The sequence below is a fragment of the Micromys minutus genome, assembly GCF_963924665.1.
Source record: "Micromys minutus genome assembly, chromosome: 1".
Lineage (NCBI taxonomy): Eukaryota > Metazoa > Chordata > Mammalia > Rodentia > Muridae > Micromys > Micromys minutus.
Window position 1 is genome coordinate 195,765,398 of NC_137969.1, and position 576,716 is coordinate 196,342,113.

At 37.6% G+C, this 576,716-nt stretch overlaps 1 protein-coding gene and 1 pseudogene across 3 annotated transcripts; both read right to left on the reverse strand.

The window, feature by feature from the left end:
- Positions 1–35,853: 35,853 nt before the first annotated feature.
- Positions 35,854–37,316, reverse strand: LOC308417121 (protein disulfide-isomerase A3-like; annotated as a pseudogene). Its single transcript has one exon. The product of its transcript is annotated as a protein disulfide-isomerase A3-like (transcript).
- Positions 37,317–168,094: 130,778 nt separating this feature from the next.
- Positions 168,095–443,121, reverse strand: PRKD1 (protein kinase D1). 2 transcript variants are annotated; one of them, XM_080918822.1, is made up of 19 exons: positions 442,812–443,121; positions 295,615–295,753; positions 240,771–240,902; positions 238,173–238,333; positions 232,542–232,565; positions 217,462–217,672; positions 217,242–217,319; positions 215,487–215,691; positions 213,978–214,101; positions 212,460–212,537; positions 210,773–211,052; positions 209,664–209,716; positions 207,586–207,658; positions 206,026–206,132; positions 195,407–195,568; positions 194,734–194,832; positions 193,620–193,887; positions 169,899–169,984; positions 168,095–169,029 (listed from the first exon to the last, which is right to left on the reverse strand). In XM_080918822.1, exons 1-19 carry the CDS (start codon positions 443,067–443,069, stop codon positions 168,811–168,813), a joined length of 2,757 nt encoding a protein of 918 aa, XP_080774948.1. In that variant the 5' UTR covers positions 443,070–443,121; the 3' UTR covers positions 168,095–168,810. The 2 variants fall into 2 exon arrangements, with proteins under 2 accessions (XP_080774948.1, XP_080774949.1); XM_080918823.1 differs by lacking the exon at positions 232,542–232,565.
- Between the last annotated feature and the right edge of the window lie 133,595 nt (positions 443,122–576,716).

Below are 576,716 nucleotides of genomic sequence, written 5' to 3' on the forward strand. Positions count from 1 at the left end.
ACAAATGCCAGGACTCTATCAAGAGTCAGGAATTATGGTTATGTTACTGGTAGTATTTTTCAGATAGTTAATATTTTTTAATTCACAATAACATTTTAACTAACACCTCCTTTTGTAAAAATTTTTCTTGCTTGTTTCCCCTAACATTCAGAGACAAATCTTAGTGATATATGAACCTTTCAAATATGTTGAAATATGTAAATAATAAATTTGAACATCTATGGCAGGGGCTTTCCCTGATATAATCTGCCACATAAATATAAAGAAAACTATTGAGATATTGCTACTGCTTCAAACAGGTTTTTGTAATTGAAATTATTTGTTCCACATAAATGGACATTAACAGAATTAACATCTTAGCCCTGTGGATTAGCCTATTGAGTTTATAGATTATGAAATATTGGATATTTAAGAAAGGTCATAATTATCTCATCAAAGCTCTCTTATACTCTCCTTAAGGAAACACAAGATTGATCCATCTCCCAAGCGTCACACAACCTCAAGACAGAAAGTAGCCAAGAACCTGAGATTCTACCCCTTCACAAAGTCCCTCTTCATGTTTCTGGCTTACCATTTAATAGCTGAACTCAATTACTAGAAATGTTGCTGTCACAAAAGCTGAGGAAATATGAGAAATCCCACTTCCCCTGACCTTTACTCCAGCTACAGTTCAAGATATCAATTGGCTTTAGAGTGATTTGTGATTTTGTTTATTGGTTCTCATCACACTCACACTACAGTTGGCATAGTTTAGAACTTCACTAACCTCTAAATGAACAGGGATGACAGATTTAGACCATAGGCCTCCTAAATGCATCAGCATTAATGTGGACAGGGAGAATCCCGACATAAGGTACATATCAGTATTGCTGTTGACAGCTACGCGGTCATGCCATATTGCTCCATGTTGTAGAGTCGGTATTCCAGTGTGCCATCGGATAGCAAGAAAGTGTTCCTCTGTGATATGCCTTCCATCTGGAAGTTTTGTCTAATAAAAGTGAGAAAATATTATACTTTCTTCCCACAAAGTGTGCTGTGAGAAGGTATTCATTCCGTAGAGATCTCATAGGCTCAGTGATTTTACAGCCACAAAGCACAGCTCTAGACTGATGGTCACAGACAGCCAAAACTAAGAAGATGATTGAAACAAATAAAGAGTAATTTTCCTTGTAGCCAGTGTAAATTTCCTTCTAACCGTGTGACCAAATAAGTAAGAGTAGAATCCATACAAAAAGAAAATAGTTAAATATTTTTACTACTATTTAAAATAAATATGGAAAAAAAACTTCTGAATATATGAATAACACAAGATATAATCTTCTTAAATCCAGGGGCAAAAAGGGATAAAGTAAGCATTAGTATACATTCTCCAGTGTTTGATGCAAGACACTGACTAGGCAGTATGTAATCTTTTAGTAGATAATAAAAGAAGAACAATATCTATTCTTAGGCAGAATGGCATTCCAGGAAATGGGGGGGGGTATCTATGTAAATGAAGAAAACACTTGAATAATGTTTCTTTCATTCTTGTGGACTCTTCCCCCTTGTTAGTTTTCCACTTCTAAACTAAGAAACTGTGAAGCAAACAGAGTGGATGAAATCTTAATCCTTTTCACGTTTAGTTTCCTCAGAAATCATCCATAAGATTCCAATTTCATCTCCATAAATATGAGTAACTGCTAAATTACATTAAATGCTTTCATACAGATTAATGCACTTTTATGGTTGGTGAAACAAAAATAGATTGATCTACTGCTTATCAGACATTTCCAAAAGTAGTAGAAATATACCCTTCAAAAACCCTTTGGTAAATGAAAAATCATTTTAAACTTTTAGCTGGGACTGATGGCTGTGAGGAAAGTAGGTGCCACACCATCCTAATCTGCTTTTGGTTTACTCTGACAGAGCACCAAACAAAAGCAACTTGAGTAGGAAAGCATTTATTTCATCTTCCTGGTTGATTTTCATTATGCATGGAAGCCAATGCAGGTTTTCAGTATAGGACTGTAGGAGCAGGAACCAAAGCACAGACTATGAGGGCATGTTGATTTCTAGTTTGCTTCCCAGCTCCTCCAGACATTGCCTAATTTATAAACAAGAACTAGCTTCTTAGTGGTGGCATTGTACAGTCTGCTAGGCCCTCCTTATTTATCTATAAAATGTCACATTTACAACACAGTATAAACATAGTATATTCTTAAAATCCCACAATCGTTTGAAATGTTCAAAACTTTAAAATTTCAAACTCTTTTTAAATATCAAATTCTCTTCACCATGGGCTCCTATAAAATAAAAAAACAACTTAAATTTTTATTTTAAAAGGAAGAACAAAAGTATAAAAATTTTACACTTAAACAAAACCAAAATCATGCTTAATGAAAAGCAAATATCAGAATGTGGGATTCGCTTGTTACATTGTGAGCTCAAAGGGCTTGGGTAGCCCTAACTATCCAGGTCTAGAAACAACAGCACAAATGGTTTTTCTGATAAGCTTAACACTAGTAAGTACCACTTAGACCCACCGCTTTATTTCCTGGTCATTCCATGGACCTGGTGTGCCTTCACCTTCCCCAAAACCTCCTTGGACCCTTGCAGGGACCCCACGCCTTCCACGTGGTACTAAGCCTCATTTATACTCTATCACTTCCCCAATAATTTAAAGCCAGGAGTTTGTAGAGTCTTTCAGACATTATCAAGTTTCACTACTAGCATGAGGTATAGCCTTGGTTTTTCTGGGCCACAAGATCTGTGTGCTTACCTCAAAGAAATACTTCCCAGGTTATATATATCCTCAATGATGCTGGTCAGATCATCTGTCTACATAAAGCAAAGTTTTAAAGTTTAATTTAAGTGATATTCATATCTTATAATTTACAGCCTATGATTCATCTTTAGCTAACCATAAACTCCAGACAACTCAAAATATCACACAACAACCCTAATAGAGTCTTTGGATGAGTTTCAAACTATGTCTGAGACTTCACAACCCAGCTCTCCATTGTTTGTATTTCTCTCAAAATTGTTATCTAAAAAAACTCCCCAACAATAGCTTAAGATGATTTGAGAACTTTAAGCCTTAAGTTCCAAAGGCTTCCACAATCCTGCCCCAAACAACATGGTCAGACTATCACAGCAATGCACTTCAGTAGAGCATGGGTTCCTATACTAGTTTGCTTTTCTTTTGCTGGAATAAAATGCTGACCAATATTTCATCTTACTAGTTACATCTCATTACTGAGGAAAGCCAGGCAGGAGCTCATGGAAGGAGCCTAAAAGCAAGAACTGAAACAGAAACATGGAAGAATGCTGTTTATAGACTGATTTCCCTTAGTTTGCTCAGACTGCATTTTTTCATACTCCAGGACCAATTGCTCAGTGTTAGCACTATGCACAGTGGGCTAGGTCCTCCAATCCTAAAATTAATTAAACAAATAACCTGTTGATATTCCCACAGGCCACTCTAATAAAGATTATTCTTTCCAGGTAACTCTACTTTGTGTCAAGTTCACAAAAACTAACCAGCACAGGACCTGAGTTCAGATTATCAGCACACACATTAAAAAAAAAAAAAGAGAGAAACACAATACAATGTCACATATCTATAATCCTGCCACTGAGAGGGAGCAGTATAAGGGTCCTCATGCTTGCTAGACAAGCAGTCTCTCCCATCAGCAATCTCAGGTCCCAGGCAAAGCTAGTGAACTGAAAAACAAGGTAGAGAGGAACAGATTATCTCTGGCTACCATGCTCTCACATTTGTCCATCAATGCCCATGTGCTCACATTTGTATTTACCTAAATGTATACATGAACACCAATTAATTATGACTAAATAGGAAGGGTAAGTCTTTACTTTCAGGCAGTTAATGTCCCCATAATATATAGGCATCAATTCTAACCAAATTTTAACATTATTTCATACATACAATCAAGTCCTAGAAACTTTGTGAGATATGTTATTTTTCAATTTATAAATGAAAGGACTCAAATTAAGTATGTTCTAATCATGTACCTGATATTTAATAGAATTCAAGAATATCTCATAGCCCATCTTATTCCAAGAGTTCAACTTCTTGCATTTATCATTTCCAGTAGGCACCTCTTCAACATAGCCTAAATTTCCAGCATTTAATTTGTTCAAAATTCTGAATCCATTGTGGAGAGCCCTTTGAATAGAAAGATTTCTGAATAGTGCTTTGATGGCACTGTCCCTACCACACATAGAAACTGAGACCCCCCCAAAAAAATCACTTGCTTCTATGTGAAATGACATGTCCTACTGTGTAGGAGTATGCTTTACTCCAGAGACATGACACGCATGCAAATTTATCCTGTGTTGTAGGCAGGCTTCTGAGCAATATGTAAATAAGCAAGAGAAAAAATATCCACATTAATAAACAGCCCTTTGGATATATGAAACCCATCTGTAACACTAGGTAAAGAGTTTGTGTACTGTGTAGTCAGACGGGATGTCCATATTGCGTTCCCCAGTGTCTGCAATTGGAAACAGAATGCTGGTTCAGGTAGGGCGATGCCATATGGCTCAATCCATGAAAATATCACAGAGTTATTTTTTTTTCAGCAACTGTGATCAGTCCATGTAAGCAAGGATCAAGTCTCTGCAAATAGAATTATGACACTCCAAGTTTCATCCTGTTTCCAAGGTCCCTTTCTCACACATCCTGCTGAGATTGACCTATAATATTTCTCTGCACGTGGACCGAATTCTCCCAAAATAGGAGAGAGCAACCAAAGAGAAATTGAAAAGTAGAAGAGACACAAGCAACAGAAATGGCCCAAAGTGAGAATCACAGATTGACAATACAACATGTCCCAGTGAGCCCATGGCTGACATTATCGAGTGAGATGACTCAGGAGAAAAAAAAATCTTCAAAGTAACTGTTAACTCACAGCAAACAGGAAATGACTGATTCGACACAGAGGAGAAATTCAAAGCTGTGATCCAACTGGAGTCTGAGGTCCCTTTTGCCCAAGACTGACAGGACAGTCACTTATAAAAGCACACAGACCTGCCTGGTCCTCATGCCACTGTCTCAGAAAAGCTGAAGTGACATGAGGTGACAGCAAGAAAATAGCACGCCTGCTGCCATGTCCCCGTCTACTAATTGCACTACTATTTTTTTATCCCTGTTCTAACTTGATATACAGGTCTGAGCTTTGTTGTGAGAACTGAATTATAAGAACTAAGCACGACAAATGTCAGTACATTGGTTTGATTTGCCTAAGATATTTTTTCATATCTTACGATTAGCTTGTTCTCTCCCGCAATTCTCAGATTCCAGATGTATACATTGTTTTCTTCAATTGCTTAGCATCTGCTTAGGAGGGGAGATTTTAGTAGTATTTCTGTGGATTCTACTACACAACTCATTGTGCTAGATCACTTTGAAATAGGTTTACATTAGAATTTCAACACATTTATCTCACAAGTGAATACCATGTTTGAAACTCAACATATAGATTCTCGCTGCAAACACACAATTCTGTACTTACTTTTCAAAATTCATCTCAGTCAGCATTTACTTTGAGAGTTCAAATCAAGTTGTCCCCTACTGACTGGGCCACAGAGAAGCAACAATGAGCTTGTCAGACTCCAGAGATAAAAGTGAACAGGTGTGAATGTTCTTTTCAGAACAGGCAACTAAATTTCTCTCCTAGTCCAGCCTTGTCTGTCTGCTGGCCACAGTGCAAGCACAGAAGCCTTTGGCTCAATGCATTGTCTCCTCTTTGTGAGTTCCAGGCTGAAAGAGCCTTCACTCCTCTACCTTCACTGAGGACCAGCCTCCTTGAGCCTACCCCTTGAAACTTTTGTGACCCTGGAGCTGAGATTGAGATGGTGAGTAAATAAATCCAATTCCTTATGACAGATTTGCATGTCACTCACAATCTTTCTCCTGCAGACCAACTCAGTGTACCCAAGGACTCTGTCCTGCCCTTGACTTCTTGCTGTTGCGTTATATCTCACTGAACAACTAGGAATGTCTATGCAAACTCTGAACCTCTCAGAGCCATGAAATTCAAATCTGGCTTTATGTTCAAACCCTCATCCTTTACTCTAACTTTAGTGTCTGGACAAAGCCCAAGGCTTACAGTGATTTTACCTCCTCAAATGACTGCTTCTTATTCCATCTGTCAAGTCCTTCCTTGGAAAGTTTTACATCACCCCTGAACCTCTTTCCTTCCTCTGGACACAGTGTGCTGGACATCTAGCCAATTTTGTGCGTTGTTTGTGAAGCTTCTGATATACCTATAATCTACGTTCTCACTGACTTCAACTGTTGTAACTGGGCAATAATGAAAAAAAAAAAAAGCCGTCTATACGTGTGCAAATCTTTTTCTGCTGGGGCTTTAGGATCCGCAGCTAATCTTGCACTTAGCACTGCCTGGCACTTCTGCAGAGTCAGCTTTTTCTCACAAGCTGCACTTGCAAAGCTTCATGGCTCTCCTCAACTCCAAGTGCAGCTCTGCAGTAGACCTAGTAAAGTACCTTTTCTTTTTATTTGTTTGTTTGTTTTTTTTTCCAGTAATGTTAGGAAAGAATCGTCCACATAATGGAAGTCCTTAAAGTTTCAAGGTTCCTGCCCATAAATGCCTTGTTCCCCAACTTGTATAGAAAAGATTCCAATGTTGATGGGTCAGAGAAAAAAAATGAAGAAGAACTGAAAGAGGAAATGGGTGTTGGTGAAAGAAAAGAGAAAAAGAAGAGGAGAGGAGAGGACAAGACAAGATAACGGAGGGGAGGAAAGAGGATGGAAGGGGAAAAGAGGGGAGGAAGGAAATAAAGAGAAGACAGGTTATCAACACTCCTGAGTTTGAAATGTAGGGCACAAGATTGGTTATTATTTCAACCAAAACCCTGAAGACAATGTGGATGAATCTCAGAAAAACAAAACAAAACAAACAAGAAAGCAAAACAAAACAAAACAAAAACCTGGCTTGGCCTAAGATGTAAACAAGATACCACTGAAACTTCTAAGAATGCAGGAGTATGAGGAGTTTAAAGTCAATGTCAGCTACATAATGAGATTGAGATTTGCTTGAGCTACATAAGACTGTTTCAAAGAGAAAACAACCGAAAGAATCAAAACACACCACACTGATCTAGTGCTTTCTAGAGAAAAACTGTCAGTGATGCCCTGGGATAATGTAGAGTGACACCCGGAGAAGCTGCCACTGGTTTATAAAATGGAGCCAAAGTCCAAGGTGACATGCCTTCCCTGTTCTGGTGGCTAACATATAAGACAACATGAACCTCGGAATGGTACAAGCTAGATATGTGAAGAACAGAAAATGTAAGACTCCACATAGTAGAACTCATAATTTGCTTTAGCTATGCTTAATGTTGGCAAAAAATTAACTAGAAGGGTTAGTGAAGTCACTTACCAGTAAGCCGCCAGCCTGAGCTCCGTACATGGGACCCACATAGTAGAAGGACAGAACCAACTTGCGCAAGATATCTCTGATACTTAACTACCTTCCTCTATATAAGTGTCCCAATACTTACAAAACAAATGAACCAATTAAAAATTGATGGGATAACATTTTTGTTATAATACCAAAAAGGGGTATATAATAGAGATGGTACTATGTTACAACAGATGAAATAAATTATACACAGTATCATAGTCTAGAGTTAGAAAGACAGTTAAGAGCACTGACTGCTCTTCCAGGGGTTCTGAGTTCAATTTCTATCAACCACAAACTAGTGGCTCACAACCATCTGTAATGGGATCCAATGCCCTTTTCTGATGTGTCTGAAAACAGCTACAGTGAACTCATAATATCAAAGTTTAATAAAAGTCATCATGCAATGCTTGTGTCAAATATAGAGATGCTCTTTAACCAGGGAATTCTATTTGGTGCCATCTTAACTTAGGAAAAAAAATAATCAATTATAATACAAAGCAAGCAGAGCTTGCTAAGTCATCCATCACAGCCATGTTCACAGGAAGGCTTTAGATAAAAGAAGATACTTTCAAAACAATCGTTTATGTCCTTAATCATTAGATATATTTCGCTATGCCACATACAGTAACAAAAACAATGATGCAGATTTAAGTCCTTATTTACATGAAAGGATGCTATCACACAGACCTCAAAGAATGGCGAAAATGACATACCTGCCTCACATACAGACTTTTAGATTTTCATTCTTCTCTAATTAAAAAAAAAAATCCACAACCCCCACTCTCTGGTTGTCTAGGGATCTTTTATTATTATATATAAGTACATTTATAGATTGCCATTGTAACAGTTCATCAGGCAACCCTACATTTCTCCACACTTAGAATGTTGGCATTCTATCCCATTAGGAAGGTCAGGTAAAAAAGTAATCTTGTTTGGGAAGACCTTTTAACAACAGCTAAAAAGTCTCCTGGTTATCATTGATTTTACAGTAATGGTTCTTAGCCCACATTATTTAGTGATATCTCCCAAGAAGTTTGAATGATTTTAGCTTGAATTTTAAATAATATTTTAATTAGTTATTTCACAATGGTCTTGATTATATTCAATCCCTTCCCCGTCTTCACCCATATCAACTTGACTCTATGCAATCTACTTTGTTCTATCTCTCTCCCTTTTCCTTGTTTGTTTGTGTGTGTATGCACATACATGAACATACATGTGAGTGTGTGTGTTCCTGTGTGTCCTTCTAAGCTCATGATGTTGTCCTATGTGTAGGGTATGAGGTTTACCTAAGAGGGTCATGAACATACTAGAGGTGATACTATTAAAGAAAACTGATTTTGATATTTTTAGTAGTTATCAAATGCCAATAGCTCCTCAGCAAAAGATAAAACACAATTGGCCAAGAAACACATTTTTTATTATTATAAATATCTACAGCCCTCAGAGAAATGCAAATTAAAACTACTTTGAGATTTCATTTTATGGCTATCAAAATGGCCCCGATTTTTAAAACAAATGAGAGTAGATGCTGGCAAGCATATAGGAAAATGGGGATATATATTAGTTACTGATCAGATGCAGACTGGTACAACCACTACAGAAACCAGTGTAGTGAGTTTTTGAAAGACTGGAAATAGGTCTACCACCACATATAACTATACCACCTGTGGGTATTTACCCAAAAGATACTATGTCTTATTACAAAAACATTCTTTTATGTTCAGTGCTTCTCTATTAACCATAACCAGAAAAAAAGAGCTTACCAAGGTGTCTATCAACTGATGAATAAATAATATAACATGGTATATAAACACAGCTGAGTATTATTCAGCTATTAATAAAAGTAGAATTATGAAATTCGAAGATCAAATGGATCTCAAAATTCCCCGAACCCAGACAAAAGAATGTTATGTGTTTTCTATCATATATAGATGTTAGCTTTCACTATTTGAAATATTCCTAGATGTTAAGAAATGCCTTGGGGAACAATGTTATCCTTCATAGCTTAAACTTTTATCCTTTTTAAATTTAAACTTCATAGAAAATCTTAAGTAGACATCTTCAGAAGACACTGAAATGATAATTTACAATGAAGCTATTCACTAAAGATATCCTTAGAGATAGCCTGCTCAGCAAGTAGTACAGCAGGGTAGGAAATGAAAACAAAATAAGGGAAGGTAGAACTTTGGTCAAGTCTTTAAAGCCAAATCACATCCCACAGTTCCAACAATGGCCACTGAGAACTAGAGACAATATTGCTAAGTTTTCTTCTGCCTGTACCAGCTAGCATCTTTCAACCTCTTTCTCATCAAACTTCCCAAGCAAACAGAGCTTATGTTCGAACCCTTGGGTACATGCTACTTTGCTCTATACATTTCATCCTCCTTCTGTCATGGAATGATCTTTAAATTTCATTATTTTATAGGTTCCTCATCATAGATTTCACCACGCTCACTTGGCCTAACAACTATATTACCACCAAACCTTGACTGACAGCCCCTCTGTAAGTATCTTTCCACAATTTGTATTCACCAAGATTCATTTTCCATAAATAAGTTCTTTATAAATTATCCTCCTGAAATTCTATATTAATAACATCACTTTGCTGAGTAACATCTTCTAATGACTCCTTATGAAGGGAGTTAAGTAATGAAATCACCTTGTTTTCATTTTCAACTCTTTATGAGGTACTTCCTCCAACTTTAATAGTCATAAATGCAAATCATATTTAACTATTTGCAGTTTTCTGGAGTTATCACTCTCTTACATTTAAGACAATTGTTCTTGAACAACTGAATGACCTCTTTAGCAATCTTCCTTCCATGTTGATGAAATTTCTAGTTTTATGATATTGGTCAACAGAAAGCTATTGGTGATATTTTTTTTCATAATTCCACAGTTTATAACTTAAAAGAAAATGCTCACTCATACTGAGTGAGCCTATGAAGTATACTTTTTGGTATAGTGTACTAATGTGTGTTTTCACAGCCTTCTGAACACATTCATGACTGGGAATTTTTATCACACCATCATTGGATAGCAGCTATACAAAGACTAACAGGGTCATTCTTCTGCTTGTAATATGGTGAGACAGGTTGATGATTGCTTTTAAGGTTTAAATATGTGTCTTTGATTTGAAATACTAATAGATATTAAAAACTGGTAAGGGCACCTGGCAAAGGAGATGGCCTTTTACAGACCAGAGAAGAACCTAATATAAGTTCCATAGAGGGAGCTTTACATCTGAACCATAGATTTAAGGAAGGGCTCTGTCAAAAAAAATAATGAAACAAATTTTCAAACATACACAAATGTTAACCAATAAGTGTGTATCCTTCAGAGTTCACTAACACACTCCATGTGATCTTCAATACCACCAAAGAAGGATTAGCAAACTTAGAAAAGAAGAGAAAATGGAAGGGCTTCCTTCTCTGGAATGCAGGTGACTTTACCACTCTGGTTGCATTGTTTCTGAGTCTCATGAGCTCAAACCTGACTATGCATGTTCTGGTATATTTAATAGACTCTGGGTAACATGAGTACCATCTAAACAAATTTCACTGTCTATAATCCTAAAATTTACTCAAATTAAAGAATTAAGTCACACTGCCCATATCGATTTTTCATTGCCTTTTGAAAGGCATCAACAGAGTCGAAAATGTTTGCAGGTTTTTAAAAATAAAAACATCACTGCAATAGGGTAAATTTTCATTATTATATATGGAAGCTAATCATTTCAGAGTAAACAACAGATGTTTGCACCCTTATTAATGTTTGGTACTGACATCGGTATTAAATGATAATATGAAAACATGTCACAGACGTGAATGATGAATTCAAATGTCAAGAATGGTGGAATAGAAACGTTTAAAATAGAAAATCTAAGGATTTTGAAAGAGAAGCTAGGCTCTGAGCATCTTCTTCTAACGATGTGCAATAATAGTATCTTCCAGCATAATAACAATACTTGAGAAATTTTCAACTTCTCATATAAAGTTTTAAAAATATCCATCTTCTCAATTAATTGTTTAGCTAAGTATGTAGTTGTATCAAAAATGGTAAACTTATTATGTGTTTTAAATGTACATAGGTAAATAGATATGGAAATAGGAGTTTTTCTCTATATTCTATGCATATGGTTTGATTATTTGTAATAATTGTTTCTATATTTAGCATTGTTTTACTGTAAACACTGTTGCAAATAAAATTAGTAATTTAAATAATCATATTCATGCAATATTTTCTAAGGCAGAATTCAATCATGAAAATCATTCACCTTCCAAATAGTTTTCACCTTGTATCAGCTATTATCAATACTATATTCATGAAGTTGAAACTATGTGTTCAATGTTCTTATACTAAGTAGCTGTATAATTGTCTTTGCCATTTGGTAAAAGTGATCAAGGCTCAAAAAAAATGGAGACAACAAACATTTCACCTTTGTAATACAAGTTTACTCTGCACTCACTAGAACATGGACTCTAGAAAAAGCATCCTTCCCATCTCAGGTGTGACTTTGTTCTCAGAATTTGGTAAAAAGCTAAGTGAGTTTATATCATATATTACATGAATGAAGGACTGAATGACATATCAAAAAACCTTTTCTTGACTTTTACATTTTTCTTAAAATGCTATCATCATGAACATAATGTTTAGACTTTATATATAAAACTTGTATTATAATTCTTTTTATTATAAATTTATTTATTTTATAAAATATTACAGCTCACAAAATTTGTTACATAATTCATGTCTGCTATAACAAAATTTAGAAATAGTAAAAGTCCTGATGAAGGAGTTGAAAAGACAAATTGAGTTCACATTCATTTTTGTTATCCTTATAACTTTGAACAATCACTGTTTACAGCCTTCTGCTTATCACAGAGGAAAATTAGGAATGGCTGGTTCCACACTCTCCCTCTTTCCAGAGATCTTGGAAGTGATCATTGGGAGCTGGCTTGTATATTTCACAAGGCCACTGAGAGCATTAAGCGACTTGACTTCAAAGAATAAAGCAATTGTGACTGGTTGATTGAAGGGGGTGACTATCAGCTTAAAAAGGTGCTGGCGAGAATTTTAGTAGTAGCTTTTCCAACACTAGTAATTAATTTTAAATTTCTTCATAGAGTTGGAACTATACTCTTAACCTACAATATATATTCTTGACCATTATAGGAATAAACAAAAAATTCACCAAATATCTTCAACTCTGTTTCTCACATAGACATTAAAGATGGAGGCTCCAGTGAGATAACACTGAGTTTCAATCAGATCATAAACCTTAGAATCTGGTTGACTTAAGGCAGCTTACATAATTTCATTATGCTTCCATATCATCATACATGAGTAGATGACAAAGTATTGCTACCACATAATCCTATTGTGACTACCATATGTGTAAAATACACAAAGGCCATTTGTAATACTGTCCCACTGGAACAAATTGTACAAACCATTCCCCAACCATAAAGAATCTTATTTGAAGACAAACTTCTGCATCTTTCACATTGGCCACTGCAGTATCACAATGCTAAATATTAGAGTTAGATAAAGAAAGACACCTTTTACTGGTAGATAATATATCACATGCTTACTTGCCTTCTTGACATCTTCCACTTGCCCTACAGTTCTTACTGGAATCCTCATAATAGATCTAAAATGTCAGTATTATTTTTCTAATCTTATAAACAATGAGACAAAGGAACAGATACAGGGACATGACAAGCTCATGGTATAAGAAAGTAGTGAGAGTTAATCTCAAGACTATGTCTGAGTCAATACTCCAAGATTTTGATTAATGCTCTAGAAATGGTCAAAACTAGGAACCTCATATGTACTATCCTACCAAACTCAACACTGTTCTAACTCATAAACCAAGATGAATTCCTATCAATTTTCTGCTCTTCAGCTCCAAGAACAGTTTGAACAAAAAGACACTCTCACAAAGCCTTAATTGCTAACTGAACACTCACGGATATTAATGTGTGTAGAGATCTCCCAGAGGTAGGGAGTTGGGAACATGCTGCTTCTGGTTCGAAATGGAAGAGAATAATATACAAAGTCTTATATTTCTAACATCACTACATCATTCTGAAGCTTCTAACCTGGGAAGCCAACTTCAAATAGGAAAAATAAGCAGAAACAAAACAAAAATACAGGTCATCGAAGTGTGCGACACAAACACCTATTTAAGTTAGGGGCAGATTGCAATTGTCTCCACTGGACTGACAAAATGAAAGTTTGGTAAATAGATGTAACTACAGAGATCTATTTCAGTCTTAAATGTCCCCATCTCTAGCATCCAATTTTCCTTTTGGAGCAACAAGGCACAGAGAATAATGGAGAAGAGCCTGCAGTGTAAAACTGTGAGAGTATAGGAAAGGCTTAGGGCAGTTTACCCAAGGAACCTGGGCTTTAGTCTCTTCAAAACAGAACATGGATCTTAGCAATGTGAAAAAATCTCTGAACTGCAGCTTCTGTCTAGGGCATTCATTTACAGAAAGCTAACATGAGATAGAAGGTGGTAAATTATATGTAGATTAATAAAACAAAACTTTACATTGAGCCACAAGGGGTATATAATAAAATAGCCTAGACATCTTCAAAAATGCTTACGCACAGGGAGAAAGGTGCAGGGAAAAAATGTAGAAGTACAGCTGGAATAGAACAAGGAGGAAAAGCACACATGCCTGGACTAAACAAGATGTCAACATCAGCGACCTGACTAGCAGATTCAGAAAACCATTGTCAAACTGCACTGATTCTTGAGACTTGTAATTCTAAAAGGAATAGCTGCCCCATGATCTAGGAGGGTAGAGAACAAATGGCTCCCATGAAAGCCTCCACTTTCAAGCCATTAGTAATGAGACGAATTTCTGGAAGTGCTTAGGAGAAAACACCTCAGCACCCTTCTTCAGGACTACCCAGTGGTGGTACCAAGACCCATCCTTGCTGTTTCCTGTTCTACCCCTGGTAAGGTCTGCAAATATAGTCACTGTCTGTGGCTGGATTTACATTTATTTTTGGTGCTTTGCCTATCTTGTATGGTTCTATTTTCCATTATTTACCAGTATTGGAGCTGATATTTGGAGTTTTGTTTTTTGCCTCATATTCATTTATCAATAGTCTCCAAGCTGAGCATAGAAGAAGTTGTGTTAATTATTGACCCCCTACAAAGCCTAATTGGAGCTGAGAGAATAGGGTGGAGAACTCAGTACTCAGTGCAATTTAGAAGGAGGGCAGGGAGCAGGAGGAGGAAGAAGGGGAAGAAGAGAAAATAATGACAAGGAGGAGGAGGTAAAAAGGAAGAAAAAAGGAGGAAGGAGGAGAAGGAGAAACTGGCATATAGATAACATAAAAAACCCTGTTTTTAGCAATGAATAAGTCAATAGATAGAATAATTAGTTGATTTTTTCAGATAATTTTGTGTGAGTTTAAGAAAAATCTTCTAATCCTCTGCATACTGCAATATTATGAGGAAAGTGCTGGAGTTAGAGAAAGAATTCCTGGTAGAGAAGTTGATGTATTTCTTTACCTCTGCAAAAGCTAAGTTAATAGAGAAAGAACTAGATACTTTTTGAGGGGTACAATCTACTTGGAAAGCCTCTGAAGTTCTTTTACCAGAAAGAGTAAACAAGTTCTGTATGTTCAACTCTGTTGCTCTGAGGGGACTGAGTTTATGAATTTATGAATTACATTGCTTACCACTGTTGGATTTACTCTAGTCAACACATTTCCTTATAACACATTCTGCTTTCCACCCAATTTCATTCAGTTATAAAAAAAAAAAAAAAGATGATATCATCATTCTCATTCTTTTTTTCAGACATTTTTCCCCAGCATATTTTCCTTTTTATTGTTTCAGAAGTTAGCAAGCAGATGAATTTAAATTCAAGCTAAATGAGTTTTTATATCCATGTTTTTATTCCATTGAATATCATGTACAGTTCAAGCTCAATACAATTCCCAATGTTCAAACTTGGAAATGTAAGTGGGAGATAAATATTTATTCTCCACAAAGTTTGTTTGGTTCTTAGACTATAAAATCTCAAGTATTTTATTCATGACATTTTCTGCATAGAAAATTAGAGGTGAATTTGACATTGGCAATTTAGCTCCTCTCCTTCCACCCTGGCCCCAGAAGAAAAGTTTATGGCTAATGCTACAGTGTGCACCCAATTCAAGGAACAAAAATTAGGCGGCAAACTTGTTTCCTATTTTACTTTCAGAATTAAGATAAAATTGTGAAAATACATGCCTTAGTCTACAAGTTAAAACTGACCCATTGAGAAATATGATAGATGCCTTCATTGTCAACTTTATGTTTTAAAAAGAAAATGTTTGTGACTTCTCATTTTAGCAACCCAGATGTTTGTTGTCAGCTTATCATAATATTATTAATAGGAATCTAATTGATATTAATTTCTCAACAACTAGGTTAACATGGCTTAAATTGTCTCTATGGTTGCCATATTTCCCGGTTTTTAAATTCTTTCTAGTCAATTCTACATAACCTTCTATTTATAAGGATGAGAATAAAAACAGCAACTTTGTTTAGGAATACATTTTAGCACGCTTAAATGTCATTGAAGTCTCATCAGCCAGCAAAGGACAAGTCTCACTTTATTTTTTTAGATAGCTCACATTGTTTTCCATAATGCGATGACTAGATCTTGGGAGGTTTAAATGGTGCTTCACTGTGAGACGTGTTCAAAAACTTCTGCATGATTATACATATGTTATTCTATAGTGCACGCTAATCTCTTCTGCCTTGGATGTTTTAACAAAATGGCTGAAATTTTCAGCCATTATGGATGAGTTATTCTGCAAATCTGTAAAAGCAATTGCACTTGACAAGCCTATAGTACTACTTTAAGTGATTGAATCTCTTTGATATCACAATGGCAAGGTCCTTATTATTCTTGCCAGAATTTTACAAGTTCTAAGAATATTTCCAAAATGCCACTAGCCACATCACCAAAGAGAGAGAGGCAAGCAATTCAGTAAGAACTATACTAATTTGGTTTAGGGAATCCAGTTAAGCAAATGATTTCTTTCAGAGGGGTGAAAAAAATCTATTTGTTGTACTTTATATTCAAATGCATTGATCTTTTATTAGAGTGAGTGTTTTAAAGTTCTATCTCACAACATAGCTTTCTTTTCTCCCTCAAATTTATTTTCTCGTAAATGAATGGAAGCCACAAAATTGGTGAGGTCATGAAACTTGCTTATTTGAAACACTGAATTGTATACATCCCTCAGGGGCAAAGGGATGTTTTTTGCCCTGAGGGTATTAGTCATGGTCCATAGTTCGTGGGAAAAGCTAAGGAAGTTTCAAAATTGTGTTCCTATTATTTCTATTTCTCTGAGACTTTGTTTGAATTCCAAAGTGAATTTTCTATTATCCCATTGAACAGTGCATAGAAGGGTACCAACCAGCAGCCTTTGGAAGCAACACCTGCAGTTACATTCAAAGGCATGACTTTTCCAAGCAGTATGTGAGCTGGTTGTATTGTCCTTGAAAGGATAAAGGCCTAGGTTCTTTACCTGACTGGCAGAAGCATTCCAATACTACGAAAGGACTCTAAACATTGTTTTGTAAGTAATGAGTCCTGCTGGTTTCATCCGGCAAGACACTGAAATCCCACCGGGAAAATGTGGTTAGAAATAAAACAGAGGGCTGGGCCCTTAATGAGTTTCCTATGCACAGAGGCCATCAAGCTCTTAGACTATTCATTTGATTTCCACAGCTTTAACAGAGATTCCCAGAGTTGGAGGCCATACTCTTCATGCTGAAGTGCATGGAACTTGGCATAAATCTACACTTCAGAGATAATAACATATCATTCCAGGAAATAAAGGAAAAGGCATAATCAAAAAAGAAGTTAAATATGGAAACCTGTTTTGACAACAAATGAATACAGATGAAGCCAGACAGGAAAGGTGTTATGAATGCATGTTGTTTCGCATGTTTCACATAGATTATGATGCTGCAAGAACCTGTCAAGCTTTTTTATTTATTTTTTTTTTGTAAGTACTTTTAGTCAGACAGATTATTTACACTGCTCGCCATCCTACATCAAATAAAATTTGTAAGACTGGTAGTTTTAAAGGACAGAACATTTGTAAAATATACCAAAATATATACACTTCCTCTTAAATTATATTTCATTAATTACTATAGTTGAGTATTCCTCAAATAATTTTAGGTGCCCCACAAAACATATATTTTCTAAATTTAAAAGTTAAAGCAAAGATATTGCTTGATAAATAAATCATGAAAATGACCAGTAAAAATGAGTACTCAAACATTTATCTTGTTAACAATGATATTTCTTCAACTATAAAATGGATCTCAAACCTTGCACTGGGGAAAACATTAATGTTCATCAACTTTTTAAGTTATATAACAAATAAAACATTTGTTGCATATTCGCAATTATCACACTCAAAGTGTGGACTTTTATAATTTCATAAAACTTATCTTGACTTTTTCACTTGCAAAAAATTTCATTAAAATTCAAGATAGAGCTTTTCACAATGCATTTAAGGGAACTAGCTTAAAATTACAGATAGACTTTGTTATGGAAGCTACTTTACCAGAGGGAAATTTACTTAAATGTTACATTTTGACTGCTTGATAATAATACAGAAATTAGTTTTTTATATAAATGACCAGTAAGCTAAAAGTTTTTCAAATGTTCTGTGGCCTTTAATCATATGCAGAAAATAACTGATAATACAAATTAATGTAGAATCCTAAACAAATTTTACAAATTAAAAATGATAATGAAACATGATACTAGAATTTGGAGAATTTTTTTTTAACCATCTCAAACCTCTTTGTTCTAACACAATTCTACTTAATAATTAAGGACTACCCTAGACATTTAAATAAAGTAATGGACAGGAGCTAAATGGCTGAGCAGTAGACATTGACTACTGGAATAATTAAGGCGAGCCATTTAAAAAAGAGAAACTTTCAGAAATAAAGAGTGAAGAAATACTTAACATACTATCACCTCAAACATGGTTTCAATTTTTTGAACCACTAGGAATAGACTTTTGTTGTTTTCTATAACAGAGGCCAATGTTTACAGGTGAAATATTTATATTTATTTATAATCATGTGAAGGCCCTTCTAATTATAGATCTCCCTTCTCAGATTCCCAAATTGATTTTGCACAAATTTTCTTTTTTTTTTTTCATTCTGTGAGTTATAGTAACAGTTTCCCTTCTAAGAATGCCTACTATGTGCTGGTACATAGTGCACTTCCAATAAAGTAAATTTCCGGCAAATCAGATTTTGTCATCATTGTCTGAGTGAACCTTGGACATTGTTCCAAGATTTAGAACATAGAAAACATGATACTTTTAGGATTTCCTGAACGTTTGGTCTGTTATGTTTGCTTCTCTATTTCCTCAATGAGTATATATTTTAGGTGACAAAGCAACTATAAGTATATAAGATTAAATGTACTGAAATATGCTGGCTTAACCTTTAAAAGATAAGGAAGTATGTCAAGTGAAAAAAATCTTATTTTTAAGTGAATTTCCTGAATTTACCAGTCCAAATCACTGAAAATTAATCAAACCACATTTAACATATATTGTTACTTGAGCCATCTACAAATGAACTATTATTTTCCTAGCAACAATGAAACATCATTTCAAAAAAAGTTAGCAAAGACAGAAATGAAGTATTGTGAATGCAATCAAAAGAAAGATCTCCTTTGAGAAAATAGATTCTTTGTGTACATGTGAATTTAAAAAAGGGAATTACATACAACTTTACAGGCTATTTTCATGTTTAACATTTTTCTTTATCCCTATCTTGACTGAGGTATCTATTCCCTCTCTACCTTAGACAAACATTTAAAAGCATCTAACAGAACTGGTTTTATGAAGTTTTCCCAGAGTGATGCTGTTGATTCTGACAACAAAATAATGTCAAAAAATAGTCATTTTCTATTATCTGAATATTTGTTTAAATTTCTAGACGTTTCCAGACAGAATTAGTCTCACAGGAAAAAAAAACAGACATATTCACTTTTATACCTTGCAGTATCTCAATCTATGGTGTGGCATTGTTTACCTTACCAAAGATTTTTAAATGAAGACACCTTGGCTTAATTTTACCCATTTGAAAATTTGTTCACCTAGCTAACCTATTTGAGTGCTGTTGTTGTGTGTTTGAGTTTTCCTGAACAGTTAAATCTTGTAACTATTCTGGTTCCAGCAGGTGATTGAACTAATTTAAGCTAATTTATGGGTTAAAACCCTGACATATGGGAAGACACTTTTGTTCAATGTGAATTCAACAAAGGCCTCAGCCACATTCTGCACAGAATGTATTTAAGACAAATATAATATTTAATGTTAGTTTTCAGTTGAGATCAAAATACATAACGTACTAAGAGATGTTAACACGAAGTCTTCTTTGTGTTCTTGAATCCTGATGTATGGATAGAATGGAGTTTGTTTCAATACTTCAATACCTTTAATGGGAGTCCTAGTCTGACTCGGATTTCACAGAGCTATTTAGAGAAGAAGAAAGTGTGCTGTACATTTTATTATTGCAGAAACCAGAGGCATTTTGGCAAACAATTAGCATGACATATATGCATTTTCTTCATTTAAGTGTGACCTTTATTAGCATTTGGGCAGCATATTGCTGAAAAGCAAATCCTTACAAGTGAGACTATACTTTGGTCATTTCCTTATCAGTTTTTGTTTCCACAAGCATAATTTGAAATGAACAGAATATTGGAAAACTGAAAGGTAATTTGAAGAAAATCTTTATATGATAGAATCAATAGCACTGAACCATGTGCCAAAATGATGTTTAAAATAGTGACATTTTAGATAATAAATAAATTTAAATTAACAGATATTTGAAGTGAAAAGTCCCCTAAAGCTTTATATTTGCAACAACAAAAGACCAGCATACATGCAAGCCAATTTAGAGGCACAACGTGTTTCTTATATCTATTTTGTCTAACTGAAACAAGTAGCACATAATTTCTGAAATAAGTAGGCATCTTTGCTGCCTACTGAGGAAAAGGAACAAGTTTAAGCACTAACTAGTATTTTGCACACATACCATAAAACACAAAATAGCACGTGCTTTCTGTTTACGTTGGTTACCAATCTTGATATTCAAGGGAAGAGTGTATAAAGTTAACAAGCAATTATTATTTGGCAAATTAGTCCTCAACAAGCCTGAGTAAATAGGAAGTTTGAAACCTATCTGTTATACAGCTTCTTTAATTTGCATAGCACACTGGTGTGTTTGCTTTGCAAATAGTTTGCAATGAATCATCATTTGTCCTATACAGTCCAAAGAAAAGCAATCAAAATTCACAGCAAGACAATGAGATTAATTATAACTGTTGAATTCTGTGGTGGTAATTCCTCCTCATGCAGGAAGATTAATTGCCTTGCACTTTCCTCGCACTCCACTAAATGATCTGATGAATGTATAATCATTTACAGATTTCTCAAATGCTGAAAATTGATTACCTTTGATTAGCTCTGATCTGCACAAAGAGCTCTGACAGAGTATCAGTGAAACATTACAACATTACAGACAAAGTAACAAATGATTTAATTACCAGTGTGCTTATTAATGTTAGATTCCCTGCAGTGATCCTGGCAAATCAGAGGCCTGTAATAGACCTGTGGGTTTCACTGAATTCCATTAGGGTTTAAATAATATTTCTCACTATTTCTCAAATCTTTCTTTTCATGGCTCCTTAATAACTCTAATTAATTTTAATTTGCACAAAAAATCCACAGCATCTTTAGAAACTTTTAATTAGCTATAAAATAAAACTCTTCTCCTCCCAGGAAGACATATATGATCATCTTTGGAGTAGCCGCCCCAGTAAGTTCTCATTAATAGCAGTTGGCTCTCTCTAATAGCATCACATGTAATATTCCAGCAAATGTTCAATTGTGCATGTGGTACAACTCTCATCTCTAGTTGCAAACAAAACAAGATTGGCTTTATAATACCAAAGCTAGGGAACAGTATGGTAAAATGTTTGCATGCAGTGTGGTAAACACCGTCAGGGCACTGGTATTCTATCTTTTGGTGAGAAAGCACGGCTTGCAACCATTCTGAATACTATATAGCACAGGAGACAAACTGATTAAGAAACCTCAGTGTATGCTGAAAGGAACAGAGAATGCAAGAGAACCCTGGCCTAGTTCGACACAGAATGTAATGAATAATGTTGGCACAAGCAAATCAAGCCCATCTAAACGAATATGAGAGAACATTCAGATCATTTTGGATTGGCAGCTTTTAGGGCTTTCCCCAATTTGATGCCATTATATATGACATTAGATTATTGTGAGGCAGTGACAATAAAAGCCCAGATGATCAGAGGAGTCAAACAGAGCAGCTTAAATTCAAATGTGTCTACAAGTGTTTCCAGGCAAAGACAAATTAGAGGCTAGGCCATTAAAAGGTTGTTTAGAACAGAAATGCTGATATACAGACAACTTTATAATAATATTTCTTCACAGTGGCTTTGCAGCTCTGCGGAGATGAGGCAAAGGCGCAGGTGTTTCTGGGTGGCATTTCAAAGCCACTTGCTGAAAAACTTAAGATGTGGGGCGCACAGCCCCTCGTGCTGGTGAATATGTTTCTCCCGCTCATTGCTCTCAACAGCCAAGCTCCATCACATTGCCGCAGCACGGAGTCGGGAGTCTCTTTTTGTGGAGAAATATTGAAGTCAGATTGTTGATGTCAGAAGTCAAAGTATAGTTCAGCTATCTGTTTCCTGAATCTGACTGAGACACATTGTGCCTGTGCGCAAGCTGATATCTAGCAGAGCTCATTTCAGTAAACGTGTGATTTAGAAGTCAGAAAAACATTCGTACAACCGAACTCATAGCAGGCAGAGGCTGTGGCACACACACATAGTTTTTACATTTTAATATGACACCGTTTGGTGCTGTTTATCATCTGAAATCCAAACCGTATCAACTTTGCAGCTACGTTATTTAAGATCTGTGTACTCTGAAAAACATACTCACACAATGAGAAAATGCATGAAAGCCCTGCCTCCGCTGCACAGGGAATGGCCTTGTTGGACTTGGCTCTGCTTTTATTTTCTTCTTCAGGCTGAACCACACGTAATTGGTGAGTTCACTTGACTCTCAGTACAAAAATAGACACTCTATGGGGTAAAAAAAAAAAAAAAAAATTCAATGAGTATTTACTGGTCCCCACGCTAAAGCACCATGTGAAACCATACTTGGATATGTGCATCTCTCCCTCTCTCCCTCTCTCCCTCCCTCTCTCCCTCCCTCCCTCTCTTCACCTCTTCCTCCCTCTCTCCCTCTCCCCCAGCTCTCTTCCTCTCCCTCTCTCCCTCTCTCCTCTCATTCTCTCCCTCTCCCCCATCTCTCTGTCTCTCTCCCTCTCTCTCTCCCTACCCCTCTCAATCCCTAGCTCCCTTTCTTTTCCCCCTCTCTCCCTTTCCCTTGTCTCTTTTCCTCTCCCTCTCTCCCTCTCTCCGTCAATATCATACACTGTATCTGAGCATATACTATATTGATAACCTCCATGAAAGATATTCCAGTTGCCAAACCTTTCTGACTCTTGATAAATCGGACAACTCAGGACAAAAAAAAAAAAAAAAAAAAAAAAACAGACAGGAGAACAGATTCTCCACTCTCAGTAAGCTCTTTTGGACCTGATTTCATTCTTGGGTCACTTTACTTCAGAAGAGAGCCCCCTTCTTCCTTTTTGCTAGGCTCTATTTTCCTTAATTTGTGATAAAAATAAATAAAATGGAGCTTGTTTGGTTAGAATATTTAGTCCTTCTAAGTAATAGAACTTTTAAAACTGTTTTCAGGGGAGATGGTGCAGCTTGGGAACTTGTTTTATTTCAATAAATCTTGAGGATCAAAGTGTAGATTTGAAGTGTATTTCTCTAAGTGAGTCTTTGTGCCTCTGAGGGAACACATGCTTAGAATGCTGTCACTCCTGCAGCTCTGCAAAGTTGTAGTGTTTAACAAGAAACAAGCACGTTTTTTTTTTTCCAATTCAAGCCAGGAAGACTCTTTTATTTTTTGCGATTTCGCCCTCTTTCTCTTTGCTAGCAGGCCTCGGGGCATATGATGTCATGGTCAGCATTTGCACAGGGGAGCCAGAAAGCCTTTAATGAATTGCAAACTATATTCTATCAAAGTTCTCTGTCCCAGAGCTTTTCTCCTCCAACAGAACTAGAAATATACAAATGTCGTGTTGAGAGGTTCAGGAGTGTCCAAGCCCTCAGGAGATCATAACGCATTAATTAATTTTTTTAAATCAAGGAGGAACTAAGCAACATATACAGAAAAAACAATAGCAGGGATTGTTTTTACCCTATCTTGGCTCAGTGATACCAGATGTAAAGATCTGTGTCTGGGAGGGTCAAGAGTTTGAGTCAAAACTCAACTTCAAGTTAATTGGCTGGTGTTTGCAGCTACACAAATTGAAGAGATATAATTTGCTCCTGGTGGGAAGGATCCCTGTGCTTTGGTGCCTATATAAATATCTTCAAAGAAGTCATCTTTTATCTTTCGTGATAAGAATAAATAGAAAACAAAAGCAAATGTGATAGAGCCTGTTAGAATAAAAGGGAAAATACAAAACAAAACAAAACACAAATGAAGGTGTGACTTTATTCCATCCAGATACATACTTGAACCAAAAATTTTTCAGTAAATCTTAGTTTTGCCTGCCTAATTGGACAAAGAATGTGGATGTTCAGTGCATTTAAGTATGCATGGCTCCATGTATTTAAGTATGCATGGCTCCATGTATTTAAGTATGCATTGCTCCATGTATTTAAGTACGCATGGCTCCATGTATTTAAGTATGCATGGCTCCATGTATTTAAGTATGCATGGCTCCATGTATTTAAGTACACATGGTCCATGTATTTAAGTATGCATGGCTCCATGTATTTAAGTATGCATGGTCCATGTATTTAAGTATGCATGGCTCCATGTATTTAAGTATGCATGGCTCCATGTATTTAAGTACACATGGCTCCATGTATTTAAGTATGCATGGCTCCATGTATTTAAGTACACATGGTCCATGTATTTAAGTATGCATGGCTCCATGTATATAAGTACACATGGTCCATGTATTTAAGTATGCATGGCTCCATGTATTTAAGTATGCATGGCTCCATGTATTTAAGTACACATGGCTCCATGTATTTAAGTATGCATGGCTCCATGCATCAGCTTTATATTTTGAAGCATAAAACCGGAAACCTATGCAATTAAAATGCTGCTTTCTTGAATTTCTTTTTTATCATTATTTTTAATCAACTGGGAGCATCTTTGGAAACCTAGACAGAATGGTTTCTTTTAAAACCTCTTTTCAGGGGGAAGGAAGGAGCTATTTGAAATATGGCTAATGTCTGTCAGGAGTAAATAATCTACAGGTGAGAAAAAGACACCATATGGAATTCACTAGACACTAACTCTCTTGTCCACCCAAATTATACCAGTGCCCACATAATAAAAAGACATTGCAGGGGCTGAGCTGTATGCCTTCCAGGCAGAGCTCCACAGCCAGCAATTAGTTTATATAGTCAGAGGCCAAAAAACCTTATTGTCTCGCTGGCTGTATAATTATCTGTTATGATGAACTGCGATTCTAAGAACTATTGTCTTAAACTTGGATCTGTGTGTGGATTACTTGTCTGGCTGAGACCCAAGAATGGACCTTCCTTTAGTGTCTCTGCCTGAGTGATTTCGTGGTCTCTTCCTGGCTGGGTAAAACAGAGACTGTTTCTGCATGATTTCTTTAGTTGATGAGAAGCAATTATGCCTTAAATGAAGTCATTCATGTCTGCCATTTTGTTTGCATATTTTCCAGTGTTCACCTGTTATTAAACCTGTCTTTAAACTGAGAGCAAGCTTCAAGTAGACTTTTGTGTATAACACAGTTCGGTAATCAGAGGAAAACAAAATAGATAAAATGTTTTCTGCACAAATCACTCAAGCAAGAAATCTAATAAAGTGATTAAAATCTAAAATAGCATTTAAGAATTTCCTGGGAATTTTTATTTCTGGGATTTCCCCACACACACACACACTTATTCTTTGAAAGATAGAAACCATCTTAACTGTCCCAAATGAAAGTTATTACCACACTGTTAACTAACAGAAGAAAAAAAAATCATACAGGAAATACAGAGTCTTAACATAACTTATTATTATTGGCAAAATAGTTGTTTTAGTTCTTTCCAATGATACATTGGCATTTGCACAAAAGATTGCTAGAAGAAATTATTTAAAATGAGTTATATTTATGAATGGGTTCATCATAAATTACGAATTACACATTTAAAGGTCAAATTCCATAAGAGGCATGTTAATTAAAAATGTATTCAGTTGAACTTGCAATCACTAAAAGCCATTCAGGGCTTGAACAGTCAACAAACAAATCCTAAACAGTCAGTTTGACTGAGTCACTGCTTCTGTCCATAAATGAAGCCTTAGTAAACAGCTTAACTATTTCTTGACTTTGGAGTAGATTCTCTATGGTGAGTTATTTGTTACATATTCTTTATTTGCAGATATCCTTTCATGGGCACATTTAATTTTAAATGAAATCATCCTAAGAGGACCAGAACTGTGCTGGATATTTTTTCCAACACTAAATACAAAAAGGAGTACTGTTATGCAAATTGAAAATAGAGATGAAATTATGGTTTATTAAATAATTTCAGACTAATTCACTTTTAAAAGAAGAAAAAGATGAATAAATTCACAGCAAGTAATTTAGGTTTTAAATTTTACTTTGTTCAAGTCCTCAAAAAAATCCCGCTGTCAGTGTATATTTGATTCTGAATTCCAGTCAAATAAGAGAGGGTTGCTGAAGACTTAAAATGTTTCACCACTGAGCAGAAAGTCTCCTCCACCCACACCCCAGAGAAGGCTCATGCTAAGGTGACCTCTGCTGTTTGAAGGAAAGGTTTGCACAAAGCAATCCTCAATAATCCTAAATTGCAAGTATAAGAGCAGATACTACAGGAATTAAAAATAGTTCCCAAATTGATTATTATTTCATCTATATATGCAATATTTCAGCTTTTTTCTGTAATTGCTGGGAAATTTCCTATGCCATTAACTTCCTCCCACTTTTGTCCACAGCATGACCGACTGGGATCCCAGCCATGGCGTTTACTTCTCAGTGAATGGTTTTCTCTACTCCTGTTGGGGCAAAGTCATGACCCAGAAAAAAATGATTCATGAATTCTCAGGGTGCAAGTAATATGGAGAGGAAATATGCCTTGGCTGAGCTCCGACTAGTGACAATTTCAAACCTGTAATTAGTCTGAATTCAAGCTGCAAAGAGAACCTGAATTAAAAATTCATTAATTCAAACTGATATGTTAACTTGAACAAGCTCAATCCTTTATTACAAGGGATCATTTTACAGCTGTTATGTTAACTCTTCTATCCTAAATTTTCCAAATTTTAAAATGATTCAGAGGGGCTGGGAATACTAGCTAGTACTGTTGTGCTGGTGCCTCCTCTCTCTTGAGATGCCAACTTTTATCGATTGTCTGGGTGAGGGCATGATAGTTCTGAGTTTATTTCACCTCAGTTCCAAATGTCACGTTTGTAAACCTTTATTGTCCCACAGAGTGTGTCCTCCTTTGCTGCCCCTCCTCTAAAGTTTCTAAGACCCCAGGTCCCCTTGGTTAACTCTCTGACATTTCCATGAAGTACATTACTGAAATGCTATACAGTAATTAACGTCGATACTGGTACAGAATCAGCTCCCAATACAAATTAGGGTGGAAAAGGTTATCATAATATTGTCCTAGTCTATTTGGTAGAATTGAATTGCTCCCTGCGGAGGACAAAACAAACAAACAAAAAAAGATAATTTGAAGTTAGACTTAAAAGGAAAGATCAGCTAGATAAGACTGATTTTTTTTTAAAAAATCCCATGTATTCTTAAAAGTTTTAACAAAAAGCAAAGAATTATTTTTGTGGACACAATTATATGTAAGTTGTGACTACCTAAGGAAGAAGGCATAGGGCTGCCAAGAAGGCGAGTGGTCAATGGGCAATTCTGGAATTCAGTATATAGTTCTGTTGTCATTGTGTGGAGTTCAAATTCAGGTACAAGCAGCAGCTGGAATCTCTCCAACTGTCAGTAGTGTCTGAAAAACACTAAGAGACTAAATAATTTAGATTACACGATATTGACCTGTATAATTGTTTAAATGAGTAATGCAGTCATCAACTGAAAGAGGTCAACCATCTGTAGAGGAAACATAGAATTTGGTTTCATTTCCAAACAAACTTTTGAAAAGCAAATTGTTTTTTTCTGTGTGAGGTAGGGAGAAAGTCTGAAGACAGATTAATGGCTTCTCCTGCTAAATAAAGGTTGAAGCTTCTGTGGTTTATAGAATGGGACATCAATAGGGAAGAATTCACACGCAGCTGGTTCCCAACTGCCAGGGAATCAGTTGTTGGAGCCTTGCTTCCATGGGGTTAAAAAGAAAGTAGCCTGGGGGTTTCACCTTAGTTCTTTATCCTGTATCATCATTCACTGCACGTGTGTGGGTACATGTTCGTAGTGACAGGGGAAATCTTTGAAAAAATACTAAACCTTTATGCTAAACAACACTATCTTTATAGATGAAGCAAGTCGAAACAAATCTTTATAAGGTGCTAATAAATCAAATGTATGCACCCATCCATTTTTAACTCTTATTTTAAATAGATTAGTACCTAAAGATCACACTTGGTATTCAAGCATCACAATTTGTATTAAAGTCTACTATAACTAAGGACCCTACAAGTCTATTCTCCAGTCTTTACCGGCCAGTAGGTAAACAACCAGGAGGCTGACAAACAAGGTGGTTTAAATACCAGATTTCTGCTCTGACCTCGCTTCTCTCATGATACTTTAAATGGTTCCCTATTTCTCTACAGAAAAACAAATTACAAATGGAGAAATTGACATAACAAAAAATACCATGGGTTCCAAGACTATGAAAGATTATAAAGTTATGCCATTGATTAAAACACAGAAAACTATTTCTAAAATTGGTCTTTACTTCCTATATACATACCCTTGACCACAAGCCCTCACTTACATACACATTTCTCTTCATCTTACTTTGCTTGAGACCATATACAGGGCAATGTTTACAAAATCTTTTCAAATGCTTTTGAGAGTGATTTTTGATCCATCTAAGAGGACCATCCTCAAATTATCCACCTTTTATCATAATTTTTATGGCATTAAGTAAAGTAGTTTACCATTAAATAAAGTAATTGAATATATCAAGGATGTCTTCACAGAAAATATTAAATTGTTAGAAAAAGCTCTTTGATTGTGATACTGACCATCCAGTAATATCCATCCACACTTTATTTTCTTTAATTGTATATTTTCTTTATTTACATTAAATGCTATCCCCTTTACTGGTTTCCCCTCCAGAAATCCCCTATCCCATTCCCTCTCCCCATGCTTCTACGAGGGTGGTCCCCTACCCACCCATCCACCCACACCCTCCAGCCTCCCTGCTCTGGTATTCCAATAAACTGGGGCATCAATCTTTCACAAGGCCAAGGGTCTCTCCTCCCATTGATGCCCAACAAGGCCATTTACTGCTACATGGGTCACTCCATGTGTACACTTTGTCTGGCGTTTTAGACCTTGGGAGCTATGAGCAGGGGGATTGAAAGGGGTTAGTTGATATTCTTTATTTTTTATAAGGTGGCAAAACCCTTCAGTCCTTTCTCTAACTCCTCCATTGGGGTCACCTTTCTCAGTCCAATGGGTTGCTGTAAGTAGCCACATCTGTATTTTTTCTGACTCTGGCAGAGCATCTCAGGAGACTGCTATATCACATTCCTGACAGCATGTATTTCTTGGCATAAATCAATCCTGCCTGGGTTTGATGACAGTTTATGGGATAGATCTCTAGGTGGGGCAGTCTCTGGATGGCCTTTCAATTAGTCTTTGATCCACATTTTGGATCAAAATTTTTGTGAGTATTTTCTCTTGTAAGTATTTTGTTCCCTCCTATAGAAGGGCTGAAGAATCCACACTTCTGTGTTTCTTCTTCTTGTGCTTCATGGAGTCTGTGAATTGTATCATGGTTATTCCTTAACATTTGGGCTAATGTCCACTTATCAGTGTGGACATACCATGTGTGTTCTTTTGTGACTGGGTAGCCTCACTCAGGATGATAGTTTCTAGTTCCATACCTTTGCCTAAGAATTTCATAAAGTCATTGTTTTTAATAGCTGAGTAGTACTCCATTGTGCAAATGTTCCATATTTTCTGTATCCATTCCTCTGTTGAAGGACATTTGGGTTCTTTCTACCTTCTGGCTATTATAAATAAGGCTGCTATGAATATGTTAGAACATGTGTCCTTGTTACATATTGGAGCATCTTTTGGGTATATTTCCAGGAGTGGTATAGCTGGATCCTCTGGTAGTAATATGTCCAATTTTTTGAGGAACTGCCAGACTAATTTCCAGAGTGCTTATAACAGCTTGCAATTCCACCAACAATGGAAGAGTGTTCCTCTTTCTCCACATTCTTGCCAGCATCTGCTCTCACATGAGTTTTTTTTTTTTTTTTTTTTTTTTTTTTTTTTTTTTTTTTTTTTTTTTTTATCTTAGCCATTCTGACTAGTATGAAGTGGAATCTCAGGATTGTTTTTATTGCATATCCCTGATGACTAAAGATGTTGAACATTTCTTTAGGTGCTTCTCAGCCATTCAATATTCCTCAGTTGAGAATTATTTGTTTACTTTTGTACCCCATTTTTTAAATAGTGTATTTGGTTCTCTGGAGTCTAACTTCTTGAGTTCTTTGCATATAGCAGATATTACCCTCTCTCGGATGTAGGATATGTTGAGATCCTTTTCTAATCTGTTGTCTGCTGTTTCATTCTATTGTCCTTTCCCTTATGGAAGCTTTGCAATTGTATGAGGTACCAATTATGCACTGTTGATCTTAGAGCATAAGCCACTGGGGTTCTGTTCAGGAAATTTACCTTGCACCCCTTTGTTCAAGGCTCTTCCCCATGCATTTACTATAACTCTCCACATTATTCATGTATTGCTACTGAAGTAAAACTTTGATTTCCAGTGGCTGATGGAAAAATGCTACTGCGAACTCTATTGTTTTTTAGGAGATTTTTTTTTTTAATTCCTAAGGAAAGCTTGGCACTGTGATCTACAAATAAGAAAAATAAAAACCCTATTCATAATCTGTTTATAATGAATTAGAATTTTTAAAATATAGCTGATTTATAATAAAAATGCATTGGAACCCACCCATATTCTAAGGCATTCACTGATAAGCATGGGTTCTTACTTGTTCTTTCCTTCACCAAGTTAAAGTTGAAGTAAAACAAGATTTTACACATGCTCCTATTGTTGAGCCCTTTGTTAACTCCTCCCCATTGTTGCCTCTCACAATCCCAAAGTAGAAGAAATAATTTTTATAAATATAAATATGACATATAGATGTGTCATATAAAATATGACACAGATCTTGCATCAATTTCAAGCATAAACCAACATAATAAATATCTGTTTTCTTTCAGAAAGGCTAACAAGCAAAAATGAAAACTTACTAATATGCAAAGAAAAAATCAAGTATTTTTTTTCTCTTTTGAAATGTTATACCTCTATATAGGCATGATATTAATGTTTTGATATTTATTTACCTTTGAGCACAAACATTTTTATACTACTCAACACCATTTTCAAGAACAATTGAAAAAGGTATTCCAGAATACAATTCCTCAAATTCTATGCATATTACTGGACCTTTTCTATTCTTAAATAAAAATCAGATTTTGAATACTCTTATATACTTCTTACTTCATCAGTTCATGACAGACATTGAAAAAAGTGGTTAGGTTAGAACCACACAACAGAGAAAGACCAATGTCAATAAAACGATTACCACCCATCCTCTGCTGGATGCATATTATCTTTAAATATAAACTTATTATATTGAGGTTAGTTAGAACATTCTATTTTTAGAAAAAAAAACGTCATCCTAATCAACTGCATTACAGTCATCAGAATCAGCCTGCCTATGATGGGAGCTGTGAACAGGAGACTTTTGGACTTTTAGTAGAAGATAATCTGATGACATTTTTAATATCACTGCAGCTCCCTTACTAAGAATTGAGCAATTCTGGCTTAAGCTGTTGACTGTAACATTTCAAAGCAGCACTCTTCATTCTTCTTTACTTCTATTATTCAAAAATTTGGATAAGAAATATATGGTAGTCCTAACATGTGAGACTCTACAGATAATCCAGGAAGAGATTTATCTGGGACATTTAAATAAGGTTAAGATGCTGGGATGTATGGTTACAAACAGAGACCTATCGTGTCTACCCTCTAAAAGGACCACCAGACAGCTGAAGAGTCAGATGCAGACATTTACACACAACCAATGGACAGAAGCTGGTGATTCTGTGCCTAAATTAGTGAAAAGCTGGAAGAAGCTGAGGAAGAGGCCAATCTTATAGGAAGACCAACAGGCTCAACTAAACTGGACACCAAGATCTCTCAGACACTGAGCCACCAACCAGGCAGCATACACCAGCTTATATGAGGCTCCCAACTCATATACAGCAGAGGACTGCCAGGTCTGGACTCAGTCAGAGAAGATGCACCTCATCCTCCAGAGACTTGGGGTCCCAGGAAGTGGGGAGGTTTGGTGGTGTGGGGTTGGTAGTGGGGAAATTGTATTGGGAAATGAGGCAGGAGAAGAGATGTGGGATATGGAATAGTCAGAGTGTGGACCTGAAGGAGGATAAAGTATGGACTGTAAAAAAAGATTGAAGAACAAAAAAGAGGAGAAGCTGGAGTGTGAGAAAATTTACACAAAAGACTAATATGTTCCTTCATTCTTTCTCTCCTTTCTTTATGAATTTCAAATGTATTAAGTACCTATGCTATAACATTTATCCGTTTTTTTAAATACTTTTAAAAATCAAGAACATGTACATCTTCATGCATTGTTTTCCCGAGAATCCTTTTTCCCTAAAATACTTAAGCTCTGCTCATTAAGCAAAATTCTCTAACCTTTTGCCTCTATTAACACCATTTTATGATCCATACGTCTCTCATTTTCCTGGGTATCTCATGGAAGTGGATTCACTGAACTCCCACCTCTGGTGACTAGCTTGTGGTAGATACTATAATGTGGACAGTGTTCATTCGATTCAGGGCCATATGAACTCCACTACGTTTTGATGAAATGTTATTCTATGTTTTGTACATAGCACACTTTGTTTACTTACTGATCTGTCAATGTTTATGTGTCCAGACTCTCCTTTTTTGTGTGGCTCCCTTTCCTTTCTTGTAGAGAGCCTTTGTGTGGCACCCAAACATGGCCCCGGCTTCCCGCTGAGGACTCAGCAAACAGAGCTGTTGCCCAACCAAGAGACTTAGTGCGCATGTGCCACATACATCACAGCCCGCTCTCGGGGCATGCTAGTGAGTTACTGGAGGGCACACCAGTTAGGTAGCGACACGAGTCTCCTGGGCATATATAAGCAGTGAATTTTTCTTCCACGAGGGATCCCCTGCTCAGAGTGTTGTACAATAAAGGTTGTTCGCAGAAGAATCCTGTTGCTGCACGCCTATTCCTGCCGGCGGGGAAGTGGGGCGCAAGACACTTCCTCAAAGAAAATGCTATGTACAGGGTGGAGATCATTTTGAAACCATGTTTACTTTTTTCACTCATTTTTGTTTTGTTTTTGTACCAAGAAGTGTATAACACAACAATTATATGTTCTGCTTTACATTTTTCATTATATTTGCTAAAACCACTATACTATTTTACATTACCACTCATGATGAACATTTTTTTTCTCCAGAGTGCTTCAACCATTTGTTGTTTTCTATTTGAAAAATTGATAGTTTGTTATAATCATTCTAATTAGTCTGAGGTAGAATGTCATGTTTCTTAAGCTGTAATTTGCAAACCCAGATTCAGCAATGTAGACATTTCTAGAATATCATAGTGGGGGCAATTCCTGTTTGTGTTAAAAATAAACTTATTTTAAATTGAATATATTTTGCCCCAAAATTTTTCACATATATTAGCAAGATTTGAGTGGTAGTATCCCCTAGCAGGGTACCTCAGCAGGACTGCCCTAATCTAAGCCTCCAGAGAGGTTTAGTTTATTTTTATTTCTTGATTGATGTGGCTCAGTGATAGAACTTGTAAAGCAGTGAAACTCCATTCTAATAGTCAGGCCTTGTGATGTAGATTAGTATCCAAAGATGTGCCTGATCAAATTTCCTGCAGACCTGACAATGATTATAAATGCCTGAATCCTTTTAGTAAAAATAGGAGATGCTCTCAGGAGCTTTTGATAGCCACGGGAATCTACAAATAATCTACAACTAATTCTTTTAGTTACATAATCTCCTTGTCTTTCCCCAAACTAATCAGGAAACATTTTCTGGGTTATTTCCTTCCAACTAAACTCTAACATTCAAAAACAATTAAAAGAATATCTATAAAGTCTACTAGATTTGAGTTTTAACTTTAACTACAGACTAGCTGTGTGACTTTGGGTTACTTCCATGGGATCTTCTGTGTTTTCCATTACATTGAAGATGCAAATACAAGTTAATATGTAATCATGGTGCTAGAAGACCAGGCCAACTTACTTAGTAAGTTCTAAGTCACTTAAAGATCCTTTCTCAACATATAGATGGATAGTTTTTGTCAAATAAAATGACACCTAGATTGTTTCCTACACACACACACACACACACACACACACACACACACACACACACACGGAAGAGACAGAGAAAGAAAGATTTCGGTAAATGTTATTTACATTTATTGTCCAAATTACATTCAAACTTCTCTTTACAAAACAAAGATATACTTGTTCTAGTTAACTCTAATGGTTGGTTTTGTGTCAACTTGTCAGAAGCTGGAGTTATCACAGAGAAAGGAGACTCAGTTATAAGGAAATGCCCACCAAGAGATCCAGCTGTAAGGCATTTTCTCAGCTAGTGATCAAGGGGGAAGGGCCCAGCCCATTGTGGGTAGTGTCATCCCTGGGCTGGTAGACCTGGGTTCTATAATAAAGCAGGTTGAGCAAGCCAGGGGAAGCAAGACAGTAAGTGACAACCCTCCATGGCCTCTGCATCAGCTCCTGCTTCCTGACCTGCTTGAGTTCCACTCCTGACTTCCTTTAGAGATAAATAGCAATGTGGAAGTGTAAGCTGAATAAACCCTTTTCTCCCCAACTTGCTTCTTGGACATGATGTTTTGTGCAGGAATAGAAACACTGACTAAGACATTAACTATTATTCGTACTCATAATGGCTACAAATATCTTTTATTTATACCCCATGACACTGTATAACTGTATACATAAACAAATGTAAACAACTTCACAAGCAAAAATTTACATGTTTATCAAAAACCATTAACTCAGATGTAGAGAGAAAAATTTTTTCAATAGATTTGACTTACCACACTCAGAAAAAAAATGCTAAGATTTAAACAATTATTTTATGCAAGGTTTACAGTGTCATTTTTTGATAAAACTGAGTACCCTACTCATTAATTTCAGCTCATATTAGAGACAGAATACACTGACATTAGTAACCACCTGTATTGTACAGATTTGAGAATCTTGTCAACTTCTTGACAAAAGATTTCATGAAGCAAAATTCTCCAGTCAAAGATTGGACAAAATTTTCAGTGATGCAGTTAATTTGTTAATTCATTGATTTAAATTGAAAGAGACACATATTTCAAGAAATTTATACTTTTAAGCTTAAATTTTGAATATTTTAGTATGCAGACAAATTTGAACAACGAACATAATTAATTAATTACAGATATTTTTGTAAATAAAAAGAAAACAAGTATTCCATTAGCAATAATTTTATATTCTCTTTTTCAAAAACATGGAGAAAAAGAACAAGATTTTTATACTATTTTATATATAAAGATATATAACTTGCATTTAGCATTAGCTTTTTGTTTTCTAAAAAGGACACCTAGAATATAATAACACAGAGTTCTTAAATTTGTAGAATGATTTAAATAATATTGTCATTCTAACAACTAGTGTTATCTTCATTTATTAAAGGGGGCACATTTATTTTGTTCCAAATGTACAAAAAATAGAAAAGAACCCCTGAACTCAACTCCCTCGACCTCCATAACATTCTTCCCAACACAAATAATTTTTTTCCAAAACCACAAACACAAACTGGTCCTGGTATTTTCAAACAGTGCAGCTAAGAATCTGTTTAAAGAAAATTTAACAAGATTCAGAGTATATCCATTCTGTCCTCTCTGATGGTTTTGCCCTCTCTGATGCAAGAGACCTTTTATAAAGTGGTGCATTTGGCTATTTGCAGAAGTCCTCTTGTGCCTTGTTTTTCTTTTTAGGTTTTTCTTCTTGAATTTTAGAAGGGTTTGTTAGCTTCTCATAGTAGATAGCTAATAAAATCATTTAATTCATGGACACTTTCATACTTCTTTGGAGTAAGCTTTTTGTTGGACAATGAGAAATAAATGGGAGGAAAACCCTGATTTCATATGTAGAAGGCACATCATTGGCTATGGCATCCATCTTTGCTATATAATATTTGGGTCCTTGTTGAGTTTTTCTCCCAGCTCTTTATACTTGGGTTCCAGACTCTTAAAGTGATCACATCAAGGAGCATATAATACAACTGGCACATCCTCATCTTCTTCATCCACTATGTCATCAAAATTTTCTGCTACCACTACCTTGGCAAGCCCTTTATCTGTCTCTGGAATAGGGACAGACTTCAGATATATCTTCAAGTTGCTATCAAAGTATTCCTGCAGGAAACACTCAAAAGCCTTGCCATCCCACAAGAACTCTTCCTGCATGAAAAACTTCTCTCCTTTATCAGTCCTGATAGCCACAACAGGAACCTCTCCAGTAGTACTTTCTAAGCCAAAATCAAGTAGTTCATCGCTAAAGGTTTTATGGCCAGCTACAGCAAAGTTGAGTTTGTGTCCAGCATCAAGGAATTTCTTTTTCACCATCATGACCCTGTTTCTCCAGTAGTTAGAACCATAGCACACATCATAGTAAGCAGTGAGTAAGTTCTTGCCTTGAATCAAATCTTTATTATCTTCTGTCATATGAGGACAAAGACCAAAAATGCTTTCCTGAATAAACCTCTTGATCTTGTCACTGGTCATTTTCTTTTCAGTATATGCTACAGTTTTGTCTTCAAACTTGTTTGTAAGATGTAATAGAGAAAATATAGTAATCCCCTCTCCATTATAATCATACTCCTTCACTAGAGACTCAAGGTTGGTGTATGAAAATTGGTAGTTATGTCTTAAGTTGCTGGCTGCTTTGAGGAACTCAGAGTGCCAATCACTGAATAAATCACTGAAAAAAAAAAAAAAACAAAGCAAAACACCACTGAGGTATTTTTATCACTATTGAACTTCTTAAATTCTTCCTCAGTTCTGGCAGGAACTGAACCTGGTCCTGCTTGTTTCTTCAAGTGGCTGACAATTCCATTGGCAGTCCTAGGCCCACTTCTTCACCATAAGAACTCACTTCTTCAACATCTCTAAATATTTTAAGAGTTGGGTAGCCTCTGACTCCATACTTATTACAAGTATTTGTGTTACCTTTGCTAATGGAACTATTCCTTTTAATCTGGTTTCTGTAGCTTCATACTCAGAAGCAAGTCTCTTGCAATGTTTATAACAGGGGTCAAAGAACTCAAATAGTATGAGCCCTGCTGACAAGTGTTCAATTCTATACATAGAATTACAAACAACTAAAGAATGCTGGGAGAAATAGTCTTCCCCAGCCATGAGCACATTAACTAGATATCTAACACAAAATGGACATCTCTAAAAGCATAATACAAGTAGCATTATACAGATAGAACAGGTTTTACTTGTGTGTGTGTGTGTGTGTGTGTGTGTATGTGTACTCAACAACTTTCACAAAATTGAAAATTACAACTACTTTGATATTCCTTGTCTCCCCTTTTAGGATGGCTAGTTTCAGAATAGAAATGAAGCAGCACAACTAAAATAGAAATGAAGCAGCAGGACTAGATAGAGTAGTACGTCCAGTGCTCTGGTAGATTTCCTGAACTGTAGCTTACCTGTATTTTCCAGTTATTAGACAAAGTCATGTCTACACATCATCTGTACTCAGTTGGCTGAGATCCACTTATTCTATCTCCAGTCTCTAGGTATGGCCCTGTCCACACACTTTGTATACTTTAGAACTTTCCCATCCTATGCTATCTGTCCTCAACGCTCTGCCATAGCTTAAGTTGAAGAGCCTAGAAGAGCAAGTCCTCAGCATACAAGCACCATTTTCAAATTCCCAAGAGTAGACTGATAACATATCTTGAACATCATTTCAAACAGATCAATCTATTTCCCATTTACATGCTTTCTTGCATGCCACTGCATTGGAATGACCCACTTTCCTCAAATCAATCAAATTTATACAACAAAAACAAAATAAAACTTTCACTCAACCATAGCAGCTGAAATTTTATATAAAAGGCTATTAGAAAAACAAAACAAAATAAAAAACAAATTCACAAGTCCAGTTCCCATCACAAAAGCAGAATAACTAGAAAATAAACGTTCTCAAGAAATAATAATGCAAGTGAACCCCAGAGCTTAAAATGATGGTCATAAATGTCATCAACAAATGGAAAGAGTTTAAAGAAGTCAATGACAAATAACACAATACACTTTTAAAAAATGAGGTATGAATGATGCTCAGGGAAATACAAACATACAGCCAAATGGCATGGCAAAGACAACACAGAATTTGAAAAATGAATTCAGCAGAGAATATCTCAAGCTAAAATGAAGATAAAATACCATAAAAGAATAAACTAAAGATATATATATATATATATATATATTCAGAGAGAAAGAAATAGAGAAAGTGGAGATAGAGATATATATCGCACAGAACATCAAACTGACAAATCCTTAGAAGAAAATCTCCATTGCATATTACATATGCAGAACAAAGAAAGAATATAGAAGGCTGAAATGTAAAATATAAGTCACAAGTAAAGGAAAACCTATCATAATAACAATGGAAGCATGAAAACAAAATGATCCTAAAGCAATAACTGCTTCCTAATTCTAAAAGACCATCACTGTCACCCAAAACTAATGTACCTAACAAAACACTCTACAATTCTTGAAGGACAAAGAAAAATGTTCCATGATATAAACAGATTAAAAGACTAGCCCTGCAAAGAATAATACTGGAAGAAATACTTCAGACGCCAAGAGTCTTTTGAAAATAATTAAAGCTATAATTACTAAAAAACAAAGTACAACTGAGAAATCAGAGTAAGAGTACAAGATCACTGTAATAAATTTACATCTTTCAATAATATCTGTAAATATTATTGGCCTTACTTTGGAGAATCCAGAAACACTTATATACTAAAAGGAATAAGAAACAAAATATTTGTTCTCTAAACAAAACTCAAAATTAAAGGTAGGCATCACCTTAAAATGAAATATTGAAAAATGAACTCAATTAACTGGAAAATAAATTGTAAGAAAGCAGACGCTGCTATTCTAGTATCTAACAAAATAAACACCAGATTAAAATTAATAAGACACAAGAGAGCAGGTTAATCATTCAAATCAAGTGAACAATTAATAATATAGTTGTAAACATATATATAGCAAAAACTGTTTAGTGAAAAGTTTACTACTTAACTTAAAGGCACAAGTTATTATTAATAAAGTAATATTAGCTAATTTCAATATCCCTGTTTTCTCCAGTAGACAGGTTGTCTGAAACAAAAAATAAATAAATAAATAAACTGGAGAACAACAGAATTAAATGAATCATATATCAAATAGACTTAATCTATAGAATCTTCTACCTTAATCTACTGAATATTCCACCTAAAAACCAGAATATATATTCTGATCAGCAGGCTGTGGGTCCTCAATCACAAATACCATATGTTAGAACACAAAATAAATCTTACCAAAGTCATAAAATTTGGTATAAATCTGTGTATTCTATCTGACCATAGTGCAATAAAATTTACATTGACATCAAAAAAAATTTTTAGTAAGTATACAGCAACTCATTACTGAATGATGAATGTATCAAAGAAGAAATCAAATATTACCTGGAATCAAATGGAAATGAAGACACAACACAAGAAACCATCTTTTGAACACAATAAAAGCAATCCTAAGATGAAAATTTAGAGTTGTAAACATAATTAAACACTCAGAAAGACTATAAATGAGTTAATGGTCCAGCTTTGAGAAAGCAAAACAAAACCAAATCCAGTGAATGGAAAACATAATACCCAAAGAAGAGGTTTATAAAATAGAAATGATGAAAAAGAATCATAGAACCAAAAATCTGGGTCTTTGAGAATATAAAGAATATAAATAGAACCATGGTCCTACTAAGAAAAAAATGATCAAAATAAACAAATCAAAACTGAACAGGAAAACATTACAACACACTAAAAAGAAAACAATACTATTATAAGGGAATGTGTTAAAAATATGTATGCTGTTGCATAGAAAATCAAAAAGAAATTGATAGATTTCTAGATTAATCCAAGCCTTCAAAGTTAAATAAAGAAGAGAGATCAACGAGATAAGTATATACATGGAAAATGAGAAGAATAGAGGAGTAACAAAATGCCTTCCTCCAAAAAATAAAGAAACAAGCCTAGAGACCTCACAGAGTGGGAGAAGCCCAGGTAAGTTGTCCCCCCAAAACTTCTTCACTCACTATCAGCATTTCCTCACCCTTTCCTAAGTCTCTTTCTCTCCCACATGAAGCCTCCCCCCAATCAAACAGTAGACTCCCTGCTCTACTAGAGATCTTGGAGATTGAAAGAAGTCCAGGTAGTTTGCCTGTCTGAAAAACTCCCCAATTCTTGGCCTGCACCAACCCATTTCCCAATTCCTTAGCAAAATTCAGGAAAAGTCAAACAATTAAAAGAAATTAATAAATCCCTTTTTAAAAATCCAATAAAAACAGTTAAAGGAAACAAATAAATCTCTTCAAGTCTTGAAGACAAAAATAGAAACAATAAAGAAAACACAAACTGAGGGAATCTAGAGACAGAAAAAGCTAGATAAGCAAACAGAAACTACAGATTCATGCATCACCAGCAGAATAAAAGAGTGGCAAGAAAGAATCTCAGACATTATAAATATAATGGAAAAAATAGATGCATCAGTCAAAAAATGTTAAATTTAAATTTTTCTTGGAAAAAAAAACTTTAGAAATTTTACACTGTGAAATGACCAAAACTAAGTTTAATAGGAATAGAAGAAGATTTCTAGCTCAAAGGCCCAGAAAATATTTTCAAGAAAATCATAGAAGAAATCATTTCTAATCTAAATAAGGAAATGATTATAATAGGACAAGAAACTTTTAGAACACAAAATAGGTGGAACCAGAAAAGGAGGTTCCCTTCCCACATAATAATCAAAACACTAGATATTCATAATACTAAAAGCAGCAAGGGAAAAAGAACAAATAACATATGAATACAGACCTATTGGAATTATGCTCAGTAGAAACTCTAAAAACCAGAAGGTCCTAGAAAGATATCCTACAGACTCTTAGACCACAGATTCCAGGCTGGACTACTGTTCTCAGCAAAACTCTCAATAACCATAGAAAAGGGAAATTATACACATATATGGATATTATGACAAGACCACATTTAAACATACATATCTACAAACCAAGCCCTAGAAAAGGTACTAGAAGGCAAACTCCAACCCAAGGAGGTCAACTACACTCAGGAAAACACAGGAAATTAATCTAATGCATGAGAAACCAAAAAAAGAGAAGCTCGCATGCATACACAAGCACACATACTTATGCACACCACCAACAACACCAGCAACAGTAAAATAATAGTAATAGCAATATTGCTTATTCACATCCTTCAATATCTGTAGACTCGATTTCCCAGTAAAAAGATGCTTAGTGTGTATGAAAATAGTATCCATGCTTCTTCTGCATATGAGAAACACACCTCAACATCAAAGTCAGACATTATGTAATACTTAAGAATTGGAAAAAGATTTGCCAGGAAAAAGGAAAAAGGAGCAATCCTTAGTCATTTTAACATGTAACAAAATATATCTCCAACTAAAATTATTTAAAAGAGAAGTGGATTTTATTTGCATTAAAGGAAAATGCATCAAGATGACATTGCAGGTCTGAACATCTATGCCACATTCAAGCACAACAACATTTGTAAATATATATATAAAGTTTAAATTATACAGAAAACCCCATACATTAATAATAGTAGAATTCAACATCTCACTCTCACCAATGGACAGGTTACCCAGACAAAAACTGAAGAGAAAAACAATAGAACTAGCAGAAATTATTACTTAAATGGACTAATAGGTATTGTAGAACAATTTACCCAAAGAACTATACAATATCAACATATTGAAGGGGTTTCTGAATAGAACCTTCTTTGTTCGGGAATTAAGGTAAACAACTAATGAGTGAGACCTTATAACACTTAAAACTTCTGCAGAGCTAAGAAACTATCAATTAAGTCAAGAGAAAGTTCAAAGAGTAGAAAAAATAAACTTTGCCAGCTATACATCTAATAAATCTAAACAGAAAACCCTCAAAAGAAGAAGAAAAAAGTAATCCCTAAAAAATATCACACAAAAATGTTTAACACTCACAGCAGTTAGGGAAATGAAGATTGAAACTACATTAAGATGTTGTCTTAGTTAGGGTTTTATTTCTGTGAACAGACATCATGACCAAGGCAAGTCTTATAAATAACAACATTTCACTGGGGCTTGCTTACAGCTTCAGAGGTTCAGTCCATAATCATCAAGGTAAGAGCATGGCAGCATCCAGGCAGGCATGGTGTAGGAGGAGCTGAGAGTTCTACATCTGGAACCCAGAAACATACTGAGCATTATCAGGCAGCTAGGAGGAGTGTGTCTAAGCCCAGCCCCGGAATAACACACTTCCTCCAGCAAGGCCACACCTTCTAATAATGCTATTCCCTGGGCCAAGCATATGCAAACCATCACAGATATCATCTCATCACAGTGAAATGGTCAAGGTAAAAAAACAAATACCAATGAGGGAAGAGACAGTAGACTCTGTCATTCTTATCAATATGTTACAGTCACTAAGAAAATCAGTGTGGAGAATTCTCAAAAAGCTAAAAGTAGATAAATCCTATGGCATATTATTTTATACCCTGGCACATGAACAAAATACTCAACATCTTACTTCACAGATATTTTTTCAGCTATGTTTATCTTTGCTTTATTCATACTACACAGGAAATGGAAGCACACTAAATAACCTTCAGCTCTTGGCTGTATAATGGAAATATGGTGTGCAGTAAAATTATATTGATATAAAGAATGATTAGTTAAATTTGCAGGTAAATGGATGGAGTTATAAAATATTTTACTTAGTGAAGTAACCTATACCATAAAACACAAAAATAACATACTCTCTTATTTAGAGAGCTAATCTCAAATCTAGAAAGCAGGATGGAAAAAAATAAACAGTGAGGACAAAGAAGCTTTTAGCAAAGGTGATTGGCTATATGAAGTGAAAAATTAGTAAGATGGGGAATATATTTGGTAGGATATTCAATCAATACCGAGGGAGAAGGAAGGTAGAGAAATATACAAGGAGGCATTCAGTATTTTTACTGAAAATAAATATATTGCATATATTTTTATACATATGTAAATAATTTAAATGAAGTTATGCCACTTAAGATGACAATTTTGTGTCAAGATCCATCAAAGATTTAACAAAATCACAGATATTTAACCAATCCAGAGATGAAAAAGATTCCTTTGAAGTATTTGGTCAAGTGACATCAAGAGACTCCAAGAACATGAGAAGCTATTGCCATTGCCCTTGGTTTCCTTCCAGAGAAATCAAGACCCTATTTCTGAGGACACAACTCTACACAAAAAACTTTGAAGAATCAAGCTAGAACTGATTTAACAGCCTCCTCCCTGAGGAATATCTTTCCTGTAGAATCTGATGGTATTTTCAAGTTGTTCAGGGACAAAAGAAAACAGTAGTCCTACTCTTATGTTAATCCTACCAATGATATCAATGACCATCATGACACAACAGTCCAAGTAGAAAACTAGTATATGTGTAGCTTGAGGCAAAAGCTTGCAATTAAGAGGTGTTTGATGGAGGATATTTCATGCGTGGTACTATAAACCTCACTAACTTTCTGTAACTTGTAAGGTCATAGACCCTAGAGAACCCACCACTGCCACTTTCCTAAACTTGTATAACTATTAACTGCAGACTTAATTCCTATCAGATCCACAGTTAAGTGCAATTTTACCCCCTCATCAGAAACACTTCTTTATGCAGCCAACAGAGACTGTCACAAAAACCCATAACTGGTCAAATTACAGAAAACAACCAATCAGATGCTGTTGTTCATATCAATTAACAGGTACATCTACAAAAAAATCTTACACCTAAGACTGTCTGTTTATGACAGACAGGTGTTGCTCCCAGGAAATTTTAATAATATTATCATCTAATAAAACTTATAAGATGGCAACACCAGTCAACAGTGGATTGGGAAAATTTCAGAAAGACCCCTCAGAAGAAAACGTTCTCCATGGATGAGACTCCTGATAGCTTATCTACTGATAGATAATCTTGTGTCAGCTCTAATGTGAGCAATAATTGGTGGACCTATATGAACATATAAGTCACATATAGTTGTATTTGTGCATGTGCTACAATTATAACTAAAGAAGTAGTCCTTAATTTGAGAGGGGCTGCATGGACCTGGACAGAGTTGGAGATAGAAGAGAGCAAGACATAAATACAGTACTTAATAATTAAATTTTAAACATGTAAATAAAATAGAAATCAAAATATGATGACTAATGCTAACAAGAATTTGGAGAAAGCATGCTAGAGTATGAACTGAGCAGCCACTATGAAAATCAATATACATGTACTTGCTGAACAGATAGATCACAGGTTAAGATCATTCCTTGCTCTTACAGACATCCTAGGCATGGTTGAGGCACCAATATACCTGTAAAAATGGTTTGCAATTCTAACTCTAGATCACTGAAAGTTTTAACTTCCTAGTTCCAGAGAATGTGTTACCTTCCTCTAACTTTCAAAAGCACTGCATGCAGCCTGTGTGCAGCTATACCTGCAGGTATACACATAAAATGAGAACTATGTCCCACAGGTATATGATTTTGAACTTATGACTAGGAGTCCAATAATCAAAGGATGCTATTTTCTACCACAGATATAACTTGTACATCTTTGCTGATAGATGTTCAATTCACAGTTACAAGGAAATATTGCCAGCTTAGATGTCATCACCAGATGAATGCATAACAAAAATGCATTACATATACACATGTAAAATAAAGTTCTGGCATTTTGGCAATAAGGGGTGGACTTGAAAAAAACTGCATTTTTTTCCTTTCATGTGGTGACATTAGCATCTAATTTTTATATGTTTTTATATGTCTAAGTGATTGTGGGTAAAAATGAGGAACCAGGATAGGAGGCTATGGAAGGAGAAAATATCCTTAAATTAGGTAAATGATGAAGGCAGCAGAACACATGTGATGTGAAATTGGAAAGAGGAATACTGGTAGCAGAGGACACTGCAGGGTGAGGCCAGGTGGGGGTGGGGATGGAGAAGAAGTTATATTTGATATAACAAAAATTAAGCATGTAAAACAAAAAGCAGCATAAGGAAATGTGTTACTTTGTGCTTTCACAGAAAGGGAAAAAATTGAATGCAAATGATTAGAGTGGATCCAAACCTTGAACTTAATCAATTGTGTACAGCAGCTGAGCACGTATGTACCACATTAGCAACGCTGCTTTAGAAGACATAAGTGCTTTCACCAAATGTAGCCATAGTTTAACTGAATTACAGTGAAATGTGCTGAAATTTTTCAAAGGTCTTCTCTATAGAGAATAACGATTTGGCCCCTTTTCATTTGTGATTTTGCTATTACAGAAATTGACTTTTGAATGTCAAGACAAAATTATTTCCTGTAATATCTATCAGTTGTCGATAGCATATAATCATTTCACGTGTTGCTAGATTTAGTTATTAATTTGCTCAGAAATTTTATGCTTTAATTATTTGAATTATTTTTTCATGATGACATTTTTAGAATCATTGGAAATAATAGAATGAATAAAAATGTGTTTAATTGTTTAGAAATCTTTGTAATGGACTGGTTTCACTTGAAGAATATAGGTGTTTAAAGTATGTCTGCATAATTTCTTGAATCTTATTAGCATTTGTTGCAATGTCTCCCTTTTCACTCCAATTTTACGAGTTTGGATCTCCTCTCCCTCCGTCCCTCCCCCCATCCCTCTCCCCTCTCCCACCCTTCCTCCTCCCTCCCTCTCTCTCTCTCTCTCTCTCTCTCTCTCTCTCTCTCTCTCTCTCTCTCTCTCTCTCTCTCTCTATCTCTCTCTCTCATTTGTTTGGTTAGGGGTTTGTTAACCTTGGTTATTAAAGATAAAAAGCTCTTCACTTCACCGATTCTTTGTATGCTTCGGATTTGTTTCCTTTCATTTTCTAACCTCAGCAAAACAAGTTTCTCTTTTTATTTGACTTATCTCTATTTTCTTATCTCATATATAACATCCCAACTTTGGTTTTCCATCCTTCCTCTACTCATCATTTCCTTCTACCCACCTCAGATCCACTTCTCAGTTTCCCGTCAGAAAAGAGGAGGTCTCTCAGGAATGTCAACCTAACATGGCATAACCAGATGCAAAAGAATGAGGCACAGACCCTCATATCAATGTTGGACATGGCACTCCAGTAGGAGGGAAAGGGTCCAAAAAGAATGTAAAACAGACAGAGAAAGCCCCCATGATCCCAGTATTAAGAGTCCCACAAGAACACCCAGCTAAACAACCATAACATAACATAATTCACTGAGAAGTGAGTACATATCATCTTGTCTTTCTGTTTCAGATTACCTCTCGCAGGATGATTTTTTCATAGTTTTATTCATTTTCCTGCAAACTCCATGATGTCGTTTTTTTAACAGCTGAGCTATACATAATTGTGTACATGTACCATGTGGTTGATATCTATATTCAGGTGAGGACAGCCAGAAGATAAGGCAAGACCTGTGATTGAACAGTTGAAAGGTAAGACAGGGACAGATTTTTTGAGAGGCCAGAGATTTGGGGAGAAAAAGCAAAGATGGAGGAGGAGAATGACCCACTCCCCATGTGGCTTTACTTAACCACAGGTAGGTATGAATATCATATAAGGGGTGGATTATTACAGGACAATTTGTCTTATATAGTTAGACAGTCCATATCAATATAAATTGGCTTTTAGATTATTTTGTGGACATTTCCTGGAGTGAGAATTTACTGATATAAATCTGATTGATAAATTACAAGCTTCTAGAATTTTGATTTAGTTTGGTTACGGGGAATTGCAACAATAACCATAGGGGGCATATGCTGGGAGTGTGAGCATAGTTTGCAGCAAAGAGAGTAGCAAGAGGACAGCCCCTGCTGAGGGCAGAGAGTAGCAGGGGTAGTGTGGCGTGGTGCATGGAACCACTCTCTTTAATATTTACCTCTATAGTACCACTGTTTCTTTACCTATTCCTTGGTTGAGTGACATCTAGGTTGTTTCCAGTATCTGGCTATTATGAATATAGCTGTTATGAACAGAGTTGTACAAGTGTCTTTGTGGTAGGATGAAGCATCCTTTTAGTATATGCTCAGTAATAATATAGTAAGTCCTTGAAGAAGATCGAGTTCCAATATTTGTGGAACCATTGTATTGATTTCTAAAATGTCAATACTAATTTGGACTCCTACCAGCAATGGAGGACTGTTCTCCTTGCTCTATATCCTCCCTTTCTTTGTTCTGTGCATTTAATGTTTTGATTATTATGTGATTTTCTTTTCTGATCCATTTATTTGGTGTTCTGTAGGCTTCTTGTACATTTATGGTCATTTTTTTAAGTTGGGGAAGTTTCTTTCAATGATTATGTGGAAGATGATTTCAGGTCCTTTGAGCTGGGAAACTTTATTCTCCTGTATTCCAATTATTCTTAGATTTGGTCTTTTCACTATTTTCTGGATTTCCTTGATGTTTTGGGTTAGGAATATTTTTATGTTTTGAATTTTCTCTGACAGTTGTTTCAGTCTCTTCTATGGTATCTTCCACACCTGAGATTCTCTCTCCAATCTCTTGTATTCTGTTGGTGATCCATCTATAATTTCTGATCATTTTCCTAGGTTCCCCATTTTCAGGTTTGTCTACATTTGTGTTTTCTTTATTGTTTCTCCTTTCACTTTTAGGCCTTGAACTTCTTAATGCAATTCCTTCACCTGTTTGATTGTGTTTTCCTGCATTTTTTAGGGGTTTATTTGTTTCCTTGATAAGGTCTTCTCCTCATTTACCTGTGTTTTCCTGTATTTCTTCAGTGAGTTATTTATATCCTCATTAAAGGACTCTATTGTTCTCAAGAGATAAGATTTTAAGTCACCTTCCTGATTTTCACGTGTGTTGGGAGAATCGGATTCTGATGATACCCACGTATATTGGCTTCTGTTGCTTATGGTCTTGCACTTGCCTCTCAACATAAGGTTACTCCTGGTATTTACTAATCTGGATGACTCTGGAACCTGCCCCTTTCATCCCTGGGCTGCTTCAGGTCTCCTGGTAGGCCTGTGGCCCTAGCTGTAGCAGTCCTCCTGTGGATCTTTCAGAATGTGGGGTCTTCAGAAGGACAGAGAAGCTTCTGATCTGATGCCTTTGAGGCAGATCTCCTGGGAGGCCTTCAGAATGCTGGGTAAAGAGAAGTAAAGCTGCTGTCCTGTGTGAACCTGTTCTCTTAGGGTGCCTACAGACTGTGGTTTCTGTTTCCCTGTGGGCATCAGAACTCCAGGGAGGCGTTCAGTCTGTTGGGTCAGTTACCATGCATGCTGTGGAGCTCCTGGAATATTTTCAGGCTGTGGTGTCAGTTGTCCTGTGCACAGGATCTCATGGGATGCCTCAGGCTGTGGTGTCTTTAGGGAAACAGACTAGCTGGGTGTCTGGTCTGGCCTAAGGCACTGGTCAGAAGGGGAGTGGAATTTGAGGACAGAGGTTTTAGGGGTTGATGGGTCGAGAGTCCACTGGGCTCCAAGGCTGGCTGTGGGTCTTGAGGAGGATTGTTACCAGTGGTCCTGTGTGCAGCTCATCTCCCAGGAAGCTTCAGGCCGTGGTGTCTTCCGGGAGCAGACTAGCTCAGGTGATAGTTTATTATTTGCTCCAATTGTTGCTACTGTCATGGACAGAATAAATATAACAAAACTGAGAGTTTCCATATCGCAGGAAAACATGGTGCAGATTAAGATATGAGTAGCATCAAATCAAGTCAAATCCTTCCTCTAAATTCAAAGGTCTAGAGTACAGGCAGACAATGCAACCAAATCAGCCTCTCTCTATGATATGCTAATGACAGCTAAAATGATTATTTTTTTCATGGATCAAGGTACAACAGAGATCAAGAAAGCTGGTATTGGTACCTGTTAAAATATACTAAGCTGCTGTTCTTATCAAATTCCAATCACTTTCCTTAAATAAATGTGCCATAGGTACTTGCAATCCTACAGGGATGGAAACATTGATTTTGTAATTTTAACAATACTTTATGTGCATTTACTAATCAAATGTATTTTTATCATGTAAGACATTTTTATTTTTTCTCCTCCCCCAACTCCAGACGACTTCTCCATCCACCCTATTCCATTACCTTCCTTTCTCTCTTTAGAAAGAAAACAAACAGCCAAAAATAAAAACATGGAGTTTCCCTTAAGTGTGGATAATATACCCAGTGACACTCTGCTGATGAAATCTTGTACTCTGCAAGCAGGTGTTTATTGCAGGTTGCTGCTTGTTTTGGAGTTTTCTTTCCCACCCTCAGTGCTGAGATCTAGTCTGCCTGGCAATATTTTAACTCTCATCTGAAGCAGTTTATCTTTGTAGTCCCGTTATCCTTTAATTCTGATGAAGTAAGAATTAATTCAGCCAAAGGAAACCTACATAAAGCCTGTCATAATTTAATGTCAAGCCATGTACATCCTTCAAAGAAAATATAGCTTAGAATGTTTATCCTTTTAGTTCTTCTCAATATATTTCAAGGAAGAATTGTTGAAATCCTTTGAGTTGCGGGTTGCAGAAACTGCTTTCTAATATGATCTAGGTTCAATGAGTTGAATAACCTTCAAAATAGATGAGACATTACAATCTCTAATTACTGTACATAACAGAGATGCAACTTTGATCTAGAAAAATAATAAATTTATTTACTTTGAACAAACATGGTTTTGTAAAGTCACAGTGAATGACTTTAAAAATGATAGTGTATTTAATAAATGCACTATTATTTCATTTCTGATTTAGTACAAATGAATGTTATATTGGAACCTCTATTCCCACCCAGCGGCTTTGGGGCACAGAACAGGGCTCTGACCATCTGCCACCTGGACCAGCAGTTCCCAAAGTTTAAGGCCTGGTGAGAAGGAGATCTGAGCAGCAAGGGGGCAGAGAGATCTCTGCCAAGTGCCCGTGGAAAACGCCCACTTGCCCTGCCTGATCCAGAGACCAGGAAACCAGCATTAGAACCTCTGTTCCTACCCAGCAGCTTTGGGGCACAAAAAAGGGCTTGGACCATCCGCCATCAGGAACAGAGGAGATCCAGGGACACAGACCGGGTACAAGGGAAAGGCAAGAACATATCACTGACAACATGATGGCAAGAGGAAAGCAAAAAAGCATATTCCAAGAAAACCAAGACAACCTGGCAACACCAGTACCCAGCTCTCCCATCACAGGAAACATTGGAATGCCAAACACTCCAGAAAAAAAAAGACACATAACTAAAATCATACCTCAAGATGATGATACAAATCCTTAAGCAAGAATGGGAGGAAAAGCAAAAAGAATCAGAAGCTTTTGAAGAGGAAACAAGAAAAACACTCAAGGAACTCAAAGAACTACAGGAAAACAGAACCAAAGAGATGAAGGAATGGAAAAGGGAATTTAAAACAGAAATTGACACAATAAAGAAAACACTAAAAGAGATAACCATAGAGGTAGACAACCTAAAAAAGAAATCAGGAGTCACAGACGCAAGCATTTCCAATAGACTACAAGAGATGGAAGAAAGAATCTAGGGGCCCGAAGACAACATTGTAAACATAGACAAATCTGACAGAGAGGATGCAAAAACCTAAAAGCTCCTAATACAAAATGTCCAGGAAATCCAGGACACAATGAGAAGACCAAACCTAAGGATAATAGGAATATAAAAAGGAGAAGAATATCAACTAAGAGGCACAGTAAATATCTTCAACAAAATTGTAGAAGAAAACTTCCCTACCCTTAAGAATGAGATGACCATGAGCATAAAAGAAGCCTTAAGAACTCCAAACAGGTTGGACGAGAAAAGAAATTCCTCCCGACACATAATAGTCAAAATGCCCACCAAGTGCACAAAGCAAAGAAAGAATACTAAAAGCATTAGGGGGAAATGGTCAGGTAACATATAAAGGCAGACCAATCACAATCACACCCGATTTCTCAACAGAGACTATGAAAGCTGGAAGAGCCTGGACAGACATCGTGCAGACCCAAAAAGAGCACAAGTGCCAGCCCAAGCTGCTATACCCAGCAAAACTATCAATCACCATAGATGGAGAGATGAAGATATTTCAAGACAAATCTAAATTTACACAAAATCTGGCCACAAACCCAGCACTACAACAAATTATAGGTGGAAAACCCAATACAATGAAGGGAACTACAATCTTGTAAAACCAAGAAAACACGTAAGCAAGAAAACCAAAAGAAGAAAGAGACACAGACACAACTCAACCTACAAAAGCCATAATAGCAGGAAACAGAAACCACTATTCCTTGATATTTATTAACATAAATGGACTCAACTCCCAATAAAGAGACATAGGCTTTCAGACTGGATACATAAACAAAATCCAACATTTTGCTGTATACAGAAAACTCATCTCAGAGACAAAGACAGACACTATCTCTGAGTAAAAGGTTGGGAAAAAAACTTCCTTGCAAACAGCCCGAAGAGGCAAGCTGGAGTGGCTATTATAATATCGAATAAAGTAAATTGCCAACCAAAAGTTATCAAAAAAGATAAGGAAGGATAATTTTTACTCATTACAGGGGAAATCTGTCAGGAGGAGCTCTCAATCCTTAACATATATGCTCCAAATACAAAAGCACCCACATTCATAAAAGAAACCCTACTAAAGCTCAAAAAATACATTTCACCCCGCACAGTAATAGTGGGAGACTTTAACACCCCACTCTCGCCAATGGACAGATCATGGAAACAGAAACTGAACAAGGACACTGCAAAACTAGCAGAGACTAAGCACCAACTGGAATTAATAGATATCTACAGAACATATCATCCTAAAGTAAAAGAATACACCTTCTTCTCAGCACCTCATGACACCTTCTCAAAGATTGATCACATAATTGGACACAGAATGAGCCTCAATCGATATAAGAAGATTGAAATACTCCCATGCATCCTCTCAGAACACCATGATCTAAGGCTGGTCTTTACAACCACAAACAAAAACAACAAAAAAACACACATACACATGGAAAGTAAACAACGCTCTGTTAAATGATAGCAGGGTTAAAGAAGAAATAAATAATGAAATTAAAAATTTTCTAGAATTCAATGGAAATGAAAACATGACATACTCAAACCTATGAAATGCAATAAAAGAAATACTGAGAGAAAAACTCATAGCTCTGAGTGCTTCTATTAAGAAAATGGAGAGAGCATACACTAGAAACCTGACAGCACAATTGAAAGCTCTAGAACAAAAGAAAGCAGATACACACAAGATGAGTAGAAGGCAAGAAATAATCAAACTTAGGGCAGAAATATACCAAATAGAAACAAAAAGAACCATCGAAAGAATCAACAAAACCAAGAGCTGGTTCATTGAGAAAATCATCAAGATTGATAAACCCCTCACCAGACTAAATAGAGGGCAAAGAGAGAGTATACAAATTAACAAATTCAAAAAGGAAAGTGGAGACATAAAAACTGAAACTGAGGAAATTCAAGAAATCAGATTCTACTACAAAAGCCTATACTCTACAAAGTTGCAAAATCTGGAGAAAATGGATGAATTCCTAGACAGATACAAGATAAAGTTAAACCAGGACCAGGTAAACCATCTAAATAATCCCATAACACCTAAAGAAATAGAAGAAGTCATCAAAAGCCTCCAAAACAAAAAAACCCAGGTCCAGCCGGGTTCAGTGCAGAATTTTATCAGATATTCATTGCAGACATAACACCAATACTCTCCAACTATTCCCCAAGATAGAATCAGATGAAATACTACCTGACTCATTTTTTTGAGACTACAATAACACTCATTCCTAAACCATACAAAGACCCTACAAGGAAAGAGAACTTCAGACCAACCTCAATTATGAACACTGATGCAAAAATACTCAACAAAATCCTTGCAAATGGAATCCAAGAACACATCAAAATGATCATTCATCATGACCAAGTAGGCTTCATCCCTGGAATGCAGGGATGGTTTAATATAGGGAAATCCATCTATTTAATCCACCATATAAACAAATTCAAAGAACAAAATCATTTGCTCATCTAACTAGATGCTGAGAAAGCATTTAACAAAATTCAGCATTCCTTCGTGCTAAAAGTCTTGGAAAAAACAGGAATCCAAGGTCCATACCTAAATATAAAAAAGGAATATACAGCAAACCAACAGCCAACATCAAACTTAAAGGTGAGAAACTTGAAGCAATCCCACTAAAATCAGGGACTCAACAAGGCTGCCCACTTTCTCCCTACCTATTCAAAATAGTACTGGAAGTGCTGGCTAGAGCAATTATACATCAAAAGGAAATCAAATGTATACAAATTGGAAAGGAAGAAGTAAAAACATCACTCTTTGCAGATGACATGATAGTGTACTTTAGTGACCCCACAAATTCCACCAGAGAACTCCTACAGCTGAAAAAGAAGTTCAGAAAAGTGGCTGGATATAAAATTAATTCAAACAAATCAGTAGCCTTTCTATATTCAAAGGACAAACATGTGGAGAAAAAAATTAGGGAAAAGATACCCTTAACAATAGTCACAAAAACTATGAAATACCTCGGTGTGACTCTAACTAAGAAAGTGAAGGACCTGTACTACAAGGACTTCAAACCTCTAAAGAAGGAAATTGAGGAGGATCTCAGAAAATGGAAAGAGCTCCCATGCTCACAGATTGGAAGGATCAACATTCTAAAAATGGCCATCTTACCAAAAGCAATCTACAGATTCAATGCAATCCTTATCAAAATTCCAACCCAGTTCTTCATTGAGTTGGAAGATCAATGTGAAATTTCATCTGGAATAACAAAAGACCTAGAATAGCGGAAATCCGTCCTCAACAACAAGAGAACATCTGCGGGAATCACTATCCCTGACTTCAACCTATATTACAAGGCAATTGTGCTGAAAACTGCATGGTTCTGGTACAGAAATAGACACGTGGATCAATGGAATAGAATAGAAGACCCAGAAATGAGCCCCCACGTATATGGTCACCTGATTTTTGACAAAGAAGCTATAAACATTCAATGGAAAAAGGACAGCCTATTCAACAAATGGTGTTGGTCCAACTGGCAATCAGCATGCAGAAGAATGAAAATAGACCCTTTCTTATCTCCTTGTACAAAGCTTAAGTGTAAATGGATCAAAGATCTCCACATTAAACCAGATACACTGAAACTATTAGATGAGACAGTAGGGAAAACCTTAGAACACTTAGGCACAGGAGAAAATTTTGTGAACAAAACACCAATGGCTCAAGCTCTAAGGTCAAAGATTAACAAATGGGACTTAATGAGATTGCAAAGTTTCTGTAAGACTAAGGACATTGTCAAGAAAACAAAATGGCAGCCAACAGATTGGGAAAAGATCTTTGCCAACTCCACATCAGATAAAGGCCTAATATCCAAGGTATACAAAGAACTCAAAAAGCTAAACACCAGAGAATCAAACAACCCTGTTAAAAAATGTGGTACAGAGATAAACAAAATGTTCTCAATTGAGGAATATCGAATAGCTGAGAAATATCTAAGGAAGTGCTCGACATCCTTAGCCATCAGGAAAATGCAAATCAAAACAACACTGAGATTCCTCCTCACACCAGTCAGATTGGCCAAGATCCAAAATTCAGATGACAGCAGATGCTGGTGAGGCTGTTGAGAAAGAGAAACACTTTTCCACTGTGTGTGGACTTGTAAACTGATACAGCTACTCTGGAAATCAGTCTGGCGATTCCTCAGAAAATTGGACACAATACTACCTGAAGATCCAGTTATTCCACTTCTGGGCGTATACCCCAGAGACACTCCAATATACAACAAAGTTGCATGCACTACAATGTTCATAGCAGCTCTATTTATAATAGTCACAAGCTGGAAAGAAACCAGATATCCTTTAGTAGATGAATGGATATAATAATTGTGGTACATTTACACAATGGAATACTACTCAGCCACCAGAAACAATGACTTAACCAAATTCTTAAGAAAATGGCTGCATCTAGAGAATATCATCCTGAGTGAGATAACCCAGTCACAAAAGAACAGACATAATATGCAGTCACTGATCATGGGATACTAACCCCAGAAAGCTGGGCCTAGCCCAGAAACAACTCAGACTGTGTGAAGTTCAAGAAAAAAAAAATTATACTCAATCCTTACACATCAAGAATACTTTGAGTAATTTTGGGTTACATCCTGTTTAACATGTACTTTTTGTTCCTTGTAACTAGTAAGACCTTAATGCAGAATATCAAACTTTAAAAAAAAAAAAAAAAAAAAAAGCCAAGCACTGACAAAAATGTATTCGTATACATCCATGCAAAAATGCTTAAAATATGTTCTTTTAACTTTGTTTTTTAAAAATAAAGTTAAATAATAAAATAAAATAAAATAAAATGAATGTTATGTACATAATATTAATATTGGTTCAATATAAGCCTTTAAGGTCACATATGTATGTATGTCAGTGTGTGTATGTGTGTGTGTGTGTGTGTGTGTGTGTGTGTTTGTGTGTGTGTGTACAATGTAGAATTTTCTCTTAATAGTAAAAATGCTTATTTTTGTGGTAAATTTGATCTATCAATTCTATGCTTTTAAAAAATAAAATATGTCATTGTTAACTATTAGTCACTGCTTACTACAAAAACTACTTTGTCTTTGTAAAGCTGAGAGCATTACTAATCTATATATAATCTATATGTATAAATATATTGAGAAAACAACTTAACAACATGTTGATATATCTGAAAAAAACAGAAGCAAATACCCTATGATCTCCCCAGACACAGGAGCTTGACCAAATTGACAGTACCAAGCATGAGTTTCTTAATGTGGAACAAGCTTCCGATATAATCAGAAAGTGGTTGGTTGCTATCCCAGTGCCTGGATTTTATTAATGGATAGATCTTGCATGACAAGACAATATTTAAGGATGAAGCATAAGCCACTGAGCAGGGTTATCAATGGATGTTTCTCTCCCTCTACCATGCCAGTGTCTTCAGTAACATATTGCAGCACTATGAAGCTAGAAACAGGGAGAAATTTTTCAGACCATTTCCAAATTGATTCATAGATCAATGTAATGTCTCAATAATAGGGTCTTTACATGTAGTCATAGCGGGTAACTTATAGCAATAGTATCAGTAGACTAAGTTTTTGGAGCCCTCTGGGGACAAAACTCATAGGGAGGTATCCTTTGCCTGGCACTGAGCTTTTCAGTTAATAATTTATATATTCAGGGAGAAACATTATCTACCTATGCAGGTGAACTAGGTACCTCCATTCAAAATCCTTTTTTCCCAATTGTTAAATAAAGTTGTTTGTTTACTTACTCATTTATTTAGTGTTTATGTGTTATATGCATAGTGTGTCTGAATATATGTGAATGTGTATATGTGTATGAGTGTGTAATAATGTATGGATACTCTGTGTGTGATTGTGTGTATGTGTATAAGTGTGTGCATGTGTGCATGTGTTTGTGTGTGTGTGTGTGTGTGTGTGTGTGTGTGTATGTGTCTGTGTGTCTGTGTGTCTGTGTGTGTGTGTGTGTTCCCCATTGACTTTGCTTCTCTGGAGAACCAGACTATTGTAAAAGTCACCAAACATTCCTGAAGTCAATTTAATAAAATCAAAATTTTTGTTGCAAATTCTACACAATCCAACATGGTTCAATTTTTTAATGTGTAGACAATGAATTGAATGACAACATTGGTTAGTATAGCAGGTGATTGCATATAATTTCAGGGAACATATTTTAAAGTTATAAAACTAGTTTTTAAAATTAATATTTATTTAATGTATATGAGTACACTGTAGTTCTCTTCAGACATGCAAGAACAGGGTTTCAGATTGCATTACAGATGGTTGTGAGCCATGTTGCTAAGCATTGAAGTCAGGACCACTGAGCCATCTCTCCAGCCACAAACTGGTTTTTTTAAATCTAAAATGGATACCTTATTTCATTCTGTTGGGGGGGGGGTATTATTGAATCTGTAAAACTAAGATTCCATTCAAACAATTTCATGAGCTCCTCCTTTAAAGGTCACATCTGTCACAGAGTGTTGGTTATCTGTCTTTTCACAGAGTGCCTTTTGACAATTATAGCCACACATAGAAATGCTAGTGGTTTGTAGGCCAAAAGTTTTGTGGTTGAGTTGATGTTTGCATTATTCTTTGGGTAACACAAGGGAATGTTTCCATGGCAAGGACACTAGAACCTGGAGCAAAGGTTCTGTGTAAGCACCAGCTCACCCTCTCTGTGGTCAATGAGTTGTGTGACTATTTTACAGTGATAGGACTTTATTCTAAGTTTGTGGAGCACAACCTATCAATTTAACCACAGCCTAAACTCTTTGAGGATTTCTATATGACACCTTTGGCCAATAACTCAATTGGATACAACCCTTGTCTCTGTTCTTGGTAACAAGAGATGGCTAGTTGGGGTTTTGCCTTTTTATCACTAAGATTACCTTCTATTTTATAGGGAGGTTCCACTGCACTACGTTTCCAAACAGCCTCTCAATGCCCTTCAATTCTAGCTGTCTCTCCCCTATTCTTTCCCTCAATCCTGTCTTTTTCCCATTCTGTAATGTATTGTCTGTCGAATTGATGGTGTCCTTTGCTTGCAGTTTTTCAGTTTCCTCAGATCCCATTTATTAACTATTGTCTTTACTGTCTGTATTACAGATATTCTATTTGGGAAACTTTCTCCTGTATCAATGAGTTTGTACCTGTTTTTATTTTAATATCTTTGATCCACTTGGACTTATGTTTTGTACAGGATCGTCCGTATGGTTCTATTTGATTTCTTCAACCATCCAGTTGAACCCACACCATTTTTAAAAGATGATGTCTTTTTTCCAATGTATAATTTTAACTAATCAAAATCCATTCTGATTCAGTTAACATGGAATCTCAAAGTAATTTTAATTCACATTTTTTTCTAATGGTAAAGTATGTTGAACATTTAAAAGACATATTTCTCAGCTGTTTGTCTTTTAACTTTTGAGAAGTATTTAGTTCCATGTCCTATTTTTAAGTCAGTTATTTGCATTCATGATGTTGAATTTCTTTGCTTCTTTGGATGTTCTAGATAATAAGCTCCTGTCAAGTGTAGAGCTGGCAAATACATTTTTTCCATTTTGTAGGATGGTTCTTTACTCAAATGATAGTGTTCTTTCCTGGCCATTTCTTTAGTTCAATGAATTCCCATTATATATACTGATTTTAGTAAATGATCTCCAGTTTCCTCTCCATAAGTCCCTTTCTTTGTAAACGAGCTCATGTGTATTCCCTACTTTCGCCTATACCCAGTGTCAGGTATTTTGTTGTATACTTGATTTATTTAGAGTAGCATTAAAAACAGCCTCATTGGTAAAAAGCCAGTTTCATTCTTCTACATGAGGCTGCCCAGTTTGCTCAGTGATATTTATTGCAGATGCTGTCTTTTCCCCAGTGTGTTTTGTTGGCCCCTTTGTTGAAAATTAATAGGATGCAAGAGTGTGGGTTTATTTTGAGGGCCTCAGTCCTATTTCTTTGATCAATGAATATGTTGCTATGTCAGCATCATACTATTTCACTACTGTAGCTCTGTGGTATTACTTGAGGTCACAATGACAGTTTCTCCATCAGTTTTGTCATTTTCTTTGCTGTTTGTTGTTCTGGATGGTTTTGGCTGTTCTGAGTCTTGTGAATTTCTATATGAAATACAAAAGTTTTTTCACATTCTTTAAAACTTGGTTGGAATTTTGATGGAGATTGTATTACATGGAATATATATATATATATATATATATATATATATATATATATATATATATTACATTTGATGCAAGAGGTACTGTCACAATATTAATCTTATTAATTCATGATTTTTGGAGATCTTTCAATTGTTTTACATATTTTTCAGTTTCTTTTTTCAGTGTCTTAAAACTTTCATAGTCCCAGCCTTTAGCTTTCTTGGTTGGATTTATTTTATCTTGTTTTTGTTGTTATTGTTGCTATTACTCTCATTGACAATGTGTTCCTGGTTTATATTTTTTTCTATTTTAGATGTGTTGATTAGTTTTTAGAGCATTGTGAATTGTATTGTTTCCTTCATTTCTCTGTTCTTCTTAGTCATTTAAATATAGGAAGTCTACTTATGTAGGCTGTTAAATTTGTATTCTACTGCTTTGATGAATATATATCTCATTGGTAAGGACATTCTGGTGGAACTTCCAGTCCTTTATGTACAGAATCATAGCATCTGCATATGAAGATAATATAACTTACTTCAATATTTGTATCATGTTTTTTGCTATCATACTACTTTGGCTATGATTTCCAGTACTAGGTAGAACAGGAGAGAAGAGAGTGGATATTCTTTTCTTGTTCCTGATTTTACTAGAAATACATTTTAATCTTGTCCATTTAAGATGGGAATATATTTGGGCTTGTTTTATATTGTCTTTATTATGTTGATATCCCTATATAGTTTTCAGGGTTTTTATTATCAATGGATCTTAGATTTTGTCAAAGTTTTTTTCTACCTCTAATGATATGATTATATGGTTTCTGCCTTTCAGCTATGTGGTAGTTTGTATTTATTTCTTTATGTATCTTGAGCCATATCTGGAATGGTGGTTGCATGATCATAGTAGGTAATTTTTATGTTCTTGCTTCCAGTTTTCAAGTATTTTATTAAAAATCTTGTACCTGTCTTTATCAAATATACTGTACTATAATTTAACTTTTTGTCAGGTTTGGTTATCAAAGTAATATTGTTTTGTGAAAGGTATTTGGAAGTGTTGGAAGTGTGCTTCTTTTTCTGTTTTGTGGAATATCTTGAACTATTAGTTCTTTGACTATCTGGTTAAATTCTGTGCTGATAATAATCTGTCCTTTGGATCTTTTTTTTTAATTAAAAACTTTTAATTTCTGCTTCTATCATGCTGTTTTCTGATGTGTAATTATTATTTAATTACTACTCAAATTATTCAGTTTATCTTGATTGGCTTTCATATGTTGCATATGCTCAGAAATGTAGTCATGCATTTCCTCAGATCTCTTGCACTGTCTCCATTTTCATCTCTAATTTGGGATCCTCATGCTTTCTTTCAGTTAATATAATTAATGGTTTCTTGATATTGTTGCTTATGTATCTCTTTATCTTTTTCTCTTGCTGTCTTCAATATCACTTAGTTGTCCTTTTGTACACTTAGTATTTTGGCCATTTTATGACATATAAAGGTAATTTTATAGTCTAGTTTGTTCTTTGTTTTGTAGTCCTTTGATCTTGATAAACATTCTATTGCAAAACATTCACATAAAAATTAAGATAATAAGTCCACACCAAGAGTGCTCAGTGAGGATTATAAAGTTGGCAGCAGGGTCTGGGGTAGACAGGAAGGCAACACAAGACACATGGTTCTAAGGCAGGTCATGATGCTGGGTGGGATTGTTAGTGTGGATCTTGGTCCTTTACCTGAAGAGCAGCAGAACTTGGTTCCTGTGGATAAATGGTATCTCAATTTTAGGGTCCTTGCCTAAACACTGAACCAAGGACACTGGCAGAGAAGGGGCAGAATTGATGGAGATTAAATCTGGAGGCCCTATTGGATAATGTTAATTGCTGGGCAATAATAATAACCATTTCACATGCATGCACAGCAGAATATGTTTTACAACCTGTATCTATGTAATTTTATGTTTTATATTTTATGTCTTCTTAGTTTTGTATTGTTTGAGAATCTCTTACATACACATAATATGTTGTGATAAAATCCATCTCCAAGCCCTCCTCACAAATTCTTCCCAATCCCACATGACTCAGTATTCCTTTATATGCTAATTTTCAAAAATAAGTGAGTAGAGTTTGTGTTACCAGAATGGGTATATGTGTAGGATCATCTACAACGCATAGGTAACCTCTCAAATGATGTGTCCTTCAAGAAAGCTAACCCACCCCATTTCTTAGGAGTGACAAACTCCCTATATCTTCTCACCAAAGTTAAAAACTTCATAATACCCTCCTTCATCAGTGCTGGGATTTTAGCTGCCTTCATCTTGTCAAATCTTGTTCCAAAATGAAATGTATTTAAATATAATACCATCAAATAAATTTATTTTCACTGTTCATTATTACTATATCTTAATATATACATTAATGTTAATTGTATTTCCATATTGTTTAAATAAACATAGATATAGAAGAGAAATATTTTGATGACAGTTTAAAATTCATATTAAGAATATATTTTTCTTTAAATATTTTACTTCATAATAGTTAAGTTGAAGCCCTGACCTTCACCACATGGCACCCATTTGACCATCTACAGAACTGTCAGTAATATGAAATTACATCTAAGCTGACTTTTCAATCACTGCCACAGTGGCCAAACATGCTTTGAGAATTTAAGCTGTGTGTTGTACATTGACAGTAGGTGTTCCTAGTTTAAAAAATAGCAAAATTATTACTTGCAATTTCTTTTAGCAATTGAGGAAGATGTAACCCTATTAGTTGGTATGAAATTAATGACATGCTATTTTAATGTTCATTTCTTAACTAAAGATTTTAAAAGACTAGAAGGCTGTCAGACATGAAAGGAAATTAAGGGTTTGATTTCAAAAGACATTCAAATTAACAACAAATAGAAACTTTTCCTTTAGAGCCTCTCAAATAGCTGAGTGTGACTAAGAAAGAATGTCAAGCACAAAGGAAGTTTATTTTCCATATTGATAAAAACTGTATGATACTGAGTTCTAAAAAAGTATGCTAATTTATCTCTACAAAGTGTGAAGTGGACAGGCCTGATTAGTGAATTGATTAGTTCATTTCTTTAAATCATTAGTGCTTTCTCACAAATATGATAAAATATAAAAGAAGTATGAAGATAGTAAACTAGAACGGTTTGAAGAGATTGGCAGCCTAAGCGTGAATAGAAATTTCTGTCATTTACTATCAAAGCAGACACCATGGGAAAGTGAGCTAACAGTGCCAGGAATTGAGGTGTCTTTAGAAATCACAGGAATGCCTGTGAGTGTGGACATACACCTGTGTTAGTGATAGGTTTGTTTTCTTTAAAAACTGCGAAAACTATTTAAAGCCTATGCCAAATCGTCAAAATTTAAGATAAAATATTACAGTATTTCTTAGCCTCTTAACAATGAAAGCAGAAACATTATTTAGTCTAACATTTTAGTCTAGAATATTTTCACATTCATGTACATGGGTTGAATTGATTTTACTGGGAAAAACAATGTGGAAAAGAGCCAAGGTTGATACATATGTTCTTATACATTATTCAAAATACACACGTATGTACATAAAACACGGCATGTAAATTAGCTCATAGGTACCAGTGGTGAAGACATTATACAACACAATAGAAAATTCTTCCTACTTACCAAATTGTAGGTAAATAGCAACAGCCTGTGGCCATTTCTGATTCTGCAATTTTTTTTAGAAATTCCTGAATTTGGACTTTAGGAATCAAATGCATTTAAGTTAATCTCTGTTTCAAGGACATGTTGTTAATATATGCAGTATTGATAAATTTATTTACAATTAGTATTAATTTAGTACCTGTCCTACTGGCAGTGAGAGGCTTGTCAACTCTATTCTACTCCTTGCAGAGCACCAGCATTTTCTTTACATTAATTTTTATTTATACTTTGAAATTTTCATGCACGTATGCAATGTATCTTCCTTGTACATATCTCCCACTGTGCCTCCACTATCGTATTTTCCTCCCGATTCCATGTCCATCTTTATCAGCTGTAATTAATTAACTTTTAATCCACTAGATTCAATTAGCATTGCCACACATGTGCTTAGGCATTGTCCTTTTCCCTGGGGTACACCAGTGGTCACATTACTGAATAAAATCTATGCTCTCTTTCCCAGTATTAACAACCTGCCAATAGCGCCTCAATTAGAGGTGAGAACTCAGAACCAACTCTGGCTGTCATGCAAGTAATCTTAATTGGCTTCATCTAATACAGGCTTTGTGTGTGTATATTTGTGTGAGTTCAAATATACAACAGTTGAGTCATGTCTAGACTATAGTATTTTATACCACTCCTTTCAAACTTCTTGGTCTTGCATTTTTTGGCTCTTCCTTCATGATGCTTTCTGAGTCTTAGAAGGAAGTTAATATAATGCTTCTTCCATACCTGAGCATCCACAGTCACTTTGAGCAGTAATGCAACTCTGCAGTAACTACTTGTCACTACAATATGAAGTTCCTGCAGCCAAGATTAGAAGCAGCACAAATATATGGATATAAAAAATATGTAGATAGACTTTTGGCAAAATGACCATTAAAAAAATACCTTTGTTCTCTCCTAGGGACTATGACTGCCCAAGTCATGAGTTTTAATAATGTTTACAGTACCATACCTGAATTGCCACATATGTAATACGTCTTACATCCAAACAAGAGACCAGTAGGCTATCTCCACAGACAGTTTTGACACTATTGCATTAATGTGCACATTTTGCCTGGCAGGTTGCTATGGTAGCAATCAGGGTCCAGCCTGAATAAAGACAATTGTTATGTTTTCTTTTCTAGCAACTTTTATAACACCTTCCAGTACAATAAATGCTGGCCAGAAGGTAAAGTTTCGTGATCTGTTTATGACTAATCTCTATGTATCTTGCACCCAAAATGTATTACGGTTCATCAATAGTCTCTTATTATCCAGTGAGTGTGGTCAAACAAAAGAAACAGCATGAACTTATATCTTCTTGTGCACTAGTGGGTTCTTATACTCTTTCTTCCTCTTGCATCCCAAAATTTTCTGGGATCTCAGAAAAGGGATTTGATGGAGATATTCATTTAGAGCTGTGTTTCTACAGTCTCTTTTCCCACTCAATGTCTGGCTGAAGGTCTCTCCATGTGTTCTCTTCTGTTGCACAACCTTTTCTGGTAATGGATGATTATGATGAGGTACTAATGTATGAGCATAGAGGAGTGTCATCTGAATGGTAAGGGAAGCCCTTGATCCTGTGGAGGCTTGAAGCCTCAGAGTAGGGGGATGCTACAGCAGTGTGGTGGGAGTGTTTGAGTGGGTGGAGTAGAACCTCATAGAGGCAAAGGAGAGGGGAGAATGGGATGGGGGGTTGTGGAGGGAAAAATGGGAAGGGAATATTATTTGAAATGTAAGTGAATAAAATGATTTAATTACAAAAGAAGTCATATTATTGATACATTTTTTAAACCAGTGGTGTTTGGTTTTATCCTAGGTCTCTGGACTATCTAGTCTCTGGTTCTTAGTCACCCAAACAGTATTGACTGTGGGTTCTTCTTGTGGAGTAGACCTTAAGTCAAATCAGACATTGTTTGGTTATTTTAATAAATTCTGTGCCTCTGTTGTTCTAGCATAGAAGGGAGGACAGATTGAAGGTCAAAAGGTTTCTGGCTAGGTTGGTGTTTACATTTCTCCTTTGCTAGTAAGGAGAGTATCTTCCTACACCAAGGATACTACAAGCTAGGTGTGAAGGCTCCATGTAGGCAATAGCTCAACACTTTCATGTTTAATGAGTTGTGGGAATGATGTCCACAGTAATTAGACCCGGTTATCAGGTTATAGCCAATTGTCTTAGCAACAGTCTGGGTTGCTTAGACTTTTAATGGGATAACTTTAGCCAATAATTCAGTAGAAGGAAATCAAACTGAGTCTCATGACTGGAAGGTTCATTTGATGATAAGAGATTGCCAGTTGGGACTCCATATCCCCCATTATTAGGACACCACATTAGTATTGTCTTTGGGTAATTTAGGTTTCCACTGTACTAGGTTTCTATATCATCCTTCAAATGCCCCTTATTTCTGGATGTCTTTCCTGCATCCTCTTCTTCAACCCACCTCTACTACAACATTACTCATTGTCTTCATGTTTCTGTTCCCATTCTTCCCAGTCCAACAATAAAACTATTCGATTTCTTCCTCCCATGGAGTTTCATATGTTCTCCCAGATCATTTTAACCATACCTAACCTCTTTGGGTCTATAGTATGCAGATTGGTTATCAATTATTTAGTAACCAATATCAACATATAAGTGAATATATAGCATGTTTATTTTTGTGTGTCTAGTTTATCTCACTCAGTATAATTTTTTTCTAGTTCCATCAATTTACCTGAAGATTTCATATAGCCATTTCATTAAAGAGATGAGTAATATTACATTGAATAAATTTAGGTTTTCTTTATTCATTCTTTTGTTGAGTGACATCTAGGTAGTTGTCAGTACCTGGATATTATTTATAGAGTAGCAATGAACATGGTTAAGCATATATACATGTGATCAGATAGAACATCCTTGAGGTATATGTCTAAAAGTGGTTTTTCTGGGTTTTGAGGTATATTGATTCTTAACTTGTGAAAGAACCACCATATTGATTTCCACAGTGACTATGCAAGCTTACTATACCCAAAGCAATGTAGGAGTAAGTGCTGCTTTTATTCCACATCCTTTCCAGCATAAATGGTTTTATTATTGAACTTAATCATTCTGATAAGAATAAGAGGTCTCTGAGGTCTGCCATCCATTTAGATTTGAGTTTTAGGTAGGTGATAAATGTGGCTCTATTTGCATTCTTCTATATGTAAACATCCATACTTAAACCATGCCCAGTGGGACAGAAACCACTTCTGCTGCCTGTAGATCAAAATATAGAACTCTTGGCTCCTCCAGCACTGTGTCTGCCTACACACTGCCATGCTTCCTGTCATGATGAGAATGAACTAAACCTCTGCAACTGTTATCCAGCTCCACGCAAATGATTTTCTTTATAAGATTTGACTTGCTCATGGTGTGTGCACTGTCCTTTCACAGCAATAAAACCCTAAAGCAGTAGGACTGGGTTTCTATATAAATACTGTTTAAATCTGGCTTTATCATGGAATGTCTTATCTTCTCGAACTATAGTGATTGAGTTTTGCAAAGTATTGAAATCCAGGTTAGCATGAATGGTTAGAGTCTGCAGCACATCTGTTCAAGCCCTTCTAGATTTTAGAGGCTCTAATGAGAAGTCAGATATAATTTTTTATTAGATACTCTATATTTACATTTGAGATGTTATCCCTTTAGCCTGTACTGCTCAAATCTCCCCTCCCCCTTCATTTGCCTTCACAAAGGTGCACTCCCTTCTGATCCACCTCTCCACTACACTGCCTTGTCATTCCCCTACATTGGGTAAACATGCCCTCTCTGGAACAAAAGTTTCTTCTCACATTGATGCCAGACAATGCTATCTTCAGCAACTGGATCAATGGGTCTCTCAAAGTGCACACAAATGTCAGGTATAATTCTAAAAGGTCTGCCTTTAATTGTCTGACTTTTTCCTTGCAACCTTTAATATTCTTTCTTTTTGTGAATATATAAGATTTTTATTATTCTTTTCTTTTGTGGCCCAATATATTTGATGTTCTATATGCTTCTTGTATCTTTATGAACAACATGTCCTTCTTTAGGCTAGGGACATTTCTTCTATGATTTTGTTGAAAATATTTCTGTACCTTTGGTCTGTGTTTCTCTTCTTCCTTTCTCTACTCCTTCTTCTTCCTCTGTTTCTATTATTCTTAGGGTTGCTCTTTTCATATTGTCCCAGATTTCCCGGATGTTTTATGTGTGAATTTTAGATTTAACATTCTCTTTGAACAATATATTCATTTCTTCTGTCTCATCTCAATGCTTGAAAGTCTCTTTTTCTATCTCTTACATTCTGTTGGAAAACCTTGTAGTGCTTGTTCAAATTCTTCAATTTTTTGTTTCCAGAATTCACTCAATTTGTGTTTCATTTATCAACTTTACTTCCCTTTTGGGTCTATTTGTCACTTCCCACTACTGTTTTTCTCTTGATTTCTTTAAGGGATTTGCTCACTTCCTATGAACATCTATCATCTTTACACAGGTAGTCTTATGTTTTATTTTTCTTGTGCTTCACTTAGGTTTGATTATTCAGAATTTGTTGTGGTAGGGTGCTTGGGCTCTACTGGAGTCAAACTGTCCTGGCTGTTATTGATTATGCTGTTTTATGTTGGCAAGGAATGGGAATAAGATAGGTTTCCAATCCTCTTCACAGGAGGAAGAAGAACAAAGTTTTTAACCAGGATCTGCTTATTTAATATCCCTGAAGTAGGGAGAGGCAATAAAGAGAGGTAAGTCCAGCGGGACACTGTGGTACAGGGGATTTGATTGGATCTAGAAGAACAAAAGGAGCAGATATCAGACAGCAAACCTGCTTCCCTGGCTAGAGTGGTCTGTAGGTTAGGGACTGGGAAAAGGAACAAGTGGGGAGAGGGAGAGAAGAACTTGAAGAGAAAGAGTAGGAGGAGAATGTCTGAGGGATCCACAAAAAATGTGGCCAGCAAAAGAAGGAAGGCTACAACAGGCATTCTTTTGCAAAGATAAGGATGAGACTGGGGGATTGATTTTGGAGGAGAGGAGGGAATAGTGAAGGTTTTCAGTTTACTTACCTGTTTCTCTTCCCTGCTCAGGTGGTGTGTTCACAAAGAGTACCTGTTGGTGTTGGAAGCTGAAATATTAGGCAGAGTTGTGAGAAGGAAGGTTGCAAAAGGTCTTTGTGAATCATTGACGATTGGGGTCAAAGAAGCCAGGGAGACTTCTGTAGGTTTTCTGCTACAGAGCATGGGATGAGACTGAGGAGATAGAGAGGAAAGAGGAAAGTTGGTATCTGCCTTCAACCTACTTGTTGCCCTTGTAGAAGAGGCCATTGGGTTAGCTTGTGGTGCCTTTTGGGGTTGAGGACTGGTGTGGAGCAATGTTTTATGAGACAGAGAGGTTAGAAGAAGAAGAAATGGGATCAAGACAAGGAAGGGTATTCTGCTGCAGAGCCAGAGATGGAGCTAGGAGATTAGATCTGGGCAAACAGAAGGAGAAAAATCTGAAGACAGCTTATATGGAGTTCTGACAGGCCTGGCATATGAATTAGCAAGGCTTGCCTGCTGGACTTGGGGGCTGGGATAAAGCAACAGGTGGAATGTAGCTTGCAGATGATTTGTTGGATCCACGGGAGATGTGAGTATGAGGAATGTTCTGTTACACTGCTAGAGATGAGAATGGGAGATGGGACTTGACAAGGAGAAAGAAGTAGTAAAGGTCTTCAGATGCCTTACCCATTTTCCTGGCCTGCTTAACTGGTATATTTCCAGGGAATCCAGCAAGTACTTCTTGAGCACCTAACAGAGCCAGGTAGAGTTCTGGAATTCAGAAATAAAACACCAAAGGAATTGAGACAAAATACTTGTCTTTGTAGGACCAATTTTGTGCTAAGATCCCCTGTGAACAAAGCACAGAAGGAACTTAGTAAACAACAGCCTGAACGCATGCCACTTTCTTGTCCCAAGAGTGAAGGTAAGCCAGCTAGGAGGCTTATGACTGCTGATTTCTACCAGAAATACCCTGCTGAGGGTCAAAAGATGTTTGTTTGGCAAACCTAGGGTCATGAGGATGTCCCTGGTCTGTGCTGCAGCCTGAAGACACATTGATGACAATAGGCCTTGCTGAGGCCTAGAGCCATGTTGATGAGGCTGGCCTCAACTACCACCTGAGTCTATACTGATAGCTCTGGTCTGGGCAGCCTCTTTGGCCTTGTTTGTGACTATAGTCCTGATGCAACGAAGGGCCATGTTCATGGTCTGTGCTGTTGCCAGAAACATAGTATAGGCCCATATGCTCCCACTAAGTATGAAAAGAAGGAGGCTACTATTGTTCAGATATTTATGACTGGAGATGTGTAGCTGAGAAAGCGAGTCATGGAAGGCTTCTCTGACAACTCTTGCACCCTCATTCTCCCCAAAAGTGGTAGCCTAGGCAGAAAGCCACCAAAGAGAACTCTTAGAGTGATAAGGAAGCAAAAGAGTAGCTCTTCACAATTGATGGCTTCTGGGAAGGTATGGGCAGAGAGGGAGGTAATTCTATTTTCAGGAACAGGCCAATAAGAACTTGACCATGTTCCAGTGAATATATAGATAACACAAAGTGGAATTTATTTATTTATTTATTTATTTATGTTTATATTTTACATCTTTTGGAAGAAATCATAAAAAAGAGACAGACATGGAAGGACTCAAAAGAATTGTGATCAAGGTACATGGTGTAAAACTTCCAGAGAATCGATAAAAATGTTATATGCAAAAACTATGTCAATACAAAGTGAATCTTTGTGTCATTCTCATCTTGACTGGACAGCTAGGGATAATGCAGTGAGAAATCCCAGGAATGAAAGACTTACCCCAATCAATCAAGTCAATAAAGAGTTCAAAGCAGTAAGTCTTTTCAAATGCTTTTAAAAATAATGATTGAAGTGTGAGCATCTGGTGAGAGATTCAAGATTACATGCATACAATTATTTATGTTTATTATAATTACTGCTATAATTATTATCATTTGTTGAGTCCATAGAAAGTTACTACTTCACACAGTGAGAATAAACTGTATTCAGATGCACTGCAGGATTCAGGGTAACAGAATAAGTGTGATATATTGGTAAGGTTTTCTACCAAGATAAACCAAGAAGTAACAAGAAAACAGAACTGGATTGAGCAGACTTGGGAACAATTTGAAAGTCTTTTTCCACAGTAGATGGCATATGCTCAGTGCCCAGTGGTACTATACATTGTTGCCTGTGTGTGATTCTCATTTTTGAATCTCCAGTCTTGCTTAGACTAGGTAAGCACTCAACCCTAAGTTATATACCCAGCCCCATATATTATTGTTTGAAAGTAAGTTTTATTATTAATAGTCTACACTAAGCAATGAAATTTACCAATAATTCATTCTTCTTGAAACTAGAAGTTATAGTTTTTTCTAAATATCCTAAAAGAATTATATATATATATCTATATATATATATATATATATATATATATATATATATATATATATACTGTGATTGTACATGAATAAATATAACAAGCATACATATTCATTTAAAATATATGTATAATCAAAACATTTATCACACTAAAGGGGAACATTTAGGTAGTATCTTACTTTACTAAATTTTAATAGCACAGTATTTTGCATTGAAAATTACACCCCATCCAGCCAAATCTGAAGCTGACATTATGAGAATGTTATTTTCTTGAAAAGTAAATTCATTTGAGTCAGATGTCATTAAAATGTGTTTGTTTTACTTGACTTGTTTGTTTCTCAATATAATTATAGTATATTTAATGGGGCAGAAATCATTTTCCAAAGTGCACAAAAGACTGAAATTTAAAGAGGGAATATGTAGAAGTCTGTATAACCTTAGCTGAGAGTATTAGTGTAAAATGTGTAAACAACTCAAATTTTTTGTCAAAATTTTCTGACTGATTACTGTAAAGCTCAACAATTCGGGAGTTTCCCAACAATCCTGTTCCCCACAATGCAGCTACTCACTTATGAAGTGGAGTGAGCATCTAGGAAACTAAATAGCCAAGTTTCTGGATTAAATTATCTACTTTATTAACTCATTTTTGACAAACGACAATATTTTAAAGTACCTAATAAATTTCAACCTCATTGTCACTACCAATGTTCCCTCTTAGCAGTTTTGTTCTCAAAATTATACTGATTGGTTAGCTCCAAATAGTGCTTCACAATAGGATATTAAGTAAAATATGAAGAAAAACTTGCATAAAGATTTGTTTATGGCCCAGAGGTTGTAAAGGAATTATAGGTGGAAAACCCAATACAAGGAGGGAAAATACAACCTAGTAAAAACAATAAAATACCTAAGCAAGAAAACCAAAAGAATAAAGACACACAGGCAAAATTCTACTTCTAAAAGCAAAAATAGCAGGATACAGCAACCACTATTCCTTAATATCTGTTTACATAAATGGACTAAATTCTGCAATAAAAAGGCATAGGCTATATCAGACTGGATACATGAACAAAACCGAGCATTTTGCTGCATACAGGAAACTCATCTCAGAGACAGAGACAGACACTATCTCTGAGTAAAAGGTTGGGAAAAAAACTTCCAAGCAAATGGCCCCAAGAAACAACCTGAAGTAGTCATTCTAATATCAAATAAAGTAGAGTTAAAAAACAAAAGACATCAAAAAAGATAAGGAAGGACAATTTTTACCCATTATATGGAAAATTTGTCAGGAAGAACTCTCAATCTGTAACATATATGGTCCAAATATAAGAGCACCCATATTCAAAAAGGAAACCCTACTAAAGCTCAAAAAACACATTGAACCCCACACAATAATAGTGGGAGATTTCAACACCCCACTCTCATCAAAGGACAGATCATGAAAACAGAAACTGAACAAGGACACAGTGAAACCAGCAGAGGTTATGAACCAATGGGAATTAACAGACATCTACAGAACATTGCATCCTAAATCAAAAGAATACATCTTCTCAGCACCTCAGAGCACCTTCTCCAAAATTGACCATAAAATAGGTCACAAAACAAGTTTCAATAGATATAACAAGATTGAAATAATCCCATGCATCCAATCAGATTACCATGGACTGGTCTTTAATAATAAAAAAGACAACAGAGAAACCCACATACAAATGGAAACTAAACAATGCTCTATTAAATGATAGCATGGTCAAAGAAGAAATGAAGAAAGAAATTAAGGATATTCTAGAATATAATGAAAATTAAAACACAACATACCCAAACCTATAAAATGCAATGAAAACAGTACTAAGAGGAAAAGTCATAGCTCTGAGTACATACAAAAAGAAAATGGAGAGAGCTTACACTGGTAACTGAAGAGCAGAGTTGAAAGTCTGGAACAAAAGAAAGCAGATACACCCAAGAGGAGTAGACAGCAAGAAATAAACTCAGAGCAGAAATTGACCAAATACAAAAAGAACCATTCAAAGAATCAACAAAACGAAAAGCTGGTTCTTTGAGAAAATTAACAAAATTAATAAACTAGAGAGCAAAAAGAGACTAACTAGAGGGCAAAGAGAGAGTATCCAAATAAATGAAATCAGAAATGAAAATGGAGACATAACTACTGAAACTGAGAAAATTCAAGTAATCAGATCCTACTACAAAAGCCTATACTCAACAAAGCTGGGGAAGCTGGAGAAAATGGATGAATTCCTAGACAGATACCAGATACTAAAGTTAAACCAGGACCAGGGAAACCATCTAAATAATCCCATAACACCTAAAGAAATAGAAGCAGTCATCAAAAGCCTCCCATCCATAAAAAGCCCAGGACCATCTGGGTTCAGTGCAAAATTCTATCACACATTTATTGACGACCTAATACCAGTACTCTCCAAACTATTCCACAAGTTGAAATCAGATGGAATACTACCTAACTCATTTTTTGAGGCCACAAGAACCCTCATTCCTAAACCACACAAAGACCCTACAAGGAAAGAAAACTTCAGACCAATCTCCCTTATGAAAACTGATGCAAAAATACTCAACAAAATCCTTGCAAATTGAATCCAAGAACACTTCAAAACTATCATTCATCATAATCAAGTAGGTTTCATCCCTGGGATGCAGGGATGGTTTGATATATGGAAATCCATCAACATAATCCACCATATAAACAAACTCAAAGAAAAAACCACATGGCCATCTCACTAGATGCTGAGAAAGCAATTGACATAATTCAACACTCCTTCATGTTAAAAGTCTTGAAAACAACAGCAATCCAAGGCCCATATCTAAACATAATAAAAGTAATATACAGCAAACCAATAGCCAACATCAAACATAATAATGAGAAACTTGAAGCAATCCCACTAAAATCAGGGATTAGACAAGTTTCCCCACTTTCCCCTTCCTATTCAAAATAGGTCTGGAAGTCCTGGCCAGAGCAATTAGACAGCAAAGGAAATAAAAATTGGAAAGGAAGAAGTAAAAATATCTCTGTTTGCAGATGACTTGATAGTATAATTAAGTGACCCCAAAAATTCCACCAAAGAAATTCTACAGCTGATAAACAAGTTCAGCAAAGTGACTATATATAAAATTAAATCAAACAAATCAGTAACCTTCCTCTACTCAAAGAAAAAACGTGCGGAGGAAAAAAAATAGGGAAAGGATACCCTTCACAATAGTCACAAACAATATGAAATACCTTGGTGTGACTCTAACTAAGCAAGTGAAGAAGCTTATGACAAAAACTTCAAATCTCTGAAGAAGGAAATCAAGGAAGATCTCAGAAAATGGAAAGATCTCCCATGCTCATGGATTGGAAGGATCAACATTGTAAAAATGGCCATCTTACCAAAAACAATCTACTGATTCAATGCAATCCCCAGCAAAATTCCAACCTAACTCTTCATAGAGTTGGAAAGGGCAATGTGCAATTTCACCTGGAATAACAAAAGACCTAGAATAACTAAATCCATCCTCAACAAAAAAACATCTAAGGAAATAACCATTCCTGACCCCAAGCTATATTGCAAGGCAATTGTGTTAAAAACTGCATGGTACTGGTACAGAGATAAGCACGTGGATCAATGGAATAGAATAGAAGATCCAGAAATGGACCCTCACATATATGGTCACTTGATTTTTGACAAAGTAGCTGTAAACATTAAATGAAAAAAGGACAGCCTCTTCAAAAAAATAGTTTTGGTCCAGCTGGCACTTAGCATGCAAAAAAATGAAAATAGACCCTTTCTTATCTCCTTGTACAAAGCTCAAGTGTAAGTGGATCAAAGATCTCCACATTAAACCAGGTACACTGAAACTATTAGATGAAAAAGTAGGGAAAACCTTAGAACACATAGGCACAGGAGAAAATTTCCTGAACAGAACACCAATGGCTCGTGCTCTAAGGTCAAAGACAGGCAAATGGGACATGAGGTTGCAAAGTTTCTGTAAGGCTAAGGATACTGTCAAGAAACCAAAATGGCACCCAACAGATTGGGAAAAGTTCTTTACCAACCCCACATCTGATAGAGGCCTAATATCCAAGGTATACTAAAAACACAAGAAGTTACACACCAGAGAATCAAACAATCCTGTTAAATAATGGGGTACAGAGCTAAACAAAAAGTTCTCAATTGAGGAATATCAAATGGCTGAGAAGCATCTAGGAAGTGGTCCACATCCTTAGTCACCAGGGAAATGCAAATCAAAATAACCCTGAGATTCTACCTCACACCAGTCAGAATGGCTAAGATCAAAAATTCAGATGACAGCAGATGCTGGTGAGGCTACAGAGAAAGAGGAACACTCCTTTACTGTTCGTGGGTTGTAAACTAGTACCACTACTCTGGAAATCAGTCTTGCAGTTTGTCAGAAAATTGGACATAGTACTACCTGAAGACACAGTTATTCCACTTCTGGGCATTTACCCCAGAGACACTCCAACATACAACAAAGACACATGTACCACAATGTTCATAGCAGCTCTATTTATAATATCCAGAAGCTAGAAAGAACCCAGATGTCCTTCAGTAGATAAATGTATACAAAAATTGCGGTATATTTACACAATGGAGTACTACTCAGCTATCAAAAACAATTACTCTATGAAATTCCTAAGAAAATGAATACATCTAGATAATATCATCCTGAGTGAAGTAACCCAGTCACAAAAGAACAGGCATAATATGCTGTCATTAATAATTGGATACTAACCCCAGAAAGCTCTAAACACCCCAGAAACAACTCACAGACTATATGAAGCTCAAGAAAAACAAAGGCTAAAAAATCATTATGCTTAATCTTTACATACCAAGAAAACTTTGACTATTTCCAGGTTACATCTTGGTTTACATATACTTTATGCTCATTGTAACTTGTAAGATTTTAATGCATAGTATCAAACCTTTAAAAAATCACAAACTGATAATGATGTATTTATATACTTTTATGCAAAAATACTTTTAAAAGTTGTACATTTATCTTTTCTTTTTAAAATAACATTATTCAATTAAAAAAATAGATTTGTTTACCTATGTTCAATATCTCCTGTATTCCAGTCAAGCCTAGAGTAAAAGATGTCCTTAAAATGTTATTTCTACATCCTCAGCTTCCTGCACACTAAAATTACAGGTAGCCAGTAACACATCTGTGGTGTTTGCTGCTTAGGATTAGACCCACAGTTCCAGAGTGGTATGATTAGCACTCACCAATGAAGTTACTCCTACAACAGGAAACTGTGGAAGAGTTCTGTAAAAATGTTAGTGCTAGAACCACCACAAACCAGTACATTGGCTTTGGATATGATAATCAGATATGGTAGCTTCTCAAGATCACCAAAGCTCTAAATATAGACGTTCAGGGCCTAGGGAAGAGTCTATACTCATCACAAAGTGGAGCAGCTACTTCTTCTCATAATTGAGCTTTTCAGTGTTTAAAACACAGAATCTCAATCATGTTGATAAGCACTCTACTACTGAGCAATACCAGCATCCCTGAGAGCTAAGTTATATTTTTATCCGCCACATGATATCTTGGATTTTACATTTCACAAGCTTGGGGATATTGTCACTATTTAATTTGAGCTTTAAAGTAATCTTGCCCCCAGTTACAATTTTGAGAACTTCCAATCCAAGGACATCTCAGTCTATGTAATAGCAAAGCTTTGATTTAACCAATCTCTATAACCTCTGTAAGGATAACTCCCAAATGTGGCACAAACTGCAACAGAAGTTACAGGGTGTGTGTAGGTAAAGGGTGGCATGTCAGTTTGCCTCTGCCCTTTAAAAGCCACTGGGGGTGCACCAGCAGGGCTGTCTCTGTGCTCACTGCCTCTTACATATGGCCCAGGCAAGCTTTCAGCACCAGTATCTTTGGGAGAGGTGTGAAAAAGACTTTGCTCTGAGTCCAGGAGAGTGGGCTGTTCGAATCCTCCTGGAGACAAAAGAAAGAATTGGTTCCAGTGCCTTTTTCAATCCTAACAGCTTTCAGATGACACATTGAGAGTCATTTATACAGATTTGAATATACCCAAGAGTGTTCCTCGCCAAGCCTTCCTTCCCACAGTCTACATGAGCCAATGCAGATCACTTTATTTTAAAAGGTTACGTTATACAAAACCCACACAACTAGCTGTCTTAGATATTTTTTCTACCCCTTTCGGACTTCTATAAGAGTTCCCTGATCTTTTTCATATATAACTAGAGGTTAATGGCAATCTTTGCTTTAGTAAGTCAGTTTGACAGGTTTGTATCACTGTCAGAACTGCTCCACTCATCAGTAAATACCCTTCTAAGTCACTGCTCTGACCAGTAGACAGGTGAACAAGAATTTCAAAAAGAAAGCATTTAGCTACTTTTTTTTAGAACAATCTTATTGATAGAAAAATCCCTGTAGTTGTCTTAGAATCTATCCTTTGACCTATTAGATGACTCCGTTTAGCTCCTACTTTATTTCAGCAACCAGAAATGTGTCCTCACCATTTTGAAAGGTGGTTCTGCCTTCCATTTGATATGCTTAGCACCAAAACGCTGACAAACTTCTGTGGTGATATATTCAAGAGGTAACGCATGACAGCCAATGTCCTGCCCTTTAAAGTCCTTTGCCTCCTTTGAATAAGGTCTAAAAACAGGCTAGAAATAGTATTTTATTCGTATGTATATATTACTATAGTCCCAGTTTTAGTATTACATAATTTTTATAAGCCTTATTTTGCATTTTTGTTGACCTCTACACTACCTAGGCATTTGGTAGAAAGTTTTAAATGCCATTTACATAAGTAACATATTATTGATATCAGATTAACTTGTTATTTCTACAGTTATGACCTGTTTTATGTACATAAGTTTTTCAAGAAATAGGAGCAAATGAATCAGACACAGTGCAGTTAACCAAGAACTTTTGGTCATTTCTTATTTTTAGAATCTTCTATTATTCTGCTGAATGCCCTCTCTGATTAAAACTATATAATTTTTATGGATGTAAATTCTTTGGTTCAACTCATTCCAATTCATCTGGTATTACATAATTGCAGCTTCAGCTTACTGGTCGACCTGAAACCCTATGCTTTATATATGCAAATAGAATTAAAATGTGATTTTGCTACCTGGAAACACATGGTAAAACCAGGTCTTTATAAATATAAATATTTTTAAATCATTACAGGGAACTATTTATACACGTTTCTAATTTTATTTATAAATAAGAACGAGCACACATTTATATATTGAAGAACATAATTTAAATTTTATAACAGTACACACCAAAATTTTAATTTATAAATTAAGAACATGACTTCATATACATATATATGTGCTGTGCATATTTTCCTAGATTTTTCAAATGCACACTTAACAAAAAATGTATACATATTCAATTTTTAGATTTTATGTTTGAGTTTGCTACTAAATGCAGTGAGCAATTTTTCAAATCAGTTTTTATATTATTTATTTGCTGGAAATGAAAACAACATGAAATTACACTTTAATAGTGGATTGCCAATGCAATTATAAGTTATTTTCCCCAACCATCTCTATTTTTGGTTGATGATTAGTGCCCCGTGGGATCCAGAGACTTCTCTGAGCGAGAGCTGTTTGTTTTCTGTGTACTGCAATTATATATTACACATACACCAATGATGAGTAGCCTCATGTGTTGAGATAAATATGTTATTATAAGTTCAAATGCTTAGATACTTTTTCGATGTTTATTTGAGCTGAGCAAAACATAGTGGTTTGAGTTCACAGGGGGCTTTCAGAAACCTTTTGGGGGAGATTTTCAGCTCACAGGGGTTTGCAAGCAGATGGCATATGCATGCGATCACACTTCTACTTGGTGGGAGGAATGGCATTCTCAGGGTAATAAAATAAGAGAGGGAGGTGCCATGGCAAGTCTGTTTTCTGCTTGGGCTTTCCCCACAAAGCAGAGGCACTAAGTACAAGCCGGAGGGATAATATAGAATCAGAACACAGTGGGTATTTTTTTCACAGCACCTCCATACTAGCCCACCTCCTGGGATCTTTAGAACCAAGTTGAACTATCCCACTGTTAAGACCTGAGACCCTTTAGAATTTTGATAGGAACGTGGTATTCAGGAACACCAATCACTTGTCCTCAGGGTATGCCCCTTATGGAGTTTTCAGAGAGAAATAATGTCAAATAACTCCCTTTCAAAGAGTTGGGTCAGCATTCAGTTCTTCACTGTAGAGAGCTCAGGAAAAGTCTGGATCCAAAGACATGCAACAAGAGCCTGATAGCTACCTTCCAGGTTATTTATTCTCCAATGGAATCCTGGCTGATCATTTTACCTGGTTTTATAAGAAAGCAATGACCAGAAAAATAAAGACAAACAAATATGGTGATCAAGGCCAAAAGTCTGTTTAGTAAATGCACCAACTTGAGGTGAGTAAGAATAGAACAGGTGGGAAAAACAGGAAAGTGAGAGAGAAATGAAGACAAGGGAGGTGGGAGAAGCAAGAAGTGGGGATAAAGGATTGCAAAGGGAAAAATTCAAGCTGATGAGGAAGAAACCAGAAGGAAGCACATGGAAAACACTGCATCCAGAATTCCCTGTTCTGCTGACTCAAGCTGGGATATTCCAGGAAAGCCCACCCATCTCTCCACTGCAAAGGGCCAAAAGAAAAGGGACTGGCCAAAGACAACAGAAGACATTTTAATTCTCTCCTCTCCACCATACAGTGTTCATCAAGTCAGACGTGAAATGATTCCCTTTTGAAAATCAATATTCCCTTCAGTCGATATGGGAAAATTGGTGAATCCACACAATTATTTGCCCACAGGATCCTCACGAATGGACCAAAGCACAATGGTGCCATTCTAGTTTGGAAAAAAAAATCAAAAAACCACCAACCAAGGATTATAAAGAGAGGCCTCCATGACTCCAAAAACATATGTATCAGAGGACAAAATCAATGCCCTTGTCTAAAATCAATGGGACAATGGGAGTGGAGTCCCTTGATTCTGTGGAGGTTTGATGTCTCAGTGTAGAGGTATGCTGGAGTGGTGGGGTGGGAGATGGTGGGTGGGAGAAAACCCTCATAGAGGCAAAGGGAGGTGGAGAGAAGGAGAGAAGGCAGATGTGGAATGGGGAGAGTTATGGAGCATAACTGAGAAGAGAGATATCATTTGAGATGTAAATGAATAGAATGATTACTAAAAAAGAGAGAGTATTAAACTAAAGAAGTAAATAAACTCTCCTGGATAGTTTGGAGGACATAAAGACAATTACAAACGACAATTTGCAATCTGCTCCACACTCTTCCCTTGCATGCTTACTTTAGATGACTATTCTCTATAAATGCAAATCTCATTGAAATGGTCTGTCATCTATATAAACACAACTCTGTGAGAACAAACTTGTTAAAAAGAAATATCAGAGATCACTAATGAGTGAATACAGAGTGCAAATCCACTTTTTGTATGCTGAAGTCTACACACATTGATAGAGGGTCCCACAGTAAAAACCTAAGACTGAAAATAATGTTGAATCCTTAAATGTACTTTGCTTTGTCATCTTCTGATTGGGCTGCGACTAAACCTAGGGCATCTCAAATACCAGGTGTGCTTCACCGCTAAGACTCACCTGTCCAGTCTCTTTCATGCTTACCAAGTACAATACTCTATCCTTTGCAATTTTGCTACAAAAACAAGCTAGCAGATTTTTGTGTTTGTTTTTGTGTTTTCCTTTCTATGGTTTTCACTGAGAACAGATTCAGCAATTATCTTTCTTGCCCTATCTACTATAAACTTTTATGCATGTACTTTCGATGAGTTTTGATATAAAATGAAGGTTACTGGAACACCATCTCTGAAGGACTGAGCGGCAGGCAGGTAGTCTGCACAGTAAGAATAGTATGGATTAAAAAAAACAAAAAACACAAAAAACAAAAAAAAAACAAAAACAAAAAAAAAAAAAGACTTCACATCTGGAGAAGAGAAAGCCAGATGGTTCAAGCTTTCAGTGTATTATTTATTTATTCATTTCAATATCCTGTTTGTTCATTTCTGCATCCATTTTCTTTAGAGCTTTTCGCTCTGTAGCCCAGACTAGCTGGGCTTCAGAATTTCAAATCCTTCAGTTTCAGCTTCCTGGTAGCTGAGACTGCAGATGTACAGTGTATGCAATGCATGGAATTTAAGGATTTATGGTGTTTTTTAACCTCTTAATATCTTGTCAGTTTTCAGACAACTATTTTTTAAAAACTATGTACTAAGGATTATGTTTTACATCCAAATATTTCAAAGAAAACCAAATGCATCACAAGTGACAACTCTGGTCAGAAGAAAAAAATCCCTACTTTGCTACTATACAGTTGACCTAACTGTTTATGTTAAGTATTTACAAGTTATTCCTAATTAGCATCCTGCTCAATTTCAAAATATGCAGTGTACATCTTTAAACACAAAGATTTCTATTCTATTAGAACACAAAACAGTATTCAGATATACAACTACTCACTGTGTGGTTCATGCCCTGAAGGGAGGGAAGGAAGTAAGAAGACTGAGGATAGGGAAGGAAAGAGATAAATTAATGAGGGAAACTGCACATGGAGAAAAATCTACTTTCAGTATTTATTTCTTCAGTTAAAACACACTACAAAAAATGGACTTTCAAGGAACATGAGAGGAAGTCAATGTACATTAGATATTGATGACTGATTAATAGTGTGAATAGTAATGAGTGAAATTTGTTTCTTGGTTGTAACAATTTTAGTAGCAATGTAAGATATTAACAATATAGAAAACTGAGTGCAATATATAAAGAAATGCAGTATTTCTTGCAACTAAAACTACTTTAAGACAAAATATTTATTTAAAACCACAGAAGAGTAGAAATCACTTGCGAATATATTCACATTTCAATTATTGACATATATTCTTAGACTAATTTTTGTTCATGTTAGTCTCAGTGAATATTATTAATAAAATTATAAATAAATATTTATTATACACATTTAGGAGATGAAGGGCTTGGTATATAATAGAAAGAAAATCTTAGGAACATTTATTTGGTGAGTTTGGTGGCTGATCTTGATAAAAAAGGAAGATCCTGAAGATCTGTCAGGACATTTGTTTCTAGATCTTTGTCTTCTCACCCATGATAATTAAACAGTTGTACCTGTATAGTGGTAAGGAGTAAGCAGGCTTTACTATACAGTGTTTAATGCTGTCTTTGGCATACAGAAGCAAAAGAACACACATAGTATGTACTCACTGATAAGTGAATATTAGGCGAAAAAGCTTGGAATACCCAAGATACAACTCACAGACCATGTGAAGCTCAAAAATAAGGAAGACCAAACTGTGGATGCTTCAGTCCTACTTAGAAGGGAGAACAAAATAATCACAGGAGAAAGAGGGTAGGAGGTGCTTGGGAGGAAAGAGAAAAAGGGAGGAAGGATCAGGCAGGAGATCTACAGAGGGTCAGGAAATTGAACAGCGGTGTGTAGCAATGGGGAACTGGAGGTAGCCTCCAACAAGTCCCAGATACCAGGAAAGCAAAAGGCTCCCAGGGCCCAGTGGAAATGACATTAGCTGAAATACCCAACAAAGGGGAGGGAGAACTGTAGTGACCAAATCCAGAGGTTAAGAACAGCCCCCCAGTTGAGGCATGGAGTCACCCTCCCCTCTCAAAAATTTTAACCCAGAATTGCTCCTATCTAAAGGAAATGCAGGGACAATGAGTGAAGCAGAGACTGAAGGAAAGGCCATCCAGAGAGACTGCAATACCTGGGAATCTATTTCATATACAAACACCAAACCCAGGCACTATTGCTGTTGCCAAGAAGTGCTGTTGCAAGAACTGTCTCCTTAGAGGCTCTGCCAGAGCCTGACCAATACAGATTCAGATGCTTGCAGCCAACCATTGGACTGAGCATGGGAATTCCAAGGAAGGAGTTAGGGTAAGGATTGAAGGAGCTGAAGAGCTTTACAACTTTATAGAAAGAACAATAATATCAGTGAACCAGACCCCCCAGAGCTCCTAGAGACTAAATCACCAATCAAAGAGTACTCATGGATGGACCCATTGTTCCAGGTGCATATGTAGCAGAGGATGGCCTTATCTGGCATCAATGGGAGGGGAGGCCCTTGGTCCTGTGAAAGCTTGTTGTCCAAGTGTAGGTGAATGCCAGCACAGTGAGGTGGAAAAGGATGGGTAGGGAAACACCCTCATTGAAGCAGGGGGATGGGGAATGGGGTAGGGTGATTGCATAGGAGAAAGAGGGAAGAGAAGAGGGAAAAGGGCAAACATTTGAAATGTAAATAAAGAAAATAGTCAATAAAGTCACTGCAAGGAGAGCAAGAATAGTCAGTTTGCACCTGACATGGTTCAAAGCCGCATACCAGAAAGGATGAGGGGTGGAGCCAAAAGGAATGTTTTCACTGCCGGCATATGCAATTCTGTATCTCCTACTCCTTGAACATAAGGTATCCCAAGAAAAACTGTCATTTAATTTGTTCATTTATGTGTGCCAAAGCCTAGAACATTGCAGATGTGCAGGGAGGCATGGCAAATTAAGGAATAAAATAGTTCTTCAAATCATGCAACAAATTTTCAAGTGCTACTGCATTGCCAAGAGCCAGGCTTTTGTCAAAAACTATGTTACGATATTGCTTTTCACTGAAAATCTTAGAAACTGGGGCTGTATTATTTCAAACTGGAGACACTAAAGTCACAAGAAAAACAAATCAATCTACTAATATATACTACCAAATAAGTCCAGCAAGAACTACATTTAGCTTTTACACAAGGAGTGGCCAACTTCTCAAACACCTCCAAGAATGTAATTTTTGGAGAAGTCTTCTGTCCTATGTGACCTTTGTCAGCTTTGTAAACATAAAAAAAAAATAAAGTCTGCATGTTTTCTGTCTTACTGGAGCATATTCTCCAATAATATTGCTTTCACCTGAATAAAATTAGGTGGTACAAACCATGTTTTATAAGCAATACATATGTTTTTACTTTGCAGAGTTATAGTAGTTGAATAGTTATTACTAATAGATATTTTGCTTTCCCATTTAGGAAATTATATGCATATATATATATATATATATGTATGTATATATACATATATTGTGACTGTCTTTAATAGTTTTTAAAGAATCAAAGTCAGAATGTCTATTTCAAAATTTAAATTCAGGGGAATAACAAGAAAAATATAGGGGGAAAAGGTTAGGAATGAAATCTATCAGAGTACTTAATAAATACAAGTGAGTTAAACTAATATTTTAATCAAGATGAAATATTCAATTTGAATAAAACAAAAAAAAATTATAAATATTTTCTATAGACATGGTTGAAATAAATCATACAGAATGATTAAAATAAAATAAAAAATAAATTCTATGAGGTAATAAAAATAATCAAGATTTATCTAGCTAGGCAGAGGGATATGTATGTACCTATGATCCTGATGCATGGAAGGCTGAGGCAGGAGGATCAAATAATTACATAATACGTCTCTGCCTCCCAAATATACCAGCACATATTCTGGAAAAGACATTCATCATATTCAATATTACTAACTTAAAAAAGATGTTAATAAAGGAACTACTTGTGAATGTTAAGCAGAGTGTAAGAAAACCAATCCTAATGACCAGAAGTCACTGAGAGCTCTGATGGTTAGAGAGAGGGCATGCTTAAATGAACCCAGAGGCTATAAGAAAAGGACAATGGATGGAAGCTTCGACCTTCTGTCAAAACCTACAGCTAACAGTGAGTCCCTAAGGATAACGTCTGTGCTCTGTATGACCCATTTTCATGCTCTTCCCCTTGAATATCCCCCTGGGGACTAATTTCTGTTATGGACCACATAAGCAACACTCAGAGAGGAGTAAACGCTCCAGCTGTTAGTACTGGGAGTAAGGTTCAAACCCACACAGGCATCTGCCCATTTCTTTTGGGTACCTGTAAAAGCTTGAGGATCAGAGCCTAACATTGAAGATACCACCACAAACTTTGCACTCATGACCCAGAGAAATAAGGCTGGAAGTCTCTCCCAATGTGTTCTAGCTAGTGCAGATGAGGGGCCAGAAAATTTATCAGTAGTCTTGCCCTGCTCTAAATCCTTCAAACAAGAATAATGAGTAGCCCTGCAAAATATGTCCAACAGTGAAATAGTGACATTAATATTTTGGGAGTATCCAGTACCTGGATAGACTGCCTGATTGCCCCATGCTTGGTACTGTAAACCTGCCTATGATCTGATGGCAGGAAAGATTACAAACTAAAGGAGAACCAACCACCACCATTTCACCTAAATTGGATTATTTTCCAATTGTCTTCTAAACATTTATCCTTATAACCATAGATTAGTACAACCCTTGCTCCTTATCAACGAGCCTCCTTTTTGCAGAGGACAAAAGCTATTACAGAGAACCACAAATGAGCCAAGAATAGAGAGAGGGTAGGTGACTGCAGAAGACACATCCCCAAATGAGAAATCTGTAACATGAACCCGAGATCCAAGTGTCAGAAAGGATTGTGGAAGAAGGGTTTAAAGATTATAAAAGCCAGATGACCAGAAGTACTCATGTGAAAGTGTGTTCTAGATGTGATAAGGTTACACTCATGAACTCTTAAAAGCTACAGTTTTGTGACAAGACCTGTGTTAGATAACACCAGCCAACACCCCAGCATGCATGTGAGAAGGTCTCATGAGACCCAAACCACAATTAAGTAGCTCAGGGCAGTCTACAACTGCTGATAGAGGGAGAACTGGTTTTATTTAGGCAAAAGCCCGAGAGTAAGCAGTGTGGAGTCAAGTGTTCATCCTATGCCTCTGTGAGTTTGTGCAACATTAATTGGACTCAGTAATGCTTATATACACACAATGTATATTTACACAAATGTATATAGACACAGGCTTAAATGTATGTGAACAATCTGTTTAAATGTATATAAAGAATAATTACATAAAAAGGTAGGAACTTCAAAGGAGCTAAAGGAGGAATTGGATGGGAGACAGTGGAACATGATTAATGTACATTGCACTCACCCAAAATTGAAAGGAGGCTTTGGTAGTTTGGACTGAAATCTGCATCTTTAGAATAGAGGAGGCACAGAAATTGGTGGATACCAAAAGTTCATCTGCCTGTCTGTCAGGCTAAGAATCCTTGAGTTCAGTGAGATTGTCTGTAAATGACGGTGGAAAACAACCTAGGACAATATCATCCTCTGAACTTTACACATGAAAGTATCTACAGGCACACAGGCCCACATGCATACACTGCACAAACATACACAAACATAAGCTACATACAAATGCACACAAGCAGGCAGAAACAGAGAGGAATTGCATATAAAGAGGTGTTTATACCTACTGAGAAATAAAATCATTCCATAAAGATTTGGAAAAAAATTACCCACTAAGAAATAAAATGAAATTCAGTGATTTTCAAAAGGAAACTCACATATAAAATACACTTTGTTGCCACAGTTCAATAATAACAAAAACTTACCAAGCCCAAATTTTATATTCTAATTTAATTCACATACTACTATAAAAGAATTGTTGTCCTCGTTTTAAAAATAAGCCACACGACTAAAGCAACTTTTACTGAATTTTGAAAGATATAAATATAGTAAGAGAATCCGATATCAGAAATATGCATGGGTAGTAGGCACACAGATATGTATTCAGAGCAAAGTAAAGTGCTGGAAATGGGAGTAGGCAGTAACAGAAGACTATATATACAACTATGTATGTTTTAAATATGCATGTATATTTTTCTAGAAAGATGAAACAGAAAAGAAAGACTCCAATAAAAATGGAATTAAATATACAATTGTTCAAATCAAAATATGACCACTTAATATCAGGCAAAATGAAAAGAAAATCATGCCTGAACAGATTTGTGAAAATTAGCTATTTCAGAGGTTGTTAACCTTCTGAATCATGAGTTTAAAGCTATAAAAATAGCCAAAGTTCTAACATTTAAATGGAATAAGAAGGTTCTCACTTGGATTACAACATAAATGCTCCCTCCTGCCCATTTTATGAGCCACTTTTTCTTCTGGGCAAGTTTAGCCCTGCTTTCAGATGATGGTGAATTTCTTGAAAAACCACATACAGTACCTTGGGATCTACTGCCACCCTGGTCTCTATTTTTCACAGACATCTTTCAAAATGTGTTGATACTGCAGTTGATTATTTGCACCTGATCTTGAAGTTGTATCTTTGGAAACAAATTACGAGATGATTACTCGGCTGTGTTGAGAAAACATTATGCTTTTGTGTGTGCACGCACACACTTGGCACAAGATGGTTGACATGTGGAAATAAAAGGAATGAAACAGGCAGGACACACACATGCAGAAAACATGGATTCCTGCAGGTTTTTAGAACTTGGTGATGGCTCAGAACTGTCGCCACGCCTTATCAAAAACAATAGTCATGGACACCAGTGCTCAGCAATCAGTCAAGTTAATTGTGCTTCCGTAAAATCTACAAGCACCTGCCCTCTAGCCAGGGTAAACATCTTACTGCATGGACTAATTGGAAGGAAAATATCATTTAAAAGCTCATCACGTTCCCCTGTTCTCGTGCTGCTCCTCCCTGCTCAAGTTCAGTACTGTAGCTCCAGTGACGCACAAATGTCTCCTTAAAAATGGGAAGGTTGTACTGTAGCACTTTTGGCGGTGTCCATGCATTTGTGGTTCAATCAGCAGTAGCAATTGTTCTTGATTCCCTGTGGTTCCTTAAGACAGCCCACTGAGTTGAGAGAGTTGTTATTTTTGAGTTCCTGCCGTTCGCATTGCTACCTAGAAAGTGATACACGTAAACAATCACATCCTATTCACTTTGAATTCATTCATAAAAACAGCATTCTCCTGCAACATGGCTTGTCGAATTTTTTGTTTTGAAGTCTTTCTATTAATGCATCTATTATTGAATACCACTTACTATTCTATGAATTCCTTGAGAATACTGGTCATGTTTTATTCATTCACAGTAACACCTCTATGTCCGGCAGGCCTATGAGTTCTATGTATTGGGTTGCTACAGAGGATACCAAAATTTGGCCTTTGGTTTCCACCAGGAATTGTCCTAAGTGCATTGTGTTGATTCCATGGAGTGAAATCTTGGTCTTCATCCAAAGAAGTTACTGGAAGTTATAAGGAGTGATCCTATTTTTGGCATATTTCTGTTCAGGACAGTATGTTATGTCAGATTCTTAAATTCCTTAATAAAAAAATCAAATAGCACTTTGATCTCTTTAAGTTTTCTAGAAAGTATCTTTACCACTAAAACCATCATTTCCACCAACAGCTGATGCGGGACATCACATGTCTGTATTTGACTGATCCAGGGTCAACAAACCCCATAAATGGACATTTTAAATCTTTCTCTCAAAATATTCTTAGGACCCCTTTGCCATAAACCTAAAATAATTTTTACTTTCATTGTGCACTTCCAGACTGGAAGAAGACTGCTCATCCAAGGACACTTGGCCACTCAACCAATTACACCAAATACAACAGAGCAAACACACTGTCTGTATCTCAGGACCCTAGCAGATTATTTTCATTGTGTTCTCAGTCTTAGAAAGTGAGAGATGATAAAAAAAAATGCTATTATACTAACTTTTTACATAAAAATACACTTCTTTGCTATTTTCTTTTGGTCAAATGGTTTCAAATTGCCATTAAAAATTCAGTAAGGGAATAATGTGAATGCATATCTGAATCTACACCCAGAACTGTGAATTAGGCTCACTGCCGATTGAATGCACCCCACACCTGTTACATTTTGCCACTGGAATGGGATAAGCATTGTAACTAAATGGATTATGCTGCATTTTACTAGAAACAAATTACCCAATACTACCATTTATGAGTTAAGATTTCCTGTAAGAAAATAGTGCAGAAAAAAGGAGGGATTATTTCATATCTTTGAAGGGTGTTTTATCACACTGTGCAATTGCATGCAATTTAACACCTAAACTGCTTAAAGTGCAAATGATATCAACTAGTCCACTGTAAGGGCCTGGTAATAGTCCTGCCGTTTGTGCTGCAAGAGCTGGTTTTGTCAGCACTTCCATTATAAGCCTGGTCTTTCAGGATTTTTTTCCACTCAACCATGAAAATTTGCTGTAGTTTACAACTTGGCATAGAAGGTTTTAGCTTAACAGTGCCTACTTTTCTTCCAGCTATTTTGTCCTGAAATAAGTCAGCTGGCTGACTCTGTGGCACATAGAGAAAAGAAGGAATATGAAAAAAAGTGTGTGTAGTAAATAGAAAATAATTTCAAATTAATAGTTGATTCATTAAGAGGTTCCCCCTCCCTGGGCCTCACTGGTGCTCCAGCTCTTTGATATTCCCATCCCATCACCTCAAGGGTTTCCTAAAACACTTGGCATGTTGTCCTGTATACAAATAAACTGGCTAGACTTAGCACCTGACTTACAGTGACATGATTTGTGATATTTACAACTATATGATAAGCACTCAATAAAAATCACATTTCAAATGTTGAGTTGTGATCTTTTCCTAGGCTAAGGTGAGTGATAAAGTAACTTTTCATGATGCTGGCCAAAGGAAGAATCACAGAGTCTAGTCAAAAACGATATCACTTATGAAGGTAAACAACCAACACTCCATGGTGTATTATGTTGCTGGCCATAGTTTTGCTAGTGTGTTTCATACCCTACCAGATCTGAAAAACCTCTATCTGCATCTGCTCACAAGAAGGAAGATAATTACCCTTGATGTAAAACTCAGAATTTCTCCCCCATGTGAAGTCACCACTGGAGTTACCACACAGGAGTTAGAACTTTTATGATCCATGGTATCCATCATAAGTGATAATAAACCTATAGTGTAGTGAATGATGAGCTTCAGTTAAACCTGCTCTCACCATAGACCAAACTGATGGGAAAAAAACTGAGAGGAACCAGTACTTGTCACATCCATGGTACAAAAATGCATACTACTTTGCCTACGGATAATTTGGGCTAAGGTTAGAAATCTTTTTGATATGTAAAAATAGCACATTATCTCATGTATACTAGTATCATATATATGCTATATACAAATAATATTTTTATCAAGGAATAGCTTCAGTTCTTGGTAAGACATCACAATTTTAGTAGTAGCAAGGCCAGTAGAGAATAGAACACACTATTATGCATCATATGAAATTTTAATGGAAGAGCTGCATAGGAAAATTGTAGTTGAAAATATTATCCGGACAAATACTCAATGTCAATGTCAGTATTAATGTATAGGCAAGTGCTGGTACATGTATACCGCCTCAGCATTCTAAGACAGTGCCAGAATTCATGACCTTGAAAGACCATAAAAGACTACATCTGGATAAGAATATTGTTCAATTCTAATTAAAGCATTTTCTAAGCTACCAAGTGGTGACTTAGAACATTTAAGACTATGAAAATGCATTCTTTTCCCTTGTATTATCGAGAAAACAAGAAAGACTGGAAAGCATCCACGTGTCCGAAGACTTATTTCTTCAGTCATGTAACTCCATAGGTCAGAGAATATTGTCAAAATAACAAAGATCTAACCACTGCATATGAGTGAGAATATGTTCTGCTAAAAGGTGCTCTATGTGCTCCCTCATGCACCCAAGACCGTTGTTTCTTCGCTCAGTACACTGGGTCCAAGGGATGATGATGCAGTGCGCCCTAACCAGCCACACTGAGATTTTGGAAAGGTTTTAACATATTAAATGTTGTCTGGAATATGGCTTCATCCTGAGAAGTAACACACGGTGCATGGAAGACTTGCTTTTAAACGAAACCTTGACGGTTATATCATCGCCTCCAAAGGTTTTAATGGTGCTCCTGCTATTGATGAAACAGCAAGGAGATTGTTGAGCTTGAGAAATATTAGAATTGGGCATTGGTACAAAGGGTATTCAGGAGCTTGCTGCTATTGAGGCTGAAGAGCTTTCCAGGACCAGGCTGATTAAACTGGAGAAAGAAAGAAGAAAACAAGTCAAGTGAAAAGTTACAACAAAGACAGCAAGAAAGATCATAGCAAAGAACTCACTGATTGTATTGGATGCTGTCTATAGCAGAGTAGAAATGGGTGTCATCTATGAAAGAGTTGCAAGACCAGGGAGGCAGATAGACATATAACACTGTATTGTGTGCTAGTTTGTCCTCTGGTCATAACAAGATACCATCATGGACTTTGCCCCGGTATCCATGGCAACAAGAGCAGAATAGTACAGTAATAGTCAGGTCTATGATACCAGTAATGGAACTAGGGTGCCCTCCAGCAGGGTCAAGAGACTCTCACCTGGTGTTCCAGCTATTACTTTCTTCTCCAACTGCAAGATATCTTGGGACATGCTAAGCTGGATGCAAAGTTGAAGGCTGGTTGAAAGCTAAACTCCAAGATGTGCCTTTCATCCAGGCTTCCTTCAGGATAGGATGTGACTTGGCAGTGACATCACTGTTTTAGGATCACCCACACTTCTGTAATGCATCACACAGGCCCTGTAAGCCAGTCTACTTACATATTTAGGTTGGATTTTGGTGAACTGGTACTTTGGTCTGTTGTTGTTTCCTTTCTGAGGTGATTAAGCATTTGTTTGTGTTTGTGCAGGAAGTTTTTCTAACACTTTTGCTTGCTATAAATACTTAATAAAAAGGAAGAAAACTGTGTAGTCAAAACATAGTATTTTCTTGAGCAAAACTGTGCCTGCTAAAGTAATAAATGGTGATATTTCAGTGTCCTTTACCAGCCCTTCTCAAACTTAGTCAAAGAGAAACTGGTGTCTCTCCAATGTAGCCCCCACCTCCTTTACTCAGTCACTACTTTTTGTTCAATACTCCAAGTGTTGTTTAGGCTGAGTATGCTTCTCTCTGTGTACTTTGATGGTGAGGTGGTAGGCCACCATTCCATTGTTCCTTCAAGTACGGTATATAGTCAGTCTATTGTAAGAGACATTCAACATTTATTATTAAATAGATATTTTGATAGATGACTTTGCCTAAGTATATTTAATGTATTTTGAATCTGTTTCAGGAAGCTCAGGCTAACCCATGATATTTAGTAAGTCATTTATGTGAAAGATTTTTTTATTCGCATTACAGTATAAGCTCCTCCCATCCTCCTAGTAATCCATGATGAACTATACCCATTCCTACATCCTCTTCTCCTTTGAGAAGGGGGTCAACCCCTAGAGTCAATACCCCCTGCTATTGGCCCACTGTCCCCCTCTGGTGTACTCCCCCTACCTTCTACCCTACTATCCCTTCATGTATATCAGGTCCCTGCAGGACTATGTACATCCACTCCCACTGAGGACAGACAAGACAGTCTATTTGGGGAACAGGACCCAAAGGTAAATAGACAGCAGATTCAGGGAAAACCTCTACTCCTGTTGTTGGGGACTGAGCTGCTCATCTGCTATGTGTGAGCAGGGGGCCTAGGTGCAGTCTGTGCTCACTTTTGGGTGAAATAGATTTTTTTTAATATGACATTTTCAATTTAAATGTAACTGTTGGAACATAAGCTCCTGTGTAGAAACATCTCTGCAAAGGACTTGGAAATCCCTGATGAATGATCATTTGATAACAGCGACATCGGTGAGGCTCATATCCTGAAACAAACTTAGAAATGGGTACATAAAGTTTAAATGATTTCAGCATGCAATGTTGTGATACATACTTTAACTTCAAATGTGAGGTATGTTTCTTTATTCAGTTTGCACATAGACAGAATTTGGGATTTAATTCTATTACTATTATAACACAACATCCTAGTTTATAAGGAATTGCTGGGGTTTTTTGTTGTTGTTTTTTTTTTTTTTTTTTTTTTTTTTTCTTTTTTCACGTGCCATGAAGTTCATTTTTATATAATCCTGGGCTTGGGCCATGAGTTTGCAGATAATAATAGCCGATGCTTGTGGTTTTCTCACTATGTGCCAGGCATAATTAAACACTTCATATTTATGAACTCACTGAGCTATGCCATATCATTATCCTCAACTTTGAAAGGAGGAAGCTGGTTACAGAGACTGCAGCTTTGAGTGCTAACAGAGGCCAGTGCCAGCTCCAGTTGCAGAGCCTAAGAACTACTGTGGTCACCATGACACTCTATTTCAAGGAGAAACAGTCTTTCAGTCCCTGGAAGAAAGTTTATCTTATCATTGTGGATAAATTTTATAACCCATTGCTATATCAATGATCCTATACAAGTAATACCTAATTATGGTTCTGTTAAAGGTACATATTGTTGAGATTTCAATACTCAAAATATTGTAATTTTTATAAAGCGAATTAGGGAATCTTCCATCTTTTTCTGCATTTATAAATAGGACAAACAAGCATTTAGGACCTGCTGGTACTCACCTGATAGTCCAGCACTTGTGATAAAGCCAGGAGGATCAGGAGTTCAGCTCCAGACTTGGCTACATGCTGGTTTCACAGCTTGCCTAGATTTCATAATAAAACAGGATGGGTTAGAAGCAAAGGGCAGGAGGAAAGAAGGAAGGAAGGAAAGAAGAGAGAGAAGAAGAAAAGGAGGAAGAAGTGAGGGATGGAGAAAGAGAAAGAAGAAACAGTTTAGAAGATAGGTTTCATACAAATTAAATATATTACATATATAAAGTTTATTTTAATTGTAGTTTTCTAGTGTTATATTTTATAGCATTGTGAATCTCTTCCCTTTATTATTCTTTTCTAATGTTATTGATGTGTTTTTTAATCTTTTTATATAACTCTGGCATTATCATATATCATAATTGTACCCATTTTCTCTTTTTCTAATGTAAGTTCTCTGAACATGTAGACACATTACCACAGTTGGGGCTATAATTAAGACTTTTGTTTTAGTATTGTATCTTTATTATTTTGGCCAACTCCACACTCTTTCATCAAGATTTCTCTGACAATGTGATCCCTCCCTCAAACCTCTGTTGTGTGCATAACCCTGACCTGTACTGTAGTGTTTATCAAAACACAGTGTTTACCTCATGATTCATCATGTAATTAGAATCATTTCTTAAACAAAATCTCTACATGGTAGCTGACACTGCTTTCATGCAGGGATACTATCAAGGTGTGGATAGTGTTGATTTAGGAATAACTATATTTAGAAGGAATTACTGCTGTAATTTAATCAAGGGCAGGAGAATAACAGACTGTAATATCAAGTTTATACACTATTAACAGAGCTGTGCTAATGCTCCAGGACAAAGAAAATTCATCTGACAAAGTACTCAGAATCTTGCCTGCCCTCAGTGGGGTTTAGATTTTAGCAGAGCACAGCAAATGAACCCCTTGAATAGGCTGGAAGAGCTGTCCTTTAGTAACTCAATGGCAGTACTTGGTGTTTTTTAATGCACGATTCTATAAAATAAGAAATAAAATAAGCTATAATACTTCCACGCAGAGAATAAGATGTACAAACTGCAGAAAATGACTCACGTAGAAAGAGGCAGCATTGGATCCCACTTCTCTGCAGCGATGATTGAGTCAAGATTAAGATACGGGAGCACAGGATGAAGGCATCAAGCTTGATTCTCTTGGCTTTGGTTTCCTCACCAGGACAATAAGGCCACAAGCATGATAATTCTGACAGCAACTGACAAATTATCTGGTAGACATAAGGAAATCCATTGTGATTCCAGGAAGTGAATCAAGCCTCCGTCCTCTTTACTGTATCTTTAAGATTAACGTTTCCAAGCAGGATTCAAAATCCTGACCATTTTACATAAATGCAAATTTGTTCTTCTCAACCTTGAAATAGCCAAATATTATAATGAACCTTGATTAATTGTGAGATGCCCCTCAAGCAACTGGTTACTAATAATAAATTACCAAATTAGAGAAGTGATTTTTAGAGTAGATTAGTTAAAATTTAGAGTTATAGCTGCTTATATGCCATTTGAATTAAATTAGAACAAGAATCTATATGAAATAAAGGCCAGATTCTACATCTCAGAATCCTTTATTGTTATAAGAATGATATTGTTGAAGTCCAATGTGTATAATGATCCACTCAGTCACCAGCCATTGATACCATTGATATGGAACATGTGTGTGCTGAACAGAAAGAAGTGGTCTGTGTGTGTCAAGATATAAAATGAGGGCATTGACTTCATTATTATATAGGAAGGTGTCATGGAGGGTGCCTGGAGATACCCCTGAACCACACATTTATCTCTCCATTACTATCCATCAATATTTTTCAGGAAGAACTGTGTGATTCAGTGCAGAATTTCTCAGCTACAAATTATACATTATGCCATTAAAACTGCTTAGAGGGCCTTTGAAGCATCCAGTGTCAGAGTACCATATCCAGAAATCAAATATTTCTTAGCTCTGGCACTAATGCTGTGGTTATCAACATTCTACCAGCTTCAAAACCAGCTGAGTAAGTTCAAATTTTTTTCTAAGACCCACCTCCAGAAGTGATTATTTCATGTCTGGTGTACAGCTGATAACTTACAATGATAGTATTAAATTATTTATATTCCATTGATATCTCTTTTTCATGTAGCCTTTTATAATTTATCACTTATGATAATATAATCATAAAGTTAATTTGAGTAAAAGTTGAAAAGCTAATACTGCATATTTAATATTCTAGATACTATACTTGAAAAGTATTTGTACTTATTGATCAGTGCAGAATAATATGCTCTTCTAGGTCAGGGGGTCAATTGCACTTACCTAAAATTCTGGAAGCCATGAGAACCTCCCAGTTACCAACCACTGAATATAAGGGATATGGTCATACACCTGTAATCCCAGCATTCAAACTGTAAAGGCTGAATCAGAAAGTCAATATAGAGAGTTTACAGTCAAAATTCTGCATCAAATAATAGCAATTATTAACAATGATAATAGCAATAATAATTCTTATCTGTATAACTTGGTTATAAAAAATATTAAGTCTTTGGATTCTGGTTCATCTTATATGATCTCTTGTTTAACATAAATAATCCAAGTGAATAATCTTCAAAGACCAATTTTAATTAGATATTTGGTCAAAATTCTGTTTTTGCCTTTGTCTAAGATAATTTAGTACTGGTATATTGTTGAACTCTGTTAACTCCCTGTGTGATTCAAGTAGTTCTATGACACAAAAGACAACAAACCAACAAACACCAGCAATCCTTCATAAGGTATTTAGCTCAACAATGGCTTAATGTTATGACAAAAACAGAATCCACACAATACAGCTAATAGAACACCTTGATACCTCCTCATTTCTTTTGAGCTTAGGCTCCTATGTGTTCTTAAACATCGGGTCTCACTCTGACAAAAAAAGGTGGGGGGTGATATGAGGTGGAAAGAGAATAAAGGGGACTGGGGAAAGACCAAGGAAAAATGAGGAAAGGGGGAGGAGGATAAGAATGGTTTTGAATAATAGAACATTTCCTTTGTATGGAGGAGTTTCTTAGTGTCCTAGTCAGGGTTTCTATTCCTGCACAAAACATCATAACCAAAAAGCAAGTTGGGGAGGAAAGGGTTTATTCAGCTTACACTTCCACATTGCTGTTTATCACCAAAGGAAGTCAAGACTGGAACTCAAGCAGGTCAGGAAGCAGGAGCTGATGCAGAGGCCATGGAGGGATGTGATTACTGGCTTGCTTCCTCTGGCTTGTTCTCCGCTTGCTTTATTAGGGAACCCAGGTCTACCAGCCCAGCAATGGCACCACCCACAATGGGCTGGGCCCTCCCCCCCTTGATCACTAGTTGAGAAAATGCCTTACAGCTGGATCTCAAGGAGGTATTTCCCCAACTGAGGCTCCTTTCTCTCTGATAACTCCAGCTTGTGTCAAGTTGATACAAAAGCAGCCAGTACACTTGGCCTCTGGCTAATGACATAAAGTAACTTGAAAAGGTTCAAGCCACCATATTCTTCTTGGAGACTCTGATGCCTAATACTGCTTTGTTTTGTGAAGTTTACAATATCACAGTGTTCCTGATGGGCCTGGTAATATGGCTCATGTTGCAAAGAAAACCCCTTAGGAATCTGTGTGTTGCATTGAACACGGTGTAAGAAAGTAAAAGAAGATGACTGTGCAACTGGGAGGAATTACAAAAAACATTTAACCAGAAGTTCAACAAATGCTTATATTAACATGGTAAAATTTCCAGGAAAAGCATAAAACAATCTTTTGTAGAATGTAGCAACTTATTATCTCAATTTAGAATTTGAGTAAATTAAAAACATCTGAAAAAGAATAGGATTTATGACCCAGAGGAGAATATCTGAATTTTTTGTTTATTTATTTTTATTTTATCTTACTTTTACACTCAATATTTTATGCCCTTCCCAGTTCATCCTCCTACTGTTGCACATCCCATACCACCTCCCCAACTTTTCGGACCTCCAGGAGGGTGTCTCCACCCCTTCCATCCTGCTAGACCTCTAAACTTCCTGGGGCCTCCAGTCTCTTAAGAGTTAGGTGAATCTTCTCTGACTGAACCCAGACCTGAGAGTTATCTGCTGTGTATGTGTTGGGGGCCTCATATCAGCTGGTGTATGCTGCCTGGTTGGTGGTCGTCCAGTCTGAGAGCTCTCAGGGGTCCACGCTAATTGAGACTGTTGGTCCTCTTAAAGGGTTGCCCTCCTCCTCAGCTTCCTCCAGCTTTTCCCTAATTCAACCACAGGGTAAGCAGCTTCTGTTCATTGGTTTGGTGCAAATATCTGCATCTGACTCTTTCAGCTGCTTGTTGGGTCTTTTGGAAGGCAGTTGTGATGAGTTCCTTTTTGTGAGTGCTCCCTAGCCTCAGTAATAGTGTCATGTTTGGAATATATATCAGGAATGTTTATAGAGAGGGTATTGAGAATGTAGCATGTAATTTACAAGAGATAAAGCTTTAGGAAGAGCTTGTACTACCATTTTTATTGTTTTCCATTCTACTTTTTTTTTTTACATAAACTTATTTCTCTAGACTCTAGTTTTCCTATTCATGAAATACAGTTTTTTTTTTTTGGGGGGGGGGCAAAAATTCTAATCTTAGTTAGCTAAACTACCTTATGCTGGAGTAATAATTTAACACCTACCAATCAGTGACCAGACACTACCCATGTTTTAGGTTTCACATGGGTCAAACACTGGTCCGCTCAGATTCTAGTACATTACAGTGTGCTGAGACAATTCAGCTGAGAAAGGCATTGCTATGTCGAGGTGCCACTGTCTCAGTACCAGGTTTCAAGAGCAGCGTGGTAGGAGGTTGTACTGATGAGGATAGATTGTAGCTTTTAATTGTCTGGGCCTGAGAATGACATCTATCACTCCCTCCAGCTCTAATTAGTCAGAAGTGTCCTCATGTTCAAACTGATTGCAAGTATGTACGAAAATGCAAAAGGCATGCACTGTACTTTGTGATCGTCTCTGTAGCTACTACTTCAGTCTTAAAATTTCCAACCAAGATGTTCAAGTCTATGGTCCTTTAAATATAAGCTCTGAAGTCTACGGACTACCTTTTAATCATCAGGCAAAGTATACATGCTAAAATGTGCTACCTAGAATAGTTCACTGATGCAAATATCATTATTCTAATTTGATAGATGGGAAAACCTTTTTTTTTAAAGATGTGTTCGAGTTGAGCTCTGGATCCAGGACATTTTAAGTCAACAGCTTTGACGGCTCATCTTATCCCAGTGTCTTCTGTGGTATTGATGACAGCAATGGTTTGTGCAAGCTGAGGCTGCCATGTAAGTATGAGAACAGATCCGAAGCATGTTTTGATCATATTGTAATACCTAAAGGAAATTGTGCACTTTTCCCTAATAAGATGGCAGGTTACCTAAAATGCTTCATTTCTATACTTTTGATTGAAATTATATAAAATGATGGTTGAATGTTTACTAAACATTCTGATAACTGGTTTCTGGGTGGGTTTTTTTTTTGATCCATTAAGAAGAAAATTTTGCAAAATATTACATAAATTGGGTAAAAGGTATGGGCGTCCTGCCTTATATGTAGGGTCTCATTGTGTTAGGCTGGAGAGATCGCAGGAGTTATTAGGTAGAGCTTTGGCCTATGTTTTCACCTGCTTTGTTCTTGCAGCTAAACATGTAGACAGTACCACCTAGACTCTCCTGATGCTTTGTTTACCTGGGCCAGCTCTATGATTAATTGAAAACCTCAAGTTACCGGACAAAGTTACCCATAAAACCTGAAATTTTAACAGCAATCACTGCAACAAGATTGTTACATAATTAAGAATCTCTAAAAAAATCTCTCTTGTCCTGACACCTTTAAATTTACCCTTCATATGAGATGCTTTAATGTATTTATTTACAATTCTTACTGATTGTCTACTGTAGGCCCAAAGCCATGTGAGGACTGACTTGGTGAAGATGAATGTGTCAGGAAATCCAAGGTCATAGGCCTCAAGTAAGAAGTGGTAGGTAATGGTTTCTATTTTCCTCGGTGTGTGCCAAATCACTTTCGCTCTCTAACAATCTCCTTTCCCTTCTTCCTAATATAACTGAACCTTGGTGCTTGTGCCTGTGTTGATTAAATGGCATCTGCCTTCAAAATAGTTGGAAATATTAATTAGCTTGTTTTCAACACAAAGATAAAAACTGTTTTTAATACAAAATTACCTTTTACTAGTTGTAATATGAATTATTTTATATATCTGTTGTATAATAGAATATAAGCAAATGCAAAAAATAAATTGTGAGTAGATAATTTAGATAATACTATTTTTAGAATTGCAGTATTTGGGGATATTGAGCTGCTGACATCTAAAATCTATCAATATGTACAACTTTTCATTTGACAAAAACTTCTGAAAACTAAGCCAATTTCCTAAAGCAGAATTGATATAAATTCTGTTATAAAATTTAGAGACTCCACTCTTATAATTTTTCTTAATTATTCTTAGATTGTAGAAGTTAGAAATATTTTCTGGTGTTCTCAATTACAGAAAAAAAATGCAATGAGTTAATCCATAAATGCCCTCTTGTGACAATATTCAAGAATGCAGCTGCCTTTTCTCTATTTATTATGCTCTTATTTTTGTAGGAATATTGTTTTTATATATCCATACTGTATTAATTTCAGCAGGGGTAAAAGTTTGACTTCATCTTGTCTGATAAATGTAGCTTCACTCTTAATAAGGTGTGTGTCATCCCAAAACATAGGCCTGAAGATTGGTGACGTCACCCGCTCTCCTACGGATCAATGACAGAAGAGCCAAGTGGCCTCCCCTGTACAACGCTCTTGCTCTGCTTTGGTACAGATGAGGAGACTGATGTCCAGAGATGCGGAAGGATATGGTTTGCAGCCTCTTCTTGAGAATGTCCTCGGTTAAGGAGTCATATTTCTCACAATGACAATTAAAGACAACTTATACAAGGCTCTGTAATAGTAATTCCTTCACAGTTTGAATGCTCTGGTTTCTGCCGTAATTTTGGAGTTTAGAGAAGTAACTGTGTTCTGTTGTTCACTTTAAAATAAAACATTTAAAGGACTTGCCCAAAATTCACAGATTTTTTGTTTGTTTTTATGGTTTTTTTTTTGTTTTTTGTTTTTGTTTTTGTGCCCCAGTAGCCAACATACAACTTTGTCAAAGGATTTTCAAAAATGTACATTCAGAAGTCAAGTGTTGGCAAAGACATTCAAAGAAACTTAATATGTACTTCTTAAAATGTAAAACTAAAACTTTTCTGTTGTTTAAAGTTTAAAATATATTACTATTGTTTCAAAAAACAGAAAGAATTTTGAAAATAATTTTTTGCCAAGATTTAGTCAGCAGACAGAAGTTATAAGATTTCATCAGAAAATAATAAACACAGAATGTTGGATTTAGCCAGTGAGAAAAGTAACCAACATGATGGTGTTTGGATTAAGGTTTCTGTGTTTAAATGTGTGTGTGTGTGTGTGTGTGTGTGTGTGTGTACATGTGCATGGCTGGCTAGGTGTATATAGTTCAATGTGTACGTAAGTGCCAGCACAGTACAGAAGTAGGCATTGAATACACTGAAATTATAGGTAATTGCATACTGCCTGATGTAGGTACTGACAATCAGACCTGGGTCTTCTGCAAAGCAATACATGCTTTTAATGGCCAAGCAAGCTACCTCTCTAGCCTCAGCCATTAATTAAAAAAAAAAAAGCCCTCATTAGTTTCTTTTTCCTGAATAGTAGCATCAGTGTTTTAGAGAGATTAAGAAGCCCTTTTTAAAAAACAAACAAAAAAAAAAACTTTGAGTTTACTTAAGATAGGATCTTGCATCTTAAGCTAGATTTAACTCACTTTGTAGCCAAAACTCCTGTTCTCCTGGCCTCTATCACCAGTAAAAATTAAAACATATCCATATTTTTATTCATCATACTTTGTAGAGTAATTTTATTCCAACAGGGCTGCTCTGGCAAAGGATCACATCCAAAGACCTCCTAAGGCTATTTGATCCTGCTAGAATGCAGACACACCCTGGCTTACAGTATTATCTAGCTGGAATCCAAAACCCTTAGTACAAACCTTTAATCCAGAACAGTTTGGTTCAGTGCAGTGCAGTTCAGTCAGTTGAGAGTGCTGACAGTGGAGTTGAGTTGAATTCAGTTTGTGGAGAGGGGGAGACAGAGGGGAGGGAGGGAAGAAGGGAGGGAGGGAGGGAGAGAGGAAAGGGAGAAGGGAGAGAGGGGAGGGAGAGGAGAGGGGGAGAAGGAGAGGAGAGGGGGGATGAAGAGAAAGAAAGAAAGGGTGGGGGAGTTTTACTATGAATTTTAAGAGAAAGATCATAGATAAAGACAGAAGAAGTCAGCAAATGTGAAGGAGCCAGGTTAGAACAGAGTGCCAGAGTTAATTGAAGCCAAGCAGATCAATTCGGTCAAAAACCAAAGATAAGCCAGTTTGAATCAATCAGCTTGGAGAAGAGTTTGGCCCAGAACAGCTGAATTGAATCAGACAGAGTTCAGAAAACCCTAGAGAGAGTGAGTTTACTCAGCAGTAAGTTTCAAAGGTGACAATTGCATCGGGTGAACAAAAATTACTTTTATATCTATTTTTATGACATTGGTAATGAAATTCAAAATCTTGTGAGTGTTAGGCATACATCATCATATAGGACTCATCACCCACAAGACCCACAAGGTTTGTATATAAAGCCTGGGAAAATGGTCATTGCTGAAGAACACTTGTTCCTCTTGCAAGAGAAGCTTGCTTTTTTATTACATCCATATGGTGTCTCACAAGTGTCTGTGATCCAGTTCCAAGGTATCTGGACCCCTTTTCAGTAGGCATTAGGCGTAAAGGCAAAACTCTTATACATCCCTTTTCCTTATTAGGGACTGACAATAATAGGGTTTTCTGTTTGTTTGATTGGTTGATTGGTTGGTTGATTGATTGATTGATTGATTGATTGATTTATCAATAGCAAAAGTTTAAGTCTCTGATGTGTACTTAAAATAACCTATTTATATTGTGGCAAGATGTCCATATGTCAATTCACATTTATATAAACTCACAGCTATTTGGTTTTCTTTAAAACCAAAAAAAAAAAAAAAAAAAAAAAAAAAAAAAAAAAGAGTATTATATAGATGTGCTTAAATTGCATAAGCAATAATAAATAAATTCAATACTGTAAATTCTATTTATAATCCTATAATTAAGCTAATTTTTAATTAAATAGTCTTCATAATTTATCATGACAGTAAATTATGTAACAGATAATATAACAGATTCACAATTATTTTATGAGGCTAATGTAGTCTATGTAGTCTTAAGTTTAACAAAGTCTGATCATTAGCAAATGGGACATAAAGTAAGCAAGATGCAAATTAGTGTTCTGTGCTAGAAGCAGAGTCTCTCGGTGGTCACAGGAAGCTCCCTGACACCGAAAATGGGACCCTGGGCATTCAATCCCGACAGATCCTGATAGAGCCAATTCTTGTATCCTTCTGTAGCATAACCTTAGGAAGATCAGATCCTGAGTAGCCCATTCTTTTGGAAATGTACACAAACAACTGAATAAAATATTATATCACTCCAGCTCTTGCAATTAATTATGTCATTTTATTTTTAAAACCACACAGGAATCCTAAACTGAAATTTGGCATAAGAAACTGATTAAAAATTGTAAAATTTGAAAAGATGCCCCAGAAGCAGCTCATGAGCACCTACCCTAGCTGGCCTACTGTTGGTTCTAGGGGAAGGAAGGTCATGTTACCATGACCACACTACAGCAGATGCCTCCATACCCATTAGTATGTGGGCAGCACATTAACTGGATCAATAATTTTCCCAAAGGACAATGGGTTGCAAAGAGTTAGGGAGTAGATTGGGAGGGGTTGGGGTGATTTCGATTAAAATCCATAGTGTACATGTACGAAATTTTCAAATAATTCACTAAAATATTATATTTAACTTTTTAATTTTTATTTGTTAGCACTAATTGACTTATTTAGGTGATAAAATAACAACAGCAAAGGTTTCCCCATCACAAGACTCACTCACCTTCTTTCCCTGATTTGCAAACATTTTCTGTTACTATGCTGATCAATTAACTCTCCAAATCTAGGACAGTCCTACTTTTCACCATTAGCAAGACGCTAATCTTGCTGATAGTGTCTTCATTTGTAGCACCAATAAGTGTCTACTACAGTCCTTGCTATTACCACCAAAATCACACAGTGAATTCTTTCTCCAGACCACAGCTTGCACAACATAAAGGCAATGAAATGACTACTGTGAGGTTTTAACAACCTGCATCTCCTGCTTAACTTTCTACGCCTAATTACTCACTTTTGTCTGTCCACAGCAAACCATTGGCCAAATGAGTCCTTGTCTCCTTTGTCAAATACTGTGAATTCCCATTTAAGGGCTTACCCCTGTGAGTTTTTCTTCTATACCAGTGGTTCTCAACCTTCCTTGGGCTGTGACTCCTTAATACAGTTCCCCCAGTTGTGATAAAATACAACTGTAGAATGACTTTTGTTGTTACTTCACAACTGTAATTTTGCTGTGGTTATAAACTGTAAGGTAAATAAATACCCATGCTTCATGATAGCATTAGGCAATCCCCATGAAAGGGTCATTAGAAGCCTCCACACAGGGGTCATGACTCACAGGCTGAAAGCCACTGTTCTATCTCTTCTCTCATGTCTGTTCTTGTTATCTCCTGCAGTGTAGCATGTGTGTCAAAACTACAGTATCTGATAGCTGAGTAGTACTCCACTGTGTAAATGTACCACAATTTTTGTATCCATTCATCTTCTGAAGGGCATCTGGGTTCTTTCCAGCTTCTGGCTATTATAAATAGAGCCGCTATGAACATTGTGGTGCATGCTACTCAGCTATCAGAAACAATGACTTAATCAAGTTCTTAAGAAAATGGTTGCACCTAGAGAATATCATCCTGAGTGAGATAACCCAGTCACAAAAGAACAGACATAATATGCAGTCACTGATAGTGGGATGCTAACCCCAGAGGGCTCGGATTGCCCCCAGAAACAACTCACAGACTGTGTGAAGTTCAAGGAAAAAAAATTATACTTAATCCTTACACACCAAGAAAATGTTGACTAATTCCGGGTTACATCCTGTTTTACATGTACTTTTTGCTCATAAAAACTTAAGCAGAGTTTGTCTGATGATGTCTTAACTACTAGCTGAGTTAACTACTAGATAGAGTTATTCTATCACCCTAGCTGTAACTGTTTCTGCAGTGGTGCGGTTGGCCATTGCTTTCATCAAATTGTTAGATCTATGACTCCTGACTGCTCACTACTGTGGCTGGCTGTTAGTTCCATCAGTCAGTTTGTTTAGTACAGTCTTGTGTCTGCACCATATTTTCACATTGCTCCTTTTTCCTACTTCCAAACATATCCTCCTGCTTGCCAGATGACATAGCAGTCTCAGTGCACTGGTGGCACCCGTTGGCCTCCTTTGTGATGAACATCATGCAGCAGCTCAGTGTCCACTGGGGCCTTCAGGTTCAGGGAGCCTCTTATGTTTTTGAACTTGACAGCCGTAGTTGCTTGTAATAAGGTTCTTTATTGTGTGTAGGCACACACACACCCACACACACATATACATACATATGCATACACATATACACACACACATATATACACACATGCACAGACACACACATACACACATGCACACACACACATATACACACACATGCACACACACATACACACACACATGCACACATATGCACACACACATACACACATATGCACACACACATACACACACATATACACACATATGCACAGGCACACATACACACACACACACACACACACATGCACAGATATACATGCACAGCTTCTAAGGTTCCTCTTTTATTTCCAGTATTGGTCAATTATTCAAGAAAATTCTACTTCTATTGTTTTTAGGAATTCCTCTTCTTTCTTCTCTTGCTTTCACTCACCTTCTTAATATTTTTGAATATAATACCCTTTCTGACTCTGGAAATAAATGCATTCAATGTGTTGGAAACACCTACATTTTGCCTAAAAATTTATAGATTAGAGATCCCTGATAGACCTTGCACTTACCAAACCAAGACACACATATATTTTTTAGATTATCATTCCTAATAAAGCCTAAAATTCTAAAGTGTATTAACACCATGCACTTCACCCATTTTAAGGATAAAGTACAACTTCAGTAAATGGACAATAGAATGAGTCAGTGGACTTCCTGTTTCTAATGGATGGCCATCAAAACTTGTAGGACTACATTCAATGTAATAATGTACTCTGGGTTTAACAGGAAAAACATTAAAGAAAAATAAGACTTCTGTAATTTTTAGTTTAGATTGGTTACAACTATTCATACTTAATATGCAAAAGTATGATGATAAAATAAATAATAGGTGTACATTTAAATTTAGGAATTGAAACAGAAGAATTAATTTAGAACTGGATGAAAATTTAAAATTACATGTAAATTCATCAAGCCAGATGCCACTTTAAGTCAAAACTTTCTTAATCATTTCGCATTTTATAAGTGACATGTGGAATATTGATTTTAAAAATTCAGACTTATGTTATATTTGTGGTCATACATCAAATAATTCTTAAATTCAAAAATTAATTTATTAAAATGATATCATATAAATAGCTACTACTTTGAATATTCATGTGATATAATGTTTTGTGCTTATTGAAGCTACTATAATATTAATTAGATACTATTTAAATTTTAACAGTAAGTTCACAATTCTATGAAGAAATTGTGATTAAAATCATTTTGTATTTACATCATGAAAACTAAGAAACAGATAATTTACATCTGAACATAATTATTTCTATAATTTTTATAAGATGTATTAGGCCAAGTGGTAACATTACTCTCTGTAGGAAAGGGTAAATTTACTACCACGGAATTCTGGTAATCAAATTTTAGTGGGACAATTTGACCTCCATTCCACAAAACATATTCAGCAAAGAAGAAGCCAGAATCTTCACATTCCTTAAGTATGAAAAATTAGAAAATTTGGACACCTATTTTTAAACAAAGAGAAACAAACAAAGGCTGTTTTTATTCAAAGATCACATGGATTAATGAGAAAACCTGTGTTTTCAAGATTTTGCAAACTCTTCATTGGTTTGTTTGTTGGGGTTGCTTGGGTGTTCTGTTTGTTCGTTTTGGTTTTGCTTTGCTTTGGTTTTAAGACCTTGGAGTTGTGCATCCCTGGCTGGCTTTCTGTAACTCTCTCCTTCAGCCTTCTGAAGATTATACCTTGTCATGGTCCTCCCCAGGTCGAATTATTAATTTAAAATCTTATCTTCATTCCTACTTGTTCTTGTTCTAAGAAGGAACTCTGACTAAATATTTGAGTTTAGTTTACTGCATGTTCTGTACCACAAGAGTATGCATGTTTGTTTGTTTGTTTTTCTGAATTTAGGTGGTATAAAGCAAAGTGAAGGATCACAAAGGAAGTCATCCTCAAATGCCGGAGACATGGTTCCCTCGAGCAAGATGTACATTCTGAAGATGCCATGAATGTCTCCATGCCGCTCTGCTCTGGTGATTAGCTGCTGATGCTTTTTCCCAAAACCCGAATGGAAGTAAGAATACAAAATTCATGGTAGCTGTTTGAACAACTATCAGATGAACTTGGAGGAAATACTCATTTCCATTTTTTTTTTCTTTTTAGGTTGACTTAAAGAAGTATGTGAAATAACTGTTGGTCAATATTTCTAAACAAAGGACACTTGTGTGGTGACTATAGTTATAAAAGTAACGTGACATGTTCTTCTGTGTGCATTAGAATTGAAATATGATTCCAGGACATCACCCATTAGAAGGCCATAGTCATTTTAATATGTATAAATAAAATAATGTATAATTGTAACAGTATTAGAATAGCAAGTATGGGATCCTGAGACCTGATAAGTGAATAAGGAAGTAGAAAGATGGGATAGGGTTCTTAGAACAACTTAGAGTTTATATATTGCAGGTAGAAAAGCAAAGTTCAAGAGAACTATTGCATGAGTTGTTAGCTATAAATGATCACATCATACTTTACTTAAAACTGCTTTGCCATGTAGATTTCAGTGACCTTACTACAAATATGAAGTATGCAAGGTAATAGGTATGTTAATTAGCTAAATTTATACATTCAGTACATTTCAAATGCCTCATGCCATAAATATGAATGGTGACTTTCCACCAACTTTAAGAGATTAAGTCAATAAGTTGGTATTGTACATTAACTAATGTAAAAAATCAGTAACATTAAATATATTTTTAAAGATTATAGCATAAAGGCATAGAAAATACATATTAAATTATTATTGCCCCCCTTTAATTAGTGAATACTATGGCTTCGGGGTAAAATGAACAAGAAAAACTTTTTTCAAGGCTCTGAATTTTCTAAGGAAACAACAGAACTCACATCAAATATTCTTAGCACAGTTCTATGTCTATAGTACAGTAATATAGTAATATAATTAGGCAATGGTCTGTCTATTTAACTATTTTATGTCACATTACAGTTTCTGTCAAATAAATTATGCCTTAAAAGTCTTCTGAGTAATTAAATAATAAGGCAATTAAATTTTGCATTTTATTTAATATATGATTTTAGGATAAAATAAAAATCATAAGATAAAATATGTAATATGTAAGTTTTCACATTTTGCTTGCAGACTGACATTGTGAATTTCTCATTGACAGTATAGAGGCACATTCTTCAACAAAAGCAAAGAAGTATCAAAGATGCTGAAGTATAGAAGCATTTTAAACTTTTTGTTTTGCTTCTCTTTATTTATTTTTATTGGTTAATTTATTTATTTACATTTCAAATATTAACCACCTTCCCAGTTTCCCCTCCACAAACCTCCTATCCCCTCCTTTTTCCCCCTGCCTCTATGAGGGTACACCTTCACCTGCCCACTCATTCCTGCCTCAGTGCCCTATCATTCCCCTAGGCTGGGTAATCCAGCCTTCACCGGACCAAGGGCCTCTGCTCTCAGTGATGCCCGATAAGGCCACCCACTGCTCCATATCCAGCTGGAGCCATGGGTCCTTCTATGTGTACTCTTTGGTTGGTCATTGTCTTAGTCAGGGTTTCTATTCTTGCACAAAACATCATGACCAAGAAGCAAGTTGGGGAGGAAAGGGTTTATTCAGCTTACACTTCCATATTTCTGTTTATCACCAAAGAAAGTCAGGACTGGATGGAACTCAAGCAGGTCAGGAAACAGGAGCTGATGCAGAGGCCATGGAGGGATGTCACTTACTGGCTTGCTTCCCCTAGCTTGCTCAGCTTGCTTTCTTACAGAACCCAGGTCTACCAGCCCAGGGATGGCACCACCCACAATTGGCTGGACCCTCCCCCCTTTGATCACTAGTTGAGAAAATGCCTTATAGCTGGATCACATTGAGGCATTTCCCCAACTGAGGTTCCTTTCTCTGTGATAACCCCAGCTTGTGTTAAGTTAACAAAAACCAGCCAGTGCAGTCGTTTAGTCGCTGGGAGCTTTGGAGAGTCTAGTTGATTGATATTTTTGCTCTTCCTCTGGGGGTGCAAACCCTTCACCTTTTTTCAGTTTTTTTCCTCAACTGCTCTGTCTGGGGTTCTTGAGCTCAGCCCAAAGTTTGGCTGTGTACATCTGCATCTCTATTGGTCAGGCTCTGGCAGAACCTCTCAGGGGACAGCTATACCAGGCTCCTGTCAGCAAGCTCTTCTAGGCATTAGCAATAGTGTCTGGGTTTGGTGTTCGCACCTCGGATGGATCCCCAGGTAGGGCAGTCTCTTGATAGTCTTTCCTTCAGTCTGTGCTTCACACTTTGTCCCTGCGTTTCCTTTTGACAGAAGTAATTGTGGATTAGCATGTTTGAACCAGTTGTGGCAGCGCATGCCGGTATGATTTGCTAAAGGGGGCAGAGGAAGACAGGTCACAAGGTCGAGGCCAGCCTGGGCTACACATTTGAAACCTTTTAAATCTTAAAATCTCCCAAAACTTGGGAAGTCATTTCAGACTGTCTCCACTTCTCCAAGAGTTAGCCAATCTTCTCTGAACTAAACTTAACTGAAATAAGGTTCCATAAATAGTACATTTCCAAAGCTAAACCTTATTTGTGACTTTCAAATCACCAGTGCTTACAGTCGGCGCTCATGTGTGCAGTTCTCCATTTGTGAAATTACTTATACCATAAATTTAGCAAGTTGAGTATAAGAAATAAAGTATGAATGCAAATTTTGGTTACATATGTCATGACCATTTATTCAACAAATATCTGTTACAGCATTATTAGGTGGTATGCATTATATTTTAAAGATTTATAGTTAGATCCATTTTATACACTTGATTTGTTTTCCTTTATAATTCTTAAAATATTCAAGCAATGGCTATTTTAACTTCTTTTTAATTCATTTTAATATATATAATATATATATTGAAATGAATGATTAGAATAAATAAATAAAACAATGATTAGAATGATTGACTTTTTATGTGTTGATATTTTACCTGCATGTTTTATACATGCCACATACATGCACAGTAAACACAAACACCACAAGAGGGCATTAAGTCCCTGGAACTTTCCTAACAGAGTTGTGAGCTATCCTGTGAAAGCTGAGAACTGAACCGGAGTTGTCTGTAGGAGCAGTTAGTGCTTATAACTCTGTAGTGTGTCATCTCTTTCAGCCATATACATGTTTCAATTACTGGTTTGTTTTATAATTTTGTGAGTAAATAGTTGTGAAGCATCATAATAATTTAATATTGCCAGAGTTTATATCCTTAGATTAAACACGTTACCTAACCTGTGGAGAAGTTAGAGCTAAACGTTGGTCTGTGGGTGTCGTTGAATAGAAGAGCACATGAACAATCTAGGGTACAGCGTGCAGTTGTGATCTGCCTGCTGTATTCATCATGCTCTGGTGTAAAAATAATATCAGTTTATGCCACAAGGAGAGGACTGATAATTAGCCTGGTTGAGGAATATATATATATATATTTGCACATATGATAGTTTATTTTTAATGTTAAATAAGGATTTAGGAAATCATTATCAGAAATGAAGAAAATTATTAAATATAGAAAATATTTTCTTATATATCAAAAGGCAATAATGGCAATAATAGGTACAAAGAAAAATAAATGTGTGTGTTTCCTCTCTTTCAAATCTTTCTTCTATCATGATTTTTAAAGGATTTATTTCTTTATTTATTTTACATGAGTGCTCTGTCTTCATGCACACACCAGAAAGAGGAATTCAGATCCCTTTACAGACGGTTGTGAGCCACCATGTCATTGCTGGGACTTGAACTCAGGATCTCTAGAAGAGCAGCCAGTGTTCTTAATCACTGAGCCATCTCTCCAGCCCCATAGTGATTGCTGATAAATACATAGAGAGAGATTGAGTCTAAGAACTTTGGTCATATTGTTTGTTTTTAAAATGGAAGGAAAGTGTTCAGAGCACAATATTTTATATATCACAAGATATTTTTATTTATTGCAGTAATGTGTCATATTACTTGTAGTAAGTCTAATCCAAAAATTTCATTACAAAGCTAGCTATAATTTAATGTACTTAAATCATAAGTGTGGCATCATTTAACTGCTGACAAACTAGTCTCATTGATAGGAGTAGTGTGGTTGAAAAAAAGGATCTTAAAAAGTTTATAGCTTTATTTTTTCAAGTACCACAAACTAATAAGCAAAACATATGAATTAGATAAAATACTTCATTAAGTTACTTTTATTGGGTGAGTCAATGTGATATGATTACATTTCAGAGAAATTTAATTTCGCATCACATAAAATCACATTGATGTTTGGTTATATTTTCTCTCCTGGTGATGTAGCCATTCAAAGTATTTTATTCCTATCAAAGCAGAGATAATATGTCATTTTCATCAAAGATAATCATAAATTTTATTTTCTTAAGAGTTTTTTGGAGAGATCGAATTGCATGTCTGTATAGGAGACTTTAAAGTACTCTTGGGTCTTGGGTTCTAATTAGAAAGAATCCCATCCAAACTTAGAGCTTGAATGCAATGATAGGGCACAGGAACCAAAACCCCCATCTTTGGTTTATGAAGCTTTGCATGAACCCACAGAACGCTGATATTTTAGGAAGGTGTTTTATAATGTTGAAAGTATAATTGGCCATTCATTACTTAGCCGGCCAGCCCTACACTGGTTTGTACCAATTTGTATAACTCATGTAAATGCTTAAATGCTCCCTTTCAAATGACATAAAACTCGAATCACTACATAAACTAGCAAATGATAGTTGCTCGCTATTTCTCCATGGTTCCCTTTTATTGGTTTAGAAAAGGTAGGTGAGCATCCCAGATGCACAGTGTTGGCGGTGAGAATGTGTGTTTACAGGTGTGCAACACCCCGAGGATGGGGAGAGCTGATCCTCGGCTGCAGGTGCAGGCTGTGATAAACAGGACTTATCTTCTCTCTAATCACTTCTCTCCTTTCTCCTGCCTTCGGATTATCTCAATTCACATTAAGTATCACTTGTGCATAAAGCATATACAGTGTGCTATATTTATTTAGATATACATGTGACTAAGTCTTTTATGAAGAAAACCCAAAATGCATTCACATGAGAAAATAGGGTGGTTTAATTTAAATATTTTACGAATGCTAGAGTACTAATAAACATCTGGAAGAACAGATAAAACTGGATAAATGTTTAGCCTTGTTATGAGTAACACACTAGCATACGATTAGGTTTATAATGGTTGTAATTTAACAAAACTGTTGTATGAAATATTTTGTTTAACATTCATTAGAAACTGTTAATGCACTTGTGTTTTTCATGGGCTAATTTTTTTTTGCAGCAGACGCACATTATTAGTATAATACAAATATGCTAAAAAGCAAACAGTTTGGTGTTAAAATGTTTTAAGTAGGATTGTGAAAAGAAATTTTACACCAATCTTCATTTTTTTTCCATTTTTACAGGGAAATTTTTACCACAAATTCCATATTTTAATGATATTATACCAACTCTATTTTTTAAACTCATTTTGTCAGTGTTTTGTAACAGAAACACTGTAAATATTATAGATGTGGTAAACTATTATACTTGTTTTCTTATAAATGAAATGATCTGTGCCAACACTGACAAAATGAATTAATGTGTTGCTAAGGCAACAGCCACATTACATGCTTTCTCTTTCACAGTAGGCAGCAGAGCATATGGTTTTCTCTTAATGGAACGCTAGTTTCTCATTAACATACCAGTAGCAGTGTCAGAACTTACAAGCCAGCATAACAGGGAGATGGAAAAACTTATAAATTAGACCCTTTCCGTACTATTGAGAGGGAAATGACTGATGTTCTAAGGTACAATATTTTGCTAATACCGTGCCCTTTTCTGCACCTTCTTTCTACAAAAAGAAACTTTTTTTTCTTTTAATAAATATAAATATTGAAGTGCAAATAATTTTTACTCTGCTCCTCAGAGTGATTGGCACCCCGGTTCTGATAACTCTTCCTTAAGATAATATTTCGTTGCATTTTTGTTACCAGTATGTTGGAAACAGCTGCATTTTCATAGGCCTGTGTCGATGCAGTGAAACAGTTTAGAAATAAAACAAATTTTCATGTCTTTATTGAGAAAAGCCATTAGGTAAGCACAAATGAGGATAAGAAGAGGACCTTTTGTCTTCTGAAGGCTAAAATTGCCTTATCCAGCAACAGAAGTGGGGCCTCCAAGAGGCTGCAACTGGTAGTAGAAAAAAGAGAAGACTTTTTTTTTTTTTTTAAAGTGTCCTCATGTCATTAGATATAGCTTATATTGTATTTATCTGTCTCACAGTGCCTTGGATTGTTTTTCACCTTTTTCCCAAGCTTCTTACTGAGAATTCAGCTGTTTTGTAGAAGGGATGGTATCAGTTGTCATGTTTGATGAGATACAGTCTAAGATCTGAAACTCTCCCTACAGCTTAGGAATTACACTTGAAAATACATGATCACAGGAAGTGATACTGACTTCATGTTCTGCCCCAGGAATGCCATAGGTGGAATGGGCTTTTCGCTTGTGTTGTTTGTTTTCGTAACATTTACCTATAGCTAATGTATAATGAAACAAAAGGGAAATGCTAAGCTCTGTTTCTACAGTGACCTGTTTCCCAGTGTTGCTGTAGAGCTTGTCAGGAAGAAAGCATACATATTAGTGTTCAGATAAACCCCTTGGAAGAAAACAAATCAGGCTGACAGCTCAGCCTAAGGACTTCGATGTATATATTAGTTCAATTAACTAGATAAAAAAATTTTGCTTCTAAGAGTCTAGTCATTTACATGGTTCAATCTTTAATATTGTAGAAGGCCTCCCTTACATTGGCAGATCACAATGGAAGGTAATAATGTCATTAAATGAATGTCAGAAATACATTTAAATACACAGATAATATAATAATTCTAACCATGAAATGAAAATAAAAAACCTAATCTTTAGAATCTTAAACTAAGCCATTTATAGCTGTAACCTTTTGAAAATTATCTTTCTAGCTTTGAATTTTGGTGATCACACAATTCTAGATTATGTGTGACTTAGCTTTTTCTATGAATGCCTAAAGACAGACCCAGAAGTCGTTGTATAAAAATCTGAGTACAGAGGTATTATTAGCCTGATATTCTAGGAAGTGATCCACAGTGTTTAAAAGCTGAAACTCACTTACTTTAGTTTTATAAAATCAGATATAGTAACCCTGTTCACAAAACACCTTTTTCTTTCCCGTAGAGGGGTAATAGGTTTATTTCCTTATCTTTCTCCTTTTCTTCTTGCCTCAAAAAAAAAAAAATTGTCATTATTTCCAACATAAAAGCAAATATTTTGGAAATTAAGTTACCATTGTTTATTCAGGCTCAATGTAGTTAATATGAACTAGTAATTTAAAGGAACTTTATAACTCACACTTTTGAGTAGCAAGTATTAAAATAACTACAGCCAATGCTGGAGATTTGCGAATGTCAATGAATACAGATTTGCTAAATAAACCTTACCTCCCTCACCCCCAGAATCCAAAAGAGTCACAAGGAATATTAATGGGCCATATCCCTCTCTAAAGCCATGATGAAAATGGGAAAAAGGCCCTGCCCCTCAGTGTGATTTTGAAACCTCTGAATTAGCCCCATGTCCACATTCAAGTGCTGGAAGAAGTGACCATGTCAAGTCTGACATATCAATCCTGATACTTGACTTCAGCCACCTTCAGTGTAAGGTGCGACTGATCTAGCCACCTTCAGTATAAGGTGCCACTGATCTAGCTACCTTCAGTGTAAGGTGCCACTGATCTAGCCACCTTCAGTGTAAGGTGCCACTGATCTAGCCACCTTCAGTGTAAGGTGCCACTGATCTGGCCACCATCTTTGGGAGGCTGCCAGGGCTTCTGCTTTGGCTTTTTGGTGTCCTCTGTGAAGGGAACCAATTAAGATCACAAGATAGGAGATGGTAATAATAAACTTCTAATGATGCTCCTGGCTGAAAAGAGATAATTAAAATGTGAATACAGAAGACCCAGCTTCTGTCAGTTACCGTGCAGCTATTACACTGACAATGGCCATGTTTTGTTTCTAAAAGAAGTTAGTGTTGTAACTAATTTAATACAGAAAGAACTGCATTGAAAATTACATTAGATCTTGATTCTCTTATAGCTTAGACAGAATTCAGGCAACCATTGCCTCTTTAATGGTCAATATTCACAATTTAGGGATTCTCTGAAGCATCCCCCACCTCCTGACTCAAGCTGCATTGCACAACCAACGTCCAGCTGCAACCGCCTCAGCAACAAGGGTTCTTTGGTTGTTGTACTTCACTAGGACTATGTCTATCATCCTCATAGGCTTCGTGAAAGCTAAGACTGTTTTGAAAAGAAGACAATTAATTGGAGAGCAAAGGAAGCCAGTCCTCTTATCACTTGATCTGGTCACGGACATAAGTGCTTCACACTTTTTCTATCCCCTTACCCTGCTGCCCAAAGCTTTCCTGTCCACCTGCCTTGCTTGCTTCATCAATTTTCTGTGGGCCGGTTCAGTTCCTTTAAGCCCGTCCACTGAAAAGTGGTGATAGCTCTCTGAGAAAAAGAAAGAGAGACAGAAACAGAGTGCTGCTCAGGGCCTTTATCTTGATCACACTGTTTGTTTTCCCATTGATGTCTGTAATAAAACAAAGAGGATTTAATCGTGTTAAACAAAAGCCTGTTGGTACCCAGAGGAAACTCATTTAACTCTGTTCCAAGTCTGGGAGTTTCAGATTTCTTGTCTTCCTCTCTGCAGATGATCTGATCCACCAGGCTGAGTTTCTTACCTGGGGCTTAAAATTGTGAGGTGTGAAACTCTTCTTTTGTTTTGACAGGTGCTCTTTGCTAAACATCAGCCTAGCCTTCCTTGGTGATAATACACAGAAGGAGGAAAAAATCTTCAGAGAAGCTAATGACTGCAGTTACTCAACTTCAGCTTTAATGGGTTTTATTAGCTTCCCTCCTTGGAGTTCTTTAGTATAAAGTGGGAAAACAAATTGGGCTGATGGAAAGAGAGTGTGAAAAGAGAGTAGCCCAGGAACTCTTCCCATCACAGAATGCCACAGGAGGGAAGGTGAGGAATATGGCTTTGAAACAACATCGGAGGAGTATACTGGAGGGAAGAAAACAAAGACTGGAACAACTTGGAATTTGGCCAATGAGTCCTGAACAAGAGTCTTGCTTTATATCACAACCCAAAACAGGATAGTGGGACAAGGTGAACTAATAGGACAAGTCTCTTTTCTCAGGAAAGGGATCCCTCTGAATAGAAAGTTTTTACCAGTGACTTGAACACTCCTTGATGTGTTCTTTGTCTGATCACTCCCTTATAGTGACTATAGAAAGTTATTCCTGAGCAGAAGGAATTATGCCCTTTAAGGTCTCTACTTGGTATTTTCCTCACCTTCGACCATAATACTCTTCCCTTGGGTACCCTCTGTGGAAGAGAGGATGTCTTCCTGAAACTCACACTGAAATTCTGGAAGGTGCTCCAAGAGACAGCTGAATCCAGAGGTGACAAGATGAAGCTGTTTGGAGCATTGTCCTCCATCCAAAGAGTGCCAGTGTTTTTCAGCAAATAACAGCAAATGATCCCAGTGGATAAGATGGCTCAGTGAATACAGACACCTGCTCCAACTATGAAACCCCATCTTAAATCCCCAGAGCACATACAGTGGAAGAGGGAAATCAACTCCTACAAGTTGTCCTCTGACATTTACAAACATGTTATGAGCATGAGCACTCTCTCACATATACCCAAGAGAGTTCAAGCCCAAGCACACACAAACACTGTCACAAAGCAAAAATAAATTTTAAAAAAATCATTAAATATATTTAAATGAAAACAAATTCTATTTACTTTACCTATACAATTTATAAAATTCTATCTTTACATAAGACAGGTGAGAGAAATAAGTATGTATTTCTCCCAGGCAAAATTAGTAGCTAAGTTCTCAAAAGAAAAAACAAAATACTCAAGAGGTGGCAGAGATGTCCACTTCACCTGAATAGTTTTTTTAGATGAAGCTGTTGATACTGAAAATTCTCATCTTTTACATAGCAGGAGGATAGCAATTATACTAATTAACTTAGAATGCTCACAACACTCAAGAAGTTGTAATGTTAGCCATTATTACTCAAAATTCCAGTGTTCACAGAGTTAATTTACTGAGCTTTGCTTCCTCCTCCCTGTGTATGCCCAACTCCAAGCACTGACTGCTGGTTCCCAGGGGCTTTCAGGGAGTCCAGTTACTTCTTTCTCTATTCTGTCTCCTCAGAAAGCCATTGCAATTTCTGGTGTACATACTTGTATTCCTAAAACAACTCGTTGGACTGCTTGGTCTTTCTCTACTCTTAGTCCAGGTCTTAAAACAAATGAAGGTTTCTATATAACTGATTTTTATGAAGTCTAGAAGAATTAGTTCTAGAGAGATAAACCTAGGAGTCAAAGAGAGATGAGCCTAGGAGTAAACAGGAGATGAACCTAGGAATCAAAGAGAAATGAACCTAGGAGTCAAAGGGAGATGAACCTAGGAGTCACAGGAAAGAAAACGGGACCCTGCATTTCTTTTGTGTGACTACTGCTCTTCACAACTTGGTCACATCATCTCTCTCCTACACTGGAAGCAGCTGGACTCAGTGTCTCAGTCTAGATGACTTTAATCTGCAGCTGCTGCCAGGATTTAGGTCCCTGAAAGGCACTCCTCATGCCTGGATTTTCCATCTCAGAAAAGAGCAGAGTTCTTATCAAAATTTGATTTGTTTAGTGCAGTTGCTTTAAAAGTTAAAGGACTATTTCTGCAAAGATAGAGACAGATGAGAAAAAACAGAAAAAAGAAACTACCATTTGTCTACCCTATCAGAGGTAAATAAAGCTGGCAAATTGTAAATAAATTTTGATTTGTAAGTCCATTAACTGGTATTAAGGAGACAAAAGAGAAAATAAATTAAAAACACAGAAATCCTGACTTCTTTCCTGGTAGTAATATACTCAACTGTGTAGCTTTATTTATGCATGAGCTTGACATTGTGTCCTGTATTTGCCTTAAAAATAACAGTTAAGACATTATAGCAAGGGGGAAGAGAGCATCAAATACCAATTACCTATTTGAAACCCAACACATTATAGCGATGAGTTTCAACACAAACTTAATGCTGAAAATTTCTACTTCAACTGTTAAAAAATCCTAATGATTTAACAAGTCTGACAACAAAGGCATTTAATTCAGAGAAGTATCTCTAAAGTCCTTTCTTTTGATATTAAAATATTAGAATTAGATCATTTTATGACTTTGTATTTACTCATGTTGTATAGCTTTATTCTCACGGAGACTTAAGAGTCTTGTGCTGATTTCAGTAGGTTGGGTATTTAAAGGATGAAGAGCAACAAAAAAAAAATGTTTTTTTCAGTGTTTTCCCCCCTAAAGAAAAGCTATATGTTTAGAGAAGAGTCTGGTCCCTCCCTGCTTTTACTCTGTGTGGCCTTGCAGAGGGTCCTGAAGTGTTAATGTAGGACACACAAATTATTTTGTTAGGCTGCCATCTGCTGGAGTCAGGAAATCACGGACTTAAACATTAAAAGTTATTTGATTCATATAACTTTTTACCTTTTCTAATTTCAGTTGTGGTGAAGACTATTTTCAAGTGACCATGTGATCTGTAGTTCTTAAATTCTTAAGCAGTCAAGGACGAATAAGAAATATAACTTTATCTGTAATACAAAAATAGAGACTCAAACAGTTTTGTCACACTGGCTTGTGACCTCTTTTAGGTCCCTTCAGTTTTTAGTTTCTAAGATTTCCTTAATTTTTTAAAAAAAAATGCTACTAAATTCCCCATGATAGAAAAAGCTAGGTAGTTTTTACATTAATAATGATAATAATTCCAATACAGAAAGACTTTTCAAAATAAGGGCTAAACTTCTTTTTTCTGCGACAGCTAAGACAGATGCACAGTTTGTTGCTTCTCACCAAAGCAAGCTTATTAAGGATAGATCTTGTCACTCATGGTCGGCTTCAATGTTTTCTTTTCTTGATATTTTCCCATCTTAACTTCTTTAAGAGGTTTCAGAAAGCAACTACTCTTGCCCTCTTTTTTATCTCTATGATTCCCTAGCTGTGTGACTTTGGAGAAGTACCTCTGGCCCTTTTGACTTTCTCCTTATCTGTAAATTACAGGTTACAGTCCTCATCTCTTAGAGACATCAGGTTATCCTGATTTTTAAACCCTCATGCAAAGCCAAAGGAAGTGTACCTATAACAAACACAAAGTAGTAGTTAAATGTTTTATTATGATTATTCCACTATATTTTACTATAAAGAAGGACCTGCATCAGAATAAACTTACAAAAGACAAATTTATTTGCTCTGTATCTTTAGCTATGCAAACACAGAGCAGGCATCAGCCAAGCTCCTGCAGGGGCTCCATTGGCTGAGTTACATCATAGGGGCACAAGCACAAGAGGATATTGCCAAACAACAAGCATTACACCTGTCATTTTTTTAGGCACACAGGCATTGATCCCAGGCTTTTTCACTGGCCCCAACTTCTTACATTTTCATCACGAACCTGCCTAGGGACTAAGTTTCCATCATGGGCCTTTGGGGCACTCATACCATAGGGTCATTATTGAAGAATGTCAAAGAATACATCTTCACATTAATTAGAGAATATAGCTTTATAGTAACTATGGAAATTCTTAATTTGTGGACTTACAATATATACATATTTTTATATTTGGAGAAAGAGAAGAAGAATCTTTTTTTTTCTTTTTCTCTGTGGTTGATTGAAAGATAAAATCCCCATTGGGCACTTGGTTTCCAGTTGGTGGCACTGGTTAAGATGGTTTAGGAGGTGTGGTCATGTTGAAGAAAGTGTGCCATCAAAGGTGGACATTTAAAGACTTGCATTTATGGTAGTTTCTCTTTCCTTCATCCTTGTGTTTCAAGACATGGGCTTCCTGTTTCTGCCTCCATGACTTTCTACTGCTATCATGAACTCTAACCCTTTGAGATCATAGGCACAAATAAACTCTTTCTTCTGTACATTGTCTTGGTAATGGTATTTTATCACAACGATGGAAAATAACTAATTCTTTCCTCCCTCCTATGAATCTTTAACTGGCCTGAGATTTAAAATACAACATCCTTTCCTGGTTTGGTTTGTCTTCTCTAGCTTCATTTCACAATGCTCTAGGCATAATGAAATTTCAAGATGCCAGAACAAACCACATTTCTATACTGCAGAACTATCATACCCTCCTTCCCCCAGAGTACTATCTCCTGCCCTCAAGGTTAAATTAAATCTCTAAGTAGTGCATATCTTTCCCCATTTTAAGGTTACCATTATAGATATTCTCATTCATTAATATCATGCTACATATATATTTGTAGCAGCAATCTAGTATATACAATAAAAATAACTGTGATTAGCAGAGTTATGTTTTGGTGGAAAATTATTTATACTTTCTATGTTGGCATGAAATAAGAATTTTTTCTCTATAATCACCATATTCTTATGATTAAAGGTGATCATAAGAGATGTAAGCAAAACAATCCATTCAATAAATAGCTAATGAGTTCTACTCTGTGCCAAGTAGTTTTCTAGGCCATTAGCAAACCAGGCAGATTCATGACCTCATTGAGTTTAATCAACTGTGTGTTTTTGCTCAAGTTTTCATGATTCTTTTGAAAGCATCAGAGAAGAAACTGAAAAGAGGTAGGTACTCAGAGGCTGAGGCTCACAACAAGAGAACACATATTCTCTCTGTCTGTAGGAGCAATAAGAAAGACTAATTAGGGTAGCAAAGGGGCAGAGATATCTCTGCCAACTGCTCACTGGAAAGCACACCCCTGCCCTGCCTGATCCAGAGACCAGAACACAGCATTGGGACCTCTGTTACCACCCTGTGGCTTTGGGGCACAGAACAGGACTTGGCCCATCTGCCACCTGGACCAGCAGTTCCCAAAGGTTAAGGTCTGGTGAGAAAGAGATCCAAGCAGCCTGGGGGCAGAGAGATCTCTGCCAAGTGGGCATGGAAAACACGCACCTGCACTGCCTGATTCAGGGACGAGAAACCCAGCACTGGGACCCCTGTTCCCACCCGGTGGCTTTGGGGCGCAGACCAGGGCTTGGACCATCTGCCACCTGGAGCAGTGGAGATCCAGGGACACAGACCAGGTACAAGGGAAAGGCAAAAACATATCGCTGACAACAAGATGGCAAGAGGAAAGCGAAAGAGCATATCCCAAGGAAACCAAGACAACCTGGCAACACCAGTACCCAGCTCTCCCATCACAGCAAACATTGGAATGCCAAACACTCCAGAAAAAGAAGACACAAGACCTAAAATCATACCTCAAGACAATGATACAAATCCCTAAACAAGAATGGGAGGAAAAGCAAAAAGAATCAGAAGCTTTTGAAGAGGAAACAAAAAAAAAAAAAACACTCAAAGAACTCAAAGAACTAGAGGAAAACAGAACCAAAGAGATGAAGGAATGGAAGAAAGAATTTAAAACGGAAATTGACACAATAAAAAAAACACTAAAAGAGATAACCCTAGAGGTAGAACACCTAAAAAAGAAATCAGGAGTCACAGAAGCAAGCATTTCCAATAGACTACAAGAGATGTAAGAGAGAATCTCGGGGGCCGAAGACAATATTGTAAACATAGATAAAACAGACAGAGAAGATGCAAAAACCAAAAGCTCCTAAACCAAAATGTCCAGGAGATCCAGGACAAAATGAGAAGACCAAACCTAAAAATAATAGGAATAGAAGAGGGTGAAGAATATCAAATAAGAGGCACAGTAAATATCTTTAACAAAATGGTAGAAAAAAACTTCCCTACCCTTAAGAATGAGATGACCACAAGCATAAAAGAAGCCTTCAGAACTCCAAATAGGTTGGACCAGAAAAGAAATTTCTCCCAACACATAATAGTCAAAACACCAAGTGCCCAAAGCAAAGAAAGAGTACTAAAAGCAGTAAGAAAAAAAGATCAGGTAACATATAAAGGCAGACCAATCAGAATCACACCCGATTTCTCAACAGAGACTATGAAAGCTGGAAGAGCCTGGACAGACATCATGCAGACCCTAAGAGAGCACAAGTACCAGCCCAAGTTGCTAACCAAAGCAAAACTATCAATCACTGTATATGGAGAGATGATGATATTTCAAGACAAATCTAAATTTACACAATATCTGACCACAAAGCCAGCACTACAACAAATTATAGGTGGAAAACCCAATATGATGAGGGGAACTACATACTAGTAAAAACAAGAAAACTCCTAAGCAAGAAAACCAAAAGAAGAAAGAGACAGAGGCAGAACTCAACCCACAAAAGCAATAAAAAAAAAAAAAAAAAAAAAAAAAAACAGCAATAACTATTCCTTGATATCTATTAACAAAATGGACTCAACTCCCCAATAAAAAGACATAGTCTATCAGACTGGATACATAAACAAAATCCAGCATTTTGCTGCATACAGGAAACTCATTTCAGAGACAAAGACAGACAATATCTTAGAATAAAAGGTTGGGAGAAAAACTTCCAAGCAAACAGCCCAAAGAGGCAACCTGAAGTGGCTATTCTAATATCAAATAAAGTAAATTTCTAACCAAAAGTTATCAAAAAAGATAAGGAAGGACACTTTTTACACATTACAGGGGAAATCTGCAAGGAGGAACTCTCAATCCTTAACATATATGCTCCAAATACAAAAGAACCCACATTCATAAAAGAAACCCTACCAAAGCTCAAAAAATACATTTCACCCCACACAATAATAGTGGGAGACTTTAATACCGCACTCTCACCAATGGACAGATCATGGAAACAGAAACTGAACAAGGACACTGTAAAACTAGCAGAGGTTATGAACCAACTGGAATTAATAGATATCTACAGAACATATCATCCTAAAGTAAAAGAATAAACCTTTTTCTCAGCACCTCATGGCACCTTCTTGAAAATTGACAACATAATTGAACACAAAATGAGCGTCAACCGATATAAGAAGATTGAAATACTCCCATGCATCCTCTCAGATCACCATGGTCTAAGGCTGGTCTTTACCAACAACAAAGACAACAAAAGGCCCACATACACATGGAAACTAAACAAGGCTCTGTTGAGCTATAGCAGGGTCAAAGAAGAAATAAATAAAGAAATTAAGGATTTTCTAGAATTCAATGAAAACGAAAAGACAACAGACCCAAACCTATGGGATGCAATGAAAGCAGTACTAAGAGGAAAACTGATAGCTTTGAGCGCTTCCAAAAAGACACTGGAGAGAGCATACATCAGCAACTTGACAGCACACCTAAAAGCTCTAGAACAAAAGGAAGCAGATACACCCAAGAGGAGTAGATAGCAAGAAATAATCAAAAGTAGGACAGAAATAGACCAAATAGAAACAAAAAGAACCATTGAAAGAACAACAAAACCAAGAGCTGGTTCTTTGAGAAAACCAACAAGACAGATAAACCCTTAGCTAGACCAACAAAGAGAGAGTATACAAATTAACAAAATCAGAAAGGAAAGTAGAGACATAACCACTGAAACTGAGGAAATTCAAGAAATCATTAGATCCTACTACAAAAGCCTATACTCTACAAAGTTGGAAAATCTGGAGGAAATGGATGAATTCCTAGACAGATTCAAGATCATAAAGTTAAACCAGGACCAGGTAAACCATATAAATAATCTCATAACACCTAAAGAAATAGAAGAAGTCATCAAAAGCCTCCCAACCAAAAAAAGCCCAGGTTCAGATGCATTCAGTGCAGAATTTTATCAGACATTCATTGCAGACATAACACCAGTACTCTCCAAACTATTCCACAAGATAGAATCAAATGGAATACTACCTAACTCATTTTTTGAGGCTACAATAACCCTCATTCCTAAACCACACAAAGACCCTACAAGGAAAGAGAACTTCAGACAAATCTCATTAAGAACACTGATGCAAAAATACTCAAAAAATTCCTTGCAAACTGAATCCAAGAACACATCAAAATGATCATTTACCATGATCAAGTAGGCTTCATCCCTGGGATGCAGGGATGGTTTAACATACGGAAATCCATCAATGTAATCCACCATATAAACAAACTCAAAGAACAAAACCACATGGTCCTCTCACTAGATCCTGAGAAAGCATTTGACAAAATTAAACACCCCTTCATGTTAAAAGTACAGGAAACAGGAATCCAAGGTCCATACTTAAACATAATAAAAGCAATATACAGCAAACCAACAGCCAACATCAAACTTAACGGTGGGAAACTTGAAGCAATCCCACTAAAATCAGGGATAAGACAAGGCTGCCCACTCTCCCCCTACCTATTCAACATAGTACTGGAAGTCCTGGCTGGAGCAATTAGACAGCAAAAGGAGATCAAGGGGATACAAATGAGAAAGGAAGAGATAAAAACATCACTCTTTGCCGATGACATGATAGTGTACTTAAGTGACCCAAAAATTCCACCAGAGAACTCCTACTGCTGATAAAAAAGTTCAGCAAGTGGCTGGATATAAAATTAACTCAAACAAATCAGTAACCTTCCTATATTCAAAGGACAAACATGTGGAGAAAAAAATTAGGAAAATATACCCTTCACAATAGCCACAAAAACTATGAAATACCTTAGTGTGACTCTAACTGAGCCAGTGAATGACCTCTAAAGAAGGAAATCAAGGAAGATCTCAGAAAATGGAAAGATCTCCCATGCTCACGGATTGGAAAGATCAACATTTCAACGATGGCCTTCCTACCAAAAGCAATTTACAGATTCAACCCAATCCACATCAGAATTCTAACCCAGTTCTTCATTGAGTTGGAAAGATCTATGTGAAATTTCATCTGGAATAACAAAAGACCTAGAATAACGAAATCCATCCTCAAGAACAAGAAAACTTTTGCAGGAATCACTAACCCTGACCTTAAGCTATATTACAAGGCAATTGTGCTGAAAACTGCATGGTACTGGTACAAAAATAGGCACATGGATCAATGGAATAGAATATAAGTTCCAGAAATGAGCCCTCATAAATATGGTCACCTGATTTTTTGACAAAGGAGCTTTAAACATCCAATGGAAAAAGGACAGCCTATTCAACAAATGGTGTTGGTCCAACTGGCACTCAGCATGCAGAAGAATGAAAATAGACCCTTTCTTATCTCCTTGTACAAAGCTCTAGTGTAAGTGGATCAAATATTTCCAAATTAAACCAGATACACTGAAACTATTAGATGAAAAGTAGGGAAAACCTTAGAACACATAGGCACAGGAGAAAATTTTCTGAACCAAACACCATGGCTCAAACTCTAAGATCAAAGATTAACAAATGGGACTTAATGAGATTGCAAAGTTTCTGTAAGGCTAAGGACATTGTCAAGAACACAAAACGGCAGCCAACAGAATGGGAAAAGATCTTTACCAACTCCACATCAGATAGAGGCCTAATATCCAAGGTATACAAAGAACTCAAAAAACTAGACACTAGAGAATCAAATAATCCTATTAAAAATGGAGTTTAGAGCTAAACAAAATGTTCTCAATTGAGGAATATGGAATAGCTGAGAAACATCTAAGGAAGTATTCCATATCCTTAGCCATCAGGGAAATGCAAATCAAAACAACCCTGAGATTCCACCTCTCACCAGTCAGATTGGCCAAGATCCAAAACTCAGATGACAGCAGATGCTAGCGAGGTTGTGGAGAAAGAGGAACACTTCTCCACTGTTGGTGGGGTTGTAAAGTGATACAACCACTCTGGAAATCAGTCTGGCGATTCCTCAGAAAATTGGACATAGTACTACCTGAAGCTCCAGCTATTCCACTTCTGGGCATATAACCCAGAGACACTCCAATATACAACAAAGATGCATGCACCACAATGTTTATAGTATCTCTATTTATAATAGTCAGAAGATGGAAACAACCTAGATGTCCTTCAGTAGATGAATGGATAAAAAATTGTGGTACATTTACACAATGGAGTACTACTCAGCAATCAGAAAAAAATGACTTAACTAGATTCTTAAGAAAATGTTTGCATCTAGAGAATTATCATCCTGAGTGAGATAATCCAGTCACAAAAGAATAGACATAATATGCAGTCACTGATATTGGGATGCTAACCACAGAGGCTTGAACTGCCCCAGAAACAACTCACAGATTGTGCAAAGTTCAAGAAAAAAAGAAAACAAACAAACAAAAAAATTATGCTCAATCCTTACACACCAAGAAAACGTTGACTAATTCCGGGTTATATCCTGTTTTACAAGTACTTTTTGCTCATTGTAACTAGTAAGACCTTAATGCAGAGTATCAAACCTTAAAAAAAAAGGGAAAAAAAGCCAAGCACTGACAAAAATGTATTTGTATACATTTATGCAAAAATGTTTAAAAATTTTTTCTTTTATCTTTGTTTTTTAAAATAAAGTTAAAAAATATTTGAAAGCCAAAAAAAATAATAAATAAATAAAAACTAATTAGGGTCTGGGGAGATGGCTCAGTGTTAACAGCACACTGACTGCTCTTCCAGAGGTCCTATGTTCAATTCCCAGCAACAACATGGTAGCTCACAATAATCTGTAATGAAATTTGATACCTTCTTCTGGTGTATATGAAGACAGCTACAGTGTACTTATATAAATAAATTAAATCTTAAAAAAATGCTTTCTTTAAAAAAATAAGACTAATTAGAAAAGTACATAAGGAAGCTCCTTGACAGAGTTTTAACCCTTCCTCAAAAATATTCAGTCAGCATACACTGTCTCCCTGAGAGATAGTGCACCAGACATAATGAAATTGGTCCCACCTCTCTTCTTTCTTTCACTTTTTCTTCCCTATTAGTGAAACCAGAGAACGAAATCCACCTAATGTAGCCTTCTGATACACATATTGTGGGCCCAAAACAGCAGAGCAGGTTTGTAAGTACAAATGGAAAATGTCCAGCACCAATTCTCATTACAACTTTTAAATTAAAATTATATTTTAGGCTCTGATTTTCTCCTAAGCACTGAATGTTCTTTCAAATAATTGACAGTTTATGTGCTGCACTTTGGGTGACACCTGTTGGAAATCAGGGTTTATTTTAATAAACTCATGTCCTCTGAACAAATATGAATGTTCTGCATACTTAGATGCCTTTTGATATCAAAATCGGGCACTTGGCAGATCTATTATGAATGAATAAACTGATTCTACATTGTGCCCCAAGTTCACATTAGGACTTTTAAAGGGAGAGTGTTTATAGCCCTTTGGTCAGAACAATGACTGGCACCAATCATTTCCATCCCATCTGTGCATCTGTCTCCTGGAACCACTCAGATGCTATCATGACTTTGTTCTGTAGCATCCTTTGTCTAAATGGCCAGCTATAAGAATTTCAAATACAAACATAACACGAGGTAGTGAGGCTCTGTGGGACTTTTGATCGCTAAACTACCCTTTTATAGGTGTAATGGCAATCAGGCAAAGTAAGAAAATTATATTAACTATTGTTTCATAACAGTCTTCTTAGGTCTTTATTGTTGTACCACTCTCCCAAAAATACTAGAATTTTGTGTCATTTATCTTTAAGATGCACATTCATAGGAATTTCTATTTTTGTTCATTTGTAACTCAAAGAGATAAGTTTCCTAATAGGTAAATTAATTTTCATAGCAACTTGGTAGTTTTTAGCATCCTCTCTTACTAATAAATATTAACCTAAACATATAATAGTTTATACCAGTCATGTAATCATGTAATAAGAGGGTCAACATGGATGATTTCTTGCTAGAATTAGAAATACAAGCATATTAAGTACAAGAATATGTTACAATTAGGTATTTTAAATTTTCTAATACAATGTTTCTCTTTCTAAATTGGAACTACACAATGTTATTATAATAATTATGATTCTGTTAAAAATAATTTTAAAAGAACTCATAAATGAATCCTTTCCACAAGACCAGGACATATATTACAGAGATCTGGCATGAAATTACTATCTGATAGATAAGCAATACATCAATGACAGAAGGTTCAGTGAGTTCATCTCTAGTAGCCTTCTGTGAACTTTAGTTCTCTATCACCTATTCTGCAAGCTGGAAGTTCAGTTTCTTTGGAGTGTTTGACACCATCAACTCTGAGAGTTTCAATATGCTGCATTTTGTTTAGAAGTTTATTTTATATTTCTGTTTTTGAGACAGAGTCTCTTGTCCTGGCTGTCCTGGAGCTCCCTATGCAGAAAAGGCTGGCTTTGAACTCACAGAGATCTGCCTATTTTTGCCTCTAGAGTGCTAGGATGAAAGATGTTTACCACCATGCCTGGTTTCTTTCTTTCTTTCTTTCTTTCTTTCTTTCTTTCTTTCTTTCTTTCTTTCTTTCTTTCTTCCTTCCTTTCTTTCTTTCTTTCTTTCTTCCTTCCTTCCTTCCTTCCTTCCTTCCTTCCTTTCTTTCTTTCTTTCATTCATTCTTTCTTTTGATTCTTTCATATCAAACTAACATGGCCCACCCATACGTTTATTTTTCAAATGAATATAACTTTTGTTTTTTTGGTTTGTTTTTTTTTTTTTTTTTTTTTTTTTTTTGTGTACCAAATGCTGAAAGCTGAATTCAACTTTGTTTTTCCCTACACCCCTTCTGCATAGTCCCATGATTAATATATACACAGTAACCTTTCCTGGAACACTGAATTAATAGATACTGCTACCAAATTCTTTGCATATGGAGAATAAGAGGCCTGTGAATGTGATAAATACAATTAGATAATTCAAGAATATCTTTGTTTTGCACTGAAATGACGAATGCAGTGCAATGAAATGGAACAAGCCATCATTGACCTGGAACTCTATGGTAAGCACTTTTTACACAACTGTAGCAGCTTCCTCCCACTTGCCTTGGTCCTTTGTACTGCCATTCCCAACTCCCCTTCTCTTCCATGGGACCTCACTTGTCCACCATTCTCCCTTTCTTTCTAATCATTCCCTGATAATTCCAATTATTTAAGTTAGACACTAGGCTTTACAAATATTTTAGTTTATTCTGGAGCTTGCAAATATTTCATCATTAATTTATTCCATACTCTTAGACCAGCCCACTGAGTTCTACCACTGCTGTAGCAGAGCATTGTGTTTTTCAGGCTCCAGGACTTCCATCATTTACTAAAACAGGTTAGCCTTAATCCAGGCAGAGTCTTGTCCACCCTCTGTGTCGAAGGACTGGACCCCAGTACAGCTTTTAGTCTTTCTTACACAGCCCCAAAGACACTCCTAGACTCCCAAGTTCACTGTATTGAGGCAATAGAATCTGAAATTCAAAATGTTTAACCTGAGCTCAGAGTCCTGCCCTGCTTTTATAGACTATTGAAAGTTGAAGTGTTTTCATAAAAAGACATGTAGTGTTAAACATAAAGACATGAAACAAAAAATGACATAAAAATACAATAGTGCTAAACAGGCACTTTCCTTTTACCTTCTTCCTATGGATACCTAAAATCTAGAGAACACACTGAAATAACAGAACACTTATTATATGTAAAAAAAACAATAAATACATTGAAATGTATTTGATCAACTTCTAAATTCATACACATCTATTGGACTCTCAAGTTTAAGTCCTCATGCTGTCCCATTGGGTGTTTAGAGCCAAGAGCTGTGACTATTTTCAGGGCAGAAGGTCATTTCTCTAAGAGTCCTTATTCTTGACAAGACTTTTGGTCTCATGTATTAGAGATTCCAATCATAGTCATTGAAGTGATTTTTTAAAATTGTCTACCATGGTAGGTTGTAAGATAAAACAAGATAATAAAATTAAAGTTGGACTATGTCAAGACTCTAGGAAGGAGTTGCTATACAGATGAGCTTCATGGGAGGATGAAACCAAGCTGAAACGGTCTTTTTTGGAGGGAAATTGTTTTCTTTCAACTCTAAGTGTAGGTCTTCTTCTCTTTTCTTACTCTTCCATTTCCTTTGATCTTAGGCATTCTTACACTTGCACTTGGGATGACAAGACAGAGATGGGCCTAATAAAGTGCTTGCCCTGTGACTTTAGTGAACAGACAATACAGAAAGCAAAATACAGCAGGGTAGCACTGTGCTAGTAGTTCCTAATTGCAGAAGATGACGTTGAGAAGAGCAGAAGAATATATGGAGAGTCGGGGTGGTAAAGTTGTTAAGCATTATACCCATTTGGTTTTGGTTGGTTGGTGGGTTGGTTGGTGGGTTGGTTGGTTGGTTTGTAGGTTGGTAGGTTGGTTTGGTTTGGTTTTTTTTCAAACTGTCTTCCTAAAACTCAATCTGCAGGACAAGCTGGCCTTGAACTCAAAGATCTGCCTGTCTCTGCCTCCTAAGTGCTAGGATTAAATGCTACAACCACTTGTTCTTTATCTACATTTGTACAATGAGTTGTTTTAATAGATTTCAAAGAAAATATTATTTATACTAAGGCTAGAAGACAAACAATATTATATAAGAAAGCTTCGGAGTAGAAAGAATTCAGATTAAGTTGTACCCGTAGAGCATCTCAGGGGAAACTGGGAGGAAACTCCATGATTCCATGATATATTTTGGTTTTAGAAGTGTCATTCTAGGGGAAATGTGGGAAATAAGTCATAGTCAGACAAGAGTGTACATCAGGAAATCTGAAATGCCAAGTAGTGACTGCTCAACTAGTTAAAAAAAAAAAAACTCCAACTCTAGAAAACTATAACAAAGGAAGAATGTATATGTGAGAATTCTGTTTCCACTTAATGCCTCTAGAAACTGACTACAGGAAACACCAGAAGATCATGGGTGGTTTTAGGAGGCTTATATGATGACTCACAGCCATTTGTTGGCTCCCACATCTGGCAAGGCTGAGTGTTTAGTCTCCTTGATTTAAGATCCACCCTTTCTTCTGCCTTCACCATCATTTCACTGAGAATTTATATGTCCTTGTGCCTTGTTCCAAGTTTATTTGGATTTTCCCTATTTTATTGACCATTCTATAGTCCCATAACTTTTCCCCTGACTGCTCAGTGGATGTCTTAGCTCTGAATTCTAAGTTTTCAAATCTCTAGTCCCTCAATGCCATAGGCTAGGATGATCATAGCGATACATTGTACATGAAGTTCATAAATCAGAATCTAGGTGGCATGTAGTTGTGTTATTCTAAATTAACCTCCCATGACCTCATGAATTTTGCAGGCAAATAGATAGAACTAAAAAAAATATCCCTGAGTGAGGAAACTCAGGCCCAAAAGGAAATGCATTATATGTACTCACTGATAAGGGGATATTAACCAAAATGTACAGAAAACTTAGGATACAATCTACAGACTATAACAAATGTAACAAGTAGAAATGCCCAAGTGAGGAGGTTTTAACCCTACTTAAAAGGGGGAAGGAAATAATCACAAGAGGCAGAGGGAGGGACCTGAGAAGGAAGTGGGGAGGGGAAAAGGGGAACAGGATCAGGTATGGAGTAGGGGTGGGGGAAAAAGAAGCTCAAAGGGCCAGGAGAATCAATGGAAATAAGCAGCCTCAGGGAGTGGGAGGTTAGGGGAACCGTCTGTACTAGAAATTAGGGAGGTAAGATACTCTCATGATGAATTGGGGAGGGGGCAAGTCAGAGTCCACCTCCAGTAGACAGACAGGGCCTCATGTGGAATAACAGGGTTACTAACCCACAGGCAAAATTCCTGACCCAGAAATGTTCCTGTCTAAAAGAACTTCAGATACAAAAATGGAGAAAAGACTGAAGAAAAGGAGATTCCAATGACCAACCCAATTTGTGATCCATTTCATGTGGGGAAGACCAGCGCCTGACACTACTGTGCTATGACATGCTTACAGTGAGGATCCTGGCATGACTGTCCTCTGAGAGCTCCCACCAGCACCTGACTGGGATAGCAGTCAATAATTACACCCAACATTTGGACTGAAGTTAGTGGCCCTTATGGTTGAATAAGAGGAAGGGTTGAAGAAGCTGAAAAAGAGACTGGTCCCATAGGAAGACCAGCAGACTCAACTAACCCAGACCTCAGGGAGTTCCAAGAGACTGAGCCATCAACTAGGAGCATACATGGGTTGGTCTGAGGCCCCAGGCATGTATGTAGCTGAAGTCTACCTGCTCTGACCTCAGTGGGAGAAGATGCGCTTAATAATTGACAGCCTTGAGGCCCCAGGGAAGAGGGAGGCCTGGTGAGATTGGGAGCACCATCTCAGCAGAAAGGGGGAGGATGACTGGGATGAGGAACTGTGGGAGAGGAGACTCAAGGCAATGACTGGGATGTAAGTAAATAAAATAATTTAAATTTTTACAACCTTATAAAATGTATTTGTATACTTTTATGCAAAAATGCTTAAAAATCTGTACATTTATCTTTGTTTTTTAAAATAAAATTAAAAAATAAAAATCTCGCATATGATTTCAGGAGACTATTTTTAAAATAGCCACGACTCTATGTTAATAATTATCAAATACCTGGAGTAATGATCTAGAAATGTCTACTGGAAAATGAACATCTAAACACAAGAAGACTGAATTCTGTAATTGTTTCCAGCACACTCTGCCTGTCTTTCTTTGAGCTCCAGTTCCTTCATTTGTCAAATGAAGCTAACAGCTGTGTTGCCATCTCAGTGCCTCTATGAAGTAGAGACCCAGCAGAGCTGACATGGAGCAGACAACAACCAATGGAGTCTATTGCTACTATTATTTGGAATTAGATTCAATAAAAATATTTAAGCAAAGTCTGATGAGTATTTTCATGACACTACAGTGTGTTCCATCAGCTCTGTCACTTAACACTTGATTATTTTTTATAAACATGAAATTTGATAATTATGCAGCCATTTTCTTTTCTCTCTTGATCACAGTATTTCATAAGCTTGCTTATCCATATATTTCTAGAGCTATGCTCAATAAGCAATGAAACCTCTAACTCCTCACTAAAACTTGGAAAGGGGGGTAGTATACCCTCTTTCCTGTACATCTGCTGAATGTTAATCCTTATGACTTTTGAATCAGTGTTTCCAAATTGTTACATAGGATTATAGTAGTAAGAGATAGTGCATTTTTTCATAATTTTTAGCAATTAGGTATCATGAATATAGATAGCTACCTGATTTGGAGTGAGACCAGAAAGATAATGAACTTTTCTGTATTATGTTTTAGATAGAACAATGGGCATTTGAATGCTGCAGTTTGCCTTACAGTAGTACAAATATCCATAGTAAACAATGATGAAAGCAACACATATAAATTACTGTTTTGTAACATAAAGGGGATGCAATATATATCTAGGGAAATATAATACAAGAAAGATAACTTTGCATTTATCACTTAATTCTCCTGGCAAGTTCTAGAGTTCAGAGATCCTCACTCTGAATCAACTCACACTGGTTTACAGTTTTGAATAAATATGTAAAAGTAATCTGTGATCAATTATTACTGAATTATGCAAATGATGGATATTTTAGAGAAATCAGATCATATTTAAGTTTATTCCTATAATGGCATTTCTGTTTCTGATGTTCATGTTTTTATTTAGTAGAGCATAGTCCACAAAGGGGAAGGAAATAACACTTATTAAAATCCTGTGGATATGTTAAATCCTTTTTGTGGTGGTTTTGATTTATTCTTGTATTTTGTAACATATTATTTCTTATTATTTAAATTTTTAATTTAAATATACTTCATCATGTTCTTTCCTTTCTCCAAGTCCTTCCAGATCCTCTCCCCAATTCCACCCACCTAACTTTAAGTTCTTTCTCAACAAACAAAAACCCAATGCAACAACAAAAGTTCCTGGACCAAGAAAACTATTCCTCCAAATCTTGTGTGTTTTACATGCATCGGTAATTATTTGCCAAGAGTAGAAATACGATATTCATAGTAGAGGTCATTGGTATTTACCACATATCCATGTGTGCTTTAAGTTGATCAGACTCACAAGGTCATGTTAGTAAGTTACACAGTTAAACATTGGGAAAAATCATGTGATTCTTGTTCAGCTGCCTTGGGTCAGAAAGACTTGCTGTACTTGCCAAGGCTTGTCTCTCTCCCAGGTCTACAGGCCTTAGACAGAGAGCCTCACTGACCTAGCATGATGTGTGCAACATACAAATGTTTAATATTCATCCAATGGTACTCTGAGGTACATTTATAACTGCATTATACTTTATCCTAATACATTTGTATAATTTTAGAATATGTCCCATTTACTATTCATTTATTTCTTCGTTGTAAAGATGTGTTTAATGTACACTGTCACTGTCCTCAGTTATACCAGAAGAGGGCATCAGATTTCATTATAGATGGTTGTGAGCCACCATGTGGTTGCTGGGAATTTAACTCAGGACATCTGGAAGAGCAGCTAGTGCTCTAACCTCTGAGCCATCTTTTGAGCCCCCCACACACACAATTTAATATTTATACACTCACTGTAAGCAACTAAATATTTTGGCAGTACACATGAGTATATTCCAATACATTTTTTGACTTTGTTCATTAATTCAGCTATATGTCATGTGACTTGCAGATGAGTGGATTCCTCTCCTCCCTCTTTATCCTGGCAATCTTGGCATCTTCCACTGCATAACAGTTAGTATCATCCTGGCTGTGTCATTGAAGCCCTCTCTTATATGAAGACAAAGTCTCTCTTTTCAGTGCTAGCTCAGTAAGGGTCTAATGTTGCTTCCAATATGCAACAGGCAGTCTTTCTTAAGACACCTCTCTTCACATTACAGGTGGGTGATTGGTGACAAATAAATGATAGAAATCTGCATATCTTGGATACTTGATGGCTCTTAAGGAAGCCAGTCCTTCAGTTGACAGTGATCAAAAATAACCTCTGTGATGCACATCATTCAGAATATGCACAAATGATCTAGCCACGGGAACGTTTGTAATTTGAGCTGGCTTTCCTGTACTAGAAATGAAGGAGAGTTGTCTCTATCCACTTTTATCTCCATGATCTATGTGTTTTGAAGATTTTTAAAGTATGACTTCTTATTAGTGATATAATTTAAGGTAATTTTCTTAACTGAATAAAAATACATAGGTTCTCTTTCAATCTATTTCTGAAAACTACTGGTTTTTAAATTTTTTAACAGATTTATTTATTTATTTATTTATTTATTTATTTATTTATTTATTTATTTAATGCATGTGAGTATGCTGTTACTGTCCTCAGACACAGCAGAAGAGGGCATTAGATTCTGTTACAGAGGGTTATAAATCACCATATGGTTGCTGGAAATTGAACTCTGGACCTTCAGAAGAGCAATCAGATTTCTAAATTTGGATTACATTCATTTGTATAGATGGATGGATGGATGGGTAGGCGGGGTAGATGGCAAATTAGAGAAAATCTTGTGGGTGTTGGTTCTCTCCTCCCATCACGTGGGCGCCAGATATTGAACTCAAATCTTCAGGCTCAGCAGCAAACACTTGTATTCACTGATCCATCTCAGTAGCTCAAAGTGCACAGATTTCATTAACTTAAACATTAGTGAACTTTTGTTCAAATTCAGTTCTTCAGACTGAATTCAAATGCCATTGCTAAATTCTATGGTTACTTAATGACTTGGAAGGACAGAAACCTCTGTGTTCACCCCTAAAAAAGATGGTTACTAAACACCAAAATGATGCTCTCTGAGAAACTTTTAGTTCTAAAATTTCACAGTTTTACAAGCTTGTAAAAATATCGAGTTTTATGTGAGAAGGAATAACAAAAAAGAAAAAATATTTAATAATGATGATCTTACAAGTTACCATAACATTTTAGAATTTATCTACACCATCTTAATTATCTGACAGTGGCTATTGCACCTCCAGACAATTAGATACTTCATATCTCTAGAAAGCCTTTATCTTATACTTTGAACTAGAACAAAATAGAAGCTATAAGTTAACGGGTGTTCAAAGATATTTGGTCTGAGTTTCAAAAAAAATTCTCCCATATATGCAAACATATGTTCTGTATACATTAAGCCATGGGTTTTATTTTTGTTTATTATCATGGTATTATTCAAGTAATATTACTCAGTTTTCTAATTTGTATTAACTTTTTTCAATAGTACTATGAGAAAAAAATATGAGGAAAAAATAAATTTTAGGGTGGTCATCCAGGAGACACATCAGCTCAGAATACATCATCAGGCAGGCATTTAATTAGCATTCTCATTTTTTCAGCCGTGTGTTTTAGTTTATTCTAATATGTTTTAGCCAGAATTATTATTAATGGAAGGAGGAAGGACATGGGTCTTTCCAGAGGAAAAAAAAAAAAAAAAAAAAAAAAAAAAAAAAAAAAAAAAAACTTCAACCAACAACACAGATGGAATCATGCAAATAACTCTAATGACCACAAGGTGGCAAAGCACACAAGTCTACTTCATTCAGCCTGGGATCTTCCTGAAGGACCTGTGTGGGGGAGGGGCTGCTTCTAAGAGGGTCTCCTGGGCAGAATAGCAAAATTATATTTATTTCTCAAAACTGTACTTGCTCCAAATTCCTGACTCCTGTCATGAATCTATGCACCACATTACTACTCTAGTTTATCATAAACGTTTCTGTTTTAGCATCAAGATGAGTTAAAAATATCTACTGTGTACATTAAAGGTAAAAATTATTAGGGCCTCTCTTATGGTATAAAACTTTATTTGATGTCACCTTGAGTCAGTTAGAGAGTAAATTCAAACCCGACATATGTTGTGGCTATATTTTCACATTAGTCATCTTTGAGACACAATGGCATTACTGCTGCAGTCTGGGACTTCATAAAATCTAAACTTTGATCACTCTGCCATGCACGGCCTGCATCCTGTTTGGCTTCAGAGTTTGAACTCTTCCATTTCTTCTCGCACTGTCTCCCTGCCCTTTCCTTTATTTGTGCTGCATTTTTCATTTAGCTAATATTCTAGGACCTAAAAAGCTATGTAGGCATTTGCAATGGCGTATTAAATATTTCAGGAAAGTAATATGTCTGTATTTCAGTTTCATATCTAAAAAGACAATCCTGAAGGAAGTTTACATAGTGTTTAGATCAGTAATTTGAGAAGTAAACAGATTTTCCAGCCTAATAATGTTGTACAGCTGCCAAGCGGCACTTTGAATACTTTTATGGTTTAGAGAAACTATTCTGTTAGTGTTAATTTTTAAAAGGCTAGAATATAGCTGTGATATAGAACACGTCTAAGTGACCTACAAAGCTCAGCTATGCTTCAAACATCAGCTTGTCCAGAAGCACCATAACCCTTACCCTGGCATGTCATGATTAATGTTTTCATTTTTGTTTTAAATTGTTCAGTTTTTAAAATTTGTTTCTTGTGATACCATTTTCCTAAACATAATCTATGGACTACTTTATGGAAATCATAGGTTATTGTTATGATACTCAAATACCAGACTCATAGACTCTAACAAGATCTAATTTTGCAATACATTTTATGGCCTTATTATGTGATATGATGCTGTTAATTTCTGCCCATGTAGTACAGCTTGTTTATCATTAGAGTAAAATCATTAGTTGTGGAAAGTATCTAGCGCTCTGAATGTACTGAGTCCTGACTTCCTTTCCTAGTTTCTTAATAATCCACTGAATATCTCCCCCACCTCACCCCATTTCAAGTGTGTTGTATTCTTAGAGATAAAGGTCTAAGCTCTATAGAATTTATAGCCAGGAGAAAGTAGAAACTATGCAACAAAAGCAAAGTGGGCGCTGGAGAACAGGACTCTTAAGTGTCTGGTTAAAAGCATCTTGTTTGAGAAAAAGATCTGTGAGCAGCCACAGTCACTATGGTGAAGCAGAAACTTACTTTACTCTATCCTTCTTTAAACAATAGGAGAACCAGCCCCAGGGGAAATCTGATGTAGGGACGTATCCTATGTCCCACAGAGCCATCCAAAGAAAGCTTCTGAGAATTCTAACAGCATAGAAGTGGAGCCTCTCTTCTGAGATTTCATGAATGAAATAGGAAGCCCGTGAGTCTCTGGTACTTTCTTAATATGCATTACTGATCCTGTTTGTGCCTCAGTTTCCTCTGGTATAAAACATTGATGAAGATGGCAGGGCATTTGTAAGCACATTGCAGGAATAAATGGTGACAACAGCTGGCACACAGTAAATGTTAAACAGCTGTATGTTAACGGTAGTATGTAGACGCCAAAACGGATTACTGTAAGCTTTCTGATGATTATTGAGCATGTTCAGTCCCTCGGCTGACTGTAATCCCAATATGCATCTATGCCCAAATTAATTCTACATCCTAATGTAGTCTCAGGAAGCAGTGGAACAGATTACTAAATCAAGGTCAAATTATTTGCCTTTGCTCTAAGAGGAGAATCAGCTTACAATCCATACAGTTCTTAATGCGTAATGATCTCCTCAGAGAGACATCTTCAGAAGACAATGCTCAAATTGAATATTCCAGGTAGAAGCAGGCGTTAATGTTTTAGCTTTTGTTCTTGAAATAGAAACCATGATGCACTCTCCTCAAAAGAATATTAATGAATATAATTAAAGACACATTAAGATAGTCTACTGATTCATTTGGAGGACGGCTGACAATTCTTTAGGCCAACACTTAGACATGCGGAATGAAATACTTCATATTTTGTCTGTTAGTTATATTCTCATATAAAAGATCATTTTAGCTTGATTGGCCAATAACTTAGAAGTTCCCCAGTGTTTCAATATGGCTATAATATTATAGGTCAGAATGACTTTACTATCCTCTTATCCCTCCTTGAACTTATCAAATTTTGAGTCTCTTCTGTATTTATAAGAATATATCAATCTGTAGTTATAGATATTGAAGTACGTAATTCTCTGACTCAGTCCAGGTAAATTTAAAATTTCTTCAAGAATGGGATTTTTCATTCTATGTGGAAATGTATGTGTTGTATTTTATAATTATAATTTAATTTACCAGTGATGTTAATCATATCATCAGTCATATGATAATATGAAAATACTATTAAGACAGTGGTCACTTTATAATTTATAGGGTGAACAATCTTACTTGCCAATTATAATCATATTTTGTATTGCAGTTTTCTTAATTCTTTCTAATTGGCTGTGTGTGTATGTGTGTGTGTGCGTGTATATATTATTTTTCCATAGTTCAGCTCATTATCCATGCTGTAAGATGTAGTAAGTTGATTTGTAGCTCTCAAAAGTGACATGTACAAATCCTAAGCACTTGGATCTGTGAGTGGGACCTTACTTGAGAAGGGGCCATGTCACACATAATAAAGGTCACAGGATGAGTTAATCCTGGATGAGAACAGCTCCATGTTCGATGACATATGTCTTTATTGGACACAGAGACAAAGAAAAGGCCATCAGAAAACTGAAGTGATGATTGGAGTTATTGTCCATCAGCCAAAGAACTGAAGCCAGGAGAAGCTGGCTGAAGGAAGGACTTTTTGTTAAAGCTTTGGGGAGCTATATGTGTCTGCTCCAGAACTCAGAGACAATGCATCTCTTGTCTTAAATTTGAGGGGCAGTTAGTTAAGACAGCCAATGTATAGTGGTGTGGATTTTCAGTTTCCTACCAAAGCCCATGTGAATGAAGGTGATGGTTGTCAGGTTGCCATAAGGAACTAGTCTTTTAAGAGGATGAATCCAAGTGTTCATATCATTTTGGGTGTGCTCTTGTAAAGCTTGGAGCTCCCCACTCCTTCCTCCTCTTTCTCTTTGCTTGTTGGAGAGGAAACAAAAGATGGAACTTTGTTGTTCAGCCCTGTTTCTTCTGCCTTATCAAAGGCTAAAAGCAATGACAGTAGCCACAAAAAAAATATTAAAGCCTGGAACTTCCAAAGCTGAGAGGATAGATATCTTTTCATTAAAATTTAATTGTCTTAGGAATGTAGTGGTAGTGACAGAGAGCTCAATAGCACAATGAAAAGTCTAATCCATGACAGATCTCTAGAAATTCATTATACATAGAGATTTGTTTGATAAATTGTTTTAAATTTTGTTTTAGAAAAACATTGGAGTCCAATAATATTGGTTATTACTTCTATGGAAACAACAATTTAAAAAAATATATTTTATCTTTTAAATTAAAACAGAATTAAATTACTTCCCTTTTCTCTTTACTCCCTCCAATCTCTTCCACCTAGTTACTCCTTCTCAAATTCATGGCCTTTTTCATTTTATTTCATTTTAATTATTCTTATTACATATGTATATATATATATATTGTGTATATACATTATTTAATACATAATATATATATATATATATATATATAAAATCATATATAAATATATGTGTTGGGAGAGTTGGGTACTGGTGATGCCAGGTTGTCTTGGTTTCCCTGGGATATGCTCTTTCGCATTCCTCTTGCCATCTTGTTGTCAGTGATATGTTCTTGTCTTTCCCTTGTACCTGGCCTGTGTCCCTGGATCTCCGCTGGTCCAGGTGGCGGCTGGTCCGAGCCCTGTTCTGTGCCCCAAAGCCCCTGGGTGGGAACAGAGGTCCCAATGCTTGGTTCCTGGTCCCTGGATCAGGCAGGGCAGGGGCATGCTTTCCGTGAGCACTCGGCAGAGATCTCTCTGCCCCCTGGCTACTCGGATCCCCTTCTCATGAGGCCTTTACCTTTGGGAACTGGTGGTCCAGGTCTGGCTATTATAAATGAGTTTATTATGAACATAGTGGAGCATGTATCCTTGCTCAATTTTCTGAGGAACCACCAGATTGATTTCCAGAGTGTTTGTTCCAGCTGACAACCCCACCAACAGTGGAGAAGTGTTCCTCTTTTCTGCATCCTTGCCAGCATCTGCTGTTACCTGAGTTTTTGATCTTAGCCATTCTAACTGGTGTGAGATGGAATTTTGATTTGCATTTCCCTGATGATTATGGATGTTGAACATTTCTTTAGGTGCTTCACAGCCACTCTATGTTCTTCAGTTGAGGATTCTTTGTTTAGCTCTGTACCCCATTTTTTTAATAGGATTATTTAATTCTCTATAGTCTAGCTCTCTCAGTTTATATATATATGTATATATATATACATATATATATACATATATATACATATATATGTATATATATATGTATATATATATACATACATATATATATATATATATACATATATATATATATATATATATATATATATATATATATATATATTGTATACTAGCCCTCTGTCTGATGTTGGATTGGTAAAGATCCTTTCCCACTCTGTAGGCTGCTGTTTTGTCTCCTTCACAGTGTCCTTAGCCTTACAGAAACTTTGCAATTCCATGAGGTCCCATTTGTCGATTCTTGATCTTAGAGCATAAGTCATTGGTGTTCTGTTCAGGAAACTTTCCCCTGTGCCTATGTGTTCAAAGGTTTTCCCTACTTTCTCTTCTAATAGTTTCAGTGCACCTGGTTTTATATGGTTTGATCCACTTGCACTTGAGCTTTGTACAAGGGAATAGGAAAGGGTCAATTTACATTCTTCTGCATGCTCACTGCCAGTTAAACTAGCACCATTTGTTGAAGAGGCTGTACTTTTTCCATTGGATGTTTTTAGATCCTTTGTCAAAGATCAAATGACCATAGCTGTGTGTGTTCATTTCTAGGGCCTCAATTATGTTCCATTGATCTACCTACCTATCTCTATACCAATACCATGCAGTTTTTATCACAATTGCTTTGTAATATAGCTTGAGATCAGGAATGGTGATTCCTCCAGAAGTGTTTTTATTCTTGAGAATAGAGTTCACTATTCTAGGTTTTTTGTTATTCCAGATGAATTTAAAAATTGCTTTTTCCAACTCCATGAAGAATTGAATTGGAATTTTGATGGGAATTGCATTGAATCTATAGATTACATTTGTCAAGATGGCCATTTTTTTTTCAATGCTGATCGTGCCAATCCATGATCATGGGAGATCTTTCCATCTTCTGAGATCTTCTTCAATTTCCTTCTTCAGAGTCTTGACATTCTTGTCATACAGATCTGTCACTTGCTTAGTTAGGGTCACCCCAAGGTATTTTATACTCTTTGTGACTATTGTGAAGAGTGTCAATTCTCTAATTTCCATCTTAGCCTGTTTATCCTCATGTTTTTAGCGTGATTTTAAGATAGTCTAATCTAGTTCACAAATGTGGAAGTTGAGAAGTTCCTTAAAGCAGAAAGTAAAAAACCAAGAAACACACATTCATACCCCTATTCATCTGATAGTAGATTTCTCAAAGAAATGATACACATCATAAGGTAGCGACATGTAATTTAATAAACATAAAGGAAAATAAATTACCATTTAAGAAGACTGTCTCCAAAAATTCTCCTTTATTAATTAAGAAGGGATATTTTCATACAGAAAACAATGAGTTTACCTTCATCATGTCTGTCTAAAGAGTGTTCTTAAAGTAACAGAAAGAAAATAATGACTAAGAAGAAAACATGCAAACATATGAAATTTGTCTATAAGAAGGAATAAAAAAACAGAATCAGAGTGCTCTAATTTTATATTGTGCATAAGACATTTACCTTCAGAATGAAGACTGGAACATGAAGCAAAAATAATTAGCACTATAATATGTTAAAATGGTCAGTATAGAATATACAGAAAGCTGTTATGAACTCAAACTGAAGAGGCTGAAGAAAAATTTCAGAGTCCGATTACTTGTGTAATATCGCTGTATTCTGTACGTAGGTTTTGATAGTGTTTCTTTCTGTCATTTAAAAATAGAGTGGTATGATTTAAAAGAGTTTTGTAAGCCTCAAAATAAGACAGGAAAAAAAACCTATACTCAAAAAGACAAAAGAAGCAATATTGCTAATTAAATCGATCACAAAGGAAAACATCAAGAGAAAAAATATAAAAGAAAATTTGTGAAAATTTGAGAAGTACATAGGAAGTGTCTGGCTGTCACGAGATCTATTGATAATCAACGTAAAAGTAAAAATCAATTGAACTCACCAACTTGTCAAATAAAACTGAGTGGATAAAAAAAGACTAATAGTTATCACATGAAAATTAATTCACCTTCTATTATAAAATTGAAAGTAAATAGATGGAACATATTATAGAGTAAACAGAATCCATACAAAATAAAAAGCCATACTTAAGAAGAAATAAACTTTAACAAAACTAAATGAAGTGATAAGACAAATAAACAAAAATAAAAAGGCCAAAAATTATTCTAAATGTATTTACATCTCAAAGTCCAACACCCAAACACATAAAGCAAAAAACTGGTAAAGTTAAAGAAAGAGTAACTTTACTAAAATAGTAACAGGAGACATTAACAGACTACCTTTAATATACTCTATTTATCTTTATATATATTTGATTATATATAATATATAATATTATATATCATAATATATTGTGTATATATATACATTAAATATATATGCTATATATTAATATATATTAATAAATTCATTAATTTATATAACTGAAATATTCATATATAAATTAATAAGTTAATATAATTTACCTATTAATATAATTAATGCATATAATAAGATAGAAATATACACATAACATAAAGAAATATAAAGGACTGGTTTGGCCTCCATCTCGGCCCAGAGCAACAAACAAATCAGTCACAGTGACATCAGGACTGGAGGCCTGCCCACAGAGAACTGAGCACCCAGGAAAGAGGCAGGAGGGATGAGTCTAAGTTCCATCCCCACTGTCTATCCAGGAAGAGGCAGTCCAGAACTCACAGGGCGCAGGTGGAGGTACTGCCTGGGAGTGCACACTTTCAGCCCAAGGTTAGACCTGACCCAGTTTCATCAGGACTGGTGGGCTGCCTGCAGTTTGCTGGGCACCTGGAAGAGCAGCAGGAAGGCTCTCACTCCTGAGCTCAGGGGAGAGTTCACATTCCCTCCTCACTGTCTATCCTGGGAGAGGCCTCTCAGAACTCTCAGGGTACAGGGAGCAGTGCTGCCTGGAAACAGACACTTCCATGCAAGGGCAAAACCAGTCCAGTTGCATCAGGACTGGGCACTGCCTTTGAAACTCACAGCCTAACCAGAGAGCCAAACACCCAGGAACAATCTCCCTCTGGAGATCCATAGGAGAGACAAGCTCCAGTTAGTGACAACAGGATCACCTAATCACCCAGCATCACCAATAACAAGATGGAAAGAGGCAAGCACAAACATCTAAGAAACAGAAACCAAGACAACCTGGAAACTTCAGAACCTAGTTCTCCCAACATGGCAAATAGTGTATATCCCAACTTAGCAGAAAAACAGATTCAGACTTAAAATCATACCTCATAATGATGATGGAGGTCCTCAAGAAGCACATAAATAACACACTTTAAGAAGAACAGGAAAGCCAGGAGAACACATGAAATACAAAATTCACTTAAAGAGCTAAAGAAAAGCACAAACAAACTAAAGATCTGAAAACAGAATAGAAACAATGAAGAAATAACAAAAGGAGACAACTGTGAAGTTGGGAAACCTAAGAAAGACATCGGAAGTCATAGATGCAAGCATTCCCAAAAGAATACAAGAGATAGAAGAGAAAGAAAATCTTAGGAGCAGAAGATACCATAGAAATCATTGACACAACAGTCAGAGAAAATGTAAAAATCAAAAAGATTCTAACCCAAAACATTTAAGAAATCCAGAACACAAGGAGAAGACCAAACCTAAGGATAATAGGTGTAGAAGAGAGCAAAGATTCTGGACTAAAAGGCCCAGTAAATATCATCAACAAAGTTACAGAAGAAAACTTCTCTAACCTAAAGAAAGAGATAACTATGAATAAACAAGAAGTCTGTCTATAGAACCCCAAATCGATTGGACCAGAAAAAAATTCTTCTCAACACATAATTGTCAAAACAACAAATGCTCAAAAGAAATACTAAAAGCAGTAAGGAAAAATGATAGATAACATAAAAAGGCAGACTGATCAGAATTACACCAGGACAAAAGTAAAATTACACAATATCTACAAATACATTATGACAAAGAATGATTGATGGAAAACTGCATCACAAAGAGGGAAACTGCACCCTAAGAATATCAAGAGACTAATATTACAACAAACCCCAAAGAAAAAAACCACTCAAACTAGCCGGGGTGCACAAAGGTCTATGCAGAGAGATCTCTGCAGAGCGTATAGAAAGTGTGCCCCCCCCCCACTCCAGCTTGATTCAGGGAACCAGTAAACCAGCATCAGGCTATTCCTAGCCAGAGGACTATGAGTGCACAACAGGCACTCAGATCATCCACCAACAAGAACAGCTGAGATCCAAGGACACAGGCCTGATGTGAACGGGTTCCAACTAGTCAGAGATCAGGAGATTCAGGGACAGAGGCCAGGTAAAATGACAAGGGAAGAGACAATCTCAAACAACAAGATGGCAAGAGGGAAGTGAAAGAACGTACCTCAGGGAAACCAAGACAACCTGGCAACACCAGAACCCAGCTGTCCCATCACAGCAAACAAAGGAATACCAAACACTTCAGAAAAAGAACACTCAACCTGAAATACTGCAAGATGATGATAGAAAGCCTTAAAAAGAACGGGAGGAAAAGCATAAAGAATTAGAAGCTTTTAAAGAGGGAACAAGAAAAACACTCAGAGAACTCAAAGAACTAGAGAAAAACAGAACCAATGAAAAGAAGGTATTTAAAACTGAAATGGACACAATAAAAAAACGCTAAAAGAGACAAACTTAGAGGTAGAAAACCTAAAAAAGAAATCAGGAGTCACAGATATAAGCATTTCCAATAGACTACAAGAGATGGAAGAGAGAATCTCGGGGGCCGAAGACAACATTGAAAACATAGACAAAACAGTCAGAGAAGATGAAAAAGCTCCTAACACAAAATGTCCAGGAGATCCAGGACACAATAAGAAGGCCAAATCTAAGGAAAATAGGAATAGAAGAGGGCAAAGAATATCAACTAAGAGGCACAGTAAATATCTTCAACAAAATGGTAGAAGAAAACATCCCTACCCTTAAGAATGAAATGACCACGAGCATAAAAGAAGACTTCAGAACTCCAAACAGGTTGGACCAGAAAAGAAATTCCTCCCGACACATAATAGTCAAAACACCAAGTGCCCAAAGCAAAGAAAGATTACTAAAAGCAGTAAGGGAATAAGGTCAGGTAAAATAAAAAGCCAGAACAATCAGAATCACACCCGATTTCTCCACAGAGACTATGAAAGCTAGAAGAGCCTGGACAGACATCATGAACACCCTAAGAGAGCACAAGTGCCAGCCCAAGCTGCTATATCCAGCAAAACTATCAATCACCATAGATGGAGAGATGAAGATATTTCAAGACAAATCTAAATTTACACAATATCTGACCACAAACCCAGCTCTACAATGGAGTATAGGTGGAAAACCTAATACAATGAAGGGAACTACAACTTAGGAAAAACAAGAAAACTCCTAAGCAAGAAAACCAAAAGAAGAAAGAGACATAGACACAACTCAACCTACAAAAGCAATAATAGCAGAAAACAAAAACCACTGTTCCTTGATATCTATTAACATAAATGGTCTCAACACCCCAATAAAGAGACATAGGCTATCAGACTGGATACATAAACAAAATCCAGCATTTTGCTGCATACAGGATACTCATCTTAGTGACAAAGAAAGACACTATCTCAGAGTAAAAGATTGGGAAAAAACTTCCAAGCAAACAGCCACAAGAAGCAAGTTGGAGTGGCTATTCTAATAATAAATAAAGTAAATTTCCAACCAAAAGGTATCAAAAAAAGATAAAGAAAGACACTTTTTACTCATTACAGGGGAAATCTGTCAAGAGGAACTCTCAATTCTAAACATATATGCTCCAAATACAAAAGAACCCACATTCATAAAAGACCCCAAATAATGCTCAAAAAATACATTCCACCCCACACAATAATAGTGAGAGACTTCAATACAACAGTCTCACCAATGGACAGATCATGGAAAGAGAAACTGAACAAGGACACTGCAAAACTAGCAGAGACTATGCACCAACTGGAACTAATAGATAACTACAGAACATATCATCCTAAAGTAAAAGATTACACCTCTCAGCACCACATGGCACCTTCTTGAAAATTGACGACATAATTGGACACAGAACAAGCCTCAATTGTTATAAGAAGATTGAAAGTTCCATGCATCCTCTCAGATCACCATGGTCTATGGCTGGTCTTTAACAACATCAAAGACAACAGAAAGCACACATACAAATGGAAACTAAACAACGCTCAATTAAATGATAGCAGGGTCAAAGAAGAAATAAAGAAAGAAATTAAGGATTTTCTAGAATTCAATGAAAACAAAAACACAACATACCCAAACCTATGGGATGCAATGAAAGCAGTACTGAGAGGAAAACTCATAGCCATGAGTGCTTCCAAAAAGAAACTGGATAGAGCACACATGAGCAACTTGACAGCACAGCTAAAAGCTCTAGAACAAAAGGAAGCAGATAGCCAAGAGGAATAGATGGCAAGAAATAATCAAAATTAGTGCAGAAATAGACCAACTAGAAACAAAAAGAACCATCGAAAGAATCAACAAAACCAAAAGCTGGTTCTTTGAGAAAATCAACAAGATTGATAAACCCCTAGCCAAACGAAGTAGAGGGCAAAGAGAGAGTACTCAAATTAACAACATCAGAAAGGAAAGTGGAGACATAACTGAAACTGAGGAAATTCAAGAAATCATCAGATCCTACTACAAAAGCCTATACTCCACAAAGTTGGAAAATCTGGAGGAAATGGATGGATTCCTAGACAGATACAAGATCCTAAAGTTAAATCAGGACCAGGTAAACCATCTAAATAATCCCATAACACCTAACTAAATATAAGAAGTCATAAAAAGCCTCCCAACCAAAAAAAGCCCAGGTCCAGACAGGTTCAGAGCAGAATTTTATCAGAGATTTATTGCAGACATAACACCAATACTCTCCAAACCATTCCACAAGATAGAATCAGATGGAATACTACCTAACTCAGTTTTTGAGGCTACAATAACCCTTGTTCCTAAACCACACAAAGACCCTACAAGAAAAGAGAACTTCAGACCAATCTCATTAATGAACATTTATGCAAAAATAACTCAACAAATTCTTGCAAACCGAATCCAAGAACACATCAAAAAAAATGATCATTCACCATGACCAAGTAGGCTTTATCCCTGGGTTGCAGGGATGTTTTAATAAAAGTAAACCCATCAGTGTAATCCACCATATAAACAAACTCAAAGAACAAAATCACTTGTTCATCTCACTAGATGCTGAGAAATCATTTGACAAAATTCAACACCCCTTCATGTTAAAAGTCCTGGAAAGAACAGGAATCCAAGGTTCATACCTAAACATAATAAAAGCAATATACAGCAAACCAAAAGCCAACATCAAACTTAACGGTGGGAGACTTGAAGCAATCCCACTAAAATTAGGGACTCAACAAGACTGCCCACTATCCGCCCTACCTATTCAATCAACATAGTACTAGAATTCCTAGCTGGAGCAATTAGATAGCAAAAGGAGATCAAGGGGATACAAATCTGAAAGGAAAAATTCAAAACATCACTCTTTGCAGATGACATGATAGTGTACTTAAGTGACCCCACAAATTCCACCAGAGAATTCCTACAGCTGATAAACAAGTTCAGCAAAGTGGCTGGATACAAAATTAACTCAAACAAATCAGTAGCCTTCCTATAGTCAAAGGACAAACATGTGGAGAAAGAAATTAAAGAAAATATACCCTTCACAATAGCCACAAAATCTATGAAATACTTTGGTGTGACTTTAACTAAGCAAGTGAAGGACCTGTATGATAAGAACTTCAAACCTCTAAAGAAGGAAATTGAGGAAGATCTCAGAAAATGGAAAGATCTCCCATGCTCATGGATTTGGAAGGATCAACATTTTAACAATGGCCATCCTACCAAAAGCAATCTACAGATTCAATGCAATCCCCATCAAAATTCCAACCCAGTTCTTCATTGAGTTGGAAAGATCAATGTGCAATTTCATCTGGAATAACAAAAGACCTAGAATAGCAAAATCCATCCTCAACTACAGGAAAACATCTGGGGGAATCACTATCCCTGACCTCAAGCTATATTACAAGGCAATTGTGCTGAAAACTTCATGGTACTGGTACAGAAATAGGTACGTGGATCAGTGGAATAGAATAGAAGATCCAGAAATGAGCCCTCACGTATATGGTCACCTGATTTTTGACAAAGGAGCTGTAAACATTCAATATAAAAAAGACAGCCTATTCAACAAATGGAGCTGGTCCAACTGGCACTCAGCATGCAAAAAAATGAAAATAGAGCCTTTCTTATCTCATTGTACAAAGCTCAAGTGTAAGTGGATCAAAGATCTCCACATTAAACCAGATACACTGAAACTATTAGATGAGAAAGTAGGGAAAACCTTAGAACACATAGGCACAGGAGAAAATTTCCTGAACAAAACACCAATGGCTCAAGCTCTAAGGTCAAAGATTAACAAATGGGACTTAATGAGATTGCAAAGTTTCTGTAAGGCTAAAGACATCGTCAAGAAAACAAAACAACAGCCAACAGAGTGGGAAGAGATCTTTACCAACTCCACATCAAGTAGAGGCCTAATATCCAAGGCATACAAAGAACTCAAAAAGCTAGACACCAGAGAATAAAACAGCCCTATTAATAAATGGGGTACAGAGCTATACAAAATGATCTCAATTGAGGAATATCGAATGGCTGAGAAACATCTAAATAAGTGCTGGACATCCTTAGCCATCAGGAAAATGCAAATCAAAACAACCCTGAGACTCCACCTCACACCAGTCAGATTGGCCAAGATTCAAAACTCAGATGACAGCAGATGCTGGCAAGGCTGTGGAAAAAGAGGAACACTTCTTCACTGTGAGTTGGGTAATAAACTGATACAACTACTCCTGAAATCAGTCTGTCGATTCCTCAGAAAATTGGACATAGTACTACTTGAAGATCCAGCTATTCCACTTCTGGGCATATACCCCAGAAACACTCCAATATACAACAAAGATGCATGCACTACAATGTTCATGGCAGCTCTATTTATAATATTCAGAAGCTGGAAAAAATCCAGATGTCCTTGATGTCTTTCTGTAGGTGAATGGATACAAAAAAATGTGTTACATTTACACAATGGTGTACTACTCAGCTATCAGAAACAATGACTTAACCAAGTTCTTAAGAAAATGGTTGCATCTAGAGAATATCATCCTGAGTGAGATAACCCAGTCACAAAAGAACAGACATAATATGCAGTCACTGATAATGGAATACTAACTGCAGAAAGCTCTGCCTACCCCAGAAACAACTCACAGACTGTGTGAAGTTCAAAACAAAACAAAAAAACGTCATGCTCAATCCTTACACAGCAAAAAAACATTGCCTAATTCCAGGTTTCATCCTGTTTTACATGTACTTTTTGCTCATTGAAACTAGTAAGACCTTAATGTAGAGTATCAAACCTTAAAAAAAGAAAAAGAAAAAGCCAAGCACTGACACAATTTTATTTGTATACATTTATGCAAACATGTTTAAAATTTTTTTCTTTTATCTTTGTTTTTTAAAATAAAGTTTAAAAAAAAAAAGTGTTGCTTGCAGGAGATGAAAAGAGAACCCGAGACATTTAAAAACAGATCAATAGAATGACAAGATGTGTCCCTGTTAAATAAGAACAAGTCATTGTATAATAAGTCATCCTTTTGTTTCTACAGATAAGATAATCACTTCATAATGTACAATTTCCAAAATTTCATTAAATGTGATTGCTCAAAAAAAAAAAAACAAAACAAAACAAAACAAAAAAAGTTTGTTTACACTGATGCCATTATAAACATTCTGATAGTATATGATAATATATGGGTTTCTCTTTTCTTGCTATCATTTGCCCAGTTGAGATACCTGGGGATATTTTTCTTCTTTACATCTTTCATATGAAGCATAATTAATTTATTCTTCATGAACTGTATATGTAAGATTCATTTATGTGAACAAGTAGCTTCCAGTATTGATACCCTGGTAACAATTGTCCAAGGTGCCCTAACATTCAAGAAACCACTCTGATCTACATTTAATGGTCTCATTTTTTAAAAAGCATTAGATCTACGAGCTCAGTTTTTAAGACTTTTAATTGTTAAAACAACATCGAAGAAAACATATCTAAATGAATATGATATTGAGCCAATTGATGGAAACATTTTAAGATGTCAAGCTCATTTTTTTACATCTTATTTTATAGTGTGTTACTTAACATTCTACACAGCTTGAGCAGGGTGCTTTTGTACATGGTAATGTCAATGGGAAGACCCTACAGAGAAGCCAGTTCATTAGGATTTGTATATGGAAAGAAAAAAAAAAAAACAAAAACTTCCAAGCAAATGGCCCCAAGAAGCAAGCTGGAGTGGCCATTCTAGTATCGAATAAAGGAGATTTTCAACCAAAAGTCATCAAAAAAGATAAGGAATGATACTTTTTACTCATTACAGGGAAACTATGTCAGGACCAACTCTCAATCCTTAACATATATGCTCCAAATACAAAACCACCCATATTAATAAAAGAAACCCTACTAAAGCTCAAAAAATTCATTGCACCCCACACAATAATAGTGGGAGTCCTCAATACCCCCACTGTCACCAATGGACAGATCATGGGAACAGAAATCGAACAAGAACACAGTAAAACTAGCAGAGGTTATGAACCAACTGAAATTAATAGATATCTACAGAACATATCATCCTAAAACAAAAGAATACAACTTCTTCTCAGCACCTCACGGCACCTTCTGAAAAATTGACCACATAATTATCAAAAAACAAGCCTCAATAGATAAAAGAAGATTGAAATACTCCCATGCATCCTATCAGATCACCATGGTCTAACGCTGGTCTTTAATAACAATAAAAACAACAAAAACCTGATATACACATAGAAACAAAACAATGCTCTGTTAAATGACAGTACGGCCAAAGAAGAAATAAAGAAATTAAGGATTTTCTAGAATATAATGAAAATGAAAACAAAACATACCCAAACATATGGGATGCAGTGAAAGCAGTCCTGAGAGGAAAACTCATAGCTCTGAGTGCTTCAAAAAAGAAACTGCAGAGACCATACATTAGCAACCTGACAGCACAGTTGAAAGCTCTAGAAGAAAAGGAAGCAGATACACCAAGAGGAGTAGGCAGTAAGAAATTATCATACTTAGGGCAGAAATAGATCAAATGGAAACAAAAAGAACCATTCAAAGAATCAACAAAACCAAGAGCTAGTTCCTTGAGAAAATTAACAAGATTGATAATCCCTTATCCAGACAAACTGGAGGGCAAAGAGAGATTATCCAAATTAACAAAATCAGAAAGGAAAGTGGAAACACAATAACTGAAACTAAGGAAATTCAAGAAATCATCAGATCATACTACAAAAGCCCATACTTAACAAAGCTGGAAAATCTGGAGGAAATGGATGAATTCCTAGACAGATGACAGATACTAACATTAAAACAGGATCAGGTAAACCATCTAAATAATCCCATAACACCTAAAGAAAAAGAAGCACTCATCAAAAGCTTCCAAACCAAAAAAAGCCCAGGTCCACATGGGTTCAGTGCAGAATTTTATCAAACATTTATTGAGGACATAATACCAATACTCTCCAAATTATTCCACAAAATAGAATCAGATGGAACACTACCTAACTCATTTTTTGAGGCTACAATAACACTTGTTCCTAAACCACACAAAGACCCTACAAGAAAAGAGAACTTCAGACCAATCTCCCTTATGAACATTGATGCAAAAGTATTCAACAAAATCCTTGCAAACCGAATCCAAGAACACATCAAAATGATCATTCACCATGATCAAATAGGCTTCAAAACTGGCATGCAGGGATGGTTTAATATACATTAATCCATCAATGTAATCCATCATATAAACAAACTCAAAGAAAAAAACCACATGGTCATCTCACTAGATGCTGAGAAAGCATTTGACAAAATTCAACACCCCAACATGTTAAAAGTCTTGGAAAGAAAAGGAATCAAAGGTCCATATCTAAACATAATAAAAGCAATATACAGCAAACCAACAATCAACATCAAACTTAACGGTGGGAAACTTGAAGCAATCCCACTCAAATCAGGGACTCGACAAAGGTTCACACTCTCCCTCTACCTATTCAACATAGTATTAGAAGCACTCGCTGGAGCAATTAGACAGCAAAAGGAAATCAAAGGGATACAAATTGGAAAGGAAGGAGTAAAAACATCACTTTTTACAGATGACATAATAGTGTACTTAAGCGACCCCACAAATTCCACCACAGAACCGCTACAGCGGATAAACAAGTTCAGCAAAGTGGCTGGATATAAAATTAACTCAAACAAATCAGTAGCCTTCCTATATTCAAAGGACAAACATGTGGAGAAAGAAATTAGGGAAAAGATACTCTTCACAATAGTGACAAAAAATATGAAATACCTTGGTGTGACACTAGCTATGCAAGTGAAGGACCTGTATGACAAAAAATTCAAACCTCTAAAGAAGGAAATTCAGGAAGATTTTAGAAAATGGAAAGATCTCCCATACTCATGGATTAGAAGGATCAACATTTTAAAAATGGCGATCCTACCAAAAGCAATTTACAGATTCAATGCAATCCACATCAAAATACCAACCCAGATCTTCACAGAGTTGGAAAGAGCAATGTGAAATTTCATCTGGAATAACAAAAAACCTAGAATAGCAAAATCCATCCTCAACAACAAAAAAACATCTGGGGGAATCACTATCCCTGACCTGAAGCTATATTACAAGACAATTGTTCTAAAAACTGCATGGTACTGGTACAGAGATAGGCATGTGGAATAGAATGATCCAGAAGTGAGCCCTTACATATATGGTCACTTGATTTTTGACAAAGGAGCTGTAAGCATTCAATGGAAAAAGGACAGCCTCTTCCACAAATGGTGTTGGTCCAACTGGCACTGAGCATGCAGAAGAATGAAAATAGATCCTTTCTAATCTTCTTGTACAAGGTCAAGTGCAAGTGGATCAAAGATCTCCACATTAAACCAGGTACACTGAAACTATTAGATGAGAAAGTAGGGAAAACCTTAGAACACATAGGCACAGGAGAAAATTTCCTGACCAGAACACCAATGGCTCGTGCTCTAAGGTCAAAGATTAACAAATGGGACTTAATGAGATTGCAAAGTTTCTGTAAGGCTAAGGACACTCTCAAGAAAACCGAATGACAGCCAACAGAGTGATAAAAAATCTTTACCAACTCCATATCACATAGAGGCTTAATATCCAGGGTATACAAAGAACTCAATAGCTAGACACCAGAGAATCACACAACCCTATTAAAAAATGGGGTACAAAGATAAACAAAATGTTCTCAATTGAGGCATATCAAATGGCTGAGAAGCATCTATGGAAGTGCTTGATATCATTAGCCATCAGGGAAATGCAAATCAGAACAACCCTGAGATTCTACCTCACACCAGTCAGATTGGCCATGATCAAAAAATCAGATGACGGAAGATGCAGGAGAGGATGTGGAGAAAGAGGAACACTTCTCCACTTTAGGTGGGGTTGTAAACTAATACAACCACTCTGGAAATCAGTCTGGCGATTTCTCCGAAAACTGGACATAGTACTACCTGGATACCCCGTTATTCCACTGTGGCCTTATACCCCAGAGAAGCTCCAACATACAACAAAGACACATGCACCACAATGTTCATAGAAGCTCTATTTATAATAGCCAGAAGCTGGAAATAATACAGATGTCCTTCAGTAGATGAATGGATACAAAAATTGTGGTACATTTACATAATGGAGTACTACTCAGTTATCTAAAATAATGACTTTATGAAATTCTTAAGAAAATGGATGCATCTAGAGAATATCATCCTGAGTAAGATAACCCAGTCACAAAATAACATACATAATATGCAGTCACTGATAATTGGATACTAACCCTAGAAAACTCTGAACACCTTAGAAACAACTCATAGACTATATGAAGTTCAAGAAAAAAAAAAAAAAAAATCATTATGCTTAATCCTTATACACCAAGAAAACTTTGACTATTTCCAGGTTACATCTTATTTTACATGTACTTTATGCTCATTGTATTTAGGAAGATGTTAAGGCATACTATCAAACCTTTAAAAAAATCAAGTACTGACAAAAATGTATTCATATACTTTTATGCAAAAATGCTTTTAACATCTGTACATTTATCTTTGTTTTTTAAAATAAAGTTGTTCATGTATTAAAAAACATATTGTCTTCCCTATCATGTGCTATTATTAGTTTATCAATTTAGACCATTCATGAATTACTTATTCTTATCTATCTATGTATACACACATATATTTGCCCATTTTCCTGTCCAATTGCCCTGTTCTTACAGATTTACTATGTAATTAAAAATCCACTAGTTTTTATTTTTTTTTTAAAAAAAGATAAAGATCTTCCAAAGTTAACATATGAAATATAGGTGGTCATATGCAAATTTTAGAAGATATCTATGCTTCCTGTTAATAGAATTAAAATGGTTTAGTTTGTCCAGTACCAAAACTGTTCATAGTCTAACCATAGTCAGTACAAAACTGTTAAAGAATTAAAATACTATACTGTAATGGTTTAGGTTGTCAAAATTTTGGTTGTTAATATGCCAAGATCTAGACTTATTGAAAAGACAAGCCTCTGGTTAAATCTGAGGACTTGACTATACTATGTTAACCTGGGAGAGAAAACCTACTTTAACTGTTAGTGTCATATTTTCATAGGCTGGGGCCCTTGACTTTATAATAAGGAAGCAGTTACATTACCATTAACATTCAGTCATTGTTATTTCCTGAGTGTAACCATCACATGACAAACTGCCTTAAATTCTGATGGCTATGAGTTTTCTTCTAAGGTTCCAACCAGGCAACAAAATAAACTTTCCCTCTTAATGTTAACTTTTAAATGTATTTTATCACATCAATTATAAAAAGTAACCAATTCAGATATAAATATTTTCAAAATGACAAAAATATATGAATAGCTAAAGGCATCTTAAGAACAAAGGTATAAGCTATTATATACAAGTTGATTAAATATTTTTCAAATAACATAAAATTTAAAAGGAATTTTTAAAATAGAGGTGAACTGCACAAGGACACCAATAATAAACATTCCCCTACTCTACTCATAGCTCTACACACAACAAGGGGATGTTAAAAATAGGAGAAATTTTTTCACAGGGACCAGAACACCAATTAGTTATCCAATACCATGTCATCAGCTGTGAAAACATACATACAAGTGACATTTTAAACAGGCTGAAGTGGTTGTATCCTGCAATAAGAGTGTGTATGAGTGTGTTAATGTGTGCAGGTCTGTGTGTGTGTGTGTGTGTGTGTGTGTGTATGTGTGTGTGTGTGTGTCTAAGGATGTGTAATGACAATTAATGAAAAAAGAGGACATTAATTTGAAAAAGAGCAATAAAGTGTACATGGGAGAGTCTGGAGGAAGGAAAGGTAAGGTCAACATAACTATATTATAATCTCAACATATGAAATAAATAATTAAAAACAATGTTGAAAAAGGCAAAACAAACAGCAACAATAACAAGCAAGAAGGAGGCTGGTCAGATGTTTCAGTGTGTAAAGGCACCTGGCTGCCAAGCATGATGCTCCCTGAGAATGATCATCTGGAATCTACAAGGTAGGGGAGGGGCTGACTGTTTTTAGTTGTTATCTGACCTCCACACATGCACAGTGGCACAAAATTAAATTAGTGTAGAAAAAGGATGTCCTTCAAACTTGTAGGGCATTGAAAGCCATAGGCTAATAGACACAATAGACAAACTACAAGGAAACTCACACACCTTCAGTCATGTGACTTCTGTCAAAGTCATTAAGAATATACTGGAAAGGCAGTATTTTAAGTAAATTGTAACTGGAGATTCGAATGTTCATAGTCAGAAGAGTAAAAGTAGATCCTCTTCTTTAACCATTTACAAAAACCAAACCAGATAGGGTCCCAGCAATGAGACAAGGAAGTGAACATGAATCCCTAACCAAGAAGCTATTTGCAATTGATACCCACCAGCAATAGAAAAATCAAGTTTTTCCAGTGTTGTGTCACTAAATATATAAACCACACTCAAGGACAGATCCCATGCCCAAGAATAGTAGGCTAGCTCAAAATGAACTCCATGTTTAGTTTTGATATGTTGGTCTTTAGGTTGTTTGTTTTGATTTTTATTTTTGGTTATTTATTTTTAAAAAACAGACTGGGAGGGGCTGTGTGTGTGTGTGTGTGTGTGTGTGTGTGTATGAGAGAGTGAGAGTGTGTGTGTGTGTGTGAGAGAGAGAGAGAGACAGAGAGAGACAGAGAGAGAGACAGAGAGAGACAGAGAGAGAGAGAGGAACACAAATTGAGGTGGGCAAGGAAGATCTATGGAAAAAACACAATCAGAATATATTGTATGACATTGATTGAAAATAAAATCAACTCTAAATGAATAAAAGACATAAATGTTAGACCTAATCCTGTGGAACCAGTAAGAGAAGACTATGTGCTACTTAGTTTTGTTCAGTTTGACACAAAGTAGAGTCATCTGTAAAAAAGGAACTTTAACTGAGAGATTACCTCCATCAGATTGCACATAGACATATCTGTTGGGCATTTTCTAGGTTAAATACTGATGGAGAAGGGTCCAGATGAATGTTGGTGGTGCTATCCCTTGACATGTGGTCCTGAGTAGTAGATGAAAACAGGGTGTGTAAGCATGGGAAGAGAGACAGTAAACATTCCTTTATGGTCTTTGCTTTAGTTCCTGTCTTCAGGCTCATACTTAATACCAGCAGTGATATGCCATGGTTTATACATCCTTGGCCCAGGGTGTGGCACTGTTTCAAAGTGAGGTTTTATGGGTGTGTCTTAGCTGTTTGGGAGTGAGTGTCCTGCTACCAGCCTTCAGATGGAGATGTAGAACTCTTAGTTCCTCCTATACTAGACCTGCCTGGATGATGCCACTTTCCTGCCTTGATGATACTTTATTGAACTTCTGAACCTGTAAGTCAGCCCCAATTAAATGTTGTCCTTTATTATAAGACTTGCCTTGGTCATGGTGTCTGTTCACAGTAGTAAGACAGACATTGGTACCTGGGACTGGGGTTTTGCTGTGATAGGATTGACCATGCTTTTGTTTGGAAGAATGTGGATTTGGGAACTTTGAAAAGCAGTGGAATACTTTTAATGGGGGTTAATGGGATATACTAGTAGGAATATGGAAGACTTTGCTACTGATAGTGATTTGAATTGTTCAGACCTGGCCCAAGAGATTTCAGTGGAAAATTTCAGTACATGTCATAGAGACTATTTTTTTTTTTTTTTGTGGTAATTAGGAAGAGAATGTTGCTGCTTTTTGCCATTGTCTAAAGAGTCTGCCTGAGGCTAAGGTGAAGAGAATTAGATTAATGGCTTTGAAAAAGGAAGTCTCAAAATAGTCTGTTATAAACGCTGTTGTGTGGTTACTAAACTTCATTCTTATAAAGAACATTTTAATTAAAAGGAGCAAGCTGAGAATGAAGAATTACAAAATATATGGTTCTGAGTATTAAAGGGGCACCAGGAATTGAAATGGAGCCAAATCGAATCCTGTGTTCTAGGAGATAACAGATTAAGAGAGTGGGACTTTGGGGCAAGTTTCCACCCAGCTAAGTTTAAATCCAGGCATGGTAGTATACACCTTTAATTCCAGGAGATAAAGCCAAGTGGATCTCTGAGTTCAAGGCCAGTTTGGAACAGAGTAGTCTATAAGAGAAGAACTTAAATCCAGGCTTGGTGAACCACACCTTTAATCCCAGTGTTTAGGAGACTTGCAGATCTCTGAGTTCAAGGTTCCATGAAAGCCAAGTTTAGGCTGAGAGGGAGTCGGATAACAGAAAACTGGTACTAGAACAAAGTGTCTGTAGGGGGGTCATGTTCCAGCTGAGCAAGCAGCAGAACACCGGAGCTTTGATCATGTGGCTCTGACTTAAGAGTGAAAAATAGAAGCAACTACAGGAGCTGGTCAGCTAAGAAATTAGTGGTGATTAAGAAGAGACCAACATCACTGAGGTGAAATCTTATGGGAAGTGTTTTCTAAACGCACAAAGAAGCTGTGTTTCAGACAGTCAAGTTTGTACCTCATTCTGCAGTTGTATTTGGTAATATGTAAGAGTCACCTAGGTGGTACTAGTTTTGAAGGCATGAAGGGGTCATGCAGAGCAACTGAGGCTTGGCACTGTGAGAAGCCATGGAAGAACATTGGTGAAGGCACAGCCTCAGTTGCAGTTGATGGCCTCGGACTGACAGGGTCTTGCAAAGGAGTCGAGGCTTGGCACTATGAACAGAACCTATGAGAGGCTACTGGTGAAGCCTACTTGCAGCAGAAGACCCCAGTGTATTGTAGATGCCAGTACCATGGGATGATCACCAAGAACAGCAACAGCAGTATAGTGAGTCCACCTCAGCTTAGAGTATTACAGAGAGCAGAGCTGGAGAAGTGATGCCAGACATTTGGAGGAACCCAGAAGATAATATGTGGATCCTGGATGCTGAAACAAGAAGATCTAGCATTGAAATTGCCTTGGAGACCCCAAGATGTTCAATATGCCAGAGCTGTGGGCTATCTGCTAAGGATAGCTGCTAACAGGGAGTAGAATCAGTCCAGAAAAAAGAAGTTTGTTGCTGTCAACAAAGATGAAAAAGGAGTTGGAGATCTGAAGACTGCTTTGACATCAGTCCTTAAGATCCACAGTTTGGAGTTAGCCTAGCTGGTTTACTGTCTTGCTTTGGAAATTACAGTTAAGTGATTGGATGAATCTCAGAAGAGACTTTGAGTTTTGGACTTTTAACATTGTTGAGACTGTGGTAGGACTTTTGAGGTTGGACTAAATGTATTTTATGCTATGTTTAGTTATGGGCCCCATAGACTAATGTGTTTGGCCAAGCTTATGGGGGCCAGGGAGTGGAATGTCGTGGTTTGTATATGCTTGGTACAGGGAGTGGCATGGTTGGAAGTTGTTGTGGATAGCCCTGGTGCTGTTTGCATTTTGATGCTAATTCTGCTTCCCATATAGGGGCAGCCTGGAATGAGTACTAAGGTGACTTCATGTGAACCTTCCCTTAATGAATAAAGATTTCTAGGAACCAATCACTAATCTAGGAGTAGGGGGTACTTCTGGGTCTGAGAGGGAAGAAGAATGGTAGGAAACTGGGACTTGAGGACAAAATGTAGCTAGCAAGAAGTCCCCAGTTTACATGGCAGATCTGCCAGGATTCTCCACTGGAAGAGTTATATTTAAAATAGCTTATAAAATTAGGATGTGAATTGCTGCACTCAGTGATTGTGTTACCTATTCATTCTAAACTAAGTTTGTGTGGTGTTTTCCTTCATAAGGTGACTCAACTGGGTTCCAGAGAAAATGGCACAGCAGCAAAGCACAGGTTTGTGAGAAGTGCACCCCAAAACCCTGGGAATTTGAAAGTGTGGGACCGGTGTGGCAGCGACCCTCCATGGCAATCTAGCAAGCCAGGTAGATAAACTGTAATCTGAAACACATCCTTTTGTCCTTTTCTCCCCAAGTTCCATTTGGTCATGGTGTACCACAGTAATATAATATAAATTGGGACAGTAACTGTACTTCATGATTCTGGTATGAGGAAAGATTTCATTTTAATGGAAATGGAAGTTTATTTATTGAGAGGGGGTGTCATGTAGCTCAACTAGGCTCAAACTCCTTATATAGCTAAATTAGGCCTTGAACTTCAGATCTTTCAACCACTGTCTTCCAAGTGCTGGGATTATAGGTATATGTCACCCAATCCGACTCTGCAAGAATATCTTTACAATACTTTAAAAATTCAGAAAGTAATAGTTCAATGTAATAGGTCAATGCGATTACATCAAACTAAAAGGTTTCTGCACAGCACAAGGCTAGTTCAAAATTTGAAGAAGCCTCAATTTTCAAATTACATATTTGAAAATAGGTTAATATTCAAAATATTTTCACCAACTCTGCCTCTGACATAGAGCTAATATACAAAATATATAAAAAGCATAAGAAGTTAGACACCAACAACACAAATAACCCAATTAAAAATAGGGAACAGTGGATATATATATATATATATATATATGTATATATATATATATACATATATGTGTGTGTGTGTGTACAATAACATATAAATAGAGGCTATAAATTTGAAACAGAGCAACAAGGGGTATATAGGAGAGCTTGGAAAAAAGAAAGGTAAGAAACATAATTGTATTATCATCTCAAAAGTTAAAAAAGTTAAAAGAAAAATTCTATAGACTTTCCATACAACCAAACAATCCCACTTATGGATACTTAACAGAGAGAAATAAAACCTATTTTCACAGAAAAAAACCTATACATATACAGCTACTCTATTAATAATACAAAGTGGGCACAATCCTGTGCGTTGTAATTTAATGAACAAACAGACAGCTACAACCAAGCATAATGTGGCTCATTGATGTAATGGTGAAGTATTGATTCAATCAGCAACATAAATGTTCTTCAAAGGCATTGTTTTAATAAGACAAAGAGTCTTAGGAAGTGCTTTAGATCAACCAAGGTTTTTGTACCTGCTGTTGAGTAGTTACATTGAACTACATGTTTTACAATTGATGGATAAGTAGAGCAGACTTTTTATACGTTAGCTCGAAGTAATGGAGATATATGAATAGCTTACTTCATTTACTCATAATTCAGGGTGAAACACTTAGAAAAAAGCAATCTAATGTATCAATTTCCTTAGCTAAGAGATCTAAGGAACTGTTTGTATGGCAGTCCCCATAAGATTAATGAGAGAATGTCTGTGAAATGTTTTGACTGCCTTAAAGGGAAGCTGCTATGTGAATATAAAGCTTTGTTATTACTTGGGCACTTCATTTTTGCTTTTGCTAAGAAGTTTGTGATCCTCTTCATTTTTCACTTTATTTTAATGAATTGTAACAATAAAATGTGGTAGCCAAGATATAAAATGAAACCATGTGCTAATGAGGGTAAAAATTTGTAATTAGAATTTGAAACCTCAGTTTGTGGAAGAATAATTATTCTAGTGATTATTTCTGAATGTACAGAAGCTATACAATCTTGTGAAGTCCATGTAGCTTACTTTGCACTGTTTTGGCAGAACACACTTCAAGCCTGCATGTCCTCTGAGATGGTCTTAGCGTGGTTGTAAGTCTGAAGGGAAAGACTCGAATAGGAGAAATTCATGCTGATCATAAAAGAATACACTTCTTTCAAAAGGGGTACTGAAGGTATCATCAGCTAAATATAGACTCTCACCTTCCTAGAAGACATTTCATCTCTCTGTGAACATTAACTTAAAGACAGTATTTCAATTCTTGAACCCAATCAAAAATTTAATTTTTTCCTTTACCAAATATAAAATAAAGTATTGGAATATTCCCATTGTCAAAAACTGCCACTATTTATTTTATGGCAGAGTGTGACATTTTCCTGGTCTTTGAAGTCATAGATAATCAAGCTCAATTTAACCCAGAATATGTGCATTTCTCTATCTACCCATTGATGTGACTTCCTTGGGACCTTTTACTCTGTTCACATCAAGTTCATTCTTCTTTCTATATTATTATGCAAATGTGTCCTCCTATGCCTCCAATTCAATACAAAGTGACACAAACTCCTGGAAAGCATCCAGAGAATTTTGTGAGCCTTGCATACCTGGGAGACAGTCAGTGGTAACTCAGGAGCTAGTTGCCAGTGCTAGATAATTTCTAGTGTGGAAATAAAATTAAGAAAGTTCATTTCAATGTCTTTGAATACTCAGATTATTTAGACTACATTTTTATGTGAAACTCAGCACAAACCAGTCTCCATATTCCCAAAAGAACAGTTTCAAAATCATGAAATATAATGTTTCTTTTATTTCTCGAATGGTTTGTGTGTCTTGCCCCAACATGATACTATTTAATCAGCTCTCCATAGTCACTTAAGGAAACCAGCTATATCCAACCTCCTGGAAATAACACAGGACTCAAAAGAGTAAAACAGACAAGTGCATTGGTTTTTGTTCTTATTGTTGTTATTTCTCGACAGCATAATTCTGAAAATTAGAAAATGAAGAAGTTGACCACATGATCTAGTCATCTTGACATTATCAAGTAATTAAAAGTATGTATGCTGCTCTTGAAGAGGATCAGAATTTGGTTCCTACCATTCAAGTTCATTGGCTCAAAACTGCCTGTAACTACAGCTCCATTAGACCAGATATCCTCTCCTGAGCTCTACAACAGAAAGAAGATAAAGGAAGTCAACTCCTTTAGTTCCTTATGTGTGCTATGCTAAGGGAGATTGATATTATCAATAGTAATTTGTCTAAGTTCATTCAATAGAACTTAGTGTTGGAAAATCTGTGTTTGTCAGTCTCAAAGTTCATTTCCTTCCTGATACTCCATAAAAAATAGACATAGGCATGACACACTGGAGGAGACAAAATGTAGAAGAATGTGGGCTTTTCATCGGCTATGTACTAGCACACTGAAGGTCATAAAAATACCTGTTGAATGACTAATAATAAATGCCACTCTTGAAAGCTTTATCAATTCCCTGGGCCAAGTACACTGTGAAAGTTTTACATAAATTATTGCATTTAATCTTTTCAGTAACCCATGTCAGATTATAGGAATTCTAGGAATATCCAGAACCAGCGTGTTATCTGTCTTGAGTTTTTCACTTTCATACTAAGAGAAATGCACCAGTTTTTATATTGGAAGGCATTGAAAGCTGTAAGAGAAGACAGTCCCCGATGATCCAAAAGTGAGAACTTTATTCAATGAGTTGTAAATTTAGAAATTAAAGAAAAGAAAGGTAAAAAAGTTACAGAAAATTAAGATACCTGAGGGACTGAAGAAAGGTTTGAGTGGGTAATGTGCCTTCCGTACAAGCATGCAGACCCCTGTTTGATTATACAGAACCCACATAAAACCTGGGCAAGTCTTGCGTTCATGTATAGCTCCAGAACTGGTACCAGAGACTAACACAACTCTGGAGGCTACTGACCAGCCAGAATACTCAAAGGCATGAACTCCAGTTACACTGATAGACCTTGTCTCAAAAATATGACATAGTGGTAGAAAGGTACCTGATGTCAACTACATGTCACATGCACAGGCATAAAGTATCATATCTTCAAATACATACACATCTACACACACATGATATATACACACACCACATGTACACACAAACACGATATATACACACACCACATGCACACACACACCACACACACACCGACACACACCATACATATCACACACATACACACATGTATTCACCATACATGCACACAATACACATGTGAATGCTAATGCATTTACTACACATGTACACACACATTTATGTATGCACACATATATAAACCAATGGGGAAGGATGTAGGGCAGAAATTAGATACTTGGTAGAAGAATATGAATAGAGGAAAAAGAAGTGTTTGAGTTTTTTTGTTTTGTTTTGTTGATGGTGGGAAATGAGTTCAATGTAAATCAAAATGAAATATACTACTGGATATCAAGCAGTATGTATAATCGAATCTTTGGTGGTAGAATATGTCTTGATTGATAATAGAAAGAATTAAAGCAAGGTCATATACAACATCTATGAGAAAAACATTTTTAAAATGAGTTCTTCTGCTAAACTTTCAATGTTTCCACCATGGAGAGAGAGAGAGACATCTTAAACATCTTACACCAGACTGACAGAGTGACAAACAGTTACTAATGCTGAGGATATCATGAAGAATGCTTGTCCTAGGTGCTGGGGTTTTGTTATATTTTATTATATTTTAATATGAAAACAACTTGGGAGATTCTACCAAGCATCATATTGCCATCAGGTGAGAATGGCTGTAAGGTTTAGAAGATTTCTAAGACATGTGCACACACTTTGTTACAGAAAAATATACACCCTTAGGTACAAAGAGTGTTATCCTTCACACATTCAGAGCCTAAAAAAAGAAATTGAGTAGATGTAAATTTGGAATTAGGTGTCATTTCACAAAGAGTATTAAGGTTTAACAACCTGATAATTTAATAGTTTATCATAAGAAAAAATAAAGAACTTTAGAAATGGCCAATGTCATACAACAAAGTAATAAGCATTTATCTGAGGATATCATTAAATCTCACTAAAATGATAGGGACGTGGAGCCCTATGTTCTTTCCCATTCTCTGAACCACTTTGCTCCTTGGCACAGGGTTACAATAGTTAAATATAGGCTGGGGAAATGGCTCTGTACTGATGAAGGGGGATGGCTAGAAAACATCTATGGCAAATCAATACTATTGCTCTTCAAAGGCTGTGGTACTTACTAGAGCAATGATTAGAATGGAAGAATGGTCCCATATACCCCTGGTAGCTGGAAGCAATATGCATGTACAAAGCTGCATTCTGTTCCCGGAAGCACTGATGATTTTATGCTGTTCTATTCCCTGGCTTCAGTAATGGCCCCACAGGCAATAAAAGCATCCAGGAGCAATGTATAAACTGAATTCAACCTAGGTAAAACTGTTAAACAGCATTCTTAGGCCCATGTCTAAAGCTATGCTAAGTAAGATGATATCATAAAGAAAGACAGAGGAAACATCTTCAAGGAGGCAAAGTTTGTGCATTTCACCAGAATTAAGTAACTATTATTTTGAAATAGAAGACAAGTAATGATGTCTGTTATAATCAGCAAACTAGTCATTAATAACTACAAGAAACAAAGAAACAGCAGAGAAGCTAAAATGTTATTAAAATATATATCAAGCATAACAAAAGTAGGTAAAGAGAAACAGAGAAAGCAAACACTGGACATACAGAAAGAGTGTTAGGAGCTGGCATCAGGATGATTGGGCCTAAAAAGTATCTCCTGCAATGTGAAAAGTTATTTTCTTGGTAACTTAAGGTAGCAGGGACCTTATTGTGTCTTCAGGAAAACACAAGACCTGTTTCCAAGAGACGTGTAAGTAAAGACTATGAAAGATGTGAGTGCTTCATAGAAAGCAAATTTAGTATTGACTGAACAATGGAAGAGGAGGGGAGTGGCTTTCTTCAATTTAAATGCTCATTACACACATCTCATAAACAGTTCACCATGAGATCCTCAGAATACCTGCATCAGACTATTTCCTTCAAGGGGTAGACATAAAAAAGCAGCACTGACCAAAATTTCTCTCAGTACTCTCTCTTTCTGCTCAAGACAAATCAAAAGCAGCAGTAGGCTCTTTGGTAGATCACAACATGCAGAGACCAGCTAGTATTGTCTTTCAAGTAATCAAGTGATGTCACTGCTTAAGAACAACTGACTATGACAAGAATACAGAAAACATTTTTCCCTGTGTTTGGCAAAATGATAAAAAAAAAAAAGTCTGTTGCCTTCTTGTATTAAACATACTGGCTTGCTCCTTTTGGTATCATAATATGCCATTATTTTAAACTGAATTATTTTACTGAAAGTGATACTTATCATTAGCAGTGAGTACTGACTCATAGAAACTGAAGCCTTCCAGCATCACTGATGCCTAGATAAGAAGATGGTTGGCAAGGATGATTTGAATTTCTGATCCTCCTGCTTTAACTCCCAATGTTTGGATTACAGGAATGTACCACTGTGTTCTGATATATGCAATGTCAGGGATCAAACCCCAGACTTCGTGGACACCAAAACAACCACTCTACTTACTAAGCCACATCTGCAATGATATAGGAACTTGAAAACCAAATATTCAAATTGTAAGACACCCTTTATAAATCTCTAATACTCTCATAGTCGTCTGAGCAGAAACCTAGTCCATTCTGAACTCTTATATTCCACATTTAATCATTAACAAGGACCACATATTCTACCTGCCAGCATCTCTTATATGTACCTCTTTCCCACCTTCCTGGTTACCTTTGCTTTGATGAGCTCTCACTACGTCTTGGAAGGGTAGTTGGCCTTAGGGTCATTCATCTTTCCTCCATGTTAATGCAGGCTTTGTACTGCAGAAGGGGTGGACATGCTGATGGTGTTAACTCCTTGATTTGTTGACATGTGAATGGTTTTTCAGATTCAAACAGTACAAATTTCAAACCTTTAAAAACAGTATTGAAGAGCCTCTGAATCTAGATCATGCCTCCCACCTCCTAGATGCATTGGAGTACTTGTCCAGGCCTGAGTGCTACACTTCCAGGCCTGTAAATTATCCTTTTAGTCTCCCTGTTCGCTATCATACTTTCTATGTGTACCTGGCAGAGCTGCAAGTAGAAAAGGCTGTTGTTTCAAGTCATGCTCCAACATCGACTATTTGCTTGCCTTCCTCCATGCCAAAGGCTGTGACATGCCTCATACCTTTCTGTAGGATTTGCTAAAGGCATTGGCAATTTATTTGTTTCCATCTAACAGGAAGAAATACTGTCTCAAGTGGAATACCCTCTTCCCACCCTCAAATCATACATATAGAAAAGCACCACATAGTAGAAAGCTTGAGTAAATATTTGCTGCAGGAGTAATGCAGTTCTCAATAGCTCCATGGTTTATGCTGGGTTCTTCCTCCCAATTGGTAATCGCAACTCAAGGATTTTTTTGTGGTATCCGGGCCATATAGTCATACTTTCTTACATCATGGCTACCTTAAACATGAGAACAAAGAAGCCACTGTTAGGATTTTATATTATAGCTTCTAAAAGACAGATACATATTTAACATGAGTCACTGTCATTTAAATTATGATTCTCTCATGTATATTATGTACAAACTGAGAAGTTCATATACTTTTACTCCTTTACTCTCTATTGAATTTACTTATTATTCTTTGTCATAGAAAAGTTGCTGCTCATATTTTTACAGAGTCATTCTATTAGTTAACATATTCTATTCTGTCAACCCAAAGATATATCAATACACTTCTTTATGCAGTCACTTGGACATGATTATGTGCACGTGCATGTGTACACACACACACACACACACACACACACACGCACGCACAACCTATATCCTACCATATTTTCCCCTATGTCACCCCTAAAGTAGTATATTTAGAAATTGAATTATTTTTCAGACTATTTGTTTAAAATCCAGTACAAACATAGAAAGTAAATGCTGGACAGATAAAATATACTTGGTTCATTCTACTAAATTGAAAAAAATTCAGTCTTAACACTCTGATTTATTCAGTGCCTCTCAACCCCTACTCTTTAAAGCATTATATATATTTACATGTATATATTCACATATACACATATATATGTATATACATATATATGTCATATAGTATGCCACTATCATCTCTCTGGAAAAAAATAACACATCACCCAACTTTGTACACTTGTAAGTCTGCTCAGCTCAGTGCTACCTTTTCCTCTGACTGTATATGTTTGAGTGAATGTTCTTATAGGTTATTTCTTTTCAGTTTTTATGGTTTATTTCAAAACCATTTTTCTTATATCACATAAAAATAAACATGAACCAGTCTTCAAATAAACCTCTGGTTTATTATCAATCAGAAAACTACATTGAGTCTGGAAGTTGTATATGCCCACTTCTGTCTCCAGGTTCCAGCTTGGCTTTATTAATTTTTCTCTTGAAAACTTCCTTTCCAAGTATGTGAGTTGACATGAAAGATATGCATGTTTTTCTACAGAGCTGTCCCAGCAGTGAAGAAACTGAATGCTCTGGCAGAGGACCAGGGTTCAATGCCAGCATTTACACTGCCTGTAATTCCTACTCCAAGGGATCTGATACTCTCACCCACCTCACAGGGCCCAGGCATACACATGGTGAATAGACATACATGAGAGGCAAAACATTCATACAATAAAATTCATACAATAAAATAAAATAGATATAAAATGTTAAAAAAGTAATGCTTCCCTACACTTTTAGGTACACAGATGTAACACCTTCCCATCTTTAAGAAAATATCTTTGAACTTCATTGTCATAAAATGAAGACCACAGACTATAAGTAAAAATAATTTGACTAGACTAACACCAATTTTGAAAAGAATATTTATTTCTTAGTATTGAAAAATACACAAAAGGCCAACATTTGCTGAGTTGCTGGTTTTCCTTGATACAGTTGATATTGTAAGAAAGGAAGAAATGCGTCTGGTGTGTATAGCAGTTTGCATTCTAAGGCATTTAGGCTTAGAGCAGCAGCTCCACATATTGAGGTGCACTTACTAGAGGTGAAATACACTGAGGCACACCAGACAGGCAGAGGATTTGACACCATACAGTAGAACTGTTTCCATGCAAGTCAACCTTAGGACTTATATGCCCTCTCCTCATCTTTCCTTCTCCCCGCCACCCACTGTGCATTTTGAGTTGTTCACAGAACACCGGCAGATTATCTACTCCTCAAGAGTTTGCTTACAATACCACTATCAATAGGGGCACACCAAACACAGTGGTGCCATGGATAGGTGCTGGCTTTCACCAAAATGAGGCTCTGGTAGGAAAAACACTGATTTGCAAAGACACAGTGGAGACAGGTTTAATGCATTAAATATAACATAAATCATTCACAATAACAAGTTTAGTGTTTCTGGGAACTTTTGTTAATACAACACAGTTGGTCACACAAAATACAAATGCTTCTGTTGATTTGTCTTGGCAACTCAGATACATCAACAGTGCTAACAGCTTAACAGCTTTGTTCTCATCTGACAGAAAATAACGGCAGTTCTGCAAGGCAAATGTTAAACCTGACCGTATGTATTTATTAATTCCACAGTGTTTTGACAGATTAGAGGGGATGGAATCAGAGGATGCTGACACGCTCACTGAGGGCTTTCATCTCTCTCTCTTCAGCCTCAGGAGTGTCGCTGTGGCTAGCACTCAGATTGATCAGGTGTGCAGGGTACTGCAGCCCCTGCTCGCCGGCATACTGTTCCCACCTCGAGTCATCACTTTCGTGGGTAATATAGCGTTCTCCGATTCTGCATTCCAGCTCTCGTAAATCTAACCAGGTCTGATAGTCCTGAAGAAGAAATGCCAAAACATCATCCTAGAGCTCACTGCCACTCAATGCACTTTTCCTGTGCTGGTAGTTCTAGTGTGTGCTGACCTTTCCCTTCCATTCTCTCAGTGCTGCCCCACTCACCATGCATTCCCAGGCAGCATCAACTCCAAGGCCATCCTATTTGCTTAGCCTTAGACCATGCATGCCGCTTGTAGGATGCCATGGCTCCCAGTATAGATAATTAACGCTTGCAGTCAAGAAATCAGGTATGTTTGACACTGCTTTGGAGTTTAATGGCTATAAGTAATCCTTCATTAATTCAGAGTATCATTAACACTCAACGTGAAAATAGCAAATATTTAGGAGAGAATGCAGCACACACTCATACACTTTACATTTGCCATGTATTTAGATCCACATAGAATGTCCTGAGACTTGAAATATAGCTTCTAAATGAGACCCGTAAACAGGCAGATGAATATCTACTGAGACAGTTATCAGAATTAAACATACAGATGCTTTCTAAACCTGGTCTTTTGAGTTCTGCTATGACCATTGGTTTGTATGTGTATGCCCCTCACTGTGTGTGTGTGTGTGTGTGTGTGTGTGTGTGTGTGTGTGTGTGTATGTGTGTGTCAGGGAGAACTCTGTGCACATATTCTGTCTACGTGCGTACCTTCATCAAATCTTCCTGATAGAAAAGAGGGACATTTAGAAACACTACACTGTTATTAAATCCCAAGAAATCACATGCATTTTGGAAACAATAATGTTAGGGTAATTATGCCTGTATAAACATGACAAAAGATTTTTACAGCTAATATAAAAATCTTATATAAATAATTGGAATCACACCCATGAAAGACAAAACCACAGATGCCTCTTACCTGTAGCCAAGGGTGACTCAAAGTTTTATCCACACTGTAGCGTTTTCTCATTTTCACTTGTAGCAAGTTATTGATAAGATCAATGGCTGAAAATTAATCATTATTAAAAATAGTAACCAATTATGCAATGGTATGTAATTTACAAAGAGTCTTGATAATATCTGCTATTATAGAGACATAAGAGCAATACAGTCGCATTAGTAAAACTTGAAAGTAATTACTTGAGAATTTTAAATCAAGTTGAAAATGGGGGGGCAAATATCTGAATTTATTACACAATGTGAATTTTAATTTGTGTACACGGTAATAAGTTTTTTATCTTAACATATAATTTTAACATATCTTAAAAAAATATAAGGCTAGCATTGAAGAAAGAAAACTGCTAATTTTGTTATAAAATACAGTCAAGAGAAACGTGTTTAGTACCAAAAGAGCCCGAGAAGACACTGGTATGAAAGGTCCACTCTGAGGTTGGTCAGTTACCGTTTCACACTTTCTGGTCACTTTGTACAATGTAGATTTGAAGTACAGTGGTGAGAACATTAAACATGACATTTGAAAATGAAAAAAAATACAGTCAATATTTGAATACATATAAAGAGAATTTCTGGTTTCAATTAGACAGACATGGTAGGTCCAGAGGCCAAGGCTGAAGGACTGTTACAACTTCAAGGAATGCTTGAAATAAATGTGAGTTCCTATTTTAAAACAAAATAACATAAAATAATTAATTGAAGATGTAGATATGTGGATATCATATATTCTGGAAAAAATATAGTAAAACATGAATTACCATTCAAGATACACCTGTGACTTGGAAACAAACAGTTCTGTAGGAAATGACTTTATTTTTGAAAATTTTCTCTTTCTTTCTAAAAGGGCAATAAAATAGATTTATATTAGCAATCATTGATTTTCTGATTTTCTGATACAAGATAAGCACTGCCCTCTGAGAAGTTAGAATCACTGTCCAGTCGATCTCCTCCTCTGCCTACTTGGGATTCATGGGCAGAGAATTCAAGAGGAAAATATCCTTTTTCTCCATATCTTCTGTAAAAAGCACCCGGCTGATGCCATGTGATGATGTTAACATTAAACTGTTGAGGAGTTCTATTTTCAGCTTCCACACTACATTTCATTCTTAAATTAAATCTTTCATTTTGGACTCATTCTCATAACTTATCTATTTCCTTTATTGCCCCCTCCCCAAAGTGAAGTATCCAAAGAACAGAAGCTCTTGCAGTACAGTATGTGACTTCTGTCGGCTATAGTCTACCCTAGACCTGAAGTCTTAAAGATACATTTTTTTTTACACTAAAAGCTTTCATATTTGAAAGACAGAGAATTGAGTCTCCAGGTTTCCCTAAACACCAAATTTTAATAGGTGATTTCTGAAGAAGTCGTGTCTGATCCACATCAACTTGTATGATCTTGAAAATCCAGACTGAAAGAACTACCCACAGCAACAAACTTTCAATGGTTGGTCCAAACCTCTTTAACTCCTCCATTATTAAGCAAAGGAAATTAATTTCCATAATTTTTTGGCATCTAGGAGTTTTCCTTTGGTTCAAATATTTATATATTTTCCCACACCAAAGGGCTACATAATCAACACTAACTTTTTGATTAGAGAAAGGAAATGCAACAATACTCATTTAAAGGCCACCTCTGCCTATTAACCCTGCCTTGGTGAGGATACCTGAGGAAGTAGGGTGCTTAGGACAATTTCAGAGTTCAAGCATGTGTTTTCTCGAAGCTTTTGAAAGTATAGTTCTCTCTGTGCACAGTGCGTTGAGCATGAGCCGTAAAACATCCATCCGTATGATTTACTCTGCACCTTCCATTCTGGCTGCTGTGAAGTCACAGTTCAAAAATGGAGGCCAAGGGGTGAAGGGAGCGCTCATGTGCTACGAGGAGAACACAGCAGCATTACCCTTCTCCAAGCACTGCAGGGCATAAATGCACGTTACTAATCCACTCGTTCTGCATTGAATTCTGTAATTAGAAAGGTGGGAGTACAGTAACTCAACAAAAGGTCTGGTTTGTGCCCAAATGGGCCCCAGCGGTGAACCGCACAGCCTAATGGATAGAGAAGTCTTGGCAGAGGAAGGAGTACAAGTGTCTACAGAGAAATGGAAAATGAAAAGATGGGAAAATTGTTCTGAATGAAGCCATATGATCCTAGGCCTGCTGGCCACAGTGCTCTTGTGACCTGAATAAGCACAGCAAAGCAATGAGGTACTTCTATGAGAAATCACTTTAGGCTGCAAGTAGAGATGTGGTGGAATACATGTGTAGATCAATGTGTCTTTGTGGCTCTTAAGAAATAGAATGGAAAACAAAAATTCATAAATAAAAAATCTCCAGTCAACATTATAGCCTTTTATTATGCACAAAAATAAGTTTTCATTTCTGAATTTGAAAACATCAATTGCTTGTCGCTGCCTAGGGAAACTCTCAAAACAATCCTGTTAATCAAATTTCATACAATGAAGCCTCAACTGCACGACCCAAAATGGCTTCCAGTAAATCAATTGTGCGTGTGTGCATGTGTATATGCATGTGTGCAGGCATGGGAAGCACCATATCAATTTTTTACACAGTTCTGGGGATAAACTTAGGCCATATGCTTGTAAGAGAAAGCTGGCAGTTCTGCTACAATCGCATAGGTATTAGCCCATGTTGCTCAGACTACAAAGTAGCAACTCTTAACATTCTACTCTACAGTTTTAGCAAAGATCCTCTTTCCTAGGTTACCTAGACTGCTCCTACATTATTGGACATAGCAACTTTTTAGTCCTTCTCAGCCTCACATTACACGTGGTTCAATGCTCTATTAGATCCCAGTCTTCTGTACAGCCCCCTGCTAATAGTCACTAAACCTTTCTAATATCCTTCTAAAAACTGGGGCAAATTTTTGCTTATTATTACCGGCGAGTTTGATCTACACATGGGCATTCTTTATATGCCATAGGAGTAAAAGATCTGTTGCATCCATTTCTGACTTAGTATAACAATAGCCCCGTGAAATATGTTTCAATCTCTAATTCTAAGGAAAAGGGGAAAGCTACAATTACTCAGCCCGTAAGTTCAGAGGCAAAGGTACTGAGGCTGCAACTCAGGGGACTTAGCTTCCCAGGCTGTGCTACTTTACAATATGGCAAACAGAAGACATATTATACTGTATCTATATTGTGGCTTACTAATAATGTCAGCATTTAACAATTTTATAATTGTGTTGTAATCATGGACTTGAGAAGGTATTAAGCCAGAAATACTGGCAAAAAGTGTGTACTAGGTGCACGTTTAGAAGTGCCCAGACATTGAGATAATCAAGGCATATCAAAATTAGCTGGTGTGTGTGTGTGTGTGTGTGTGTGTGTGTGTGTGTGTCTGTGTGTGTGTGTGTGTGTGTGTGTGCATGTGCGTGTTTCATTTGCAAATCCAGAGAGCTCTTGGGCAGATGCAGCATGCGCAGGACCCACTAGGAGCCAACACACTTTAACTAATTTCCCCATCACTGATACAATGGACATTACATTTTTCATTATGTTTCTATCACACCTTTATATATTGAATTCTGGGCTTCTTGTGTTTCATTGTAACTGCAGCCCATAGATCAGCTCTCAAAGAGTATTCTGAATGTAATATGATTTCCTTCTGTAGTTTCTTTTTCTCCATCTGAATAAGCTCATTTTCTATGTGTTAATCCCATTACTATAACTCTTTTCAGGAAAAGCACAGAACTTTAAACAGAACTTCCTGGTTCCATCTCCTCCCAGGGCTTCTAACTCCCAGAGCTACTTATTATTTCTGGAGCAGATTTTTTTTCTCTACGATGTTCCAATATAGCTCATACTTCATATCTCCAACAGGCTATTATAGGAGGTTTCTCATCCACAGAATACATTACTGTGATTGAGACATATCTGTCCTTGATGCTACTCTAGCTGTTACTCTGGCAATCCTATGTAAAAAGAAAAGTAGCTATTATGACATAATATATCCCTGGCAAAGTAATTCTGACAAATACTGTCTTTTAGTCATTTCCTCTAAGAACCAAGACTGGTTTTCTAAGAGCTTAAAAAAATACTTTTAATCCTTCATTATGGGAGTCTATCAGAAATAAAGTCTAAATTCTCAGTGAATGATTTCTGCATCAGGTCTCCTTTCATGAGAAGCAGGCAGCTGTCCTCTGTTTTACACACAGTATCTTTCTTCATTTTTATCACGGGTCACTCAAAAGCATACTAGCCACAAGCACACACTGATTAACTCCCTAAGGGATTCAAAATGCATCTGTCTCTTGTCTGCTTCTGAGAGTTCATAAGGACACTTCCATGTACGCCCCCCCCCCCCGTTTCCAGCTCCCAGCAGGCATTGCTGTATATAAGTCACAAAAGGATAAGGACCAAAAGTAGAAAAGGGAGGAGCAATAATAAAACAAACTCTACTGCCAACGATCCCCAAAGGGAGGGAAAAGGCCAAGGTGTCTTAGCTCTAGCTGTCAACCGGAAAAGAAAAAGCAAAATGAGAATACCTAACAGAATGATATGGAAGAAAACATCAGTCTTTTCAGATATGAGTTACTTCAATGGTTGTTTCAAGCACTACCCATTTACTTGCAAATTTCACAGTTCTTGAAAGCTGAATAATATCCTATTTTTATAAGTATATTAAGTTTTCATTCATTCATCAGTTGATTGGAATCAAGGCTGTTTCCAACTTCTGGCTATAATGAGTAGAGCAGCTATGAACACAGATGAGCAAGTATTTCTATAAAAAAATGTTAGCTTCACGTTTTAAATATGTGTGTTTCAAGCTGAACAACCAATTAAGTAGATAATAAGGGACCAGAGGTGAAAAGGCTTCCTTCAAGGAGAGGGAGATAGAATAGAACAATGAAGGGATAAAGGAAAGGCTAGGAAAATTAAGTGGAAGGGAAATAAAAATGCAGGATATATAGGAGAGAATATGGGAAAGGGCAACTGATACTAGAGGCATGTTGAAAACCCATATGAAACCCCACTACCCTAGAAGCGTCCTAAATATATACATGTGTGAAATGAATCTAAATGGAGTCACCCTATCATAGGAAAGACAATGCTATAAAGATATTTTATATCACCAAGTAAAACTTCTTTGTTGAGTTGTTAGCCCGAGGCTCCCCCAAAACATCACTGACGATTGACAGGGCTATTGGTTGCTCTCCACAACATGATGGGAAATCCTGCTTGCTGAAGACACAAGTTAGTTATGTCATCAAACATCAAGAAATTAAGCTGGAGCCCAACTAGAAACTTTACTCCTACTGAGCAGCATTTGTGGTGGTGGAAGGTACTCCTCATGCTACTGGAGGGGAAAACTAATCAATCCGATTCAGTAACAAACTCTGAAAACTACAGCAGTAATCTCTGCAAGATATGTTGCTGTAATATGGCACAAATGTCATAGTACTTACCAATAATTTTTAATTGAATTTAAGGCCTGTACATGAGATGAAACCTGTGCCTGAAACTATTGATGTGGCTGTGAGCCTGAGACTCAATAGGACATAAGCTAGGTGAATTCTACTTCTTCTTTTCTGTGATAAGATCATAGTAATAAAACGATTACAAATGACTTATTCTGATGCTCATGGATCAGTGCATCAATTGATCGTCATAAGAGAAGGCTTTTGTTTTGAAGTGCACCATAACTAGCATGGGACCCACAACTACACAGTGTGTGAAGAGTGAAAGACTTTGGACTACTTTGCCCTAGTTGGGGTATTCTGATTAACATCCTTCTGCTCAAAACTCAAAGATCTACATAAGATAGAGATGGAGAGATTGTAAGAATTATAGATGTTGGATTACTCCAAGGGAAAAGCATCTTCCCTAAACAATGAACACACAGTGACTGTGGCAGCATGTTTAGGACCTGCACGTGTTTAAACCACACAAACTTCCAGCCCAAACCAAGGAGCTATTTGTAATTGAAACCTGCTGGGAAAGAGAAGACCAGTTTTCTCCAATGGAGTGTTACTAGTCACATCAACAACACTCCCCGGCAGAATCTGTGTCCAGAATAGTTGGTAAACATAAAATGGATTTGATGTTTTGCTTTTGGCGGGAGCGGTACTGTTTTATTTTCTTTTGTTTTTGTCTTATTTGTTTTGATTTTCAGGTTTTTGGTTATTTTGTTGTTGTGTTGTTACTGTTGAACAATGTGAGAAGGAACATAAAGTTGGGTGGGTAAGGGAGTGGGGAGGATTCAGTAGTTGAGAGGGCAATTAATAGTATAATAAAAATACAACATGAAAAAATTATGAAAAGAGGCAGAATGCTGACCTAGAAGAAAGGGCATAAAGCATGGCTTTGGAGTGTGAGGGCGTGCAGAGGGCAAACAGGAAAAAGATACAGAAGTAGGCCAGGCTGTGAACTTCTCTAAGATGCAAAGTGAATGAGACAGAGAACATGTTGAGGAGGTGGGCAGAGTGGGGCATGAGATAGAAAAGGGGTGTGATGTTGCTAGGCAAGAAAAGAAAGAGCCATGTAGGGTTGCTTAAGGATCTGGAGTTCCAATGTAACGTAGATATCTACAAGAAAAGGACATGTGGGTACTATACGTCTTTCCACAAAACCAGAAAAACACTTTATTTCAAACGTCTGGTTTTTGTGGGATAGGAAATACTGTAACGTAGTATTGGCCTCTAAGTTGTACAGGATAAGCTGATGCTATTCTGAATGGCTAGATTTCATCTAGGGTCAAAGCAAAGCAGGATGTGAGCCCTCTTCACACTTTCTTCCCCTTTTCTTTTTCTCCTGGCAGACAATAGGAACAAACTGGTCAATACCTACATGTATTTGCAATAAATATGAGAGTGATGTTTGCATTGTCAGGATTACATTGCAACTATCTCATCCTATGTGTTCTTGGAGTCAATCCTGATACCTTTCCGGCAATTCCCATCTCTTATTATCCATAGGCTCAGTCCCATTAACAGTGGACTGTCATGTAGCCTCTCAAGCAGCCATATCAGAACAATGTTGGGAGTTCTTTTTTATTTCAGTTTCTTTCCTCATGAGAACATTGTTAACAATGCGAATTTTAATATTTACATTTCTCATTCATGATCAAAGATTTGATTCTTTCAAAAATGTCTGTAGCCCTACATCCAAGTTTTCGTCAATGTTGGGAAAAGGGAGACATAGAGTTTTTAAATCTATGTTTTAGCTTTTTCTTTTTTTTCCTTTTTGTTATGTTATTGGCTTGCAACTTTTTGTCCAGTTATTTTCTCATTACTCTATTAAACAGAAGATTAAAGTATCAGTCATATTTTACCACACACTCATTTTTAAACAGAACGGGTCCTTTGCAAGGTGTCTGTGAAGTGTAAAGATGGTTAAAGCTCCATGGAGCTCGTGCCTAGGTGCAAGGAATTTTAGGATATATGCAGATGCTGACACCGAGGGCTTTACGTTTAATAGACAACTAAGTGCTCCACGAGTAAAGGTATTTTGATTCTATTTTCCTCTGGCATCAATGCCCTGAATTAACCTTGAAACTACAAACCATACTCCAGACATTATGTATTTCATACAAAACATCACGCATTTGGGTAGTAACTCCTAAATATACAAGATATGTCCCTGCTACGGAAAAACTGAGAGCTTGTAAAATTTGAGGGAATTCTGGAAAGATGATGTCACTGACACTTGGAGGGCCCAGAGTTAACATCTCCCATCAAATCCTGTCCCCATGTTTGATCGAGACCTTTTACCAGTTCCACATGTGGCCGGTTTGTCCTACTCTTTCTATTAGATTTTAGCTCCGTTGAGGTCAGACAATTTTTCAGTAAACTTGATGAGTCTCTAAAACAAAAGATGAACTGGAACTTTGAGGTATTAGAAAACCATTAAATAGCTGTTTGGTAGTTTCAATGAACTAGCCAGGAATTTAAATAGTCTTTTTCACAGCTCTAAGTTTTAATGCATATATTTTATGCATGTTTTAGTTATAATACTTTTGGATGATGGGGCACTGCAGCTGTGTAAAATATAATGAATCGTGGGCTCAAAAATGACTATTGTCAGAAAACCAGAAGCATATTTCCAATACAGAGTATTGAATTGACAGCAGAGAAAGGACTTATGACACCCCAATATTCTTCGTTTTCATCCAGACATATCACTTTTCTCTTTGATGCTTTCAATCCTCACATTTCTCCATTCCACCCAATTCAGGCTAATATTTTCAGAAGGATGCAATTTTGATAGAGCCAGCCACCCTCTGGGATTTTTCTTCAAGGCGGTGGTCCACACCCTTTCAAGTCTACCTCTGACTGCTGAAGTGCGGTGCTTACTACTTCTCTCCCTTTGCTTGGCTTCACACCGATGGGAACCTGTGTGTTTATTTTAAAAATCGTTTTGCAACCCTTCACATTCCAGCTCTCAACCCAGCATGCCGTTGCCGAGCAACACTAACTGGGATGCTCCTCTCAGGGGCTGCCAGCAGCTAACAAGGCCACTGGAAATCATCATCTCACTCGTTCCTGAGTCAATTACCGGAATCCAATGAAGTGTAAGACCTTTAGAGACTCAAGTTGATGGCTTTGCTGCTCTCAGTTCTCTCCTCTGTAGAAAGTATTCTGACAATGGTTACTCTCTGCTGCACATTTAATCGCGTTTTCTTCTGAAGATCGCCAACACAGGATCTTGAAAACCATGCATTGTTTCAACACAAGCGTATAGAGGTTATCACACCCATGCTGGCCTGACTCGAGATTTAAGGTAGCAACACAATACAGTCCTGTCATGGAGTGTTCTCTAGTTTCACTCCATGCTAAAATCCTTTTAAGAAATTCATGTTTCTAAAAATGAACGTTCAACCTGAAGAAAGGTAAAAGTCTTTAGGCGAGCAGTCTCCTAAAGATTCTGGGAGTTTTAGAAGTCCTTGAGCATTTCTATTATGCACAGGGCTTAAACGTGGCTAATAAAATTTCTTGTATACATGTATTGAAATATATATATATATATATTCAATAGTAGTTTGAGGATTTAAACAGAGGATTCTGTTACGAGTTTAGGTGGAGGGTGATCAGGTGTATCTGTCCATGGATCCTTGCCAGTTCTGGGACTGCTCGCTTTTAGGGCAGATTTTGTGTTGCAAAAGGTTGAAGGTACAAGAACACTGAAATTAGTTAATAGCCAGGTTACCATGGTGCCATGTACTGTTGAATAAATGGATCTAAATATGTAGAAAACATTAAGAATCTATTCTGATTTTAATGTATACTATCAAACCTTTAAAAAAATCAAATGACAAAAATGTGTTCATTTATGCAAAACAGTTTTAAATTCTGTACATTTCTCTCTGTTTTTTAAAATAAGATTGTTCAATTAAAAAAAAAGAATCTATTCTGAACCATATCTTGCTCAGTATTTTAGAATCAATATGTAAGGGAGCTCGCAGGCTTATTACCTGTTCAGAAAATGCTGATAATAATTAACGAGCTGGATTACACAAATACTTCCCCAAATGGCTACAGTCTAGAGCAATAAGTGATGACTGTAAGAAAACATTTCCCAGCCAAATGAAACTAGATCCACTATCTGGATACCTCAATACTCTGAACTTTTAACTTTTAATTGAATAATTGTGAAATATGGGTTAGAGAAGGGGAGGGAGGGTAGGAGAAAAGGCTGTGTGAGTTAGGGACTGGGAGAATGAGGCCAGTGATTGGAATGTAAAATGAATAAATAAATAAATTGGAAAAACATGTATAAGCACAAGGTAAAGCCTTAGACCTCACAGTTACTGATTATGATTCTACACCACCACCACCACCACCACCACCACCACCACCACCACCACCACCACCATCATCATCATCATCATCATCATCATCATCATCATCATCATATTGGATAGTCTTACTATGTAGCACAAGTTGGCTTTCATCATTGGTTGTCTGGCTTATAAGAGATTACAGCAATGTGCCAGTGTTATACTTATTATAACGTATTATACTTAATAAGAGTCACTGAACCCAAAGTTAGATCTGATCTGAGGTTCTGTTTAAAAGTAACATAAGCAAAGAAGACTGTGCTTATATCAGAATCACCAGGAGAAGAGAGAGAGTGCCACTCATGAAGGCTGAGGCTCCATTTGGAAAAGAGGTGGTGATAAGAATTCTTCCTCCAGTGTCCTTCTGGTTATTAAATTTGGTTTAAACCAAGAGAACTTGGGCTCTTCTAATCCTTCATACTTTCTATGACTGGAAGAAACTAAAAATATCCTGAATAATTGCTCAGTGTATTGGTATACTCTGGGGTAAGATAAGTGTTAGGTAAGATGCTTTATATTTTTGATAAATTACTATGTTTGTTTTTGAGTATTCTCCTTTGCCTTTGTAGATAGAGGCAAACATCAAATATTTACCCACATTGTCCCTTTACTCAGACATCTACAATGGGTGTAGAAGCTGTATTTCAGCTCAACTATGATAGAGCTTCAGTAGCACAATTTTCAATTTTATTCAAATATTACACAAATATTTTATTATTATGGAAACAAACAGCCAACTTTGGAGAATTACAATATCAACTATCCTGATAAAATTTCTGACCATTTTATCAAATGGCCATTTATTTGGGAAAATCATACTAACCATACCGAACTTGCATTCCTGATAATTAGTCCTTTCCCACATTACCTCTCAGAAACTATATATGTACACAGAAACATATAAACTCGCTCTACTGGTGGACAGTTTTTCAAATCACCACAGGCTCACAACCATCAATTTTCCTTATAATAAATACAATAAAAGGCTCTTCTAAAAATTAAATCTAGTTCCAGAATTTTAAACTGAGGTCATTTAAAATGTTACCTCCCAGAGGTTCTGACCTACATATTCAATTCACTTTATCAACTGTGGTTAAATGCCTGGCACCCAGACAGCATTTTGAAGCACTTCTCTGACTAGTCCCAGCACCTCTCTTGCGTCCTGTTCTTTCTGACAGTGGTGTTAATATGTTTACAAATCAATCTATTCATTAAAGCTCAGCAGGCTTGTGGTATCTGCCTGCTTCATGAACTGTTACACACAGCTTAATTAGTAAGATGGCAATTGTCTTTCTTTTGTTCCTTATACCATCACATGTCTGGGTCTTATCTAACCAAAACTTAAATTTTCGAGCTTACTCATCTTTTTTGAACAGAAAGTTGTGAAGGAAGGGCCTAGGCTGGTTCCATTTCATGGCAAAGCACTATTTATGAACTGTTTAGCATTCTGGATCACTGTTGCATTCTGAAGGCGTACCATGTGCTAATGGCACTCACCTTTTATTTAGCTTTTATTTGTATTTGTACTGGCTGTAGTTTCCAGTTTGGGGGCAGGGGACACACTTGCAGCCAATTTTCTTTGAACTTATTAAGTTGAATTGAAAAAAAAACTATTTTTAAAATAAAAGATAAATCTAGCAGTTATTGGATACTTTGAGGTATCATATAATCTACAATATACAGTAGGGGACTGAGCTCGACTGGGATGATAAATTAGAGGGAAAAGAGGCATGAATATACAGTTGATGCTGGTAGGGCTCACCAGTGTGAGGAAACTGTTGTCACCAAATCATACCAATTTGATAATTACCTAATGTTGCACTGAGGATAAGATTTGAAATCAGTGCAAGGGCATTTCCATTTTCTTCCTCATATTTATATATGTGATATGTCAAGCCTTCCTCTGATCAGAATTTTTAATAATAGTAACTAGTCATGTGACTCCAGGTCTGAGCAGCAACAACACTGCAGGTAGCCCAGGAATAGGTGCTCTTTCAGACTTCACCTGTGAACACAGAAAATGATCTTCTGTCTGCAGGGGTCAGGGTCTCCTTGTGAGACAATTTCCCAGGCTGCCTCTGTGTTGATTACTGCCTTTTGCCTCCCTAATGGCATATGAGGGAGTATCACAACTCAGAAGGAAAGAAAAGGTAATCTCTTTCCTGCCCATTACTAACCTTTCTCAAATGTAATGCACATCTCTAATTGAAGACATCAATTCGATGAGGGCAATGTACTCTCACTTGAACAATTGCTTTCAAATCCTCACTGCAAGGATGTCCTTATTCATGTAATGTAATGAGGCAGCTTACACTGAAGCAGACTACAGCTCTCTTCATCAGCTTTGCAGCCCTTAGTGTCTGGTTATCTATATCACTTTGTCCTTCTAAGAATAACTCTGGCAAAAGCAAAAGCTATTAAAAGTCAAGTCATACATGTAAAGGACCCACATAACCTTTGCTATGATTTGGAGGGAACAACGGGATATGGGTAAAAGAATTAATTCCATTGACATTCCATCAGAAATTCTCTTTCATGTCCACATGGCAGACACAGAGTCAAGGTGGCATCCTCATTTACCCAGTCACCGAGACATTGTCATGACAGGTCTTACAGAGAAGAAAACAGAACCCCAGACCATGGTGGTAAGTGACAGATATACTCAAATGCTATATGTAGTTCATTTAAAACTTTGAACAAGTTTTATATCATTTATGGCAGAATTATACTTATTTTTCAAAAACAAAACTAAAAAAAGAATAAAAAAAAAACCCAGTCTTTAATTCATTTTTAAACCCTTATTTTTGGTCCATGAAATTTTGCTTACTTTTGGTTTTGATTGCTTTAAAAGTTCTCTCTCTCTCTCTCTCTCTCTCTCTCTCTCTCTCTCTCTCACACACACACACACACACACACACACACATACACACACACACACACACACACACACACACACACACACCAACAAAAAGATTCAGGTCCATAAGGAAACTTAAAATAAAACCCCATCTTCTCACTACTTAGAAAACACCTATTTTCTTTACTTTTCTACTGATTTCCTATAAAATTCTAAATGAAAGCATGGCTACATGTTTTTAAAGATTTATTTAATCTTTTATGTGCATTAGTATTTTTCTGGCACATCTATATGAGCACCTTCTTTGGGCCTGATGCCCAGAGGCCAAAAGAGTCCATTAGGATCCCTGGAAGGTAAGTTGCAGACCTTAGTGAGATGCCACATGAATGTTGGGAATAAAATGCAGTCTCAAGGTAAGGTTAGCCAAGGTTAGCCAGTGCTTTTAAGTTCTCAGCTATCCATCCTTACATACCCCCAAATTCTGACTGTACTTATCTTCCCCTAACCCTGTGTTTTTAAGTTTGTTCAATGATAAGTTCAGAAAAGCAGATGTCTTCCGAAACTTCTATGCCTATGTTTTTTATTTTGCAGAGGAATTTTAATCGAGCAACGTAGTTACTCTGGCTGTCAATCACATCCGAAGACATTCTAAGTCTGTGTGATTCAGCAGAATGACATACCTGTAATCCTTCTGGCTGGAATACACACATGCTGTTAGTATGCACCGTTAATCCAAAATAATGGAGGTAAGATTAGCTTGTAGAAGAAAGCAGCATATTTGAAAGTAACAAACTAGAGAGGTGCAAAGTGATGCATGAGAGAAAGGTTAGGAGAAGAAAGGACAAAGTGGATGCCTCCGTCCTTCTTAGGAGGGAGAACAAAACACCCATGGGAGGAAATAAAGGGACAAATAGAGGAACAGAGATTGGAGAAAAGATCATCCAGAGACTGCCTCACCTGGGGATCCATCCCAAATGCAGCCATTAAACCCACACACTATTGCTGATGCCAAGAAGTGCTTACTGGCAGGAACCTGATATGGATGCCTCCTCAGGGGCTCTGCTAGAGCAATACTGATACAGAGGAGGATGCTTGCAGCTAACCATCGTACTGAACACAGGGACCCCAATGAAGGAGCTAGAGAAAGGACTGAAGGAGCTGAAAGGATCTGCAACCCCATGGGAAGAACAAGATTATCAACTAACCAAACCCACCACAGCTACCAGGGACTAAAACACCAACCAAAGAGTTTTCATGAAGAGACCCATGGCCCCAGTTGCAAATGCAGCAGAGGATAGCATTCTCTGGTATCAACGGGAGGAGAGGCCTTTGGTTCAGTAAGGGCATGTTCTCCCAATGTAGAGAAATGCCAGGGAGCTGAGGAGGGAAAGGGTGGCTGGGAGAGTGAGCACCTTCATGGAGACAATGGGATTGGGGGAAGGGGATAACATCTGAAATGTAAATACAGAGAATATTCAATAAAAAAGTGGAAAAGAACTAGAATATGCCCAACTCTCAAGAGAACAAACAGGAAAGAGAGGCTGCAAAAGAGCAGCAGGGAGAGAGGCAGAAGGGGAGGGCAGTTTAGTTGAGTTCATTTGTGAGTTCTGATTTGCTTGAGCACTTTCTGCAGTGCAGGTCAGTGGAGGCTGTTGAAACCAAAAAATAAGATGGTGCAAGGAACTTAGAACAAACTGCCAGAGTTAGTTTGATGCCAAGCACAGCAATTCAGTCAGAAGACAAGAGAAGCCAGTTTGAATCAGACATTTTGGAGAGGAGTTTTGAACCAGAACAGCTGAGTTGAACCAGCTCACCAGGGCTCAGAAAGAAGTAAAAATGGCGAGCTTATTTAGCAGTAAGCTTCTGAGATGACAATTATAACTGGTGGATAATGGTTATTTTTGCATACTTTTATAGTCTGCACATTTATAAGGTCAAGTGAATGTAATTTTCTACCACAGATATTTCGCGAACAATTTATAAATGTAATTTGCTCCATTAAAGGTGATGAATCAGCTCGTCTGGTTGCAGGTGCCAATAATTGCAGAACTCAGGAGGTTGACACAGAAGGATTGCTGAGAGTTTATGACAAGGATACACAATGAAAGAACTACATATCACAACCTTATCTCAAGAAATGAAACCACAAGAAAAGACTCATCATTTCAACTTTCAGGACATTGTCTTTCTCCCTATTAATTTACTTATTAAATTACTTGAACTGGACACCTTTGTCATTTAGTACAAGCCAGGCACAAATTATGGGAGAGGTAAATTCTAGTATACACAAGTATAATAACTATTGACATTATATAAAACATTTATTTTGAATTCTCTTTTTAAGGTATTTACTGTCTGTGTGAATGTATATGTTCATGTGTGCCTGTGTGTGTGCGCGTGTGTATGTATGTATGTATGTATGTATGTATGTATGTATGTATGAGAGTATGTGCAGATGCCACAAAGTATATATGAAAGTCTGAGGAGAAGTCTTTGCTCTCTGGGTCCTGGAGATTGAATTTTGTTTGTTAGGTTTGGTGTAAAGTATCCTTACCTCTGAGCAATCTCGGTGACCCTATTATAAGTTCTTTATCTTTTGTTAAACTGTATATTAAATGACACACACACACATGTACACTGCTACACATATGTGCTGAGGAAGCATCTTATAGATCTCAAGTTGGGTCTCATCTACCACCTGTAGCCTGTTCTCAGGGACACAAAAGTTCCACTATTCACATTCTTTTGCATGATTATAATGAAGACATCCTTAGTTTAAAGGTTACCTATAGGCATCAACGAATAGCAATATGTGAATAATTTATATACATTTGCTGCTATTTGAAAAACTCTAGGTAATAACCCATTGTACAAGCACCCTACTGCCCACAACCCCTCCTCTTTATACTGATGCTCCTGCCAAGGATAATTTAAGCATTATGTGATTGTAGTTCTTTTTCTTCATATTCCTTGAACTGCTTAAAATCATTTCATGTGGGTCAGCTTCACTTCCCTCACATCTATTTGGGTTGCCCTAGATTTTATGTTTCTTTCCTTTGGAAAAATTATCCCAGTGTTTTTTTCTTTTTGATTCATACTCTCTGCAAGTATATATGTATGTGTATATATATATAATTTATAATATCATATATATAATTTATAATATCATGTATATATAAAAATATTTTGTGGCATGGTAAATACCTGAGATAAATTACGTAGCTTTAAAACATCCTAGGAATAACAGAGGGGATCTGTAACTTTTGTTCAGTATTTTTCAGAGGATCACCACCTGCCAGGTGTTTCAACAGGTGTTAAGTCTCAGCAGCAACCTTGTTTTCAAATAGAACCATGAAACACTTACTTATTTTTTCTTTAAATTCTTTTTCTGAGATAATAAGAACCAATTCCCTATTATTTTTCTTTTGCAAAATATAATGGGCTTTGTTATCTCATCTGCATATGACCTTAGAGAGTACTTCACTAATTTTCTTGGTCTCCTTTGGTAGAGATGAAGTTTTGGACACTTGATTTATTCTTTCATTCTGGCCAGAAGATAGTGAGCAGAGACAAGGAGCTTCATCCACATTTTAATTTAGCTCCTCTCACTATCCGCATGGCAAATTTGAAAGTCTACAGACCACTTACAGCTAGACCAAAAAAGGCTTGGCAAAACTAGTAGTTTTTTGTGTCTTACTAACTTTCCAGCTGTTACTATTTGCCAGTTTTCCTACTTTTCATTTTTCTTTCAAATTTAGCCACCACAGCACCACTTCTTGAGTTATAAGCTGAGTCTCATTTGCAAGATTTGGATTATCTTAATAATATTAGGAATCATTCTGATGATACACCAGATGTGAGAAACAGAGAATTCTGTGTCTGCTCTGTTGTAAACTTTTAATAATGTAATGAAAGGAGTGGCAATGCAACTGTCTGTAGCTTTGCATGGACATTTAGAAGTTATTTAATTTACAGTGAATTCCCTTTCCATACGATGAAGTAAACTTAGCAAGCGAGCATTAAAAAATATTTCATGGGCCCTGGTCATTCTAAGAGAGGACATAAGGTAATAGAGTGGATAAGCTTAGCCCTTATCATAATCTGGACTGAGATGAAGATGGAGGTGATAGTGAGCCATGTATAACTGCCATTGTAGTGATGGATACACGAGTAATGATAAGAATAACTTAGGAGAAGTGATTAAATAAAACATAGCACCACAAATAGCATTAGAATAGTCTAATGTAATAAACTCTCTGTTGGAAGACTTTCTCCTTTGTGCAGTGCTTTAATATCATGACTCATTCTGTGGAGCTTCCCTTGCACATTATACATAAATTTGGTTACATTCAGATAAGCCACATAGCACTTTATGTATCTTTGCATATGGTGGTCATGTGTGCAATTATGTTCATATATGTGACTACACACATGTGAGCATCCATTTGGAGGTCTAAGGTTGAGGTCAAGAATCTTCTATAGTTTATCTCAACCTTATTCATTGATTTAAGGTCTCTAAATTGGGCCATGAATTCACTGATATGGCTATCTAGCTGGCTAGTTTCTTTGGAAGATGTTATTTCTGCCTTCAGAGTGCTAGAAATACTGACAGGCCACCAAGCAGAACTGCAGATCTCTCACTTGCATGACAATCTTTACCCACTGAGCCATCACTCCAGCCTCAGTATCATTTAACTTCAGTGTTTTTATTTCACTTTAGCTATGACTAAATCAATACATTTAGTGGTGCTGTCACAAGTATAGTGAAATATATGTATAAAACTAATATACACATTAGATGCATGGACTTGTGATAGATGGGTAGATAGATAGATAGGATAGATGAGATAGTTTGGAAATAGGCTTGAATATACACTATGATAAAATTATATAAACTACTATAGTTCTGTCAATCACTGAATTTCTAGTACAACCTCATCTATATCCTCACAATATCCCAGGCAGTTAGAAAACTAAGAATCTGAGATAAGTAACTTGAGTGAAATCACCACAATTATACACATAGAATTGTCTGTTGATTCAGTTCTTCATTAAACATGATACAATTTCCCCATACATTTAGAAATTAAAATATTGTGTTGTTTCTCTGGTAAAATAGTGAAAACAGTAAAAGTAAATATAGTAGGATAGATGATCTGTTAAAGAAAAACCAGGAGGCTGGAGGTGTTGTGGATAGGAACATCTAGCCAAGGGGAACACTTGGGATTTGAAACTGCCAATATTCATACAGGTTACATAGCTATATTCTTGTGTCTCTATACCTGTAAATTAGAGTCAATAGGAATATTTACTTCAAAGGTAGGAGCTCATGTATGAATTCCTGCACACTAAGTGTGTTCAGTGTGTGGCTCTGTACTGACTGGTTTTGTGTCAACTTGAGTTAACACAGGGAAAGGAGCCCCAGTTGAGGAAATGCCTCCATGAGATCCAGCTGTAAGGCATTTTCTCAACAAGTGATCAACGGGAGAGCCCAGCCCACTGTGGGTGATGCCATCCCTAGACTGGTAGACCTGGGGTCTATAAGAAAGCAGGCTGAGCAAGCCAGGGGAAGCAAGCCAGTAAGTAACATCCCTTCATGGATCAACTCTGCATCAACTCCTGCTTCCTGACCTCTTGAGTTTTAGTCCTCACTTCCTTTGGTGATAAACAGCAATGTGGGGAGTATAAGCTGAATAAACTTTTTTCCTGCCCAACTTACTTCTTGGTCATGATGTTTTGTGCAGAAATAGAAACTCTCAGACAAATTGACACCAGAAATAGGGTATTTCTGTGACAATGTGACCATATTTTGGGGAGGACTATGGAAAGACTTTGGAACTCTGAGCTAGAAGAGTCACTGGGCTATTAAGAGCTCTGTAGGATGTTTTGTAGGAGCTTGGAACATAATGTTGAGAACAGTGTAGAAGATCGGGAGGATGGCTTGTGAAATTTCAGAGGGAAAAATAAAAGACTCTTATCAGGGCTGTTGCTGTTTTGATTGTGACTATTCCATGGTTTTGGTTAGCTGGGGCTGAAGAATCAGCTGTCATTAACAAGATACCAGAACTACTAAATTAAAACCTTTGCATTACTAGGACTATTGATGCTGGTCAGCTGGAGCTAAGAAATTAGTGGTGATTAAGCAGAGACCAACATCACTTAGGTGAAATCCTCTGGGAAGTGTTTTCTGAGAGCACAAAGTAGCTGTGTTCCAGAGATAAACAAGGTTGTACCTTGTGCTGTGGCTGGACTTCGTAATGTGTAACAGTCACCCAGGTGGTATTGGTTTTGAAGTCATGAAGGGGTCATGAAGAGCAGCTGAGGCTCAGCACTGTGAGAGGCCATGGAAGATCATTGATGAAGATTCAGCCTCAGTGGCAATTAATGTCTCAGGTCTGAAGGGGTCATGCAAAGGAGTTGAGGCCTGGCACCATGAAGAGAGCCTGTGAGAGGCTATTGGTGAAGCCGTGTTGCAGGAAGACAGCAGTGCTTTGGAGATGCCAGTGCCATGAGATGATCACCAAGAACAGCAATGGCAGTGGAGAACAGGCAGTTGGAGCCTAGAAGACAAGGTGTGTGTGACAAAGTGCAGAAGTGGAGAAGTGACCCAAGGCCTTTGAGAAGCCCAGAGGTTCGTGAGTGGATCCCAGACATTGAATGGTTAGAATTTGATTTTGCTTTTGATTGTGACTGTGCTCTGATATTTTTCCCTCTTGAAGGAAGAAAATATTTTAGTGGAGGCCTCAGTTAAGAGACTATGAATTAAAAGAAGACTTTGAATTTTAAAAGAGATTGGATAATTTAAAGGGATTAAAATTTTAATATGTAAGATTTTGCAAAGACTGTGGAACTCTTAATGTTATTTAAGTCTTAGAGATGAATAAGAAAGTAAGGGTTGAGGCTTAACAGGGATGTGTTTGTGTGTCAAGTTGACAAGTGGTCAATTGTACTGGCTGGTTTTATGTCAACTTGACACAAGCTGAAGTTATCACAGAGAAAGGAGCCTCAGTTGAGGAAATGCTTCCATGAGATCCAGCTGTAAGGTACTTTCTCAGCTAATGATTAAGGGGTGAGGGCCCAGCCCATTGTGGGTGGTGCCATCCCTCGGCTGGTAGAACTGGGATCTAAAAGTCACCTAAGCAAGCCAGGGAAAGTAAACCAGTAAGTAACATCCCTCCATCAACTCCTTCTTCCTGACCTTCTTGAGTTCCTGTCCTGACTTCCTTTGGTGATGAACAGCAATGTGGGAAGTGTAAGCTGAATAAACCCTTTCCTGCCCAATTTACTTCTTGGTCTTGATGTTTGTGTAGGAATAGACACCCTGACTGGGACAGGCTTTATGGCAGATTCTATTTAAGGGTGAGTTAGTCTTATATTTTTACTTCAGTTTATTAACATGCACTGTGTTTTTCCCATTTTCCAAAACTTTTATGATCTCTCTCTCTCTCTCTCTCTCTCTCTCTCTCTCTCTCTCTCTCTCTCTCTCTCTCTCTCTCTCTCTCTCTCACACACACACACACACACACACATGCACAGCACCCAAATCTTATTTTCCTACCTGTTAATGCTTTTGTGTTTGTTTGGTTTTAGTTTAGGATCTCTTTTCTTTCTTTTTTCTGAAATTCTTTCCTTTCTCTCTTAGTCAACTTTAACAACTCTGATGTTTGACTAAGTGATTGATCCCAGGGTATAATGGGACAAGAGCAGAAATAATTGGTGTCCTATTCAAAGACTGTCTTTTAAGAGTCTAACTTCATGTATAGCAGTTGGGAACAGATAATCTTGGACAAAGCAGGGGCAAAATTTGCCCCATAACAAAGACAACCTTAGAATAAAGTTACCATAAATAAAGCAGCTTTGAGAGAGTGGGAAAACAATAAGTAAGGGTTGCAGGAGCCAGTTCAATCTAAGGTTTACTTTTTACATTTCCAAATTAGACTCCAACACATTAATCTATTTGCTTGCTTTGAGTTTCTGTTATTGAAACATAAAGCCGTGTTATTAAAGCAAGTCCTAAGGAGTTTAAAAGCTGAAGTTTGCATATAGTTTCTAAATTTATCCTGTCTGATTTTGTTTACTAGTGACAGTAACTGCTTAGTTTGGGGTTCTGCAGTATTCTTACTTAATATTCACAAGCTTGACTGCACCTATCCTAGCTTATACAGCTTGTACATGTCTCCAAGACTTTATTTCACCCCGTCTTCATTAGGGTTACTATTGCTATTATGCATCACCATGACCAAAAGTGACTTGAGGCGAAGATTGATTATTATACTCTCAGTTCCATATATCTGTTCATGATCAAAAACACTGAATATAGGAACTCAAGCAGAGTAGGAGCCTGTAAACCTGTAGGCAGGAGCTTATGCAGAGGCCATGCAAGGGCGCTACTTACTGTCTTGTTCCCTGTGGTTTATTCAGACTTTTCCCCCAATGGAACCTAGAACTAACAGCCTCCAAGGGAGGGATGCCTTCCTCGGATATGGGAGGGGCTCTTCCATTGGAGCTGTACAGGCTACCCTACAGTCCAATCTTGTGGATGCATTTTCTCAATTAGTGTTCCCACCTCTCATTTGATCCTGGATAGATCGACATGATATTAGCAGCACATTATCTTATCATGTAGGTAGGAACCATGACCCTATTTTACAGATAATGTCAGGAAGCAAAGAAGGCAAATGATCGGTTAGAGTATCAATCTGAACTGTATCTTAGACACTAGATTATTACTGACCTCTTTCCTTTTGCTGTTGCAATCATGACACTGTCTAGCTTCTCACTTCATGGTATCTGGATTTTCAGTGGATGTGATGTGGTTTGAAGTGTCATGAGACTTCTTAGTGGTCTACAGTAGTGATGTTCACCAAACCAGCTTCTAGTTTTCTTGTCTGTTTGTTGGCTTCAATATGCTTTCAATCACCCACTACTAGTCTCACTGAAGTTTCTAATCAAGGAATTGTTTGCTCTCAATGAGTCAGTGGGAAAGAATGACCTTTGTGCCACTTCAACTGATATTGTGACACAATTTAGGTTTTTATTCTCTTTCCCCAATCATAAATTCATTCAGAGGCACAGAAATAACTCATTTGCCATCCAGACCTCAATAAGCAATTAGTACAGCTCCTGGACTTCTCCAGCAAGGACAGACCAGGAGCAGGCATGGGGACATGGGAACAGAGGTCAGTTTATTTCTGAGATGATGCTCAGTCTTTTTGGTGGACAGTTTCCTTTTCCACCTGGACTGGTATCACTGTCACCTGGTTTGGGTTACGGAAAATCTTCTGAGCTGTTCCCAGTCAAATAAAATGTATATTTCTCGGTCAAGTACAAATGAATTTTAATTATTCTACATAATCTCTTTTACTAAAAGGTGTCCTTTCCATTCTTCACTGATGAGTTAGTCCTATATCTCTTTTGAGAAATGCAGGTCAGTTTGACTAAACCATAGTGAATCTCTGTTTTTTAAATTTGGAGACTGTATTTTAAATTTAACTGAAATTCAAGAAAATAAATAAGCATCTTTCCAAATGCATAACCCATCTAATGTTATTTTAGAAACACACTTTTTTACATTCGATTCTGAACAATATTGTGGGTATAAACTGGGATTTCCTTACTAGTGTAGCTTAAAGCCATTAATACCTGTCTTTATCTTCTGTTCCTATTAATAGGAACAGGGAGGTGTCTGACTGGTGTTAAGGAGGAAAGTTTTTCATTTGCATCTGGCAGTAGCATAAAGGTATTTTTACTGCTTTCAAGATATGAAGCATGGGGGCTAACCTTGTCTAACTGCCAATGTTTCCTAACAAGAGACATGTACACTTCAGTTTTGTCTTTTTCTAATTTCTAAATTCCTTAGCCATACGCCATAGTTCTTTTGTAGGTAGTCCAGATTCCTTTAAGATATATCCATCTAACTATAACTTACAAGAAATTAAGAGGATGTTAAAGGTTGTTGCTAATGGTAACAACCACTCAAGCTCTAATAATGGAGATAGCCATTGTCCTTTATCCCCATCGGTATCAAAGGGGCTCATCTCCTTTTGGCAGTTTACCTATACCCTTCCCATGTCTGTACTAATCCATTTATTAATCGATATTTACATAAATGTGCCATCTTACATAAATAGTGAAATCTGAATACTTAGTGTGAACTTTGAACTATACATCACCAAGAAACTACCAAGAATACAGGGTTAGTGGCCAACCAATCATGCTCAAAAGGTCTGTGAGTTCTGGCCCTGTAACTGACTTGCCTAGTGATTTGGGTGCCTGATATCACTTATTACCTTTAGTTTTCATGATACACATTTAAAACAGTACCTATCTTTAAGGGATTTTTAATGAGAATTAAATGAACTCCAAAGTATATTCACCAAAGAACTATTTATCAAACACTGAACTAATCATATCCTACTGCCCCGGCCCATCAGCCGCTGCCATTTGTAGTATGACTATTCCATTAAGAGGAGTCAAGTATGAATTAACAAGAATATAAGTTTAAATACTGTACGATTGCCAAGGCACCCTATTCTAAGGGAATCATCACATATATGTATGTTCTCATACTGAACAAAAGCAAAGCTCTAACATTTCTAGAAAGTGGCAAAATAAAATATTCATTCTCCACTGCCACACGAAGTAAGGCAGGAGATAAAGTGCTTAGAATATTAATGGATACAGTATGATAATAAAAACGTCAATGTCATAACTTGTGTTGGTGAGACTTTAAAAAAAGCATAATGTAAAACCCCAGTAAAGGCTCAGTGTTGTCACATCTATGACAACATGCCCAATGGGAACACGTCTTCTTGGCTGTTTCCCTTTCTTCTTAGCATAAACTTCCCATTTCTTTACTGGTAAACACACGTTTCATCAAAAGATATTTTAGATTTTGATTTTTTGTTACTTCTCAACACACTTTTAAACAATTTTTTGCTTCCACTCCAGTGAGTGCAATGAGCATCTTAGAATTCAAGTAAACTCACAACATAGATGATTGAAGTCAATGGCACTTTGGGGGAAGGAATTACCTTCATGCGAAATCTCCTTCCAGGGGTTGGGTGGATACATGAAGGCTGCGTTCTGGATCTGATCATGGATATCTTCATCTTCATTAAAAGGGAAGGTGCCACTCAGGCTCACGTAGATGATGACCCCAACAGACCACATGTCTAGGGAGCGGTTATAGCCCTTGTTCCTCAGAACCTCAGGCGCCAGGTAGGCTGGGGTACCCACCACTGACCTCCGGAAAGACTTCTCTCCAATGATGCGGGCAAAACCAAAATCACAAAGTTTCACCTGTTGACAGTAACAACTTGCTGAAACGTTGAGTTTGGATTTACATTAGATCAACTCTGCCAGAGGTACAAATATATTATACAGACATTAATTGCTCCTGGTAGAGGAAATGCTATGTTTTACCTTCTAATTATGAAGAAAGTAGTTTATGTCATAAGATAAAACTACTTTTTCATTCATGAAAGTATTCTGTAAACCCCATCTTTCCTATCCAAACAACCAAAGATAAATATGGAAATAAAGTATGACCAGTTCTGAGAATTGGTCAGTAGGTAGGAAAATATGCAAAGTGGCATTGGTGACCTTATCCCAGAGACTTACTTAAGTGAAGAATGAGGGATAAGTAGAAAGATGACTCAAGGAATCCATGGTGACTATCAACATTAACTCCATATAGGCTAGGAGGCAGGACCTGAATGTGTTTAGCAGAGCAAAACCAGACACCCACCCTGGCCAAGTACTATAAACTTAGAGTCCCTAGAAAGGTCCAGCTTTTTCCTACCCCTGTGTGTAGGAAAAGAAAGCTTGCCCTTGTCCCCAGCCTCAGAGAGTAGCCAGCATCCCTGGATCCTAAGGTATCCTCAGTGTTGAGGTCAACACAGGGCAGGGTCCACCTTTGCCAATGCAGCCCAACAGCGGACTGAGAAAATGCAGGTGAGTATTAGCAGAGCAGCTTCTTGAGGAGGGACTGACACAGTGTGGACCAGGAACAGAAAACAACAGGAGAAAGGAAATGCTCAGGGGAGACTTCAGACAATTCCAGGTTTAAGGGTGTGGAGGGGCAAGGAGGTGGCCTGGATCCAGCTGTCCAGCTGCTTTTCTGCTTGAAAGCAGCTTTGTACTTGCCTGAGGGAAAGGGTCAGCGGATGCCAGCAACACGTTTTCTGGCTTGAGGTCACAGTGAACGATGTTTTTAAAATGAAGATGTCGCAAAGCCACTAGTATCTATACGAAAGAGAATTATCCAAATAACTTCATTTTAGGATATTACCAATTCATCTCAGGATATATAGCTAATTTCAAGATATTACTGAAATGAAATTCAACATAAACTTGAAGCACCAAGAAACCCCATGATGACCAGTCACATCTGTTTATGTTCAAGATACTCAACTAGTCTACTGTTAACATGGCAGGTTTCTAGGGAAGAATCCATGGAAGAAGTAGTATACTATTCCACAATATCATATAGAAACACGGGTGTAGACAAAGAAACTCACCACAAGGTGCAGAAACACTGCCTTAAATATATGCACTGAACTATGTCTAAGCCATGGTACTATTAAAATTTCAAGACTAGCTTTAATGGTTAGGTCAGATTAAATGCTACCTTTTTTTGTATGCTGGACTCCCAATGATAAAAATCTAAGTAGGAAGATGTACTCCACACTTGCAATCTTTTCTAATGTAGTGTAGATCAGAAACAGAGACCAACCAACAAGGCTAGAGAGCTGTAGTTAAACAGTGATAACATCTGATATTGAATCCTGTTTTTTTCTGTCTCTAATTGATTTCTTACCTGAGTAATTAAAAACTTCGTTATGTGTTCTGGCAACCTGCCCTTTTCACTTGACAAGATCATCTCCAGCATGTCTCCATGGAGTTTTTCCATAACAACAAACACTCTTTCAGGCGTCTCAAACATACACTCCAAATTTACAACACCAGGGTGATGAAGGTTCTATTAAAGATAAATAAAGCACTTGAAGAAAATGAGATTTTTGATACTGTTTGGCAAGCTCACTGATTACACGAAACTGTTGAAGCGTAAAGCTTGGAGAAGCCACACTTAAGATTCTTAGCACCTCCAAATTCCACATGTGCCGCCTTATAGTTTTGAAATTCTAATGTTTCCAAAAAATATATCTTTATTTTCTATGCATAGTGAAGTCATTTCTATACTGAAATAAAACTAAGTTCTAGCACAGTGAGTTGTTAATTAGGTTTTAATTAGAATACCATATTGAGATATGTACAATTTCGTAGAATCATCTCCAATATTAAGCATATTGTCTTAAAAAAGCACACCAGGGCACATCTACATAATTTATATTCAATTCAGAAGAGATAAAATTCATATATGAAGTACACATGACTGACAGAAGGAGCACTTCAGGCAGAATCTGCCCCAGGTGCTCAGCCCCACAGGCTGTTGTAGGAGGCAGAAGCTATTACACGGTGAAGATCACTGTGAACAGGTGAACTACTATCGCTGACTCCTTGGTTGGTCATGACAACACACTATGCAAGGGTCCTTCAAAGCTCAACCATAGGATCTATGTTGGATATACACATAGGATATATACTATGTTTTAGTGTATATCCTATGTATATAGTAGTGTAGTGTTTAGCCAGGGGTGGCCCGATGTGACATACTATTCTTCTGAGCATTATATTATTCCCTCTTTAATGTTTAAATTTCAGTCCTGTTCTGGCTCAACAAAAGCCTTTAGCTAATTGACCTTTATGTATTTTTTGTACAAAACAACAAAATCCTGACAGCACAAAGCAAGGGCATATTTTATCTATATTTCAGTGAGAAACAATAATGATATCAACATAACGCATCTTGGACAAAATTAAAAACCCCACCCACTACAGGAAATAAAAATAGGCACAGAAAAAGCCACAAGATGGTTGTGCTGAAATTCTGATTCTCCACAAAGAAGTTGCCAAGTGCACCACCCTATCTGAGCATACAATTCCTTTCTCTATTTTTTTTTTTTTTTGAAAACCTGGGTTCCTTAAATCCAAAAGCCTTGTGTCTGGGTAAGGAACAGGTACAGTGAAAAATAAAAAAAAAAAAGACAGACAGACATGCACTCTGCTACCGTGATCCGAATGGAAGGGATTCTATGAGAATCCCTGCCTGAGATTCTCATCCCTGATGGGTTTTCAGTGGTTTAACTGACCCTCCATTGACAGATACTTTTCTCCCTCTCCCTACTCCAAATCATGGCTTTAACAGACCCATACATAGGGTGCAGCATAGTATATGCAACATAGACTGGGACGATTCCCAAAATGTCTTAGGGCAAAAATATGGAACAGATCACTAGGGTTTCTCTGTCATCTGCTTTGAAGCATGTTCATTGCAAACTCAGAAGGACTCTACAAATGGCCAATATTAAGCATTTATGTAAAACAGACTAAGTAATTCTTTGCTATTTTCCCACACAGGACATTGTGTATAAATACGCAGATTTTAAAAGAATCATCATATACATTACAGTATCCAAGTAAAAGCCATACATACCAAACTAGAAAAGATATTTTAGAAACATAAACTCATGTTCCCACTACCCTCGGCTTTCATTTTATAACAGCCTACTGCTTTAGGTTCCTTAAAGGATGCATTACGTGAGAACTAAAAACTCTTCAACCAAGTCAAGAGTTTCTTCTAAACAATCGAGGATAGGGCCTTACACTCTGCCCTAGTCTGGCTTAGAATTGACTATGTAACTTTATCTGGCTTTTCAGTCATGGCAAACCTCTTGCCACAGTGTCCTCTGTGCTAGGATTATAGGTGTGAGTTTTCATGCCCAGTTATTTTTTTTATAGATTATTTACAATGTATTGTTGAGACAAAGTCATACTTCCTCATGGATTGGTTTTATTATGGTCCCACTGACATAAATGATTAAATCTTTTATGTATAATAAGAAAACATATATAAAGGAGCAGGACTATATTATTTACCCAAGATCCTACATTATATTCTTTGAAATATCTATTTAGCCTGAAGAATTGCATATTTAAAAACTATAAGCAGGAAAAATTGATCTCTTATGTATGTCCTTGTGTAATCAATGCCACTGGTATAATTTTTAATTATGGAACACATGGTAACTAATTAATACCTAGATATATTCCAACCAAGTCCACATGACTTTATCAGTGTTATTTTTTTAATATAAACATAGATCTGGAAAGGCTTCTTCTGAGGTCCCAGGTAGTTGACTTTGAAAAATGACAGAACATTGCAAAGGCAGAGTACAGTGGCCTCCAGGAAGAATCCTTGCTAACTTCTGATGTGTCCAGCAGGAATTCAGAGCATGCATTTCACAGCAGAGCAACATTCTGCAGGACTCTGACCATCTGTTTGTTGGGTTTCAGTAATTAAATTTTCAGGAAATGAAACATTTGGTCAAGCACAGGAAAAATGGTGCACTTTCACACAGTGACGACTATGACATAGCTATTCATTATGGATGTAAGGGCTTTCAAAAGCAGGGGGAAAATACCACTCAGAGATCAAGACAAGAATCTCTTTGAGCTAAGTCACCTAGAAAGATGTGTAACCAGTGAAAGGATACTCATTCCTAGAAGCAAGGCATCTCAGTAGGAAGTGAATTAGCTCAGCTGCACTTTTGGTTTCCATATGCGTGCTATGTTTCCTATACGTTTTCCTGCATAGTTCTACATCAGCACTTCTTCTTTAATGATAACAGAATTGCTTTATTTTATAACCAGAGTATTTAATTGCTGATATTAAGTTGTGACAAGCTATCACTGCCACATTGTCACCTTCTTTCTTTTATTCTATTCTACTCAAATACATACTGGGCAAGAAATAAGAGAATAAAAGAAAATAGACTCAACATAGCATTCAACATTTTAGGAGCAAAGCGTTTTCGTGATGGCTTATGACTACTTCATCAGAAAGCTATATGATTCAGCTCATACTGCAATGGGGAAAACTAAAACATGATGAATTCAGACAAAGCATTCAAATCAGCCTGATGAATGGAAGAAGGGACAGCTCACTGCATAGAAGAGATCAAGAGGATCAAAAGTAGAGGGTGTCATTGTTAAAGGTATGAGACTCACTCTGGTTTTGCCCCTTCTCAGTGTTGAGAAAATCACAGCATTCTATCCATTTCCTAATTACAGTCTCTTAGAATTTCTGCTCTATTTAGTAGTCCTTTAAGTCATAATCACCTAATGCTGTATGAAAAGGGAAATGGCTTATAATGCCTTGATAGATACGGAAAAGTCATTTTGTGGGGGAAAACATGAAATGCTTGTTAAAAATGGTATCCACATTGACTGGAAGCACTCTTGATTTTCAGAAACTTATAACCATCTGTGATTTGGAACACATATTCAATGAAAAAAATGCAGCAATAAACCAGTGTTTCTCTACCCTAATTTGCCATCTTTATCTTCTTCTTTTGGTATCCAGTGAATTCCTGAGGCCCAACAGCTGAGGGTTACTGTAAAAACAGACTTGTGTCTCTTTCTGAATCACATTGTGTACATTACAATGGCAGGCCCACTCCTCTCAATCAGATCCCCTCCCTCTGTCCTCATAGCTGTGCCTAGGTTTTCCTCTTACATATTTCCTTAATCAACTGCCATGTCTCCCCAAGGTTATCATTAATAGAGTGGTACTATGAGTTCCTCAAGCTGATTCTGGTTTATAAGGTGTTCATCACTAGCTTTGGGAATACATGCTCCCTTTCAGCAAAGCATAGGAAGCCCATCAATCTCCATTTGCTTTCATCTCTCAGCTCAAACATTTCCCTTCAAGCGCCTTCTCTTCTTCCAGATACTGCCTCTCTTTACACACTAACATCTTTCTCTTGTTGTACATTTTCTTTCTCCTGCTCATGTTGCTTCAGCCTGAATGAGACAACCGGGATCCTGGTTTTTAGTTGGATTCCTCTCCATTTTCAGGATCTTTAGAACAATCTTCCTTCATAACATTTATATTACATTGTTATCAATGTCTTTCCTCTACCAATAAGACTGCAATCTCTTTAGTGTGCATATTTAATCAAATGAATTCTGCACCTAGTCCTGGGTCTGTGATATATTAGATGCTCAGTGTTAATGTATTAAATGTTATTTAAAGATGAACTGTATTACCTGACTTCATTATTATTTGAATAGTATTCTGCATTATATAAATGATTTTATTTTAGATATGCTAACATATATGTAATATTTGGTGATGGTATACTGCCATTAAATGATATACAGTAATTACTTATCTGTAGAAAATGTACAGTGTATGGATATTCATTGTAAATTCAGTGAATTGTTGGGAAACTCTGGATTCACATGATGGAATACTAACTAATGCTTTTGTAAATTAAAAAACTAATTATATAGAGTCAAATATCATGAATGCTACTGCTAAGATGTGTTCCAAATGATATTCCTCAAAACAAGGATATGATGAAGCCAGTGCGTAGGGGTCAGCCCTCAAAATATGGCTGTTTTGACACCTGTTTGAAGAATTTCATCATCTTTCTTAGGAACAAACCCATGTTTTCCCTCTTTTCTAGATGAGGTGTACTGGTTCCATGTCTATTTTTTATGAGTAGTTTTCATTTCACATCAGTCTAAAAAGCACTATAAAAGTGGCCAGAAAGATCAGCAGCAGCAGCTGAAGGGCTGACGATTTCTCCGATGAGATCCCCCTCCTATCATTCATTCCTATATTCTCTTTTTACAGGAGTCATAATTTCATTATCTTCCTGAGCATGAAGGAGGGGGGGAAAGCAGGCAATACAGTACAGTAACAATTGTGGCAACTGTTTTCTATATAACCCAGTTTCATCTCCCTTCCTTTTATGGGGTTTCTGTTTTAACTCAGAACAGGTAAGGCTACAAGTGTAGCCTCAGGCCCAGGAGCCACCAACGTTTCTGTAGCAGGTTCTTTGGAGGCAGTCCCCATAAATTTAGATTTCTGACACCTTCTAAAGAAATGGACAGTAAGGTCCTCTTTAATTCGTTGATTGAACATTGATGGTACAAAGGAGATTCCCTTTGACCTGACAAGAGCATACATCGGGGTAGTAAGAAATACTGCTATCTCAGCCTTTATCTTGTTAGGACACCATTCTCCCATGTGGGGGCTCTGAGGGACAACTGGCCCCCCAGTTTATTCTGGTTGTTGTCTAAGTGACAGAGAGGTGACAGTACTGGTTCCCTATTGTCTGTGGGCCGGGAAGCCCTGAGCTTCTCAACTTCTTCAGCACTGGTCTTCCCCTACTCATTATTTGTTGAATTTTCACATTCCAAAACTCACAGCAGTGTTTTTCTTCCTCCTATGCTTCCATATAGAGAGGGCCCTTTATTTTTAAGGACTTATGTGTTGGCATAGGCTAACCTGACTAACATAAGCAAACCTGATGAACCTAAGTTTATCATCTAATCTTTTTCTCTCTATATTCGTTGCTTTTCTATTGCTGTGGTAAAACATCATGATCATGAAACTTATAAAAAGAAGGGCTTATTTTAGGCTTACAGTTTCAGTGACATTTAGAGCCCGAGAAATACAGAGTCGGATGCTCTCAAGCAATCACTGGACTGAAAATGGGGTCCCCAATGGAGGAGATACAAAAAAGGACTGAAGGAGCTGAAGGTGTTTTCAACCCCATAGGAAGAACAACAATATCAATCAACCAGACCCCCTTGAGCTTCCAAAGACTAAACCACCACACAAGGAGGAACCCATGGTCTAGCTCATATGTAGTAGAGGACGACCTTATCATACATCAAAAAAAAAAAAAAAAAAAAAGAGGTCCTTGACCCTGTGTTGGCTCAATGCCTCTGTATAGGGGAATGCCAGGGTGTGGTGATGGGAGGGAGTAGGAGGGCAGGTGTGGGAACACTCTTATAGATGCAGGGGAGAGGAAGGGGATAGGGGGATTCCATAGGGAAATCTGGGAAAGGGGAAAAGAATTGAAATCTAAGTAATGAAAATATTCATTTAAAAAAAAAAAAAGGAAAAAAATGGCATGTGTCGGGAAAAAAAGAGAGTTCATCACGATCACAGCAGGGAAGCATGACAGGCAGACGATGTACTCAGAGCTGCCTCTGAGAGCTCACATCTCAAACCACAAACAGGAAGCAGAGAGAGAAACTCGAAATGGCAAGTGTTCTTAAATTATCAGTGTATGTATGTGCATGAATGTCTGAGTTTATGTGGTATGTGTGTGTAATATGTGTGTAGGTACATTCAATACATACATATGTGTGTGTGCATTGTGCATGATATGTATATATGCATTTGACGTGTCTATATGTGTTGTGTGGTATGTGTATGTGTGTGAGATGTATGCGTGTGAGCTGTGATGTGCATATGTGTATGGATATACATACACTGTACATGAGGTTAGAGTATAACTCAGATGTTAGTGCTGGCCTCCTATCTTATTTAGTGAATGGTCTCTTGTTGTGGAGGGCATTTTTGAGGATAGATGTAAATGTCAGGCTAACTGGCCCATGAATTCCCATAGATACTCCTCCCCACTTTGTGGCAGTACTTTATCCATTGATACATACACACACACACATATACACACACGCACACACACACACACACACACACACACACACACAAACACACATAAACAGACACAAACACACAGAGTCCGGAGTACCTTTATTAACTGTGAATAAAAACAGATATGCTTTATCTTTGCATCACGAAAGAGCATGGATTTGGGGGAGCTATCTCATGATTGACAATTCTGTATTTTATATATACTCATGTGAAATTTGCTGTAACTCCTGGCATTCTACTAAGTGCAGGTATAGGGGTGGGTGAGGGAACAAGATCAGTATCTGTTTAGTGGAAAGGTTACTTAGTGCTGTCATTCATATACATCCTTGAACATGCCCAGACACCACTCAGTCATTCTCAAGTTCACTAAGCCTGGAAAGCCTCCATCGAGCTTCAGATTTCAGAGTTGCTACAGAAATGTGGGAAATATAATGAGCCATCTCCTTGCCTTACAAAAGGAGAGACAGCTAAGTGCAAATGGAAGCCAACATGCTGAGAAGAAATGTAGGCAAACCCTCTCATCTCTCAGGCTGTTGTGCCCTTTCTTGATTTTTCAGTGAACAGAATAGTATAAAATGTCACAATTTCTACCCAGCATCAGGAATCTTTCAGGCAAATTAAGAGAATGAAAAAAAAAGAAAAAAAAAGAAAAAAAAAAAAACCTCATGGATTGTGAGAAAAGATTTCTAAAGAAGCATATTATCAAACTTTATAAGGCACGACTCCTAAACATATTCAAGGAGTTTCCAAAACCTAATAATATAAAAAAAAATCAATGAAATAAAAAATGAGAGAAGGTTTGGTACCTCTCAACATACATAGATTTAACATCTTCTATTTAAAACATCTTTACAACATATATTATCAGGGAAATTAAAGTAAAACATTATATCAGTTCAGACCTATTAGAACTACAGACTCTTGGATATCAGTGAGAGCAGAGTCTAATGCAGAGGTGAGGCTGCAGTGCTGTGTCACAGGTGTGCTAATGCAAACTCCCCAGCACCATGGAAGACAGTGTAAAACTAAGCACACTCTGAGTGCATGATCTAACAGTTATGCACTTTGATACTTACACATAGACATTCAAAAGAGCTTGGACATTACTTTCTAAAAGCAGGCTTACTCACTATAGCTCAAAGTTGGAGGCAAGACATCTTTCAGCAGATGAATGGATAACTCATGTTATATCCAGGTAATGAAATGCTATTCCAACCTAATAATAAGTTATCAGGCCACAAAAGTCTATGTAATTATCTCTGTGTATATAGGTCTCCATGTATATGTATATGCGTGTTTTTATGTATCATATGTTTGTCTGCCTATCTAATCTATCTATCTATCTGTCTGTCTGTCTGTCTGTCTGTCTGTCTGTCTATCTATCTATCTATCTATCTATCTATCTATCTATCTATCTATCTATTTATCTACCTGTCTATCTAATGTCTCTGAGACAATTTTAAAAGCATCACTAGCACAATATAGATTTAAACCCACCATCTTTGTTAATTCACAAATTATGATTATCAATATTTTATATGAATGATTCACTTTTTAATTCTGGAGGATAGAGAGACAACTATCAAGACAACTCAATGACTAATTTCACACACTTGGTATCGTGAAGATAAGTATATAGATCTTTAATTTTCAACTAAGACCATAATTTCTAGTAAAATGTAGACAAGGGATATAATATTAGACAAGTCATGTAATATTTAAAAGTCAATAAAAATGGCTTCAGAGACTAGAAGTAATGATTCAACTTAATATGGGTGGGGAAGGAACATGAGTTCTTAACTATAGACAAAGTATTACAGGCAACTAAGAAAAACTGAGAGTGGGAGACAGAGTCTTCCCCAGGAAAGAGCACACCAATACCAAACAGCCCAGAAACAAGACACACAAGAAACATCATGCACACTTGCACAGGTTTTATTTATGGGTTATATGCAAATAAAGAAAATATACTCTTAGAAAACTCTGGGCCCATCAGCTATGCCTCTGCTCCCTCCAGGCTTTCATGGATTTGTACTTAGATCTGCAAGATGCAAATCCCTTGAATATTACTCTTAAATTTCTAATGGGATTCCTATTCTTATAGTTATTTCAGAAAGATGTTTTCTTTGCTGACATGGCTTTTCAGAGTCCGCTTCTCTCATCTATTTGCTTGCTTATCTGAAAGCTGCAAAGCTTCTTATGATTTTACTGTTGCATCTTCTTTTGCAGTGTCCCGATTTCCAGGTCACAGTAAGGATCCATGATTGCTTTCACTACGCTTTTTAGCATCTCTGATTTGTAGACCATTATACCTGACACCCAGATAGACTAAATAACCTCAAGGGTTTCATTCATTTCTATGTGGTCCAGGAGACCTCCCTTTCTTCCCTTTAAGAAAGGAAGTGCGTCCTAGTAATATGTGAATAACAATAGTTTCATTAGTTGAAGGAAAGGGCCCTGGGAGGATAAGAAGGCTCACCTCAGGAGTCACTGTTTTCAGGTTGATTTTGGGTAAGATGGCACAAAGAAGTGGGGATGCTCTGAGGAACGAAATTTGAGCCTGAAGTACTTAAGAAGCATCAGCTCTCAAGTGCAACATCATAGAGGGATTGTGAGTGGATGACAGATGGCTTTTTGATAAAAGGCGACCCTGCTCAGGAAATGAGTGTCAGATCTAAGATACTTAGATTGGTGCATGGATGGATGAGGCTCAGAGGGCAGTTGAGGAAAAGGCAGGAAGGAGAAATGGAATCTGGTAACTACAGGGTGCAATAAGCAGGGGGACTTGTAAAGGAACAACTGATCAGAAAGCACTAAGTTAATCAAGTCTGATAAAGACAAAAAAGCTGAGACTGCTGGGTACAGAAGAAATCACAGGAATAGACAAAAGGCCCATATACTTACCAATCTGAACTTATATAACTTATGGATCAAAGAGTCTATGAATCTTCCTCCAAGTTTCATATACTCTACATATACTTTAATATATATATATATGTGTGTATATATATTATAATTCCAAATTATTTTTTCACATACTGCATCATTAATAGAAGCTCTAGTATTATTCACTTTATTGGTAAATTAAAAACATACTTCAAGTAAAACAGAAGCAATAGCATATTGAATAGAATTATACTCATTCATGTGAGATAAAAACTTTGTAAGTGCTATGATATTATGGGTTAAAACTCAATATTAACTTATAAAAGTAGGATTTTTGGGCATGTACATTAAAACCTGTGCTTATCAAAAATGAATTGAATAGACAGTGTTAACCAGTTGGCAGATAGCGGCTCAACTTTCTTTAGATTTCCAAAAATGGTTCAAACAATTAGAAATATTAGACACACAATAAATCTTATATTCTTGTGTTGCAGAACATTGCTGTGAATCAGAATTGTGATTTTTTTGAGTAGAAGAAAAACTCACCTGGAGAGATATGAGGGGCAGCAGGAAAACCTAGATAATCTATCTTTTAGATTTGTGCTACTTACACACTCCATTTGCTGACAGCTACAAATCCCATTCATGTAAAGAGAAAGTGTTTATGAAGCTAAGGTCATTTTGAATCTAAGACAAATTGCTCTGAGCATATCTATTCTGAAAATATGCCTATTTAATGAATATTAATAATATGTTAAACTGTATTATTGAGTACATTAAAAAGAACAACTTTCTTGCCCTCTGGATGGTACCACTCAGTTAAGTCTGACTCAGTTTCCCTTTCCAGTTAGTCTGCTCTTAGTTTTCTAGGCTATAGGTATCTGCATGACTTTTGATTGTTTTACAGAAGTTAAGGAGGGGAATTTACAACTCTCAAATGAGAATCAGTTTACCTGTAAAATTGCAACCTCATTTCGAAGCTGACTTTCTTGTTTTGTTGGAAATCTTAATTTGTCAATAATCTTAATAGCTACATCTCTTCCTGTTTTACGATGTTTACCTTCAAGATAAAAATGAGAAACATTAAAGAAAGATTAGTTAATTAGCAAATTAACAGTTGTAGTTAGTGAAAAGTGTTGGCCATATAAACTACCTTGGAATTCTGCTCTGTCAACACCTTTGGTTCCCACAGTTTCCTGTCCTTGCATACTGTTCTCATGGTGCTCATTGGTCCCTTCCAGATGACTTCCCTTCATCGGTATATTCCCTTGGTTTTATGGCCTCAATTTCGTGAACGTCAGTGCTCATGTCTTGACTCATACAGACTCTACCACAACTCAGCAATTTACAGCAGCAGCTCCCAACATACTAAGAGTTTCGTGTAGCCCACTTCTCAGTCACTGGAGATGACACCCATCTGAGACCCTGTCCTCACTGCCTCCATCCCTGAGTGTCTACTCTTCATGCTTGCATTCTTCCTTGTGAAGCTCCAACCCTCTAACACACAGTCTTTCAGGTCCCTCAGTGTCCAGTGTTCAAACTCCATTCTGATTGCTTCCCTCTCATCTTTCTTATCATCACCCCTGCTTCAACATCACCTATGTGCTGTGACTTATATTTTCTATACTCAGTTGAACACTATATTTACTATGCAATTACTACTTTGCAGAAAAATATTTTAAACTTGGTTTTTCTTATTACAGGATTATATATTAAGACAATGGTTACTACTCATGTTTACAGTGGTTAATATTTATTATATTTCTACAAATCATTGCAGTAGTTTTCAGAATCGCTTTGAAAAATAGAGCAACTTACATGTTCATATTGAAAATTTTGTATTTAGAGTTTTTGTAATTTTATGATGATAAGTAAAAGTGTTCGACATGATTACTTTATAAAATATAAATTCATAAAAACTTGTTAATTACCAAAAAAAGGAAAAGTTAAGGTATCATTTTCTATAGTAGGTAAAAGTTGAAAAATTAAATGTTATACAAAAGTTTGAAAAATTTGACTGAACTGTCTAGGATCTAAGTAAAAAAACCCACTAATATTAGCCTCAAAAAGCTAAAACATTCAGATGTTATGAATTAGATACAGAGGGAAAATGATAAAGTTCAAAGATTCCAGATTCACTGACAAATAGTTCCTGTAAGGATCTAGTAGAAGATGGTAAAAAAAAAAAAAAAAATGGAACTGCTTTGTTTATAAACTACAGCTCCCATATTTCTACAACATTCTTGTCTACATAGAAAAATCAAACTACTCCAACACTGTGAGTAGGGTTTTCAAATACATATGAAAACATGATTTTCAGGAATAGGAAACTTCAAAAAGAATTACAAGTTTTTTAAAAAACTGGCTCTCTCAGAAGAAGCTTCTCTGAAGGTGACCCAAGATACCCAAATACGCATCTTTTGTTTGTTTATATTTTTCTTGGTAATATACTACTTTTATACACACGAACCTAAACATTTAAGTACATAGAAAGACTTACTGAACCTACTCACCTCCATAAACAATTCCGAACTGTCCTGAACCCAGAACTTCATCAGGAAAAATCTGATAGACTGTGCTGATATCCTACAGGCACATACCCAGAGAAAAACAAAGATGGGGAAAAAGCTTTAATCCTCTTACATTTTAAAGTTATAATTGCTATTAGCTGATTTGAAAAGAAATAGAATTAAATATTACAAAGCTCATTTAACACTCGTAAATGTTGGATAAAATTTCAATGGCTATAATATTCAAATTGTATTCCTACAATATTTTGAAAACGATTCTGCTCTTAAGTACTTGGGATATGGCACATTTTAATAGCGAGAAGGGGAACCTAAAGCCAATCAATGAAAATTTCTATAAATATCTGAAAATGTATTCTTATTTCTGCAGCAGTAATTTAGAAATTTCATTAACTATTCCATGGTGTCATCACATGTCTGGAACAATCCAGCTTTACCTTCAGGCCGGAACAATGAGGCTACTCCTGATGGTCTCATTTCTACAAGAACCTAAGCTACAGACAACCATTCCAGGACTCCCCATTGCTACATAAATACCCCACACAATATTGCCACTTGGGAAACTATAATCGCTGTCAAGAGAGTGAGCTAATCTGGGTTTTGCACTGTACCTTTTGGTAAGCATCTTTTTGGAAACACTACAAAGCTTTATATTAACAGTTGCAACGTGCTATGCATCCTAAGACATTTTCTACTTACTTCAACTCTACAACTGATTTTATTTATATATTGTATTTATTTATATATATATAAAACAGCCACATTCCCCCATTTGCAATCTACTCTCACCACTTTTCCTTCTCTTTGAAAGCACATAGGAAGCTTGTGCGATGATCCCTTTGGAGCATTCAGAAGGTGAATTAAAACCTCTCTAGCAATGAAGATCATTCTGCTCCCTCTGTTCTCCATCCAAGCCAGCTAACAGACTCTTTAGAATTTCTTTGAAAATTCATTTCAAAAGTTTCAGTGAACAACCAAGATCGAAAGCCTCTGAGATCCCCTGGGAACTACTCGGGAGTTATAGAGTAACCTGCGTTCCCCAAGGTCTTGTCTGTCTAAGCAAGGGCAGGGGAATCTGCAGTCTCCAGGCTGAACAGTTCAAGCACCCATTTAACCTGCACTGTGAAGTTGCCTCCTGGAATTCATCCTTGCCTTTGTTCAGTTTAAACCAGTTCACCATGAATTCCAGGGACAAGATCAGTACTGAACAGATATTCATGGAGTTTGACTTTTTTGATAAGCAATCTCAGGACACTGTAAGCAGGATGGTACACTGCTTTATTCAGGTCTTGGTACAGAGAGCAAGATGTTCTGCTATTGGTCACAGCACTGAGGTAGGGAAAGGCGTTATTTCATTTTGAGTGTTGAGATGAAATGAAGCAAACACAACCTCAGGTAAAACATCTTACAATATGATCTGCAACTGCTGAAATCTGAACAGTCTGTGTTAGGTGGCACAGTGAAATGTGGTTCCTGATTTCTGGAATGTTTTGAGCTTTGGATTCTGGAATGTATATGTGACTAAGAATATTTGCAACCTCTTTTATTTATTAGCATGCCTTGTTAGCAAGGAAGTAAGCAATGGCATGTTAAACATGTCTACGAATAAAAATTTTATTTTATTAGTGCTTCTATTTTCTATGCAATACCAACCATTAAGAATCAAGGATAGATCAGTGACTCTCTTAGCTGTCACTACTAAGCCTGCCTCCTTTCTGTAATGTTCTTGGTAAACTGTTTGTACAATGTTGTTCTAAAAACAGACAAACAAACAAACAAACAAAAATACAAAATAAAACAAAACAAAAAACCCGAAAACCAAAAAACAAAACAAACTAAGATAAATATGAAAAAATTTTAATATAATACTACAATTGTCTTCATGACAAACAGCCCTTGGTACTATAAAATAGAATATAGAAAAATCAGTAAACAATGTACTGTTTGTAAAATACCATGGAAGAAAATAAACAGAAAATTAGATAAATAATAATCTATCATGGGATACTTTCTATTTCCCACTAATCACATTCTGAAATTTATATTAATAGACACAGACTTACCACATTTTCCTGAATCTGGCAATTTGAAACGGAAATGCTCACAGAAATATCTTCTGCAAATGCATGTTTAAAAAAAACAGACATAAAACAGTAAAAGTATTATAAAAAAATCTCAGTGGGCTACATTTACTATATTTATATTAATCATAGCAATTAAATTTTTCTGCAAGATTTCTATTAACATATATTTGTCCCCTTAACATTATACATTCTATCTATAATTTGTTTTTAAATATGAATTTATATTTAAATATGTAGAACTCAGATTAAAAAATGACTTCCAATTCTGGCTTTGCTATGTAGCAATTCTGTTAGCTAATAGAAAACTAACTTTCTAGAAATGAAATCTTTCTGTTAGAATGTAGGAAAAACATGAAGAAATGAGGTTTTAGGAGTTAGAACAGCAGTCTCTGATTAAGTAGGTAGTTTACATACAGATACATTCTTTATATCCAGAATATGCATATATATCTTTTTAATATACTGGCTGGAGAGACAAAAAGATACTTAGGACAGATCAATTATAGTACATGACAATATACTATAATGTTAAAACAGGTTAATCTGCAGGCTGCATGAAAGAATTTAAGATCATAATTTTATATAGATACTCTTCTATTTGTTTTAGATCACCTTCAATATTTCATCTTTATTACCCTCTGGCTAAATCTCTTTTACAAATGCACAAAATTTCTTCCTAGGATAAGGCAATCAAGCAGTAACATTGGTCATATACCATGGGTAGAGAAGGAGGAGGGGATTTGTGGCAAATACATTTATTTTTCATATTTGTAGCATTCCAGGTGAAGCTCCAACTGATTGAGTGGGTTCTCTTAGGAACAATAGCTGTGGGCACCTTTGATCATATAGTATATAGATTATTCCTAACTTATAAAAGTTCTATTATAAAATAAGTACAACAAGTTAATAAATGAAATAGTTTAGTAAATACACAGCTTCTCTTCAGCAATTCCTTGTTCTGACACAAACTGGAGCCAACACAGGAAGTCTTTCTTCATTGTCTCTTTGGGAAAAGCAGAAGGTCTCCTACGTGACCTTCAGGAGCCTGAGTGTATATACTCCATACAGACTGAAGCCATTGGACTCACTGTGTGAGTTGGTTCCGGAACCAACAGAGGAGCCCTTGGGGACGACAGGCATGAGAGCATGCTGGATGGCAACCTCCCACATTCTGGCCACATCTGTACCGATGCCACTGGTGAGAACACTGTTGTTTGGTGGGGGGCTTGAGGGATTGACCACATTTTCTCCCACATAATACACTACATTTGCTGTATTGATTTCAAAACAATGAGGGTTAGCTCCGGTGGGAATTAATGCTGAAGGTTTTGCTGGTTCCAGACATAAAATTTCTGATAAAGGAATTTCCTGTGGAAGACAAAGTATGGTAAATGTAGTTAACCAAATGCACGTTGAATCTTAAATAAAACACCTACCGTGTAAGAAAGAAAGTTACAAATAAAATTTACGAAAAAATTTATAACATATACAGTATGCATAAAATGTAATTTTTTATAGCAAGAGGCCTTATTATACTTTTTGAGAAATTTCCTTTCTCTCTCCCTCTTTCTTTTCTTTTCTCTTCTCTTTTTCCTCTTCCTCTTCTTCTTCTTCCTCCTCCTCCTTCTCTTCTCTCCTCTCCCCGCCCCCGGTCTCTTTCTTCTCCCCACTGCTCTTTCTGCCTAACAGTGGTCCTGTTGCAGGTGGAAGAATCTAACAAAGTTTTGAAGCAAGTTATAACATTTTTAGAAATGCATTTGGTTATTCATGGCTGTTTTTTATTTCAAGAATTTCTTGAATTACTTCAGTCAAATATATTTTGATTCTCTTTGATAATATAATGTAGTTATATAGATGAGTGTTCATTGAGAAAAACCAGAGTAATTTCCTTACAACGTAGTTTTGTTTTGAAATAATGTGTGCCTACATCACTCTTACTCATCTTTGACACATGGTCTTTCACTGACTTTAGGGCTTACTGAAGGGCTCCAGAAATCTGCCTATATCTGCTGTGTCTACATTAAGGTTATAAGGCATGGTCTATGCCTGGATGATGATTATGATAATTGATGATGATAAGAATTTACCTCAGATCCCAGATCCTCAGGGTTATGTGATAATTTATTGAATAAGCCATCTCTCCCAACCCCCAAATTGTTTTTTTATCATTTAAGTACTGAAAACATAAGGTGCCACACTGTACTGCAGGATGCATACAGCAACTAAAGTAATTAAGTTTTTCAGTTAAAAATGTAATAGCCTTTTCTTCTGTGTCACAGATGTGTAATAGGCACCTTGAAGTATCATAGGAACTAAGTTAAAGAGTACATGTACATTACTTAATGCAGAAAGGCAGACAGCTGATGATGAATACAGGCATGTGATCCCTATCAAATGCGAGAAAGTACAGAGGGATGGTTTTTCTACCTGTTAACCTGCAGTGCTGGGTTCCTGAGGATGTCGGAACTTACTTACTCACTGGCTGTGACCACTGACTCTAGTGAAACCAAACAACTCTGCTGAAATGCTTCACTTAGTTTTCCCTCCACTTCCTTCTCTGTCACCCAGCTCTTCAGCATCCTCCAAGCCAGAAGTAGTTTGCTGGCAACAGATGATGTCACATTTGAATTGCTACAAAAACTGCACACTGCCTATTAAAAGAGCTCTCTCTCTCTGTCTCAGGAGCCCAGGAATGATCACACTGCTGAATGTGGACCAACTTCCTGATTACCTTAAGGACTAGCATGAGGCCAAATTGGGAGACGCCAGCCTCACCTTGTAGTACCGGCTCCCTGTGTCATTTTGGAAGAGAGTAATGCACTTGCTGTCCAACCTCCAGTAATGCCTTTTCCGCTGAAACAGAAGTTACAAAATGTTAACAATTTGCGAGCTTTATAAAAACAAGTGCAATTTCTTAGAGGGAATATGAATTTAATGAGGAAAAATTTAAGGGCATTAGGCAAAGCAACTCACAATTTAACCCAAGAAACTATTTGATGAGCATAATGTGACAGTTTGTGTAATTACTTTGAAGACTGTGAATTATAACAGAGACACTGGATTAGCATCCTGGGAAGTCCCTGGTTGGCCATTCACATGCACACAATGAATAGCAAAATACGCCCATTTTTAACATGTATTAGCTTAAAAAAACTAAAGGAGATTTTGTGGCCTACAGAAAACCAGGGCTTGGTAGCAGGTGGAAGAGTTGTTTGAGCTAATCTTTTAGAACATGACAGGTCCAGAGATTCAGCTAGATACCACTTCTGCTTCCCAGAGAGCACTGAATACCACTTCACTAAATAGGTTCCATTAGAAAAAAAGGTTTGACCTCATGGCTCCAAGTTTAGACAAATGCACTTGATACTTCTATTCTTGTGAGCTAGGTCCTCAGCTAATCACTGTGACTTGGTGACTGGTTCTTTGCTCTCAGTACCTCGCCTTTGTGGGCATGAGTGTATTTTTATCTTTTCACCAGCAAAGACATTATTTATTTATTATTATTATTATTATTATTATTATTATTATTATTATTATTATTATTATTATTATTATTATTATTATTGGTGTCTCTCACAACCATTCTTAGGCCAAACAAACATTAAAAACTCCTTAAATATTTCCCAACTGGCCCAAGAAGGAAGTTACAATGTATGCATTAGTCTTGAGCTAAATTTTCTCTCCCATAAGAAGGTGTAGGTACCTGTCTCTTTACCTAAAGACACCGTGGAATTCCTATTAGCAGGTAGAGATGGGACAGGAGAGTGAAAAGCTCTCCGAATGTCATTTAGTTAAACTCTGAGCCACGCCTCAAGGACGTGCTCTTCTAGCCACTTACGCAACTGTGTTATTCAGCTGTCCAGGTTCTGCTGGCAAGAAGGGAAACGCACTACAAGGTTGTCACACACCTGGGTGGCTGAACTTTTGAACAAAGCATTTAGGTCTTGAGAATATGTAAGTCACTGGTGTTCTTCCCGCTTCCCAAAAGGCAGCTTCTTTGAAACTTCTAGGCCACAGAAGGATACATTGAAACCATGCAGCACCTCTTTCATGCTGTCCTTGAAAGGATGTAGACATCCCAGTGGTCTGCAGACTCCTTTTCTGTACTGGAGTTGCTTAGTGCAGTTTATTCTAACCCTGATACCTATTCACCTCCATCAGACATGCAGACAGCATGTGCTTGGCTGACCCATGCCTGTGCCAGGAGGTCTACTTTCCCACAATCTGTCAGGTATTCCCCCAGCCCCGCCCCCCAAAGCATCAGATTCCTAGGGAGCTGTTCTGTCTCCTTACCAGTGTGTCCTTGCTGGTGTAGTGGACCATCCACCCTTCCTTCATCACCATGCTGCCCCTCCTCTTCGTGTGCTTGACAGACTGCACTACTCGCATGAGTGGGATGTTGTTGCTCGTTGAAGGGCTTGAAAAGTCAAAATATGTTAGCAGGGAAACATTTTAACATTCAGATCTCCTTTCCATGAATAAAAGCTCATTTAAACTATTCCAAAGCACAAGTCAAGAAAAAATGTAAGTCTCATTTCAGTGAAATGTACTGTCAGAGGTTGATGGCTCAGAAAGTGAGTTTCTTGGGGGAGTGACAGGTACTTTGGATGCTCACTTTAAAACTCCCTTGGCAGAGTCAGATACACAAGATTTTCTTATTGATCTTGATGGCTTTCAGAGTTTTAGGTAAACAGCAGGGTTTACTGTCAGTGTTTTGAAGTCATAGCATTCAAAACCACAGAGAAAACTTTGTTATACACAACAGGCAGAATAATTTATAGATAATACATTTCTTTACAAACTTGTCTGAATGATTTCTTTAACACACAATAAAACAAAAGAAACTACGACTTCCAGATGAATTGATTCCTAGTCTTTTACATATCTGGTATTCATGGCATGATTCTCACCCTTCACTTTTTTTTTTCTCTTTTAAGTGACTCTTTTTGTACCCTTTCTTCTCCCTCTTACTCTTTATCCTTCCCGCTGCTTCCCGCAAACCCCCAGGTACAAAAGAACTGTATTCTTTTACCTACTAAAGGAATGCTTATTGTTCCAATAAATGGAAGACATGCGACATATCTTTGCATGATCATGGTTAATCTCAATGTGTTAATGAATTTGACATTTGTAAAATGGACTGAAAATTGTCAGTATGGTTTGTCAAGTCAATTCATTAGAGTAGAAAATGTTTTCTGTAAGGGGTCAGGTCAAGAGGATCTTGGGTTTTGCAGAATTCTCCATTTAACCATTGTGGTATGAAGTAGCCACAGACAGCATGACTCCAATATGATTTAATTATATAGCAGGAAACAGTTCCATTTGACCTGGTGGCCATGCTGGACTGACTATTAGTATGAAAAGTGAAGATCACCCAGGGCTGAAATAATAAATATAGATAATAGATAATAGGTAGAAAATTACACATATTTCTGAAATAAAATGTAGAACAATGAGTTACACACAGACTGTAATATGCATAATAGGGGTCAGTTTTAAAGTAAATGATTTCTGCTGAGTCTGACCCCTGAATATTACATTTTCACACAATGAAATGTGAGTTAATATTAACTATTAACTTAATAGTGACCATAGCAAATATGTGTATCTTTCACAAACAAAGGAAATGGGTCAACAGATAAATAATACCAGGTTTGAAATAAACTCTTCTTCCAGGGCAACCAGACCTCCTCTTTCCACAGGCTTTCCTGTGTACACAGCTCTTCATAACAAAGTCAGGAACACGCTGTCTCTTTTACAGACAGAAACACTTAAGAGCTTGATTCCTACAGTGGTTCTGACCTGATGGTTCTGTTGGAATCCTCTTGGTCTGCATCTGGATCTTGCATCTCTGCACCATCGCCCTGACCCTCCGCCAAAGCCATCTCAGCATCCTGGACCATAGCCTCATCCATGTCATCCATGAGCCCACTGTTCCGCTCACTGTCATTGTCATCGCTCCCTTCTTCCATGACAACATCAGATTCTGCCCCAGGGCTAAGCAATTCTGGAAAATTTATAGACCCCAAAAGATAAGTCTGGCCTCTTGGAGCCAGTGTTTAAGGGAAAGGCAATCCTCACAAATCTATTACAAGCCACTCCTGGGCACCTACCACATATCAATTGAATCATAGTGTGTGAATGTATGAAACAGTAAACACACGGATTCACAGCCTGATGCTTGTTTCCCATTCTCCAAGGCAAATACACATTAACAATGAAGAAACTCTAGAATGAATCCCAGGGCAACAGTTTTGGGAAGCCCCATCCAAGCACAAATTAATATAAACCTGAAATATTTCATGGGGCATGCCTGCAGAAAGAAAACCATAGGTTTGGGCTTCAGGTGAAAAGTAGATTATCTGTAACTAATATTGCAGTTAGCATTTAAATCATGTAGCATACTATATTAAACTGTCCTTGGGAGCTCTAGTTTTTAAATTCTTATAAGTATTTTGGTCCTTTTAAAATAAGACAAACAGATCAATCAGAGACTGTGAGCCTCTAAGTCTGGGAAGTTCCCATCTTACCACACTGCACTGACAACTTGGGAAAACGCAATCTTCAAGTTATCAACATCACAAACTTCTCCATGTCCCCTGGGTTCTAGTTATCAAGTCCAATTGACATTCCCCAGGAGGGACTGAAAAGGAGTCAATATCACAAGCCTCAGAAAGTGGGAAAATCGCCAAGCTTCCCATTTTCTCACTTAACTTTGGAATTCTATGCTAGGAGCCTACATGCATAAGACTGTTCTCCTAGAAAGTGCCCCTTCCTGCTTTTCTGTCCCCTTCCATATCACTTTCTTTGAGATGCAATAATGTATGCTTTAGCTTTTTTATAGAACAAACATCTGTTAATCTCCTTGAGTTTCTGGAAGTCCTTTGGTATGAACACAGAACCTGAATAATTCACAGTTATGGAGAAAGCCAGCCTGGGTCCTAAGTCACAGGTTAAAGATAGCCTGTAGGACACTACCTATGGGGAAGAAGTATATCAATGCTCACTCGTGTCATTGGACTGTTCTCAAGAAAACACTCTAAACACAGGAAGAAACACTTCTTTAACTTTAATTTGGTTGGCCAAATTAAAGATATTTCTTCCTTTTTTGGATTCAGGTTCACCGAAAGCAGTAACCTGCAGAGGCTAGACATCTGTGGCTGTTTGCCTCTAGCCCAGTCTGTGATATTGCCCTTCATCAGCAGGGGTAGGGACAGAAGTCAACTTATGTCTTAGGGCTTCAAGGAAGCAGGGCAGAAAAACTGCATGGGGACATTAGTTTGTATGCATTCCAGCAGGAAGTTTCTGAACAAACTAGGCTTAGGGAATGAAATAAGAAGGATGGGCAATGCAAGTTTTCAACATACATTGTGTACTGTGTGAAGATGTTATTATTGTTACATCAAAAACCAGTGACCTGGGATGAGCCTCTATTCATTTGGAGCTGAGTTACAAATTTCTCACATGAAAAATAAAAAAGAAAATGCCTGAAATTCATAACTACCACCTTCTGTGATTGCCACACAACAGAAAATATGACTATGAATTGTCTCCTACCTCCATTGATGGTCACTTCACCCAAGCAGTTGTTTGGTACTTTTGGTGCACAGCGTTTGTGACAGTTGAATCTGCAGTCTAATCAGGGTGATTTTAAAATAAAACAAAAAATAAATCCATCAGACAGAGAAAGTTTAGCAACATGAAAATACTGTAACTTCGGTTCATTTAAGGCTTAGCTTGGCAGGTAGCCAGTGCATGGTGCCCAAGTGGCTCTCACCTTTGCATTGCAACCCCTGCCGGAAAAGGCCCTTGAGGAGCTTCTTGCAGAACTGGCAGACTGTGGGCCGTGTGTAGGAATGGATGACAAAGGTGTGAGGCACCTTCACCTTAGACATCAGGAGCTTGTCGAGCTGAATTGGCCGTCCAACATACGACTGAGAATTTGATCTCTTCTCACGACCGATAAATGACTCTGATGGAGACTTTTGCTATTTTGAGAAAACAATAAAGGATGATAAGGTGCCAGACACTTGAACTTGATTTAACTGTTTTTTTTTTTAAACCAGTGAAAGAATCAACATTTTTATTGGATGGTCTTTTATCTTCCCTTTCCTAAGGAGGCTCCTTTAAGTTCCAGGGTACACGGTCATTCTCTGTGACCAAATTTTCTAAATCTGGGTCTTCTTTTCTTCCCTGGACTTTATTTTTACATTTCATTTTGTTTTGCTGCTGAATTCGGTGATTTGATCACTAATATGAGGCAATCTGAAAGCAAATTTTCATTGATTAATGTAGTACACTCGATTTCACTCATATTTGAGTTACTCTGTCTAATCTGAACTATGAAACTGGAGACCTAAATATATGAACCCGATTTCTAGGATTTTTAAACGATTTCTCTTATTTTCTTTTTCTCTTTACTTTAAAGTGTTAATTTAATTACTTTTAACACAGAAATACAGAACTGAAAGAAAACAAAGAATGTTCCTAAAGCCCACCTCTGTCTTCTCTCAGGAATTTTCTAGATCACCATATTCACATGAGTAGAGGTGCCATCAGCTCACAAAGGTAGAGAAGGAAATGCAATCACTAGACAATACTGGCTCTGAAACACACCTACAGCTTCTTTGAGTTTCCTTGAGGGAAAAATTAATGTGATTTGAATAATTTCTCAATTATATAAAAAGAGAAAGGACTAAAGTGAGGGAACCCTTCTTAGAATTGAGAAATATAGCAACTAATGGGCTTCATGAGGAACATAAAAACAGATATTTGGGGTAAGAATAATACTACTGTGCTTTTCTGTCTATCATTTGGGAACTGTTTAATAAATCTAGTATATAGATTTTTAAAACTGCATTAACTGAAATAAAATATTACTTCCATACCTTTGAACAATTTCATGAACATGCACTTGGAAATATCAGAATACATTTATTTGGAATAAAAGGTGAACATTATTACATGTTAGTTGCTATAGTAATTGTATAGCTAATTACTTAAACTCCTACTCTCCCTGAATAACTGTTCACTGCCTTAAAAGATAGTCCTAGTTAGAAGTTCATAGCCAAAGCTCACACACTTTAAAATAATTCTTTTACATGAAATGCTAACAAAGACTAGAGCCAATATATTGTACTAATTTTCTATAAAATTCCTGTCTTTGTATCTTGCCTGGTAAATTTGAAAATTGAAACAACTCTTGACATATTAAAAATCAAATCCCACTTGCATAAAATCTCCATCCATTTTAGTCTCTGGTTAACCAAAGTCCAATGATACTTATTACTAAGTGGGGAAATAAATTTGAAGATAGACCAGATGCAGCAAAACAAAATGTATCATGAAGATTTCATTTGGAATGTTATATCCACAGCTGTATTCATAATTAGAATTCAATGATAAAAAAATGAACACATCCTAGTGGCATAGAAAGGGCTTGCCTTTTAGCCCATCTCTAGTCCAGTGAATCTACTGACCCATAGACTATCCAGTACACAGTGTGGCCACACTCAGCTGGGATCCACTTTCATCTTCTCCCTTTCTTTAATTCTAATCTTATCAGACACATGCTTAGTCTTGCTGGAGATTGTATGATTAAGCCCCACCTCCCAGAGCACCCTCCTACCCTATCGTCTCAGTCTCCTGATGCAGACCCCAATCCCATTTACTCTTCCTGGTGGCTCTATTCAGTCTTTCTGTCTAGCTCATCTCCTCTCTTCTATGAGTATTTGCATGAAGAGCAGCCCTCTTCTTGAAACCACATAGCTACCACAAGTAGCTGTGATTTAGAAACCACCAGACACCCCCCAGAGCTTTCAGAGACTAAACCACCAACCAAAGAGCATAAGATATGGACCTTAAAATAGTAATTAGGAATGTGTTCAAGGACCTTAAGTAGTTTGTGAATAAATGATTAAAACTGAAAACACAAACAGTTGAAGTAGAATAATGAAAACAATTCAAGGCATGCAAGTAGAAAAGAAGAATTGAAATAAAACTGGAAATGAAACATGAGATATCAAAAATAAAACTCAGAGATAAACCTCATCCACAGAATACAAGACATGGAAGAAAGGATTTTAGATCTTGAGGATAAGGTAGAAGAAATACTCAGTCAAAGGAAAATTAAACATAAAAAAGACCACAGGACCTTAACATCCAGAAAATACAGGACACTACAAAAAGACCAAATCTATAACTAAAGGGATACAGAATAAACTCAAGTGAAAGGGACAGAAAATAATTTTAACAAACTCACAGAAGAAAATTTCTCCAATTTAAAGAAAGAGACACCCAACGAGGTACAATAAGCACCTAGATAAACAAATATACAGGAAAAGAAAATTCCACAATACAAAATAATCAAAACACTAAATGTAAAGAACAAACCATAGATAGTAAAATCTGCAAGGAAAAACCACCAAATCACATAAAAATGCAAGCTCATTAAAAGAACACCTGGATATTCAGTACAGATTATGAAAACCCAGAAAGATCCTGAGTAAACATATTACAACCTCTAAGAGAGCATAGATGCCAGTTCAGCCCACTAGAACCAGTAAAACTGTAAATCACAACTGACAAAGCAAGGAAAACAGCTCAGAAAACAAGAACCTGAAGCAATATCTGTCTACCAGAAAGCACTAGAATGAAAACTTCAGTATGCATTTAAGGCTAACTATAACATGTGGACATGACATAGGGGATAAATAATCCCAGAACAGTTAGAAAAAGAAGACAGAGGTCTTCAACACAATAGAAAAATAATAGGAATCAGTAAATACTTCTCATTAATACTTTTAATAAAAATGACCTTAATTCCTCCAATAAAAAGATATAGACAAACATATTAACACATAAAACAAGATTAATCTTCCTTCTGCAACTAAATATATAACACACCATAAAAGGTTGGTAATCACTTTGGGGTAAGACAATAGAAGCAATAAATGGACCCCCAAAGCAACCAGGCTCAGTTATTTTAAACCTGACCAAAACAAAACAAAACAAAACAAAACTTCAATACAAAACTAATCAGAAGACAGGAGAAATGACACTATATAGTTACTAAAAGGGAAACATACCAAGAGGTCATTACATTTCCAAGAATTTATGCAGTGAACAAAAGATTATCTAAGTTCATATAAGAAAGATTACAACAGCTAAAATTTACTTATTGATACTCTCACAGTGATAGTGGGTGACTTCAATACTCAACTTTCAACAATAGATAGGTCAGACAGACAAAAACTAGACATAGAAAGAATGGAGTTGAGTAATATAATAAACCAAATTGCCTAATATTGATCTACACAAACACTAAAGAATATATTTTCATCTCAGCAGCTCAAGAGACATTCTCTTAAATTGACCACATACTAAGACTCAAAGCATCTCTTAACACAGACACACAGACACACACACACACAGACACACACAGACACACACACACACACACACACACACACACACACACACACACTGAGGAAGTGAGGGGAAAGGAGAGAGAGTGAGAGGGAAAGAGAGAGAGGTAGAGGGACCAATACAATAAAAGAGATATTGTTTCCATAGTTGAAGATTTAAAAGAACAGAGTAAAAGATTAATTAATATCCTTACCTCCTTAGAAGACTTTAAACATTCTCAAATTTGGAAAATTCTATAAAATTCTGGCCAAATCACACTCTGTTTACTATCAATTTAGAATTTCTAATTCTGAACTGTGTTTTGACACAAGGCTATCCCAATAGCATGGGTTTGCCTCACATGAAAGAACAAGAAGGAATCTGAAAAATAGGCGTTCTCAACACATCTACATTGATTTTCTCCTCATAAATGCAAGAACCTGGATTATTCTTAAGAAATCATCCAAGTTACTTCTTTGAAAATAGACTCACTTAAATTTGAATAAAAAATTATAAATTTATAGAACAGAGACTGGTTGCACTCTGGCCCAAAGACTCTTCTACACTAAAGGGATTCACAGGACCACATGATACAACAGGGAAGGGACACCAAGTCACAGAATTTACAGTCATAGACTGACATTAATCCCTGAAAGAAAATGAGCTTCCTGGACAGTCATGGCATCAGAGATTTTAAAATCAAGTGGCTCATTGTAAATAGTAAGACCTTAATGCAGAGTATCAAACCTTAAAAAAGAAAAAAGAAAAAAAAAAGCCAAGCACTGACACAATTGTATTTGTATACATTTATGCAAAAATGTTTAACATGTTTTCTTTTATCTTTGTTTTTTAAAATAAAGTTTAAAAAAAGGAAAAAAAAAACAAAAAAATAAAATCAAGTGGTATCTCAAAGAGATGCATCTACTGTTATCTTGTTTTCAGTCTCAAATATAATGAATAATATCCAATTGGACCTATATTTCTAAATAAAAAAGCAAGTTTCACAGGCTTGAAATAGGATACATGTGCATGGTGCCTTATGTGGAAATTGATATAATAATGGCAGGCAGTTTGCACTCTCGGTTTTATCAGATAATTGGTACCTTAGAAAAAAGGAGAATAGAGCATCTGCCCGAAGGCTGGTTTACAGTACTGTATTCTGTTTCGGGAAACTACATACACATAGACTGTGTGAGCTGTCAGAGGGATAATATAAAATAGTAAAAAAGAGAAGATTTGGTTACTACCAGTTGATGTCCTAAAACCTCATATGACTTTCATCTACTTTTCAATTGGAGAACAAGGGTTTTACTAATGTAACAGCAACAGATCAAGACTTGGGAGCTCATGAAACAAGGCACAGACATTGTCTGGATTACACAAGTATCCAAGAAGTAAAATCTCAGAATTCCCATCAGTCCTGTTAAGAATGTTTATGTTCATGTGAACAGAACCATGAAATCAAAACTTAAAACAAGGTATGGTTGCCCAAGGCTGCAATTTCTCCATCAGAAATCTCAGGCAGTAGGATTGTCAAGTTCTAGGCTTGGGATAACTGGTAAAACTCTATTCTAACAAAAACAAACAAATAAAGGAAAACCTGAAAAAAATTCAAAAGTTGTGAAATTTGTTAATTTCAAAGTACTTGAGGTAACTTGTGTATGAAGCTGGTGAGAATCTGATGTGACCTATCTTGCATCTACTGTGTTGGGTACAGAACACCATCTCTTTTCTTCCTTAAATATCTTTATTTTCTTTTATCACTAGCCTATGTAATTAATTCAATATATTACACTACTCTAGATTCTCATATTATATTTTCCCCTAAAATTAACTCTTGTAGAGAGCAAATCCTTCCACATGCAACAATAGAAAGCAGCGTGTTTTTCTGAATTTATGCAGGTAGAGGATTTGGACTGTCACTTAAGACCTAGTTTGGCTTTGTGTATTTGGTAAGCCTGGGCATTCTGCACTGTAATTCTTTTTCATGGAACAGGAGAAATGTTGAAAGGCTCTGAGAACAGAACAGCTGTATTTCGTAAATTCTGTTTCATTAATATGTTCAGAACAAACACTGGCCCAAATTTCAAGAACTGATTTAAATTACTTTCTCTATAATTACCAGAAGCACATGCAAAAATATGTACTTCAAAAATTTACATTTTGTATTAGTCCTAGGCCCTGTGAATGAAGTTCCAGGTGTCACATTAATATCAGGATCAATATGCTCATACAGTAAGGTTTGGGGTAGGTGTTTGTACTTACTTGATTTGACAAACTAGACAGTGAAGTGCTTACACAGAACACACAGTGCTATTTCATTCTTAGTGTATGAGGAGAATATCAGAACAGAACAATTATGTAAACTTAATTTTAAATCCATAAATGAGGACTATATCGATGTAATATTATAGAGGTTTTATTTTAAAAACTTCAGCTTTTCAAATGAACTCTCACCAACAGTGTTTTGCCTAAAATGACTATCCTCTATACAAGCCTTGGAATTGGCAGCCTTCTTAGAAATAAAGCATACCTGCTTTCATGAGGGAGGATTAGAATTTGCTTTTAACTCCATACTCTACATTAATGACTTAGCAAAGTTGGCACTGTCCCAGTAAGTAATGCTCTGATTACATCTTGGGACTCCCAAGGGCCAGTTTGTCTTTAAATATTGAACCTCTTTTAAGCATTTTCCCCAAACAGTGTATTCGCTTTGAAATGAAATCTTCATTAGTTCCCTGGAAAGCAGACTGGAAATGTTTCCTCTCCTGGTGGTTTGTTCAGTGCTATCCATGTAAACATCTAACACAAGCCTTTCTGAGGGATAAATCTTCTAGAAAAACATGCTTCAAAACAAAGCCCGAAACACCCAAACACATGTCTACTTATTAAATAATATCCAATCCATATAACCATTTTTTTTGCCTAGACTTTGGAAAAAACTTTTAAGTTAAAGACAAATAGAAAAATGAACAATTGCGTACAATGCAGAAATTGCTTTGTGAATTTGTCCCAATTGTTAAACACAAGGCCTCCAAGCAGAAGCAATATTCTTTGTTATATCTGTCTTTTACAGCTGTAAAATAAAAAAAAAAGCAGTGTGGTTCATATCTAATATATAGAAAGAACTAAAAATTAACAAAACAATGCAAAACATTATCAAGAAAATAAATAGCCCAATTATAAAATGGTGAACACATCTAATCAGAGTTTTCAAAAGATCAACCACAAATGTCTGAGAAATACTTGAAAAACTCTTGAGAGGTTCTACCAGCAGCTGACAGAAACTGATTCAGATACTCACCACCAATCATTGGATGGAGATCAGAGGTTGGGGACTCATATGGAACAGTTAGGGAAAAGATTAATGGAAGTGAATGGAATGGCAACTCCATAGAAAGACCAATAGTGTCAACTAACTTGGACCCCTGGGAGCTCCCAGAAACTAAGCTACCAATCAAAGAGCATACACGAGCTGGTCTGAGGCCCCAGGAACATACGTAGTAGAGGACTGCCTTGCCTGGCCTCAGTGGGAAAGAATGTGCCTAACCACATAGAAATTCGGTGCCCCAGGGAGAAGGGATGTCTGAGGGAAGGTACCCTCTCAAAATCAAAGGGGAAGGGGCATGGAAGAAGAACTTTGGGAAGAGGGATAGGGAGCAACATTTGGTATAAAATGTTGGAAATTTGGTAAACAAAAAAGAAAGAAATGTTCAATATCTTTAGCTATCAGGGATATGTGACCAATAACTTCCTTGAGATTTTATCTTATATCATCTGAATGGCCAGTATCAATAAAAGAATTTGACAGCACATGCTAGCAAGGGTGTGAGCTAAGGGGAACACTCAGACATTGTTGGTGGGAATATAAACCTGTCCCAAGCTGCCATGAAATCAGTGTGATGGTTCCACAGGAATCTGGCAATAGATCTACTTCAAGATAGAGTAGTTCCAGTGTGAGGCATATACCCAAAGGCTTCTATGTATTGGTACAGAGACACTTGCTCATTTATGTTCATTTCTGCTTTATTAATAATGACCAGAACTTGAAAACAGCCAGAATGACCCTCAATGGATGAACAGACAATGAAAATGTGATATGTTTACTCAATGGGAAATTATTCTACTGTTAAAAATAAACAAAACAACATATATACGTCTACATGTGTACATATATTCATTGTGTTATTTTTCTAATTTTACACATTTCTTGTACAAATAAAAATTTGGTTTTGAGAAGTGTGTGCTTGAGAAGAATGGGTGAAATACCTCATGAGATACTCAAATATAGGCTCTGAGGTCTTATTTAACATGACACAGAGTACCTTTGAAATATTCATTTTGTTATTACAGTAACATAATATATGTCTATGCCAAGTCTTGCATGAATGTGACATCAGGAAGAAAAAACTTAATTTTGATATTTTATTTTTATTTCATGTGTTTGGCTATGTTGCCTACAGATATGGCTGTGCACCAATTGTATAAACTGTAAACAAAACCAGAAGATGGTTGTGACCTTCTATGTAGTGCTGGTAACTGAGCTCAGGTCCTCTGGAAGAGCAACATATGCCCTTAACTGCTAACATCTCTTCATCCCAACACTGGTGATGTAACACAAATATTTCAAAGATGAAAAAAAAAAAGATCTACCAACCAAATGGATTCCACAAACATGTAAAGTTTTAGAAAAACAGTCTCCTGAATATGCTTCCCGAAAGTAAAAGCTAAACTTTTCCAAAGCGAACAGATGGTCAAAAATGTTTCCAGCCTCTACTACTCTCTGTTTGTTCCCTACATCTACTTTTATAAGAAATCTGTGTAGGCCTCTGCTCTAATGAAAGAAACAAGCAAGATTAAATGCTCACAGACAGTTAAAAATAAGGTGTAGGTCTTCATGACAAAGAGGTAATAGGGGATGCTGAAGACTACAGTAAACTAAAGATAAGAATGTCAGTGCAAAAGGAAGACCATTCCTCAAATACTACGCTCCTCTCTCCCTTTCTTCCCCCTTCTTTCCTTTCTCCTTTGCTTCCTTCCTTAAAGTATATAACATTTAAACTTATTTTATAAGTGTGTATGACTGTAAACCTGCTTGATTTCAAACTTATCATGTGCATGTATGCATGCATGTATGTGTGTAAGTGCCCACAGAGGCCGTAGAAGACCATAGGAGAGTATTGGTCCACTTAGACCTGAGGTCGCAAGTTGTTGTGAGCTGCCATGCAGTTGCTGAGAACTCAACTGGTATCCTTGCAAGAGCATTTAGTGACTTTAACAGATGGTCTATTTCTGAGCTCTCTTGTAAGTTATACTAGGTAAGCAGGAAGCCCAGCTACTCAGATTATAAAGCAAGTCAGTCTAGATGTTGACAATACAGAAAGAAAAGTGAAGGGGAGAGAGACATAGGACACTATGAAAATGAACAAATGTCTTTCATACCAAAATTCACCTGATGTGGAAATACCGTAAAGCCTTAACTTTGACCAAAATGGTGTATTTTCAATTAATTTGCTGTGTTCAGCTGAAGACATCTGAGTAATGGGTATTTTTGGGGTACAGTAACAGGATGAATCTGCAACGTTTGTGTGTCATAGCCACCAGTTATCTGCCTACTGTCCAATCTAGGTATTGCTTTATAAAAACAGCTTTAATAATAACTATATAAAACTACACCTAACTATATGGATTCATATTTGAATCCAGAAGTATAAAAAAACCTTACAAAATAGTACAAGTTTCTTCCACTGCCCTCAAGTTGAGCCTGTTCTAGTTAACAAAAACTACCCAAGGGTCCAATGAGAAGCTATTGGATATATGAAGAGTAGGAAAAAGACCAAATCTGTGCCCAAGCAGTTATCTCTTGATTAGCATTCTGTATCCAGCATAACTCGGTTACTTTTCTCTCTCCTCTTCTTTCTCATCATTATAGAGGGTTCTTCCTCATTCGTTTTCTGTTCACTCACTATCTTCTGGAAGAAGTCCCTCGCCACTTACCTATGGTCTGTGTCAAAACATTCTGTCTCCTACTGAGTCGTTACCAAAGCCTTGAAATAACGGGTCTGCCTGCCCATTTAAATAAATTAATAACCAAAATAATAACTGTGAGGGAAGGGTCTTATTTATCTTTCTCCAAATGATATACTTTTGGAATCCCACTTCACTCAGGGTAAGAGCCGGTCAAGGAAACTTCACTCGGGGAAGCAACACTCCCTGTGAAAGTGAGAGATCCTTCCGAAAGGAGTTTCCCTGAAAAAAAATGTGTGGACCACAAGTTGAGCTTTGGCAGGTGGTGACACCATCAACAAGTAAAACTCTGACTAGGAAAACAGAGCCCTTCCAATCTTGAGACTACCCTGAGGTTTCCTGCTTTTATGCTGATACCATTTTACAGTTTTTTGGCAATGACTAACCCCACCCACTAGAATACGTGCTGGCACGCTCACAGAGTGGCAGAGAGTGGAGACTTGTAAAAAAAGATGAAACAGCCATCTTTCCCCAAACACTACTCTCCACATAGGGAGTAAGACATTTTTCCACCACAGAGCCGTCTTTGACTATAGGCAAATAGGAAGCCATGGGGGATGACGTTCATACTGGCAACAAGGTAAGATGTTTGCTGAGTCTCACAGTTTTTTAATTGTATTCTGACTCCTATGTCCTTTGAACTTTATGCCAAATGTGCCAGATGAATGAGTTTGAATTCTCAGTTGGATGTCTTAAATACACAGTATAAATAAAAGCTGATCAAAACCTTTTCATAACCGTTAAAAGGGTTATTACAGGGCAGGAAAAAAGTATACCCCCTGCTTAGTGGTGACGGATGCTGTGTTTTACAGTGGAGAATTCATTTCTTAATGTTTGCAGCAATTTATGAAAGCTTTCAAAGTAATGACACAAGGAACACCCTTTGAAAAATACAAGGGGATCTAGATCTGTTGAGTGCTAAAGTAGTCTTGGAAGTTACATTTACTTTATATTGCCTCCTGTTTTTGAGTAAACAGAAGGGGAGGGTAAAAGAGCCCTAGGTTTTCTTAAGTGATCCATCCTTTGCAGGAAAAGCATTGGGACTGTTGAAGCATTTTCACAAATTGCAGGCCCTGTTCTTTCAAATGTCAGTTACCAGCACCCTATAAAGCTTGGTCCCAAAGGGAAACACGATATAAGTAGGTTTACCTTTGCGAAAAGACAGCAATGCAAACTTAATGCAATGCACTCTAAATCTACAAAATGGGGGAGGGGACATTTTCAGGGAGACAGACCATGAATGCAGGTCCACAACTTCTGCACTGGAACTTTAAATGCTAGGCTGAGTCGACACATAGAGGATGATGGGGAGAAAACTAAGTAAAATCAAGGACAATCAAATTAGTGACATGCATTGAGTATTTGATGCACTTGAAGAGCCAGAGGCCTGGGCTGGGCTTAGTGTTGATACCAAGAAGTTGGGTGAATATCAAGATCCCCTGAGACTTCAGACACCAGAGGCTCCCTCTGAAAATCAACCATAAAGTTATTTCTGCAGCCATTCCCCAAATCCTAGCTTGTGTTACTTAATGCCACACTGTAGTGCCAGTGCACTCTTTGTGTTTGTGTATGTGCATGTGTGTGTACATGTGTTTCTCTGCACATCTGTGCATGCCAACCTTCCAAAACAACTTAAAAGGCAAGATAAGATTTTTAAACAGAAGTTTTTTTTTCTCTTTCTTCCACCTCTATGCTCCCAACTCACCCAAGAACTAAAATAAGTTCTAGAATTGCTAACTAAATGACAGTGTTACTTCCAGTGCAAGGCCCTAGGAAAAGATGGAAAAACATTATTACCCTATGTTGGGCCATTTAGAGAAAGTGACATTTTAGTTCATAACTTCTGCTCATTGTCCTATCTTGTTCTTTATGAATTTATCTTGAAAAAAAAAAAAACACTTTTTCTGTGAAGGGAGGGAAAGTTAATTACCTTAATTAAAATGACTTCATATTAGAAAACTATGGTTAATGAAGCATAGAAGGCAAGACATATTTCTGGGGAAACCAATATTAAATATGGTATAATAGTGTACTTATTTGTATCTGTGCTGTGTGCATGTATGGCACACACATGTCATGTAACCTGTGTGGAGGTCAGAGGAACATAAGTAGAAGTTGGTACTTTCCTTTCACTAGGTGGGTCCTAGAACTTGAACTCAGGTTGTAGGCTTTTGGATAAATGCCTTCATCAGCTGAGCCACCTTCCTGCCTCTGAAAACATAAATATTTAAAAGTTGTAAAGTTTTAAATTCTAACTTTCCACTTTTTTTCTTCCTTCATTATAATCGCTTTCATACCAATCTTTTTGTATTTTCTAGATATAAGAATTCCCCATGACACACAGTTCTCACATACAGAATGAGGGTCCTTAGCTTCAACGAAGAACTCAGTTTTTACAAGGGGTTAGAAATTAAAGGGGTATCAACCTGGCCAGACTTGGAAAGGTGTGCAGTGATGAAGGTGAAAGAGAGCAAATGCCCACCGTTGGGTTTTGGGGAACTCCAAAGGCCATGGCATGTGACCCGAGGGATGAACATGGCCTGGAGTCTTTGTTCGAGATCCTCCTCTTCCTAAGAAAGTATGTTCCGGAGTTGCATGATGGATGCCCTTTCCAAGTAGGCTTCCTGAAATTCTGCCAGGCAGTGCTCATATTTATACTTACCTTTCTCAAAGCTTTTATACAGAATATACATTAATGATGGAGGCACGTTCTAAATGATCTTACTTCTTATGGAGTAAGATCAGGCTACCTCACAGGAGGCTCCACCATGTTGTTTTGCTGCAGGTTTCCTTCCCCAGGGATCCACCATCATTTTGGATGCAGGTTTTATGATCAGACGGCAGGGAAGTACAGGTAAAGCAGCTCTGCACGGGGCTCCTCACTGGAAATGCACACTGCCCTGGTTTTGATATGGAGAATGCACACTGCTCTGGTTTTGATATGGAGACATCACTCTGACAGAAATCAAGTGAAATGCTACAACACCTGGCAGTGTACTACAGGACAGCCATGGTTTTTGTAAAAGTGGGAAATGACTGTAATGTGGATAAGTCACCAGGATTCTTGGAACTCTAGAACACAAGAGCACCAAGTGTGTACCCCTAGATAAATATTTGCCCTGGAAATGTTCTTCTGAATAGAAAATATCACCATAGTTGTACTTAGCATAGAAAGAGCTATTTTTTATTTATTTACTCATTGGAGAAGAATCTACCTGAATTCTTCTAATGTATATCAGGTTTGATACCTATTAATGATAGATCTTGACTTCATTGTTAGAAACAAATGAAAATAGCAAGTGAACAAGTTATTTTGGGAGAACATTTCTATGATACCTTGCAGGTAAGAATTCTTGCCACAATTACACGTGAGTCAAAATCACAAGCTTATGGCAAATTGTTATTTAAAAATATACATATTCGATAAAAAGTTGAACTAAATGTTGTTTAAATTTCACAAAAAAATGAAAGGTTGGGGATATAAAATGTTCACACACAGCACAAGGTTTTAGAACAAGCTCTATGTTCCCTGACAATTTCTCTAAGGTAATCTGAATATTAAGAATAAGCAAAAAGGATTGAAGTAGAAGAAATTAGTATCACTAAAAGTACATTTTAAAGAAGCTGTTAACCTCAAAACTCTACTAGTAGATGCCTCTTCAAAGATATTAAACATATTTAAAGTAAGTTTTTTTTATTTTTTAAATAAAGCTATAAGACCTAACTGTTGCTTTTGCTTGTCAGTTTTTAAATTTTGTCTTTTACATTATATTTTATATATAAAGGCTGGTCACTGCTTTCAGTTCATTGTTTTCTTGGGTTCCTTCCTTCATTTCAAGGGAAGACCACCCAACTCTCCTAAGCCCTGTGATAAAGATGTCACATGTCCGTATCAGCTTATGTTAGTACATTTTCACCTCAGAGTGTATAAAACCAAAGGAAAAGGAGTGTTCAAGAGACCATACTATAGCCTACAGCATCAATCCTTCTCTTGTGGATATTGCTGAAGAGACAATTGGTCATCACTTTGAAAACCTAAATATACACAAAGTTCCAGAAAAACCAGTTATGCAGAAAGTGTTTCTTATTTGTGCCATGAGCTGTGCTCTGAAGAGAGCCAGGCTGCCTCTAACAGATAAAAGTTTCACAAAATCAAAATCATTCCTCCTTTCCCATTCAGTTCTTGAATACAGGGATTGATGACTGAGAAAGCATCCCACTTCTCTTCGGTCTCACAGCCTAGGGATTACTCCAAGGGAAAAGTTCACCTTGAAAATTATGTCTAAAGAAACAAATTACTAAAATATAGGAAGCTACATCTTGTTTTTACATCTAGCTTCTGGATGCAGGGCACTTTTCAGCAGAGTTAATTTTCAAAACAGGAATTTACCACTGCTGCAGCAAATTTTTTAATCAAAATATTTTAAACACATCAAATCTTGGTTTGACAGTTTTACTTAATCTGCAACGTGTTCTGGTTGTGTTACTGTCTTCCCCTAGACTATCCTACATCAGATGACCTGAGAATGGATTCTAACAATGGCTCTTGAAGTCTGTGTTCTCTGCAAGGAAACAGCATTGGGTCAACCCTCAGTGTGCATGGGCCTGAAGGACGGGGAACTAGATGTAAGCGAGATAGTGGGCTTGGAAATCATCCTAACAAGAAAATGGCTGCAGGCTCGAAAAAAGTTCGACTAACTATTTAAGATGGGTAAAAAGCCAATCTTATGACATTTGGGAAGGGGGTTTGTTTCATATCCAAGGACAATCTCGGCCTGAACTGGAAGCTCAGGGTGTCCATTCCCATACCACCTTTTAGAAAAGAAGAAATAGTTTGTGATTTACACAGTGCTAAAAACAAACAAACAAACAAAAAACAAAACAAAACATTAAACTCTAAAACTAGAAGAGGAAGTCAGGGCCATTGTCAGGCATGCCTTTGTTTGGTCCCTATTGTCCCAAGTCAAACCAGCCATGGGACTGAGGAGACACTCAGTGTCCTTGCTTTGCATGATTCTGTAGTATCTGGAATGAGAACATAGCTCCAATGTGCATAAGTTTTCACTTACCAACTAACTTGCCTTTTCATTTTTATAGACAAGATACCTGTGTTAGGAAATCAAACATTTAGGGGGCAAAGTTTGCCCTAAGAAATCAACCTTAGTCACTTTAATGAAGATGTCGATCAACCTTAGTCACTTTAATGAAGATGTCGATCTTTGTCAATTTGAGGATTATGGGAATCAAACAGTGACAATGAGAAATGGCAAAGGACAGCTATACTCCAGGGCTCTGCATTCAGTGGCCTGAACACTCACATAAATGCTAACCATTAACCACAGCTAATGTGGCTATGGACCAGTACAAGGTTGCTCTGAAGACCAGGATGTTGCACATTCCTAATGCCAGGGAGCTTGTACCTACCTCAAAGCCAGGGCTCACAGGAGACTGAAAGATGAAGTTGAAAGACCAAAGAGTAGGCAAAGGAGGAGAAGAAAAAAGAAAAAAGAGAGAAAAACAAAGTTATTAGGGAAAAGTAATGCATATTAGTCAACGCTGATTAACATACACACATGTGTTATCAGAGCAAAGCAAAATGCTACACTAATCAGCCTTGTGGACACACCAAAGTCCAAACTGGAAAATGCTTTTAAAGTTTAAGTGGAACAGGAGGTATGAAGTCACACATGGAAAACATTTTGAGATGTGAGTAGCATTTAAAAAAAAAAAAAAATCCATGGTCTTAGTGATAAGGGATGGTTTTTGTACCTTGTTGAAAACAAATTAGAGTCAAAATGAAGTATTTTTGACCTTTAAGTAAAAGATTAGGTTTTCTTCAAAATAATTCTTGCTCTCAATATGAAATGAAGCAAAAGGTCATTAGAGTAATCAAATATTTCATAGCTGCTCTTTGCCTGCAGTCAGTAGAAGGTGTTCGAGAAGAATCATCACAGTCTATTTGGGGATATCTGGGAGCTTCAGGAAGACAAATGCAAGCAGTGATGCCATGGCTTGGTGGTTCAGGGCCATGGATGTGCTTTCAGAGAAGTTGAGACCGATTCCTTAGCACCCATGTGGAGGCTCACAACTGTCTAGAAATTCAGTTTTCAAGGAGCTAATGCCTGTTTCTCATCCTGCTGACAGAAGGCATGCAAGTCCTACATAGATGAACTACAAGCAAAATACCAACACACATAACAACCTTTAAAGATTTTAAATTATTTAATGGAGTGCAGATACATCTATGGTGCATTTTTTTTTCTCTGTTAGTTTCTGATTTCTCTTGAAGTTAAAATAACATTTGAAAGTAAAAAAAAATTGTATTTAAAAATTTTAAAGGAATGATTCAATAAAAATAAAAAGTAAAAAATTAAGCAAAAAACATTTATTAAAATTTTATATTGAATGTGTTCTTTTATTTTGTCTCTCTCTTTAAAACAAAGCAAATGTTGTAGGTAGTTGTTCTATTTGATACCCAGAAACCAAAACAATAATAAACTCTGGTTGAAAATTTTTTTAAAACCTGTAGCAATGTACTCTGATGGTAGTGATTTTCTTCCTACTTGCTAAATAAGTTACTATTCAGAAAAATCATATTTCTTGTTTCTGATATCTCTATGTCTTGACTTGCAATATGGGACCATTTACTTGTGGGCATTGGGGGCTATGTGTAGTTAGACTGAGGTTTTAGAAGGTAACTTGGCATCCAGTACTAGTTTGTGAGTTGATGAGTAATATATGGGAATAGAGGCATAACAACTTCTCATTGAACATAGACCTAAACACAGTTCTTCAGGAAATACCATGATCTTGTATGTACATATTATTATAGGCCAGCAAGCCAAACCAAACCAATAAACCAAGTTTCCCAATCTCCAAAACAAGACAGTTCTCTGGTCATCTCTGTAAGTGGTACCCAAAACTCATAGTTCTCCTCAATATTGGTCCTGAGGGCCTTTCTGTCTGGTCTCACATCAGAATGTATCCTTCAGATTATGGTGTGTGAGGATGGACAAGGCAAAACGCATTAACTCAGTGGTTTCCATTTTTCAAAAAGTGTTTATCTCATAAAATACCCATGGAGAAAGTAATTCTATGCTGATTTAGATTAAAAACACTGACGTCATTATTGCAAGAATCCTTTGACCATTAACTATGCTTTGTAGCCACTGTAAGTTTCACTACATGGATGCTCCAAGAAGCATTTAACAATTTTATCTGTACAAGGTTGATTTATTTGTGATATTCTTTTGTTTGGGCTTGTATATTATGTGTATGCATTTTAGTGTATCTGTGTGTGTCTGTGTGTGTCTGCGTATATGCATACAGAGGCCAGATGTTTACTTTGTGTGTCTTCCTGGATTACTCTCCTCTTTATACTTTGAGGCCACTTCTCATGTGAACTCACAGTTTGAACACCTGTCTCTCCTGCTGAGCAATGGAATTATACGTGGTTGATTATGCCCATGTAGCTTTAATGTGAGTGCTGAGGTTCTTAATTTTAGTCCTCAGACATGGGAAAGCGAGTGATCCACTGAGCCACCTCTTCGGGCTTGTTTGAAGAAATTCTGTTGAGTAACTGTTTTTTGTTTTTGTTTTTAGAAAAATACTAGAAAATAGACAACACATTTTTTTTCATCTTGTTGAGGTAGAACCATCAAAAGTTTCCACAGATCACCAAGAAAGAGCTTCATACTACAGTGCACATTCCATATGTATGTGTTTTAGTGTGACTGCTTTTCTTTGGCCTTGGCTTGGCTTAAAGAAAGATCATATGAATTATGTTGTTGTGTCTTTGGCAAAAGTTACTATAGAAAAGACAACGTTGATCACAAAAATAAAAGCCATAATTTTCAGCATGCCATGGCACATTAGTTTTAATATTTTTATCTAACGTTTACTTTTTGATAATGAATAATGGCAGTTTTCTAGCCATATTTTTAAACCTATTTTAACTAAATTAAAGGAATCTCATGATGTAAAGAGTAAAAATTGTAATGTAGCATGTTATCCTTTTCTTACATGACCTGTGATAAACATCTCCAATGACTTTATATTTAAACTACAATATAATTTTTGATCAGTGGTTCCAATCTATGGGGCATGATCCCTTTGGAACTCACATATCAGGTATTCTGCATATCAGATACTTACATCACTAGTCATAACAGTAAAAGAATTATAGTTATGAAGTAGCATCAAAATTATTTTGTGAAGCCACAACAACATGAAATACTGCATTAAGAGGTCACAGCATTAGGAATATTGAGAAACACTGATTTGGATAACTTTTTAAATTCACTTTACATTCTGATCATAGCCCCATTCTTCCTCTTTCCAGCCTCAACCTGGACACCCCTTCTTCTCCTCAGGGAAGGGGAACACCCCATTGGGAACCACCCAAACCTGGGGCATTTAGTCTCAGCAAGACTAGGCACATCCTCTATTTAGATAATTTTAAAGTTGTAATCTATAAGAAAATGTTAAGGGTATAAGGTTTTATGTTTACATCTTCACAAGGTTTTGTATATATACACATGGAACTTCTTTTCAGATAATATGCAAAATTCTAGTCTCCAAGATGATTTGCATCCATTCTCTCCCAGTCATTATCCCACTGAGAGGAAGCATGATTTTCCTGTTCTTCCACCTAAATTGAATTTGCCTCAATTGGAATTCAGATCCTAAATCCCTACTTAAAGACTATTCTCTATCTGCCTTCTTGTTTGAGATAGGGGTTTCATTCTGCTGCTCAGACTGACCACAGACTCTTATCACAAATCCTTGCATTCTCCCTTAGCCTCCTGATTGGGAATCATAAGCATGAACTACGACCTACAACATGGTTTCTTTATTTAAAATTTCTCTGTGAAATTCACCATGTTGTTGAATGAATAATAATTTCTTAATCACATTGAATATATATATATATATATATATATATATATATATATATATATACATATACATATACATATATATACATAACCTACTGAGTTAGTGTTGCTTTTGTATACATGTTTTTAGTGCTGGAAACTAAACACATGAAATCTCAAAACTACATTTGCTTAAATAAGACCTTAATCATGAGAACACCAGGTGACATGCCAAAGTGGACAGGGACCGCTCACAAGACTCCACTCTTCCAAACAATGGCATCTGAGAGAGGATCAGTTTTCTATGGGATGAATTCCCTAATAAATTATTCTATTCCAAGTGAAATGTGCTCTTAATTTGAATAATATCCAGTTTCTTGATTCCTCTCAGTGATTATTTTTTTCTACAAAAATTTTTATTAGGGGTATTTATTTATTTATTATTCCTTCTTATTTCCTAAAAACAATCAGTGTGTGCATAGAATTTATTTACATATGGTTTGAAGCAGAGTTAACCAGGCCCCAGGTTAGACATGATGGAGCATACCCTTATTCCTAGCACTTGAGAGGAAGAGGAAGAGACAGGATGACCTCTGTGAGTTCTGGAACAGTTCTGTCTACCTAGTGAGGTCATGGATAGACTGGGTGACTCAGTGTATATATTGAGAGCTTGTCTAAAAGATGTATTTTCCATACAGCTATTCAATGAATTCCAGAAACATTTACTCATAGGTCTATACTTCATAGCGGTTCCATTACGCATAAAGCACCCAGCCTCTCTGTGTGCAGTTTCTGGTTTAATATAATTCTCTATGTGTGTGATGGCATATGATCTTAAAATTTTACATTTAAAGAGTATATAATACAACATTATATTTTATGTGTTTTCATGTATTGCAATTTTCCAGTTTTATTTGTATCAGAATTCTTGTTACTAACACTATTGACATTTGAATAATTTCAATGTCCTTAATCCAAATATTATTCCTTATATAGATAGTTACCTCTATTGCACCTATTACCTGTTGGTGTAACTTAAAAAATATGATTTTTAATTTTGAACTCAACCAAAGAACTTCAATCCAGAGTGTGTAGTGGCAACCTGAGTAATTACTTTTTATAAAAATATCTTTTATTCTAACTGATTCAAACATATAGGATCCCCTAGAATCACATACATGTCTTCTGAATATTAAAAAGTTATCTTACTCATCTAAGTACCACAAGTATGTAGCACCTATCTTTCAAAACTAGCTTCAGCTAAAGGCTGAAAAACAGAAGGCAATGTCAGCAAAACGCAGCATAAGAGTAGATGAGAGATGTTTTCTATTTGTCAAGATGAGTGACCATCTGACATGTGGCTTCATGTACTACAAAATTTAAGTCATTCAATTTAAAGTCATAGATATTCTCCTTCTAACAACAATTACAAATTGTCATATATCTCCAAAATGTATTTCCAGTCAAGTTTAAGGTGGATTTACTTGACCTTAGTAATTCTTAACTTTTGTTTTTCATCAATTTCTGCAATAACTGTGCTATAATGTGCCAGTGAATATTTAGTGACAAGAGAAAGTGGAGCTTCAAACCATTAGCGGTTTCAGAACTTCGTTCTTATACTAAGTAACTTACAAAACCATCGGTTTATTCTTCTGTCAATATTTGGAAAATTAATTTCCATAACAAGTGCTTTCATCAGCAATTTCACAGGCACAGAAATATTTTAATAATTAAGTGCAACCATTGTACTTGGTGATGCCCAATGGTAAACCTGCATGAACGGCAGTAATGTCAAGCAGTAAAGCTTTGCTGTTTTCATAAAGGCAGATTTCAGATCACAGCTCAGAAGAAATACTCACTGTCCTACAAGTACCTGAGCACTCTGCAGAGAGCATCTTTTGCAACGTTAACACATTTGTTCACACTGCTCAGGCCTTATGACCATGATGAAGCCTCACATATTTTTCAGTTTCACAAAGCTCAGGGAAGAATGCAAACTCAAAGCTGTTGGATATTTGATGACTCACTGACCCACCTACAAGGGAGACCCAGTGGAAACACAGTCATTAGCACTAGGGCTGTGTCTCCCTCCCAGCATGTTCTACTAGTCCAACACTGATACCACCACATCCCACAGATTTCTCAAACGAGTGGGGAGTGCATAAACAGTAGGTCATACCAGCAGCGGCTCATCAGGGGCACTGGTGGAGAACTCAGCAGATGCTGTGCGGACAGTGCTGAGCCCAGTGAGGGAAACATTCGAGAGCCTTCTCCTTCTCACTCCACTGCAGTTGTTGGGGATTTTAAATGCACATCTCTTATGGTAATTCAGACCACATCCTGAAAAACAAACATTAAAAATAGCTCTCATTTCACCAGAAATTAAATCTATTCCATCATTACTTATAAATTAAGAATTTAAAAAACACAGCACAACATCAATTTGTCGTGACATTACTTGGAAATACAAATTTTCCTTTGTGTTTTCTCTGAGTCTGCTTCTTATTTTAACATGGTTTTCAGATTCTTAGCTTATTGTGAAAATTTAACAATTTCTTTGGTTGGTGGTTTGTTTAATCTTTATGTATTTTTTGACATTCTGAATAAAATGAACTTAGGTTTAGAGAGATCTACAAATATGTTTACAAGAATATTAAACCATTTTAAGCTGGTATCATTTTAAATGTGTATGGGCACATAGAGGAAAAAATTATTCATAGTTCATCACAAGTTTGGGGTGACAATGATCTTTACTTGTCTCTGGAACTTGTGTACATGACCCTGAACAATGTATTTTATCTCAGTTATAGATGGGAATTTGTATGATGGAGGCAAAAATAGCTACTCCACAGAATAAAGATACTTCAAAGTGCTTATGCTTGTTGGTTTCCAGGTAGCAGGTAGATGGAAACATATTTCCCACGTTGGGAAGTTTTATTTTCTTCATATATATGCTATGCATGTTTCTCATGTAGCCGGCACATGCTACTCAGAATTATCACAAAATAGGTCCAACAACTTTTCCTAAAATATACTTTACAGTTTTGCCACCCAGATATGTAGAGCTTGGTGACTCCCCGTAAGAGCAAGATGAGATGTATTCACTTGCTTATAGTTTGGTGGGTACGTAAAATGCAACGGTTATGAGGTCATGAAAGCGTCTAACAAAATTTCAAAGAAACACCTGGGAGCATAGGTACCTTAGCAGTTAAGAGTCCCCCATAGGCCTGACAGGACAGTGAAGGGCTGTATGAGAGAGATGACAAAGATGCAGTGAAGACCCAGAAAATTTGGAGATGACATGAAAATGGGGTGTTGACTGAGGGAAGACTGTTATTGTGTGAGCTGCCTAAGAGAGACCATCTGAGCTCTATACAACCAGCAAAGCCATTAGAACATGGCTGCCTAGCTCAGTTAGAGAACACATCATGCCACTATGTAGCCTAGACACTGGACATGAAACTACAAGATTTGATATGTGCACTTCTGGGTGTTGGTCTTGTTTGGTATGGTTATTCTTCATTAATTTACAGCATCCTTTTGAATTTGAATGCTTACCCTGTTTCATTAAGGGTTGGAAGTATGTAACAAACAAACAAAAGAAAAACCAATCAAAACTCCCATTTTACAGCTAAGAAAAGAGTTGGCTTTGGAATGTTGACAGATGCTGTCATAGTGAAGTTATGACACTTCTTACTAGTAGACTCAATACATTTTGCATGATGAGACTGGCATATACTTCTGGGCATCTAAGACAGAATGTAACACTCTGCAGTTGGAATGTCTACTCCTGTGTTGATGACTGCTGCTGACAGACTACTGGAAGGTATAGGAATGTCAGGAGGAAGAGAGTAATTGAAAAAAATAAGTTACTGAAAACATGCCTGAACATGTACATTTGTCTCGAGTGCCAATCTCTCAGCTGTCACGAGGTGAGTGATACTGCTTAGCTGTGAATTCTTTGACCTGATGTTCTGCCTCATTGTAGACCCAGAGACAATGGGGCCAAGTGAGCTTGGACTTAAACCCCTGATACCGGGAGTCAAGCCTTATCTTTCGTTCTTTAAAGCTCTCCCAAATGTTTGGTCAAAGTGAAAGAAATCTAGTCAAAACAAAACACCCAAGGTCTGGTTTCTTCTAGATTTGCTCACTGTAAATTTCTTTTCTACTGGTAAGAATTAAACAATTAATGGCAAGACTAATTACAGGTCTTATTCCAAAATGTGACCATAGTGGCATAAAGCATACCATTTTCCCAAAGAGAGATCACTGGGAAGGAATGCACAAGCCCTTGTTACTAAGGGGTGGAGGTCTGTACACCGAGTTGTCCAGTTCAAGGAGTTCTCTCTAGGAGTAAATTCATACCGCTGTCTGTGTGAAACACAGATTCAAGTCCCGTTTCACCCATTCCACTTCAGGGTGACCTTGGGTAGTTTGATTAACCATCTAAATCTCTGGATCCTGTTAAAGCTAATTATTGCAATTTCTGACTTAAATAAGATGGAAGTCTTAGTTTTAATTTCTGGCTAAAATACCCCATGCACTACAGTATGAAAAACTTCTTCCACTTGAGGAAACAGGTAACAATTAGGCTTATAGATGAGGTAAAGAATGTCACAGACAAAGAGCTTCAGAATCGAACAAAATACTGCATAAATGAAGACGAGACATCAAGATGACAGGAGGACACTTATGAGAGAGCACAGTATCATCCAAGGAACACAGAAGCAGAAGCTTCAGTTCACATTAGATGTGGAGTGGACAGAAAAGAACTCACCTTCACATTTAAGGCCTTGGCGCACCAGCCCCCACAGCATTTCTCCACAGTGATCACAGAAAGCTGGGGCTCTGTATGAATGCACGAAGAGAGCGTGAGGCCGGATCTGGAAGTCTTCAAAGGTGGCTGAAGCTGCAGAAAGAGCATATTGCAAAAGAAATTGAATGGATATACCCATCTGCAAACAAGCATGCCAGGCAACAGGTGAGTCAGCAAGGAGGCAACTCTGAAAACAAAGTAATGGAAAACCAGCCAAGTGTAGTGCTGTGTATTTGTGATCAGCATGTGTGGGTTGAAGCAAGAAGATCTAGAGCCAGCCTTTGATATAGTGTGTATTCAGGGAGAGCTTAGGCTATAAGACACATAGTCTTTACACCTTACAAATCATATAGAAAATGAGATGCTACATGGCTTGTACTTTCATTAGGTTTTATTCTAATATACAAGGTTACACTTGGTGGCACAACAGCATCTTGAATCTCTTTTTCTGCATGGCAATCTTTCACATTATTGCAGTAACAATAAAATGCTAAAATAAAGGACAAATAACACAATAATACTTCCTGCATAGCTGATATTAACTGAAATTATTTTGTTTTTCACCCCTAGTGAGGAGCTGCTGACCTTTGGTAGTGTCTGGAAGAGGGAGAGTCAGTTTCCCTTAAGACTATTGTCCCTGGTTGGTTGACTGTGCTCCAGAGGATGACTCACACCCATGGATTTATGGGAATCATGAATTGAACTCAGAAGTCATGAGGCTGGGAAGCAATAGGGGAGTGAGGGTGGATCTGGGAGAAAAAGGGAGTGGAGAGGAAGTAAAATATGATCAAAATACATTGCCTGCTTGTATAAAATTCTCAGAGGATTAACAAAAGCATTATATTAAGTGTTTTGCTTCTCTCCTAAGGTATTCAAAGGCATTAATAATATAGAAAAAGTGACACCTGAATTTAAACACTGCTTTCGGATAAGACAGACAGTATAAAGAGGAACACTACAGTGTGACTGGAGTAGAGAAAGCCCATTAAATCCTTACACTGACCATATTCTTCTTGGAGGGATGGAGATAGATTAACAGTTGAAAACTGGAACCAAACATTGAACATGTAACCTGTAAATAACCCCGAGGCTTCCTCATGAGCACATCAAGAGGATGGATTAAAAGGAATGGGCCAGGCATGGTGTATTCTGAGAAAAACATGGATAAGCTACGTGCCTGATGGAAGGTCCTTTGGATATTTTCTATATATTTCCTGTTTTATGAAGTACACATAAAGACAAATAACGTGCATGAGTTCAGCTATACTGTACAATGTACATTTTTATATTACTAAAGTGGCCCACGTTTATGCTAATCTTCAAATTAAGAAAGCTGAGGAGAAAGACTGGTAGAGTTGCATCTTTCTGACTTCTCTGCAGTTGTAAGGCAGATAGTGCTCTCCAAAAGACCTTGAGAACCACTGACATCATCTCTGAGGCAGCACACATAATCCCCATGAACCTATCTGAGGGGCAAAGGGTTGTATGAACATGGCATTCTCTTGCTCCTTAAAAACTGAATCTCCATTTAGAATAAAAGACAATCCTGGAGGCTTGATTTTGAGGTTTTATGCTTAGTGAATTTTGGAGAAAATATGTTGCAAATTAGAGAATATGTTGATTAACAAAATTATTGATAATGCTTTTCTAAATCAATCACTAAAAACTATGGTTATGATTCAAGGTACCAATTATACACAATGGTGATTGGGTTAAAGTATATCTAATCTGGAGAATGCTAAATTCTCCTTAAAATTGATCTCTTGAACTCATAAGCAATTTCCCCCCAATACCATTAAAGAAAAACACCTGAATACATTGTGCCAATCCTTCACTCCTAGCCCCCTTCACCACTGAATCCACCCCTTCCGGGACCAAACCACTATGACAATACTATGACAGTAATTAGTTGAATAATTATTGTAGTTTTCAAAATAAGAAACGCTAGAATTTGACAATACAAATAGCAAGCTGCGTTGAGACATTTTAGGAATTAATCAGGAAGAATATAAATAATCAAACTAAAGATTTTCAATGACACCTCCCCCCTCTAATTTATGCCAGGGAGATTTGTGGGTTTTTTGCTTTTTTAAAGGGGATTAACATTCATAAGCAGTTAGCACCCTTGACTTATGTTTAAATGCCACATTACTAAAGTTCAATTTTAATATTCTCCTGTTAATTTTAGAATAATTAAATACATTTTTAAAATAAAACTACTAAGCATGGTGAGGTTTTGCATCCATTTGAAATGAAAGCACAACATCCATTCATTATGAATTTACCTGTTCTGCACCCTGGGGGAAATCAGCATTAGCTGAGCATATGCATGCAGGCTTGCCTAATCACAAAATCGCACTTCAGAGATAATCACCCAGCACAGGCAAACAAAGTGAAGGCTGCAATTCCATTTCATTTAAGTTTTGGAATCAAAATGGACAGGTAAGAATAGGAATATTAGCATGTCTAGAGATTCCAAGAAAGGCACAATGAGCCTGTCATAATCAATCAGCGGACCTAAATTAAAACGATATGACAGGCAAACAAACTGAGCACAATGGGCCCTCACACTGGTATTTGTGTCTCTTTGATTTGCTCTATTCAGAGTCTATTGTTACAAACCAGTGTGCAAGAGAGGGGAAAATGACATGCTTTCCGTAGTCGCTGAGCCTTTGAAACAGGTAATTGAGCCAAAAATCTTAATATAATCAGTAGTTCTTTACAGGTTCATTATAAATTGTTGGACAAAATGGACTAAACTGGTTAGTGGTACAGAGGAAATGAGGCTTCTGAAGCAAAATAAAGCATCTCTGGAGGTCAAAACTATTTGCATAATAAAGTAAAACAATGTCAGATCTTCCAAGATTTTCAGTAAATTTTTAAATGGCTATTTTGGCAATTTGGGAGCAACATTAACTCTTTGCAGCTGTGACAGGTTGGGACCGATATTTGAGAAAGGTGTGATTAACATGCTTTGAACAACATTTTATTTGATGTTTTTACAAACAATCTAAGATGCTGATATTGTTACCCCACTATACATATAAGAAAACTTGAACAGAAATGAAGGCATAACACTGTGGCAATATAGAATCTGGACTCAGCCAGTCTCAACAGTAGAACTGTAAAGACTCAATTATCACACCTTAATACTTTAAACAAACTACAGAAGTTTATTTATTGTCATTGAAGGAGGTTATTTTCAAACAGTCTCATTACATGTGGTGGAACAAAGTAGTCCCAACAACACAGAGAAAACAGGAGTTGCTGTAAGTTCAAGGTAGGCTAGTCCTCTCAAAGCATTCATCCAGGCCAGCACGAGCTATATAGAAGATGCTGCTTTCAAAGACCAAAAGGAAAGCTGACACTGCAACCCAATATGACATATAACCTTCACTGAGTACACAGTCTCATATCAGAGGTAGTGAAAATGTTGGAGAACTTTTAAAAATTCCTTTCTGCCCTTTATCAGCCTTTTAAAACATATCTTGCATAAAATTTCTGATTTCAATTCCATCCTCTAATTAGTTTGAAGTTACTATGTTTGATAAGTATGTTTAAAAACAATGGTAATTCATCGTTTCAAATGAGTTGTACCCTGTGCTACATGATAACCCATATCATCACATGAGTCCTCAAGTCTAACTCAAGAACAATGCTTTGAAGCTTCTCCTAAGTCTGAATACATTGTCTTCCTTAGCTTATAGACTATTAAAAGAAGCATCTGAATGCCAGTACCCCATACACATTCACACTGTTGTTGGATCAGCCTCTCAATCCCCAAACATAACTCTAACACACACAAAAACCATCTTTTGCTACTTGCTGTTTTCCAGTAGGATGGCCCCACTACATGATTTTATAGCACTGGTAAAGACTCAAACCATTAGAAAGCCATTCTTTAGATCCCCCAATATCCCACTGTAACCACCACTCACTGTTCAGTTCTAATCATAAGCCTTAAACTTAAGTTTTTCATGTCTTCTAAAGTCACTCCACACAAGTGTTAATGCCATAAAGCACAGAGTTGGTAATATCTTGTTTTATGTATCATGCTTTGGGTCGACTGATCCAAAGCCTACTAGGCAATAGTTATAACCAGCCCCAGAAAGTGTATCAATGTCAGTAGAGAAAGAAGTTGTGAGTTCTTGAGTCTGTCTCTGAGGGCACCCTATACTGCTCTGCAGGACATGTAGTTTAAAACACAGAACAGATAAGAAAATGGAGGGAAAAAAATTAAGACATCTATAAGATTATCTTTTATATAATTACGATGTCTTCACACTTTTCTGGTACACTGTAATGACAGTTATACCTAAATGTTTCCAACAGATAACTCCTGCGTCCAAAGGACTGAGACCCACGCCTCAGTGATGTTAAGATCACACCTGGGCCTGTCTACACGCTGCTCCCTTGAACCAATCCACACACATGTCCTTATGGGATGGACGACCATCCTTCTTCCCATGCCACAAAGTCCCTCTTTTTAGGGACACACAACTCCTGACATCATCCTAATCTCGCACAGTCTATTAATTCTGGGAACAATAAAAAGATTTAGGAAGAACCCATAGAACCCAACAGCAATATCATTCCATGAGTTTTTATTCAGCCACTTGCTATACCTTCACACAGTTGAAAAATTAAAAAATAATAAATTTTCTTCTTTTGACTTAATATTTTATTTGAAAAATATGAGTAAAGTGTCATGACAAAAAAGGGTCCTGTGAATATACCGTGGCAGAGGTCACAGTAACCATGCCCACAGCAGAACATAAGGTTAAAGCTACTGACTACACAGGTCAGATAGTTCTGGAAATTGTCAGTGCATGACACAGTAAGAAGAGATGAAAATCATCAATGCATACTATCAAACCTCTAAAAGAATTGAGTACTGACAAACATATTCATATAGTGTTATGCCAAAATGCCTTTAAAAATTCATATATGTAACCCTCTTTTTTAAAAAATAAAGTTGCAAGAAAAAAAAAGAGAAGATGGAAATCAAAGCAGAATGTTACATTACATGCAAGTACTAAATATTATCTTGTGTAAAAATAGTAATAAAACACACACACACACACACACACAGGAGGAGAGAGAGAGAGAGAGAGAGAGAGAGAGAGAGAGAGAGAGAGAGAGAGAGAGAGAGAGAGAAATATCTACTTGGAATAGCACAGTGTAATGCTAAACAACCTACTTTAATACAAGGAAATGTATCAGAGACAGAAGTGGCCATGCAAGGGCAGGTGAGTTAGAAAACACGAGGAGAAGGCTGAAGGGGGGGGGACGGGGAGAAAAAGGCTTTCGGGCAGCTTTTTGTGTGGAGACAGAAGAGTAAGAGCCTGACCCACCATGGTTAACAGTTCAATTCTAAAGTACAAAATGAGCCAAGCAATTCCATTCCAACTGTGCTCCAGTGCTTTCTATAACAAATGGACCAACTTTAAGAAAACAGATGAAGGAAGAGTATGTTCCAGAAGAAAATCAGTTTAGAAGACATAAGCAGATTATCCAAGATTCAAGGTCTTTAAATACATATTTTCTGTTATTGCAGTTTCTGTTCCTCCAACAGGGTTTCTCTGTGTAGTAGTGGCTGTCCTAGAAGTCACTCTGCAGAACAGGTTGGTCTTGTACTAACTAGAAGGCCTGCTTGCTCTGCCTTCCAAGTGCTAGAATTAAAGGCGTGGGCCACCAGGCATTGCTCTAAATGAATAATTTTTAAGAAACCCAAACAAATAATATTTGAGGTAACAGAAGCTGACTCTCATGGAATCAACTATATAAATTCCTTTACTTTTATTTTTAATTTTATTTATGTACATGTGTGTTTTGCCTGCATCTGTGCATTATGTGGAGGCCTGGTGACAACAAAGGCTAAGAGATGGATCTGATGCCCCAAGAGTGCAGTTACAGATGGTTGTGTGGATGCTAATAATTGAGCCATGGAAGGGCAGGCAGCATGCTTAACCTCTGATTCAGCTCCACTGTACCCATTTATGGTTTTTAATTATTTATTTTTGAGAATATAGTATATGTATATCATCTTCCCTTCTCTTTCCCTAAAACCTCACTCAAACACACACACACACACACACACACACACACACACACACACACACACACACACACACATCTAAATACACCTTATTCATTTTGTTTTGTATATTGTCAGGGTGGACCATTTAACATTGCATAACCCACTGTTGTGCTGTTTCCTAGGAGAGACTTTGTCTCTCACTTCTTGCCTATAGTTCTTTTTCTCTGAAGGGGTGAGGCATCCTTAACTTTTAAAGAAAGCTTACTGTGTCCAGTGAACATTTTCTAAAGTCGTATTCTACAAGAATAAAAACATTTTAATAAAGCTGAAAAGTTCTACAGAAAAGGAAGGAAAAAATTTAGTCCTACTTGAAATAAAACATTTTATACGGCGATATTTAAAATGATAGTTTTTTAGAATGTTTTTTATTAGATACTCTCTGTATTTACATTTCAAATGTTATTCCCCACTCTGCTCCTATCTTTTCCCTACTTGTCTCCAGGAAGGTATAACCTCTCCCAATCACCCTCTCCACCCCAGTGCCGTGGCATTCCCCTACACTGGGAAAATGTGCCCTCACTGGACCAAAGGCCTCTTCTCACATTGATGCCAGACACTGCTATTCTCTGCTACATATGCAGCTGGAGCCATGGGTCACTCTGCATGTGCTCAATGGCTGGTGCTTTAGTCCATGGGAGTTGTGGAGAATTTGGTTGATAACGCTGTTCCTCCCATGAGGTTGCAGACCTTTTCAGCTCCTTCAGTCCTTTATCTAGCACCTTCATTGGGGTCCCTGTGTTTAGTCCAGTGGTTAGCTACAGGCATGCTCAGCTGTATCTGTATGACTCTGGCCAAGGATTTTCCCTGCTGGGACATCCTGGGCTTGGTCTTGGGTTCAAAACTTTAGGGACAAAGGTTGTTGACTAGGCAAATAGAAAAAGACAGGGGTTCCCTCCTTTGGAGAGCCCTCAAATTCAATCACAGGGGCATCAGTTGTCTTTGTAAAAGTAGAATTACTATTACACAGGTCTGTATATCTAGCCTGAAAGGTTGGTACTTCAGAAGGTGTAATATAATCAACTGAGGAAGAAAAGATACGAAGGGTCTTACTCAGCTGTGAATCCTGTAAGTATAGTTGCTTCTTTCTCATCTAGAAATTCTGACCATTAGGGAATATGATGAGGTCCTTCATCAATTCGTAGCTGACTTTTGTGCACACGGAGAGCTAAATGTTGATATCCAGGTTTCCTTGCACTATTTGTTGAATGTGCATCTTCCAATGTATATTTTTGATATATTTGTGGAAAAAAAACAAAACCAAAAATAAAACACAAATACCTGTATTTGTAGGAGCATGGATGTACATCTAGGTCCTTTATTCCATTCCAGTGATCTATGGGTCTTTTTTTTCCTCTCACAAAACTATGATGTTTGCATTACTTTGTCTCTATACATAATCTGAAATCAGGTATAGCGAAATCTCTTACATATTCTTTTTGTTCAGTATTGGTACTGAACAAAACCTGGGTACTGGCTGGTTTTGTGTCACAAACCTGACACAAGCTGGAGTTATCACAGAGAAAGGAGCCTCCCTTGAGGAAATGCTTCCATGAGATCCAGCTGTAAGGCATTTTCTCAATTAGTGATCAAGTGGAAAGGGCCCAGCCCATTGTGGGTGGTGTCATCCCTGGACTGGTAGACCTGGGTTCTATAAGAAAGCAAACTGAGCAAGCCAGTGGAAGCAAGTAATGTCCCTGCATGGCCTCTGCATCAGCTCCTACATCCTGACCTGCTTGGGTTCCAATCCCAACTTCCCCACTAGCATTCTGGCACTATGCTAATGGTGAAATCCATGGATACAGTATGGTACCAGAGCTGGTCTGGGCTCTAACTCAGATCACTGCAAATGGTTGATCTGGGAAGACTAGTTTCTCTGCCCTTACTGCTCTTCTTCAGTGAAACTTGGTGAGTTAAACTATCCTTGCTGAGCTCTATAGAGGGCATAGCTAGGTTGGCAGTCTTTGTCGTTTTGGCCAAGTGATCACTCCAAGTTCTTAGCAAAATGATTAAGAGTATGGCCTTTGAAATCAGAAGTATCAAAGTGTGACTCACAGTTATTACAATGATTATTATTTACAGTGATTGGTATTATCATGACCGTTAGTCCTAATGGAGAGGAATGAACCTTTTTATTACCAACCAACAGCACTTAAACCTAAGGATAATAGGATCTATTAGTATTTGTTCATTCTATTTCTTAAAGAACGTTTGTACTGCAGAGGAAATGAATTTTCCTCCACTGATCTGGTTAACCGTAATAAATTCAGCTAAGTCCATACTGCTGTTTCTAGTTTCTTCTCTCATGTGACTCAATTAACAGGCATTGCAGTAAGGAGAGAAGGGTCACCATATCCTGATGGGACTGAATGACAAATGCCACAGCTGGAAAGAGATTAGAGAGCATCTCAGGTCAAGAAAGAATGTAAATGGTTACCCCATGTGTCTAGCACCGAGAAAAAAAGAAAATTAAGTAAAAATGTCATGGAGTCAAATTCGAGCTAATGAGTGCACGCTCTGCAGGTACTCTGAACAGAGGAAGGAAAGGTCAAGTCTGTTGCTTAGAAAGTGCCTTCATGTAAACGAGATTTTATACCTTTAAAAAGGATAATGACCTAATTTAGATGAGGAACACCAGCATACAAATTACTCTTTAGGCTCCTAACTAAAGAAATGTAGACAAAGACTATGTACAGCATTACAAAGAAATGAGGCAGCAGGGTTTCCTGGAACCAACAGCATCACTGTTTTGCAATATATGTCCATGTAGAGGCTCCAAACTAGGGGCTTATGTACTTGACTTTAGGTTTTTGAAAGTCTTACTTTATTTTTCATAAAACCAATATTTATATCTGTTATTTTAAGCATAAATTCCCCAGAGCTGTGAGATCCAACCATAGTTCCTCTAGATCAAAGGGGTTCAACTGTAGCTGAATCCCTTATCACTATGCTGACGCTCTTTCTGCCAAGGAAGGGAACTCACTCTGGACATAGAGAGCATGTGCTAATGCATTCCTGCTTGAAATTTGTGATTAAGATTTCAGTCACACATATAATGTATTTTGATCAAAGCCACCTTTCATTCTTTCCTCTCTAATTCTTTCCCATACCTTAACCTCCATTTTTTCTTCCCAATTGCATGTGCTCTTTTATTTTAACCCACTAAATTCAGTTATGGCTGCCCATATATGCTCCTTCCTCAACACTCAACAGCACAGTTTGCCAATAGGTCTTAGGATTTCATTAGTTCTCTGCCCCCCCCCCCCCATCACCCCAATCATGCTGTAACTATGTTTGATTTTGCACAGGTCTTGTGGATATTGTTATGCTTACTGTCTCTTCATATATCCAGTGGCTCTGTCATGTCTGGCAAATACTGTTTCATAGCAGATGCCCATTGTTTCAGTCTCTTATTCGCCAGATGTTGAATAGCTGTGAGCCTCTGTGATACTCACCATGTACTACAAAAAAAGTATCTCTGATAGGGGTTGATAGATATACCAATTTTTGAATATAAAGATAAGAATCTAATTGGCAATTTATTAGTATCTATTAGCAAAATATTGCTATAACATTCTTCAGTAGATTCTATGACCAGCCAGAAACATGTTCTTGGCCAGGCAAAAATTCTACCTTATGGATTAGAACTGGAATCTAATCAGAAAGCAGCTGATTAAAACTGTGCAACATCTATGCTGTGTATGACTTTTAATGACCACCTTCCCTCAGGTAGACCCACAGTCGATCACTAGTTAAAGTTTGAGAAGTACTGTGGATGAAAGGGGAGAAAGGAGTAAAGGCGCCAGAGGGGTGTAGGGGCACTCAAGAAACTGCATAGAATCAACTAACATGGGCCAATAGGAGCTAACAGACAGAATGGTCAACCTGGTAGTAGGCATGAGGCAGACCCAGGCCATCTGCACATATCTAACAGTTTTGTAGCTTGATCTTTATGTCTAACTCCTAACAGTGGCAGCAGGGGCTGTCTCCAACTTTGTTTTCTGTCTTTGGATACCTTTCCCCTAACTGGGCTTTTCCTTGTCTAGCTTAGATAAGACAAGATAAACTCAGTCTTATGGGGGACAGGAGTGGAGACAAGTCATAGCCTGGTAGACAATGGTCATGAAAGAATCAGATCTAGACTCTAGGAATGTTTCAATAGCTGTAAAGAAGCAAAATACCAAAATAAATAAATAAAAAAATAAACAGACTGCCCTTTTGAGTAGACAGCTAATTAAATAGGCCAAATGGTTAGTAATGAGCACAGACTTCTCATAGATTTTTAGGTTCACTACAGCTCAGTAGATCTGCATGCTAGATTGGAATAAAAAATCAATCATCATATTCTACATATCTAATCCAAAAGTGATGTTTGGGGCTTTATTACTCACATATTATAATCTTGGTAATTTGTACTAATTTGAAGATATTAGTATTAGTAAATAAATGAATAATACCTGTTTTAATTTGAAGGTCACCATTAAAAATAACCGAACATGATTTTATATCTAACATTCATCATTAATATTAAATTTATAGACTGCTCTAATTTTATTATCAAAATATCTACATAAATGTACTAAGTAAATAACTATTTTAAAACATGTTTGCCTTTGCAACCCAACCAGTAAAGCAGTTATACTAATTGCAGATCTGCAGTTCCAATGCCCAAATCTCATGCCCAGCTCTTGGGCAGAAGAATTAGAGCCACCTCCAGTCCCAACCCACTACAACCACCTGTACCTTTCATGGATCCCAATGATCTTCCCTTCCTAAGCTTACCACCTCTGATAAATCCCAGCCACCCACCCAAGTTGGAATCTTTAGTAACATAGACTATGTGTCCAGGTAATTAAATAGGTTAAGTTTAGATTACTTCTCCCTCCATTCCTCCTATTTTTATTTGCTAGTCTCATTGATAGCTCTATAACAGGCCTTCTGCTAAAGCTCTGCTCCCATTTGAACAGGGTATAACTAAGTAGATCCTGTGGAACACACTGTTCTCCTCTCTTCTATGAACTTGTTCACCCCCATCCTGGCCCATTCCTATTACTAAGTGTCAGCTCCTATAGCTCAGAAACACAATTTAGGTACAACTCATAGACACACCTATCAGCACTATATAAAAAAATTGTGCCAGGTAACACATACTACCAATACACTAAAAACCAGAGAGGAAACAAAAACCAAGGAAGAAAATGTCCACCCAACAAAGACAAGATATTCAGCATCTGGAATTAAAATTGCCCCTATGTCAGACCCTAGAGATTAATATGAAAACACAATCAATAACAGCCCAGAAAATATATCTGCATTGGAGCTGAGAAACAGCAGCAGGACCAAAATATTCCAACATAGCTGAAGTACAAGAAAAAGACTTCAAAAGAACCTTTATGAATGTGAGAAAAATTCCCTAAAAGGAAATTGATACATTCCTAAAGAAATCTATAAAAATATAAACAGACACTGGAAGGAAATGAGTAAACCATTCTAGTCCTGAAATTAAAAGGAGAATTTAGTAACAAACAAACAAAAAACAAAGCCTACAAACTAAGATAAATCTGGTAATAAAGAAATGTAGAAACTCAGATAATAATCATGGAGGCAAGCAACAGAATATGAGATGGAAGAGAAAATTTTAGATATTCAAGACACAGTGGAAGAAATGGATATAGCTGTTAAAAAATATTAAATCTAAAAACTCCTGGCATAAAACATCCAGGAAATATGGCACAACATGAAATGACCAAATCTAAGAATAATAGGAATAGGAGAAGAAGATGGGGTAAAAGACCCAGAATATAATTTCAACAAAATTATAGAAAGTTTGGCTAACCTTAAAAAAGGGATGCCTGTAAAGTACAAGAATACAGAACACCAAGTAGACTTGATGAAAAAAGAATGTGTGCTCAGCACATAACTTAATCGAAAGTAAATGTGCAGAATAAATAAATCACATTAAAAGCTATAAGAAAAAAGACCAAGTAACCCATGAAGGCAGTCCTATTAGACTTACAAATCACTTCTTAATGGAGACTCTAAAAGCCTAATAGGCCTGGAAAGAATGTGTTTCAGAGTTTAAGAGATCACAGATGCCAACCCAGGCTTTTATAACCAGAAAAACTTTCAGTCACCACAGGATAAAACCAAATTTAAGCAGTAGCTATCTACAAATCCAAAAGGTGCTAGAAGAAAAACTCCAACCTAAAAGGTTGACTACATTTGAGAAAACAAAGGAAATAAATATTCCTAGACCACCAAAATTATACAAGTCTAACCCTACACCCACAAGAACAACAACAACAACTACAACAAAAACAACAGGAATCAAAACCACAGCACATAGACATCTCTCATTATCAATGTTAATTCCCCAATAAAAAGACAGAGACTAACAGAATGAGTGGAAAAATGGGATTCAGCCTTCTGTTGCATACAAGAAACACACCCTAACATCAACGATATATAATTTCCAATGGTAGAAAGATGGAAAAGATACTACAAAAAAATGGTCCTAAGAAATAACCTAATTTAGACATTTTAATACGACACATATTAATATTGAAGTTGGACAAAACAGACTTCAAACTCAAAATACTCAGAAGACACAGGGAACAACATTGCATACTCATTGAAGAAGACATTGTATAATTCTAAACAGCTATACTCAAAACACAAGTGTACTCAAGTTTGTAAAAGAAGCACTACTACAGACTAAACTGCATTTTAATTATCACACTGGGCTAGCGGGATAATTTGTTCTAACCAATAAACAGGGCATCCTGACAAAAACTCATTAGAGAACTGTTGGATTTAATTTGCACACAAAATCCAAGAACACACCAAAAAACAACAACAACAACAAATATCTGTCATGATCAAATAGGCTTCAGCCCAGATGTGCAGGGATGAGTTAACATACACAAATCAATTAACCAATCACATTAAAAATGGAATGGCAAAATAATCCACATATTCATCTAATTAGATGTATAAGGGCATTTGACAAAAACTTAACATCCAGTCATAAGAAAAGTTCTGAGAGATTGGGGGTATAAAGAACATAACTCAATAAAGGCACTTTACAGCAAAACCATCACCAATATCAATTTTAATGGAAAGAAATATCACAACAATTTTCCTAAAATCATGAACAATAAAAGGTTTTCCATTTTCTCCATGACTATGCAAAATAGTACTTGAAGTTATAGCTACAGCAATAAGACAACGGAAAGAGATCAAGAGGATACAAATTAGAAAGGAAGAAATCAAAATATCTTTATTTGTAGATGATGACAGTATACATAATTTACCATAAAGATTTCACCAGAAAACTCTTACTGAATGATAAACACATGAAAATAGCTAGATACAAAATTAACTCACAAAAAATCAGTAGTTTTTCTCTATTCAAATGACAAATGGACTGGGAAAGATTTTAGGGAAAAACATACTTCACAATAGCCTCAAGTAACATAAAATATTTTGAAATAATTCTAAAGAAGCAAGTGAAAGACATGTATGATAAAAACTTCATAACAAAGTGATTGAATAACAAAATTGAAGTTACCAGATGCAAAACCTGATGTGACCTTGGTGAGGACAGAGCCCTTGATGTGAGCTTCCAGGAGGGTTGATGGCTGCTATGAGCTTAGGGCTTGTTTGTATAATAATGTATTAATTTCTGAAACCAGTACAAACAGTGGAGGACTCTTCTAAGGAATGTCCTCCCTGCTAATGTTAATAACTCCATGATAAATAGAAACAGCAGGAGTTTAGGAGTCAAGGGTGTGGCTATGTCTCAGCAAAATAGTAAACAGTGGGACAGCCATTTAGGCAATGTCACCTGTGGCCTGCAAATCCTTGGTTGTATAACAGAGCTTAAGCAAGCTGTAGAAAGCAAGCTAGTAAGTGTTGTTTCTCTATGGTTCCCTCTTACAGCCTCCTGACTTGAGTTCTGCCTAGCCTTTCTTCATAATAAACTGTAGTCTGTTGGATAAAGCAAACCCTTCCTTCTCTCTTCAAACTGATTTAGGTCAGTGTTTTTTTTTTTTTTTTTGTTGTTGTTGTTTTGTTTTGTTTTGTTTTGTTTTTTAATCACAAACTAAATCAGAGGTGTGGTGTAAATATAATAGCAATGTTTTAGGCTGCTGAAAATTTAAATATATAAGAAACAGTTATTCCAAAGCCTAGGATAGAACTTCTTCATATTTAATGTTTGCAAACATTTACAAATGTTTCTTATGTACATCTTTCCTTTCCTACTGTTGATTCAATATATGTAGTGTAAGACTTGAAGTGAGTCTTAACTACAGGGAGACACCTCCTTCCAAGTGAGACACAAAAATGAGGTTGATGCAAACATAAGAGGTTTATTTTCTGGTGCATCAGGTTAACCCTCAATCAGTTCCCTGTGGCAAGTGACAAGAAGACCCCAAATGTCTATAACAAGCAGTTTTTATACTTTTTAGGGGTACAGGTTACATCAGCAAGGTTACAGTTAAATTTTTTGGCTAAGCATAGTGAGCTTTGAATATATTGGCTACCAAGCATGGGAAGATTATGATACACAATCAAACTCTACCTGAGACCACAGGGTCAGGTGACTATCAGTCAGTACATTCTGAGTTTTTAAAAGAATGTTCTTGCACCTCCCAAGAACTGTGGCTGGAAAATAGAACTTAGACTAATCTTGACCTGCAGCAGGCTCATATAAGCCTGGTGAAAGCCCCTTCTGTCCTTCAGTAGCATTTGAAAAATGATTATTGTGGCCATTGTCATGGTAGAGTTTATTTCTTTTCAGTTTATCTGAAAATATTGTAGGCTTACTGCAGAGAAATTTTAATCCAGCAACATGGCTGTTCTGGCAAGGAATCACATCCAAAGATCTGATCCAGCCAGAGAAAACCCATGTGTCTCTATGCTGGCTTTTAAAGGTTCACATATTTCACATGTGTGCCCATGACAACCTTCACCTCACATAAATATGACACATGGGGCACTTTGACTTAATTATCATCTTATTCCTAGAATAATATCTTGCTTAATTTCTATTATTCTTTTGTAAAGTTGTGATCCAATTTTCTTTCAAACACATTAAGAATTTTTTTCCTTACATCCAACAAGCTGAAATAATACTTTAAAAATTTCTAGTAGAGTCTGGGTTCAGACCCTCTGGATATATATTCAACTTAACTCCCTATTCAGGATACGTTGTTCACTGACTGCATGCATCTCCGTGTAGGCTTGTTCTTGTGCCTGGTGAGTAGCAGGCATTTCAAGCAGGCTAAGAACCCCATCTGGGGATGTGACCTGTAATTCTGTTTCCTTTCTTGCACTTTTATTTTGAGGTTTGGGGATGAAAATCCTTTTAGTGTTCTAATGAGTCAGATTTAATAATTTCATGTACTCCAAACAGGTTCTCAGTGTTTCAAAAAAATTTCATTTAAAAGCTTTGTCTGACATAAAGGATGTTTTGGGGTGTTTTATTTGTTTGTTTGTTTGTTTGTTTGTTTTTGCATGAAATGGAGTAAGAGAATTGATAGGACTTTTTTTTTTTAGTTTCCATTTCTATTAATAAGTATGCATGCCAGAGAGTAAACAGGACAGTCCATTAAACTCCAGAGGCACAAATTATTTGAACAAATGTTCCCATCATAACAGAGTATAAGGCTACATAGAACTTAATTGAATGTCTGATGAAAATAATACATTTCACACCTAAGTATGCAGATTTAAGTTAATAAACTGTAAAAATTTGAGTCATAACATAATTAGCATAAATTTTAAATGATAATCATCATCCTAAATCAGAAAAAAATGTTTGAAATGATAATAAGGAAGCATGGAAATGAACATTAACAACAGAGGACAATTTATTTATTAGTTTCCCACTTTAGGTAAGCCCAGAGTCAGGGCCACTCATAAGGACTATTAATCAGAAGGGCTCAAGCAAGGAAATAATATCATTATTTCTCTAGATCCTTTACAATTTTTTCCAATGGAAAGTGCTGAAGAGAAAAAATTATATAAGACAGAAAACAAGATTTGTGCTATATATATTTTAAAAGTTGATAAATTAAACCTGAAATGGAGATTTAAAATAGAGAACTGTTTATTTGATAATTAGTAAAGAATAGATTAAATATGGCAATCATATCTCATCTTCTGGAATGTGTACAAATATATAATGAGCACAAGAAATGAGCAGAACATGAGGAAAACTTCCCCAAAGGGAATTTTTGTATGCAAAATTACAGTGGGTGGTATCAGTTATATTTCATTTTATTTTAAAAAATTACTATACTTAGACTTCACAGAGTAGAGTTGGTTGGTATCACCTTTTTGGCTCATTCTACACTTACTGTAACATTTTCAAGATTACACACTCAGAATGAATTAAACAAAAAGAGCACTTTCCAGCATATCTACAACAGCATAGCAGAAAAATCATGGTCATCCTCTAGAGTTCTGTATTGTTGCTAAGGAGAGAGGACATATCCACTAAAACACACAATGAAAGAGAAATAGGGAGGGGTATGTATACCGTATTACTGGGTGATGCAGTGAGAAGACCAATGCACAGTTAAGTGGAAGTGGTTGGTGGCTAATATTTCATTTCAAGTTGATTCTCTAGAACATACAAAGATAGGTTATGAACGTAAAAAATCTATAATTAATGTCTTAGGGTTTAATTTCTATGAAAAGACAATGACCAAGGAAACACTTATAAAGGGAAAAGTATAATTGTGACTAGCTAAGAGTTACAGAGGCATTGTCTATTATCATCACAATGGGAAAATGGCAGCATGCAGGCAGACATGGTATTGGAGGAACCAAGAGTTCTACATCTTGATCCAATGGCAGGCAGTAGGAGACGATGTCATATTGGCCAGACTTGAGCATATATATGACCTCAAAGCCCTACCTCTAAAGTGACAAAATTCCTCTTATAAGGATATACATCCTCCAATAAGTTAATACTTCTTAATAGTGCCACTTTCCATAGGCCAAGCATATGCAAACCGCTACAATTATTTTATTTAAAATCATAACACATACAATATACAGAAATCCATCAATGTAATCTTCTATATAAACAAACTCAAAAAAAAAAAAAAAAAAAAAAAAAAAAACACATGATGCTGAATCTGACAAAATTCAACAGCCCTTCAGGTTAAAAGTCTGAGAAAGATCAGGAATTCAAGGCCAATACCTAATCATAGCAAAAGCAATATACAGCAAACCAGTAGCCAATATCAAACTAAATGGTGAGAAACTTGAAGCAATCCCACTAAAATCAGGGACTATACAAGGCTGCCCACTCTTACCCTCTACCTAATCAATACAGTACTGCAAGTCCTAGGCAGAGCAATTAGACAGCAAAGGGAAGTCAAAGGGATACAAACTGGAAAGGAAGATTTCACTTTTGCAGATGATATGATAGTATACTGAAGTGACCCAAAAAAAAAAAAAAAAAATCTACCAGAGAACTCCTACAGTTGATAAACAACTTCATCAGAGTGTCTGGATATAAAATTAACTCAAACAAATCAACAACGTTCCTTTACTCAAAGGCTAGACAGGTTGAGAAAGAAATTAGAAAACTGACAATCTTCATAATTGTCACAAAGAATATAAGATATCTTGGTGTGACCCTAACCAAGTAAGAAAAAGATCTGTATAACAAAAACTTCAAGTCTCTGAAGAAAAAAATCAAAGATCTCAGAAGATGGAAAGATCTCCCATCTCATGGATTGGCAGGATTAATACAGCAAAAATGGCCATCTTTGCCTAAAGCAATCTACAGATTCAATGCAATTCCATCAAAATTCCAACTCAATTCTTCATGGTGTTAGAATGAGAAATTTACAAATTCATCTGGAATAACAAAAAACTTAGGATAGCAAAAACTATGCCCAACAATAAAAGAACTTCTGGGAAATCACCATCCCTGACACCAAGCTCAGTTATGATATACAGGTAAATATTGATAAAATCTGCAGGGTATTTGTAACAAAGACATGCAGATAGATCATTAGAATAGAATTGAAGACGCAGAAATGAACCCATCCAGCTATGGTCATTTGATCATTGACAAAAGAGTTAAAAACATCCCACATGCAACCACAAAACCCATGGACTATTGCTGATGCCAAGAAGTGCTAAGTGACAGGAGTCTTGGAGCCTTATAAGGATGCCTCCCTAGAGGCTCTGCCAGAGCCATACTGATGCTGATGAGGATGCTTGAAGCTAACCATAGGACTGAGCATGGGGATCCTGATGAAGGAGCTAGAGATAGGACTGCAGGAGCTGAAAGGGTCTGCAATCCCATGGGAAGAACAACATTATCAGCCAATCAAACCCTCCAGAGCTTTCAGGGACTAAAACACCAAGCAATGAGTACACAAGGAGTAACCCTGTCTCCAGGTGCATATGCAGCAGAGGATGGCATTGTTTGGCATCAATGGGAGGCAAGACCTTGGCCCAGTGACATTTTTCCCCAATGTAATGGAATGCTAAGGTCCTGAGGTGGGAGAGGGTGGATGAAAAAGAGAGCACCTTCATGAAAGCAAGGAAGGAGGGAGAATGAGAGTGGGGGGGGAGAGATAACATTTGAGATGTAAATACAGAGTATATCCAATAAAAATGAAAAAAGAACACAAATACATTACTATTTGAAAAAATAATTAACAACCATCATATTTTACCTTATTGAAGAGGACTAGAATTCCTGAATTACAATCTGAACTCAGGGAAGAGGTGCAGAGGTGCACAGACAGTGACGAGAAAGGAAAGCCTTTGAGGATATGTGGCTAGAGAACAGATCTCCACTTTGTGTAACTTAGGGACAGTCATATCCATCTGTTAAAGACGTTGAAGAAGCAGTGCCCAGGCCATTTCTAATGTTAAGAAATGAACAAAAAATAATAGCAAGGCAGAACTAGAAGGGAGTGTAAGGTGGGAGAGTGAAATTTGGCATAAAATATCTGAGGACTCTACTGGGGGGTTAAAATGCTCCAATGGGATCTCGGTCATTTTGCCACTGACCACTGATGCTCTGTGAGTTCACAAATTCCCTTGCTTGCACAATATTGTAAGTATCTATCTCATCTAAGAACAGGAAAGTCAGAGGACGAGTATCATTTGTATTCCACTGAGCCTAGGTTCTCAGTTACTAAATCAAGCCGGTGAACGAGAATACATAGCCACTGTCTTTTCTGAATTTCAGGATATGCCCTAAGTCTCTGTTTGTAGTCAAGATTACAAGACACTAGAGTCCAATCTCAAAGCTATGGCCATACTGGCCACAGTCTACAGAGTTAAAGGCCCATCCTAGACACCAATGAATCACATCCTGACAATCAGCAAGCAGCTTCCTTTCCAGTTCTTTGATGAATATCATTGAACTCCAAAGCAGTGTTTTCCCTGAGCCTTTTCCCTGCCCTTTTCTTTATCAGGCACTGCTGAGTTATTTCTAAGTTGTTGTAACCTTAGCGCTATGATCTATTTCCCAAGGAAAATACAGTTACTTGTGCAGATTCTAATAAACCATAAGGGTTTCAATTCTACTATTGAGTGGGTACATTATTCAGAGGGGTAAAGTATTCTTCAGAAGAATGTGGTTTGTTTTCTGAACCTGGTCCCTTCTAAGAAGAAGCCTGAGAAAAACCTTCCATGGAAATCTGTCTAAGCTGAAGGCAGGTATTGCCCTTACCAAAAAGATCAATGTTGGATGTCTAGCCTGGGCTTGAAATGACTCTGTCATCTAGACTTACAACCCTCATGATGACTTCAGAATAAGCCTACTTGTTTATAGACAGTTTCTGACAAGGTAGAAATAGAGCAAATCGTTACGAGTTTTATGTAGACCTCTACTGCTTGAGCCTGGCTCATATTTACTTAAGATAGACCAGGTACATTTTGAGTTGTTGAGGTAATTTTTGTCATGATCAATATGACACAAATTGTGGAGATCCCCCTTCCTGTTGCTGATGGCAAGGACCATCCTTCTAGCAAAATGTGACCCAGTAAAAGGCACTGTTTAAAACAGTTTTAAAACTGTTTAAAAGATTTATTTGAATCTTTTTTTCTTCAATCTTGTGGCATTTCAGGGCTAATTTTCACAGATTTGAACAAACTACTACAAAATATCTGGAGGTAGGATAACTCCTACAACACAGCAAAGGTGATAATAATGTTTTTTTTTAATTGGATATTCTTTGTATTTACATTTTTCATAGGATATTCTTTGTATTTACCTCCCCCCTCCCACTCCCATTGCCTCCATGAAGGTCCTCCCTCTCTCCACTTCCCTCTCTCACCTCAGCACATTAGCATTCCCCTACACTGGGAAAGAGCCCTTACTGGACCACAGGTCTCTCTCATTGATGACAGACAATGCCATCCTCTGCTGCATATGCACCTGGAGTCATGGGTGTCTCCATGCAAACTCATTGGTTGGTATTTTAGTCTCTGGGACCTGTGGTGGGTTTGGCTAGTTAATAATTTTGTTCTTCCCATGGGGTTGCAGACAAACCCTTTCAGCTCTTTCAGTCCTTTCTCAAGCTTCTTAATTGGGGTCCCAGTGTTCAGTCAGATGGTTCACTGAAAGCTTCCTCCTCTGTCAGTATGGCTCTGGCAAAGCCTCTGAGGAGACATCAATATCAGGTTCCTGCCAGTAAACACTATTTGGTGTCAGCAATAGTGCTTGTGTTTAGTGGCTGCATATGGAATGAGAAAGTCTTTGGATGATGTTGAAATGATTTTTGTAAATTAAGGCCAATAATACAGGCCCTGGAGGTAGAATCTTTCAATGGGCTTTGCTTCTTCACCACTCACCCTTATGATGATGCAGGTGAGTATCTTGTCTGTGTTTCATTTCTTCTTCTTACAGAGGGATTAAGAATTAAAAAAAAAAAAAAAAAAAAAAAAAACACAAACAAGCAAACAAAAACCATGGGCTGGGGAAATGGCTCAGTGATTAAGAGCACTGATTTCTACTCCAGAGATTCTGAGTTTAAATCCCTGCAACCAAGATTTTGTGGCTCAAAATCACCTGTAATGAGATCTGATGCTATCTTCTGGTATGTCTGATGATAGCTACAGTGTACTTCCATATAATAAATAAATACATTTTTAAAAAAAGAACTAAAAAGCAAAGCAAAACAAAACAAACAAACAAAACCAGTGCGTAATTGGTCTCCCTGAGGTTTTAGGACCATGTCTAGCAAACCACAGAAGAGAGTAAGTGTAGTGCCACAGCCGACTGACACCTTTCTGTTTTCTGTTTCCTTTCCTTTTCCACCTCCACATTCTCCTTCCCTTTCCTTTCTTCTTTCATTGCCTATTACCTTTATGTTGCTTTTTTTGTGTACATACCTGTGTGCACAAGAACTGCAAAAGACCATCTCTGTTTATTTTACCCACCAAATCCAATTCCAACCTCATATACAACTTTCTTAGAGCATCCACCATGGTAAGGAAAAAATTCCTGCTGTTCAAAAATGTATTCTCAGTAGCTGGGAACCTATGAGGAGAAAAATCTCATACATCCACTCTGTCTCCAGAGCTCTTTATTTCCCCAGACAAAAATAAAGCAGCTTAAACATGGGAATATATCATGACAAATTGGAATTAAAGTAGTAGGTGGAATTAAAGTTGATAGTGAGTCCTTCTTGGACACAAATTTTTCTGTGTTATTCTGGCTAGAATAATGCATTGTGATGTACTTAACTGTAGAAGAATGAAACAAAATGGTCAAAAATAAAGTAGTAGAAAATAAAAATAAAGAAGTGATCCACTGCTCCCTTTATGTGTGGAAGGAAGCAGCCTTTGGCTACTGTGAAGGGGAAATGAAAATCTCATCAATATCCTTCAGAAGAAATACAGCCCATCAAACCCTGATTTTAGTCCCAAGACTCAGTTAGTATCTGCCCTGTAGAATTAAACCTTAGGATATATTGTTCTAAGCTCATAAGTTTGTAGTTACTTTATTGAAGCAACAAACAACACCCACACACCTACACACACACACACACACAGAGAGAGAGAGAGACACACACACAGAGAGAGAAACACACACACATGCAGAGAGAGAAAGAGAGAGAAAGAGAGAGAGAGAGAGAGAGAGAGAGAGAGAGAGAGAGAGACAGAGAGAGAGACAGAGAGAGAGACAGAGAGAGGCAGAGAGAAAGATGGAGAGAGAGAGACAGAGAGAGAAAGAGGGAGAAAAACAGAGGGAGAGAGAGAGGCAGACAGAAAGAAAGAGGGAAAGAGAAAGAGAGGGAGGGAAGGAGAGAGAGAGGGAGAGAGACAGAGAGAAAGAGAGAGGTAGGGAGGGAGAGAGAGAGAGAGAGAGAGAGAGAGAGAGAGAGAGAAGAGAAAGAGAGAAAAACTTGATTGTCTTCCAATAAAAAAATAAGAATTCATAGTGAATTGAAAAGCTAAAGAAAGAGGACAGGAAGATGCGAGTTTCTGAAAAACTCCTGAGAGGTGGCAACTTAGCACAGTGATATGGAACACTAGGACAATGGGAAGGACACATAGAATGGCCACTTTTGTTCTCCCTGCCAGGCAGTGTGTGTGTGAAAAGGGTTCTGTGGTAGAGCTTATTCCCCATTGTATCCTGACAATTACAAACTAAACAAATACATGGATTATTCTGAAATTAATGAGTGGTGATATGTTTGTATCAATTAATTATAAACTTAATACCTCTAATAAGCAATATATTACTGTGAGAAAGAAGGAGTACCACCATTTTCATAATTACATTGTCCTGTGAGACAAACCACACTTGCCCTCATGGATCATACCTAAGGATTTACACTTCCAATTCCAAATGGCAATTTATATTCAGGAACCCAGATCCTTAATGGTAAAATGCTTTTAAAATGACAACTTCCAGCCAACAGAATGCTGAGAAAATGAGCAGTTGAGCTTTCAAAATTGCTGAGTATAGATGCTAATTCGCAATTACTCCACAAGGAACTTTCTCAAAGGCAGAAAGACTGCACAGAACCTCAGGGTAATGAGCACCAGAAAAAGAAGCAGGAAAATGGCCCTAAGTGATGGGTTGGCCAGCATTGAATCACTAAATATGTGTCCGTGTAAAATGGGTATAGACTCTGACTCATACTCTGTATCGTATCAGACCATCATAAATGTACGTGCCACATGAAAATAGATTTTAAATTGTGATTACTATGCAATTATTTTATGATAAAACAGGGCAGTGAAAAAGGATAGAAATTAGTAGAATTTATTCTTTCTTCTCTCTCATGGATTTTTCTCTGCCTTGCTGTGAGTAAAAGAAAACCTGTATCTCATTACAAATAATGTACTTACCTTTGTAACTTTCAAATATTCTGAAAAACTAGCTTGGATCTTGAAGTGATTAGAGCCAGAGAAATCTTCCTAAAATACTGTATTCATTAATACCCTTTGTCCTGGTTTATTAAAAATAGCTTTGTTTATTTCAATTTATTACTCATTTTAGAAACATTTTGAGAATCAATTCCATGGTAGACATAGTCTTCAGAAGTGAGAAGAAAAGTAGGAGACTAAGGCATAAGAGGTAGTTCATGACTTCTGGAGTTTATGATCGAGTGGAAGACAGGAGATGAAGACCAATTTATTGTCAAGAGTAGTAGGTAGCTTTCACGTAGAACTTGGGATCTCAGCTCAATCCTGTGAGGTAAATGCCAAGGTTACAAAGCTGTGACATCAGTGATCTAGATAGAAAGACATGTCTTGATTAAGAAAGCATAGGGAACTTCAGGGGTGGCAGCTGTTCTGTTTGGCTGCATCAGGGAATACATAAAGGCTATGTAAAACGTGTGCTGGAACTGTACAGAGGCCTGAATGACTGTTCTGGGAAGCCATATTGAAGAAGTAGAACTCGGGGAGTCCTGTTGGACAGTGGTAGCCTATTGTAAGGCTATGGGATAACCACAGAAGCACCAAAGAAGCCTATGGACACTACACAAAAAGTAATGGAGCTTCCATAGAGACTGTGCTAATGGAAAGGCAGGAAAGAAAATTAAACACAACCTTAAGGCTTGACAACTACTGCCACACAAGTAGCCAAAGTCACACTGAACGCTAACTACTCATTCCAAGCCCGCAATCATCACTAATGCTGAAGATCTCCATTAAAAAGTGTGAACTGAACTCAGAGATGGAGGGTCTGGTCTGGACATGTGAAATTAGACTGAGTGCCATGAGAAAGTGCTCCACACAGTTGGCATGCTTTTGGAAAGTGCTGTAGATGGGAGAGGTCTGACTAGGCAATCCTCAAAATGGTGGGTATGAATATGCCATCAATTGGACAAAAGATAAAGAAGAGGGCAGGATGTTAACATCACCAACAAATAAGGAAACGGCATTGGTACCAAAAGAAATTTTAAGGAGAGGATGCTAACACACACAGCTATGTCCATAAAGGGTTGATGACCCTAAAGTGTATCTTCTCAGAGGTAACAAATCATTTTTGTTCATGTGTCCCAAAGCTGTGGTCATGCACTGTCTTTCATATTCTCAAAACCAGCCCTCAGAGCCCAGTTCTAGAACTGTCCTTTCTACCATGGCTGCATGGTAACATTCAGTCATCAAGACACAGAAGACGGCATTGGCTTTATGTTGATTCTGCTCCAATATTTAAAATGTACTTCTTTCTCCCATGCCAAGTAAGCTGGTTTCTTCAAAGGGTTTTACTCCTGTTCCCACCCCCCCACCCCCCCCCAGTATTCTAGAGTCATTCGATGTGAATGGAGGAGTGTGATGCTCAGTTAGGAAGTATTTGTAATAAATCAAGCTTTATTCTCAAGACTAAAAGTAATCAGAACTAGAAAAATGGTGCAGTGGGCTATAAAGTTTACATAAACATTTCTAAGAGAGTGAGGGGAAATTCTCAGCCTACCAAAATGTACCAGCATGAATGGACCATGACTGAACAAGGGGAAAATGACACTGTTCATTGACTGAGGCAGAACTAGTCTATGCCATGATAAATGTTCCCAAAATATACTTGACTTTCCCTGTGGTGATCACACCCTTAAAAACGTTAGCAAATTACAGCACACATTTTTTTCCAATAGGTTAGCAATTTAACCTCATTTTATAGAGCTTTCGTGCCTTTCAAACTCTTAATTTAAAAAGTATAAAATAACATTTTCCTCCATTATTAAAGTTGTTTTGAAAAAATCTTGCATACATAGCTTTCCCATTCTTGATTAAAAAACTATGTCATCCTTCTTTGGAAGAGTTCAAACAGTAAAACATAATCCCTGTACTGGGCTTACATCCACTAGGCTGCAATTCTCAGGCCATGGGTCCAGTGTGATTTCTTGCCATTGCCTGCTGGAAATACTAGGAACAGCTTCTACTAAATACTGGATGGTCTCTGGGGTACAAACATCTTATCTGTACACAGAAAAACTAAGCTACTAATGGCTAGGGTGCTTGAAATTCCCCAATTGGAGTTCTTATTCAAACAAGAGTTATTCCAAATGTTTTTGAGGAAGTCAATCCCAAACTAATGCATTCAAAGGCACTCCCTGTCCTGATACATTTATTTGAAGCTCACCAGAACTTTATGTAGATGAAAAGCAAATTATCCCAGAATATTACAACAACCACAACAAGATTTTAGTGAAAAAGAAATCTAAAGGAGGCTGGCACTCAAAACCCTCATTGGGAAAGGGGATATGATACTCAACCTGGACTTCACCTTCAGTTCTCTATAAAAGAGCTTTCAGGAAAGACAAATCTGAGAGGAAAACAACATCCTTTATAAAGGTTTAGTTTGGTGTTTTCAAAAGAGGAAAAATATGGCAAAATGAGTAAAATCTACCCCATCTTCTATGCATGAAACACTTGACTAGCTAACTATAACTCAACCAGCTAACTATAACATGGCCAGCTAACTATAACATGAGCTCAGATGTTTCTGCTTAGGAGAAAGGATTTCTATTTTGGACTGTGTAGCTCTCATCAGCATTTAGTTTTAGAAATAGAAACTTTTTAAACTCAGAATTTCTAACAGTAAGACAGACTCTCATTTTGATGATGACAGCTGATTTGGAGAAAATGTTTATTTCCATTTTAAAGTCTCCAAAGATGCATATATAATAACTTTCCTTGAAAACAGTGTTATAAGAGGGAAGACATATCAATTTTGGATTTGCTTTGCACAGTCCTTATCAAAGGCTCCCTACTTTTATTTATTTATTTATTTATTTGATAAATTCTGTGGCACAGACACAGGCGCTGGATCCTCTCTTCATACTGTTTGAATGGGGGATGTGTTCAACAGTTCATCATGTTTGTGTGACCTAAGGGCCCTGCCTTGGAAGCTGTACCACAGGCAAGGGTCTCCTTCCAAGCCAGGGTTCGAGAAATTTGAGCAGTGGCACTGGAAGCTGTGCTGGCTGGGAGGAAGTGGGACTTGAACCTAGCACCTTAGGCTCTTTCGTGGTATTTTTGTTTAGTCTTGTGTGAATTCTTCCCATTTTCAGTACTAAAATGTACATTTAAATAATCTTCAATTTCTACTGCCTCATATCCATTTTGTCAGCTTCCTTTCCAGAGATTCATCTGGGGCCTTTCTATTGTATGAAACATACTCTTATTTCTAGGTCAAGGGTTTTGAGTGAGCTACTTAACTCTACTGGTTACTTACCAAGCACATGGTCCTGAGAGAATTAATAAAGCTCATTACTACATCAGCTCCCTTCCATCTATGAACTGAGAATAACAATTCACTTTGTAATTGAGTGGGATGTTTCCAGGATTGCTGGAGGCATGGTTAAGACAGGGCTTGGCACCCCATTAAGTTCTCCAGAAAGAAATTTATCATTACATATGCCATTACCTCTGTCTGAGGTTAGACAAGGCTGACTCAAAAGTTACCAATGCTGCCTGCGAATGAGATACCACAATGCTATTGTGAGAGCCGGTTCTGACTCACTTCTATAGCTCAACGTCTCCTGTCTGTCTTTAACTGTCTGTGGCCCAGGTTTTACACACTCAGCAACCTTTTGGCCTAGCTCATTCCAGGAGCAGCCTCTATAGAACCAGTCAATGTCTGCAGAGTATTTCTTTTCAAGATGTAGCCTTTCAAAAGTTACCAGAAGAGATCACCAACATAGCCTTAAGAAATACACTTTAATGTCTCAGGAGAGGCCTTTAATTATTTTACCAGCTCTACTTAAGCCCAGTTGAAGCCAGAGACCTTTAGGCTTTCTGATGGGAAGAAAAAGTAGTTGAGATTGGAGCTACACAGAGAAGAGGAAAGGTGCCAAGAACAGTTGTATCTTTAAAGCATCAATGCTGGCAAGGTATTACAAAGGAAGGACTGACAAGTCTCAAGGTCAAATCTGCTTAGGGTCAGTGGGTTGAGGTCCAGGCTCTCCTAAGACTCTAGCATACTATGTTTCCTTGGTTGAGTTAGAAATTTTTCTTAGTCACAACCACCAACAGACATAGCATATTTAAGCCACAATTGCCTGAATATCAGCATTCTTATTATCAAGTCTATGTTTGTGTCTGCGGATTACCATCACCTTCCTTGGTACATGGTGCCTTCTGTATAGGAATTTGTGGTTGCAACCAGTCACATATATATTCATCCAGACCTGGTGATAAAACATTTTCACTGAAACAAAAGCAAGCCGTGCCTTCACAGGCATGCAGTTGTCTATGCACTGGCTACCTTTAAAATAATGTTGTGACTCCATCTTCCTAGTGCATTAATTTCACACCTATGCTAATTCCTAAATAGCAGCTTTGTCATAATACACACTATTTCACAGTCCTGGAGGCCAGATACCCAAATCAGGGTCTCAGAAGGTCACGATGTTCCTGGTATTGCTGGTTATGAATGTTTGTTTTTCCAGCTTGTGTATCACCTGGCTCAGGGCCTATCTCTAATTCAAAGGCAATGACATCCGGTCCACATTTTTCCTCATTTCCATTTCATTGGTTTTCTCTGTTAGTCCCTCACGTATGTATGCACATAGGAATCACTGTAGCTGGGCTATCAAGATGACTCAAGAGCACCTGTTGGTCTTGCAGAGAACCTGAGTTTGGTTCTCAGCAATCAGCTCCAGCAGCCACCTGTATCTCCAGTTCTCTGGGCTCTCATACATTGTCTGTCCTCCATAGGTGACTGTGTTCATGTGCACACAGGCACGAAGCCAAGCCTCTGTAGGCAAGCACACTTACTGAAGAAAGGAATCTTAGTGAAAAGCACCATTGTAGTTACTTTGGGCCTTACAGGACAATCCGAAAACGGGTGAAGTACTGATGTGCATTTCATCTGATATCTTAATGGACCTTTCCATGTAACCTCGCATATCTGCAGATTTCCCCCATTATGACCTGGCAGGAGGAAGACCCTGATCTTCCTACCTTGGCACCTTCTATGAAGTAGGCAGGGCTGAGGTTTCACAGGATATGAAACAGGAAAAGAGAATGATAGTAATTAAATAACCAGCAGCACATTAGAGGTGGTGGAAAGCCAGGACTACATTTCAGGTATAGTGATGTCATAATGAGAAAGGCACCCCTATGATGTAAGTATATATCCCATCTATTTCTAGTCCATATTCTGAAGTAACATACTCTCATGCTTTAAATAACACAAATGTTTACCCCTCTCAAGAGTACCCTTGGCTCCAATATCCAATAACTGCCACTAGTGTTTTTCTCACATTTAGTTACCTATCTATGTATCTATCTATGTATCTATCTATCAACTATCTATCTATCGTGGTATGTTTGGTGTGTGTGTGCCCGTGTATGTATGTGTATGCACATGCATGCCATAGCACATGTGTGGCAGTCTGAGAACAACCAGCTGATGGCTTTATGCTTCCCACTCGGTGGCTTACACACACTGAACTCAGGTCCTCAGATTTGAGTACAGGTGCCCCAACCCACTGAACAACAGTGTGGTTCCTGTTGTAAGCATTCTATCTGAACGACAATGGAAGAAAGACAACAGAAAACTGAAGTGACTGTGCTCAAAGAATTCAATATTCATCAGCAAAGAGGCCACCTCCGCCAGGAGGTAACTGCCACTGTGGGAGAGCCTTTGTACTAGTTCATATCTTCAAGCAAAAATCTCAACATTTTACATTATCCAATCTCATTTTCTAGAAAAAAAAAAGGCTTTGTTGGTCCAATAATATATATCTATAGGTATATCTGGCCATACAGATATTTTATAGCTATATTTAACACTGTCAAAGAAAAAAGTCTTACATCCAAATAAAATCTATTACTGCTATGATTATATAATTTAAAATTTGTTCTTAGAAACTAATATTTGTTGATATGTCTCTATGAAACAAATTTTATACTGGTTCCTGAAGGTATATTCTCTTATACTCAGATAATAAAGAACAATATCAATGAACTACTAGTGTTTTTTACCACAGAGACAGATATATGTAAAGAAAATCAAATGCTTAATGAAGAGTGAAAGTTTCATCAGAATCCCCAGGTCCTGAACTCCAGACCATCTCTCTTATGCAGCCCGGGGCACTATTACTTACACTTCTTGTGTCTCAGGGAAGTTACTGACTTAACCGGAAACACTACTCAAGACGCCACCAATAGTGCTATTAAAATCTCTGTGGATAGCAGCTTTCAGGGTAGGCACAGAAGATGTCATCCAAAACTCTACTCCCTGAACCAAAAGCATTTGAAATATTTCAGTTCTTTCTTGACATTATTGTATTTGAATTTCTCCAGCAACTGCAGCGAATATATTTTTAACTTTAACAAACAGTACGATTTAATGTATTTCTGTTTGACAAATTGAAATTGTATAACTCCCACAGCTTTCTACTTTTTTGATATTATATAAGAAGCCTGTAATTTTATATGCCAGAGAAGACAGAACACCTGAGAATAAATGCCTGCTCACATTTGGAGAACAGTAGTTGATACTGCCAGATGCATTGGCAAAGTAGCACAGGTCAAAAGTCACAAGAAAGCAAGAGCTGCTTGCATATACACTACAGAAAGGCGCTTTCCTGATTACACCTCAGACTTCAACTTTGTCTACAAATTGTCCTTGGTATTTATGCATGATCTGTCAAACCTCAGACATCCCCAATACTGCCCTCCTGTTTCCCACCTCGAATCCCAGGCTCTTGGAAACTAGGTCTCTAAAAAATTGAAAATGACATTTGAAACATAAATAAATGTTTCTAATTACTATTATCTGAATAATAAGATATAATATAAAATGTTTAAAATCACTGAAATTAAATATAGTAAGCATGGCTCTCCAGCACAGCTTCTTCTAAATGAAGAGCATAAAAGAACAAGGGCGCTCTATTACTTATGCAAGGTGGATTTTCTTTAATAGTGTTGAATTTCATGAGGCAAACGTTATCAGGATCTATTTAAAGATGACAAGAGACAAATAAAACATTTTCAAAGATTTTTGTTTGATTTCTGTTGTGAATTTCAAAAATGTGCACTGCTACTATCTCTGAGGGGATCACTAGAGGGTAGAGTGAGAGAAGCGTGGCTGTGAGTGAATTTTTACCTTCAAGGTGTCACTTCAATGAGAATGTTCTGGAAAATCCATGCTACTGGATTCCTGTCTAGCTCTTCAAGGAGGAAGCACTTCATTGTGCTTGAGATCTGTAGTACTGGTCCTCCTTGGAAACAGAGTATCTCAAGCTTCTGTATGCACACATTAGGGTTGTCTCAGGATGCTTGGGTGTCCTGAAGAGTGACAGTAGGACTGCTGGCTTAGAGGGTTTCACAAGGACAGAATCATGGTACGATGGACCTTTAAGGGGAAAACTGACAATATCCTGGACTGTCCTTACAAGTAAATCATAATCTTTACCCTACAATGTTTACATGATATCTGAAAAACTATATTTAGTATTTTTCAAAAAGGTTAAAGTTAGGCTATTTGTAGAGAAAGGGATGCAACCATGGGTCACCCTACTAAGCCGTGTTGGTTAGTTCTGTATCAACTTGATGCAAACAAGTTGTCTGAGAAGAGGGACTAGCTTCTGGGAAAATGCCCCCAGTCACGTTGGCAGCTAGACAAATTTTTAGTGTATTTTCTTGACTGATAATTGTTGAGGCAATGCATAGCCCAGAGTAAACAGTGCTATCCCTGGGCAGGAGACTCTGAGGTATATAAGAAATCAGACTGAGAAAGTCAGTAAGCACAACCAGAGAACGTTAATTAAACCCTTCCCTAACCAAATTGCTTTAGGGCACACTGTTTTATCACAGCTATAGAACGCTAACCAAGACACAGGCAAATTAAGTCATCATCAGAAAGACAATTTTTAACTCTTATTTGTAGATGCTAAATAGCATAGGACATAAATTCATGTGTGTATTAAATTCATGATATAAAAGTGAAATTGTCTAGAAAAACAAACAAATAAACAAAAAAAAAAAAACAACTAGAGTGGAGACAAGAGAGAAACACAGAGTTGGAGAACATATTCAACATACATTTTATATGTGTATGAAAACATCCTTAGGAAGCATAATATTATGTAAAGTAAATATACATAATTGAAAAGATAAAAAGTACATTAAGAGAGATGCCTTTTAATGTTGAATGCAATTTAAAAAAAAAAAAAAGATCCTTTGGCAAAGCATGCACCAAGTCAAATATCCCTCATTGTTTTTCTATGTAAAATAATCTCATAAATTTGATCCTGTCATTAACTATGCATTACATCTTCTAACTATTGGAAAAGATTTTGAGGCATACAAGTGAAAATTTATATGGTCATTAATAGGCACTGGGTTTCCAATTTGTTCCTTGTGTGTTGACAACAGAATGTCTAATCGTACAAGAGAATAACTTCCAGTCCTGCAACAGCATTAATAAGAGGATATATCTAATGGATAGTACTGCTTACTTCATAAGTGGTTCTTGTCTTTCATAGATTTGAAGCTGTCTTACTAGAGAACTTCCTATCTGGAGCCTTACCCATAGTTACATGGCTTGCATTATCATTGTTATTGTCTTGAACTTTTAATTTTTGTCCATCTGACAGGAAAAAGTCTAGACTCATAAGCACTTTTGAGGTTACAGAAAAGATGAAAGATTACTTTTTTATTGTTTATTCATCTGACATTTTTGTTAATTCTTTTGTGAATGGTGTGCCCAGATCTTCCCACACTGATTTGCACCTTCACTTGCTCACATTTCTATCAACAATGGATAAGAGTTCTTTCCTGAATAACAAGCTATCTCTGCTTATCTTCTAACACTGTTCAGTAACATGTATCTAGTAGGTGATGTTGTCCCTGATCATTGCTAAGCACTTCCTGCATCTCTCTGATGATTCTCAAACTCTTTCTACACCTGCCATCATCTTAAGCTTTTCAACCTATTTGTGACTGGGTTACCTCACTCAGGATGACAGCTTCAAGTTCTATCCACTGGCCAAGGAATTTCATAAAGTTGTTGTTTTTAACAGTGGAGTAGTACTTCACTGTGTAAATGTACCACACTCTCTGTATCCATTCCTCTGTTGAAGAGTATTTTCATTCTTTCAAATTCTGGCTATTATAAATAAGGCTGCTATGAACAAGGTGAAGCTTGTGTTCTTGTTGTAGGTTGGAGCATCTTTTGGGTATATTCCCAGGAGTGGAATAGCTGGGTCTTCAGGTAGTTCTATGTCAAACTTTCTGAGAAGCCTCCAGACTGATTTCCAGAGTGGTTGTATCAGCTTGCAATCCCACCAACAATGAAGGAACGCTTCTCTTTCTCCACATCCTCACCAGCATCTACTGTCACCTGAGTTTTTTATCTTAGCCATTCTGACTGGTGTGAGGTAGAATCCCAGAGTTGTTTTGATTTGCATTTCCCTGATGACTAAGGATGTTGAACATTCTTTTAGGTGCTTCTCAGCCATTCAATATACCTCAGCTGAGGATTCTCTGTTTAGCTCTGTCCCCCATAATTTAATTGGTTTCATTTTCTGGAGTCTAACTTCATGAGTTCTTTTTATATACTGAATATTAGCCCTCTATTGGATATAGAATTGACAAAGATCCTGTACCAATTAGTTGGTTGGTAGGCTTTTGTTTGTTAATTTGTTTGTCTGTTTGTTTGTTTTTTTTTTCTGTTTCTTATAGACAATGTCCTTTGTCTTTCAAAAGCTTTTCAATTGTATGAGGTCCCATTTGTTGATTGTACAGCATAAGCCATTGGTGTTCTGTTCAGGACATTTTCCCTGAGCCTATGTGTTCTAAGATCTTCCTCATGTTCTTTTCTATTAGTTTCACTGTATCTGGTTTTATGTGGTGGTCCTTGATTTACTTGGACTTGAGCTTTGTACAAGGTGATAAGAACTGATAAATTTACATTCTTCTACATTCTGACTTCCAGCTGAACCAGCACCATTTGATGAAAATGCTGTCTTTTTTTTCTACTGGATGGTTTTAGCCACTTTGTCAAAGATCAAGGGCCCATAGGTTAGGGGGTTCATTTCTGGGTCTTCAATTCCAGTCTAGTCCATTGATCTACCTGTCTGTCTTTGTACCAATACATTGCAGTTTTCATCACAATTGATCTGTAATACAGCTTGAGATCAAGGATGGTGATTCCCAGAAGTTCTTTTATTGTTGATGTTTTGCTATCTTTTTGTTGTTGTTCTTGTTATTCCAAATGAATTTGCAAATTGCTCTTTCCAACTCTATGAAAAATTGAGTTGGAATTTTGATAGGGGTTGCACTGAATCTTTAGATTGCCTTAGGCAAGATGGCCATTTTTACTATCCATGAGCATGGGAGATCTTTCCATCTTTTGAGATTTTCTTTGATTTCTTTCTTTAGAAACTTGAAGTTCTTGTCATACAGATATTTGATTTGCTTGGTTAGAGTCACACCAAGGTATTTTATATTATTTGTGAAGTGTGTTGTTTTCCTAATTTCTTTCCCAGCCTGTTTATCTGTCTAGTAGAGGAAGGCTAATATACCTGAAGTCACTTAAGAATTAAGACCCATAGCCTACTGTGTGCTCCAACTGTTGGTTTAAGCTGATTTCAAAAGAATAATGTAACAATTAAGTTTACCTGTCTTCGGTTTCCCATGTAATCAACTTTTACAACCTACAGAAGCTGCGTTCTTCACCTATGTATTCTTCCATGTTCCTCATCCAGAATGATGCATGGGTATCATTTGCATAAAGCCAAAATACAAAAATTGAAAGCACCCAACATTTATGTATACTGGTAGATAAACAATGTTGTCTGGGTCACTTGGGATCGGCTGGAGTCAGTGACTTAATCATTTATAAAACTGTTAAAGATTTCTGTATAGTATGTTATCACTTCTGCCACTTGGTCCTTTCTATGCTTTTCAATAAAGACAGAATGAATCGTTTTGTGAATAGCATATATACACCTACACAGAAAGACAGTAGACAGGGAAAAATTCCCAAGACAGGCTTCTGGAAGGCAATTTAGACTCATGCAACATACAGATGGGATGGAAGACAGAGAATATGAAGTAGAGAATTCAAATTCACTCTTGGGTGAACTGAATCCAAGGGAAATGCTTTTTGTTCCTTAATCGGGCATCAATGTTTTATTGGTAACTCAAGATTAATAAATAATGTGAATAAGCCATACAGTTCACTTTTGAGAATAATATATTATTAATTAAATCAAGAATTTTCAAACATATATGATACCAGAGTTCTTTCTTATTAAAAGCACAGTCTTGCAATTTTAACTCTAGCTATCAAAGGTGATAATCACTTTATATCCAAAGCATATGTATGACTATGTATATGCTATTAGCCATTGTGAATATTTATCATACTTATCTAATGTATTAATCTAATAATAAAACCTTTGTCAAGCATATAAAACTATATTAGGAAAAAATTCACACAATAAAAAATAAATAAATAAAGGAGGCACATAATTTTTTAAGCAAATGGATAATTGATGTAACAAAATAAGAAATTCAAGGCAAGAGGAAACAGGGATAAAATATTTATGGATGAATTAAAGTATGATTTGAACTGTCTGAGATGTCAACAGAAGAATTCATATTAGAATAGAAAATTGCAATACTTATTAGTATTTAAACACTGCAAATAACTTTGTGACTGTAATAAATATTGTAAAAACTAGATGCACAGTTGATCTGAAAATCTTGAAATTTTATACAGTATACATGATGAAATTTAGAAGTAACCTCAATGTTTCTTTCTGATCGACTTTGGTTTAAAGAAGATCATACAATCAAATATCCTCAAAATTTAGAGCACACAATTTTAAAGAATAATTAAATGTGTAAACAGAGATAAAGTTAAAGCAACTGAGTATCTAGTAGAGTAGGATCATAGCATATTTATATTGATTGGATGATGTGGATTTATGCAACCTCAACTTCTGTAACAGAATTCTGATAGTTTGTCCCTTCAATCTTCATTCCAATACTTCAAAATTGCCATAAAGCAAATTCTCATTGTGGTAAACTCAGATCTAGAGAAAACCTACTGATTAGCATCGGCTTCAGAAGCAAATTAATTATCGAGTAAAGGTTGGTGAGTATGTGAGCTTATTCAGTAATGAGAATATAATTCATTATTACTAACTGTAAAGAAGTAAGGAAAACATGTAACCCATTCTTCCAAAATTAAAGAAAAGCATAAATTTAAATCTACAAAAAATCTAAAAGTATAAAAATAGTGAATTAAACATCACCAGCTTTAAATTTATCAAGAAAGTTATAAATTTACAAAAATGTACAAAAAATCTATAAAAATGCAAGAAGATGATGAAGATAAATCTTAAGACTACAGAAAGAAAGCATTGGAAAAGAGCACACAAAGGTTTTTCATGCTGAAATTGTGTCTGTCATGGTTCAGTAGAATGACAGAGTTCCCTGGAAACCAAAGCAACTGGATATATACATTCAGATGACAGACAGGCAGAAAGAAGATGGATAAAATGGATTTGAATTTGGGAATACATTTATCCTAATGATCAACACAAACTACTGTGTAGTTTTTGCTGGTCTAAAAACTCAATCAGCAAGATATAAACCAGGGAAGCAAATAGTATCGTTGATGTCAAAGGCCAAGACCAAGGGGGATATCCCAAACAGTTAACATAGTTGGTGTGAATAAATAAATTCTTCTTTCTTTGGGTTTCTTATTTTAGTTAGGCTTTCAAGGGATGTTGATATACATGCATATTAGAGAGGGCTACATACTTTACTCAATATGGAAATATAACCATGCTCAGGTCAATGAGTACCGAATTATTTGGGCACCTGTGGCCTAAGAAAGTGTGTGTGTGTGTGTGTGTGTGTGTGTGTGTGTGTGTGTGTGTGGGTATATAATATATGTATCCTATAACTATAATTATATATGTAACACAAATATAAACATATATCTGTTCATATAGCATTTAAAATTAATCATTACCACAGTTGATTATACCAGCAATCACTAAAGTTCAGAATTTCTTCTCAAGATTATCTATATCTAAATATATATTCACTTATATGTTAAGCAAAAAAAATGGCAATACTAATATATATTACTAAAGCAATAACATCTGTAAAAATCAAAGTAGTAAAATGAATACCACAGAGATAAAATAGGCTTTTGAGTAAACGCAAGCAAAGACTCCCTTCTTCAGAGGCTGGAACTTGCCTGTTCTGTCTTGAGAATATTGTCCTTAGAAAGGGAAAACAATACTGTACACTGGAGAAACCAGGCACAAAAGGACATATCATCAGTGGAGTGTGGTTATCATGTATCCTTGATATGATGTGAAGGGTAGCACAACATTAGGCTACATCCTACCCAAAACACAATTTCAGTTTTATTCTTGAGAAAAAAAAATTATCACATAAATCACTGAGGGATACTTTTTAAAATATCTTATCCTTTGTCTGAAAAACCACTAAGTTTATGGTAAAATAAACAAACAGAACCAAAAAGGGCAGTACAACCACAATTGAAACATGATAATCAATAGCTGTTACACAACAGAGGGAACGAGAGTCATAACAGCTAATGGCAGTGTCGCATGCTCCCTGGAGTCCTGAGAGGACAGTGATGAAAAGCAGGCTGGATCCATGTCCTATCCCAAAGCTGTTGTCCTCACTTTAAACAAATGTACATGACGATAATGAGAGGAAAAAATGAACTCTATGTACTCTTTTTTCCCCTACTTTTCCATATACCTAAAACTATACTGAAATAAAATAGCTTGCTCAAAAACATACTGGGATTTGAATCTCACACCCTTGCTGAGGTCTTACCAGCTAAGGACATAATTTCTAAGCCTGAGGGATTCACAGCACAGCCCTCTTCCTCTGCATGTTAAGTATCTAGGACACCAAAAATAGATTTCAGTCCTTGGAGATGGCAAACCAAGACCTATGCTCAGCACTAACTGTTTCAAAAGCATAAAACCAGCAAAATTAGAGATTCACAGATGAGATAATCATGAGACTGCTGTTGACTGGAAGGACAGAAAGAATCTACCAGGCTCAATATATAAAAATGATGTATTTCTAATAAGAATAAAATGTACCTGTCAATCAAGGCTTAGAATTAAATATACATATTTTATTAAAGTTTGACTGTAATTGCCTAATATTTTCTAAAAAGCAAGAATTTAGAGAACAATGCCAATTGATGTTTAAAGGAGGAAAAACACATGCCCAAAGTTATACTGCAACGATAAGGAATTAAGAGAGCAATGATTCAGACAACTATGTAGATGCTTCAGTTTTTCTTAGAAGGGAGAACAGGAATAAATAGAAGAATGGCAAGTGCCCCGGTCCCTTCCTTAATGTTCAGAACCTGTGGCACACACTAGACTCATAATATATCAACTTGAGAATTTCTCAAATATACTTTTTCCTAAAGGCAGGGAGATTTTATTTTTTGAACTGAGATCCAATTATGAAGTCTACTGATCAAAAACAAGTATTTTTACAGCAACCATCATATTATGGCACATCTGTTAAAAGTTGATCAACAGTGGTACAGAATGTGAATTCATGAGGCTTTCTATGGTTTATCCTTAAGAATTTCAGTAAATGCTCACTGTTTCAGTGTTAACCATCTTGAGGAATATGCATGACAAATACATGTGACCTCAATGTACTCTGTGAGTAGATGTATGGCTAGTTGTATTTTTCATACTCTAGATCAATAAGGAGTAAGCTAGTCTTCACAGGTCAATTCTCAATAACAATACAAATTATAAGTATATGAAAGAGACAATAGAAAAATATCATGTATTGTATCAACACTAGCACATAGCCATCTGAATAAAATGTTGACATTTATTTCATATATAAATGCTGATGAGTAGAAAACAAAAGAAAACTATTTCAAACTGTCTACCTCTAGTCCTGAACAAGTATGGGAAGTCATTGAAGATCAAGGATGACTTTGGACAAACTGACATATCCAAATTCTCATTGCAGCAGAGTACTGTCACTGGGTTGAAATAAGGGCTACTTTGCTCCAGTTGGATATTGGTTTTTCAGTATCACCACATTAGCATGAGAATCTCCATACTATTTTTGTTGTTGTTATCTTGGTGTGTAACGTTACACTGCCCTGCTTTAGCTCCTAGAATCGGTCACACTATTAGGCCCCCTGCACAGATTCCCTTGAATCCACAAATAAAAGACACACACATAATTGTTTATTTTCAACTTGTCTTTTTGGCACAATTGCTGGGCACTACTATCTTCAACCTAGAAAAATGTGCCCTTATCATTAGCCCTCTTAGCTATGCTCCTCCACCTGCCCTAATGTTACTCAGTTAAATCTAGTCCCTATTAAACATCTCTTACCACCCAGCTATAGGGGTGGCCACAGCCCAGTGCTCCTTCAAAGACCTCATATGGTTGCCTGGTTTGCCTCTCTCCAAAGCATGATGAACTGCCCTCTATCTCCTTACATCTTCCTTTACCTCCTGGGACCCAGAAATCCTGCCTGTACTTCCTGCCCGGATATTGGCTAATGGCTTTCTTTACTGAGAGATCAAGAACAAATTGGGGAACAGAACCTCAACATCAGAGCTACCCTTATGGTTTTCTTTTCCTTTTTTTTTTAATATTAGATATTTTATGCACTCACATTTCAAATGTTATCTCATTTCTTCCCTTTGCCACTGCTCTCCCACCGTCCCCTTGCTTCCATAAAGATGCTCCCACTCCCAACCACCAACTTTCATCTCATTGCCTTGGCATTTCCCTACACTGGGGAAACAAAAGGAAACTTCACAAGACCAAAAGTTTCAACTCCTACTGATTCCAAACAATGCCATCCTCTGCTACATATGCAGCTGGAGCCATGGGTCTCTCCATGTGTGCTCTTGGTGTTTTAGTCCCTGGGAACTCTTGAGGGGGTGGGGGGATTGGTTGTTGTTCTTCCCATGAGGTTGCAAACCCTTTCAGCTCCTTTAGTCCTTTCTCTAGCTCCTCCATTGGGGTACCTGTGCTCAGTCTGATGTTTAGCTGCAGCAAACATGCTCATCTGTATCAGTAAGACACTGGCAGAGCCTCTGAGGAGACATCAATATCAGCCTCCTGTCAGCAAGTACTTCTTGGCATCAGCAATAGTGACTGGGTTTGGTGGCTGTACAGGGAATGGATCTCCAGAAGGGGCAGTCTCTGGATGACCTTTTCTTTAGTCCCTGCTCTACTCCTTGTCCCTGTATTTCCTCCCATGAGTATTTTGTTTTCCCTTCTAAGAAGAACTGAAGCATCTACATTCTGTCCTTCCTTCTTTTTGAGCTTCATGTGATCTGTGAATTATTTCTTCGATATTCTGAGCTTTTGGGCTAATGTCAGCTTATCAGAAAGTGCATACTATGTGTGTTCTTTGTAACTGGGTTACCTAACTCAGTAGAGAGCTTCTAGTTCTATCTATTTGCTTAGAAATTTCATGAAGTCATTGTTTCTAATACCTGAGTAGTATTCCATTGTGTAAATGTACCACATTGTCTGTATCCATTCATGTACTGAAGGACATCTGGGTTCTTATCAGCTTCTGGCTATTATAAATAGGGCTGCTATGAACATAGTAGAGCATGTGTCCTTATTGTATGTTGGAGTGTCTTTTGGGTAGATGCCCAGGAGTGGAATAGCTGGATCCTCTTATGGTTTTCAAGAGGACTATTATCACCATGTAGATTTGTCTTTCATGTGTTTAAGTGTTTGCCTACCTGTATATATATATACCATGTGTGCAGAGCCTGTGTGAGTCAAGGAGGTCACTGGATCCACTGAAATGGAGTTACAGATGGCTGTAAACCACTTTGTGGGTGCAAGCATTGAACTCATGTCTTCTGAGAGAAGGATGAGTGTTCTGAACCCCAGAGCACTCTTCTTACTGGATGTCATCTTTGGATGACTTATCTCATAATTTCATGTCAGAACTTTTCCATTTTTATTTTGCAAATTTTATTTTACTATTTTTAAGGACTTTTCAAACCTTATTTAATGTATGTTAGTATACTGTAGCTGTCTTCAGACACACCAGAAGCAGGCTTCAGAATGGTTGTGAGCCACCATATAGTTGCTGGAAATTGGACTCAGAACCTGCGGCAAAGCAGTCACTAGTATTCACCATTGAGTCATCTCTCCAGTCCCTATGTTACTATTTTTTATTTATACTTCTTCTTTTCCTCTTTCAACCCTAAAAGTCCATTGCATATATATTATGTCTTCTAATTTGGTGGTTTTTTTTTTTAATTGGTGTTTTTTTTTTTAATCGAAATCCTTTGTGTGTGGACAAGTGGGCATCTGACTTTTGTGCCTTCTCGTGGGCTATTTTCCATCTGTTTTTTCCTTCTATTTTAATGTTTTAATTTTCATTTCATCTTATTTTCTTTTGTTTATTTTATTATTATCGACTAGAAGCCTGTTTATTTTCTACAAAGGAACGTGGAGGAGAAGTAGACCAGAACTTGGAGGAATAGAGAAGAGGAAACTGTAAGCAAGAAGAAAAGTCCCTATTTCCAATAAATGGAAAAATAATGAACAACTTCTTTGTCTAAATGAGAAATCTCCAAGCTCTCCAAATAGATGTTCTGAGGATTAGCAAGGGTTAATGGTAACTATCTCAAAAACTCCAGAGCAAAACAACAACTCAATCAAGCTAAGAAAAATGAATAGCAGGAAAGTTTTCTTTTTCTAGAAACTAAAAGGGTAAAATTGTTTCACAACAGAGAAAATAAAATCAGAGCTAGTTCACATTCTTATTTTTGTATTAACATTCACGCGGAAAAGGAGAAATTGTTTGTATTTGTGCATGGGAAAGCCTGAAGTCAGCACTTGTGAAGTGTCTATGAGAACTACTTAGGAAGTGGAGACACACATACATTCTGGTGCAACATCGCTCTTTTCAAAAGCATCTTTGTATTTGATTCCCATACTGGCATAATGAATAGTGTCATTGCTGGTTAGGACTTAAAACAGCTGCATTTCTAATTTTGGAAGATTATGATAGATTTTTATATGGGCTGCATGTTAAAAGCAAGAAAGTTCCATGCCAACCACCGGGAGAGTGCTGGGCAGACTGTGGCATGGCTGGAACACTGAGCACCAATCAGGGAACATCAAAGACAGGGGATTTGGCAGCTTTTCAAATGATGAACTATCATTTAGCTCACACAAAGATAATTCACTCCCATGGAGACTTCAGAGAGTCCTGCAGTGGCAAATCCAGTGTGCCACTGTTAACACGGGCAGCTGCGGTGACTCTGTTTAACAGTGTGTTCAACTTTCCCGTTCCTCCTCTGGATTCTTCTGTAAAGTGCGTGCGTGCGTGTGTGTGTGTGTGTGTGTGTGTGTGTAGTCTGTCTTTCTATTGTCAGTCTGTGTGCCTGGTGCAGAAAGAGACAGACAAACATTTAGAGAAAAGAATATGGAAATAAGGATACTTTACAACTTTTCCTTCCACAAGGGAATTAACATTATACAGAAAGAATTCAAGAAACTTTCAAATGTCATTTTAGGTTAAGAAATAATCCATACTCATAACACTACAAACTTACACGGATAAATACTAATCATTGAAAACACTACAAACTAATATCCAGCATTCTTTTCTAAAATTGTATTCAGTATGCTTACACGTAAATTCTCAGGTATTCAGATTTATTTTCCTGAAAAAGGCATCAGTGATTAAAAACAATAAAAACATTTTTTTTTCAAAACTAGATCAGTTCTTCATATATTTTAATGAAAGTTCTAGGATTTAGAAATATAATTAATTTTTGTGTTTTCTAACAGATAAATGTACTGACATCCTACTACAATGCATAACTCTATTATAATATATATTCAGGAAATTTTTCAGCCAGCAAGACGCAAAGCCATTCAAGAACTCTGTAAGTGTTCCCGGTATTGCAGCTCAATGCAGTGCACTAGGATGTATGACTAGTGTGTACTAACTGTATCATAGAAAGTCCCCGGGTAAAATGAAGAAAATCTGTCATCAAAACACTAAATAGAATTCCCAATGCAACCCAGAGAGTAAACAGAGGCATCTGTCAGTTACAATCAGTCACTTTGAGTTCAGGCCTATGGTGTTCAGCATAGTACACACCCTGGGAAACAATGAAATAAGAGAAAAAAAACTAAGGGATTTGGAGAAATGTTGTATCAAATACATAAAATTAGTTTACAATGTTGACTTGTAACTATAAAAATATTCCATAGGCTCAGAATTGAGAGGTCTTAAGAATCAAATTTCTCATTTTCTTTAAAAAGGGTCATGTGAGCAATTAGGAAATCAGAAGATAATATCAGAGAATTCTAGAAAAACGATGTAATATCTACTATCACCTGTCATACTCCTCCGTGTGTCATACTGAAGATATTGCAGGCATATTTGCAGTGTGTGTGTGTGTGTGTGTGTGCGTGTGTGTGTGTGTGTGTGTGTGTGTGTGTGTGTGTCTGTGTGAAGTATATGTTTAGGTTGTGCTCTTTGCAGGTAAATTCTGTTCCTTCACCTGTTCTATGTCTTGGAAACTATTTTTATTGTTAGTTAAAATGAAAGCTGGTAGCTACCTGTGTTATTACACCTTAAAGGGAAGCCAGTATGGCTTAGAAACTTAATTTTTTTAAAAGATGGATGAAGTAAGTATAAAAATATTTTCATTTTCCAGTTTAAACTGAGATCACAAGAACCTCTCCTGCCTAACACAAAAGAAAATTAATCTTGTTGTTTTACAGAAATAAAGTCAGGGAATATGTATTTAAAGGAGAAAATTGTCATCAAAAACAGTTTAATACCATGAGTAAATCTTGAAACTTACCTTTTTATGTATCTATGACAAGTAAAGATTTTATTTTTAACAGTAAGTCCTCAAAAATTCACTTTAGAGGGCAAAACATGATAGAATAACAAAACCCTTGGGGTTAAAGGACATAGCTCATTGGGATAGCATGTTTCACATATGGAATGGTTTGACCTATGGTCATATTTAACAAAAAACAAAAGTGAAAGCCATTATATTTTCTAGAATAATTATGCGTTCAAAGTACCCTGAGACCCTATTGTGTCAAGGATCTAACATGATAAACTTTAAGTGCACAGAAGTATTTTAAACTGGCATGATAAACTGGCAGTCTGAGAAGTAAATGTTAAGAAATTCTGACTACACAGTAACCACCAAAGAGGACAAGGAAAAAAACATTGTGTGTGGTTCTCATGGACCTGTACCCTTCCTGTTACTCTGGATGGCAACTGAAGTACTGTCCTCAATCACTGCCATAATGAATGAAAGGAAAGGGCATTAACCACTGTGATTCCTGCCTCACATCTTTGGTGGATGATGAAGACATAAGCCTGAGGCTAGTTCTGTGCAAAGAGGACCCAGACATGTTCTCTGGAAACTATGGCATGTAAACTGACCAAGATCTATGTTGATCTGGACTCCAGTTCTGGTACACATGATTCAACTTTTCCTGCAGGTTTTGCCAGCTGACCCTTAGGCAGAGAAGCTGTTTTGTTAGATGAAGACCAAAGATCTAGTCTGGAGAACAGGGGGGTACTGAGAGAAGCATGTAAGGGGAGCCAGAACTCCAGAGCCTCAGCACTTATTTCTTCTTGACTTAAAACAGAAGTCCGAAGCCAGCTCCACGGCCACCATGAATAGAACCAACATGCTCACAGGAGCCCATGAGCAAGAGTTAATAAGCTGACAGAGCCAAGTACATTCAACAACCTGATGCACACACAAACACACACACACACACACACACACACACACACACACACACACACACAAATGATGACTAAAGCAAATACTGTTATCCTGTTTCATGATGGACAGACACACCCACATGTTCCAAAAATCATACGGAAAATGAGGACATGTTTTTTACATAAAAGTTAGTGTAAAATTAACTGCAACGGTTTCAAAGCAGTATTGCTGGTCTACAAAGTGTTTCTAAAATATAATCAACTCAACAATAGAAGAGACAGGGCAGATCATTGTAAATAAAACTACACCAAAAAAAAAAAAAAAAAAAAAAGAATCACCATTTATTCTGGGGTACATCTTTTTTTTTAATATACAATCTTTATTTTTAAAAAAACAGATAAATGTACAGATTTTAAAAGCATTTTTTCACAAAAGTATATGAATATATTTTGTCAGTACTTGATTTATATTTAAATTCATGTATGCATTTTATTTTATTTTTTAATGTTATGGCTATTTTAATATTTGACAAAAAATAGTTTACTCTAAAACTAATCAAAAGACATGACGTTCACATCACATTTATCACGGAAAAAATCCACCTAGAGGACATTACAATTTTTAATATCTATGTATCCAACAAAAGAGCAAACATGTTCATAAAAGAAACATGACTACAATTTACATCACCTGTTGGCTCTCACATAAAAATAAGAAAACCCACCTTCACCAATAGACACATCATGCAGACAAAAACTAATCTGACATGCCAGAGCTAACTATTACTATGAACTAAGTGGACCTATCAGCCATTCACACATCATTTCACTTAAAAAAAAAAAAAAACAAAAAAAATACATATAGGTTATTTTTATAACTTTTTTATTTTTATATTTTCTTTTTATTTTAAAGGATTGATAGTGTGCATTAAGATCTTGCTAGTTACAATGAGCATAAAGTACATGTAAAACAAGATGTAACCTGGAATTAGTCAAAGATTTCATGGTGTGTAAGGATTAAGCATAATAGTTTTTCTTTTCTTTTCTTTTTTTTTTTTTCTTTTCTTGAACTTCATATATTTTATGAGTTGTTTCTGGGATTTTCAGAGCTTTCTGGGATTAATATTCAATTATCAGTAACTGCATATTATCTCTGTTATTTTGTGACTGTGTTATCTTACTCAGGATGATATTCTCTAGATGCATCCATTTTCTTAAGAATTTCATAAAGTCATTGTTTCTGATAGCTGAGTAGTACTCCACTGTGTAAATGTACCACAATTTTTGTATCCGCTCATCTACTGAAGGACATATTCTTTCCAGCTTCTGGCTATTATAAATAGAGCTGCTATGAAGATTGTGGTGCATGTGCCTTTGTTGTATATTGGACGTTCCCTGGGGTATATGCCCAGAAGTTGGAATAATTGGGTCTTCAGGTAGTACTTTGTCAAATTATCTGAGGCATCAACAAACTGAATTCCAGAGTGGTTGTATCAGTTTACAACCCCACCAGAAGTGGAGAAGTGTTCCTCCATCTCCACATCTTCGCCAGCATCTGCTGTCATCTGAATTTTGGATCTTGGCCAATCTGACTGGTGTGTGGTGGAATCTCAATGTTGATTTGATTTGCATTTCCATGATGGCTAATGCTATTGAGCACTTCCTTAGGTGCATCTCAGCCATTCAATATTCCTCAATCGAGAACTATTTATTTAGCTCTGTACCCTGTTTTTTAATAGGATGTTTGATTCTCTGGTGTCTAGCTTCTTGCGTTCTTTGTATACCTTGGATATTATGCCTCTAATGTGGGGTTCATAAAGATCTTCTCCCACTTGGTTGGCTGAAGTTTTGTTTTCTTGACAATATCCTTAGCCTTACAGAAATTTTGCAATCTCATTAAGTCCCATTTGTCAATATTTGACCTGAGAGCATGAGCCATTGGTGTTTTGTTCAGGAAATTTTCTCCTGTGCCTGTGTTCTAAGGTTTTCCCTACTGTCTCTTCTAATAGTTTCAGTGCACGTGGTTTATTGTGAAGATCTTTGATCCACTTACACATGAGCTTTGTACAAGGAGATAAGCAAGGGTCTATTTTTATTCTTCTGCATGCTGAGAGCCCGAGGGACCACCATTTGTTGAATAGGCTGTCCTTTTTCCATTGAATGTTTACAGCTCCTTTGTCAAAAATCAGATGACCATATATGTGAGGGTTCATTTCTGGATCTTCTATTCTATTCCATTGATCCACATGCCTATTTCTGTACCAGTACCATGCAGTTTTCAACACAATTGCTTTGTAATATAGATTGAGGTCAGGAATAGTGATTACCATAAATTTTTTTTTGTTGTTGTTGAGGATGGATTTCGCTATTCTAGGTCTTTTATTATTCCAGATGAAATTGCACATTGCTCTTTCCAACTCAATGAAGAATTGAGTTGGTATTTTGATGGGGATTGCATTGAATCTGTAGGTTGCTTTTGGTAAGATGGCCATTTTTGTAATGTTGATCCTTCCAATCCATGAGCATGGGAGATCTTTCCATTTTCTGAGATCTTCCTCTATTTCCTTCTTTAGAGGTTTGAAGTTCATGTCATACAGGTCCTTCACTTGCTCAGTTAGAGTTATGCCAAGGTATTTCATATTTTTGTGACTATTGTGAAGGGTATCTTTTCCCTAATGTCTTTCTCCACATGTTTGTCCTTTGAGTAGAGAAAGGCTACTGATTTGATTGGGTTAATTTTATATCCAAACACATTGCTGACTCGTTTATCAGCTTTAGGAGTTTTCCAGTGGAATTTTTGGGGTCAGTTAAGTACACTAACATGTCATGTGCAAATAGTGTTGTTTTTACTTCTTACTTTCCAATTTGTATCCCTTTAATTTCCTTTTGCCATCTAATTGCTCCAGCCAGGAATTCCAGTACTATTTTGAATAGGTAGAGGGAGAGTGGGCAGCCTTGTTGAGTCCCTGATTTTACTGGGATTGCTTCAAGTTGCACACCATTAAGTTTGATTTTGGCCGTTGGTTTGCTGTATATTGCTTTTATTATTTTTGGTATGGGCCTTGGATTCCTGTTCTTTCCAAGACTTTTAACATGAAGGGGTATTGAATTATGTCAAATGCTTTCTCAGCATCTAGTGAGACGACCATGTGCTTTTTACATTTGAGTTTGTTTTTATAGTGGATTACATTGATGGATTTCCGTATATTAAATCATTCCTGCATCCCAGGGATGAAGCCTACTTCATCATGGTGAATGATAATTTTGATGTGTTCTTTGATTCAGTTTGCAAGGATTTTCTTGAGTATTTTTGCATCAATGTTCATAAGTGAGACTGGTCTGAAGTTCTCATTCCTTGTAGGGTCTTTGTGTAATTTAGGAACGAGGGTTATTTTAGCCTCAAAAAAAATGTGTTAGTTAGTGTTCCATCTGATTCTATTTTGTTGAATAGTTTGGAGAGTATTGGTTTAGGTCTTCAATAAATATCTGATAAAATTCTGCACTGAACCCATCTGGACCTGAGCTTTTTTTTTTTTTTTTTTTTTTTTTTTTTTTTTTTTTTTTGGTGGGGGGGAGCCTATTGATGACTGCTTCTATTTCTTTAGGTGTTATGGGATTTTTTAAATAGTTTACTGGTCATGGTTTAACTTTAGTGTCTGCTATCTTTCTAGGAATTCATCCATTTCTTCAAGATTTTCCAGCTTTGTTAAGTATAGGCTTTTATAGTAGCATCTGATGATTTCTTGAATTTCCTGAGTTTCAGTTCCTATGTCTCCACTTTCATTTCTGATTTTGTTAATTTGGATACTCTCTCTTTGCCCTTTAGTTAGTCTGGTTAAGGGTTTATCAATCTTGTTAATTTTCTCACTGAACCAGCTCCTGGTTTTTTTGGTTCTTTCAATGGTTCTTTTTGTTTCTACTTGGTCTATTTCTGCCCTAATTTTGATTATTTCTTGCCATCTACTCCTCTTGGGTGTATCTGCTCCCTTTTGTTCTAGAGATTTTAACTGTGCTATCAAGTTGCTAGTGTATGCTCTCTCCATTTTCTTTTTGGAAGCACTCTGAGCTATGAGTTTTCCTCTCAGTACTGTTTTCATTGCAACACATAGCTTTGGGTATGTTGTGTTTTCTTTTTCATTGAATTCTAAAAAAAATCCTTAATTTCTGTCTTTCTTTTTTCTTTGACCCTGATATCGTTTGATAGAGTATTGTCTAGTTTCTATGTGTATATGGGCTTTTTGTGGTCTTTGTTGTTATTAAAGACCAGCCTTAGACCATGGTGATCTGAAAGGATGCATGGGAGTATTTCAATCTTCTTGTATCTATTGAGGCTCGTTTTGTGACCAAATATGTGGTCAATTTTTGAAAAGGTGACGTGAGGTGCTGAGAAAAAGGTTTATTCTTTTGTTTTAGGATGATATATTCTCTAGATATCTATTAATTCCAGTTTGTTCATAACCTCTGCTAGTTTTACTGTGTCCTTGTTCAGTTTCTGTTTCTACAATCTGTCCATTGGTAAGAGTGGGGTATTGTGGTCTCCCACTATTATTGTGTAGGGTATAATGTATTTTTTGAGCTTTATTAGGGTTTCTTTTATGAATATCGGTGCTCTTGTATTTCGAGCATATATGTTAAGAATTGAGATTTCCTCCTGACAAATTTCCCCTGTAATGAGCAAAAAGTGTCTTTCCTTATCTTTTTTGATAATCTACTTTATTCAATATTAGAATGACCACTCCAGCTTGCTTCTTGGGGCTGTTTGCTTGGAAGTTTTTTTTCCAAACCTTTTAATCTGAGATAGTATCTGCCTTTGTCTCTGAGATGTGTTTCCTGTATGCAGCAAAATGCTGGGTTTTGTTTAGGTATCCAGTCTGATAGCCTATATCTTTTTATTGGGGAATTGATTCCATTTATGTTAACAGATATCAAGGAACTGTGGTTGCTATTTCCTGCTAATTTTGCTTTTGGAGGTAGAATTGTGCCTGTGTGTCTTTCTTCTTTAGGTTTTCTTGCTTAGGAGTTTTCTTGTTTTTACTACAATGTAATTCCCATTTTTGCATTGGGTTTTCCACCTATAATTCGTTTTAGTGCTGGGTTTTTGGTCAGATATTGTGTAAATTTAGTTTTGTCTGGGAATCTTGGTCTCTCCATCAATGGTGATTGAGAGTTTTGCTGGGTATAGCAGCTTGGGCTGACACTTGTGCTCTCCTAGGGTCTGCATGATATCTGTCCAGGATCTTCTAGCTTTCATATTCTCTGTTGAGAAGTAGGGTGTGATTCTTATTGGTCTGCCTATATATGTTACATGATCTTTTTCCCTTACTGCTTTTAGTATTCATTCTTTGCTTTGGGCAGTTGGCATTTTGACTAATATGTGTCAGGAGGAATTTCTTTTCTGGTCCAACCTATTTGGAGTTCTGTAGGCTGGATTTATGCTCATGGTCATCTCATTCTTAAGGGTAGGGAAGTTTTCTTCTATGATTTTCTTGAAGATATTTACTGTTCCTCTTAGTTGATATTCTTTGCCCTCTTCTATTTCTATTATCCTTAGGTTTGGTCTTTTCATTGTGTCCTGGATCTCCTGGACATTTTGGGTTAGGAGCTTTTTGGTTTTTGCATCTTCTCTGTTTTGTCTATATTTTCAATGTTGTTTTCGGCTCCCGAGATTCTCTCTTCCATCTCTTGTAGTCTGTTGGAAATGCTTGCCTCTGTGACTCCTGATATCTTTTTTAGGTTTTCTACTTCTAGGGCTTTCTCTTTTAGTGTTTTCTTTATTGTATCCATTTCTGATTTAAATTCCTTCCATTCCTTCATCTCTTTGGTTCTGTTTTACTCTAGTTCTTTGAGTTCTTTGAGTGTTTTTCTTGTTTCCTCTTTAAAGGCTTCTAATTCTTTATACTTTTCCTCCCATTCTTGTTTAAGGATCTCTATCATCATCTTGATGTATGATTTCGGGTCTGAGTCTTTTTTTCTGGAGTGTTTGGCATTCAGCTGTTGGCTGTGATGGGCGAGCTGGGTTCTGATGTTGCCAAGTTGTCTTGGTTTCTCTTGGGTACGTTCTTTTCCTTTCTTGCCATTTTGTTGTCAGTGTTTATATGTGGTCTTGTTGTCAGTGATTGTTTCTCACCTCTCCCTTGTACCTGGCCTTTGTCTCTGGATCTCAGCGTGTTCCTGGTAACAGATGGCCTGAGAGTCTATTCTGTAAGCATGAGCCACAGTCTGATAACAGACAGCCCAAAGCAGGGTTCCTGCTTCCCTGATCCAAGCCATGGGGGTGTAGGGGGCACAAGTTCTGCATCATCTTCACAGACCTCTCTGTTCCCCAGCTACTCGGCTACTTGGAGCACTCTCTCACTAGGCCTGTGTCCCTGGATCTCTGCTGTTCCTGGTGGCAGATGGCCTGAGCGCCTGTTCTGCACACAGGGGCTGTGGGGAGGAAACACCCAACTCCAAAGCAGGGTTCCTGTTCCCCTGAACCAGTCTGGGGGGGCACAGTTTACTTGCACTCAGCAGAGATCCCCAGCTACTCAGAACGCCTTCTCACCATGCCTATGTCCCTGGATCTCTCCTGTTCCTGGTGGCAGATGGCCTGAGTGCCTGTTCTGTAAGCAAGGCCTGCCAGCTGGAAACAGACAGCCCAATGCAGGGTTCCTGCTTCCCTGAACCAAGCGCGCGGGGGGGGGGGGGGGGGGGGCAGAGATCTCTCTGCTCTCTGGGGTACTTTGATGTTATAATCAGACTCAAAGAAATGTATATTGAATGATTAAGCCCAGATCTTTTACAACCCTAACTAGTCAGAGGGTGTTAGGTCTAGAAGGTGTCAGCCATAATCAAATTTGATTTCTGAAAAGTGAATAGAACTTCCTCCCTATAGTGTGGCATGAGAAGTGAATTAGCACCCTGCTTACCGGAGCTCTCTCTCAGGTCATGGGTATATTAGATAGGTATGGAACCACACTAATCAAGGAATATATATACACACACACACACACACACACACACACACACATACATATATATACATACACATATATATATACACACACACATGTGTGTGTGTGTGTGTGTGTACACATATGGCAGGTAGGTATATGGCATGATTTAATGGGAATCAATCATGTACACATTCTAGAAAGAAATGAAGACATTTCTACAATGTTACTATGTTACTTTCTCAGGATTATATTTTACACACCATTAAGAGAAAGCCAGGATTACTACATCATGGTTTTAGTTTTGGTCATGGATGTGAATTTGGAGAGGACACTGGATGAGCTGTGGCAGTGTTACCCTATTTAATACCAAATATAATTTTTACTAATTTAGAATTCACCACATAACTCATGCTGTCTCAAACGTGTGACAATCTTTCTGCCTCAGCTACCTGTATGCTGCAACATAGCTGTTTAAGCAAGAGCCTTCCTAATTGCCTTCATCTGACTGTAGTCTGAGCCACCACATTAAGCTTTCATTTTCTTTTTCCTGAGGAAGAAGGATTCTGGTTCTGTAATAAAGGAAATGTAAATGGATCCTGAAAGCACATCTCTATTTTCTGTGCTTAAAATACCATCAGTGCTTCCTGGAAACATGAACTTATCTAACTAGAGAAGGACATTTTCACACAAGTCCTCAAGGATTTCAGTTCACTGGTTCCAAATCAAAAGACTTTTCCGATTTCTCTGCTACCCTGAGTCATCATGAAAGAAAGCAGTGATGTGATGTGGTAGGTTTCAAAGGAATGCTGTCTAATGGCAAGTATTTTATTCCCTGATACATTCCACTCTGTGCATAGGGGTATTGTTATGTTGTTTATGATGCTTTGGTTGTTGTTCTTGCCTCTAAGGATATGTGATGTGATGTGTACATACATGTGCATACATATAGAGTCAGATGTTAATGCTCTATGTCTTTCTCAATTCCTTCTAATCTAATGAAATGTCGTTTCGAACCTACCAGTGAGCATCAGACCTGCCATCCGAGCTCTGAAGTTACAGAGACATGGTGTCAAGAACAGATTTTTACATATGTTCTGAGTGATCTGGTCTCAGGGCTAATGCTTATATGACAGCATGGGTAAAAAAAGCCATCTCCCCAGACTCTTTAAAAGACATTTTTAATGTTAAGATTCTTGCCCTATGTGCAAGAGGAGCGAGGTTCCTACAAAATAAAGACCAGATGCTTACATTTGGAGCAAACCATTCCATGGATATGTCACAGAGGAATAACAAGACTGTAGAGGTAAGAGCTGATAGGTACTCAATAGAGGCTAAAACCATCCAGGAATAAAGTAAAATTGGTATAGACATTCGAAAAGTATGGCTTCACAGGTGTAGCAAAGTTTTGATGAATCTTTATAAGAACATTTTAATCTTGCTTAACCCGCCATTCCTTACTTATCAGATTTGGCTTCTTAAGAATGTCTGCCAAGAGGTGGCAAAGAGAAAACAAATATTACAGCTAGCCCTTATTGAGGCTTTTAAGGTAAGGATATTCTTGAGTGTTTTATACAACTGCATGCTTGTTTTTTGTATCAGCCTATGAAGTAGGTTGTTGCCATTTCAGAGATGAGAAATTATGAGTCCGTAATGACTTGATGATGTTTTGGTAGCAACGAATAGACAGAGACATGAGCTCAGACTGATTCTGAGAACTGCTCCATTACTGTGCATAGTACATTATCTACAGGCAAGGGAAAAAAAATGAAACAAAACAAAAATCCTGACTCCCAGTCAATTCATGTGATACTTTAGTTGCAGCTTTAATTCAAAATAACAAAACCTCACAGGTATTACAGACTGCTTCATTCCCAAAGGACAGGACTGGTGCTCTATGTGAATGGAACCAGTTCATCACTCAGGAAGAACCCGACTCTTTTGGCATCTACACTGAAGGATATGGAAAGACACCAGAAGGATAGGGGAAGGGAATGGTGACACTCTCCGGTGGCTGCAGCTCTCCTGTGAGTCCTCTTCAACCTTTCTCTCTCTTATATTCATGACTTCCAAATAATTGTTGGTTTGCCTTGTACAACTTCAATGTGATGGTTTGTTTTATTTTATTATACATTTTATTATATTTTGTTGTTATAAAGGAATAGAAAAAAATCCGGGTGGAATAAAAATTCCTCATACCGGTCTAGTTGTGACTATCCAGAAAATATACTCAGAAAACATACCATATTTGCAGAACCATCTGGTTGCAGGTTTAATGTGGATTTTAGATAAGAACACATGCAGACAACAATTTCTCTGGATAATTTTTTTCCTGTTACCTTCTAGCATTCAGAACAGCTAGAAGACTACTTCTATGTGCTAACGTACACTAAAAGAAATTCAAGAAAACCACAGAAAGGCAACACAAAGAAGCATGTGAATGCCTTAAATGTCAATAAAGAATAGCCAAAGCTTTTGCTTAATATATTTAGCAACAGTTCAGATTCATAAACAACAGAAAAGTATTTCTTTAGTGAAATAAAAATTAATTTTGTGATAACTCTCCAAGGCAAGTGAAGCAAACAGTACAACTTAGTTACATTAATACAATGAAGACAGTGGGGCTCAGAAGAGACAGAGAAACAAGTGAGAGGAAGCAAGGCAGAGCCAACCACACACAGAGGCAGGTGCAGAGCAGGAAGTTTGGGACACCATGAACAAGCACAGATAGGGTAAAGAAGTCCAAGAAATGATGGCTAGCAATTTGATGCTACAAGATCTCCTACAGTCAAAGAGACAGAAGGAACCAAGAGTCAGAAAGCAGAGAGGAGCCATGTAATTCCAGTTACTAGGTAGTGAATCTAATTATAAAATGGAACAATAAAAATCTAGACATAATTATGATCTCTGCCTCAGCTTTCCATCCTCACAAGGGCCTGTGCCTCAGCTGTGCATTTGGGCTACATTTTAAATAGTGAATTCTCCCATTTTTTCCCCAGAATTGATACTCACAGTACTAACAGTAGTAATTTTTAAATTTTAAGACATGGCTCTCCTCGGCGAATGAGTTAACTAGTATTAGAGGAATGGTGAGATCTAATTTACCTCCTCTGCTTTTGGTCTTGGCATTTGATAGCAAATAAGAAGTTATTTCTACTGTTTTATATTGACTTCTAGATACGTGGAGAACTGATGGGCACCTTCATATTAGTGAGATAACAGTTTGTTTGGGCTGTTGTCAAACCAAATGAGAGTCAATGTTGGTGTAAGGATTCTTGTGAGCATGACTCTAATTATGGGTGTAGGCGGAACTGTCTTAGAGTCTGGAAGGGAGCACATAGTAGGAATATACAGTAAAAGCCTAGGTGTGAAAACAGCCAAATTCTTTTTATAGGCAAACCTGACCTGGAACTCACTCTAACTCAAGTTGGCCTTAACTCATAATCCCTCTGTCTGAGCCAGGCAGGGTTGAGGTTACAGATGTGCACATCCAGGCCAGGATTTTTCCAAAGTAAGTTTGAAGGTTTAATTTATCTACAGACATGGAAATCAGGATCTTACCTGACAGGACCACTTCAATGAGATCACCCTCCTGGATATCACTTGCGATCTTCAGCAGCTGAAGTATGTTTTCAGAGGCAGGATCGTGACGGAAAAGCAGGATCTTATCATAGAGCCCATAGAAGCCACATTCGGGGAACTGCCAATGTGACACAACAGTTCAAATGTCAGAACCTCCTTACATAGTTTGTCTTCACAGAAAACCACCGACCGGCCAAGTAGGTTTCTAATTCACAAACAAAGAGGAAAAAAAAATTCCTAGAAGCTTCTGTAGGGATATGATTAAGTATCATTACCAGTCATGCTCGATAGTGGGAAGATAAGAATGCATTTTCTCACCTCAAACAAGAAACAGCTTATTAAAATTCTGTTACACATAACTTGACAATTTGGCAAAGAAACAAGCCAGTCTGCTTTGACACATTCAAGAATAGATATGACGCAAGGAAACTAAACACACTGAGGGCACAGAAGTGAGTTCTAGATGCTCTGACTCTAGACATAACCAAGCCAGACAGCACACCTTTCTTCTGCTCCCTCACTATCCTCCTTGCTCTCCTTCAGGCTAAAAATGCAGGGTCATGTGACCCAGTGTAAGGAACTGTCACTAATACAAGTGAGCTGCTGATACAAGTGGAACGTTGGGATGTGCAAAGTTCTACTGACACAGATTTCTCATGGGATTACTGATCACTGTTAACCTTTCTACTGTCAAACTTTCTCATCAGGTTGGGAGAGTCACAAGACAGAAGGAAAAGACTCCCTTTTGGAAACTGTAATTGGTGTTGGATCTCCTAAGTGACCAATGACAAGAGGCCCTTGCCCCAAGTCCCACCACTCTACAGCAGGAAGAAAGAAAAGTGGAGAATTGTGGGTTCCAGGGTAGCCTCAGTCACACACTCAGTCCCGGGCCACTCCAGGTTTTCTATTGCAATAAATGGCCTCAAGAATCTAATATATTCTGAAAGCAAATACAGTGTATTATGAATCCACTTTTTCTTATTCATAAAATTAAGAGCTTCATTCATGTGAGTTTTTTTTGTATAAATTAAAAATAAACATATTCAGAACACTCTGGGCTTTTAGAATTCTATGTTGATGACAAGGCTTAAAACTACTTCTACATATCTCTTAGACTTTCCTAAAATAAATGCAGCAGCTGAAATGATGTCACCACTCCACTGTGCTAATTGAAATGGAAAAAGTAGTTCACTTTTTAAAAATGTCTTCAATAATACCATCATTGCACTAGAGAACAAAGAGAAAACAGAAATACCATTTCCACAGTCTTAAAAATAAGGGATAACAGTTATTCTAAAAACCCACCTCCTTGAATGATACATAGTACATAAAATGGACTTAAGCAGATAGTTCTGTCTGTGTTAATCCATACCCATACAAACAAAAGCATAATGAAGCCACGCAGCAAGACCCTAAGAAGTCTGCTCTTTCCTCTGCTCTCCTGCCCATCCATTCTCCATGTAATCTAGCCATGGGTAGAGAGCCCTCCTCTGAACATAGACAAGTCCATGTGGCATGAAGTCACTAATGAAAACTGCACTATAAGCTTTAGGTACTTAATGATCTTATAGCTTCCTTTGGTAGTTATAATGCTACCGGGAATCATTCAGATACACTGCATGGATAATGTTTATTTGTCTTGCATTAAATGACTCTAGCATAATTGTCCATTCACCCACAAAGGAACATCTGTTTTCCCCCCTAATTTGTGGCTGTTACAAATAAAACTTTTACAAGCATTTATGTACAAATGTTTTAGTGGCATATGCTCTTATTCCATGTGGGTAAACACACAGGAGTAGTACTGCGGGTTTTCAGAGTGAGTGTGTGGGGTGTGTGCATCCATCTTCACAACAGTGTCACTCTGGAGTTATAATTAGCATAGCTCTTTGCTAAGCCTAGAAACTAGGGTACAGCAACACCTCCTTCAAGCTCCTTCCCTTGCAAAGTAATTTGGAAAATTACATATTATAGTAAATTATATTACATACCCCGTGTGAATTTAAAAATCACATCAATTTCTGCACATACACAAATATTGTTTTATGATTTTTCAGTGATTTTTACATAGGCTTATTTGTGGAGAAATACATTTTCTATACAGGGAAATTCTATTAGGGGCCAAATATGGCTCTAAATATTAGGTCTGTTAAGATTATCTCTAAATATTTAATGTTTTATGATACCATAAACAGTAACAGTATATTTAAGTTAAACAGTATGTTTAAGTTTAAATATAGAGGATAATTCTGTGAATTTTTTCTTGGTTATTCTGAGATTTTTGGGCTAGTATCCACTCATCAGTGAGTGCATACCATGAGTGTTCTTTTGTGACTGGATTACCTCACTCAGGATGATAGCTTTAAGTTCCATTCATTTGGAGTATAATTCTTAAAAGTATTGAAAAATATATAACAGAAACATAGGATACATATACATATATGTATATTCATATATTTGTACACACACACACCCATACATATATGTAAAGAGAGAGAAATAGAGAGAGCTTAGTCGTATGCTATATGTAGCTATAGATTTATAGATGATAGATGCCAGAGAGACAGACAGACAGAGACAGAAAGTACATGGAGGGGGCTAATCAAAGATTGATGGATGAAACAATAGAGACAGACAAGAAAGACTGATACTATTCAAACCACATTCATGACTTGCCCCAATCCTCCTCTCTAAAATCTCCCCATGATTAGGGAAAGGCAAGATCGAAAGCAGAGACCATGGAGGAATACGCCTTCCTGACTTGCTACGTGCCAGCTTACATGATTTACCCATAAAACACATAGCTAACTGCCTAGAAGTACCACCCCCAGTGAACTGAGGCCTTTCACAGCAATCATTAATTAAGAAAATACACATGGATTTGCCTACAGAAAATCTGATGGAGGCTTTTCTCAACTGAGTTTCCTCTTCCTAGTAACTCCAAATGATAAGTTGTTAAAAACAAACAAAAACTAGCCAGCATAATTGACCCCTGTTAAATCGACACACACATTTCTTGCTTACTTGTCCCTACAATATCATGTTAACATAAAGATCACAATATAAATTAGAACATCAAAAGTCACAAAGTCTTTGAACTTTCAAATAGCTTAAAAATTCAGTGTACCCAAAACGTCTTAATTGTAGGTTCCCGAAAAATCGAAGTTACACACTTTCTAGTATAAAGAGGAAGAACCAGTGTACAATTAATAACCAAAGTGAAACCAGATTTCCAACTATATAAATATCCCTGTGTCCAATATCTGGAACTCACACTGTTGAGGCTCCAGGGAGCTTTTATGTTCTGTATCTGTGGATGTGCCATCCACAGAACTCATAGTTTGTCTCATAGTCTCAGATGGCTTCACTACACAGCTGCCGCTGTCCTTGTCTCACAAAATCTCCAATATGCTGGGTTCTCCAAAGCTGAGCTGTACCTTCACCAATGGCCTCTTCTCATTTCTCTTCAGGGACCCCTGCCCTGCCACAGAGCAGCAAGCCTAAGTTATTCTTCATGACTCATTCATACCTTCAAGGCCAGTACCCCTGTGTGACCCTTCCACATAACTTAATTTACTTGCCAGCATGAGAATTAGCCATTACCACCCTGTCCGTGCACTGACCCGAGGCAAGGCAATAATACAGAAGATCTTGCTTTAATGATGCTCTTGTAAACCACAGCTGGCTTGCCCACCTCAGCTAACCACTATCAATTATCCCATTAAAGCAAAGGTTCTGTTTCATTGGTGCTGCTCTTTGATTTAGCATAGCTGATCCTATGACCACAGGTAACTGTAACTACAGATTCCTGATTTAAAACACCAGGAGAATGGCCCTGAGAGTCACTGCCTGGGCTCGAAACATCGCAAGCCAGGCTTGTTGTGTGTGTCTCTCTCAGCACCAGTCCTATCTTCCAAGCCCTTACAACAGCTCATAAAGCTTTGAGCCCCCGAAGTTCCAAACTCATTCCACAACCCTCCTAAAAACATCATGGTCTGTCATAAGAGTCCATGAACCTGGTGCCAATGAATGTCCTATTTCGTTTCTATTGCTGTGACAAACATCAGGACCGAAAGCAGTCTGGGGAGAAAAGGGTTTAGTTGGCTTATGGGTCACAGACCACCATTAGGGAACACCAAGGCAAGAACCCCTAGGCAGAAACTGAAGCAGGGGTTAGGAGAAATGTTGTTCCTGGCTTTCTAGCTCCCCTTAGCTTGTTCTACATGTTAATGCAATATGCCCAGTGCTGGCATGGCCCCAACAGTAAGCCAACCTTCCATATTTACCATTATTAAAGAAATTCCATATAAAATTGCCTATAGACAATATGATGAAAGCAGTTTCTCAATTGGGGTTCCTTTTGCTAGATAACAATAGATTGAGTTAAACTGACAAAAAAAATAGACAACAGTCAATAAGTTAAAAAGAGGAAAGAGAATTCTTAGTCTGACCTCTGAGATTCTTAGTGCTATGATACTTAGTGGGAATATATTCCATACTGCTGAATTGTTCGCTGCACTGGATGTGTGCTAGTGTGGACATGCCCTTACTAGAGCTAGGAAACATTTAGGTTAGTTAGTTTGAGTTTTTTATGATTACAGATAAGGCCACCACAAATGCTTGCATAAGTTTCCATGAGGACATACTTGTTTATTTCTAAAGTGCAGAGTAGGCATCTGATGTGCATAGTAGGGTGAATGTCTCTTTGTATTCTCTTGGCAGTGAGTGAGGATTCCAGTGTTATGTATCCTTACAAAGTCCACAGTAGTCGCACATGCTGTCCTTGTACACATTCCAATAAGGGTATGCCGGCATGTCCGGGTTTCAGTTTGCATGAATAATGAATGTTTCATGTTTTTATTATTACCACGTACACTACCTGCATGTACATACACATTCAGGCAGGAGCACACACACACACACACACACACACACACACACACACACACACACAGAGTATGTGACAATGAGAGAGCATGAATTATCCATTCATCCTTCTTACATCTTCTCTCTTTTTTAAGTTCTATACTTTATTTATTTGCTGGTAATAAGTCTTTTATTCTATGTTTTTCACAGATACTTTTCTTACTCTCTGTGGTATATCTCACCATTTCCTTAATACTTTTTTCTGAAGCTCAGCTGAATAAAGCATTCAGAACCAAAAGAGATACCAGGAGGTGAACAAAAAATAAACAAAGGGGGAAAACATACACCCAGAGGAAGGAGATCAGGAACTTACAGGAACATTTATTCTTGTGCAGTTCATATTCCTCAACAGATAAGTGCTTACAGATGCTCCACAGTGGCAAGCAACTCACATCAGAAAAGCACCCTGGACTTACGATGAGGGAGCTTAGAGGAATTATGTTCGCTGAGATGAGCCAGTCAGAGAGAGACACACAGAAGGATTTCACTGATCGAAGGGCTCTATCACAGCTTAAATCATGGTAGCAGGGTGGTAAATGGTGACTGTCAAAGGGACTGAAGAGGAGGTAGGCGTTGGACTGAGGCTGGTCATAGTGCACTTACAGTTACATCAGTGAAATAGCTCAAAACATCTATCATATAATTCGGTGACTATAGTTAATAATACATTGGTGCCTAGTCAAATGACCTACTAGATAGTGTTCTCAGCACATTAAAAAGAAAGAATAAGCATGAGAGAAGAGGTCAGATACCCCACTCTTCCATGCAAAGGCATGAGATGCACACAATTTTCCCACAGAACAAATGAACAACCTAATGATGAAAACTGGGGTAAAAGTTCAGTTTCATCTGATCACACCATAAAGCAACAGGAGATAGAACTTCTCAGATCTGCCTTCAGGAACAAGGCTACTGCAACCAGGGCTCTCTGGGAATGAGGACAGGGAGTCAGTGGTGTTCAGCTGTGGTCTTGTTGGTCACTGCCTCAATTCTGCTCAAGGAAATTGACACTGTTCCTGGTGCAATCCACCTTGCTGCTGAGGCAACTGCTGCTGCTCACGGCCACTATCAGGGACCAAGCTCAGTCCATTTATTTCACAGGATGTTTACACTGCAGACCTGTGATCTAGGAATGGGAACTACTTGGTCCCTTTGCAATGACTGTTTTTCTTTACGGACAGCCTTAACATAGGACCATCTGCCCACAGGGCTCCATTCTTCCTAAAATATGTTTAGAATACCTCTGGGCACGCCTCCAGGAATCTGAAGCAGAACCCTGTCCAGGCTGGAGGGGAAAAATCTGTTAGAAATGAATTAATTACTCTCATGTTGGTGCATCAATATTTAACTTTAGAGCATGCTTCTTAATGACTACCAACTCCATGTAGATTTATACAGCAATTTGAGCCACAGTTTAAGACAAAGGACACTGACAGAAAATGAAGACAGAGATCTCAAGATTACCGTTTTTAGTTACCCACCTTAGCCCAAGTGAAGGGTCAGTGTTTTAACAAAAAATAACTTCTTAGAGGAATGCATACTAATATGTTCAGTTAAGCCATTTCTACTGAATATCATACACTTGCAAATAATTAATACATTGTAAAAACACAAAGTTTGTTTGTCAATTTAAATGTTAAAATGCATTTCATATATAACATACATTTTAATTGTTCATTCATTTAACAGTTTTTCACAAGACACTTTCTAAATACTCATGAATTTCCTAAGTCTTTATATTCTTTATTCCTAGTTATTTCTCTTAAGGGCCAAACCCCATGACAGGTAACTTTTAAGACTTTCTAAGGTTGCATAGCACAGACTATAATTAATCTTTCTAAGTATTATTTGCTAAAAAAGAGAAAAATCAAATAGGTATGCTATCAAGTGGCAAGCTCAATGCATATAAATTATACTTTTTCCCCACATTGGCCATGTAGTTCATAAATTAATGACAAAGAAGAATGGAATCTTCCATAGTTGACACTTATATGCTACATCCCTTTTAAAGTCTATATGTTCTTTATTCAAATGTTTTAAAGCAATGTTACAAAGTACACATACATGGAAGCGTGCTAGGTATTTTAGAATAATTTTACCTTAACTGATTTTAAATATCTGTCTTTGTGTCTGGCGGTCTCCCACTTACGTGGTCACTTTATACCACATATAACTTTTTGATTATTTCATTTGATACACTATTCCTTTTGATTTGTGAACATACAATATATTCATATTTTCTGTGCGTGAGGGTCTTATTCAAAACACCCTTGCCTAGTCTGATGTCTTCAGGTGTTTTCTCTCTTTCTTTCAATAGTTTCAAGGATTTAGGAATTGTATTTTAGTGTTTTATTCATCTTCCACTACGTTTTAATGGCCAAGAAAATAATTTCTAGTTTCATTCCCCAACAATGAGATGTCCAGATTGACATCTGGCCTAGTGATCAGCTGGTTCTTTAGTCAATTTCTAGAGCTCTGTATTTGCATAGGCTTTCTGTCATCTTCCTGCCTTTCTGCAAAGAACTATTCTCTCTCTATTCTTTCTTTCTCCGTGGTACTCAGACATACACTACACACAAAGTTTTCCATTAACATTTTAAGAAAATACAGTCCATAATTAATTGTATATATCCCACTTGGAAAGCATATGGTTCGCAAATAGAGATGACTGATTTTTACTCCTGATTTTTACTCCTGAAAGTAGAGGGAAAAAAAATCTTCAAAGCACTCTGTACTTGGGCTATGGTAAGAAAATTCTAGAAAGCTAAAGGGTTGTAAAGCAGCAAATTGAATGAATTAAATTCCACAAAACTCTAAAGACTAGTCTTAATATTCAAATTGACATGCCTTGAATCACCTGGGAATAGAGACTCAGTGAGGGAGTTTCTAGATCAGGTTGGCTTTCCACAAGTTTATCTGAGACTGTATTGATTACTCTGAGGTAGCAAAGACTGCCTATTGTGGGTAGCACCATTCCTTGTCTTTTAGTTCTCGATTGTGTAAGATTAGGAGAAAAAAAAAAAAAAAACATCAGGGCAAGCAATAATTATGCAAGCACTAATTGCTTTCTCCCTGCTTGTGACTGCAGATGCTGACTAGCTGCTTCAAGTTCTAGTCTTGATGTCCCCACAGTGATAGACTGTGACTAGGAAATGCAATAAACCCTTATTCCTTAAACTTTTGTTGGGTATGTTATCACAGCAACAGAAACAGAACTAGTTCAAAGGCATAACTGCCACCTTGCCTGCTTGCTTGTGTGGTAGAAGACTCAGTTGAAAGGGATAAGGTACCCAGCAAACAAAGATGGGCTAATCACCCTTTGTGCACAGCACATCCTGAGCCACATGTCTGATCCCTTCTTCAAAACAGGTGCTTTGCTGGCATTTAGACATCACATTGAGTGCTGTGCTTCTGTCAAATTGTGGACAAGGTGGAGTGACTGATGGGTTCTTAGGGCTCCAGAGCTTCACAGCACTGTCTTAAGATGACTTAAATTTTTTTAAAAGATAGAATACTAGTAATAATATGTCATGAATATGAAAAGTATTGTTGAAAGACTTAAGGCTTAAGATGAAAAGTGTCAAAAATATTCATGTTTTAGTAAGAGTAATCTGTGCTACGTGTGATAGACTGAAGGGTGGCTGCCTCCCAGCACATTTTACTTCATTGCAGCATGCTTGTGTTCTGTTTTGGCCATGGAGAACAGGTTATAGAGCTTAGAAGACAACCACACTGGCCTGGTCTCAAAGGACAGATGACCAATATGAAGAGGTCTCCCCTGCCCCCAAAGATTTTTCTGTTCTTTAAGAAGAGGGAAAATACATGCATAACCCAGTTTGACTATAAAAGGCTTTTCTTCTCTGTGACATAGTGTTCTGCTTGAACAGAGTCTCTATACAATAAGACTTTCAAAAGCATATTTTAAACTGATGTCTGGGAGGTGAGAAGCTGAGTAACAGGGCTGACAGCTCCAGGGAAAGGTATTGGGGGAAACACTCTTGGAACAACATTCCCTAATTTGGTCATAATCATCTGTTTTTATGCGAAGGTGTGTGGGCTTTGAAATCTGAAAACCCTCATTAAACTAAACAGGCTTTCAAAAGGCTCAGAGGCTTGTAGAAGCCACTGGAGCCTTATTACTGATCAGCCCGGGCTTTCTGCAGGCTCTGTGGTTGTGAGCACAAACATCAGAGAAAAGTGACCCCCAGCTCCCTCCAAGTTTGCTTCTAACAACACTGGGCACTGTGAAAATATGGCCAACAACCCCAGCCCTGGTCCTAAGCTCTTTAATCTTGCCCTATGCTGGAAACCCTTCCGCTGCTGTGTGTGTCATTTGGCATGTGTGACCACAGAGCACAATTTACTGTTACATTTCACTATAAATTCATGGCTAGCCAGACAATGTACTCCAGAGTAGAATAAATACATGTTTTAATGAGTTGCTGAAATTCGACCTGGCCAACAGGAAATCTGAGGATCAAGGAAGCTTTTTCACAGAGGAGACCAATCACAGAGGAGCGGAACAAGCAATCCTACTAACAGATTAATCCACCACTCAGTGAGGTGGAAGAGAGAAACTGGGCCCAAGGAGGAAATGAAAATGCAATCCAGTTACCTCCTATAAAAGATGGGGATTTAGTAAAGTACCTGAAATTAAAATATTGTCCTCAGCAATGCTGATATCAATTGAAGGCTGCGGTTTTCTCACAGGTGTTTCTTGCATCACCGAATGCTTCCTGATCAATTTATCAGTGCGTGACTGCTCTTTCTGAATTATCAGAACTCTACAAAAAGCTACCATGTAATACTTTGCTCAGAATAGTGGCCATGCTTTTCCATGGGCAGAAATACTCAAAACCCAGAGTGACCAACTGCTTAAGAAAAAAATGCCTACCATCCCTCAACTTGCCTGGTGAAGTTATGAAAGATAGTTCTAGAGGAGGAGTTGGCTCTGAAACAGCTGGTCCTAAGTAAACTAGGTCAACTGAGAAAACCAAAGAAGCCATGCACCATTCTAAGTATATTAATACAGAAACAACAAACGGTTTCAAAAAATTTAAACAGAACAACTGTGTTGCTCTTATGTGATTTGTGTCTTTAAAAGGAAGCATGGCATAATGACCATACAGACATCTGTCTAGTGTGCCCGCTTCCTCCTCCTTACTCCCCAGCTTTCTCCCCAACATCTCACCAAAGTGGAATCCATCTTTAAGAGAATTCTTCTAACTTGCCTCATGACAAACGGAACCAGATGTTCTTGGTAGAATCACTCATGTTTCTGTCAAAACACAGATTTGTGATAACACACACAATACCTATTTGCATAAAATATTTTTCAAAATGTATGAAAATGTCAAATAAATATTATAGATTGTATTTGATATAGGAAGATTCATAACCAGAGCTTGGCAGATAGCTCAGTCTATAAATTTCTCACTATACAAACAGGAGGATCTGATTGGAAATTCAAAGAAGCTAAATGAAATGTTGGAAATGGTAGTACACGGTCATAATCCCAAAGAGTGGGTACAAGACAGGAACAGAAAGATCTATCGCTAGCCATTTTAACCTAATTCATAAGTTCCAGGTTCTGTGAGACACTATCGCAAAAATAAGTAGATGTCATCTGATAAGCAACCAAAGCTGCAAGCATGCATATCTATGAGATGTACAACCATGTACACATATGAATCCATACACAAGAGGCATTTATCATGCCATGACAAACATCAACAGCATTTGCTACAGAGCTCCAAAGGCATGCACCCTGCAATTCACATTCCTCTTTCCTAGGCCATTTCACTGGGTTCCAACATGAAGAGAGAATGTGGCAGACTCATAATGTCTCTCAGCCTCCACAGTGTCTTCTCTCACCCAGCACCTGTAGTCATATGACAGTTCCAAAGCCAATGGGGCCTTTGTTCAGGGCAGGCTGGCACCAGGTGTCTATCAACTCTAGCAATCTTCAAGGCTCCAATTTAGAAACAGAGCTCGCTTGAGCCAGTCCTCCACTGTTCGGTGAAAATTAAACAGAAACTTTCTTTCCAATAAAAACAGGGATATAATTTATCCCACACTTGCTTTCCTACAGTCAGACCTAGAGCCAAGGGCTCACTGCTTGTCAAGATTTATTTTCCTACTCTATTTTTATTAAATTCAAATATGATTCTTTAAAAGGCTCATTTTAAATTAAATTTTTGTTTTTAGTTTTAAAGAGAGGTTTATTACAGCTTAAGGAGGAGAAGAAAGAAAGTGTAGAGTGCCTGTATTGTGGGTGGTACTATTGACATGGGTGTAAGGTGAGGTATTGGGTAAGCTTAGATTTTTACATTAAAATTGTATTATAATAATAATTATGTGAACAGACATAGAAAAAGATAACTAAGAGAGAAGCAATATCTTCGAAGAAAGACAGGTCAGCTAATTCATTAGAAATTAAACTTCAGGTTAGAACTGAAGTGATATATTGGTTATCAGATTATAAAATCAGTTGTAAATGCAGATGTATAAACAGCCTTGGTGAATTTTTTTAATGAATGAAGCAACTATAAATTCTTCCTTAAGCACACACAAATATTGATGCTTGAGTCCAATGTTGTTACAGAAGTCTAATAAAATACATTCCTATGTAAAAGCAGCATATGGCACATGTGACTCACTGGGATGCTTAATTCTGAGCTAAAATGTTTCTTCCATTTTAATTTCAATAATGCCACCTATTAAAATTTTGCATTAAAATTACAGCAATGATATGGAAAAACCAGGCAATCATTAATCCCAGTGCAGTGCATTCTGGAGATACATAGCCGAGAGGTGGTTTAAATCATTGTTTTGTTGTATATAAATTTTTAAGATTTAAAATAAATGTTCTATCAAGCGATTACAGGTGCTAATAATACATGAGAGCTTCACAAGTGTGGTGTAAAGACACATCTGCATTACTTCTTTACAGATGTCAAGCGCCTGAGAACTATTAAGTCTTAGTAGATGCTCAAAGATGACTCACACAACAATAATTAGGTATGTGGATGTGCAGCTTTGAAAATAAAAACAGATATACATTATTCCTCCTATTGACTTCCTATGAAGGAAGCTGCCACTATAGCATACTGCGGTGTTATGTCTTCCCTGTTTTCTCAATGAGAATAATGGAAGTATGTACTGAACAAAATGAAGGATCCCAATAGCTAATCCAAAAGGGCCCACCCAATGTTAAGAACTTTAGAGAGATTAAAGCTTCCATAACCATCTCAGAGATGAGTAGGGTAAGGCCCAGAACACAGTGCATGACGTTAGGTGGTAACTCTGAGCTGTTAAAACGTAGCCAGGACTCCTCAATGCTACTCTTCCATTCTCATCCTTGGTCTACTTCTTGTAAAGTGGCGACCCTGAGAGCACTCTGACATCCAGTGAAGGGTGGCTCAGACCTGAAATCCCAGAGGGCTTTTCTTGGCCAGAAACCACATATTACAGGTTGTAAATACTGAATAAGACCTAGATACATTGCTTAAGGCACACAACAACTGTTTCCTTGTAACTTATAGTTCTTACTAATAGTTATTTAAAATGCTGGTGGTAGTAAAGTCATTAGCTGAATGCCAGGTAACTGCAGGATGGATCTCTAAGAGCAACAGAAAATCTAGCCTGGTGTCATTAAGACAAAGGACAGTGTGCTCCTGACCTGGCACTCCCTCTGGGCAGCTCTCATTTTGTCCTCTAGTTTCCTCAGGTTTTCTGTGTTCCTGATGATAACACAGACATCTGTAAGCCTATCAGGTTATCTGGTTTTGACACAATAAAAATGAGACTTATTTAAAGCAGACAATTCTTTTGTGAACATCAAGACTTTGAAACTTAAAAATATACAGGTTGAAAGTGGTACTCCAAAAGGTGGAGGAGGGAAAATTCTTCATGGATTGTGTTGGCCTTCAAATATGTTTCAAGGGTACCCTTACTCCATGACATCAGATACCACTGAGTCAAGAATGTGTACAAGAGTCTCATTTGCAAGTGACCTATCTTAGTGAAAACCTTTCTGAAGAAAATGTATATTTCGGATTATACATTTTAAAGATAATTGTTCAAAATAAAGCATATATAATGAAAACAAGATATTTAAGAATAAGCAGGTTTTATTTTACTCACATTGTTTTATTTTTAAAGCTTCTTCATAAACTGGCAGACTACACAATATCATAATTATCTGAGGTCAGTATAAACACTGTTGCTAATCAATACCAGAATATTATTTTTAGTTCTCATTGAGCATTGTCTGGTGAGTGGTTCACATGTTAAATTTTCATTTTAAATTAGTGGACAATTCTACTATATATGTTTGAATTTAAAATGCGAACTTTGGTGCACTAACAGAGTTACCTTCATTTGTTACCAGGCAACATTGAGTCAGAGGCTTTCTAAATGAATGTACATTTTATTTTCCAAATTTACTTTTGAAAATGTAATCAAAATCTTTGGAATTATGCAGGAGAATTGTCCCTTTATCTAAAGTACCGATAACTCTATAAATGATTATATTTTACAATATAATGATACTTTGATGCCCCAGCTACGAAGCATACAAACAAATGCTTTAAAGGGGGATTTGAAATGAAGCATAACACATTCTCTTATTGAAGTTAATTTAATGACTAAACATAGCAGAACAAGGAAGGGGTATAAATACTAAACATGCAAATTGGTTGGGACATCTGATACCACAAAACTGTCATGAATACCCCATAGTGGAGTGGAGGCACTATCTTCTGATAAAATTTATGAATACATAGCAGCAACTTTCTCAGCTCTAGCTACCATAAGCTGCTGAGCATTAGAAAACAATTCAAACTCTAGAGGCTTATAATATTCTGAGTCTTAAGAACTAGGCACTAGGACACCAAGTTCTCAAAGGTAGATACTCAGTTGCCCTGTAACTAACAACTAGTTTTACAACCCCAACATATGCATGTTGGGGAATATTGACTCAACAGCACAAAGTGTTATTGTTCCTCATCTTCTAGTGATGGGTATTGGGACCCTTGGCTGTATCTCTTTGACTTACTTCCTTAGCTATTCATAGTTCTTCGGCCTTACATGTCTGGTTATCAACTGATTTTTCGAATTTGGGTACTTCTGCAATTCTCTGTATATTCAACTGTTGGTGCGTAGGCAATCACTGGCACTTTCTTACAGCCTCCTAGCCATGCAATCAGTCAAGGACTTATCCTCTTAAGTCCTTGGCACTTAAAACCTTGGGAGTAATTTCAGCACCCTTAAGCTAGCAATGCCCAGACCTCATGGTGTTGACAATATCTGTTCTTTTAGCCCTCAACCTACTATACCTGTGCTGAAGACAAAGGAGAAAGAAGACACTATCCAGAAGACTTTATGGATTAATATTTCAGTACAGAGGAAGGACACAGCAGAGAACACCTAGCAAACCAGTAAGAAAGACAAATTCTCTGTGTATGATTACACACACATTTTAATTCCATCAAGAATAGCATTGTATGTGCTCAGCTACCAGATTTACCAGTTAGAAGCCTCAATTATGAACCTATCAAAATCTTACATTAAGACTATTGGTACAGAGAAAGGCAGGTCGATCAGTGGAATAGAACTGAAGACCCAGAAATGAACCCACAAACCTACAGCTACTTGATCTTTGAAACAGGAGCTAAAAATCATCCAGCAGAAAAATAGACAGCATTTTCAACAAATGGTGCTAGTTCAACTGGCAGTCAGCATGTAGAAGAATGCAAGTTGATCCTTTCTTCTCTCCTGTGCAAAGCTCAAGTCCTAGTGGATCAAGGACCTCCACATAAAACCCAATACACTAAAACTAATAGAAAAGTGGGAAAGAGCCTTGAAAAGATAGGCACAGGGGAAATTTTCCTGAACAGAACACTAATGGCTTATACTCTAACATCAACAATGGACAAATGAGAGGTAATAAAATTGGAAAGTCTCTGTAAGGCAAAGGAGATTGTCAATAGAACAAAAGGGCAACCAATAGATTTGGAAAAGATATTTACCAATTCTATATCTGAGAGAGGGCTAATATCCAATATATAGAAAGAACTGAAAAGGTTAGACTCCAGAGAACCAAATAACCCTATTTAAAAATGGGGAACAAAGCTAAACAAAGAATTCTCAACTACGGAATGTTGAATGGCTGAAAAGCACCAAAAGAAATGTCCAACATCCTTGGCCATCAGGGAAAAACAAATCAGAACAATCCCGAGATTCCACAGCACATTAGTAAGAATGGCTAAGATAAAAAACTCAGGTGACAGCAGATGCTGGCAAGGCTGTGGAGAAAGAGGAACACTACTCCACTGTTGGTGGGATTGCAAGATGGTACAACCACTCTGGAAATCAGTCTGCCTGTTCCTCAGAAAATTGGACATAGTACTACCTGGAGACCTAGTTATACCACTCCTGAGGATATACCCAAAAGATGTTCCAGAATATAACAAGAACACATGCTCTACTATCTTCATAGCAGCCTTATGTATAGTAGCCAGAAGTTGTAAAGACCCCAGATGTCCTTGAACAGAGGAGTGGATACAGAAAATGTGGTACATTTACACAATGGCGTACCACTCAGCTATTAAAAACAGTAACTTCATGAAATTCCTAGGCAAATGTATGGGACTTGAAGCTATCATCTTGCGTGAGGTAACCCAGTCACAAAAGAACTCACATGGTATGCACTCACTGATAAGTGGATACTAGCTCCAAAGCTCAGAATACCCAAGATACAATCCACAGACCACATGAAGTTCAAGAAATTGGAAGACCAAAAAGCAAATGCTTTAGTCCTTCTTAGAAGGGGGAAGAAAACTTTCATAGGAGGAAATACAGTGACAAAGTATGAAACAGAGACTAAAGGAAAAGTCATCCAGAGACTGTTCCACCCAGGGATGCATCCCATACACAGTCACCAAACCCAGACCATACTGCAGATACCAAGAAGTACATGATGAAAGAAGCCTGATATAGCTGTCTCCTAAGAGGCTCTGCCAGAGTCTGAGGAAAACAGAGTCAGATGCTCTTAAACAACCACTGGACTGAGAATGAGGTCCTCAATGAAGGAGTTAGAGAAAGCACTAAAAGAGCTTAAGGGATTTGCAGCCCTGTAGGAAGAACAACAATATCAACCAACAAGAAGCCCCAGAGCTCCCAGAGAATAAATCACCAACCAAAGAGTACACATAGAGACACATGGCTCCAGCCACATATGTAGCAGAGGACGGGCCGTATTGGGCATCAACGAGAGGAGAGGTCCTTGGCCCTGTGAAGACTCAATATCCCAGTATAGGGGAATGCTAGGGTATGAGATGGGAGGGAGCAGGTGGGTGGGTCGGGGAACAGTCTCATAGAGGCCAGGGAAGAGAGGAGGGTTAGGTGTATTCCAGAGAGAAATTCTGGAAAGGAGATAACATTTGAAATAAAAGTAAAGAAAATATCAAATTAAAACAAAGACAACCATAGACTTATTTTGAGTAAATCCAGAAGGGGTCTTCCTCTTGTCCTGAATGAGGTCATTTGTAGTTCAGAGAATTGCCCTGATAGGAACACAGTCTTTCAAGCCATTGCCAACTAGGAGTGACTGGAGCAAATTTTTCTACAACAGTAGTTCTGCTTTAGTAGCAGCCATACCTTTAAAACCCACTGTAACTGGGTTTCCTCAGAGCAATGAAGACATGTTCTTTTCAAAAGTTCTAGACTTCCATTGCCAGTGACCATGCTGACTGGCTAAGCGTGTTTCTCTAGATAGACAAGAAGAACACAGGGCTGAAGAGCTGGCCCGTACAGTTTTGTTGAGTCACAGGACTGAAACCAACACTAAACCATGCTTTCAATCAAAATATGAAAAATTAATATTCGTAAACTTAGTTAAAAATACTTAACTTCTAGCCATATGGGGACCATGTTCCCCAATCTGTCTTAAAACCAGAAATTATGATGAAAGCCTGTTTACCTTGATCACCATAACACAGATAACACACATTCCCCCTCTAAAGAGAGGAAGTATAAATACATCCTGTTTACCACAAGTGCTCACAGCAATTCCTCCTGTAAATAAAGACCAAATGTCTAAACATGCAGTCTGTAGCTAGAGATACAGTGATAAACAAACCCAGACAGCATTCCTCATACTCATGAGACTTCATCTAGAAGACACTGTATAGGAAGTATAATTAGAGTAAACTGTCCTAATAAGACCTCAAAATAAATGTCTAATAATAGAGTAAAGAGATGACTCCTTTAGAAAAAATAATATAATATAAAGAAAGAACAGAAAAAAAAATGAGTACAACCTAATCAAGAAGTTAGGAAAGACCTCTCATACTAGAGATATTTCAGCTAATATTTAATTTAAAAAAATGTAGTAACTTCCAATAAAAAGCACTGGATACATAAATATTGATCAAAACAAGCATTGTACAAAAGTTATATTTTTAAAATTATTTCTCTAAATAATGATATCATAGCCTTTTATCAAATGTACCAAGAATAAAAAAAAAATCTCTGGCTCCCGTATAATCCAAGCCCTTCAGCAATCTGTGCCTGTCAGACTGAACTCTGAGCAAAAGGCCTAATCTCTCTGAAGCTCTGACAACAGGCTAACTGCTGATTTCCGTTAAGAATCCCTTCAACTCATGCCTTGCTCTGGGTTCAACTGTTAAACCGCATGTCCCAGAGCATCTGCCGCTCTCTAACAACAGTGTGAAGGAAGCTTGGGAAATGTGATACACACTATCCAGTTCCAGAAAACACAGCAACTCTATAACGACATTCATCCAAGAGAGATAATCTTCATCAGCCTTCCCCATTTCAGACACACAGTGGTGTCTGTGTATCGTGTGTTTGTGAGTCCTGGGTACATTCTCATTCACACATTCCATTCTTGCAGTTACTTGTTTTATTGACTGCATGGCAGGACCACTGGAGGGGTCGAATAAACAAGCATGCATTGATAAGAAAGCAAGGCCAACAGGAAACGCTTCCTAAGTGTTTGTGGTCACTGAAGGTAACAATGACCTTGAGATGATTCACTAGAGTAGATTCATAAAATCCTCAGCCTGTTCCTGCATTACATAAGTGCAGTGACCCATCTCTGCTTGGCTTCTAGAATTGTAATACAATTTACATGATTCCAAATTGACCACAGCAAGGCATTAACACTTAAAAGTAAACACACTAAGTTTTTTCCTTACTACCAATTTTCTAAATCTTCTGTGACAAAAATTTATTTGTAAATATATATATATATATATATATATATATATATATATATATATATATATATATATATATACACTTTCCCTCCAAACTAACCTGCATTTGATGAAGAATAACAGCTAATCAAAATTTTAAAACTCAGCCCTATACTTATTAATATTGTGACCCGTTTGCATTAACTTCATGATGTTATATACGATACTAAATCGAGCCAAGGCTATGGACCTGATGTTGGCATAAGGACAGTGGAATTCCATTGCTCTGACTCTGCTGATAATGAGCGATTGGTTCATGGACAAAAATCTTACTTCCTGAATCCAAATCCCAAGAGAGTTGTACATGTTTCTTCTTTGTACTGATAACCAGGAAGCACATTGATTTAAAAGAACAAAAGGAAAGCAGCAAATTTCCTTGTTGCTTTGATGTCCCCAGCAATAGGAAAGAACCTCTCCTCCTTTAGGAAAGGCTGTGCAGCATCTGCACAGGAGGATGCAGTGAGTGGAGGGGATGAAGCAGGAGGCAAAGATGACCACCATCAGCCACCCCTACCCCAGTGCCACCCCCAAGAGCTATTCTTTAGCATGCTGACCTTTGTCACTTTAAGTGCACAGATGCCTTCAGCTGAACTAACCACAGGCTCCAGAATCAGCAAAAGTCTTGTAAGCATCAAGTAAAGGGACAGGTGTAACAGCTCACTGCATGTCTTCATATTGGGGTTATTAGGTCATAGAATAAGATTATCTTTCCAGTAAACACAGATATCAGCTGTTCTCTCATTCTATTGCTGTCTCTGTTTGTTTATGTAGTCTTTTTTTTTTTTTTAATATAAAGTCTCATTCTGTAGTTCAGGCTGGCTGAACTCACCATACTGCTCAGGGTGGAACCATCAGTCAGAAGTTCTCTACCCTCACATCTCTCAAATGCTGGGATTATAGGCATGAGGCAGAATAGAGCTGCTTCTCTTCCTCCTCCTCCTCCTCTTCCTCCTCCTCCTCCTCCTCCTCCTCCTCCTCCTCCTCCTCCTCCTCCTCCTTCTCCTCCTCCTCCTCTTCTTCCTCCTCCTCATCCCCTGTCTCCCACAACCTCTCTCTCTCTGACCAACACTTAGAGTCAGGAAGTACATCACCTGTCTGGAGAAGGTGAACTAGAAGAATAGAGAAAATATATACAGATGTTTCAGTTGAGTTATGAAGGTATTTTATAACATGATATGACTGACTGATATGTCAAGTCGGTCATCATGTCAGCCTTTGGAGGATTTGGGATTCATGTAGTTCCAAGGTGGGTCTTAACGCCTCTGTAAGTATTAGGCCAGCATATACTACATGTGTCCTGTAACATTTTTATTTAACTTAAAAATAAAATGTATAAGAGGACACAAAGATTAAATATTATTCTGTAATTCTGCACAAAATAGACCATGTCCTTCCAATTTCCATACATATAATATGTGAATATATCTTTGCTACTATGAAATAGAAGAAAAAGCGTTATTTTCCTTGCAATATCTATAAGATCTGTACCACTCACTACCCATGGCATACATTATTCTAATACATCTTGGCTATGGATAAGCTTTTATTACTGTCTTTTTTGTTTATTTCATTTTGGTCTTTGGAAGTAGGCTCTTATATAGCAATATCAACCTTCAAACCTCTATATACCAAGAATCCCCTTGAACTTCTGCTCCTTCAGCCTCCAATTCCCACATGCAGAGTGACAGGGCAGCATTTTATATGTATGTTTTATTGAAGGCCTAATAGTGCTAGGCAATATGAACAAAAGGCCCTGCCATAATGAAAATCTAAACTATGTTCTCAATTTCCTATGCCTATTTTTCTAAGTTCATACAATTCCTGGAGGCAATTCCCAGATAGCTAAGACATTATTCATCTTGCTCCCCTAGCTTTTCCACAAGGTAATTTATGCATAACTGCAAGGGAGTAAGGGATATCATCATAGGAGATGTTTAGAAAAGGAACGCTTCTTTTGACTTTACAAGGTGGAAGAGTAAGATTATCTTGAAAGCATTCTAGTTTACACCAGAAGTATCTGAAAGCTCTAGTCCATCTCGCTACCTCAAGACTTTAAAGGGGTAATAAAGCAATGCTGTATTCTGGACATTTAAATAGACATTTAAAATAGACATTTAAAATAGAATCAATATCTAGCTGTCATATCTATTATCTAGAGTCAGCCATTGTACTTCTGTTTCCACTCTGAAGGGAAGGGCACACAAAAAGTTAAGAAGAAAACATTTCAATAAGGTATGTTAATAAGCATGTTAATGAATGTGAATGATAAAAAGACAAAATAAAAATCAGGGCTGAACAGAGAGTCAAGAGAAAACTAAGGTCTTCCTCTAAATTTGCAGAAAACAAAATGCTTGTTGAGATACGAGCATGCTAAGAATAAGGATGTTCTACCTTCAAAACACCAAATACAAAAATTCAGATCCTTACAGCCATCAGACTATGGATGCTGTATCGCCCTCCCAGCTCTACTGTTCCAGAGCAACATAACTCTGCCTGTAATCTATCACACAGCCTCTGACCAGCTGCCCTCCACTCTCAAGCTCCTCTCAAAAGGCTGAAGATGAGTAACTTTCATACTCCGAGATTCCATAGACAATTCTTCAAACTGATAGACAGCATCTTTGCAGACCTGGATGTGCTTCTGTCCCCCAACACAGTTGCCTCTCTTAGTCCCTGCACATTATGCTTTCTCTCTGTCTGCAAACACTTGAGGGAAAACAACATCTTGGAACTGGAGAGAACTTCTCTTCATAGACCAATGCCACATCAAAACATGTCAGTGACCTGCATTTACTTGGACAGTCTGTTCCCCTTTGACTCTTAAAATAAAAGCAATCTTTATTTTTAGAAATCAGGATTTCCTTTTGTTGCAGAGGTTACAGCCCAGACACGTTTGAACACTTACATGTCTGTGATGACTTTGGCAGACTGCTCACCCCTAAGTTGTGGCTTTCCATGTAGAGCCTCCAGATCTCTGAGGGTCTGATTCATATTTTCCAATTTTATGATTGCTCTTCTCCCTTAACTAGGATAATGACCTTATCACCTCTGGAAAACTTCAGTTAGGCAAGGAACAAGACGCCTTTTCAGAGGTTCCATAGAGAAAAGAAGATCTTAGGATCTTGTTGACAGAGCCTCTCAGCTTTTCTCCACTCTCCCCGCGGGGACCCTTCTTGGGATTCTCAAACTGCCATGCCCAGACAGCCTCTAAGCTGTAATGCACTCTACTCCACTCAAGTCCATCAAGATCACCCGATTTCCGTCTCAGCCAAAATACCACTACATACTTACCTTACTGCACAGATGTGTATAAATTCTACTAGCAGGAATGCAAACTCATCTGAGGAACAGCTGTGTGCATATGGTTTATCACTGTGTCCCAGGATCAGGTCAGAGCATTGATAAAGGGTCATCTAATGAATGTCTAAAAAAAGAGCTGCCATAATCTCACCATCTCTCCTCAGTGTTGCTCATTGGTCACTTATTTTAACATTTATTCAGAACAAGAAAGTCTGATACTCATTTTCAAATATAAGGAATTCTTCCAGTTCTTCAATGACTCACTTAATGATGTGGAGACTGTTAAGTAATACCCAAGCATCTCATTAATTTGTGACTTTATTTATGGAAATCTTGTTTAGGTACCTACAGTTTAGGTTTACTATTTCTCTTAGTTTCCATTTTAATTCTATAAAATCTAATTGACAATAGATGGTATATAAATTTTAATGTAAGTATTCTTAATGATTTTATGTATTAAAATTATATTAGTTGGTAAACACATACATAGTGCTCTATCACAACACATGATTTCCGACAATAAAAGAAAATTAAAAGAAAACATCAAAAACATTGATCTTATCCATAATAAAATTAACACCTATAATTTAGAGATAAACCTATATTATACTGTATGGTGGTATTAGAACTGTTTGTTATTTCAAAGCACATGTGTAGAACTACAAAGATGACCAGTGTATAAAGTACATACTACACTAGTCAGAAGACCCAAGTTGGATCCCTAGCACCAATATAAAAGCTAGACACTGAGGTGCACATCTATGACCTGAGTGCTACAAAACAGAAACACAAGACCCTGATGGCAGAGCAGCAAGCCAGTCCAGTGGAAATTCTGGCAACAGATTCAGTGAGAGGCCCAGTCGCAAAAACTAACAAGGCAGTAAACAATAAAAGGAAACAGTTGGTATTGGTCTCAGTTTTGCCACAATCACACATAGATGAGCATGACTACACACACATGTAGCACACACACATATAGCACGCACGCACACACACACACACACACACACACACACACACACACCACATGAACTTATACACACAAAAGATAAAAGAATTAAATATATTTTATCACCATAACTAGAATGTTTATTCTCAATTATCAAAGTAATCTGATCCAAAAGCATCTAGGAAATGGGCCTCACCTAGACTACTGACCTCTGCTCATGTGTATGTGAGATTATCTGGATTAGGTTAATAGAAGCAGATAGGAAAACCTGCTATCTATGGCACTATTCTTTGGATTGTCATCCTAAACTGGATTAAAAAGAAAGAAAAAGGAGTAACTAAATGGAGCATAGTATCTTCAAACTGTGAGCCAAATAAATACTTTCTCCTGAAAATTGCAAGAATAATCTGACTGTTGGGTTCTTACCCCCATCCATTCAAAATAAGTGACTTTCTGTAAAGTTGTTAGTAGTACAGAGCCTGCCATCCAGTATAGTTCATGAGTAAACAGCTTTGTCAAAATCACCCTTTAATGAGACAGAGTGATAGTACAAAATTAACAGCAAAAGAACACCATATACCTCCAAGTCCTTGTCCCAGTGCAATGTTAATTTCCTCCTGACACAAATAAGGCTATCATAGAAAAACGTGTATGTAGATGGCGGAGTACATTGGAAGGATAAACAATCCAACAAAAATGTACTAACATTAATACTAGAAAAATGAGTTTAAGATTATAATAAAAGAAATATAAATATCAGAGTCTACTGTACTACCAAAAACAGTTCAGGGAAGTACCAGAACAGGATCTACTTGTTCTGTAAGACAAATGGTTAAAGAATCGTCTGCAGAGTTGGGAACGGTTAGGTTCACTGTATCTTGAAATCAAACATATCCATGCTGAGTGAGCTGTCAGTACACTGCAGGACATAATCATGATTACATAGAAAAGTGTGTCTTTCCAATGAAACGATAAGTTTCCCATGGTGAGGAGCATTTGTTGCCACAATTGAATACCACTTCTCTTTGGGAAAATGGCACTTCACTTTTTCATAGATAAAATTACAACTCCATCTTTCACTCATTAAATATACAAAAACATTAGACTAAAAGGAAAATACTTCTTATGACAAAAGAACAACAGAGGACAGTCTGACCCTGAACAGAGAACAGACTCTGGAACTCAGTTGCACATCTAATCCTGAACTCTGTCATGACAGAGCATAAGAGATAGTATAAACTGCACTCTTGATCCCTCTCTTGGTAGTTTTGAAACCAGGCATTGCCAATGTGAACATGTTTGTTCCAGAACTATTATTCAGTATAGCAAAGAAGTCATGTCCAGCAACATCATTGTTTCCTTCTCATCCTCACCATGCATGTTACCACAGAAATATTTGTCAGGAAATAATTTAGAACCATACTCTCTATTGTTCTCATTATGGATCATGGTGAGAGAGAGGAGAGTGGGGGAGGGGAGAGGGAGAGAGGGTTTAGAAATTATTCTGAACTAGAATTGGTTATATGAAATGCACAATGAAGAGGGGTTCTACAATTGTTATTATGACTTTCAAAAAGCATGTTACATGCTGCTCATATCACTGAAGTTCATGATGAAAGGTTCCGGCTGTTAAACACTGACCAAACCCCTGCTGAGATTGATGTGCGTCAGTCAGGATGGATGCTGACAGACAGGGATCTTTCCATCTCTCCTGCTGCCAATCACACACCCCAAATACTAGTATCATAATCTAAAACGTTGAAATCTTAAAGAAATCTGAAGCACTTTAGGCTCTGATCCCCAAAATAATAACCCCAAAAGATGAAAATTCTCTCAGAAAATATTGAAACCTGTACCTTAAAAACTATGAGAAGAAAAGAGAAGAGAGAAAATGAGAGAGCACTGGGGAGTGGGGAGAGGAGGAGTCTTGTCCCCCCACAATAAAAAATACATAAAAAAAAACAAAAAAACAACTTCCTGAACGAGTAAATAACAATAATTCATAACAGCTGAGCCTCTAAGCCACAGACAAGTGCGACAGTAGAAGCCTTGCCAGCCTCACAAAGCATGCCAAGTGGTAAAGAGTCCTTGTGAGGAATGAAATGGTAAAGAGACACCTATACCTACCACCAAATTGAAAAGAAAGAACAGTTTATGTTTCAGTTTGCTACTGATATTATGTTTCAAACAGACCTCTAGTTGTTATCTTTAACCAAATACATACAAAGCATATTCCTATATAAGATCAGGAAATTCAACAGTTTGCTTTTTCATTCATGGTATTAATGACCAGAAAGGGTAAGCCATTGCATAAAGTGCTTGGTCTATTTCACAGAATTGAACAGATTTCAACTTAACATGCAAACCATGAGAACAGGACAGGAACCGGGTGCCACCGAGACTTTTAAAACAAAATTTTAAGGAGTCATTGATCCAATGAGATTGGCAAAAATAATTCCAATGACGGATTTGGATATTTGATATGGCAATGTTAAAAATTCCATTCTTAAAATACATAATTGCTCTATGTTGGAATTCTTCCAACTGGTAAAATTTCAGGGATCTTTAATTAATTAAAATCACATCTGTCTAGAGAAAACCATGAAGCCACCTAAAGGCCAAATGTTTCCATGAATTGTAAGATAAGGAGAGGAATGATATGATTATGCATCAGAGTTTCCAGCAGCTCTGTGGGCTGCATCTGAGTCCAGGTGTTATAAGTGAAGGCACACAGGTCCCCACGAATGGAGTCATAACTGCAGGAACCCCTTGCTCAGACTTCCTCTGTCTGGCTCATACAGCATTTGCTTCAAGGGGAATTTTAGTTTTTGAGATTTTAGGCTTTATGTCATAGCTTCAGCATTCAGAATTATGATGAAATTGTTTTAAAATGTTAGGGTCCTAAGAGATTTTTTTTATCTTTGGGAGTTGGAATATTTGAAGTATGGGTGCTTGGATTCCCTTTTCAGATTGTGGCATAAAACAAAGTTCACAATATAAGAACTAACAGACTGTTGCTCAACTCTCATAAGAAAGAAAGCAGAAAAGAGGCAGCTTCTTTAAAAATCACCAGAGAAACAATGGTGTTCAATTTGAAACTGGGAGGGGAATTTCTATAAATCAAATAACTGATCTCTTACATGCCTCCTCTGAGTCTATAATCATGGATTCTTATTATATTGGTCTTTTCTGAAAATGCCTACATGAATCAGATAGATTTTTTAATTGAACTACTTTATTTTAAAAAACAAAGATAAATGTACAGATTTTTAAAACAATTTTTGCTAACAGTATATGAATACATATTTGTCAATACTGGATTTTTTAAAGAATTGATAGTATCACTTAAAATCTTACTAATTACAAAAAGCACAAAGTACATGTAAAACAAGATGTAACCTGTAAATAGTCAAAGATTCCTTGGTGTATAAAGATTAAGCATAATGATTTTTCATTTTATTTTGGCCTCTGTTTTCCCAAACTTCATATAGTCTGTGAGTTGTTTCTGGGGTGTTCAGAGCTTTCTGGGGTTAGTATTCAATTATCAGTGACTGCATATTATGTCTATTCTTTTGTGACTGGGTTACCTCACTCAGGATGATATTCTCTAGATGCATCCATTTTCTTAAGAATTTCGTTAAGCCATAGTTTCTGATAGCTGTGTAGTACTCCATTGTGTAAATTTACCACAATATTTGTATCCATTCATCTACTGAAGGACATCTAGGTTCTTTCCAGGTTCTGGCTATTATAAATAGGGCTGCTATGAACATTGTGGTGCATGTGTCTTTATTGAATGTTGGAGCTTCACTGGGAAATATGCCCAGAAGTGGAATAACTGGGTCTTCAGGTAGTACTATGTCCAATTTTCTGAGGAATCACCACACTGATTTCCAGAGTGGTTGTACCAGTTTACAACCCCAACAACAGTGGAGGAGTGTCCTCTTTCTCTGCATCCTCACCAGAATGTGCTGTCATTTCAATTGTTAATCTTAGCCATTCTGACTGGTGTGAGGTGGAAACTCAAGGTTGTTTTAAATTGCATTTCCCTGATGGATAAAGATTTCAACCACTTCGTTAGATGTTCCTCCACCATTCGCCATTCGATATTAATTATTTGAGAAATTTTTGTTTAGCTCTGTACCCCATTTTTAATTCTTTGGTGTGTAACTTCTTGAGTTCTTTGTATACCTTGGATATTAGGCCTCTATCTGATGTGGGGTTGGTGAAGATCTTTTCCCAATCTGTTGGCTGCTGTTTTGTTTCCTTGACAGTGTCCTTAGCCTTACAGAAACTCTGCAATCTCATTAGGTCCCATTTGTAGACATTTGACCTTAGAGCATGAGCCATTGGTGTTCTGTTCAGGAAATTTTCTCCTGTGCCTATATGTTCTAAGGTTTTCCCTACTTTCTAATAGTTTCATGCACCTGGTTATTGTGAAGATCTTTGATCCACTGTACTTGAGCTTTGTACAAAAAGATAAGAAAGGGTCTATTTTCATTCTTCTGCATGCTGATTGCCAGTTGGACCAACACCATTTGTTGGCCACGCTGTCCCTCTTCCATTGAATATTTACAGCTCCTTTGTCAAAAATCAAGTGACCATATATGTGAGGGCTTATTTCTGGATCTTCTATTCTATTCCATTGATCAATGTGCCTATATCTGTACCATTACCATGCAGTTTTTTTTAGCAAAACTGCCTTGTAATATAGCTTGAGTTAAGGGATAGCAATTCCCGCAGATGTTTTCTTGTTGTTGAGGATGGATTTCGCTATTCTTGGTCTTTTCTTATTCCAGATGAAATTGCACATTGCTCTTTCCAACTCTGTGAAGAATTGGGTTGAAATTTTGAGAGGGATTGCATTCAATCTGTAGATTGCTTTAGGTAGGATGGCCATTTTTACAATGTTGATCTTTCCAATCCAGGAGCATGAGAGAGCTTTCTATTTCCTGTAATCTTCCTAGATTTCCTTCTTTAGACATTTGACGTTCTTGTCATACAGATACTTCTCTTGCTTAGTTAGAGTAAAACAAAGGTATTTCATATTTTTTGTGATTATTGTGAAAGGTATCTTTTCCCTAATTTCATTCTCCACATGTTTGTCCTTTGAGTAGAGAAAACCTACTGATTTGTTTGAGTTAATTTTATATTCAGTCACTTTGTTGAACTTGATTATCAGCTGTAAAAGTTCTCTGGTGGAATTTTTGGGGTCACTTACATACACTATCATGTCATGTCCAAACAGTAAAGTTTTTAATTCTTCCTTTCCAATTTGTAGCCCTCTGATTTCTTTTTCTGTCTAATTGATCCGGCCAGGACTTCCAGTACTATGTTGAATAGGTAGGGGGAGAGTGCACAGCTTTGTCTAGACCCTGATTTTAGTGGGATTACTTCAAGTTTTGTACCATTAAATTTGATGTTGGCTATTGGTTTGCTGTATATTGCTTTTATTATGTTTAGGTATGGGCCTTGGATTCCTGTTCTTTCCAAGACTTTTAACATGAAGGGGTTTTGAATTTTTGTCAAATGCTTTCTCAGCATCTAGTGAGATGACCATGTGGTTTATTTCTTTGAATTTGTTTATATGGTGGATTACATTGATGGATTTCCGTATATATAAACCATCCCTGCATCCCACAGATAGTGCTTACATGGTCATGGTGAATGATTGTTTTGATGTGTTCTTGAATTCGGTTGGCAAGGGTTTTGTTGAGTATTTTTGCATCAGTGTTCATAAGTGAGATTGGTCTGAAGTTCTCTTTCCTTGTAGGGTCTTTGTGTGGTCCTTTGTAGGGTTTAGGAAGAAAGTAATTGTGGCCTCGAAAAATGAGTTGGGTAGTGTTCCATCTGACTCTATTTTGTGAAATAATTTGGAGAGTATTAGTATTAGGTCATCAATAAATGTCTGAGAGAATTCTGCACTGAACTCATTGGACCTGGGCTTTTTTTGGTTGGGAGGTTTTTGATGACTGCTTCTATTTCTTTAGGTGTTATAGGATTATTTAAATGATTTGCCTGGTCTTAATTTAACTTTTGTATCTGGTACCTGTCTAGGAATTCATCCATTTCCTCCAGATTTTTCACCTTTGTTGAGGATAGCCTTTTGTATTAGGATCTGATGATTTCTTGAGTTTCCTCAGTTTAAGTTTTTCTGTTTCCACTTTCCTTTCTGATTTTGTTAATTTGGATAATCTCTCTTTGCCCTCCTGTTAGTCTTTTTCACCTTTGTTGAGGATAGCCTTTTGTATTAGGATCTGATGATTTCTTGAGTTTCCTCAGTTTAAGTTTTTCTGTTTCCACTTTCCTTTCTGATTTTGTTAATTTGGATAATCTCTCTTTGCCCTCCTGTTAGTCTGGCTAAGGGTTTATCAATCTTGTTAATTTTCTTTAAAAATCACCTCTTCTTTTGTTGATTCTTTGAATGGTTCATTTTGTTTCTATTTGGTCAATTTCTGCTCTGAGTTTGATTATTTCTTGCTGTCTACTCCTCTTGGGTGTATCTGCTTCCTTTTCTTCTAGCACTTTCAACTATGCTGTCAAGTTGCTAGTGTATGCTCTCTCCAGTTTCTCTTTGGAAGCACTCAGAGCTATGAGTTTTCCCCTCAGTACTGCTCTTATTGTATCCCATAGGTTTTGGTATGTTGTATTTTCATTTTCATTAAATTCTAGAAAATCCTTTATTTCTTTATTTTCTCTTTGACAATGGTATTGTTTAATAATGCATTGTTTTGTTTCCATGTGTATATGGGCTTTTTGTTGTTTTTATTGTTATTAAAAACCAGCCTTAGATCATAGTGATCTGATAGGATGCATGGGAGTATTTCAATCTTCTTATATCTATTGAGGATTGTTCTGTGACCAATTATATGGTCAGTTTTGGAGAAGGTACCATGAGGTGCTGAGAAGAAGATATAGTCTTGTGTTTTAGAATGAAATGTTCTGTAGTTGTCTATTAATTCCAATTGGTTCATAACCTCTCCTAGTTTCACTTCCTCCTTGTTCAGTTTCTGTTTCCATGATCTGTCCATTGATGAGAGTGGAGTGTTGAGGTCTCCCACTATTATTGTATGAGGTACAATGTAGTTTTTCAACAATTGTAGGGTTTCTTTTATGAATATTGGTGCTCTTGTATTTCGAGCATATATGTTAAGGATTGAAAGTTCCTCTTGAAAATTTTCCCTGTAATGAGTAAAAAGTGTCCTTCCTTATCTTTTTTGATAACTTTTGGTTGAAAATCTACTTTATTAGATATTAGAATGGACACTCCAGTTTGCTTCTTGGAGACATTGCTTGGAACTTTTTTTCCCAAACTTTTACTCTGAGATAGTGTCTGTCTTTGTCTCTAAGATGAGTATCCTATATGCAGCAAAATACTGGATTTTGTTTATGTATCCAGTCTGATAGCCTATATCTTTTCAGTGTGTAAATGTATCAATTTATGTTAACAGATATTAAGGAATTGTGGTTGCTCTTTCCTGCTATTTTTCCTTTTAGAGGTAGAATTGTGCCTGCGTGTCTTTCTTCTTTTGGTTTTCTTGGTTGGGTATTTTCTTGTCTTTACTAGGATGTAGTATTCTTCTTTGAATTGGGTTTTCCACCTATAATTCGTTGTAGTGCTGGGTTTGTGGTCAGATATTGTATAATATAGGTTTGTCCTGGAATATCTTCATCTCTCCATCTATGGTGATTGAGAGTTTTGCTGAGTATATCTGCATTGGTTGACACTTGTGTTCTCTTAGGTCTGCATGATGTCTGTCCAGGATCTGCTAGCTTTCATACTCTCTATTATGAAGTCGTGCGTGATTCTGATTGGTCTGCCTTTATATGTTACATGGCCTTTTTTCCTTACGGCTTTTAGTATTCTTTCTTTGCTTTGGGCACTTAGCGTTTTGACTATTATGTGTCAGGAGAAATTTCTTTTCTGGTCTAATCTATTTGGAATTATGTAGGTTTCTTTTATGCTCGTGGTCATCTCACTTTTAAGGGTAATGAAGTTTTCTTCTAAGATTTGGTTGAAGATATTTTCTGTGCCTCTTAGTTGATATTCTTCGACCTCTTCTATTCCTATTATCCTTAGGTTCGGTCTTCTTATTGTGTCCTGGATCTCCTGGATATTTTGGGTTAGGAGCTTTTTGGCTTTTGCATCTTCTCTGACTGTTTTGTCTATGCTTTTAATGTTGTCTTCGGCCGCTGAGATTCTCTCTTCCTTCTCTTGTAGTCTGTTGGAAATGCTTGCATCTGTGACTACTGATTTCTTTTTTAGGTTTTCTACTTCCAGGGTTGTCTCTTTTCGTGTTTTCTTTATTGTTTCCATTTCCATTCCAATATCTTCTTAAATTCCTTCATCTTTTTTGTTCTTTTTTCCTCTATTTCCTTGATTTCTTCAAGTGTTTTCCTTGTTTCCTCTTGAAAAGCTTCTAATTCTTTATGCTTTTTCCTCCCATTATTGTTTAATGATCTCTATCATCATCTTGATGTATGATTTTAGGTCTGAGTCTTCTTTTTCTGGAGTGTTTGGCATTCCGCTGTTTGCTGTGATACCAGATCTGGGTACTGGTGTTGCCAGGTTATCTTGCTTTCCATTGGGTAAGTTTTTTTGTTTTCCTCTTGCCATCTTGTTGTCTGTGATTATATTTGATCTTTTTTCAGGGATTGGTTCCCATCTCTGCCATGTACCTTGCCTGTGTCCCTGGAGCTCTGCTGTTCCAGATGGCAGATGGTCTGCATGCAAGGACCATCCGGGCGAAAACTGAGTCCCTACAGTAGAGTTCCTGTTCCCCTGAACCAAAATGGAGGGGGGGTGCTTTCTGTGTGCTCAGCCCAGACCTCTCTGTGCCCTGGCTATTGGTAGAGCAGTCTTACAAGTCCTGTGTCTCTGGATCTCCACTGTTCTAGGTGGCAGTTTGCCTAAGCATTCTGTCCACAAGCACTGGGCCTCAGGGTAGAAACCCAGACCCTATAGAAGAGTTCCTGTTCCCCTTAACCAATTGGGTGGAGGGGCACACTTTCCTTGTGCTCAGCCCAAACCTCTCTGCACTCTAGCTACTCGCAGCACAGTCTCACCAGGCCTGCATCTGCATTTATTTTTGTGGGTGTCTGATCACAAATTTAGTACATATAGCTAAACAACAAAGCATGGTATTCAATCTCTTTTTCTTAACTGTGCATCTCAATAAACTCAAAAATAGGTTTCTGGTTTTGACTTTTTTTTTTCCTAATTAGATGGGCAAAGCTTCACTCAGAAGCTATACTTTATTACGTAAAAATTTCAGTGTCAGGCATGGGATGCACCCTGATGGGTTATTAGTCTGGATAGTCCATAGGCTTCCAAAGCAACAATTGCTCTTTGTTACCAACCGGAACCTGATGGTATGAATTCTGTTTGCATACAAAACAGAGAGAAATGAAACTAGAAACTTCCTATGTGTTGGTCAGATTCTGTAGTCTAGAAGATTATATGCCAATTGTTTATGGAGAAAACTCATCAATAGTCAGCATGCTACAATACAGACCTAGCAGATAAGACATTCTCTTTGGTAAAATGATGATATAACAAACCAATTTCTTATTGGACTGGAGGCTTATTCCACAGAATGAAACCATATCTCTTCCTGTAAACCTGTCAAGAACCTGTATCTGGGAAGATTATATGCCATAAAGGTAAACCTACTATTAGTGTATTGTTAAGTGGAAATGTTATTAAACAGATTTCTTATATCCATTGTTTATACCTAATAAATGTTGCTTCCAAACTCCCTGAGAGAAACTCACAGATAATGGAAAGACTCATGACTGGTAAAATTGCCAAAAGTAATGGACACCTGAGGGCTCAGTCCTGACTTGGGATTATCAATATCATCATCTCACAGTCTCAAAGTACATCATAAAAGAGGAAGAAGAATGAATGAGTTTTTGACATGTTGAGGTTACATAAAGATTTCTCCAGGACAGGACATAATCATGTTACTCAAGAAATCACTGCAGCTGCTTTATATGCACAACATCTGCCCAGGACTGGCAACCTGGATGCCAATATTGAGGTACATGTAGCCTCATTACTACGTTTGGAATTACTGATGGTTAACTCTTGCTGAATGGTAAGATGCCATTTCATCCTTGATGTATCTACTGAAACATAGCCCATGCTCAGTGAATGACCTAACTGTATAAGTAATGTTTAAATAAACTCAGTGAGACAAACACACACACGCACATGCATACACACACAGTGAAGGGAAGATGAATTTCATGGAAAATGGAAGGGGATGAGAGATAAAAGATGAAAATAACTAAAACACACTACATATATGTACTCTTTTAACTGCCAAGGGAAAAACTGAAAATAATAAAAATTCAAACAAAAAAGTCTAGTTGACACGGTGATAAACTATAACTTTTCCATTTGTGGGGACTCATCATCTGACAACATCCTATAAGACAAAAATCACAATGTAAAAGGCATACTCAGGAATAAACTTTACTCCTCTTTTTGGTCTGTGCGCTTTACTTTCCATTGCTGAGTTTATGCACATGGAGAAGCACAGCTGATTTATGAGAGCTGACAGCTTGATTGTGCATCCAGACTACTGCTTCATTCACCCTTCAGTCTTCAAGGTTTAGCAATGAACTCTGGGTAAGTGCTCCTTTCGGTAAGCATCCATTTACTCTGCAAACTACCTGAGCTCTCAGCACTTGCATTTCCCCTTGTCTTTTGTGAGTCGCCTTTCCTGTTCCATGATAGTAAACTCATACCATACCATGGTACCCAAATCAACAAAATAGTCTCCTAGTCCTTCTTCCCTACAATATATTTATCGAAAGGAATTATTGAACCTTTGGGTAAAATACCAAATCAAAAAACTAAAGAAATGTACCGCAGAAGAGCAAATACTTACTCAAATAAAACTTTGTGCACTGAAAAAGTTCCTCAGGAAAAAATTCCTCTATTAGTTTCTGTCATTTGTGATGACAAGACTTTTAAAACTCTGTCCCTGGGACCTTAACCTAAGCATGAATCACCCTTTACCCTTGAATTATTGACCTCTTCTCTCTAAACTGTTGTTTTTACTGTACCCTTCAGGAAGCTGCTGACTCTAAGACAAATACCCCAGATATTAAGACACCCAGGACACACTCCATTTACCCTCATAATTCAGACCATTCTAGGCAGGTAGCAAAGCAGACCTCACTTTCACACTTGGACTTCCTTGACACCTTGTAAACAGCTTTTACTTTACAACCCAATAATCACCATGACCAAGCTACTTGGTTACTTCTACCCGTTCCCAGATAAAATGGAAGGTTATTAATTCTACAGTTATTCCTTAGTTGTGAGCTAACTCTTTTGGAAACCTAATGAGGAAAAAGACCTCATTTCTATACAGTCATATCTTTATCTATAATAGCTATACATATGTATTTCTCCTCTAGAAAACCCTGGCACTCTCAATACCCCCATTGAGTTCACAGAACATATGATATCATTTCAAAGACATATGACAGAGAAACAATGTTTATATTCCCCAAAGTGACACAAACTGAATTCTAAACTGTAACAAACTGCTGTACCAATCTATGTTTAAAAACTTTACATTTAGAAACAATGACACATGCTGCCAAAGTCTGTTTGGTGTTCTCTCTCTGTACTATGCATAAAAGATTCTCTATGTTTAAAATCAAAATTTACTAAGTGATGAACATATATTTAAAATTTTGAAAAAAATATTGTACACATGAAGTTTTAAACCATGTTTATAGTAGTCTACCTTAACATTAAACTTTTTAGAATAAAAAATATTATAATAAGACATTAATAGAATAGGTGGCTCTATAAAAATATAAAAGTTTTAATAAAAACCTGTCTGGAATCTGTCCTTTATTCCCCTTGCAGACACACTATGCAGGTTGGGTCCAATGACAGCTTTAATTGACAACTTGATACAACCTGAAATCACCTAGGAGAGAGACTCTCCAAGAGGGTCCTTCTGTGGGAAAGTATACCGAATACCTTAACTGATGGGGAAACACACACTCAAAATGTACCCTTATCTTCTACAGCAGCTGAATCCAATGACTTAAAACAAGGAAGGCTTTTTGCCCCTTGACCCTGACTCCCTACTGAGTTCCTCCACTCCTTTGCTGCCATTACTGATCCCTCCAATAGTATTAGAAGCAGCTTCTGGCTTCCAACATGGACAATACCAGCAGCTACCCAAGGAATTCTTTGGGCCTTCAATGCCATATTGGTACTTCTGAGATGTCCAGCTTCATAGGATGAGCCCCTACCTGGTTCTAAGCCTCCCTTGAATGAGGTAGTCATTGGGGGTTTACAATGACATAGTGTAAATCAATGTAATAAATTCTTTGTAATGCATGTGCATATCTATAATAAAACATATATTTATTCATTCCATCTGCTCTGTTCCTCTAGAAAGCCCTGATTAGAACTACTCGTGCGTTTTTAAAAACTTTTTTGTGGTTCCCTCAAAACCCTGCTTCACTACAGGTCAGAGTCTTCACAGCAGTATCAAGAGCCTTAAGTTCTGCAGACACACGCACGTCGGACTGCACAGCGAGACAACCACAAGGATCTCACAGACCAGAAACACCATGCTATTTCAGAAAGCACCTGAATACTCAGGACTCCATAAATGACTGCATGTTTCATTCACTAGCCAAGGAGTCTAGAAAAGTGCTATTCACCATGGATCCATTTTCAAATGTTCCTGACAGAATAGATTATTTGTCTTACAGTTCAAATTAGTTAAATGTAGTTAAAGATGGATCATCATTAAATTTTAAACTGAAGTTTTTACCACATAAAATAATAATTGTAATCTATGGACTAAGTGACTCAATCATCTGAGTGGTCTCAATAAAGATTAATAAACTTAATATAATATATTGCTAGCAACTGCAACAGCCATACACCCTGAAGTCTGTTAGCTTTCTCCTCAATCTCAGAGCATGCAGTTTGATATATCCGCAACATGCTGCAACACATATTGGCTCTGCATATAGACAAGAAATATTCTGAAATAAAATATACTTCCTGCTCCAGAGGAGCTCAAAGTGTGGTGAGTGATAAAGAGCCATTACAATGCCGAAGACAGGAGCCAAAGGAGGCAGGGATGAGTACCAGTCCTACCTGACATAGTCATGCAGAAACGGCCATGGAACCTTCGGACAGAAACATGAGAAATGGCTGCACACAGACTGGAACAGGGATAAATATAGAATAAATAATGGTAGCAGTTGAGTGGACCAAGTCCCATTTTAATAAGACAGCTGGAGAAATTGAACGACCTAGTTCATATGTATCACAGTAACGACTCACTTGTTTTATGGTAGCTACAGAAATCGTTGACTAGCTTCTAAGTAGAAGCATCACCTGGGCATAAATAAGGTTCTCCAAAGATAAAGTTTCAAGGGGCAAGGCCGGAAATTAGTCTGAATGACAAGTTTCCATAACTGGGAATGGCTATGAAGCTTTGAGGCTGAGAGAGTAACAAAGGTGACCGTGCAGGCTGCAGTGTTGAGATGGAAGGAGCAGAGGCAGGGGAGCTTTCAGACCACCTCAACCTGCCTCACTAGACAGCTCATGCATTCTCCAAAAACTGGGCTTTAGGACAAAAAACAGACAGGCGAAGCGAGAGCTATGAACGCCAGGAAGCAAGGTTGTTTTTCTGGGTGTGCCTCTGCTTATGATTGCTCCACACAGAGGCCAGTAATTTTCTGCCAAAATTATAATTCCCGACAGGGTAAATAAAACTCTCTCCTTACCAAGGAAGTGAGTAAAAAATCACGGACAAAGAATAAGAAGGCAAACAATAAAAGAACCTACTTCTGTGAGCCGTGTACCCAGTGCTGAAGAAAAGGAGAAAGGGGACCTGTAGGAAACAAGAAGAGTCAGAAGCAGTAAGTGTGAGCCAAGCGTAGGCAGCCCTGCAGATCCCAGCTCCAGGTAGCTGTAGGGTGTTCAAACCCTGGGGCCCAGAAGACCTGAGAGGAGAACTTGCAAAGGTAGCTGGCAGTGAGCCACGGACATCAGGTTCTCCTGCTGGTGACTGCCAGCTCTGTACTAAAGGGATGGAGTGGACAGGCAGGGAAACCGAGCTCCACTTCATCTGTATTCTGCAGGGGTAGAAAGTGATCAAGCAGACAAGGGAGGAGCTTTTATTTATTTATATTTATAATATATATATATATATATATATATATATATATATATATATATATATATATATATCCTGAGAGAGGAGAGCTTTAATTTCAGATTAATTTTCATTTCTACTATAAAAATAACTGAATCGGCAGCTCACCTTTTCCCAATCACTGGACTATGAGACACTTCCCTTTTCAGATGAACAAAGCTAGATTTTGGATTTTGAATAGCAGAATATATTCTTGAAGGTTCATGTCTTACAGATTTTCAGTCCTCAGTATGGTGCTCTTGGGAAGTAGCTATACCTTTGGTAGGCAGGTTCCAGTTGAAGGTCCTCAAATCATTAGGGTGCTACCCTCCAGTAGATTAGCAAAGCTCTCCTGGGCCCTTAAGTTCATTCTCAGTGATGCTGGCTCTAAGTAAATTGAAGCATAGGCCTTCTGTCCTCTGTTTTATCTGGCTCCTCCACCACCTTAGTAGAATCCATCCAAAGTTTGTAACCTGGGTGTAAACTGGCAAATAAGTAACTGGTTTGATTTATAAGCACACGGCCTCAGATGTTTCATCATAGGATAAAATGAAAAGCCACACTCAGAGATGAATGCAGACAACATGTAAATTTGAGGCCTTGGTCCATCACTTTAAACAAATTGAACTTCTTGACATAATTACTCTTTTCTTCTTTTTTCCCTTTTATGCTTCTCACATGAATTACATCCACACAACAGTTTTCCCTCCCTCTACTCTTCTCAATCCTCTCCTCACCTCACCTTTCCCCCACATCACCTTCTCCTCTGTTTACCTTCACAGAAAGAGCAGGCCTCCCAGAGATTTCAATGAAACACAGCATAACAAGTTACAATACGACCAGGAACACATCCTCATTCTGAAGGCTGGATAAGGCAATGCAGTAGGAGGAAAAAGGTCCCAAGAGCAGGCAAAGAGCTCCCTCTCTCTCCTTCCCTCCCTCTCTCCTCTCCTCCCCTTCCCTCACCCTGCCCTCCCCTCTCTGTCTCTCTCTGTCTCTCTCTCTCTTTCAGTCTCTCTCCCTCCCCATCTCTCTCTCTCTCACACACACTCCAATCTCTCCCTCCCTCCCTCCCCCTCCCTCCCTCCCTCCCTCCCTCCCCCTCCCTCCCTCCCTCTCTCCCTTCCCCTCCCTCCTTCCCTTCCCCTCCTTCCCTCCCTTCCCCTTCCTCCCTCCCTTCCCCTCCCTCCCTCCCTTCCCCTCCCTCCCTCCCTCCCTCCCTTCCCCTCCCTCCCTCCCTCCCTCCCTTCCCCTCCCTCCCTCCCTCCCTCCCTCCCTCCCTCCCTCCCTCCCTCCCTCCCTCCCTCTCTCTCTCTCTCTCTCTCTCTCTCTCTCTCTCTCTCCCCTAGGAGTCCCACAGGAACACACAGCTACACCACCATAACATATACACACAGGGCCTGGCTCATACCTATGCAGGATCCATGATTTTTATTTCAGACTCTGTGAGTTGCTTTGAGTCCTGCTTAGCTGATTCCATGGGCTGTGTTTTCATAGTGTCCTTAACCCTCCTGCTCCTGTAATCCTAGCTCCTGCCTTCCCTGTATGGGTCCCCTGGCTCTGTCAAGTATTTGGCCAGGGGTTTCTGTATCTGCTCCTATCGGTGGCTGAATGATGCTTTGCTGATGACATGTGGACTTGGCACTGATCAATGAGTAGAGCAGAATATCATTAGGAATCATTTCATAATTTTTTCCCAATCAAGATAGATTCTATCCTGGGTCTCTAAGCGGTCCTGCCTCTAGTTCCTGCTATGCAAGCAGTGTTAGGCATGCAGTCTCCTTATGGCATGGCCTCAAGTTAGACCACAATAATCACTTGATAGAAAAGCATGCATGTCATATATGAATGCATAATAACTCATAGCTAAAAACTCATAATTTCTAAGTTTTCATGGTAGGAATACAGTTGTCTTCTACAGCATTTATAAATGGTATCCACTAAACATGGGTGCTCATTTTGGCCTTAATCTTAACAGAATTCTCTAAGGAGACTATAATTTTGTGCTTTTTGCAGTGTTACAGAAATAACAGGACACATTCTGCTAAGATGAAACAAATGAGGCAAAGCATACAAGAGTAACTGGGACTCTCTCAAGGGTTCTCAAAACTTCACCTGAGAACGTGCAGTGTAGCCGCTATACAAGAAGCACAGACCCGTGCCCTTAGGCATGACAATTGTTACTGTTTTAGACAGGGCCTTACTATGTACCCCAGGCTGGCCTTGAACTTGTAATCCTCTCACCTGTGTCCACATATGTGTGCAGCCACTCACAGCATACCATATTTTCAAGTCATTTGAAAGCATTTGTTATAGGCTATGGATATAATTTCGTGGCAGAGCATTTGCCTACCATTAGGTCAGTGGGACTGGAACGTAAAACACCTTTCTGTTAGTCTGAATTCACGTCAGTAGTTACACTGGTCACTTTCACAATTTATGTAAGGAAACTCCAAATTATATCAGAGGGCACCACAGCCTCGGTAGCAAGAGCACTCCCAATCTCCTAAGGTGGGCAGAACATGAGTGCTGAATAAACCTGGGGATCATTTTCGCAGTGGGAGGTCTTTGAATAAAGAGTGTAACATTAAAGTTTTTGAAACCATCAGCATCAGGGCACACAGACCATGAAAGAACCCCATGTTCCTTGGCTGAACTGCCTGCAACATATATGACAAGAGTATATGACAGGAAATTTAAAATTGGGGAACTCAGAAATAATTGCACACATAAAATTTTGTACATTTTCCTTATACCTCTGGATACATATGTATTACTCACTGAATGTTCGTTCACGTACAAAATTAGCATTTTTTTGTATCCAGAAGTTTGTGGTCAAAAAATTGAAACAGTCTGTTCGACCACAGCTCTGACTATAAACACATGAAAAAGACTTTAGCAATACAGGCCTCCTGAACAGTAAGAGAAAAGTTACTGTGTGAAGTTAGAGGATAGGGATCATCACTTACTACTTTGGTGTAAGGGCTGTTTCAATAAATTCCCTAGTGCCCCCTTTATAGGAATCATGCCATTCAAGCCATGGGCCAGCAGCACACCTACAATTCAAACAAGCAAGGCAAAGGGCGAAAATCCTGTCCCAAAGCTCATACACCAACCAAGTCAGCTCCCATGGTTCTCTCTCCAGTCCCCATCCAGTGCTGCCAAGCCACCCTCGTGGTGGATCCTCCCAACCCAAGCCACCCAAACTCATATATTACAGCATCAGGAAAGACATATCTGAAAAAAAAAAATGTTGCCAGGTTTCTAAGTATGCTCCCCAGCATTGCATGAAAATCCTTCACATAAACAGAAGCACATGAATCGCTTGGAGATTTTTACTCCTACCCCTCCTAGTTGCCTCTGAAACTCCCTCCAAGCTTTCCTTCCCTCCTTCCTTCTCTCTGCCTCATGTTTGGCAATCTCCCCAGACTTCAACTTCAGGATTTTAATCAATATTATGATGTTAAAGGCATTATACACTAGACCTTTTGAAACATTAGGAATTTTTATCTTTCACAATGTAAACGAGAGACACAATTTTGTGGCTCGGAGTTGGAGGATACAGTGAGCGATTAGATTGTGCAGTCCTATGTCTAGACTTTAGACGACCAGTAAACTGCTTCTGAAACTGGTCAGGCCTGTAGTAGACAGGAAGCTGGAACAGATGTCTCTATCTCCTCTAAAGTATGTTAAGAGGAGAGAAACAATGAAAGATGAGACAGACTCCTGTTAATGTCATGTTTTTAGTGGTAGGAGGCAAACAGGAAATGAAAGGCATCAGTAGCTTCACATGTAGGAAATGAAGTTCCTATCTCCTGTATACGGCTGAGGGTTTACATACACATCAGTATTTGGATTGTACCTAACCAGGAGCCACATAGTGAACATTTGGACAAGGAACTGGGCCCTGGACCCCAGTTCCCTCCATTCATTTCTATCATTCTTTCCCATGGCTGCATTCTTCCTTAGGACTGCATGTTCTTCTAGTATCTCCCCACCTGGGGTATGAATCTGCAAAAAAGCAGATTGGATTGCAATGTTTACACTCCAGTTACAGGATATATACTCATATCCCTAATATGGAGCCAACTAGCCATGAACTGAACATCCTTTCAAACCATGAACTAAAATCCTTCCTTTTAGCTGTTTAATCATATTGGTCATACTGATTGACTAACAAAAACTACCATGAGTTCATTTGTGCAACTCTTACAGACTAGCCACGTCTGAGTAATTTATTATAAGAACTTCCTTCTCTCAGAAAGAAGGCTGCAGTTGTTAGGTAATGCTATGTATACAGTGAAGGCTAATCTCAGCTTCCAGAATGGTTCCTTGTTTTGGCCTCATGTGGTCAACTCCTTCCCCCTATCTTTTCATAAGGGAAGCTAATGACTCCACCACCTCTGAAAAGCACACTTCCAAATATGGAATTAAGTTACAACATGAATTTTGGACAGGACAAAAGCATTCAACCACAGCAACTGCATTGACCAATTCCAACAAATTTCAAAATTCCTGAGATTTGACCTTTTCCCCTTATAATTCACCAGAAACAGGTGTCTGGTGACAAAGGCACAGCTTAAATAAAGCTGGTGAGTGTGTGAGTATATTACACCAAGGGAATCTAATACTGATTTTTTTTTTTCATAGAAGCTTAAACCCAGGGTCCAAATGAAGAGAATGAAGAGATGCACAGTACTGGTAGCTACTACCTGAATCCTACAAAAACTCGTCTCAAACTCAGTTGGTACTGGATGGTAGTACTTCTGGGTTCTCAGCAGAAGGAAATCTAATTCCTTTCTGAAGAAAGATAACATTATTCCATAATCCCACTGTGTTGGTTAAAATAGGTATGGTCCCCATTATATAGACTCATGTCTTTGAATGATTGGCTATAGTGAGTGTGGCCCATTAGGAGATGTGGCTTTGTTGGAATAAGTATGACCTTGTTGCAGTAGGTATGGCCTTTTGGAAGAAGTGCATCTCTGTGGAGGTAGGCTGTGAGGTTTTCTATGTTTAAACCTCTGAAATTGTAAGGCAGGCCCAATTAAATGTTTACCTTTATCCAAGTTGCCTTGGTCAAGGTGTCTCTTCACAGCAAGGAAACCTTAACTAAGATGCCCACTAAATATGACCTTATGTAAATAAAGTGCAATGCTCTTCAAAGCACATCACAAGGAAGGAAGAAAATAATGATAACTGAATATGGCAGCTGATACGTACCAAAGAACAGTCAAGCAACCTGAAGACAGACATAAAATTCTAGATATTGCACAAAAGAGGACACACCATGGCAATCATCAGATTCTTAATAATCAGAGGCGGCCCGAATTACCCCACAAGTCAGCATGCTACATACCCACTTGATTAGTTAGTACACAGTGCTGAGAGTTGAGAAACATCAGCTTCCACAGCCTTAGAAGGAAAATAAACCCCACAGATTAATTTTCTTTATTATGTAATACCAAAAAGCATTCAATAATTGAATGGATAAACTGTAGCAAATGAGTACAACAGGCAAAACTCAAAAGTGAATGAAAGAAGCTATCTATATTTATAGTGTGGTTCTATTTATAGACCTATAAAATACCTATAGTATGGTTCTACACAGATAAAATCATCCGACCAAAAACAAACAAGAGCAACAACAAAAAAGTTTCAACAACATTCTTCAGCTATGTACATATAGATAAGATCTTAAGAAAGGCAAGTCCATTGTGAGTAGGAGGCATCACTGAGAAGGAGACAGAGGAGGCACTCAAGTTCCCTTCCTTGACTTAGTGGTAGCCATGGCTCTCTGAAAAAAAATACTGACCATGGTTTCAGTTCTATAGACTTCCCCAGTTTCAGAGCTCGTAATGAAAACAATGAGAGACCATCAAAAGCTTTGAGGACAGAAGGAAGCACAAGGAATGGAAAGAGCAGGAGGAAGCAAAGAAATGTAAAGCAGGGAGCAGAAAGACAGGGCTTCTGCAAGCCAAGCGAAATTTTAGGGCGACATCCTCCAGGTCACAAGACACAGGCATGTCAGTTCTACCCAGTACCTATGAGTACACCCCTCCACTGTGTCATCACAGGCATATGACGATGGGCTTGGGTTTTATCTATCAGATTGTTTCTCAATCAGCAAATCTGTAAATAAGACAGAACCAGGGAGGGATGTGCTGTAGGTATGGATATCTGAAGCATTGCTGGGGCGGCCCCAGTGCTATTCCCTCTCAGTCTTAATAGGCAAGAACAACCTGTATTTTACATAGACGTGCTCCTAAGGAATTATTTCCTTCAGAAAGTGTAGCTGCCAAATGTAATCTAACTGTTAGGTTGTGGTAAATTTAAAAATACCATTTCGGAAAGAAAGAATGAGAGTCTTTAGATGTGGGACTCATGTAGAATTAAGGTTGTGGCTGTATGGTGAATATGAGAATAAAACTTTTATTATCATGCTTGTTAAATGTTCTAAACATGCTGTGAACATCAGTACCATTCAGTGCATGAAGTCTGGAAACTGACTAATCAGCCGTTGACCATTGTGGGGATGGCATTCTACAGTGAGGTGAAAACCTTCCTTCTTTCTACTCTATGAATTCTCAAAGAAAGAACGGCTTATATTGTACTGTGTATACATCTTTCACATGTAAAATTTTACTGTGGCTTCCAGTTAAATTTATACCATGCACTTTAAAAACAGCTATTTGAATTGACACATAGTAATCTTAAATATTTATAGGCATATATATATGGATGCATGTAATGTATAAATGTGTTACACTACTCTCAATGGCCGCCCAACTTACAACTTTCAACTCAAAATTCACATCACCTAGGTCTTCTGAATTTTTCTTCCTCTACAGCAACAACCACAACAAGACAGACTCAGATTCTACATTTCATTTGATCAATTAACCATTTTATGGTTAATTTTATCAAATAAGTATTTTGTGATTAATTTTATCAAATAACCAATTTATACTTAATTTTATTCCTATCACTGTAATTCTGAGTTTCCCCTACCTGTTTAGTACTGCCACCTAATTCACCAATGTTTAACACAATTATAGAAGAGACAATTTTATAACCTGCAAACCTTAAGCTGTGAGAAGGTTGTAATCTTAAGTCTTGAAATCAATATCATCTGAAACTTCTTATGCAGGGAGAAGTTATGGAAATCATTTCTAATCTTCCACATTCCAGCCTGTCTATTACATGTTTAAGCTCAACCTCAAGATAAAATGTGCCTAAACAGGGTATGATTTATGTTTATTTTCAACTTAAACACATTCCATTATCTTAATAGGTATTTTACAGGATATGTTCAATGTTGCTCTCAATTTACATATTATATATCCCTGGTATGTGGCAGGCAATACACACATGAGGACATCTTCCTGTGAGTACATACTACAACAAGTTGGTCATATATATTTTATTACAATTTTCCACTGATTCCATCATTTATTCCACTTTGCCAGTGTTCTATTTTATAAAAATTCCCAAGCTGAATATATATTTTAAATTTAAACTAGCTTTCTATTAGCAAAGCTTGCAAGGAAGCTTAGGTTATTAACTGGCACCTGAAAATCAATCAGCAAAAAGCTCAAACTGTGTTTTTCGTGCAGTTAATTGTTAGGCAGCTGATTTCATTTTAATATGATTGATTTCAATAACAATTACATCTTATAAGTTATTGATTTTAATAGTTATGTTTAGTTTTCTGCTCATACATAGTAAATGCAATCCTGCTAATTACAGACTTTTAAGTTGCCTGAACTTTTTTACATTATTCCTTCAACCATGAGGTAAGTCAGTTACTATTTTATGAGCCCCTACTGTCTTGTACTATAGAAGACTGTGTTATTTTATTGATAAGAAAGTAAATATCCAAAGACTTTAGAATAATGTTCCCTAGACTCCCCTTTCTCACTTGCTGAGTGCGCCCAGCACCCATGCAGACCTGGACTGGCCTCTTCTTCAGGTCAACCCAGAAATGTCAGGCAGGGCCTTCAGTATTTACCCTGTCACTGACTTATGGACAGGATGGAAATTTGTGTTTCACTATAGACCTTCTGCAGGGAGTCACAATGTCCACTAAACAATGCCCATTAGATAGGTAATCCTGTCTTTCATAAAGAATCAGCATAAAAACTTATGTAAAAGAAAACCCAAATGTTCTACAAAGTTCCACTCAGAAGAAAGTCAAGTCATTATATAAAAATTAGGTCATGAATTCTCAAAGACAAATTATTTCCCATTACTTACGACTGCTTTTCCAAATTCTTATAAGGGTTTGCAATATTGTTTACGTTTTAGGTTGCAGTTATCAATTAGTAATGTATAAATACCTTAAGTAACTCTTCTGGACTCTTTAATTTCTTAGGACATCCTCAGTCTTTTGACAAATGAAGAGGTGATTATTGATGCTTCCAAGATCTTAAGAGGCAAATCTGACTCAAGGCTGAATTCCTTCATTGCTAAGGTTGCTCACTGTTTCCTTATCTCTATGCCTTCAAGTTCCTGTGGAACAAATTTGTTTTGCCTCTAGAACTCAAATGTCTTTTTCTCTGATGACAAAAATTATCAAAGCAGAACAATCCTTGAGCCGTCTACACTTTCCTTGTCATGGAGAAATACCTTATAACAATCCTAAAACATATATCTCCCTTCTCCTAGTCCTTCCAATTCATGCCTATTTTGACAAGGTGTTTGTGTTTCAGATTACTCCATTATCAAGTTAAAATATGTTCTTTCCTCTGTACCACCCTATTCTCTACCCAACAGGAAGAGATTTCCCCTGGGGGTGACGGAGCTTTACATCAATAAATCCTTGAATACTATATACTTCCAGTACCCAAACTGGGCCAATATGTCATAAACATGAAGTTGGAAGCTCTGCAGTCATTTATACGAATATTAGAAAATAACAGAGGTATCAACAGATAAGAGTTGTGTGGAAAAGGGAGATAGAAATGTATGTAGTGAGTGCATACCATGTGTGTGGGCTTTGAGAGAGAGAGAGAGAGAGAGAGAGAGAGAGAGAGAGAGAGAGAGAGAGAGAGAGAGAGAGAGAGAGAGAAATTGGTTCACCTAAAAAAAAACACACATACACACATAGTACATACTCATAAGTGGATATGAGTCCAAAAACTCTGATTACCCAAGATACATTTCATAGACCACAGGATGCTCAGGAAGAAAGATCAAAGTGGAGATGCATCAGTCCTTCTTAGAAGGGGGAACAAAAATATTCACAAGAGGAAATAGAAACAAATTTTGAAGCAGAGATTGAAGCAAAGGCCATCCAGAAACTGCCCCATCTGGAGATCTATCCCATATACAGCCACCAAACCCAGTCAATATTGCCAATGCCAAGAAATGCATGCTGATAGGAGCCTGAGCTGTCTCCTAAGAGGCTGTGCCAGATCATGACAAATACTGAGGCAGATGTTCACAGCAACAATTGAACTGAGAATGAGGTCCCCGAAGGAAGAGTTAAAGAAAGGATTGAAGGAGCTGAAGGGGTTTACAGCCCCATAAGAACAACAATACCAACCAATCAGAGTTCCCAGTGACTAGACTACTATCAAAAGAGTACACGTGGACAGACCCATGGCTCCAGCTGCATATTTAGCAAAGGATAGCCTTGTTGGGCATCAATGAGAGGCAAATCCCATGGTTCTGCAAAGGCCCAATGCCCCAGTGTAGTGGAAAGTCAAGACAGGAAGGTGGGGATGGGGTGTGGGAGTATGAGAGCACCCTCATAGAAGCAGGGGGAGGAGGGCTGGATAGAAGGTTTATGGAGGGTAAACCAGAAAAGGAACTAACATTTGAAATGTAAATATAATATATCCAATTAAAAGAAGAGATACTAAAATACTATTTTAAAGTATTTCTCAACATACTTTATTATAAACCCATTATATATAAAATATATGGCATACATATTTAAATCTTTATAGGTACACACACATATGTATATATGTGTGTGTGTGTGTGTGTTTCTGCCTTTCAAGTACAGAGATATGAATATAACTACTTTGTTTTCCCCTCCAGAGAATGTGCATAGTCTTTCTGTAAACACCAACCCCACCCCCCATCTCTCAAGAAATAAAAATATAATGTTAATAGAAGAAGAAATACGGGTAATGTCACCAGGACAGGAAGAAAATAACCACTGAACCTTAGTCCCCAGAGATTCTAGAGTGATTCCAAGAGGCAGCCTTTTGTGTTCCTATTCTGTGTATTTTTTAATATGCAATCTCTGTAGTTCTCAGTAATTAATAAAAAATGACTTAGAAAAGAGTCATTACAGCAGTTAGCTCATTTCAACATCAACAATATTTAAAAATCTAGCAAATTATACACTGCCTATATGTACATACAAAAAATGCCTAATAAATTAGTATGTATAATACATTTTAAACACTATAGCTAATATAAAATAATATGTAATTAATTGTGATATAAATCATACATAGGCAAATTTCAAACACATCAAATTGAGTCACTGGTCACTGCAATCAATCAAAACTGTGATAAATCAAGTTATAACTTATTCAGATCAACTTTGTATATAGTTTGATTCATACTACATTATATTCTATTTATGCAGTAGCCTCAAATACAAATACACAACAAAAAGAAAGATATAAAGACACATTGTACATCAGAAGAACAGGAACTGGCCACCTGTCTGAGACACTCTGCATCAGCAAGTGTAGGCTAATACTACAGCTGCCCACTTGCTTTTCTGGAGACTGGAGGAACCTGGTACAGTTTGGTTTCTGAACAGTTAGGAAGCAGAGACTTTTGTTTATAACATCAGTTTATCTTGCTCTTACTAAGCTTTAAACAGGACAAGATGGGCAGCGTAGGTTTTGGTAATGGCTAAAGAGCAACTCTGTTTTTAATTTGTTTGTTTGTTTTTAACATATGAGAGCCTTTTGTTCATTTTTACAGTATATTTTAACTATTCTGAGAATTCAGACAATGTTTTTTAGCACATTCACCCCTTCCCTAAATCCTCCCTGATGCACCTCCCACCTCCCACATCACCACACCCTTTCAACTTTATGTTCTTAGCTTTTAAGTAATCTTGAGCTTAATGTGTGCTAATCATATATTTATAGGAATGAGATCATCCAATGGAGTATGATTTTCCTACCAGGGGTAACACAGTTAAAGGAAACTTACTTCTCCTCCCCCAGTAACCATTAATTGACAATGGCTCTTGAGTTAGACCCTGGGACTCATAAGTATACTCTTCTACATGTTAAAACACCGTCCGGCTTGATCCTGTCCAAACAGCTGCTGCTATGAGTTGATGAAGAAATGGTCCTGTTATGTCAATGGTCACGGTTTCAATATGGCCCTCCCCAACATCTGGCTCTAGCACCAGGTACTTTACTTCTTCTTTGATAAGGAAGAGATAACATTACAAACACTATATTTGTGGGTGAGTACTTCATTGAGTTGTTCTCTGTGTTTTGATTAGTCATGAGTCTGTGTTAACAACCATACATTAGACAATTTATATGATGAGCTTAGAGAGATGGACCAAGCTAGAGGTAGAAACATACAAATTTATAAAGCAGTTAATATAAAGTATACTTAGCAGAATAATAGTTATGGGGTCCCAATCATAGGTTATAGGTAGAATTACAGTAACAGACATGGTATTTCTTCCTGTGGTGTGGGTGTTAAATCCTGTAAGAAAATCATTGGTTACACCATTCAATTGATGCCACTATTGCACACACAGACATGATTTGGCATGCCCCAGATACTACATATATTGATTGATCACAGGACCACGTAGAGAAATCAAGTTGATACTAATGAAGAAGTGTCCTCCCTCCTGACTAGTGTTCACACCACTGGAAGATAGAAGGTACAGTAATAAGGGAAAAGGCCATAAACCATCTTACAGAAGAATACTTCCATGGTATAACCATAGAAAACATGAAAACAACTTCGTAAGGGAGGGAAAACAACCCACATATTTTATCTAAACAGTACTTAAAAATACAATGTTGTCTATAGCTTGTAAATTGTTTTGACAATGCACTGAGGTGTTCAATCAATCACCTTTCCTGATACTTCCAAAACGTACCGGCTTCAGATTTTCACTTTAAAATGTTGTCTTCCCAGAAACAGCTACTTTATTTGTCTATTCAGAGGTACGATAATAAAATAATCTTTATGCCAAAGTTGGTTTATTGGATATTTCAAAGCATATTTGCGTACAACATTGTATCATGATTCTTGGTTCAGCCAAAAAACAAAGGCCTCCTTGTTTTCAGACAACTGTAAATGAAGGAGAAAAAATGTTTCCAGTGGCACTCAGCCCCAAGTGAGCAATAAGAGTCCTCCTCTGTGTCATAGCCAAATGCTCTGGGCTCAAGGGTTCTTGTCTATTGAGTTCTGTCATTCTGAGACACAGATGCATCATGAGCAATTTGCTTTATCTCAGGCTGTTTTGCTTTGAGGACTTCCCCTGGGTTTTGAGTGTTACTTGAAAAAAAAAAAATCTTAAGTGAAACACAAAACGTGAGTGCATACGCATCATTAGGTAAAAGAAATGAGTCTAAGCGTAAATCTTTCCACTAAATAACTATTTTTATCAAAACACAATTTCGTTTGTTTAAAAATATTTGTTTCTGCTGTTTGGTTTTGGAACTTGTTTGTTTAGTCAATAGTCAAGATATATACTAGTTAGATACACCATCTAAATAAGATTGTATTTCAAGATGCAAATTTTAAGTTGTGTTGCTAATAATATATCCACAGCTGAGTGATCAACTTATGAAAAAGATGTACATTTTGGATACAGCCTAATTATTATCTAATTTTCATAATGTCAGAAATAACAGAATGTTTATTATATACTCAGCACCTGTTAATAATCTGCTATAAATACCTGTAGGCATTCACATTTGCATTTTAAAAAGAAAAGCAAAAACTCTAATGCTTATTGATTAGGGTACTCATCAGTAGACTGAACAATGCCTAGAATCACTCAACAACATAGCATTTCAATCTGATTTCGCTTATCTACAGTATCACAATTTCCCTATCTCAGGATTGGGTTTTCAGTTTCACTACTCATATTTTTATTTTACTCAGTTAAGTTGAAATTATCTGTAGAATAAATTTCCCTCTAAAGAAGACTGAATTTCTGTACTTCAGGCTATAACTTTAGGATCATGATCATATGCTACCCAAAGATTAATTTGATGAGCAGTGTGAAGATTTAAGTTACATGCCCTAATAAAAGAAGAAAACAGAGATAAAAATCTACTTACTTGTGAGATCCAATGTGACCGTGGTAGTACATACATATAGTAGAGGTATACAGGATGAAAATACAAAATGAAGTTTTGGCTTCATTTGAAAACAAAAATTATATTTTTAAAAAGGCTTTAGAGATGATTTCTTTGGGAGATACTGTGAATATTGGAAAGATTTGACCTGGAACACAGCATAAATAACAGCCGTTCAATGAGAAAATAATGATGATGGAGAAGAAGGTGATGACGATGACAATGACAATGACACAGTGGTAGCTATTCTGATGGGTTGTAGCTGTGCACCCATCATCCACCTTATCAGAGACTGCCCATCATGAACATGTACATCTCGTCATGGACATCAGCATGTACATCTCATCATGGACATCAGCATGTACATCTCATCATGGACATCAGCATGTACATCTATCTCTTCATGGACATCAGCATGTACATCTATCTCTTCATGGACATCAGCATGTACATCTCATCATGACATCAGCATGTACATCTATCTCTTCATGGACATCAGCATGTACATCTCATCATGACATCAGCATGTACATCTCATCATGACATCAGCATGTACATCTATCTCTTCATGGACATCAGCATCAGAGTCTGCCCATAATAGACCTCAGCATGTACATCTCCTCAGTCCAAAAGGGAGTTGCTTGCTTGGACAAAAAGGGACTGAAGATGTGCACATATCATTCCATCTGTAATCCAGACTCCTCTGCGTGCATGAAACCACTGAGACAGTGAGTGCTACCCTGAGCAGGCCTGCCCTCCTCCATCCCCACATGTCACAGTTACAGCCTCTGCCATGGCACTCAGTCACAGGTACTCAGGGGCCTGAATCAGGGCCAGTGGGGTTTCAATGAAGGCAAGTGTTCAAATACCCGCAATAAATTCTAACAAGAATAACTACTGTTTAGCATGTATCCTTCTGGCTCCAGTGAAACTTTCTGTCATTTCAGATACTTCAGCCTTTTGTCACTTAGATGTAGTGCACTGTGATGTAATCCTATCCCAGACAATAATCTAGGCTCACTCATATGGGTTATATGTTTAGACATCCCCCTACCAAGGTGCTATGTGACCTTGCTCTAAAGTGCTTGCACATGAGCACTTTATCCAAGTTCCAGCTCAACAGTATGAGTAAAGTCAATCACTTCAGTACTGCCTCTTATAAAAGTACAGTTTCTTTAATGTTCCCGCTATGAATGTGCACCACCCCCATGTTATAGATTAGAAAAGTGATAATGTATTCATCATTCACTACTAAAGAAATGAGTTGTGCATAAAAAATTTCTTGCATAATACAAAGTTGTGACTACTCTTCAAGTATTACATTTCAAAATGTCAATATTCTTATTTAATAATTTAATTAATTTCATGCCAAATAAAATTAGAACACAAGTAAATTATAACCCAACCATAGACTAATACATTAAATAATATTAAAATATAATAATTTTCATGAGGTCAAAATTTCATGCTACTATTTTACAGTTAAAAAAATGAGAAACATTTTGGTATTATTATCAAATAATGATGAATCTGAAGCCTTCAACATCAGCTTGTCTTATGCATTACTTTAAGTGATTACTTTGTAAAGAACTTTTACAAATCTTTAAAATTACTAAGAACAGTTTTTGGTATGTATGTACTTAGAAACACTTCAGTCAGGAAACTAAAATTCAATGATCATCACAAAGAAGACAGAGAATTTTTTTTTCCATTTTAGTGACAACAGCTGCCGTTCTGTGAACACCCAAAATGCCAGGATGGAGCAATGTTGAACCCCAGGGACAAAATTGCAAGGTGTATCACCTACAGAAAAGGCACACTTGCAATGTGTGGGCACAGCAGTACATGAGAAGACAGAAGCATGAAGCAGGAAAATTATTCAAGTTCACTTAACAAGCTTAGGAAACAGCCAATATTAGTGTGGTGCCAATGTGAGGCCATTGCTTTAAAAAGTCTCACATTCCTCTAACTTTCAGGGACTCGATATAATCTGCTCTGAAAATAAAACACATTAAAGATTCGAGGAGATAACATGGCAAAATAGAGACGGCGACAAATCGATTTCTTTTCAACAGATTTTACACTACACATGAAGAAACTAACAATCTGCTGATTATTAGTGCTGCCAAAACTGGAGAAAGTTCTTGTGGTTAAAATAAAAGCAAAATATGCATAAATATATAGTAATAACAAAAGGCTACTTTTGCTCATAGGAGCACTGTAATTTGGCTTAAATGGTAGGTGTTTCTTTAGGATAGAGAATGCCACTGAACTTAAAAACACATCCAATTGTATATCAATATATGTAGTAATCGTTTTTTAAATGCTGGCGGAAAGAAAATCTACAGGAAAAAAATGAAACGATTATAAATTTAATATAACCTAGACTGTAATGACCAAAGACACTCTCCATTTCTTTTTTCTGCTTCCAGATTAATCTAATGAGTTACACTATGCTTAAACTAAACAAAATCTACTACCAAGATCTCACCTGTCCTAAGATACCATGTTCCTACATCCCACAGTCTATAAATGGCATCTTTTCAGTGCAGTATTTTTCTGGGGAATTTGGAAGGTAAAACCCTTTTTTATGTGTTTGTTTGTTTGTTTATTTGTTCTTGCTTACATGGTTGGGATTCTTCTACAGAAGCAGGAGACTGTTCAAATAATCATTTATGAGTGGTATTCCTGAGTTAAGTGGTAAAAGATAAGCAGTTACTCAAGCTTTTTTTTTTTTTTTTTAATTCCTTATGCTTTAAAAAAATGAAGTGGAGCCCTGAAGATATAGCTCAACCACTGCGAGTCCTCTAGCAGAGGACCTGTGTTCTGTTTCAAGCACCCACATAGGAGCTTACAACTCCAGTGCTACAGACCCAAATTCCTCTTCTGGTCTTCCTGCACATACATAGTGCAAATACATACATGCAGGTAAACGCTCAGAAACATAGGTAGGTAGGTAGGTAGGGAGGTAGGTAGGTGAGTAGGTAGGTAGAGAGAGAGAGAGAGAGAGAGAGAGAGAGAGAGAGAGAGAGAGACAGACAGACAGACAGACAGACAGACAGACATGCAGAATAGATCTGTGTGTGCATATATATGTGTGTGCATGTGCATCTCTCTCTCTCTCTCTCACTCTCTCTCTCTCTCTCTCTCTCTCTCTCTCTCTGTGTGTGTGTGTGTGTGTGTGTGTGTGTGTGTGTGTGTGTGTGTGAGTGTGTGTGTGTGATTCAATTCCACACATTGTCTTTGTTTATTTAGTTGTATCATTAAGATAAATATTTGCTTCAACTTTGAGGTATAGTTAAAATTACTTTAATTTTCTTATTGTTTATGACTATCTGTCCATTCAATACTACTTTTTTATTTTTGTGAATTCTTTGTATTACCTCAATTTCAACTTTCTACATATTAAATGTATGAGTAGTTCATCAAACTCCTACATATTTTGACATTGAAAATAAAGAGAAAGAACAGGAAATGTCACACAATAAATTTATCATATATTTATTTCACAAAAAATTCTTGTATAAAAATATATACATGCACTTAATTCTCCAGTCTATTTTACTCAGCATTATTCTTACTGAATAAAAAGAGCTGAATAGAAAGGTCACCTTCCTTTCTGTACTTGCTTTAGTACAACAATGGGTATTGATTCATGGTCCTTCTTCATAACCACCTACAGTCACTTACTGAAAAACAAGTCTAGAGGCTCTAATTTGACATCCCCTTCTTTAGTATGAGCAGCATTTGTGGTGCTTACTGGAAAATGAAACATTTGGGTGCCTTAATGGTCAAATGAATCAGCCTAAAATTATTTAAAATAGAAAATCTGTTCTAATTTGAACCTGTAGCAGAATTTACCAAGTGCAGAATCATGATTATTAATTTAGAGTTTTCTTGAGTTGCACATATTGAAACAATTACTGAAAACAATTATATAAACATAAATTGGTATTTTTGTACCATTCATATTTTAGTCATAAACTAAACTTCTGACTAACATTATCTGCTTTTTGGTAGGTATATGAAAGGAAAAGCCAAAAACAGTACAAACAGAACTTAGTCATATTACTTCATGAATGTTAGTTGGCTATGTTATTATACTTGGTTTCTCCCTAATTACAAATTCTATACTTTCTTTTTATGTACTGATTCATAAGTAAAGGTGATGTGCATATTTGTAACGCTCTTCTAAACAAGCAAATGATTTCTCTGGCTAAATGGTATCTCCCAATAGGATTACAGGGTATATTATGTTGGCATGAATTAGTTTGTTAGGTAAATAACCTTAAATGTGAAATAGCAATCAACAAGTATGCATAAAAATCATTTAAATGTGTATGGTGTGCTTTCCTGAATTGAGTGATTCTAGTTTGTCTATCTTAAATTCCCCAACTCCTAAATATGGAAATTAGTGAGAGACTAATTACAACAATATGAAAGTTCTTAAATATATTCTTTAATTATTTGTCACTTCATAGGACTGCCTGTTATTTTTTTCTTTTGATAAAAGATGAACTTGTTCATTAAATTCTTTGGATGTAAAGGCAGCTTCTAAAATAGAAAAATTAAATGTTTTGTAGTTAGTTTTGGGCTAATGACATTAATTTAGTAGCCATCAGCCTGTAGATGATATTTAATGTCACAAGACTGAATGAGATTCCCAAGGATACACAAGCAAAGACAAGAACTAAATCCTTATTCCTCCAACCCACCAATATTATAAGGTCTGGATAAAAATCAGCAAGTGGGTTACAGACAGCTGGCAAGAGTCACTGTGTTCAGTGCACTGAAGCAATTTCAAACAAGATGAAAACCAAACTATGAACAGCGGACCTAGAAGGTTACTGTTGAAACTTGATGATGGTCCCAGGCACGATACCTCCGATTTTCTAATAGCTGCACTTTCATCTTGTACAGAACCACTGCTGCCTAGTTAGATTTAAGGCACACTAACAGTGGCCAGTTGCCCATGACCACAGAGGTCATAGACCCTAAAGCAGAACTCAATCATGCGACATTCCTGCACTAATATAAGTTCAGGTAATGTTTTAGAATGGTATTAATGTTTCTGACTAAAATTCATACAATTCATGGGCTAAAACTCCTTTTGTGGTAAATGCCTAGTCAAAGAAAAATTATTATCTAATAAAGTGGAGATGCAGGAATTGTGGTATTATCTACCACGATTTAAACATGAGATTCAATAGCTTCTATGAGTTACTAACATGGTTTATCATGTCTGTGTGGAAGAAAAGAACTGTTCTGTTACAGAATATCAGATATAAACATCCTATGCTACCATAGCCATCCCCTGACACAAACTTGTCATTACATAACAGGGTTTCTTCAAATATCCTAGCTTTTATCTAAGAAAGGCCTCTGCACTGATTATAATAGGTAAAAATTCAAACTAGTCATGTGTTCCAATTACTTGGAGACCATTCCTCCCTCAGCTTCCACAGGGTTAGGCATCTTGCATCCCTATTTTCCTGGAGGCACAAGCCAAACTGGGGGAACAGTCATGCCCCATAGTGATCCTCACTTGGCACAAGTCCCAAGGCCCAGAAGTAATGCAGCAGCACTGAGCCAGCAAGTGCTCCATCCTCTCTTCCACATCTCTTTGCCAAACCAAGATGGTTTTAAGGAAATTGTTCATTAATACCACGTCCTGGTGACATTAAAACCTCCCACTAAAATCTAAGCTGAACCCAAACAATAGATATTCAAGTCAATTTTCAAATACAGTACTAAAAACAAACAACTCTTGCATGTGCTAAAACAAGATATTTCAGAAACCACTAGGAAGATGTAAAAACATTAATTAAATAGAAAGGCTTGGCTTCCGAACACTTACAAGTTGTAAAAATGTCACCAGGGTTTTCAACCATTAAAATGGACAAATATCAGGGTTTTTTTCCCACCCTTGCTTCAAAATTTTTATGTATTCCAAGCCACGTCTGAGATGAAAATTTGCCCCTATACTTTATTCCTTTGAGAACTGCACTTTTTCTGACAGCAATATGCAGTTCCACGCAGTTCCACCCACTTCCCACCGCTTTTCAGACTCTTGTGGCAGAAGCGCCACCAAAATGCACATGCATATTCATGAGCTGTCTGAAGCATTAATTCCACACATGGCAATATACACTTGCATCTGCAGTTAGAGCTTCTAATTTGCAAAAGCAAATATAATGTGTCTAAAGATCTTGATGAGTGAGTCTTTCAAATGCAAGCCCACAGCATTAAGGATCTCGGTATCCTTAATTTCAAACAGCAATTGGATAAATCTCCTGACTACCTAATATAATTCCTTCCAAGAGTATCACTATGTGAACATGATTATTGCCCATGCTAATTCCCTAATTTGCTTCTTATGCCTATATCAGGCCATACATATTCATATTGAAGCCCTTTGGTAGTGTACCCTTCTACTAGTCTTAAATAAATTGTACTTGCCATAATATAAATGTATTTCCCATTCTAATTTATGAACCGACTGGGAAAGAATGTATTGCATTCACTTTTCACATACAGAAGCAACCAAGCCTTTGTTTTAGCCAACGGTCTTCCATCACTGAATCTACATTTTTTCCTGTGTAAGAATCTCACTTATGCCTTTGAGTTCTCATTTTGCCTCAGTGGCTAGAGTGGATTCTGCTTTTCCTTCTCTCTCTCTCTCTCTCTCTCTCTCTCTCTCTCTCTCTCTCTCTCTCTGTGTGTGTGTGTGTGTGTGTGTGTGTGTGTGTGTTTGTGTGGCAAAAGGGGGGATTCCTCCATTAATCTGGAATCTCAACCCCAGACTTGCTAATGCAGAACCCTGATGCAAAGAAATGTGTGTTGGTAAAGTATGGGATAAATAGAGACTTAGAGGTTTACTGTGAAGCTAAGAGTATTGATAGTTTGCAAGAATCAAACTTGGAGACTTGTGAAACCCTTAACAAATTCCAATAAGACAAAAATCAAGGTGGAAAACTCGGTGGACTGAGTCAGTGGTTTCAAAAGTGACCCTACATTGAGTCAACTTTGCCAGCCTTGAACTGACTTAGTGGGTTAACTGGCTTAGTAAGGTGGGTTTTATCAATCATATTTAATAGGCTTAAATGAGAAACATGAAAATGCTCAGGGTTCCCCGAGGAAGACATATTGCCTGAGATGGAATTTCGTTGTTTATTGCACTTATCCTTGTCTCTTAAAAACGGCAGCAAAGATGGAGATTACTAAGTGTTTATTAAGGCATCCTGCAAATGAACAAGAGATGTTGAGAAGTAAAACGTCTTTCCTTAGCAACACTTCAGAATCTTGGAGACTGAGTTTGGGGAGTTAAGTACAAATGTTTACCTTCCAGAAAGACCTAAATTATTTTAACATATCCTAACTATTTGTCAATTCCTTATTTCTGAACTTGGCTGCTCACTAGAATGTATTATAATTCTCAATTCACTACATGCTTTGCTTTGGGGTAATGGTACTTGCACATGGTGGCCAAAAATGGCTGTGTGAAATTGGAATCACAGTTCCAGGGAACTCTACCCTTGGTTTCACTTCTCTGCTGTCAGCAGGCATTCCTTTCATAATTCACTGAGTCTCCAGCTGTTAGCATGTAGTGTATTTGTTATCTGACTGTTTCAAATCTTCCAAAAACGTAGTCACAGAGCTTCCCAGTAACCCCAAAAAAGCAATGCCCCCGAGCTTGTACATACCGTATCCTGTGGTGGGTATGCACATCATAAATAAGTTGCCTTTAAACAGAAACAAGGTTATACCAATGAGGTTACAGGAATATGAACAGAGGCTCATAGGAGCGAACCGTGTATTTCTCTTGGGAGTAAAGAGTCAGTGTCATTGTTTGTGGTAACTTCATAGAACAGAACTAGTCCTGAAACACTGATCACACATATCAGTAGATCTTTACGTTGTTGCACCTCGGTGGCTTTCAGTCAATCTAAAGACAAAACACAAGTACTCATCCATTTCCTTCTCTCTTGATGTCTACCTGGTAAGACTCCAGAAAACCATTCCTGCTTTTAGAAAAAATACTACATACGAGACAGAGACAGAAGGAGGGAGGGGGGAGGAGGAAAGGAAAGAAAAAGGTGGAAGAGAATGGGGGGAGAGAAACCAAGCTTTAAAACACATATTTTTTCATCTGTGATATCAAAACAATGTTGTATAATAGCTTGACATTTGTCAGAACATATATCAAGCAAGGTAGTCAATTTACCTAAAAAGAAAATAATAGGAAGGTAAGAAGAAGAGATTTGGTAAAGAGGGAGGAGGAGAAGGTACGATTGGGCTGAAAATTAAATAAATAACTAGCAAAAAATGTTAAAATAAAAAATAATCGCCCTCCCCCCTTCCCACTCTCTCCCTCTCCCAGCACTGCCCCCCTTCCATGCAAGCATGTTGTTAATGGATGGTGCATTCTTGTTTGCTCATAGCTTACTGACAATAGAGATTAATCTGCATACAAAGTGTTTCCACAGAAAACCCTAAAACAACCTTTACTAAAGGAGCACACAACCTTCCTTCTTAGTACACTGACCAGCCATCACCAGACCTTCAATAATAATGTTGTTTTCAATAAACACAAATGGGAAGGGGGGACTGAGATCCCAGTGTGTGGTCCCAGCTCTCCATCAGACCCACATTCTAAAGTACAGCTTTTTGCTAATATAAGTGGACGAAGTGAGAATGAGAGGTGTAAAGAAATGATGCTCCCTTCCTTCTGCTGTCTAGTCTTCTTGCAGTGGCATCCACAGCCAAACCCTTCAGAAATACACTGCTGGTTCCCGAGGGCAGTTCTGCACATTACCTGCTTTGCAGCTTTTCTTCAGAGTATGCTTCTTGAAAATGAAAGGGTTGAGGATATTGAAGCTGAACTTTAGAGCACTTAAGGGATTATCTGAATAACCAGACAATCAGTGAATGGCAATATTTATAATATTAGAGGTTATGTGTCTTGGAACTATATTCTCGGGTAGTTTTGATATATTCCTAAAAGGCAGGATGACATTTATAAATGCCTATGGAAGGATGCAGGGGAAGAGAGAGCAAATGAATGGCAGACTGAATGATAGACAGGGAAAGGAGGGAGGGAAGAAGGGAGGGAGGGAGGAAGAAAGGACTAAAGGAGGAATGAGGGAGAGAAAAAGGGAGGGAAATGGAATGAAGGAAAAGGGGAAAGGGAGAGAAAAAACATGGGAGTAAGGGAGAGAGGAAGAAAAGGAGAAAGGGAAGAGGGTAAAAATGTTGACTAACTTTCATTTCAGAATATAACCTTTTTTCTTAACAAAGTAACAAAGTAAAATAAAAAAAATAGTTCTGTTTCTAAACACTTCATCCTGATTATTACCAAATGATTTTGTAGCTAAACATAAAGCAGACACATTAAGAATACAAAAATAAACACTTCTAACCCATGAAACAACTTAAGAACACAGGTTCCAACAAAAGGAATATTCATAAGTCACAAATAAAATCAAACTTTTATAACCCTAAGATCAGGCATCCAAAGTCTGGGGCCATAGGAGGCAGACCTGAACCTTGGAATGCCTGCTTTTACAAATTAACAAAGGTAGGACCCTGTTAGATTTCTGTGCAATACAAGGTAACAGAGTATCACCTTTAGAATAGCATTGATGGAATGGAAAATGATGTAAAGGAAAACTGTAATTCAGTCCATTGGAACTCTGTAGGAGACTGGAATCCGAAGAATCCATCAGGGATTCTATCACACAATCCAAGGAAAAATCCCTATCAGGTGAACTGATAAAACAGTGATGTTTTCATTTAACCTGGATAGCATATCTTTCAAGACTAAATAGTTCCTTATGTTTCAATTCTGAGACAATTAGAAATCCTCCCATTTCTGCCCTGCTTGGCAGGTATCTTCTTACACAGAGACAATGCCCCAGGAATTACTAGCCAGGGTCACAGTGAACTCTGCAGGACACACTCTGATCCATGAAGTATTTGCCTTTAAGTCTTAGCCACCTCATTATAACTCAGAATGGGTAGAAAACATGTTTTTTCCCTGAAGCTTAAAATCTGAGCACTAGAAATTACAGCTACAGGAAGCAGACCATACATAACTGCCATTTTTATAACCCTCTGAAAAATCTTTGAGTCAAACTTGAGGGTTGAAAGATGAAAGGGCTCAAAGGCTTCAGGAAATCAATGGAGCAGGAAGATACAGGCAGAAATATGGACATAACATTCAAGGTGGAGAAAGGCCTGAGTAAATGCCCAAAGACTGGGAACGGCCACACAGATGCAGAAACGGATTACAATATCATGACATACCAGGTCCAGACACAGAATCGACTAAAGGTTAACCATAATAATTTTGAAGGATATCAAATAATCAAACTAGAAGTTTACTGGCAATGGGAAGCCACTAGATTATTCCTGTTTTTACTTTTATTTCTGATCATGCAAACCCAAAATTGTGACTCTGAATTGGCATAGTTAATTTATTAAGATGGATAGTTGAAGTAGTGCCTGATCAGGAGAGCTTAGTGTAACAGTCTAAACAGGCAGTCACAGAAACCTTAGAAGGAAGGACCGGTTTGATAATGAACACTGAAAAAGTAAACGTGACATTTGAAAAGAGGGCAATTGTGAGGACTGACTGGGCCCTTGATTGGACCTATGTACAGGTTAGTTTTATTTGCAAAATTAACAAAACCTAGAACTCCTTGGGAAGATAGTCTACATGAAAAATTGCCTGAATCATGTTGGTCCATAAGCATGTTTGAAATGAGTTGTCTTGATTGCTAATTGATGTAAGTAGGAAGACCCAGCCTGATGTGGGCAGCACCATTCCTTAGGCAGTGGGCCCTGACCTGAACAGTGTAAGAGAAAAGAAAGCTAGCCGAAAGCAAGAAAGTAAGCAAGCAGGTCTGTTCACATTCGTCTGATTATCTGCTTTTTACTATGGATCTGACTAATCTCTCAAGTTTGTGCTCCAACTTCCCTAAAATGATGGGCTTTAACTTGGAATTTAAAGCTAAATAAACCCTTACCACTAAGTTGCTTTTCACCAAGATATTGATCAGAGCACCAGAAAAGAAACTAGTACAACCTGAAAGAGAGGTACCTGGAAAGTTACTGGAGGCTAGCCGCTAAGAACACAAAGGAGGTTTGTGTTTTAATTACTGACCTGCTGTACTAACTTTCACACATCATTCTACATTAATTATTTGCATTTCAAAATATCACTTTTTAACATCTGCCTTGGGGTTCAAAATGTCCTACCTACCCATAAATCAAAAACAAAACAAAACAAAAAACAGACAAATGCCTAAAGCTTTGGAAAGGTCAAAGAGAAAGTTCTTCAACTAACGTGTCTAATGCTTGTCATTCAACAAGGAGACCAAAAATCACAAAGGCACTTGACTCTTCTGTGTGCTGTTACCCTGAGAACATGTGCAATGTCTCCCTTTCTAGAGCCTTATTTCTGCAAAGCCATAGTTAGGAAACAACAAGGACAGTAGTTTCTCAGCAAGGGCTGCCACAGGACGACAGGAAGCCTGAGGTGCCTTTGTGCTACTTCCTTCACTTAGAATCCCAACTAAGAAAAAGCATCCTGATGTTTAAAACAGTTACCACAGCAACAAAGTGAACAGTTAAAAGGCAATGAACTTAATCAATGCAAGTCATTGTTGGAAAGATTATCCCTTGAGACAAATCTCTCACTGCTAAGATTATTGCTATTTATCTGAAGTGTTTTCTGAAAAGGTAAGAATGAGTGACTGAGGGCTTCCAATCAATGAGACGTTGTCTTTTTTACTTTCAATGAGCTAAGCCTCCCAGTAGACCTGAGTTGCACTTTTAATCATGCCATTAATCGATAACAATTATACCCAGGAGAACGCCAACATGAGTTTTCCAGAAAATCTCATAGGGCTTAAAGTGCTACACTTGTAGAAACAGTCGATATCATGTGTTTTAAAACAGAATTCGGGTTGGTTCCTCCCATTTCCCTAGGGCAAAGCTACGCTCTGTTGCTGCAGACACAAACTGGAACAAAAACACCATCCTTTACAGACCTTCCTGTGTTTCATAATCACCTGGAGATCCTATGTAAATGCAGACTCTTTTCAGCTGATGTGAGGTGTGGCCCTAGATCTGGATTTCCACAACCCTGTAGGTGATGTCTGTCATTAGTCAGCAGACCATACCTGAGGTAGCAAGATTTAACTGAACTCGATTTGTCAGAAGGAAAAAGACACAGGTAGGGTGGCTGAGGGTGTTTACAAAAGTAGACTTAGTTCAAAGAGTAGTGGTTTCTAACTATCTCCAAGAATCCTAGCTGTTATCTGGAATATGAGCAGATGTCTGGTAACAGTGGTCATGTAACTGAACCAAATGCAAGGAATAAGAAGAGCTTCCATCTGGCAGTGCCTATGTGCCGAGCACTGTTCTAAATGCACGATGCAGAACAAGTCATTTCTCCCAAGAAGAAGCTTTCTTAGGTAGGATTTTTACCATCTTCCTTATTTTGTGGATATAGAAAGAGGAGTCCAGGGAGTTATGTCCCTTTTCTGAGGTCAGAGGGTGGTTAGGCTGGTGAATGAAGAAGCAGTCAGTCAGCCTCAGAGCACAGACTCTGACTCTGGGACAGGGGCACTGTGCATATTCACAGGAAACGTGAATCACCAGCAGGTGATGTCAGCCCTGCACACTGCCAGGGAAGGGGACCAAGCAATGGGGAGGAAAGAAAGGGACCAGGCAGGACAAGTCGGAGAATGGAAAAATTTGAAAATGGAAATAAGGTTTTGGAAACATCCTAGATTTAGAAATTAAGTTACAGCACCTCCCCAGGCTTGGGACCATGAGGAAAGACAACCAATCAGCCTGGTAAATAAACACCCAGGAAAGAAAGGCAAAGTCAGTCAAAAATCTCACCAACTGCAGGAGGGCACCAATAGTACCTCTGCCTGAAATAGAGAGGAAAAACCTCTCAAGGACAACAGAATCATGATTATTCTCACATTAATCACCCAGTTTACAGATCATCTGGGCCCCTTGCTGGGCCTCCTTCTTCTTCCTACAGGATTGATTGGACATTTTGCTCCTAATTAGCAACTTTACAAAGTAAGTAGGGTGCGAGAGCGACAATCAAATCAGTTTATTTTGCTCTTGCTTGGGGAGCTAACAATAGGTTTGGGAGAAGGGGGTTAGGATATGAAACTGAAGATGCAAAAACATTCTCATTAATCCCATTCTGAGGGGCTTTCCTCCCCTGGCCCTCAGGCCTCTGCAGAAGAAAGCACACTGAGAGGGGACAGTCTGAACTCTGCAGTCTGGGCCAGAGGACAGCCAACTAACTCTTCCTGAAGAAAATGTGCAGGCCAGGCACAGGGTAAACAAGGGGTCTGGCTGGATGTGTGCGGGGAGCTGCCATACAAATCATTCAGATGGGCCTGAAACAAACCTGATCTTGGGAACTTCGGTGATCCCAGGGTACACTTATACGCAGGTATTCAAGGCAGATGGGACAGTACAGGAGAAAAAGAGAGAAAGCCACAGGAGACGACAAGGTATGGCCTTCATAAGGCTGTTTCCTAGAGCCACAAAAAAATGTTTATTTGAAGTCAGAGAGACCTTTTGGTTACCAATATTGAAACTTGGTCATAAAACCTGTATATTTTTCACCACATCCTAAGCAACTCTGTATGGGTCTAAGGTGAGGCAGAGGAAGTGCTAGGACTTTAGCCTGTACTTGAAGATTTTCAAATATTTTCATTTTATCTAAATGTTTTCCATCAGCACATGCCTTTATACAAAAGCCATTCATTGTTTCAAGACACACACAAATCATACCTCTTTAAATTCCAAATGAAATTGAGGCCTCCATATAACTGGATATCAACATATACGTATCCATGTGGTTCACACTTCCAGTGTTATTTAGAATATATCTCACTAGGTCTTATCTGTTGATATTCACATGATACTCAAGGAAATGCTTCCAGGTGGCTGGCACCTGCTCTGGCCTTGAAATATCAATCCCCAAACCTCCAGCCAGACACCAAGATGGGGATGCTCAACAAACTATGTATTTTACCAGCTACTAGTTTTGGCAGAGCATTTGGAACTGGCTATAGCCAGCTGGGCATTTTGCCATTTCCTTGAGGCAAAAATTAAAGTGGAAGATGCAAGGGTTTTATTGTAATTTTCCACCACATATTTATATCATTATGGGTTTTGTGCTGGTCTATTCCCCACACAGTCGCACTGAATATCTTCTCATTATATCACTGAGACTTGAAGCAAATATAGGATGATGCAATGAAAACAAGCGGGCACTGTGTATAGAGGATGATTGCTCAAGATAACACCATGCCTGAAAGAAAGTGCCACAGAATTTGCAGGGCCCCTTATTCAAAACAAAGCAGAGAAAAAGTACGATTGAAGGTACTAAAAACCAGGAATTTTTTTCCCCTGCAGTTTCTTCTGCATGGTATTCTTTCTTTGCAACTTATGAACCAGGAGTTCAAGTGAAGACCTTCTGAGTGTTTACCCTGCTGCACACCACATCAGGAACAAAGGGTCCCCTCGCTAACTGCTGTACTGTGGCTGCACACACCAGCTACCAGGACAGTGTGGTGTGAGGAATACCTACTAAGGAGATCCATCTAGGTATCTCTCTTGGTATAGGCCCATAACCCTAATCCACAGGCTGACAAAGGTCTCTGAGGAGAATTTGATCCCTATGAAAGGACCCATAGGAAAGTATGGGGTTAGGAGTGAGAAGCAGGATCTTCTCTCCTGGATGGACAGGACCATACCAATGCCCTGTTCTGATATTCTCAGGGCTTTTGCTGAAGGGCATGCTTCCCTCTCCACTAGAGGCTAAAGAAAGAGGCAGCTCTTGGGAAAAGACAGAAGGGAAGTCATGAAGGGTATGTCTAGTGTATACTAGAAGGTGAGGGACAAACAGTAGAGAGTAGCAAATGAACCATTCCAAGACAGCGGTGCCACACACGAAGACTGCAAGGCTATGGACAGATACCCATTATGCCACCAAACATGACTGAAAGAACACAAATGCAAAATTGAACTGCAGATATCAGATATCAGGATAGGAAGACCAAGCCTTAAACCTAAGCTAAGCTTGTTCCACCACTGAGCAACGAAGCCACAAAGGTACATGGAAGCAGCTCAGGGCTGCACTCACTCCTGCAAGTAGCCATACTGCAGTCAGGCAGCAGGCAGCAGGATGGCTTCCACACAGGATGTCAGAGCTGTGTATGTGTTCTACATTCTAATGTGTACAAGAAATCTAAACAAAATGGAAGGGATGGACATCTATGCCTGTGCCGTAGCTATGGTTACACATTCTAAAATGTAAGAGGAAGAACATGTGTGATATGTCACATTACTTTTTAAAGTTGAATATTTTAATTATCTGCTCTATGATTGTATGTATGTACCTGTGCATGTATGGGTGTGTGTGTGTGTGTGTGTGTGTGTGTGTGTGTATGCAAGTATATGGCCTCCACAGAGGATTACCCATCTATCCTTACCTGGAGATAATCACAAAAACAACATGTCCAGAAACAATATCTACAAGGAGAAATGTGTTTAGTTATATTTCTTATTAAAACTTCTCTTTTTATTTATTTTCAAGTATGTCTTTAATTGAAATGAAATTATACCACTTTTCCCCTCACCTCCAGCCCTCCCATACTCCTCTGCTGACAAGGCCTTTACATTTATTGTTTTGCTTACATAAACTTATTTTACATACACTTAGGACACAAGAAATTATCTGAAATGGATTGATTTATATTGATGTTTTTATGTATCCTACTTCATCTCCAAAGAGATCTTATAAATCTTTTAATCTTATTCCCAAGAGGCCTAAAAATATTATTTCTATTGTAGGCAGCATTATTTTCTATTTTTTTGTGCTAATGTGCTACTTTAGATATAGGATTTTATTTGTTCAACATATATACATATACATGTATATATATATATATATATATATATATATATATATATATATATATATATATGATACAATATATTTTGATCCTATTTTCCATGTTTACAATAAAATGAAAATAGTATTAATACTCTAGTATACTCTGGCATGATGACCTTTAACTTAATCTTATAGTGCTCAGAGGCTGAGCCAGGAAGTCCATGTCTGTAAGACAGTCTGGAAGTATAGGACCCATAAAAGTAGCTGCTGCCAAAAGAAAAAAGCAAAAACAAAACAAAACTAGTCTGCCCCTTTCAGCAACTGTCCACAGTTCATCACAGGACCTTATTCCCATGAGCATGCATGCCAGACTTGAAAACATCAAGTTAGCAGAGAGGCTTGGTGGTGAGATAGGGAAGAACTGAGGGGAGTGAGACAGGGGTGGGGACAATTTGATTAAAACATGTGACACTCATCTATAAAGGTCTCAGACAATTTAAACTGCAAAGCAATCCAAGGAAAAAGATTCCTTTACTCAAAAATCAACTCCACATAGGAAATTTTTAGTCAATTTGAAACTGTTAAGTTCCTATAATCTGGAAGACGGACCACGTAGCCACTGATACCTGAAAATATGTATTTGACGCTGACATAGTTACTTACCTTTTCTAGACAAAAGTTGAAACATTTGGCAAAGGCCAAATGACCGTAAGTATAATAAAAGTGTGGATTCTCCAGGTTAAGTTTTTAAGAACATCTGGTACAGGTGAGAATTCTGTGCTGTTCTTTATCCTTCACTGTATGAGCAAAGGGTCCTTCCCAGTCAAAGGACAGTATGAACCTATGTCTGTGGAGCCCTCCAGGCTGGATACACAAAGGACACTCAGCCCTACATGGACAGGGTCTACTATAATGAAGGAAGAAGCCAGGTTTGTACTGCACAACCCAGCACATTGTAAATACTCCATAGAGACTAGCAATTAATATAAAATACTGCCTGCCCTAAAGGAGAGCTCTCAAGGGCTTAGTTCCCAAGTCTCAGAGAAAGTTATACACCTCTTTCCTGCATCTACTATTTCTTGCCCCATCAGAGGATGCTCAGAGCCAATTTCAGCCTTCAACCACTTTTGCAGACAGCTGAAGAAGTGTGTAAACAAACAAACAAAAAAGGAAGTTTAGGATCTAAATTAATTTTTACCACTGCTGACTCTGTACCTCTGATAAACACATTGGGCTGTTCATTAGCGAAATGGAATTTGAATTTCAAAGACGAATGAATATTCATTCCATCCAAGTAATTACATACTAAGGTGTTCACATGTATTTGTTGAATGAAAGACTGAATTAATGAATGGATATGTGCAGGCATCCCCCTAAGCTGGCTTTTCCGTTCTCTTTACTTGCTAAATGCCATGCAGCTTTGTTTCAGAGTTAAAATATCCCAGTGGAAGGGCAGGAAGCACGAACAGAAACAACACTCCGCCATGACCTCACTTGGCTGTATCCTGCTGTCCCAATTCATAATTAATCACCGCCAGCGGTAGTCAGGTGCAGGCATGCCAATGATTCAATGTCACAGTTTGCCAGGTGGGGCAAATTATTACATCTCTGTCTAGCCAAGCTTTGAGCCTGCAAGTCCAACAGAATGCACTTAAGAACCTCCTGAGGCAGGAGAATGATGTTGGCTGACTATCAAAGTCTCCTTTCTAGTAGTGCCCTAGTTCTTAAGGACGCCTCGCTGCTGGATGTACCAGTGAACAAAGGGAAGGGACTTTTCTCTGACCCTTCTTGGGCTCCGCAAGTTCTCAATAACTTGCCTCTTAAGTCCCCATGCGCCCCCACCACAGTGTGCACACCTGACTTCAATGCATGTTCTCAAAGGTGTATTCAAGCTCAGCTTCGGCATGGATCCCAGGCTGGCTGCATGCCCTGTCTCAGAGATTCCCTGCTGCCTCCATGGCTGGCACGGGCACAGATAGAGTTTCATATCTACTCACCACAAAAACATGAATCTGTTCTCTTCTCTCATTGATTCCTCCGCACTCAAAACTCAGCTAATTATATTTCGTGCAATTTAATTAACTATGAAGCAAAGTTAATGATGAAGCAAAATAAAGGAAGGCACCCATTCGAGTTGTGCCGCAGCACGGTGTAAAGGACAGTTGGAATATTTGAACAGTCATTTGAAAGGAGTTAGCAAAAGGCACAGTTTAGCATAGATGAACAGTACTGACTAGTGCTGACTCTTGTCAGGGTAGATGTGCGGATGTGTGTGTGGATGTACACACCACAGCACACGTGTGGAAGGCAGAGGATGGTCTGTGTGTTGATTTTCTCTTTCCACCTAGGAATGACACTCAAACCATCAGCCTTGGTAGCAACTGCCTTTACCTGTCAAGTCATCTTGCCAGTCCTAGAAACCTAATTTTAAAAAGCCCACTGAGGCCGTGTTCTTCTCTTTCTGGAACATAGCGTATTCATCCCTTGGTGTGAGGGTACATGTGTGTATGATAGTATACATGCATGTGGGTGCATGTAGATGTGGGAGCCAGAGCTTAGCCTCTGGAATTGTTACTCAGAAGCTATACACTTTGTTTTCTGAAACATGCTCTCTCACTGGCCCAGGGATCATCAATTAAGCTAGACTGGCTGATCAACAAGTCCCAGCAATACACCTACCCAGTACATGGATTGCAAAGATATGCTACCACGGTGGGCTTTTTACTTGGGCTCCAGAGCTGGAACTTGGGTCACTATGTTGGTATGACCAACACTTTACTACTAGACTATCATCCCAGTGTTTACATGACCTTCTAATCATTGAAGACAAATTACCACAGGATAAGTTGCACTATAACATTAAATAACCTCAACTAGGTAAAATAAGCACTAAGAATATCTGAATTATTTGAGATAAATCATGTAGAATAGTTGTTTGTTTCTAGCTGGCTATTACACAGTTATGTAAATAGCACAGATCTTTCTGGTAGAACCATCCACATCCATTACAAAAATTCAACTTTAAAATGTCCCTACAGGGGAATTATCTCAGACCAAAAGTTAAATATAACAAGTAAAGGGGTAAAATGCTACTGGAAAGTGGATCAGTCTGGCAGAAACCCAGATCTAAGAAAGAGGAGAAGGGAAATGAGGGAGTTATTTATTTATAACAAGACCTCCAAAAAGAGAACCCGGATAACATGCAGAGCTGTGGGGTCAAGCAGTCACCAAAGACTGAACTAATAAATCTGTAGCACTCACACTTCCGGGTCATACATGGGTCTCATTAGGTCATCCTTCCAAATTCTCACAGCATGAGTCCAGCCTTACCCTCTGATGAGTTTATAAAAAGATAAAGAAATGTCCCAGGTTTGGGTTTTGAGACTAATGTTGGGGAAAAAGACAAAGAGAATAGGAGGGTATGTTCTATGGAGGTATGGTAGGTATGGGGGAGAGGGGGTCCCTCTGGGGGATCCATGTTGGGCATCCCTGAAGGACAATCCATATAACAGTAGAGTATAGAGTTTATTCAGGGCATGGGGAGGGGAGTGGGGAGGGGAGTGGGGAGGGTAGTAGGGGCAGAGAGAGAGAGAGAAGAGTAGTAGATTAGAAGCAGGCCATGTGCACATGGAGAAAGAGGGGAAGGGAATGGGGGAGGAGGGGCAAGGGGAGTAAGGACAAGAGAAGAGAGAAGAGAGCAACACAGGAGAGCAAGAGAGTGAGGAAGGAGCAAGCAGCCTCTTTTACAGTGCCAGGTAACTGGAGTTGAGCATACCCTGGTTGTTGCCAGGTAACTGTGGGGTGGAGCATACAGAATCCTAGCACCCTCACTTTCAATCACCAAACAATTCTGAAACTGCAACAGTAATTTGATCATGATGCACCCATTCTGCATAGTAATAATACCAGTTTCTTTTCTTCTATTTATCTTTTTTTGAGACAGAGTCTCATCTCAACTCACAGAGGCATGCCTACCCCTCCTTTCCAAGTGCTGCCATTAAAGCATGTGCAGAAATCATTAATTTCTTATTTAAATTATTCCTGCTGTTTGTGTAGGTACAAAAAAAATAAACAGAGCATAGTCAATATTCCATTAAAATTCCTCCTAGAACCATTTATTATGAGTTTGTAGAGAGCACAGAATGTTCTGGCTAGTTATATGCCAACTTGACACAAACTAGACATATTTTGGGAGAGGGAATCTCAGTTAAGCAAATCCCCCACCAGACTGTCCTGTGAGTAAACTTGTGGTACATTTTCTCAATTTATGATTGATACAGAGGACCAAGTTCACTGAGTGATGCCGTCCTTAGGCTGGTGGTCCTAAGTAATGTAGGAAAGGCTGAGCAAGTCATGAGAACAAGCCAGTAATCAGCACCCTGTCATGGCCTCTGCATCAGGTCCTGCCTGCACATCACTGCTCCATGTGTGAGTTCCTACCCTGAATCCCATCAGTAATGAACTGTGCTATGGTACTATAATCTGAAACAAACCCTCCCTCCCACATTATTAATAGGAACCCACCTGAGAGAGAGAGAGAGAGAGAGAGAGAGAGAGAGAGAGAGAGAGAGAGAGAGAGAGAGAGAGAGACCCTACAAAAAGGGGACTGACTTTCTATGTGTCTGTACCAGGAGCAATGGAAGGAACTCAACATGGAAGCTGCCTTCCGCTGCCTTTAAAACATGTTTATCACTACTTAAACATCATTTCTAAGTTTACAGAGACTTTAAACCTATTGACACACATTTAAATGGTCTGGAAAACTGATTTTTCACCTTGCATTTTCACCCTTATCAATATTGTTCATTCTGTCCTTGTCCTCTGTGAATTAGGCCTAGGGTACCCTTAACTTTCCATCCCAGTGTTACAGGCTAGTGGGCTACAGAGGTTGCCACTAGAATATGGTGTCCTCTGTGGCATACAAAATCTCTTTGAGGTAATCCGGCTATTGCAGAGAAGAGTCACACTCAATGAACCACTCCCAGATTACTGGGTGCCCAAGGTATCATGTTTTCTCTTTGACTATACCAGAAATGCAACTCCTGGGCCTACTAGCTTCCAAATAATTCATTTTATTACATTTATTTTACAAAACTAAATCACAAAAGCCTGATAAATCACAAGTAATTTTTCTAAATATAGGTTCAAATATTTTACATCAGAACTAGTGTAATCACTGTTTTTAAAGGTAAAGAAACACTTATAAGGTCACCTTTGAAAAGGGGTTTTCTCAAAAGTTTGTCCACCTGATATCTGTAGAATCTTACAGGACAATGATTGTGAGACACAGGAACTGGAGAATGTCCGTGTGCTACATGGGTATGTGTAGCCAGGGTCTGGGCAACATTTTAGTAACGCTGGAGGATGCCCAGAAAATGGACTCACTGTGGGTTGTTAAAACATTATATTTCAAAAAGATCAAAAAGCCACAATTCTTCACCCAGTCTCCTGGCTCTCAGAAATGAATCCTCTGAAGAACTATGAATTTGGGTATCTAATAGTCCATGCGAAGAAGAGTATGAACCCCTCCCCCCCAGTGTGGGGAAGAAGGGAGGGCTTTATTTTTATTTAACAAATACCAAGCACTATCTTGATTCCACAGTCACATTCCCATGATACCTTGCAGGGAAGTACCATCACATATTCCCATTCCACAGATGTCAGACAACATAGGAGGGCGAAGAGAGGGGTTAGCTCTACAGAGACAACCAGATTTTGAACATCTAGAACAGGTACTAAGCTAAAACAGCAACACTTGGCTTGACTATGGCACCCGATCTCTGCTACTCACTGATCATTAGCTATACCCAGCAAGCACACCAGAACAAAACAGAACAAAAATGAGGAAAAATCCCCAAGATTACAGAGGAAAATAAGTATGTAAAGCTGTCTACAGTTTTGCTTTGTTTTGTTTCATTCTGTTTCATTGAAAAGGACCCCCCCCCCACCCAAAAAAAAAAAAAATTGAGAAACTGTCTTCCAAACAAAATGACAAAGCAGGAGCAGAGAAGGAAATGCTATTTTCAAGTTTCTGAACAGGTCATCATAAACACTGAAGCAGAAAAACTAATTAAAGTTTTACCAACTGGCATCTGACAGCATCCTGTTACCTGACAAACCACCAACATGCCAACACTACGGTCCTGTGCGCTGGTTGACCGGCACACCTCAGAGTGTGAAAATGAAAGATGGCCATGCTCAGAAGCAAAGAGAAGCATATTGTGAGCAAGAAGAAATATGTGGTGAGGTCTGAGCCCTGCAGAAACAGCCCAGGCAGCTTCTCCCTTCAGGAGTTTAGCCAAGAAGGCAGAATAGATGACAAGCAGCCACTGGCAGAAAGACCACAGCACACAGTGCTGCAGCCCTGGTATAAACACTCAGATCAGCTTATTCAACTCAGTGCTAATCTGTTTTCCTGTTTAACTGGCCTAAACATTTGCTATCTACTAAATATTCATGTATGGTGTTTGAATACCTTCAGGGTTTTATTCTCCAAGGAATTAATTGATGAGTACCTGTAGTCAAACTAGCATATGTCCCTCATAAGAATAACAAATGCACAGAAACATGTGTTCCAAGATTTAATATCAATTGCATGGAAAATATCAGTCTAAGGAAAATGGATGGGCCTAGAAAATATCCTGGGTGAGGTAACCCAGTCACAAAAGAAAACACATAGTATGCACTCATTGATAAGTGGATATTAGCCCAAAATCTTGGAATACCCAAGATACAATTCACAGACCATATGAAGCTCAACAGGACAAAAATGTGGGTGCTTCAGTCCTTCTTAGAAGGGGAAAAATACTCATAGGAGGTAGAGGGTGGGAGGGACTTGGGAGAAAGAGAGGAAGGGGAAGGAGAAAAAGGAGGGCAGGATCAGGTATGAGAGGAAACAGGGGTGATAGGTCAGGAATTTTAACAGAAGTTTATAGCAATGGGGTATGGGAAACTGGGGGTAACTACCAGAAAGTCCCAGATACCAGGAAAACAAGATGCTCCCAGGACCCAACAGGAATAAAATTAGCTGAAATGCCCAAAAATGGGGAGGGAGAATCTGTAGAGACCATATCCAGAGGTTAGGTAAAACCCTGGTGGGGGGACAGGAACACTAACCACTCTCCAAATTCTTAACCCAGAAGGGCTCCTGTCTAAAGGAAATATGGAGACAAAGTATGGAGCAGAGACTCAAGGACAGGCCATCCAGAGACTGCTCCACCTGGGGAATCCATCCCATATAGAGACACCAAACTCAGACACTGTTGTGAAGTATATATCAAGAAGTACTTGCTGACAGGAGCCTGTTATACCTGTCTCCTACAAGGCTTTTCCAGAGCCTGACCAATGGAGAGGAGGATGCCGGCAGCCAACCATTTGACTGACTGAGCATGGGGACCCCAATGAAGGAGTTAGAGAAAGGACTGAAGGAGCAGAAGGGGTTTACTATCCCATAGGAAGAATAACATTATCAACCAACCAGACCTCCAGATCTTACAGGGACTAAACCACCAACCAAAGAGTATACATGGAGGGACCCATGGCTCCAGCTGCATATGTAGCAGAGGATTCCCTTGTCTGGAATCAACAGAAATAGAAGCCCTCGGTCCTGTGAAGGTTTGATTCCTCAGTGTAGGGGAATGATAGGTCGGGGAGGTGGGAGTAAATCTGTGAAAGGGGGAACACCCTAGTTGCAGAGGGATGGAATTGGAGAGGGGGGTTCCAGAGGGGGAAAACTGGAAAAGAGATAACATTTGAAATGTAAATATATAAACTATTCAATAAAAACAAATAAATAAAAAGATAGTAGAAAAAAGAACACACATACAGACACACACACACATTCACAAACTAACTTTTAAACATATTCATTACTCTTTAAATTTATCACTTTTATGCACGGTTATGATGTATCTGAATACATCTCTCTTTTAATATTATTGCTGAAAAAAATATAATAGGCCAATATTAACATACTTCAAATATTCTGATTATTACACAACTATGCTGGGGGATTCTAAACAATAGCTTCTTCCACATGCAGTGCCTCCAGATGCACAGCTAAAAGTATGTGTGTCCAACATCCCCACCCACAGTACTCAAAGAGTCGGGCATCTGCTTCAATGTACCTTTTTAGACACTTCCCTTTATGACCCACAGCAACCGCCAGTCATGTGCAATCATTGCTTCTCTCATGGAAACAATGATACCTGTAATCAAGGACTCAGAACAGCAGCCTGGGACCACAACTAATTTCAGGAACCACTTTATTCTGTATGTAAAAATTTTCTCTTTAGATTTCATGATGGCTGCACTGCCCAGTACACCAGTGTTTTCAGCCTCCTGGATCACTAAGAAAAACAGATTGTTTTCCTTGTTCAATCTTATGAATAAATATTACCCAGTCATCTGAGCCCAAGCATTCATTACACATGTGCTACAGAAAATCACCAGCCACAGAGAGAATGCAGTACTTTCTAAACAGATGACGTAGGTCTAATTTATACAGAATCCTTCCAGCAAACTCTTCAAGAAACAATCTGAATTCATTGTGTGTTCATTTTATTATTTTTTTGTCATTTTTCGTCTATTTCTCTGAGATCTGTACTCATTTTATGCCTTTGTAACTCTGCAATAAACTAAAGTTAGCAAATGGTGTTGTCATTTCTCTAGCATGTTAACAGAACAATTGTTTTAGTGCTTCAATCAGTACAGACATGGTGACCTTATGATGAACCTCCTGTAAGAGAAACAGGACTGTTTATAAACAAACCCTCATGCTGAGATCTGTAGTTCCCAAAGGAAGAATACAGTCACTGTGTTTGTAGGCAGAGTGTGGTACCCTTTACTTGAGATACAGAATATCTAGACTTTCATCAACATTTTTAAAAGTGCTGTTCTCAGTACAGAATCCTGGGTTTTGTTCATGCATATCTGGAAACTATTCTCTTTAGAGAACATCCCATGAGTATGGGTCTTAAAAGGCACATTCTCAACTGACTCCTACTGGAAAAAAACTTGCCTCCCCTGCCTTTGATTGAGATCCTTGACATTCTTAAAGGGGCAACTGACTACAGAAGACCTAAGTACTTTTATGATGAATAAAGATATTTTTAAAACATTCCCAAAGAAAATATAAAGCCAAGCCAAAGATAAAGTGTATGAAAACCTAAGGAGGGATTGGCAGCAGTGTGATTAGGTTTAAAAACACATTTTTTAAACCAAACAAAACCAAACCCCAATGCTTACAAGCTAGGTGACCTTAGACAGGCTCCTTGACTTTTCTGAGACTCCAGATGGTAATAATTGAATACATTATGTGAATAAACTAAGTCTGGCATTTGATATGTACAGACACTCATGAAATGGCTTTCTACTTCAGCACTGCAAAATGACAGCACGATTAAGAAATTTCATAATTTTCCATTATGTGTCTGTGGTTTGGACTGCAGTGATTTGTACCAGTCTGTAAACAAAGAATACCCAAGAATATTCTACTCAATACATGTTAACTAACCATCAAAAGTGAATTCACAAGCTGTTGTTTTAAATGTTATTTACAGAGCTTATGTGTTCTCAGGATAATGTAAAAAAAAGAACTCTACTTAAATGCATATTTAAAAGCATGTATCATTACTAAATATAAATAGGGCTCATAATCTAATTTTTTCCTGGATCTTAACCACGTCCAGTAGGTGGGTCAACATTTGTTGCATTTTACTTTGTGTTTTGTACTGCATTTTGTGTGTTGGATCATATACAACCCTCTACTGTAGGATAATCCTCTACTCTTCAAAGTAGCACCTGACATTTAAAAGGCCAAGCCCATTTTGAACAGCTCGTAAACAAGAGGTGAGGAGACAAAAATATTAGGATAAGACAACTGTAAGTTGTTGAGAGAAAAAAAATCTTTAAATTTTTCATTCTCAGATATAAAGATTCCAAGGCATCATATTCCACATTAATAAAGATTGCTCATCTCTACACTTTATACACAGTGCTTCACACTAAAAGGAACAGGAGCACACTCCTACACAGGAAGAGCAAGAGCATGTGTATTTTCCATTGTTCATTTTGGCTATGCCAATATTCAATTTCATATTCAATTCAAAGTCTTACAGGGTGCCCCATCTTTCCCAGGCTGCCTCAATCTTCAAATACACTCTGCACATATTCAATGTACTCAGGATTTCCCTCACTGGAAGGCAAACCCTGAGGCCTTGCTTTTCATTTTTCTTTTTTAGTCACTTTTTGCTATGGTGAAGGGGGAGGCAATTCTGTATTTAGAAAGTTCTTAACTAGAAATAACAGACACCAAATGTTCTAAGTGCCCTTTACTCATTTCGGTAAAATAGCCTCTGTCACACTTACAACGTTCTGCCAAAGTCTACAAGGGTCAAGCTTAGTACTAGTCAACTAGGCTAAATAATATCTTGTCCAAGTTTCCAAAATAAATCTCCAGAATTTTCCATTCATAAAAGTAAAGGTAGGAACTAAACCATCCTAAACAACTACATCAATTTCAAAGATAACCACATGTTGCGTGTGGTGTGGCTCATGCTTTTAGTCTCAGAACCTGGGAGATAGAGGCAGGCAAACCTGCAAGGGTTATAGGCAAGACTGGTTTACATAGAGAGTTCCAGGCCAGTAAGAGGGACACAGGGATATCTTCCCTCAACAAACAAAAACAAAGAAAATTATAAACTTGACTTTTAGCTCCCAAAACCCTAACCACCATTACCTTGGTAACACCAGCCTCAGAACAGTGTCCTCTCTTTCTTTGTTAAATGAATCCTGAAAATTACAAGTTAATAAATCAAATGAGAGTCAATATTATTTGAATATTCTAAACCACATACCAACACCATGGAGGGTTAATGAAACCCTCAGTTATATCTTCTATAGCAAATAAAGTCTCCAATAACTTGCTTCAAAATGTAACAACCTGCCTGACACAGCAAAGTGCACTTACTCATGTGCAGTACACATGCTTGCATTGCCCAGGGAATGCGTCTGCAGAAAGCCTGGGGAGCCCTTTGTACATGGATTGACAGTCTAGAATAATAACTTGTAGACAGTTATGTAATCAGCCATTAGAAGTTTCTAAGTAGATTCTTAATTAGACATACACCTTGTTTACTTGTGTGTTTCCTTTTGAAGGTACTGAAAATTGAGCGAAGTCTCAGCACAAAACTATTCTCAGCACTCTATACTTAGTTATATCCCTAACCATTTTAATCTGTGTTTTATTAAGCTGATGAGGCTACTCTTAAACTCAACTGGTAGCCCAGACTTTTTTTGCTTTGGGCCTCCAAATCTGCTGACACTTAAGGCCTTCAACAGCAGACTCAGATGAATGGTTACATATTCATTCATTCATTCTATCTTTCTTTCATTCGTTCATCTATCTATATATCATTTATCATCTATATATCATCTATTTATTTGAGAATCAGAGAGCCCTAGCAGTTACCCCCTCATCAGTAGATATTGAGAAAGACAGAGAATTATCATCTTAACAGAAGACCATTTCAAATGAATGCTGTACTGCAAGAAATAGCTAACATATGCTGGCTGTGACATATGGGAAGTCTCCAAATGATACAACTTTGTGTTCAAAATCAAGTGAGATCAGCTTTCCCTAATGAGAAACTGAAAAAGATAGTCTCCCATGGGTTTCAGGAGAGGAGCTTTCTCAGGTTACACACATGCAAGTTATGGAAGGCATTTCCCAGTCAGAGAGTGGATACAGTCTCCAAGACAAAATTATATATAATGATTATTTCTTCTCAATGCTGTGGATGTAATTACAGTGGGATACACAGGAAAGAGTCAAGCTGACACCTGATAGCCAATAAGAAGTAGCTATTTATCAGGGAGAGAGTTTTATCCTTAAATGTATAGAGATATATGTACCCATTTGAACATATATATGTATGTGTGTGTGTGTGTGTGTGTGTGTGTGTGTGTGTGTGGTATAAATTTTAGTGGGATAGAGGACAAGAATTAGATACTTCCTAACTCATCAAAGTATAATAATTAATTTGTACCAAAGTGTGGGTCTAGCCCCTTGGAAAAATAGTTACTCATTCGTCCACCCATTATATAACAGAGTAGGAATTGTGAACTGCACTGTTCTAAAAAAGAACACAAGTGTTTTCTCATGACTGCAGCATCTTCCTCATTTTTATCTGTGGAGCTATGTTAATCCAAACTGAAATAATTTTTCACATCCTTTCCCCTCCACAGTAAAGGCCAGCCTCCTACTTCATTACATGTAATAAACTGTTATAGTAAAGTACCTTGACCAAAAGCAACTTAGAGCAGAAAGAGTCCTTTTGGCTTATAATTGCAGGTTACCGTTCATCATTTAAGGTAAGTCACAGAAGCCAATGCTTGATAAAACTGGTAACACCATATCCGCAATCAAGGGCAGAGAGAAAGGATGTCCCATTCAGCCTGCTTACTTGTTCTTTTTCTTAGGACTCAGCTAGCTTTCTCAACTCATAAAGTTCAGAGTCTAGCCCATAAAACTGCACTGCCCACATCCAGGATAAGTTTGGAGATAAGGGTCTTCCCATGTGCTTTAAATCTCATCCATTCCTCTACAGATATGCTCATAGTCCAAACGGATCTAGGGAATCCTCATGAAAAGTCTCTAGCAGGTGATTCTGGGGTGTATCAAGTTGACAGATGAACTTAACCAGAAAAAGGTATTGAGAGATGGCTCATGAATAAAGAACACTGATTCCTCCTTAAATGTCTTGGGTTTGACTCCCAGCACCCAAATGATAGGCCACAACCACTCTTAACTCCAGCTCCAGAGAATGTGATGCCCTCTTCTGGTCTCCAGGTATGCTTCATAGGCATTCATCCACACAAAGTATGAATTTACACAAAATTTTATAAATGAATAAAAAAACTAACAATATGGTGAGTCATTACTCTGGGACAGATTTATGTCCTCATTAAGCAAACATTAAGGGCTTTGTTCTCTAATAACCAAATTCTTTTGAGAACATATTGCTAGGTAGGTACTTACAGAGACAGAGGATAAAAGAGTGAGATCTAGTATACCACAAACAGTGGTTCAGGAAACCATATGAGAGAGTAAATCTTAGTATCTACTCTTCTAGAAGACAGAGACTGGGTGGGGCATATGGAATTCTATAGCCGGAAGATAAGGAATGAGATACAAACCCAGAATTCTGTATTCAGAGTGGATGGCCCTCTAGTGCTGCTTTTCATGTGGCTTTCTTTCTCCCACTTCATCCAGTCTTAAACTATGCTATCCAAAACATAGGTCTAAAACCAAAGCATTACCTGGAAACATAATGAAGTCTCTTCCCTAGACCTGTTAAGTACAAAATCATTCCAGGAATCCAGGATTATTGGTTGCATGTTTATCGTTGAAAACACAGTCTAGCCAGGAAAAATAATGTTCATACTGATTTACTACCTCTGCTCTTCGATTCCAGACTGTGCCTATGAAGGTGATAAGGAATAGGTAATAGAATTGTTTCTGACAGGGTTAAATCATCTCATACTTGCTGGACACACAAGTAAGCCTCAAGCTTTCTTCTGATGTCTCCTGTTGCTTGCTGACCTTCATCTTCCTGAGTCATGTTTTATCAGCATTACTTCTCTATCTCCTTCTCTATCTCCTCTGTATTGGGCTCTCTTTTTACTTCCCTCTTCCTGCTCTACTTTGGTTCCTTCTGTTTCTACTTGTTAGTATGTTAAGCCTCCTGTCTCATTTTCTCATCTCAACTTTAACTTATCAAATTTCTAAACCATTCATAATAAATCATACACACACACACACACACACACACACACACACACACACACACACACACACATTGACTGACAAAGCCTTTGTCACTATTTGGAGCTCTAGGAATTAGGAGTGGTGATCCTGTCCCAGAGTTTATATATGAAGTAATGTGACATGCAAAGGATGAATACTGACCTTATGTGTTCAAAACACAAATACCTGCACTCCTATATCCATATTATATAAGATTCACAAAGGGCCATCCAAAACTTCAGTGAATTAAATAGAACAAAGAAATACTGAAATCATTTCTTGAAGCTTTAAAACTGGGTTTTAGTATACCTCATTAAATGGTGACATTTATAACCTCATGAAATCTGGGAAATTTTGTACGTGTTTCAATGAAAAGAACAGACTATAAATAAGGGTATGTAACTTGACTGGCTCTCTGCCTCTTGAAAAACGCCTTCCTCGTGGGCAGTGTGAAGCCCTGGCCACACAGTGTGGACATAAACACATAACACTCAGTCTGTGGCCTCAGCAAAGTCTGTCTGTAGTCCTTCCTGCGAACAGGCTAGGCATGGGAAAGAGATGACTCGACTCCAGCCATTAAAGGCCCTCAACAGACACCCTAATAATCACTACAGAGACTGAACCTCACTGACCTCATAACCTGTAAAATATACTGGCAAAGAAGTTGTTTTATAACACTAAGTTTTGGGGTCAGTTATTGGTTTTATTTTTTTTCTCTTTTTTTAGCAATAACAACTGGCTTTATAAAGCCTACCTTCAGGATAAATCTATTAAAAGGCATTTCTGGTGTTTTATCACTGGGTCTTCCTTAAGCCAAAAGTAGACTGCTTTATACAGCTGAATTGGGATACATGTTGCTGTATTTATTTTGCCTGTTTATAATGTGCTTATTAAATCATAAAAATACTGTAAGGAGGGCAATCGATGTACCTTCTCAATGAATTACTCTTCAGTATGAAGCTACTATTTTCTTCCACTAAGACAGAGTTGTCACATTTAACCTTGTTCAAGTTCATACAACTCCCCCCACTTACCCTCCAAAATGATGAGTCCTTTACACCAGATGGTAGCTGCTGTCATGTGCTACATTTGGTTTCTATCTGAGTTCATATTTATTGCTAAAATGTTTCCTTTAAACTTTTATTTGCATATCAGGGAAAATAAACAAAACACCAGAAAGAAAGAAACTGATTCACTTATTTCCTTGAGGCTGGCAGATTTCATAGAGAGAGTCTTTGTAATAGAAAATATTAATGAAGTAGCAGTGTTATTGCGACATTTGCCTACTCTGTCTACTTCATTTATAAATGCAATTTAATGAGGGAAGAGAGACCACACAGATCTGCAAATGTTCCTTTTTCCAACATTTGTTCTCAATTCAAAGATTAGAAATGGCTGATCTGCTACATTTGGGGGGCTGGCTTCTGAATGTGGCACTTAAAGCACATTGTTTCAGCAGCTGCAAGGCTAACATCTCACAAATAGCCCATCCTCCCAAACATATGATTAGACAATAAGAGGAATCTGAAATTTGTTTGAAATCAGTAGCCATAAAGTAGACACAGTGTACCACAAATTGCCCCTCCTCCTCCCACCCCAGAGTGTGTATTGAAACAAGTTTTACTGGGACTTCATGTGGCAAGAAGCCATTCAGAGTGGAGCTGTCTTTGTACAATTCAATTATATGTATTGTCAAATCCTCCCATTTAAGAAATCTGTACTTTACTGCATTCTAGCCATAAATTCATGTCTACCCTAGAATACATTTGAGGGACCACATATCCTCAGATGTATATATTTACATGTGTTTACATATTTAACCTTAATACTGACAGATTTGATAAAAGAATGGATCTAAGAAACAAAGTCTACCTTCTAATTGACACACAGGAAAAAAAAAATCAATGGGCATTGGCGTTGTATGTCTTTAATCCCAGAACTAAAGAAGCCAACAACAGATCTATGAATTCCAGGCCAGCCTGGTCTATAGAGCAGATCACATGACCCCAGGGATGAACTGGAAAAAAAATTGTTTTGAAAACTGAGGAAAAGAAAATGAAAAGGAAAGGGAAAGGGGGAAAGGGGAAAGAAAGGGGAAGGGGAAGGGATGAAATGGTAAGGGGGAGGGAAGTAGGAAGAGGGAAAGGAACTGGATGGGACAGGACAGAGAAGAAAGGAGGGAAAGGGAGGGTGGGGGAGAGAATCACAACTACAAGGAAGCCATCAAGCTTACTGGTGTCCTGAGTCTAAAGAGCAAAGCATTCTGGGTGAGTAACCATGATGTCTCTTGTGAATGTAAGTTGTATAGTTCCAGCTTGTATCTAACAATGTGTGGCAATGCTTACAGAACTGTGAGTTCCCCCAACATGGACTTGTCAATGTGTCCCTCAATGCAATGCCAGCAGACAGGCTGCTGTCATCTCTGTTTTACACAGGAAGTAACTGAGAATTGTTTTGTTCACTGTGGGTGCTTTTTACACTTTTGCTCATTGTTATATCCTTTCAAAACCTTACTGTTTATTCTGTCAGCTAAGGCTTAATCATTCTTGTTCATGCTTCTTGGTCTGATTGTTTACAAGGGTTTTTATTGTTGCTTTTTTTTTTTCTTTTTTTTTTTTTTTTTTTGAGACAAAGTCTTGCTTGCCAGTTGAGGCTAACCTGGAACTGACCCCAAACCTGAAGAAATCCTCCTGTTTCACATTTCCCAAGCACTAAAATGACAGGTGCAGCACAAGTCGGGCTTCTCTGGTTCTTGGAGGATTACTTAGCGCAGCTGTCCATAGCAGCACATGCGGAATTATTGTTCCATATGTTCATGTTATATCCTGTAAATATTTTGCTTTTTCACTCATACTTCCCCTGGTATATCATGCCCATGTAAATGTAATTCCATAAATATATATAATAGTTATTAATTTCTAGATCTTTCCATCCTGCTATGATATAACATCATTTGTTTCTACTGTTTTTCATGACACTGCTGCAGTCACCAGTCAGTACAAGTTCTTTCGGTCTGAGAAGTTAACACTGCATGCCCATCTTCATTAAAGATAGCTAATCTTCTCCAGAGTGCTTTCATGAATTCAAACAACACACTGTTGAGAGGGGCCCTCTCCTCACCACCAGATCTTTCCTAATGCTCACCACCAAAGTCTTGCATTCTTTTGAGCATGTGATATCACTTTCTCATTCATAAGATCTGAATTCCCATGAGGACCACAAATGCATTCATTCAGTTGTTTACATTTTCTCCTCTTTAAGTTAAGTAAGTGTTCACTCATTTTTCTCAAGTACCCTAACATTTTTCTAACTAACCTGTAAAATTTATTTCCAGTTACCTATTGTACATATTACTTTTCCCACAGTGACTTTGCTTTTAGTTTTGTTGGTAGTTGTCTTTGAAATACAGCAAATTTAAATCTGAGATGACATAATTTATCTACATTTTCCTTTTGTTCAATTTAAAGAGATTAAACATATGAGAATGTATCTTTTAGCTGGGTGGTGGTAGATCATGCTTTTAATTAATCTGGATGCAGAGCCAGACAAATCTCTGAGTTCAAGGACAGCTTGGTTTACAGAGCAAAATGAAAAGCAGTCAGGGCTACACAGAGAAACCTGTCTTGGAAAAAAAAGTTAGAGAATATGCCTTTCATTTACAACTTTAAAATCAGAAATAGTTATTAGTTATTTCCTTAGAGAAAATTAAGGAAAGAACAAAAATTGAACTAACTCATTCTGTGTTCTGGGAAAAATTATTCAAATGACTATTTCAAATATTGAATAATAAAATTCATTGTAAGTAGACCTTTCATTTTATAAAGAAGCAAACATATTTTAAATTTTATATAGTTTTGACTAAAATAATAGCATCCCACCAAAAAGGCTTCTAGTAGCTTAGGATATGATGCTAAGCTTAGCAACAGACCCATTTGCAGTATTCCACCATATTGCTTTGGTAGATGGAATCACACTATGAAAATGATTATTCTTCTCAGGTCAGGTTGCGTTGTCTAAAACTTTACTTTTGTTTCTGTGTGTGTGTGTGTGTGTGTGTGTGTGTGTGTGTGTGTGTGTTTGTGTGTGTGTGTGTGCTTGTGTGTGTCAGTGTTTGAATTTGTACCCTGGAAGCAGCACCAACAAAGGCCAATGCAGGTAGCAGATCCTCTTGCTGCTGGAGTGACAGGAGATTGTGAGCTGTCCGAAGTGGGTGCTGGGCACCAAAATTGGGTTCTCTCAAAGGGCAGCAACACTCTTCACCATCCCATCAGCTGTGGGTTTTCATTTTTTGTTTTATCACTGAGGCAAGGTGGATTTCCTTTATAGGTTTTTCAGAAATTGGAAATATAAGCTTCATATACGACTAAAGAAAAATATATTAGACAGGAACTAAAAAGAACAAGGTCAATTTTCCTCTTAACATATTATCTCTAATTTATCTTTATATCTCAAAAAAAAAAAAAAAAAAAAAAAAAAAAAAAAAAAAAAAAAAACAATTTAAAGGTAACCCTTTAGAGACTCTCCTTGTCCAGGGTTACTCATTTGAATGGCAAAATCACTCCACAGGTAAGAATCTTCTGTTATTGTCACCTGCAAATATGCTGCTTTAACCATATCTTCCAACTAGGCAGAATAATTAGGCAGAAGAATTGCCAAAATGATTATCTTTCTAATAAATCTGTCCCCTCCAAGGCAGAAGATCATTCTCGGAAGCTAAGTTTCATTTTAACATTCAGCTGCCTGGATGAGACAGACAACATCCCTTCTCTAATAGACCTTCTGAAATAAAAAACCCATTACTTTCAAACCAGAGACGGTGTGTCTCAGAGGAAATGGATTCTGATAATGTCAAATACATTCACTGCACATCCAGAGAAGAGAGAATGGAGCAGCCTTCAGTTCCCATCAAGTAGGAAATGCCTCAGATGGAAAGAAGGTAACACTATTCCACTTTATAAGTGGCTCTATATCCATTTTCAAGCTATCTCCAAAGAACTTCAGCAGACTTCGCTTCCTATACATTGAAATTGCTACTTGTTAAATTCAACCAATTTCCATTTCCTATACAACAAAGCAGTGCCTCCTACTCCTCTACTTCCCATCCATCAGACCCATTACCAACCAGATGACAGTGAGTTTATAAAAGAAAGAAAAGAAGAAAAATTCTCAAGAGAGTAACTATTCAAACCTCTCCGGGCAACAGCTGAGGCCGAAGCCTACAGCATCGCACTGAAGAGCAAACACTGCACCTTCCTCTCTCTCCTAGTCCACAGAGCACCAACTCTGCCTTTACAACGTAACTACGTGAACCTGAAAAAATGTTAATTTCTGTGTGTCTATACAACTTTAATTCCTCCTCAGGCATGTAAATTTTCAAGCAGGATTTCCAGTAGAACCCTGCTAATGGATTTTATCAAATTGGCTCTGCTCCTGCCAACAGAGCCAGGAACTGATCACTGTTCTGGTGGGGGACCCTTTTATCCGCATTGTGGTTTGAGAAAAAAGAGAAACAAACTGTACCATTACAGCCTGTACTGACACACTATTGTTGAAATTCCATTTGCTCTCGTTTCGTTATTTGTGAGCTGATCTTTCCCTCTGGTAGATCGATAAAACTTTTTTCCCATTAACATTTTGGAAATATGAAGTCTGAAGTAAGAGATATGAACTAGAAAAAAAAAAGGGAGACAGGCCCTTCCCAGATCATTATATCGGGGATCAGTTAGGCAAAATTTTCAGAAAAGAATATAAACAGACTCATGCTCAACACTTTAATATTTTATATCCCAAATTATAGATACTATATAATAAACCACCCACCTCTGCTTTTATTGTAAGTAACTGTGAATGACACTATCTTGTAGCAAGTTTGTTTAAGCAGCAATTGTGTTAATCATTTCTTATCCAAAATACTTGAGGCATAAGTTCTGAGTTTCAGATTTATTGGTATTTTAGAATAATTTCATTTGCACATTAAGAAATCTACCAGTCAGTACCTAAGTCAAAACATGAAATTCACTTTCCAAGGCTTCTCACAGGCACAGACTAAAGCTAATATTCTTTCTGGAATTCCTGTGGCTATGTATGCTTCAACATTCCAGGTCAGTCAGGGGATTGGGGGATGTGTGGGTGTGCATGCGTGTGAATGTGTGTGAGAAAGAGATGGGGGAGACGGAGCGTTATCTAGTAGATACTGTGTAAATTTTAGATTTCTAAATACTTTTGGATTTAAAATTTTCAGCTTACACACATTCAGCCTGTAATAGGTTATGAAGACATGCAAGAAGAGGCAGTTTATAGAGTATTAACAGATCAATTATTGTGAGTTGAGCATTTTACTTTTGTGATGTTTACACAGCCAACAAAGTAAATATTATTCCCACTTTATGAAGGAAAACATTAACTCAAACATGCCAATTATAGAAAGGCAATACAGATGTGCATAGCGGGATGAAGACTCATATTAGGTACTATTAGGTAACAGCCCCAGGCCAGTTCGGAAAGCCTTGAATGCCTCTCTTGCAAAGCTGTACTGGAGCCTGGGGCTTTTCTTACTATGATCTAATTTATCCAACTCCATCTGTGAGCTCACAATTTGGAAAAGTTAAAGGACCACTGAGATGGCTTCAGTGGATAAAGGTGCTTTCTGCCAAGCCTGACTACCTGAGTTCTATCAGAACCCACATTAAGGAAGGACAGAATAAACCTTGGATACCCCATTATGGAAGGAAAGAAAGAATAAACCTTCATTTATGACCTTCAAAGGTACACCATGTACACACATACACGCACACACAGACACACACACACACCACCCACACACAGACACACAGACACACACACACACACCACACCACACACGCAGACACACACACACAGAGAAACACACACACACGGGGGGGGGGTGCGACGAGAAGGGGAGAGAGGGAGTGGGATAAAAGGGCAGGCAGGCAGACAGGAAAGGTATACTACACACACCACACACACACAGACAGAGAGACAGACAGATAGCAAAGGTACACCATGCACAACACACACACACATACACACACACAGAGAGAAATGTAAAAATACTTTAAAATAACATACAAAGAACTACGACATTAAGGAGCATATTTAAAATTTTAAAGATGCCATATATTACTATACTGTGAATATGGTTCCAGTGCTCTGGAAAACATCGTCTTTATAGAAATTATCAAGCAGTTAAGATATCAAGAAAATTCATTTTTAAATGTCCTTTTTAATAGAAACTTTGAGCCCATTATATAAGCAACTAGGGCCTCACCCCCAGTGAAGGCTGATTATCCCTCTCTCAGCAGTCTTCAATGGCCTGTAGTTCTTTATCTAGGGCTGTGGTCCCATGATATTCCTCCACCCAGATAATTTGCAGCCCTTCTTTAGGCATAGTGCTGATACTCCACGGATACAGCTTCCCTGTCACGTACAGTGGACAATCTCTCAGCAGACATTCTGGTCCCCTTACAAACATTCTGCCCCATTTCTCATGACATTCTCTGAGTTGTAGGTGTATGGGCTGTGATATAGATGTGTCCATGATGCTGGGCAGAGTATGGTCACTTTGTCTCAGTATTTTGACCATTGTAGCTTTCTGCAATGTTCTCTGTCCACTGCTAAGTGAAGCTTCTTGGATGGTGGTGAGAGCTACACATATCTGCCAGTACAGTGATAAATATTTACAATGCAGTTTGGAAATAAGCTAGTTTACTTAAGTGGTGGTGGTAAAATCTCTAAGATTTATGGCCTCACTAGTCCAGAGAGGTAATTAGCTAGTTTTCCAGGACCAGGCATAAGTTCCCTCTTGTTCAATTAGACAGCTGTTGGTTGTTGCCACAGAAGTGCCCTATTGCACCTTCAGGGATATCTTGCCATGCTGATCCTTTCTGTAGCTTGTATAAATGTGTTTAGCAGAATTATTGATTGCTCTCTTCCCTTAGCATGTATAGGACCTTCTGGTCCTCTGAGAGCTAGTCCTAAGAAGGAGGTTTCTGGGTCGAACCCACCACAATTTCTACAAGTTCAATGTCTCGTGTATATGGTGTCTTCAGCAATATGGGGTTAAATGAGGATGGTGGTCTTTTACGGGAGAGGGGTGTCTTAGTTATGGTTTTATGGCTGGGAAGAGACACCATGACCAAGGTAACTCTTATAAGGACAATACTGACTTGGGGCTGTACAGGTTCAGTGTTTCACTCCATATCATCAAGGCAGGAACATGGCAGCATCCAGGCAGGCAGAGTGCAGAAGGAGCTAAGAGTTCTACATCTTCATCTGAAGGCTGCTAATGGAAGACTGACTTCCAGGAAGCTAGTACGAGGTATTAAGGCCCACACCCACAGTGACCCATGTACTCCATCAAGGCTACATTTCCTAATAATGCCACTCCCTAGCCCAAGCATATACAAACTATCACAAGGGAAGAGACGGCAATATAGAGGGAGAGGAAAAGAGGAAGAATAAATTATAAAGATGTTTGAAAACAATATGGGAAATCACATTTTTTATATTTACCTAAAATTGTATATGTGTATTGAACCTTTTGGTTTCTTTAAAAGCCTCATTATAGTATATGACTATGATTGTGTTTTCATCCCAGTGTAGGATATGGAGTGGTTTCAGTTTGTCCACAGCCATTGACTAGGATTGCCTCATGCTCTATGGGAATGTAACTTTTGCTGGTTATAGAGAGTTTAATTCCAAGGACTCTTTGGGTGTAAATGTGAATGGCCAGAGAGCAGGAGGAGAAGGGAAAGAACTCACTGAAGTAGGAAAAAAGAAGGTTGCTGCTCTCCCTAATATTCCTGGTTGATGTTGTTACTGTTTGATGAAATAAAGAAGTTGGAGAGATCCTACTACAAAGATTGAACTTTCCTCAAGGAATTGAATGACCTTAATCAGCAGAAAGTAGCCCTTTACTTTCTAACCCTTTTTTCCTACCTAGTGTTGGGGTGTTGGGGTTTGGAATGGATTAGGTGGATTCAGAATGGGGGAAGTAGAAGGGATTAGTTGGAAGAAAGGTAAAGGTATAAGAACCCAATAAAATAGTAAAATAAATATACCGTGTATGTGTGAATATATATAGATTTAGATAGATAGATAGAGAGAGAGAGAGAGAGAGAGAGAGAGAGAGAGGGAGGGAGAGAGAGAGAGAGAGAGAGAGAGAGATGGGGTAACTATGTTATCTACAGGAGGCTTTGACTAACCAAGAGGTCCACTGTCAGGCATGAGAAACTTCGTTATAAATTGCTGGTCAAGGAGGGAGGTCCAAGCAGCTCTCACATGTCAATGGCTCTTGCTGCTGTCCTCAGTTGCCTCTTCTGTTTTTTACAGAGTAACTAGATAATGCTGGCAACACTGCTGATATGTTCCATTCTGTGATCCATTCTTGCCCTTGTTGGTTAGTATAAATAAAAGCTATGTGACAGGTTCAACACGTGTTGTCTTCTAAGTGCACAGTACCCCGTATCAACAAGTGAAACGTGATATATCTAAAAAATAAACTATAATTTTAAAAAATTGACAAAACTCTGCTCCTTTTTATTCAAATATTCATTTCACTAAAATAAACTGACAAGAACTTCTGAAAACTTTCCATTTTAATGCTCAACTATTGAACAAATTACTTTAAGTCCCAGGCATATCCTTTCTAGAATCCATAACTTCTTTTCACATTTCACACCATAAAACTCAACATAGTGTATTGGAGATATAAGTGCATAGAAATATAACTGAAACAATATGAACAATCTTTTCAAAAATATCAGGAAGAAGGGATTCACAGACTGAGATGCCTCCACTAAGAGGTGGCAGCTATGCCAGCCTCTCATAAGATCATGGCCCAAACTAAAGGGAAAACTGGAGAAGCATGTGTTTAAAGGAGTGAGCTGGTAAATACCAACTACAGTAGCCAGCAAGAAAACTAAGGCTGATGGAGAGGAAACCAATTCAAGGAACTGATGCTTGGCTTTCACCCCAAGGCTTTGGTACAGTAACTCCATAGATCTTGAGGACTCACCAGTGAATGTTCAGCAAAAAGTTTTGAGATAAGAGCAGTAAACAATTTTTATGGTCATACTGTAGACTGAGAAAGAGTCACAAAGCCGAGGCTGAAGGTATGGTCAGGAGTACTGAGAAATGTGGAGAATGACATACTGCAACAGACATAGGACTTCAGGAGTAATGGCAGATGATGGGACATGACCACTGTGAACAGGTAGTAGCAGCCACAGGATCTAGTAAAGTATCTGTAATGCTCTTCCAAGCAGAAGGAGGAAAGTTGCAGCATCACTGCCAAAGAGATACCCACTGTACCACCAGAGAGTCTGGACCCTGCAGCAAAACTGCCCATGCCTCACTGATTAGAAGCCACATAAAAAGCTACCTCCCTTAGAGTGGAGTAAGATGAACACAGTCTCAGCAGAGCATCTAACACACATGCAAGAGGAACAGACAGGAATCCAAAAAGGCCTTATGGGGTTAGCAACAGAACATACTCGGGCCAGGGCCAATGAAAAGCCAACACAATAAAAATACAACTATTGGAGAAGGATATGGTTGGGTTAGTTCAGGAGTAAGAAGAAATGAGAGGTCATATGACTCACCAAAGTACAACATAAATCAGGATAGTTTTACTGAATAATCCCATCTAGTACCCTGCACAGCAGTCAGACTTGGGGGCCCAAGCCTGTTATTGAAGCACTCAGGTGGCTGAGGCAAGGATCACAAGAGAATCACAAGTTCAAGGCCACTATGCGCTACAAATCAGACTATTTTAAAAGACTTAAAATAGGTCTGATAACTAAAAAATATATTACCTCCAGACATTAGGTAATTCAAATAAGTACACTAACTGTAAAACAAACAAAAAAGTCATCAAGTACCCATCTTACCAATACTGTTCATTACTGTTCATTTTTTAAGAAATCAAGATTTAATTATTTCTAAAACTGATATAACAAAACTCTGTGTGTATGTGTGTGTGTGTGTGTGTGTGTATATATATATATATATATATATATATATATAGAGAGAGAGAGAGAGAGAGAGAGAGAGAGAGAGAGAGAGAGATGGATAGATAGATATAGATATACATATACATATATAACAAACTAATAAATATAATTTTTTATAAAAGAAGGAAAAACTTACCTATCTTGAATAGGATAAAATCCACAGAGGGATTATAATATATTGTTTTGCGTGAGAAATAGGGAATATATTGGGTATTATATTGGAAGCCTGACACATATTAGGAAAGCGCTCTGTCACTGAACTTCATTTCCAGCCCTTTTTAATTATTATTTTTATTTCTTTTTGAGACATCAGCTATGCTAGCTTTGAAAATACCCTACATCCAAGACCAGCCTTAAACATGAAATCCTCCTGCCTCAGCCTCCTTGGTGCTGGTACAGGCATTGCTAATCATATACATTGTACTGACTGTGCTTTAATAAACATTAAACATTAACATTTAATTTTTATTAAGTTTTCTTATATATACTTAGATACATTATATTTAACATTGACAGTTTGTAAATAAGCAAATTAGTTGTATAAACACTCAAGTAAAATCCTCCTTCAAGGAAGTCTAATTCCAATGAAATACAGTAGCATAACTATTGGTGTTGACAGACATAATTCAGCATGACATCTATATTTTATACATACAGTTTTATTAGTATGGTAAATTGCGAATGTCATCATTTGTTAGGGAAATATACACAGTGGTGGGAGTTCATGACAACAATCCTAAAATGCTGATCCTAAACATCACTAATACTATGTACTGCTAGACCTGATTATTGGTAGACAAAAATACTACACACCTATATTTTAGGAAAGTTTGGATGATTTATAACAAAAGTATTAATTAATCAAAAAAAAAAAAAAAACTTGTGCCCTTTGCAAGCTCCATGGATTTCTCAGCAAAGCACAAAATCTGACATTCATTCAAACTATTAAAGAAAGATACTAATGAATGTTTCATGGAGCAAAAGGAAGTCCAAGGACTTCCTGGTTTTACAATTATTCCTGATAGTTTTATGGGTGACAAATTTTCTAGGTCCTTTAAGGTAAAAAAAAAAAAAAAAAACACTCTTATTCTTTTCCAAAATGTTCACATACATGAATATACATTTCTAAAAGAATTAAAAATATTTTAATTAAAAATACTTAAAATTGAGTTTGAAGAGATGGCTCAGCTGTTAAGAGCATTCTCTGCTCTCTCAGGTTACATGAATCTGGTTCCCAGCATCCATATATGGTGGATCACAACCACCTGTAACTCTAGTTCCAAAGATCCTGAAGCTCTCTTCTAGCACACAGCACCAGGCACACATGGTGTAGGTACAGACAGACATTCAGCCAAAAACATCTATACACATAAGCAACTATTTTTATTAAAATACTAAAGTAGAAAACGGTCCAAAAAAATATTCATGGAATGACGTTCTCTATCTGTTGTAAATAATGTGGGATTCAAAGTCATAGTTTATTAAGAAATTAAAATTTGTAGAAAGGACTGAGAGGTACAGTACTTACCTAGAACATACACAGAAATACCCTTGAATTTTTGAAACAATGCAAATGTATCAACAGTTAATTGGCTTTTTATTATTTGGTTTTAATTCAATTAAATGGCGATCATCAATGTAATCTTACAAACCAACAATTGGTCTTTAGTGAGTTGGCTTTATGCCACAGTGCATGGTCCACTCGATAAATAACTCTGACTAACTATATGGTTTAATATATAATTATCCAGACCCAGCGACTACACAGTACTTGATCATGTTTGCTAACTGCTCTCACACCATCTATGCTTTCACTACTTTCTAATAGTCATGCTTGGTCTCAAAAATAAATGTATTAGACCTCCTAGCGAAACTGTAGAAATCCTCAAATTCAACCCCAGACTGAAAATTCAGAAACACTGAAGTGGGAAGTGGGTTCCACAATCTGCTTCAGTGAATACTCCAAGCAACTGTGATGTGTGTTAATGTGTGAAAAACACTGGCTTGTTCTACCAATTAGTGAGCAAAGTGTGCTAAAGACCTGTTCATTCCACTGTGGATTCATCAGTTTCTCCTAAGGATTCTGTTTGTTTAGCTATTTAGAGACTGTGCTATTTAGGAATTCACAACATTCAAATTGTTATATTACCGTGACAAATTATTTCTTTTAAATCTAATAAACTTCTCTTGTATATACTAATTGCCAATCTTTCATCCTCCTTGTCTTCCAATAATCAAAGAAAATTACCATGCCCATTGGATTGTGCACCATTTCCTTTGAATGGCCCATTTGCTGAAAGGCACTTGGGAGTGTAGATAAGTGTGTGGCTAGATATTAAAAGGAAGGTGGCAGAGAAGAAGGGATGACTGGCCAAGTCAAGGCTTGGAGGACAAAATCATCAAAGACACTATCAAAAACTGAAACAATAAATTCAGAGATATGGTCACACCACCAATCTTTCAGACCAGGCCAAGGAGGGAAGAGGTATTATCAACTGAACTATACTCCCCTCTAAAAAAGCCATATGTTGGCACCCAAATCCTTACTGCTTCAGATGTTTGGAGCAGGAACTTTCAAGAGCTAATTATGAAAAATATGGTTTGCAGACCCTAATCCTATCTGACTGATGTCCTCCGAGAAGAAGGTACCACAGAGGAAAAATAATTGTGAAGACAAACTGACAGTCCTGCACTAGACGAAGACAAAGAAAGGCAGAAAGAAGATGGCCATGAACCAACCAATGAAAGAGATCTTCCAAGAAACCAACCATGCTGAGACATTGATGTTGATTTCCAGCCTCTGAAATCTTGAGAAAATAAATGTCCCTTGCTTACATCACCTTACCTGTTGGTCTCAGAGATGACTGACCCAAAAATCCAATATGGCAAGTAAATGCAAGGTAGGAACCAGATGCTCCAAACTGTATGTCTGCAGCAGACATCCACAAAAAGCAGGTACAGACCCTGAAAACAGTCCTTGGTGGCTCTAAGCTCTTCTATATTCATTTTACAAATGCTCTCTAATCACAAATAATTAGAAAACTACAAACTGCTCTTCAAACATTTTCATTTAAGAATGCACCATAAGAGAACACATCTGTTCAACAAATATTACTAGGTGACAAAGTATATACAAAGTAATGTATAATGAACAGACCTAATATAATAGTGAATCATGTATCATGATAGAAAGTGATAAATGCTATAGATGAGTAAAGAGGATTTGGAGTAAAAGATGAAGTCTGTTTGCAGCTTAGACACAGCTTCTGAATGGGCTTGTTTGAATTTCAGTGCTTAAAAGATGAGGTAGGAGGATTGCGATGATGCTCAGACCTGCCTTGGCTATGTAAGATCCTGCCTCAAAATGAAAATGAGGCTGACAAGATCACTCAGTGCTGCAGCCACTCACCACCAAGCCTCAGCTTGGTCTCCCAAAACTACACAGCAGGAGAAAAGAACAAAGTCCCACAAATTGACCTCTAACCTTTACTCATCTGCTTCTGCATGCATATGCCCCTAAACCTGCACAAATACATGCAATTTAAAAATTTTTATGATAAAAATAAATTGTTCAAATATTGGGCCAATTAAGCAAATTATGACATTTATATGCTAAGTGGTATGAAGTGCTTAAAATAATTTAACTGTACAAGAAAACAATAGTATACCCATTGGCTGAAATATTTCAATAACATTCAGTGGAGTGTTACAGTTGAGCCCCTGTCCTACAAGGACCTATAGGTATGGCATGATCTGGTAGCAGATTCACAGAAGCAGTTAGACACTGAAAGGAGGAAAAGGGCTCTAAGTCTATAAGAGCAGGAGAGACAATAAAAACAAGTCTAGAGTTCATTTGACTTTGCATTTAGAGAGGACTTTAGTGTTTGGCATCCCAGACCTTAGAAGAAAATCTACACAGCCACTAATACCCCAGACACCTGTTTACCCAGCAGGCTGCACTTGACAGGGCAATAGTGGAGTAGAGCTGTGTCCCTCTGCCAGCCAGGCAGGAAAAGATGGAGAAGAGGGCAGAGAGAAAGGCAACTCCTTCCAATCCCCATGATTCTCCATAGAACTCCATGCAGAGTCTCAAGTCAGAACGTAGCCTCATTGTGGGAAAAGAGATGTTATTTGGAGGGCAGGTTGCATGCTGTTGTTCCTGACTTTTCTAATAAAGTAAGAAAGAGTTAAGTAGGAAGCCCTCCTTGCAACAAGGCTCTCCCGTAGTTTTCCAACTTTCTGTTCATTAATATAAGATTCAGATAGAAAGAGAGAGAGAGAGAGAGAGAGAGAGAGAGAGAGAGAGAGAGAGAGAGTGTATGTGTTTGTGTGTGTGTGGTGTGGATGTGTAAATATATGGTATATATAAATGATATATAATATATATGGTATATATATGGTATGTGTGTGTGTGTGTGTGTGTGTGTATATATATATATATATATATATATATATAGAGAGAGAGAGAGAGAGAGAGAGAGAGAGAGAGAGAGAGAGCTTAAAGCTGAAAGAAATTTAACCAAATAGCTTATTAGGCAAGTGTCAGTATGAAAAATCTAAGAACCTAACCATCTGAGACACAAAAACCAATGTATGTATAATGTACGTCTCATCTATAAAAATATTATCAACATACTGAGTCATATAACATACTTTAGAAGAATCATAAAATTATATTTTAAGCATAAGTTCAATATTTGAAAAATAGAGATTAAATCTGAACACAAAACCAGGTGATCAAAATAAAGAATATTAAAGTTATGACAAAGATCAAAGATAGTTTATGAATTTACTGCATGATTTAGAAAATATGTAATTTTATATAATAGCATATTTTGCTAAATTGATAAAATCTAATGAAATCTCAAAAAGAAAAAGCTCAAATTATATCATATATTAATATGTATGTTTTGTGGTACAATGGAAATGATATCTATGAATATATTAGTGTCAACAGAATAATACAGAGTAACCAGAAAAAGTTAAAGACAAAGTTGTTTACAAACAACAAAATACTTATCTAATAATATTAAATATTCAGTGAAGTACAAAAAAAAATATCTTGGCTGGCCTGCCAACTGCAGATCTCACAGCTTGCCTGAAACAGACACTGGAGAGTGGGATGTTGGCAGATCTAATAAAACAGTCAAGAGGTTATCATTCCATATGCAGTATGGATAATAACTATACATGGCTTGATTTTATATACAAAACAACGAACAGCTTAATATTAAGCAAACTGCCAAATGTGTTAGAGCTAACCAGGAAGGCTTCATATTTTTCAATGAATGCCTAAGTGGTAACAGCTCTTGGTTGTATTACTCACTATCAAACTGAACTAGATATTGATACTGTGTATCCTTCTTCATGCCACAGATCCAGATATAATCGATATAAACTGTGATTTGTGGAGCTCACATTTTACAGTCTAGGTGATTACATAATATGGAATACAATTGCAGTTGAAACTTGCTACAAGGGAAAATAAAAGCACTAAGGAACTATGGGGTCTGAGGGAAGGGCAGGGCTTTGGGGGTTCACTCAGAGAGGTCCCTATGGTCAGAAAGTATTTTGCAGAGCTCTAAAACCATAAGCAGAAAAATTATCACATGAATATTTAAAGAAATGGTAATCCAGCAAATGGCACAGTGAACAAAAAAGCCCTGAGGTACATACCTGTGAGTAGGACAGCACCTACTGTACTAGAAGAAAAGGAGGAAGAAGTCATACGTGACAGAGGTAGCCAAGGTTGGACGATGAAGTGCCTCATGGGCAACACTAAGTTAGCTTTTATTCAGAGTTAGATAGAAAGTTATGTGATTGTACTTTATGCTCATTGTAACTAGTAAGATCTTAATGCACACCCTTAAAAAAAAAAAAAAAAAAAAAAACAAACACTGACAAAATGTATTTGTATACTTTTATAAAAAAAATGCTTAAAATTTGTACATTTATCTTTGTTTTTTTAAAATAAAGTTGTTCAAAAAGAAAAGAAAGTTATGTGATAGTATATTAGCCACTCTTTAGAAGGGCCATTCAATTACTAAGAAGAAAACAAATCGGAGACAGACAAAAAGAAACATAGAGTGGCCAACAGGTCAGAGGAGTGCAGGCCAGCATGGCAGAGAATATGTGACCTGCAAGTTTTAAAACTGAGGAGTCAGAATTACGATGATTTGCTGATGCTCTAATTATAAGATGAACGTGGAATAGTTAAGCACGGGGCCTTGGAATGAAGAAACTTGGCCGCTCGGCTGCTCCTGAATTCACAGGCACACGGAGAATCAGCATTCAGCTCACCCGGGAGCAACTCTCACCCCACCTGTCTCTGACTCTTCACTCCAGTGTATCTACAGTTCATATGCTGACTTCTTCCAGACCTGACCAAGCATAAGTATGCTGAGCAAAGTCCCATAGAGCAACAGAAGTGCCCCGTCAGTCAGTCATTATGTAACTGTTCAACGCTGTGCCAAGGCCAGGTGTGTCCCTTTGGTGATCACAATCACCAGGTAAAGGTGAAATATACAAAAGAAGGAGGGTCATGAATGGCAAATCGCATTTGATCAAATAGCAGAGATTAAATTATCTGCCCCATGCAATCTGACCTAATTTCCCCATTTGCCACTATAAGGTCCATTGCGGCAGCCATCATTAAGGATCATAATTATACAAGGCAGTCTTCAAAGAAAATATGATTCACAAGCCCAAGAAATGAAAAACAAGAACACAGACAAAAAGACAGCATCAAGAAAAACACAATTCCTTCAACTTACAAGCATGAGATTTCCAAATCCTATACTTTTAGAGACTTCAACAGCACATTCAGTGAATAAAATGACAAGAGGATTCAGTAATCCTTATTCAGGTATCAGACATGATCTTTTGAATTATCAGTTAACTTTTTAAGGTCCATATTTCCATAGCCTTTTCTGAAAGTCTCACTACCTTCTTGCACATGTTCTTGACACAGCAGGAGATTACTCTAAGACACTCCAGCCAATCCCATGACTTTGAACACACACACACACACACACACACACACACACACACACACACATATGTTCTAAAATTATGAGATGATGGTGGCAGAGGAGACACAAAGGTCTTCCACACCGGATAATGACAATACAAGCATCCTATGTTTGATACACCTATTTTAAATGCTGTAAACGTTTTGGAAGTGTGCACTGTCCAGTGGCTCTAGGTCAGCTCTCCACACGAGGAATTGCTGATTCAGGCTTCACTGTTAGGCACTTCTGTACAACTTTCTCTAGTGACTTGCACAGGTCAATGTGGACAGGAAAAATGCTGTCTTACACACCAGGGATCTGTATCTGTTCATTAACTGCTGCTTGACAACAAACATAACAAGGTGGGTGGGCACCACTGCACCTCAGCCACTGCTGCCAGACATCCCGCCCCATAGCTCATGTCACCCTAAGGAACTTATAAGATCAATATACTGTTCTTCCATTTCTTTTTTCTTCCTTTTGAGAGACATATTTTGAAAACAACAACAACAACACACGCATACACACACACAAAACAAAACAAAAAAACTAAAAAGCCTTCATATATGAGAGAAATTAAAATATGACCAATCGTGTTCTGGGAAAGTTGCAGGTTCAAGAGAATAGTAGAATAAAATTGAGTTCCTATCTCTGGATGATCTATGATTTATGTCACAAAGAGAACCTATAACTTTCAAAAATATCAATAACAAACAAGAGTTAGCAATAAAATCGAGAAAACCCAAAATAAAAAAGGAATATATTCCAATAGTGTCACATTATGAAATAATAGGCAATTTTCAAAAAAAAATCATACAGAATCAAAGAAACAATAATGGCTAATTCAAGAAAACATATTATCCATAAGAAATTGCCCTTAATAAAATCCTGATTGGAAATTGATCTACTAGATAGAGACTTTGAATGAATTATATTAAGATGTTCAAGGAAGAAATGATCTATAAGAAGTCACGAAAACAACATACACAAAATGGAAATCAATAAAGATACAGACAAACCAATGCAAAAAAAAAGCTAAGAAAGTCTTGTTTCTTTATTTCTAATTCCAAATGAATTTTTCTGCATTCTGTTTCATTTCAAACTGAGATCACAGAATGGGATACCTGGTCAAACCCTTAAAGATCATCTTAACGACTTTTAACTTAAAAACTATTAATATAAAACTAGCATTCACAGAGTAAAGTTACACACGTGTGTACGTGTGTGTGTGTGTGTGTGTGTGTGTGTGTGTGTGTGTGTGTGTGTATCAAAGGCTCCATCATTAGGCAGCAGTGAGGGGGACTTATGAGCAATCCTGCCATATCCCTGCCCTTGAGTTCTTCCCTTTGCCCTTCGCTGCCAACCAAGTTTAAGCTGCATAAGTGAGTGCCCTCATGGAAGAATCATCTGCCCTGCAGGATATACCATAAACCCTACCCAAATCTCTCACCCTGGATTTTCTCCTTCCACTTGGGGCTGCACTAAAGTATCAGAGTCTGGGTGAATGACAACACAGGGACCTTGCTACCCCTCCTATGTCACAGGATAAAAGAAACAAAGAAAACTGATTTGGTAAATACTGGAAAATATAGGCAAATAAAACATTAGCTATCAATCTATGAAGCCAAAGAAAACTGCCAATTTTATAGAGTGCTTTCCTGAGACAAGCAGATCAGTCTGCACTGGGCTACACTGCCCATTCCATATCTCCCTTACAAGGAGTAGGACATTGCAGCAGACAACTGTTGAAATACCAGAATAACTGGTTACATGCTTATATGGTCACAGCTAAGACCTGGGAGGAGCCCTCAGAACAAAACATCAAAACCACAGATTTCCCGTTAGGTATTTTTTACAAAAGAAAAAATAAACAACGAGTAGCTGTCTGGCCATGGAGAAGGAAACACGGGCAGTTAAAGTGAGAAGAATAGATAACTTACTATAAAATCTACAGCAGTTGGCTCTATCAATACTGATTATAATAGTAGTCCTCCATGCGGTTTTCAGCTCAGCACACTGATGGGACATGCTTCTACTTTAATTGTTTGATAGGGATAGAACCCAGGTCAGGTCATAGCAAGGCCAGAGAGATCCCAGGAAGAGTTCCCGGAAAGTCTACCATGGGTTGGGTACCTGAGATGCAAACAGACCCTAAGTACATACCTACGCCTGGTGGATTGTACTGGCTGGTTTTGCCTGTCAACTTGACAGGGAAGGTTTACAGGGTAGCTGGAACTGCCATGCAAAAGCCAAAGAAGCCAAGCATGTCATGCTGGGCTGCATAAAGACAGTATAAACAATACAAAGGCAGTGCCTATGTGGCCCCATCCCTTTAAAACTCTCTCCAGCCTCACCCACAACAGAGTAGATGCTGGGAGAACATGGACAGGAAAAATAGGTTTGCAATGTTTATATGTTGCTTCTAGGTAAAGTACAAAGTACCAAATTCTACCTCCCTGGCTCCTCTTCATATTACCTACCCCAAGGTACCATCCTCCTGTTGTGAATTTCACTGTGCAGAATTATGCCTTAACTGTTACATCTCAGGCATAAAATAATAGCTTTTGATGAGAAGGCTGATAAAACATTTATGTGCCTTTTAGCCTGTAAAATATCTTCTGCTCTTAGAATGCAAACGGTTCTTACCTTTGTATTACCTGCATATTAACATGAGCATCAAACAATGTTATGCAGCTATGTTAAGTGATAACTATGATTCATTGATCACGCTTGCAACTCACAAGTCATATAGGATATAAAAAGTAGACAGAAATTAGAAAGTACACATTTAAGGCCAAACCCAAACAAAAATAACACTCTTTTGAACATCCCAAGATGTCAGTGAGAAGTCTGACACATTCCTTTCCATCAATATCTCACCTATAGAAGAAGCAATCCAATCATCTTACACAGAATACAGTTAAGTGCCGAATTTCATGACCAGCAATGAATTAGCACCTTACAACTTTTTGTATATACCCTGTGATAAGACTTTAACAATTATACATGAGAAATTTGTCTCACTTAACTTTTCAACATCAAACATTTTTCTAATATAATGGCACATGGGCATCGCTGGGGTACACTAGCTGTTGAGTGTAAAGGCGTAAAACCACAGTGAAAGCAGGGCCTAGGGAGGCGTGCTCGTGCATGCATATGTTCAAAGGAGTTCAAAGGCACAAACCAGTGAGGCGGGATGGACATGAAGGACAAGGAACTGATTAGAAAGTTATTCCAAGAGTCAAGGATTATAGGCCAGGCTTTGGACAGGAAAGGGGGAGACACAGATGTGGCCTCCACGGAAGGAAAGGGAAGAATGAAGCAAAGCAATGGCGGGCATTTACTAAAGATCACCATTGAGGAATTAGGTTGTAAATTAGGAGCAAAAAACACTGTGCTGAGTTTTAGCTTGGTTTTATGAATGTTCTCGTAAGAGCAGCTTTGATTTGTAGACAATAAAAAGAAGTATTACAGAGTACTGATTGATTGGGTAGCAAACATCTCCTCTGGCCATCAACTCTCACATCTATACCCCACTGAACACTGGCCTCCAGCCTTATCCGAAACAAATCTTAAATACTGTAGCACACTTAAAATCTCCTAAACCCATCCGTCCATAGAGTTCTTTAAAATCCTTATATCCACCCATCAGGACATATCTCTTGGATTACACAAAAACATGGCTCTCAGGGTCTCGAGTACAGGCAGACTCCTGAATGTGCTTCACAGACAAGATAACAAAGAGCTACAGGAAGGCCTATTACTTGGTGAGAGTGGGTAAAAACCAGCCAAGGAGTGGCACTGAGTAAGTGTGTGAGGAAGGGGTGAGTGCTGACATGAAAAAAAACAGGATGAGTGTTGGAGCCAGAGGGAACAGCCAGGGACTGCAAAGCAAAGCTCAGGAAAGCTCTTTCTCCAAGGAGGACAGCCAGCATACCTGGAACCCTGGGGACACAGCATTAATAGTGAAATGAGGGTGAAAAAGGTGGTGGCAAAGGCCACATGTCACAGACTGCGAGCATTTATACAAATCACAGTGTTAACATTGCCAAAACATCCCTTAAAGACAACCATGGTAAGAGGTAACGGGGAAGGTAACTGCATCATGGAGTCTGCAGGGATGGTCTATGCTGTTTAGTACACAGCCCTGTACATGGTAGTCTCAGAAACATGTAACTGGAGTCCTACATGAGCCAGTGAGTCTTGAACCCGGAAGTTAACATCCACAAATCAGTTTCCACAGGATCAGGCTGGCAATAGATTTCAGACAACAATGAACCTAAGGGGAATGGATGCTGTGTGTGGTCAAATACCCACAGCTCTGAACCACTAAAATGCACTCCACAACAGATTACGCTATCCAACAGTTAAAAGTCATTATTGGCAGGATCTTTATATCCATCGTTCATGCAAACAAAGTAAAGATCTTATGTACAGAAAGAGATTTTGGGTCTACATAAGATACGCCTTGAGTTTATTAACGTTATTTTGTTTATCTCATGTCTGCCCAAGTGGGGTGTGTGAGTGTGCATGTGCATGTACATGTTCCGAGTGTGTGTGTGTGTGTGTGTGTGTGTGTGTGTGCTCAAAGAAATGCAGAAGACGGGTGGTCAATCAAGAAAACTCTCAGGCTGGAATTGTTGAGCTCTGGGAAGTGAGCCAGTTTGCAATCACTATAGGAACTGAGTGAGTGAAATTCCTCCTTGCCACTCTAGTTGTGAGTATTACCAGAGCACTGCTCAAAGGAGGCCACTTTGCATAGTTTAGTCCTCTCTGGAGCAGAAGATGTCTCTTTTAAAATCAGGCTGAATTGTTTTTAAAAGAGGTGTCAATAAAATTAAGTACAACGTATTCACTGGTTACAAGAACAATAGAAAACAGTGCCTGTTGTACTATAAAGAAGCCTATTAGAAATATCTGGAGTACACTAGAAGACCTATAGTTCTCAATCTTATTTTCAGTTCTTATGTGGTCTCAACAGATTCATATACAGGAGGCTTGAGGTCTGTAAATCAAAGACTTTCTACAGTGAGTGTGCTTCTAGAGTGTGTGTGCTTCTAGAGTGAGTGTGCTTCTAGAGTAAGTGTGCTTCTAGAGTGAGTGTGCTTCTAGAGTAAGTGTGCTTCTAGAGTGAGTGTGCTTCTAGAGTGTATGTGCTTACTCAGAAGGACTGATGACAGAAGGTTGTTTTCTTGGGATAAAATGAAGCTTTTCAAAAATACACATTTCTTAAAAGTAAAAATTGAGGTTCCTAAGCATATAAATTCACATTCTTTTGGCTCTGCCAGTGTCTTCTTGGAACAATGGAACTCTAGGCACAGCCATATCAGTGTATTATTCCAGTTCCTATGGAAACATGCATTCCCATCACTGTGCCCAATCAATGTGGACACAGTGCAAGGCTAGGACACTTACCAACAAACAGTATAAAAATGTGCGTTCAGCTACCAGAAATAATAAGAAAAAGGCACAAACACACTTTAGAGTGTTCCCTGACAATGCTGGTCACTCTAATAGCATTCTGAAGCACAGTCCTACACTTCTGAATTCCCCATTTGGAAGTCAGTTCATGCAAATCACACTGAGATCAGAATGAAGAAGGCTACGTGTGTGTGCGCACACACACACACACACACACAGACTTTATACAACATTGGTAGTTTCAAAGAATTTGAACGCTAAAGGAAAACTCAGATAAAAGAATACTTAACCGTAAAATGTTACTTGTTGTTCCATGCTCTGTGAAACACCATCTTATGGTATGTAAGGGGAAACCTGAGTTCTCATTTTGACAGGAATATTGATGCCCTTTTGCAGTAGGATGCTGATCAGGAGACATAAAATAAACAAGATGCCACCCCAGGAACGCTGAACTGTAGTATTGTTTGCAGACCACACATGGCACCTAACTAGCACGACAAGATAAAATCAAACCTGGGCCAAATGAAGATCTCAGCATGTGCTGAAAGCGAGCTCAGTGAGAGCTGGTGGGGAGAGGTTTTCACAGGGGAGGGAGCGTTCATGGATGCAGCTGATCAAAAGCATATGACAAAAATGTATACAGCCACTCTGACAGCTGTTTAATGTGAAAAGGCGAGGACAGGGGATTGCTGGGCCTAAAGGGCAAAGTGCACATGAAGAAGCAGAGTCTGGATTTGGATGAGGATGACAGTTCCACATGACTGTTCCACCAGAATGTTATATGAAGTTCACCTCAGTGGGCAACTTTTAATGAAGGTGACACTAGTGGTGACTATTTTCATAAACTGCAAAATGTTTGCAGCACCCAAACATAAGAAGATGCAGAAGTTAGAAATAGTGTTGGACACTCTGGTAACACTAATAGATTCCTAACACTCCATTTAATGGCATAAGTGTGTATTGGGTGTTTTTTAAAGCAAATTCCAGAGCAGTTTACTATTTCCAATGAACAGTAATGAACTACTAACCTTGCCAGAAGATGCTATCTCAGAGAGATAGGATAAACATGATTTACATTTTTCTTCTGCCTGCTCTTCCATTTCAAAAATTCAAAATTCTGTGTGTTTTCATTTAAAAAGTACACTTGCATTCAAAAAATGATCCATATCACCACAGAATTTAGCAACTTAATTCCTGCTTTTCTAGGTAGGCCCAGGCAGAAGACAACAGGTTTCCACACAATACGCAACTCTTAAGTAACCACTTAAAACATCTGTTGGAATTCAGACAGCCTGTAGGTAGATGAATATCTTACTCCAAAGCACACGGATGTTCTCCACTGATTTCTTCTTTTTGATCTGGTGATATTTGTTCTGTTTTGCCTCAGAGAGACAGCATGAAGACTTATCTGTTTACATATAATTCTCTGCTTTTAAATGCTGCCTAATACAAATCCTTTATATGCAATTGATGCTCTTTATGCCCACAACACTTGTTTTCACTTGAAGGGATTACCATAAGGAAGATCCTCCTCCACCCCCCAAACTTTGAGGTTTTCCCCTAGGGCTTACCACCTCCTTCATGGTCCTCCACAGCATGGTGAACTGTGGCTCTGTAATCACCACTGCCTGCTGAGTCTCCAAGCTCCTTGTTATTATCAAGGTGGGGCAAAAATAAAGGCAATCAAATGAAACCCTTGGCTCAGATCCCCTCCATATTTCATGAAATCCATCAAACAAATGCCCAGATTACATTTGACAGTAAGATGGGCAAGAGCGCACCTCTTCAGCTGGGGCCCCTTTCCCAGCTCATTCATGGAAGCCAAAATCAGCACCTACAGTTCGGGAGCTATGCACGGTTGCATCTTGTTTTGAGTTTTTGTTTGCAAACTGTCAGTAAGATCAGAATAAATTGCATGATATGCAGTCCAATATGTATATTCTTGAGCACATCTCAATGTATCCACCAAAAAAAAATATTCATAGCTGCAGGTGTACAAAAAAAAAGGCAGAATTATGGCTTGATTTGCCTTGATAAGCGTGGCAATTTTCTGTACACTTCTCATAAAGTGCTAATCAATTTCAGCTCAAAATAGATTGAAACACCCAACAGATTGCTGCCACAGTCCACAAATGTTTGTCATTCGTAAGCTGTGGCAAAAACGTGAATTCTGAGGGGGGAACAGCAACTGAACTGTGCCTTGTAAAAAGTCCTTTCATTTGCTGTGTAATAATCCCTGAAGAAATGTGAAGAGTCGTTTTGAAATCACATATGTCGGAAATTTCTATTCTCATCCCAAAACATCCCAAAGTGGACATATCGCATAGTAACACTGTGCATCAACGGCAGACTCCATTGTAGAGGAATTATATTTAGGATCGGATGTAATAATGACATTTAAGGACTACAGGGAACGTAAGATGTGTTCCGTGTTCTTCTAAAATAGAATTACAGACAGGTTCAATCACATGTAACTCGAAATTAGATTGAGAAATTAATTCACCAGTATCTTTTATTATTAAAGGGGGTAGCATCTTTTAGAATGTTTTGCCAATACCCAAGGCCCTCCATCCTTGCATTTCAGAAACACTAAAAGGTGCTAATGTTCATATTGAAGCACCTTTCTGATTAGCGATGCTCCTGCCATATGAATCACTCATCTGCCTAGGATGTCTTGCCAAACATGAAGGCCAAAGCTTTGCAGAGTATCCTCCTCCTACCCAGGGAGCCCCTGCTCAGCCCTAGCCCAGGCTTCGCCTCTGAGAGTGTGAGCAACAATTGGTGATGACGTGTACCTGGGGTTTGGGGTATGGGAAGCTTGCCATGGAAGCAGGAAATTCAATGAGAATAGATAACATTTCGGTTTTCACACCTTCTTCTCTACTATAAAAGTGAAAATATAATTTTTTAGGATAGAAACTACACGATTTGTCTTTATGGAAAAAAAAGTGTACTTAAAAGTTGTGACTTTAAGCAACTTCTGTGATCACCATCTGCCAAAATAATTTATTGCCAAAACGAGAGGCGGTAGAGAGTAGTAGACGCAGGCTCTGTAGTCAGAGTCAAATTCTTACATGATCTGTCACTGCTCAGTGACTTTAAAGAACCTATCTGCCTGCTCTGTGAGTTTCATTTATAAAAAGACAAGACTAGGCACAATTAACCCAGGGCTTCCCTGATGACTCAATGAGATCCTGGGCCCAAAGCTCTTAAAAGCAGATTCTAGTCAAATATGAAGGAATCTCAATTTCTTTTCCCATCACCCCAGTACCCAGGGTGATGGCCAGGCTCTAAAATGCATCACATGGCTGCCTGTCAGCCACCAATTCCTGTGAATTACTTGTCCATGAAAGGCAAGGCCCCTTCTCTACCTAATTCACTTCAAGGAAGAGTTAGAGATAGCCTTTGAGACATATACAGGCTTTCGTATGTTAGGTTCTCAGGAAGGGCGGAGGGAAAGGTTAAAAGTTCCTACCTCTACAGACTGAATTAGACCCGAGAGGAGAGGAAAGTCATTCTGTCTACAGAACTAAAACCCTAAACACACAACTTAGACAAAGCGCATTTTAAAATTCAACAGCAGTGTGTGTCATGGGCTGGCAAGTTGGCTCGGCAGCACTGAGCCCTTCCAGAGGAACATGTCTGATTCCCAACAATTACATGATGGTTCACTATCATCTGTAATTCCAGTTCCAGGGGATCCAACACAGTCTTCTATCCTCCATGGCACCAAGCAGATACACAGATATAACATGCAAACAAAACATGCACACACATAAATAAATAGATGGTAAATAAGAATAAATAAACTTGCTCTTCATGTGGGACACCAAACAGTGGGAGCAGGGGCTGTCTCTGACTCTAGTGACTGCCTTTGGGGGCCTTTCCTCCTAGTGGGTGGGTGTCTCAATAGCTAAGGGGCCTGCTTTTTTCTGTAGAGAAAAGGAGGACAAGTGGATAGGGGAGGTAGCAAGAGGGACTGAGAGGAAAGGAGGGAGGGAACCTATGGGTTTTCAAGCATTCATTTTACATGGATCTAAACAATTCCCAGAGTCCCAAAAGGACAACATCGGATTCCTCTGACATGAAAGTCATTAGTAATCTCCCACTCAGAATATTTCCATTTGCCAGTTGCAATGGAACAAACTGACACAGGAAAACAGTCAAAACAAAACCACATTCCAGTGAGAGTGGGCTCCTTTAAATATACATATGTATTTACAAGTTGCTATTTCCTGAGACTGTCATTTGCTGGATTCTCTCTGACACCCAATTAGATTTGTGCGCTGTGTTTGTCTTAAAATTCCAAAGCAACAACAGCACAAGAGGCACCCGAGATAAACTCGCGCCACATCTCCTTTCTAAGACAGTCTAATGCAAGTCCCTAAAGGGTGTAGACTTTGGGCAAACCTTGTCACTCAGACAATTTCCATTTCTGCCAGCAATATGTCTCTCTTACTCTCTTACAGTTGTAGATATTTCCATAAGGACGGACTTTTAGAACTTTACCTAGAAAATGAGTTAAAATTAGATCCTATGAAAACTTACTGATTCAAAGGACAATACTCTTGTCACATGGCAGGGTTGTAAGATGAGGTAAACTCATTATATGTATAAATGACTTCATGTAACAGATACCCCATGTGAATTATTCTTGATTTCAGTAACCAGTACAAACCAGTGTTTGCTTTCTAAACACGTTTCAAATCTGTAAGTATGTGTACTAGGGGCAGGTATGCCCAGACAAGTGCAGGGCCCATAAAGGACAGAAAGTTTACATGGATTGCAGCTGAAGTTATAGATGCTGTGAATAAAGCTTAATTCTGCAGGGGCATGACATGTTCATAACCTACTGAATATTTATAGTCCCAGAATACCTGTTTAAATATTGAATATGAAAGTGCCATAACATATCATCCACAACCTATTTCTAATATTTTTACCATCACTTTGCCCAACATAGAGAATTCAACCTCCTACTTAGTAGAGAAAGAAAAATGCTAGAAAAGTTGAAAATTAGAGATTATAGCCATAGTAAGGTCATTTGAATAAAATGTACATTGCACTTTATTTATTACATACAATATACAAGCAACTATACACTAGCATATGACATTAATATTAATTACTGATACTTGCAAAGATGTTTACTTCAAGAGGGTCAATAAATTTATCTTAGACAAACAGTTAACTTTTCTAGCTTTTGGCTTTATACCATTTTCAGAGATAACTTAGAAAGGAAAGCCAGAAGAAAGGCCTATAAAATGTAAACAGAAGACTAGTAAAGTAAATGATATGTATGACATATTGAACACATAAATTAAAACTATGTATGGGACACACGTATGGAGACATGAATTTGACAAAGAAACTAAAATTATAAAACAGAGGAAAGCATCTTTAACAAATGGTGCCAGTCTAACTGGATGTCTGCATGTAAAAGCTTGCAGATTGATTCATAGTTAGCACCCTGCACTACTCAAGTCCAAGTGGATCAAAGACCTCAACATAAAATCAGATTCAATAAACCTAACTGAAGACAGAGCAGGAAATAGCCTTGAGCTGACTGGTACGGGAGACAACTTCCCGAACAGAACGCCAACAGCTCAGCCACTAATAGTGTCCATAAATAAATGGTACCTCGTGAACCTGAAAAGCTTCTGTAAAGCAAAGCACACTCTCAAAAGGATAAAATGGCAGCCTGCAGAATAGGAAAAGATGATCAACTTCAGATCTGACAGAGGGCTAATATCCAAATATATAAAAACTCAAGAAGCTAGACATCCACAAACCAAATAACACAATTAAAAGTGGAGCACAGATACCCAACAGAGGAATTTCGAATGGCTGAGAAACACTTAAAGAAATGTTCACTGGCTAAAACAGATGCAGATACTCACAGTCAAACAACAGAATGAACCCGAGTACCCCAATGGAAGATCTAGGGGAAGGACTGAAGGAGCTGAAGGGGATGGCAACCACATAGGAAGAACAATATCAACTAACCAGACTTTCCAGAGCTCCCAGAGACTAAACCACCAACCATAGAGAGACCCATGGCTCCAGCTACATATGTAGCAGAGGATGGCTTTATCTGGCATCAATAAAGGATGGAGGGGAGGCTCTTGGTCCTGTAGAGGCTTGATGCCCCATTGTAGGGGGCATGTGGAGCAGTGAGGCAGGAGTAGGTAAGTAGGTGGAGTAACACCCTCATAGAGGCAAAGGGGAGAAAGAGAGAGAGGATGGGGTGGGGGATGTGTGGAAGGGAAACTAGAAATGGGGATATCATTTGAAATGTAAGTAAATAAAATGATTAATTAAAAAATATTCAATATCCTTAGTTATCAGGGAAATGCAAATCAAAACAAGGCTGAGATTCTACTTTACACTCAACAGTATGGCTAAGATAAAAAAAAATTAAGCAAGAGAACATGCTATCAAGGATATAGAACAAGGGGAACACTTCCCCATTTCTGGTGGGAGTGAAAACTTATACAACAATTCTGGAAATCAATTTGTCTGTTTCTCAGAAAATTGGGTATAGCTCTACCTCAAGACCCAGCTATACCACTCCTGGGTATATTCTCAAAAGATGTTCCACCATCCCACAAAGACACTTGTTCACAGCAGCTTTATTTACAGTAGCCAGAACTAGAAACAACCTGGATGTTCTTTATCCAAGAATGGATTAAAAAAAAAACCTGATACATTTACACAATGAAATATAACTCTGCTGTTTAAAACCAAGACATCATAAAATTTGCAGGCAAATGAAACTAGAAAACATCACCCTTAGTGAGGTAAACCAGACTCCAAAAGACAAATGTGGTGTGCACTCCCTTATAAACACATATTAGCCATAATGTAAGGGATAACCATGCTAATATCCAAAAACCCAAAGAAGCTAAGTAGCAAGAAGTGTTCAAGGTGGGACACATAAGTCTCACTGAGAAGAGGACAAAGAACAAATATTGTGGGTAGACTGGGGTAGGACTATGTTGAACTGAAGGTGTGGATGGGAATAGGAGAGATTGCCTTGGGGGAGAATAGAGGGAGAGAATACTGGATAAGACAAATGCAATGGGGATGGAGCATCTCTGGAATGAACTAGAAAGCTAGAACAATAGAAACTCCCAGAAATCTATGAGTAAAATCCTAGCTAAGACTCCTAGCAATGAGGAATATGGAATATGGACTGGCCATCTCCCACAAACAGACAAAATTTCCAGGGGAGACATTGGGACACCAACTCAGCCACAAAACCTTCAAGCTACCACTAGTCCTACCTACAAGATGTACAGGAATAAAGATGGAGCAGAAATTGAGGTAATGACCAACCAAGACTGGTCCAGCATGAAACCCATGAGAAGGAGCCCACCACTGACACTGTTAATGGTATTCTGTTGTATTTGCAAACAGGAACCTGGCAAAATTGTCATCAGAGAGGTTTCACACAGCAACTGATGAAAAGATGGGGAGACCCACAGTCAAACATTAGGAGAAGCACAGAAAATCCTGCAGAAGAGGGGATGGAAGGATTGTAGGAGTCAGAAGGTCAAGGACACCACATGAAAACCTACAGAATCAATTATCCTGGGTCCATAGGGGCTCATGAAGACTGAATTGCCAACCAGAGAAGATGCACTGGACTAACCTGGGCCCTTTGCACATGCTACATTGGTGTATCTTGGTCTTTAGTGGAACTCCTTACAGTGGAACAGAGACTGTCTGTGACTCTGTTGTTTGTCTTTGGGATACTTCCTGTCTACTGGGCACCTTGTCTGGCCTCCCCTTTTCTATAAAGAAAAAGAATGAAGAAGGGAAGGTGACAAGGAAGGATTGGGAAAAGAGGAAGGAGGGGAAAACATGGTCAGGATGTAAATTTAAACAATTACTTAATTCATAATTTTAAAAGTGAGTGTGGGAAAGAAGAGCATCCATAGGGGAATGTGCAGTTTATTAGATGTCAAGCTGAATTTGTTTTCATTTTGTTGCTTCTGTTATTGTTGTCATAACACCACTTGTAGTATTCATTTAAAATAAAAATATGACAGCATTAACAGAACAATTATCAGAATGATAATGATAAATGTTATTTGCAACAATAACATATTTAAAGATAACCAATGCATCTCCTCACCGAAGGCAGGAGATGCTTTGCCTAAGGTTGTTTTAATGCTCTGATGAGGCCCACTTAAATATGGGCTTATGAGAGCATCCTAAAATGAGGTCTTAAGAAGAAACCTTGCTGATTTATTGTCTGGCTCCTTTCCTGTATATGCCCACAAATATGGCAGCTAACTATTAATAGTCATCTTGCTCTATTATATAATTATCTTCCTCCCTTCTTCCCATTTTATGCAACAACATTCAAATCCCCTGTCATACCTCTTTTACAGAAAAAATAAAAAATAAAAAAACAACCACCACACGAAAAGCACTGCACTTGCTAGCAGGCCTGGGACCCCTGAGCCCATGTCCACAAACAAAAAAGGTAAAGAGTCACAAGACAGACCAACTCTATTATAAAAAACAGTAAGCATGCCTGTCCTCCCTCCAGAATGAGTGTTCCAAGGCTCTTTATTAATCAGCATCCTTGAACATGTACTGGGGAACAAAGGCAGCCAGTGCCTCTGCAAGGCAAACAGAAACACAAAAACACAGAAACCTCTGCACATCTGCCTACCTGTGTAAGTTCCACCTGAATCTCATTTCTGCAAAGGCAAAGCCATGAAATTAAGGAATCTTCCAGGACTAAGTAGGCATTGGGGCAAAGGGAAGGTTTAAGGGACTTGGAACATTATAACTTTTCACAGGCTGACTTTTGTAATGAATATACAAATCTACATAAACACTAAAATTCCTATAGCCATCCATTCCCTGAAAAGAAAATTTTACTATAAATTCATTTATTAAAACATCATAAAACAAAGAGGGAAAATTTGAAAACTTGGAACTCCATCAAGATTTAAATTTTTATTTAGCAAAGACTTCGGAGTGAATCAAATAACACAGAACCTATTCACAGTTGTCTACAGAGCATAGGCACAGAAAGGATCCGGTCCCCGAACGCTATCTGTAAAATTCCAACTCTACCCCAAAAGAGAAGCTAGGAATGATTTGAAGATAGCTGACAAGAAGTACAGGAAAAGCCACTCCATATCTACTAGCAGGATGGGCAAGCAAACCACCCTGGCAAGACAGCCAAGAGCTATTCCTCCACTCAGGAGAGCTCTTAAAGAAATCACAGAGTTAGCAGGTATTGGAAGTTAGGGAACTGTAACCACAGCACATGCTGGTAGGGATGGAAATTCTACAGCTGCCACAGAAGACCTTCTAGCACAGTGACCTCGGGTGACCCACCACCCCTCTGCAGGGTCAAACAACCCTTCCATATGAGTCCCCTAAGACCATCAGAAAACACAGGCATGTACAGTATAATTCATAACAGTAGCAATATCACATTTATAAAGTAGCAACAAAAATATTATAGTTGGGGGAGGGGATCACCACAAGAGGAACTAAAAAGGTCCTTTAGGAAAATGGAGAACCACTGGTCTCGCAGATCCTCAGAAATAACAAAAGATCCAACAATCCCACTTCTTTGTATACATCCAGAACTGAAGACAGGGTATAAACAAGCACATTTCACCAGCACTATAGCAGCATAGCTCACAGTGGTTAGCAGGAAGAATAAACAGAACCATCTACAGACAAATAGACCCATTTTACACCAACTGTGGCACACACAGGAAATGGTGCTCAGGCATAAAAAGGAAAGAGAAGTCTGGTATACACCACAATTTATGTGCGTCCTGAAAATATTATTATGATAAGTGAGATGAGCAAGGCACAGAGGAATACATATTGTATAATTTCATAAATGCAAAACATCTAGAGCAGCACATGAGTAGAGAACAAAGAAGGGAAAGCTTGAGTGTGGGAACAGGAGAGAAAGGCAGTTGCAATCCATGGGGTTCCTGTCCAGATTAATAAAACCGTTATGAAATAGGAGGGGCTGTTGTCAAATGGCTGCTGTGGAGGAGGGGGTATCAGTTTTATTTGCAGACGAGGCTCCTGGGAAGTTCAGTCACACTCAGTGGATGCCCCACACCCAAGAGTATAGGAGCATCCCAGAAGGAACTTGATGGGTTATTAACTAGTTTTCAAAGAGGGAATGGCATTGGGGTGTACAGGAAGATGGGGGTAGGTATGAGAAGAGTTGGCAAAGGAGCACAAAGGTGGATGTACTCAAAATGCATTGTGTGGGCTTATTTTGGGGTGTAATTAGTGCCACTGAGTTGTCCCCTTAAAATGATGACACTGGTAAGTTTGTTAAACTTTTTTTTTTTTTGCCATGTTTAAAAAAAAAAAAACATTTTAAAAGTATATAAATATTTCAAATCACTTAAACCCAGAGCCCTCTCAGACATGACATTTTTTTCCTGTTCCACTCTCCTTACAGTAAAAATTCTTAGAAAGGCTGCCTTGGCTCAAAGCCCACTTCTAAGCTAACTCAGCACGGAACCTGCTTGCTCCCAGCAGGGCCAAAGCTCTCTGGCCAGGCTCCCATGAGGCTATATAAGAAGGCCATTCTCAGGCTCTGCCCTAGGCCTCCTTTTCCAGGGCAGCCCTGACTCTCCTCATGACTGATCCTGCTCAGGTTGGCCTTTGCTTGTTTGACAGGCTAGGTTGAACACTTGGGTGAGTCTTTTACGTGTACTCTGAGGGTCCAACCTGGAGACTTCTTCTGATGTCATCTCATGAACTTTCCTAGCCATGGTCATGCCTTCTCCCAAAACTTCAACTTCCTAGTCCTCCTCCATCCACTCTCCTCTTGCGTCCTCCAAGAAGCCGTTGCTTCCTCAGATTGCTCAATCAGAAACGCCAGGTTCCCAGGGCTCCTCATTTTCTCCTTGCACACTGCTTATGAACCCCTCTGACCATTTTAAAGGGCACATTCAGGTTTGCACAGCATTCTCCCTCGCCCCACACAGGTTTGCTTTCAGATTCCTTAGGACAATGCTTGCCTGTCCTATAGGACTGTATATCAAAGATTGAAGCTAGATGTGGCCCACACTGTAATCTAAGCCCTTCAAGGGCCAAAGAAGAAAGATCTGGAAGTTGAAATCTATCTTGGCTACATGATTTATTCCAATTCAGCCCAAGATACATAAGACCCTGTCTAAAAGCATAAGAATAGACACCTGATTTCAGTCTCTCTTACGAGAGCAAAGTTAAGAAGCTGACAAAGATGGAACAGAAAACTTGTGTCTAGATGACTAATAACCACAAAATCAAAGCTTAGATTTCAGCACATATACAGTGCTCAATTATTCTACAATTATTATTTTGTCAGGATGAACATTTTCCCCAAAATAAATAGAACAAATTAGAGGTTAGCACTTGCTGGCACCCTTCCCTGTCTTTCTCTTACTAGCAGTTGACCTAGAATCGGAAAAAAAAAAAAAAAAAAAAAAAAAAACTTTCTTCAGTTAAAAGTACTTTAAAGATGGATTTTATTCTCTAGTTTCTCCTCTCTCTTTTTTTTCAGTCATCTTAAAAATACATGCAAATTTTACCAAGTTCCTCCACACACACCAGCAGTTTTGGGAGACAGGATCATGTTACATAGTTCAGGTTGTCTTAGCAGTCAAGCTCCTGTCCCTGCATTTAGAGTGCTGACAATACAAACATTTACACCTAAGACTGTTTTTAACCTGTTCTTAAGTGATTTCCTCACCCCAGTGTATGCATGTTTCCCTGCATATGTGAACCGTGTGCATGCCTGGTACCCACAGAGGCGAGAAGAGAGACCAAATCCCCTGGAAGTGGACACATGGATGGTTAGAAAATGCCACATGGATGCTGGATCTGAACTCAGGTCCTTTGCAAAAGCCACAAATATTCATAACCACTGAGGGATTCCCCATCTCAAAATTCTTAAGAATCGTCAAACACTATTTCCTAACAAATCTCTGAAGTTTGTTTGTTCTCATTTGTTTGTTCTGGTGTAGCTATACTGAAAGTCTGTGTCCATAAAACTATTACATAGTTCCCTCTCCCAGACCTCAACACTGCCAGATCACTTTCTGTTTCTATGACAAAGGCTGGCCATACAGAAATCATGCTATTAAGTCTGTCTTCTTTGTCCTCAGGTCCATCCATTGCATCACATACATCAAAACACTTCTCCATATTAGGGCTGAATAGTGTTATGATGTACACGCTGGACAGTTTAGTTTTCAACCACCAGTAGAACTTGGATTATTTCTACCTCTTAGCTACAACCACATATCCCTTTTCTCTTCATGACAAAAAAAAAATTACAAAGTATATCATTTCTAAATATAATGAATCAAAAGTTTGCAGGGAAAAGAAATATTTTCTCATGTGTAGATTTATTGCTTTTTCCAAATATATATTATTTTTAGAAGGAATTTTATCTTTGTAGCTCACACTTTCACTAACAGACATATGTTTAACACAATCCAAACAACGTGTCTGTTCTAAAAATGAATATTCATTCATTTTATTGACAAAGTAGCTCTTTTTAGCTACATTTACAAGGAACTTACTTTGAGAAAAGACTTGTTTACTGATTTCTGAATTGTGTTTGATTGACACATCACAAAACAGTTGATTTTATACATGAATATGTTAACAACACCCAGCCCTTTGAGGCTGTACCTAAGATTTGCCACCTAACTTTGCCATCCAGAAACCTCCCAGGATTTGGAACAAAGACAAGGAGAAGGAATCCACAGAACACAATTCCCAATTGTGTGCCTGTGTGAGCTGTGTGCCTGTGCAATCTGTCCTCACCCACTGCTCCCACACGCATGGCTGTCAGCGTCTGACCCCGTTAGGGAGCTGATAAGAGGATTGTGAAGGCCAGCAGATTTTATTTTTAACCTTCCCCATATGGCTAACCTTCTCCACTCTATGTGAGCATCATCGACAGAGACAATCATCACAAGGCAGCTCCTACCCTGACATGTTTGGGTAATCTGGTCAACTCAAACATGATGCTCAGTTGAAGAACAGTATGTACATCATGATTTCTTTGCTGCTTAAAATCTATGTATAAATGCAGAAGGTCCAGTACCACTGACTGAAAGGATTGAGTAATTTACCAGCCTTGGATTTTAAAGCATTATTTTTAGTTCTATGCAACAACGTTCTGCTTAAATAATGAACACAAGTTTTAAATAAATTTTGTGGCTAAGATTTTTCAATCAGTTGTTTTGTAATGTAAAACGTATGTGATAATATCTCAACTTCAAAACCAGACTCAAAAAACAGAAAGGAATTACAGTAATAAAATTTTTAAAAAGCACTATGCAGTCATTTATATCTCAAGTCTAATATAAGTAACAGTAATTACCACTTGATATAACACTGTTAACTATTCAAAGTAAAAAGGGTTTTCTATGTATGATAATTTGCATGTAACACAGAATGAAATTGTTCATTCATTAGTTCAATATACTTGCAACAAAGACAAGTAGGAAAGCCAGCCCCGAGACTTGAGTCAGGGTCAAAGAGCACATGTGGGCATGCAGTTAAAAGCATAGAAGCAGGTAAGGGTGGAAGGGAGAGAGCTGGGCATGTGGGCTGGAGACAGGGCAGGTCACTTCCATGGAAAGGCAGAAGTACAACCCTGCCCCCAGACAAGCACCAGTATACCACACCTTGAGAAAGGAGCCAGCAAGGAGGCTCAGAGAGTAAAGGTGCTTGCCATCCTGAGACCAACATGGTGGGAGAAGAGAACCAATTACTCTCCTCTGCCCTCCACAAGGCATTAGAAAAACTAATAAGTAAATGATACATAGTGGTAAAATAAAATCTGGCTGAAGTCAGCGACTTCCTAGGTGACCTGGCATTCTCCAGCAATGAGCACGTGCTGGCACTGGAGAAAGCAAAAATGGTAATAAGAGTTTTCTCCTAAGGCTGAAGTTCTCTGCCCTGAGGAAATCAAGTGCAGAGTTTATTTCTGTGAGATAAGTTTTCAGTAGACGCTATGATTCCAAAGGTAAATATATTATCCTTCTAATGCTCATAGTTGCAAATGCACCCAGAAAGCCTCTGTGTTCTACATCCTGACTCTTCATCCATGGTCCTCAGAAAATTCTCCATCAAACATTGGAGTATGTGGAAATTGTCCTGTATTCCTACTATGGGACCAAAGGGTAATTTTCAATACTATGCTGCCTATAAAAATATACTAAAACTAAAAATTCTTCACCAAGAACAAAACAAGCATTTAGTGGTATTAGGAAAAATTCCCATTCCCTAAAAAGAGTAGTTTAAATAAAACCAGCCTCTTGTTCTGATATTATATTACAAGCATGCCTCACAAAATACCTGAAGTATAAGTCAATGCTCTGGAATCCATCAGACAACCATCCAGTGTAACACATGGGAATTTCCAAACAAAAGATGGAACATTTGTTCTTTAGCCAGACACATTTTTTTTTTCAGGAGGGAAACTTAAAGTAAGTTCTAGCCACTAGAAATCACTATTTTCCAAGAATATTCCAGAAGCTAACATGATCTGAAGGTAGACTAGTATATGCAACACTCCACACTGCTTCTATACCCGGGCATTTGTAATGCTTATTGGGAGATAACAAAGTTGAAACAGAGAAGAGACTGAGCACACATTCTATGATTAATATATTAACATATAAATTAGTTAATATGATAATTGCTAATTTTATAAATTATTAATATATGTGTTATTGATTGTATAATTAATATGATTGTTTATAATATATTATAAATGATCATATTAATCATATAGATGAACACTATCATATGTGACCATATGTTTTATGGATGCTTGTCTAGCCATTCCAGATAGAAACTGCATCTCTCTAGAGACCTTTACATGTTCCTGGTTTTTTTTACCCCAAAATGATATTTAAATATCTTAAAATTATCATGGAAATTACACCACATTATTGTGCTTTAATAAGTTTGCCTTCTTTATAGTGTTTCGGGATTGTTGTATTATAGATGGTGTGTTTGGTGCCTAAAGAACTATTGCTCCTTCCTTCTGCACTAGCATCATAAATATATTATGTCGACATCCTCGTGCAGATCCAGGACTCTACCCTACATTATACAGGATGCTCACCATGTGTGCTCTCTCACTCCGTGTTCTGTAGCTGTCACACCTCTGGTGGACGACTTGCTTGTTTTAGCAGAAAATGAAGGGAGTAAGGGGTTCAGTGGGCCCTCATTAAACCTAGCCCACCACTGACTGGCTTTCATGCAGTCTTCCCTCACCCCAGAGTCTCGGCTAGTTCTTCAGTAAGCTTGGCACTGTTTCTGGATGTTTGACATTGCCATTGACAAGAAGAACAATTGACATCAGGCTTAAGTCTTAGTTAGTGTTAGGTTTTTTGGCGTGTCATTGAGGAAATGTTAGGCTAATTTTTACCATCTGCAGCCACCAGATGTGCCATTGAGAGGTGCACTAGTTTCCAGAAAACTGCTCCATGTTGAATGTTAGTCATTTGTGTTAGAATGACAGCTCCTATCAACAAGGAAAGAAGAAATATAATCCACAGGTTCTTCTTGCTCCTCTCCTCTCTTGTCCCCCTCCTCCTCCCCTCCTTTTCCCCTTCCCTTCTCTTCGCCTCTTCCCCTCCTCACCCTTCTCCTCACCCTTCTCACCCACCTTTTCCCTTTCTCTTCTCTCCTCTCTCCTGCCTCCCCCTCCCCTTCTCCTTCCTCCCCACACTGAGACTTGATAACAAGTAAGTGTTTGACTATGGCATCCCATACAGGCACACGACAGACTGATCGTATTCTTAAACTTACCTTATGGTCACATTATTTAAAGTAAAGTACTTTAATGCATCATGGAAGTATAAGCACTACTAGTTAACCTGTCCAAAATAGTCGCTTTAACACAATTACATCCTCAACTTAGAAGTCTAGTTCCAAACTAAAGTGTCCATAAAGATTCAGCCATACTGAGGTAAGCTCTCAAGAGCACTGTGCTTGCCTAGCATGTGCAAGACAATGGGTTCAATTCCCAGCCACACAAATAAAAGCAAAACAAAAGTTCTTTTTTCTGTGGTCTCTTTCAATGGCTTCGTCAGGTACAACATTAATTGCATTAGGAATGGAAGTGTACGGGTAAGAATACTCAGTGTAAAATGAACAAAAAGAACTATCAAGAATTATTGTTCATTTCTAACGTTTTCAGTTTAAGGTTTTGATCAATGACACAAACATGGAAAAGAAATACAGGAGTTATACATTTAAAAACTAGTGATATTATTTGATCTGTAATTACAAATCACACTGAGGTCAGGACATAAGTGTTTAATTTTGTTTTTGTTTTTTGACAAAAAGAAAGGAAGGAAGGAAGGAAGGAAGGAAGGAAGGAAGGAAGGAAGGAAGGAAACCCAAACAATGAAAGAGAAAAGGTGTGTTATTATTTTTTTATCAGGTGTGAGACTGGAAAACCATTACTCAATCCAGTTTCTTTATCCAAACATACAAGTAACAGTACCTTTATATAATTTTCTTAAAGGAAAATATGAAAACACTAAGCCAAACAACATTATCTAAGTGATTTAGTTTAGTTTTAAGTTCAGGGAAAAAAAAAAACCAAAGAACTCCCAAGATAGGGGAAAAAATGTGTCCTCAATAATAACAGTTTCTTCCTTTATAAGTGAGTGTGGGTATTCAATAACCAGCAGAGTTATGAGTACCATAAAATGTCTTGTCTGGCTTTGTCTGAAACATCAAAGTTACTTCCATTTATTCAGCAGAGACTTAGAGAGAGCTAATCTATTCCAGACACGCACTTAGCTTCTGAGGATACAGACAGAAACAGAAATGATGTCCTCACAAGTATATAAATTAGTATAAGAGATATAAAAGAATCACACAAACATTATGTCATGTGATAATTACATGTGTAAAAGAACAAGGTTAATGCAAAACAAATACTGTACATGTAAATAAATGGCCATGCTATCATACTCTACCATAAAACAGATGTCATTACATGTGCCTACTACAAAAACCTATAAAGTTTGAAGTTGAAATAATATGTCATTGTTAACCCCTCTGTCCCAAATTAACAGAAGTAAACAAGCATGCCTTAGGTACAAATTCAGAAAAATAGCTGACTTCAAGTCCCCAAAAAAAATGTTAGCCTGAGGGCCTCAGCTACCAAGATGATCAGCATCTAAATTCATGACATACATATTTTCAAGGACTCCTCTAAAGAAAATGTTTGAAACGGTTTTTAGATCTATAAAATACAGGAAATGGCATAACCTAAAAACTTGCCTCTTGGTAACGAGTTTCTCAGACTACCCACACCATTTTACTACTTATATGGAATTCTTAAATCCTTGGATGATTATGTCATTGGAACTAGCATCATAACCTCAGCTACATTTGCCAGCATTTTGCAGAATACAGGTCTCTCTAGACACCTTACCATTCCCCAGACACAAAAGGACATGAAGCTCTCTTTAGCATACTCAGCGATTCCAAGTGTTTTCTTGATTCTCCCCAACCTGTTGTAATTAAAGTAGTAAATCTCCAAGCAATGTCTTTTGACAGTAAGAGCTACATCTTACAGAAAGTGCCTGGATTCAACTCTACCAAACACTTTCTAACCCTTTCCTCACAAGTGTCTGACTCCTACACCTCATCTTCAACCACGAAAGAGGCATTTCTGGAGAAACAGCAAAGGTGGCCATTATTAGGATTACCATTTGGCCCAGGTTTGTGACCCAACAGCATTGTAGATGACACCCTAGGAGTGTTGTTATTCAAAGAGCAGGAGAGGGAAGAGGAAGAGTGCCTTGACAACACATGTAATAAAGCTAAGGTATGGGTTAGAAAATTCATACATATTTAAAACTATCATGGGATTAAAATACAATCCTTAATGCTATTTCTTTTCCATATGAAAACCAAAGATAATAAATTCCAATTATATTCCAGAAAAAAAAAAATGGTTTATGGCTTACATGATACAGAAATGAAAACTCTGAAACACATGGCACAGGGTAATCTGAATCTACAGCCATATTAATAGAAAAAAGTTTGCACTCATTAGTGAAGTGTTGAACCATTGGTATGAAAGCTAATGTCTGCTTCGAGTAGGCTTTATGTTCATACAAGCTATACCTAATACTAAACTCCATGAGAGACTCTCCATGGAAAACGTGCAGCAACTACTGTTAAAATTCAAGCTGCCTAGCATCCGTGTTCTAGAAACCAGGGACTTCCCATGGTTGACTATAGCACTGTATGACACTACGCCCATGCACAAATGGCAAAGGAAAGAGGGCAAATGCTCCACATCTGTGTGTAATAAGAGTCACAAACTAAGGATGCTGGAACCCTTCTGTAAATGGGAAGAACTGTGGTATAGCAGCAGCTTCTCAGAAACTCAAGGGATAGCAAACCAGCCTACTTAAATTAATAACCACAGAAAGTGCTTTGATTTTCATATACAGCAAAAGTCACTTGATCATAACAGTCTCTCTTCTCTATGTATCCCTCCCCATGAGCCCATGGTCCACACTACATACGGGGTTAATATTAGACAGCCATAAACCATCACTTGAAGTCCTAACTCTTCTCTCTCTTCAGAGACAATGGCCCCTTTCAAGGGCATGCTGATGCTTATATGACTGTAGCTTTCCTTTGCTGTGCTTCAGTAGGACCCTACAACATCTATTACTAGATGATAATCTTTTCTCAAATTGTCCAAATCCCCTTATAGATTGTTTCATTTTCCATGCCTGTCGGAAGCTATTAAACACCACACAGACCTCATCCCTCTTTCTTCATTCACAGGAAACGCACAGTACCTTGAAAACAGGTGTTTGAAAGTTATTTGAGGAATTCAACTCCGTGACAGTATTCCCATACAGCTAACTAGTTGCAAATATATGCATAATTAAATATAGAAAAACACTGTGATCATTCTTCGTTCAATTTCTAAGGCGTTTTCTTTTTACTTCTGACAGTCTTAGAGGTACTGGTCACTGCCAAGCTTAGCGCTGCATGCTGGTAATCTCAGCTCTCCAGAGCTGAGCCAGAGCCAAGCAATTTCAAAGCCATCCTACAAAACTCCATCTCAAAGGAAAGTACATAAGCAAGCTTCTGGGTGAGATTAGCCCTTCTTTTATTTTGTGGAACAATTTGAGAAGTGTTGTTGTTAGACCTTTGGAAATTTGGTAGATTAATTCCAGCAATAAATCCACGTGGTCCAGCAAAAGGCTCAACCACAAAACCCTTTTCCATCTGCGCCTCCGACGAGGACTGAATATCAAAATTCTATAAGGAACTGTGAAAACTGAAACACAAGTGAAGTAAAGCGGCCAATCAAATGCAGCTTTTGAAAGCAGGACAGGCATCCTTCGAAAGAAGAAATACAAATGTAATGAACTCTTTAAAGTGTTCAATATCTTTAACTGCTAGAGTCTTACAAACTAAATCCACTATGGCCCTCCATGTTTCTCCAGTCTGAATGGCCAACATCAGGAAAACGACAGTGAAAGCTAGTGAGGAAGTGAGTGAAGAGGAACCCTTACCTGCTGGTGGGGGGGGGAGGGGAAACTGATGAGGCCACTGGAGAAATCAGTATGAAGCCCTCACAGAACAACAAACAGCACTACCATATGATCCAGCTATACCAATCCTGGCATAAACTCAAAAATAAGGGAGGAAAACAAGAGACTAAAGAGGGTTGGAAGTGAGAACTTATATATGTTATATATGAATAAAACATATGTAATCTATAGATGAATGAAAGCTCCATACAGAAACTCATTTCATAGGTTTAAAGAAGAATTCTTAACGTAAGTAAAGGTTTTCACTAGAAGTTTGCAGCCTTAATGATGCTGATGAAGAAGCCCTGGCGGCAGCTTCAGTCCCTCTACTCTGGCATAATTTACATTGTATCGATTCCCACCAAACTAGTTACTAAGTAAAGAAAAAGTCCAGGACTGTGGGGTCAGCACTGCCCATGAACAGGATTGAAATGTGATTAGAAAGCAAGAGAGAAGCCTGGTGACTTTACAGGTGAGAAAGGACAGAGAGAGGGGATTGTGCTGAAAATGACCTCTTAGTTCTGAACTCACACCTAGAATCGGTTACGTATAATATGAGAAGCAAAAAGCAATGTTTATCAAGCATGTTCTTCACAAGGTCTTCAGCAAAAGTAGCTCAAATCTAAAATGCTCATTTTTATTTATAGATATACAATGTTAAAATATATATCTTTGGGGCAAATAAAATGGTTTACTTTGCAAGCCTGGTGTGGTGGCTACTCCTGGTTTTCAATATGACTACAGCTGGAATGAACTACAATCCAGAAGTGGAGGGCACACCTGTGACCCAGATCTTGAGGCTGGAAGACACAAGTTTCTGACCTGTGTCTTGACATGAAGATCTTGAGGCATAGTGCCCATAAAAGGCTTAGGCCCAGGCAAGACAGTACATGCCTTTAATCCCAGGAGACTAGGACAAGAAGACCTCTGAGTTCAAAGCCAAGGACAAATCAATTTCCAGATCCAGCAGTGGTGGTACACACCTTTAATCTGAGTCACACTCTCTGCTGGAGGCCTACATAAGGACACTGGAAGGAGAAAATTTCACTCTTTGACTGCACTTACTTGCCAGTGCATCTGCTGGAACCTACTTCTACCTAAGACCAGCTTAAAACTAGCCTCGTGGGACTGAGCAACTATTAGATTCTTGAACTTCCCATTCATGACTTCCCACTGTTGGGTACTACAGGCTGTAAGTTATTACAATAAATTCTCTTAATATATAGACACATATATTCCATAAATTCTGTAACTCTAGAGAACCCTGACTAATAATATACTTGGTGACTAGAGTTCAAACCCCAAACCATCCACTAAAGCCAGAAGAGAACATACTCCTCTAAGTTGTCTGACCTCTCTCTATAAATGTGCTCCCTTGCTTTCACTCACACCCCTTCCCTTCCTCTAATCAAATAACATAAAATATGCATCTTCGTATTATAGTAATATTTAAATTCTAAGCCCAAATGGAGAAAGAGGGTTAATTTTTAAAAGGAGATGCTCTACAGCCCAAGAACTTGGCAGTGAAGATAAACAGCATCCTGTGTTTTGTGTCTGAGTCCCTATCACCCCCTGATGCAATCGCTTTCAGCTTTCACCGAAGCCATCACCCTCTTACTTGAGTTCCTGCAGATGCCCCTAATGAGCGGCCTCCCTGTCACTCCCACAATCTAGCCTTGACACCTCACTCTTTCTCCCTGGGAACGCTGGAGTCCACAGATTTGCAGGACACCTAAGATAAACACAGAGGTATTTGCTCAGGTGACAGAGGAGGAAGTGGACTCCCATACAATGAGTAGTGGGATCGGAAAATCAAAGCAAGCCAGACCCCTGTGTCTATCAGCAAAACACGTGGGTACAACTGTAAAGTCAGGCAAGCAAAACTCAACAAAAGCGAAGATTCACAAATCAGGCCGACCAGGCCTCAGGATACTACTGTAAAAGGCTGAGCTAGCATCAGGATGCCCTACTTTATAATCAGAGCTCAACAAACAGAAAAAGAATCAGGGAGGAAACCGGAACCTGCTTCTGTCCTGTGAACGCAAAACACAGAAATGAGTAGGTTCGGTTTTTTGTTTGTTTGTTTGTTTGTTTTATTTTTTATTTTTTTAAGATCCTTGAAAATTATACAAACTAAACTGTTACATTTGCCAGAACGGAGATGAAGAAAGGTGAGTGCAGAGTCAGGGAGAGAATACTCACAGTATTATTGTTATGTTACTATATGTTGACTAAATGTTTTTATTCAATGCTTAAAAATGCTAGCTCATTTCTTACATTATAAACATTTATAATCTTTTCATAATTTATTCAAAGGACTTGAAACACCCTTCCGCCTAGTAGCATGAGAAAATACAGCAGTGAGGAAGATCAAAATATTCTTCTTCCCCTCTCTGCACGTACATGAAATGGATCTGGTTCGTGCTACATGTTTGGAAAATCATAACCACCTATCAGTGACTTCTTTCACATAAACATATCTATGCACGCACCTTTTAATGTTTCCATGGTCGGAATCATGGGAAGACAATATAGTTCTGTGTTGTTGGTAATCAATTCCTAAACATGTGATTTTGTACACTTTTTCTATAGTTTCATTTTAAAAAAAAAGATGGAAGACACAGATTGGTAAAGCAAGGGGTGATCCTATTTCTGTTCTTCAGCACAAGTGCCCAGAGTCCTCTCAGATGTTTCTGATTTGGACGTGCATCAGTAGCACACAAAGTGCTGGTCTTTTTATTTTTGCCAATCTGATAGCTTAAAAGAACATGCTCAGAACAGATCAAGAGGGCAAGCCAAGCATCATCTCGGAAGGCACAGTCAGGGCCCTTGCTCTAAGGTGTCTTGAAAGCCACAGAGTGACGCTGCATTTGGAAAGGGGGGGTTCCCCAGACGCATCATAGTCACACGGCATCCTGAGTGGCTCTTCCACGTGAAGCAGGGAACGAATCAGACCTTCCTTTGTAGCTCACTCAATACACGGACCAGTTGTTAAACCTGTGTGCCACAGCTTCCTAATTGTAAACTGGGAACAATTCCAACCCCACACACTGACGTATATAAGATTGGCGGGGGGAGCGGGTAGAGAATAGGCAGGTAGCTATTAGATGCTTAGTTTGTTTTGTTTTCTTAGATATGATTAAGAATTAAAGTGGCTTTATTTTTTAGGACAAACTTTTTTGACATAAATTGGCATCTTCCCTGTGGTCTCACAATTTTTGATAATTCAAATAACTTTTTAATACAATAGAAAAATTCAACTACAAAGCAAAATATAACTACCCAAAAGTCTATTATTTCATTCAAAAAAAAAGCAGAAAAGAAAAACACCAAAACAAGCAAAAACATCTGGCTTATGAATGAAGACATTAGAATGTACAAAGTTTAATATAAATAGATTCTGTAGTCCTTAAAACTCCTGTTATAAAAGTTTGGTTTGGGGGGATTTCATATAAAACTAGAAAGCCAGTCTTTCCTTTCTAAAGTAAATTACATGGGAAAATATAGAACATATGTTGGCCATTCATATTGTCAGTCGAAGATAAAACATTTTATAATACAGGGCATATGACAGTCTTCTTTAAACAGTTTGGTAAGCTAATAATTTCGAAAACGATACATTTGAAATAGTGACACCATTTCAGTCACAGAGCAGCACACCCTTATTCTGGGGTCCTATTTTCTAAAATACTAGCTTTATACTATAAGCACTCCTAAAGCCTACAGGGAAATACTATACACACACACACACACACACACACACACACACACACACACACACACACATATATATAGATTAAAGCAAGTTACAAAGTGAAATTGATGCTTTCTAAAAGTATAAACTATTTCTTAATTTTACAAATTTAAAAATACTTATTTTATTATTTCTACAGTCAGTGATATATATAGATTTTCAAAGTTGAAATTTCAAATGTTACATTAATATGTGAATTTGCACGTGTAAGCTAAAGAACTTATATAAATATGATAGAACTGGAAGCATGCATTAGCAAAGAGGCTAGCACCTACTTCTTGAAAAGGGTACATGAACTGTGTGCTCAAGGATGCTCAGAGCAGCTGTCCACATGCTCTTCAAGGACAGCAACACATTTATGTGTGCTTGGGTTAACAAATACTACCAAATAGCTAAAAAGCAAACACGCTGTTCAAATATTAGAGTTTCTGATGGGCAAACGTGTAGCATCTATGATCAGTCACCTCATATGGCTATGAATTTCTTTAACGACCAAACCATCACTGGCTCAGCCCAGTCTTGCTCTCCAATACAAGCAGATTACTAGCTCTTATCAAAGCAGAAGCCACTGTTACTGCTGCTTCTGTTGGTTTTGTTTCTAACTGAGCTGGCTGAGAATTTGACAAAACTGGCTTCAATCCCATCCAAACAATTTAATCAGTTGCACCATGACAGAAGCTGCCTAATCCTTCCTTTGATACCAGTACGGACATTTTTAATATTTTCTTATAAATATGAAGGAAGTGAGATACAGTTCAAAGAAACAAAAGACCACTTGTTATGTGGATGATGACATGGGCACAGGAGAAAAGTCTGGCAGCAGATCTTCACCCGGGAGGTTGAGTTAGGCTGTCCTGATCAGGAAAGTCTTCTGACGCTTAACTGAGGAAGACTACCAAAACGTTCAAAGTGTCTCCCCAGGTAGCACCTGCTGGTTTAAGCTCACCTCCCAGCTCACTAAGTACCAGTGAAGTGCACATCCACAGAACACAGCTGACAGCAAACACAAACACTGTTTAAATACATTTATAAAAGGATAAATACTTCACAAATTTAATCACAACTTAATGGATGAATCAATTTCCCAGTAAAATGAAAAATGCACTACTATTTTTCTCAAAGTAGTTATCTCAATTAAAAATGTTAAAGAATTATAGATTATAGACAGACAGACAGGCAGGCAGACAGACAGACAGATAGATGCTTTTAAAAATACATTTCTATACAGGTACCTAAATTCAAGTCTCTATTCTGTTTTTTAAATTTTGGGCAATCCTCTATGCTCAGTTTCCTTACTTATAAACCAAGAGAAGAAGTAGGTATCTAGCTCTTAAATTGTTTTGCAAATTAAATGTATTAAATATCTAGGTAGAAACTTTCAAATGCCATTTGATAAGTTAATATCTGATGTTAGCTATATTAAGAATAATAATCAATATAATTGACTATAATTAATACTAACTGCTACTGTTATTTTGAGCTTTCAGAAGTAATTGCTGCTGATAATATGCCAATGGTCCCCTCAGGAGGTTATATGCTGAATTCAAATGGCATGGTTCCCGATGAATTCTTATCCAAGGATCCAATGGGAGATTAACAAAACCAGGAAGTTTTCTGCCATTATTTCTCGCTAAAGAGATGGTAAAATAAGGGTTGCTCACTTCTGGGGACTCCGTACGTAAGGTCATTCACCGAAAATACTCACACTTAGATTTTTACTTACTAAGGAGTTTAAACCAAAAGCTGATAAATTAACAAAAAGCGACCACACAGTCACTTTTCTACATTCCTTAACTGAACTCTGGATCTACCAGGTGACTGATGGTGCTTCCTAAATGATTACTGAGGTGTGTGGTGCTGAAGACAAAGTGAGACAGACATCACACACAGTAACAGAACATACTCTTTGGGAAATAAGACAAACCCTCAGGAGAGAAACGTAAGACTATACTACATGTTCAAGTGTGGTTTAACATGGCATTAGTTCTGTGTGTACTGTGTTTATTGGATAAATAGACAGATAGACAGACAGATGACAGACAGACAGAGAGATACATATGCTATACAGATCCATACAAATACATAAAACAAAAATTAGGAAAATGGCATCAACATTTTTTATCAAAAGATGTACTATGACTATGTCTAGTTAACAGACATCTTTTTCAGACTTAGTATAACCATTGACTAGTTAGAACACAGGTTCCCTTGTAAAGAATTCAAACTGAGATAATACTTTTTTTTAACATTTTTACTTCTTAAAATACTATTGCCAGGAAACAGAAGTGAATATCTTGCAATGAGGAAAAGCAGAAGAGTTCTAGAATAATCTCACAGCAAAGCTGCATGCTAGCTTTCCTCTGCCCACGAGTCAAGCCTGGGTAGGAATATAACCCTGCTAAGGCAATAAGGGCTGGATATACCCTCCCAAGGAAGTCCTCTAGAAGAAACTCACTTCAAGCTCGCAGCACACAGCCGCGCACCCAAGCACACTGTTTGCACTTGAGAAAGACCAGTCCTCATCAAGAACTGTATACTATATTATATTATATTAGCAAGCAACAGAGTTCCAGGAAATTAAAAAAAAAAAAAAAGATCGCCAATTAGCAGCATTTATGAATGGAGAGGGTCACCTCCTGAGTGTCTGAGGACTGAAGAATGCCCAAGAGGCTTCCAGATATGTGACTTAGTAAACAAGGGACAGGAAGACAGTGAGGTGAAAATCTGTGCTGTAAAGAACTGAAGTCAATGAAAACAGAGAACTGGAGAAAGCTTCTGTATCTTAGACATGAGACACACATTCAAGCAGAGAGGGACTCACACACATCCTCAGCAAGTGTCTATGATATCAGCAGAGAGGCTTGAAGGCATAGATTTAAATGAATTTTAAATATTGATTTTAAATAATTGTTGAATAACTAATTTTAAATAAACTTTAAACTTACCAAGAAATACAATCAACATAAGTGTGTAAAAGCATGTATTAAAGTAACTGAAGTTGAATAATTGGTAGGAAAGTTAAATATTGTTAGACCAATCCAACTGACTCAAATCAAAGCTACCAACTTTTTGACTACTGACTATATTAAAACCTCTGCCCAGGAGGTCACTCTTTCCTGTTTCACCATAGCCCACTGAAAGTCTCAAACTTACAGGTGACTGGAACGAGAAAACATTGCTTGCGTTTATTATTGGAGGTTTTTTCTTCCCAAATTTTTTCCTCTACATCCCAGGCTCTCCTGCCACCATACTTCCTGTGTAAGATTTGTTCATTCTTTAAATTTAGGCTGAGATTTGACAAGCAATACACTGAAGTGTCTTTTATAGTATTTTAACTAGGGCTCCATTAATAAACATAATGGATTACTGGTGCAAAGACTCATTCAATTCAACAAATATTTATTGGGGCCATACCATAAACTGTGCTCAGGAAGGAAGGCCTTGTACTCCTGACTTTAAACTCTGGGCCCGTTAATCCAAAGGAGACTAAAACCCTTGAGGTTGTTGTTTATTACCTGCAGAAATAGACCAACACTTACTCCCCCCAGTGCTTCTCCTCTCCCTGAACCACTATCAGTTCTCTTCACTAAACAGCTCTTGAAAGAATAATCAGGGATCCAAGGTAGAAATGAGAACTGCTCAGCCTCAATATATCAAGCTTCAATTTACAGAAGTGTGCCCTGAGCACACAATTCTGCTTCCAGGGGCATATTTAGAAAGCAATGTGGGAAATTACTACCTTGTGAACAAAGCATCTTTCGACGCTCACAAAGACCCTTTGTCCTCACTGTTCATTCACTCCTAATTAACTCAGCCAATAGAGACCATGAACCTCTGGGCACAAATCAAAGTTTTCAAAGTCAGAACACTTCAGACTATCAAAGACATCCATGCACTATTTAATAGGTCGAGGAATTGTTTCCAGGCAAAGATGAACATGTCAAAGATAGCATTTATACTTCTATCTCCGGAAACCTAAGAATTAATAAAAACAAAGTACTATTGTGAAATGGATAAGAATAAAATTAGATAAGACCAAAACAATTATTTTTCTAGAGCGTATGAAACATTTTATGCCCATTTGTGTGTGTATGTGTGTTTATATTGTATATATATATATATATATATATATATATATATATATATATATATATATATATATATATATTTAAACTTTAAAATAATTAATGTGAATTATGATATAAAGTGAGTCAGATCTGTTCTCATTTAAAATTCTGAATGAAACACTGTATTTAGCATTTGTTATTTCTACTGTGAATATGAATGAGTTTGCTGGAGATTTTTTATAGGCTATCCACCTAACAAAAAAGCCTGGCTCTTGAATGCATGCCTTACCACCCTACTATCAGCTGTCCTTTATTTATATACAAAAGACAAAAGCAAAGGAAATGTCCTCGTGTTCCTGCTTTTCAAAAAGAAAAGTGCAAGGAACCTTCATACGGAAATAAAATCCTAATTAGTCCTAAGGATGCAAACATAATATCAAAAGAAGTTCATTAAAGATATGTGTGGGAGTAGAAAAATGCATTACCGCATACATATAAAGACTATCGATAAGATAAGTATCATGAAGAAACCATACATTTTAATCATAGAACATGCAGACATCGAGCTATAGTTGATCTGGAAGCTTCTTCCCTACTGTCCAGCTTTCATAGTGATAGAAAGGCAGTGTGCATGCTTGGAAGAAAAGGTAATCAATCCAATGCAGCTGTAAAACCCATGAGCCCGGTTGATGGCCCGCCTCTCAGGAGATGCTCACCAGTGCAACAGTGGCACAAGATGCACTTGCCTTTTTGTCAAGAGCCACATTTCATAGCATGACTTCTGAACCCACAACTGCTAATAATACTTCAACAGTGCACTAGTCAACAGAAACTAAGTGTGCAGCAATACCCAAGAGTCCCTGTTCCTTTCTCCAGGCTGTGCCTGTAAATATATAAAGAACAGGATTTCCAATACTTTTTTTCAAATAAAAAGTGATTTTTCTAAACAATTCAGTGTATTTCTGAGACGTTTTTCCTCTTCTCGGACCTTGTCCTATTTTATCTAGTGAAGAATATATATATATTATTTGATATTTGACACAAAAATGTATACATGTGGCAGTATTTTGGTTTTATTTGCCTTCAAGATAAGATTCCTATCAAGTAGTTAATGATATGAATTATAAATTAAGTAATCCATAAACTTGTGTCAAAGACAATATTCTAGACCAAAGAGATGGCTCAGTAGATAAAAGCATGCACTCCCCTTCCAGAGTTAAATTCCTGAGTTAAATTCCCAGCAATTATGTCAGATGGCTCATGTGGTCTGTAATTCTGGTTCCTGGGGAATCCAATTTCTCTGGACTCTGTGGGCACCTGCACTTGCCTGCACATACTTATAGACAAACACATACACATAATTGGAAATAATTCTTCTAAAAGGCAGAATTCTTTTTTAAAAAAAGAGAAATATGTACATTTTAATATGTATTTGTTTTTTAAGATTATTCTAAAAATGGTCTATAAAATGAATCTTTATAATAATCTAATTCTCTCAGTTAAGTAAATTCTGCAAGTTTTAAGTGTAGAAAGATTTTTTTTTTTTTGAGGAAAACAGCCTCATGTGAACAGAGTTTTGCCTTCAATTCCCACGTTTTTACTTCAAAAGGTATATATTTTTAATAGCAAAAAGTATAAATTAAAAGAACCTATGACAACAGAAATAAACAGAACCCACCATGAATATGAAGGAGAAAATATTACCCTATTTAACTCAGTATACCCACTCTTATGGATGGGAGATATGAATACAAGGCTTACTCGTCGGCATCTAGAAAGTCTAGTCTAGTACAGTTCAGAATTTTCCATGCAATTTATCCATTGTACTAAAACTTTCAAAGTCCCAAACCCAGGATGAAGATATGTCTCCATATCTAAGTATTCCCCCTGTCCTATGAGAGGACCAAAGCTCAGTCCCCAGTATCCATATCAGAAACTTCACAACTACCTGTGGTTCTAGACCCGAGGAATCTGACTCCTCTGACATCCACAGTCTGCAGCCGATGCCACACGTACCCACACACGGACAAGCAAATGTGAAAGTAGTGATAGTCCCTGCACTATTGTTTCGCCCTGTCATTGGGGCAAGAATGCTCAGAACCGAACCCATTTAAACTCTGGATGTCCTTTAGGTCTAATCACGTCTCCCTATAATGTAGCTAGACCTCTGGAAAGCCTGAGGAGGGTACGTTCAGGCTACAAAAGAAGTATTGCTTAGCCTTTACACATTGAAAGGAATACAAGGCAATTCACACTGAGAACAATGAAAACTATTGATGGAAGGACGTTTCCTACTTGGTTTGTGACAGATCACGCACTGCCCAGAATAAGTTTATGTAGAAGGTGCAGAATAGACACTTGCAAGGCCTTAGCATAAGGGGAACTGCGATACACCTTCTACGAGGCACTTTCCTTAAGAACCCTCCATTACCTACTTAAAATGCATTCAGAATCAGGGCACCATTCAGGAACAACTCAGTTCACTGATTCACTCTGGCAGCCCAGAAGCTTCCCTTCCATTAGCCTTGAACCACACTGAGAAGTACATGGGCTGACTCTAATCCTACTCCAATCACTCCTGTATCACTGAAAGGAAGAGCTCTGATCCAGCCACTTAATTATCACATACAACATGTCTTCACGTCAATAACCATCTGACAATGTTGATGAGGATGAGGATTAACAATCCTGCAATGTTGTTTCCTTGCTGTGATTGTCTCTTTGAAAAGACAGCAAACTCCAAATCAGTTCTACTGTATGTGTGCTTACATATATACATATGTATGTCACCTAAAAACAAATGCACTCTTGACAACTATGTGTATCATAAATCACAGGACATCTCAGAGTTGAAAAGGACCTGTAAACCGGACAACCATCTCTCTTAAACCCTAATACCCCAAACAGAATCTATTTCTAATGCTGTTAACATCAAATATTACTCCCAAACGTGTAGAATGGAGGTGTTTCCCACTCATAAATCTTGTAGGGTTTGCCTTCAAAGTCACTAGGATTCTGGGTGACCATTAACATGGACATGAATTCCAAATAAGAGAGGCTTCCGGGACTGAAAATATGGAAACTAACATACATTGTTATGGTACACTATTAAGGCTAAAGTACTGATAATTAATTCCATAACCCCTGCACAAAGCTATGTTATTCCAGCATGTGAGTATTAGAGGTCAGAAAGAACAAGTAGCTGTGCAATTTTAGGTAAATGCTTTAGCCTCCTGGCCTTCTGGTGAAATGGAGATAAATGACCAGAAGAGAGGTCTGCTCTGAGAACTGGAAATGACAAACATCCAGGAGCTGAGCTCCGGCCTGGCACAGACAAAAGGCAGGTTCATTCCTAGAGGCTCCCCTAAGCTGACCATTATACTATGAGAGAAACTGCCAGCTCAAGGTCCTCAGCCACTCCATGGAATTTTCCAGTGGCAGCCCTGGAACATGATCAACTATGACCCAATGCTCTAGAGACAGCTCTTCCTCAGTCCCTCCCAGGCAGCCATCAGGGTTGCTCAGAGCTCACACAAGGGACACTGGGCAAATTGCAAAAGGACACTTCCTAGACCTCCCTAAGTACTTGCCATTTCTCCATTACTTAATCTTTTCAGGCACTCTGCTCCCCTGACCACTGCCACTACTATTGAGATCACTCTAAGAGCCTTGCTTTCCTAAGTGCAGTGGGCTCAGGTCGGTTAACCATCACTCGGTAAACATTATCATCAAAGCTTAACCGAGGAGAGCATCAGTCAGATACTGTGGAGTAGGCTTGTGATCCCAGTGCTGGGGAGGTGGAGACAGGCAGATCCCAAGAGTTTATCGGAAAGCCAGGATCACCTACTCAAGCACACAGGTGGGGAGGGAAGAATAAATAAATTAAGAAACAAATTAATGTAAAACAAAAGCAAGATAGGTGGTGCATGAGGAATGACGCCAGAGGGTAGTTTCTGGTCAGCACACACATGTGCATGAGGAGATGCTCAAACATATCCACACACACTAAAAATGTGTTAGAGACTGAGGTACACCAGGTTATTCCTACTTTTGGCGATGGTTTCACGCCTACTACTGTTCACGGTCAAGTGATCGTCTCACCTCGTCCGATGACAATACTAAAATTCTAAGTCAAATAACCTATCATGAGAAGAACTCTTCCGGGCATCCAAGTTGTGAGTTGAGCTATAGCAGGAATGCTAAAGAATCCTTTCTAGGCTGCTAAGCACCAAAATCACCTTTGTCTCTCAAAATTTGTGGGAACTGGTAAGAACAGACAGCTCTTTCCTAGCTGTAAACTGAGGAGTCTCCTGTCTTACCCCAATACTCTGCTTTTGATGGCAGTCACTTGGGCACATCCAAGTTCCTACAAGCCTCTTGTGCTGACTGTTCCAGAACCATGAAAGGCCATCTCTCTCTCTCTCTCTCTCAAGCATGGTTGCACAATCCTTTAGCTCTGAGAAGGATACAGTCAGTTTTAGTGACAATAAGAACTCTTGGTTCTACCCTCCAGGGTTCACATGCTCGGGTCTAAGACTGTTGTTTTTTGGTTTTAGGTTTTTTTTTTTTTCATTTTATTTATTTACTTATTTTAGTTTTTGTTACCTCCTACTCCCTCCTACAAACTCATTTTTTTTAATCTTCTTGTTTTTAAAACCCTCAAAGCCAATTTGCTTCACAAGTAGTCTTGAGTATGTGCTCTTTTGCTGGACAGTGATGGACTTACCAAGACTACCTTACTGGAGAAAACTGTCTTTCCCTCTCCTAGATGTTAACAATTGCCAATGACTACAAGGCATGGGATGAAATTCTGTGCCCAGCTCCTCTCTCTTTACCGAACTTGGTCTGGCTTGGGTCTGCACAAGTCTGGTGTATACTGTTGAAACTGAAATCCATTCATATTTGCAGCTACTCTGTTGTATCCAGAAAAGGATGATTCCTTGTAGTCATCTACCACTGCGGACTCTTACAGCTTTTCTAGCCGCTCTTCTGCAGTGATGCCTGAGACTTTAGAGAGATACAGGACCTTCAGGGCTGAGCATCCCTCAAGCTCTTATTATCTGAACTTTGCCTCCATTCAAGAAGGTGGTTTCTCCCATGATATTGGTGCCATTATCGAACAAGTAGGACTGTTTTTTTTTTTTCCATGCCAGTCCTTACTATGACATGAAGGCTTTTTATGGTTATATGCATATTTGCCTGTGTGGATGCATGCCGTATGTGTACCCAAGAGCAAGAAGAGTTTCCCTAGATCTGGAGCTAAGGGGTAGTTATGAGTAATTTAATGCAGGTGCTTTAGAGCAATCTTGGATCCTCTGAAAGAGTAGGAAGTGCTCATTAACTCGGAACCATGTATCCAGGCCAAATATTTATTCTATTTTTTTCGGGGGGTGGGAGGATGGTTCTCCATGTAAGTGAACAAGTTAGATGCTCTCAGGGGCCAAATATGTCAGATCCTCCTTAGAGTTGGAGTTGCAGGCCATATTAAGTCCCCCATTGTGGGTACTGGAAACAAAACATGGGTCCTCCCAACAGAAGCAAATGTTCTTAACTTCCTCCAGCCTACTATTGCCAATAATTTTTATAATTTTAAAAAGGGAGTGCATTTAATTGATAAAAGATACTGAGAAACATTTTCTTCAATAAACATTTAAGCTGTGGTGGATTACCTCATTCAACCATTTCAAATCTCCCAAACTTAACTTATTTTAGAAATAGAACTTGTCTATCTGGTTTTGATCCTCCATTTGAGACAAAGAGTTCAAATTCAGCCCCATTATTATACCATTAATATGACTGATTAAATTACTTAGAAAAGGGCTTTAACTTCTGGTATCTCCAAACCTGACAGTTTAACTAATGGATAAAACTTTTTTAAAAAATGATTAATTGAAAATATTAATTAGTGAGAAAGTCTGAAATATATACCAACAAGAAAGTGATTGAATAAATTTTTAGCAAAAAAATAATTATTACAGGTTGTAGGGATTGCTCAGTGGTTGAAAGTAGTTCAGGTTCAGTTCCCAGCATCCACCTAGATGTTTACAACTCTCTATAAGTTACACGGGATTTTCTTCTGACCTCTGTGGACCCCTGTATATTTGTAGTACAGATACACACACTAGGGCATGCACTTACATACATAAAAAGTAAATATTTTAAAAACGTGTTACATTAAGACCAACATGAATCATTTAAAAATATAGAAAGCAAACTAATTTAATGTTATGTATATTTTTATCTTGAAAAATTGGTTATTTATTTGCTGTATGAATATGCATTTTTACAGCACCACAAACGTGGCTTTGATTACATTCAGAGTAGATTACATTCTGATCTGTTGTTGCTCCTGATCTGTTTTTTTCAAACAGGGTCTCTAGCACAGACAGAATATGGAATCTATATGCAGCTGAAAATGAGTTTAAAATTCTGATCCTCCAGCCTCCACCTCCTGAAGGAGACTACAGGCTTGTGTGTCACCATGTCTGGTTCATGTCACAAGAACGCAGGAGAAATTTAAAGTGGCAAAGCTGATGTGATAAAGGATTTACCAATAAACTTGATTAGGAAAAACAGTGAGAACCTTGTTTTCTTTGAAAACACAGGATGTTATGCGAGGTGGTTTTGTTCTAATCCCAGGTGTGGAACATGGGGCTGTTTCATATTCCCCACAGCAGCTGACTGTGATTCGTCTCCTGCTCTGGCAGGGTTGTGCTTTGGCCAGCTGAAGAGAGTTCGCATCTGGAATTCTGGGACTCTTCAGAGAATATATAAATGCTAGAGCCCCGATAGAAGGAGCTGACTGGATGGCTGGTTACTGTGATTGGAGTTTGTCAAGTGGTCATGCACAAGGAGCCAGGGCAGAAGAAATGAGATACCCTTGCCCCAAGGAACTGAACACCTCTAATCAGCAGGAAGTAGGCTAGCAAGATCAATGCCCCCTTTCTCCTCTCCTACCAGGAGCTGGGGGTTTGCAAGGGTGGAATACAATTGGAAGTAAGATAGAAAAAAAAGAACCTGATAAACTAGCCAAAAGTCCAGCTACAAGGAAATACTAAGTTACACAAAGAAGAACTTTGCTGGAGGAAAACAAGCGCTGGGGTGGCTAGGAAAGTTTCTGCTAATGTTTACTCACATCAATGGACCAGCAAATAGTCTACCCATAACTAAAGGACACAAACAACTGGTATTAGGTCCATCCCTATGTCAAAGAACATAGCTCAAGGGGGCAGTACAAAATCACAACCACCCTTAAGACTAGGTCTATCATTAAGGCCCCTGCATTCATATCAAGGAAAGCATAAGTTGGCCAAGGAGGCACAAAGAACCTGTGTGACAAAACTTTGGAAAGGCTAACATTGGTGAATTTAGAAAATAATTATGGCAATAACTTTGCTCTATGAATTTTTCACGTATCCACGTCACCAAATTTGTAGTCTTCCATCTTAGTTTAACTTGTTCAGAGTATGGCCTGGGATCCAGACCCAGAAGAGATTCAAGGATGACTGTGTGTGGAATGCAAAATCCTGTGTTTATAAGTTGGCAAAATCTTCTATTCAGAGCAGGCTCCTCTTTGGGCATTAGGCTGCATGTGTTATAATAAAGAGCTTCTCCAATATTAACCTCTAAGTGTGCAGAGTGATTTCTAACTAGAAGGCATATTAACTGCTGTAATAATTGTTTGCTTATGGGGGAAAATGACAGAAATCTACCCAGATGCCTATTAAAACATTTTTCATTAAATTGAGTCTTGATCATCTATTTTTTTCTATGATTATTTTTCTCTGAAGTGAGTTTCCACTGTCCAGGTATGGCACACTCCAAAGAAATAACCTAACAGGAGCTTTACAGCAATAGCCGCTTGCTCCCCCAAAAAATAAGTGCTCTAAACCAGACCATGGTCATCTACTGGAGTGCTTCTTACAGTTAATAGGAATTTTTAAAGAAAGAAATAATATATTGCTTGACCAAGTTCTCAGTAAGCATCAGAGGCTGGACAAACACACCTCACTCATACTTTTCAAGTGCTAATAGCCTTTGGGGGGTTGTGCCCCATTTTATACACAGGAAGCCTGAAGCTTGGAACAAAAAGCTAAATGCTAAGTAAGGACTACAAAGAGACAAGACAAACAGAAATGGCTGCACAGGATTTGACAGCTTGGTCTGCTGTATTACAAATACAACAGCAAGCAATTCCTCCCTCCATTTTCAACATCAACAATAAAAAGTATTGCTAATGAACAAAGAAACATTGAGCTGGATTATATGGCTCCATGCTGATAAACAGAGGTAAGTATATAATGGGTTATCAGTGACACACAAACACACACACACACACACACACCCTGAGGGATAGTACAAAAATGCTGCAGATTATGTGGAGATACAACTTCAGAAGAGGTAACTATCTAGTGGGTCATTCCCATGAGAAAGAATTAGACACTAAAAGGTTAACATCCAAACCCAGAAGGAATTCACATAGTCCAGCAAAAAAAAAAAAAAAAAAAAAAAAAATTTAAAGCCTTTAAAAATTAAAATGTAGGCACATGAGAACATTAAAAAAATATGTTTACTATCTAATTATCAGGGAAGTATAAACTCACATTATAGCACCTCAGACCTGCTTGAAACAGCTACAATCAAAAACTAAAATGTAAAAAAAGAAACTGTCTCTCACAGAAGGAGGGGGAAAGAAGCAGGGAGAGGAGAAGGGAGGAGGGAGGGAGGGAGGGAGAGAAGGAGGGAGGGTACAGGGAATACCACTTATCCTTATAATGAAAACTTACAACTTGTAACAATATGCCTGAACCTGGAGGATATGAGCTAAGTGAGAAGAGTCAGCCACCGAAAAAACAAGAGCCACATCTCCATGTTTGTATGCTGAGGTCTACAAGGTTGAACTCATAGAAGCCAAGGATAGAATAGTAGTGGTAGCAAGTACTGAAGTTGTGTGGGAATTCGTAGAAAGTAATCAAAGAGAACAAGTTTTCACTGATCGGGATGAGTAAATTATGACCTAAGGTAGAATGAAACTGCAGATAATTATCAATTATGTTACACATGGAGATTGCTGAGGATTGATGGTAAGTGTTCTTATTACCCAAAAGTATTAACTACATGAGTTCATAGACATGCTAGTTAGCTTAATTCAGTCCTATGGAGAATCCCCAGAAGCTCATGGGCAACTCGCTTGATGTGCATAATGGTGAATAATGAGAAACTTAAGTCTCTTGAAGATGCACAACAGAGGTTGTACTACAATCTCTAAGCACACATCCTGGCTGGCATACATCAGCACTCACCATACACACACACACACACACACACACACACACAACTATAAATGTCATAAAATATCAGTGAACCCTAGGTCTTGGCCATCAACTGCTCAGAGACTACAATACATGGTAAATGAAAAATGGCAACTCCAAGGTGTTTCATTTCTCGGGTCTTCGATATTTAACATTCACTGTTTATTTCTATCTTTTTACCTGCCCTTCACGCCTCTTTCCCACCTGCCTTTTCCCAGCTTTGATTGTCTGAGGGCTTCGTGAAGAACAATGCCAATACTGTCTCACAAAGCCTATATGGATGCCAACCGCTAAGTGGAATTCATGTGGTACAAAAGAAAGAAAATGAAGAAGTCCAAGATGATCGTAAGATATTCACATCATCCAAATTAGCAATCATGTTACCCTTTAAACTCAGCAACTGTGGGTTCAGGAAAAATGATCAAAATAAACTTTAAGATAATTGTACACTAAAGCAGGCTTCATTGGTCTCAAGATTTAATACTCACATGGTCATTATCCTTCCAATTAATGGAACCAGTGAGCGATATACATATATGCATGTATATGTATATTGAGTATACATATATATGAAACTCATTTTTTTCCAAAATAATTCAGGAAAAACTCAACTACCATTTTATGAAAAAGAAACACTTGTCTGCAGAGTCTTGAGTTAACAGAAATGCAATTTGTCAAGCACATCCGTACTCTTCACTAACTCCTTCATTGTCACATTCACTCTTTTCAACCATTTTTTTGATATACATGAAAAAGTGGCCACTGACAATTACAACAAGCAACGCTTGGAAATTCTTGAAATTGTGCCTAAATATGAGCAGTAAATTCACCAAATGCCTCATCAGTCAGTGCTTTACGCAGAACAGATGCCAATGCACCAGGAATGGGTACTTTTTTCCCTTTTTCACCAAAATAAGTTGAACAAATTCCAAAACGATTGCATATTTTAAAATCTCAGCTGTGTGTTGGCCAACACTGTTAAGCTGCTGTGTCAACTGTCCAGCTTCAACCAAATAAAACCTTTTGCAACTTTAGGAGAAACTTCAAAACAGGAAACTATAAATCTGCACAGGTTTAATTGTTTCTGAAGCAATGATGTACTTACATCATTTTTAACCTTTCTATCTATTCACATTACATGATACTCTGCAATTATGCATGCTCCGAAAATTTAATGTACACTCAGTTATTCGTTTTTTTATGTAAGACCAGTAAAGAAAGAAACATCATGATGTGGGGTTTTCTGTTGTCAAGTTAATCCAAGTGGTCATTTCATTAGTAGGCTTTAATGACACAAAACTACTTGCTTGCCAATATCAGAAAATAATCTCTAGGAAATTTTTCACATATTTTGATAGATGAAAAGTATTTTGTCTGTGAGCCAATCATCTTCTTGGTCTACACATCCTATGATTAGTAGAAGAAAGACCAACCCCCCCCCCCCCCGTTAATTTTATATCATGCCAACATTCAGCACCATCTGAAAAAGGTTAAAGACAGTAAAAGCCCATTTTGAGAACTCCACTATAGAATAATGCTGGCAAAATTAAATGGTAAGTTAGTACCTTGACAGCATACTTCACTTTTACTTCTACTTAGGCTTATTGCTAACATGAACCAAGGTGACTGCTATTCCCAAAACATTTAAAACAAACCTTAAACACACACACACACACACAATCAACTCTACCTGGACTGCATCTTATCTACCTCGAATGCAATCTGAGCTCAGCTTGCTAATTTCCTGCTGTTCACTTGCAAACCCATTGGTTTTGTTTTGTTTTGTTTTGAGTTGGATATGCAATAAGAATACATTCATTTTTGAGATATTCTGAAAGAATAAGTCTTGACAAGTTCATTCAAATCACAGAAACTTCTAATATCTGCCCTGTGATAGACATGTATGATATAGAAGGACCCCAAAGACATACTCTTATTAACAAAGCAACATTGCTTATATATTTCTTTCTGTAGCAAGGTAACAGTTTATAGCCTCCAATGATTGACAATAGAATCACTGTACCAGGCAGTGATTTCAATACTTTTTAAATATTACCTTCACATCCAAAGTCATGTTAGAGAGCTTAAGACAGAATATTCATAGACACACACTTATATTATCCAATAAGTTCATCAAATCATGCATTAATGATAAAATCTCATACATAATAATCTTAGGGGGAAAGTAACAATGACAGGCAAAATAAAATTTGGAATCTTCCTTAACAGTTACAGCATTAGTTTGGTAAGACCAGTGTCTTAGATTCGCTATGACCAAAAGCGACTTGGGTAGAAAGGGTTCGTTTCAGCATACATTTCCACATCATAAATTATCCAAGAAAGTTAGGACAAGAACTCAAGCAGGGCAGAAACCTAGAGGCAGGAGCTGATGCAGAGCCCATGGAGGAATACTGCTTACTGGCTTGCTCCTTCTGTATTGCTCAGCCTGTTTTCTTACAGAGCCCAGGACCACCTTCCCAGGGGTGGCCGCTCACACAATAGGCCAAGTCCTAATCACTGATCAAGAAAATGCACTACAGGCTTGCCTACAGCCCTACCTTATGGAAGCATTTTTTTTTTCAATCGAAAGTCCTTCTTCCTAAATGACTCTAGCTTGTGGGAAGTTGACATAAAACTGAGCAAAAACTGGACAGCAAACTGCCATTAGCTACAGGGTTTCAGGGGAAGTTTTAAACTCAAGTACTTTTCTAGTCTTGTCTCTGCAGCCACCACTAGCCACACTACAGGAATCTAAGAGCCTACATTAATGCAAGTGCTGCCTGACTCTTCCCACTGCAGGTCTATAAGGCTTGCTGTTGTCCACATCAGAATTTCAAAGAACCTTAGTCTGGTGAAATGTCTGACAGTTTACACCTGAGGGAAGTCATACAGAGATGCCAGCAGAGTGGCTGCTTTGTGTTATAAGACAGAATATAATGAAACTGTGGGTCTCAACATCCACATTATAAAGTATGAAAGAATATTTCAGTACCTGAAATCTGTACCTAGACAACAGCCCTTCACAAATGCTCCAAAAAGCACGTGTATGCATTACACAGTGGTGTGCACATAAACTGAGAATCCCTAATCCAAAATCTTCTAACTGAAACTTTTTTTTTGAGTACCAACTTGATGTCACAAGAGAAAAATGCCACACCTGTCCCTACAGACCACTACCAGTCAGGATGATTTCATGAAATACCTAAAGTATTAATAAAGTATGAATTAATTGTGTTCAAGGATGGGTCTAATCCCAGAGATATCTCTTTATGTATGTTATAAATATTACAACATTCAGAAGAATTAAAGGTCCCAAAATCTTCTGATCCAAAGAAAATTGTATAAAGAATATTTAACTTGTAAAGAACATTTATGTCACAATATACCGCATAAACCCAATGAGATCCAATCATGCTACTATGCTTGAAAATAAGTTTAAGCTGGAAATCCATTCTATAACATTATTTTACGATCACCCAGTAAAAATGTCAAAGTCTACATGTTGTCATTAAATCAGAAATTAGTAGTATATATTATGTTCAAAATTAAAACTTCAATAAAAGATCCACAAAAGAGAATCATTAGTTTAAAAGGGTTTTGTTGCCTACACACCCTGGGATGATCAACTAGCTAATTACTCCCAGCTCTTTCAATCCCTGTAGAAGTGGAGTTGCTAAAATTAACTCTAAGGGTTAAAGGGGACACAGCAACTGTTAAGAAAACAATATACAATTAAGAAACTAAAACAATGACAAGCACGGTAATGCAACTATGAAACCAAGGCCCTAGCCTTGCTACTCTGGTGACTGTAAAATAAAAGCTCACTCTTTAATTTCAGAGTTAAAAGTAAAGTTCAGGTCAAGCGTCTTGCAGATGGTGTTGTTCAGTGAGCATGCTCAAGAGGAAGCCTTGGTTGTCTTTTTAGTAACATAAAACTTAAGTGAACAGAAAGTTGTATAACTGAGTCACACATCACACACTCGATGCCCTCTGTTTCAAGTGCACATGTGCACCTGTGTGTGCATGCATCCCAACATAAGTATGTAGTCTGCTACACATGAAAACTGCATCATCCTGAGATATTATTCACTGCTTCAAAATAATGCCTTCTCATCCTATGTATTCAAAACTCCTCTGGTGGAAGAAAGTCAAAGTAAAACTAGAACTCACACATACTGATTAAAGAACGCATCTTCATATACAACTAACATACAATGCTACACCCATGTGAAGTAAAAATATTAACTAAGTACTGTTAGCCCCTAGTTCAATCTCCCAAAAGGAAAGAGTTAATAACATATAATGTGTTCATAAATTCTTCCATGCAAAGAAAGTGATTATCTCAGACTGGCAAACTATCAGATTAAAAAACTTACTACTTATAACTCACAAAATGGTTAGCATATAATACCTTGAAAAGATTTCTGTTGAATTACTATCTAATTTCACCAAGTATGGAATTATTTTCTAAACCTACAAATTAAGGGAAAACTATATTGTTAGGTTCTACTAAATAGTAACTTCAAGCAAAGTTTCTGGGCCACAGAAGCTCTCCTATTTAGCCCTGTCTACCTTAGGTGCTCATCCCCCAGTGAAGATCTCGTGAATAACACTTATGAAATCAACTGAATTGTCCGTGAATACTTACAACAAGTTAAGCATCCGTGTTAGTATTCAGGGGCTCAGACAAGATAAACACCCCTAATACTGAAGCAATAAATAGGAAGGGCTAGTAAAATAAAGAGAACCTTCTGCTGAAAAGCCTGTATCTCTCTCTCTCTCTCTCTCTCTCTCTCTCTCTCTCTCTCTCTCTCTCTCTCTCTCATCATTCTTCCTCACAGCTGATGTCTTCATGACACATAAGAGAAAGCAGGAGAGCACGGACAAACCTCCCACTTCCTTACCTCCACACTAGCAAGCTACCCACTCCTGCTGACACAGATCAAGGATTCTGTCCTGGAAAATAACATATTCCACAGTAGATAACAAACGGCGCACAGGGGGATGGATGTCAGATAGGTGACTGACGGTTTACAAGAAGATGATAGATGCCAATACTAGGTTATTGATATCTAGATTAATAGATGATAGAATAACTGAAGAGGCAGGCACACTGTCTAGACCCATGACAGTATATTTTACTTATAATATGTTATAAAATTCACACTTCAAATTTTCTTACCTTACCATACCCATAATTTTTTTTAAAGCTATGGCTATCCCAGGAAAAGTTTTCAAACTTTTCTCTAGGTGAAAAGCTACAAAATAATCAAGATAAAGAAAGGATTCCCCCTAGACAGCACCAGCAGGACTGGTGCCCTTCTCTTTCCAGCATTCCTCCAGCTCTCCCCAAGTCTTGGCTCAGGTCTAAACAGCACTTGACTGCGCTCCAGTTTTCTTTCCACCATTACATTTTTGCCATTCTAAAACACCCTCCACAAAGCTAATGTGGATCTCAGTTACGCCCGTATGGTTATCTCTTTTGAGACGATTACTGAGTTTTTTACAATGTAAGTTTCTAATCAAGACTTTTCTCAGAAGTGAACCTTCCTTACAGCTCCTGCTGAGGAAGTTCTAGGCTGCTACGCCCAGTGTGTCCTCTTGCTTACATTTCTCCTGGATACTGGTAACAGGGCCCAGGCAGCAGCCCCTCAATCAACTGAAATCCAAAACCCAGACCTCTTGAATCATATTCCTCATTCCCAAGTTCAAGAACACACACACACACACACACACACACACACGGGGGGGGGGGGGGGGGGACACAGACAGAGACATAGAGTTTAAGCAGGTCAAAACCTCCACCATTTGGAATATTCTAACATTATACCATCTTCTTTAGAATATCCTGTTAAGTTGTTATGGAATCGAATGGGCTTTCTGAATAATTTCATTTCATGTGCTGTAAATGCCTGTGTTTTAGTGCTTTTTAATTAATTAATCCATATCATAACAGAAATATTTGAAAGCTATATAGTGAGGCGGTCAGAGCCTAGAATGCTTGCACATCCACCATCTCCAGGAAGAGGGGGACTGGATTCAGTACTTCAACGGAGTTACAAAGAGTTCAGTTACATAAGGAAAAACATCACTCCCTTTAATTAACAAAACTTCAAGGCACTCACTGTTGCTTGAATCTGGCCTCTAGAAATTTCGCATCCTGGATTAGTGAGTGCTTCCCAGGAGCAGCTCCCCAGACCTGTCTCTGTGCCCAATACCACTATTCACACCGCTCAAAAAGTGTAGGGCACTTTGTTCCAAACAGTTTAAGAAAATCCGCTCTTGACTGTTCATTAAAAGGTGAGAAGTAGCCAGCCAACCCTCCAGGGTTGAAATTCAGCACCTTTAGCAACCTCCTCTCTCTCTCCTCCACCAGAACCTTGGCTGTCCATACAGTGAAGAAGTGGCTCAAGGGCCCTTCTCCCCTACCGGATGGCTGTGGAGATAACCAAAATTCAAAAGTACACTGGAAACAATGATGGGTGGCCTAGCCCAGCTTTATGGGCCTTTCTCCAACAAGTCTTTGATGACCGCTATCCAGAGTCCCTTAGCTTCAACATTAAGAGCCAAGCCAGCACTGGATGTTCTTGGACCCACAGACCCTATCACTACTCCAGTCTCCCAAGATCAGTGCATGAAAATTTGAGCCAAAAAAAAAAAAAAAGCTGTAAATTTCAGGTTTTATTGTTGGAAAATGTTTCTAAGCTCCAACAAAGGTGGTACTTAAATTCAGGCAGGACTTGGGTAGTGTGCACCAAATGCTCAGTTGTTTTCACAGCTGGCTTAATCAATCACCCTTTCTTAAAAGCACTATTGGCAGGTGAGAAATCCCTGGCGTCCAGGTCACACCCAGAACTCCTCAGCATCAATTAGAGCTGAAAGAAGAGGATGGAGTTGAAGGGAGTGGTGCTGAAAAAGCGCAGGGCTGTCCCAAGGGAACTCTGGCGCTGGAAAGCGGATCTGGCACCAGGTAGGCTCTGGCCAGAGAAAAGAATCAGGACAGCCAGGAAACCTCAAGAATAAGATGGAGCGCAAGGAGAAAAGTGCAAGATTCCTTGAAAACTGTCACCGGAGGAAGGGAGATAGGTAAAGGAGGTGAGAAAGCAGAGGTCCCAGCGAAGAAGGGCTGGAGGTCAGTCCCGTGAGGACAGCGCGGCAGGCAGAGCAGTGCCTGGGGTGAGGACATGCAGCCCGGCCACAGCCAGGCTGTACAGCGCGGGCGAGGCCAGCTGCAAACTTGGCGGACCCAGGGCACCTTACCTTCTGGTCCACGATGGAGCAAGCCATCTCCCGGACGTGCGCCAGGCTGTAGTCGCCAGAGGAGTCCTGCAGGAGCAGCACCGGCTCCCGGCTCAGGCCGATCTGCAGATGGAACGAGATGCCCCCGGCCGGGGCGGCCCCCGGCGCCGGGAAGGGCGCCGGCCCGGAGCCCGGGACCAGCGCGGCGGCGGCGGCGGCCACGGCGGCCGCGGCGGGCAGCAGCGGGCTAGGCGGTCGCAGCAACGGAGGGGCGCTCATCGCGCGGAGTGAGCCCCAAAGTTTGGCGGAGGTGGGGCGCGGCGCCGCTGCTTGCGGCGGCCGAGAAGAACCACCAAACTTTCCGGGAAAGTCCGCGCGCGGGGACGGGGCGCGCGGCCGGGGCTGGCGCGGGCGGGAGCGGCGAAGATGGCCGAGCGGAGCCGGGGCCGGCGGGCGAGCGGGCGGGCGGGCACGCGGCAGCGCGTGGGAGGCGCCCAGCTACTGCCTCCTCGGCGCGCTCCGCTCCGGGGACCGCGGCGGGTCCGCGCGGCCGGCGCCGGCGGGGCGGGGCGAGGGCGGCGCCGCGGAGCCGACAAGGGGAACGGGAGCCCAGCGGGGAGCCGCCCCCTGTGCTCAGCAGCGGCCCCAGCCCACTCGGCGGACACTTAGCGCCGCGGACCCGCCCATCCAGGGCAGTCCTTGGCCACCCCTTCCAAGGGATCCCACCGGAGTAGCCCGGAGAATGGCAGCCCGGCTGAACCCACTTAACGGGGCACTCCCTCTGGAAGCCCTCGAGTTTCTTAAAGGGTAGGCGGCCAGTCAGCTGACATCTTTAAAACCTTGTCTGTCTCCGTCAACCCCACCTGCTCCACCCACTGCCTTCTTAAGGGCAGGCAAGAGCAAGGTCTGAATAGGGTTCTTGCTTTCTACTTTGTTCGGCATTTGGAACTTGGGTGTTTCAGCCTCTTCAAAACTGTCACTCTAAACCTGGCTTTCTAGGAGCTATTCCAGCCCCACACCCACAGCACTAATTTTGATCTGATTCTACTGGTAGCTGGACAAAAAGAGGTTCTTACAGACCTTAGACCCTGATTGTACTTCTGCCCTTCCTGTCAGGATCGGTTCTTTGAGTGTGTAGATGTACAGGAGCCCTATTTGCTTTAACAGGGTGCAATGATAGTCACCAGAGGCCTTCTGGGAAATCTTAAGTAAATTCTGAAGGGGCTCCATCTTGGCAGCTCTACTTCTCACTTGAGCTCTCCCAGTGTGTCCGCTTACATGCACAAGCACACAAACCATTTGGCATGTTTTCATTTTCAGTGTGTTCGTTTTGTCTTGTCTTGTTTTGTTTTGTTTTGTTTTGTCTAGTCTTGATTAACGGTTCTCTTCTGGACCAGAACGTTGAAATTTGGTTCTCTACAGAGTTGTGTTCTATTATTCAGTAATAGAATCTTGAAATTCCCAACCACATACAGTCATTCACTGTTCTAGAAAATTCTGTGAATTGATGGCACAAAACTGCTGTTTGGGTAGACAGGATGGGGTGCTGTTCCTAAGTTTGCAGGGTACTTTAAAACAACTGGTTTTACAGAAGAGTGGGAGACGCCTGTGTTTTCTAGCTATCAGGGCACCAAAAGGAGCATCGCAGGCCCAGAGCCTGCTGGTACTAGCTGGCACTTACGAAGGCAGATTACATGCTCACCATAACGGATTACATTGAAAACATAAAAGTAAGGCAGTAGATAAAACGCAGTGGTTGACGAACAGTAACCATGGTCAAGAGCATGAGGCTAAATACTGTGGCTAATGAAGAGCACAGATCTGTCCTGAGGTGTTTCCATTTGAGCCAAGGCCTGGCAGATGGAAAGAACTAGTCTTAAGACAAGCTTAGGTGTGACCTTCAAGTCCTGTAGAACAGAAAGACCCCAAGAGAGGATTGACTGCACTTTCTGTCCTGGAGGCACAGAAGAAATGAGGCTGGAGGGCAGATAGAAACCAGTTCTTCAAAGCTGTGCTAAGTTGTTTCTGGCTTATTCTCAAAGCACCGCTGAACCATTGGGAGGGTTTTTAACCAGCCAGTGAGTGGATTAATGTGTTTTAAAAGACCACTCTTTAGCTGTTTATGCAGGAAGCAAATCATAAGAGAAAGAAATAAAGGTGGACAGTAGGTTAGGGACCCTAGCTGTGGCCTCTCTCCCTCTACAGGATCACTGTGCTGCTGGTGGAGGTGCAGAGAAATGAAAGGCTGGAGTTCTTAATGTGGAGACAGAACTGAAGGCCTTGCTGTTTATTCACATTCCTCAGTGTGGGGCAATAGACATTTCAGGAAAGACTTCAAGGGTTTTTGAGAAATATGTGTGATTCTCTGCTGCTGATAATTGAAACAGAAGACAGAAAAGAAGCAGGTTGGGGAGAAAGAAGATTCACTCTGGAAGCATTTACGTTTGAAATGACACTAAATATTCAAATGATAATAGCCAGACCCGGATTTATGAGCCCCTTAGTCAAGAAAAGAAATGGGTCAAAACTACATTTGAGGTCATATCAAAGCAAGACAAGGTTTCTCGAAACAACTTCACATAGTTGTCAATTTTACAAGATATATAGGAACATGGGTAAACCACTTTGGAAGAAAGAACTGTGAATAACTCCTTATGCTGTATCCATAATGTGAAAAATTCTTGTAGGTAGCTAGAAATAGTAGAAAAGGAAGCAAAAGACAGAAACGGCCCAAGAAATTGAAATTATTTTTAAGGACCTATGCCATTACTAAATGAAGAAAAATAAAGGAATCAAAACAAAGACAAAAAACTTAGTCACTTGAGCTCTATAACAAGCAGAACCTCCCCCACTTCCCCTCCCCATTTTCCCTTCCCCCTGCTTCCCCTCTCTCCCACCTCCCCCTCCTCCACTTCTCCCTTCCTCACTTCCCTTCCCCCCCAACACACACACTCACATCCAAGTTTCTTTCCTAAGGAGCTGGAGTTAAGACAGAGTCTCACTCTCCAGGCAAGGATGACCTCAATGGGCTATGATCTTGTTTCCTCCTCACCAGAGCTGGGAATTCAGCCATGTGCCACACCCAGTGAGTGTGGAAATTGTTATGGTAGGCATGTGAAGACTGGAAGGCTGCCAACTGCTACTAACTTTTGCTGAATGGCAAAGGAATGAACAGATATATTCTAAGGAACTACATATATTTATCTTGTGACTACAAAATGATGCTCCAAAGTCTTAGAGGATTTGCAAGAGCATCAGTGATTTCAAGCCTTTCTAGATATTTACCCTTAGGGGGAAAAATGAGTATTTAAGAAATAGGTTATGACTCAAATTAATCACTGTGTCTTTTGAAATGAACTCTTACTAGTTTGAATTTTGCCTAATGTTGCTGAGGTAACTCTAGTGATGTCTAATGACATCATCCAAGAAGGTTCAAAGCTTTAATCAACATTCTACTCTAAAACAGTGACCAGGGTATGTAGAACTATGGTAAACTTGCAGGTATTTTTCAAACAGGTTATATGTCCCAGTAATTTTGGAATTATCTAGTAATTTAAGATCAACAATAGAGAGCAGTTTGAAAAAAAAACTTATTTGAATAAAGGTCAGGCCAGGAGAACCATAAACTTGGTTCAAATAAGATGGGTACCAGAGACAGAAAATAAAATTTAAAATCTTACAGTTCTGTGGATAAAGGGGTTATATACTCTAGTCTAAACATTTGCAACATAAGACACTGAGGACCAGAGGAATCATATAAAAGTTTGAAACTCAGTAATGTGAAGCAGATATTATTATAGCATATACTTTCTATATATTATTGAACTCTAAAAGCTCTGTGCTTAAGGATAAAGATGGAGAGATGGATGCATGAATGTATAGATAGATGGATAAGCAATTTGTTGTTGCTTGCTTTAGAATGTTCATATATAATTTTCTTTTTATCTTTTTTTTTCTGTAAATTAACCCATTTATTGCAGGCCAGACAAGTCTCAAATGATAGGGCTCCTACTGGTCTTTCAGTTTCTTCAGTCTTCTGATGGCAGACTTCACTGTGACTGCAGAGGTGCTATTGCAGATCCAGGCCTTTCCAGCCACTGTTTTCATGCAGGAACCACAGTGCCAGATACCTAAGGCTTCTCTCTTCATCTTGGTCTTGCCACAGAAGGAGCATGTGTACTTGGCATGCTGGCTGATTTCAACTTTTCTTCACCATTTTTCGGAGGGAGGCCCCATAGCGGGCTGTACTTCTCGACCTTGGTGCATTTAGCTATGTTGCAGGAACAGAAGCCCAAGCCCCCACGGATAATTTTCTGTCAGCCTAGCTTACATACAGAGAATGGCACAAAGGGCACAAACCCAACAAGTTTCTAATGGTGTGCTGTATGGCTTTATTTCAACTTGACACAAGCTAGAGTCAGCTGAGAAGTCAATAAAATTCCTCCATTAGATTGGACTGTACACAATTCTGTAAGGCATTTTCATAATTGGTGATTGATGAGGGTAAGACCAGACCATTGTAGATACTGCCATCCATTGGCTGAAGCAAGCTGAGCCAGCAAGCTGACCAAGTCATGGTGGACACCAGGGCATCCATCCCTTATACAGTCACCAACCCAGACAATATTGTGGATGCCAAGAAGCACATGTTGACAGGAGCCAGATATAGCTGTCTCCTGAGAGGCTCTGCCAGAGCCTGGAAAATACAGAGTTGGATGCTCTCAACCAACCGCAGGATTGAGAGCAGGGTCCCCAATGGACGAGTTAGAGAAAGAATTGAAGGAGTTTGCAACTCCATATGAACAACAGTACTAACCAACCAGAGCTCCCAGGGACTAAACCACTATCCAAAGAGTACACATGGGTAGACCCATGACTCCAATTGCACATGTAGCAGGGGATGGCCTTATTGGCCTTTAATGGGAGGAGAAACCCTTGGTCCTGCCAAGGCTCGATGCCCCAGTGTAGAGGAGTGTCAGGCAGGGAGGAGGGAGGGGGTAGATGGGTGAACACCCTCATAGAAGCAGGGGGAGGGATATGGGATAGAGTGTATGGAGGGGAATTGGGAATGGGAATAACATTGGAAATGTAGACAATCCAACCAATAGCACTCCTCCAAGGCTTCTGCAGCTCCTACCTCCAGTTCCTATTCTAACTCATTTCCATGATGAACAGCATCCTTACCTTTCCTTCTCATGGTGTTTTAGCAGAACAATAATACCCCTAGATGAGACAAATGAAAACATCAATTACATAATAGTCAGACAGAAATCGGGTACTAAAACCAAGAGTACTGGTTCCGCTTAACCAAGCCAGACTGGGAAGAAGGAACTTCAACGTAAAAAAAAAAAAAAAAAAAAAAAAAAAAAAAAAAAAAGCCTCTATCGTATTAGCTCATTGAGCTCATTGGCAAGTTTGTAGGGAATATGTTGATTATAAGCAATGTGGGAAGCAGTTGTCCAAAGGCAGAGATATCCATAGGTAATACAAGAAAGCAGACCGAGCAAGCCAGGGGAGCAAGCCAGTAAGCAGTACTCCTCCATGGCTTCTGCTTCAGTTCCTGCTTGAGTTCATGACTCAAATTCCTTCAGTGATGGAGCATGACCCAAGAGTTAAAAGTTAAAATAACTCTCCCCAAGTTGTTTTTAGCCATGGTTTCTTTATGACAATTACAGAAACTGAACTAAGACAACAAGTCACGCGATAAAAATATTGCTTTATCGTGATGATAACTTCAAGGAAATGAAAGGAGAGAAAGGGAAGCCTTGAGCCTAATTGTTCACCAAAGAGAAAAAAACTGATTGTTCTCTAATCGGACTTCACAAACTTAAGAAAAGGTAGATGTGATCCTAGAATCAAACACTCTGGTAACAGGAGGGCATTGAAGTCCAGCTTCCAACTGTCACGTCCTACCTGATCCAGGTAAGGCACAAACTCCATAACTCGTGTAACCACCTCACAAGCTCTAGATCAGCAAAGAGCTGTAGAAACTAGAGATGAGAAATGTGAAAAAGAATAAATAAGACTTATTGGAAGCTAAGACAATCAAAATGGCTTTTATAAGACCATTTCATGTATTCATGATCTTAAAATCTGTGCTATGTAACAATTTTACATACCGATATAGACACAGACGTGGCTTTTTATGAGGAATGAGGGACTCTAGATATCTTGCCTCGACCAGAAGTCTCTGTTTTCAACAGCTGATTGTAACTTTAATTTTTTTAAATCCTATTTTTAATGATGTTCTTAAATGTTTTAACCTCCCTTTTACCCCACCACCCACCAGAGGTAGTAGGAAAGAAAGGATATGAGGTGAGTCGATCTGTTTGGAAAGGTTCTTTGGAGCAATTCCCACCTGTGTTGTCTGGGAATCAGCAGTTCAGTTCACAGTCAGCAGGCAGATTGATCTACTCACAAACACTCCATGGATACCCCAGTTTGGTAGAGGCCGGTTAGCAACAAAGGTGACATGACTTAGTGAGACAGCCAGGCCTTGAGTCAGTAGGAGAGACCAACAGAAATAATACGAGAAGTTCTCAGCTGTGCCTCTCTCATGGAAGCAGAGATCAGCGAAGACACAAGACCCACCAGCACTGCACCGCTAGCTGGTTCCATTACTGTGTGGAGGCCAATTTATACCCTCCAAGCACCATGTGTTCTCCTTGCCTCAGCCCATGTCTTGCCTCAGCACATGCTTCCAATCAGCCCAAGTCCAAGGAAGCGGCAACAAACTGCAGTGTACCATCAGATTCTGGTGTTTCTTTCTAGGGCATCCCTGAAAAATGCAGCTCAACTGTGCAGTGTAAGGCAAACTAATACATTCATGTTATTAGCAAAGAATCTTCTGTCACGTGATTGCTTTAGCAGAACATCCTCTTTCCTGTGTCTGCTTCAGGGAAACCTTCTTCTTTAGATTTATTTATTTTATTTATATGAGTACACTGTGTGTACTGTTGTCTCTCAAACACACCAGAAAAGGGCATCAGATCCAATTACAGGTGTATGTGAGCCACCATGTGGTTGCTGGGAATTGAACTCGGGACCTCTGGAAGAGTAGTCAGTGCTCTTAACTGCTGAGCCATCTCTCCAGCCCAGGAGATTATTTCACGAGTCTACCTCAGCCCTTCATACCTGTGCCGACTTTAAGGAAACATTCCTTCACATCCTTGCCCCAGCAAAACACTATCCAAAAATATTTCCAAAGAACCTTTCCACTTCAGCCATTGGATTAGGATCTCACAAAAATTTATTTAAAACAAAAGTTCCCGTTGCTAACAAGAAATCTGAAATGCGTTGTAGGTGTGTAGAAAGCAAACACACAATGGAGAAAAGACTGCTTAGCTGCATGATGGGCAGTGTGTGTTTGTGTGTCAGTGTGTGCTTGTGTACTACATGGGTTCACATACTCTGCTTTATATCTTCCTTTTCTTACTTCAAAACAGACAATATTATAATTATTTTGTTTAATGGAATTTTAAATAAATTTACATTTCTCTTGGTATCTACTGAATGAAAGTAATGTACTAAAAGTTGTAACTACTTTTATAGAAATAATTAGTCTCCATCAGATTTCCTAGAACATAGGAAGCACTATGTAAAATTCATATTAAATCGATCTTAAGGTGCTGATGTCAGAACTCCTATGGGAGGACCTGATGGATGCCTCTGTAGACCCCCTGACATGTCAATCAAGGATTTGGATCCAGATCAAAGAGTGAAAGCAGGAACAATGCCAAGTGATTGTCACCATTAGAAATGGGTTGCTGAAAATGTGGGGTGTAATAATTTTCTACAATCTGTAAAATGGTTACGTGCAAGATAAACATACAATATCAATGGATATTGCTTACTTATCTTTGAATGATAAAAATATTATATTCACAGATATAAAGAGACCACACTTTAACCTGAAACTAGACAGAAGGTTTTTGTGGAGTCTGTTTGATAGTGTTGTTAGTAAGTTATCATCAAAATTTATTCTATGCTAAATTTTCAAAGACATTGTTTTAATGGTCAATTTAATCAGAGCTCTTATTACTTAAATTCCAAAAGTTTAACCTCCCAAGAAGAGATGCATGTCTCTCATCTTCATAAATCATTTTGACAAATAATACTCAAAAAAAGCTCCAACCTGCTCGCCTTGTCATAGTACCAATAAACACTCTGCCCCAATAATCATCTATTAATTAATTCTTTTGTATTTTCTGTTTTTTAGTTGGTTAGTTAGTTAGTTAGTTAGTTAGTTAGTTAGTGAGTGATTGAGTGAGTGAGTGAGTTAGTTAGTATAAAGACAGGATTCCTCTGTGTGACCCTGGCTATCCTAGATCTTCCTCTGTAGTCCAGGCTGGCCTTGAACTCAGAGATCTGCCTCTCAAGTGCTGGGATTAAAGGCATGTGCCACCACATAGCTGTACTTTATTTTAATGTGAAATTAAACACCTCAATATCCTTACTGATCCACCTTGTAGATGAGAATTCTAAATCCCTTAAGTGTCCTGATTTTATACATATTTACGAAATGTTCTTTTTACTGATGAAAGAAAGACATGGGTTGCTTCATATATTCATTTGTGCCATTTATAGCTTAATTCTATGTCACTAAACTGTCCCTAAGCTGCTTTCTGATATCATGTTTGCCTAGATTTGTTTATATTTCTGAGAAAAGCATACTTTCCTCTGAGATCAGGTAGGTATCCATCCATAGATTTTATTCCATTAATACTTTTACCATGATATTTTTAAGAACTTTAATTAACCAGCTGTGAATTTAAATATATATACAATATATTCAAAAACATTAAATATATACTTATATTGAAATATTTATATTGAAACATACATGAGTATCTAGAACTATTTTCCAATAGACTGGTTTTCAATATGACATTTTATTTTCATTTATATTCATCAGTAATACATCCAGTGTCCAGAAAATGTATGCAAGTACTTTTTAACTTATATTTTCTCATTTTTGCATTCCTGAATTTATTTGCAATTTATTCACTTGGGTATGTATCACTTTGTGAAACTGTGTATTCTTTTTTCAACATGTAAAACTAATGACCAAATTTTAGAAATACAATAAGAAAGAATAAAGAAGATGATTAATCTGGAACCATCGGAGAGATAATAATAACCCTTCATGGAAAAAACATATTTTAGCTGGAATGTCAGCTCAATCTTTGATTTGGAAAGTGAAAAATTACAATGGAAAGAAACTGGCAGATTTCTTTCTGAGAAACAGGAAAATAGTTTTACTGCCTTGAGAAAACAATAATTTGCTTTCCTAAATTTTTTCTAAAAGCTTTCAAAATATCATTATTTCTAAAATTCTTGATTAGTAAAAAATGTGTAGTTCACCAGTATTAAGTCTACATATGACATATACTTTAATATAACTAGTAAAATATTATTTGGAAAGTCTACATAATTAAAAATGAAGTTTTCCTTTTGATATTGAAGCTAATTAATCTATAATTTTCTACCAGTTCTGGTCCTAAAATATGTTAGTCCTAAAACGTGATGCAAGTGTGGTAAGTCTTCAGTCCTTGATACATGAACTTAATATTTTTAATATTTAGGCATTAAAAATAAAAAATTCCCTATATAAGTGTAAGTAATGTACTTTCTTAATACTTAGAACTGTTAATTTCATATGTAACTATAGAGAGTAGTTATGTGTGTATCTATTTTACTTACATTTTTGTGGCCCCATTCTATATATTTTAATTAATTATCCACCCAGAATATCAAGATATCATAAACAACAACAATAAAGATTTACATTTATACTTGTTTTTAAATGTGTGGAGGGAGATATCATGGTAGAAGAAGGTTCTTGGGTATCTCCCCTTTGCTGACCCATAGAAGCCCAACCTGACAAGCATACACAATAGTATCTGAATGTTGTTTTCCATCCACCAGAGTTCCCTTCAGTGCCCTGTGCTTCTTGTCTTTTTTAATTTTATCTCAATTCATGATCATCACGATCTGACCTTGCAAACTGATCTTTAAAAACCTGGGTTTTGAAATAAAATGTACTTGCTCAGAAGAAATAAAACAATTTGAACGAGCAGTGAGAAAAGCATTTTTTAGCCTTTTCTTTAGCAAATAGCTTGTCTTTGTACAAAGAATTCTAAAAGCTTTCTAATTAAATGATAGGTTTGTTTGTGTGTTGGTTTAAATTCATAATTTCTTATTTGTCTTTCAAGACAATAAAGCCATTTTAATGAGTAAAGATTTTTTTATCAAATAATAGTACAAATGTTTTCAATAATATGCATGGCTGAAAAGTTATTACAACATCTATTTCTAGAATAAATAAAACACTGCAAACCTCACTGCAAACAAGGAAGAGAAAACATGTTTACTAATTTTTATTGTCTTAGTTTAAACAAGACTTTATGTGGAATTATACGCTCCACACTATACAAGACAGAGATACACATTAAATGTCTGCCTTGGACTTCCTAGGTACGAGCTCTTGTCCTCTGTTGTGCAGGCATGCTTTAGTACAGGAGCATAGGCAAGCCCACTAATAGACCCTTTGAAAAAAATCTATTCAGCTCTAGTGTGAAGATGGAAATTTACAGGTACTGTTTTCAAGATGGCCTTTGTGGGTATCCACCTTGTTCAAGAGCTCAGGTCACAGAAACCAGCTGTGGGAATCCTTGATGAGTTCCAGATAAGGTCTCTTCATGTCATTCAGACTCGCCATCCATACTTGGCATGTGTAGTGTCTGTGAACTGTATAGTCCATAACTCTTTCTTGGCACATTTACTCTAGCACAGAGTGAATGGTATTGGTTTCACTTGCTGCCAATGGTGATGGAAACTATTTTGGTATCATCTTCAAATACCCATCTTCAAGTGTGTCTGGAGCTAAGTATCTAACCAGTGCATTAGTTCTCATGCTTGTCCAGTGATCATAATAATAGTTGAGGACACTCTAGTGAACAAATGACATGAGCTTAAAATGCATTGTATTACATAGTGGCCCAGACTCCACCCCCAAAATAAGAAAAGATGTCTCCGCTAACACATTGATGTGTCTGTGGGCTTTTTTACTAATTATAAAATTAATGCATTCCAATTTAGACTTCGAATAAAATGAAGTCTAAATTAAAACTAAAAATTGTGGTTTAGTAAATGACAGTTAAATTGCCTTTTATTTATTTTTGTTATTTGTGGGCACATGCAGAATCACATTAAAGGCATTATTTTATAACCTTATTTTGGAAGGGAGTAAGTAATTTACTTCAACTTACATAGCAAGGGCAGAAAGTCAAGCGGGACAGGAATCTGGAGGCAGGAACTGATGCAGAAGCCATGGAGGAACAGTGCTTGCTGCCCACGGGTTTCTCAGCCTGCTTTCTTATAGCACTCAAGAATACCAGCCCTGGGGCAGCCCGATCTACAGTGAGCTGGGTCTTCTTACATCAAGCATCAGGGAAGTAAATGCACCTCAGTATTTCCCGTAGACCAATCTCTTGGAGTTATTTTCTCAATAATAGTCCCTCTTCCCAGATATGTGCAGCTTTGTGTTATGGTGGCTCAAAACAATGAACAGAAGAGGTTAGCTGGGAGCACAGGTAGCTCCAGCATCAATACACAGTGTCACAAAGCCTGAACCTAGCATGGGAGACAAAGGACTCCTGAAACCTGAATCTCTGGAGCCTCCTGTACCCTTGTCGGCAGGTTAGTAAGCAGGCAACTTAGACTGTCTTTTGCACAGAATTGTTACTATTTCCATAAACAGGAGGAAGAGGCCCGTGAAAAGTTGCATTTTATCAAGTTCCTGACTTTGAGTTGTTTTCCCCCTAAGCCTCATAAGTTTATATTGCTATCTTTTAACTTGATATACCAAAGCATTCTTTCAAAGCCATTTACTATTTTTCAGAAATATAATTTGGGATGGCTGCAGAATGTTGCAGAATCGCTGCAGTGGAGCAGGCACATCCTGTGGTTCTTCAAACATGCTTTAAAAAATCCAGTAATTTCACTACAGCTTGGCCAGAGTTCATGTTTATTAAATACAGATTCAGACAGTTGCAGGGGAAATATTACTAGCAAGAATTTCTACAGGCTTTAAAAATAGAATCATTTCCAACTGAGTGGGGTTAGATCTGAGGATCATGATGGTGAAATACATTAAAATTACATAAAATTTTTAAAAGTCACTTTAATTAAGACATTTCATAAATGTTTAAATTGAATATTCAAATCAAACTTGACACCTTAGGAGAACATCAGTTATGCTGTCAGAATTTAAAACAGTGATGTATACTATATTTGGAAAGTTGTTTGTGTGTGTGTGTGTGTGTGTGTTTTATGACAGAAAATCATTAACTCCATGTTTGCAGCCTTAGCTAATAAAACAGCAATACAAGATGTATTTGTCTATAAGGATGACAGAAGAAATAAAAAAGAAAATAGAATATCATAGGAGGTAAAGCCTTAACATTATCAATATTTGCATTACATGTACATGGACTAAAAAGTTAAGGAAAAGAGCTTGTGAGTCTGGATTAAAGTTATATCAAGCAGGCCGTGAGATGACTCAGTGAGTAAAAGCACTTCCTACACAAGCCAGGGCTTACGTCTGTGGACCCTATGTGATAAAGCTTGGTGCAGTAGCACACTTCCATAGCAGCATCACTGCCGTGGCAGAGACAGGAGACAGGAGAAGGTCATGGTAACTTGCAGGCTCGGCGTCTCGTACTACACAGTGTAGCAGTGAAAACGAGAGATTCTGCCTTACACAAGGTGGGAGGTAAAAGCAAACTCCCAATAAGTTGTTCTCAAACCTCCACATGCTCACAGTGGCTCATGTGAACCCACGCAGACTATAGGTACATACACATGAGAACAAAATCATTTCCAATATGACAATGGAGAAAAAGTAGGAACACAGCATACGACTGTGTGTGTGTGTGTGTGTGTGTGTGTGTGTGTGTGTGTGTGTAGGATACAATTACTAATAAAAAATCCAGAGTGACTACTTCTGGAGGACACTTTTTCAAGAATATGTTTAAAAACACAACACGGTTATACAGCAAGAATTCCTAACAAGCATAGAGATATGCTTCAAACGGTCCAGCTACAGAATTCAGGAGACAGCCTGATGGATGTGAAAGAGGATGTCAGCATCCTTATATCACCAGTTGAGAGCAGAACTGAACAAAATCATCAAGTGCATAGCAGAAATAATAACACCACTAACCAACATCAAATTCAGTTACAGAACACATGCCCCGAAAGAGCAAGTATAGATATTCTTTTCAAGTACCAGTCAGATATTTATCGATTATGTCCTGAGCCATTATGCAGATCTTAACAATTGTCAAGTAGTTGAAATAAGATGAGATGTATACAAGGCACAAGAGGCAAATGTTTATGTTCCTAACTGTGCCCTCTATAGTCTGTGCCCTCTGCCTACTTTCCCAGAGTTCCAGAGTGACCTTGGGGCCATCTCTGGGCATTTCCGTGCAGTGTGCCCCTCAGCCACGGTGAAATGCCGCCATGCATTTTGCTGCCTGTCCTGCATCCCCAAAATTCCTTGTTTCAGCTTTTCTTCTGGTATCATTTCTCTTCTGTCTATTCTAAAGAATTCCCAGGCATCTGACATTATTTGGATGCTTTTCTTCTAGCTGAACATAACACGTTTTTATTGTATGTGGGGTCACTGTGGGCATTCCCTGGTCAGCTTATTCAGAACCTGGGCTGGAGGGGTGAGTAGTTTTATAGGAACTCCTTTTTCACATAAAATGACATGGGTAGACATATCTACCTTTTCAGCCTCTGCACTGCACCTCATTGTTCCTTGTGGAAAACTATCTAGATTCCCAAGAAATAAGATTCAGAATGCAAAGACTTCAGCAAGAGAGACTCCCTTATACTGAGTCAGAAAATCAAATGAACGAGTAAAAACAAAACAAAACAAAACAAAAAAATCCAAGGGATGCTGAAACTTTGAAGAATTTCATACTGAAGTTATCTGATACAAATTAAAGTAGCCACTCTAAAACCTACAGAAAGGTTACTTTAGAGTAACAAAAAAATCAACAAATAAAAGTATAAAGTAATAATAAAGTTGAGGTTATATGTTAAGAGTGGAGTTGACTGGATAGAATAGTGAGTATGAATATGAACCCAGAGAGTGTAGGAGCCTGAGTATCCAAAAGGAAGTTGAATGAAAATATAGAATCAGATTACTGGAGTGCTGTATAGAGATGTGAGTATGCTTTGGATTTCAAATGGGGGAGGTTTACAGTCTAATGGGAAGGATGAATTATCAAAAAAACAATAGCTAAGAAGGTCTCAGTTTAATTAAAAGGGGAAACTATAGATTAATGAAGTGAATGAATTCTACTCAGGATGAATCTGAAGAATTTCACACCCAAATACATTAAACTTCTGAAAAGTCAAGATCAAGGAAACATGCTGAAAGAAACCAGTGAGAAATGACAGCAACCTACGGGGAAAACAATCTTAACGACAGTGACGTTTTCCAGGAACCAGGAGAGGCCAGAAAGAGCAACACATTTCTAAAGTGAGAAGTGAAAAGAATGGTTGCTAGAAAAGTCTATATTCCGTCAAAATATCATTCGGGAATGGGGCGGGGAGGAACATTCTCACATAAAAGCAAACTAATAGACTCTCTCAGAAACCTGTTATTAAAAAATAGCTAAAAAAGATATTCTTTAAACTGATAAGAATATTGTGATGGAAAATGTAACTTTAGACATGAAGGAAGGCTAAGTCATACACGAATCAGTGTCAATATAGCATTTCTGTGAGTATATTAAATCATTGTATGGCTGTGGTAAAAACTATAACACTGTGCAGTGCAGTAGCTGGTGGGTGGAGAGGGAACACTGGATATGATGATCATTTTTAATTGGGGAGAGTTAAATTGAAGTAGGGGAGCCTAAATGGAACTCTTTCTGTATGTAAATAGGGAAATATCAGTATTTGTATATATAATACACAATATAGCATATTGTAATAAGTTTACACACAATTCATCATCAGTTATTCCACATGAAATATGTAATTGTAATTGGGTATATGTGTTATATATTGCAGCCTCGAACACCTAGAAAACTATACTAACCAATATCTTAATGAACACTGTAAATATTTACTGTACATAAATAAAACATAGTCCACTTTCTCTTTGGGACAGCAGCAACATATTCTGAAGGAATCTGCATTTAAGGGTCAGTGAAATTGTGACCATATTTTGCAGATCAGCACAATTATCAAACAAGTTAGGGAACTTGATCTGACTGGAGAAGTTGGATTGTGGGTGTTTTTTGATGTTACTTTACCATGGGAGAACTATCTAGAGGGGTTGTCTAGGGGGTTTTCTACAGGATGTCTGGGGGGTACCCAGAGGGGGAATTGAGAGGGGCATCTATGAGGGGTTTAGGAGAGCACTGTGGCATTTTTATTCCAACTCTCATCATGCAACGATAGAAGACTCTTCCTGGAGCAGACACATCCCCACACTGTGCTTGCAGCCTCTGTAAGGGAAAGATGCTAACAATGTTCCACACTGAAGAAGCCTTAAGAAAATCTAGTGAGTTGGAACACCATAGCATCTGCTGCACCAGGTGCAGGGGAGATGAGTGGATGCTGGTGACCACACTGATGGCAAACACAGAAGATGAGGTCTCTGTGGAAAGAATTAGAGACTGGTTGTGATGAGTGCTGTGTGCTATAGCACAGTTGACTGGATGCACGATTCTGGAGAAAGAGCAAAAAAGAGGCTTCAGTCCTGTGTCCTCAGAACATTAGAGATTTACACTTCCTCAAGGACAGCATGACACTATTGTGTTCTAATGAGTAAGTGAACTCTTATTTTTCAATTTCTACATAGCTGTGTAGGGCATGCAGATTTATTTGTACCACCCACCCACACATGTATATATATATATATATATATATATATATATATATATATATATATATATATATATATATATGCTTATGTGTATGGGATACATGGAACACACAGATATTTCTATTATATTGAATTCTTTTAAGCACAACAAATGAACCAGTCTCAGAAAACACACCCATCACCTATTTACAACTCAATGAAGGTCTGTAATACTTAAAATGTAATAATTTCTATTGGTAGATAAAAATGAACATGATAAAGTTGGTGATTAGTTACCACTGAAAAGCTTCATTTTTTGTTGTTGTTGCATATAAACCCTGAATGGTGAGTGTGGTGTATATAGATTTCAGTCACACTAGTAGAAGTTATATATATATATATATATATATATATATAGTGTGCTTTATGACACCTATCTTGAACAGGCATTCTGTGTGAAAGTGTAGTTATGGTTACCATGCCAAAAGTTTGACCACACATCCTTAAGAACTGGATTTTAAGTACAGGAAATGACGGGGCATATAATTACCGAACTATGTTCAGAATAAGTTTTACAACATATTTTAAATATCCATAGTATTTATTTGTTGATTTGGACTGTACCACACCATTTGAAAACTTATGTTTTGAGATTGACTACAGAAGGAATACTGCTTTCCTAAGATAGAACCCTTCCCTTTTCTGTGATCAGAGTAACAAAGGGCCAGATTCTACCAATAATTCCACCCACGGGAATCTTTACTTTAGGTGGGATCAAGTAAGAAACAGTTCTGTCAGTGCAGGTATCATTTTCTGTTGTCTGCTGAGTTGGCATGGTGATTAGGAGCTTCTCTCATGGGAGTGCTATGAAGCAGTTCTGAAATTGGCAATGGATTATGGGTACCTCTCTAGTGAGCTTAACCTATTTTCCCCTTAGTTCTTAGAAATGAAAATACAAGCTGTCTAGTATCACTAATAAGTACATTTTCTCCTTAAACTAGACAGAGTTAATATGTTTGCAGCAAAAGGTTCTTAATAACAGAACAATTTGTTTTTAGAAGTAGAAGGAACCCTCAAGGAATGGGTATCTGGAATTCAATTTTTGGCAGGTTATATTTGAAGACGACATCATAAAACTCCTACAGCTAATAAACACACACTGCAAAGTAGCAGGATACAAAATTAAAATCACTCAAAAATCAGTAACCTTTTATTATACAAATGACAAATATAACAAGAAAAAATAATCAGACAAACAATCCCATTCACAATAGCATTAAATAAACATAAAAGATCTTGGGATAAAACTAATGAGGAAGAGGGACATCTACACAATGAAAGCTTTAAGGCACTGAGAAGAGAAAGCAAACATGGAAGAAGGTGAGAAGATCCCCATGCTCATGGATGGGAAGGTAGTGGTGGGAAGAGGACTACAGCAATTTTCAGAGTCAGTGCAAGCCCCCACAAGACTCGAATGCAATTCTTCACACAAAGTGAAAACATCATCTGAGATTTCATCTGGAAATACAAAAGTTCCAGCATATAAAAAAGACAAATCCTGAACAATCGAAGAACAGCTAGAATTATCACCATCCCAGAATTTCAGTTGTACCACAAAGGTGTTGCAGTGAAAACAGCACATAAGTGGCATAAAACACATCCATAAGTCAAGGGGATAGAAATGAGGATAAAAACTCATACTCCCACAGTCGCCTAATATTTTTTATAAGGAGGCCAACGCTATGTCTTGAAGGAAAGACAGAGCCTTCAACAAATTGCTATGATCCACCTCGATAGGTATAAGCAGAAGATGGAAGAAGATTCAACTCCAAGTGAATCAAAGACCTCCACATAACTCCTGGTACCCTGAATCTGATAAAGGAGGAAATATGAATTGCACTTACATTCATTGGCACAGGAAAGGACTTTCTTAAAAGGACCCCATTAGCACACACATTCAGACTGACAGTTATTAAATCGGACCTCATGAAACTAAAAAGATTTTGTACAAGAAAAGACACATCACTAGATATGTGTGTTTCCTTTGGAATACACATAGAGGTATAGAAACTAGTAAGGAGCCTTGGGGGAGGAATAGCTTCTGAGGAAGAAGAGACTAAATACAGTGATATAAAAGTATTTGTTCTATAAGTTGAATAATGGAACAGTGGTGGCTAGTAAGGGTAGTTATATCTCTGGTAACAAACACAAATTTAATTCCAATCTGAGCTACGCAGTGAGTACCAGACCAGTGTCGACACTAGAATGAGACCCTGTCTCATACAATAAAGATGGAAAAGAAATAGAGTAGATAAACTTCATCATTCCCCTTTCTGCTGCTGTCAGAGAATAACTAAAGCAAGATAATTTATAAAGACAACAAGTTATTTAACTATCAGTTATAGAGAATTCCATTCCAAGATTGATTGATAATCTCATATGGTTGGAATCTAGTGAGTACTTTGTGCTGTATAGAACTCAATGGCAAGATTTGGAACCTGTGCCAAAGCAATCATAATGAGACAGGAAGCAGAAGGTATTTGAGGGCCTCAAATTAACCTTTTTATAACTCACTCTGTGGGAACTAACCGTAATCCAAAAAGAGCAATATCAATACCTTCAGTGAACAGCACCCTCCATGATATAATCACTTTCTACTGGGTCCCTCTTTAAAGCTCCACCACCATTTAACATGGCAACACGGAAGGTTGCTAACCTGCCAGGACACAATCTTCTAGGGAACATAATCAAGCCTGCTCTAAAGTATTTTCCCAGGCCATACTGAAAGTAATTGGTTACTTATTTTATTCATCTGTATTCTTGGCTCTCTGCAATAACCTGGCTGTTAAAGCCAAGAAGTAGAGGATGCTCATTGTCCAAGAATAATAAAATTATTATTATATTATATTATATTATATTATATTATATTATATTATATTATATTATATTATATTAAACAGTTTGGGCTACAAAGGACCTTTACTACTGAAATTATGAAACTTTGAAAGTTTTACATTCCAAATACAAAATAGTGAAAAGGACAAGGTGATAAAATGATTGAACTAAAATTAGCTCTCATCTCTATGAGGCTGATGGAACTGAAAATTAAATGCAGTATAACCCTATAGTTTCTGAATTACATCATTTGAATTCCAGTGGTATTATGCATTTACTGAACGTTAGAACCTTCAGATGGAATTGTGCTTGGTGAAAATAGAAAACCCTGAAGGCTCAGAATACTTTACACACACAAATCCATTAAACATCCTTACTCAGAAAGAGTGCGGTTTCTCCAGCATCTACCTTACCTGAAACCTGGGTCAACTTCTTACCTGAGGTATTTCATTAAGTGATGTTATTTTCCTGACAACCTATTCCCTACAACCCTCAGTTTCCTATATCCATGACTCATGTCAGAATACAACATGCCCAAAGATTCAGTAGGAAACAAATCTCAGGAAGTAAAGCTTATCCCCAAAAGCAATGAAATCTTTACCAAGTAATGGTGGCCCAAACTGTGGGAGAACATGGTGGATAGTATTCTAAGAGAGGAAATATTAAAAACTTGAACCCGGGAGGGGGACCTTACTTTCAAAGAAGAATAAAATGTTTCTAATTCACATTGACAGCTATGTCTTTGGGAATCTATATGAAGTAAGTAATCTGAGTATCTCCACTGGAACAAATGAAATGTAATCCTATATTGAGGTAGTTTTAAATATGAATTAGAGAGGGAATGGGAGATCTTTTTAAAAACAAAAAACAAAAACAGTGGAACACAAGCATCTTTGAAAAGTACACAGTGTGATCTCTGGAAGGAGAAGTCACTGGTAGGATAACAGCCTGACGAACAATGAGCTCGCACACCAATCAGGAAAACCATTTGGGGGAAGATGCTTGATATACTGAGGGCTCCTGTGTCAGGAAATGCGTTGTTTTTTACTGAGGTTCCAATGATCTGTATAAGCAAAGAACACTAGTAGTAACCCAGCCTGACCCACAGACTCTGGGATGGTACTTCCCAGCAGTGGGTCTCCAGTCAGTTCACATCAGAGCTTCCTGTAGGAAAGCAGGCTGGAAAATATTCAGGAGGAGCCTATGATGATATTGTTCTCTGATGGGTTCCATCATCCAGAGAGCAAATTCTGAGATAAGGATTCCTGTGTTGGTGATGGGATTTAAAAGGTCTCCCCAAAATAGACTAGAAAAAGAACCAAATAGGCAGAAAAAAAAAAAAAAAACATGGAAAGGAAAAAAGGCAAAATAGGAAATAAGAAAAGCCCCACTTTAGGCTGGTCCTGTAAGGATGTCATATTTCTTCCAAGTCATGGAAGAGGAGCACAGAGAAGAGCTTTTACACTTTGCATCCAAACACTAGCTGAGACTCCTACTCTTCAGTTAAAGTACCAGGTCCACATGCTTTCTTCTCTGCACCGGAAGGGAAAGAGGATCCAGTACTCTAAGATATTTCCCCAGGAATTAACATCACTGGACATTACATTCAGACACAGTTTTAGAGGATGGGAGAGGATCACAGAAATAAAAGAGCCAAACAGACGCAGGTCAAACATGGACAAAGCCCACTGTAAATATCATAGGGATTGCTGTCACTATTGCTGACACTATAGTGATTTTTCTATTGTCATGACGAAACACCAAGACTAAGGCAGCATACAGAAAAAGAGTTTACAGGGCTTACAGTTTCAAAGTGTGTCTACCGGTCATCACACTGGGGATCACAAGAGGGTCTCAGCCATGACGCTAGATAAAATAACTGGGCAGGGGATGGGAGTGGAGGGATTGGGCTGTTTGTTTCAAAAGAAGCAAAAGAAACCTTCAAGAATCCATTTTTATAGAATATTGTATTGAAGTTTATTCCTGCTATGTTGTTTGTAAATTCAGTGCTGTAGACGAATATGTACTGATGCTTATCAACTAAGTAACCGCAAAGTAGAAGTCTCTTTCCCATATGCTTACAAAATTTGGAATGTCTGCTTTGTAGTTTGACCCTGTTTAAAGTCTGTGTTCCCAGGGTCAAGTTCATTTAAAGCTCCTTGCATGTCCATGATCCTAAGTGCAGACACGTAGCCATGAATTAACCAGCCAGAAACATTCACACAGGACAATTTAAAAGTGTACTGTATGCAAAAAGCCTTTCTGCCTTTTTCCCACTCCATCATACTAGATATAATGATGACAAACTGTATATCAGGCCAAGTCTGTGCTAGTGTCCCTTTCGTTCCTTCTGGAAGGCAGGAGGAGTTTCCCTCTCCTGCCTCATTCCACTTACCTCTATAAATAAGAGCAGATTCTCTTGTCTCAAATTTAAAAATTTAGCACTATCTCATACAATAAATATATTTTAATCTAGTCTTCAAATATTCTACAGTAACCAAGCACAGAAATCACAAGCTCTCACACCATTTTTTTTGTTTGCAATGTGCTACGGCACCCCGAAAATTCATTAACTGCCAGTCTTGCTAAATTGGCAAGACTAAACTAAACAATGATGATATTTCAGAAGTATTCACATTTTTATCTTTCCTGCGATATTAACTTATTTTAAAATAAATATTAGGTTGCAACTGGGGCTATTGTCCCCTCTCCTAGCCTTCCTATAGGATTCAGTAGAGCAAATGAAACAACTCAGACCAACCTGACTACCTATGTTCTCCTCACTGGGGGTGCTTTCTTTGCTAAATGTTTTTGGGGTTTTTTTGGGCGGGGGGAGGAAACTCTGGATAGAGCTGTGATGCTGTTACTACCCACATTCTGGCATCTGTCAATGTATGTATGCTGTTGTACAATAGAGGCAAGAAAAAATCAGCAAGGTGCTGAGTAGACACCATGGGTTTCTGAGCTACTTGTTCATTCACTGTAGTAGAACCTTCCAGACCCTCTAAATATCAATAACTGTGTCTTTCCCACTTAATCCTGCTATTCCATTATACATATTTAACCTAATTCTGTGAATCATGTAACTGTGAATCAGTTACACAGTAACTGAGTTTGGCGTCAAGTCTTTTGTCTGTACAATACAAGCCAGCAACAATCTTTCAAATGGAAGATGATTAAAGGCAGGAGACATGACTTCCAAAGGAGCATGGGATTGTCTACCAGTGTTCACAAGATATTCCAGAGATTCTTTCTGAAGGCCAGAAACTCTTCAAATGCAGCCTGAGTACTATGGCCTCCCTCTCCAGGATAGTTCACTGTTCTTGACATAGTTCAAAACTACCCTCATGGCCACTCAAGGAAGTAATTGATCAACGGGCCCAACGAATAATCCCAAAAGGCAGTGACAAGTGTCTTTATAAGAGAAGCAGAGGCAAGGCACACAGAAGGCTATGTGAAAATGGAGGCCAAGAAGCTACTAAAGCTAGAAGCAATGGAATTAACTAGTTTCTAATTTGATTCTAGATATAGATAAAATTTCAAGGGTGAAGCTTATTTGGAACTCATGGTGTCTGTGACTAAAGCCCCTGGTTACTTGCATTTTTTTTCTTTTAAACCACTGGTGACTTCAATAGTTCATTGGGCAGTAGCATATAGCGTAAGTAAATGTTTAACTTGTGATTACCAGGAACTGAAGAAACAGTGAGCCAGTCAGCAGTATCCTCTTCAAGAATGCTCTCAGCTACCTACCTTCCTTCCACTGGGAACCACCTCTGAGAGGTTCCCATCTCATAGTAATACACATGTTGGTAACCAAGCATGTAGCCAATGATCCTATGGGATGATTGATTTATCAGTGAAACTCCTAGATCAAAATTCAAACCATAATGATCTAAAAGACACAAAAATATAGTCTATGGTAACCCTCCTATGGCATCTGCATTGTCTGAAGAATGTGCTGAGGTACACTGTAAAGTCCTTAGGCACTCTCACAGGGAATGTGCTATAACTCCTTGGCAGCTCTTCCCTGAACCTGACATCAGGGCACAGAGAGGTGATGCTAGCTTTGGCTTTGAAATACGCAATTTAAGGAACTGTGAATGGTCCTGGGTGTACCAAACTGGGTTTCTTGATTCTGAAAACATTTTATTTTAAAGAATCATTAAGCTCTGGTAGAATGTGCCAGTCCTTACTAAATAGTACATTTTAAATGTGAGAGTTGTTGATTCTGATCTGTTACTTGCTATTTGGAGAGTTGTTAGTAGCAGTGTAGCCAACTGTAGAGGAAATCAGGCAGTGAAAAACATTCCTTTACTTTTAAAGTTAATTAGCTTAAGATTGCCTCTACAAGGCTTGTCTTAGACTTACCTAGTTCAACCCCAACTTTTTTCTCCTAGCAAAGAGAATAATGATTGAGAAAGTAGGTACTCAGATCTTCAATTTGACATCTTATGTACATAATAAAACTTATGATTTTAATTTGTAATTGGATATTTTATTTATTTACATTTCAAATGTTATCACCTTACCAAGTTTCCCATCCAGAAACTCACCCACCAACCCACTCCTACCTCACCACCCTGGCATTCACCTACACTGGGGCATCAAGCCTTCACAGGACCAAGGACCTCTCTTTCCATTGATGCCACACAATGCCATCCTCTGATACATATGTGGCTAGTGTCATGGGTCCCTCCATGTGTACTCTTTGGTTGGTGGTTTAGTCCCTGAGAGGATGTTTGGTTGGTTGATATTGTTCTTGCAAATCCTATCAGCTCCTTCAGTCCTTTCTCTAACTCCTCCATTGGGGTCCCCATGCTCAGTCCAATGGTTGGCTGTAATATATCCACATCTGTATTTGTCAGGCTCTGGCAGAGCCTCTCAGGAGACAGCTATATCAGGTGCCTGTCAGCAAGCACTCCTTGGCATTTGCAATAGTGTCTGGGTTTGGTATCTGTATATGGGATGAATGTCCAGGCGGGGCAGTCTCTAGATGGCCTTTCCTTTAGTCTCTGTTCTACACTTTGTCTTTAGATTTCTTCTAGACAGGAACAATTCTGTATTAAAAATTTAAAGATGGGTGGATGACTCCATCCCCAAACCGGGGGCCTTGCCTTAACCTCTGAATATGGTTTCTACAGGTTTTCCCTCACCTTTGTTGGGCATTTCAGCTAATCTTATCCCTGTTGGGTCCTGGGAGCCTCTTGCTTTCCTGGCATCTGGGACTTTCTGGTTGACATCTTCAGCTTCCCATCCCCCATTGCTACTCACCTCTGTTCAAATTCTTGACCCTCTCTGTATGTCATCCTTGTCTCCCCCATACCTGATCTTGCCCTCCTTTTCTCTTCCCCCTCCTCTCTTTCTCCCAAGTCCTTCCTACTCTCTACCTCCCGTGAGCATTGCATTCCCCTTTCTAAGAAGAACTGGAACATCCCCACTTTGGTCTTCCTTTCTTTTGAGCTTCATGTGATCTGTCAACTGTGTCTTAGGTAATCTGAGCTTTTGGGCTAATATCCAATGAGTGCATACTGTGTGTGTTCTTTTGTGACTAGGTTACCTCACTTGGGATGGCATTTTCTAGTTCCATCCATTTGCCTAAGAATATCATGAAGCCATTGGTTATAATAGATGAATATTACTCCACTGTGTAAATATACCACATTTTCTGTATCCATTTCTCTATTGAAGGACACCTGGGTTCTTTCCATCTTCTGAATATCATAAATAAGGCTGCTATAAACACAGCAGAACATTTGTCCTTGTTATATGTTGGAGCATCTTTTGAATATATGCCCAAGAGTGATATAGCTGGATCCTCAGGGTAGTTTTATGAAGATGATGTCTTTATGAAGGAAGGCAGGTACAGGATGAAGCATGGCCTGTAACTGGATAAGAAGAAAGGTTGGGTTGGAACACAGTTTTAGAAGGAGCAGGAGCAAGGAGGAAGAGTGGAGAGCAAGCAACAGGAGGGAGATGTAAAGATTCTTCTCTGTGCTTACATACAGCTTGTTATGAATACTTTTAAGGGATGGGTGTGTACAGGATTTGGTACTGTCTAGATGAGAAAATTATGCCATATCAACTGGATCACAGGTTATTGTGCAATGTGTTCCTTCATGTGGCTACTTAATTGAATTCAAGAGAAGGTGTTGTGGCAGGAAGCAACCAAGCCTGCCACAGAATTGGGATGTATGTGTCTTGGGTGGTAACAACTGGTTCTAAGGATTTGTGAGTGAAAGCAATGTGAAAAGGTGCCATGCTGGAACAGCTCATAGACCGCCTGGGTGAGAGAGTCGTCTGGGGGCCAATTAGTTATAGTTCCTATGGCTCAACAGAGCCAGAACTAGTGTAGAAGCAACTGCCCAAGTGAGAGAGCAAGGGGAATGTGGAGAGAGAAGACACGAGAACCAGTCAAGCAACTTTTTAAATATTTACTGCAACAGGTGGTACCCAGCGTGGTGCAAGAATCCACTAGAAATGTAAGATTTTCAGCCTTAGAGAGTTTTATTTTCTAAGTTAGTGGGAACCAGCACCATATTGAGTCACATGATGGTTCAAGTGCAGGAACCTGAAACAAAAGAACTCGGGCAGTCTGCTTTCAGGCTCTAGATATCCTGCTATAAAAAGTACAGTCAGCTTCTAAGACACAGAGAGCTAGAGATGGAAGCTGCCTGCTTTTGTGGCAAATATTAATTAGAAAGTGTGTTTTAATTAAAAAGCTGGTTTATTTGTTTTAAAGATGGTATGAAGATTTAATACTCTATTAAATCTTACAGAATCACCCTTATCTGTCTAATGGGAGCCTCATAGAATTTTGGGTTTATATAGTGATTAGACTGATTACTGGATTCTTTTTTTTTCTCTTACAACCTTATTTTTTCAAAAAGAGGGATACATGTACAGATTTTTAAAGGCATTTTGTATAACACTATATGAATATATTTTTGTCAGTACTTAATTCTTTTAGAGGTTTGATAGCATGAATTAAAATCCCATTAGTTACCATAAGTATAAAGTACATGTAGGACAGAACATAACATGGAAACAGTCAGTTTTCTTGGTTTATTTATATTAAGCATACTGATCTTTGAATACCAAAAATTGCCACAAGGATATATTCTTAGCTCTTGGATTATTAATGATTTAAGGTACAGGTGTACCACACACTGAGAGGGTGCTATACATTTTTTTTTTCCTAAGAAGGACTGAGGCTTTCACTTTTAAGCCATTGTTTTTCTCGAGCTTCATATGGCCTGTGAGTTGTTTCTTGGGTATTCAGAGCTTTGTGGGGTTACTATCCAATTATCAGTGACTTCATATTATGTCTGCTCTTTTGTGACTGGGTTACCTCACTCAGGATGATATTCTCTAGATGCATCCATTTTCTTATGAATTTTATAAAGTCATTGTTTCTGATAGCTGAGTAGTACACCATTGTGTAAATATACCACAATTTTTTGTATCCATTCATCTACTGAAGGACATCTGGGTTCTTTCCAGCTTCTGGCTATTATAAATAGAGCTGCTATGAACATTGAGGTGCATGTGTCTTTGTTGTATGTTGGAGCATCTCTGGGGTATATGCCCAGAAGTGGGATAACTGGTTCTTCAGGTAGTACTATGTCCAATTTTCTGAGAAACCACCAGACAGATTTTCAGAGTGGTTGTACCAGTTTACAACCCAACCAAGAGTGAAATAGTGTTCCTCTTTCTCTGCAACTCTGTCAGCATCTGCTGTCATCTGAGTTTTTGATCTTAGCCATTCTGACTGGTATGAGGTGGAATCTCAGGGTTGTTTTGATTTGCATTTCCCTGATGACTAGGGATGTTGAGTACTTCCTTAGATACTTCTCAGCCATTCGATATTCCTCTATTTAGAATTTTTTGTTTAGCTCTGTACCCCATTTTTAATAGGATTGTTTGATTCTCTAGTGTCTAACTTCTTGAGTTCTTTGTATACATTAGATATTAGACCTCTCTCAGATGTGGGGTTGGTAAAGATCTTTTCCCAGTCTGTTGACTGCTGTTTGGTTTTCTTGACAATGTCCTTAGCCTTGTTATAGAGGTTCTTCAATTGCTTAGTAGGAGTCACATCAAGATATTTCATTTTGTTTCTGACTATTGTGAAGGGTATTTTTGCCCCAATTTCTTTCTCCACATGATTGTCCTCTGAGTAGAGGAAGGCAACTTATTTGTTTGAGTTAATTTTATATCCAGCCACTGCTGAAGTTGTTTATCAGCTGTAAAAATAATCTAGTGGAATTTTTGGGGTCACTTATGTATACTATGTCATCTACAAATAGTGATATTTTTACTTCTTCCTTTTTGATTTATATTCCTTTGATTTCCTTTTGCTGTCTAATTGCTCCAGCTAGGACTTCCAGCACTATGTTGAATAGGTAGAGGGAGTGTGGGCAGCCTTGTCTTGTCCCTGATTTTAGTAGGATTACTTCTAATTTCTTACCTTAAGTTATATGTTGGCTATTGATTTGCTGTATATTGCTTTTATTATGTTTAGGTATGTGCCTTGGATTCCTGTTCATTCCAAGACTTTTAACATGAAGGGGTGTTGAATTTTGTCAAATGCTTTCTCAGCATCTAGTGAGATGACCATGTGGTTTTCCTTCTTTGAGTTTGTTTATATGGTGGATTACATTGATAGATTTCTGTATATTAAACCATCCCTGCATCCCAGGGGTGAAGCCTACTTGAATATGGTGAATGATCATTTTGATGTGTTCTTGAATTCTGTTTGCAAGAATTTTTGTTGAGTATTTTTGCATCAGTGCTCATAAGGGAGATTGGTCTGAAGTTCTCTTTCCTTGTAGGGTCTCTGTGTGGTTTAGGAATGAGGGTTGTTGTGGCCTCAAAAAATGAGTGGGATAGTGTTCCATCTGACTCTATCTTGTGGAATAGTTTGTAGAGTATTGGTATTAGGTTGTTAATAAATGTCTGATAAAATTCTGCACTGAACCCATCTGGTCTTGGGCTTTTTTTGGTTGGGAGACTTTTGATGACTGTTTCTATTTCTTTAGGTGTTTAGACGGTTTACCTGGTCCTGGTTTAACTTTAGTATCTGGTATCTGTCTAGGAATTCATCAATTTCCTCCAGATTTTATATTTTTGTTGAGTATGGACTTTTGTAGTAGGTTCTGATAATTTTTTAGAATTTCCTCAGTTTCAGTTATTATGTCCCCACTTTCTTTTCTGATTTTGTTAATTTAGATACTCTCTTTTTGCCCTCTAGTTAGTATGGTTAAGGGTTTATCAATCTGGATAATTTTCTCAAAGAGCCTACTCTTGGTTTTGTTGATTCTTGAATGGTTATTTTTGTTTCTATTTGGTTAATTTCTGCTTTGAGTTTGATTATTTCTTGCTGTCTACTCTTCTTTGGTGTGTCTGCTTCTTTTTGTTCTAGAGCTTTGAACTTTGCTGTCAAGTTGCTAGTGTATGGTCTCTCCAGTTTCTTTTTGGAGGAACCCCGAGCTATGAGTCGTCCTCTTAGTACTGCTATCATTGCTTCCCATTATTTTGGGTACGTCGTATTTTCATTTTCATTAAAATCTAGAAAATCCTTAATTTCTCTATTTCTTTTTTGACCATGCTATTTTTGAGGAGAACATTGTTAAGCTTCCATGTTTATATAGACTTTTTGTTGTTTTTGTTATTATTAAAGACCAGCCTTAGTTCATGGTGATCTGATAGAATGCATGGGAGTATTTCAATTTTCTTATATCTATTTAGGCTTGTTTTGTGACTGACTATATGGTCAATTTAGGAGAATTGCCTTGAGGTGCTGAGAAGAAGGTATATTCTTTTGTTTTAGGGTGAAATGTTCTGTAGATGTCTAGTATTTCCAATTGGTTCATAACCTCTGTTAGTTTCACTGTGTTCTTGTTCAGTTTCTGCTTCCATGTTCTGTCCATTGATGAAAGCAGGGTACTGAAATTTCCCACTATTGTTGGTGTGTGGTGCAATGTATGTTTTGAGCTTCAGTGGGGTTTCTTTTATGAATATCGGTGCTCTTGTATTTGGAGCATATATGTTAAGGAGTGAGAATTTCTCCTAATAAATTTTCCCTGTAATGAGTAATGTCTTTCCTTATATTTTTGGTAACTTTTGGTTGAAAATATACTTTATTTGGTATTAAGATGGCTACTCAAGCTTGTTTCTTGGGGTCGTTTTCTTGGAATTCTTTTTCCCAACCTTTTACTCTGAGCTAGTGTCTGTCTTTCTCTCTGAGATGAGTTTCCTGTATGCAGCATAGTGCTGGATTCTGTTTATGCATCCTGTCTGAAAGCCTATGTCTCTTTATTGGGAAATTGAGTCCATTTTTGTTAACAGATATTAAGAAATAGTGGTTGCTGTTTCCTGCTAATTTTGAATTTAGAGGTAGAATTATATCTTTCTTCTTTTGGTTTTCTTGCATAGTTATTTTCTTGATTTTTCTAGCATGTAGTTTCTGTCCTTGTGTTGGATTTTCCATCTATTATTTTTTGTTGGGCTGAATTTGTGTTCAGATATTGTGTAAATTTAGTTTTGTTCTGGAATATCTTTGTTTCTCTAGCAATGGTGATTGAGAGTTTTGCAGGATATGGTAACCTGGGTTGACATTTGTGTTCTCTTAGGGTCTGTATGATGTCTGTCCAGGATGTTCTAGCTTTCATAGTGTCCGTAGAGAAGTCGGGTATAATTCTGAGTGGTTTGCCTTTATATATTATATGACCTTTCCCCCTTATTGCTTTTAGTATTCTTTCTTTTTTTAGAACACCTTGCGTTTTGACTATTATGTATCGGGAAGAATTTCTTTTCTGGTTTACTCTATTTGGAGTTCTGTAGGCTTCTTTTATGCTCATGGTCATTTTATTCTGAAGGGTAGGGAAGTTTTCTTCTACAATTTTGTCGAAGATATTTACTGTGCCTCTTAGTTGATATTCCTCACCCTCTTCTATTCCTATTATCCTTAGGTTTGGTCTTCTCATTGTGTCCTGGATCTCCTGGACATTTTAGTTTAGGAGCTTTTTGGTTTTTGCATCTTCTCCGAATGTTTTCTCTATGTTTTCTTCAGCCCCTGAGATTCTCTCTTCCATCTCTTGTAGTCTGTTAGAGATGCTTGTATCTATGATTCCTGATTTCTTTTTTAGGTTTTCCATCTCCAGGGTTGTCTCTTTTTGTGTTTTCTTTATTGTTTCTATTTCTATTTTCAATTCCTTCATTTCTTTGGTTCTGTTTGCTGTATTTCTTTGAGTTCTTTGAGTGTTTTCCTTGTTTCCTTTTTAAAAGCTTCTATTTTTTAAATGGGTATTCTTCCGTACTTTTTAAAGGGAGTTATTCATGCTCTTCTCAAAGATCTCCATCATCATCTTGAGGTATGATTTCAGGTCTGACTCTTTCGTTTCTGGAGTGTTTGGCAATCCACTGCTTTCTGTGGTGGGAGAGCTAGATTTTGATATTGCAAGGTTGTCTTGTTTTTCATTGCTTAAGTTCTTTCTTTTTCCTCTTGCCATCTTGTTGTCTGTGATTATAAGTGTTCTTGTTGTCAGTGATTGGTGCCTGTCTTTCTGGTGGACCTGAGGGCTCATGGGTTCAGGAAGAAAACTGTTTCTGAGTGTTCAGCTTTTAGTGGGCAAGCATTTGGTTCTGTTAGCAGTAGCTCAGCTCTGTCTTTGTGGGCTTGTATGTGGGAGCTCTTGTGAGGCTGTTGTGGTAGCTCAGCCATGTGCCCATATGTCCTGAGTACTACAGGCAAGAACCTGGCTCTTTCTCTAGGCCACAACGTACACTTTTTCAGATAGCACAGTACTTATTGCTCTCTGAAAACTCCCAATGTACTCTCCCTGGACCTGTGTCAGGCTCCCCTTGGTCCAGGTGTAAGACGGTATGTAGAGTTGAACTTAAAGCACTGCCTTTCCCCGGCAAACCCTGGCTCCCACTGACAAGGGCCTGTACCTTACTGTGGGCCTGTGTGTCTAGACTTTGAGTCCCAGCTTTCCGGGCATATCCCGATTTCCTATGTCAGAGGTTCGGCCTCACCGTGGACCAGAGAGGCGAATTTTCCAGTTGCTCCACCTAGCCCTTTCTGTGCTTTGGTTACTCACTGCACAGTATCACCAAGCCTGTTTCCCTGGACCTCTGCTATCCCAGGTGGCTGACTGCCTTCTTCTTAATGACAAATATTAATGGAAATATGATTAAATTTGATTTTATAAAAGAAACAGTGAACTAAATTCATCTGAATCATGTGGATTTCACCTGTGATTCTTGACTAGGATAGAGAACATTAATCACTGACTCCAAGTAGAATATGGCAATATCTGCCTGTTATAAAGGTTATTAAAAAATAGAACTCTATACACCAGGCAGAGTGAATACAGACATATTTTATAAAAGTGACTAGAGGCCTAAGAATAGGCTCATTCAGTGTTTTAGTTTATTCATTTTTCATATTATTTTAATTTTCAAAATGAGGGTGATTTTGAGTTTTATGATGATATTATTTCTCTGGGGAAGATTACAAGACATAAGCTTTTCTGGTTGCTGACTAAAGGTTATGCAAATTTAGAAAAAGGGCTCTGTCATTGCATTATTAGAAAAGATTAGGCTCTAATCCAGTGTCATATGGATTAGATTTGACAAAGGGAGACTGCCTGTGGAAGTAGATTCAAGAGAATAAAACCAAAAATAAACAAAACGTCATTCTAACTATATATATCTTAACATACAAAGCTTCGTTTTGAGATTTGTATATTACAGAATGTACAACTTTGATAAGTTGCTCTGTCAGACCTGCTGGAGCTCCTGATCCTCAGGATCCAGCCCAAGACAGACATCAGAGATTACAACAGTCTTCTGTCATTGTGGCTGCCTTCCTCATCCTCCCTTTCCCCTTTTTAGATATTGCAATGCCCATGTACAGCTTGAAGAAGCCATTGGAAAGTCACCCTGATTCCCTGAACTTTGTGTGGCTGAAGGTGGTTATTCTAAGGTTGTTTTTCTGAGGAATTTATAAATGGTCATAATTTAACAGGAAGGATTTAGCTAGAACTGATTGGTCAGCCATAATCTCATTTGGTAAAAATTGTTGTTACTGAAGTTATTATCTTTACATTGGTATAGAGTTTATTTGATATAAGTTAAGGTTTTCATTGACATAATTTTCCTTTATTGTTACAAAAATTTAAAAGTACAAGTCTTGGACACAGTCTTTCTTTCAATGCATTGAAAACAAACTTGAAATGATTAAACATAGTAATTAAGGGCTAAATAACAAAGTAATGGCTCATAGTTTCTTGTTAGGTTGTTTTCAAAGTATTCTCATCAGAAATAGCTGAGAATAGTTAATGAACAACAATTCAAATTACTTTATATAGATAGATGTTTTTCAAAATTGTCAGAAATCCACAAAATATAACATTTAATGTTATTTATCTTTTGTTGAGACATATCTGCTCCCAACACTTCCTCTTTGGTGGATTCAAAGAAGAAACTAAACATCCCTACCTCTAGGTGCAGTAATACTTATGGCTAGGTAACCACTGAGAAGAAACTTCCTATTTCATGTACAGACAAATACTGTCCAGAAAAGGACACATTATACAGAATAGCTGACTAATAATAATTTCTGCTGAGCCAAAATTATCAGCCCTTAAAGATTCTTCATTTCAAAAGTCTGTCAGGTGATCCTGGGCCAGAAAGTTGAAGATTTGCTCACACTTGTTACAAACAGGGGAAGGTGTAAGTAGAAAATTGTCTCTACAACCTGTCTCAGTTCTGGAAGTCATGTTAGGCTTCCCATATTTACAGATAATATTGGTCATTCTTAGATTTCTCATGGGGTTGAAAACTAATTAGTCTCCTAGCCAACCCAGGCTGTTTAACTTTGAGAGAACATATTTATTTAGATGGTTTTCAAATGGTATACAAACTAGCTAAGATATAACATACAGATTTTTACCACAACAGTAACATGTTCGATTTTCTGAGGAACCATCAGACTGATTTCCAGAGAGATTGTACCAGCTTGCAATCCCACCAACAATGGAGGAGTGTTTCTATTTCTCAACATTCTTGCTAGCATCTGCTGTCATCTAAGATTTTGATCTCAGCCATTCTGACTGGTGTGAGGTGGAATCTCAGGATTGTTTTGATTTGCATTTCCCTGATGACTAAGGATGTTGAACATTTCTTTATGTTCTTCTCAGCCATTCAATAAATTTTCTATAGCAAAATTGAATGAAATATGATATGTGCATTGCAATTAGTTAAGACTCAGCCCAATGTTATATAGCACTGCAAGTTCTTTCTCCCTATATGAGCTTGCAAATGATCTAAACGGGTTGGGTTTTTATGTCTTTGTTTGCAAAATGGCCATGCCAATATTTTGTTTACAATCAAATGTTTTATGATTGCTGTGCTCACCTGAAAGCAGAGGCAAGCATGCTGAAAGTGTGATTACTTCTGTTATTCTGGGGAACTGTTAGGATTCTTAATCTTACTTGCTAAAATTATATTGAGAGTTTTCAAAGTCTCTTCACTGATAAAAGATAATTTTAGTTGGGGCAATCACACTTACCCTTCCAACAATAACTTCTTTCTTTGAGAGGAGTTTATAAATGTTGTGAAACAAGTTACAAGTGATTAAAAGTGTGTTTTACATACAAAATTGAATTACAGTTCAATTGCAGGAGCTCAAAATAAGTACAAACTCAGCTTGATTAAAGTTTCTCCAACAATGTTTTATGTGAGCTATCTTAACTAAAGTACAGGTAAGTTAGAGATAAAATCGTGTTTACACTGTTCAACTTTGCCCTTTCAGAAGTCCAACCATTAATAAATACTTAGTTTTAGTCCAGATTTTCCCTGTCTGGTAAAAAACTGAATTCAGCTGGTTTATATTAGGGAAGTATTGATATTAATAAATGGCCTTGCATATATTTTTACAGATAGATAAAAATATGTGTGTATGAAGGTGCCTATGTTTATGTCTATGTGTCTGTGACTGTTTGTGTTACATGTGTGTCTATGTAAAAGTATATGTGTGTGTATGTGTGTGTGTATCTGTGTATGTGTGCCTGTGTTTATATATGTATACATGTTATGTGTTCATGTGTGTGTGTGTTAGGTGATCACTGGCTATATATCATGCTTAGAAGTAAAAGTCTTTCACAATAGAGTTCCAATGGGAGATAAATAGAAATACTAATTTATTTGCAAAGTTAACATTCAGAAAACAATCAGACATTTCTGGTGATAAATATATTTATTTTTAAATAATATGTTTACTTTGTGAAGTGAATGTTATCTATTTTTGCTTCAATAAAACTTGTTTATCTTGTTCTTCAGCAACCGAAGGCTCAGAAAGAAATATTTTCTCAAGAATGTTCTGTTCTGGAAGACAGGGTCATTTAAACACTTGATAACCTGCTGAAGGCTCCAATCATTTGCAGCCTGTACACAGATCAAAGGACCCTGAACCTTTGATAGTAATATTCATCAGCATTTCTACTGCAACGAGCTCTTGATTAAGTATATTTTTGTTAAGAAATGTGTGTATTCTTAAAAACTAAATTGAAATAAACATTCCTTTTTCTCTGGCTGGTTATACACAGTCTAGTATTTCTCAGAGGATATTGAGCAAGACTTATGCTGTATCATTTCTTTAGAGATAGATAGATAGATAGATAGATAGATAGATAGATAGATAGATAGATGGATGGATGGATGGATGGATGGATGGATGGATGGATAGATAGATAGATAGATAGATAGATAGATAGATAGATAGATAGATAGATAGATAGATACAGTTCTTAAATGAGTTTGGGTGCATAATGCATAATAATCCCTTTGTGTTTGCTGCTATCTCATTATTCAAAATTCAGTGCAGTAAGAAACATACATACTCTATTTGTCAGTTCTGTATCACGATAAGAAAGTACCTGAAATAACTACAGTATAAGGTGAAAACATGTTTAAGCTTCTGGAATTAGAGGTTGCAGCCCTTGACTGTGGGGCCTCGGATGAGAGAGAATGGTGGTAGGATCACACAGTGGAAACAAAACCCCTCCTGCTCATTAGCCTGGGAGCAAAGCAAAGAAGAAAGAACTCAGGAGTCCGATAAACCCCTTGAGGGGTGTTCCTGGTGGCCTAACAAATCCTAAAGTTCCACGTTTCAGCATCTTCAAATAATAGTGTCGTGTTGGGGGCCAAATTTACAGCATATAGGATTCTTGGCCAAACCAGTGAAACATATGTTTAGATTCACCTCTCACTAGCTATGTTTCTTCCCTCTACTAAGAAGACAGAAAAAATTACTAACATCTGTTTAATAGACGGACTTGGCCAGCAGTTGTAACTTCATACCTAATTTGTTCTCATATTCCATTAAAAAAAATTGTCAGGGTGGAGGTGGTGCTCCTACAAGCCCAGCTTTGCATTCAGTTGAGTCTGGCTATTGCCTTTGCTGGCAGGAGTAGATGACAATGACAAAGTCTTTCACCAAAATTAAAATATATAATTTACAACTGCTAAAAAATAAATTCATATATAAATGCAAAGTAGTGTATAAGACTCACGTACAAAAATTATGTAACACTGATGAAGGAAAGAAATTTAAGTAAATGGAAAAACAACCATTCATGGATTAAAATTTTATTATAGAGCTGTTAATTTTCCTCATTTATATACAGTAGGCAGAATGACTACCCAAATCATTTCACTGATTTTTGTTTATGTGGATAAAACTTTGTAACATTTTAACATAGAGTCAAAGTAATTAGACAATTAGAACAATTATAAAAACTAGGAAGGCTGGTAATAATCAGTTTGCCCCCAATTGATTGGTAAACTGAAGACTCCAGAGTGTGACCAACTAGCATCTAACAAAGGTGTCCAGAAAGCTCAAATGACTTAAAAGAAAAACTTTGAACAAATCAGTTGACCTATACATTTATAAAGAAAATACCCTTCTATAAGCCACATATTCTGTGCAGAAATTAAATTTTTGAGCATGAACTTAAATGTACTCTATACACTATTAAACTTATTTTAAAAGAAAAACTAAAAGTTTCATACAGCCATAGTTTTTATTTTTAATTTTTTGAAAAACTCATGCATGTATTCAGTGTGTACTCATCCTGTCTACCACTGCCTCCCCCAACTCCCCATTAGTGTCCCACTCCATCTTTTTCCAGAACCTCATGACCTGTTTTTATTTATTTTTGATAGAAATCACACCAGGTTCAATTGGTTAGTGCTATTCCTATGTACATGAACTTGTGTTTATCCACCTGCTATGGGCAACCTGCTAGGAGCCACCTCCACAAAGAAGGACAACCCTCCCTTCCTCAGCACCCACCAAGTGCTAATAGCCCCTCTGATGTAGGTTCAAACACAGGAAGCTCTCCCCAGTCTGTGCTGAAAAGTAAGTAGACTGATCTTAACCTTTCTATCTTTTTTTTTTAGTGGTGAGAAGATACATTTTTATTATAGATCTTTAAACCTTTTATTTTATTTTTAAAATTGGATATTTTATTTATCTACATTTCAAATGTTATCCCCTTTTAGAGTTTCCTCTTTGCAACCCCTCTGTTCTATTCCCTCTTAACCTGCTTCTATGAGGGTGCTCTACCACCCACCTACCCACCCACCCACTCCCACCTCACTGCCCTAGCATTCCTCTGTACTGGGGCATCAAATCTTCACAGGACCAAAGGCCTCTCCTCCCATTGATAGCAGACACAGTGCCTTCAGTTCCTCCATAACTCCTCCATTGGGGTCACTGTGATCAGTCTGATGATTGGCTTCAAGCATCTGCATTTTCCTGTACAAAGTTCAAGTACAAGTAGATCAAGGACCTCTACATACACTAAATCTAATAGAAGAGAAAGTGGGGAAAAGCCTTGAACACATAGGCACAGGGGAAAACTTCTTGAACAGAACCAAAGGCTTATGCTCTAAGATCAAGAATCGACAAATGGGATCTCATAAAATTACAAAGCTTCTGTAAGGCAAAGGATAGTGTCAAAAGACAAAATGCCAACCAACAGACTAGGAAGAGATCTTTATCAGTCCTACTTCCAATAAAGGGCTAATATCCAATACATACAAAGAACTCAAGAAGTTAGACTCTAGAGAATCAAATAACCCTATTTAAAAATGGGGAACAGAGCTAACAGAAAATTCTCAGCTGAGGAAACTTGAATGGCTGATAAGCATCTAAAGAAATGTTGAACATTCTTAGTCATCAGGGAAGTGCAACGTCAAAATAACTTCATACCAGTTAGAATTGCTAAGATCAAAACCTGAGGTGACAGCAGATGCTGGTGAGGGTGTGGAGAAAGAGGAACACTCCTCCATTGTTGGTGGGATTGCAAGCTGGTACAACCACTCTGGAAATCAGTCTAGTGGTTCCACAAAAAATTGGACCTGAGGACCCAGCTATACCACTCCTGGGCATATCTCTAAAAGATGCTCCAACATGAAGGACACATGTGCCATTATGTTCATAGCCTTATTTATGATAGCCAGAAACTGGAAACAACCCAGATGTCCCTCAACAGAGGAATAGATACAGAAAACGTGGTATATTTACACAGTGGAATACTGCTCAGCTATTAAAAAATGACTTCATGAAATTCACAGGCAATTGGATGGATCTAGAAAATGTCATCCTAAGTGAGGTAACTCGGTCACAAAAGAACACACATGATATGGACTCACTGATAAGTGGATTTTAAGCAATGAGCTTGGAATACCCACAATACAACTTTTGGGCCACATGAAGCTCAAGAGGAAGGAAGAGCAAAGAGTGGATTTTTCAGTTCTACTTAGAAGGGGAACAAAATAATCAAGAGAATTAGAGGGTGGGAGGAAATTGGGAGGAAAAAGGAGAGGGGAAAGGAGCAGAATCAGGTGTGGGAGGAGATGGAGGAGATGTACAAAGGGTCAGGAAATTGAACAGAAATGTGAAGCAATGGGGGATGGAGAACTGGGCAACCAGAAAGTCCTAAATGCCAGGAAAGCAAGAGCCTCCAAAGACTCCATGTGGATGACATTAGCTAAAATACCCCACAAAGTAGAGGGAATACCTTTAGAGGCCATATCCAGAGGTTAGTCATGGCACTTGGTTGAGTGATGGGATCACCCACCCATCTCCAAAATTTAACACAGAATTGCTCCTGTTTAAAGGAAATATAGGGACAAAGAGTGGGGCAAAGAAGGAAGGAAAGGCCATCTAGAGACAGCTCCATCCTACCTACAGACACCAAACCCAGACACTATTGCTGAGGCCAAGGAGTGCTTGCTGACAGAAACCTGGTACAGCTTTCTCCTGAGATGCCAGATCCTGACCAATACAGATCTTGTACTGGTCTCATGCAGGTAAGCATACCTTCTGTGAATTAATGTGAAATATCCATGCCATATTTAGAAACCAGATTCTCACAGTTCTCCTCCCCATCTGCCAGCTCTTACATTCTCAACCCCTGCTTCCTGTGCCTTGGATGGTAGGAGGGTTCTATACATTAACTATCCATGGGTGAGTGGTCAGTTATTTATAGTCTATGCTTTGACTGCCTGTGTATCCCTGCACTATCCACTACACATTGCATAACAGGAGGCGTTTCTGACCAAACGAGAGCAGCACAAAGCTATGGTTATAAAGAAAAATATGTAGAAGGCAGTTAGACATCTTCACCATGGGGTAAAATAAAACAGGTTGTTCCCTAGGGTTTATGATCTCCTCAGTCATGAGCTTTTGACTAAATTTATAGTACAAGACATAAAATCTCTCCTACAAAGCAGGCCAGGAACGCTGCCCCCTAATCACTCAGCCTTTATGCCAATTGTCAGCTTTCTCCAGTTAAAGTACACATCATCCAAGACTGAGTCAAACCACTGATACATGTTTCTCTCCCAGAAGCCTACACCTTTTGCATAATATAAGCTAGCCAGGGCAATAAGTTTTAGTCTTGATACTAAATGTGCAATCCATAATAAATGGGGATCCATAAAATTCTAAACATTTTCTCTGCAGAAGACTCAAAGTTTACAAAAACAAGCAAAAAACTGGGGAAAGTATTTAAAAACTACATATTAACAAAGGACAAGCATGTAAAATCCTGAAAACCCATTCTATTTTTTTACCGTTTTACTAAATCACACTAAGAGTAAAGCAGCGGCATCACTGCTTGCTAATTTGGATAGCGAATATCATGATTGGCTGCTTCAGATAGTTTAAATAATAAGTTCTTTTAATTGATTGAGGACTTTTGTTACGTAGTAATATTGATTATGAGCAAAACTGCGTGGTTGGACTTTCACATAAATGTGTATAGGGAGGGTATAAATGATCATAGCATAGGGTTCCAGGAACAGTGAAGATGAGTTATGTTACTACAAGCTAACTGAAAGGAATGAATCTGGGATTTCCAGTCTAGAATTTATCATTAATACTTACATAAATCTCTCTCTCTCTCTCTCTCTCTCTCTCTCTCTCTCTCTCTCTCTCTCTCATACACACACACATGCACACACACACACACACACAGCAGAAGCAAAAAAGGAAAGGAAGAAGACAGGGAGGATGGAGGGACTGAGGGAGGGTGGGAGGAAAGGAGTATAGATTATTGCATACAAGTGTTCATAGATTGCATGAAAACAATGGAATTAGAAAACTCAGAGAAGACCCGTTGAGAAGGATGTAGTGTATGCACTTTGAGGGCTATTCTATCAGAAACAATAGGAAATTCAATAACCCTGGATTGTTTCTAGTGAACAGCAAGGAAATAGAAACACATGTTTTGGAGAGCCTGGCATGCAACGGTGGCTGTGTGGAAGGTAGCCTAGGAGGTATTTTTTACAACAGTGGGTGACATTCCACGATTATGTATATGATTTCACTTGCCAACACTAGTAATTGAAAGCAGAGGTTCTGCAATTTGTTTAATGAAATAGAGAGAGACTCAGTCTCTTGAGAGCTACATAAAAGCATCAGGCAGGCTCCAGTGGAAATCCCTTTGTCTGTGATGCAGAAAACTGACACACAAGTTAGACCTACCGTGAATGAAGCAGAATAAAGAATGGCATCCTTAGTCAACCTAGTCAAGGCAGCTGGCCATCCCAGACGATGTCCCAGAGAAGCATATTACAATTCTTCTTCAGTTCCTTCTTTTATAACTCTCTCAATGTTCCCTTATAGCCAGCCTTTCCATGACTACCAAAATACTAAGCACCTCTCACTCCTCAACATTGCCCTTGGCTTTCTCCCCATATTACTTTAGCAATACGTTATGATTTCAACAATGAATTGCTTCTCTTGTCTGCTATAGTAGGGTAGTCATAGCTTACCTGTACTACTTACTGTTCTTCATTTGGCATACTTACGACTCAAATATTCAGTAAGCTAACACCCTTTGTGCAAACACATACAGCTCTAAGACATCTAAACAAGTTCCATCTATCACGTGATGTTTTCTTCTCTTAAAAACTACTTCAAACATTGGGCCTGCTGTTCTGCATTTTTTTCAACCTCGATCTTTATCATTTTTTGAGCACACTTTAAAGCAAAAATGATGTTTTTCAGTCAGGGAAGAACATTCTACATCTTGCTTTTTGTTTGTTTATTCACCGACCCTGCTCTGTGACGCATCTGCCTTAACAGAGAGTTTGAAAGAACAGATTTCACCTAGTCCCAAGTTTTAATTAGTGCAGAAAATTTCCTGTAGCATTTTTGTAACTGCTGACAGAATTCTTTCTCCCATCATCATCATTCTTAAGTAGAAAAACTACCGATTGGAAGTGGTTGGAAGTGGGTGCTGAAAGCTGTGATGGAACTGAAGGGTTTATAAGGCTTCTCTAAAAATGTAAACTCTTTTATTTAATTCTAGAACTTTCTTTGACCAGCCACAAGTAAGCACAGGTAAAGTTCCTGATTGAGCAGGCACATGAGCAAATAAGACTGAAGAACTGACAAAAGAGGAAACTGACCTTTTGGATGAAATGCATTCTCTGTTGGTGAGCTCTGTCTGCTTAACTACATAGACACCACCTAGCCTTGTGTGACCTGGTTCTAATGCACACACCTGGAGATCATTTCCCAACACATGGCTTCCCTCTTCCCACGATCAAGTGTTTTAAGGGGGGGGGCATCTCTTCCCTTGTTGCTGGTCTGACTGGGTGGCTCTAAACTAGTCAAAGGAAGACTGAAATAAAGAACTCGAAAAGTTGGTTTCAAAGGCTTTGAGAGGCTCATTCTGAAATGGGTAGGATGGAAAAATCTGCTGAGTATGTTCTGACTCTGTGTGGGCCAGAGAAGGAATCAGAGTGCTCAACCGAAGAATGGAGCAGAGAGGAGGAGAGAGAAACAGAGAAGGCACAGACAGGCCCAAGAGGGAGACAGTATGGACAGTGAGCCCTGCTCTAGTCTAGCACCTGCAAAGCTCTGCTACATTGCTGGGTTTCTTGTGGAAGCTATGCTTTCATGCTCAATATGTCTGCCTTTGCTTTCTTTCATAGGAAACACAGAGAACCCCAAAGCTGATTACTTGAGAATGGATTTGAGGCAATATTCTTAGATTTTAGAATAATTTTGGAGAGATACCAAAGAAACAAAAAAGATTACAGTTCTGCTTTAAATTAACTAAAAGTGTCTCTTGCCTTTTAAAATTTTAAGAATTAATTGTTTTTAAAACTGATACTTAGTTCTTAGGTTATAATTTGGTATTGTAAGCTATTCAACTTTGCCAGCTGTGGTGGCGCACATCGTTAATTCTAGCACACGCAAGGCACAGGCAGACTGACCTCTATGAATTTGAGGCCAGCCTAGTCTACAAAAAGTGAGTTCCATGACAGCCAGGGCTACATAGAAAGATCCTGTCCCAAACAAACAAACACAGAAATTCAACATGTAAGGAATAAATGAGGGTAATTAGCGTGTGTGCCTGTTCTACAAGTATATAATATGACTTCATGAGTCACCATATTAATGATACATAAGTTATTTACACACAATAAGTATATGACTTGATTGGCTTCTTTTACAAAAATGGTTATATTTATTATTAAGTCCTCAGTGCTTTAGGATAATGTCTAACCCTTGGTGTGTAATCAGTGAATAAGAGACAAAGGGGGTGTGAATAAGGATTCATACATGAGCCTGGACTGTCTGGAAGCCCTGACTATTTTAGATGTGTTAATGTACAAGTATTTTTAATAAAAAACATTTAATAAAAGGAGATACAGTATTTTTGAGCTATTACAGTGGTCCCATTCAGAACAAACTTATTCCTATTTCGAGAAAAAACATTCTAATGTTGCTATCTACCTGAGGTCAGCTTCCTTACGTTAGGTTTCAGATAGAAACTTCCAGATATATTGAACATATATTGAACAAACTTCATATCTATAGTAAATGGGGGAAATCATCATGGGATTAATTATTCTTGGAAAACACAGGAATGGTTGGGATGTCTATCTCTACCTGTACATATCTACATTTGTACTCTTGATATCCATGGGTCTGGCTTAAAAGAAGAATAAATAAAATGTAAATGGAGGCAGATTAGAACTGTCTAATTGTCATAAAACAATAGTTTCTCATCCTCCAAAATTTATATTTAAAAATTGCTAAATGTATCTTTGTTCACCAAGCACTTTAATTAACACCTATAACATGGTGATTATATTATTCAACATTTAAGTGCTTAATTTGCAATCTGGAATTACAGGCATTCCCTGATAAAGATATATTTTCATTTGTTGCATTTGTATTTTTAGTAGAAGACAAAAATAAGCAGATACTTATATGATAATATGATGCTAGATCCATAAACACAAGTTCCCCCCTCCTTTCCATTGCACTCGAGATTAAAACACAGTAACAATCTATTTTTATGTGCTGAGCTGTTGGATGTTTTTCATGCCCTGAGAGGTTGGAAGTACTGTACCTGCCATCTACTGGAAGTCTGTGGGAGGTACATTTCCCTAGGAACAACTCTAGTCCTCTAGAGAGGCTACAAAATGCTGCTGGTGCAATTTGAGGAAATTGTATCACAGGCTTTGAGGTCGTTTAGTGCTATTAAAGAAATTAAAGGAAAAAAATGACCTCATTAAGCACAGGCACAAAATGGACCTTATTAATTCTGAAAAGGAAAGAGGAAAAAGTGACTCACTTTTGAAATGTTGAAGTTTCTACAAGGCCAAGGGGGAAGAGAACAACAAATGTCCTTCCCTGCCTTCTCACTAGGAGGAGAGCTCTCTCTGTCTCTGTCTCTGTCTCTGTCTCTGTCTCTGTCTCTCTCTCTCTCTATCTCTATCTATCTATCTCTCGCTTGTTCTGTGTGTGTGTGTGTGTTTGTATCTGTGTGTGTTTGTTTGTGTGTGTGTGTCTGTCTGTCTCTGTGTGTATGTGTGTGTGTGTCTCTCTCTCTATATGTGTGTGTATTTGTGTGTGGTGTGTGTGTCTGTCTCTGTGTGTATGTGTATGTATTTGTGTATGTGCGTTTCTCTCTGTTTATGTGTGTGTAGTTGTGTGGTGTGTGTGTCTCTCTGTTTATGTGTGTGTAGTTGTGTGGTATGTGTCTCTCTGTTTATGTGTGTGTAGTTGTGTGGTGTGTGTGTGTGTGGGTGTGTGTGTGTGTATCACAACTCCTCTTGTACTTAGGTCTTAGCTCATAGAACAACCAGGATTTTCAGTTTCTTTAGTGACTCCTGTTGAGCATTTCAGGGCCTCATTGGATTGATTGACTAAGGCCAGGTGTTAAAGTGAGAGGAGACAAGATATGGAGACTTTACTGAATGGCAAAGAACTGCAATTAGACACCACCTTATTTCTTTAATTGCAATCTTCCTCCAACTATGTGCTGGGTCAGATAGCTCCTTTCTGTAGCCTGCACACCTACAAGGACCATTAATAGACTTGTATTGAAATCTCATCAGTTCACTTTTTTGCCTAAACAGTTTTTAATATAACCTGTGTAAGGACTTCTTTCTCCTGAGATACAAACACCTCCCTGTGTTGCCATTTAATTCCGTTTTTATGAATGGCTTTTATCTTGGTGTTTTAAAGATTTTAAAACAGGGTTCGATGCTCCCATGCTTCTGGTAGCTAGATGAAAATATCAGATGAGTTGAGTTACAGATTTCCACATGACACCCTCCCAACTTGAAGGTTTCACACTTGAATGGCAGCAGCTCTGGGGGAAAACGGCTTCCCTGAGGTCCCATTTGTAGTTCACAATGACCAGTTCAGGTCACTTCACACCAGTTGCTGCTATGTTGGTGCCCTCACATTACCTTTAATGAAATCGTAAAATAAACATGGGATTTGAAATTGAACCAGGAGTGTCCTTGAGCCACTGTCATGTGAGCAAAGACAAAAAAAAAAAAAAAAAAAATAATAAAACTATTTGTTAGAAGTGTCCTTGACGTTGTGTACAAAGAATGTCCACTTAAACTTTGAAATGCAAACAAGGAGATCACTTTCCACACAAGTTTCTGCCTTAAATTAGCATACTTAAGCACAGGAGGGAGAACACAGTGGCAGCTGTTATTTCCAGGGATAGTGGGACAGTTAGGAGGACCGGTCACACAGAGGCTCCAGTGCTATGTGATGAAACAGTAGGACTTTTATGTTGAGCAGACAGACAGACCAGAGACACAGAAAATCCTTCCGCCACTGGGGGGAAGCCATGGGAGGCCGTGTTTAACATGCATAGCCAGACTCAGAAGGAAATACATCCAGTCTGCAGGAGTGAGAAGGAAGCAGAAAAGAGACTGGGTTGGAAAAGCAGTGCTGCACCCCGACAGCTTGTCCGGAGATGGGGCAAGGGAGGCATTAGTCAGGTCTGGAAATTAAGTGAAGGTAGCAGGGAAAGCCTGGGAAGCTGCTGGCATTGGAGAGTAAGATCACCAGACTTTCACTTCATACACAAGGTTACAAAACTGGGCTAAGGAAAATAAAATTGTTGGTGCAGGGAATGTGCAGAGTTGGGACAACATATGTAGTTGCAAAACCAGTGGGAGGAACATTATTGACTGGATCTGGGATCTGGACAGGAAAAATTATTCCACTAAAGTATTATCCACTGAAGGAACAAAGATCAGAATTGGACCACAGGAACTTTCAATTGAAGCATGCACACAATTAATTTAACTGAGAGAGGAAGGAATCTAAAGTCTAAGAAATTAATTCAATATTACCTAAAGTTCATAGAACAGTTTCTCTCTCCATATGTATGTGTTTGTGTGTGTACGCCGCGCACACATATGTATACATACAGAGATGGCCCTGTAGTAGTTAAGGGCACTCTTTGCTTTTCCAGAGGACCCACACTAGGAAGCTCAGGACCACCTGTACTCCAGTTCCATGTCATCCAGTTCTCTTTTCTCATGGGAGAGGGTATACACATATACAAGTCAAACACACACACAGACACTCATAGGATAAATATAACAGTAAACCTTTAAACTTAAATGTATTGGCACTGGAGAGATGGTCCAGTGGTTGAGGGTACTGAATGATCTTCCAGCGGAATCGGGTTCAATTTTCAGCACCCACGTGGTAGCTCACAAGTCTGTAATACAGCTCCAAGTGATTTGACATCCCCTGCAGGCAAAAAATCCAGGTAAAACACCAATGTACATAATAATTAATTCATTACTTAATTAATGTATCATAGTCTATAATTCTATCAGCATTTAAAACATTAAGATGCTGCTTGTATATTTGCATAAAGAATATTTATTTTTTTATATTAGACTCCACCTAGCTGCTTTGTTTTCTATAATTTTTTATGAGCCTAATTAAAGATGATTGCTAGGAAAAACCTGGAACAGAAATTTTTCAGGGGACAATATATAGTAACTTATTTTAAAAGTCACTGGAAAGTATATTTTTAAATATACCTTAACATTTAAGAAGTTAAATAGAATCATAAAAAGAATAAATAGGATTACAATGGAACATATAAAATCAAACTGGGAAATTCTAAAACATCTCCCTTCCAACTTACTAAATTGATAAAAAGTCATGAAAACAAAGCAATTTAAATGACAGAAGTAAATATGATCCACTTGCTACAATAAGAAAAAAAGGGAGGGGGAAGGAGTAAGCCATATTTAAACCTCTCAAGATTCCTAGTAAATGTTAGTGAAATAGCATGGGGCTATTACAGAAAATTCTCCTAAGGGCTCAAGTTGAGAGGAGTGAACATGTGCATTTCTCAACCTGAGAAAGAATGTCAACTGATTGGAAATGTGACAGAATATAAAAGGACCAGGAGTCAGAAAGAGAGAAACCATTACAAACATGGCCAAGTGTAGAAAAGAGCAGATCAGCCAAACACATTAAGTTAGGTTTTGCTTGTTTTCATGAACTTTAAGTAGTAATCAGCACTTTTTTTCCCTTTTATTTTATTTTTTTTATTTTTAGCTCTAATTTCTTTCTGAGAAATCTTGGGGCATGAGAGACTACATTGATAAGATGCTGAATTAAGTGGGGTAGCAGGTTCAGAGAACTCTTTACTCTCAACAGGGTTCTTCGGTGCTCCCCAGATTTAGCAGCAGGCATACACATGTGGGCTGCATCCCAGAAATGCGGACACCTTCCTGATCTATTTGAACCTGCTTTTATCTTTTCTTTTCTTTTCTTTTCTTTTCTTTTCTTTTCTTTTCTTTTCTCTTTTTTCTGTTTCTTTTCTTTTCTTTCCTTTTCTTCATTTTCTCCTGTTAAAAAACTCTCTTAAGTTAAAACTTACTGTAATTTCCCTTTTCTTTCTTACATATTTTTCTTTTCCTTCAATAAATTCTCTGAATTAGAATATTTGGCATAGTTGCTACTTTCCTGAACAGACTATAACTGTTGTAATTTTATCTAGGGATTAAACAACAAAAGTATGCTTACCTTTTTTGCTTCAGCACACAAACATACAATACACCATTCACAATGTATTCAAGAGCTAAATGTTAAAAAAAAAAAAAAAAACAAGCAAAAATCTTTTAATTGGACAAACAAAATAGGATAACATATTCTGATCTTGAATAAAAAAATTCTTTCACAAGCCAAAACAAACTATAATTCAAAAGGAAAATATTGACAAATTTGATCGGAACAAAATTTAAAATTCTATTCACTGAGAGACTGAATGCAAACTGAAATGGGAAAAGTCATTTCTCATTCATAAATTCATATAACAACAAAAGAAATGAAATCAATAATAGAAAAAGCCTTCTAATCAAAATGGGGAAAAGATGTAAAAACTGCAAAGGACAAGAACAAGTTATTAGAGAAGAAATACAAGAGTAACAACTGGACATACTGCAGCAAACTTACACATCCGACAAATGTGGCTTAAATCTACAAGGCCTTTACTTCAGTGAAGTGGAATGTCAGAAGCCAGATAATGCCAAATATTGATATGCAAAGGGACCAATGGGAAAGAATACACACCACTCCTGGGGCAAGGAGATACAGAGCCTTGTGAGCAATCAGAGAGCATACAATAAATCTGAGAAAACAGTGTACTCTTGACCAATTAATCTGTTGCTAACAGAGATTTCCAGAGACTGTCAAACACAGTTTTCAATTACCAAATACTAGGACTGTTATAATGGATCTGTAGGAAAATGTGTTGGTGATCCTAATATGTTTTATACAGGCCAGCTGAGATGCTTCGTCTCATGGTTTGTAGACCACCTGCAGGGCAAGAGCTCTTGGAGATACTGGCTAAGAGCAAAATTTACTTGAAGCAGTGCACTGCAAATGTCATATATTTATAAGCATAATAAAACTTGAAAGAGAATAGAAAACTCTTATTATCAAGTCTTTATTCATTTATGGGATCCAAGATTTATTTGTTTTTGGGTTTCTATTAACTCGTATTTTGCAATGGTTCTCAAAACACTTTCAATGTTTTCTTCTGTCCATCACAGTTTCTATAAGAAATTTAGACAGTTCTTCTGTTACCATGGCCAACAAAAAAAGAGATGATTTCAGAGATGGCAACCAGATAGCAGAAAGCTGAGAAGCTAGCTATCACTACATGTTCAGCAGACAGGATCTTGGGCCTCTTTTCCTCCATGTTGATCTAGCTTTATTGGAAACTATGACAAATGATCTTTAGAAGAGCAATGGCCAGCATGAGGAGCTGAGTGTGTTTATCTTCTTTCAGCCCCCTCAAAATTAACTGGACAGTCTGAAACACAGAGAGGGTCAAAAAATTGGAGTGAAAATTTATGTTATAATAGACCAATTAAGGAAATCGATCTCCTCCAGTCTCCCACTGTGTAACCTGGTGGTGGTCAGTTAAAAAACTCCACCTTCCCATAAGAAACAAAGAGAAAATGGGATATTTATAGAACCCAAATATTATTGAGTATCTTCTATTTGTTTGATTCAAGGTAGAGCTTTCCAAGGGGCTCAGCATCAATTGTCTAAAATAACCAGCAGCCCTAACTCCTTTCAACAAATAAAATGGGAGATAAGTTTATCATTATTAAGTCTAAAATATAAAAATATATAAATGGGCCAAAATAAAAAGCATTGATGGGCTTTGTTACCTCTGATGGAAAACATATTTCTAGGTCAGGTATTAAACACTTGCCATGGAAAATTCAAACAATAAACATTCTTCACAGATTAAAAGAAAAATGTCAAAAAGTAAAGATTGAAGATGTTGGAAGCTATGCGTAATATAATTTACTAATGGTCTTACCTAAAGAAATTATTGAAAGATGAGCTTACCTATGGAATTTAGTTGTATTGTCTTAGTCAGGGTTTCTATTCCTGCACAAAACACCATGACTAAGAAGCAAGTTGGGGAGGAAAGGGTTTATTCAGCTTACACTTCCACATTGCTGTTTATCACCAAAGGAGGTCAGGAGTAGAACTCAAGCAGGTCAGGAAGCAGGAGCTGATGCAGAAGCCATGGAGGGATGTCACTTACTGGCTTGCTTCCCTTGGTTTGCTCAGCTTGCTTTCTTAAAGAGCCCAGGTCTACCAGCCCAGGGATGGCACCACCCACAACGGGCCCTCCCCCCTTGATCATTAGTGGAGAAAATGCCTTACAGCTGGATCTCATAGAGGTATTTCCTCAACTTAGGCTCCTTTCTCTGAGATAAACTCCAGCTTGTGTCAAATTGCAACAAAACCAGCCAGTACACTGTACTAATAAAAATTCTATTTAGAAGAGTAACATTTTTGTTAAATTTACAGTGACATTGAGATAAAAGATCTCAACATGGAACCTAAATTGACAATGGCCGTATAAGCCTTGCCAGTCATAGAGTACTAATAAATTTTACTTTTAATTATGAGCTTAGAGGTCAATTAAAATCACAATAGGAAAGATGGCATTCATTGAGGAGACTATAGGATTTCGATAGAGAAGCTGTTACATATAAACACGGCTTAAGCAACCAAGAAGATATGGTACATACTTGATGGCTAGTGGCAGTGGGACATGGACACTACCCTCAGCCTGAGGGAAAAAGAAGAGAAATTACTAGAATTTTAGAGTTGAGAGAGGTAGGGAGAGGTTGTTTGGCTTGATGGAGAACTACAGTCACTGGGAATGGCAAAATGACCATGCATATAGCTGGCAAGAAATACCCTAATCTCATGCCACGCTGCCCACCCACAGTGCCCAGTCATTGCTTCCCCACTGCAGGTATTCACCACAAGGCAGAGTGCAAAGATGACAGGTACAGTCCATCCAGGTCAGACCTCGGGAGGAGGGCAGGAAAATGTGTGAATCTGAAGGCCCACATGGAATTTGCAACTATGCTAGCCAAACTCTTGGAGACTGCCCTGAAGGAGAGTTATAAGGAGCACATAGGTAAGCCAAAGAAAAACTTTCATTCTTTGCTAGTTTTTTTTTTCCCTCACCTTAATATATAAGCCTTAACTATTCTAGAAAATTAGAATATTATTATTCTAATGTAGGAATTATTTTTTTACACAAAGGAAAATAACACTTTTCAGTGATGAAAGAAAAGACAATGAGAATTTTTCATCAGAGCATAACATGGAAACTGAGGGATGGTAGCGCAGACCTTTAATCCCAGCACCCAGAAGGCAGAGGCAGTCAGATCTCTGAATTTGAGACCATGCTGGCTTACCAAGTAAGTTACAGGACAGCCAAAGATACATGGAGACACCCTGTCTTGAACAGTCCCCCAAAGAGGGAAGGATACTGTTGAAAACCACAACCCGTCTACTCCATAAACTCCTATGTACTTCAGAAATATGACCCAGTTCTCCAAGAAGAGTCCCTTACTAAGCATTTGCACAAGAAGTTCTATCATTGGCATGAAATGAACCATGACACCTGAGATCAGCATCATTTCCTTAGGAATAAGGCTGACAATGAGACAAATATCTAATAACTTCTTGCAAATTATGTTTGATTGAGAATGGATGCACTAAATATTTGATCAGCAGGAGTGTACTGAACATTTATTTTTCCTAATTTATAGTGAAGACTCGAAGTTTAGCACAGCCTAGATGTGGTGAAGTACTAGGCACATGACTTAATCCTTAATTATTGTATAAGAGTTTTTTGTTTTTTTTTTTTTTTTTTTTTTTTTTTAACAAAAGGTTAATTCATCACCAGGTGACTCTGAGCCTGGCCATTTTCTCCATGGAAACAGGAGGCAGACAAGAAAACATGGATTCTTCAAACCGGTAATTGAGTCTGAATCTGTGGGTTTTTGTTTTTCCCTTCTCCTTAAGGTGTTAATGGTACTCAGCCTACAGCTTCTAAGTTCTACATAGTCATCTTTGTCCTGAGATTTTTAAGCACTGCTACCCAAGATAACCATTAGTGACATTCAGCACTCAAATGGCTAACATCCCAGATATGACCAAGACTCTCCCAATATCCAGGAATGGAAATATTTTTGGAAATTTTGAGCACTCTACCTAGAGAGAGATCTACCTCCAGACTAGACTGTTTTCTAGAATTGTTCCTCATACTGCCTTCAGTTAAGTTCCCAAAAATCAAAACCAAAGATAGCAACTCTTTTTTTTCTAGATTAAGGGATACACATATATAACTAAGGAATACTGACTGTGACGAGGATGTTTTCCCTAGGGAAAAGCATGACAGTTGGTTACTCTGAAATCAAACATACAAATAACATTGTATAAATTGGGCTGGGCACATTTATGTATTTACTAACAACTGGAGAAAAAGAGGCTAAGAATGGCTAGGGTTGGAGGGTTTGGACTGAGGAAATGGAAAGGGAAAATGTTTTAGTTATATTATTATCTTCTCCCCTCTGTTTCCATATGTGTGTGTGTGTGTGTGTGTGTGTGTGTGTGTGTGTGTAATATATACATATATTTGTTTTAAATAGGTGATAGAAAGAGACCAATGGTATAAAAATGCTTCTAGTACTCTTTCAGTCTTGGACTAATATAAATGTTCTCCTACACAGATTGATTATTTATTTATTTATTTATTTATTAAATACTCTGTATTTACATTTGAAATATTATCCCTTTACACTTCTCTGCTCCCATCCCTCCCCCCAGTTGCCTTCACAAAGATGTACTCTCTTCTGGTCTGCCTTTTCAACCCATTGCCTTGTCATTCCCCTGCATTGGGACAACGTGCCCTTTCTGGAAAAAAAACTTCTCACATTGATGCCAGACACTACTATCTTCAGCTTCATACACAACTGGATCAATAGGTCTCTCAAAATGTGCACAGAGGTTGGTGTTTTACTCCATGGGAGTTTTGGAGGGTTTGGTTGGTTGGTGATGTTGTTACCTTCCCATAAGGTTGCAACCCCTTTCAGCTCCTTAGGTCCTTTCTTTAGCAACCTCATTGGGATCCCAGAGTTCATACCAATGGTTAGCTGCAAACATGTATCTATATGACTCTAGCATAGTCCCTGAGGGGGCATGTCTGTCTGGTTCCTGCCAGTAAGTACTTTTTGGGACCAGCTAGTGCTTGGATTTGGTAACTGCATATATGTTGGATCCCCAGGTGAGGTGTCAATGATTAACAAGGAATTCTCCTTGGAGAAGTGGATACTAAGGAAACAGGATAGAGCAGAAATGAAGTACATTCTTTGAAGATGCAGCAGACAGAAACCCAGACTTCAACCTGATGTCCTGAGAAACTCTAAATCATGAGTGACACATTGAACCATTCCACTGTGAGGCAAGATGAGCCTTCTCTGAGAAGTAGAAGTGTCTTGGTGAGAGGCTCGGGTGGGCTAGGAGCTGTCAGGGGTGGATGCTCTGCTATGCACAAGCTGCTAACAACAGATTCCTTTCATACTTGGTCCACATAAAGGAATGGGCAGAACAGCAATGCCCAACTGCAGAAGGAAGAAAACTCTCTGCAGAAACAGTCAAAAATGAAGATGCCACTTGGCATGTAAAGCAGAAAAAGAGGCAATTAGGCAGACAATGAGGATGCCAGGGTATTCAGGCAACAGGTTTACTGAGGTCAAGTGTGGAGAGGATTTATATTCAGAATCAAATACACCTAATTTTAATTCTTCGGAATTCAGGAGAAGCTTATCTACTGGGTGTTAATTTTTGTTTCATTTCTTTTCTTTTCCTTGGATTATTTTCTTTAAGCTAATAGCCTGCCAATTCTTCCTGGAAGTAGTGTCATTGAATATAGCTAGTTAATGAGGTACACTGGGGTTAGTTTACAACATTCGTACCAATTAAGGTATTTAAACATCTCACTTGAGTAATAATACACACCTTATAGAAAGGCTGGCTATTCTGGCAGCATGAAAAGGTGTGTTAAAAAGAAGTTGTCTTGCTATTGGCTCCAGATTTTCTGAAACCATGTGACATATAAAGGTTCAAGTTCAAGTAAAGCAATCAAAGGAAGTTAAAAACCAAGAGAAAGAAGCTTGGAAAACATTGAGTTAACCCAATTTATTATTTGAAGGAAAAAGTAAAATAAATAGTAAAAATGGCAACTGAACTATAGTATCTACTTTTAAAATCCCTGTATCTAAAAAGTCCTATAATTGAAATAAACATCTTAATATATTTGTCCCCCATGGGAATAGAGAAAAATGGTTTTAGGAGTTAGGAGCCCTAGACCAATGTCATTTTTGGTGAGTATACAAATTTATATACAAACGAATAATATACACGTGCTTATGTTCATGTGAACCAGTGTGAGAGACAGAAGGAGGGGGGATGGAGAGAGAGAATTTATATCTGTGCCTTTATTTCAAAATGAAATATAAATTGTTTAAATTCTAAATTGTATGTGCCTGTGTACCTCTGGTATAAGGATAAAGATGATCAACAGTTAACACCACAATAGGGTTAGCTTTTGAAATTGTAAGGTGAGAAAAGCCTACCTTCAGAGCTTGCCAGCTAGGCTCTGCCGTTGTGCAGTCAGGAGCTGTGGGTTATTAAATGAAATCAAAGGCACATCAGGCCAGCAGCATCTTACAAACCATTAGTGTTTCATTTAAAGGGAGTGTCTTGTTTCTGAAATATTCATAGCTGGAATCCACCAGCACTGCTGAGATTTACATCTTCCTTCTCCCTATTATGCTTGCTGAATCCCCTCACTTGGTATTGTAGGAAAAATATTCAAAGATTTATAGGCAGCAAAGAGAAGGCAGCAAATTATGACATCCATTATTGGCATCTGCTCTTGTCTGTATCCCCAGGAAATGCAAATACAAACTGCTTCCAATTTCCTACTACAACTGAGTTGCAAAGGGAACTGTTATATGCAGATGAGGCAACTTCTATTTGGACAGAGATAAAATGGAAGAAATTTCATTCTACCACACTTGGCACACCATTTGCATAACTCGGAGAAAGCTGTCACAAAGGAATAATAAAAAATCATAAAGCGTTCAAAGAGCCACATACAATGCCTGTAGCTAGACAGCTTACAGCAGGGAAAGCTCGGCCGTGGGTTGTATGGGCTGGTACAAGATCTAAAAACAAAAGGAAGACTAAATTTAGAAGCTTCTATATTCACCAGTACAGTGATCCCACTTCACGTGCCTGGCAAGTGGATTATACTAGGTTTGAAAATAACTTATAATTCAGTAAGCAGAAAAGACACACCCCACATGACCAAATTTTAGGATTATTTTGGCATGGATTTTCTCCTCTGCAACAACATGACTATAAAGATGTTTGCCATGATATTGTGGTTTTGTTGAGGGCACAGACTGTGCGTATCTACTGTACTCTGTACTCTTTATCTTGGGTAAGTTTTAAAGATAAATACACGCTGTAAGTGTTTGCTGATCAGAACTTAGTGGGACATAGGAGGTGGCATTCTAGAGCAGCCTGGCTCGCTATGAGACTGGTGCTTTGTCACAGTTTCTGGGCTCACACATCATACCTAGTCAGTTTCTCTGATGCTGTTTCACTGGGGTTTCAGGTGCTAGAACTTGGTTCATAGAAGTAGATGAGATGCTGCATTCTCTCAGAGTTGGAGTGGAATGATGCTCAGCCCCATAGTATCCAGTCTGTACCTTCTCACCAACTGCAGTTCTAGCTCACTGTTCTCTAAGTTCCCTTCAAAGCCCAGGTTTGAATCTACTTTTCCTCCAGTTCTAAGAACTGTTGGAGAGAAAACAAACAGCTAATGACTCCATTATTATCTTTCTGGTCTTTATCTGCCAATGGTTTGTAAACACTGTAAAATCTCAGGACTATTCTCGTGAACTAATTGGTTCTAAGTATTACTGGGGCAGGCCAGTCAGGGATTGAGGACAGTCTTCAAATTTCCATCTATACTGACACTCTAAACTCAAATGAAGGGGCTTCTGCCCTGTCCCTGTGAGCCCCCTAAATTTACTCCAGTGCTGGGACTCCTCTCCTACCTCATCTGTGACATCTTGTTTCTTCTTTCTTCTTCCTCAAGTCCTAAATCTCCAATTCAGTTTCTGATGTGGATTTTTTTTTATCTTAAATATAGTATCTTTGATCTTTATCTACTACCATATTTTTCCCCTTGTAAACAGGCTACTTTAAAATGAAGACTTCAGTTTTAAACATAAAACTCTATCTACATTTCCCCCAAGCATTAGAGAAACATATCTGCCAACAAACGCTGACAAACTGGCTTTATCAGGCCTCCCGGAGCCTTGGACTCTTAAGTGTTATAAAACACGGGTCATTAACTCCATTTGTGACAGCTATCTTTTAACATTCTGAAGCATTTCTTCTATGTCCTATCTCCCCTATACTGCCAACTTTGCACAGTGGATTGAGTTCTGAGCTGTGTCCTTGAGATCACTCAGAGTTTCTTATCCAGAACCACTCCCTGGGCTCCTCAAAGTCTGTTTACTAGCTAATGGCTACCTTTTACTTTGTGTGTCCCCTGAACTCAGGCCACATAGTTCTTATATTCATGCTCCTCCATTTGAAGTTAAAGGTACAGTTTCAGTATAGATGGAATTCTTAGGACTGCTTCACTCCTACGCTCCTTGTATAGCTGCATTTCATGTCCTTTTGTGACCATTGCATCAGCACCTGCTCCTCCATGCTTTGTTCTTGCATTTTCAAATCTCTCTATGTTTCTGTTTCTAATAATAATGTTGGAGCTCTGACAAGTAGAGATGTTTTAGTTCTCCATGGTGTTGAAGATATTCTATATTCAGTGGCTTACAAACCTGATCTAAGCTAGATACTGTAAGAAATCTTATTTTTAAAATCGATTGATTATACATGTACAAATATGCTCTGCCACCGTGCACGCAGTGAGTCAGGAGGACACAGGAATAGCATTCATTTGAGTTTGCTTACTACACTCTTCCCAGGTAAGGACTTGGACACCGCAGAGTAATTATAGTCTATAATGATATTTCAGAAATGTGATAGCTCTTGTAGGACTTGCAGAATTGCTTAAACTAACAAAATGTTGTAAACATGATATTCACATAGAATTCTAATGGTGGGGCTAGGTTAAAAACTTGATTGGTAGAGTGCTTACCTAACATTCTTGAATTCTTGGGTTTGATTCTGAGAACCAGATAAAAGAAAACACGTTGATACAAACCTGCAATCCGAATATTCAGGAGATATGGGCAAGAAGGTGAAAAGTTCAAGGTAATTTTTCCCTACATAAGGATTCCAACCTGGGATACATTATACTCTGCCCCCCACCCCCAATAAAAAGAGTCTGTGGAGCCGTTTCAATGGACCAGAACTTCACTACAAGCCCTACAATCCCTGTTCCAATCTCTAGCAGCAACATGTGAAACCAGGCATGGCCAAGTGTGCCTATAAGCATTAGAGGACAAGACAAGATAGAGCAATAGAGGAAAACTCCAGACAATCTTCGCTAACATCCACATTCATATACACATTTATACAATCACACACCCATCTGCACACAATACACAGACTAAGAATAAGTAAAGAAAAGAATAATATTAAAACTTAATTCATCATGCCCACACTCAATAGTACCTCTATGTATTTGTATGTACCCACCATTATCCCCCACCATCATCCTCTTACCTAGAAAATGACTGACAGCTGCCTGCAGCAACCAAGAAACTCAGAATATTAGTTGCTATTCATCAGAACACATTATCATCTTATAGCATAAGCAGAGAGAGAGAGAGAGAGAGAGAGAGAGAGAGAGAGAGAGAGAGAGAGAGAGAGAGAGAGAGAGATTCTTGAGGTTTTCCTGACTCCTAGTTATACATAGTTCCTACTGAACCAGTTCACTGTCTAAATCCTAGAGACAGGTTATCATCCTGTCTTCTTTAAATAAGTCATTCCAGTAGCTTATGGAATTAACCAACATCTCATTTCCTCATTATCAGAGTGTTCAGGCAATCAAATCTACTCTCAAGCCCATGCCTTCCAAATCAGAAGAAGGTTCAAATCTGAGAAGTGAATACATTTATCTAAGCAGAGCCTGTCAGAATATTTTTAATAAAGACCTGGCCCAATTTCAGAGCTTTCTTTTCATTAGGGCAGGTCTGAAAGCAAAGGCCTTGAAAGTGGTTAGAAAAACATAGTGTAATCACTATGGTCCCATTATCCTGTCCCTGGGTAATCATTAGGCATCAGTTTGCCAAAGCGAAGGGCGGCAAATTACTCATTTATTGTTGCCTGAGCTGTTGGGAAGATTGAAACTGGACTACTAATGATTTTTTTCACCTTGTTTGGGAGATTCTGCAGAGGAGTTCACATGCAGCACTGATTCTGACTGGCTAGAGATGGTGCTTTAAGAAAAATACGAACAGGAAGCAAAGCATCGCCTTCTTGCATGAGGCCAGGAAGCTTCCCTACCTCACTAAAGCAGTTCTACAGGGCAAACAGAAGTAAGATGCACAACCCGAGAAGAAACAAGTGGGTCCGAATACTTCTTCATGGACTCCAAGAGACCGAGTACTTAGTTAACGTAGAGTTCAACAGGAAACAGAGTTAAGACAAATATTTACCAAGTGTAGGGGAAAAAAAGAATTTCAACTATATCACTTAGTTTCATGTTAAGTAAAGATTCTAAATCTAGGTGTAGAGAGAATCAAGCAAATGCTTCCGACTTCATTGGAATGTTTACGGATTCCAGCATGAGCAGGTGAGGTTGAACATACCAAGTCTCCGTCACTAAATACATGTCTACATCTGAAATAAACGCGCAGTGACGTTCTGAGTAGCCTCTGGATACTTGGAGCAGAATGACATTTCACACATCACGTAAGGGATTACAATGGTCACTGCAAAGCAGCTCTGAGTATTTATATGGCTGCTCTAACTGAAGTGGGATTACTAAAAATATAACTTACCAATCTAGATGAGGAAAACGGCCCTATTATAACTGAAATGCAACTTAGGTATGGAGTCTGATTCTAAGGTATAAAGGTGCCGGACAATCACTGGAGCAGGAAAGAAGAAAGGTTTAGAAAGTTTCAGGTAGTTCTTTGAAGTCAAATGTTACATTTGGAAGTACAGAGAGAAAGCTTCTTGCTTCTATAGGAAATGGTACATTGTCTGGAATGGGGATGCAGGAATCAAAAGGCATTGATTTCTATTGCGGGCTCGGCTGGTGACTGCCGCTGAAGTCGGAGGCAATTTCCTTAGCCTATTTGTGACTAAATCTCGGCATCCACAAAATGAGGTTAGTAATCTTTTCTGCTTGAGAACAGCGAGTATTATTATTAGGACTTTTGTTCATGTTATTAATGTTTGCGATGCCTTCAGGGATTTTCAAATAAAAAGCATTATGGAAGTCCTAATGTACCATTAATACTATTTTCCATGTTATTCCAAAAGCATACTGTGGAAGGTGATGAGTTAACATTTGCAACATTTTCTTTATTTTTTTTCTTTTCTTTTTCTTTCTTTTTTTAAAGAAATAGCTGGATTAAGCAGTATTATTAGATGATGGATTTCACCCTTAATAACACTTAGAAAACCTACAAGGACTAGCTTCCGGTCACCTTTATATTATGCAAATACCAACTTTGGAGCAGCTTTCAGCTGTTCTTTAAACTCGGGGCTCCAGTTCACTCAGATAACTCAGATACGCTGTGCATCATGAGTTGTCCAAAGCTTAGGAAGGCTCTCGTTAATTGTAAGTCATAATACTTGCTTTGTGGATTTCTTCAAGCACGCCTGATGCATCATCCGTTTTCTAACTGTACATGATGAGGCTTGGGAGTTTGCAGAGCAGGCTGAGTGTTTAGTGTCTCACAAATCCTGAGTGCCTACTGAGAGCAACGGGCTTTCGGTGGTTATTAAAGTGGGCATTGCAGACATAGGGCTCCACTGATTTACAGTATTTTACCTACGGAAAGCATTTCTAGGAGTCTCTATTGTAACATTATCATTACAGTTACTGGCCCTGTGATGCAGACAACCTAATTAAATCCTATTGCAATTACGCTGGTTAGGAAACCTTCTGCTTCTTAGCACTAGAGATGCGCAGGGCAATGCAGGTGGTAATGTGAAGAGGGACAGCGCTAATCCAAAATGTTTGGAGAGCTCTATGCTGCAGGGTGAAAAAGGATCCCTGAAGTAAGGCATTGTTGAGCTCTCTGGAAATTCATTTGCTTTTGGATTTATTTGATGATACTAAAGAGGGTTTTATTCTTGTTTTTCTCCCTGTAGGATTGAAGGAGACGGGCCTAAACAAGAAGAAGTCTTGCCAAAGAGACTCTGAAAGAGGCCCAAGGATGACTAGGAAAGTGACACCATGTTTTAAGATAAACAGGAAAAGTCTAGCCAATGAAATCATGCCTTGTGTTTCATATACAGTGACGATACCCCTTACATCTGAGGTTAATTAAATGTGAATTATAGCTCACTGTCCCCTAGCTCTGGTGGTAGAGAAGGATTCAGCAATCACCACCTTGTAACAGCATCTGTTCCACAGTGGGCAGAAAGGGTCACATTATAAGACCATTAAAATTAGTTTAACTTGACCTAATTAATCTCTTGATGTAAGCATCCAAACCCCAGACAGTTTGATCCTAGTGAAGGTTACATGTGTGTTTGCACATGCTGTCATGTGCACAGGACTGTTAAAAGCAGTGCAGAATGCTGGGTAAAACTCTCCATCCTAGAAAAACCATAAATTTTTCTCCCTGCCTCTGGTGCTTATTAGGGTCTGTTTCTGGAGAATGTTTCTCCCTATTTATGTTTTTTGTTTGTTTCTTCATTTCCATAAGGGTTTTCAAGGAATGAATCAGTTGGTATTGAGAAAACACTCCAAACCATGTAAGTGCTCTTGAAAGTGCCAGCCTATATTGGGTGGAATGGTACGCTATGCTGTTAAAGTGTTCACTGACGGTGCCAAGCACATGGATGTTTAAGTAAAGTAGTGCAAAGTTATATTCATAGATGTTTCCCCGGGGTCCATCTTGAACAGCCAAGTGTGAGGAAACCCAGCAAAAGTGAACAGGACGCATGCATATGAAACTATAAAGTACTCTAGAACAACTGATGTTTAACATGGTAGTCACAGCCAGTAAGTGCTAGACGGATTTGAACTAGACTACGTGTGTCTTGTGTCAAGTGTGGCAGTTCAAAGAATCCTTACGGTGTTTTCCTGAGCATTAGCTCAGGTCTCCTAAGAGAGAATAAAGCACAGAGAGACCAGGAAAAACAGTGCTTTATAAGGAACTGAGTATATCCATGAGTTTGCACTTCCTACTTAGCTAACATATGTACACACACACACACACACACACACACATTTACCTTATAACTACACATACACAGTTTAGTTCAAAGTCACAATTCTTAGTCTTTTTCAAACGAATTTTATGCTTATCCATATAACTTGCATATACATTATTTATAGGTGTAAAGTTCTAGGTCCTGTTTTAATGTAACCATATTTTTATGTACACGCATGTGTATACAGGAGTCTAATAATTGTCTATCTTCTTGGAGCACAATATGGTTGCCTATATCTTCTCCTAAGTCTATTATTTGTCCCAGGTACAGGGTGTAAGGAGTCATGCTACCTACAGAGAACTTAAAAACAGTAATAAAAGCCAATTGATGTTCAGGTTTCCTTTTCTCGACATCAAGCAAATATAAATTCTGTTAGTAAGGATGGCCTGATCCTCACCAGGTAATCCCCTCTTCTTCTATCCTACCAGCTTTGGGAAGTTACTGCAGGTCATACAGTAGTAACTTCGGGTCACACAGGAAGACATTAAAGTGTGATCAAAGAACGGACGTACTCATAAAAGTCCATGCTACCTACCAGTCACACATCTGGTTTGCATATTTCATTGCAGAAGAAAAACTGAAGCTCTCACGTAAACAAACCCTCAAAGACAAAGACAATAACTTTCAGCAAATCTCCACTGCCGTCCAATCCGTCCCTCCTCCCACAAGGACCTGGAGACGGGCATCTGCTTCATTGTGTTCAATTGTTGGGCAGGACAGTGTGTGGTTCTTTGATGATGAAAGGAGAGAATAGATGCGGTAGTTAAGGACAAACCTTTTTCCATTTAGCTGTCCCATTCTTCTCTTCTCTCCATGGAAGTATATGGAAAGGAACAAGAATTCAGAACACTGTGACTGAATCACACTGGTTAAACTTACAAAAGCCCCGAATAGGTCAATTTTACTGAGTTCACAGAGTGAAACAGCACAGGGGCCTTTTCATGAGGAGGAAAAGGTGCCATGCCACCCACCTGAGTTTACAATTGCTGTTTACTTACCTGCCAACACCCATTATTGTCATCAGACTTTGTTGATAAGGTCATCGCATGTCAAAACTACAAATAGGGGAGCTCTACTTGGGCTGTCTTTCAGAAGGCTCCTGCAGTCTTTCTAAGCCTTATCCTTGACTGTCCAACAGCCTGCCAACCATCTTCAGCATTTCTGTCACCACATGTAAAGAATGGAGGACTTTGCCTACATTTTAGTTCCAATTTCCTGTCTTTTTTCCCTCATGAACATTTCACCTTCTCTATCCCACTCAACACCAGCCACATGAAAACCACTGATGAGAGGTAAATCAGATAAATAGGATGAATAGCTACTTTTGCTAAAGCAAAAATACATTTGCTTTGTACGTAGGCTAAGAACCGAGAATCAGAGTTTGGAATATTTAGTATAGATGTAAATCTAAAGTAAGGTAAATATTAAATAATAACTTATAGTAAAATATTAGTCTGTTGCCTACTAGAAATTGTATTAAAATAAGTATAAATTAATATAAAATATATTCTATATGCATAGTTATCTATTTTATGTTTTCTTTTAAGAACTTTCTATTTAGATTTGTAGTACCATTTACCTATTTCTTGTCTGACTTCACCTCTTATCTGTATTCTATCTAGCCACCTCTCATATTCATGAACTTGCTTTTCATATATGCACAAAAGCACAAATATATAAATACAATTACCCTGTCTGTGTACTTCTGTCTGCTTCTGTGTTTATGACAGCCAGACTGACAACCGGAATTAGATATGCAATTGAGGGATGGTCCTCGGGGCTGTCAGTTTTAAGAGTGAAAGGAAGGCAATGCCACCTGTGTTTGAGACCAGGTGAGTCTGCTGCACTACTGCATTGCCACAAAGTCAGGCAAGGATTAAAAGTAACTAGGAAAACTCTGCTTAAGGCTTTTCCCTCTGGATCCTGTATAACTGCAGAAAATGTCAGAAGGGAGCCAGAGAGGTAGCTCTGAGGGAGACTGAAGACCTACTATGTGCAACACTCTTGGTTTGATCCTTCAACATCACAAAATGAACAGCAATAACAATAATAAAATATGGTGAAAAGGACCACAAGTAGCTGAATATATGGGTCCCTCTTCTCTGACTGAGATAGTGAAAAGGACTAATCTGTTCCCTCAGATCTTATTAAGTATTAGAATATAAAGAAAAAACAATCAATTATACCACATACCTCAAGTGACATAATCTACAAAACACTTTGAAATGCACTTGTTAACCTCTGTTTGAAACAGTAGGTAGGATATTTTGGTGGTGTCTCTAATTCTGGGCCGCCAAATTTCATTTACATTTCTTGTTGTTGTGTTTATTACAATAAATTCTCACAGAGACAAAATTTGAGAGGAAAACTGACCCTGTCATTTTACTGTCCATAGATTCTATTTCCTCCCACATCCATTAGCATTTTGGCTCTAGCTTTTATCTGTTTAAGTTAGTTTTGTTCATGTGAGACTTATTATGCTTTTGTTTCTTTTTGCTTTTCTTGTCTTGCTTTTTATCTCTTAAGGATGTTTTTTGTTGTCACGTTCCACTGTAAATAGATTAGTTTGCAGGTATTTTAGAAGAGTAAACTAAGTTCAGACCACATACTCTTGACTCCGTGAAATACAATGGGGAAGACTTAAAAGCATTTGAACTGGGACAAGAAGTGAGGAAAGATGTTTCTGTAACTTAATATAAGTATGGACCAGAAGACTGACAGCTGGGATTCTTAACAGTGTAGAAATTAGTAAGCTCCCTTTTAAGGCCTGGGCTTCAAATTAAACCAGCTATTGGTTGGACACTGACACCAGATCCCAAGCACATTTTGTAGGTAGGATAGATTGTAGGTTGGATGTTTTTGTGGCTAGGTCAGTGTCCCTGCCCTACCACTGGAAGCCTTGCTTAGTTACAGAAAATGGCTAGTTTATGCTCTGTGTCTTTCATTACTAAAAGTCTTTGCTAGGGTCAACCTCATAGAATCCTGAAAGTTTCTAGTGTCCTAGGTTTCCACATTGCTGGCAAATAGCTTCCAATTCCAGTTGTCTATCTTCAGACTCTCTCCCTCCATCACATCTCAATGAAATCCCTCCTGTTCTTATCCCCACTAGCCCTTAGCCCAACTATAAAACCTATTTTTTAAAGTATGAAACTGGGAATTGTTCTTCTAATGTCTGTAAAAATGTGCTTTTGAATTTTGGTGGGAAATGTTTTGAATCTATAGATTACTTTTGGTAGGATGGTTATTTGTACTATGTTAATCCTACTGATCCATGAGCACTGGAGATCTTTCCTTCTTCTGAGATCTTCAATTCCTTTCTTCAAAGACTTGAAGTTCTTGTCATACAGGTCTTTCACTTCTTGGTTTTAGTTATCCCAGGATAGTTTATATTATTTGTGGCTATTGTGAAGGGTGTTATTTCCCAAATTTCTTTCTCAGTCCATTTGCCATTTATACATAGAAGGACTACTAATTGTTTCTTTAGATGAAGGTGTTTATCAGCTATAGAGAATTTTGGGGGTTGGTTATTATATCACCTGCAAATAAAGATATTTTGACTTTTTCCCCCAATTTGTAGTCTCATGATTTCCTTCCTTTGTTTTATTTCTCCAACTAGAACTTCAAATCCTATTTGAATAGATATGGAGAGAGTGGATAGTCTTGTCTTGTTTCTCATTTTAGTGGAATTGCTTTGAGTTTTTTTTTTTTTTTTTTTTTTTTTTGATGTTGGTAATAGTCTTGCTGGAAATGGCCTTTATTGTGTTCAAGGATGTTTCTTGCATTTTCTCCTCTGAGAATATTATCAAGAAGGGGTGTTGGATTTTGTCAAATGCTTTTTGGCATCTAATAAAAGGATCATATGTGGTTTTTATCTTTAAATTTGCTTATATTGTAGATTACATTGATTGACTTTTGAATGTTGAACCAGCTCTACATTTTGGGATGAAGCCTACTTAGTAATGATGAGTTATATATTCTTGGATTTGGATTGCAAGTCTTTTGAGTATTTTTGCATGTATGTTCATGAGGGAAATTTATCTTTGTTGCTCAATCTTTGTGATTTGTATATCAGAGTGACTGTGGTCTTATAACCTGAATTTGTAAAGTTTTCTTCTGTTTCTATTTTGTGGAAAAATTTGAGGAGTAGGTGCTTTAACTCTTCTTTGAATGTCTTGTAGAAATCTATGGTAAAACCATCTAGTACTGGGCTTTTGTAGTTTTATGTTTAGTTTGGAGGTTTTAATGATTGCTTCTATTTCCTTAAAGGTTAGATATTATTTAAATTTACCTTTCATTAAGTAGTTTCTATTGAGAAAATTATTGATTTCTTTTATATTTTTAATTTTGTGGAGTGCAAGTTTTTGAAGCATGACCAAATAATATTTTTGGATTTTTCACTATCTTTTGTTAAATTCTCCTTGTCAATTTGGACTTTAGTGATTTAGATATTTTCCTCTGTGTCTTTTAGTTAGTTTGAATAAAGGCTTTGTTTATCTTGTTGATTTTTTCCCTTTGTTTCATTGATTCTTTGTATTGTTCTTTTTGTTTCTATTTTGCTAATTTTAGCCAGGAGTTTGATTATTTCCTGTCATGTACTCCTCTTGGGTATGCTTATTTCTTTTTTTTTTATAAAGCTTTAATAAGTTCTATTAAGTTGTTAGTATGAGATCTCTCTGTTTTTTTTTTTTTTAATGTAAGCACTTGTGCTATAAAATTTTCTCTTGGAACTGCTTTTATTGAGTTCAATAAATTTGGGGATGTTGTGTATTTGTTACCGTATTTTAGAAACTCGTTAATCCCTTTATCTCTTTCTTGACCCAGTGCACATTGAGAAGAGAGTAGTTCAGTTCATGAATTTTTAGAAATTCTGTATTTTTCTGTTGTTGTTGAAATCCAGCTTTAATCTTTGGTGGTCTTATAAGATGCAAGGGGCTATTTAAGTTTTCTAGTATCTGTTGAGACTTGCTTTTGACCAAGTATGTTGCCAACTTTATGGAAAAAGTTCCATAAAGTACTGAGAAGAAAGTATATTATTTTGTCATTGGGTGAACACTCTGAAGATTTACGTCTGTTAGCTCCAGTATTTTTCTGTTTATTTTCTGGTGTGGTAGCCTGTGCACTGAGAGTGGGGGCACTGAAGTCTCCCAACATCATTGTGTGATGGTCAACATGTGATATAAGTTTTAGGAATGCTTCTTCTACAAAAATGGATGTCCTTGAATTTGGGGCATGGATGTTTAACATTGAAAGAGCATCCTGATAGATTTTCTCTTTGACAAGTATCAAGTGTCTAATTGTGTCTCTTTTGATTAATTTTGGTTTAAAGTCTATTTCTCAGATATTAGAATGGCTAAACCAGCTTGTTTCCAAGGTCTATTTGCTTGTAAAAATTTTTTGCAACCCTTTACTCTGAGGTAAAGTTTATCTTTGACATGGGGATGTGTTTCTTGTATACAACAGAGGCATGGATCCTGTCTTCACAATAATTGTTAGTCTGTAGTATTTTATTGGGGAATTGAGTCCATTTATATTAAGAGACATCAATGATCAATGATAGTTAATTCCAGTCTTGTTGCTGCTGCTGGTGGTGGGTTAGTGGTGGTATTGGTGTTGGTAGTGGTGTTACTGTTGGTGTTGTTGTTGTTGGTGGTGGTGGTAGTGGTGGTATTAGTGGTGGTGATGGCAGCAGCTGTAATGGTAGTAGTGGTAGTGTGTGTTTATGTCTTTGTACTTCTCTTCTTTGGGATTTGCTGGTATGAGATATTTATTTTCTATGTATTCATGAGTGTAGTTAACCACACTGAGTTGGAGTTTTCCTTCTAGTATCTTCTGCAGGACTTAACATGTAGATAAATATTGTTTAAATGTGGTTTTATCAGGTGTCTTAGTCACAGTTTCTATTCCTGCACAAAATATCATGACCAAGAAGCAAGTTGGGGAGGAAAGGGTTTATTCAGCTTACACTTTCACATTGCTGTTCATCACCAGAGAAAGTCAGGACTGGAACTCAAGCAGGTCAGGAAACAGGAGCTGATGCAGAAGCTATGGAGGGATGTCACTTACTGGCTTGCTTCCCATGGCTTGCTCAGCCTGCTTTCTTATAGAACCTAAGTCTACCAGCCCAGGGATGGCACCACGCACAATGGGCTGGGCCTTCCCCCTTGATCATTAGTTGAGAAAATGCCTTATAGCTGGGTTTCATGGAGGCATTTCCCTAACTGAGGCTCCTTTCTCTGTGATAACTCCAGCTTGTGTCAAGTTGACACAAAACCAGCCAGTACATCAGGGATACCTTGTTTTCTCCATCTATGGTGTATTTCTAATAAGCCTACCTTTACATGTTACTTGCATTTTTCCCCTTGCAGCTTTTAATATTCAGTCTTTGTTCTGTATGTTTAGTGTTTTGATTAGTATGTGGCATGTGGAATTTCTCTTTTTGGTCCAATCTATTTAGAGTTTTATAAGCTTCTTGCACTTTTATAGGTATCTCATTATTTACATTAGGAGAATCTACTTTTATGATTTTGTTGAAAATAAACTAGGGCTTTTAACTGGGGTTCTTATCCTTCTCCTTATTATAACATATAACATACAACATATGACCCATGACATATAACATATGACACATGACACATGACACACGGCACATGACACATAACACATAACTTATAGCATATAACATATAACATAATATTATTATTATTAGGCTTGGTTTTTTTATAGTGTCCCCAGATTTCCTGCATGGTTTATGTGAGGAATTTTATAGATTTAGTACTTTCTTTAACCTATATATCTATTTCTTCTACCAGTCTTCAATGTCCAAGATTTTCTCTTCCATCTCTTGTATTCTGTTGGTGATGCTTGCACCTGTAATTCCTGTTCACCTCCGTAGATATTTTTTATTTCTGTAAGTCCACCAGTTTGAATGTTCTTTATTGCTCATATTTCTATTTTCAGCTCTCAAACAGTTTTATTTCCTCCAAATGTCTTATTTCTTGTCTTTCTTTAAGGTTTTATTAATTTCTTCTTTAAGGATTTGCATCATCATCAGAATGTTGGTTTTAAGTGCTCTGTTGAAATATTCATAGCTTGCTGCAGTTGGTGGGGTTTGGTGTTGACATATTGCCTTGACTATTGTTATTGTGTTCTTATGTTTACTTCTAGGTATCTGAGTTTGGGGTAATTATAGACCTAACTGCTGATTTCTAAGTTTGTGTTTGTTGAATGGGTATTTTGTTCCTAAGTTTCTGTTTCCTCTATGGTCTTCTGGTTACTATGATCTGTGATTGATCAGGGGGTTTCCATTGAGTTCCAGACTAAACGTCTATTGGTTGGCATGGTCTTTGGTCCTACATGGGTTTCCCCTTTAAGTTATAAGCCAGGACAAGGCAATGAAGAGGTTGGTGGGGTAGGGGAGGAGGACAATTTGAAAAAGGTGGGAGGGGCACCAACAGAGTTGGGGAGGTCCAAAATCACTTAGCCTACCTGGGTTTCTGGTGGCCTGGGTAGCCTTTGGATGAAAAGGGAGTCTTCACCTGAGTGGTAGGTTGAGACAACAAGATGGGCAGGCACCAGGAAAGGTGCTATAGGGATAGGTAGCCTAACTAAGTTTCCAGAGTGGTCTGAGGTTGAACAGGTAGTCTCCACCTGGGCCACTGTGACCTCAAGATTCTGATCCTGAAAGCAGAGATTTACCTTTGATCTGTCACTATGTTTATTAAGTCTTTACTTTGAAATCTGCAGTTGAGTGAAGTTAGTGGAGATTTTATTTTTGTCATTAAACTTTTTAAGTCTAAAATTTCAATTTGTTTCTTTTATCTTTATGGAGACTGCCTGTGTATTATATTTTATGCATTTATTTATATGACAAGTACATGACTTCATTGGACCATTGAACATTGCTACTGGAGCTGTGCCAAAGTCTCTACCTGGTTCTACCAAAATGTAAACCTATTCAAGTCAGGTTCTATTTACAGCTTTTTCCTAGAGTATGAGTTCTTTAGATGCATTATATCAACTCTGGACTCTATTATTTCTAACTGCTTGAGTCAAGAGTTTCTCTCTAATGCCTTTTTTTCTGTTACTTGGTTGGACCTAGACTATATGAAGGTAGCCCTTATTTTATAAGCTACCACAAATGTTTCATTTAAGCTGTTCTAATAAGTTTGGCTTTTCAAAGTGTCACCTGAATGATTTAGCAATCAATTCATAACTGGTCAAAAATACCTAAATACCTTGAGCCTGCAAAACTGATCTTCAACTAATAGAAATGTATGTGACTTTAAAAGAACATCCAAAGTTAAGACAGTTTTCATGTCTTTCCTTTTTTTTTTTTTTCTCAGTACCCTTGGGTAACTAAGTTACATGCAGCTCCCAGTACATACCATGGATAAACACAAAATTCATTACTCTACTGGCTGCTCACTTTCAGTATCTCATAGTTGAAGGGCTAACACTCTTTAAGTCTGTCTGCAATCCCAACAAACAAGCAAAATGGCAGATTTCCTCAATCATTTCTTTAAAATTTATCTTTTATTGAAAATACTACTAGTCACTTGCTTTTGCTTTCAGCACTAAGGTAACTCCCTTGAATCCTGGCAGCAAAGCTACTGGTTTTCATAGGTAATCCTATCTATTTCCACCTTCTGTGCTAGTCAAGGTTGTGGGACAGCAGTGATGGACTCAGCCCTGACTTGTTCAAGAAGGCCACTCTAAACTACTTCTGCCCAAAATCCAAGTAACTTCTCCTAGGTAAATAACTGGTCGTTATTTGTCTAAGATTCATTTTTAGATCTCTTGAGTGCTTAGACCTTTTCTTTGATACTTTATCTACCTTGTTGTTAGCTACTATATATAAGATTTGGTACTTTCCACTCAACCCTGCTCTAAAGTGTTAAACCTCAGAAATGCATTCTCTGTGCAACTGTGGCCTCTTTTTCTGTCAGTTTGAATCATGGAAAAAATTGTTATCTAAAATGTCACAGACTAAAGGTACAGAAAGTGGGGCTGGACCTCTTCCAAGTAAACAGAGGAAAAGAATGTATATGGTGCAAAGTAGCATAATGCTGTGACACTCTGGAATCTGTGGATAAATGAGTGAACTACTGATAAAAATACAAAAGATACTGAGACAAAAGTAATTATTTTAGAGACTTTTGAGACACAAAATGATTTCTGCTAGTGTTCAGAGGGAACATACATCTTCATCTCAATATTCTCTTAATTTTGTTCCATGTTTACTTTCAGAAAAGTATCTTTTCAAACAAACAAACACCAAAATCAAAACAAAAAAAAGCCACATGATTTTATTCTTCAAGAACTGATTATTTTTCTGATAGTAGCAGACACAAAGGAAATACATTTTGAGAATAGAGTAGTCTTACTGAGTCTTAAAATTAGGAAATAGAAAAATAACCCTACAAATATGAGCTAAAATCTGAAGTGTTATGACTCTTACTATCTACTTAGCTTTAATGAAGGATGTTGTTGCATAACTGAGCTTATGGCAGCTCACCTTAGACAATGTTCTACTTTATTCTGTAAATCAGCTTCTTTTTTGTCTATGGTTTCTCTATCCCTACAAAATGCCATAGTCTTGGCCGGCTATTGACTTTGATTTGTCTACATAAATTGCAGGCCCTCCACCTCTATATACTTAGTTCTTACTTTTCAGATATCTAAAGAAAAGATCTAAGGCATCCATTTGGTCTGCTAGGTGTGGCTGGTGGATTGACATGTTAAGGAACATGTGGTTGTTGATAGTCTGCCTTTATGGAGAAGTATATGTGGAGAAAATTTATAAGAAAGAGGCATACACTAAGGGCTATCATTAACATCTATAATTTATTCAAAAATAATTATCTAAACCCATTTTTTTTCTAAATCAGATTTATATAAACATTTTTGATGGACTTAGCTCTGAATAATATGTGGATGGCAAATACTATATCTTGTTTTCAACTTGACAAAGTTTAGATTTTCTTCTCTAATTTGTTATGTATCTCAATTTTATTAACAGATAATTTTACATAAAGCCTTTTTTTCTTTTGAGGTGCAGATGATTGTCAGCAATATTTAGTATTCATCATTTCAATTTCTGCCTCAGACTTTCCATTTCTGCTATCCCTTGTGTGCATCTCTGCACCTCTTCTCCTTACAAGATACTTCTAATTGCACCGAAGTTCTCTCTGATACATTAGTACGTTATAAACTCATCTACTTATCTATACTTCCATATAAGGTCACAATGACAGTTAACTGAGGCTCAAATCTCAGTGGCTTTTCCTGGGTATATATTTAAGGCCACAACAGCCTAAGAAGGAAACAGTTCAAAGAGCATGGAGGATATGAGCAGTAGAAACATAAGGACAACTGTGGGAATTCATGAGACCCAAGTTATAAATATTCATGGTGACATTAAAAATTTCTTCCAAAAATGCCCTTCCTATAGTAGCCTATAGGCATTATACACATTGGAAATAGCTCTTCTAAAATTCTACAGTATGTCTGTATCTTCTCCAGTACTCTTCCACAATGTTGAAGGATTTTATTATTTCATTATTTAATGCTTTTGTTGTTTTTTTATTCTGAAACTCTACATTTTTTTCTCACATTCTTAGGTTATTAACTATCACCATATCCTTCCTAACTGCACTGAGGATGATGTCCCCACTAGTATTTCAGGCTTCTGCTTCTTTACACTTTTTTTTTAAATCGCAAATATATTTTCCCTACAACACATGTGAAGATAAGTGTTATTTTACACATCAATTTTAAACTTTAGCATGACTCCAATTCATCTGCCAAAAACAGCATACACACTTGTTTCTGTTCTAACAAACCTGTCTTGTTGACATTTGCCTTTCTCCAACCTCTATCATCCTCTCCATTCTAGATTTCACGACCATGGCTCCACTTAAAGTATTCCTGTCATGGTAATCAATAGAGTCTACATTATTAACCTCACTGGTCAATTTTCAGTTCCACCTCTGACCCATTGACAGCATCTTACAGGGTTGGGTACTCTTGCTTTCTCAGAGTACTTCTATGGCTATGACATCTTATTTAATATCTGTGCTTTCTAGAGCTCAGTTCTACCACTGATTCTTTCCTTTCTGTACATTCTGCTTTGGGATCTTGTTCAATCTCTTGACTATAAATTCTGTGTATATAATAACTCAGCATTTTACATCACCAATCTCATCTGTGTTCTTGGATCTCATTGACTTTTTCAGTATCTGCTTGGGAATATAATAGAACTTGCAGATTCAGTCACTATATCCAAAGCTAAGATCAATCTGACAACAAACCTGTTCCATTGTAGCCATTTTCATCTCTGATGGCAACTTGGTTATTTTAGGTATTTATGTGACAGCCTATCTACATCAACTTCCCTTTTTAGTCCATATTCCACATCCAAAGAAAGGAAGGTTGTGGTTCAAAATATAAATAAGTTTTAACCTAATTTGTATCTAACCACTTTCTTTATCTTTGCTGACAGATTCTCAGAAATCCACTTTCATCTCTCATTTGGATTATAATATCTCATTTGGATTGTTATTATAATATCTTCTAATTGGACTGTTTTACCCCCATTTTCCCCCATTCTGTTCTCATCATAGCAGCCAGATTGTAATTTCTAAAACTCTTATTATCTCAAAAATCTTTCAATGGCTTTCTAATTTATGTATAATAGAAGGACTATACAGAAGCCACTAAGATGCTATAAGGAGGGATCCTATGACACCTTTAACTTATCTCTGCATTCTCCAGCACTCATACCATACTAGCAGGCCTGGATTCTGACCTTTCATCAAACATATCATATTTGCCCATGTCTTTGGTCTCTTGCAATGGCTCTTCTCTCTGCATAAAATGATCTTCTGGTTATATTTCTAATGTTTCACCTTTTCAAATCAAATTACCTTTCTTAAAAGGTTTATTTTATCAATCACCAAAACCCTTTCTAATTTGTTTTTATATTTACCATTGCTTATGTATTGCATATTATTTATGTAACACATCTTACTTGTGTTATATGTATGTACTGTGAATGCAACAGCCAACAAATCCAAAGAGATTTCCAATCATTTGCCAATTGATAGATTTCTATCACTAAGAGAAAATTCCACCAATATAGAGTTCTCAGTAAATATTGTTGAATAAATGAATGAATTATTTGTTTTATGAAAGTAGACCAGTAGCTTCTCAAGGAAAAATATTGCTTCTGTTCCTCTTTAGTAACCTTCCTACTGGAAGTATGCTTATCCTATAGAGCAGTGGATCTCAACCTTCCTAATTAAAGGTTCTCAACCTTTAATACAGTTCATCATGTTTTAGTGAACCTTAATCATCAAATTATTTCATTGCTACTTCCTAAGTACAGTTTTGCTACTGTTGTGCATCATAAAGTAATTATCATACATGTAGAATTTCTGAAATCTCTGTGTCTTGGGAGAAACAACACACAGGTTGAGTGTTGCAGTAAATATTAGGGTTCCTGGTGTGGCTGAAGTCTGATGCTCCAATGTTTTGAGGGATAAGGGACTGTCCATTATCATCATGGTGCAAAGCATGGCAGAATCCAGGCAGGCAAGGCACTGGGGAAACTAAGATTTTGACTTCTTGTTCCAAAGGCAATCAGGAGAAGAACTCTCTTCTGGGAAGCTAGGCAAAGGGTCTCAAAGGTCACTCTCACAATAATACACTTTCTCCAACAAGGCCACTTGTACTCCAACAAGGTCATACCTTCTGCTAATGCCACTTAGTCCCTGGGCCAAGCATACTCAAACAACCACATGTTTACATCATATATTTAAAGATGGCATTCAGGTGTGGCTCACACTTAGATATAATTTACAGGAACTTACAACCCATTGATCAAAATAATGATCAAAGCTAAGTTCGAAGACAGTAGGCACAGAAATAGATTCTACTTACAGAAAAGCTAAACACAGAAAGAAAATAGTGAAAAACAATACAATTTAACATTTTTTCTTATCACACACTATATGAAAGACATAATAAATATTTTTCATGAATATCAAGTTACATTTGAAATAATCTTGGTTTCAGAGATGTTAAAATTTGTTTTTAAATAATCTCAACAAATATCAAAGTCAAAATTCCATCCCAGGTCTATTGACTGTTAATAAAAGTGTTCTTTGTCCCTTTCCTTTCTTACCTTCTTTCTTTCCTTCTTTCTTTCTTTCTTCCTTCCTTTCTTTCTTTCTTTCTTTCTTTCTTTTTTAAGTTTATTTTATTTTTAGATTTATTTATTATATATAAGTACACAGTGTTGCAGTAAATATTAAAAAAGAATTGGCTTATCTCGATATCAGCCCGCACGGTCTCAATCCATGGGTCTCACGCCATTGATTCTAGTACAGAGCCAGTACACAGCCTCTGTCACTCATCTGAACTTCCCCCAAGATCTCACTTTGTCTGCATGACTTCCTTCCCTGGTGGTTTACTCCACCTGACCTACTGCCTCTGTTGTGGGTTGTTTCTTTACCCCAAATCCCAACACAAACACAACTCTATTGCCCAATAGCTTTTCATACAGGTTTATATATCAAACTCTCAATCTACAAACACTCTACTCAATAAGATTACATCAAATAGACAAAGATACAAACTGCCCTTTTATATGAGAAATAAGACCTATAAAATCCTTAATCTATTCATAACTACTTAATGCCAATTAAGCCCACCTTGGTCTAAATCATCCTTCCTAAAGTCCATCTTGGCACTTTCCTCCCTCCTCCCTTTCACCCTCCCTTTTCTTCTCCACCTCCCTTCCCCTGCCCAATCACCAGCTTTCACCTTTATTTTACTAATTATGATAGGAAGGTTCAGATGAAGTCACCTTCATAAGTATGTTAGTAGGCAGCACTTCTTGGGGAAGTGGAGTTAATATAAACGGCTGCAGGAACATCTTCAGTTGAGAACCACCATTATAAAGGAAGACAACACAGCAGAGAATGACACTCCCATGGTTCACTGCTTGACCTAGATTTGAAACCTTTTTTTTTTAAAATTGTAATTAGGTCTATTTGAGATATTCTAAAGAGAACAATGTGGGTAGAAATGAAGTATTGTACTTGGAGATTGATTCCCCTTGTGATTATTTTTCTACCCCTGTTTCTTCTGAATCAACACAGAATTTGGAGGCCACTGGAAGAAGTAATGATGAGTCTCTGGATTGAGAAGAAGACCCCTAACATTGTGAGCATTGTGCTAGACAAGGAGATTAATGAGAACTTCTGCTTTTGGGTTGAATTTATTGATTACACTAAATTATTATGCCATTTTATAGTCTTACCAACAGTGCCTGTTCCTAATATTGTCACCTTGAGAAAGTAAGATGAAATCCAGTTATGAAAAATTATGAAAATGGTACATATTTAGAGTCAAAGAAACAGAATCTTTGGTAAAGTGGAATTACCATTTCTGAAGCAATTCCTTTAACTAAACAGGCAATATACTAGCATTCTTCTCTGAACTCCAGAAAGTTGGTGTCTTTTGGGCTTGAGATGTGAATCTCTGGCCCCAGTTATGATTCACCTTTCAAAAGCAATGTCAATAGGAAAGCGAGGTAGCTCTTTGTGCTCAGCACCTCCTGGCTGCAGTTACATGCTCAGCACTGAACATGCTGACTGTGTCAGAGTTGAGTACTGTCATTCTGATGAAGTGGGGAGTGTGTTGCCCTAGTAGGAAGCCTTTTAAATTGAATGACAAGGTTTTTCTTATTTGTTACATCCCCAGGCCATTGTCAAATCATATAATGCCAGCCCAGGAAAGTAATTACAGAACTGTTGTGAGGCTGTTAGCAGCTGCTTCTCATTTTCCCCATTGTGACTGGGAGGTGGTAGAGAAAAATTGGGATGACTAAGAACCACAACACAAACGCCACCCAATCTACAGGGCAGTCACAGGCGGCACTTACTTTCAGGTGGAGGGAGAAGTGCAGGCTCCTAAAGTGTTATTAAGAAGAAAGGTGTGGAAGAAAGGACCACACAGCAGAGTGTAAGGTTGGGCAGCCTGCATTTATTAAAAACATTAGAAATATCATTAGGCCACAAAATCTGAAACCTAAAAACAAAACCATGTGATGATCTATTAGGAAACTTTTCTTCCTCTTAGACAAACATTTCTTTTTTTAAATTCGTTTCTTACTACTGCAGAAAGGGTCATAGTGAACCTTTGTAGTTCTTAAAATTTTACAGATAAAGTTGCATGATGCATTCAAATTCTCATTAAAATAGAAGGACTAATTCAAATGAATATATGAAAGGGAAGTAAATAACATCTAGTCTCACCAAATTACCTTGATTTGGTCTTTAGATCTTTGGAAACCAGCCAGTGCTTATTTCAAGAACAACCTATTGGTAAGTTCTCCTGGCATTGCATTTTATACAAAGTAAAAAAAAAAAGTGTGGGTGTTTTGTGTGTTGTTTAAAAGTTAGAAAGACTAAAATATAGAAAAATAAAGTATAGAAACTCTTCAAAATTCTTAACATACCTGGGTGTTATGTTTGCAATCAGCTGACCATCTAGTCAGGATAAAACTTGTGACCATCATTATTCATTTCTTTAAACAAAATTGTTTAACTAACATGTTAGCAGTATTACCTAGTTATTGAGTTCAAACGGAATCCTCTCTTGCTCTGACTGTCACTACTTTCCTCTCTTTAGTTACTGAGTCAGAGTAAATGCATGTGTCCTATAGAAGTTACTGACATCATCCCTTCCCAGGTTCTGGGCCAAAGCTTTTCCACTATGGATGCGGAACCCATTTGTTCTGACACAATTTATCTGCAAATGCTGCAAGTGGTCCAAGGCTTGGGATCCAACAACACTCCAAATACAAATAATTAGAATCTGTGATATAGAGTTAGATTTGAAACCTGTCGGTACACATCACTAAGTAGAAATAAATTATGGCTTGTCAAAAATGTCAGATTTCTACAAGGTGCTTCCTTTTCGCTTTGAGTAAGACCTTTTCCCACCCAGCAATTAACTTTATTCCCATTAATATTCAGTACCATTGACAAGGCTGACAGAGTAAATCTGGGTTTTATAAAACTAAAGACAGATTGATGGAGACTCATTACTTTGTCTAATAATTTCTTCGTCGTAGGTTAGATCTTTATACATGAAGAACAGAGCTGTTGACTACAGCGTTGATTTGTTGTGCCAGGTAAAGGACTCAGATTTTCTCTGTGTAGTTTCTTTTTGTGATTCATAAATTTGTTTTTGGAAATAAACAGTAATTTTGCCTAAAAGGTTGCAGAGGTGACAAAATAATACATTTATACTATACCATAGCACTCTTAATACTGGCTTGATTTTCTTTAGATATTTCTTCACAGTCTGTAAATAATAATTAGGCTACACAGCTAAATTAAATAAAATGAGTAACTACACTCCAACGACCCTTTGATTATAGATTGAGGAAGCCTAAGCAAGAATTTGCTTGTGGTGTGGTAGAACACATGTAAAGGCTTAACTAACAATCAAACAGATTATAAAAACCAAACATCTTGGTTTTTCTTTCTGTAGGGTATAAAAAGTTAGAAATAAAATTGAGCAGGTTTTACAAAAGTATGAGATGTGTCAAAGATAATGTTGCTTAGAGACATAACATCTGTTCCTTTTTATGTTTTTGTCATACTTCCTAAAAAATTAAAACAGGGCCGAGTTTCTATAGGCCTGAAATCTGTGTATATTTATGTGTGCGTATGCTTGTGTGTACATGTATGTATGTGCACATTAGTGTGTGCACTTAAGAATGATTTGTTTTTATAAGGACACTTTGGACTTTGGTCAGGTTCAATTCTACAGTTGCTTTCAGAATTGTGAATTCTGAATTCACACTGTTGGTTCATAAAATCATCTTGCATTTTTTTTCCTGCAAGTTTCTAATTTGTTCTTTTCTCTTACCATGGCAGGTGTCTTTGCACAGGTAAAATTCTGTCACCACTCCTCAAGAGCTTTTTCCCATTCATGTTATGTAACTCAAAAGACAAAAATTGCCTGGAGCTATACTAGTGAGCTCTGGCTGTGTTTCTGACAGAGAATTTTGCCACTGTATTTATTTTCTGTGCTGTGACAATGTACTGCTCTGTGGTGGAAACGACATAAATTTAGTCTTCATCAAATTCATAGTTTTGGCATAAGTCTCATTTTCATAAGTGAAAATTCATGTAGTGAAAATGGAATCATTTCACACGGGCCTCCTCCAAAGTGCACTGACTGCAAAGCTCAGCTCCTTTTCCTGTGTCTTCCTGTTTTCCCAGTACCCATCTGCAGATGTCAAGGCAACTCACACCTGAACATGGAGCAGGTCTGTGCTTACTTCAGCTCTGACTTTGATTTGTCCACACTTTGAACTTCCCACTATGTGCTCTTTTCTCTCCCTCCACAAACTCTGCATCATTATGTCCAATTGCCTCTTATTTATTTGATTGACTATGAGCTACATCTGCAATTTTAATTTTACTTAATTCCATTGCTTTCTTTCTGTTAAAGTCCCTTCAAATTGTAGTGCTAATATTTTCTTGAACTAGTTATCTTACTTTCCCTGTGATTATTTTATTTTTAATCTGGTTATGAATTTCCTTCTGCTTTTTATCAAGGAAGCCTTCTTTGAGAAGTTAGCCGTTATCTGAAATGCAGAATTTGTTTTAAATCAGTTGAAAATCTATTGAGAAGCACCTGGGGAGAAACTGAGGTGCTTCATCTGATCTTATTCTTCAAGATCAGCTAAGTATGACAGAATGACACTGGATACACTATTGTGCTAACAAGTATTTTTGTCAGCTAGATACAAGCCAGAGATTATCCAGGAAGAGGAAACACCAATTGAGCAAATGCCTTCATAAAACTGACCTGTAAGCAAATCTGATAGGCATGTTTTTAAGCAAATGATTAGAGTAGGAGGGCCCAATCCACTGTGACTAGTTCCACTCCTTAGCAGTGGTCCTGGGTTTTATAGAAAAGAAGACTGAGCAGGCCACGGAAAGCAAGCCAATAAACCAGAGGTATCTGCCCCAGTTACTGCCTCCAGGTCCTTGCTTTGAGTCCTTGCTCTGACTTCCTTTTATGATGGAATGTGATACAGATGCATAAAACAAATGGAGCCCTGACTACTTTGTTGCATTCGTTCATTGCAACAGACAGCAAAGAGGAAGCCATTCTGTGGTCCATGCTTTGCAGATGTTGATCCAATATTCAGGAAGTGAAAACAATAGATGCAACTATCCCTGGCCCTGGAGAGTTTATTCATTACTGCAGAGGCAGGCAGAGCTCTGTGAGTTCAAAGACAGACTGGTTTAAACAATGAATTTCAGGGAAGCCAGAGCTACATAGAGAGAGACTCCAGTCAATAGGGAAAACAGAAAAAAAACACACAAACAACAGCAGCAACAACAAAACAAACAAAAAGAAATTTGTATAGTATGTTCTGGTCACATTCACTCTCCACCACTAATTCCTCCCAGACCCTGTTTCCATTCATAACTACACAACTGTGTGCATTATTGTTATTATTATTACGATTCCGCAAGGGAGTCCAATTCTCCCTGCCTACTTCTTTCTGGATATATGACTTTCCACAGGAATGTTATCAACCTACCAGAGGCTACATTCTTAAAGAAAGGTGTCACTGCTCCTTGCAGCTGTAGTTGTCAATAGCTTCTTGTCTAGTGGTGGAATGCTGAGTCTCGCTCTCCCCTGCCCCGCATCCATGCTTGGACTTTGTCTGGTCTGAGCTTGCACGGATCTTGTGCTTGCTGTCATAATTGCCATAAGTTCATAAATGTAGCTGTATCCAAAAGACACTATTTCTTGTATTTATCTGTAGCCTGTAGGTCTCACATGCTTGTACTATGATCTGCAATGGTTTATGGACCTTGAAAGAAGGGAGTATGATATAGGTGTTCCACTTAAGAGGAACATTCACCCTCTCTTAATCTCTACACCTTGGTTATTTTGGGGGTCTCTGTGTTAACCCTCATTTATTGATAATTAAAACCTCTCTGATGAGAGTAGAGGGACACATTAGCATATGTGTATAGCAATAAGAAATTAGAAATTTGTTTACTATCATGTGTATTTAGCAGAATAATTATAACAGGTTCTTTCCTAGAGCATTTGACCTATCTAGCTACAAGTTCTTGGCATAATAATGTGCCAGGTATAGGTTTCATTTTGTGGAGTGGGTTTTTAACACAGTCATAATATTGTTGGGAACTCCCATAATGTTTGTGCCACTAATGTAGCAGTGGGCATGCCCTGCCTGATCAGCTGTCATTGTAGCTTGCAGTTTTTACAACTGGGTGAAACTGATAATTACTTTTATCCTCTGGTAGTGTGCATAACATTTTCTGGTTCTATGAAAGTTAACCTTGGAGATGAAGTTTCTTAATTCTATGCCAAGAGGCAGTGGTATACCTCAGTGATTAAAATATTTGTCTAATAGGCACAGGGCCTTTAATTTAACTTTCCACTACTAAATAAATGGGTAAGTTCCATTTGTGTTAATTCTAGGCCATAGCTTGATCAAGAAACTTAATATTTTAAAAATCATATACATATATATGTTTACATGTGCACAGACATATATATATATGTATTATATATATGTGTGTGTGTATGTGTATAGATATATGATCCAAGTGCTATAAGAAAAGTAAAAGGAGATTCAAGAACTCAGATGAAGTTGCTATAAATTATTCAAGGACCCACACAATTATTCAGAGAAAAAAATCAACTGTTTATTTGAAGGATAGTAAATATGCCATAAGTAATGATTAGGACAGTGTAAGTATAGGGAATTGCCTAAACAAAACTGTGAGGACTTAAAGTCAAGTGATCTGCAAACCAGGATCAAAGCCTGTGTAAAAGCCATTGAGAGATGATTCCAAGGAAGAATGCTATCTTTAAAAGGACAAGGGACCAGTACTTAATTCACTGGATAAATTTGCAACCAGTACGAAGGGTGTTTGTAGTTATTATATGCCACTGATTATGTGATCACATCTGTGCGTCAGGGGCTGCACTAGCTCCCTCAGACAATATTTGGATGAGAAACAGAGATGAAAACATCAATTAAAGATATTATTGAAGCTTAGGATAGAAGTGATGATTGCGTAGTTTTCTGCTCTTCCAGAAAAATCAGGTTCAAGTTCCATCACTCATATGGCTCACAACTGTCTTGAACTTCAGTTCCAAGAGATCTGATGCTCTCTGGCTTCTACAAACCCCAGGTATGCACATTGTACACAGACATACATTCAGGCAAAATACCCCAACATGTAAAACTAAGTGAAAAAATATTAAAACTCAAAATATTGAAACCAATCAAATGAAACTTCAGAATAATATTAGAGAGATTGGTTTCACAACCATTCTAGAAACAGTTTAAGGTGTTAAACTGTCCCTGATGTTAAAATCAATTCAAACAAGGAAAGGTTAGGGTAACTGAAATTTGCTATGTAAGAGGAAAATAAAAACAACAACAACAAAAGCAAACAAACAAACAACTACAAAAAAAAAAAAAAAAAAAAAAAAAAAACAACCCACCAAGAGTCTCTTTATTGCTGATGAATTGAAACCTCAGAGGCCTCTTTGCACTCAAGGAAAGAAAGAATGGAGACTTGCATAGAGCACAAGAACATGTGCACTTTGAGCATCGTTATTATCTGATACTAAGCAGAAAAATGGAGCCTTGTCTACCCTGTGATGCAGACCACTCTGACACTGGAATTAGCAAAAATTAATTGGTATCAAGATAATAGTTCCTTGATATACAAACAATCTGGCAGGGCTATCCCAGAAAAGCAGATGACAGGACCTTCACATAATGACTTCATTTGGATGTTACGAGCACCAAGATCAGACGCATTTTACTACAAGAAATTCAGAAAGATGTGAGTCAAAATTAAAGTGGTCACTAAGTAAAAATGTCTTAACAAATTAGACTTATTTGTCTATAAGAAAAAAAAAGAGAAATAATCTTAATTGAAATACAGATAACATGCCAAGACAAATTATAGACTTTAGAAATAAATGAAGTATGATATTAGCAAATGAGCTAGGCCTTATTTATAAGAGCAATGTCAAAATAATTCTCAATGTTGTGATGGGAAAGTGACAAAGTAGCTCTGCAAACATATCTCCTGCCTTGAAATTGCTCTACACACTGAGGCTCACAACCAGCTTCTGGCTCTTTTAAAGACCTAGGAAACCATATACACTGATAAATTACACACATCAAGGATATAGGTGAAGGCAAGCAAAAAGCACAAGAAATCGCAGTTGTACAATGGAAGAAACAGGGTCTATGAAACAGTAGGAAAAACAAATATCCCAGACATCGATCATTTATTTGTACATGTATCTAAGAGTTTTGATATCATTGCTAGTCAGAAAGACAATTAAATACACTTAGCAGTGAGATTTAAAAAAAATAATTTTTGCTAATAAGATTTCCTAAGATGTCTGCATCTTCCATCCATTAATTTGACTGTACTTCATTCCAATTCTATGAAAAAGAACTTCAAGTTTCCTTCATACCGCAGTTGCCTGTGGCTGCTATATGAGCTGAATGATACTAGTGTTTCATGTTTGTGACTCGATGCTCACGAGTGTCATTGTTCTGCTGATGCTTTCTTTATAAATATTGGAGAATATTCAGGAAACCCCATGCACTAGCCCTATCAGTGAAATACACTTTCATTCCGAACAGCTTAATGGGGGAAGAAACTTTGTTGTAATGTGTAAAATTATTTTCCGGACTCTCTAACAATTGTAAATATATTCCCCTTGCTTGGATGTTGATGGGATATTTGAAAGTCTTGCTCTATAAGCATCAGTGTGAAAAGCTAACATATATCACAGGACACCTGGTATCACTGTCTCCCACATACAGTATTTTTTTAGTTACTGTTGCTATGAAGAGACACCATAACCAAATCAACTCTAATAAAAGAAACTATTTATCTGGGTGCTTACTAACAGGACTGGAAGCAGTGAGATTTTATTTCTCAATGAATTTTAAACTAACTTTAGAATGATCAGGGTTTTTTTTTTTACATTACCGCCTAAACAAAAACAAACAAACAAAAAACAAACAAAGCCTCAGAGTTATTTTTTTATTCAAACAAACAATCAAACAACAACAAAAACCAAAAATCAAAAAAATAAACAAAATAAAACCCTCAAAACTTATTTTCCAATTAGTTTTCCTTTTGAGCTGAGAAGCAGTTTACTTGAATGAGAAGAATATATTCTTGTCTTGAATCTTTGCTTTACCACTGGACAAAAACACTTCTGGCCTAAGGTCAGAGCCCGCCCAAGCATCAAGACTGGGCACTGCCATCAGAACTCACAGCCTACCCAGAGAGCCGAACACTCAGGAATAATCCCACCCCACCCCACCCCCCAACCCACAGGAGAGACAAGCTAGAATCAAAGACAACAAGATCACCTAGCATCACCAAAAACAAGATAGAAAGAAGCAAATGCAAAAATCAAAGAAACAGAAACCAAGACAACCTGACAACATCAGAACCCAGTTCTCCCAACAAGGCAAATAGTGGATATCCCAACTCCCCAGAAAAGCAAGACTTAGACTTAAAATCATACTTCATGATGATGATGGAGGTCCTCAAGAAGCACATAAATAACACGCTTAAAGTACAGGAAAGCCAGGAGAACACATGCAAACAAGTTGAAGCCCTTAAAGAAGAAACACACACACACACACACAAAAAAAAAAAAAACCACAAAAATCATTTAAAGAACTAAAGGAAAGCACAAACACACAAGTGAAGGAACTGAAAACAGAAATAGAAACAATAAAGAAATCACAAAGTGAGACAGCCCTGAAGTTAAAAAACCTAGGAAAGATATTGGGAGTCATAGATACAAGCATCACCAAAAGAATATAAGAGATGGAAGAGAGAATCTCAGGAGTGGAAAATACCATAGAAATCATTGACATGACAGTCAGAGAAAATGCAAAAATCAAAAATATTCTAACCCAAAACATCCAGGAAATCCAGGACAAAATGAGAAGACCAAACCTAAGGATAATAGGTATAGAAGAGAGGAAAGACTCCCAACTAAAAGGCACAGTAAATATCTTCAGCAAAATTATAGAACAAAACTTCCCTAACATAAAGAAAGAGAAGACTAAGAACATACAAAAAAGCCTATGAAACCTCAAATAGATTGGACCAGAAAAGAAATTCTTCCTGACACATAATAGTCAAAACGACAAATGTTCAAAAAAAAAAAAAAAAAAAAAAAAAAAAAAAAAAAGGAACGAATACTAAATGCAGTAAGGAAAAAAGGACCAAAAAGAAAGGAAAGAATACTAAAAGCAGTAAGGAAAAAAGGACAGGTAACATATAAAGATAAACTAGTTGTAATTACACAAGAATTTTCAACAGAGACTATGAAAGTTAGAAGATCCTGGACCAATATCATACAGATCCTAAGAGAACACAAATGCCAGCCTAGATTACTATATCATGCAAAACTCTCAATTACCATAGAGAGACCATGATATTCCAAAAAACCAAATGTACACAATATCTGACCATGAATTCAGCCCTACAAAGGATAATGGATGGAAAATCTAACACAAGGAGGGAAATTATACCCTAAGAAAGGCAACAAGTAATCATGCAAGAAAACCAAAAGAAGAAAGACACAAACAATTCTACCTCTAACCACTAAAATAGCAGGAAACAACAATCACTATTACTTAATGTCTCTTATCATAGATTGATTCTATTCCCCATAAAAAGACATAAACTATCAGACTGGATATATAGAAAGGATTCAGCATTTTTTTTCTTTGCATACAGGATACTCATCTCACCAAGAAAGGCAGGCAATACCTCAGAGGAAAAGGTTGGGGGAAATCTTCCAAGCAAATGGTGCTAAGAAACAAGCTGGAGTAACCAACCTAATATCGAATAAAAAAGACTTTCAACCAAAAGTCACCAAAAACAAAAAGGACAAACACGTTCTACTCATCAAAGAAAAATCTATCAAGATGAACTCTCAGTCCTAAACATCTATGCTCCAAGTACAAGGGCACACACATTCATAAAGCTCAAAGCATATATTGCACCACATACAATAATAGTGGGAGACTTCAACACCCAACTCTCACCAATGAACAGATCATGGAAGCAGAAACTGAACAGAGACACAATGAAACTAATAGAAGTTATGAACCAAATCGAGTTAACGGACATCTATAGAATACTTCATCCCAAAACCAAAAAAAAAAGTACCTTCTTCCCAGTACCTCACATCACCTTCTCCAAAACTGATTATATACTTGGTCACAAAACAGGCTTCAACACATACAAGAACATCAAAATAATCCCATGCATCCTATCAGATCACCATGGACTAAGGCTGGTCTTCATTAACAACAAAAACAACAAAAAGCCCACATACACACAGGAGGTAAACACTGCTGTACTCAATGGTAGCTTAGTTAAGGAAGAAATAATGAAAGAAATGAAAGGCTTTTTAGAATTTAACAAAAATGAAGGCACAACATACCCAAACTTATGGGATATAATAAAAGCAGTGCTATAAAAAACTCATAGTTTGAGCACATCCAAAAACAAACTGGAGAGAGCAAACACTAACAGCTTGACAGCACAACTAAAAGTTCTAAAACAAAACAAAATGAAGCATATATACCCAAGAAGAGTAGGTGGCAATAAATAATCAACTGAGAGAGAGAGAGAGAGAGAGAGAGAGAGAGAGAGAGAGAGAGAGAGAGAGAGAGAGAGATTAAGGGCAGATGTTTGGAAAGAAGAGTTGGAATAAAGACATTGGTAGGGAATAAAAGAGGGTAAAGTGGCTAATACTTAAATACATTATGCACTCATAAAATGACATAATGAAATTATTATGTTTAATCTTAATATAGTAAACTAAATTCAACATTTAAAAAATAGTTTAGAAGATATTTGCTGTAAGTAGAAATATATTAAGAAGGGTAGCGATAGTGAGTCCCTGGAGCAAACAGGCTGGTCAGATTAGCTTAAAGTGCAAGCTTATTACAGGACCTATTTTAATGTCACATCTAAGATAAAAAATAATCTCCCTGGAAGCATTCATAATGCATTTCAAAGATAATACACAACATCAGGTAAAGAAGTGTGACATTTTCTTGATTTTTCTAATTTTCTTTTTAGCCTTTAAAACCTTTACAGCTTAGATCGAAAACAGACAAATAACAGCACAAGACACAAAGTATACCATCCACCCATACCTTCAGAGTATATTCTAAATGCTAGGCATATGAGAACGTGCGGTCCTGTGCCCCAGATACACTGTATTCCCAAGTCTTATGCCCTTACTCCCTGCCTTGGAGTAAAATGGCAGTGTCCCTCACTGCAGAGGGTCTGCTACTGATGCTTTCATACATGTTCAGTGTGTTCTAACACACACATTGCTGTCAATCAGCATATGCTTTTGCTCTTACACTTCACACACATGTTTAATGCCATTTTCACCATATCTTAGCATTTATTACACCATAACAACATAAGGTTTACTTTAGGAAGTATATCAGCAAAATCAACATGACTTTCTTTTTCTTTCTTACCCATTTCACAGGAAGGTTTCTTTTTACTGCCCATTTGGTGACCTCAATATGCATTTTCTTGCCTTATTAAATTGGGAACTTTCACTGTTTCACATAAAAGAAAAAGCAATTTACAATTTCTCTTTGGCAGGTCCAAGTTGCCAGCATCTCTGCTCTTGGCACTTTGGGACCATTGTGAAGTAAACTGTGGATTACCTGGCACAAGCTCTGATAACAAGGCAGTTGACTAAAAATTAAGACAACTACTAAATGGCTCTTGATGAATGCGAGAGCATCCAGACCACAGACAGGAACAAAAAGAAACCTTGTAGTCCCCGGGAAAGATAGCTATTTATTACACCAGAGGCCGACTCCAGTGTGCTGTATAGCATACACAGTATTCCAGTAAATCCACCACATTATTTCCCATCTGATATTTATAAGAGATTATTTTTTAGTGGTTAAAAAAGGAGAAGGAAAAAGAGAGACTGATGAAGTTGCATCTGGGTTAACTTCCTAATAACAAATTGGTAAAAAAGCCTGTAAATAATGTAAATTATGCTTCATTAAAAATACAGTCACAGTTGATAGTTTTTCTACCTAACTGGTTACTGAAAAATCAGTTTGCATTTGTCATATGAGGACGGGTGATGGAGATAAGCAGCAATATACAGTGCTGGTGCTACTGAGTTCCCACGTGCTCAGAAAAATATTACCTTAAAAGTCCAGGAAGGTGTGAATAGTATCAAAACACCTTGCTTTTAGGGAGATTTAAAAAACTGACTTATATATTAAATGATCATAAAAGTATTTTATAATATAGCATTTACTGTCTGGATAATGAAGCAGAATATCTTTTTGTACGCACATCTTTTTTGTTTTCTTTCTCCAATTAAAACTTCAAAATCCAAGGAAGCACCTTACAAGAAAGTGACAGTGTAGTAACTTCTCTCTCATTTTTAAAAACAAAACAATGTGCCACGATGATGTTTTGATATTGCTTTGCCTCCAGATATATATGTTATGACTTTGGAATGAGCATGACATGCATAGAAACAAATAAAAACTCACTGTTAGTAATTTAAAGTCAAATTATCCATTTGTACTAAGGGGGTGAGGAAAGACAGGAAAGCTGGCAAGACGGAAGTCAAGAATGCACTCCTGCTGATATACACAAAGAAAAATGTGTTGTGTGTGGAAATGTGTGCACTATCATCCTCAGGATATCCCAGACATAAGTGCTGCTCCAGGATGAAGAACCACAAGACATGACTCCAACGTTACTAACACTGGCACATCACAACACAGAGAGCAAAACCTTCAAACTGTTGAGAAGAGCATAGTCCCAGAATTTCTTGGTCATGTTGCTGAGATGCACTAAGGAGAACTGGAACAGGAGTGAAGCCATTTGGGCTCTACATACATACTCTACAGAATATGCTGATTTGATGCCTTCAACTTGGTTATTCAGAAGAGGAAGGGATGCCACAAAGAGTCACTGAGAGGATTGTGCTTGTAGACCTGGAAAAAAAATCCCAAAATTTGACAACGGTGGAAATGTTTTCTCTGTTAAGCTGATGTTCCTCATATGTTAAGAGGAAGTCACTAAGGAAAGGTGGTGAGAAGCTAGATCCCAAATCATCTGAGGTTCAGCATCCTCTTACTCTGTGACTTGTACACACAATGCAATAGCACACCACTCTGAAGAAAGCACATCATAGCAGAGACAAAGAAGAGACCTGCATGGGGCTTGAGCAATGCCTCAATGGTTAAGAGCCCACACTGGTCATCAGGGGACCTGAGTTCAATTCCCATCACTCACATCATACTGTTTACATCTGGTTTTAACATCAGCTCTATGGACACCAATACCACTAGTCTACATGGGCACCTACATTTATTCATAGGTACATACCCACACATAGACAGATATACACAATGAAAGATAAAATAAAGTATTTTAAAATAAAATAATAAGACACTTCAAAATACACTAAATATTTGGTCAAGAAAATGAAAGAGAGCAGGAAAATGCCAAGGATAAATTCTCAATAAAAGAGGCTCTTCTGTCCCCGGTTTCTCACTTGAATTTAGATTCAGCCCCAAACAGGGTTTATAAAAATACAAATAAAACAAAATTATTATATTTAGGTATAAAGAGATGGAAGTACGGGATAATCTTTGCATATCTGTGGGCATCATTCACCACTTGCTATTACTAATAGTCAAAAGAAAAACTGTACTTTTCAAATATACACATAAATGAAATATGGGAAGAAAAATAGCCCAAGTTTGAGACTATGTATAAAGATGGGGAAATAGTCAGTAAGCTTCTGTGAGACAGTTTAAAGACTAAGACAGAAGAGAAGAAAGGAAACAAATATGACCAGTACACACATGAGAAGACGGTAAGCACACATAGTCTATGGAGCGTTTATTAGCATACAAATGAACCATCTCTTAAGCCCTTTTCAGTTAGAAAATAAACAACTAACCTGACTGTGTCAAAACATACTATGTAGTTCATATGGCTGTACTGCCACATGGGCTAGGCAACATTGCTGGGCAGTACTCAAAAGAGATGGTGTTGTTAAGTGCTCTAAAGAGCCAAGTGATGAGAACCAGTGCTTTAAACTAACAACTGTTTATGATGGCAAGTTAACAAAGAATTCCTTACCATCAATCCTGAGAGAGGAAAAGCTGGTCAGTCCAGTAATGTGATTGGTTGATAGGGACCTGACACCCAAGACTTAAGTCTGATCAGAAAGTCTGATGTGGCTGCTTTAAAGTTCACACATTTACTAGCTTTTATGAGGAGCAGAGGCAAACTATTGAAGTGTCCCTTGAGCAGGGTCTGGTCCTTGTTACCTCACATGTGTGAGCTGCTCACAAAGAGTTTAGGTTTTTAAGCTTTTCCAAGATATTATACATCCAAAGAATTACTAGAATAGCTTCAAAATAATTTTCAGCAGCAAATATAAAGTATCATACTCACTAAAACTGATGCAAACCTAAGGAACTTACAGATCTTACATTGATTATTTTTGTTATTGTTGCCCTATATTTTGGCAAAAAGGGTAAATTTTATCACAAACTATACGATAAATAGTGATGCTTATTTTAAAAAAAAGTTAGCACAAAGCCAGGTTGTCTCATTTTTTTTCTATTGCCAAGATAAAACACTGGCCAAAAACAACTTTGAGAAAAAATAATTCGCCTCGTTTATATATGTCAAGTCACATTCCATCATCACGGAGAGCAGCAGCAGGAAGCAAAGCGCAATTCATACAGGAGTGCTACTTATTGGCTTGATCCTCATGGCCTTTCCAGACTGCCTTCTTATACACCAGGGTAGGAGTGCTTACTCCCCTCATTGTTCAGAAAAACAAGATCATGTACAGAATAATCTGATTGGGGCTATATTCTAAGTTGAGATTCCTTCTTCCCAGAGGACCCTAGTTTATGATGGGTTCACCAAAAACTAACCGGCACACAGGTCACCCTAAACCAGGTCAAATGACTCATTTCTAAGGAGCTCTGTGTAAGTGTCGCTCACTTTTTGGATAGGTAGACTCCAAGAGATCAGTCCCATGCAAGACGAAGTGAGGGTAACATACAGTAGTACTCTTTACAACACCAACTAGTGTTTTAAATTTTACATTGGTTAAAGTCTGCTCACTATTTTCTTACGCCACTCTGAAGATTCCAAGACTCCAATGGGAAATAGCTAAAATGCTTCCAGTCTCCCAGTGATCATGATCCCAAAGCTACAGAGTTCCCCTGCATTTAATGCTGTATATAATTTGTCTGATGCCCACTAATAGTCATTGTTGACTGTTGAATAAATAGATGTCCATAGGGTCTTCCACGTGCGTACCAATTTTCTTGTAGCCTTTTAGTAGAGGAACTTCAGAAACTATAAATTACCCTACAGCCTATTAGTACAGTGAGTGTAAATATTTTATGATAAGAATATCATCAATTTTCATATTCTTTTGTTTAGTGTCAACAATTTCAGAACCCAAAAAGAAAGTACACAATCTTCTGCCTTTTATTAAACAGTATTATTAGTTATCAATTACTATTATCAATTATTACTTGGCAACTAATCTGCACACAACTAGATATAAGTAACCTATAAAAAGATAGAACATGAAATTTCATTTTCTTATAGGCACTTTTCTTCTCTTTCTCTTATAACTTTATTTTTAAAAAAGAGAGATACATTTCCAGAGTGGTTGTACCAGTTTAAAACTCCACCAACAGTGGAAGAGTGTTCCTCTTTCTCAGCATCCTCGCCAGCATCTGCTGTCATCTGAGTTTTTGATCTTAGCCATTCTGACTGGTGTGGGGTAGAATCTCAGGGTTGTTTTGATTTGCATTTCCCTGATGACTAAGGATGTTGAGCACTTACTTAGATGCTTCTCAGCAATTTGATATTCCTCAATTGAGAATTTTTTGTTTAGCTCTGTACCCTATTTCTTAACATGTTTTGTTTAAATGGCTGATGTGCTAGAATAAATTGATAAATATGGAGTATACAGGTCTTTCAAGGTAGAAACTGGAAGAACATAGCTAGCTCCATATTGAAAATTTCATCGATGTAATGTCATGTTTTGATACTGGACAGAACATGTACAAGGAATCTCCCAGCCCAGGTTGACATTACTGATGTTGAGGAAGTGGGGAAGTTTGTTGTTTCTTTAAAAACATGGCATCTAGGTGGAAAAACAAGAAAATGTGTCATCCCATCAACCATCTGCAAAGCATCTCCTTGTACAAAGCCTAAGTCCAAGTGGATCAAGGACCTCTGCATGAAACCAGATACACTAAATCTAATAGAAGAGAAAGTGGGGGAAAGCCTTGAACATATGGGCAGAGCAGAAAATTTTCTAAACAAAACACCAGTGGCTTATGCTGTAAGATCAGTAGTTTACAAATGAAACTTCATAAAATTGAAAACCTTATGTAAAGTAAAGGACACTGACGATGGGGCAAAACAGCAACCAACAGATGGAGAAAGCATCTTTACAAATTCTACATCCAATAGAGGGATAATATAAAATATATACAAAGAACTCAAGAAGTTAGGAGACAGAGAATCCAATTACCCTATTAAAATGGGGATACAGAGCTAAAACAAAGAATTCTCCATTCAGGAATATGCAATGGCTGTGAAAAACCTAAAGGAAAATTTCAACATCCTTAGTCATAACGGAAATGCAAATCAAAACAACCATGAGATTCCACCTCACACCAGTCAGAATGGCTAAGATCAAAAACTCAGGTGACAGTAGATGCTGACAATGGTGTGGAGAAAGAGAAACACTCCTCCATTGTTGGTGGGATTGCAAGCTGGTACAACCATTCTGGAAATCAGTCTGGTGGTTCCTCAGAAAACTGAACATGGTACTACCTGAGAACCAAGCTATACCACTCCTGGACATATACCCAAAAGATCCTCTAACATATGACAAGGATACATGCTCCACTATGTTTATCGCAGCCTTATTTATAATAGCCAGAAGCTGAAAAGAACCCAGATGTCCTTCAACAGAGGAATGGATACAGAAATGTGGTACATTTACACAATGGAGTACTACTCAGCTATTAAAAACAATGACTTCATAAAATTCTTAGGCAAATTAATGGAATTAGAAAATATCATCTTGAGTGAGGTAACTCTGTCACAAAAGAACACACGTGGTATACACTCACTGATAAATTGATATTAGTCCCAAAGCTCAGACTAACCATGATACAATTCACTGACCATATGAAGCTGAAGAAAAAGGAAGATGCAAATGTGGATGCTTCAGTCCTTCTAGGAAAGGGGAACACACAATACTCAAGGGAGGAAGTGCCAGACAAATTGTGGAGCAGAGACTGAAGGAAAGGCCATCCATAGACTGTCCCACCTAGAGATCCATTCCTTATACAAACATGAAAACCCAGATGCTATTGAAAATGCCAAGAAGAGCTTGCTGACAGGAGCCTGATATAGCTGTCTCATGAAAGGCTCTGCCAGAACCTAGCAAATATAGAGGAGGGTGCGTGCAGCCAACTATTGGACTGAGCATGGGGACTCCAGTAGAGGAGTTAGAGAAAGGACTGAAGGAGCTGACAGAGTTTGAAACCAACCAGACCCCACAGAGCTCCCAGAGAGTAAACCACCAATCAAAGAGCACACATGGATGGACCTGTGTCTCAAGCTGCATATGTAGTAGAAGATAAAATTGTCTGGCATAAATAAGAAGAGAGGCTTTTATGTGGATCAATGGAATAGAATAGAAGATCCAGAAATGAGCCCTCATGTATATGGTCACGTGATTTTTGACAAAGGAGCTGTAAACATTCAATGGAAAAAGGACAGCCTATTCAACAAATGGTGTTGGTCCAAATGACACTCAGCATGTAAAAGAATGAAAATAGACCCTTTCTTATCTCCTTGTACAAAGATCAAGTGTAAGTGGATCAAAGATCTCCACATTAAACCAGATACACTGAAACTATTAGATGACAAAGTAGGGAAAACCTTAGAACTCATAGGCACAAGAGAAAATTACCTGAACAGAATACCAACTGCTCGAGCTCTAAGGTCAAAGATTGACAAATGGGACTCAATGAGATTGCAAAGTTTCTGTAAGGCTAAAGACACTGTCAAGAAAACAAAACGACAGCCAACAGAATGGGAAAAGATCTTTACCAACTCCACATCAGATAGAGGCCTAATATCCAAGGTATACAAAAAACTCATGAAGCTAGACACCAGAGAATCAAACAACCCTATTAAAAAATGGGGTACAGACTTAAAAACTTCTCAATCGAGGTATATCAAATGGCTGAGAAACATCTAAGGAAGTGCTCAACATCCTTAGCCATCAGGGAAATGCCAATCAAAGCAACCCCGAGATTTCACCTCACACCAGTCAGATTGGCTGAGATCCAAATCTCAGATGACAACAGATGCTGGCGAGGATGTGGAGAAAGAGGAACACTTCTCCACTGTTGGTGGGGTTGTAAACTGATACAACCACTCTGGAAATAAGTCTGGCAGTTCCTTAGTAAAATGGACATAGTACTACCTGAAGATCCAGCTATTCCACTCTGGATATATACCCTAGAAATGCTCCAATATATAACAAAGATACATGCACCACAATGTTCATTGCAGCTCTATTTATAATAGCCAGAAGCTGGAAAGAACCCAGATGTCCTTCAGTAGATGAATGGATACAAAAATTGTGGTACATTTACACAGTGGAGTACTACTCAGCTATCAGAAACAATGGCTTAACGAAATTCTTAAGAAAATGGATGCATCTAGAAAATATCATCCTGAGTAAGATAACCCAGTCACAAAAGAACAGACATAATATGCAGTCACTGATAACGCGATACTAACCCCAGAAAGCTCTGAACACCCCAGAAACAACTCACAGACTGTGTGAAGTTCAAGAAAAAAAAAAAAAGAATATATTTTAATTAAAATAGAACTGTATCACATCCCCCTTTCTCCCTACAGCCCCTCCCAGTTTCTCTCCTATCCCCTCAAATTAATAGCCTGTTTTCCTATATTATTGTTATATATATACATATGTGTATGTATATGTACCCACAAATACTTAATTACAACCTTAAAAATGTATTTGTATACTTTTATGAAAAAAATGCTTAAAAATTTGTACATTTATCTTCGTATTTTAAAATAAAGTTTTTCAACTAAAAATAAAAAAGAAGAGAGGCTTTTGGTCCTGTGAAGGTTTGATGCCCCAGTGTAAGGAAATGGCAGGGTAAGGATGTGGGAGTGGGTGGGTAAATAGGGGAGAAGGAAGGGGTATGAAATCTAGGGTTTGCAGAGGAAAAACTTGGAAAGATGATAACAGTTAAAATTAAATAAAATATTTAATAAAAATATGAAGAAAAAGAAAAATGCTGAAATAGGAGAGAGGAGGAAACTCCCTTCTTAATGCTATATTCACATATTTTTTAATAATTTACACATGGGTGCTTTGTTGTAGTGACAATAATGTTTTTAAAGGCATTTTTATGTAGCTTTTCAATGAATCAGAAATATGTATATTGTTAATTTTCATACACCATTCTTCAGATATGTGAAGAGTAATGCCAACACACACGAATTCTTTCAAGGCTCTCCCCCTAAATAAAGAGATAAACGCAATTCATGGTTGAGGAAATAGAAAGAGATCATTATTCAATCCAAAATGACATACCTGAAGATTTGTGCACATAGGCAACATTCAGAAGGCTCAGCAAGTTCTATCATGTAGACATTTATGTATAGTATATGTACATACATATTTAATCAAGGAAAAAGTCAATAACCTGAGAGGGAATGAGGACACAAGAAATATTGAAAGAATAGAGTGAGGGTTGAAGATGCTGTAAATAGTAGTACTTATTATGAAATTCTAAAAATAAGTAAAATTTTAAATAATACACGAAAAAAGCTAAAGCAAAAGTGAGTAACCTCTCACCATGAGCATTTTTGTCATTGACTCTAATACATGTAAATTAACATCTCTTTTACTGAGAACCTGATTACCTCCTATTTGATTTTTAAAATGTCCCTTTTTGTTGCTTTAGGATGAACTAAATAGCCATGTAAAATTGCTAGCTAGTTCAAAATTTCTGAGACCAGTGCTTCTCTCCAAAGCTTCCTAAAACTCTCAGCAAGAGGCAGAGCCCCGCTCTCCACCCTGCCATTCTGCATGTCTTGGGCAGGCTCCTGAGACAGGAGCAGCTCAGATCATCGGACAGAGCCCACATCACTGTGAATCTGCAGTGTCCTTGACATAGAGAAGGGAAACTGCTGGACTTGAAGCACATAGGTTGAAACTAGGGGATTAGGAAAATGTCTAAGACAGGCTAGGTCTGGATGGGAGTAATGCAGCTGGTAATATTTTTATTTAAGTTTGCTTGAAATCCATTTTGATTTAACTTCATTTAGCTATCTCTCTCTCTCTCTCTCTCTCTCTCTCTCTCTCTCTCTCTCTCTGTGTGTGTGTGTGTGTGTGTGTGTATGTGTGTGTGTGCCTGTGCATTTACCTCAATTTTATTAATTAAAAATGGCCTTGCCTTTACTCCCTCTCATCCCCCATAACATCCCAAATTCATTCATTGTTTTAGGAGGGACTAGACAAGCATTTTTTTTGACATTTTTAATTTTACATTTCAAATGTTAACCCTTTTCCCGTTTCCCCTCTAGAAAGCCCCTATCTCATCCCCCTCTCCCTGCGTCTATGAGGGTGCTGTACCACCCACCCACCCACCACCTTCCAACCTGACATTATCCTGTACTGGGGCATCAAACTTTCATGGGACCAAAGGCTTCTCCACCCATTGATGCACAGCAAGGCCAATCTCTGCTACATATGCAGCTGGAGCCACGGCTCCATGTGTACTCTTTGGTTGGTGATTTTTGTCCCTGGGAGCTCTGGGGGGTGTTTAGTTGGTTAAGACTATTGTTTTATGGGGTTGCAAACCCCTTCAGCTCCTTCTCTAACTCTTCAGTCCTTTCTCTAACTCCTCCATTGGGGACCTTGTGCTCAGTCCAATGGTTGGCTGCAGGCATCTGCCTCTGTATTTGTCAGGCCCTGGCAGAGTCTCTCAGGAGACAGTTCTATCAGGCTCCTAGACAGGCTTTCTCTTCCTTCCTCTGGCTTCATGGAGGGCTGGCAGTCCAGCAAGGTTAGTTTCTCCTGGGATCATAGTCTCAATGTCACAGATTAAAGCTGTACATACAGTCACTCCTAACCCACATACTGGCCCTTTTCTGATTTCTTTCCCTGTTTCATCTTTTTTTTTTTTTAAGTGACACCTTTTAGGAAGAGTTTTTAAATTAATCGACATTTATGACTTTTTCTTAATTTCTTGCACTGAAATATGCTACACATGATCAGTGTCCAGCAAACAGCTATTTGCTATATTGAAAACCATTGAAAGAAGTGTCAGTGACATACAGCTCTGTGAATGACAGTGCATGGCAAAATGTCAGTTATCTTACTCTCTACTAACCTAACATATATCCATCTTCAATTGATCAAGTTATAACAATTTGTCACACACACACACACACACACACACACACATGAACCTTTAAGTGAAGTTAAATCAAAATGGATGAATTTGCATTTGACATTTTGTGATAATAATTGAAAACTGAGTAATTTCAAGTATGTTATATAGTAACTGTAATCACGATACTGTAAAATAGATGGCATGTGCTTCTTTTTTTATAAGACTAAAAATTTTCTTTTGATCTACATCTCTTTAACTAGCACCTTTCACCCTAGCCTTCCCGGAAATAGCCATTTTACTCACTGGCTTCTTTGTACTCAGTTTTAATTTGTTGTTGTTGGTGGTGGTGGTGGTGATGGTAGTGGTGAGGTGTGTGTATCTCTGTGTATGTGTGTGTTGGTGTGTTTGATGTGACCCAAATGTATAGATCAGAAAACATTGTAGAGTCAAGTTTTCTACAGTTACATAAATGTGGGTTCCAGGGGTCTGAATCTTGCATTGTTGGGTAGCAAGAGTCTCCACTCACTGAAGGTCCCATGGTCTTTTGTTTCTAGAAGTTTTCTAATTGAAGTGTTTTAGAATCCATATATCAATGTAGTAATGTAATGCTTAACTTTCGGAGTCTGATTTTTCTTCACATAATGCTCTCTTGGTTTATTCATATTTACATACCAAGGTAACCTAATACTGCATTGCACATAGATGTACATTTTTTGATATCTCTACTTCCATTGACAGTCACTTACACTGATCTTGAAAGCCTTACTATTTACAATAATTTGTAATGAGAATAAAACTGCATATATCTCTTTGATGTAGTAGTGAGATTTCTATATGATGTGGCAGGTTTGCCTTTGATTTGTGAGTAACCTCTTTGTTGCTTTGTCTAGTAGCTATGCTGTTTTATGGTACAACCAATAGCATACACGATGTCCTTTTCCCATCCCAAATCTTCACCAACATAGCAAGGATAATTCCACTGCAACAACATGCAGTGTGCTATCTCATGTGGTTTTAATGTGCCTTTCCTCCATGCGTATTGATGTCATCTCCTATGGGGAATGAACAGAGCAGGGAAGGAAATACATAAAACTATGTGTCATCTTACTACAATTGTAAGGTATTCATAAAAATAGATGAAAAGTGATTTGATAGACAGGTAGACTAGTACAGACTATTAAGTTATTTATGTAGAGCATGCATATAGTTGATTCTTGTGCTGGCTAATTTTATGTCATTTTGACACAGGCTATGAGGGCTCATCCTGTTGAGGCTGGGGTCACCCCTGGTTGATGGTTCTGGGTTTTATAAGAAAGCAGGCTGAGCAAGCCATAATGAGGAAGCCAGTAAGAAGCATCCCTTGTTTGCTTTTGTATCAGGTCCTGTTTCCAAGTTCCTTCCTTATTTGAGTTCCTGTCCTGGCTTCCTTCAATGATGGCCTACAATGTGTAAGTGTAAGTCAAATTAGCTCTTTCCTCCCCAACTTGCTTTTTTCTTTTTGGTGTTTCATTGCAGAAATAAAAACCCTAAGACAATTCTAGAAGGCCCACTTGTTTGGTTACTAATGTGTATACTAAACTAATGATTTATGCCTCCATTTTCCATAGGCAAACTGTGCAGAAACAGTAAAGTTTCAAATATAGATGAAGAAACAGAAGAGCTGAGAGGTTCTTGTTTATCCAGTCACCTGAGTAATGGTTATTCTGCCATTGTGCATTAATAAACTTATCTTATAGTGATGGATTTGAGAGATCACAGGCCTAGGGGAAAACATACCTCTATTATTTTTGCACAGCAATAAAATGACAACAACATATTGCTATTCATATAGGGCAATGCCCCCTCAACCATCACCATTAGACAATCTTGTAGTAGATGAGAATTAACACAGAGATCCACAACTGGACAAGGCACAAAGGGTAAAAGATTTTTGGAGCACTCAGTCCTAACTGGGATATCTTTATCAAACTCCAGCCTTCAGAAATTTGAGAGCCATTTGGAAGAAGAAGTGGAAAGATCATAAGAGTAGGGATGACTCAGGAAATGGAGTCTTTGAGACACAAAAAGACTGGTGCACATATGAAATCTCATGACAACACAAAGAAGACCTGACAGCTTCAGAGCTGAAAAAAATCCTAGCACTGAGAAGGGAAAGTAAAAATCAAGCCGCACCCTAACTGGAAGCTGTCTGTAATTGACACCCACAGGAATAAGAAACATCATCTTTTCAACAACATGTCACTGGATATATCCATTTTAGGGCAGACACATGCCTGGTAGAAGTTTGCTCACACAAAATAAGTTTCCATGGTTTGTGTTTGGGGGAAGGGAGGCCTTTTACGTTTCTTATTGTTTTTTGTTTTGTTTTTGTTTTCTCTTGCTGGAGTTTTTTGTTTGTTTGGTTTGATTTTTAGTTTTGATTTTAAGGAAGAGATAGAAATAGTATGCAGTTCGATCTATAGGGAAGCAAGGAAGATCTGAGAGGAGTTTGGGGCGGGGCAAAGCATCATCAAAGCATATTATATGAAAAAATGTCAACTTAAATATTTCTATGTTGTTCCAGTCTAAGTATATGTGCTGCCAAAGCAAGCAGGTAAGCCTGGAGACTGGATGGATCAAGTGGGACAGGAGAAAATACTGGGAGTATAATCGGATTGGGGGGCACTTCAGGAGCAAGGTAGAAACTTAATGCAATGGAAACTCTGTGAGATTTATAAGAGTAACCCTAGAAAATCCTAGTAATGAAGGACATAGAGCCATCCTCTGTAACCAGGCAAGCCTTCAAGTAAAGGGATTGGGACACCAACCCAGCCACAAACCTTTGACCTGCCATCAGAGAGTTCTGGGTTCAAAGCATAGCATCATCATCACCAGAGAGACAGGAGACACCATCCAGCAACTGATGAGAGCAGGTGCAGTTTCATAGCCAAACATTAGACTGAGATCAAGAAGCCCTTCAGGGGGAGGAAGAATTGGAGGAACCAGAAGGGTCAGAAACACCACAAGACCCACAGAATCAACTTTACTGGAACTCATGAGGGCTCACAGAGACCAGGGAGCCTGTAGGGGTCTAACCTAGGTCTTCTGCATATATATTATGGCTGAGTAGCTTGGAGAATTTCTAGCAGTGGAAATAGGAGCTTCCCCTGACACTCTTACCTGCTTGAAGGACCCTTTTTCTCCTGCTGGGTTGTCTTATTCAGCCTTGATGTGATGGCCTATGCCTGGTCTTATTGAAGCTTGTGATACTGTGTTTGATTGAGGCCCCTGGAAGGCCTGCTCTTTTCTGGTGGGAGGGAGCTGAGGTAAGAGAAGTCGATATGGGGGAGAGGAGAGGTGGGAAGAGAGGAGGGACAGGAAACTGTAGCCAGGATGTAATACATTGGAGAAAAAAATTAAAAAATAGTAAAACAAAAAGTAGTAAAGTAGTTCTGACAACATGTTACATAAAGACAATCAGCTAACCCAAGTTGGTATAACGGTAAACATTATTAAAAATTATATTTGATCTTTTATACAATGCCAAAGTTTTGTTTTTCTGTGAGTTAAGTAATTACTGTCTCTTATAATACTTTATTGTTTTATGAACTAAATTATAACTTTATGTCATAGGAAGAACAAATGAGGAGAATAACATAGATCAAAGTCTATTTGAAAAAGAGGAACTGAGAAGGTAATATTTTCTGAGCATAAGGAGCCAACACTTAAGTAAAGCTGGTATTTTGGAGCCAATCAAGGAAGCAGCCAGTGAGGGAGGTTCTTTGAATACCTCCCTCTTTTTCCTGGAGGTGTAAAAGGATGCCATGTGGCTCCTTCAGTCGCTGGAGAGACTCCAGAGAAATATCTCACCAAGGTTTCATGACAGATAGGGGGCCAAATGCATCCTGGATGATGTTCTCATGGTGTGCAAAGGAGGTGTTAAAGAGCCAAGGAAAAGTCATTGTCAGTTTTTTTCTGAGCCAGATAAGGGAAAAAAGAAAGAAAGAGGTGGGGGGGAGAAAGCACTATATAAAGTAGTCAAACCTTGCTGTATACGGCTTTTTAGCATTTTACAATATTCAACCTGAACTCATCAGATGCTGGGTTCCTGAGAGAGGTGAGCCTGAAAAATGCTAACCTCCCAAGGCCTGTGAAACACAATAGCAGCAGGAAATAGAATGAAGGGTCTGAAACATTCAGGGGTTCAACTCAGAGAGCAAAAGCCATCTGGCATAAATGGTGCTCCTGATGCCACAATGGTTCTTTAAAGTACACAAGGTGGTCTAACTGGAACTTAAACACGTGCAAGATAACGATGGTTAGGAAACTCTCTGCTGAGAAAGTGGTGGGCACAATAAAGCTTTCTGGGATTGACTACCAAAATCATACTTCTCCCGCATTCCTCAGACAGCTGTGTAAAATGAGTATGGCACTAATGGAGAAAAATCCTTTGGAAAGAACAAGAGCTCCATTCCTAGAGTGTTAGGATGCTAAACTTCAAGGCGCATTATCAAAAGATGAAAGTTCAAAGAGGCCCCAGCTTCATGTTGGATAAACAGGAACATATGCCTAGCCTCAAAAATATTTTAAATGTGTTGTGAAACTTCACTCGGTTATGAGAGAAATGTTAGAGTTCAAGTGTGAAAAATTCAATTGCATTTTTTTTGTTGTTGTTGTTGTAAAAAAGCAGGTTCCAGGAAAGACCACAAATTTGAAGCGTGTCAGCACCACTCACCCTGGCAGCAGACAGAAATGGAAACTTTACGAAGGCTTTAGAAAGGCTTTCTGCACAATGAACCAAATGAGCCCACACAATATTTAAACATCACTGCGGGAATGTATCCCTGGGAAGGAACAAAGGAAGTCCACTCGAAGTAGATGAGGATGTTGGAAATGCTCCATAGTTACCCAGTGTGGAAAATTTACACAGCCATCTCACACACAAACTGACAGCAAGGCCCCATTATGGAAGATAACACCTACACAATGCACTGAACATGAAAAATGTCAGCTGCTGCTTACACAGAGCTTTCACCCCTACATTCTAGATTCTTCGGGACAGGAGACTACTCTGTGTGCTACCCAAGGAGAAACATAAAGACCAACCCAGCTATAAATGTTTGGTGTCCTGCCTGCAAGATATGGTACGGCAATGGTCACACAAGGCTAGTGGGAGAATCTTATTGGTGAGATTTGCAAGAGGAAAAACAGTTCCATACTTTTGAGTCAAATTTGAAGTAATATTTTAATTAAATACTGACCAGGATGGAGTTTGGTCAGGACCACTCTCTGGAATTCCCATCCAATAACAATGAGACACATGCTGTAGGGACTTTTAAGGACAAAACCATAAGGACACTATATTTTTCCATATGGCTTTGTTATTTTTCAAGAAAAACTCCCAGCATTTCTGGAAGTTACCTTGTCTTTGAGCAGGTGGAGTGTATAACTACAACTCCCAGCATTCCAAGAAGTTACTTGGTCCTTGGGAAGGTGGCCCTTACAGGTTAACTCTGAGTCTTAAATTTCCCTCTTGTATCCTTAGTTAACTCTGTGATAATACCTGTTTTTAGTGGAATCTAATAATCATCAACTTTGAGTTGATGTACATCCAGATTATAATCCAAAATGATTTGTATAGAAACAACGATTTTACCTTAAAAATTAACTACAAATAATATCTCTTTGTTTTTCACAAAGCAGGCCAAGTGCCCTATCATATTGTAGAACATATTTCAGTAAATGAAACTACCAGTTGATAAATCTGAGCCTGCTTTTCTGCCCTGCCAATTGGCATCATAGATAACCATTTTGTGCCATATACCAAGGGATTCCTTTTGACTTAGCATTTCAGCTTGTTGGGCTTGGGTGGGTGTGTTAATTTCCAGCTGAAATAGGGCATCATTGTCAGGGCCTAGGAAGGCTGAAAGGCTAGTGAAAGGCTGGGCAATCAGAAGCATCTGATTAGTTAGTTGACCCAGCTGAAGAGATAGAAGTATTTACTTGAGTTGAACTTGTTTACATTAGTTTTAGCAAGTGTGGAGTTCAGAAGTTTGCAGCTGAAACTTGCTCCCTAGATGGTGTCAATCAGCCAAGTGGAAATCTGCCAAGACAATTCAGAATAAGGACAGAAGTTAAAATTTAGGAACTTAGGGGCTGTAGAGATGGCTCAGGAGTTAAGAGCAGTGGCTGCTCTTCCACAGGACCAGGGTTCAATGCCCATCAACTACATGCAGCTCACAAGTGTCTGTAACTATTGTTTCAGGATATCCAACACCCTCTGGAACTTTCAGGCACATAGTGACTGGGGAGGGAAAGAATTCTCAGGACCAGGGGAGAGAAATTTCATCACCAGGAATAGACAGGGGCGAGAAAGTAGGTTGTTCTTAATGTGGAATCCATTTGACCTATCGCAGGTGGATCCAAGTCATATGACTTCCTCAACTCCCTGAAGCTTACATGAATTTTTAGTTTACAAAAGGAGATGAAAAGTTCTAAATATATCATCATTAATTTGTCCTGAAATCCAAACTGTAAAACAGCTGGAATAGAATCACACCTTTGAATACAAGCAAAAACTATCCCTTTGAGTTAAAACACGTGGACATTTTTTTTCCTCTGACAAGAGAGCTAAATATTGCAGGATATTTGACCACACTGTGAACTCCAAGATACTGTTATTTAATGAAAAAATCCTGTTTCTAGTGGTAGCATGGCTCAGCCCTTAGCACACATCTTAATCTCTCTGGCTAGAATACAGAACACCTTTTGAACACAGCTTAAATCCCAAACAATGAGGTACTGTTACCTTAATTGTAGAAGGAAGCTTCTGTGTTTGAAAGTGATGTCAAAGCAACGAATCAGAGAAAGACTTAACAGAATGGGATATGCCCAAGTGTCAGGAGAAAAGAGTAGGAAGGGAAGCTACTTAAGGGAGCAGTGCATAGAAGAAAGGAGGCACTATAACCAGGACATTTATACAGATACAGATTGGAGAGAGGGAGGGAGAGGGTAGGGGGAGGGTAGGGGAAGGGGAATGGGGAGGGGGAGCAAGACGGAGAGGGAGAGAGAACAAGCTAGACACAGGTAAAAACAGAAGAAGCCAGAGAATGAGAAGAAACCAGAAAAAATAGAAAACATTACTAGAGTTAGTTTGATGACAAGCAGAGCAATTCAGGAGAGGCCAAGAAAGAGAAGTAGATTGAATCAGTCAGCTTGGAGAGGAGTTTGAGCCAGAACAGCTGAGTTGAATTAGCCAACAAGAGCTCAGAAAGAGCTAGAAAGGGTGGACTTATAAAGCAGCTAGTTACAGAGGCTGAAAACATTCTAGGCCTAGATCAAACTGTAGAGAGGCTAGAAGCCTCAGTTTTCAGTCTTCAGGACCAGAAGATAAGAGGCTTCCCTGTGCAGGAGGAACATGGGTAGGGGTGACCTTACTTTGCCTAGGCAAAATGGGACAATCAGCTCTCCAGTGTCCTACTTGTCCAGAGTTTGGGATTTGGGCTGGGTCCTGGCAGCAATTAAGGCATTGGGACAATCTTGTCTAGTAGTTAGCATTACCACAATCCAGGTGGCATCATCCTTATCTTCTTAAAAGATCTCTGACAAGTTTGAGAACCATTAGCTATTAAGTATATATAAGCTAAACAACCATTGTCTGTTTTTATTTGCTTGCTTTGGGATACACAGTGAAAATGTGCAGGAGGATAAACAAAGATCTTTTTCCTGTAATTAATTACATTAGTACTTAGAATGACTACAAAGATATTTTGATACAAGTATATATCATTTTAACAGTTCACAATAAAATAACAACTTCTGAATTGAAGCTATTTTTAGGAATACAGTCTATATGAAGACCAGAAAATTTCCCTGGTCCTCTTACATGGTGCCTTATAGAATATAACAGTTTCTTGACTCAATTTACTAAAATAGCTACAGCTTAAAAACATTAACAAAAACAAGGCGGCTAGACATACATTCTTATTTCAGTCTCTGTTAGCCCTTTATCATCTTGCTATATCACAAAATAGGAATACCTCAGTGCCAAGTGTCTAATATTTGGTGCTTGTAGCTGTGGTCCTGATCTTTAGCTTTATATTTAGCTGTTTATCAAGATTGTGTATTGATGAAAACATTATAACAAAATAAGTAAACTTTAAGATACACCATATTCTTATGAACGTTAACTATTTTAAAAAGCTGTACCTTAACAGATATCCAGCTTTTTATTTCATATTTTGTAAAATTCAAAATTTTTCTTTAAAAATGTCTCTCAAATGTGTGCTCCTGTGATATCAAATTAAAGTACTATTTTTACTTCAAGAGGGAAGACCCAAAGCACAGCCAGAATCTGCACGAGGCAAAAGCAAACTCCAACAGTGCAAACCATTCAATGTCTCTAAAACCACACTACCTGGGTGACTCTTGAGTTACAAAGCTTACGAGGGACATTCTTGTATACAGAAGTGCAGCTCTAATATCTCATTAAACAAGCACTGTTCTTAAATCCTATCTTTCATCAACCTTGTTTTCAAGACAGCAAAGGGATTATCACACAAAAATCCATCCTTGGTCCCTTATATACCGTGTCACGTGATTGCCCTTAATCAAGATGGCAGTGAAGCTGTAGGAGCCATGGGGCATCTTTCCTCGACAACCAGATCAAAAATAGCTTGTCTCATATATGTTTGCAGATGGTACCTGCGTGAGATCTGTTCTGACTTCGATGAGATGTATCAGATATATTAAATACTTAGGGTTTTTTTTGCTTTGTTTCAGGTATATTACAATAAACATACATGCAAATATACTAAATTTTAATTAGCATACACATAAATATTACTCATGTTTATCACTTCCTGTAACAGTCTGTGCACACATATTTTATCTATTTTCATATTTGTGTTATGCAGCTTGGCTCCTGTGTTGCTTACCAATTGCTTCTTATTGCAAATTCAATGCCAATGCCTTCACCAAGATGGGAGGACTTGGTATCAGAAAGACCAAGATCAAGTCACAGATGTGCCATGTGCTCCCATCCACCATGGCCTTTCTAATCATTAGTCTCCTATCTAAAACACGAGCTTTACCTTCCCACACTAATCCCCCTGCTCATCCCACTCCTTACTACTTATCTGATGCCCTCAAAGACAAATGAAGGAAGTATTAATTACAGCCATTCTCTTTTAAAGATGAGAAAACAGGGCAGCCAAGTGCTTAACTGTCTTAATCATAGCTATGTTCACCACAATTCCTATACAGCAGATCTGAAGACAAGACTTGCACTTCAGGCTTCTCAGCCCATCACAATACTGCCTTCTGCCACTTCCTCTTTACAAGTGAAATGAGTGTGAGCTTGTGGCCTCAACCCAAATGCACACATATTTTATGAGCATGTTGTTTATTTTTATTTCCGACAAAGATATTCTCAACGTTCCTTCTTCATAACAAGTTTGAATGAACATACATTAGACAGCTCTAGCAATATTCTACAGCTCACATGAAAGCTATAAATTTGATTAAATTGCAATGAAATAAGACTATCATTATCCACAAGCCTTCAATTTGTTTTCAATTTCTTTTCATCTTGGGTGGGAAGTGATTTTATTTTGAGGATAGGATCATGCTATCAAGCCCAGGCTGCTTGTAGACTCAAGATCCTTTTGCATATTGAGGTTTGGCCTTTTGTTATCTATTGTAATACTAAGTGTGGGCCATCAGGATCTAATTGTCCCAGAGACTAGAGAGTCACCCATAGACTTTGCCCTCAAGTTAAAAAAAAAAAAGATGCCAATGGCCAATATCTGGTGCAGAAGATACATAGGTGAGGTTTAGCGAGAGCTACAAAACGAAGAAGTTGAAGCAGAAGAAGAAAGAAGAACCTGCCATGGGATAGGAGTCAAGAGAACATGGCTCTGAGGGCTGGCCAATTGGAGTTAAGAGCATCCCAGATTAAACATAGAAAGGAATAACTTGGAGTCATTGATAGGAAAATAGATTCTAATAAAATAGAGGGTAGCAGCCCAGCAGTTGTATTATTTAAGGCTTATTGTAAATATAAAGGCTGTGCATGCCTTTTGCCTGGGATCTAAATGGTCAAAGGCATGGTAGAAAACCTGAGTTGAGATTATAATTTTGACATCTGTCCCAGCTCCCTGAGTGATGACACTAGAGTTGTGTCACCACATCACCTCTTCATCCTTGTCCTGCTCCTTGTTCTTCTGATATTTACCTCCATAACTCCCTTCTTTAAAATCTTGGGAAATTTTGGATTTTACATGGAATTTATAAAGTTAAGGTCCTGAAAAAAAAAATGTAATATCTGGAGTACTCCATATGTTCCCTACCACCAGTGTTAGCTATTTGGTTTCCCTAGTGTCCATGTATAACCAGGATAACTACTTCTGGAGAGCAGGTTTGAGCATCTCCTGGTGTGTGAAGACAAGGGTATCAGGAACAGTGACAGCAGAGAAGAAAGCCGGCTTGCTTCCTTCAGTCATCACTCCAAGGTCAGCGTCCAATATTCTAACACCTGTTCTTCATCTCCCTTTCAAGGCCTGAATTCTTCCTGCTCTTTAATTCTCCATAAATTGATGTTGCTTACTTACATAGTTGTAATTGTACAGGATGAAAATGCTGCCATTCAACATAGACATTCAGAAGTTTATTCTATCACTCACCAAGGCAGGAATGGGTGGGGAGGTGGGAGAGCACCTTCATAGAGGCAGGGGGAGGGGACAGGGGGACTGTGGAGGAGAAACTGGGAAGGGGGGATAACATTTGAAATGTAAATAAATAAAATAACCAACAAAAAAGATAAAAGAAAAGGAAACTGTAATCAAATTAATTGGTCAAAGCCTTCCTAAACATTTGTTCACACAGTCTAAGTTCTCACACATTTAAGACTTTGCTCCCCACCCCTATCCCCTAAAAGCTTGGAATACCCTAGAAACCATTCACAGAACTTATGAAGCTCAAAAACAAGGAAGACCAGAAAGTGGATGCCTCAGTCCTTCTTAGAAGAGAAAACAAAACAGGGGAGGAAATACCAGGTCAAATAGAGGAGCAGGGATTGAAGAAAAGATTACAGAGATTGCCTCACCTGAAGAACTGCCCCATATGCAGTCAAAAAAAAAAAAAAAAAAAAACCAAAGCACTATTGCTAATGCCAAGAGTTGTTTACTAGTAGGAATTAGAGATGGATGTCTCCTCAGAGGCTCTCCTAAAGTCATATAGATACAGATAGGGAAGCTTACAGCTACACATTAGACTGAACGTGGGGACCCCAAGGAATGAGCTAGAGAAAGAGGAGTGGAAGACATGAAAGGTTTGCAAACTCATAGAAAGAAAAATATCATCAACCATCCAAGGCACTGAGGTGGAGAGGGTGATTGGGAGAGTTGATCATGGAAACGAGTTGAGGGGGAGGAAGAAGAGGAGTGGGGAAGGAAGGGTATAACATTTGAAATGTAAATACAGAGAATATCCAATAAAATTGAAAAAGAAAAGACTTTGGATGATACCCTTCCACATAACATGGTCCTCTGGGATGCCTGGTGATAAGTACCCTGTTGTTGTTTCTAAAACTTCTTTCCAAAGCTTTCACATGTACTCCAAATGTAGACATATATGTGGTCACACTGATTATATGACTGCTTCAACAAATGGTGATGATAAAAGATACCATGATTTCAGAAAAATAAGATACACCTCAGAAAAATTAAATGAAGCAAATCATTTCCTCAGCTTGCAAGCATAAAGGAAGGAGGGAAAGACTTGGAAAAAAAAGAAAGGGAAGGAGGGAGAAAGAGAAAGAGAAAGAGAGAGAGAGAGAAACAAAGACAGAGACAGAGACAAAGAGCCCAATTCTCCTCCATCTCTCTCCTCTCTGTCCTCCCTCACTTCCCTTTCTTTACCTCTCTTCAAAAACAAAAAATGAGATGATAGTGTACTTTAGCAACACCACAACTTCCACCAGAGAACTCCTACAGCTGATAAACAAGTTCAGCAAAGTGCCTGGATATAAAATTAACTCAAACATATCAGTAGCCTTCCTATATTCAAAGGACAAACATTGGGAGAAAAAAATTAGGGAAAATATACCCTTCACAATAGTCATAAGAACTATGAAATACCTTGGTGTGACTCTAACTAAGCAAGTGAAGGACCTGTATGACAAGAACTTCAAACCTCTAAAGAAGGAAATTGAGGAAGATCTCAGAAAATGGAAAGATCTCCCATGCTCATGGATTGGAAGGATCAGCATTTTAAAAATGGCCATCTTACCAAAAGCAATCTACAGATTCAATGCAATCCCCATCAAAATTCCAACCCAGTTCTTCATTGAGTTGGAAAGAGCAATGTGCAATTTCATCTGGAATAACAAAAAGACCTAGAATAGCGAAATCCATCCTCAACAACAAGAAAACATCTGCGGAAATCACTATCCCTGACCTCAAGCTATATTACAAGGCAATTGTGCTGAAAACTGCATGGTACTGGTACAGAAATAGGCACGTGAAACAATGGAATAGAATAGAAGATCCAGAATGAGCCCTCACATATATGGTCACCTGATTTTTCACAAAGGAGCTGTAAACATTCAATGGAAAAAGGACAGCCTATTCAACAAATGGTGTTGGTCCAACTGGCAGTCAGCATGCAGAAGAATGAAAGTAGACCCTTTCTTAACTCCTTGTACAAAGCTAAAGTGTAAGTGGATCAAAGATCTCCACATTAAACCAGATACACTGAAACTATTACATGAGAAAGTAGGGAAAACCTTAGAACTCATAGGCACAAGAGAAAATTTCCTGAACAGAACACCAATGGCTGGACATCTAAGGTCAAATATTGAGAAATGGGACTTAATGAGATTGCAAACTTTCCGTAAGGCTAAGGACACTGTCAAGAAAACAAAATGGCAGCCAACAGAGTGGGAAAAGATCTTTACCAACCCCACATCAGACAGAGGCCTAATATCCAAGGTATGCAAAGAACTCAAAAAGCTAGACACCAGAGAATCAAACAACCCTATTAAAAAATGTGGTACAGACTTAAACACAAAGTTCTCAATGGAGGAATATCAAATGGCTAAGAAACATCTAAGGAAGTGCTCAACATCCTTAGCCATCAGGGAAATGCAAATCAAAACAACCCTTAGATTCCACCTCAGACCAGTCATATTGGCCAAGATCCAAAACTCAGATGACAACAAATGCTGGCTAGGATGTGGAGAAAGAGGAACACTTCTCCACTGCTGGTGTAAATGTACCACAATCTGTGTATCCATTCATCTACTAAAGGACATCTGGGTTCTTTCCAAGTTCTGCCTATTATAAATAGAGCTGCTATGAACATTGTGGTGCATGTGTCTTTGCTGTATACTGGAGTGTCTCTGGGGTATATGCCCAGAAGTGGAATAGCTGGATCTTCATGTAATACTATGTCCAATTTTCTGATGAATCGCCAGACTGATTTCCAGAGTGGTTGTATCAGTTTACAACCTCACCAACAGTGAAGAAGTGTTCATCTTTCTCTATATCCCTGCCAGCATCTGCTGTCATCCTAGTTTTGGATCTTGGGCAATCTGACTGGTGTGAGGTGGAATCTCAGGGTTGTTTTGATTTGCATTTCCCTGATGGCTAAGGATGTCAAGCATTTCCTTAGATGATTCTCAACCATTCTATATTCCTCAATTGAGAACTTTTTTCTAGCTCTAAACCCCATTGTTTAATAGGGTTGTTTGATTCTCTGGTGTCTAGCTTTTTGAGTTCTTTGTATACCTTGGGTATTAGGCCTCTGTCTGATGTGGGGTTGGTAAATATCTTTTCCCACTCTGTTGGCTGCTGTTTTCTTATCTTAATGATGTCCTTAGCCTTACAGAAACTTTGCAATCTCATTATGTCCCATTTGTCAATCTTTGACCTTAGAGCATGAGCCATTGGTGTTCTGTTCGGGAAATTTTCTCCTGTGCCTATGTGTTTGAAAGTTTTCTCTACTTTCTGATCTAATAGTTTCAGTGTATCTGGTTTAATGTGGAGAACTTTGATCCACTTACACTTGAGCTTTGTACAAGGAGATAAGAAAGGGTCTATTTATATTCTTCTGCATGCTGAGTGTCAGTTGGACCAGCACCATTTGTTGAATAGGCTGTTCTTTTTCCATTGAATGTTTACAGCTCCTTTGTGAAAAATCAGGTGACCATATATGTGAGGGCTCATTTCTGGATCTTCTATTCTATTTCATTTTTCCATGTGCCTATTTCTGTACCAGTACCATGCAGTTTTTAGCACAATTACCATGTAATATAGCTTGAATTCAGGGATAGTGATTTCTGCAGATGTTTTCTTGTTGAGGATAAATTTTTGCGATTCTAGGTCTTTTTGTTATTCCAGATGAAATTGCACATTGCTCTTTCCAACTCAATGAAGAACTGGGTTGGAATTTTGATGGGGATTGCATTGAATCTGTAGATTGCTTTTGGTAAGATGGCCATTTTTAAAATGCTGATCCTTCCAATCCATGAGCATGGGAGATCTTTCCATTTTCTGAGATCTTCCTCAATTTCCTTCTTTAGAGGTTTGAAGTTCTTGTCATACAGGTCCTTCACTTGCTTAGTTAGAGTCACACCAAGGTATTTCATAGTTTTTGTGACAATTGTGAAGGGTATCTTTTCCCTAATTTTTTTCTCCCAATGTTTGTCCTTTGAATATACGAAGGCTACTGATTTGTTTGAGTTAATTTTATATCCAGGCACTTTGCTGAACTTGTTTATCAGCTGTAGGAGTTCTCTGGTGGAATTTGTGGGGTCGCTTAAGTACACTATTTTGTCATCTCCAAATAGTGATGTTTTTACTTCGTCCTTTTCAATTTGTATCTTTTGATTTCCTTTTGCTCTCTAATTGCTCTGGCCAGGACTTCCAGTACTATGTGGAATAGGTAGGGGGAGAGTGGGCAGCCTTGTTGAGTCCCTGATAATAGTGAGATTGCTTCAAGTTTCCTACTGATAAGTTTGATCCTGGCTGTTGGTTTGCTGTATATTGCTCTTATTATTTTTAGGTATGGGCTTTGGATTCCTTTTCTTTCCAAGACTTTTAACATGAAGGGGTGTTGAATTTTGTCAAATGCTTTCTCAGCATCTAGTGAGATTACCATGTGATTTTGTTCTTTGAGTTTGTTTATATGGTGGATTACATTGATGGATTTCCTTATATTAAACCATCCCTGCATCCCAGGGATGAAACCTACTTGGTCATGGTGAATGATCGTTTTGATGTGTTCTTGGATTCGGTTAGCAAGGATTTTGTTTTGTATTTTTGCATCAATGTTCATAAGTGAGATTTGTCTGAAGTTCTCTTTCCTTTTAGGGTCTTTGTGTGGTTTAGGAATGAGGGTTTTTGTAGCTTCAAAAAATAAGTTAATGGTATTCCATCTGATTCTATCTTTTGGAATAGTTTGGAGAGAATTGGTTTTATGTCGTCAATAAATGTCTGAAAAATTTCTGCACTGAACCCATCTGGACCTGGGCTTTTTCTTTTTGTTTGGAGGCTTTGGATGACTACTTCTATTTCTTTAGGTGTTATGGGATTATTTAGATGGTTTACCTGGTTGTGGTTTAACTTTGGTATCTTGTATCTGTCTAGGAATTCATCCATTTCCTTCAGATTTCCCAGATTTTTGAGTAGGATCTGATGATTTCTTGAATTTCCTCAGTTTCAGTCTTTATTTCTCCACTTTCCTTTCTGATTTTGTTAATTTGGATACTCTCTCTTTGTACTCAAGATAGTCTGGCTAAGGGTTTATCAGTTCTGTTAATTTTCTCAAATAACCAGCTCTTGGTTTTGTTGATTCTGTCAATGGTTCTTTTTGTTTCTATTTGGTCTCTTTCTGCCCTAAGTTTGATTATTTCTTGCTGTCTATTCCTCTTGGGTGTATCTGCTTCCTTTTGTTCTAGAGCTTTCAACTGTGATGTCAGGTTGCTAGTGTATGCTCTCTCCAGTTTCTCTTTGGAAGTACTCAGGGCTATGAGTTTTCCTCTCATTACTGCCTTCATTGCATCTCATAGGTTTGGGTATGTCTTGTTTTCATTTTCATTGAATTTCAGAAAATCCTTAATATTTTTTCTTTATTTCTTCTTTGACCCTGCTATTGTTTGAAAGAGCATTGTTTAGTTTCCATGTGTATATGGGCTTTTTGTTGTCTTTGTTGTTATTAAAGACCAGCCTTAAACCATGGTGATCTGAAAGGATGCATGGGAGTATTTCAATCTTCCTATATCTATTGAGGCTTGTTTTGTGACAGATCATAAGGTCAGTTTTGGAGAATGTGCTGTGAGGTGCTGAGAAGAAGGTATATTCTTTCATTGAATTTTAGGATGAAATGTTTGGTAGATGTATATTATTTCCACTTAGTTCATATCCTGTGCTAGTTTCACTGCCTCCTTTTCAGTTTCTGTTTCCATGATCTGTCCATTGGAAAGAGTGGGGTATTAAAGTCTCCCACTATTATTGTGTGGGGTGAAATGTATTTTTTGAACTTTATTAGGCTTTCTTTTATGAATATGGGTGCTTTTGTATTTGGAGCATATATATTAAGGATTGAGAGTTTCTCCTGACAGATTTCCCCTGTAATGAGTAAAAAGTGTCCTTCCTTATCTTTTTTGATAACTTTTGGTTAGAAATTTACTTTATTCAATATTGGAATAGCCACTCCAGCTTGCTTCTTGTGGCCATTTGCTTGGAAGTTTTTTTTCCCAACCTTTTACTCTGAGAAAGTGTCTGTCTTTGTCTCTGAGATGAGTTTCCTGTATGCAGCAAAATTCTGAGGATTTTTTATGTATCCAGTCTGATAGCCTGTCTTTTTATTGAGGAGTTGAGTCCATTTATCTTAATAGATATCAAGGAATAGTGGTTGCTCTTTCCTGCTCTTTTTGCTTTTGTATGTTGAATTGTGCCTGTGTGTCTTTCTCCTTTTGGTTTTTTGCTTAGGAGTTTTCTTGTTTTTAATAGAATATAGTTCCCCTCATTGTGTAGGGGAAGTTCCACCTATAATTGTATTTCCACCTATAACTTGTTATAGCGCTGAGGTTTTGGTCAGACATTGTGTAAATTAGTTTTGTCTTAGAATATCTTCGCCTCTCCATCTGTGATGATTGTTTTCCTGGGTATAGCAGCTTGGGCTGGCACCTGTGCTCTCTTAGGGTCTGCATGATGTCTGTCCAGGCTCTTCTAGATTTCATAGTCTCTGTTGAGAAATTGGGTGTGAGTCTGATTGGTCTGCCTTTACATGTTACATGACATTTTTCGTTACTGCTTTTAGTATTCGTTCTTTGCTTTTGGAACTTGTTTTTTGACTATTATGTGTTGGGAGGAATTTCTTTTCTGATCCATTCTATTTGGAGTTCTGTAGGCTTCTTTTATGCTCATGATCATCTCATTCTTAAGGGTAGGGAAGTTTTCTTCTACAATTTTTTTGAAGATATTTACTGTGCCTCTTAGTTGATATTCTTCTTCCTCTACTATTCCTATTATCCTCAGGTTTGGTCTTCTCGTTGTGTCTTGTATCTCCTAGACATTTTGGGTTAGGAGCTTTTGGTTTTTGCATCTTCTCTGACTGTTTTGTCTATGTTTTCAATGTTGTCTTTGGTTCCCAAGATTCTCTCTTCCATCTCTTATAGTCTGTTGGAAATGCTTGCATCTGTGACTCCTGATTTCTTTTTTAGGTATTCTACCACTAGCATTGTCTCTTTTAGTGTTTTCTGTACTGTGTCCATTTCCGTTTTAAATTCCTTCTTCCATTCCTTCATCTCTTTCGTTCTGTTTTCTTCTAGTTCTTTGATTTCTTTGAGTGTTTTTCTTGTTTCTTCTTTAAAAGCTTCTAATCTTTATGCTTTTCCTCCCTTTCTTGTTTAAGGATCTCTATCATCACCTTGAGGTAGGATTTCGCGTCTGAGTCTTCTTTTTCTGGAGTGTTTGGCATTCCGCTGTTTGCTGTGATGGGTGAGCTGGGTTCTAGTGTTGCCAGATTGTTTTGGTTTCCCTGGGGCACATTCTTTCACTTTTCTCTTGCCACCTTGTTGTCAGTCATTGGTTCTTGCCTTTCCCTTGTGCCTGGCCTGTGTCCCTTGATCTCCGATGTTCCTGGTGGTGGATGGTCCTAGTGCCTGTTCTGCACCCAAAAGCCACTGGCTGGGAACAGAGGGCCCAATGCTGGGTTCCTGGTCCCTGGATCAAGCAGGGCAGTGGCACACTTTCCACGTGCTTGGCAGAGATCTCTCTGTCTCCTGGCTAGTCGGAACCCCTTCTCTCCAGGCCTGTGTCTCTGGGTCTCCACTGTTCCTGGTGGTGGATGGTCTAAGTGCCTGTTCTGCATCTAAAAGCCACTGACTGGGAACAGAGGGCCCAATGCTGGGTTCCTGGTCCCTGGATCAAGCAGGGTAGGGTCTCACTTTCCGTGCACGCGGCAGAGATCTCTCTGCTCCCTGGCTAGTTGGAACCCCTCACCAGGCCTGTGTCCCTGGATCTCTAATGTTCCTCCCATTTGTTGATTCTTGATTTTAGAGCATAAGCCATTGGTGTTCTGCTGAGGAAATCTTCCCCTGTGCCTATGTGTTTTAAGCATTTCCCCATTTTCTCTTCTCAGTTTCAGTGTACCTGGTTTTATGTGGAGATTTTTGATCCACTTGGACTTGAGCTTTGTACAGGGAGATAAAAAAGAATCGATTTGCATTCTTCTGAATGCTGACTGCCAGTTGAACCAACACCACTTGTTGAAGAGGCTGTCCTTTTTCCATTGAATGTTTTTCAATGGAAAGATAATTCAGTGGAAGATAATTCAAGCTGAAATAAGAATAAAATTAAAGCATTCAATAACCCAACACAAAATCTCAAAGGGAAGTCTCACAATTAGTATAAATCAAAAAACAAAGTTAAAATACTAGGACTCAAAACTAAAGTCGAGAACCTAGACAAAATAAGTAAAAATTCAAAAAAATTAAAACACGGGAAACAAACAGAAAATGTGTGACATCATGTGAAGACAAAATGTTAAAATTATAGAAACTGATGAGATAGAAGAATCTCAGATCAATGATATGAACCAGATAGTCTAGAAAATTATAGAGAAAACTCCCCCAAACTAAAGAAAATCATACCTATGAAAGAAATACACACACACACACACACACACACACACACACACACACACAGAGAGAGAGAGAGAGAGAGAGAGAGAGAGAGAGAGAGAGAGAGAGAGAGAGATATCAAATAAACAATACCAAAAAAGAACATTACATTGGCATACCATAATTAAGAAACTGAGAAAATGGAGCAATGGAACCATATTGAAAGCTAAAAGAGAAAACAACAACAAGAACAAGAACAACAACAAAAATCCCAGAAATCACATATAAAGAAAAGCCTTTCAGAATAACAGTTGATATCTCATTGAAGATGTTGAAAGTCTAATAGCCTGGGGTAATTTTAGGATCTAAAAGTCTATTACTCCAACACCCAACAAAACCATCTGACATAATTAAAGGAGAAAAGAAAACACTTTTGTGATATGAACAACCTAAAAATCTATATTCAACAAATCAATGATAAGAAAATTTAGGAACCATTATCTTTGGCAAAAGAGAGGATTAATTGTTAAAATATAAGCAGCACTGGAAATAGAAACAATAATACCACATTTCAACAATACAGTGATGGCAATCGACACACATCTTTCAATGATAACTTTAAATGTTGTTTATTTATTTAAATGTTATTGTTAATGGCTTCAACATACCAACCAAAAGACACAGGCTATCGGAATTGAAAATGAAAAAAAGCCCATATATGTTTAGACTACAAGACATCTTAGCTTGAAAGATAGGTACCAATTAGAGTAAAGAAATGAATGAAAATGTACTCCAATCTAAAGGGACAAAGAAGTAATCAGTGTCACTATTCTAATAACTGAAAAAATAGAGTTCAAACTAAAATCTATCACAAAATATAAAGAACATTTTGTTCTAATCAAGGGGATTGTTGAACAAGAAAATATCACCATTCTAAATATATGTGTACCAAGCTCTGGTGAAACAAATTCATTAAAAATATACCAATAAATTTAAAGACACAGTTTAACATCAACTCATTAATAACAAGAGACTTCAACACACTAGATGACAATGAGTGATAAAACCCAGAAACAAATAAGATAGAAACAAAGAAAACAATCAAAATAACCAATGAGTCTGGGAACTTGTTCTGTGAAAAAGATAACAAAGACAAACCCTTGGTACAATTAACCAATAGGAAGAAAGAAAAGGAGGACTCAAATTACCAGAATCAGAAGTGACCAGGGAAATATTACATAGACACTAATTAAATTCAGAATTTTATAAGGGAATACTTTTAAAAAAAAAAACCTATACTTCATATGCAGGAAAGAGAAAAACACTGGGCAATCAGCCAAATAACCAAAAATTAAACCAAGAAGACATCTTAATCAGTCTCATAACAAATGAAATGTCTGAAATAAGAGTAAAATGCTTTCCAGTCTTTAAAAAAATAGTAAGTCTATGGCTAGATGGATTCACAGAATCCATTGGACTGTCAAAATCATCTACAAGTAATCCTCTTAAACTGTAAAAAAAAAACAGAAACAGAATGAACACCTCCAAATTCCTTCTATAAAGCCTGGGTCGCTCTGATACCAAAACCAGCTAAGAAAAACAATTAACAAAACAAAAAAAGAAAACTGTAGGCCAATATCACCTATGAACACAGATTCAAAATGTAAATAAAGTATTTGGAAACTCAGTACAGGTCTGTATCAAAATCATCATCCATCATGAAGTTGGTTTTATTCCTGAAATGCAGAGATTACTCATATATGCAAATCAGTAAGCCTATTAAACCATGTAAAGGAATTTAAAGAGAAAAATCACACAATTCTGTTAATAGATACAGAAACAGATTTTGCCAAAATACAATATGGTTTCGTGATAAAACTACCAGAAATAGTAAGACTATAGAGAACATACGTAAACATAATTAAAAGTATATATAAGAAACCGATGGTCACTAATAAGGCAGGACTATCCAATATCCACAATCCTTTTTAATACTGAATTTAAAGCACCAGCTGGATCAATAAGACAAGAGAAGTAAATTAAGAGGATACAAATAGGAAATGAAGTTTGTATATGAACTGTTTGTATATGAACTGTTAAACACAAGACAAAATTATACCAGAAAACCTCCAAAAATGATGAACAGATTGAGCAGTGTGGCAAGATACAGAACCAACTTTCACAAATCAGTAGCTTTTCTACCCACATGAACATTTAGAGGAAATTCCCGTGGATATCATGCTTCCATTCACAGTAGGCTCAATGAAAACAAAAAAAAAAAAAAAACTAAGAATAAACGTAGCCAAGGAGGCAAAGGACCTTTACAATTAAAAATTAAAATCTCAGAAGAATCAGATACTAAAAAATCGAAATACATCCAACGTTCAAGGACTGGTAGAGTAATTAATGTGGGAAATGACTACTCTATTAAAGCCGTGTATAGAAAAAAATAAAATTCCAATCCAAATCCTTACTTCATTCATCATAGAAATAGAGAAACACACCCTAAAATTCACACAGAACCACAGAAGACTCTTTATATGCCACACAATCTTAAATGAAACAAAAAATGCTGGAGGAATCACTCTCCCAGATCTTAAGATATATTGCAGGCTATCGTAATCAGAACAATGTAGGACTGACACAAATCAGACATGTCAAGCAATAAAACACAATCAAAGACCAGAACATGGGCACACACAACTCTATCTGTTTAATACATGACAAGAATGCCAAAAACACTGGAGAAAAGATGGCATCTTCACCAAAGGTTGCTGAGGAAACAGGATGCCCACCTGTAGAAGAAAAAATCAGACTGGAACCCATCATCTTGCACAAAACCTATCTCTAAATGTATCAAAAATTTAAACATGAAACCTGAAACTACTAGAAAAAAAAAACAAAGAACCATAAATCATACCCTAGATGGTGTAATTACACAGAAAGATTTTCTGAATAGGAACTCAATTACCCAGAAAATATGGCCAACAATTGACAAGTAGAATCTCAGAAAACCAAAAAGTTCTTGCACAGCTAACTAAACAATCAGCTGAGTTAAAACAAAGCCCACAGAAAGTCTTTAGCAACTATACATCTGACAGAAAATTGATATTCAGAATATACAAACAACAACAACAATAACAATAAAAAGAGTAAAACACACAAAAAGACACACTTAAAAATTCAACTTGGGACTTGACTAGAAAATTCTTAAAAAAAATAAACTTAGTAAAATAATATCCCTCAAAATGTTTATGTTCCCTAACAATTAAAGAATTCCAAATAAAAGCAACTGAGATGTCAAAGATTCACAAACAATATAAAATAAATGCTAAGGGGGATGTGGGGAAAAGTAAACATTCATTCACTCTTGGTGGGATTTCAAACTAGTCCATCTACTCTAGAAATCATTGTGGATAATTCTCAAAATGCTAAAAAAATAAATGTACTATGTGACCAAAGTACAGTGCTTTTTGACATAAAACCCAAAGACATGAAATCCTACTCCACAGATGCTCAGCCATGTTGATATTATTTGTATTCTAGAAAAAGGAAGCCGACTAAATATCCTTCAATTAACATAGAAAATGAAAATGTGGAACTTCTCTACTATGAATGATATTCAGCTATAAACAACTAAAATAGTGGACTTTTCAGGTAAATGAATGGAACTAGAAAAAGAGCATATTTAGTTAGGTAACCAATTCCTAGGAAGACAAGCATTGCATTTTCTTTCATCTAAGGTTTTAGCTCCAAAGCTTCAGATGTGAATTTATGACCTGAAGGAAGTGCAGAAATCAGGAAAGCAAAAAGGAATCAACTGGGAATATGAGGGAGAAGAAATGGCAGAGGAACAGCAGGTTACAAGTGATCCTAAAAGGGATGAGAGAAATAAGGGCTTTAATTAGAAAAGAGATAAATACAGGAAAGGAGTGGGGGGGGGGATAGATTTTTTTTCTGAAAAAAGACTAAAAATACCTGTAATACATGTAGGTTGTATTATATGTATAACACATATAATATTCAGTTTACATGAAATTTTCCTATTCAGACTCCCAATGCTTTCCCTAAGAGTCATAAAAGATGTAATAAAATACTCAGCACCAAGTGTGAAAAGTTTCTTTTAAATTTTGACCAGGGTTATGCAAGAGACTCCCAAACATTCTAGGTGATTGCACTTGCCTTTGATTGGTCCCAAGAAGTAAAAGTTAATCCCTACTGCTGAAGACACCATGACTTTGAACAAAGGGCCCAGATAAACCAGTTAGTTGTAACCTTCAAGTTTCTTCCTGAGGATTAGTGTTCATGGCACCAGAAGGTGCCATGCAGGATTCCAGATACAGAAGGAATCAGCTCTACATAGCTGTGAAGTCAGTCCATAATCCATTAAATTCACCAGCATGGCAGAATAACTCTAAGAATCCAGTAACTACATGAATACCTTGACAGTAAGCAAGAGCTCTCTGGTTGGATTTAAGCCCTCAGCGAAAGGAAAATTATGCTTGGTTAAAAAAAAAAAAAAAAAAAAAAAAAAAAAAAAAAAAAAACTCCCAAGGCTAGTGAAGTCATAACACTCAGTCTGTAGCATCACCAACTTCATTTTTTATCCATCCTCAAACCCACAGAGAAGTGTGTTTTCACTCCTCATCAAGAAAAATTCTCTTTGCAAAGATAAAAAAATAATGTTAGAAAACCACAACCAACCAAAGCCAAGTGTTGTGTAACCCAGTCCCAACTAACAGATATACAACAACACAATTCCTAAACCTAAGGCTCAGAGATTGTGTGCAAGAGAAGGCAGAGTCAGAGAAACAGAAAGTTTGCTATGAGATTGTGTCTTCTAGAAATGTTGGAAATGAAGCCTCACCAACATGGCTGCCTAAGCAATATCTGAGCAAGGAGGGCACCAATAGGTATGTTAACATAAGGGCGGACAAGCCCATGCGGTCTAAGAAATGCTAAGAGTTGGAGAGATTGTCTCCCTCAGGGAAAAGCACACCAATTGGTTATCCAATACCAAATGGTCAGCCCTGAAAACATACGTAAAAGGAATGTACAGACTGATCAGGTTGTATTTATATATTTAGAAACAAACACACACACCAATGGTAAAAAAAATGAATTTTAAGGCTAACAAAAGAGGTTTCGAAGAAGAAAAGAGAAAGGGACATGTGATAATTGTATTATAATCTCAAGAAATTAAATAGCTTTTTATTGGATACTTTATTTATTTACATTTTAGATGCTATCCCTTTCCCAGTTTCCCCTCTGGAAACCCCTATTTCATCCTCCCTCCCTCTGCTTCTTTGAGGGTGCTTTCCCACCCACACACACACCCAATCCTGCCTCCCCTTCCTGACATTTCCCTACACTGGGGAATCAAGCCTTCACAGGATCATTGATCTCCGACAAGGCCATCGTCTACTACTTATGAGGCTGGAGCCATTAGTCCCCCCATGTGTACTCTTTGGTTGGTGGTTTAGTCCCTGGGAGCTCTGGAAGATCTGATTGGTTGATAATGTTGTTATTCCTATGCATTGCAAACCTCTTCAGCTCCTTCAGGTCTTTCTCTAACTCCTCAATTGGGGAATCCATGTTCAGTCCAGTGGTTGGTTGGAGAGTATCCTCCTCTGTATTTCTAGGCTCTGGCAGAGCCTCTCAGGAGACAGCTATATCAGGAACCTGTTAGAATGCACTTCTTGGCATCCACAATATTGTCTTGGTTTGGTGACAGTATATGGAATAGATCCTCAGGTGGGGCAGTCTCTGGATGACCTTTCCTTCAGTTTCTGCTACAAACTTTGTCTCTGTATTTTTTCCTGTGAATATTACATTCCCCTTTTAAGAAGGACTGAAGCATGCCATCTTTGGTCTTCCAACTTCTTCAGCTTCATATGGTCTTCATTATTTTGGGCAATCTGAGTCTTGGGGCTATTATCCACTTATCAGTGAGTGCATACCATGTGTGCTCTTTTGTGACTGGGTTACCTCTCTCAGGATGATATTTTCTAGTTCCATCCATTCACCTAAGAATTTCATAAATGAAAATCAAAAACAACCCTGAGATTCTACATCACACCAGTCAGAATGACTAAGAACAAAAACTCAGGTAACAGCAGATGCTGGCAAGGATGGGGAGAAAGAGAAACACTCCTTCATTGTTGGTGGAATTGCAAGCTGGTACAACCACTCCGGAAATCATTCTGGTGGTTTGTCAGAAAATTGAACATAGTACTACCTGAAGACCCAGGTATACCACTCCTGGGGATATATACAAAAGATGCTCCAACATATAACAGAGAAACATGTTCCACTATGTTTATAGCAGTCTTATTTATAATAGTCTGAAGCTGGAAAGAACCCAGAAGTCCTTCAACAGAGGAATGGATTCAGAAAATATGATATGTTTACACAATGGAGTACTACTCAGCTATTAAAAACAATGACTTTAGGATAACATTTTCTAATTCTATCCATTTGCCTAAGAATTTCATGAAGCCATTGTTTTTAATAGCGGACAAACAAATACATGCTTATGTGAAAATAATGAATTGCTGAAAAAAATTACAAGATCTTAAAACAGCTACTTCCAAACTTGAGAAAAGTTTTTTACTTTTAATCTAATAATAGATGCGCTATTTACAATAACATTTAATGGAAAAATCATAATGGATTATATAGAAATAATTTTAAGCTAATGTGAGGCTTTGTATTGTCCTATTTAGACCCATAAATTGTTTGATTCATTTTTTTCCAGAATAAGGGAGCAGTTTTTCTTTTCTTTTCTTCTTTCTAATATTAAAAATTAAGTCTCTATGTCCCATTTTTTCTTTTGTTGTTCTTTCAGTATAAACCTAAGTTTTCAAGAACATGCTAGGAAAGAGCTCTATCATGGAGCTATATCTCCAACCCTCTTGCTACTTTGTGTTTTGAAACAGAATTTCACTAACTGTCCAAGATGCCTGTAAACTTGAAATTCTCCAATTTCAGCCCCTTAACTAAACAGGGATTAAAGCTCTATGCAACCTGGCCCAGCCATAGTGGAAGTATAAATCTAAGGATAAAAAACCAAAACAAAACAAAAACAAAAAACCCTAGGCAATAAAGATCCTTTCACTTCATGCTTTCATGCTCATAAAAAAGTCCAAATTTAACTTTGGATTGATGAATGTTTATAGAAATTAACACATTAATTACTACCATAACTAAATTTGGCCATCTACTCTAGACAATATTTTGTTAGTATGAAAGTTCAATTTGTCTAATTTATTTGATGTAGCAATTAAATTTTTTTAATTCGTTTATCATATTAAAATATTTAGAAAAGTAAACAATGATTTAGACAGAGGGATATTTGTTAGTCATTTAGAGTAGTGAATAAACATAAAAATAATCTAAACAAATTAACTATAATTCATGAACAGATTTTGGTATACTTGCTTTAAAATCTTCGTCATTAAACTTATTAATGAGACCCACATTTCCTGAAGAGGTGACGTCAGTCCTATCAATCAAGTGTTTCACTTGCTTCTTTATTTCCTGAGCCTCTTCTACTCCAGTGGAGTCATGAACTCAATCAGCTCAGTAAAAGAAGTAACTTACTCCTCTCCCAACTGGAAACAAACATTGTTCTGGTTTGGAGGACAGGGAACAGTGGACATGGGTGTTATAAGCTGAAGTCCTGAAGTAAGTTCAAGAAATGTCTTGGTTGCACTAGGAGGCTGTGGCACCATGCTCTGGGGCATGGAAAATTAAGAACGAAGGTTTTCTCTGTGAAAAGTTCTTGGGAGTAAGTTTGGGTCTAGGGTGATGAACAGAATACAAAAGTATACAAATGCGGAAGATATATACAAATGCTGGAGATGTACCTTCCTGGACAGAGATCAGGCACTTTAAAGCTTCACTGCCCTGATGAAATTCTGGACAATAATGTTCTTCTGTCTGCTCCACCCTGCTCCTCGGCCCTTCTCAGCCACTGCTGCTCTACCTTGTCTCTGTATCTTCAGCTACCATTTCTCCATCTTTTTTCCTGCTTACTTTACTCTTAGGAACCATAATGCCCTCGGGATATTTTCCACTACTCAGAAATGTTTCTATTATTCCAAATGCAGTGAGAATGACCTGGACATGCACGGACTTTTAGATGAAAGTGAAGTCAGGAAGGTTTCTTTTCATTCCTACAGGGCAAGATGGAAGATTGCCTAGACGGATGGGACACCAACTATGACTGGTTTAGAGAACTACTTCCCCTGTGGCAGAAGATGGTTTTCCCTGATACTGGTTGATGTCAGAAGTACAGCTGTTAGAAGCATTTCTTTGAGGCTATGTTTACAGTCACTGAGTTCCTATGTTGCTTCTTTTCCATATACTGAGGCAAATCCCTAAGCACAGAATACCCGGGTTCGCTGACATGACATTGATGTAAAGCTTTAGATACTTTACATAAAAGCAAAGAGAATGGGACAGGGATTTGATTTCATGCCATGGTGATAATGAGGATGAGCTCAGGAGGTCTGTTGCTGGCAGAAGTGCTGTGTGCTTTAAGACATACTACAGTGCCAAGAAACAATGCAAAGTGTGAGAAAAAGCAGACTGACTCACGATCTATTGCAGACTCTAAATTGTATACTTCTGTCTCCATATATAATATGCCCAAAATGTCATTTCTACTGTCACCAAAACTTTTTAGATTGTCACCACTGTAAGAACAGCCTCAGCAGTAGCATTTCCTTATATTAAATGCATATAAACTCCACGGGAGAGAAGAACGTATTTTCCAGGGACATGTTTTATATGACTGTTAGTCTGGGAGATTCTAGGGAGAAGGAAGCTCTCATTCTTGATTCTGTATAGAGGAGGAGGTTTCTGTTTGACACTGACCACACAGTGTTGTACTTTCTGTATCTAGCTGTCAGAAACCTCCAACTATGGTGTGAAAGATGTATAATATTCTTTCAACATGGCTGGGTTTTTTTTACCCAGGATAATGTGGGTTTGAAAACAGAATGGGAGCACTCTCGTTAATAATCTATCCACATTCTCACTGCACAGCTGAGGTGCTGGAGGCAAGGGCTGTCATATTTCCAAATGTTAGGAGAAAGAAAAGCATTTCCAGGGGTCATGTGCACTTCTGTTATTAGCTTGTCTTTTTTTTATAAAAAGACAGCTTTGCCTCATTTGGGTCATAGACTCTTATATATGCAAACACATTATGAAATGAAGTTTGCTTTTGTTATAAGAGACAAAACAATGCTGGAGAATGCCTTAGAGTGCTTTATTGATTTCTTTTATTTTCTTCTATGCCTACAGCTATGAAACTATCACTACAACCAATGTACTCCCACAGCCCTTTTAACCACGCTGTGCTCCACCCCAAACCATAGTCACCATTTATTTGGTTTTTATCATTGATTTTGTAGTTTTTATATGAATCAAACTATATACATAATCTTGGGGGGCTCTGTCTTTCATCTTAGCAAAATGCATTTAAATTATCTATATCATTTGGTGAACTTATACTGCATTTATTCCTTTGGCTGAATAGAATTCCATTACTTAGATGTTTCAATCTGTTCTTCCATATAGCAGCTGAACATTATCTGGTGCCTGTTTCACTCTCTCTCTCTCTCTCTCTCTCTCTCTCTCTCTCTCTCTCTCTCTCTGTATTTCTCTCTGTGTCTCTCTCTGTCTCTATACATGTGTGTGTGTGTGTTGTGTGTGTTGAGTATAATCACTATAAATATTAATATACAATTTTGTGTAAACATTAGCTTCTATTTTCGTTGGAAATACCTAAAGGAGGGTTGCTGGGTTAATATATAAGAATGGGCTTTCACAGTATTTATATATACTCTTTTATATTCCCAGCAGTAACATGCAGCCATCTCTTTGGTCAGCATGCTCAAACACAATTAATATTGCCAGTCCTTGAAAAAAATCTTATGTATTCTGGTAAAGCGATAGATTATATAGATAGAGGATGACACGGAAACATTGGCATATGTATAGGGATATTTTATTAGAGTTGCAGTCTACATCTCCCTGATAACTAATGGCGATGAGCATCATTGCATACACAGATCTGGGACCTATGTGTAGACCCTCAAGTGTGATGCTACATGCCTTTAAATACCTTCAGTGCCAGAACTTGAGAGATAGAAGCAAAAAAAGGACCAGAGCTCAAGGCTAGCATAAACTTCATGAAACTCTAACTTAAAAAAAAAAAAAAAAAAAAAAATCAAGTAAAAGGAAATGACTTGGTTTTCTCATTGAGTTTTGAGAGTTCTATTTTTTATTCTGGATCAATGTTTATTAAATATATATTTCATAACATAAATATACATTTCTTTGATGAAGCCTACAGCTTCTTATTTTCCTTACAGAGCTATTTACCAAATTGTAGGATTCTAAATATTTTTTGGTTTTTTTGGTATTCTGAGTATTATATCTAAGAAAGCTGCCAGGTTCAGTATTATACATTGAATAGTTCTATTTTCCATTTCACTCTATGATAAATTCTGACATTCTTTTACATGAAGTTAGACACTAGACACGTGAGTCAAAGCTCAGCTTTTGATATAAATGTCCGATACTTTTATCATTGTCACTTGATGAAAATGGCATATACAGGAACTGCCTTTGCACTATGGGAAAGTCATTTGCTCTAATGTTCATATGCCTACTTCTGACTTAGTTCTGTGTTGGTGATGTATGTGTTTGCCTTCCACGAATGCCACACTGCTTTAGATACTGTTTTAACAGTGATTCCTGAATAAGACTGTACATTTTTCAGTGTGTTCACTTGTAAAATTGTTTTGGCTACTTTGGCTTCTTTGTTCTTTTCTTTTTAATTTACAATCTGCTGTAAGAATTTTGCTTTCTACCCCAAAAAGTACTTGAAAATACTTTTGCAGTTACTCTACATGAAACAAAAATCCAGAAATCCAAGACATTTCTGCAAACCATAGTTAAAAATTCCAAGAGTCTGTGATTGGAGAGATAGCTAAGTAGTCAAGAGGATCTGTGTTAAAAGAACCAGCGTTAAGTTCCCAACATCCACATAGTAGATCACAAATCTCTGTAGCTCTGGTCCCAGAGGCTCCAAAACCCTTTCTGGTCTCCATGACCACCAGACACACATGTGGTACATATACACACATGTAGGAAAACACTCATACACATAAAATAAAAATAAATAAAAGTCATCTTAGAATCAGTCTACAAAAATAATATTTGTATTTATAAAATTCTCATTTGATTTTTATATAACATCTGCCTTCACAACAGTATCAGCCCAGAGAAAATACTAAAATCCCAAGGTATTTTCTTTGCTCAGTGCATTTTTTAATTTACTCACTTTACATCCAGTTCACTGTCCCCCTCCTAGTCCCCCTCCCCCACAGTCCTCCCCATCCTGCCCCTTCTTTTCTGTCCCAACAACTGGAGTGAAGGCTATCCCAAAATCTCTTGCCTGTCTACGGGATATGTTCTAGCTGGTTGTTATAGATTGTCTTGCAGCCGTTTGTATTTTGATGTTAATTCCACTTCCCCAGGAAGGGCTGCATAGTCATATACTCATGTGACTTTATCAGAACCTTGCCATTTTAATTAGTAAAATAAAGGGGAGTGCCGGCGATTGGACAGAGGAAGGAAAGGTGGAGAGAAGGTAAAAAGGGAGAGAGGGAGAGAAGGAGGAAGGGATCAAAATGGAGCTCAGGAAGGATGTACTAGATTCAGCTACACATTGCTTACTTCTTTTCAGTTGAGTTCTTCAATTTCTTGCCGGGTTTCTTGGTTTCCTGTAAATTTCCATTGTAGAAGATATACAAAAATCTTTTAACTGCACCAAACGAAGTACCATCTTTTGTTGAGAGGAGGGTAGTTTACCACTGCAGGAATGTGTGGCTGAGAGTGCAGCAGTATGTGGTGCACATTAAAGGAGGCAAAACTAGCGCAGAATTCTTTTTTTCTTCCTTACATGCTTCCTGGCAGCATTTTAAATGTATTTATAATACTGCTGTCATTAATATTATGTTCACTTGGTTGAAATTATTTTGTTTCTGCCTTTGGAAATAGAACTGTTAAAATCGGATAAATAATAACACATTATATAAGTACTGTGGATTATTTAACATTTCGATTAATGAGATATTTTCTAACCCAAAATGACAATCTTCAGAGCTATGCAGATGCAAGCCTGTCAATCTCAGATCATGAATAGTGTTTACATTTGAGAGATGAATTTGAGGCACAGATAAAGTGGTTCATTTTGCCTTCAAACATTTTTTATATAATAATTGATGGAATAATCAGGATACAAGGTTCTCATTAGAGAGTGACCTTGTCTGTATGGCACCGGGCCAGACCAGATGACACTAGCTCATCTGGAATTTCAAAGAGTTGTTTTAGAATATAAAATCAGATTCTGCTCTTAGCATGGTGAGAAATGAACAGGGCTAGGGGCATGAGTGGGCGGAGTAGGAAAGAGTGTGGGTGGAACAGAGATTCCTCCCCTCTAGCCTCTGCTCTTCTGCACTTCTACAAAATGCATCTGGTGAGAGGACATGGAAACCACTCTCTTCCTCTTCATGATTTTCAGCTGGAGGATGGAGGCTAATGGCACTTAAGCATCTGCCCTGATGATGTATAAAAAGACTCCCTTTTCGATCACTTAGTGATGTCTGCCTGACACCACCAGCCTTGGCCATCTGGGCCAAGACCTGGCACAGGTGTACTCCAAATGCACTGCACTTAGAACCACGCCTGCTCGGTCCCCTTAGGCTCTCGGGTGCTTTGCCAAGTTTCCTTTCACGGGCAGTAATCTTGGTAAGCTTTATCCTTGCTTTTAGAGATGGGGGTTTCTACAAGCATGTTTTAAAGTCAGAATTTCAGTTGAGTCTCATTTTACTAAGAAGCAGAAAGTTTGGGGGGAAGAAAAGTACTATGTGGGCAAAAGGAGAGAGTGGGGTAATCCTGAAATCAGATTTACCAGGATTCTCGGGTGATTCTTCTTTCAGAGATATGTTTTTAAAATTCTCCAGGCAATACCAGAGTCATGAACTATATACAAAATAAATGATCTACCCCCTCAAAAAGGAAACTCTTAGAAAACTATTTTAGAATAAAATGCTTCTAACTACTCTTCTGGGCTCTGGTGTTCTCTGTCTCTGTGCTCAAAGCCCTTCCATTTCTCTAGAAGTACAAACAGTAAAAACAAAATTTTGGAGAGTGAGTTTCTGCCTCTACCTCTTCAGCAAATCCTACTGGCCAGTACAACCATAAAGCACAGTGGCCACCTTCCAAACACAAACACGTGCAGTCCAGCATCTTGGCCATTGACAATCTTCTTCACATTAGTCTAGCAGTGTATACAGCCAACCATCAGCACCTTGAATGGATGGTGACAACTGAGAAGAAAAACTGATATGGCTGTAAAAAAGGATTTAGAGAAAGGAGATGCTCAGTGTAGATAAAATCCTGGAGAATTCAAAACCAGGAGAATCAAAGAAAGAGGAGGCATGAAGTAGAGGTTTGAAGCAACCAGTTCTCTGTACCTGAAGACAGTGTTCCATGTGACCTAAAAACAGTGGCCTTTAAAGGAAAAAGAAAAACCAGAAATGTAACCACCTCTAATAGCCAAGTGCATAGTTATAGAATAGAAAACTACTACTTCAGCCCCAGCACTGAAAATAAGAGAAATGCTCATATCAGGAACATGAGTTCCTGGAAGACATGGAGGACCGATTTGCGATTTCCAGAGTAAAACCAGGAGCCCGTAGAAACTAAAGACCCTGTTCTCAGGTCAGTGCTAACAGACCCTTTAAGCACCATATGGATCCAGGATCCCGTGCCTGTGGTACAAGCACACATGCTGGCAGCATGTTTGACACAGACTAGGGGAATGCTATCCATCCATCTGCTCTCTCTATAAGGGGAGCCAGGTACCAACCCAGCTTATTCTAGCCCCGGTGCCAGGGAGTGACTTTCTCAGGCAAAATATTGTTTGAAATCTTTTGGGGACCTTTGAAGAACATTGACCTTGTGGTGTTCAGTACTGTGCAACTCTCACCCTGAACAACACCCAGGCTACACCAGTGGTACCACAGAAGCCTACCTAGAACTTAGCAAGTTCTAGAACCATAAAATTAATCTGAAGCTAATCTAATTATGTCAACTCAGTGTACCAGAATAATTTACAGATACATACACACTGAAGGCCCCAGTTTCCTGGTAGTAAATGCATTGACTATAATTAAATTTAAACTTAAAAACAGTATGTTTTTCATACAAGGCAGTAAACACGAAAGGGAAGCATCATGATGTCATTCTTATTCACACACAAAAAAAAAATGTTTTAGCAATTTATTCAGTTCAATGTGAAGATCGTTTTCCCAGGATCTGCTGTGTCAGAGGAAGGCATAAGTCATTAGGTTCTCTGCCAGCCTTTGTTAGATAACAGTTTCAGAAGAATGTGTTACTACCATTTAAACTGCTTATCTCTTTAAGTGTGTGAACTTAAAGAGGTCAGGATTCCTCTCGCTCATGTATGCAGGTCTTCCTTCAGCCTTTCATAAGTACTGGTGTTTTATTTCTTGAATTAATATATTCTTCACCCTGAGCTGTGGGCAAGAATTAGAGCATGAAACATTGCAGTCCTTTTCTCGATGTGTTTGGACACATTTCATGCTCAGCATGTGCTCTTCTCTCTAGTTCCTCAGGTGGTTTGGAAAGTGAGTGGCCCGATCTCATCCACAGAGAGCAGTGTGTTCTGGTTTTGGTGAGCATTCTGTAAATAAACTAGCCTTTCGGTTCTTGATTCCCAAGGAAGAACACTAAGAGATTAGAAAAAGAAAGCATTTGTGCTAGAACCTGGAGAATTACAATAATAAAAAATATAAATAGCCACAGGGAAAATGAGCCATTTTCTTGAGGTTGAAGCATTAGAATGAAGGAATTAGTATGAATGAAGAAGTAGGTATGAAGAAATGGCTGGAGAGAACTCCAGCTTCATTAAATAATTTTCATATATGGAAAAGTTAAGGCTGCCATTCCCCTGAGATTCACTTACTCATTGTGCTCTGAAACCCTCCACCAACTTGGTTAGTGGAAAGAAAAGCAAACACACACACACACACACACACACACACACACACACACACACAAACAACTTACCAGTAAATGAGTATTTCTGAGGATGCTGGGTGTGGGGTGACCGATATGCTCTCCGAGCTAAGAGGACCAACAGAATCACAAGTTATCAATTGTTACATGATAAAACTAAACATAACATTTCTTTCCTAATTTAACAGAAGAGATTTGCCAGCAAAAATAATTAAAACTGGGACAAATATGACCTTAGCACCTGACAGCTGCTGTGACCAGGCTCCTGTTCTCTCTTCATCTGCAGGCACACACCTGCAGATGTGACTCTCTCCCTGTCCCCCTTAGCACGTTTCTTGGGGAACAGTTTTCTCTGACTCTGGCCATTATAAACAGCCCTTTCTGCAAGGCTGGTTCTCAAGCTCCGTCAATTGTAAATCCCTTTTCCTGGGTTTCAGGACTTTGATTTGCTAGTTTACCTTTAACCCCTCATACATCCCTGCAGTTAAGCCAGATTTATGTAGACCTAATCCGTTAGAAGTTGCTTAATTTCAGGACCTCTGTGGTTGTATTATTTAGAAAGGTAACAGTGATATTAATAATACTTCTTAATGGAAAAGTGGGAAAGGACCTCAAAGCACCGATCTCCGTCTTTCCGCTTTTCTGGGAACACAGCTCACAGTTGAGGAATTGCTCTAAGTGTGGGTAGGGATGCTAGTTTACCTGCAGCAGCTGCTGCTACCTCACTTTATGTTCATGATAATGAAGTGAGAATTTTGGCACGTGAAAACTGTTGTTTAAAACCTAAGAGGCTGAAAGCATCTGTCAAACAGCGTATTCAGGCCCAAGCCGAATGGTTTACAAAGCAGATGATAAGTGTGTACATGTTGTGAATTGCGGATGTATGTTGCTTTCCTAAGTTTTGTATACAAAGTGGTGAAAGTTTTCATTCTCTTAATGTGACTCATCAATACAGCAGATGAAATGTTTGATAGAAACATTGCTGTCATTTCTAATGAATTCATAAGCTATTGTTCATCTCCCTTTTACTCTGCAAGCCCAGCTGAGAGCTCAGAAGTTCCTGTTCAATCAGCACAGTGTGTGTCTGCCATCCTCAGAATATTGGGATAATGACCAGCATCTTTGTGTCTGTGGGGGCGGGGGGTGAAAACAAATGCAAATTTGTCATATTTGATTTAAGAAGACTCAGAGTTTAACTTCTCAAAGACCCATTTTGTATAAACTCTTTAAAACCTTATATATTTTTTAGTATACTTTGGCTTTCCTTTCAGAAGAACCAAATATTCCCTCTCACAACCTCAGGGATAATTCACAAGAAGTTATAGTTGGTTGTAGGAGTTAAAGCTAATAATGTTTGATTTTTATTGAAGTTTGAGATCCAAAGAAAAAACTTAGAGAATATTTTAGAAACTCCAGTATTTACAGCCTTTAAGCATGAATCACAGATATGCTAACCTTTTCCCCACTTTCATGATAATTTTTCTTCACAGTGATTTTTGTTCAGTTGGGTCCATTGACTGTCTAAGATCCCCACTACTGATATCGACCAGCATTACTCCCTGTGACTTTTCTCTTTCCTTCGGTGTAAGTGTTGGTCTAAGCTAACGATGCTGATGCCTCTTGATGGACACTGCTAATCGGAGTGCTCCAATCCTCACTTAACTCTTTGCAACATACAGTCAGTCCGACTGAAAAGACTGGACTAGGCACGGAGTCCCAACCTGGGTAACTCTTAGCAGTTCTTCAAGCTGACAGGAAAGCTCGATGGAGTTTTGAGTCTGAAAGTATTTAGGTACAGATCCGCCAGTGACTGGGTCCCTGGCCTGAGGATAAAAGCCTGTGATGAAAAGATGAGTCCGAGAGACATACCGAGGAAATGCACGGTGCGATTCTGGTCCTCCAAACCTTTCCTTCTCACCTTCCCCGACCGCAGTTCCACTCGCACATTCAATGGTTACATTGTATTTGGTCCTTCAGAACATTTGACAATTTCTGCTCTATTGACACATAATACAATGGCACTTACAATGGCAGTAAGAAACCAAGCTGTTTTTATACATATGTGTGAATATATAGAATTCTTTAATGAAAAAAATTCATATACAAACTGAGGTGAATTTATCTTGGATGATCAAAATTACTTTAATATATTTGTATTTGACCATACATATTTAAACAAAGATAGCCAGTCATGAAAATATAAAGAATCACTGCAAACAAGTAGGCTATATATGTGGTTGAGCTGAGGCAAAATCAGGTGAGAAATGTGTAGTAACACTATACAGTCATGTCTCACATAATAACCAGGACACTCGGTATGAGAAATGTGTTCTTAAATTGACTTCTTCTGGAAATGCCTTAAGTAGAGCTACATATAACTGGAGAATATGCACTGCTGTACATCTAACCTATGTGGAAAAGTCTATCAGTCCAAAACTTCAAGGCACTGCCGCAGGTCACAGTACAGAGTCAATTGTAATAATCTATAAAAGCATGTCTAAGCTTGAAGAAAAAATACATAGTCAAAATACCAGCCAAAAATTTTTCTCTCCATAACACATTTATGAGATCATTTATGCAGTCTGGACCAAAACATGACTGTGTAGACTGGATTAATCAATGTTCTTTTATGCTGAAGAGTATGACATAGGCAACCCTTATAAAGAAAAATGTTGGCGACTAGCTTATAGGTTCTGATGTTCAGTTCATTATCACCATGGCAGCAGGAGAGGTAGCTGATAGTTCTACACCCAGGTCAGCAGCTAGCAGGAAGAGAGTGAAACACTGCATCTGGCTTGAGCTTCTGAAAACCCAAAGGCCACTCCCATTAACACACTCTCTCCAACAAGGCCACACCTACCCCAACAAGGACATACCTACTCCAATAAGACTATACCTCCTAATGCCACTCTCAATACATTCAAATATATGAGCTTATGGGACCATTCTTGTTAAAAACTATCCCGCAGACCAGGAGAGTATGTTACAGCATATTCTCCATGGAATGATTCTATGTGGTTGTCACATATTTTCTCCTCTCTCACAAGTTAAGTTGATGAAAAATAAATGTTTTTAGATTAATACATTAAGTATGTGTTGTTAAATATGTATGCCAGATTGTACAATAGAATATTGAGTCAGAAAATGGACATATTCTTGTAGTTAATTTTTTATTCAAACTGTTTTGTTAAAATGATTGTTCCTTTTGTAATGTGGTAAAATCTCCAAGAGAAATTGAAAGAAACCTAGACGTGTGAGACTGAATTATCTCCTAATTGAATGCAATAACTTTTGATTAGCACTGATAAAGTTGGAAGTAGTGCAATTTATGATAATACATTTTTATTGTAATCCTTTCTGCTATAGCCAAAACACTTTTGGAATGACAGAGTTCAGAAAGGAGAAAAAATTAATTCAACTTCGTATTTCAAATCACTCAAGAGCACCTTATTTACTCCCATATAGACCCTCTTGTATATTTTACCACTTGCAGCACTTAGAAGGAAATATTTGACATTTCCTTCCACAAAGTTTTTTCTCAGTGGGCTATTGCAAATGTCAACAAAAACAGCAGGAGAGTCCATGATTTGGAAAGAGCAATTGAACAAGCACAAATGACCCCTGTTTGCTTAGAATAAAATGAAGTGTTTACCTCCATGTTTGACAGTTTTAAAGAATTTTCACAAGGAAAACTTATGCTTTAAATCAGTATTCTTCAAATCCTGTTCCTCCGCACTTAAGACTTCTGTGGTACTGCTCCAGGAGCTGTTATAATTTCAAATTTATTTTAAAAATATGCTTCAACTCTACTTTCAAATTTATGAGTAAAAGCAAGCATATGTTATTGAGTTCTTTCTTGAATGTTGATACACTGGAAACCATCAAAACTCTTTGTTTGGATGCCTTGTTTTTGCTTGGGCCACATAGCATGGCTGTTTGTTGATATGTATGGGGCAGAATAATCTCTCATGAGTCTCTGCCATAGTATTTATGGGTGATTTCATAGACCTATCATTGGACATATTCCAATGGGTCCCATCCCCAGGCTTGTTTGCAGACATCTTCTACAGCAATGCAAATATCAAAAGAAGATATGT

Bases quoted from the DNA above. Each gene is read 5' to 3' on its own strand.
- PRKD1 (XM_080918822.1), bottom strand. From the start codon at position 443,069: ATGAGCGCCCCTCCGTTGCTGCGACCGCCTAGCCCGCTGCTGCCCGCC. The intron at 240,903-295,614 runs GTAAGATCCTGA...CTCTTTCTGCAG, and splicing joins CATTGAAGTGGTCCTGTCAG to CTTCAGCCACCTTTGAAGAC. The intron at 215,692-217,241 runs GTAGGAGACAAT...TAAATTTTCCAG, and splicing joins TGAAGTGACCATCAATGGAG to AATTGCTTAGCCCTGGGGCA.